This window comes from Spermophilus citellus, assembly GCF_964194105.1.
Source record: "Spermophilus citellus genome assembly, chromosome: X".
In the NCBI taxonomy this organism is placed as follows: domain Eukaryota; kingdom Metazoa; phylum Chordata; class Mammalia; order Rodentia; family Sciuridae; genus Spermophilus; species Spermophilus citellus.
Genome location: NC_138190.1, coordinates 119,922,987 through 120,448,384, shown reverse-complemented (window position 1 = coordinate 120,448,384; position 525,398 = coordinate 119,922,987). Strand labels below are relative to the sequence as shown.

The following is a 525,398-nucleotide window of genomic DNA, read 5'->3' as shown; positions in this document are numbered from 1 at the left end:
AAAATTTATGTAAGCATTTAATAATTTTATGCTATAAATTTTCCTCCAACCACAGCTCTAGCTGTATCCCCAAAATTTAATGTGTGGTATTTCTGTATCCCCAAAATTTAATGTGTGGTATTTTCATTTTCACTCAGCTCAAAATACTTCTCAACTTGTCATTTGTTTCCTTTGACCTATGTGCATTGTTTAATTTCTAAATATTCCTACATTTCTTAGATACCCTGTGTTACTGATATCTACTTCCTTTGTGGTCAAAGAACCTATTTTGAATTATTTAGAACCTGTTGAATTTGCTGAGATTTGTTTTATGGCCTAGTACCTGACCTCCCATGGTGAATAGTCTGTATGAACTTGAAAAGAATGTTTATTCTGTTCTTACTGGATGTAGTGTTCTGTAAGTGTCATTTAAGGTGGTTGATGGTGTTCCAAGTTTTTGCCGATTTACTGTCTGTCTGATCTGTCAATTACTAAAAAAGGCATATTGAAATCTGGAAACAATTGTGATTTGTTTTTTTTTTATGTTTTTACTCATAAATTTTAATATCAAATTATCTAAATTTTAAAAAGGAATATGGATTCTGAAAGTGGATTTGTACTATAGGTTATAATTCTTATATTACACATCTGAAATATAATAAGCAAATTTAACAAAACAGAATATAGATGGGCAGTAAACAAAATGCTCAAAGGTAGGACAATGAAAATCGATAATTTATGATGGATTGTTAAGTTCTTTTTTTTATTGGTTGTTCACAACATTACAAAGCTCTTGACATATCATATTTCATACATTAGATTGAAGTGGGTTATGAACCCCCAATTTTACCCCAAATGCAGATTGCAGAATCACGTCGGTTACACATCCACAATTTTACATAATGCCCTATTAGTAATTGTTGTATTCTGCTACCTTTCCTATCCCCTACTATCCCCCCTCCCCTCCCCTAACAATTGTGATTTGTATTAAATTTTGTCAGTTTTTGCTTCATGTATTTTTGAACTTCATTATTACATATACACATCTAAGATTATATACTACTTCTAAAATCTACTTGGATATTAATTACAGCCTCCCTGACTTTCTTTTATTGTATTAGTATGGTGTGTTTTTGTTTGCCCCTTAAATTGAAAATAGGTTTCTTGCTTTTTAATCCAATTTTACAATCTCTGTCTTTTTTAGTTGGGCATGTTTAGACCATACATTTAATATAATTATTGATATGGTTGTAGTTAAATATTACATCTTGCTATTTGTTTTCTATTTGTCTCATTGTCCTTTTTCTTTTTCTGCCTTGTTTTAGATGGATTGTGCCTCAGTTTTCCCATTTGTAATATGAGGCTAATAACAACAACTATTCCATGAGGTTGTCCTATGTATTAAATGAGATAATTTATACAAAGTGCTTAGAATGATGCTTGACACATTTTATAAAGTTTTGATAAATGTCATTAAAAAAAAATAGGGGATGGACTGGGGCTGTAGCTCAGTGGCAGAGTGCCTGCCTACCATTTGTGAGGCACTGGGTTTGCTCCTCAGCACCTCATAAAAAATAAATAAATAAATAAATAAATAAATAAATAAATATCGTTTACATCTACAACTAAAATGTTTTTTAAAAAATCAGAGGATGAAGAACTTGTTACGATATCAATTCTAGGGTACTTGACCTAGTTATGTATGCATGCAGATTGGGTAGGCAGTTGTATGCAGTGCAGTTTGGGCACTGAAAGGCCTTGTTTCCAAAATAGGTACTAGCTAGCTGTGGTATGTGAAATTCTCACAATTAAGTACTTTATAGGGATTTCTGGAGATGTACATATTCATTATGCTAGGGTATTAGAGGAGGGGCACTCAATTCACTATCACTAAAAAAATGCTTTCAATGATTATCCCATGTTCCCTGGGAAAGCACTGAAGAGGTTAGAGAGGTAAGAGTACCTAGGCAAAAGTCATAGAAAAGGACACAGCCTGATTCTGGAAGGTAGCCATAGTGGGCAGCCCAGATAGCTCTTTGAGGGTAAAAGAGAGGTAGGAAAGTTACCCAAAAGAACCTAGCCTCTTGATGCTCCCACCTTGGTCTGACATGTGAAGTTAAATTTCCAGGTTTTGTGTTTGTTGGTTTCCTCTAGTTTCACTATAGGAGGAATGTGTCACAACTGATACTTAATGAGTCTTGAATAGTTGACTTGGTCACACTTTACAATTTATTTACCTCCAAACTGGGTTTGAAGCAGTTGCTTTTCCCACTTTTGCTCCTTCATTCAGGATTTTTTTTTGGTCCCACTGAAATCTTCCACACTGACCTAGGATATAAATTCCATGATATCAGAGACTGTCTAATGCTAGCATTTAACAGTACACATGGCATGTTTTAGTTATTCAATGAATACTTGTTGAAACAGTGACCTAGTGTTATTTCCTTTAAATGAGTAAAACCATTTTATCAGATCAACAGATGATTATCACCTGTTTGACTCTCCAACCTGAAATCCTTCAGTTCTCACTTGGACTATTACCTTCCTCCAAATTGACCCCCAAACTTAGATGCTGTGTCCAATTCTGTCCCTGGGCTGGAGGAGTGTAAAAAGTGCTAGATAAATCATTTAGTAGGTTCAGCATTAGATTTGCTGTTGGTCCTGCTGCAACCTTGCAGGCAGGTTTTGGTAACAGAATTTTTCTCTTGTCCTTTATGACTAATCCCATCTTGTGCACCCATATCCCATAAACAGAATCCCCCCTCCTCTGGTACTGGGGATTGAACTCAGGGGTACCCAATCACTGAGCCACATCCCTAGACCTATTTTTGTATTTTATTTAGAGACAGGGTCTCAGAGTTGTTTAGCACCTTGCTAAGTTGGTGAGGTCTCCCAAGCTGCTGAGATTATAGGCATGTGCCTGGCAGAATCCTTTCTCTATATCAGTTTTTCTAGAGGTGATGTCCGTGTCTTACATACCAGATATCATAGCTGAGTCAGCTGTTGCTCAGCCTGCTTCCCTCTCCCTCAACCCAAGCCCTAAAGTAGGGGTCGTGGTAGTCACGAGGGATGTGGGAGAGAGAAACACATTTGGAGAGGAATATTAGAAGACCTGGGCTTGGCCCTTTGGGAAACTTTTTTCTGAAGTGCTCAGCAATGGAAAGGAAGAGACTTTTCTCTCCTGTACTGCAGCCTATTGCTCTTGGGACCCAGACTAGTACTGGTAGTGTCATGGTTGAGGTCAATTTATAAGTCATAGACTTGGGAGCTGATCTGAGATACTAACCATCCTTTGTTTATATGGGAAAATATGTTCTGAATTTGAAACAGTTGACATGCAGATACATTTTTTTGGAACCCAAATTATTGATACATTGAAGATGGCTAGTCAGCTAATCAGAAATGTTTTTCCATTAGGGAACCTGAGCAAATGAATTTCTAGGTTGGTCCCTACATTATAAGGTCTGCCACCCCTTTTCTATAATCTGGGTAAATAATAGAGAAGATTTCCTAAGATTTGTATAATTATTTTGATGGAAGATGAAAAAGATTCCTGTAATTTTTTCTTTTGGTGGTAATTGTCATTAGTTTGAGAAAGAGTGGGTTTAGAGCAACTTTGAAAAATACTAAGAGTTTAATTTTTTTAAATGCGTTCTCTTTATGATTAAAATAACACTATCGAGGTAATTTACATGATCCAGGCTCCCAGGATCTGTTTAATTATTCAGTTCTTCCAACGTGCTGGGAACAGGAATATGTTAATCTTTGGAGAAGAACATTTTGGGGCAGTAGAAGATAGCAACCAAGTGGACCCTACATGTAGTCATTCTTCCAATCATTTTAAAGCTAGTATGTTGAAGTTATTAGGAATATTTTAAGGGTCATATCCCTCTGCTTCCTGTGAGATATGTCCAAGGAAATTCTAACTACCTACTGGCTCAAATAAAGTCTAATTTCCTTCTCTAAGTAATAAGTAGATGTCTGAAATATTCTTTACTTTGGTGAGGCATGAAAGTCAGTGAGGTATGAAATATCTTTTTCTTTTTTGTATTAGGAACTGGACCCAGAGGTGCTTTACCACTGAGCCGTATCCTTAGCCCTATGATGATGATGATGATTTTGAGTCAGGGTCTTGCTAATTTTCTTAGGGCCTTGCTAAATTCTTGAGGCTGGCTTTGAACTTTTTATCCTCCTGCCTCAGCTTCCTGAGCCACTGGGCCTTTGCCACCATGCCCTACTGAAAGATTACACTAACTTTTCAGTGATTGTTGACTTACCTCTTTTTTAAAAAAAATCAATTTCACCTTTTAATTTTTTTTAATATTTATTTATTTATTTTTTAGTTTTTGGCGGACACAACATCTTTGTTTGTATGTGGTGCTGAGGATCAAACCCGGGCCGCACGTATGCCAGGCGAGCGCGCTACCGCTTGAGCCACATCCCCAGCCCCAATTTACCTCTTAATCTTATATTCATTGTTAATGACAAGGACTGTGTCAAGTTTATGTCTGTATCTTGCTTGTCAGAGGGCTTGGCACTTACTCTGTCATTAAACTATTCCATTCCCTTTCATTACAATTGATGAATTTCATCTTATATATGTTAAACCTTAATAAAGCTGTTTGTTTTCAGATTCCTTGTCCCTAAAACTGAGTGAGAATAACTACTGTAGGAGAAAGTTAGAAGATTCTAAAGGAGTAAAACTCTGTATATTAGGTTATTATAGTGTTTCATCTTTTTTAAAAGTAATAATTTTAAGTCTTTCACCCTAAAAAACTGATAATTTTAGTTAAGTGTTTCATACAGAAAAATTATAAGTAAATAACTATTCACTTTTGCAAAAATAAGCACAGCTATAACCATCATTCAATAAAAATACAAGGAATTGCAAACTCTAGAAGCCTCCTCTTATATCACTTTCCCACCCCCTCTGCCAAGTGTGACCACTCTCTTGATTCTATCATTTATAATGAAATTGCCTGGTTTTGAACTTTAGGTAGGTGCATTCATACAGTATGTATTCTCTGTGTCTGTCTTCTTTCATTCAATATTAAGTTTTGGGGGTTCACCTCTTATGTGAAGTTATAGATCACACATTCTCACTGCTATATGTATGTATTCTTTCTTTGCTGATGAATATGTTGCCATTTTTAGGTATTGGCTATTACAAATAGTGTTGATATAAATGGTATTGTATAAATCTTTTGGTGAGTATATGCATGGATTTCTTTTGGGTACTTACCTTGAATTGAAATCGTATAACTGTAGGGTATACATGTATGTATTATGCTCTAGTGGACAGTGTCAAACAGTTGTCTAAAGTGGTTGCACCAATTTATATCCTAATGGCAATATATTTCAATTCCAATTGCTCTATATCCTTGTTAATACACAGTATATTCTATTTTTTCTTCATTTTAGCCTTTCTGGTGGATGTGTATTTATGTGTCAATTTATATTTCTCTGATGACTAATGAGTTGTATACCTTTTTATTGATTTTTTTAAAAACAATCACAGCAGACTGCATTACAATTCTTATTACATGTATACAGCACAATTTTTCATATCTCTGGTTGTATATAAAGTGTGTTGACACCAATTTGTGTCTTCATACATGTTCTTTGGATAATGATATCACATTCCATCCTGCCCCCTCTCTTCCCCCCACCCTTTTGTCCTATCTAGAATTCATCTAATCCTCCCATGCTTCCCCTTCCTACCCCACTATGAGTCAGCTTCCTTATATCAAACAAAACATTTGCCATTTGTTTTGGGGGGGATTGGCTAACTTCACTTAGCTTTATCTTCTCCAACGCCATCCATTTACCTGCAAATGCCATGATTTTATTCTCTTTTATTGCTGAGTAAAATTCCATTGTGTATATATGCCACAATCTGTGAGGTGGACAGAGAGCCTACATCCTGGGAGCAAATTTTTACCCCTCACATGTCAGATAGAGCACTAATCTCTAGGGTATATAAAGAACTCAAAACCTAAGCACACACACAAAAAATGAATAACCTAATCAACAAATGGGCCAAGAACCTGAACAGACACTTCTCAGAAGAGGATATACAATCAATCAACAAATATATGAAAAAGTGTTCATCATCTCCAGAAATTAGAGAAATACAAATCAAAATTACTCTAAGATTTCCTCTCACTCCAGTCAGAATGGTAGCTATTATGAAGACACCAACAATAAGTGTTGGCGAGGATGTGGGGAAAAGGGCACACTCATACATTGCTGGTGGGACTGCAAATTGGTGTAGCCAATATGGAAAGCAGTATGGAGATTCCTTGGAAATCTGGGAATGGAATCACCATTTGACCCAGCTATTATTCTTCTCGGACTATACCCAAAGGACTTAAAAACAGCATCCTACAGGAACATAGCCACATCATTGTTTATAGCAGCACAATTCACAATAGCTAAACTGTGGAACCAACCTAGATGCCCTTCAGTGGATGAATGGATTAAAAAAGTTGTGTACCTTTTATATGCTTATTACTCATTTGAATACTCTCTTTTACAAAGTGCCCATTGAAATCTTTTACCCAGTTTTCTGTTAGGTTGTCTTTCCCTTGTTGAATTTTAGCAGTTTTTGATATATTCAGGATAAAAAGGTCTGTTAGTTTTTTTTTTTTTTTTACAAAGTTATTTGTTTTACAAATACCTTTTTCAAGTCTCTGGCCTACTTTTAGTTTAAGTGTGAAAATAAATTATTAATTTTTACATGGCTAAATTTATTAATTTAAAAAGTAATTTGTATATTTTGTGTCTTATTAGCTTTTTGCTTTTGACTCTTCCAGATGTTTGTGTTTATGTGGATAACCAATCTTCACCAACCTAGGATTACAAATTACATACTAGTTACATTAGTACTCTACCACATCAGCCTGACTTTCTAGTCTTCATTTTTCTTCATGGATTATTAGCAATGAGACTGTCTTCTCCCTTTAGGTAAAACATCAGTCCAACTCACAGGATGACTTTTGTATACAATGACCAAAGATCAGTCCTTCTGGAGTATTATTTTAAATCATTGAAATGAAATTTGATGAAAAAATTTTAAGCAAAGTAAAAAGAAGGAGAATACTATAGTGAACTTCTATGTACACATCACTTAACTTAAACTATTATGATCAATCTGTTGCATCTATATTCTCACTTTTCTCACTCCTAAATTATTTTGAAGCACTTCTTATATGTCACATAATTTCAGCTGTAAATAATTTAGTATTTTTCTCTAAAAATAGACTATTTAATAATACTCATGACCATTGTCAACTAAAATATCAACAGTTATATATCTTTATATAGCCAATGTTCAAATTTCTGATGGTTTCATAAATGTCATAATTGTAAAACAACTTTATTAAGATATAATGTACATTATACACAATTAACCCATTTAATGTATACAATTCAGTGGCCTTTAACATATCTTTGAAGTTGTGTAACTTTCACCATAATCAATTTAGAACTTTTTCATCACCCTAAAAAGAAATCGCCTACTTGTGGTGATCCTTTCTCTCATTTCTCTCCAATTTCCCCACTGTAGGCAACCCCTAATCTACTTTCTATTCTTATAATTTATTTATTCTAGACATTTCACATAAATGAAGCCATACAATATGTAGTATTTTATGACTGGCTTCTTTCACTTGGCATAATATTTTCAAGGTTCATTCATGCTATAGCACTGATCAGTACTTCCTTTGTATTTTCTTGTGGGGGTGCCGGGGATTGAACTTGGGGGCACTCAACCACTGAGCCACATTCCCAGCTCTATTTTTATATTTTATTTAGAGACAGGGCCTCACTGAGTTGCTTAGAACCTCGCTTTTGCTGAGGCTGATTTTTAACTCATCCTCCTGCCTCAGCCTCCCAAGCTGCTGGGATTACAGACATGTGCTACTGCGCCCAACCTCATTCATTCATTTTACTGAGTATTGAACCCAAGCCTTGCTCATGCTAAGAAAGTGCTCTACCACTGAGCTTCACCCCCACCCCTTTTTCAAATTTAATTTTGAGACAGGGTCTCACTATGTTTCCCAGACTGGCCTCAAACCTGTGATCATCCTTAACCTCCTGTGTAGCTGGGGTTACAGGCATGTGCCATCTTTCATTCCTTTTTTGTTATATAACATTCCATTATATGAATATGCTACATTTATTTATCCATTTATCAGTTAATAGACAGTTAAGTTATATTTATTTTGGGCTAAATAATGCTGCTGTGAACATTGAGGTACAAGTGGTTTTCAAATTTTTAAAAATGCTTTTATCAATGCATTGTAGTTATACACAATAGTGGGTATTATGGTTTAGATATGAGGTGTCCCCCAAAAGCTCATGTGTAAAATAATGCAAGAAATTCTAGAGGTGAAATAATTGGATTATGAGAACTTTAATCAGTGCATTAATTTACTATTATGGATAATTGGGTGGTAACTGTAGGCAGGTAGGTTGTGGCTGGAGAAGCTGGGTCACTGGGGGCATGATGTTGGGGTTAGTATTTTGCCCTTGGTGAGGAGAATTCTTATTGCTTCCTGATTGCCATGTCCTGAGCTGCTTACCTCCTCCACATACTTCCACCATGATGTTTTTCCTCATCTTGGGCCCAGAGCAATGGAGTTGGCCATCTATGGACTGAGACCTCTGAAACTATGAGCCAAATAAATTTTTCCTTCTCTAATTGTTCTTGTAAGGTCTTTTGGTCACAGTAGCCAAAAAGCTGACTGAAACAGTGGGGTGAATTTTGACATAAATGCGTGGAATTTAATATGCTCCATTTCAATTCCCAGTGCTTCCTATTTGCCCCTTTCTCTCTCCTCTTGTTCCCTTCTATTCTACGGGTATTCCTTCTATTTATTTATTGTTTTTTTAAAGTGGTGCTTTATAGTTATATATGAAGGTGCAATTCACTGATATATTTATATAAGTACATAGTGTATTTTGTCAATTGCATTCTGTGTGGCTGCTTTTTCCTGTCCTTGCACCCTCCCCCAGTATCTCTTTCCTTTACTCCACTGATCATTCCTCTATTTTTGCGATATCTAATCCTTCCCCTTCTTTTTCCTTATTATGCTCTAGCTTCTGCATATGAGAGAAAACATTTGACCCTCGACTTTCTGAGTCTTGCTTATTTCACTTAGCATAATGTTCTTCAGTTCCATCCATTTACTAGCAAATGCCATAATTTCATTCTTCTTTATGGCTCAGTAAAACTTCATTGTGAATATATACACACTACATTTTCTTTATCCATTCATCTCTTGACAGGCAGCTGGGCTGATTCCCTAACTTGGTAATTGTGAATTGCACAGATCTAATCATTGATGTGCCTGTATCACTGTAGTGTCCTGATTTTAGTTATTTTACACAGGCACTGAAGAGTGGGATAGCTGGTTCATAGGATGTCTCTATTCCTAGTCTTTTGAGGAATCTCCATACTGCTTTCCCAAGTTGTACTTATTTTCAGTCCCACCAACAATGTATGAGTTCAGGGAAGGTTTTTGTATGGACATATGTTTTTATTTCTCTTGTAGTCATGTTTTTAAAAGTTAGGATCATATGTCTATTAAGCCTCTTACCTTATGATTCTCTTCTATTTCTTTTTATTTTTCTTGAAATTATTTACTAGCTTATTAAAATTATTTATAAACTAGGTTATTTTTCCCAAAGAAAATCCACTGCTTGGATTTTGCTATTTGTGCTAATAGTAAATATATTCTTTTGTCATCACTGTTCTTCCTCTTCCCCCTCCCCTTCTTTCTCTTTCCTCTCCTCTCTATCCACCCCCCCCCTTTTAAACAAGAATATTTCATTAGAGATGTTTTACATTTTATCACAAAGAATATTAGATCTGTGGTTCCTTTTTTTGGTGTGATATTAGTAGAAGTTGATGATCAATGCCTAAATGTATTAATTTGTTAGGTGTTGCAAAATGGGTGATATGATAACTCTATCATTTCTTTTTCATTTAAAAGCTAGAGCACTTTTATAATGAGTGGAACTTCCCCATAACTATTATTTTTTTCAAGTGGTAGGTACAGTTTCTACAGGAAAGGTAGGATAAATATTTGATTTTGCCCCCCCCCGTTTATCTGTTTTCACAATAATGAATTAATTCATTGTTTTTTTTCCAAAATGACCAATATTGTATATTTGAAAATTTGTATTAACTCATGGATTTAAACATTTAATGTGTTTCAGTGCATTAGAGTTATTAACCTCATTGATTCTTTCAGATTGTCTCCTATGTCTTTTGACATGACCTCTCTAGTCATTGATGACATCCTTGTTTTCTGGTGAGAACAAGTATTTCCACACTCATTTTATATATTTCCTGCCCCATGCCTAGAATCAACCAACCATTTCTCCAAGAAGCTCTGGTTCCTTTCTTTGTTCATTTTTAAATTTACAAGTTAGTGCTTAAGGGATAGCAGGCTTTTATATATTATTTGATTAAAGTATACTAGAAAGAGCAAAGTTTACAGTCAGTGTACTTTACCAACAGATTCTTAAACTTTCTTGTACTCAATACAGGAAGAATCTGACACGCAGAGGAGGGGATTATTGGGGTTTTAATAAGCATACAGGAGTATGTCGTGTGGATAATGTGTAATGGACAGGGCAAATATCGGCAGTAGAGTTAGAGACACAGAAAGGGACAGATCAGGTTTGGTAAGGAGTTTGTGTTTTATTTTAAATTACTTAAATTATTTTCTGGTAGTGACATTGAACCCAGGGGTCTTTATCATTAAGCTATATTCCCAGGCTTTTTAAAAAATATTTTTTAGTTGTAGATGACACAGTATTTTTATTTCATTTTTTTATGTGGTACTGAGGATTGAACCCAGTGTCTCATGCATCTAGGCAAGCACTTTACCACTGAGCCACAACCCCAGCCCATCTGCAGACCTTTTTAAATTTTATTTTGAGACAGAGTCTCACTAAGTTGCCCAGGCTGGCCCTAATTTGCTGTTCTCCTGCCTCAACCCCTCAAGTTGATAGAATTATAGGTGTGTGCCACTGTGCCTGGCAAGAGCTTTTATTTTAATCTAAAAACAGTGGTTAGTCATCAGAGGCTATAAAGTAAGGGAGAGGCACAAATGGTTTATAGTTTTTAAAATCGCTTTGGCTGTTGTGTGAACCAAAGGTGAATTTACCATGAAGCAAATGAGTCTCTTCTAAGAGCCTGGAGGAGCCCTAGTAATGTGTTTCCATAGTCATATGTTTTTGTAACACTTGTAGAAGTTAAATATTTTAGCAAAAATAATTTAAGACTGCCATCTCTTTCCATTCCAACTTATCCATCATATTTTCCCTCATATTGGATAGGTCTTGGACTGGACTGTGGGAAATTTTGGGGTCTGGCTAATGGATACACTTGATGGACATGTTTTGGGGTTTAGTGCAAAATAATTTCTCTATATAGCAAGATTATTACCACAGTAAGGTTGTCTTCCTGGAATCTTCCTACTGTCCACTCTGCCCAAATATAGTCAAATTTGTGCAGCAATAACAAATGTACTTATAGTGCTGGCACAGAGAACATGTGATTAATGGAGGAGAAACAAGGTTTAAAATGTACTCAGCTAGAAGCTTACCTTTAGAAAGTCCTATCACCAGACATATAAAGTTTTATGTGTATTTGGGTTTGTTCTTATCAATGTCTAACTAAAACATAAATTCTAGTCTGTCAGAAATAAAACAAATAATGTAGCATAAATGATCATAAGTATACCATAAACATTTTCTTTTTTGATGGAAATATAATTAAAAGGAATACATCAGAATTTCTGTTTGTAAGGCCCAAATCTTCAGTACTACAAGCAATGACTATATGTATAAAGTCTTATGTTTTATGCATTCCAGTGTATCAGAGTGTGTTTTAGTAGTATGATACATGTCCAAATGAAGTATGGCAGTTCTGTGTGGAATAGTATGCAAAATGACTCAAAGAAACAAATGTTCCAGTAGAAAAACACCTATACATATTTATCTGTATGCATGGAGTAGTAAGAGTACTCTGATCTACAATCACAATTATGTACCTCAATATGATGCAAAATCATGTCAATAGTTCTTGTGAATGAATGAATTTTATATTGTATATCTTTATTCAGAAATACTGACCAATCAGAATTTGAATATGACAGAAAGTACCCTTGTGTAAGTCAAAAGCAAAAACTAAAAGAAAGAAGGATGGCAGAAGCTTTAATGTGTTAAAAACACTTTCTTTGGGTGGGGTACTTGGAATTGAAATCAGGGGCACTTGACCACTGAGCCACATCCCCAGCCCTATTTTGTATTTTATTTAGCAGCAGGGTCTCACTGAGTTGCTTAGCCCCTCACTGTTGCTGAGGTTGGCTTTGAACTCACGATCCTCCTATGTCAGCCTTTCGTGCTGCTGGGATTATAGGTGTGTGCCACATGCCTGGCAAAAATACTCTTATTATATCACAATAGAAACTAAACACTCTGAAGATTTAAAAATCATGAAATTAAGGAAGATAAACACTGTAATCAAGAAAATATAGATAATTAAGCTGACAACAGAAGGAGAGATTATAAGCATCCTACATACCATAAGAAAAATTGAAAAAAGCAGAAAATGAAAGTGATAATAAAATACAATATAATTTGTATTGTCAACAAAGCACATATGTAGGTTATAATTCATTGACTTCAATGAAAACTATGATCTTGGGGCTGGGGTTGTGGCTCAGTGGTAGAGTGCTCACCTAGCGTGGGTGAGGCACGGGGTTCAATCCTCAGCACCACATAAAAATAAATAAATAAAAATAAAGGCATTGTGTCCACCTACAACTAAAAAAATATTTTTACAAAACTGTAATCTTTCATTGTGGTCTATTATGATGTACAATAATTTTATTCAACATTGCTTACTGAAAGACACATTTCCCCCAAATCATTATTGTAGTGGTATTTATAGAAAATCAAACAGAATATAGAATCTGTATCATAAATGGTTAAATTAAACTGTGATATGATTCTCATTAGTCTATTCCAAGATAAAAGCTTATTGTTTTGCTTCTAAACTCTTTTCAACAAAATAGACTAGATGAATATATTAAGTCATTAAGACTCCAAAAGCACCAAAAAGCTATGTTTACTTGAGATACCTGAAAATCAAAACTGAACTAAATCAGTATCTGAAAGACAGATATGAAGAGCTGCAATACTATTTCAGATTCCTAAAAAAATAGCAGTTGCAATTATTAAAGTTTTAAGTGAAAGAGTATTCCCTTCAGAAGCTACAATGAAAAGTGGCATTCTTCAAAAACCAGAAATTTCATGGGAATCAAACATTGCTGAATTTAATTATTACATGAACACTTAGAAAAACATCAAAATTAACAAATGTGACATTTATTTAAACTGGCTTACAAAGAATTATTAGAATAAACAAAAAACAAAATGGGAAATTAATAAGCCAGACACCAAATACAACCCCATTATTATACATTGGCTGTGACGAACATCAACTGGTTGGTGATTATTGGGCATTACTCCTATTTCAGCATTTTTACCAAGTGAAAACCATTTATCAGTGACTTTATTCAACACACTGAAACAAGCCCTTTGATGGTTGTAGCTCCTGTTGAAGAACATTTACTGTCAGCAGGACAATTTAGCTGTTAAGAATGGTTAGGATATTCAGCAAGTTTAGTTTGACACTAATGTTTTCAATAAAATATTTATATTTGATTTTTTAAAATGGTTAGAATAAAGGGCTGTATAAATTCTTTAAAGACATTGAGAGATATGCAAGATAGGTGGCTTCTTCCCTTAATAAGTGAATAGCAGCCTCCATAATACTTGAAGTTCTAAAAGACATGTGTATTTTATTTATTTTTTGTTACTGGTGATTGAACCCAGAGGCACTTAACCACTGAGCCACATCCCCAGCCCTTTTTTGTATTTTATTTAGAGACAGGGTCTTGCTGAGTTGCTTAGAGCCTCCCTAAGTTTCTGAGGCTGGCTTTGAACTTGTGATTCTCCTGCTTCAGCCTCCTACTTTATATTTTATATTAGACATTATTGTCTAATAAGATAGTCTGCCCATTATAAGGCTTTTAAAATCTTGCAGCAAGGATATAATGATGTTTTTTAACTGTGGATAATTGAAATTCAAGTACAAATGACATAAAATATTCAAAAGTTGATAAAGCACAATGCCATTTGGAAAGATATTTTGGAATATCTCAGTAAAAGAATTGAGAAATTTCTGAATCCTGATAGAGATATATTTTTTATTCTTTTTAGGTATATGTCATATTCTTTTTTAATATGACAGAAAGCACCCTTGTGTAAGTCAAAAGCAAAAACTAAAAGAAGAATGGCAGAAGCTTTAATGTGTTAAAAAACACTTTCTTTGGGTGGTGTACTTGGAATTGAACTCAGGGGCACTTGACTACTGAGCCACATCAGTGAGAATTGAGAAATTCTCAATACAGTGTATTTTGACATATTATACATACATGGAGAATGACTTACTCTATTTAGGATCCCATTCTTGTGGTTGTAGATGATGTGGAATTTCCCTGGTCATGTATTCATATATGAACATAGGATAGTTATGTACAGTTCATTCCACTGTCTTTCCTATTCCTGCCCCATCTCCTTTCACTTTGTTCCCTCTGTCTAATCCATTGAACTTCTATTCTTCCCCTGTTCCCCCTTGTTGTGTTAGCATCCATATATCAGAACATTCAACCTTTGTTTTTAGGGGACTGGCATATTTCACTTAGCCTGATAGTTTCCAGATCCATCCATTTACTGGCAGAAGTCATAAAGCCATTCTTTTTTATAGCTGAGTTATATTCCATTGTGTATATATACTACATTTTCTTTATCCATTCATCTGTTGAAGGGCACACAACAAAGAAAACAAAGAGCATGAAGAGAGAACCTACAGAATGGGATAAAATCTTTGCCATCTGCACCTCAGAGGATAAATCTCCAGGATATACAAAGAACTTAAAAAAACTTAACACCAAAAATAAAACAAAACAACCCAATCAATAAAAGGGCAAAGAAAATGAACAAGCACTTCACAGAAGAAGAAATATGAATAGTCAACAAATAAATGAAAAATGTTCAATCTCTCTAGCAGTTAGATAAATGCAAATTAAAACTACACTGAAATTTCATCTCAATCTAGTCAGAATGACAATAATCAAGAATACAAGCAATAATAAGTGTTGGCTAAGATGCGGGGGAAAAGGTACACTTGTGGCATTGCAAATTGGTGCAACTACTCTGGAAAGCAGAATGGAGATTCCTGATAAAAGTAAGAATGGAACCACCATTTGACCTGGTTATACCATTCCTCTGTATATACCCAATAGTGATGCAGCCACATCAATGTTTATAGCAGCTCAACTCACAGTAGCTAAGCTATAAAGATATATTCTTAAGGTACTGCATTAGTTTCCTATTGCTGCTATAACAAATGCCAGAAAATCAGTGGCTTAAAACAATACAATCTTATGGGTCTGTAGGTCAGATGTCTGAAATCAGTAGCACTGGACTGAATACAAGGTATTGGCAGCCTTTTGGATGCTCTAGTACAAAAGTTATTACTTGCTTTATTCCCTGCTTCTAGGGGCCGCCTGCCCTCCATCTTCAAAACCAGCTGCATCACCTTGTCAGATCTTTCTTTCTGACATCCCACCTTCCATCATCATATCTTTTTCCTCTGATTCTGACCCTTCTGCTTCCGTCTTATATTATTTTTTGGTACTATGACTGGCACATGCTAGGCAAGCACTCTACTACTGAGCTACATCCCTATTCCCTTTTTTACCTTTGATTTTGAGATGGGTTCTCATTAAGTTGCCCAGGCTGGCCTTGAACTTTCAATCTTTACCTCAGCCTCCCCACTAGCTGGCATTACAGGTAGGTTCCATTGCACCTGGGTCTGCCTCCCTCTTATAAGGACCTTTGTCTTATATTGGGCTGTCCCAGATAATACAGGATAATCTCCCCGTTTTAAGATCCTTAACTTAATGATATCTGCAAAGTTTCCTTTTTGTTTTTTGCCTTGTACATGAATATACTCACAGGCTCTGAGATTAGAATGTGGACATCTTGAGTGGGGTATTATTTATCTACTATAATCTGACCTCTGAATCTAAAGATTTGTGCCCTTTTCACATGCAAAATATATTCATCCCATCCCAGTGTTCCCCAATATCTCACTCCATTAAAAACATCAACTTAAGTTCAAAATCTCATCTAGGTCTTATGAATGCAAAACTGCCAAGTATCATACACATCATCTAAATTAGATATGGGGGAGGCTCTGGGTATGAGCCATCTGAAGGCAAAAATTTCCATTTATGTACTTGTAAAAATAGAACACAAGTTATCTGCCTTGAAAATACTATGGTAGGATAGACACAGATATTCATGCTCAGAAAAGGAGAGAATAAGAGGGGAAAGGAAGTCACTAGTTTAAGTAATTTTGAAATCTGGCTGGGAAAGTAACATGAGTTTTTTTTTTTTTTCCAAAATTTTTAGTTGTAGATGGACACAATACCTTTATTTTATTTACTTACTTTTGTGTGGTGCTAAGGATGGAACCCAGTCCCTCACACGTGCTCTACCACTGAGTCACAACTGTAGCCCTTTACATGAGGTTTTTTTAAGGCCTGGGAATAATCCTCTAGACCCAAGACTCTGTCCTCAGAGCCATTCTTCCTTTTGCATGACAGGTAGCATGTGCTTGCAGCTGAGATGTTTTATTAGTCTGTTTCCTGCCTATAGAATTTCAGGAGTCTGTAGTGATGTCAGGTGCTTAATTTAAAAATATTACATTGTCTTATTGGATTTTGTGGTGCTAGTGGTAGTTATAAGCCTTCAAATATTTCTAATATTTTGTGATTTATTTTCACATTCTAAATGTTCACTTCTTATCTAATTTTGTATTCATAACTATGTGTTATTTTTTCATAAAGATGGCTCCCTCAATTGTTGAACTTAGGGCTCCCCAAAACTAGATTCACCACTTGTATAGACCAATAAATTTTAGTTTTGATTAGACAACCCTTGACAGTAAAAAAAAAAAATTCATATATGTGTAAATATTTTATATATTTGTGAGTTGTATGCATGCACTGTTATGCTAATATACTATGCATATTATAATAAGCATATACAAAATATAAATTAGAATGGTATAAAGATGAAATAAACAATATTTAAAAATATCTTGTCAATATCACCAATTAAGATCATGAACTATTAAGAAAATAGGTTTGGGGAGATAGTCATCAATATTATAGGAGATAGAGTCACATATATTTTTCTTGATTATTCAATTCTGAGAGCTGACATCATCTGATCTGACTAGATTGTTCATTGTGGTTGTTGAAGGACTTGTTCTGGAAATAAGAGAAATGTAGATCCTCCATGCTCTTGTTTTTGGCCTGTGCCTGGATTATTAGAATTCTTTTCAATTCGAAGTTATTTGCCATTTGCAGACTTATTTTGAATTCATTTATTTGTAAGAATCTTTTCAAGCCACTTATCCAGATTTTAAAGCATGATTTATTTAAATGTATATATAAAATTTGAAATTCTTTTCATGATTGCACAGATAAACAACAACTGATTGTAATCTTCTGAAAGAGAATGAAGAGGAGAGCATGGTAGTGAGAACCCCTCTGCCTTGTCACTCTTGCTCCTCTCTTTGGAGACTTTGTGACTGTGATATATGAACTGGGAGAGGACAGCAGTGTGAAAATGTACCTGGGAGACAAATTAAAGAGATGCAACTGGGTGTGGTGGTGCACACCTGTAATCCTAACAACTTGAGAAGTAGAGGCAGTAGGATTGTAAGTTTGAGGCCAGCCTCAGCAACTTAGAGAGACCCTTTCTCAAAGTAAAATATAAAAAGGGCTGAGGATTTGGCTCAGTGGTTAAGTGCCCCTGGGTTCAATCCCCAGAATGGCATTAACCAATCATTCGATGAAACAGACCCATGTATCTACTACTCCAGGTTCACATGTTAATAGTTTGTCATATTTGCTTTGGATTTGTTTTAAACAACTTTTTTTTAATAATACCTTTATTTTATTTATTTATTTTTATGTGGTGCTGAGGATTGAACCCAGTGCCTCATATATGCTAAGTGAGCACTCTACCACTGAACTACAGCCCCAGCCCCTGCTTTGGATTTGTATTTTGTTAAAGAAATAAAATATTATGGATACAATTGATGTCTATTTGTAGTTTTTCCTAATCATTCACTTCATTCCTGGAGGAATTACATCCTGAAGTTAGCGTGCATTCATCTCATTCATTTTAATATATATAATTTTTCTGCATATGTATGTATGTATGTGTGTGTGTATGTGTGTATATATATATATATATATATATATATATATATATATATATATATATATATCTTTCATCCTGTACATAGAATTTTATAACTTTCCTACTATGTTTTAGTGATTTATAGTATGTTAATACTTTTACCTCTTGGTTCATTTCAACAGCTACATATTATTACATTTTTGTAATAGTATTTATTTACCTCATCTTGAATATTTAAATTATCTCCAGTTTTTCACCATTTCAGACAAAGCTGCAAGAGACATGTTTTCCTGCATGTAAGTGTGATGGTTTCTTCATGAGAGCAGTTCTCAGACTTTTAGATTTTACTCTTAAAAATTATTGAGTAATGATAATTAGCTTTCATTTATGTGAGTTGAAACTATTAATATCTATATTAAAACTTAAACCTAAGAAATTTAAAAATATTTAATTACTAATCCACTTAACATTGAATATGATATGTTTTTATTTAAAATTATTTACTTTTATGAAAAATTATTTCAAGAAAATAACTATATCGGGCTGGGGTTGTAGCTCAGTGGTAGAGGCACATATGAGGCACTGGTTTGAATCTCAGCATCACATTAAAATAAATAAACAAAAGGTATTCAATCCATCTACTACTAAAAATATTTTTAAAAATAAAATAACTATCTTTCAAAACAAAAAAAAATTATTGAGAGAAGTATTTGATATGTTTTTCCAAATTTCTTTGATGCTTAGTTTAATGAAAAAAATTTGAGTTATCTTATCTCCTTCTGTATTCACTCTGTATTGATCATTGATGTTTTTCTGTTTAAAATACAGAGACAGCCACCGGCAGGTCAGGCACAGCAACCTGCGGAGTGGCAGAGCTGACCCACGCGCCTGCAGGTTAGGTGGACCTGCGACCCACCAGCAGAACAGGTCCAGTGGCCTGCTGAGGGGCAGGCCCGCCCCCTCCCCCCGCACCTGCAAGGTAGGCGGACCTGCGACCCACCGACAGGTCAGGCACAGCAACCTGCGGAGTGGCAGAGCTGACCCACGCGCCTGCAGGTTAGGTGGACCTGCGACCCACCAGCAGAACAGGTCCAGCGGCCTGCTGAGGGGCAGGCCCGCCCCCTCCCCCCATGCCTGCAAGGTAGGCGGAACTGTGACCACCGGCAGATCAAGCCCAGCGGCCTGCTGAGGGACGGAGCCGCCCCCTCCCCCCGCACCTGCAAGGTAGATGGACCTGCGACCCACCGGCAGGTCACGCACAGCAACCTGCGGAGTGGCAGAGCTGACCCACGCGCCTGCAGGGTAGGCGAACCTGAGACCCACCAGCAGAACAGGTCCAGCGGGGGAACCCGAGGAGACTGCTTCTTGGAGCCTGCTCCTAGCAGAGCGTGCACCGAGCTCGGGGCGGCCGGGTTCTGGCTCCCGGAGCTGCTTTGGCCCAGGGCTGGGGAACCCACGGAGACTGATACTTGGAGCCTGCTCCTAGCAGAGCGTGCACCGAGCTCAGAGCAGCCGGGTTCTGGCTCCCGGAGCTGCTTTGGCCCAGGGCTGGGGAACCCGCGGAGACTGATACTTGGAGCTTGCTCCTAGCAGAGCGTGCACCGAGCTCGAAGCGGCCGGGTTCTGGCTCCCGGAGCTGCTTTGGTCCAGGGCTGGGGAACCCGCGGAGACTACTTCTTGGAGCCTGCTTCTAGCAGAGCGTGCAACGAGCTCGGAGCGGCCGGGGTCAGGCTCCCGGAGCTGCTTTGGCCCAGGGCTGGGGATCCCGCGGAAACTGCTTCTCGGTCCGGGTCCTGCTGGGTGCTGTGGGGGCCAGAGGGGCTGAGTGGAGCTGCCACCTGCGCCCAGAACAGGCCAAGCGACCCGCCGGCTTGGTATCACGTCACCCCAACTGCAGCTGGGGCCGAAGAGATCAGCCGCCCACGCCTGGAACAGGACCAGCGAACCGACGGCGTGGTAGTCAAGTCACCCCATTTGGAGTAGGGGCCGAGCAGAGCCACCACCCGAGCCTGAAAGGTAGGCAGACCTGCGACCCACCAACGGGACAGGCCCGGTGGCCTGCCAGCGTGGTGGACATGTCGCACCGATTGGGGTGGGGGCTGAGCGGGGCCGCTGCCTGTGCCCGGAAAAGGCCCAGCGACCCACCGGCGTGGCAGTCAAGTCACCCCATTTGGAGTGGGGGCCGAGCAGAGCCGCCGCCCGAGCTTGCAAGGTAGGCAGACTGGCGGCCCACCGGCGGAATGGGCCCAGCGGCCGGCCGGCGAAGCAGACATGTCACACTGGTTGGAGTGGGGGCGGAGCAGAGCCGCCGCCCGTGTCCGGAAAAGGCCCAGCGACCCGCCAGAGTGGCAGTCAGGTAGCCCCATTTGGAATGGGGGCCAAGCAGAGCTGCCTCCCGAGCCCACAAGGTAGGCAGACCTGCGACCCACCAGCGGAACAGGCCCAGAGGCCTGCTGGCATGGTAGACACGTCACACCAATTGGAGTAGGGGCCGAGCAGAGCCGCTGCCCGCATCCGGATCAGGCCCAACAACCCGAGGGCATGGTAGTCACATCACCACAATTGGAGTGGGGGCAGAGCAGAGCGGCCACCCACGCCCGCAGGGTGGGCAGACCTGCGACCGACCGGCAGAGCAGACCTAGCGGCCCGCCAGCGTGGTAGACAGATCACCCCAATTGGAGGAGGATCACAGCCACTACCTGCCCTGCAAGGGAGATTTTTCAACTATACAAGAGCAATATAAATAAATAGAGGGAAAATTTCAAAAAAAACAACAGTTTCACCAAGCAGAAAGAAACGTGAGCAGTATGAAAAGAGAAGGAAAGAAAGGACCACAAGCAATGCAGGTCAACTCAACTCTAGAAGAGGTAATAGCTGCAACAGATGGAATGTCAGATAAAGAATTAAGGATATATATGCTTCAGATGATCTGGAGTCTCAAGGAAGACATGAGACAGCAAAATCAGACAATGAAAGATCACTTTGACAATGAATTACATAAACAAATCCAAGAAGCAAGAGATCAATTACACAGGGAGATAGAGGTAATAAAAAACAAACAAATAGAAATCCTAGAAATGCAGGAAGCAATAAACCAACTTAAAAACTCAATTGAGAATACTACCAGCAGAGTAGAACACTTAGAAGATAGAACATCAGACAATGAAGACAAACTATTTCAACTTGAAAAGAACATAGACAGCTCAGCAAGACTGTTAAGAAACCATGAGCAGAACATCCGAGAAATATGGGATAACATAAAGAGACCAAACTTAAGAGTCATTGGGATACAGGAAGGCATAGAGGTCCAAACCAAAGGAATAAACAATCAATTCAATGAAATAATACAAGAAGACTTCCCAGACTTGAAGAATGAGACAGAATCCCAAATCCTAGAAGCCTACAGGACCCCGAATGTGCAAAATCACATCCACACCTAGACACATTATAATGAAGATGCCCAACATACAGAATAAGGAGAGAATTTTAAAAGCTATAAGAGAAAGGAAGCAGATTACATTTAGGGGTAAACCAATCAGGATAACAGCTGATCTTTCAACACAGACGCTGAAAGCTAGAAGATCCTGGAATAACATATTTCAAACACTGAAAGAAAATGGGTTCCAACCAAGAATCGTGTATCCGGCGAAATTAAGCTTCAGGATGGAAGATGAAATTAAAACCTTCCATGATAAACAAAAGTTAAAAGAATTTGCAGCTAGAAAACCATCTCTTCAAAAAATCCTTGGCAAAACATTACAGGAAGAGGAAATGGAAAATAACAATGAAAACCAACAGTGGGAGGTAGGACAGTAAACGGGGGAAAATAATCAAAGAGGAAAACAAATCAGGTTTAGTAACATAAATAAACAAATATGACTGGAGAAACAAACCAAATCTCAATAATAACCCTAAATGTTAATGGCTTAAACTCACCAATTAAGAGACACAGGCTAGTCGAATGGATCACAAAACAAGATCCAACAATATGTTGCCTACAGGAGACGCATTTGATAGCCTTTCTATCCTCCTGAAATGTGTATCCGTCCTTTCTCCCTATCTGTTCCTCAGACGCAAATAGTTTTTCCTCAGATGTGAGTGGTTTTTCTTCCATCTCACTCATCTCCAGGGACAGGCAAGTTAAAACAAAAATGAAGCAAAACAAAAGAGGAAACTTAGAATGGCTACCCATCCTCTCACCCTGCCCTCAGGGGCGAGCAGTTTACTTACCCTCAGTCGCTCCCCGTGCGAGCCACCAAATGCCGCAGTCTGGCTGGGCACAATTCAGGAGCCACTTGTCAAAAGAAACTAACTTTATTTTTAGAACTACAAACGCCAAACAAAACAGCTCCTCAGGAAAAAACCCTCAGAGCCCAACTGCCACCACGGGCTTCCCCAAGCCTCTCACCCCCACACAAACCTCACCACCTCCCACAATCCTCCTGCTCTTGAGGCTGATTGGCTGGGTCGTGTGGGCGGAGCCAAAGAAGTCCCCTAATGAGCAGCTCCGTGGAGGAGTCAATCAGCTAGATGTTGCTGGGGCCGCTGTGAGCCAATCATCAGCTGGCAGTCTGAAGGGCAGGGAAACAGCCCAATGAACATCACCGCAGAGGAGCCAATCAGCTAGATGTTGCTGGGGCCGCTGTGAACCAATCATCAGCTGGCAGTCTGAAGGGTGGGGAAACAGCCCAATGAACATCACTGCAGAGGAGCCAATCAGCTAGATGTTGCTGGGGCCGCTGTGAGCCAATCATCAGCCGGCAGCTGGAAGTTTGCTGGGGCCCCTTTGGCTGTGGCTCTCAACACAGGAGGATATAGACAACCTAAACAGACCAATATCAATTGAGGAAATAGAAGAAACCATCAAAAGATTACCATCTAAGAAAAGCCCAGGACCGGATGGGTATACAGCAGAGTTTTACAAAACCTTTAAAGAAGAACTAATACCAATACTTTTCAAGCTATTTCAGGAAATAGAAAAAGATGGAGAACTTCCAAATTCATTCTACGAGGCCAACACCACCCTGATTCCTAAACCAGACAAAGACACTTCAAAGAAAGAAAACTACAGACCAATATCTCTAATGAACCTAGATGCAAAAATCCTCAATAAAATTCTGGCGAATCGGATACAAAAACATATCAAAAAAATTGTGCACCATGATCAAGTAGGATTCATCCCTGGGATGCAAGGCTGGTTCAACATACGGAAATCAATAAATGTTATTCACCACATCAATAGACTTAAAAATAAGAACCATATGATCATCTCGATAGATGCAGAAAAAGCATTCGACAATGTACAGCATCCCTTTTTGTTCAAAACTCTCGAAAAAATAGGGATAACAGGAACATACCTCAACATTGTAAAAGCAATCTATGCTAAGCCTCAGGCTAGCATCATTCTGAATGGATAAAAATTGAAGGCATTCCCTCTAAAATCTGGAACAAGACAGGGATGCCCTCTCTCACCACTTCTGTTCAACATAGTTCTTGAAACACTGGCCAGAGCAATTAGACAGACGAAAGAAATTAAAGGCATAAAAATAGGAAAAGAAGAACTAAAATTATCACTATTTGCAGATGACATGATTCTATACCTAGACGACCCAAAAGGGTCTACAAAGAAACTACTAGAACTAATAAATGAATTCAGCAAAGTGGCAGGATATAAAATCAACACGCATAAATCAAAGGCATTCCTGTATATCAGCGACAAATCCTCTGAAATGGAAATGAGGACAAACACTCCATTCATAATATCCTCAAAAACAATAAAATAGTTGGGAATCAACCTAAGAAAAGAGGTGAAAGACTTATACAATGAAAACTACAGAACCCTAAAGAGAGAAATTGTAGAAGTTCTTAGAAGATGGAAAAATATACCCTGTTCATGGATAGACAGAACTAACATCATCAAAATGGCGATATTACCAAAAGTTCTCTATAGGTTTAATGCAATGCCAATCAAAATCCCAACGGCATTTCTTGTAGAAATAGAGAAAGCAATCATGAAATTCATATGGAAAAATAAAAGACCCAGAATAGCAAAAACAATGCTAAGCAGGAAGTGTGAATCAGGTGGTACAGCGATACCAGACTTCAAACTATACTACAGAGCAATAGTAACAAAAACAGCATGGTACTGGTACCAAAACAGGCGGGTGGACCAATGGTACAGAATAGAGGACACAGAAACCAACCCACAAAACTACAACTTTTTTATATTTGATAAAGGGGCTAAAAGCATGCAATGGAGGAAGGATAACATCTTCAACAAATGGTGCTGGGAAAACTGGAAATCCATATGCAACAAAATGAAACTGAATCCCTTTCTCTCGCCATGCACAAAAGTTAACTCAAAATGGATCAAGGAGCTTGATATCAAATCAGAGACACGGCATCCGATAGAAGAAAAAGTTGGCTATGACCTACATACTGTGGGGTCGGGCTCCAAATTCCTCAATAGGACACCCATAGCACAAGAGTTAATATCTAGAATCAACAAATGGGACTTGCTCAAACTAAAAAGTTTTTTCTCAGCAAAAGAAACAATAAGAGAGGTAAATAGGGAGCCTACATCATGGGAAAAAATCTTTACTCCTCACACTTCAGATAGAGCCCTAATATCCAGAGTATATAAAGAACTCAAAAAATTAGACAATAAGATAACAAATAACCCAATCAACAAATGGGCCAAGGACCTGAACAGACACTTCTCAGAGGAGGACATACAATCAATCAACAAGTACATGGAAAAATGCTCACCATCTCTAGCAGTCAGAGAAATGCAAATCAAAACCACCCTAAGATACCATCTCACTCCAGTAAGATTGGCAGCCATTATGAAGTCAAACAACAACAAGTGCTGGCGAGGATGTAGGGAAAAGGGTATACTTGTACATTGTTGGTGGGACTACAAATTGGTGCAGCCAATTTGGAAAGCAGTATGGAGATTTCTTGGAAAGCTGGGAATGGAACCACCATTTGACCCAGCTATTCCCCTTCTCGGTCTATTCCCTAAAGACCTAAAAAGAGCATGCTACAGGGACACTGCTACATCGATGTTCATAGCAGCACAATTCACAACAGCAAGACTGTGGAACCAACCTTGATGCCCTTCAATAGATGAATGGATAAAAAAATGTGGCATTTATACACAATGGAGTATTACTCTGCATTAAAAAATGACAAAATCATAGAATTTGGAGGAAAATGGATGGCATTAGAGCAGATTATGCTAAGTGAAGCTAGCCAAGCCCTAAAAAACAAATGCCAAATGTCTTCTTTGATATAAGGAGAGTAACTAAGAACAGACTAGGGAAGAAGAGCACGAGAAGAAGACCAACATTAAACAAGGATGAGAGGTGGGAGGGAAAGGGAGAGAGAAGGGAAATTGCATGGAAATGCAAGGAGACCCTCAGGGTTATACAAAATTACACACAAGAGGAAGTGAGGGGAAAGGGAAAAATAATACAAGGGGGAGGGATGAATTACAGTAGAGGGGGTAGAGAGAGAAGATGGGAGGGGAGGGGAGGGGAGGGGGGATAGTAGAGGATAGGAAAGGCAGCAGAATGCAACAGACAGGAGTATGTCAATATGTAAATCAATGGAAGCGTAACTGATGTGATTCTGCAATCTGTATACGGGGTAAAAATGGGAGTTCATAACCCACTTGAATCAAAGTGTGAAATATGATATATCAAGAACTATGTAATGTTTTGAACAACCAACAATAAAAAAAATAAAAAAATACAGAGACAAAATAATTTATCATATATATATATATATATATATATATATATATATATATATATATGGATGTAGTTGGAAAAGACAGAAATGTTTTATTAGACTTTTCAGGTAATTGTGGATATTCTTTCATATTATACCAATATTGGATAAGTAGAAGTTTGTTGGAGTTTAGCGCCAATGTGGAAACTGAAACCATATCAATGAATTTTTTGTGTTCTCATACATGAAAAATCAATCAGTTTATCCTCACTGGAATGGAGTTTTTACCCACGTATGATTTTTTAAAAATTTTTTTATTATTACTTGTTCAAAACATTACAAAGCTCTTGACGTATCATATTTCATACATTTGATTCAAGCGGATTATGAACTCCCATTTTTACCCCGGCTACATATTGCAGAATCACATCGGTTACACATCCACTCCATGTATGATTTTGTGACATCATGCATTGATTATTTGAAAAATATTACTCCACTCAGTCATGCAGTTCTTCCAAATATTGACATATTTCATGATATAGTACTAAAAACTTCCTCTTGGTTACTATCACAACTGATTTTATTAGGTGAGTATTTATGTTTTGGAAACCTTTCAAGCTATAAGATATAAGTTTTATAAGAGTCTAACTTTTAGTTGAAAAGTTGAATTTTATAATTGGCAAAAAATGTTGTCAGTTGTTTTCTTGAAATGACAGGCTCATTTTATTAATTTTAGAAAAGAGCCTGCCAAAAACCCAACTCTGAATAACCAAAGTTTGTCTGTCAGTAATTCTTTTAACTAAAAATGGTGTTTCATGGAAAGGGTTGCTTTTAAATTGCAAATATTTGTCTCTGAGACAATTATTATACTTTGGGATGTAGCCTTAGTACTTTGTGCATACTTCTCATTTTGTCATACTAAAAAAAACCCCACATGTTCTCAAGGGTCAATATTTATAACGTTAATAATTTCACTGTTTTATCTAAGGCATTCTTCAGTACAACTGGCATTTTTAATAAAACTAGATATGATGGTATGGAACACAATGACTATTAGAGTCATTTGCTACCACTGCTTTAATCTCTGCTAATATTATCGTCAGGGTGTCCAGTTGGGGTCCAGGTCCTTGGTGTCCTGAACAAAGACTTGAGCAAGACACACTCAAGTAACAGGCAAAGTACAGATTTATTGAAGGTAAAGGTGAGAGTAGCAATCCATTAGGTAGAGCAGAATGGGCCAAGCAAGGGAGAAGAGCTCAAGGCCCTGATCTCTAGAAATTAGTGCCTTATATGCTGAGCTGTGAGGTATTCTCTCCCCTATACAGACCTGATTGAAGACCTTACCCCACTTGCTCCCATTAGTTACCTTATAATGCCTGATTAGAATATTGTCCAATTTCTCCCCAATGGTTACTTTAGAAAACCTAATTACAATATTGTCCACTTTACCCACCTTGGTCATATTAAAATACTGAACCTGTGTTGGGAATTGTCATGGTGATAAGTCCTCATTGGTGGGAGTTGGCAAGGTAATAAGACTTATCCTCTTGTCCTCCAGTGGCATCCTTCTTATACCCTATCCCTGCCATCTTGGTGTCCTAGAACTCCTACCCAACACTAAAGCTCCAGTGATCTTACCCACTTGTCTTAATTTCATCAGGCTGCTGTTACAAATTTGTATGAGCTTAATGATTTGGAACAACACACATTATTTTCTTATGGTTCTGTAGGACAGAAGTCTGAAATCAGTTTCAATGTACCAAAATCAGAGGTGTCAGAGAGGCCACTCTCCCTCTAGAGGTTTTAGGAGAGAATGTGTTGTGTTACTTTGCCCAGCTTCAGGAGTTGCATTCCTTATATTGAGCCAGGATAATTTTCCATTTCAATATCTATCACTTAATCACATCCACCAAGTTCTTTTTACCATATAAGGGAACATTCACAAGGTTCTAAGTAATTAAAACCTGGATATTTTGGGGGTTATTATTCAGCCTATCTCAACCCCACCCCCATGGGTCCAGGGCCTTCCTTTTGAGTACTGCAAGTGTAGGGCATATAGGTGAAAGAGGAATTATTGAATTGTAGGTGTGCACATCTTCAATTTTACTTGATATTGCCAAGTTGTTCTCCTTTATGGTTATAGAAATTTACTTTTCTACCAGCAAGGTACTCAGATTCCTCTTTTTTCATGTTCTCATTAATACCTGGTATTATCGAATTTAAAACATTTTGCCAAATAACAGATGTAACACAAATCTTCGTGTTTTACTTTGCATTTCACTGATCTCAAGTGAAGCTATACATTTTTTTGTGTATATTTATTGGTCACTGTGATTTCCTCTTTTATGAATTGCCTGACATATTCTCTATTTTTTATATTGTTTTATTATTTCCCTTGTGTTTTAATGAACTCTTTATATAGCCTAACTCTTAATATAGCAATATAATCAATACTATAATATAAATATATACATATGTAAATATATACATATATATATTATGATACAAATATTTTCTCCTATTTGTGATTCTTATTTGCAATTTTTTAGTTGTGGATTTTGTCATCTGGAAGTTTTAAATTTAAATATAATCTCCTCAGCATATATCCAAAGGATTTAAAATCAGCATATTACCATGACATGCCTGCATCAATGCTTATAGCCCCACAATTCAAAATAGGTAAACTATGAACCCTATGGAAACTATGAAACCCAATGTAGATGCCCTTCAATGGATGAATGGATAAAGAAAATGCAGCATATACAATGGAGTATTACTCAGCCATAAAGAAAAATGACTTTATGAAATTTGCCAGTAAATGGATGGATCTGGAGACTATCATGCTAAGTGAAATAAGCCAATTCCAAAAACCAAAGGTTGAATGTTTTTGCTGATAGGTGGAAGCTAAAGCACAATAAAAGGAAGAAGAGAAATTCAGTGGATTAGACAAAGGGGAGTGAAGGGAAGGGAGGTGGGATATGAATAGGAAAGACAGTAGCATAAATTAACACAATTTTCCTATGTATACATATAAAATACCTAACTGAATCCCACCATCATGCCCACCCACACGAATGAGTTGTTAATTAGAATAGGATATATTCCATGCTTGCATAATTTATCAAATTTAATTCTGTCATTATACCTAAGAAGAACCAATAGAAAATAAAGTCAAATGTTAATTTTTCCCCTCTAATACTTGTGCTTTTAGTGTTGAGATTGATAAATTCTCTCCTATGTCACTTATATTAGTTTCTTAAAAGTATTACAACTCACCAGGTACCGTGGCACATGCCTGTAATCCCAGCGGCTTGGGAGGCTGAGGCGGGAGGATCCCAAGTTCAAAGCCAGCATCAGCAACTGCAAGGCTGCTAAGCAACTCAGTGAGACCTTGTCTCTAAATAAAATACAAAATAGGGCTGAGGATGTGGCTCAGTGGTTGAGTGACCCTGAGTTCAATCCCCAGTACCAAAAAAAAAAAAAAGAAAAAAAATGAAAAGAAGAAAAAGGAGGAGGAGGAGGAGAGGAGGAGAGGGGAGGAGAGGAGGAGGGGGGGGAGGGGAGGAGGGGGGGAGGGGAGGGGAGGAGGAGGAGGAGGAGGAGGAGGAGGAGATGATAATAAAGATAAAGATAGTAGAACTGCCCACAGCCTACTTTTAGGTCTTTAAGCTATCTGAAATTTATTTTTCATGTGTGATATATGGTATAGTTTTCTAATTTTCTACCTTAAAAAATATTTGTCCTACTTTTTGAATAATCTTTTCTTCTTAAGCACTGAATTTTAATTCCATCTCTGCCATATACAAAATTTCTTTATATACATGAGACTGTTTCTTGGCTCTCTGATATGTTCTAGTTGTCTGTCTCTTGTATATTGTTTTACCAATACCACATTTAAAATATATAATTCCTTATAAATCTTAAAATATAGTAGGGCAAGATTCCTTGTTCTTGTCCAAAATATTTTTGTCTCTCCTTCTTCTTTGTTCTTAAATATAGTCAGAATTTTAATTGGAATTGCAATGAGCTAGCAAGTCAATCTGAGGAAATTAAAATTTGCTATATAATCTTTACCCATTAATATATTTATCTATGTCATATAGATTTCAATAGTGTTTTATTTTTCTTCATGAATATCTTACACACTTATTATATTTACTAACAAATGCCATAAGGTTTTTAAAGTTATGGTAGATGACTTCAAAAAAGTTTGAATTAATTTTGCATTTCTAATTGGTATCTTCTAAAGTATAAGAATACTGTATTCTATTGAATGATATTGTTAAACGCTTAGTTTTGATAGCTTTTAGCTTTTTGTGGATTTTCTAATAGGTTCTTATTTTCTCTGAAAACAGTTATGATATTGTCTTTTCCTTTTCAATTCTAACATATATTAGTTATTTTCCTTTCTTATTACTTTGTGTATGACCTTCAATATAATGATAAATGCTAGTGGTGAGAAGATATCTTTGCATAGCTATTCCTTCCTTCATCCTATTTTAATGAAAATGCCTCTACAATTTCACAATGATCTTAAGTATAGGTGTTTTGGGAATCCTTTGTCACTTTTAAGTTCCCTTCTACTCCTGCCCTAGTTATTCCCAACACTGGAAGTTTATTGAGTTCTGATGCTTTTTGTGAAAATATCTTCATTATATATATATATATATATATATATATATATATATATATAATATTTCAGGGCCATTGTATGTCATTGGTTTGCACAGTTATAAAAATAGGTAAGACTTTAAAGTGTAAATTAATGTTAGTGTAGCTAGTAATTAAAGAGGGGTTTTTGAGTTATATTGATTTGAATCTAACATTAAATATCTGGGCAAATCAACTCTTTTGAGACTATAAGAAGTATAGCAGAGTTACCTACTTTAGATTCATTCATTGAACAAATGAACAAATATTTTACTGGGTCAGTCCTGTTTGAAACACTGGGGTCATAGTGAATAAAACATTAAAAACCCATGCCCTTGTGGAGCATATATTCATAAGATTATAAGAGGAATAAATGAGATAATGATGAATTTCCAGTACTACATAATAAATCCTCAATGAATATTAGTTATTGTTGCTACCATGGCTATTTATTATTCTCACGAAGGATCCTACAGCATGAAAGATCTAATGTTCATTCATTTAGTAAATATTTATTTTGCACCTACATCATATCAGGCACTGAGAACCAGGAGTACAGAATTTGGGAGAATTGTCTCCTTTTGACCCAAATTATAGCAAATCAGAACATCAAAATGCTGTTTTAGAAGAAAATTAAGAATATTTCCATTTTAACTGAAAGTGTTTGTGGCTTCATCTGGTACTTAAAGCAAATATTTTCTTCTTAATTAAAAAGCTATTGCTGAATTTCTCAAAGTGATAAAAAATGAGGAATAATGTAATGAGCACATATTTACCTAATGCTCAGCTGCAACAATTTGAACATTTAGTCACTCTTGTTTCATTCACATCTCTCTCCACTGTTCTCCATTATTGTGAAACAACTCTAAGACATCATATAATTTCATGTGCAAATACTTCAGTGTATGAAAGCAGCTGTCTTAATCAATCCTGCACAACCTTCCTATGAAACTCATTACTCCTAGACTGTTTCTATGCAGTAGGGATAGTCTACTATTAAGCTCTTTTTCACGAAGGTGTTTCTGTAGTAGCTACAGAAACTTTTCTTCTTTTTAATTAAGAAGAAAATATTTGCTTTAAGTACCAGATGAAGCCAAAAACACTTTCAGTTACAATAGAAGAGTTAAAGTTCAGAGCTTTTTTTTTTTCAGCTTTATACTTATACATGTATTTGGGTCCATCCTGACAAACTCATACATGATCCTGTAGGATCCTTCATGAGAATAAGAACTTCAATTTCAGTTCAAGATTCCCACCCCCTTTCCCTCCTCCCATCCGGCTTCCCCTCTCCCATTCTCCTTCCTCTATTAGACTTCCTTTTACTTATCTATTCATTTATATTTGATTGGTTCTTCCTACCTATGTATAAAGGGGAAGTTCTTTATCACATATGCACGTTTTTAAAAAAATTCAAGTTCAGAGCTTTTGATGACCTCTGACAAAACAGAATTCCTACAAACATGAGCAAATATGAAGTATTATAATTTCCAAGACAAGGAGTCAAAAAGATCTTGTTGGGCTGGGGTTGTGGCTCAGTGGTAGAGGACTTGCCTACCATGCATGAGGCACTGTGTTCGATCCCCAACACCACATAAAAAATGCTAAATAAACAAAATAAAGTATTGTGTCCATCTACAACCAAAAATATGTTTTTTAAGAAAGGTCTTGTCAATGAAATGAACATAGAATTTTTTTTCAAAAATGAATTAAATTTAGAGGAAGAAATTGCATATTTTTCTTTCAGTGGATTGTGATTGTTATCTCAACTTCATTTATGTGGTTTAAAACAAAAAATAGCTGGGCTCAGTAGCGTAATTACATCTGTAATCCCAGTGGCTGTGGGGGAGGGCTGAGATAGGAGGATCATGAGTTCAAAACCAGCCTCAGCAACGGTGAGGTACTAAGCAACTTGGTGAGACCCTGTCTCTATTAAAATACAAAATAGAGCTGGGAATGTGGCTCAGTGGTCTAGTGCCCCTGAGTTCAATCTCTGGCATCCCCCCCCCACTGGAAAAAAAACAAAAAATAGAAGTTTATTGCCTCACTTTTGTCTTCTTCCCTTCCTTCATTCTCCTGCAAAACTCAAAGAGTACATGGCTAATTCAGTTAGTGAATTCATCTAGTATATCATAATTTTTAATGTAAGGGGCTAGATAGTAAATATTTTAGGCTTTGTAATCATAAGTCTCTGTCGCAACTACTGAATTTATAATATAAAAGCATTCATATGTAATCTGTAAGTAAATAGGTGTGTCTGTTTCTGTAAAATTTTTATTTATGGTGTATTAGTCTATTTTCTGTTATTATGACAAAATACCCAAGGATGGTATTATGGTTTAGATATTAGTTGTCTCCCAAAAGCTTATGTGTGAGACAATGCAAGAAAGTTTAGAGGTGAAATGTTTGGGTTTTGAGAGTTTAAGCTAATCAGTGTATTGATCCCTGGTAAGAATTAACCAGGTGGTAACTTAGGTAGGTTGTGGCTTGAGGTGGTAGGTCACTGGGGGCATGCCTTTGGGGTTTATATTTTTTCTGTGGTTAGGGGAGGTCTGTTTTTCTCTGCTTCCTGGTTCCACGTCCTGAGCAGCTTTCTTCTACCACATTCATATGCCTTACCTCAGGCCCTGAGGAATGGAGTCACTAGTGAAACCTCTGAAATTGTGAGCCCTCAAGTAAACTTTTCCTCTTCTAATTGTTCTTTTCAGGTCTTTTGGTCACAGCAGTGAAAAACTAAGACAGATGGATACTTTATAAAGAAAACTTGTTTTAACTCATATTTTTGGAGGCTGAAAGTCCAAACACCACGGTTCTGGCTCTTGCAAGGGCCACCCTGGCTGTATTACATCATAGTGGATAGTGTCATGGCGGGGAGTACATGTGAGAGGGAGAGATAGAAGAGATCACATGGTGAAGCAGGAAGCCAGAAGAAGTGGAAAGGAGTCAGTCTTGTAACATCCCACTAGGCCCCACCTCTTAATATCACCATACTAGGTGACATTAAGAATCCTTTGGCAACACACTGAAGCCACATACAAACTATGGCATATGTATACCAACATTTGCATGTCATATAGTTTTTATGAGTCAAAAATAATTTTTTGGTTTTTTGGTCAACCATTTAAAAATGTGCAGACTATTCTTAGCCCATGGGTTATAAAAAAAAAAAAAAAAACTGATGACAAGCTGAATTTTGACACTTTGACAACCTCTGGATTAATACTTCACAATAGGGGAAAAATGTCATGTTATATTTATTTAACAATGTATCTTCAGACATGTTATCTTACTTGATATATATAACAATTTTATGAAGGATATATTATCATCATCCCCATTTTAGACCTGACAAAGCTGAGGCTCATAGATCTACATAAAGCAGTGGCTCTCAACTCTGGCTGCTCATTGGAATTATGTGGGGTGGGGTATAAAGGATATTATTCTGCACTCACCAAAGTTCTGATTTCATTGTCTAGAAAAATAGCTGGGGACAATTTTGCTCACCCTCACCTAGGGTACATTTGTGAAATCTAGAGCTATTTTTGTTTGTAATAACTGAGAAGGGAAATTGTGATACTGGCATATAGTGGGTAGAGTCTTGTGATGCTTCTAAACATCCCAAACACACAGAACAGTCTCTCAAAACAGAGAGATCCAGCCCAAAATGTTAATATTGTCAAAGTGGAGAACCTCTGGTGTGTGGCCCCAGGTATTGATCTATACGAAAAAATTTCCAAGTTGGCCCTCGGTGATAGTTTACTGTTTGTTTTGGGAGAACCTGGTATATGAAAACTAGTCTTCAAAAGTAGAAAGTTGCCAAGAGACTGAAGAAAGAGAACAAATCCAAGATTGCACAGAGTACAATTTATTAGGAACTTTAAGAAAGAAGCAATAAGACAGGAGGATATCCACACATTAAGGTAAGAGGCTAAGCTAGATAAAGGTGAGCTGTGGCCAACTGACAAGCATCTGGGCTTTCTGGAAACAAACAAACAAACAAACTAATGAATAACAACAACAAAAACCTCTAGTGATATGTCAAGTGCCAGTTAAGTAACAGTCTAGGTGTTAGTGGCTGGTGGCTGATTATCTTAACCATTTTGTTTATTCTACAGGGTTTGGAGTATATGGAAGGGTAACTTGGAGGGCAAAATGGAGATTATGACCAAGATTGCTGTAGTCATATTAAACTTATCCCTACACAGTCTGTGCTATGAGGGCTCAGTGAGAACTTGGATAATTCATTTCAACAGTTATGAATTTTTAAGAAAAGATGATTCAAGCTGGTTTTTTGTTGTCCTTTTTTTCCCTTGTGGAGTAGTATTGAGGACACCAATTGTTGGGATAAGCTCTCCTTGGCAAAAGAGAAGTTTGAGTGATATCAGCAGAGCCTATGTATTTACTTGAAGAGTTCCTCTTCCCAAACACTTGGAAAATTGATTGGCTTAAGGAAGACTGGAAGCTTTCATGAAGGGTGCATGGTGCTTTCAAAGGAGAATACAGATGTAAATACCTGAGAGAGATAAATCTGGAGAAAGAAAATTATAACTTTATCTTATTCAGGATAATGAGAAGGAATAGGGTGTTGGAATAACTTTCAGTTCACAGCTAGTAGCTACAAGCAGCTCAGAGTGCTAGGAAAACCTACGCTTGTACAGGCCTGACAGGAACACCTGCAGGACGGGGTGCTCTGCCCTAGCAAGCCGTCTGTGAAACCACATCCTTAGCACTTGTGGTCAGCGTTGCCAAGATACCAGAGAGTCAAGTGCTTCAGGGCATATAACCCCCAATTCATAAAGCCCCCCTCCCTTAGGGACAAAGACCCTTCCAGACTGCCTTCCATCACGACAGCAATATTTAGTGCTTCCTCATAGTGCGGTTACATTAGGCATAGGATGATTGGCTTATAGATGTTAAGGTGCTTATGTGTGATTGGCAGGCATGACCTGAACCCTATAATAGCTGTATGCATTCCAAAAATGAATGAGCTTGAGTTTTCTGAACGTCAGCTGAGCTTGTTGAATGTCCACTCCGGTTTCTCATCAGCCAGCTCTCTCACCAGCTCCCAGTGTCCGTATGTTGATTTGACACTGCATCTCTACCCCCTTTGGCTGAGGTACCCGAGTGACCATCGACCACACCAGGAACGTAGGAACACATACAATTTGGCATCAATGTGGTCTCTTGCACCCTCACACCTCGGGACTGGCCATCCCGTTTGTTTCAGGTAGGATTTCGGGTTCTAGACTCCATTTGTGTTCCGTGTGTGAGGGTTCCTTGAAGGTGAGCAAGGAACCCCCTCCTCTACCCCCTTTCCTTGTCCCTGTCATACCATGGTACCCTGAGTTCAGGCACACACTGTCATAAGGACTGGCGATACCTTATGACCCTCCTTCCCCCTGGTTCACCTGGTGAATTCACATAAGGGACTGGTCCTTCCAGAATTCAGAACCTGGGTTTTCTCTGTTAAAGGGAACTCTGCTCTGGAGACACCATGTGGGTATAAGGCCTTGATCTAACAAGTCAAGGAAGTCCCCCACTAAGCACAAGACATTGGACCCTAAACACATCTTTTGTTTTTCTTAGTCAGGGCCCTGCATGTCAACATCTTGGGCCCCTATATTAGGTATCTTGTCAAGTCAAAGACATTGCTTTAAGAACTCTTAAAAAATATATGAGGAATTGTTCAGGAATATGATCCAAGGCCCCCATGAATGGTTTCCTGACTTCTTATCTAGAGTAATCCAGGCACTGGGGAAGCTCATTCAACCTGGCCCTACTCAAGGCTCATTAGTTAAACAATTGGCATGGGAAGGAGCTACTGCAGGAACTAGGGCTGCAATTGTCCCAGTACCCAGAGAATCCCTTTCAAAATGGATCTCTGCTACAAAGGTCCCTCTTTGGGACCCATTCAGGCTTTAACAGCTGCCATTAACAAACTAGCAGTTAACAAAATGGTGGGCCTTCCCAACCAAGATCTGATCCCATTTGCTAGTGCTGTAACTAGCCAGGCCACATTGAGCGTTACTATCCTAAGAGGGGCAGCCCCCCCTGGCCCCAAGACACCCTTCCCTAAATGCAAAAAAAGATCATCTCCCATCTACTTATATATTTTAAAATTATGTATGTTCCCATGTCTATTAATTGACAGAGGGCCAACCTATACTAATAAGACATTTCAAGCAATTTGCAATGGTTGGCATATACATCACTTAATTAGGATTCCCTATAACCCTTAGACTCAAGGCATTATAGAAAGAACACAAAAGAAACTATACTAAGTCCCCTCATGATGCCTTGAAAACAATCTTGGTTGCTTTAAATTTTCTTTCAATTTCAAAATTTTCTATGAAAATAGCAGCCCATAAGCATTGGGTCCCCCTCTCGGGGTCCTCTCATCTACCTATGGTCTCATGTAAGGATCCCATAACACATACATGGGAGGTTCTGGGGCTTCTCTTAACCATGGGTGGATGGTTTACAAACCAACAAGAAATGTCACACCAGCCACCAAATGCCAAACCCCAGAAATTGAGCCTGAAACAAAACAAAGAGACCAACAATAGAGTATATTAGTAGCCCAGGGAATTTTAATGGAAGTTTAGCAGAAAGCACTCCAGAGAGATACTGGGAAGATTTATAATACAAGTATTCAAAACAATGTAATATGAAGGGAGACAGAAATCACCTTGCAGTTCATTGTTTCTCAAGGTGTGGTCCTTGGCTCACCTACAACAGAACGTGTAGTGTACTTGTTAAAAATGCAGATTTTCAGGTCTTTCTGAGACCTTTTGAATCAAGGTCAGGGTGACAACTCTAAATCTGCATGTTTAACAGACTCTCCAAGTATTTCTGATACACACTAAAGTTTGACAAGGACTTGTGTAGGCAGAACTCTGGCTATCACTGGACAATGATCAAGATGACAGTGTAATCTGCAATAAAGGTATCCCTTGCCCTAGGAAAGAATATCTTTCCAAGAAGTTATATGTTAATAGTTATTTTAAATCTGCTTTTATTGTAATTGTACACATGGGACTCATTATTACTTAAAAGAAGCCAAAGGTTAAAATGTTCACAAAATGTTCACATTCAACTGATCTTTTAAAATGTTTGGGGGGAATCTAATATGTTATAATCAATATTAGCTGGCCCTCTAACCTAAACAAAATGCATACAGTTAAAAAAATTCACTTTCATATTTACTTCTGTGATTCTTTAGCATTTTTGCCTTTCACAAAACATTTTTTGTCAATTTTAAGTTTAGAAAATAGAGTGAATTAGGTTTAATTAATTTTGACAGCCATGATAACTTGCTTGTTATGACTATATAAATGATATTTTTGTGCCTTCCATATTCGTTGCATCCAGTGTTTAAACAAAGACCTCAATTGGAGTACAAATATGCTGATTAGATGAATGACATTAAGTAAAATTGTATTGTGCTGGGTGCATTTAAATTTTACACAAAGAATAGACCTGGAGTCTGATTATTCCATTCTCTGATTGCTTTGTCATTCACAGTTTTGATAAATGGTTTAATCATTTAATGAGTTGATAATTTGCTATTGAGTCAACAAAATACCTAATTGTAAACCTTACTTCTAAAAATCTGAAGATTATTTGGATTCTAGTCCTTTGCATTATTTAATAGTGTATGTATAATTGTTCTAATTTTTTACTGTCCTTAATCACATCCGCTTGATTTTATAAGGCCTTTGCAGATGCTGTAAGATTTTCATTTTGACAGGATGATGATGGTACATGGCACACTGAGAATTACTGCAATTCTAGTATAGGAGAATAATGGCTTTATAGTGTGGAAATGTAGAGTCTCTATTTAAAAAATCAAATTGGTGGATAAATTAAATGCATTTTTAACTTGTTTCCAAATTATCTGTTCAATGAGGCCCATGTCAATCCATAATATTTTCAATGTAAAGAATCCACAAGAGTGCAGAATCTTAAAATTAGAAGTTGTTAGAGCTGGAAGGAACTTTTAGGAGTTCTCAAATGTCTGAAAGGGCCAGGCAATAAATAAATGTGTGACAAGCAGCAAACTGTAATAAAATATGCTTCCTTCCTCCTGTTGCCTATGAAAACATGGGCTCAGTGTTTCCCAATATTCCAGTTTTCAAGTGGTGCCCAAATCTGGTCTCCCCTGTCCATCCTCCTGCTAAGTATTCAGTCATCAGGGCCTGGGACTCTTTAGTCAAGGCTGATTGGAGCAGGGATAGATAGATGTTTTTCTTTGAGGGTTGCTGCCCATGCAGAGACAGCAGCTGACTCTTGTGACCTACCTATAAGTGAACAGGAACAGTTTATTTCTTTAGAAATTTTGATTCATGATGAAAAGGAAATCTATCAGTTGGTAGTGGAACAAAAAAATAGACACAGAGACTGGAGCCAAGTTATATTAATTTCAGAGCACTTGACAGAGGTCACATACTGCCACACCTGGGGTCCTTAGAGAGGCTGAAAATTTATACCCATGTGTTGTCTGGATCTCCAGGCTAGGTAACTTGCTTTATTTTGACCATGATCTAAACCCAAGAGAAATGACATAATATGTCCAGAAGTATGTATGTGTTAATTGTGGATAATTGTACTTAGCTTCCAGAGTTGTGCTCAGAATTAAATAAGAACACATGCAAGTGTCTAGGTCAGTACCTGACACATAGTAGGCACTTAGTACTACTTCTTTTTGTCCCAGAGATTGAACCCAGGAACTCTTAACCACTAAGTCACATCCTCAGACCTTTTTCTATTTTTATTTTTATTTTTTAAATTTGAGACAGGTTTCACTGAGTTGCTTAGGGCCTTGATATATTGCTGACGCTGGCATAGAACTCATGATCCTCCTGCATCAGCCTCCCAAGTTGCTGGGATTACAGGCAAGTGCCACCACACCCAGAAGCTCTACTTTCTTGGTTCCTTTCTTCTCTACACTTTTTTATCACACATGGATATATATATAAAATAGTGTTGGTCTCAAGGGCAGGATGCCTATGACTCAGGCGAATGGTGGATAAAGTGTTTTTCTCCTGTCTTTTAGCCAGTTGTTGCCTGAAATGCCCCTGTCTGTAACCCATATCTTTTTAGAATCTTGAGGGGAATTAAGATTCTAGACCTGACTAGTTACCTGTATCTGTCTGGATTTAGTACAGAAAACAGAGACCAATCTGAGTATTTTAAGTAGAAAAGAATTTAATAAGGAAATTTGATAATAGAAATTAATAAGGAATTTTAAAAAATCCTTGGAAGGATTGGGAGAGTGAGCTCTAGGCTGTGCCTAAAGGAATATTTTCTAGAATCTTTTAAAGCTAATCTACTAGTTAACTCCTAACTCTGAGACCACCCAGAATGCTTGAGTTCTAGAATAGCATCAAGGCTGTGATCCAAGGAACAGAAGCTGGAATCAGGAAACATCACTGTAACTTGACACCCAGGAAGTTAGAGACTACACAACAGTACATGGATGCAGAACATTCTCATGTCAGCATGACCTCAATTGCCAGGGTAAAAGAGCCTAAAAGATCAGGGAAAATGCCCTTAACTTCATTTCAAAACTCACCTCAGGGCACTTAATTGGTGGGAGCTATTGTTCATACCCAGAATTCTAGCTGTGAAAGCATCTGTGATAGGTCGTTTTCAGTTTTCCTGTCTTTGTAGCATAGAAGGCACAGTAGAAAGGAATGGGAACGAAGAAAAAGTGAACCAATCTACAGTATCTACAACATGATCTGCAATAGACTGAGTATTTGTATCCCCCAGAATTCATATTTCCCAGGTGATGGTATATGGAGGTGAGGTCTTTGAAAAGTGATTAGATCATGGGGTGGAGCTTTCATAAATGGGATGAGTACCCTTATAAGAAGAAGTCTGAGAACTAGCTAACTCTCTGTTTACCATGTAAGGGTACAATGAGAAGATAGCCATCAGTAAAGCAGGAAGTGGGACCTCACTAGAGACAGGATCTGCCAGTGCCTTGATTTTGTACTACTCAGTCTCTAGACTATGGGAAATGAATGTTTATTGTTTGGGTCACTAGGTCTACAATATTTTGTTATTGAAGCCCAATCTGGTTTATGGTTTGGATATGAGGTATTCCCCCAAAGCTCCTATTAATGCAGGGATATTTGGAAGTGAAATGATTGGATTGTGAGAGCTGTAAGTTAATCAGTCCATTTTAGTTTGAATGGACTGACTGGTGATAACTGTAGGCAGGTGGGGTATGACTGGAGGAGGTGGATCACTGCAGTGTTCCCTGGAAGGGTTGTCTTTTGGGCTACCCATTCTTCTCCCTTACCCTGCTGCTTCCTGACCCATTTGTGAGCTGAGCAGTTTTCCTTCACTGGGCCCTTCCCCCATGATATGCTGCCTCACCTTGGGCCTGAAACAATGGAGTCAGCCATTTATGGACTTACCTCCAAATAAACTTTTCCTCCTCTAAGTTGTTCTTGTCAGGTGTTTTGGTCACAGTGACACAAAAGCTGACCAAAAAACTACTCAGTGAAGGCTCTCAAGATCTTCTTGTACTGGGTCTGCCACTATGTACCTCTAACATCAAAACTATAAATTTAATTGAAACTACAACCCTCACGATGATACTAATTCTTATAAAGCAAATTTGTAATTTTGCACCCATTATTTACCCACCTTAAGTTCTCAAATGGGGGAAGACTATGTTCCTTTATTTTCTTCGGGGAGGAGGTGGGTAGCAGAGGGATGGGATTAGGAATGACTATCATCTGGGAATTTGTCAGTTCAGTGTAAGATCTCCTGTGTCTTACTCAGCTTTCTGTCACGTATGTTACCTAGGAGTGGGATAACTTGGTCAAATGGTGGTTTCATTCCTAGGTTTTTGAGGAATCTCCAGACTGCTTTCTAGAGTGGTTATACCGATTTGCAGTCTGGGTATAGTAAGTTTAACAGATCTTTACTTTTGTGCTTTTTAAGATAATACAAGTCAACTGAAAATACAGCTTTTTGTTAAATTTACAATCCTCTAACCCACATTTTCTATGATTAACATTTTGGGACCCCACTTATATCTTTTGGAAAATTGTTGCATGCTTGCTTCTTGGTTTTATTTTCTTTGTAGAAGTCTTTGGTATACTCTATAGTTTGAGAGAACACTATCAGTTTACTCAAGGGGATGGGGAGCATAAATTATGTACCTGGGTTTAGAATAATTACCTCTGGCAGGGTCATGGTATATGTTTATGTCTTTAAGGGTATAGTGCCCTTCTAAAGAGGTAAGTATCAGTAATGGTCCCAGATAGAATAGTTGGCACAATCTGAGTAATTGGAGAAGAGTTTAATAAGGTCTGGGCAAGTTTAGAGGAATTAGTACAGGACTTCAGAGATAAAACCGTGCAATAGTTGTTACATCTGATGTCCAAAGGGGCAAGTATAGGAAGTTATGAATTGTTACCAGAATGTGAGCTGGGTAGCTCTTTGGATAGGGCCTCTGGATAGGAGCTTGGTCTTCATTAGGTCCCAAAGGGAGAGAGCTCTAGTAATACCCTTCCATCCTCCAAAATCCTACTGGTGCCTATTGGCCAAACTCAAGCAGAAGCCAGAAAGCAAAAAAAGTCCATTGATTAGTTCACAATGGTCAGCCTTTGTGGTCAGGTAGCACAGAGCATGGTAGAGAAGTTTAGATAAGGGATTTGGGGTGAAGGGCAAATGTAAGACATCCAGTATAGGCATGATGGTAGCTACTGTTCGACTGGGTCTCATGAAATTGACACATCCCTGGAGGTCCTCATTCTTCTCCTTGGCTCGAAAGTTGCATCTTTGTATATGTGGGAAGGCTTATCTCTCTCTGTCTCTCTCTCTCCTTGCTGCAGTCTGGCTGGGCACAAAATCATGAGCCACTCACAGCCTTGTAGATTCAAACAGCAATTCTTTATTCCCAAACTCACACCGGCACTCTACACGTTCTGGAGAAATCCACGTTCTCAATCCCAAAAACTCTCTGAATCCCAGGAGAACTCAACGGGAACTCAAGGAGCGGGTGTGCCTGAGGCAGCAGGATACGCCCTATTCCCAGCAGGGTACACCTTAAACTAAAACCGCCCTAAACCCAAGGAGCAGGATACTCCCTAAAACCTGATCCGCCCTAAACCCGGATTCGCCATGGTCCTTGAGCAAGGTCACCTTACTCAAGCATACATGCAATGTCACTGCAAATGACCTGTGTCCAAAGGCAAGCCCATTTCCACAATGGAGAGTCCTTCCTCTAAGCAACATGGGGTAGGCTGACGAAAATTTTGATGCGTCATTCCTACTTGGCAATGGCTCTCAGCATCTCCTTCCCTCCCTTCCTCCTTCCTATGCCTATATATGTGACTGTGTGTGTGTGTGTGTGTGTGTATTGTGTCAGATGGCATACATGTCTTCTCTTGTGAAATGTCGTACTGCTGCAAATGAGATAAGAGATAGGTCAGTGAATAGAAAAAGTAATCTAGAGACACCATCATAAATAAAATTGAAAGTGGCATTCAAATTCAAAAGTTACTGAGAAATTGTTTCTTCTAGTTAACAATTGCAGCACCATTATTCAATATAGTTATAGCCTTACAATCTCTCAATCTTGTCTGAACTCCTATTGGTACCAATTGGCCAACCCCCAGAAGAAGCCAGAAAACAAGAAAATAACAAAATAATTTGAGATTAATTAAATAGCTAAGTGTGAATTACAAAACAAGAAACCCAGAGGAAAAAAAATACAAATGTAATTTAGGAGAACAAAAGTCCTTTTTAAACATGGCATTAAAAACAGAAACCATGGATAGATTTGAATGTTACAATCCATATTCTGTATGTCAAAGAAATAGGAAGACAATGTAATGCTGAGAATATTTGTATCATATGATACATTAAAATGGTGAACATTCCAATAGAAAAATGAGCAAAAGTCAAGGAAAGGCAATTTACAAACCAACAGATACAAATAACCAATGAAAAAATTAAAGAAGTTCAAATCACTGATATGATAAAAATGAAAATTAATGCTGTGCCATTTAAAATTTTTCTAATTTTGCCTACCATTTATGAGGAATAAAAATAATGATAATACCCAGTGTTGACCTGGATGTGAGAAAATAAGCACTTGCAAGTACAGCTGTTGGGAGAATAAATTGGTATAATCTTTCTGGAGTCTAAGTTGGCAATATGTTTCAAGAGTCTTAAATATGCATGTTCTTTAATTGAGTTGGTTCAATTGTAGGAACTGATCCTAAAGAAATAATCAGGTGTTTTGTATATAAGCAAACTCCTACAATATTGTTTATAATGTTGAAAATTTAGAATATGCATGCCTTAACAATATGGATGTGGTTAACTCATTATGATATGTCCATAAATATATCAGGTTATAGAGGAGTGCCATGAGAATATGTCCATTGTATATAACTTAAGTGCAAAAAGCAGGCAACAAATCAATGTGTGTTGGGTAATAACAGTTTATAATTCATGCAAAGACAGGAATGAATAAATAAACATGCTAATGAGGGTTATTTCTGGGTACAGAAATTGTGTATGATTTTTTGGGGTATGATTTTAATGTTTTGTATTTTTTGGATTTTCATTTCCATTTTTTTTTCATCAAGGAACCATTATCTAGGAACAAATGAAAATCAGTATTAAAATGTAAATTATTTTGGTTTGTTCTTTTGTCTAAAAAGGAAAACAAATCAGGACAAATAATCTGTTAGGTAGTAGTCTTTAATTGGGTCCAGCCTGTAGTTTATTAGTTCTATGGTAAATTTTCCTAAGCAATAGCAGGACCTAGTTAAATTGTGGTAGTTTGAATGGGAAAATTGCTGGGAAAATCGCCTTACTCCATTCTGTAGCATAAAGACAAGTGTTTTCTCTCACACTTGTTTTCCAGTGGCCACTGAATGTCACTGTGGTTCCAAAGAAATGCTATAGAGGTAAGACTTCTTTGGTCTCAGAATGACTGTGGAGACTGGGGCAGGAAAAAATAAATAGGCAAATCAGCCCAGAATTCTCTAGAGGCCGCACAATGTGTATAGCCTCCTATTTGTATTAACAATACGTTTGGCTGATAAATGAGCATTGAGAACAACTGTTTGAGTCAACACTTCTCAGCCTCTAAGACTTTCTAATTCCTATATAGTAAGAACCAAAAGCCCCAGGTTGTGATTCTGGTTCTGCCAAACCCTAGTCAGAGTCTACCAATGAACAGATGGGGAAACTGAACTCAGAAATGGAGGACAACTTCAGAGGGCAGGAAGAGGTTACCAAATGGGCAGACTAAGCATCTGCTTAGAGCACTAATAAATCAAGAGCAAAAACTGGTGATGTCCATTTGGGAGACAGACTGATTAGGATTCATATCTGTACTACTTGTATGTAGTACAGGATCTGGCACATAGTAGGTGCTCAGAAAATGTTTGAATGACTTCCCTGATTACTGCCCCTTCAGTCTTGATTAAGTGCCCCTCCATTATGGTGACATAGTACCCGTGCTTATTTTCATGATAAAACTTATGGCACTGAGTTACAATGATCTATTTACATATTGGTTGGCTACTTGATGTTATAGACTGCATATTTTGATACAGTCGTCAGCTTTTAGTGTAAAAGAAAATACATTTTTTAAATTCTTCTTTGTTTTCCTCACATGTCACCTACCCAAGAGATCATAATAACCAGAGTTTCTTTTTTTCTCTTTTGGGTCAAAATGGGCTGAATAATATACATATTTTTTTGTTTTGTTTTTGTAGTGGGGATTGACTCAGGGGCACTTTACCACTGAGGTACATCCCCAGCCCCTTTTAGTTTTTATTTTTTGACAGGATCTTGCTAAGTTGTTTAGGGCCTCATTTAAGTGCTGAGATTGGCCACAAACTTGTGACCCTCCTGCCTCAGCCTCCTGAGTCACTGGGATTAGAGGTGTGTGCCGCCAAGCCCACCTGGGCTAAATAATATTTGGGTAAGCTAGAGTTGGGTTTGGGGCAGGAATGAGAGGAGTAAGGAAGATTAGTAAATATAGTCACCTTGAGAAGAGTGATGAAAAACAGTCCCATGGGAGGGAGGGCTGGGAAAACAGACTGAGAATGTCAAGGGGGCAGCTTGATGAAGCTGTGTGTGATGTGAATGTTTTCTCAATCTCACGTGCAATCTTCAGTATAATCTTTGATGCTTTGTCAGTAGATCTCCTTTTGAGGGTATGTGAACAAGTGTCAAGGTTAGAAAGCAAAACCAGTTGCTTACCATGGGGAATAGCTAATTTCAGGGTTGCAGTATTCCAGTGCACATGTCTCAGTTCCATACTCTTTCTAGACAAGTTGCTTCATTTTATTTCTATGGGCCTGCCATAACTGGCTATCTCTATACCTGAGAGCTCCACAGATCAAATGTGACTCTGTATAAAGTCACCCCAGGTGTACAGAGAGTGAGTGGCTACCCGCAGAGGTACTGACCACTACCTCTTTAGCTGGCTACTTGAATTTACTCATTAGCCATCCCTTTTTGGGAAAGGGGAGAAACAGACATAGAGAATGACCTTGGATTGTGAATACTATTGCCCTTCTTCTCTGAACACTCCCTTTTCTGTTCCCCAAATCATCCTGTTTCCTCTCAGAATTGTTTCCACTTTATTCTTTCTCTTATTCCCTCAAAGACCTTCTTTCTCCTGTTATGTCTCTAGAACACAACTTTTCCTGAGCTTTAGACTTACATAGTCAAGATCCTATTTGACATCTTCATTTGAATGTTTAATAAGCCTCTAAAATTTAATATGTCCCAAATCTAAACTCCAGATTCTCTCTCCAATCTTGATCTTCTTGCAATTTTCTGCATTGCAGTTAAATTTCATTTCTGATTGCCCAGGGCTAGGATCTTGTAGATACTCGTGACTCCTCTCTTTCTCTTATAGTCTTCATCAAATTCTCAGTAAATCCTTTGATTCTTCTTCAAAATACATCCAGCATATGACCTTTTCTTACCACTTCTACTGCTACCACTCTGGTCTAAGCCATCATGTTCTCTCTCACCTAGACTATATTAATAGTTTTCTAAATGTTCTCCCTGCTCTTGTCTTCCATAGTCTCTTCTCAACACAGCAGCTGGATAACTCATTTAAAACTTAAGTCAGATTGTATTACTTTTTGTATCATATATTCCAATAGATCTTCATTTGTCTGAGCAAAAGCCACCATCTTTTTGGTGATTTTTAAGTTCCTCCATGTCCTCATGTACTTTATCTCCTATTATTCTCATCCATTATGGTTCACTGCCCTCCGGCCAGCATGACTACTTTGTTGTTCCTCACCCACATTGGTTATCTGCCTATCTCAAAGACTTTGCACTGCCTACAATGATATTCAGCTAGATATCTGCAGAGATCATTCACCACTCAAAGGTCTTTGCTTAAGTGTGGATCATAACAGCTTTTGTGCCATTTGTTTCTTTGGGAATGTGATCCTGGACAGCAGGAGTGAAGGACAAAGGAAGCACAACAGGGAAGAAGGGAGAGCCAATATAAGGATGGAGCTTAGGGCAACTGTTTTCTCAATCCTGTAAGACATCTGAGAGAACTTACAATTTGTACATCAGCACACTGCTAACAGTAAATTTTAAATATTCTCATCCACTAAAAATAAATATTTGAGGTGATATGTTAATTGGCTTGGTTTAATTATCCCACATTGTATTAATAAATCATGATCTCACTTTGTGCCCCATAAATACATGCCACTATAATTTGTTAATTTATAATAAAGAATGGTAAACAGCCCAAACAGTTCTTTTCCCAGAGAAGATATACAAATGCCCAACAGGTATATGTCAAAAAATGCTCAACATCACTAGTCAACAGGGGCATGCAAATAAAAATCACAATGAAATATCACCTCATACCTGTTAGGATGACCCTGGGACACTGTTGGCAGGAGTGTTAATTGGTGTATAACCATTATGAAAATCAATATGGAGGTTCTTTAAAAAATCAAAAATAGAACTACGTTAAGAACTATCCATAAAATACTAATTAAAAAACTTGTAAATAGCAGGAAGATCCATAGAGTAGACAAAAGGGAAGTAGGGGAAGCAAAGGCAAATATTGGGGATTGAATTAGAATAAATTATATTCATATTTTTACAATTATGTCATATAGTCTATTGTCATGTGTAACTAAAAAGAACCAATAAGATATATTTACAGGGCTGGGGATGTGGCTCAAGCAGTAGCGCGCTCACCTGGCATGCGTGCGGCCTGGGTTGGATCCTCAGCACTGTTGAGAGCCACAGCTGAAGGGGCCCCAGCAAACTTCCAGCTGCCAGCAAACTTTCAGACTGCCAGCTGATGATTGGCTCACAGCAGCCCCAGCAACATCTAGCTGATTGGCTCCTCTGTGGTGATGCTCATTGGGCTGTTTCCCTGCCCTTTCAGACTGCCAGCTGATGATTGGCTCACAGCGGCCCCAGCAACATCTAGCTGATTGGCTCCTCTGCGGTGATGTTCATTGGGCTATTTCCCCGCCCTTTCAGACTGCCAGCTGATGATTGGCTCACAGTGGCCCCAGCAACATCTAGCTGATTGGCTCCTCTGCGGTGATGCTCATTGGGGGACTTCTTTGGCTCCGCCCACGCGACCCAGCTAATCGGCCTCAAGAGCAGGAGGATTGTGGGAGGTGGTGAGGCTTGTTTTTGTGTGAGAGGCTTGTGGGAAGCTGGTGGTGGCAGTTGGGCTCTGAGGGTTTTTCCTGAGGAGCTGTTTTGTTTGGCCTGTGTGGTTCTAAAAATAAAGTTCGTTTCTTTTGACAAGTGGCTCCTGAATTGTGCCCAGCCAGACTGCGGCATTTGGTGGCTCGCACGGGGAGCGAATGAGGGTGTGTGATAAGGTAAACTGCTCGCCCCTGAGGGCAGGGCGAGAGGATGGGTAGCAATTTTAAGATTCCTCTTTTGATTTGTTTCACTTTTGTTTTAAGTTGCCTGTCCCTGGAGATGAGTGAGACGGAAGAAAAACCGCTCACATCTGAGGAAAAACTATTTACGTCTGAGGAACAGATAGGGAGAAAGGACAGATGCACATGTCAGGAGGATAGAAAGGCTATAATGATTTTGTGTTGTTCCATTTTTATTTCATTCTGTCTCGGTTTTGTTTGGTGTTATCTTGTTGGGTTGTATTATAGTAGAAATATGGGATCAGAAATTAGTAAAAAACAAACTGAAAGAGTGTTAAGTAAATTATTAGAGGAAGGAGGCATCCCAGTAAAATCAAGAGCAGTCAGGGCATACGTTGATACAATCAAAAATGTAGCCCATGGCTTTTTGAGGAGGAGTTGTTGAATATATCACAATGGAACCATCATGGTGAAGATTTAAAAAGAATAGAAAAGAACAGCCCAGGGACTCTGCCAGTTGGCACATTGCCATTGTGGATGTTCGTGTCTGGTTTGCTTAGTCCAAAGCCTTCAGTTCAAAGATAGAGGAACAAAGCTTAGAGCAGAAAAAGCCATCAGGGGGAAAGTTACAAAAGGAGACTGCTACTAACAACTTTCTATCACCAGAAGGCGTAAGTGTCCAACCAACAGCGCCACCTCTACAGGAGACTGTTACTAACACCTTTCTATCACCAGAGGACGTAAATGTCCAACTAACAAGGCCACCTCCATATGCTGGGAGGCCCCCAACCCCCACAGTTGATAGTTCGGATCCTGAGACAGGATCTCGAGTATTAACATGCCCTGTATTTGAGGTAGGAGGGCAGCGAATTCACCATGCTTTAAATTTCAAAATAGTGAAGCAGCTAAAAGGCTGTAACAACCTATGGTCCTCAAGCACCCTTCACTGTAAGCTTGGTCGAATCCATTACCAACTTGCACATGATGCCAGCAGATTGGGCTAATATGTGTAAAGCTGTGCTAAATGGAGGTCAATACCTGTTATGGAAGGTTGCCAATGAGGAATTTTGCAAGGAGACGGCTAGGTGAAATGCAGCAGCTGGTTATCCTCAGAGAAATCTAGATATGTTGTTAGGAAAGGGACCTTATGAGGATCAACAGCAACAAATTGCATATGATCCTGGCGTATACGCACAAATTGCTGCAGAGGCGGTTAGGGCATGGAAGACTTTACAAGGACATGGAGGTTTACAAGGTCAATTATCTAAGATAATACAAGGAGCTAATGAAACTTATGCTGAATTTGTAGATAGGCTTATTCAAACAGCTACCAGAGTTTTTGGGAATACAGAACAAGCAATGCCATTGATAAAACAACTGGCTTATGACCAAGCGAATCGTTGGTGCAGAGATATCATTAGACCATGGAAACATGAAGATTTAAACACATATATTAAATTATGTAGAGACATTAATGAACAAGAGCAAGTCATGGCAGCTGCAGTAAAACAGGCTTTAGATGCCAGGCCAAGAATATGCTACAATTGTGAACAAACAGGACATTTTAAAAGGAATTGCCCCATAGGAGGAGGGTTTAACAAAACTAGGTATCAAAGGAGTAGAATACCGGGTATTTGCCCATGATGCTGTAGAGGGAGACATTGGGCTAATGAATGCCGTTCTCAAACCACCATAGAGGGTACTCCATTACACTGGGCTAATGAATGCCATTCTCAAACCACCATAGTGTTTATCCACAATATCGTGGAGAAAGGCATTGGGCTCCATTGCCAAAAAATGGACAGGGGGGCCCAATGCTCCGGGGCCCAAACCCACAAATATACAGAGCACTGGAGGAACCCAGCAACCCCATCAGGGTAGTGCCCAGGACACATTGTCCATCAGATCCCTCATCAGACAAACCAGAGGGAGCACAGGGTTGGACATCTGCGCCTCCGCCAGATCAGTACTAACTCCAGAGATGTGAGTTCAAATCATTCCCACAGGGGTAAAAGGACCTCTTCCCAAAGGAACAGTAGGCTTATTATTGGGACGCAGCTCTTCTACTCTAAAAGGACTTTTAATAAGTCCTGGGGTAATTGATCCCGATTATGAAGGTGAAATAAAAATTATAGCCAGTTCTCCAAAGGGTATATCAGTAATTTCACCAGGAGATAGAATAGCACAGTTACTAATAATACCAAGCCTACATGATAAAATTTCCAGTCATGCTGTAGAAAGAGTTTCCAAGGGATTAGGCTCCACAGGTGTAGATTGGGCTATGCTTTCTTTAAATGTAGATTCTCGCCCCATGCTAAAACTAAATATTCAAGGACATGAATTTAATGGGCTACTGGATACAGGTGCAGACCTTAGCATCATCTCTCGTCAAGAATGGCCAAAACATTAGCCATTACAACAAGCCACTCAAATGCTTCGAGGCCTAGGAGTGGCGACTAATCCCCATAGAAGTGCAATGGTATTATATTGGAAGAATCCTGAAGGATGTGAAGGAACTATACAGCCATATGTATTGGATCATCTTCCCGTAAATTTATGGGGACGAGATGTCCTAGATCAATTAGGTTTGACATTAACAAATAACATCAATCAAAATGCACCCACTATTATGACTAGACAAGGTTTTAGGAAAGGAAAAAGATTAGAAAAACAAGAACAAGGTATAGCAGCACCAATACAAATAGATCAAGGAACAGACAGACATGGGTTGGATTTTCAGAAAGGGCCACTGAGACAATAAAAATTACATGGAAATCAGAAAGACCAGTATGGTTTCCTCAGTGGCCCCTGACTAAAGATACAAGCAGCCCATGATCTGGTCAAACAACAATTAGCGGAAGGACATATACAACCTTCTGTATCTCCCCATAATACTCCCATTTTTGTCATCAAAAAGAAATCTGGTAAATGGAGATTATTGCAAGATTTAAGAGCCATTAATAATGAGATGGTTATTATGGGACCTGCTCAATCAGGGATTCCTCAATTGTCTGCTTTGCAAAAAACTTGGTATGTTTTAGTTATAAATATTAAAGATTGTTTTTTTTTTTTCAATTCCAATTCATCCTGAGGATAGTCCACGTTTTGCATTTACTATCCCTGCACTGAATCATGAAGGTCCTGATCAGAGATATGAATGGAAAGTACTCCCTCAAGGGATGGCTAACTGCCCAACTATGTGGCAAATTTATGTTAACAAAGTAATCCAGCCACTTAGAAATCAAAATCCTGAACTACAAATATTTCACTATATGGATGATGTATTATTAGCACACAAAACTAAAAACACATTGCTAGAATGTTATGCCACACTTACAAACTTATTAAAAAATTATAATCTAGAGATAGCAATAGATAAAGTACAATTAAATTTTCCAATTAATTATTTAGGAATTCTATTATCCTCCACCATGGTCCGTCCACCAAAAATTCAAATACGAGTAGATCAACTCAAATCACTTAACAACTTTCAAAAGTTATTAGGAGACATAAATTGGATAAGGCCTTATCTAGGTATACCAACAGGAGAGTTGGGACCTTTATTTGATATCCTAAAAGGTCCATCAGATCCAAATTCACCCCGCATGTTAACGCCTGAAGCAAGAAAGGCATTAAAAATCATTAAAACATATATGGAAAATATGCATTTGGATAGAATTGATATAAGTTTGCCTTTATTATTTATTGTACTACCAACAAAAAATATTCCTACAGGAGTATTTTGGCAAGAAGGTCCATTATTATGGATACATTTATCTTATTCTCCTAACACTATTCTTACTAGGTATCCTGAGGCTGTAGGAAAATTGATACTCAAAGGAATAAAAGCAGCAAAGGGAGTGTTTGGAATTTCTCCCAATAAAATTATTACTCCATATACTATGAATCAAATTGATGAGTTAGCTAATGAGTTAAATACTTGGGCAATAATCATGTGCAGATCTAATATTTCATTTGATAACTACTTACCATCTAATCCTTTATTGTCTTTTTGGTCATTGCATCCTGTAATTTTTCCAAAAATGACAAGAAAAACACCTATTATGAATGCTCCAAATATATTCACTGATGGGTCAAATAATGGTACAGCAGCAATAGTTACACCTGATCAAACTTTTACATTTTTAGTACTCAAACAATCAGCTCAAAAGGTAGAGTTTAATGCAGTATTACAAGCTTTTGTGATGTTTAAAGATTCTGTATTTAATTTATTTTCTGATAGTCAGTATATAGTTAATGCTATAGTATCCCTTGAAGATGCTGGTAGGATTTCCCCTTCCTCTACTGTTTTCTCTTTGCTTTCCACTATACAAAGTCTAATCTGGGACAGAAAAGATCCATTCTTTATAGGACATATCAGGGCACATACAGGATTGCCTGGAGCCCTTAGTTTGGGCAATGATTTAGCAGATAAAACTACATATGACATACATATTTTCTCTACACTAGAAGAAGCTATAAATTTTCATGAAAGGTTCCATGTCAATGCTAATACTTTACAAAAGCATTTTAAAATAACTAAGGAACAAGCTAGACAAATAATAAAACAATGTCAAAATTGTGTGACCTTTTTACCACAAGTTAATCTTGGAGTCAATCCTAGAGGATTGATACCTAACCATATTTGGCAGATGGACGTCACACACTTGCCAGAATTTGGAAAATTAAAATATTTGCATGTTACAGTTGATACTTCTTCTGGATTTTTGATGGGCTCCCTTCATGCCGGAGAAAAAACTAAAGATGTTATAGCTCATTGCTTACAAAATTTTGCCACTGTGGGCGTTCCAAAACAGTTAAAAAGAGATAATGCCCCTGGTTATACTTCTACCTCTTTTAAACAATTTTTCTCATCATTTGGCATTACTCATATAACAGGAATCCCATACAATCCACAGGGACAAGGCAAAGTTGAAAGAGCTCATCAAACTATTAAAATGTACTTATTAAAGCAAAAAGAAGGAATTGGGAAGGGGTATATATTCCCCAAAGATAAACTTAAAATAACCCTTTTTACTCTAAACTTTTTAAATTTGGATTCATCAGGACTTAGTGCTGCGGAAAGGCATATGTGTCCAAAAAATGTACATAAGCCCAAGGTCCTTTGGAAAGATATTCTGACAGGACAATGGAAAGGTCCTGACCCAGTAATTGTCTGGAGTCGGGGGCCTGTTTGTGTGTTTCCATAGGGAGAATAGCAGCCGATTTGGATTCCAGAGAGATTAACTAAAGCGATTTCTATAGACCAAAAAGAAGATGATTTGGCTCAAATCCATAACAGCTGATATCCAAAACTCCAGTTTGGCTATCCTTACATCTTCGACAGAACCAGGATGCTTTGTTCAATATCTATCTTATTATTGCCCTTTCCCACATCATAAAGTTCTATTTTGTTTTTTGAGCTCATACAGACCTAGGTTAATGTTTTGCTGATCAGTTCTATTTTTTGACTATAGAGTTTTTAAACATTGCAATGGAGATTTCACCTGTAAAAAGTTATAAGGCCTTTACTATTATGTTATGTGTTGTATGTATTATATTATGTGTGCACACTTGTATTTTGTGTTATATGTTTGAATGTACGTATGTCCATATATCATATATGATGAGCACTCATGAAAAAATGGATCCAAATATTTTTTTTTATTCATGTGATTTAAATGGTTTAATTTAAATTGGGTAAACAACTGTTGAGGATTGTTTTAATATGTGAACAAAAAAGGAGGTTAACAGATCTGTTTGTTTGCTTTCACCTTTCCTTTTCATTATATTTAATAATTCTCTTCAAGATAATGTAAATTGTTAAGAAAATTGTTTTCTTTTAGTGCCTTCTGGAATGTTACATAATTTTTTCTTTAGCCTTTATTGCCAGAATTCCTATCTTCATCCCAGTGCCGGTGAAGACAAAGATAAAAGCAATCTACAGCTTCTGCAATAGCCATCACTGAACTGCTTGCAGAACTTGCCTGGACTATGTATCACTTGTATGCATTGTGAATTCACCTGTATGCCTTGTGAACTATCTGTTGGTGCAGCAACTTGTGGTAGTATTGGGGTATTTTTGCTGATGATGTCATCGGTGTTACAATTTTTCCAAAAGGAGCCATCAATTGGCTTGGTGTATCTTCCTCCCTTCTGCTTGTCATGATCGTTAAGCTAAAATTTGGGGGCCAACAGAGGTGAGGCTAAGAACCTCACCCCCCTGCTGGTACAAAGACCTCTCCACAGGTGTGGCTGTATACCGGACCAGTGGTCAGTGACAGGTAAGATCCAATTGCAATGGTACCAACCTAAGACAGGAGGCTGACGCCTTGAGGTCAGCTCATCCGATAATGGGTAAGGACCATATGTAGTATTGGACAACCTAAGGCAGGCACGGTCCCCAAGCCACATGCTTGTTGTTTAAACAGAGAGGGGGAGATGTTGAGAGCCACAGCCAAAGGGGCTCCAGCAAACTTCCAGCTGCCAGCAAACTTTCAGACTGCCAGCTGATGATTGGCTCACAGCGGCCCCAGCAACATCTAGCTGATTGGCTCCTCTGTGGTGATGCTCATTGGGCTGTTTTCCCGCCCTTTCAGACTGCCAGCTGATGATTGGCTCACAGCGGCCCCAGCAACATCTAGCTGATTGGTTCCTCTGTGGTGATGCTCATTGGGGGACTTCTTTGGCTCCGCCCACGCGACCCAGCCAATCGGCCTCAAGAGCAGGAGGATTGTGGGAGGTGGTGAGGCTTGTTTTTGTGTGAGAGGCTTGTGGGAAGCCGGTGGTGGCAGTTGGGCTCTGAGGGTTTTTCCTGAGGAGCTGTTTTGTTTGGCCTGTGTGGTTCTAAAAATAAAGTTCATTTCTTTTGACAAGTGGCTCCTGAATTGTGCCCAGCCAGACTGCGGCACAGCACCACATAGAAACAAAGATATTGTGTCTGCTGAGAACTAAAAATAAATAAATAAATAAATAAAAGATATATTTACAAAAAAAATAGAACTACCATGTGATTTAGCAATTAAATTTCTAGACATTTATACAAATGAAATCAACATGTTTGGGGGATTCTGTATTCCTATGTTCATTGCAACATTATTCACAATTGCCAAGATATAGTACCAACCTAAATGACCACTGATGAATGAAAGGACAAAGAAAATGTGGTATATATGCATAATGGAATAATATTCAACCCTAGAAAGGAAGGAAATCCTGCCATTTGTGACAATATGAATGAACCTGGAGAACATTATACTAAGTGAAATAAGACAAACACAGAAGGACAAAAAGTGAATAATTTCACTTCTGTATGAAATATAACATAGTCAAACTCATAAAGCAGAGAGTGGAATCATAATTGCCAGGGGCTGGGAAGAAGGGAAATTTGGAAGTGATAGTTAAAGGATACACAATTTTAGTCATGCAAGATAAATGATTTTCAAGATCTCCTATACAACATAGAGCCTACTATACAGCTAGCAATATTGTATGGAATGTTCTAAGAGAGTAGATCTTGTTTTCTTAATACACACAAATAATAATGAGGGCAGGAAAAAATTCTGGAAGATGACTTTATGTATACCTATCCCCAAATTTATTGAGTTGTATACATTAAATAAGTACATTCTTTTACTTGTCAGTCATATCTCAATAAAGTGGTTTTGTTAGTCATCATGAGGAAAATAAAATCAGTGCATTTTTAGCAGTGTTTGTTATAGCAGCTCATCTTTTTGCTCTCAAATACTGTAAATGTGCTCTATATGGACTCATACCAAAGTACTGAATTCAAGTTAAGTTTTTTTCCCCCCTCCAGTTAAATAAATCTTGTGCAGATGATGGCAAATCTCATTACACCTGAAACAGAGACTAATTTTTTTCCATGGTGGGAACATTTGCATAGATGCAGCCATAATATCTCTTGACCTTCTTGAGGCCAAGTTTAGGGGTCAAATTGGCACTGGAGTCAAAGGTGCAGTCTATGCCTATGGAAAGCATACTAGCCCATTCTGGGACTGAATCCATGAAAACCTCAGGCTGGCTAAGATTGAGCACAAATGAATTGAGTAAATAATCCTTGGCCAAAAATAAAAAATAAAATGAAATGAAAAATAAATTAATAAAAGCTTGAGAGTTTGCCAATGTGTTTTGTTGAAAAATAATGGCAAAATGAAACCATTTCAATTCTAATAAAAGATCCTGGACATAGAAGAGAAAGGTCACATTTTTGTCATTCTAACTTGATTTTACGGTCTCTAAAGATTGTATTCTGTGAGAAATTTCACTTGACTGGTTTATTAGAGCTTCAGATTTTCTTAAGCAAAGAAAAGTGGAATTGTTAAAGAGTTGCCAAACCTCAAAGATGCTTGATTCAAGGAATTTTGAATCTTTGTGGCATAGAAAAGCTATCTTTTCTTTAGGTGGCTAGAAATGGAATCTTTTGTCTTCATAGAAAGCCACAGAAGGCCTTTGTTGATGTCATGAAAGCAGAATTGTGGGTTTAAGAAACATCAGCTGTGTCACCTCCTTGAAGACACTGAGAAATGTGCACTCTTTAAACATGAAAGAAATAGAGTGTGAATTATTTTAGCTTGAAGTTTAAAGGAAATCTTAGAGAGGTAATTCTTTAGCAAGTAAGATTTACTCTTGTTTATAATTGGAGGGATGGGAGGTGAAACTGCACAAAGAATTAAGCCCATGTAAAAATTAAATATTTATTTGCCTTCTAAAGGAGATTGAAGCAATATATCATAGAGTAAAAGTCTTTGAAAATAATTCTTCAACTCTTTTAAAGGGAAAATAATCTACCACCTGGTTGACACCAGGTGGTATTCGTAGTTCATTCAAGTTCTTGAATAAGCAGCATGTATTTTGAATTAGTTGGGGGCTGTTTGTGTATATTTTTTCTTAAAAGTGAATGTTGGTATCTCAGCATTTGGTAATGTTGGTAACTAGCATTTGAATGCCATGAACTTTCTGTTTTTACACATCTTTGGAGCCTGAGGGAATATTCTCAGTCATTCTTAGGTGATGTCTCAGTTAGCTTGGCTTCATAAACCAATCACACCAAAACATAGTAGTTTAAAGCCACAATGTTATTATATGCTCACTATTATGTAGCTCAGTGATTTGGGCTGAGAAGATATTTTTCTAGTCTTACCTAAGTTCAATTCTGTGGTTTCCGTCAGCTAGTGGCTTTACTGGGACTCTGTAGGCTAACACAATCTTACTCACATGTCTGATGGTTGGATTCTGGCTGTTGCCTGTCATGGTCCATGTATCTTATGCAGGCTACACTGGGCTGCTTCACATGGCAGCTAGGCTTCAATATGAATAGCTCTGATACACAAATAATTTTCTGATTTCACATTTGCTTATATCCCATTTGTCAATGCAAGTCATGGTGAAGCTCAGAGTTAACATGAGAAAGAAGATACAGATAGATATGATTCATTAGTCACACCATTACTGAAACAGTTTATGATAGGTGGTAAATCTGGTGGCAGAAGTGGCAGAAGCACTCAGGATACCAAAGGAGCCAGGCACAGTGGCACATGACTGTAATTTAGTGGCTTGGGAGGTTGAGGCAGGAGGATTGCAACTTCAAGGCCAGCCTCAACAACTTAGCAAGGCCCTAAGCAACTTAGTCACTATCTCAAAATGAAAAAAAAAATAAATAAAATAAAAGGATTGGGGATGTTGCTCAGTGGTTAAGCACCCTGGATTCAATCTCTGATACAAAATTCAAACAAAATAACAGGAAACCACTGTTCATCAATAAAATATGGAAGTATTTTGATGCACAGGTACTTCTTACATTCCAGCTTCATTTAAAGCATTACTGAGAGACTCTGTGGGCTCTTGGAATAACTAATGCTACATTGGGACCTCAATAACAAAGAATAACACAATATCAGGAAAGGGTCTTTCTCATTTGTGAAATGACTCCCTTGAAATTAACATTCTCATGAGAAGCACCATTAGCAGCAGCAAGAAGGAGGTTCTTTCAAGACATTTTTTTCTTTATTCAACAGACATTCATTGAGCATCTACTACATTACAGACAATAGACATTAGAAATCCAGATATTATGAAAAGAGAAAATAATTCAGCAAAGTTGCAGGATACAAAATCAACATGAATAATCACTTGTGTTTCTAAATATTAACAGTGAAGTATCTTCAAAGAAAATTAAGCTCTCTCTGCTTTCTGATCATGATGTGAGCCACATTCCTCTGCCACATTCTTCTACCCTGATATTCAGCTTCACCTCAAGCCCTGAAGTTTGGAGCTGGCTGTCTATGGACTGAGACCTCTGGAAACCATTGAAGGCAAACAAAAGGGAACTAGAAGCAAACAGCTGAACTGTTTCACCTTCCCAGAGGAGCTCTCCATCAGCCACTTGGTTCTCTTCTCAAGTTGACATATCTCCCAATAGCAGAAGAATCTTCCTCAGCTTACCCAGGGTGGAGACTCCAATGATGATGGAATTCTTAGGGGGTCTCCGAAGATGGTGGAGTAAAGGAGGTTGCATTCCCATCTACTCCATGGTGTGAGACCAAGAAATCAGATAAACAGCTTCTTAGTGAGGTGAGTGAAAGAAGGATTTTGGGGACTAATAAGGTTGATACACTAAAAGAAGAAAACCCAACACCAGCACTGGTGAATGCTGGAGCTGATCCACCACTGTGGACAAAACAAGGAGGGGGACTAAGAGAACCACATTTCAGGTGGCACCATGGCATGTCATGGTATGGAGAAATCAGAGATCAGGGACACTGCAGGACTGATCCAGAGGTGTGTTGCACTATCTTGTATGAGAAAGATGCCCTGTGTCTCCCGGTTGCCTACTGGCACTGTGCTACAGTGGCAGGAGGCTGTGGGAGCAAGTTCAGAAGACCAGATCTGAGAAATCTAAGCTGGGTCTTAAAAACAGTTCTGGAAAACAGTCCTAAACGGCAGGTCACATTTAGATATAAACCAATCCATATTTCAGCTGATTTCTCAACCCAGACACTAAAAGATAGGAGGCCTTGGAGTATATATACCAAACTCTGTAAGAAAATGAATGTCAAACAAAAATACTATACCCAGAAAAATTAAGCTTCAGAACTGAAGAAGAAATAAAAACCTTCCATAATAAACAAAAAGTATAAGAATTCACAACTAGAGAGCCTGCACTACAAAAAAAAAAAAAAAAAAAAAACAAAAAAAAAAAACAAAAAAAAAACTCAATAAAATTGTTCATGAAGAAGAAATGAAAAATGATAAAAATCAGCAGAGGGAGAAGCTACACTAGAATAGTCAATCAAAGGAGAAACTAATTCAAATTAATAATTATAAATAAATAAAAATAACAGGGTATAAAATCATGTCTCAATAACATTAAATGTAAATGACCAAAATTCATCAGTCATACATAACACATAGGCTGGCAAGTTGGATTAAAAAACAAGACCCAACTGTATGCTGTCTCCAAGAGACTCAATTTATAGGCAAAGACTTCCACAGACTGAAGGTAAAAGGATGTGAAAAAAGATACCATTCACATGGATTTCATAAATAAGCAGGCCTTTCTATTTTCATATCAGATAAAGTGGACTTCAAGCCAAAGTTAATCAGAAGAGACAAAGACGGTCACTTCATACTGCTTAAGGAAACTATACTACAACAAGAAATAAGAATTTTAAATATTTATGCCCCAAACAAATGGAGCATCTACATATATCAAACAAACCCTTCTCAATACCAAGAATCAAATAGACCACAACACAATAACACACCTCTCTGACTACTAGGTAGATCTTCCAAACAAAAACTAACTAAAGAAGCTATAGAATTAAAAATACAATTAACAATTTAGAGTTAACAGACATATAGAATATTTTATCTATCAATGACTGAGTACACTTTCTTCTTAGTAGCACATAGGTCCTTCTCCAAAATAGACCATATCTTAGGCCACAAAGCAACTCTTAACAAATACAAAAAAGAGCAATACCTTGCATTCTATCAGATCATAATGGAATGAAATTAGAAATCAATGATAAAATAAGAAACAGAAGCTAATATAACACCTGGAGACTAAATAGTAAGCTATTGAATGAGGAATGGATAGCAGAAGAAATCAGTGGTGAAATTAAAGTACTTAGAGGCAAATGAGAATAGTGATAAAACATCAAAATATCTGGGACACTATGAAGGTAGTTCTAAGAGGAGAGTTCATAGGATTAAGCTCATTCACTAAAATAAGAGAAATATACCAAATAAATAATCTAACATTACATCTCAAGGCCCTAAATAATGAAGAACAAATTAACACCAAAATCAGTAGAAGACAGAAAATAATTAAAATCAGAGCCAAAATCAATGAAATTAAATAGAAAAAGTAAAAAATTGATGAAACAAAAACTTGGTTCTTTGAAAAAATAGACAAATTTGATAAACTCTTAGCTAACCTAATGAAAAGAAAGAGGAAAAAATTCAAATTACTAAAATTTGTGACGAAAAAGGAAATATCACCACAGACTAGTGATATTGAAATAAATAGGCCAATCAGAAATTATTTTGAAAATTTATACCAAATAAACTAGAAAAGTCTTGAAGATATTGACAGATTTCTCGAGAAATATGACCTACCCAAATTGAACTAGGAGGATATAGAAAATGTAAACAGATCAATTTCATCAAATTTCATCAAAAGCCTACCAACAAAGAAAAGCTCAGGACTAGATAGATTTTTCAGCCAAGTTCTACCAGACCTTTAAATAAGAATGAATAACAATGCTCCTCAAATTATTCCATGAAATAGAAAAGGAGGGAATCCTTCTGAACTCAAACTATGTAGCTAATATCATCCTGATACCAAAATCAGACAAGACACATCAAGGAAAACAAACTTCAGACCAAGATCCTTGATGAGCAGAGATGTGAAAATTCTTAATAAACTACTGGCAAATTGCATACAAAAACATATTAAAAAGATAATGCACCATGATCAAGTGGATTTCATTTCAGGGATAAAAGATTGGTTCAACATACATAAATCAACAATTGTAACTTATTACATAAATAGGCTTAAAGACAAGAATTACATGATTATCTCAGTAGATGCAGAAAAAGCAATGGACAAAATATAGCATCCATTCATGTTTTAATCACTAGAAAATCTCGGGATAGTAGGACCATACCTCAACACTGTAAAGGCTATATAGGACAAACCCAAGGCCAACATCATTGTAAATGAAGAAAAACTGAAAGCATTTCCTCTAAAAACTGGAACAAGACAGGAATGCCCATTTTTACCAAATGTATTTAACATTGTTCTTAAATCTCTAACCAGAAAAATTAGGTAAAAGAAAGATATTAAAGAGATGAATAGGAGAATAACAGCTCAAACTATCTCTGTTTGCCAAAGACATCATTCTATATTTAGAAGACCCAAAAACTCCACCAGAAAACTTCTAGAACTCATAGTTGAATTCAACAGAGTAGTAAGATATAAAATTAACATCCAGAAATCAATTGAGTTCCTATACATCAATGATGAATCACCTGAAAAGAAAAATTAATAAAATGATCCCATTCATATTAGCCTCAATAAACAAACAAACAAAAAACTTGGGAATCAATCTAACAGAAGAGGTGAAACACATCTCCAATGAAAACTTTAGAACACTAAAGAAATAAAGGAAGACTTTACAAGATGTAAAGATCTCCCATGTTCTTGATAGGTGAAATTAATATTCTCAAAATGGCCATACTACCAAAGGTGTCATACGGATGTATGCAATTCCTGTTAAAATTCCAAAGACATTCTTCATATAAATAGAAAAAGCAGTCATGAAATTATTTGGAAAAAGAAGAAGCCCAGAATAGCCAAAGAAATCCTTAGTCTGAAAGTGAAGCAGGAGGCATCACAATACCAGACCTTAAGTTATACTATGGAGCTATAGTAACAAAAACAATATGGTATTGTCATCAAAACAAACATGAAAACCAATGGAATAGAACAGAAGACACAGAGATAAACCTACACAAATACAGTTATCTCATACTAGACAAAGGTTCTATAAATATATATTGGAGAAAAAATAGCTTATTCAACAAATGATGCTGGGAAAACTGGAAGTCCATATGTAACAAAATGAAATTACATCCCTATCTCTCACCTCGCACAAAATTCAACTCAAAGTGGTTCAAAGACCTAGGTTTTAGATCAGAAACCCTGCACAAATAAGAAAAAAAAATGTGGGTCCAATACTTCAAAATGTTGGCTGAGGAACTGACTTACTTAACAAGACTCCTAAAGAGCAAAAAGTAAAATAAGAAATCAATAAATGGGATGGCATCAAATTAAGAACTTCTTCACAGCAAAGGAAATGATCAAGAGCATGAAAAGAGAGTCTACAGAATTGGAGAAAATCTTTGACACATGCACCTCAAATAAGGTATTAATTTCCAGGATATGCAAAGAACTCAAAAAGCTTAATACTAAAAAAATCAAATAACTCAATCAATAAATGGGCAAAGGAACTTAATAGACTCTTCTTCAAAGAAGAAATATGAATGGTCAACAAATATATGAAAAAACCCCTCAAATATATGAAAAATGTTCAACTTCTCTAGCAATTAGAGGAATGCAAATTAAAACTACACTGAGATTTTATCTCACTCCAACCAGAATGGCAGTTATCCAGAATACAAGTAAATATAATTGTTGGTAAGGATATGGGGGAAAAGTTTACACTCATCTATTGTTTTAGGGACTGCAAGTTGGTGCAACCACTCTGGAAAGCATTATGGAGATTCCTCAGAAAACTGGGAATGGAACCACCATTTGACCCAGTTATCCCACTTCTTGGTTTATACCTGAAAGACTTAAAATCAGCATACTACAGTGACACAGCCACATCAATATTTATAGCAGCAGAATTCACAATTGCTAAGCTATGTAACCAATCTAGTTGCCCATCAACAGAAGAATGGATAAAGAAATCATGGTGTATACACATGTAATAGTTGGATTTAGACATGCCAAAGATTAAGAGGCTTCTGGGTGTGTCTAGAGAAAAAGAGAAAAAGAGAGAAAAAGCTTCACTCACCAGGGACGAAATATAAACCCCAAAGGCATGCCTCCAGTGAAATGATTGGCATGTTGGACAGGGAACTGAAATGGAGACCCTCCCTTAGCATGGAAGTACTATCCAATAGGATGATGGCTTGGATGGAATAAAAGTTGGAAAAATAAGGAAGTAGCAGCAGATGTAAGCTTGATTCATCTCTAATGGGTTCTTGATTGCTGCTTTGATTGTTGAAGACATCAGACTTTCATTCCTTCACTCTTCCAAAGCATCCTCTGCCAGTGATTCTCCAGGGAGTTTCTAGAAGCCTTGGTCTTAGACTAGGGTAGCATTGTTGATTCCTCTTCTGAGACTTCAGCATCTTGGACTGCACAGCTACTGGTTCCTCCAGCTCTCCAGCCTGCAGCTGGCCATTATGGACTATCCAGCTTCTGGTTGTATAAGCCAATCTAATAAGTTCCCTTTTTATAATTATACCTCCTGTTGGTTCTCTTCCTCTGGAGAAACTTAACTAATATAATACACAACTAGAATATTATTCAGTCATAAAGAATAGTGACTTTATTACCTTCACTGGTAAATGGATGGATCTGGAGATGATCATGCTAAGTGAAATAAATGAATCCTAAAAAAACAAAACAACAAAAAAACAAAGGTTGAATGTTCTCTCTAATAGATGGATGCTAACACACAACAAGGGGGGAAGTGAAGAATAGAAAGAAGTTGAGTGGATTAGACAAAGGGGAATGAAAGAAAAGGGAGGGGGGTAGGAAAAGGAAAAACAGTGAAATGAATCTGACATAACTTTCCTATGTACATATATAAACAGACTACAGTGAATCTCAAAAGGTTTTACATCCACAAGACTGGGATCCTAATTAGAATAAGATATATTCCATGCTTGTATAAATATATCAAAATAGATTCCGTCATGTGTATCTAAAAATAATGAGTAAAAATACTTCCATTCCAAATTTTTAAAAAAAGGAAATTAAGAAAATATTGTCATTTGTATTAACACCATCAAGAATATTTAGGGGGAGAGAAGATGGCGGCGAAGGGAGTGCAGCACCCCAGTGCGCTGCGCCACTGTGCGGGAGAAAGACGAGGTGAAACGGCTGAAGGCTACCTTGGTGGGAATCCCCAGTGAAATTGAGGTGCTCCAGAATCTAGAGGACAGAGTTCCAGCGCGCGGGATTCGGCTGCAGGGGCTTGGTCGCGGGCAATTTCTCTGCACGAAGGGAAGCAGTACCTGGTCGGCGGACCGCCCCGTGGATGGAGTCTGGGACGCGCCCGGGATTACAGCGAAGCGGATTCTGGAGGCTCCTGCCAGTGGCGCACTGGCCGCGCTGAGTGCTGAGTTCCAGCTTTGAAACAGAGGAGAGAACCGGTCCAGTTCGATTCCCGACACCGGTCGGAACACGGAGGAGGACAGCAGCCGCCATCATGGAGAGCTGATGCAATCATCCCTGTTTTCTACTGATCTCAGCTCATTCAACTATGGAACAGGTGATTTCAGGTATTTGCCTGCGTTGCGCAGACAGATCGCTCAGGCTCGGGACTGGAAAACCTGAGGAGAATACTCTTCGGGCCTCACCCCTGGCAAGGCGGGCGCCGGGCTTTGAGCGGCCAGATTCTAGTTCCCCGGGTTGCTTTGGCCCAGGGCGGGAGATCCTTCGGGGACTCCGGGCGGAGGCCAGTTACAAGTGGATTGTGCGCTGAGGGGCGGCGTGGCTCTAACTCCTGGAACAGTTTTGGCTCGGGGCCAGGGAACCCGCGGGGACTGTGTCTTTGACCCTGCCCCTGGCTGAGCGTACACTGAGCTGGGAGAGGTTGGAGCTGCCAGGCTCGGGCTCCCGGGGCTGCTTGGGCCTGAGGCTGGGGTACCTCTGTGGAGCCGGCTCCTAGCAGAGTGTGGCAGGGATCGGAGAGGCTGGGTTCTGGCTCCCGTGGCTGCTTGAGCCCAGGGCCGCGGAGCCTGCAGGGACCGCGAGCTGAGGCCAGCCACAAGTGAAACTTGCGACGAGGGGCAGCGGGACTCTGTCTCCCGGAACAGTTTTGGCCCGGAGCTGGGGAGCCCGCGGGAAGTGCGTCTTAGGCTCTGCTCCCAGCGGAGCGTGCACCGAGCAGGGAGAGTCTGGTGCGGCCAGGCTTGGGCACCGAGCAGGGAGAGTCTGGTGTGGCCAGGCTTGGGCTCCCGGGGCTGCTTTGGCCTGGGATTGGGGAACCCACGGCGGTTGCTCTGAGGAGCCTGCTCCTAGCAGAACGTGGCGGGGATCGGAGAGACCGGCTCCTGGCTCCCGAAGCAGCTCTGGCTCAGGGTTGGGGATCCTACAGGGACTGCTTCTTGGTCCGGGTCCTGCTGGGTGCTGCGGGGGCCTGGGGGGCAGAGTGGAGCTGCCTCCTGCGCCCAGAGCAGGCTAAGGGTCCCACCGGTGTGGTATCGCGACACCCCAACTGCAGCTGGGGCCAAGGAGAGTAGCCGCCCACGCCTGGAACAGGACCAGCGACCCGATGGCAGGGTAGCCAAGTCAACCCACTTGGAGTGGAGGCCGTGAAGAGCCGCCGTCTGATCCTGCAAGGTAGGCAGTCCTGCGTCCCACTGGCAGGACAGGCTCGGCAGCCTGCCAGTGTGGTGGACGAGTAGCATCGAGGCAGTCACATCACACTGGTTGGAGTGGGGGTTGAACAGAGCCGCCGCCAGCGTCCGGAAGGAGCCCAGAGACCCGTTGGAGAGGCAGTTAGGTACCCCCACTGGGAGTGGGGGTTGAGCAGAACTGCCGCCCAGGCCTGCAGGGTGGGCAGATCTGAGACCCACCAGCGGAACAGGCTTGGAGGCCGACCAGCGTGGTAGACACGTCACATCAATTGGAGTAGGGGTGGAGAAAAGCTGCCGCCCACATCCGGATCAGGACCAATGATCCGAGGACGTGGTAGGAACGTCACCGCAATTGGAGTGGGGGCAGAGTAGAGCAGCCACCCGTGCCCGCAGGGTGGGCAGACCTACGACCAACCAGCGTAGTGGATAGATCACCCTGATTAGAGGAGAAGCACAGCCACTACCCGCCCTACAAGAGAGATATCCCAACTATACAAGAGCAATATAAATAAACAGGGGGAAAAATTTCAAAAACACAACAGTTTCACCAAGCAGAAAGAAACGCAAGCAATATGAAAAGACAAGGAAAGAAAGGACCACAAGCAATGCAGGTCAACTCAACTCTAGAAGAGATAATAGCTGCAACAGATGGAATGTCAGATAAAGAGTTCAGGATATACATGCTTCAGATGATCTGGACTCTCAAGGAAGACATGAGACAGCAAAATCAGACAATGAAAGATCACATTGACAAGGAACTACAGAAACAAATCCAGGAAGTAAAAGATCAATTTCACAGGGAGTTAGAAGTAATAAAAAACAAACAAATAGAAATCCTAGAAATGCAGGAAGCAATAAACCAACTTAAAACCTCAATTGACAATACTACCAGCAGAGTAGATCACTTAGAAGATAGAACATCAGACAATGAAGACAAAGTATTTCAACTTGAGAAGAACATAGACAGTTCAGCAAGACTGCTAAGAAACCATGAGCAGAACATCCAAGAAATATGGAATAACATTAAAAGACCAAACTTAAGAGTCATTGTGATACAGGAAGGCACAGAGCTCCAAACCAGAGGAATGAACGATCTATTCAATGAAATAATACGAGAAAACTTCCCAGACTTGAAGAATGAAACAGAATCCCATATCCTAGAAGCCTACAGGACGCCGAAAGTGCAAAATCATAAGAGATCCACACCTAGACACATTATAATGAAGATGCCCAACATACAGAATAAGGAGAGAATTTTAAAAGCTACAAGAGAAAGAAAGCAGATTACATTTAGGGGCAAACCAATCAGGATAACAGCTGATCTCTCAACACAGACTCTGAAAGCTAGAAGATCCTGGAATAACATTTTTCAAACACTGAAAGAAAATGGGCTCCAACCAAGAATCGTGTATCCGGCGAAATTAAGCTTCAGGATGGAAGATTAAATTAAAACCTTTCACGATAAACAAAAGTTAAAAGAATTCGCAGCTAGAAAACCATCTCTTCAAAAAATCCTTGGCAAAACATTACAGGAAGAGGAAACTGAAAATAACATTGAAAACCATCAGTGGGAGGTAGGACAGTAAAGGGGGGAAAGTAATCAAAGAGGAAAACTAATCAGGTTTAGTAACATAAATAAACAAATATGACTGGAGAAACAAACCAAATCTCAATAATAACCCTAAATGTTAATGGCTTAAACTCACCAATTAAGAGACACAGGCTAGTCGAATGGATCACAAAACAAGATCCAACAATATGTTGCCTACAGGAGACGCATTTGATAGGAAAAGATATACATAGACTGAAGGTGAAAGGCTGGGAAAAATCATTCCACTCATATGGACTGCGGAAACAAGCAGGAGTGTCCATACTCATATCAAACAAAATAGATTTCAAGCCAAAGTTAATCAAAAAGGATAAAGAGGGACACTACATACTGCTCAAGGGAACCATACACCAACAAGACATAACAATCATAAATATATATGCCCCAAACAATGGTGCAGCTACGTTCATCAAGCAAACTCTTCTCAAGTACAAGAGTCTAATAGACCACCATACAATAATCATGGGAGACTTCAACACACCTCTCTCACCACTGGACAGATCTTCCAAACAAAAGTTAAATAAGGAAACTATAGAACTCAACAACACAATTAACAACCTAGACTTAATTGACATATATAGAATATACCACCCAACATCAAGTAGTTACACTTTTTTCTCAGCAGCACATGGATCCTTCACAAAAATAGATCATATATTATGTCACAGGGCAACTCTTAGACAATATAAAGGAGTAGAAATAATACCATGCATCTTATCTGATCATAATGGAATGAAACTGAAAATCAACGATAAAAGAAGGAAGGGAAAATCATGCATCACTTGGAGAATGAACAATAGGTTACTGAATGATCAATGGGTTATAGAAGACATTAAGGAGGAAATTAAAAACTTCTTAGAGTTAAATGAAAACACAGACACAACATATTGGAATCTATGGGACACACTGAAAGCAGTTTTAAGAGGAAAATTCATTGCTTGGAGCGCATTCCTTAAAAAAAGAAAAAACCAACAAATAAATGATCTCATATATCATCTCAAAATCCTAGAAAAAGAAGAGCAAAATAACAGCAAAAGAAGTAGAAGGCAAGAAATAATTAAAATCAGAGCTGAAATTAATGAAATCGAAACAAAAGAAACAATTGAAAAAATTGACAAAACCAAAAGTTGGTTCTTTGAAAAAATAAATGAAATCGACAGACCCTTAGCCATGCTAACGAAGAGAAGAAGAGAGAGAACCCAAATTACTAGCATACGGGATGAAAAAGGCAATATCACAACAGACACTTCAGAAATACAGAAGATAATCAGAAATTACTTTGAATCCTTATACTCCAATAAAATAGAAGATAGTGAAGGCATCGATAAATTTCTTAAGTCATATGATCTGCCCAGATTGAGTCAGGAAGATATAGACAGCCTAAACAGACCAATAACAATAGAAGAAATAGAAGAAACCATCAAAAGACTACCAACTAAGAAAAGCCCAGGACCGGACGGGTATACAGCAGAGTTTTACAAAACCTTTAAAGAGGAACTAACACCAATACTTTTCAAGCTATTTCAGGAAATAGAAAAAGAGGGAGAACTTCCAAAGACATTCTACGAGGCCAACATCACCCTGATACCTAAACCAGACAAAGACACTTCAAAGAAAGAAAACTACAGACCAATATCTCTAATGAACCTAGATGCAAAAATCCTCAATAAAATTCTGGCGAATCGGATTTAAAATTGTATCAAAAAAATTATACACCATGATCAAGTAGGATTCATCCCTGGGATGCAAGGCTGGTTCAATATACAGAAATCAATAAATGTTATTCACCACATCAATAGACTTAAAAATAAGAACCATATGATCATCTCGATAGATGCAGAAAAGGCATTCGACAAAGTACAGCATCCCTTTATGTTCAAAACTCTAGAAAAATTAGGGATAACAGGATCTACCTCAACATTGTTAAAGCAATCTATGATAAGCCACAGGCCAGCATCATTCTGAATGGAGAAAAATTGAAGGCATTCCCTCTAAGATCTGGTACAAGACAGGGATGCCCTCTCTCACCACTTCTGTTCAACATAGTCCTCGAAACACTGGCCAGAGCAATTAGACAGACAAAAGAAATTAAAGGCATAAAAATAGGAAAAGAAGAACTAAAATTATCACTATTTGCAGACGATATGATTCTATACCTAACAGACCCAAAAGGGTCTACAAAGAAACTACTAGAACTAATAAATGAATTCAGCAAAGTGGCAGGATATAAAATCAACATGCATAAATCAAATGCATTCCTGTATATCAGCGACAAATCCTCTGAAACGGAAATGAGGACAACTACTCCATTCACAATATCCCCCCAAAAAATAAAATACCTGGGAATCAACCTAACAAAAGAGGTGAAAGACCTATACAATGAAAACTACAGAACCCTAAAAAGAGACATGGAAGAAGACCTCAGAAGATGGAAAAATATACCCTGTTCATGGATAGGCAGAACTAACATCATCAAAATGGCGATATTACCAAAAGTTCTCTATAAGTTCAATGCTATCCCAATCAAAATCCCAACAGCATTTCTTGTAGAAATAGATAAAACAATCAGGAAATTCATATGGAATAATAAAAGACCCAGAATAGCAAAAACAATGCTAAGCAGGAAGTGTGAATCAGGCGGTATAGCGATACCAGACTTCAAACTATACTACAGAGCAATAGTAACAAAAACAGCATGGTACTGGTACCAAAACAGGCGAGTGGACCAATGGTACAGAATAGAAGACACAGTAACCAATCCACAAAACTACAACTATCTTATATTTGATAAAGGGGCTAAAAGCATGCAATGGAGGAAGGATAGCATCTTCAACAAATGGTGCTGGGAAAACTGGAAATCCATTTGCATCAAAATGAAACTGAATCCCTTTCTCTCGCCATGCACAAAAGTTAACTCAAAATGGATCAAGGAGCTCGATATTAAATCAGAGACACGGCGTCTGATAGAAGAAAAAGTCGGCTATGATCTACATACTGTGGGGTCAGGCTCCAAATTCCTCAATAGGACACCCATAGCGCAAGAGTTAACAACCAGAATCAACAAATGGGACTTACTCAAACTAAAAAGTTTTCTCTCAACAAAAGAAACAATAAGAGAGATAAACAGGGAGCCTACATCCTGGGAACAAATCTTTACCCCACACACTTCAAATAGAGCCCTAATATCCAGAGTATACAAAGAACTCAAAAAATTAGATAATAAGATAACAAATAACCCAATCAACAAATGGGCCAAGGACCTGAACAGACACTTCTCAGAGGAGGACATACAATCAATCAACAAGTACATGAAAAAATGCTCACCATCGCTAGCAGTCAGAGAAATGCAAATCAAAACCACCCTAAGATACCATCTCACTCCAGTAAGATTGGCAGCCACTATGAAGTCAAACAACAACAAGTGCTGGCGAGGATGCGGGGAAATGGGTACACTTGTTCATTGTTGGTGGGACTGCAAAATGGTGCAGCCAATTTGGAAAGCAGTATGGAGATTTCTTGGAAAGCTGGGAATGGAACCACCATTTGACCCAGCTATTCCCCTTCTCGGTCTATTCCCTAAAGACCTAACAAGAGCATGCTACAGGGACACTGCTACATCGATGTTCATAGCAGCACAATTCACCATAGCAAGATTGTGGAACCAACCTAGAAGCCCTTCAATAGATGAATGGATTAAAAAAATGTGGCATTTATACACAATGGAGTATTACTCTGCATTAAGAAATGACAAAATCATAGAATTTGGAGGGAAATGGATGGCATTAGAGCAGATTATGCTAAGTGAAGCTAGCCAATCCTTAAAAAACAAATGCCAAATGTCTTCTTTGATATAAGGGGAGTAACCAAGGACAGGGTAGAGACGAAGAGCTGGAGAAGAAGATTAACATTAAACAGGGATGATAGGTGGGAGGGAAAGTGAGAGTTAAGGGAAATTGCATGGAATTGGAAGGTGAGCCTCAGGGTTATACACAATTACATATAAGAGGAAAGGAGGAGTAGGAGAGAAATTATATAAGTGTAAGAAATGATTTACAGTAGAGGGGGTGGAGAGAGAGAAGGGGAGGGGAGGGTAGGGGAGGGGAGGGGGGATAGTGGAGAATGGGATAGACAGCAGAATACATCAGTCACTAGAAAGGCAATTTGTAAATCAATGGAAATGTAACTGATGTGACATAGCAATCTGTATACGGGGTAAAAATGGGAGTTCATAACCCACTTGAATCAATCTGTGAAATATGGTATATTGAGAACTATGTAATGTTTTGAACAACCAACAATAAAATAATAATAAAAAAAAGAATATTTAGGAAAAAAGTTAACCAAAGACATGAAATACATATATACTTAAGACTACAAATTGTTGCTGAAAGAAATTAAATAAGGCACAAATAAATGGAAGATAATTGTGTGTTCATAGATTCAAATATCTAATATTGGTAAGATGTCAGTACTCCCAAAGTGATCAATAGTTTCAAAGCAATTTCTATCAAAATCTCGTTTTTTTTTCTTTTTCAGAAATAGAAAAATCTATCCTAAAATTCTTATGTAATATCAAGACAAATTGGACTTTATCAAAATTAAAAACTTTTGTGCATCAAAAGACATAATCAGTGTAAAAAGGCAACCCATGAAATGGGAGAAAATATTTACAAACATATCTGAGAAGGGCTTGATATTCAAAATATAAAAATAACTTTTACAACTTAGCTACAGCAATCACAACAAACAATAACCTGATTAATGTGGGCAAAGGACATGAAAAGGTGTTTTTCCAAAGAAGCAACATAATTGGCCAATTAGCACCTATAAAAATGTTCAACATCACTAATCATTAGGGAAATATGAATCAAAACCACAACAAGATACAACTTCACATCTATTATCATGTCTATTAAAAGAAACAAACAGAAATAACAAATGTTGGTGAGAATGTGGACAAATGGAACCTTTGTGCACTGTTTGGTAGGAATATAAAATAGTCTAGCAACTGTACAAAAACTGTATAGTGGGGTTGGGGTTGTGGCTCAGTGGTAGTGTGCTTGCCTCACATGTGTGGGACACTGGGTTCAATCATCAGCAATATATATATATATATATATGGTATTGTGTCCTACAAGTAAAATAAAAAATGAAAAAAAGTATAGTAATTCCTCAAAACATTAAATAAAATTACCATGTGATCCAGCAATTATAGTTCTTGGTATATGTTATGGTTTAGACACAAGGTGTCCCCCAAAAGATCATGTATGAGACAATGCAAGAATGTTCAGAGGTGAAATTATTAAATTATGAGAATTGTAACCTAATCAGTGGGTTAATCCACTGATACGGATTAACTGTGTGGTAACTGTAGGCAGGTAAGGTGCAGCTGGAGAAAGTAGGTCACTGGAGGCATGCCTTTGGGGTTTACATTTTGTCCCTGGTGAGTGAAGCTTTTTCTCTGCTTCCTGGTTGCTATGTTCTGAGTTGCTTTCCTCCACCCCACCCTTCCACTGTGATTTTCTGTCTCACCTTGGGCCCAGAGCTGTGGAGTCAGCTGATCATGGATTGAACCTCTAAAACTATAAGCCAAGATAAACTTTTTCCTCTCCTATGCTGTTCATATCAGGTGTTTTGGTTGCAGCAATGCAAAAGCTGACTAAAACAGTATATACCTAGAAGAACTGGAAGCAGAGACTCAAAGAGATTTGTACACCAACAGTCAGAGCAGCATTATTCACAATAGATAAAATGTGGAAACAATCCAAAAGTCCATTAATAAATGGATAAACAATATGCAGTATATACATACAATGGAACATTATTTAGCCTTTATAAAGGAAATCTTGCCACATTCAACATGGATGAACCTTGAGAACATTATGCTAAGTGAAATAAACCAGTCACAAAATGATAAAATCTGTATGATTCCACTTTATGAAGTTTTCAGAGTAGTTGAATTTATAGAAACAGAAAGTAGAATGATGGTTTCCAGGGACTGGGGAAGAGGGAAATGGGGAATTATAGTTCAATGGGTACACATTTTCAGTTAGGGAAGGTGAAAAAGTTCTGGAGATGGATGGTTGTGATGATGCAATATAATACCATAGATCTGTATACTTAAAATGGTAAGTTTCGTGTATATCTTACCATGTTTAAATAAATAAATATGTAATCAGCTACCTTTAAGAATAGTAAAGAAGGCAAGAGACAAAAATCCATGCACTAATGAACCTTCCTATGTGGAAGGAAACTGATGACCTAATTAAAAAAAAAAGGCCACATGGTTATGAGATCTGCAGTTCTCATGAATGTTATAGCCTGTCTGAGGTTTAACAGAGGTTTAAAAATCCACTGGCTTTTCAGACAAGATGGGGCAAGTTCAGGATGGTATGGCCATAGATTCCACTGGCTTTTCAGGCAGTGACCATTGGGTGGTGGTGGTGTCAGAGCTTGGGTGGTGATAATAGCTGTAGTAACCTATGCTTGTTTTTTGTTTTTTAACTGCCCAACAGATTTTCTCATTCTCCCTCAGGTGTCATGCTGTGCTTTTCTTCTCTAAGAAAATGAATCAGCAAAACACAATAAAACTCAGGGATGAGTACGTGATCTAAAATGGTTAATCAGAAGTCTTTCCCTGATTTCTTCACTTCCAGATGGAGGAAATGCAGTCTAGCCTCTGTGGCCATACTGCAAGGGTGCAGTGTTGGAGCTGCAAGTCAAGAAGGGCAATATGCCAATTAGAAAAAGGCTGAAGAGAGAGAAATTCCTGATGGCATTAAGTTTCATTCCCCAAGGCTCTGGTTTTGTATCTCTTCCTTCAATTCTCTGGTCTAACCCAATATTCTTCTTAGCCATGTGGGTCAGTCAAATTACTTTTTGCTTAAGCTAATTTGAGGCAGGTCCCTGTCGCATGCAATTGAGAGTCTTGAATAATTTGAAAGAAATGTAAGACTGTCCTTTAAAAATTCCCAGAAATACTGAGGAGAGGGGAGTTTTTCAAAGTGGTAGTGGACATTCTGGAGTGTGGAGGAAGAGGGAAGAAAGGGAAGAAAAGATGAAATATGGGTGATGGATGCTAATGTGAATTCATTTGTATCTAAAACACTGGTTAGACCAAGTGATAATGGGATTATGTTTGAAATTGTGATGATAATAGTACCTACCTTAAAGGGTTGTTGAAAAAGATTAAATGTCATAACATAGTATCCAGGGAAGAAAAACCCAAAATTCCTTTAGGTGTTTCAAACAGAGGTGAATTTAATCTCAGGAAATTGATTACAAAAGTTTGGAATGGCTGGAGGTGCAAAAGGCAGACATTGGTATTACCTGGATATTGTTAACTATTACAAGGCACAGCTCTCCAAGCCTGGGGTAGCAAAGATAAAGAAAATTAGATATGCCTAAATTCTATGAGCATGCACAGATAATGTTGCTGGGACTCCTAGATCAAATAGATATTTCTGGAGACCAGAATCACCTGCAGTTACTTGGTTCTTCCACTGCAGAAGTCAAGCACACAATGGCTTCCCTGTTCTCTCCTACTTTATTATCTTGTACAAGGAACTTCCAGTGGTAAAAAGCTAACCAGAACTTAGCTGGCAAGAGAGTTTTGACCCAAACCCAGCAGTACAGGGAAGATGATAGAAAGTTAGATGTACCCCATTTGAATCAAATGTATGATAGGTCAAGATCATTGTAATGTTTTGAACAACTAATAAAAAAACTGATAAATTTAGAAAGATGATTTATTTTAATATGCTGTTTTTAGAACTCATTCTCTCTATTATCCTAATCCAATTATTGAACATTACTAACTAAAATCAAATATTTCAATAAAAACTCCAGCTCTTAAAAAAAAAAAGAAAGTTAGATGTAGACCTAAGCACCCATGAACAACTTCTCAAAGGAAATTGAAAGGATTGAGGTAATATGTGTAAGTTGCATAATATGATATCTGTTACATAGGAAGGACCCCCAAGATGGTAGTATGTTTCTGAATATACATACATATATACATAATAATCACTTTAAATGGATCTACTTTGCCTGCGTTAAATAGCTCTTTACTAACTAGAATATTTTCTTCTCTATTCTCTCTTCTATGATATTGTTACATATAGAATATTTTGATTTATTTTCAAATATTTTAGTTCAAAAGTTTAAAACTTTTGTCTTATAAAGTATTCTAAAAGTGTTAATGTAGCATGTGAACATTTTCTAACATGTTTCATTTTGCTTCAATGCCTATAAATGTGGGTTGCCACTTGTCTACAACTTGGTTGTTGAACTCTATTAAATATGAATATCCTTGTGACCCACTTTCACTTCATTTCTCTGTTCTTTTCCCTGCATTTTGTTGCTCAAATGTCTGAACTTTAAAGTGCAATGAAGCTTGCACTTTCCAAGCTTGTAAATCTTGGAAATGATAGTTGCATTTGAATTCCTTCATAAAGGCAGCTTGGATCTGAGACCTCCACTCTGCAGCGTTTCAGCCCATTCTGTTAAATCTGGGCTAACTTCTCAGACATCTTCACAACAGTCACCAAAATGATCCCCCATTTCTCTGAACTGTTTTTCTACTAAGTCCAGATTTTTTAATTCAACCCATAAAGGCAGTTTCTAGCTGGCAGCACCTTCTCTAAACTTGGTTCCTGTGGTCATGCTCAACAGTGGAATAATGTCACTGAGTGGCAGGAAATAAATTGGAAAAATGAAAATGAAATTAAAAATGGAAAAATAAAATAAAACAGGAACTGTTCTAATTTACCTTTGTCTAGCCAGTAGTCAAATGTCAGATAGACATGAATTATTACAACACAGTCTGCATTTGACAACCCATCTCTCTGCTTTTGTGTTCAGTCAAATATATTGTTTGGTCAGTGTTATGGTTTGGATAAGAGCCCCCACCTCCAAAGCTCCTGTGTTAATGCAGAATGTTCAGAGATGAAATGATTAGATCATAAGAACTATAACCTTATCAGTGGATTAATTAATTTGATGAATTAATAATTTGAAAGGACCACTGTATGAGTATTAACCGTAGGCAGGTGGGGCATGGTAGAGAAGGTGGGTCATCAGGGATGTGCCCTTTAGAGTTATATCTTGTCACCCTGGCTCCTTCACTGTGTCTGCTTCCTGCTTACCATGAAGTGAGCAGCTTTCCTCTACCATGACCTCTGCCATGATGCAAGGCCTGTCCTGGGGCCCAGAGCAGTGGAGTTGACTGACCATGGACTGAGACCTTTGAAACTGTGAGCCAAAATAAATTTTGCCTCCAGTAAATTGTTGTTTTCAGGTGTTTTGGTGACATTGAGGAAAAGTTGACTAACAAAGTCAGCTACCCTTGACTTTACTCTGCCTCATGATTTTCTCAGTTTATACCTGCCCGTGTGCTTGAAGGGACATTAGGAAGATATGGTTCCTTTTGTTTTTATGATAAAGTTGAAAACTCATGCCGCAGTGATCAAGGCCTTTTCTATTTGACTCTTCTTACCTTTCTATCAGCCTAAATTTGCCCTACTCCTGACCTTATCTGCTACACTTCAGTTGTATTTAATTTCATTACCTATACCCACCATCCACCATCCACAGCTCATCACCAATAATCAACAACAACCAACCACACTTGCTAGCCCTGATTAATCAAGTCTGTCTATTTTTCTCTATCACCAGTCCTATTCCAACAGCCCTGGCCACCACCACAATCTCTGCCCACCAGCAAGTCTAACAGCAGCCTTCACTCACACTTCCACAACTCCTTGGCTTAGTCCTGTTGATGTTGATTTTCTCATTGACTATCTCATGTATCAGTTCCCTTTTCTCTAATTCTCCTATCTTGCTCTAGAACAGCCCATTATCATCTCTTCCCTAGAATACTTCACCAGTTTCCTGACCAGGTGTCCTGCCTTCAGGTGAGTCTCCTTCCAATTCATCCAAAATTTGTTGCTAAAGTGGTCTTCCTAAAATCTATTCATGAAGATAACAACCCAATCAACAAATGGGCCAAGGACCTGAACAGACACTTCTCAGAGGAGGACATACAATCAATCAATAAGTACATGAAAAAATGCTCACCATCTCTAGCATTCAGAGAAAAGCAAATCAAAACCACCCTAAGATACCATCTCACTCCAGTAAGATTGGCAGCCATTATGAAGTCAAACAACAATAAGTGCTGGTGAGGATGTGGGGAAAAAGGTACACTTGTACATTGCTGGTGGGACTGCAAATTGGTGCGGCCAATATGGAAAGCAGTTTGGAGATTCCTGGGAAAGCTGAGAGTGGAACCACCATTTGACCCAGTTATCACCCTTCTCGGACTATTCCCTGAGGATCTTAAAAGAGCATACTATAGGGATACTGCCACATCAATGATCATGGCAGCACAATTCACAATAGCTAGACTATGGAATCAACCTAGATGCCCTTCAATAGATGAATGGATTAAAAAAATGTGGCATTTATACACAATGGAGTATTACACAGCACTAAAAAACGACAAAATCATGAAATTTGCAGGGAAATGGATGGCATTAGAGCAGATTATGCTAAGTGAAGCTAGCCAATCCTTAAAAAACAAATGCCAAATGTCTTCTTTGATATAAGGAGAGCAACTAAGAACAGAGCAGGGAGGAAGAGCATGAGGAAAAGACTAACATTAAACAGAGACGAGTGGTGGGAGGGAAAGGGAGAGAGAAGGGAAACTGTATGGAAATGGAAGGAGACCCTCATTGTTACACAAAATTACATATAAGAGATGGTGAGGGGAAAGGGGAAAAAACAAGGGAGATAATTGAATAACAGCAGATGGGGTAGAGAGGGAAGATGGGAGGGGAGGGGAGGGGAGGGGGGATAGTAGGGGATAGGAAAGGTAGCAGAATACAACAGACACTAATATGGCATTATGTAAAAATGTGGATGTGTAACCGATGTGATTCTGCAACTTGTATTTGGGGTAAAAATGGGAGTTCATAACCCACTTGAATCAAATGTATGACAGATGATATGTCATGAGCTATGTAATGTTTTGAACAACCAATAAAAAAATAAAATAAATAAATAAAATAAATAAATAAAATAAATAAAATCTATTCATTGACTTTTAAGAGTTCTGGTAGTCATTAATGCTTTCTATTAACTCTATCTGGTTGTCCACTGTTCTAGATGCATGGTAGGATAACATTTTCTCAATCCCTGAAGTTAGGTGTGGTCATGTGACTTACTATGGCAAATAAGATGTGGACAGAAGTGATGCAAAATGTTTTGGGGCAGAAGTTTTAAGGGCCAGTGTATGATTTGCTCCATTCTCTGTCTTTCTGGCTCCAGATGGTGGCTTCTTTGTAGACCTGGATCCACGGGTGAGAGCCCCTCAGACTACTCACAATGGAAATGTAGCATGACTGAGAAATCAATCTTCTTGTTTTACGTCACTTATTTTGAAGATTTTATTGTAGCAAAACATGGCACACTTTGAGTAATACAAAGATGAAGGTGAAACTTGAACTCCTTATCAAAATATTGATAACCTTTTAAAATCTGACCCATGCATTCCAACTTTATTTTAAACCATTCCTCTTCCCACATCTTACACTGTAGGCCAAATGCTATTCCTGGAATATATTCTTGTACTTTCCTGCTTGTTATGCGCCCCTCCACCTCTGCTTCCAATTCAGCCTACTCCCAAACTATCCTAGTACTCTCTTCCTCCTTAAAGTTCCATAGCATTTTTTTTTCTGGGTCACTTTCCTATTTACATAAAAGTTTCTTACATATGTATCTAATATACTCTGTTTGCCTAGAATCTCTTTTAAATCAAGGTTTGTGTCTATATTATCTTTGTGAGTAACTAAAAAATTCTAACAATGCCCTTCATGTTTGTCCCCAAATGTTTGTCAAGTGAATTTACTCTATTCCCGAAATGTACTATACTTATAACATACATCTTAATTTTTAATGTTTTCTTTTTAAATATACATGATGGTAGAGTATATTTTGACATATTATACATACATGGAGTATAACGTAATTTTTAAATTTTTGTGGTAAGGTTGATTTTGTGTCACTGAGTGGATTAGGGAGATGGTAGAGAATAGCTCCAAGAAAGTGTGGGGTAACTGATGACGGGTATGGAATGGAGAAGGAAATAAGGGAGTAAAAGGTGAAATTAATACATTGTTACCTGGCATTTGTTTGAAACCTAACACTATGCTAGGCACTGCAAAGAATTTATAGAAAGAAGACATTATTGACCTAAGTGGACTTACTTTCAGGTTCATACACAAAGTGTCATGTGTATAAAGCCATGTAAAACACATGGAGATTGTAGTACAGACTTGAGTTACTAGAATCCTGTTCCACATAGTAACTTTTCAACTATTTCTGAAATATGCTATTGTATCTCTAAGGGAAAAAAATTCAGACAATGTTAGTAGCAGTTTATCTCAAAAGTTCTCCATGCATTTCAATTTTGTAGAGCCCATTCACAAAGTGCCAATTGTTGCAGAACCAAACCCTGAGCAATGGTAGGCTGGTTGTGAACTGGAAAACACTGGCTGAATTGAAACTTGTTCCTATCAGGTTTTCTGTGGTTAATTTTGTTTTGTCTGACTGGGTAGCATTTTAAATCCCAAAGCTCTTTGAAGCAATTTGACATGAATTGAATATATTTGTGTGTGGCATAATGGTCAGTGGTGTGCCAGTAAATGTTTAGTAATCAACACATGGGCCTGTGGGACCTTGATTTGTAGCATTTGTCAATTTCCGAGTGTATAGACTTCCACCATGGCCAAGTCTAAAATGCCAATTGAATATTGCTGAATGTGGAGTTAGGAAGAGATATGTGCCATGAGCTCTTAAGAGCCCCTGCAAGCAGGCTCTAATGTGCTACTTGGTGTGAGAAGTGGAAAGGAAGGAGGCAGAATGAGGGATGAGGGAGGGCAAGAATAAAAAAGAAAAAAGAACTGCTTTGAAAGCTCTAAAGGACACAACATCTTTGTTTGTATGTGGTGCTGAGGATTGAACCCGGCCCACACGCATGCCAGGCGAGCGCGCTACCGCTTGAGCCACATCCCCAGCCCGAAAACTCTCAAGGAAGAAGCAAGATTGGAGGTTTGGAGAATTTTAAAATACCCAATTAACCTCCTGAAAAACTGAAAGTTATTATTGTTAAGCGTTACTATTAAGAGTTTTGAACCTGGCGGGGAGGTGCATGCCTGTCATCCCAGCTACTGAGGCAGGAGGCTGAGGCAGGAGGGTTGCAAGTTTGAGACCAGCCTGGTCAGCTTAGAAAAAAAGGAGAAGAAGAACATGAAAATAATCCCCGAAATAGTGCTGGACTTTTGGCTGAGTTTTTTTTTTTTTTTTTCCCATAGTGACAAATAACTTCAATTTTCACTTTAGGGGATTTCTAAACACCAGATTTGCATTTTTAAACAGTTGCTTACTTTATGGTGATACAAATCAGAACAGTGGATACCTCCTGGGGATACAAGGGAAGCTTTCTCAGGTGCTGAAAACTTTCTGTCTGTTGATCTGGATGGTGATTACTTGTATATTCATTTATATCTCTATAATAAATAAATGAAAAAATTGCTCATTTTGGACTTCTTTCCCTCTGCCTCTGAAATATTTCTTCCAGGTGTATATTAGATTAAAAATAATGGGAAGGAGGTGGGAGGCAGGGAAGAAATACAAATTATCTTATCAGGTGATGTATGTACGAAGAACTATACTATACTATATATAGAATGTGTTTTTGCATGGTTTACATTTCACACAGTGCATTATTCATTACACACACGGTGGTATTAGCTAGGAAATTGGGATCAGGTAAATAACACCAGGAAGTAATGACTGTTGGCATTACATGTAGTAATCTGTTTTCCTGGAACAAATTGCAAATGTATTCTGTTTGGAATTAATACAGTATTTTAAATTTTATCCATAAAAATGACTTATGAGATTGAATCCATTAGTTTAATGGAATATCAAAATCATTATTCCAAACTTATTTATATTGCAATCAGTAGAATGGGATGTCTCTTCTGAATAAGAAAATGAATGTGAATGCCAAAGATTTTCTCTTATTTAATTTTAATAATTATAAATCATCATATGTGATATGTATTTTTCATATTTATGCCTGTAAAGTAAATCCCTCAAGACAAAACAGAAGAGGGAAAAGCCATATTAACACTTTCAATATGTCTCTCAGATAGTTTTGGGTTTTGTATTTCCACAAATGAAGTGATCAGCATTAAGGCATAATCCCTAATGAGGGTGGGGTTGGACACAGGGGTTGAGAACAAGGGAAAGCCTGTGTTATGGCACTCATTGCTTGAGCCATTTCAGAGGGGCCTTGATTTTCACTAAAATATTGGTCAAGTTTAGAGCTTCCAATCAAGGTCTTGGAAGATCCTGGAATGTTAGTTTCTTCAGAAGGAATGTTCCAAAAGGTTAAGTGGAATAGTGTTGGCTCTGTTGCCTCTGGAAATTAGCCCATCAGCAGACTTGAAATGTTAGTGTTAGGCGTACATCACCTTGGTTTGTAGTATTGCATCTGCAGGATGGCCCAATTAAAGTATACTGCTACTTACAAGTTGTGGTCAGCAAGTGTCTTAACCTCTTCGTGCCTCAGTTTCTTTATTTGCAAGAATATCTACATCATAGGCTTGTTGTAATGATTAAGTATGTCATTTTCATCTCACATCAAGGCATGTTGATTTATCATATAATTAAAAATATTTCTTATAGGACATTAAGAGAAGCAGGACTCTGAAACCTGGAAAATTTAGATGAAGGTAAATTAAGTAATAGACATTCTTTTGTTTTTCTCAAGACTTTTTTGGGTAAATTATTTATTTATTCTAATTTGTTATACATATTAGCAGAATGCAATTCATTTCACATTACACATATAGTGCAAATTTTTTCAAGTCACTGGTTGTACATAAAATATTTTTACACCATTTGTGTCTTCATACATGTATTAGGATAATTATGTCTAATTCATTCCACCATCATTCCTACCCCCATGTCCCCTCCCTCCCCTCCCTCCCCTTTGCCATATCTAAAGTTCCTCCATTCCTCCCATGCCAGCTCCCATCAGTTTTATGATCCAGCATCCTCATATCAAAGAAAATATTTGGCCTTTGTTTTTTTTTGGGATTGGCTGACTTCACTTAGCATTGTATTCTCCAGATCCATCCATTTACCTGCAAATGCCATGATTTTATTATCTTTTAACGCTGAGTAATGTTCCATTGTGTATATATACCACAGTTTCCCTATCCATTCATCTACTGAAGGACATCTAGTTTGGCTCCACAGTTTAGCTATTGTGAATTGTGCTGCTATAAACATTGATGTGGCTGTGTCCCTATAGTATGCTGTTTTTAAGTCCTTTGGATATAAACAGAGAATCAATAAATGGGATGGATTCAAACTAAAAGGCTTCTTCTTAGCAAAAGAAACAATCAGTGAGGTGAATAGAGAGCCTACAAAATGGGAGCAAAGCACATCAGATAGAGCACTAATCTCTAGGATATAGAAAGCACTCAAAAACCTTAACACCAAAAAAAAAAATAATAAATAAATAAACAAACAAACAAAAAAAAACCAATAAATGGGCCAAGGAATTGAACAGATACTTCTCAGAAGAAGATATATAATCAATCAACAAATATATGAAAGAATGTTCAACATCTTCTCAAGATATATTAATGTGCTTTCCTCTTTTGCTTTTTCAGATACATGACTTTCTGTCTAGTTGATTCAAAGCATCTGTCTGCTCAGGGACAGTGAGAGGAGGGTAGAATAAGGACTTGTATAGTAAGAATCAAAAGAGAAAAAAAGCAGTATTCCATTTTTGGTTTTCAAAATAGAATTTTCAGATTCAAAGCAAGAAAACAGGACTAAAATCCAAACTTTCTAAATTCCTTTATCCTCTTTTTTATCTTATAAAGAAGTCCTGGGCTATGTTAATCATGAAGCTTAACTTAAGGGCCCTTTTGGTCAGGCAAGAATAAGTAAAGGGATTATAAAGTCTACTTCTGATACTTCTGGTCTGAAGGCAGAAGAGTAGAGAAGCCAAGGTAGAGACAAAATGTGGTCAGGGATTGAACAATCTCCCATTGTTGGGCCAAAGTTCCAGAGTAAAGAAACCTCTGCCCTTTTCCTAGTTTACGGCTCTGGAAGGAGGTAACTACACGTGATACAAAATAAATTTGGTGGTCAAGAAAGGTTTTGCAGAGAGAAGACCAGAATTTAGGGCTTCAGAGCTGCCCTTGGTTTATTTGCAGTATGGAGTCAAAGACTCTGCCATCCTCCCATACTTTCAAGTTAGCAGAGACTATGGCTGTTGAAGTTACAAGAGTGAGTCACTATGGCAGGGACACAGTAACCTGTACCTGGGGTAAGACCAGAAGAGGGTTACAGGCAGTCTTCCAGGAAGGGAGTTCTATACCACATTTAAGAGTCCAGTGAGACTGAGTCAGCTGGAAAATGGGTCAGGTCATGAGCACACTGAAGGCACAATGGTCCACAATTGATTCCAGTTGTAAGCTCCTGTCTCATATGCCAGCAGAATGCCCAGAAGTGGGAGGATTGTACCTTAGGGACTATGAATCTCAGAAGCAACACAGACCAGTCTCTGCACAGCAGAGAGCAGTGAGAAACCAAAGGACACATTGAGATCTTAATGGACTGTCAACCCTCTGCTATCATAAGGTCACTTACTGGCACATACTATCCCCAATGTCTGGAGCAGGGGCCATAATTCCTAAAGATGAATAATTTTACTTTAAAGGGGACTGAAAGGAAAGTGACCACAACACTCGGAGTGACCAAGAGATCTTTATTGCAGCAGTGCAAAAGAGGAGAAAAAGACAGAGAGAGTGAGCCCGGCAGGGGAAGGTTTTTATAGCCCTTCTGCTGTGCTGCCTAAATCTAATAGGGTCTCTGGGTTTGCAAACTGCCTTGTTGGCACAAAGGGGGTTAAGTGTTCAGCCTTGAGCAGGGGGGTGAGCATTTGGACTTGACACAAACAATTGATAAAGAACCAGACAGAGGGGGTTTGAGTGGCTGGGTCATCCTGCAGCTAACATTTGTTTAGCATGTCCTGCAGAAAATTTAGTTCAGCCTGTCCTGCACCTAACAGGGACTATTAAAGAAAAGATGAACTGTGTGGGAAAAAGATACTGAGATTTATAGAAGAATAACACCCATGACAGAGAAGGAAGGCAAGATTGGGTGGGAGGACGGGGTGGACCATGCGATTTGATGCAAACCTGAGAAATTTCTGCCAGTTTGATGGGGGAATTCTGGAGAAGATTTCCATTGGGTAGAAATAGCTGCACCTTTGTATGACTATTTTTTTTTTTTAGTCATTGGCCAGGGGCTGCTCATAGAAAGCATGACCTTGGTTGAAGAGCTGATGCCAAAATTGAAGGTGCTAACAACTGGTGGCTGTCAAATAATTACTCTTTGCATCTGGGAAATAAGTCCTTCTGGAATACAGGTCTGAGTTACACATCTGTAGGTCTACCATAGTCCCCTCCCCCCATGTTAATCTGTCCCTTTTCTCTATACATGTTCAGAAAGAAAGTCATATGAGGGCTCTTAGCCATTTTATTTATTTATTTATTTATTTATTACTGGAGATTGATCCCATGGGCACTCTATCACTATCATTTATTTTATATTTTGAGACAAAGTCTTGCTAAGTAGCTTAGGTTCTTGCTAGGTTGCTGAGGCTGGCCTCAAACTTGTAATCCTCCTGCTTCAGCCTCCTGAGTCACTGGGATCACAGGCATGTGCCACCATGCTGGATCTTGCCTTTTCAGAAAAGGGGAGTGGCTAGGAATGGTGGCCCATGCCTGTAATCCCTGTGGCTTGGGAGGCTGAGGCAGGAGTATTGCAAGTACAAAGCCAGCCTCAGCAATTTAACAAGACCTTAAGCAATTTACACCCTGTATCTAAATAAAAAATAAAAAGGGTTGGGGATGTGTCTCAGTGGTTAAGAGCCCCTGGGTTAAATCCTTGGTACCAAAAAGAGAAAAAAAAAAAGAAAAAGAAAAAAAGAAAGAAAGAAGGAAAAGGTAGGGGGATACTAAGATGAAGTACCAGCCCACCAAACCCACCTTGTCTGGTGGTAGGCTACAACTGGAATTGCTTCCCTCTACTCCTATCCATTCTAAATTGTCATCACCCTTATCTATAATCTTGGCAGGTTTTGGTGACTTATTTTGTTTTCACCCAGACTCATTCCTGAAAGATCAAACTCTTTTGTAGCCATACACTTTTCAGACTGGTGTTGATGCACATGTTCATTCACAGTCTCAATGGGTTAGAGAAGTACTGGGGGATGGCCCAGCTGGGTCATCTGAGTTCCATACATATTCCTATATGCTCTCATTTGAAATATTATTTCTCTTTCCTCTTGTGAAGTAGGGTCAATTATGCCTTGTAGGATGGCGAGTCCTCTTCTTAGTTATGGACACAAGGATCCCAAAGTGTCCAATGGTCAATGCACAAAAGGACCCAAAAGTGTCCAACTGGCAGTAATAGTTTGGTGTTCAAGGGGGTTCTTGTGTCCTCTGATGAGAGCATACTACTTTGGGGGATCAGAATTACTAACACTATAAAGCTTAGCATTTCAGGGGTTGGGAACACAAAAGCCTCCACTGGATCACTGAGAGTGGTGGTTAGTGAGACCATTTGTGCTTCTACTCCTTTGAACAATGTATTTTCCTTTAGAGGACACAGCACCACACAGAGATTTCTGATTTAACTAATTATTTCTGAGCATTGCCTCTGAGATGGTGCCTCTGTGAGGCCAGTTACTTCTGGATGGTATGATAGATGATGTGTGATATGAGTCATGTATGCTATGGTCATAGGCCTATTCCCACACCTCCTTTTCTGTAATATGGGTCCCCTTGCTGATACCATACTGTGTAGAATTCCAGACCTGTGGATCAAGCATTCCATAAGCCCCCAGATAATGGTTTGGATGAGGTTCTACAAGTAGGAAAGGGAAACCAAAACATAGTATAGGTGCTATCCCTATGAGGATGACCTGCTGGTTCTTTCAGGATAGATGTGGCCCATTGTAGTAAACTTGTTATCAGGTCTATTGAGTGGCTGATTGTTCTCCTTGTGGAATGGTGCTATATTAGGCCTCAGCATTGGTTTCTGTTACTGGCAATTTAGGTGTTTAGAAGCAGCAGTGGCTAGACTACTCTAAATGAAGGAGAGAGCACATACCCCGAGCCCATGCCTTGCTTCAGTCCCTGCCACCATGCTACGTATTTTGTGAATTCATTTTCTAGATGATGAAGAAAGCTAGTAGCATCAATAAGCTAACCATTAGTCTACTTAATGTTTACTATCTCTTTCATAGTAGATCCTCTTTGATGAACAATAATATTTGGTGCAAAGATCTTCACAATTCATGCCCATGCCCATATCAATCTATATGCTTATATACCAGAACCTGTTTTCTCTATTTTTCCAATCTTTCTCCTTCCAGGTCTCTGACTTGGCCATTTACCATGGTCTATAGTCTATATATTCTAATCTTGGGCTGTATCTCCACACATACAGAGTAGATGGCCTCGGCACTTCCTGTATTTCTGATCATTTTTCTCTCCTTTGTCTCAAATGTTATCCCAGAGTGACACTGTAATGCACTTTCATTTTTTAGCTTACAACCATATACCAAACTAACCCATGCACAAACCTGACTCAGGCATTTCCTTTCTCCTTCAGCTGATCACATGCGGCCCCTCCAGTACGGTGATCAATGTGAGATGAAAGAGAGGCACTGTGCAACTATAGTGGGTGACATGGAAATCACAGTTACCTTCTAATGGGATTTGCCTGTCTCTGCTGGTTCAACTTATGTGAGGTCCCAGATGTACCATTTCCATATTTATCATAATTTTTGCTAGGCTTAGTCAATGTTAAGACTTGATGGGTCTAGCAGGATCCAGTTTATGGTGGGCATTTCTAGATGTAGGGTCCTGTTCCATAGTCAATCATTCTATCTGTATCAGGGCCTAATATCTTGTCAAGGGCTTTTTTTTTTTAAAGAGAGAGTGAGAGAGGAGAGAGAGAGAGAGAGAGAGAGAGAGAGAGAGAGAGAGAGAGAGAATTTTTAATATTTATTTATTTTTTTTTAGTTTTTGGCGGACACAACATCTTTGTTGGTATGTGGTGCTGAGGATCGAACCCGGGCCGCACGCATGCCTGGCGAGCGCGCTACCGCTTGAGCCACATCCCCAGCCCCAAGGGCTTTTTTATTTTCAGAAGGCATACATATTCTTTGGTATGGTCTTTCTCTAGAACTCCAAGGACTTCATTATGATTCTACCACATCTCTCCCATAGACTCTGCATTGTTTCTCTAACGATATAAAGTCTGCCAGTTATATGGACCAAGTAACTGGGCTTTTGCACCTGGCTTAGATATGCTGCAAAGCCTTTTCCTGCTCTGGGTTCCACTCAAAACTGGTAGGTAAACTCTAGTTTCAACAACTATAAGGGCCAGAGAACTATTTCTATGTGTAGAATGTTTTGCTTCTCTAACCTAAGGAGACCCATCAGGCATTGCATTTACTGCTCTGTAGTAGATTTTACAAAATTCAGCAATTTTGTCTTTTTATTGGGTGAGGATATCCCTGTATGCCCCTGAGAATTGACTCCAATACCTATACTGAAGTATCAGGTTCCTGAATCATTAAAGGTTTGATTTCCCACCTGTTGGGGCAGGCCCCCAAATGGCTCTAGTTAGGCTCCCTTGCCAAGCCTTTTGTCAGGACATGTTATATTTTTAATATGTAGCCAGGGCTGGGAACTATGTTATGGTTAATCAATGCCAGAAACACTGATTCAATGTATAGGCTCAAGGTGGTAAACATTAATTTGTGAGCATGCCCCTCTCCCCTCATCTAACTTGTTGCAGTATGCCTTCTTTTCTGTGCTATATAAAAAAAAGGGCCTATGAAAATGGTTGGAGGTGGGGGGCTGGCTAATGGCTTTGGCCACTTCTGAATAAAGGATGACCAATATTCCCATCAGGCCTTGCAATCTTCTTCCACCTGCCAAACCCCAAATCTGTTTCCTGGGTCAGAGACCCTGCATGACACCACTCTGTGGAGCAGTGTCTTACCAAGGCCTCCAGCATGCTGGTCTTTTCTTGTTCGTTCTGCTGGATCAGCATGGTGATGTAAAAAACCAAAATGATACTCTAAAAGATGTCCAGATGGTCCATATCTCATTATAACAGAGGGTATGAGAATTAACCTAGCCCTGAGGCAAAACTGTAAATGAATATGTTGCCTCTTTCATATGAATGCTCACTGTTTTGGATCTTTCCTGATTGGGATAGGAAAGTACTTACTAAATCAATACCTGCATACCATGTACCTGAAACCAGGTACTCCTTGTTGAATTTGAAGTGGTCCATAGTCATTTTCCAGGATCCATCTAGGCAGATCCATTTTTTAATGTCACAGGATTTTAATCTTTGTAAATGGCAGTAAATTCCACCGTCATTCTTGGGATGTGATATTGTTTTTGATTTATCATCTTGTTTAGTTACTTTGGGGTGGGGTCGTTTCACAAACTTCTCCTACTTTTCCTCTATTATGACCAAGGATCTTGTATAAAGATTACTTTCACTGCTCAGCATGTCTCTCTCAACTATACACTCAGAGACGAGGAAAGTGACCATCAGGTTAGTCAGCAGACCCAATAGATCTATTACAAGCAAGGCATTAGGCAGGACTCCATATAACACTTAACATCTGTTGACTTTACTCTAACAGGTAGACATGATGATGCTTTATATCTGTAAGTAACAATGTCAACTCAGATCCTGGCCCCAATAGTCCTTGCAATAGCTGGATATGCTTCTTTTCCTAGTGTACGGTAAATGTACACTATGTGCAAATAATGTAAAGTAACTGCTATAGTTTGGATTTGAAGTGTTCCCCAAAGGCCCTTGTATTAAAGGCTTGGTTGCCACACTGTGGAGCTATTGAAAGGTGGTGGAACATTTAGGAGTTGGAGCCTACTGGGTTGAAGTTAGGTCATAGGGGTGTGCCCTTGAAGAGGATGTTGGAACCCCCATCTCTTTTCTCTCTCTGCTCCCTGACCACCATGAGGTGAGCAGCTTTGCTCTATTGTGCACTTCCTACCATAATGTTCCACCTCCACACAGGTCCCAAAGCAACAGAGCTAACTAGCCAACCATGGACTGAAACCTCTGAAATGGTGAGCCAAAATAAACCTTTCCTCCTGCAAATTGTTTACTTTGAGTATTGTGTCAGAGTAATGGAACTCTTGATTAACACAGTAACTTCACCCAAGTAGATGACTTTTGATAAGGACCAGAGGAAAGACTGGTATTACAGGATTCTTCTCCTAGGAGGCATCTCTTTCATCAATGGGTTCTAAGGCTTAAAATTAGCTCAGGACTAGGAATCATGATATATTTTTTGTAGTGCTGAGGATTGAACCCAGGGCCTCATGCAAGCTAGGCAAGCACTCTACCGCTGAGCTATACTCAAATTCCTGAAATCATGAATTTATAAATTGGAAGACTGACTTCTAGTTTCTGATGATTTATTACTCCTTTTAAAATTATACATATTAAGCAATACCCTTTTTGGCTGCCCATCTCTTTTGCCTCTGGTGATGCTTGTTCTATTAATCATCCCTTTAATTCTCTACAGATCAGGCCCACTTGGTTGCCACTCTAATCACATCTACTTTTACAATAATTACAAGCCCTTGGCTTCTAGTGGTGAAAAGCTTATCACCTGGTTTGTGTTTCTGGGGTTGCAGAGGGTTGGAGTACTATTATGTTTTATATATGAGGTGTCTCCCAGAAGCTCATGTGTGAGACAAAGGTTAGAGGTTAAATAATTGGGTTATGAGAGCTTTACCCTAATTAGTGCATTTCTAATAACAAACCAAGGGAACAGCTTTCCTATCATCTGCCTTGGCCTTCAAAGGAGAACCACTACTGTATTTCTTGATAATTCTGATGTCAACTTTACCTGTCTTCTTGATGGTCTAGGTGAAGGATGTGTCCCCTGTGTCCTCCTATGCAGCATAGTATCTTCTGGTTTCAACAATATATCCAATCCAGCATGCCTGTTTCCTTTGGCCTTATAATTCCTTCCTCTACTATATGCCAGAGCAATTCAGGAATTTCAACATCACTTAGTATGGGTCACTGATTTTTCCAGGCTTATCAAGCCACCTGAGCAGTGAGTTACACTACTTTTTGAGGTCCCTGTTATGGTTAGTTCTTTATCCCAAGAGAGTGTCCCCAAATCAACAATCCCTTTCTAGCCCAATCTTATGATGAAGCTCCCCTTGATAATTACCTTCAGAATCTCATCTCCTGAGTCCTGTCAGCACATACTAGTTAGGTCTTATTTTCTTTGGGGCACAATACTTGTTTTTAGAAGGGCTGTGCTACAGATAGGCCTGTTGTTTTACAGAAGAAAGAACTTTATATTGTCTTATATGGAGGAAGTACTGGCAGTTATTGGGGGAAGAGTGGGCTGCTTTTAGAGGCTCAGAAGTTTTGGAGAAGACTAAGGAGTCAAAATCTTTGGGAGCATTTGCTTAATTCACATACATGTCTCCATCCCATGTGTCAGGATCCCAAGTTTTTTCTACTAGAACCTCAACTTTGGTGTAACTTACTTGCCTCACTTGAATATTGAAGTTTAGTCACTGTAATGATCAAATCCTGGATTTAATCTTCAGCTTTTCATGTTCACCTATTGCTGTAAATGGGGGCTTCTTTGTAAGCTATGAAAGGGACTTCTGTGTTTTCACATTTAGTTTTTTTTTTTTTTTCTTGGTACGGGGTATTGAACTCAGGGGTGCTTAGCCACATCTCCAACCCTATTTTGTATTTTATTTAGAGACAGGATCTCACTGAGTTTTTTAGTGCCTTGTTTTTTGCTGAGGCTGGCTTTGAACTCATGATCCTCCTGCCTCAGCCTCCCAAGTCCTGGGATTCCAGGCATGTGGCACTGCACTGGGCTCACATTTACTTTTTAAGTGTTATTTGCCTTCAACTTTAAATTATCTGTTTGTAGGGCATTAATGTAACAGTAAAAAAGCATAAAATTCCGTTTTCTCCCATATACATTTAAAATGTTTGAGTCATTCCACCAGCTAATGTATCCTCCCCACTGGTACATTTTTCTGAAACATGGCAAGGGGAAGCTTTAACCATTGGGCTGCCACCTTGTTTCAGGGATTGTCTATATATAACCTTCCACCAGAACTAAGGTCCTTATTACTAGCTGGGTGCTGGTGAATCCAGTCACTGAGAGCCATATGATGGCCTACTTCCTTGGACTACTTTTGGTACCAAATGTCACAGGTTGGACTCTCAGAGAAGCAGAGGCTGAGAAGGATTTAGGAGTGCAAAAAAAGTTTATTAGGATCAGTGCACGAGGAGAGGCAGGGAAGGACAAACAGAATTGAGCAAGGGGGTCCATGAGATTGTGATGCAGACCTGACAAAGTCTCTGCCAGCCCAAGGGAGCTCTCCAGAGCAGAGATTGCTCATTAGAGAAGTCCCATATTGAGTAGAAATGGCTAGGTACTTGTACTATTGCTTTGCTTGGTCATTGGCTGGAGTTTTCCCCAGAGCATGCAACCTTGATTATAGCCATTTTATTGAATGAGCTGCCTCAAGAATGTGACCTGGGTTCAAAAACTGAGGCAGATTTTGAAGATGCTAACAGTTGGTGCCTGTAAGCTAATTACATTTCTTGTAGCTAGATGGCAAGCCCTTTCTGGAAGGTGGGTACAAAGAGTATATGACTTTGTCTTCCATATGGCCTGAGCCTAATGCAGTATATATATGAGCTAAATTTTTATAGATTAAAATTTGTATTTCCCAACTACTATATAGAGGGTGAACCTCACAAAGGAGATTAGATTTGCACATCTGAGTGTCTTGTGAATCAATTCATGACCTAGATTCAGTGAAGTAGCTTGGGGCATTGGCCAAGGAGGACACCCACAGAGTGGTGATGGTGACTAATGTAAGAGATATGCCACACCCAGGGGAAGATGAGTGCTAGGTTGCCTGGCTGGTGTGAGGTTGGGCTTCTTTTGGGATAAGAGAGATACTGAGAAATGGAAGGTTGTGGAAAATTGCCTTTGCTGATAGGTTGATTACATGGCGGGGGGGGGGGGTGTGAACCTCTTTACATAGAAAGATCATGAATTTTTTAAAATTTTTCATTTTACATAGTATAAGGTGGCTTCTCTTCTCTATCTTCAACATTATTTCCTAAGTTAAGCCTCTGTTTTTCCCCCCACTTCTATATATCATTCATTTGCTCTTGAAGCATTAACAATCCCATTCCAATTGTGGAAATAACTAGGAGACTGTCCAGGTCTCAGCCCATGATCTGGTAGGGAAGACAATATGCCTTTAGAGTACTATTATGGTTTATATATGAGGTGTCCCCCAGAAGCTCATGTGTGAGACAAAGGTTAGAGGTTAAATAATTGGGTTATGAGAGCTTTACCCTAATTAGTGCATTAATCCCTGGTAGGAATTTACTGGGTGATAACTGTAGGCAGATAGAGTGTGGCTGGAGGAGGTAGGTACCTGGAGGCATGGCTTTGAGGTATGTATTTTGTTCCTGGTGAGGTGGGGGGAGTTCTCTCTCTCTCTCTCTCTCTCTCTCTCTCTCTCTCTCTCTCTCTCTTCTCTCTCTCTCTCTCTCTCTCTCTCTCTCTCTCTCTCTCAACAAGTTCTATGAAAAATGTAAGCACTACTGAAATGGGAGCAAAACCATAGAGTCCCTAGCACCATCCTTGGCAGAAAAGGCAAGGAAGACTTCCCAGAAGAAATGATTTCAATTTTGTCTTAAAGCCAGAATATAAGTTAGTCAGGCATAAAAGTGGGGGAAGGGGATAACAGGTAAATGGAGAAACATGTGCAAAAACATGGAAACAAGAAAAGGCATGGCACAGTTTGGGCTGCCAAAACAAAATTCCAAAGATTTGGTGGTTTAAATAATAGAAATGTATTTCCTTTTCTTTTTAAAAATATCTTTATTTTATTTATTTATTGTTTTATGTGGTGCTGAGGATCGAACGCAGGGCCTTGAGTGTGCTAGGTGAACAGTCTACTGCTGAGACACTATCCCAGCCCCAAAATGTATTTTCTTACAGTACTGGGGACTGAAAGTCAGAGAGTGGGGTACCAGCATGGTCAGGTTCCAGTGAGGGCTGTCTTCCTGGCTTGCAGATAGTCACCTTGTCACTGTGTGCTCACATGGCCTTTCTTATGTACATGCATGTGCACAAAGAGAGATTTTTATCCTTCTCCTCCTCTTATAAGGTCACCAATCCTGTCAAATTAGGACCTCACCCTTATGACCTCATTTAACCTTAATTATCTCCTAAATGTCCTATTTCCAAATCAAGTTTCATTGGGGGTTAGGGATCAACATATGAATTTCAGAGGGGACACAATTCAGTCTGCAGCAAAGGGTAAGGAAAAAAAATCTCAAGAATGGACTGTGTAGGGCTGGGGCCATGGCTCAGTGGTAGAGCATTCACCTAGCACTTGCAAGGCCCTGGGTTTGATCCTTAGCACCACATAAAAATAAAAAAATAAATAAAATAAAGGCATTGTGTTCAACTACAACTGAGAAATATTTTTTTTTTTAAAAAAAGGATGGGCTGTGTAGACTATTTTGAACCCTTACACAAGTATACATGTTTGAGTACATATAAACTGAATGCACAACCCCCTCACCTATTTTTTTTCTTATTCTGTTATTCTACTCTTATATCTAATATCTCTCTTGGAGGAGCTGATCTACCTCCTTTTATTATTATGTTTTTTTAATTTTAAAATTTTTTTAAAAAATTTTTAAATTTTTATTTTTTATTATTATGTTTTGAGAAGTGATTGGGGCCCTTGGTTAGCTTTCTTGGGGCTTGATAACCCCTTGATGATAACTCTACTTGACTTTCTTTCACATGAGTGCAAACCGTATTATATTTCCAAGATCTAAAAGATGCAAGGACAATATGTTTACTTTTCACTACATTTTCTAGCTATCCAACTTGATGTTAAACTGATGCAGCTTTTTAAAAAATGTTATTGTACTGTGGGGTCTACTTTGAGTGCAAGCATGTTTTTCCTCAGATTATCACATTTGCCTTTTAAAGTGTGTTAGATTTATTATATTTTATTTTAGTCCCCATAGATGTGGTTTGAAGTCAAGATGGGCACTTGTAGCAGGAACTCTGGTTGCAATGAGGTGTGGGAAAGAACAGAAATAAATTCTGTGTTAGGAATGTAAGCAAGTTTGGTGTGCTTGTGGGTTAATTCAGGTGAGGAGGGTCTAACAGACATTTTTTTTTTCCCTTCTGGTACTAAGAATTGAACTCAGATCCTCACACATCCTAGGCAAGCACTCTGCCACTGAGCTACATCCCCAGCTCAGGTATTTGGATATGCTTGTTTGGAGCTCAGGAGGGAAATTTGTGATAGAAAAAGAGGCTGTGAGACAACATAATATAGGTGGAAATGGAAACCATTGGATACCATGGTATAGTGCCTAGGAAAAGTGTAGAGACTGGAGAGAAAGGAAGAACATGGTAGAATTTGGGAGAATTTGGGAGAACATTGATACTAAGAGATAGAAGAGGATACCAGGAAGCATATTAGCAGCACCAGGGTAGGAGGAAAACCAGAAAAGAGTGTTGTCACATACATCAAAGGAATAGAGATTTCTAAGATGGGAAAAGTTAATAGCCCCCAATTCTGGAAAGAAGTCAAATAAGATGATGACTATCAATGTAGGGCAAAGTAAGAATTGGGAAACTTTTTATGTAAAAGGCAGCTAAGTAAATATTTTAGACTTTGTGGGTAATACTGTTGTAACTAGCCAACTTTGCCATTGTATGGTGAAAGCAGGCACAGATAATACATAAATAAATAGGTGTAGGTGTGTTTCGATAAAACTCTATTCACAGAAACAGGTGGTGGGTTGGATTTAGCCCAAGGGCTGAAGTTTGCCAGCTCTTATGATAAAGTACAAATTATAGTTTGTTGATGACTTTGGCAAAGGAAGTTCCTGCAGAGTGATGGTGGCAGAAGTCATACAGCAATAATTGAGGAAATGGAGTTGAAGGGTGCATCAAGCTTTTCTGAAGCTATACTATAAATAAGGGGAAATGTGAGCCCTAGAGCATTTCATCAGGTTCAGAGAGGGTTTGTGGTCTCTCGGGGAAGCTTTTGCACTCTTGTGGTAGAACACTGCAATGTTGTTTGGGATTATTTTGAAAGTTGTTTCCCCATCTGCCTATATTTAAGCTTTTTGTGAGCTGCCGCCAGAGCTTAATTGACTTGTTCAGGCTTAATGAATATTTATTAGGAAAATTGTAAATCAACTGTTTTGCTATAGGATTGAAGCTCAATGAAGCCACTGTGGGGTAATTTTGCCAAAGCTGTTGACATGGGGAGAGGATTATTTCTTAGGCTGTCATTGCAGGTTCTTTTACAGTTTTATAGCTAGGGCGTCACGAGTCAACAAATAAGCCAATGCCTCCTGCTCCAAGGGTGGGCAGGCTGGTAGGAAAGTAGTCATTGGGAGGTTCTCAGCAGAGGCTTACAGGGGCCTGGTATGATTCCTCCCTTGCAAAGGCTCATAGCTTTCAAGGAACAAAGAGATACTTATTTACGTTCCACCCAATTGTGTTAGGAAGAACAAGTGGAAGTGAAGGGGCAAATGGAAAGTCTCCCTTTTGGGTTCTTTATGGTGTTTTCTCTGAGCAGAGAATTGGACACAAATTCTTTCTAGTTATCATGTACAGTATCACCAAGACTGCAATGAGGGCAGGTACCAAGTTTGCTACTTCCTCATCTGGTAAGCAGAGGAAGAGAGTACATGACTTCTCCCCACCATATTGTCCAGGTGATGTTTCCTTACAATGACAATGACTGTCAAAAAGCCATTTAAATGGGGCTTGTGAACCCTCACTGTTGAGGATGCTGAGGACATAGCATTAGGTTTGGGATACTGACAGATACCCCCCCCCCCAAATGCCCCCTTTTATCTTCTCATGACAACAATGCTCTCCCAAGGGCCTTTTGAGAAGTGCTAAGTGCCCTCTGTTTTCACTGAGGATAAATGATTCATCCATGACTCCCAGTCTTACATGTGTGAGATGTGTCCTCGCACTTTATTCCTTCACTTTTAATTCTGGGGGCAGCTTTCCTTAATTCTTAGTGTCATCTAAAACTCTCACCCAAGAATGTACTCTTCCTTTAGTTCAGTGACAGGGGTAAAACTGCAAGCTCTTCTAGTACCCTTTAAATCAAGAGAGATTTCCTGATGGAGTGTTAAGTTGTGTTCTCCCACAATTGCATGCAGGTATATTGTTGATGAGTTTCATGTCTGCCAAGTAAGTGATCTGATGATAAATTGGTACCCAGAAGCCTGGTCCACCAGGGTAAAGAGAAAAGGGGAGGGATATAGCCAGAGTAGTTGAAAACTGGCTCCAATTTTGAAAGTAACTCTTTCCCTAATAATAGGTTTTGGTGGTATTTGTACTTATAACTGGACTCTGATTCTTGTGAAATAAAATATTAGTGTCTTTTGCTTGATTGAATCTGAATATGGTTTTGCTTCTTGTTTCTCAGTTTGTTCTTCTTTATGTTCATCTCCTCAAGTCACTGTCAAGTCTTTCCCCCATTCAACAGCAGGGAAGCAATTTGAAGCACTATTTCTCCCATGATCCTACCAAGATTTCATTTAAATGCATTTGCCTTTTCTGTTTGAAGATTGTTCTATTGACAGAGTGTGATTAGATGTGAGTCTTAACAGGGCAGGAAAATCAAAGCAGAGATCAAGAGTCATTCTCCTTTTGTGCACAGAGGGAGAGAGTCATTTGAAGCTCAAGGGATTTTCGCAAATCTAGTTGGCAAGTCCGTTCCTATATGTGAGCAAAATACATAGCTACCTAGAATCCAATTTGAGAAACGGTATTCTCCTTTGCTTCTCTCTTCCTCCAAGGAGAAAAAACACCAAACCCCAGCTAAACCAAGACAGTGCTTTATTTTCATTTGCCACAACACCTGAGAGTAGCTTCTCCTTTGGGGTAAGGAATCAGTTTCTGTTAAAATAGAAATCTATTATTTTGGAAGATCTGGAGACATCATTTGGTACTTGAATGGGTTACCTCAGCCCCCAAGAGGACCATCAGTCTAGTCTAGTCACTGAATCTTCTCCCTAGATAATCACTTTTCTTTTGGTAGAACTATTACACGTGTCTTAATTTTTTTAAAAGGAAAGCAGTTGAAGATGAACTCTAAAGTTTAAGTAATTCAATAGCCAATCAGCATTTCAGAGGATAGTGAAAGTGGTATTAATGTTGCTGGGGCCTACAGGCCAAGTTGACCACTGTGTCAGAGCCTTCTTTTTTAATTTCTATTTTTCTTCTCCAAGGTCTTGCATTCTTTGCTTTCTAACTCTCTAGTTCCAGATATGTTTCTTCCTTGATCTTTCTAGTATCTCACTTTCCTTTTTTCTGGCTCTGTTGCCAATTATCCTTTCTTCTTTCTATCTATCATTGTGTCCTCTTTTCTATGGTGACCATCATATAAAACTGGTCTGCATTTAAGCACCTGATTAATTTATCAGAGAAAGATGTATTCCATGTTCAGAATCTGCAGATAAGACTAGATCTTTAGCTTTTCATTTTTGCCTCAGAAATATTCTAAAAACTGTAGAGTCCTCAATTCATTATTTCTTCTCCCACTCTGCATCACCCTTGGAGAAATAATGGTTTTCCAACAGAGGGGGGTCCCAAAAGGTAGAGGAGGCCAAGAATGGGGATGGAAGGCCCCAACATCAAACTAACTTCAGGTTTAGCTGAGGAGTCTGAGCCTGCCTTTCATTGCAGTCGGGGGAGGAGAGATGCAATCCTTTGTGAGAAACACAAGTAAGGTGACTGTTACATCAATTGCAAAGCTTTAGGTAGGAAATAAATTAGTGAATACTAACTTCTCAGCATCTACATCCAGGTAAATTTTAAACAGATAATTGAAGCACAGAAACCAAATTCTTTCTTTATAATTTTATTTACAAAATGTATTAAAATTTTGTACAATGCCTCATGGCAATGAGGCTCCGTAATTATGCCCACACATGCAATTTATGCTTTTACGGCCATTAGTTTGCTTGGCAATTTTTCTGTTCATTGAAGTACAGCTTTAACAACAAAAAGAAAAGAATTGGAAAAAAATCCTCAAGTGACTATTGCCAAACTCCCATAGCTTGAAGTTAGTAGCAGAAATTTGAAGCAATCAACATTTTTTTAAACATGCAAGTTTTTTTTTTAAATAACAAACCAATTTACCCGCTTCTTTATCCCAGTGAAGTTTCCTTTCTGAAAAACTGATTTGAGTCAATAAACATACATTTCTCTTTATACAGTGCCTATGAAAACATTTGTATGTAGGTTGGTTGGTTTGTTTTATACAACTTCATATTCACACAGCGTTAGCTTCCCACACTGGGACATTATAGCATTCATAAGTTGAAAATCACAGTTTCATGAAAACAAAACAAAACAAAAACACAACAGCTTTCTTTTGTGTTCAAATACCATTTAAAATCTGACAGGTAAGTTATTTGCTTATGACACCATTTTTGGAATGAAAGTTTATATTACACTTTTCTGGAAACATTTCGTTGGAACGAGACTTCTTCCTTTCTTTTCTGAAGACAAGAGCAAATATGCAGCGAGTCAACTAAGCATCTAAGGGTCACACTTGGGAAATGAAGGCGAGCTCCTAGTTTTTACAGTCTGGAAACTTCCCAATGCACGTTACTGATGAGAGCGAACTACTGAACTACGGAAAGCGTACGTCGTTATATAGGAGGTAATTAGTGAGCGGAGACTATTTCCTCTGACTGTTCTGATGATGCCAACGGCAGGTATGCAATTAGTTACTTGATAGCTCATGGAGCAGTAGAGCGATCTTCTGAGAGTCAGTAGAGAAACTGCTCCAAGCAAGGACCTGGGAGTGATGCTGAGGCCCTCAGATTAGCTGTAGGTTTGGGAATGCATTTTAGTCTTTGCAAACTAGAAAAGGACACATGCAGTCTGATGGAGAGCCACCGGCAGTAGCAGGCAACAGCTGGTAAGACAGACCGAGCAAGAGTAAAGTCAGATTGAGAATTGTGGTCTGAACCCACTGGCCCGCCTTGCAACGCGGTTCTGTCTCCGTGGTGTACACTTGAAAGGCATACTTAGCAGAGAAAGCAGAGCTAAACACAGTGTTGTTTCTGAGAAAGATATTCTAAACACATCTGGGAGTATAGGCAGCATTTCCCTCACCTCAATGCTAAATACTCAGCTATATTGACTTAAAATGCACACTGAAGCAAGAAAAACAGATCTGTGAGCTGAAATTCCAAACTTCTTGGAAAGCCCCGGGATCTGTTTTAGGAAAGCACCGATAGGTATGCCTGATAGTGCCCCGTCCCTTGCTACACACACAAGACAATTTTGAAAGCTCTATTGATCCCTTTACCAAGTGGGAAGTTATCAAAGCATTTTCACAAAACTATTTCAGGAACACAGAGAAGTCGCCACTTAGTCCCTTTTCCAAAGCATTTGAATTTTCTTAAGTGTTGCATTTACAGTCTAAAGATATACACATTTCAGCAACATTGAAAGAAAATAGGGTGCACAGAACATCACCACCAACAGGAAATACCAAAAACATCTGATCAGCAGATCCTAGAAGAAATGCCAGTCTGTCTTTCCAAATACTGGGAGACAGAGGTTTTTTTATTTTTTTATTTTTTTAATCTGGAGGAACTAATTCTTTTAGCTAAGATGGGCCTATTTGCTTAATTGGAATTTTAAATTTGTGTGTATGTGTGTGTGTATGTGTGTGTGTGTGTATTAAAGAACATGGTGTTTGTATATTGTGCAGTGGTATCAAAGAATGGCTTTTGTTGAATTGACTTTTTAAAATAAGACTTTTTTCGCATACTGGAATCTTGCACGTCCATTTTTTTTGTTGGTTTTTATTTTAATTTTTCAAGCAAAGCAAAAAGATTTCAATGATGGTTTGCATTGTCGTGAGTCTTAGAGTGTTCCATAAGGCACTGAAGGAAAAAAAAAATCAGTTTTTCCTATTGAAAGGTCATTGCACCATCAGCAATATTCGTGTCATGCCCGACACCAAGGAGAGTGAAATCTGGCTCAGGATCCTTGAAGCAGCCACATTTTCGATGATTTCCTCTCATCACATGCCTCCAGTGGGAAGGGATCTGCAAAGGAAAGGGGAAATTTAAATTTGAAGGGGTTTTCTATTTGGAATTGAGAAGTTTATTATGGCTCAATCTATCTTGAACAAAAATGATGGCTATTATCTCAAATTGGCATTACTGGGGCTGCAGCCTATTCAAATGGCTTTAGACAGCAGGCCTGGTTAAATTCTTCAACTTGATGCAAATGCTTTGCAATAGGCTAAATTAGGATAATTCTCTACTATCTGGATTGATTATACTAAGGAATATACAGGCAAAGTCTATTGCAAAGTCTAACTGAAGACTTTAATCACTCAGAATGTAGGTATACTAGGAAGTTGTAGTGGTATTTAAATAGAGATATTCAAGAGAACTACATGGAAGAGTGTATTCTGATTATAGAACCTGTGACAAAAGACTATTCATTTACAATAGAGGGTAAGAAATCTTGTGTGACTTACTGAATTGAAGTGCATTTTGACTGGAGAACAAAATTTACTACTCCTTGCAAGAAAGGTGACTGTTTATTTTTTAAAAAATACCTACAACCTTAGTTTTTAAAGCCTAAAAATAGTACAAGGACTTTAAAGAGTAGCAAAAGAGGCCAGAGCATGATATCCATGAAAGGGCCAGGAACCCATGGGTGTTTGCCCTGACATTGTGAGCCTGATTGAGATGCTGCTGGTGGCACTCTCCTTTTGAAGACATCAATTAACTATTGCAGGGGATTAATTGGCCCCAACTCAGAAAACTGAAGAAGACTTTCTTGCTCCTCTTCAAACTATACCCACCTCAACATCTTTTCCCTGTATACTAAGGAGATACTTCTCTTTCTTGTGAGTGAATACTAAATTGATCACAACAGAATGATGTAATCATTATGTACCATTGACCCTGGAATAAAAGTTATCTGCAAGAAGAATGTTGAAGATGCATGCACCTGAAGCCTAAAAGACTATCATGGAAGTGGGCCAATCTCTTCCTTGGAACCCCTAAGTCCTGGGTCATATATCTTTCAGAAGTTAAGAAAAATTTTATATCTGTGGCAGAAAGTCAGAGTCCCCATTTCTCCGTTGGTTATGAGATGTCACTACCTAGCTGCATGACTTCGGGCGAGTGACCTAACCTCTCAGTGCCTCTGATATTTCATGTTCTTTGGATTAAACCTAGGGCCTCACACATGCCAGACAAATGCTGTACCACTGAGCCATATCCCAAGCACCTTGATTCCTGCTTTTAAATGAGAATAAATTATTATTACTGAGGTAAAAGTTCTTTGGAGAAAAAGAATATCACTGCCTCATTTATCCAGGATTTGGTCCTCATTTCACATAAAATGAGCTCTCTTATTCAAGAGAACTTCTCCAGCAAGCATACCTGTCCATAAGCTGCAGAAGGAATATATCATTCTGAAAATGGTGAACAATGTGAACAAAGTTAATATTTCCTAGGAAGACTAAACAGAACAGTCTTAGGAGAAAAATAGAACCCCTCCCAACTTCAGGCATCTTGAGGTCTTGCATCTGAGAGGGATTTCAGAAATATTGTTGAAAAAGCCAAAGGAGCCTGAAGTCATTCTGATCAGCATTGCAGAAACTGGAAAGAGTTTCTTAAAACAATTAGCAGAATCAACCTCAGGGAGCACCTCAGTGAATTTGTGGCACCAGAAGGCCAGTCACTTGTGAAGGCATGCTTGTGGCAGGGGAGGGGCACACTTCTAGTGGCTGGTCAGTAATCTAGAGGAGCATCAAGTAATTAAGACACAATCTTTTCTCTAGTGGGTGCCAAACATGGTCTGAAGTTGAGGCACATGTCCCCCTGGGCCCAATAATCCTAATGCTACTATTGCCCATAGTAAATGAGAGGTGACTTCCTCATCTTTTAAGGGTACTCTTTTGTTAACCCGGATTTCAATGGATCATATTCTTGCAGGTGATTTACCCTGAGCCATCCTTCCTGAACAATTACTAGTAATATCAACCCTGAAGGCAGACTCTGATAATTAGCAATAAATGTAAAAATCTCAGGAAGCCTCTCCATCTTTGTGCCTGTGAATAGACCCTGACAGATCTAGGTCAACACAGAGAACCAGAAGCCTAATAACTAGGTAATAAATTAGAAGTCACTAGGTGATATTTTAGAACTTCTTTGGAAATAAAAGATGAAAGGATGAAGAGCTCACTCTTTACCTAACCAACACTCCCCTAATGTCACATCACCAAATTGGCTGAGGACAGCACAGAGGTTTCTATTTCATATTCAGCCTGCTTTGTGCCTCTTGACTGACACATGTGAGGTTTTCCTGGCATCTTCTGAGGCTTTTCCTTCTTGTATGGAGACTTTGCACAGGCTTGGAGGACAGATTTGTTTACAGAGGCTCTTCCAAGATTTTCTTACCATCCCAGAGATAGCTGCCAAGGTGCTAGCTAACTGGGCTGTAACTGTAATGGCATCAGTGTTTATTGAAATGTGACTTTTGTCTCAATTAACCTGAATTTTATTCCACAAAAGTGGATCAACCAAGATGAATGAAAGAAAACCAGAGAGCCAGAGTTGTGGCAAGTTAATTTATAAGGCTTTACTCCCATGTTTTATGTCCCAGGCCTCCACTTTAGGACTGCAGCATTCTGTTCAAACACCCTCTCTCCCTCCCTCCCATCCTCCCCCATGTCTCTTCTTTCTCTTTTCATTTGCTTTCTTCCTTTCTTCATTTTTTCTTTTTTTAGTCAATGTTCTCTGAGATTATTTTCTCTAATCTTACTATTCCCTGGAATAGCAGCATCTGCATGACCTAGCAACTTGTGAGAGTGTTGAATTTCAAGCCCCATTGTTGATCTGATGAATTAGGATGTACATCTTACAAGATCCCCATATGATTCACATTCACAATGATGTTTGAGGGGGCAATCTGGGGCTTTAGAAAGATTGAGGGTATAGTATTTGGGAAGTAAGGGTATTGATTCTCAAATAGAATGACTGATAATCCTACAGGCTATCCTAATTCTGAAGCCTTGCTTCAAAAATATTCTTTCTGGGGAAAGTAGGAATGGTTATATTCTGGTGTGGAGTGAATAAAATGGGAACATATGGAGGCTTCATGAAGTTCCTTAAGATTTTTTTTTGTGCATGTATAAACAAGTGGGACATAAACTTAAGATCTGTTTCTCATTTGAGAAGGTCTAAGTAGGGTTTCAAGTTTTCTGGAGGCCACAAGGCCACGGATACTCAGAGGAAATATGGTTTAGTAAAGAATACAGTTTAGAAGGAAGAATTGAGTTCTAATCTAAGAATGGCAAGTACCTAGTTGTTTTTTTCTTGAGCAAGTTCACTTGATGTAGCTGGGTTTTAATTACCCAAAACACAAAATATGACCTGATCCATGTCATCTCAAATGAGGGAATAAATGTGGGAATACTTAGAAAGCTGCTACACAGATTTAAAGTATATTATTTATTTGCATGCCAGCATTTTAGAATTTGGGATAATTAAGCTATGTGAGATTACAATCAGTCAAGTACTATCCTATGAAATAAAGCAAAAAATATGCCCCCAATTGTAGTGGGCCTATATCACCTACTCAAGTAAAGGGTTTTAAACATACTGGGACATTAAATGCTTGTATGCAAACAGTGCTAATTACAGTGCTAATCACAGTGTTGAACTGTCACCAATGTAATGAAAACACTTTGTCAGCAGGTTAGTTCAGTGTACTAAACATATTGTGGCAAAAGGTTGCAGTCTCTAGGAGGAAAGGACAGCAGCGACTTTATCAAATAAGATGATACTTTCCATGGTAAAGACAGACGACTTATTTGGATGAAATGTTTAAAAAATGCCTGGATTTAGATCCATGATGTGAAATATAAGAAGGTCAAAACAGAAATGCACAAATAAAAATTCTAGCACATCGACATGAGGTCAATCAATCACTTAAAATAAGGGAAATGAAGTTGCTAATTTTCTGTTCCACTTTAGATAAGCATGTTAGTAATGGCAGATGCACTCCAAGGCAAAAAGACTATATTCTATTATAAACACTTCCAAAATGGAGACATTATCCTAAGACAAGCTTGCCTTTGAACATGTCCAAATTATTGGTGGGGTTTGGCTGTAGCTGACAGACTCAGTGATATCAGTCAGGTTCACCTTAGTTTGAGTTTGGCCAGCAGCTTAGTGCCTAGACTGTCCTTTGAGAGACACTTACTTACCTGAGTATCCATTCCATGGAAGGGACAACAAAGCAACCCAAAGATTGAGAAAACTGTCTCAGGTATGCTGCTTACCTAAAAGGACCTTAACTCCCTAATGGAAGCACTATACTAATTTGCTAAAATTCCTAATTTTAACACAATTTCCAGAATAGCTGCTTTCCTTAGAGTTGCACTGTCCAACATGGCAGCCACCAGCCACATGTGACTATAGAACATTTGATGTATGACTAGTATGAGTTGAGATATACTCTAAGTATAAAATATGCCCAAGATCTTCCAGATTAATATGAATAAGAATGTAAAATCTCATTTATTTTTAATGTTCTTGTTTAATAAGCATATTGAAATGATAATATTTTAGATGTATTGGCCTAAATGGAATTAGCTGTACTTGTTTTACTTTTTAAAATATGATTTTTAGAAAATTAAAAAAATATACATGTGGTTCATATATGTGGCTTACATATGATTCTATTGAACAGTATGGCTCTAGAGAATGTTTTTCCTTTTTGATCACAGATTGTACTTTAATTATAACTATGCTATCAGAAAAGCATCACTGCCTGACAAGAAAGCACAGTTTTCAAAGAAATATAATGATTGCAAAGAAGAGACAGCTTGAAACAATAAACCAAAGTAAAAAACAATGAAAAAAAAATAAAGGTTTCACATACAGTAATGGAAAGCCAATTAGTTTACTAGACCTTAATCGTACCCCTATATCTTAACACTTTCTGTTCCATACACGTTGTAGCCTTCTCTGTATGTAGCGTAATTCTGAGTGTTGGTGGCAGGAGCAGGCTTAAAGTTTTGGGTGTTCTTTGTGAGTTTCATGCGTTTGGACTCTGCCCGAGATTTGTAACAGAATTCTATCAAAGCCACCATCATGGCCAGCCCCAGACCTCCGACAAGTATATAGAAAACGCCTGCCACATTGCTCAGGCTCAGAGCGCTGGTCTTGTCCTAAGAGAAATGAACAACGCGATTAGTTCTTGGGGAAAGCAAAGGCAATGGGACATTATCATACATAACAACAGCATAGGATATTTCTAAATTGTCAAATAACTAAACATTGATGTAAGTGTAATGACTCAACTCTGGCAACTGGCTAATGTTTCACAATAACCAGCAAGATGGTAGATTGTGCTTCTGTTTACCATTTTGAGTCTCACCTAAATATCTTTTTATTTTCATTCCTTAGTCCCTTAGTACCTCAAAATGGTGCTCAACAACTATAGACAACACTTGGCCATGGGAGCAAAAGAGTAAACACAAGCATAATTTATTCCTCTGCTGGCTTCAATAAACACCATTTTCCAGAGTTGAGCTGTGACATAATCTCTACATATGTAATACTCTTTTCATTTGGGAACTTGAAGCACTCTTTCCCCTCTCTGCCCCGCAACACCCCTTTCTCCCTCATTCTCCCTGTGACAAACTTTGTCAATAGCTAGTCTTTAAGATACCAGGGGAGAATATTAGTGGTACCTGATATTCTTGTCAGGGAAGTTACTTCATGAGGGTTTGTTTAAAAAGGGTTAAACATCCTCTTTCCCCCAGTGACTGAGAAATTGCTCCTCTTGGGAATTGGTTGCTGAGTTGTCATCCTAGTCAAAATTAGGGCAGCAAGTCTTTGTGTTGCGGGGACAAGGACACAGCACAAAGAATTGGCTCCATTTGATATTCCTGGAAGTTTAAGGGAAGTGTCAGGAGGACCCACTGGGTCCTGGATTGGCTCTATATGAATCAGAAAGCTTTCCAGGGGGCTGATGATTTTAGTTAAATTGAGCTCATTTTTTTTTTTAACTTTTACTCCAGGGAACATAGACAGTATTTTTTTAAAAAAATACTACACTTATCTGCTTTCTATTTAACATGGGGGAAAAATTGAGGAAGCCGGTCAGTGACTTTCAGGTCAAACTGCAAATCTGACTAAGCTGTCTAACTCTATGAAAAAGCAAAAACTGAACTACTAAATAATGGAAAGAAAAAGTTGGTGTCTTGAGCCCTACCTTGAGGTAGGACACACCAAGGGCCAGGAGTCTTTCTTTGAAAAAAAAAAATAAAATAAAATAGCATTTTGTAGTCTTTTTAGAGGGAATGTAACCATTTTGCTGCTGAATGTAATTGAATGCAATATCTAAATTATTATATCAGTGAATTTGAGCATCTTATTTAAATGATGATACCACTAGCAGATGATGGCCATTGCTGACCCTCAATAATATGGTTCAGCTATTTCTGGTATATTTAAATAAGTAAATGTAAAGACAATATGGTCTTTTCCTTCTGATACTTGAAATTGAATCACATTCAGGGAGGGGATGTGGGGGTGCCTCATGTCCACAACAACCTTGCAAATGGCTACTCTTCTAGGATGTATGGCAGCTAGGTGGGTAGTAAGAATTTCTATTACTTATAAAACAACGGGTCATCTCCTTAAGGAGGCTGGTGAGGCTATCTGCAAGGATGTTTCACAGTCCATTAGGAAATGGACTAGTTTCTGGTACCCCTCCCTCTGCTATCATATTCATATATGTATATGTCATTTAAAGTAGGGGAAAGGTCTGTTAACATAAACCATGTAAGCTGTGACAACAAGAACAGTTTTAAGTTCCATGTGTATAAGTTTCACAACAGTTGCAGAATTCCCTGATGTGGGACATAGAAAACCAGTAGCAAAATGGTTCACTGCACAGGGAAAATGAGTGGCATTTCATGAAATGAATTAACTGATACCACAATATTAGTTTGAAAAAAGGAAAAGGCAAAAACTGAAACTAAAAAGAACTTTCTTAGGGGAGCGAAGGGGGGCAGGAAGGAGGCGGGGAAGAGTGTTTCATGCTTATCAATGTGATGTTATCCTGACAATGTATACCCTTCAGGAGCATGCGACTAAATTTTAAAAGTATTACGTACAGAGATTCAAATGACACCTTTGGAAGAGAGAAGTGTGACAGACTTAATGAGACTCAAGATCCAAATAGATGCTGAATTCAATACAACAGCAGCTTGGAGAGAGCTAATCATTCTGTTTACAGAGACCAGTCTGTTATTTGTTCATATGGGACAGATGTAATATATTAATAACCAAAGGTATTTACAACTACAAAGTCTCTGGCACTGTAAGAGGTTAAGAAAAAGTACTGTCACAACTGGATCTTTTTTTTTGTTGTTGTTGTTGTTGTTCTTGTTTTCTCTTTGAACTCTCAAAATGTGAAATACAGTAAAACCCCCTTATAACACAGCTCATTATTTTATAGCTTTGGAAACACAGTGGGCCAGATCAAGTTCCCTAATCATAACAACAGCTCTATAGAGTCCAACAATTGATTTTATGTGGCAGGTCTCTGAGGCTGGTGTTTGCCTTATTCCTTTAGTGCTGGTGTTATAAAGGGGTCCCACTGTGTCAGGGAGTGTGTGTTGGGAAGGAAAGCCGTTTGGGGATAGAAAATAAACAGTGGGTCAAAATGTGATTGCTAATCAGTACAAAAAGACCTTCAGCGACTGACCTTACTCCCGGAGTCCTTGGCTCCACATTCCCCCTTATCGTACCACCATTTGTTTTTCAGCTTGTCTAAGATGCCTTGTTCACTGAGTTTCAATACTGCAAGGTTTACAGGCGTTCTTCACGTGGGAAATAACATAAATAACATTATATTATGTTATTTTATGTTATTCAAGCTTCAAACTACTTTAAAACTATAGAAAGCGATAAAGCAGGGGGCCCTGGCCACAGAGTAATTTTAGACACTGCAGGCAACCTGAGCATTACCTTATAAAAAGTTAACACTACAGCAACGCTATATTTACCAGGGCCTGCCCATATCGCTTTGAGTAATCGGCACACACTGTTAAATAATGAGGATAGAAAAAAAGGCACTCCTCAGATAGGCTGTGTGTGGTGAGGAGGGTCTCCCCTCAAGTGACAATAGTCAGCGGCAGCTTGCAGTAGCTTTGTGACGGAGGCATGTTAGGTTTGATCTAACCGGGTGTCTTGTTGTACTTCCAGACAGAAAGCAAGTTTTATGGGAGGATTGGAAGAGGAGATGGGGCCAGAAAGGGAAGCATTTCCATATTGTGAACTGAGACAAATGGATGAATCTGAACAGAAGATAGACCCTACATAAATAATATGCCTTGTTGTGTTTCTTGTTACACAAATCTGTTGCCCAGTGCAATGATCCCAGAAAGAACTGTACTACATACATGTCCTTATTTCACAAACATGTATTCTAATTTAGGCACACATTGGTTTTAGTATTAAAAGGTGTGATATGGACTTCTGAGTTTTGCATAAGAGAATTATTTCGATGTGGCTCAAGCGGTAGTGCGCTTGCCTGGCATGCGTGCGGCCCGGGTTCGATCCTCAGCACCACATACAAACAAAGATGTTGTGTCCACCAAAAACTAAAAAATAAATATTAAAAAAAAGAACTGGCTTATGGACTGTTTCTGTAGTATTTGCTGCCTGCCTATCTGTTATGATCATATGACTGTGGTCAACACAGATCACCAGACAGTGGGCCAGATTGTTTTAAGATGGAATATTAATATGGCATGATGTAAAATGGCAAACTGATTATGCCCCTATTGGTATCACTGTAGAGGAATAGTTCCTACTAAAAGAAGACTCCCTCATCTGAGAAGCAACATAGGACCAGGAGACAAGGAAACTGCTCCTCAGTCCTTCACTACTTAAAGTATAAGGACTGTATTGGGAGCCACAGGGCAAATACGTAAAACCCAATAGGTCCTAAAAGAAAGATTTTTCTCTTTCAGAGATTTTTTTTTTTTCAGCTGTAAAATAGGAATAACGACCTTTACCCTGTCTTCTTCTTAGAGCTATTGATTTTTTTTTTTTTTTGTACCAGGGATTGAACCCAGAGGTGCTTAACCACTGAGCCACATCCCCAGTCCTTTTTTATAATTTATTTTGAGACAGGACCTTGGGCTGAGTTGCTGAGGGCCTTGCTAAGTTGCTGAGGCTGATCTTGCACTCACAATCCTCTTGCCTCAGCCTCCCAAGCTGCTGGGATTATAGATGTGCACCACTGTGTCCTGTGAGCTATTGAATTTTAAATGAAAAATCTCTAATAACTTGGGCAAAAAATGTGTTACATAGGGAGTATAGCATAATTCTATGATGAGACTATAGTGGGTTCAGATTCATGTGAACAATATTGCCAATAGTAGTACATGTTGGTCTGAATGTCAATTAGCTTAAAAGAAGAAAATCAGACAAATTTATGTAACCCTGAACATGCATTAAAGTGTCTTAGCTTATTTTGGATAAGTTGGGCCCATAAACATATCCATTGACTGACAAGACTGCCTACAGGCACAAACATCTGGCCTCTATTATACCAAGTTCCAAAACCTATTTCCTTTCTTCCCCATTTGCTGTTGAGAGCAGAGGGGCCATCTCATCTTGAGATATTCTAAGACATGTATCATTATTTTAAAGTAATATGCAATTTCAGAGTACTTGAGATTTGAAAAACTATAAACCTTTGGTGGCAGGGAGGTGATACTTTCTTAGTTAATGCAGGGCCTGGCAGTAAGAGTATCTGCATTTGGTATCTCACAAGGAAATTGGGGTCCTTTTATATCTTTACACAAGTTCCTTCAATCAATGCTCAACATCCTGGGTTCCTCAAATCTAACCAGAGTTACTTGGAATAGAAAGCAATAAAAGGTATTCAAAACTCTGAGCCTCTTTCACAGATTATTGGCAGTGAAAATTAAGTCTTAAGTTTTAAAGGACAGACAAGCCATCTATGGCCCTTAGATCAGTGTTGTAGTGCCTTCTTCTCTACTCCTGACCATCTGACCCCCTTCTCTATCTTCCTTCACTAATTACTTATTATCTCATCACTACCACTTCTCCCCTAATGCTGTGCCTTAAAGCCAACCAATGACATGAGACTCAGCAATGTGAAAGCTGGCTCAGGATGCAGGGGAATGTTTTGCAGTGACAGAGGGGACCTGAGCTCTACTAGGACCACAAGAAAAAGTACAAAACATCTTCTTTTTCCTTTTTTTGTTTCTGTTTTTTAAATGGATTTTTTCTGTGTATATATTTAATTTATTTTCATATTCACTTTTTTGGCACATTAAACACAATGGTGGGAGTTGTTGTTATATATATGTACATGCTCACAATATAATAATATCATTTGGCCAATATGATTCTTTAGCACTTTCCCCCCTTCTTCCTCCTTTCTGTTTTTTTTTCTGTTTCCTCTTTTTTTTAATTACATAGGGCACAGTGTCCTCTCACTGCTCTCTGACTAAGCCCTTAACAGGCTCTGTCCTCCTTTAAACTCCTATGTTTGAATTAACTTTGGTCAATTTCTTCAGAACTGCTGCTCTATTTGGTATTAGGAACAGAGCAGTTGAAGTCTGATACAAGGTACTCACACTGTAGTCCAACGGAGAGGTTTTACTCTCTATAAAAATCCTAGTTTTTAAAGACATTTGTCAACCATTAAGTGAGCTAGATTGTTAAATGTATAGCATGTTGGTTTAGAGCAGTGGTTCCCAAAATGGGATCCATGGTCCTCTGGGGGGATCCCCAGGGTCCTTTGGGTATCCTTTCCTTAGAAAGCCTGTGAAGTCAAAACTTTTTACAATACTACTAAGACATTGTTTGCCCTTCTCACTATTATACCTTCATATCATACAGTGGAATTTCTTGGAAGCCACATGATGTTTAAAATCACAGCAGATTGAGTAAAGAAAAATAAATGAGGATCCCATTCTTTTATATTGAGCCAGATAATAAAGAAATTTGTAAAATTATAGGATAGTACCACTCTCCTTACTATTTTTGACTGGAAAAATAGAATTGTTTCATAAAAGTATATTATTTATGCTAACATATATTGGATTTATTATTTTTAAATGAATCAATGAGTACATTCTCTAAAAATTCTTCAGTGTTAATTTTTGGTGTGTAAATATTAATGACATAACACACATAAGCAAAACTCTTTTGAGGGGACTGGGAAGATAGCTTAGTGGTAGAGTACTTGCCTAGCATGTTCAAATCTTTGGGTTCTATCTCTAGCACTGAAAAAAAACTTTTTGGGTTTCTAATAATTTTTAAGAGTATAAGGGGTCCTGGGACAATAAGTTTAAGAAGCATTAGTTTTGGAGAAGCACAGGCTCTTTTCCTGTGCAGGAGTCTATTCTAGGATGCCCACTATATAGTCTTACTAAAATTCAGGCTTAGCATATTAGCAAAATACCATCCTACTTCTGACAAATGACCTATTTCTACCTTAGGTCATCCAGTGTCTTTCACAGGATGGCTAGTAGCTTCTGTCTACTCCCATGGTCTCCACAGTTACAATGGACGTTACCTTAGAGCAATGGTTTTTACCTAGGAGTTTTTCTGTCCTTCAGAGGACATTTGGCATTATCTGGAGGTTTTTTTTTTTTTGTTGTTGTTGTTATTGTCATAACTGGGTGGGGGAATGCTATAGGCATCCAGTGAGTAGAGGCCAGGGATGTGGCTAAACATCCTATAATGCATAGGATAGCACCCACAACAAAGAATTATCAGGTCCCCAAATGCCGTTAATGCTGGGGCCGAGAAACCTGGCCTTAAATCATCCAGATTTCCTCTGAGATACCCCAGGATGTGAGAGAATGCTGACAAATGATACACCCTAAGAAGTTTAGTCTTTGATTGAAAAAATCATAGGGTTTATGAAATCTGGCAGGGAGCCAATGTGCATTTAGGAACTTCTAAATAAAAATGAGGGAGAAAAACAAACATTTCAAGCAGCAGCACAGCTAAGGAGCATAAAAGCTGTAATCAGAAATCACAGATAATACCACTTAACAAGGTTAGGATAGCTGCCAAGAAAAGAAAGTACTTTAAAAGGCAAATCTCCTAGAACTCCATGTTACTGTGGGATAGACTAAATTTCCAAGAAGGTACAGAAAAACCGCTTTTATCTACATTGTTTTCTCTCTTACTGTATCTTACTGGATTGCATTACCTAGTCCAACCCAAATCAACCCAATGTACTGACATTCTTTCCCCAATTCACATGCATGAGCATGCGCGCGTGCACACACACAAAAAATGATATTTTGAAGAAGAGGGAGTTTGGTGGACATTTGGTCATTTAAAATGTCATTTTCTCCAGGAAGCCATTTTTGTCTCTCACTCCAATATTTTCTCTTCCTTCCATCATTCTCTACCTTGCCTCATTATTTATGTCCATATCTTGTGAGTCCCTCTATACCATGTACTTCTCAAGGGCAGGGATCATGGCTTATGCATCTATATCCTCATTTAGGATGCTTTTCTCAGTAAATATCTGTTAAATTGATAGCTCTCTTTTAGCTTTTTATTTTTCAATCTGGTAACTTCTCATAGTTATCATATAATTATTATAGTCAAGTTTAATAATCATGCCAAGAAGGCAGATTTTTGGTCCCCCCTTTGTATGTAAAGAAACTGAGTCACAAATAGATTAATCAATCTGCTCAAGCCTCTACAGAAAATTATGGGGCAGGTCACAAGGCAAATTAGTATACACTGAACTCGGTACTGTGCATTCACCAATGGAACACACAAAAGGGTAGTAACAGCCCTCCTTATTTTTGCTTTTCTGAATGTTCCTAATGATTTTTTTCCTTCAGGGACCACCATTCTCCAAATAACTATCAACCTCCCAAGGGCATATTTTGCAACTGGGGCCTTTTACTGTGATGCAGCAATGTGTCTCCAGGGTAATGTTTCGAGCAATTACTGCAGGCCCTTAACTGGTACCTGAGAGAATTATAATTCAGAAATATTTATTGTATTCACCTCAATAGAGAACAGAAAGAATTAAACAAAGTAGGTCAGATTCCTATCATGGAAATTAGTCAAGCATTCTCCCTCTGAAGGGCTTGCTATGAACTTTGCTGTGTACAGCCCTCCTAAGACAAAGACACAGGTCAACAACCTTAAGGGAGAAAGTAGCAGGGCTTTATAATATCATTTCAGGGGGTCTGGGAATGTCACTTTGCCCAAAAATGTTCTCCTCATCGATATATGAAATTCCACCATGAGAATCTCACATCTTTAAGTTTGAGCAACATACTCTGTTGAAATAAATTAAAACAAAAACTTCCTAAAAAGTGGGAAATGAAGCAATGAGTGACTGTTTACAAACTACAACTCTGCATTGTATTTTGTTTAAAAAAAATGTTAGATGTTGGAGAAAGAATATTAAGTTCCCCTAAGAAAAAATGTTTTATGGCATGTAAGTCATATAAATCATTACTAATCAGATGGAGCGGGCACAAGCAAATGTGAATTAGATAGTCATTTAGAAGTATATGAAAGTAATGCTAACTTGTGTCAGGATGTTGATTCCTGAGTGGAGAGGAGTCATGGGAGTGTCATCTATTTATTTATTTTTTATATGTAGGGGCAACACTGTAATTCATAATGCTTTGATAAGGAGTTCTATTTTTGAAGAAAAGATTATTGGATGATATAACTTTCTGCTTATCTCTGTCACTCACACCTGGCAATAACTCAGCTGCAGAGGATTGTGCTCACAGCCCAAGGCATCAAGCCACCCCAGATGTTGGTTGTCTAGATTCCAGGCTCAGTTGCTGGGATGCAGCAACCAGCCACTGCAAAGAATCAGTGTTATTTTAGTGACCTTACATATGGAGACAGCTTTAGGATAAGAACATCATTTTTTTCTGTGAAATATGTTATTTATTTAAAAAGTAAATAAGACTTTTGAGATATTTCAAAGGAACTGCCCAATTTATTTTGAAATTTTGATTTCAGAAAATACTTTAAGATAGTAAATAAAGTAGCTTGGATCCATGTTGGATTCCTTATTGTGGACAAAGAAACTCTGACGGGATGATGTGAGAGTGTTGAACTGGGGGTGGGAAGGATTAAAACTGGGTATTGTGAGTAATTACCAAGTTGATTTCTCCAAATAATCTGGTGATCCTGGAAGGGTTGAGAGAGGAAGTTATACAATAGATATGGCTCTGAAACTGAAAAATATAGGAACCCAGGTATAGTAGGATTTATCCACTTGAGAGACTGTGGGATATATTCTACTCTAAATGGCCTCAGTTTCCTTTCTGAGCAGGGATACTTTAGAGCAAATGCCCAATTAATGATATGGAAGATTTCAATGATACCCTCTGGAGGGATACATACATGTGTAGTATGTAGGTTATAAAGACACGATCACAGAGAAGTAGAAGAAATATATGAGCATGAATAGTACATTTGCACCCTTAATTAGAAACTTGCTCTGACAACACAGTATCTGGATGATGAAAATGGAAACTGATCACAGCCTGAGTGGGAATCCCTTCCCCCATGTACCCCTTATCTAAAGCTCTAACTTACTAATGCTTGCTTCTTGGTATGTAGGGTTTTTATGAATGACTTCAGAAATATCAGTGGTGGAAGAATGGTCATCCTCACTTTTTCTGACCTTTTTTTTTCTTCCAGAAGATATTTCAGGATTTCATGATTACAAGCTGCCTTTCTTAATCACTAGTGACAAGTCATCATTCTTAATAACTTATCTTTCATGGAGAAGTCCTAGTATTATTCAGGATATACAGGCATACGTGGGCAGGCATAGACATCCCTGCCTAGGTTGGTCTTGTTTTACGTAGCTGCAGCCACTTGATGATCAAGCAAAAGAAGAATCATTGCTGAATAATAGGATTTACTAATTCTCTTTTGTAGGTTAACTTGGGTATGGGTAGTGAAAGGATTTATTTCTCTATATAGCAGCTGTTAGAGGCTATGACAGTTCAAAAGTGTCTGGAACCCTTTTAAGAAATCTCTACCCATGTCTTTTCACAAGGATTTCCTTCACGGAGGATTTCAAGAGAATGAAGGTTTAAGTCATTTCAATCTTTCTACCCTTGGATCACCCTGAACTTTCTCCACAACCTGGGATCATGTGCACACATGACTGCTGGCATTACTGGACTCTGGCCACCCAAGTAACCCTAATTCCACAGGGGCAGTTACAATGATTTGCAGAGTTATGTAGTGCTAGGCTGCTAAAAGTCACTGCTGAGAGAGTATTTATAAACATGTAGTTCACAAATGTAGCTCAAACCTATTTAACTACTTGCTAATGGGATCATAATTTAATATAAGTGCAAAGAGCAAATTCAATAATGCATGCATATAACATTAGGAGTTGAAAGCTGTGAGTCATTTTACTAAGGGCCTAACAATGCTAGTGATGGAAACCTATTGAAGAGCATTTGGGCTAACACAGCATTCCAAGAAGCAACTTTTGAGACATGTGGGTGAAGCCAGAGGCATTTCCAAATGATAACCTCTCAAATTCAAAGAAATAGAACCTTTGATTCCACATACTATGAATTTCCCTGAAGGATTTTTTTTTTTTTTTGCCAAATTAGACCTCTGTTCAACTTCCTCTTCTAGAATAGGAATCCAAAACCATTATCAGTTGTAGACTATTTCACATCACATCATTAATTTGTCTGGGAAGACTTCTTACCAATTTGTCCCTGACAAAGACAAGGGGTCCAGTGAAGATACTAAGCTGGAGAATCTAGTTTTGGTTAAAATATGTCCACAGATATTTTTCCAAGTATATAATTAGTATGATTCACTTGAAAATTCTATTTTAACATATATTAAATATTCAAATTATCAACTTTGGTTGGGTTTTATTATGCATAAGTGTATTTTCTTAAGAATAGTTCCTTCCAATGGCACTGAGAGAAGACAGAAACTCAGATGATGAATGTTTCTGAAGACATGTAGGTCATTAGACCACAGATTTTAACTTCTGATGTTATATGCAAGCATCACTTGAGTTTACAAGGAACTCAAATTATGAGTGTTTCTGAAGACATCTAGCTTATTTCCCTGATTCTAGGCAAAATATGCATTGACAGTTCAGTCCAATGGGTGCCATCATCCTCTTTTTTTCTCTAATAGCCATTTTTTCCAGGAATCATAGAAAAATAATCAGTCTTAGCTTATACTCAAACATAGATTACAACAAATGGTGTCTATATATCAGATCTGAAAGCCAGCTACTGGTTGCCATGCCAAGGTACACACCACCCTCTTCTAGCACACATTCTAGCATCCACACATCACATCTACATTTCCAGCAGTGATGCTAGACAGGATACATTAGCAGTCTTACTATGTATATGTATATATATATATATGTATATATATGTATGTATATATATAGCATGTGTATGTATGTGTATATATATGTACATATACATATATATATATAGTGTGTGTGTATATATATATATATATATATATATATATATTTAAGAGTAAAGTATGCTATTGCCTTAGGTCTATATTTTGAGAAATATTTGCTTCAGTGCCAGATGAAATTAAGCAAAACGGTTAATCTAGCACTGGGACCACACTTTTGCCATCTCTGATCAATGGGTATTAGCCTCATGTGCCAAGGGCCAAATGCTATACCGCTCTCTAAAATGTCAAAAGAGAATGGATTTCAATTGTTCTCCATAAAAGACATTTCCCCCACCCTGTTCCACCAACCCCAACTCCCACCCTAACAAAATGTATTTCAGTTAAATCAAATCTTCATGTTTCTTTTCCGTGTCTATCCTACCTTTCAGACAATGGTTCTATAACCTCTCCAAATGAAAGGAAACCAAATACTTTGGTCTTCAGGGGCAGGAAGGGCATAGAAATATACCATTTCAATCTTTGCCACTGCAACCATGTCTTTCCTTTTGGCAATTGTGTAACAGCATTCTTACCTTCAGGCTTTTCACTCCTGCTGCTCTTTCTGTAGTTCTGATGTTGGGCATTTGCTCATTATTTGTCAATAAGAAACACATTCATGTTATCATGATATCACCAAAGGCAAACAATTATGTCCTAATCACAGAAATCATGTTAAGGCCACAAAGTCAATTTTTAAAATTCACAGAATGGAATAATTAAAAAATCTTTTCTTTCTGGATTACATTTTTTTTCCCGGTGGAAGAATTTATCCTTTAACACCATTTGGCAAAATCAATGATTTTGGCAGCCACTGGAATTGTTCAGTTCTCAAGGCAACAAGTTCCTTGCTTGGAGCAGCCATTTGAGAGAACGTGAGGATTTGTTCTTGGGAGGAAGACCTAGCAAGTTCAAGCAGCAAATTTAATCACTATCAGGAAATAAAACTGTCAGGTTCTTCATACTTCCAGGAGGTAGTACCAGCACAGAAACATGCAAACCAACGAAGAGCATAATATACTCACCCTACTCCTCGATCCCAAACCAGAGTCTTGGGGATTCACAGGAACATCTGCTAAGACCAGGAAGTGCCATCGAGCTGTAATGATTCTTGCCTATGCACATAACAGTGTCAATAAAGAGTCATTGGGATCCACCTTAATCTTGGGCGTCCAAAATGTCTATCTTTAGGAATGGCTCCTACTAGTAAAAGGTCCATTTGTTTATGTAGGTAAATGTAGATGCAGATTCATATCCATTACCTAAGGCCCAAGAGTGTCAGACTGTTCTGGGTGTGGAAGAGAAGTGATTAAGAGATGGTGGCACAGTAGAGGAGAATTGTAGACATACAAAGAAGAAGAGGAAGAGGAAGAAAAGGAAGAAGATGAAATACACACAAAACTGAAGATCTCATTTGTACATATGGGAAATATGGTCACAACATTATTCATCTATGTACCACTGACTAAGAAGCTGAGGGAATTTGAAAATAGGCTGTGTCAAAGTGTCACATTTTACTGTCTTTGCATAGATGAATTGCTAAAAGCAAATGCATGGAATTAAAAGAAGATTGCTAGGGATAGGGAGGAGGAGCATGTTTGAATTTCTTAAAAGAACAAACTTTTTTAGGTACTTTAAAAGCACCCACATGAAAAGAAACATCTAATTTTAATTGCAGGCAATTTTCAAATCTATTAAAACAAAGTCTCTAAGTTTTTTTCTCCAATGTGGGTGATGCACATTGGTTAGTTTCTTCTAGTTCCTATATATTTTAACTGCATTTCTATATCAATATTCTGTAAGTCCTAATGATGTCCTACAATTTATTTAAATAATGGAGGTTTAATGGCGTAGCCCTTCCTTGTCCCTCTTTTCCCCATATGCCTTACAAGTTAAGAAATCCATGTACTGTACAATTCTCATTGCACTCAATGGGTTCAGAATGGTCTCATTTAAACATTCTGTTTTATTGTTCCACAAAGCACACAATATGTGCTATTTTTCACCTTGGAAAATATAGCACTGGGAGTCTATTTAAATCCCTGGTAAACTAAAGCCAGGTACAAATCTAGGGTGAGGTAGGATAAGACAACAACTTGTCACCCCAGTCACAAATAGCTTGTTTCATACATCCTTCTCCCTTTAGTAGGGTTAAACTAGATGGGAAAGCCAAACTGGCACCCTTTCCTGAGAGTAAGGCAATGAATATGAGTAGATGGAGGGACCAGAAGAATGTGGGAGTTTGAAGCAACAGATAGCTATGGAAGGAGGCTGACATACCTATATGGTAATTCCCAGCTAAATCCCCATTCTTCTGTGATTTGCAGTGACAGACTTTCACTTGCTCTGTCACAAACTTCTGGTGATGTGCGTTTATCGCTGAAATGACCACTGGCTCTTAATTACTGCTTTTGCACACATGTTGGAATAAAGCACTAACACAAAAGGATGATTTGCAGGTTAAAAATTCCCAAATCACAGCTCTAATTTCCATGATCTTTGCTATACATTTATAGTCCATTAAGGAAGGATCAAGTCTGCTTTGTTTAGGCCTTATTAGCCCACGTTTGAGAAGTTGGTAAATCTAAGACGTGTTTTGGTTCTAGTCTGTGGGTCTGGTTCAAGGGCTGCCCTAGTCACTGACCTTATTCTTAACTTCTTGTATTCAGAAAAAATAAAATAAATAAATTATCTGTTGCATTATTTTAAGTACTTGCACATTTACAGCAGCTTGGAAAGTTGCTGGTTCTTTTGCTAGTAAGGTAACTTTTCTAGGATAGGCTCAGAATGTATAATAGCTCATGCCTGAGAGGAACAAAGTCAACAATTTAACATAATTGCCCATTCATCATTATTTAAAGGTTGCAGGAGCAGAGACTGAGAGATAAGTAATACAGGTATTTCTTCTCCTCCTGGTTTCAGAGATAATAGGTGTGAAAGTGTTTTTGAAAAAGTAAAAGCACTTATAAATGTCAGGCTTTGTGATTATTGTCATTTTTAGTAATCAGTACTGAGTGCTGGAATGGCTTAAATATGCCATTTGCCTAGTAACCAAGCTTGTTGAGAATGAACCTGATTCTTATGGAAACATTTCACATGCAATCAGATTCACATTGCTCATTGGGTAGGTAGATGCAATAAATTGCTGTCTGCAATAATATCACAAGAGGTGACCCTGGAATTCAGCAGACGTTTGTGACAGCATTAGCTGTGTGACCTTCTCAAAGTCACTACCATCTCTGGATCTCACTTTCTGTATGAAATGACAGTACATTCAACAGTCAATTGTCACATTAACTGGGGATAAGATACAATAAATAAGTATAATTCTCAAGCCATTTTGCTAATGCAGTAAAACCTCACTGATTTGGAATAACAGAGGGGAAGGATTTTCTGAATGAGTAAAGCAAGTCATGAGTTGCAAAATAGGTCTGAAGAACGACAGTTTTATTACTTTAGGTCTATTTTGTAATTCAAACTGACTATAAGACATTGCCTTAGTGGAGGTCCTTGTGAGAACTATTTTAGCAGATAGATTTGTAATGATTATGATTATATCTAATAAGTGCTTCTAGTGTTTGCAAAGGGTTTGTTCTCTTAAGGACAAATTCAACTAAAGAGTCTAAACTCTTCATTTATTTAATAAACCTCCCTTGTCCCCATCCCTAATAATATAAAGTTAACTTTTAGACTGGTCCCTGTATAGTTTATCCCAAAATTATTAATTAGAGAGCTCCAAATTGATGAACTTCACTGCCATTTTTCTCTCATTCTCCATTGATTCGTGTTTAGCAACACCACTAAGTAATGGTAAAGTGGACTCAGATTCATTTTTTGCTCCTTCTCTTGCTCACTCTCAGAAAACAGCAGATAGCAATAAGGAAGAAGATAAAGACAAGCTCCTCTATAATCCAGAAATGGAATAAACAATTATGGAAATGCAGCACTGTTATCCACAGTTGAGAAAGGGATTGATTTATATTGAAAGGTTGACTGAAGGAATGACCAAGAAAAGTTATTTGAAAGATGGCTGGTAGATAGGACTATGATCAAAGAAGTTGGAAACATGATCTGCTGAAATATTTTATATTTACATATTGAAATTCAGATAATCTGGAAATTGTGAACTGGCAATAAAGTTACTTGATAAACTTTGCAGCAGTACTAACTGAGGAAAAAAAAAAGAGCTTGATTGTTGGTTGTAATTAGGAAATAGTTGGTCTAAAGTTTTGAGGTCTTCACAATACCAAAACATATGGTGAAAAGTAAAAATTCAGCCAAATATGTGCAGATTTTTTGTTTCTATTATATCAAACATTTGGTTATTTGAAAGCTTCTGGGCACTTGGCATCATGTGGATTGTTTAGAGTCATCTTGATAGAGTCCATGGCTCCTTTTTTAACCATGCTGAGTATGAATGATGAATTCATGAGAGCAATGTATCCAATCCAGCTCAATTTTCTTTCTGCAGCTCACTTCAATGATACAATTAAGTTCTCCATGGCCTGCTAATAATATGAGAAAAAGACCAGGAAGAAGGTGCTAAATACTTTGGGCATCGGGTTAGCCATTGTAAAAATCAAATGAACCAAAAGCTTGGCTAAATTGTCAATGTCATCAGTTCACATTGGTGGGACAGGAAGTTACTGTATTTTTTGACACACAGTAAAACCTTGATTAATTGGAATCCATAGGGGATGCGTGGGATTTTCAATAAGAATACTCATTTTGTTTCATTCTTGGCTAATAGCATGTTTTCTTAAAATGCTTGTTTCCGCTTTCTTGCCTCAGAGAAGCAGCCTTTAATGTTTGAGGGTCAATCCAGATGGAGAGACGTTATAGGAGAAAGAGCTGAATGTGACCTAATGACAGGTTATCTCTTGGCAAGTGATTAAAAAATTAATTCCTTGAGGTCTTCTTTTTTTTTTTTTTGGTACTACTGAGGTTTTCTCATCAATGTGAAGTTCCGAGGGGGGTGCAATTCAGTTAGTTGGGACACTGGTGAGGAGAGTTCTCGTTAATCAAGGTTTTACAGTAAAAGACCTTGTCAATGCCTGGTGAGATTATTAACTGAAGTTGATTGCTTTTAAAATTTATTTCTTTGCAAGTACTCTGGATCAGTGTTTCCAAACCCATATTACACTGCAGACTGGCAAACTAACTTTTCCGCTTGGATCCTGAGGGTTGGAGAGGGAAAGAGAGGAGCAGAGGTACAGCCATTGTCTCTGAAGGAGAAAAGTTTTGGCTTGCCTGTCTGTTGCTTTGTGGTTGGGAAACACTGTTCTTCACCTTAAGATGCCCATGGTATCTTGGTTGTTATAAGAGCTGATCTCACATGCTTCAATATAATTCTCATGCCCCTTGGGCCACGGAGGATTCTGTTTTCAGGTCCTCTCCTGTACTTACCCAATGTGTCTTTCCATGACTTGGTATCTTGACTTCTGAGTGAGCCCCTATTTCATGTTGCTTGGATGATTCATTTTAGCCCCGAAGAGTGTTAGGAACCAAAGGAATGCCAAGTAAGATGGGTTTTCTCATGGTGGCAGCCTGGATAACAATTAGACCTACCTGAACCAAGAACATGGCTAAAGAGAAGCCAAATCAAGGATTCACACACAAATAGTACCACAGGCGACGCACTTGTTTAAATACACAAAATAACTTGGCAAAGTCTCTATATGTGATGACCTATTGAAGAAAGACCCCATTTAACTTGAAACCCGTCTAGTTCTTTGGTTTTCAAGTTAAGTGGGGCCTGCTTAAATAGGCCATTACATACAGAGAACAACATTTCACCACTCATACACATAATTGAATAAGTCACCCCTACTCAATCAACCAACTTGTGTGTAACCATCACATCCTAGGGGAAAAAAAATACTATAACCTGACTTTTCAGTAGATGAATCTGATTTCTCACATCACTCAAACGGAGGCAGGTGGGAACAGTATAATAGGAAAGCCTTGGACTAGGCAACTAGCCTGGTGTGTGAGGGGAGGGAGGGGGGTGGACAGGGAGCCTCTGTCTGGGAGTTTAAGAAGGGACCCAAGTTAGATCAAAAATATGGGCAGTGCCCTAAAGTCTTTCTGATTCCCAGAGCTGCCAGGCAGGGGAATAACCTGGTCATTCCACTTTATGTGTGAGTCTTGTGCTCTCTCCTCAATAATAAAATAACAGTCTTGCCGATTACTCGTCACTAAGGGTACCCGGTTGTGGTGACATTGAGGCTGACCTTGGAGTCACCGCCCCCGCTGCCGCACTCTCCTTTGTCGTACCACCATTTGTTTTTCAATTTGTCCAAGAGGCCTTGCTCATTCAGTTTTAATACTGCCAGGTTAACAGCATTTCTTGAAACGATAAAACATAACTTGTAAGAAAATGCACAAATGCTTAGGAAATCGTTAACGTATAAAAAGGAGCACAAGAGGACAAATTGGCTAAATTTCACAGAACGTGGAGCTATAAAAATGTCTGTACAGCAAATACAGGGTTAAATATTGGAAGGTGGCATGGAGGATAACATTTGCTCAAAACTGAAGTGTGCGGGATGGGGAAATTGTCTTTGAGAAAAAAAGTAACAAGAACACCACATCCATGCAATTAACATTCGTCACATATGGCACCATAACTTGGCTTTTACCATTTAAATTGAAAAAGCCGTTGAACTGTAAAATTAAAACAGCAACAAATAGTCAGAGAGGACAACACAGAGAGAGAACATTAAAAAAATGGATGCATTAAATAGATGAAACCATAATTTACCGTCTTATTTAACTCCATGGAATATTGTAGATTTTAAACTTTTAAAAGTTACCTCAAAATCCACAAGAAAGAAAATGACAACAAAATGCATCAGGGTAGGTGGAATACTATAACAACACGGATATTGTTATATTATTCCACCCACCTTAATGCTGAGCCTTTAGGGGTTGCCACACCATAGCCTTTGGAATCCAGATTTCCACCAACTTTCATCGTATCGCACGGTTTTCTCTGCTCAATGTACTCATTCATGGTTGACTCCAGCAGGAAGGCGAACTTTCCCTTGGACTTCCGCACTCGGGCCACCCCATCTGCTGTTGTTTTGGTAAACACAGATGGCTCTGCCGATTTCATGTAAGACCACATTTTCTCGTACACAGCAATTTTGGATCTCTGTAACAAAGACATAAGAGTTCTTCAAACTGTCAGATACAAAATCTGGGAGAGGCTTTACTGCAGGAGTTGTCAAACATTTTTGATTGCAGTCCACAGTAAGAAAAATGTGTTCCACTGCAACCTAGCAGACACTTTCAGACATATGTCAATGCCTTTCTAAAACAGGTTTCTCAAAATACTCCCCCCCCTTACAACGTGTGATGTCCTCTGATATTTTCTATTCTAATTCACTTTGAAAAATGCTGGTCATGATCCACTGAATTGATTTCATGACCCCACTAATTGGTTACAATCTGGTTTGAAAAACACTTCGTGATTTCAATCTTCCTCTCAATGAAGAAATCTTTCCCCATGACACCCCGCTATCTCCTATGTAATCCTTAGTTGCCTGAAAAATGTTATGGAAGAGTGTAAAATCATTTTAGCCCATCCCAGCACAGGACATCAATTTTTGCAAGAAAGCACTTCCATATTCTTAGCTGATCTTTGTTTCTCTATAACCTCCACCTTTTAGCACTGCTGCTAGAGCTATGTGAAGTAGTTCTATATATCCTTTTGCACTGTGATCCTTCAGTTGTTGCAAAGCTTTTATTATGTCTCTTCTTCATCTCTTGGTTAGAAACTCCACTGACTGATGCTGTTTGCAGAACTCTCACATCTATGGTATCCCCAGGTGTGTGACCATAATAGAATTTTTAAAAAACCCACTTCTTGTTATTGGAGCATTATTTTCTATCAATGTTGCCTGAGTTTGCACTAATGTGTTTAGTCATTCATTCATTCATACAACAAATATTTATTGAGCATCTGTTATAGACAAACACTCTACTGGAGGTGTGAAAAATATTATAGAGTGAATAGAGTTCTTCTCTCAATTCAGGTTGAGGACAAACCAAAACTATGCTTTTTGATCAAACCAAGTCTCCCTCATCTTTACCTTCTTGAATTTTGAATTTCATCCTATTAAATTTCATTGCAATTCAAATGGTCTTTAACACACATATTAAATGCTTGATGTGTCTCTAGTTCTGTTACTCATCCTGGAAAATTAAAGAAAGAACAATCACAATGACCCCCAAACTCCCAATTGAGTTGGGAGCTAGTTGTTACGGAATGCAAACCCTGCAGGAAAATTCTAAGATGGTATTTGACAAAAGGTGAGATAGCATGGCAAAACCCACAAACATATACGATATTTTCAAGTGTCCTTCTATGAGGTTTCCTATATATCACAACTGTTTGATTAGTTATTTAGTTGCTCTCCTCTGAACTTTGGCCAGATGCATTGCATTTTTCTTGAGGCTTGCTTGGACTGGTCCAAAGGATTCCAGGGGGCTGGAACACCCAGAGCTCTCCCTATGAAAATTAAGCATTATGGCAATCAGACTCTCACTGAGGCCCTCAATGAGTCACTGAATCTGTTCACTGAGAAGGGAACATGCTTGGTTTGCATAAAGTACAGCAAAAAGCTAGTAGGTCTGAAGCTGAATGAACCAAAGGGAGAGTGGTAGGAAATGAGCTTAGAAAGATAATTAGAGATAAGATCTTGTAGGGTCTATTATAGGTCATGATAAAAAGTTTGGATTTATTCTACATGTGATAAGAAACTAATGGAAGATATTTGAGGAAGTGTGTGATAGGATCTGATATAAAGTTTTAAAGGATTGCTCTGATGTATGGAGAATAGACTATAAGGTGGGCCAGAGTGGATGCGAGGAGATTAGTTTGGAGGTTGTTCTAATAGTCCAGGGGATAAAATGTCTGTGACTTGGACTGGGGTGGGAGCAATGGAAGTGGAAAAAAAGAGACTGGATTCAATATATGCTTTGGGGAAAGAGCAACCAAGTCTTGCTGACAGATATCTCCAACTAATGGACCTATAGACACTTTCAGATTAAACACTTTCAATCCAAACTTATTTTCTTCCTTACACAGTCTGGCTCTCCTTCTACATTATACCAACAAATCACTGCCCATCCAAGCTAGGTTTGGTTTTACTCTTCCCATGCTCTCTCATTATGCCATGCTTATTCTAGCACAGAAAAGCCTGCAAAATCTATCTTTTCTTTTTCTTTCTGTTCTCATGATCATTGCCCTCCCTTGGTCAGACTCTCATCACTTGTTTTGGTCTGGACTCTATTGTCTCCTGACTGGCAGTCTCCTTGCTTAATTTCTCTCTTCAATTTATCCTCCAGTTATTCTTCCAAAATGCAAATATGCTCATGTTACTTCCTTCTTACAAATCTTCTGATAGTTCCCTAATACCTGCAGGATAATATCCAAACTCCTCTGAATTATATTCAAGAGTGCTTAGGATGTTGGATGCTCTTCTGTACTCCAGTCACACTGGACTGCTCACTGTTTACTGAAATAAGCCACATACTTTCATGTCTTATGCCTTTGATTATGGTTTTGCTTCTGCCTGAATTGCTTTATTCATCCTACAAGATCCAGAGCAAATGTCACAAATTCTGTGAAATCCTTCTGGACTCTCTGCTGCTCCCACAGAAGTGCTTTCTTGGTTGTTCTGCCAAAGCACGTTGCTCATACCTTTGCTATAGAACTTCTCACATTGTGTTAATATGAATTGTGTATGTATCTGCCTTTCCTTTGTTACTTGAGCATTTCCTGAAGACAAAGTTCATGCCCTATTCATCTTGGTACCCACTTGGCAGCCAGCAAAATGCCTGATACATAGTAGCCCCTAAAGATATGTTTACTTAATAACTAAAGCTTAGGGTTGATTAGTGTGACAGCCAGATTGCTGGTCGAAGGTATCAGAAGGTTGGTTAGAAATGGCTACCAGTGCTTGCTTTCTAGTACTGTAGAATTATAGAACTGAAGTTTTCCCAAAGGTCATTGGGTCCAGTCATCCAATAAACCAACCAGGATGCATGCTTTGCAATCGTCTTTTAAAATCCTACTTTACCTGCATCTGATGCCCAAACCAATAACTATTCCCTTTATAGACCATAATAATCAAAGTGTGAATAAGCAAATAATGAAATCTCACCCATAGACATTTATGCTTATAACATAAATTTTCCTCATCTGACACATAATGAAATAAATTGTCAATGACTTTATTTCAACAAGAGTTTCCTAGTCTATTGCCCAAAGAAGTAAAAGCAAATAATTCAGACATAAAGAAAATATAAAAATAATGTAAGAATTCCTGTGTACCTGCCAGAAAGCTTAAGAAATTGAACATTATGAAGTTCATTGAAATTTATCTTCTCCTCCCTAGTTGTGTACTCCCCACTCACCAAAAGGAACTACTATTCTAATTCATCCTTTATCATTCCCTTGTACCTCTTTATTCTTTTATTAGAGAAAACATATTCCCTTTGTAATGGTTATTATAGCACTTCAATCTATGGATACACAATACTTTATTTACCCAATCCCCCTTTGAGGGACTCAGATCAGTTCCAGTATTTTTTTTTGTCATTATATATAATACAGTATTTTTGTGTACTTATAGAGAGGTACTTTATATTCTTCATCTTGGCTTAATAAGACTGGAGTACAAGGTGGGGTGGAGAGGAGGAGGTTTCTGACCAATTTGTCTCTAACACTATTTGCAAGTAGGTCATTGATTCCAAAGAGAAATTTCTAAGGCAAGGGCAAAGGGATCCATGAATTCTGATCCAAGTGTAGTATAATTTGGACTCGTTTACTTCATCATTTACTTTAGCTCTTTGATTGCTGATACAGGTTAAAAGGTTTATTCCTTTAGGTAATGATGCATTTCTGGGAGAATAAATGACAGTGCTTAAAGTGGGCACTTTAAATGTGTGTGGTGTACATGCAGCAGATATTAATGAACACAGTGAATGACAAATTACTTAGTGGCAGAAATGATTGGGCCCTGGTTGATAACTGAATTCTGAAGGAGGTTAGAAAGGGGAAAAAGAAATGACTCATAAGTGAAAAAAATTAAGCTGAAACGTTTCTCTTCCTAACTAGTATTTAAGTGACAGTATAACATTCAGAACAAAATAAAGGAAAAAAATCACTAGAATTTTCTTTCTTTTTTTATCATCTGTCTTATTTTGCCTGAAATATCAAAAGCAATAAAAGGGATTGAATCTTAGTTCAATCATCTGGGAGAAATTTAGAAAATTATGAGCAGGATGTGTAAAAACAAGTTCATTTTTCTCCAACTTGCTATGATTTTATTCTTTTATCCCACAGAGCACCACTTTGTATCAAAGAAGGAACAAACACAGTTATGCAGAGAGGTTATGAGAAATTCTCATAGAACTGACAGATAATTAGCTAATGAAATAAAAAGAGAAATGCATGATTGAAGGAGAAACAGATCATTCCCTAAAGGAAGATACAATTAAGGGAGTCAACAGTTGTAATTCCAACTATTTGTAATGAATCAAGAAAGTTAAAAATATAGAGAAATTTTTCTTTTTGTAGTGGTGAAAATTTGAATCTTAGGCCCTCTTAGTCTGGTGCAAGGAAGCAAGTGCTGAGTAAGTCACTTGGTCCAACACTCATTATCTCTTTGCAATGCAATGGTGTTGGTTGTTTCTAGTCATCGTGCAAACAGTGGCTCTCTAGTGCTAAAAGTATTCTTCTGTAGACCAATGTAAGCACAAGGTAAAGTAATAGTGCTGTGGTTAAGGGTGCAGAGTCAGATTACTTGGGGTTGAATCCCTCTTGCTAGGTCCATAAATTATCTAACCTCTATATGCCTTGATTACCTCATTTACAAAATGGAATGAATTTTTTTTATAAAACAATGTCTATTTCAAAGATTTATTGGGAGAAATTTAATTTATTGGGAGAAATACATTCTTAGAACAGTACCTGAAACACAGGAAGTGGTGAAAAACATGTATTTTGCATAATGTATTGAACATACATTTAACATACATATATATTCTGCATATGTATTTAACATAATGTATAAAACATTGTGTATTTTATTGTAAAGAAAGTATAATTCATTTTAATGGCAGAATTTATTTTAATAGCATTGTAAATTAGTTTTATGCCATATTTATGGAATGATTTCCTTTTATGAGGGCTATCATGTTAATTTTTAATGGTATGTTTGGGTCTCCAGACATATTCTTGAAGAATTCCCATGGTCTACTGTTAACAAAAATTGTTATCATTGGATTTTGCATTTTTCAAATTTTGTTGGTGGGGGGAAATGGGTAAAATGGCAAATTTTCCTTTTTAAATTTATGTTTTATAGTTTTTTTTGAGTTTCTACATTAAAATCCTCATTAACCAGATCACTGTTTCTGGGGAAATCTGATGAATAAAATTTTCTGTTTTCTTATGAGTTAAAACAGAATATCCACTTGGTCAGTAGAACATCCAGTTGGAGTCTATAGAATAATACAATATCACGGCTAGAAGTTACCTTCAAATCTATCTTGTTCAGCCTCCCACCCAGTGAAGCAATAGCTTCTTAGTTCTAATGACTCTAGTGGTGAGGTACTCTAGCTCACAGAAATTTAGGAGGTACCTAATTCCATGGGGGTAATTCAAGTTGATAGAAAGTTCTTTTTATTAGGCTGACATTCTTAATGAAAGTGTCTTCTATCCAATCCTACTTTGGTTTCTGATTGAATCAGCCAGTTGCCACTTTCTGCTTCCATTTTTCTGTTATATGTAGCACCAATTTTATTGCTTACTAATGGTGATCCCAGGCAAATCTGAGATTTTCAGAGTATGGAGCATGTCTTTTTTGTCTCTGCATGCCAAGTATCTAGCATAATGCCTGGCATGTAGTAAATTCTCAGTATGTGTCTGTGGAATGAATGAATATTAAAATTGAAGTGCCATTGCTAGTTCTAATTCTTCATTCTTTAGTGACTCAGAATAATATGCTCTTTTCCATACAATGTACAGCCTGAAATCTGTTACCACAATGACCATTACAATGTCACCTGTTAATTGCCTCTCTTACAGGCTAAACATTTTAAGGGCCTTCACTTGTTGCTTATATGACATGAATTCTAGTCAACTCCCCTTTTCTGGTCATACTCTTCTAGATGCTTTTTAATTTTTCAAAGTCCCTTCTAAAATGTCCCCTCAGCCTTAATCACAAATATGTCTGATGTACTGGCATTAACACAAAGGACAACAGAACCATCTCTTCTCATGATTTGGACATGAACATAATTTTCCCCTTCAATGCTTTTCCAAAAGTTGATAGTCCAGAATTAACTGAATAAACAAAAGAGACTGATAAACTGGAAGCATAATTATCAACAGAAGCATAGCATAAACAAATTTCTTTTATGGTATTAATTTACTGTTAGAGTGCAAAGGATTGCATTATTTGCAAAGAGAGCACTATTGGTGTTTGTGACATATCTATGACCCAAACATGTTTGATGTGTTCTGAATGAATAGTTTGAGAGAACAGAATGAAGGCAAGGTCAGGGGAAGATGGCTTTAGGCTCTTTGTATCCCAGTGTCCTAAAGAGGACAGAGCTTTATTTATTTATTTGGCCACTGTTCCAACTATGCCTGTATAGTTCATTTCCATTACTACCTTGTACATATACACCAAAGAGAGGATAGAATTGACTTTGGGGTGCTCAGCCTCCATCCCACTCTCCCTATTGCATTGTCTGCCTCCCTCGGACATACATCCTGTACCCCTTTTTTGGCATCAGCAGTCTTGGTCCTCATGGAGATGTTCACTGATATTACAAGGGCTTCTGTTGCCACAGAACAAGGGATTGTTTCATTTGAACAGGGGATTTGTGTCTCCAGAAGAAGAATGGATCTCTGATCTCTTGGCATTGTAAAAGGGGCTTTTAGGAGCTGGAGAAGTACAGTTCTGTGTATAGGACACTAGGAGAAGGAAATATGGTAAAAGGTCCAAAGAGAAATGACTTTACCTCTCTCCTTTTGCCTTGTCTAACTTTATTATGGACTACTTATTGCTTGACAATTTAGTCAACTTCTTCTCTAGACCATACCTTTTAAACTATAGTATGTTTTTAAACTATAGTATGTTTTTTCTTCTTAGTCATTTAGCTCCTCCTGCCTCTTAATAAAGGCTCAGATGTCATTGCTAGCTGGTACAAATTCCAAAGGGTGGCTTTGGGTGTCAGTGTACCTGACCTGAGCACTAACAGAACTCCTATGTGCCTTGTGTTACCTTTGGACATTTAGGAGCAAATGTTGCCTCACAGAATTTATCAAATACCAGGATATGGACAGGTGATCCTTAGAGGGCAAGCCACTAGAAGGAAAGGAAGCTGGTGATGCAGCTGTTCTAGAGAGTTCCTAACTTGCCCTCTTCTACCCCGTATTCTTTGCCTTTTTAAATATCTGTGCTTGTGTGTCCTAGTTAGGTGGGAAAGTAGGAGACTAGGAGTTTAAAGTTGTGGATGGGGTAGACCTACTCTTAAGTTCTTTAGCAAAGTCATAAATCTCAGTTCTACAGAAATTGTTTAAGTTTGTGACCCTGACAATGGAAATTTCAAATACTTGGTTTAGACCCATGAATGTTGCCTATGATACAACTTTTCAGATATTCCTCTTCTTTACTCACAGAGGTCTCACATTTGTTAAACTAAAAGCAGGAGATAGTTGAATACCATTAAACTTTCTGATTGCAAGGTGTAAAATTCTATTTGCAAATGTAAAATATCTGTTTCTGGTTAGCAAGGTAATTTTACACATGCCATCACTGAACCCCTACAGTAGCCCTGTGAGGTCGGTCCAGCAGCTACTTGTTTGTTCATTGATTAACCCTCAGCACCAAGAATAGTATAGTGTCTGAGCCCAGTAATGCTCAGTAAATATTTGTTTAATGAATAAATAGGTTGAATTCATGTTTTATGATTGAGGGAATTCAGGGTAAGAGAGAGTGTTATGGTTTAGATGTGGTGTCCCCCAAAAGCTCATGTGTGAGACAATGCAAGGTTTGGAGGATAAATTATTGGGTTATACCCTTAACATAATCAGTTAATTAATCCCTGACTAAGAAGAAAGTGGAGGCAGGTGTGGCTGGAGGAAGTGGTTCATTGGGGGCATGGCTTTGGAGTATATATTTATCTGACAAGCAGCAATGTCTCTCTGTTTTCTGATCATCATGTGACCTGGTTCCCTCTGTCACACTCTTCCTCCATGACATCCTGCCTCACTTTGAGACCTGAGGAATAGAGCCTGCTGTCTATGGATTGAGACGCTGAAACTGTGAGTCCCCAAATAAACTTTTTCTCCCCTACAATTGTTCTGCTCAGATCTTTCAGTCACAGCAGCAAAAAAGCTGACTAAAACAGAGTTAACAACCAGAGGTGTCCAAGTAGGCTTTTGCCCATTTGCTCATTTCTATCCATCTACCCCGAAATCACTACCAATAGACAAGTCTGGGAAAAACTGTGTGCTTGCTGGTGAGGAGTTGCCAGTTAAGTCTCAACCACAATGTCACCTTGAAGGATCTCCTATGTAGAAATTTGAGGATTTGCCGCTGACTCAATAACTTGCCCCAGGTCACACAGCTAATGAGGAACAATGCTGAGACACCTCTCAAGTCTGCTGAATTGAAGGATACAGACAGGTTTTTCCCAACAACCCCAGCCTCCTTTGCTGTAACACTCACAATATTGTTTTTGATAAAAAAGAACAACTCACCTTCAAAAACATTGTTTACTTTTTGTCCAAGCTTTTGTTTTAGAATTAGGATAAATTGTAAATTAATACCAGTTCCTTCCCACTAAGACACTGGAATTAGTCAATGTTCTTGTCACTGTAACAGTCCCCTAGTGTCCATAGTTCACTACATGAGGGGTCAGAGCAATTTGAGGCAGAAGAGGAAGAGCACATCTGGCTTGCTAAATGCATCTGATACATGTTTATTTTTTTCCATAAGTGCTTTGAACAAATCAGTAGCTCTGATGAAGTGCATTTGCAAACTGGAATCATAGGATTTTACATTTCCCTCCAAAGCAAAGGAAATGGTTTCCATTTTGATTTGGAACAAGGCACACAGGAAATGATTTCATTTCCAAAGTATGATTGAAACCCTGATTTCATTGTCTTTCCTTCACTGAGGTTTGCACATTTTAAAAACTTTCAGAATTCAGACAAGTGCTGCTTGTCAGTTTCCGTTGGCTTCAATCAGCGACTGTCTTGTGACTGTGTTTTGGTGAAAACAGGGAAGAAGGGAAAGAAATGCTGATTTCTATTCTTAACTTTTCTATTGGTATATTATGATCCTGCCTGACTTATTTTGGGGGCTGGGCTCTTAGATAACTTTAGTTTTGGAGCTGGAGGTCACTTTTGCCTAGACCTTGAGAGATGTCCTAAAATGTCAAGTACTCACTCCAAATGCCTTTGTCTAACATTTTCAAACTGTATTCTAAATTCCGAGGACAGGTTTCCCTCTACCTCAAGGAGTGCTATTTCAAATGTCTCCTTTCTAAAGTTATAGATGACAACTTAGCTATGTTTCCAGTGACCTTTCTAGGGTCCCTTCCTGGCATGCAAATTCAGTTGTTATTCTAATTCATCTTCTGCCTTTCTTGCCAAGTGAGACTAAGCATATTTTAATGGGTTGAAAGTAATGTTAGTGGCTGCGAGACTTTGAAATCCAGAGTCAACAAACTCTTGATGAAAATGTTTCTAAGGTTCTGTTGCCCTATTCTGTGGGGTAGGGAATAGAGGAAGGAACATAGTATCCTTTACTTCTGTGCCTCCCAATCAGAAATAATTTAGTCTCCCAGGAAATATTCAGCAACATTTAGAGACATTTTTTTTTTTTTTTTTGGTACCAGGGACTGAGCTCAGGGGCACTCTACCACTGAGCCACATTCGCAGCCCTATTTTGTATTTCTTTCTTTCTTTCTTTCTTTTTTTTTAATTTAGAGACAGGGTTTCAGTAAGTTGCTTAGCACCTCTCTTTTGCAATCTTCCTGCCTCAGCCTCCTGAGATGCTGGGATTTTTTAATTGTCATAAACTGTAAAGTGGAGCACTACTGGTATCTAATGAGTATAAGCTAGGGACACTATTAAAAATCCTACAATGCACAGCACAGTTCCTATAACCAAGAATTATCTGGTCTCAGATGTCAATAGTGCTAAGGTTGAGAAACCCTGCTAATGGAGATATTATTGAGTGGGGAAAGCATTCATGAACTAGCATTTAATTGAGCACATACTTTGTACCAGGCTCTACTTTATGTGTTTTACATGTGCCAATTCATATAATCCTCATAACAACTCTAAGAAATAGATTATTTTGTTACCCTATTTTTAAAATGCAGAAACATAGGCACGGAGAAGTTAAATAAATTGCCAAGGCCACATAGCTGGTACATGGGGAACTGGGAACCCATGTAGGCTTCAGTTTGTGTTCTTAACTACTACAATACACTACATTTTCCCCAGATAGGCTATTGAATGATTATCAGTCATATAGTAGGACTGGGCTTGGGTCCACCCAAATTCTGCTTGAAATGATGCCTAACTTCAAAGGGTATGTTCTTGTTAGTATTCCTACCCTGAAATGTGAGCTTGAGGACAAAGGTATCTTGCTCCTAATGAACATATAAATCCTACTTTTAAAACCAGAAATTGACAAGTTATATTTTCCTCCTTATTTTGAGAATGAAAATACATAATAATGGACTATGAGGATTTTTATCAAGTAAGACTGTGACTCAACTTTTTTAAAAATATTTTTTTTTAGTTGTAGATGGACACAATACCTTTATCTTATTTATTTTTATGTGGTGCTGAGGATCAAACCCAGTGCCTCACATGTGCCAGGCAAGGGCTCCACCACTGAGCCACAACCCCAGCCTGTGAGTCAACTTTTATTATTGCAGATACTCCTCAATTTTCACTCCCTCTCCTGAGTGGTGCCACCTTTATCCCTCCTTTCCCCATGTTCCTTACTAGGCACAATATGTTCTTCCCCACCCCACCCTAATATCAGGAAAAGATGATAAATGTTTATACTGAGGTGTAAATGATAGACAATAAAGTGTGATTCTCCTAAAAGGAGAACTTGCATTTTAGCAAACAAACAAACAAAACACCCAAAGGAATGATAGCTTAATGGTGGATATATCAACTGGGTAAACAAGGTGTGTGTGTGTGTGTGTGTGTGTGTATATTGAAAAACTGACTTCGCTGACTATGCGCCTTCATGTTGAGACTGTAGACTCCGTTTTCCAAATAAACAATGGGCCACAGAGAAAGTGTGCCTGCCATACCTTTTTACTACTAAATAGAGCAAAGCCTAAATTCCCTTTTCCCCAAGCCATAGATTGCCTCTAGGCCTGCTATCACTATTGAACACTCCAGGGTCATTTCTCTCAATAAAATTTTATCTTCTGCAATTCAGAACCTATCACCCCTGACCAACTGTATTTTTACTTTCTATAACTAAAATATTCAAAAGATATGTCCAATACTCGTTATTCTTGAATCAATTAATTGTAGTGCAGAGACCAAATCTGACAACGTGCATCTGAAGAAGTGAAAGGAAAAAAAATGGTATACTGTTAGAATAATCTATTCTGGAATTGCAATATTTTGTTTCCACAGTGGCCATTTCTTCCAGGTCCCCAGAGAGAGAATTATTTTCATATTGAGGGGAAAAAAGCAATAAAGAAAATAAAGGATTTACTTAGGAATATCCAGAAGAGCCCAAATTTTCTACTTAATGTTTTAAGGAGTGTTATGTACTCGAAAGGAATTAAATGGATGAAAAGTTCTGTTAAAGCCAGCTCACATGTTCTCTAACTGTTGGTGATATATCCCTGGGAAACTATTGATGACTTCTCCAGTGATTCTGATTTAATTGGCCCAAGGTGGGGCCAACATTTAAAAGCAATGCTTCTTAGGTGATTCTACTCTGTGATATGAATTTAGAATAATTAAGGATGATCCTACAATAGCAACAACTCACTTCCAGTTATTGCAATGAGTACTGACAATTAGAAGGCTACAATTTATTGAGCACTTACACACACCAGGAATGGTGCTTCACACAGTGTATAAGTATTGCTTAAGATGATCTTGTGCTAGGCATGGTGGTGCACACCTGTAATCCCAGTGGCTCAGGAGGCTGAGGCAGGGGGTTCATGAGTTCAAAACCAGCCTCTGCAACTTAGTGAGGCACTAAGCAACTTAGCAAGACCCTGTCTTAAAATATATAAAATGGTCTGGGGATATGGCTCAGGGGTTAAGCCCCCCTCCCCAGGCTTGATCTCCAGTTTAAAAAAACAGATGATCTTGTGAAACCCATATTATCCCTGTTTTCTTGAGGAGGTAATTAAGGCTTATAGAAGTTAATTTACTTGTTCAAGATGACACAGCTGGTTAAATATCCAGCCCTGACATCACTAAACTTAAGGCTCATTTATCCAACTACCCACCTGAAATCTCTACTTGAAGATCTCATAGGCATCTCCAACTTTGCATGGAAAAAATAGAACTCCTGATTCTTCCTATCCATGCTGGCTACTTTTGTCAGTGTTGTACAGAAAAAAAAAAATGGCTCCACCATCCAATTTGTCTAGTTGCTTGGGCCCAAATCTTACTCATCCTTAACTTTTTTCTTTGCCTCATATTGCACAACCTGCCAGCTCAGTCTTCAAAATATATTCAAAATGCAACCACCTTCACCCTAATCCAAATCAACCATTGGTCACCTGAAATATTTTGATCAATTCTTAAGCAGTTTCCCTGCTCTTCAAATTTTCTATTCACATGGATGTCTGAGTGATCATTTTACACGTATATTAGATTATGTCATTCCTCTGCTTAAAATCCTCTAAATGACTTCCTATCAAATTGAATGAAACCTAAATATTTATCTATTTATTTATTTATTTTCATGTGGTGCTGAGGATCGAACCCAGGGACTTGCACATGCCAGGTGAGCGCTTTACTGCTGACCCACAACCCAGCCCCTAAAATCTTTATTAAGACTTAGAAAGCCCAGCCCAATAAGTTCTGGCTTATTGTCTTTGCTGTCCTTATTTCATAACATTCTTTCCCTCTTTTACTTCTCTCAAACCGTATGAGAACTTTTCTTCAAACCAGCCAAGAACATTTCCATGTCAGGGACTTTGCTTGGGCTCTTCTGTCTGAAGTGCTTTTCTGTCTACCATGTACTACTCCATGTCTGCATGTCCTGCTCCCTCACTTCATTCAGATATCAGAAAGACTTTCTTCATTCAGCTGAGATGAAATAGCATCCCCAACATTTTGTCTCTTAACCTGATTTTTCTCCTTTGCACTTAACACTAAACAAAACATGGTATATACATATTTTTTTCTCACCATAATGAGCAAAAGGACTTTGTTTTGAGCTGTTTATACAGTGGCTGTCACATAGCATATATTCAACAAATATTAACTGAATGAATAAATGAATAGTTGCAATTTAAACCTGGATCATTTGACACCAAAATCTATCCTCACTCCCTCTCTTTCCTTCCAAAGCTTAGAGAAGAAAAGTAATAATTCCAAGGTTGCATAGATAAGGTGACATAATTAGCATTCAAATCTAGGTCATTTGGCTTCCAAACCCTGTGCTTTTCCTAATATTACATACTGCCTCCCAGTGGATGAATTGCTAGGGACTACATTGACCAAAATGTGAACTGGTTGAGGTTTATTTCTCTGACTCATCTTTGAACATGATTTTACAGAGCCTAATCTTCTTCTTTGGTTCAATTTGAAGACTATACAACATTCTCTGAGGTAAAATTCATCAGTAAAATGACCCAGTAGCCTGTTAGAGGGCCCTAAATCCTACCATTAGAGATAATGCCTTCTGTTTGGACAAGTTACTTCAATTTCTCTAGGTCTCTAATAATTGTCTGAGCAATGAAGATAGAATACTAAATGAGATAATTCATACAAAGCCCCAGCACAGTGCCTGTAGTAAGTCCTTAACGAATTAGATTATGCTCTTATGGCAAATAGGAAGCTAACACAACCCATATACATCACCTTTGTATGATGTAGTTTATTTGAGAATTTATGCCAGAAGATCTGGGGGGAATCAAAATAGGTTTTAGGGAGGGAGGACAAGATGGAGTGCTATCCTGATAAGTCAGGGGCACATGAAGACATATGCATATGTGGATGGCAGGAAGAATGGTGTCAGGGTAAGTGCTGTCAGTATTTTGGAGGCACAGACTTGAATCAAGGCTAACTCACTAGATACTTGGCAGAGAACACCTTATAAGGCTAAATGGGGCCACTAAAATGTTCAATTTCAATATATTCACACTTCACCTTCTCCTGTGGCTCTCCATTTTGAACAGTTGGGCTTAGATTTAAGTCTTTTCCTCCTTGCTGTGTTAGAAGTGGTGTGGTAAGTATTATTTCTAAAGGCGCTATGCTGATTAAAAAAAGTGGCTGGCTGGGGTTTTGTCTGGCAAACACACTGACTGTGAAAGCTGCAGGAAAATTGATTTTCTGGCATTTTCGTGTCCTGGCACAAGTTCTGCTGCATGGAGGCTTAAGTTACAGAACCTTCTGGTAAGTATAGCAAGTGAGAGTGACTTCACAAAATGATTTGGTTTCACTAATCTTCAGCATTTGGGTCAAGGCAGTGGCAAAATGGCAGATAAAACAACTCTTTTGTTGTTAGTTCATTTACAGGGGAGTAGTCAAATAGCCACTTAATCTGATAGTCACACATAAATAGAAATCAACTTTCTTCATGCTCAAACCCTGATTCCATACTGTCTTTATTTTGCTTTGGCCAATGCAAGTGCTGTGGAGAAACCACCTAGTCACCAATGCTCTGGGAGGGGCCTGCCTGTCCATGATAAAATTTGCAGTTATGTGATGTCTTCTTTTGGTGTATAGAACAGGTCCTGAGGTTATAAACACCTGATTTTTGTACTTATTAGCTCTGTGATTTTGGGCAAATCTGAGCCTCAGTTTCCTCATTTGAAAAATGTGGACAGTAATAGTTTCTGCCTTCAGATGAAATAAATTTAGTTTAGCTCATGACAGCCCTAAATTTCTCCTCTATTCAATAGTTGTATCAGGCACTATGGTAGAGTCTGTGGGGAATGAAGATGTGTCAGATGTGGTCATTATGCTCAAGAAGCTAAAAGAGATAATAGAAGGGTCATCCAATGGGACTTTATGAAATGTTCTTCAGCCGTGCTGATATGCTAATTTGTAGCCACACATGTCTGTTAAGCATTTGAAATGTGGTTAGTGCTACTGAAGAACTGGATTTCAAATGTGATTTTAATTTAAGTAGTTATATATAGCTAGTGGGTATCCTCTTGGATAGCACAGATCTCATAGTTTAAGTAAAGGAAAAACAGAGGTGTTAAAAGGCAGCAAAAGGACAACAAGAACTACTTTGTCTGGTTTACTCTGATGATGGAGGTGATGAGTGCATCAAATGGAAGTCTTGCCTGCACCAATTGGAGGGCTAGCTATAGCCTAGGCTGAGGAACAGGGGATTTGGGGAAATAACTCCTATTTTATTCAGAGGTAATCTGTAGCTCTGGGCTAGCTTTCCCAGCTTGTGTTTATGGAAGGCCTCTCCAGAGAAAGGTAAACTGTATTATTTTCCTGGGCAAAAATTCCTTAGACACATGCAGGGACTGTTTCCTTTAAATTTATCCTATTTGTGTAAATTGAAAATAAATGACCTCCTGGATCTAAGTATGCCATGAAAAAATATTCTTGTTATTCCTGTCCAAAAAACATAATTTCTTTCAAAAGAGTGGATCATTATACAAGAAAATATTTGTGAAAAAAATACAGAATGCTACTTTAAGTTGCGACCAGCTTGATTTTCTTTTCTTGGCTTCATAAATTCCTACATTAAGTTGTTTGGGTCATCTCTCTCCAACTTTTCTTCCCAAGGGAAGAATTCCAACAGGAGTGAGCAGCCAGGTGATAACTCACAATTTCCCCATTTTTTTAAAACTGGTTCTTTCCTGTATCTGCTGTGATATATGGGTTGAAAAATTTAGTATAATCAAAATTGAAAGTGGTAGAATCTCTAGAGATGCTTTCTTCTAAGAATTCTAAATAACTTTGTCAAGTACTCACAAATGCCTTTGCCTAGCACTTTTAAACTGTGTTATAGTTACGTTAAGGTCACAATTGTATATTTGCCTTATCTGAGTCACCAAAAGGAGGAGAGGACCAACATTTCCTATGGAGGTAAAACTTTGGGAATTAGGCAGGTTTAATGTTATAGTCATTTGACTTGATTGCTGTTATATAGTAACTAGAGAATTGACCCAAAGTATACCAAGAGCCCAAACTAAAACAAATGCTGCCAAATTATAGATTTGCTAGTCAAATCCTATTATAAAACAAAACAAAGTTAAAAAAAGGAATAGAATATACTTCATTGTCATGTATATCTTTAAAAAAATAAGAAAAATAAGACTCATGAGCTGAAGCAGAATTTCTTTTCCCCAAAGAAGCAACTAATAAACTATGTTGTTTTATATTCAGGCCTGTATATTCACTACCACTATTGAACAGAAATAAAACCAAAGTCTGAAAATCCTCCAAAGTAAGCCTAATTACAACATTATTTCATTTGACTTAAGTTCCAGTAGATACAGTTATCACTTCTATTTGGTAAAGATCAATAGTCAAACTGTAGTAGGAAGCCATGTTGAATCCTAAAGAACTTAGAATAAAAAAAGGAAATTGAAAGCCTGAGTTGCCTTTGCAAATTTCATGCATTTTCTAGTGCCTGTGAAATTATCCTACCTGTGGCTGGTAGGATAATTTATTAGCAATCATTGGTTTGAAATGCATTTCCCTTAAGTCCTTATTTCTGTGTCAGTAACCTATCACCAAAGAAATATAGTAATTTGAAAAACAGACCCTCTATATCTTGAGCAAGAATGTTATTTTCTCTCATTTTCCAGAAAATTCGAGTGGGCTAATAATACTTTTATGTATTTTTCTTTTAAGATTCTCCTGCTTGCCTTCTATTCTAACTCTGATCAACCAGTGGTAAACCTTTGTCAGCTGAAGTGCTAACTCTCCACTATCTCCCACACCCCAAACCCACCAAGGGTGCTACTAACAGTAGCAACAAACTAAAGAATGTTTATGCAGACCTGTCACTGCTATTAGGATAAGCTGTGGCCAACAGTTATCTTGTTTTCTTCTCCATAATTAGATGACTTGTTTCTATTAACCAAAGATTTTTAAAGCCACTTAGAAAATTTAATTTCCATTAGGATGATTTTTTTCTGCACAGTCTGACATGTAAAGACAACAGAATATTTAATTAGGAGCCTTCTATATAGTCATCTCTCTTTCAGACTTGATTTCTCTACATTCAGCCTCAAAATTGTTTGTCAGTGTTGTGGAGAAAATGGATTTCCTCCCCGCTACTGCACTTAGTGGTAATCTGCATTTCTTCTGATTTATATCTAAGTCATTCATTATCTACCTGCTGAAAAGTATGTTATTAATGAGAAGCAGGTAGGAGTCATGCTGTCCTCCCCAGGTTTAAATGAATCTTTAAGATACTACAATCAAACAGATATGCAAAATAGACTATTAATGCAACATTAAGTTTACAAATCTGAACAAAATCAAGGAATGAAAACTTTTAAGTTTCTCATTGTTTCAGTCTTAGCAACATGGCACATGCTGCATATATAGTATGGCATTAGGAAGATGTAGATCCAAAAACATGGAAAAAGTGACCAGTATGTGTAAAGTAGACTCCAAAATTAACTATCAGACTGCTGGAATGATGTAACCTTATCTATTCAGATTGGCTCAATCACAGGAAGTAAGTTTCAAACATCTTTGAACTTTCCTTTCCCTGGTTTGTGCGGTTTTGCACTGCTTTGCCTAGATGAGACTTTGCCTTAAATTATGTAACAGATGACTTCCTAGAGTAAGCCGTGTCATAAATTAGATTCATTTTTTTAAATTATTTTATTGTTGGTTGTTCAAAACATTACATAGTTCTTAATATACCATATTTCACAGATTGATTCAAGTGGGTTATGAACTCCCATTTTTACCCCATATACAGATTGCTGTGTTAGATTCATTTTTGAAAATCAAATTTTATTCCATCAATGCATGGACTAGTTTATGTTTATTTCAGAAAATCCTCCTCCTAGGTTTCTCTGACAAGTAATGATCTGTAAACACCAAAATGCACTAAGGGATTTCTGTTTTCCATGGAAGAATGTTTCTACTCTGAGTAATTACTATTAATTGCTTTTATCACTTGTGAATTTTCTGATATATGGATTACTTAAGGTAGGGTCCAGCTCTGTTGGATACCCAGAGATTTTGGAAGAAAAGAAAGGAAAGCTTGAAAGATAACAAATATTTTAAAGTAGTTTTTGTTAATCTTTGGGCTGGCAGAAGGGCAAGCTCAGAGACTGGCTGGAAAGACAAAAAATATCAGTACAAAGCAAATCAAGGTGGGAGGTCCTGATACAATGCCTGCTGTGAGGCATCCCCAAAGTGCCAAGGGCAGAAAGAGGTATCCATGGTAACAGCAAGGGTCCCAGTGGAATACAATGAAAAAAAAATTGGATCCAGCCTTACAAAAACTGATCTCATCTCCATAAAAGATAGAAAAATGACTATCAAGGGGAAAGGGAGAGGTCACTTTTTTGCAATAGTTGGGAGCCAAACTTTTGCATGGGAGATGAAGACAGTACAAAGCATGTTAGAAAGAAGGAAAGGGTCCTGTTAAGTGTTCACCATAGATATGAGCAATATATTTATCCACCTTGTTAACAGTTCCAACTTCACCCAATATGAATCATAGCAATGTCCACAGCTTACTCCTTAATCAGCGAAGGCTGCATTGATTATAAAATTGATGAACTGTTCTTGGTCACTGGTTATGTATGAAGATAGTACAATCAAAGAGATATGTAAAATATACCATTTTGCAACATGGTATATTTTGCAGACCATATTACAATCTAGGCTGGGTAATCTGGTCTCTGGGCTGGAAAACATTTCTCTCCTGCTTGAGCATTGTAATGCTCCTGCCACTACCCTGCTGCCCATATTCAAGACACCTCATGTTCATTCCTTGGATGGGTGTCTTTGATAATCACTCTTCTGTTTACCTAACAACCATACAATGTTAAAATGGCAACGGATGGCAATAAAAGTGATGGAGGAAAACCCACAGGAATCTTATTCCTTCCTTTAAGGCCTAAGAGCCAGGATTTCAGTTTCGTTGCTACCCATCATACCACTGTTTTTCAGAAAGATGCACCCTCACTGATGCTCCTTCATAGGGATACTAGAATGACAGGGTCCAGCCCATATTCTCCTCACCAATCACTTTTGCTTGCTCCCAGGAAACTTTATCCTGCAACATGGGCACTTGAGGCTGTCCACCTACAAATTTTCTATGTGGTGAAGGTTGAATCCATGTTCTCCTTAGTGCCTTTAAGAAATGAATTCAGCTGCACTGGCTGCCCAATGTCCAGACCCAACAGGTCAAATACATAAAGGAAAGGGGAGTAAGAAATAGGGAGTAGAATGTTACAGAAGTGTCTCTGGCTAAAGGGAAAGAATTTCCAGAGTTCTAATTCATCTTTTTCTTCTGTACCAGTTTTAAAATCTACCTCCCCCATATTTTTATTGGTGCATTATAATTATACATAATATTCAAATTGTTACAATTTGTACATGAACATAACAAAGTAATTCAGTCAATATCATTCTCCAGTATTTCCCCTTTCTGTTCCTCTTTCTGATAGCATTTACATCCTCTGAATTTTGAGCTCTTCCTGGCGACCAGCTTCATGTCTACCCAGATATAGCCCACTAAGTTGGGAACTTTGAGTCCTGAGGCTCTCTGAAACAGTGACACAGTAGAGCTGCCTCATCATAAAAGGTACGTAAAAAGACAAAGACAGAAGGAGGATGACATGTCAGTAGGAGAGATTTTTGGTTAATGGCTAAGAGTTTAAAGCTCTTGGTGTAATTGCTCATTCTGTCCCTTTTCATTTTCCAAGAGATTTCTTTTGCCCAAAACTTCAACTCATATTTTTAAGTTTTCGTAGCTGTAGATGGACAGCATGCCTTCATTTTATTTGTTGATTTTTGTATGTGGTGCTAAGGATCGAACCCAGTGCCTCACACATGCTAGGCAAGTGCTCTGCCTCTGAGCTATAGCCCTAGTCCTCTGACTCATACTTTAATACATGAGCTTCCCCAGGTAAAGCCCAGCTCTTTATATCCACCTATTGTCCTCTAGAGGGGGAACTTTGAAACGTGGGACTTCCTTTATCCTTTGTAAAAACACCATCTCAGAAAAACCTGACCACTTGAGACTCTGCATGTTAGATGGGGAAAGAGTTAGGGGAAGTGGTGGTAGGCCAGCTTCTTCATGTTGGCTGGTGTTTCTAAGCAACTGATCTATCTTCTCCTTTTTATAAAAATTTCATGTGCCCTGACTTCATTGCAGCCTCAATGGTTTTGTTTTCACATGTTGATTAGCATCTAGGGATATTCACTTAAGTTCTTCTAGGTAGGGATAGTTGAGGTAAGGGGTTCCCTGAAGCCTCTGAAAAAATGCTAATATAACAGTCCTGGCCACCCAAGACCCAGCAGATAAAGGAATGAAAGAGAAGGGAAAGGATGAGCTAAAGAAAAGTAGGACAGAGTTTCTTTGTCATGGTTAGGACTTTCCATGCTCCTGGTCTATATTCAATGTGTCCCATTTTTTGCCTAAGAAATTCCTCTTATCTACAGCCATTACTTAGGTTATCCCAAGTGAAAATCTTCACTGATAAATAACCTATGCTTGGACCTGACTCATCTTGGATGGGAAATTGGAACCATGGGGCTTCCTTCTGGGTTCATAAATACAACAGTCCTGTTTGACTAAGACCCATCCAGTAAACGAGCAATAGAAAAGGGAAGGTGTTATCTAGATCATAGGAGAAAAAGGTAGGTTAAAATTACAAACATTTTGAGGTCTCTGGGTATGAATCACCTGCTGTTTCATTTTTTTCTCCTTCTTATAGTTTTCACGAACTTTTCTGTCTACATATTCCAGACAGATACCATTACTTGAGCTTCTCTAGAGACCAGCACTTGGGGCTTCCTACAGCTTTCAAAAAGCATTAATGTGATAATGCCAGCCCAAACTTAGAACCTAGCCCCTCAAACAGTCATCTCCCATTGGTCCTTGTTGATAAGAAGAAAGATTTTTCCTTTCTCTCCCTCCCTGACAAAAACACTGGAGGAGGTGACTCCAACTCAGTAAGCTCATTCTCAAGATACTTCCTGCCAGATAGGCCCCACCTACTTCTCCTCAGCTTTTTTTTTTTTTTTTCTGTGCCACAAGTCAAGCACCCAGCCTCTTTCCTACATCCTTTGCATAGGGGGAAAAAAGCAAACGCAAATCATCAAAGCAGAGATTCCCTTATATATTGTAGAGTTGAAAGTTCCTCAAAGAGTGGCTCTTGGTCTTCTGTGTTGGGATCACTTGGGGTGCTGGTTTAAAAAAAGATTATTGGAACCCATGGCATCATCATCTTGAAGCCCAAACATGAGACCCATTAATCTGTATTTTAAAATAGCTCCTCACAGGGGAGCTATTTTGTGGCCCAGAGGTCATAGTCCCAGCACTCAGGAGGTTGATGTGGGAAGATCACTTGAGCCCAGGAGTTTTTGGTCAGCCTGGAAAATATAGAGAGACCCCCATCTCAATAAAATAAAACAACTCTCTAAGAGATTTTATGTGTAATCAGTGTTGGGAAACACTAGCCATCTGCAGTCATTCATCAGATTACAGAGTCCCCTATTCAACATTTGTGACAAGTTGTCATTAGCATATTCTTAATGCCTGCCAATGATGAACAGCTCACTATCTATGGAGACAGCCTATTTTATCTATCAATTGCCATATTAGAGCATTATTTTTACATTAATCTAAAATCTCTGTCACTGTAATACTAACCCTGATTTTTGTTTTGTCCATTAGGACCTCACAGAACAAGTCCAATCCATCTTTAAAATATCATCTTTCAAATATTTGAAGACAATTTTAATATATTTGCTGTCTCAATTCTTGTGATGTTGGGAAATAATCTTGTGAAAGATTGTAGAACAGTCCCATCAGGTCAGCTCTTTGGGCAGTTACAGATAGGAATGTTTTAAGACAAGACCAACAGCGAACTATGAGAAATGATGCTTGTCCTCTGTATGTCAACTCTAAAACTGGAGGTGTCCTTTGAGCCCCTCACCTTCAACAACTTTATATTGATCTATACTGCATCAATTTATCTCAGCTGCCTTGACATTATTTATATTTCTGCTTTCTCTCCCTTTCTTTTTTCTTTGGTGCTGGAGATGGAATCCAGGGCTGCATGCATGCTAAGCAAGTGCTCCAGTACTTAGTTCTACCCGTAGATATCTCCTTAGTTATGCATTAAGATATTCTCAACGTTTCTGTTTGTATTATTGGCCAAAACCTCAGAGCAAGAAAATGGAGCAAATGTATTCTTCAGAATCTGGCTGATGGGGCAGTTTTCTTCCTGCTGTTTTCACATATAATACATTTCAATAATACACCATTAGTACCCTCATTGTATGTGTGAGTGTGTTTTTCTGTCTGTTCTGAGAGAAGCAGCAGGATACCAATATTTGGAAGTCAAATTTCAAACTTGGTGCAATTGGACTTTAGTTTAATTCTCTTTATGATTACTTCATTCATACTACCACCATGTTCAGGAAAAAGGTTGTTTATTTTGTTTGAAACAATGACTAATGTAATGGGGTTGCTTTTAAGTATGAAAGGTTTGCTATGAAATCTTTCTTCATTGATATTATTTGCCAAAGCGTAAATGGATTTTGCTTTTCAATGTTGGTTCCTCAAACTAATTTAAAATAAAACAAAATATTCTTTGGAGATTACCTTTTTAATGAACCTCATCTTTACATGAAAAATGTGGTTTATGAAATTAGAAATAAGATAGTATTTAGAGCACTTTGGTCTTGAGCAATGATTTCTAATTTCCCCTTTGCAGTATATTGATTTCTACTATGATGTAATTGTTTCACGGCAATAATATTTTTAAAAACAAATGGTTTTTGTCCCATCTAAACACTCTCTCTTCCAAACATATACATACATATGCTATTTCACAGAAAAAAATGTTAGTGTGAACCCAAGCGAGAACTAACAATACCGTAGTCAATAGTAGCTACAATTTAATGTGACATAAAGTTATGGGCTTTTTGCTGTTGTGTTTTTTGGTCACAAATATATTCTTACATACCTCTTGAACTATTTTTGAATTCTCCTTTATCTCCAAATTTTTTTTTTAAAATGCCCCTTTTATCTAGAAACTGTTCCTGATGAATTCATCTGACTCTTTTATTGTCTGCATACTGGACTCAGGGGTATATATGGATGCTCCTATTTATTCCCAGACATCTAGGACAGGCTTCTTTACTCAGCGGGTTAGAAAATCAATGTTACTGACTGATACAAGAAATAGCCTGTAACCCAGACCAGAATCTCAAAGGAAATAAAATTCAGTGTCAAATAATATAGGTTATGAACACATAAGAATTTGATAAAATTGGGAAGTAAGACTCACTTCTGGAATTCAGATTTCTCTAGGTGTAGAATCTAACCAACTTCAGAAACATCTTCATTGGGGCATCAACGAATGTACAGATAGGAGATTAATTTTAAGGATACCTTACAGACAAATGCCTGTGATCAGAACTGAAAAGAAATACAATAAATCATCTCTGAGCCCTTCTCTTCCTATAGATAACATTTTAAACCATTTAGAATGTAAGGGTGATCTATTTATCCTACTTCTGGGTATATATCCAAATGAAATGAAATCAGCATACCAAAGAGACAGCTGCACTTCCATATTTATTACAATACTGTTCACAATAGCCAAGACATGGAACCAACCAAGATGTCCATTGATGGATGAATAAATTTAAAATTTGTATATATACATAATGGAATATTATTCAGCCATCAAAAGATGAAATCCTGTCCTTTTCAACAACATGGATTGAACTGAAGGACATTATGTCAAGTGAAATAAGCTAGACACAGAAAAGCAAACATTCTATAATCTCACTATCTTGTGGATGCACACAAAAGTAGAGCATGGAATAGAGGTCACTGGAAGCTAGAAGTGGGAGGGTTTGAGGGATCATGAGAAGTGGATAATAGGTATCAAATACAGTGTATGTGGGGAAGGAGCTCTAATGTTCTATAGCACAATAGGGCAACTATAGTCTACCATAATCATACATATCAAAATAACTTGAGAAGACTTTAAAGGTTCCTAATGCATAGAAATGATAATATTCAAGGAGATAGAAATGCCAACCACTCTGATTTTGATCATTACACATTTATACATGCATCTAATTATAGAACTGTACCCCCTAAATAAAGAAACTAGTATATAAAAATTAAAAATAATAAACCATTTAAAATATGAAAAAATTATAGCAGAGATAACTTTGTCTTCAGACAGGTAATGTTTTTCAACACTGTGGAAAGTTTCTCAAGCAGTCCTAGTATAGCTTTTCAGCCCATGTCAGTACAATTTAATGAGTATCCCTGGATCATTTAATGAATGTAGGATTAAAGATTTCACTAGTTATTACCAAAAAGGGATGTAGGCCGAACATATGAGAGTCATGTTTGGCTCTTCCCATTCACTCACAGATGTCTCCCAAAACCCTGAGCAAATTCTGTGAATCTACTTCTAAAATAGATCCTTGATACGATCGCTTTGCAAAATATCCATCACTATCATGTGGGCTATCATTTCTTGGCCACATTGGTTTTCCTTAACACATTCCACTAGTGTTCCTTCTCCAGGACTTTGCACTTACCTTTTCTTCTGTTTGTATTACTCTTCCCTAACATTTTCACATGGCTACCTCTTATCACTCAGGTCTCTAATAAAAAGTTATCTCCTTAAGGAGGCCTTCCCTGAATCCTCCCTCACCTCCCAGACTCTCAGTTAAAACTGCCTTCTCTAATCCTAAGTCATTATCTATCATGATGCCCTAGAGCACTTAGTACCTGAAATTATTCTATATATCTATTTGATTACATGTTTATTGTTTGTCTCCTTCTAACAGAATGCAAATTCCTCAAAGAAAGTCATTTTCTTGTGTTTCCTGCATTATATCCCTGGTGTCTAAATTACTAGGTATATGCTTAGTATTTATTTAGTCTCTACTAAAACGTAGATGATGTCAAAGACTGGAATGAGTCTAACCACAGAGCATCACTTTATATAACCTTTCTGGGGAAAAAATTATATCAAGGTTTTATTTGTGTGAGTTGCCTTTTCTTCTTACAAGTGGAGTGCAACCAAGCATTCCAGTTAATTGTTCTTGTTTGTTGGTAAGAATTTTACCTGATACTTACTGTCAAGTTAGGCTTCTGCATGGTGATGAAAAAGAATTGTAAATAATTAACTCGTGCAGATTTGCTAGGTGAACTCAAGGAAAGTCTAATTGAACAGATGGGCCTCATTCCTTTAACTGGAAGGCTATCAGGTGATTTGACTTTGTCAGAGAAGAAAAGAAAATGATATCTTCTAGAAGAGAGTTTCAGAGTTCTCTCAATGATCTGGGAGTCCTGTGTGATGTTAATTACCCTGAGGTAGTCTGAGAGAGTTGGCAGCCTCAAGAACAACTGAGACTTAACCCCCTTAGGCTTTCTGGGCTGTGAAATGCTCTCATAAGCAAGTAGGTTATCTGGGAGGACAAACAGAGATAGGCTTAATAATATCCATATGGTTGGTTACTTTGGGCAGATGGCCTGCATGCCACCTTGGAAGCACCCGAATTTCTAGGTGGTCTTCAAGGGCAGCTCTAAATTGTGCATGTTAAAATTGTTGAATCTGCAGGCCACAAAGGAATGGATAAAGATGAACTGGTTAGGAGATGAGTTTTGCAGTAATATTTATAGTTAAGTAGGAGTGAGCTCAGGAGGACAAGGGAAAGAATTTGAGTTTCTGTTCTCCTCCCAAAGCTAAAGAAAATCCATACCCTTTCTCCTGAGAAAAACAGATATTTTCTTATTTTATTTTTTGAGAAATACTCCCCAAATCTCTACAGAGCTTTGTCTGGAGAGCCTTTATGTTTTAATTGCTCTATTACTATGGCATTCGCCTAATGTATCCTAGGATTGGAGAACCCTTCATACTTTTAAAGAGCTTTTTTTTTTTGTTGTAGTATTTGATGCATTAGAGGCTTGATTCATGGAGAACACAAGGTCTATGGCTCTTGGTATGTAAAGTATTATATAACACAAAAAGGTAAGAATCTTTTTTTTTTAAATATGACAACATCAAAACAGCCACGTCAAAATTGAAAGACAGTTTTTCTTTTTAAAAATTCACTCAGTAGTACATACAATGGATTTCTCTGATCTACCATCCTTTAGTGTCAACTCATCTCTTGCTTTTACTGTTATGTGCTCCCTAGCATATGGTTTGGCTGTGTCTTCAAACATTTGGTCACCTTATTTGGATTTTCAAGCTAATAAAATTTGGTTACAGTTGTCCAGGCATATTGTCTGTCAGAATTTCAAATTAATCATAGTATTTGGTGAGAAAAAAATTAACAAAAGAATTTGTACATTTTAATGTGTTTTCCAACATTTGGGGACAGGGTAAGTAGCCTGGGAGGTCTGATGTAATACAGCTTAAAGATTAATGGTTAATTTTCCTGATCATATCAAAATGTCACCATAGTCTGAATAGGTACATTTGTGGGAAGCTTTTTTTCCTTTTCCTGTATACTTCAAAAGTCCTATCAAAGATAATCAATAATGTTGAAGAAATGTGGAGTCCAAGTGAAAAAGTGTGTGTGTGTGTGTGTGTGTGTGTGTGTGTGTGTGTGTGTTTGTGTATGTGGGAGTGGGTGGGAGAGAAATTCTCAGTATAAGTAGAATCTAAATGATTAGCAGAGACCACTTCCCAAATCAGCTTAAAAAGGCCCATATTTCAGCTGTATTAAAAAAATTAAATGAGGGAAACAGCAGTCAAAGGGTGTTGTGTTGAGACATATTCATGAGTAATTCAACAGATGCTTCATGGGGGGATTACAATATCTGCAACTCAAAAGGCAGGACAGCCCCCTCAGTGGTCTCCTCAGAACACTGGGAAAATGTCCACTTTCTTTACTCCTCTCTATTTATTTTTATTTTCTTAAAGGGATTTGAGTTAGTATTAAACATTGTATTTTTAAAATATCCCTTTTATCCCCACCCTATCTTCAGTAGGAATATGGCCAAGTATTTGGAAAAGATATCAAGTATCCTAGTTGTCATCTAATATTTTTGGAGGTTTATAGGTTGAGAGGATTTTGGAATTACTTTTTCTCCTAGTGTTACTTTTTTAACCCGAATCTGTATCAGGTTAAATTTCCAAAACCTAGTGGAGAATGATCATTTTGGTGCAGGTTTCCAAATCATAGTGGCATTTCCTTGGGCAATGACAATAAAGCTGTCGACTTGTTTTTTTTTTTTTTTTTTTTTTTTTTTTTTTAGCATGTGTGCCTCCACCTCTGGTTGGGATATTTAGTTTTGGAGCTGCTGTCTAAGTATATCAGTTTTCAAGTCAAGAGGGTTGATAATAATATTCCAGATGTCTCTCCCAGCTGCATGCATTTTGCTCAGTCCCTCCCTGTTTTCCTTTATGGAACAGGTCCCTCTGTGCCAGTGACTTTGTGTAAGATGACAGGGAAAGCTTAGAAAATAAGGAAACAAAGGAATCATTTCAAAATATCACCATTTTAATGGCAGCCTTACCCAGGATGAGTATAAATGTCTGCAGGGCAATTAGAAGAGAATTTTATTTTATTTATTTCTCTGTCTTAGTGGAAGAACTAGAGGGCTAGCCCTAGGCTGTTTTATGCTATTACTATTGGGTCCCTGTAGTTTCAGGATGGAGTGAAAAAAGGAAGAAATGAACTCATTATGTTTGTAAATGTTGCAGAGGATCTTGTTTTATCCTTTAAAATTCAGAAGGCATGCTATCAGAACTCCCCATTTTTTTAATGTGTGGGGAGTTAATATTCTTAAAATTGTCTCAATGCCTGGAGATTACTGAGATTTGAGGGTAAGGGGACATCAGTGTCACGTCAAGGCCCCAGGTGCAGGATGATGTACTCTTGTGGGCTGCCTTCTCTTCCCCATTGGATTCAAGAACGGGGTGGGATAGAGGACATAGTAAGGAAAGTGGCTTGGAACCCAATGGGATGGACCCCTTTATTATATGAATAACATGCATACTCTTTGTTAGGTTTATATAACATTTTCAGTACAAAGCAAGCTCAAATAATTGAGTTTTTCTACTGCTCAGTTTCATTCTTAAATCACTAACCTTTGTATGCTTCCCTGAAGGATCACCCCACAGAGTCCTTAATGTTGTCACTAGCAACCATTTGGGAAAAAAGAAAAAGTAGCATGTGGGGGAATTAAAAAATGATTTGCACTTCCTTATACCTAGAAATATCCGGCTTCTTCTCTAATCAGATTTTCAAAACAGCTCTATTTCCATAGGAATTACTCATTGGCTTTAAAGGTCAGTAGGAACTGGTGAACATTAGAAACCACAAACCAATTAGAATGTAGCAATAGATTTGTTCAGAATTGAATGTTGATTCCAATCCACTCCAGTAATATGCTCTTTAATGAAACCATCATGGAATGGATCAGTAGATAAAGACACAAAATGAGTGGGGGATGGAGTTTCAGTGTGGAGCAATGACTATTTCGCCACACTTTTAAGTCTTTGTGCTAACATATCTTCCCAGAGAACCTCCTTTGGCCTGGTATGAGAATGAATGGAATTTGAAAACTTAATGGGAACTGATGTCATATTGATTACCATTAAAAGCACACCTTTATAATCTCTGATCATTGTTGAAGGAAAAATGTTTTCTAGTAGAACAAATGTCTCTTATCAGAGGGCCCAAGTCTGGTGTCTTGATATCCTAACTGGTCAGTTAATTCATATAGCACTTTCATGCCTACTGGGATGGTGAACATGAGCTCTGTTGAAGGTTGATATCAAATAAGATTTCCATGCAGCTGATCATGTGCTGACTATTCAGCAGATGGAAATCCCTGGCTTTTAGCCCTAACACATGTGAGTGATTGCATGGGTAGGAGGAATTGTCCCCAAAAAGCTTCTGGGATTGTCATAATAGGGAGAGTCAAGGCCAGATTAGTATCAGAGGGTCTGGATATCATTTTGATGCTTCCAACTCTGGGCTCCTCTTCCCAGGTGGAGGTTATGATGTGTTCAGTAAGCAGGTGACAGAGGTGAGATATAGACATCCTGAGCCATGGAAAATTCTTGAAAGGGCTCCAGAATGGATCCTTTCTCCTTCAGGGAGTAAAAACTGTTTTCACTTAATTCTATAATGTCAAAAACACACTCCTCCTTGTTTTCCATGAAATAATTGAACAAATCTCATGGTAATACATGTAGAAATATATTACTCATTTATCAAAATAAGCTGGTTTAGAAACAACATTTGTTTACTCGCTCCTTTGAGAAAAAGTCAGTAATTATACCTGCTCTCCAGTATCTTGACTATTGGTTGGAGAGAGTGGCTAAACTTTTCCTCTCTACCTACTACTCAATTGCTTTTTGGATCATTGCTACAACCAGTTACAGTGGCTACAGTAGAAGCAGTGGCAGTGTCTTCAAGGGGTCCATTTTCTAATCTAAAGCAACCTGTTTTGTTTGTTGGGGAAACTGAAAAACATTTAATTTCTTAAAAACTGTAATGGAGTGGCTTTGGCTGTGACTCAGTGGTAGTGCACTTGCCTGGCATGTGTGAAGCATGGGTTCGATTCATAGCACCACATATAAATAAATGAAGGTCTATGAACAACTAAAAAAATATTTTAAAAAACTGTAATGGAGTTTACATAGATTTACTAACTTTTGCTAGTGGACAATTTGCTATTCCCCTAGAGAGATTTGGACTGATGAGAGCAGGGGGAATAAATCTACTCAAAAAAATTAAAAGAATTATAAACTTTCCTGTGAATTAAATTATCAGCCTGTATGTTTATACTTGAAACAACTATAATACATTTCAATAGAAAAATCCATGTCTAAAATAGTATATGTACTTTCTTCTAGTCCATCACTTGTCAGAGTCTTAGAGTCAATTACCTAACTTCTGTGAACTGCTGAAACATAAAATCACTGCTTTTGTAAGAGTTAGAAGAAAGAGAGATTTAGTTTAGTTCTTTCATTATTCAAATAAGGCAACCCAAACTGACACAAGTTAAATGACTTGCCCAAAGATAAACAATTCCTTTGTGGCAGGGTTGGGATTCAAACCTAGGAGTTCAAACTCAGTGCTCTCAACATGTCACCTGTTATATCTCACATGAGTATTAGTTCTAAAGGTTAGTGAATTAGATCACCAACTAAGCAGTACAGTATTTAAGATGCTCTCCTTTGATAACATTCCCTCCCTTTCCCAGTCTTCCCTTAAAAGCATTGTGAATCTGCCTTTGTGAGAAGATAATAAAATAAAAACCAGCAGGCCCAATTAGCTGCAAAGCACTTACTCTGAAAAATTCTTTTGTTGAACCGGAGTCCAGGGTCCCATATGCAATTTCAGTCTGCTTAGCTAGGTCTTCAGCACTCTCTATGGGAGAAACCATTCTCTCCACAGTCAGGAAAGCAGCGAGATTGGCAGTATAGGAAGAAATTATGATCAGGGTGAAGAACCACCAAACCCCTCCAACAATGCGCCCGGAGAGTGATCTACAAAGTAAAACAAAAACAAATCCAGACCCAAAGGGGCCAGATCTCAGTTAAGAAATCCTTATCTTTATTTCTGGAAAGAGGAGTAGTTTCAGTACAGCTTATGGAGGAGGGAAGTAGATGATGTGAGAGAATTAACATCAGACAAAAGTCACATGTTAATGACAATACTACATGTCATGATAGTATATGATAGTGCATACAGAATGATTTTCAGGACTGTACAGGTTTTGTTCTACTTTGTATCTTGAATATCCCTTAATGGTCCATATGTGGAAAGTTTGGTTAGTAGCCTGTGGTTTTACTGGGAGGTGGTAGAACCTTTAAGAGGTGGGACCTATCTAGAGGAAGTTAGGTCACTAGGATGTGCCCTTGAAGGGAATATTGGGATCCCAGTACACTTTTCTCTCTTGCTTTCCTGCCATCATGAGTTGGATGGGTTTCCTCTGCCACATGCTTCCCCCATGATATATTTCCTCACCACAGGCTCAAAGCAAAGTACCATGGACTGAAATCTCTGAAGTGATGAGCTAAAATAAACCTTTTCTCCTTTTAAGTTTTTTACCTCAGTAAATGCTATTAACATAGCTGACAGGATTTCTAAACAGGAATTTTTTAATCACAAAAACATTTTTATTATCTCCCACTTACATGTAATAATTTAACCAATTGAGTTCTCTGTGAGCTTTATTAAGCACATCTACAGAATACGGCATTATTTAAAGCAAGCATTTCTTGGTTTTGGTTGCACATTAGAATCATCTGGGATATTTAAAAAAAAATAACAGCCAAAAGAAAATAAAAGAAAGAAAAACTCATGCTCAGGTCTACTGGATATCAATTAAGTTAGAACCTGGGAAGTGGAATCCAGACACATGTATTTTTAAAATCTCCACTGGTGACTACAATGTGCAGCGAAGGTTGTGAACCATTGATGTAAGGCAACATCATAGGAGGAAGAGTCAAAAGGCTTTCCATGTGTAAAGAGAAATGGGCAGCTACTAAATTAGCACTATTCACTTTGAGTTTAATATATTTAATAAAGACATTATAATTTTGTGGAGTTGATCACCCATGAGGCAAGGAGCTAGATTGTAATGTTTATTGTTATTTCATATAAATGTCTAGTGAGACTCAGGAGATCAAAACTCTTCCCTTTTACAAACTAAACCTTAGCCAGTGAGGGCAGGCCCCAAAATGATGCAGGAAAATACCTGTACAATGGGGTGTGTGAGGCATTAAAACACTTGTTTCCTTCCCCCTCACCAAAGTGCCCCCCAAAATGATTTTTTCCTGGCCTGCTTATGATTGGAATCATCCTCTGTGGGTCTTCAGAGGCTTTGATCAAAATGTAACACTTCAACAGTACCTATCAGTAGGAAATGTGACAGAAGAGAGGTAAGTTCATAAGGGTATATTTTGTTCTTCAATATTCCTGTGCATTGGCACCAGCAGGGGCCTTTGTTAAGGTGCAGATTTATAACATCTGAGTGACCAAGAATCTGTATTTCTTAAGCATCTTGGGTTTCTGCAAAGAGATCTTCAGACTAAACAGAAACAAATGTTGTTAATCAGTGATTCTTAACTCCACCTGTATATCAGTATCATCTGGGGAGCTTGAGTCAAAACAGAACAAAAAGTAACTTGCCTAGGCTCCATCCCAGACAAATTAAATCAGAATTCTAGGAGATGGGCCTAAGCAGCAGAATTTTATAAATTTTTTAAGGTGCAGCCAGGGTTGCCAGTTATGGTCCTACAGTATGAGTGCTACTCAGGAGAGGGACTGTGGTATGTTGGGGGGGGGCAGCATGAGGGCAATGAATGCTCAGTGGTGGGTAATGGATTCTATTTAGGAAACTGCATCTCCTTTGCAGTGTTGCTGATGGTTGGTTTGGTCCACAGAAATGAGAATCTGCTCCTTGGGTTTTATAAAATATCGCCACATCACCCCCAGGATAGTTCTGCTATGAGGCAGAACTCCATTCTTGTTAGGCTATGTTCTCCCATGCCAAGAAAAACTCATGGAAAGAGAACCCACTCTGTCATAAAGTCAAGAATAGGCAGAGTAGCCTGGCACATCTCCAGACTCTGTGGGAAGAGGGCAGTTCTGGATGGAGAGCTGACAAATCAAGCTCTTTTCTGTCTGTACTTTCATTTCACTACTTGGAAACAAATTCAAATTTCTGTGTCCCAAGATAACCTTTCTTTTTCAGGCTCTGGAAAATTCAGTTGTTTTAGATGCTACACTCCAGTCAAATACTTTTGGCAGGTGTTTTGATAAATAGTATTCTTTGCTGCTAAACTATAGCAAACCTACTTTTTTTAAAGTTTCCAATTCCCATTAGTCCCTGGAAGCCTAAAACAACCATTGTTTCTTTATTTCAAAACATAATCACTTTTAGTTTTTCAGATGTGAAAATCTGCTTTGCAACAGATTTTCCTAACTAATAGTTATACTCTCTCAGGATTTTATCTTGGAAAATTTCTCTTTTAGTCAGAAGAGGTAAAAACACCTGGATGAGTCAGAAAGAATGTGTCACACTTCCCAATGCTAAAAGTATATATATAGTGTTTGAATTAGGAATTTAGACCTTTCATCTTCATTGTTGCCAGATACATTCAATTTATTCTGGACTGATGTGACTCTGGAAATAATTTTATTGTATAAAAGATTAATGCTTCAAGGTAGCATCCATAGTAATAGGGTAATAAAAGATGATAACAATAAATTAGTGGTTATCGAGTATTTCCTATATGCCAGACTCTATTCTAATTGTTTTATATATATATATATATATATATATATATATATATATATATATATATATATATATATAAAATTTTAAAATTGTCTATCCCTATGGTTAAGGGATATTTTAAATATAAGCAACAGAGGCATTTAGAGATAAACTGAGGCACACAGGGGGAGAAGTAGAAAAAAAATCTATACTTACATACTAGGGAGAAATGCCCAGAGTTTTATACTACAAAATACCTATATTTTGTATAAGAAAATTCCAGATGGTGTGTAAATCATAGAAGGTAATTTTCCTACAAACACTGAGAAATATATTTGTAGCAAAACTGAATATTGTTTGTTACCTATTGTCCATTTGGATTGGAACAGTGAATGTCAACCTTACATGGGGAGAACTGATTTTGGAGTAATTCCAGAATCACAGTTTGGTATGAAAAGAGGTATACTCTGCTGCTCAGAATACTAATGGTACTTTATGCATTGTCTACTTGAAATGTGGAGAAAATACAGTAATTTATTGAAATTACTTTGTGCCATTTTATTGAGGCTAATGGACTGTGGCTATGTCTGTCTGATCTAAAATCAAGCCTGCACATCATAATCTGGTTATTTTGGCCACCTTAATATTGACTCAGATCATCATGTGGTTGATCTGAATGACTCAGCTGAGATTGGTTGTTGACATGACTGAAAATAAACCTAAATGCAAAATGGTCATTTTCATGTCATCTTGTCTACCTGGTATTGACTTTGGTAATTATGTGGGTAATATACAGCCAGTCCCTCCATATCCTCAGGTTCCTCATTCACAGACTCAACCAGCTGAAGATCAAAAATACTAAAAAAATTGCCTCTGTACTGAACGTGTACAGAATTTTTTCTTGTCATTGTTCCCTAAGCAATAGAATATAGCAACAATTTGCATACCATTTACATTATATTAGGTACTATATGTAATCTAGAGATGATTTAAAGTATATGGGAGGATGTGCATAAGTAATATGAAAATACTATGTCACTTTGTATAGGAGACTTGAGCATCTGTGGGTATCCATAGGGGGTCCTGGAACCAATCCCTGGTACCAAGGGATGATTGTACTTATGTGCATGGAGATTTTGGGTGAGTACCCACATAGAAATGGTATAATAATTTTACAAACCTCAACAAAGAGCTTCTGTGGAATCAGAGTGGAATGTACAAGGTTGCATTCAACATTATCCTCTGAAGACAGTGGTAACTTTGACAAAAGATTTGGCAGATTTTCTACCACTTTCTTCTTTTGTTTGACATGAATGCTTAAATGTTTTCACTAACAAAATGTGCAGGGGAAGCCACAGGGAAGAAGCTCCATAAGCATTTTTACATTTCCCTTTTCTCATTAGTGAAACTATAGCCACTTAAAACCACATTTCACATGGAGGCTATATAAAAAGTGACTGATGGGTCAATCCCATCACATTTTATAAAGGACCTATTAAAACAAGACAAGACTTTATAGTTGAGTTAAAAAGACCTGTCATTTTCCAATTCCTTTCTTTCCACTAATGTAGCTGCAAATGTTTAACATTCATTTCAAATAGTTTTGTTGCACAAGATAGATTTCAAGGTTAGCATAATGAAATGACTGTAAAATGCTGTACATTTAGTATTTATAAATGCACCATAGGAGTATATAATGCCTTTTGAAAAAAATGTAAGAGGAGTTGTGAAGTTAATGAAAGTAAATTAGTAACAAAAGAAAATAGAATATAAAACATTGCAAAATATACATATCAGATAATATACAATGTTCTTGTTATCTGTAATTGTTAAGAAACTGGAGTTTGAGTTAGTAATAAAATGTGTTTTATGACATCTAACATGATAATAAAAGTGAGCTATGTGCTCTAACCTTCCTCCTGTAAGTAAATTTTGTAATCTGCACTTTACTAGTTTTACAAGATGAAGAGCTGGAACTAAAAACTGCGTCTCCTTTGTACAAACTCTTTATCATTCTTTTTTCCCCTTCTTTTTCCAAGTATGTATCATTTCTACATTCCATTCAATGCTGGGTCTGTGACACATTTGTAAAAAATGTGCAGAATTAATCTTTGGCTCATAGTCTTCTCTGATAGAAATAAGTAACCATGTCCCAAAGACAGAAAGCTACAGCTTTCAGCCAGGAAAGTTGTGAAATAGTTCTAATAAAAATCCTGCTATTACATCACTAATTTATTGCCACATCACTACTGCTTTGAAGTGAATTTGCAGTAGGATGCAGAGAGTGGTGATATATCAACGGAGGAAAGGATATTGCTTAAATGGGGCAAAAAAAAAATTCCTGTTGTCTTTGATCCCATTCATTATACACTTCATGTTATGTATTACTCTGCACATACTTTCCATTTTATTTTATTTTATTTTCTAATATCTCCAGTGACATGTTTATTTTATAAGTGGTTCTTATTATAAGAGCTGTTCTTATCTAATGGTCAAAGGTGCATTTTAAACATTGGCTCCTCTGCACCATACACATACTTGCACCCCCAGCACATTAACTATCAGCAGAACTTTGATAATGACAGGAAAAGATTTGTTTCAGACATACTTTCCATTTTAAAGGAGACTATCTGTGGAGGATCTATGTATAACCTGAACAGATTTTCTGCCTATTTCTACAAATTAATATCTTGGAAACTTGATAGGACCTGGGCATGGTGACATATGCTTGTAGTATCAGCAACTTGGGAGGCTAAGGCAGGAGGATTGCAAGTTTGAGGTCAGCCTCTGCAGTTTAGCAAGACACTTGACAACTTACGGAGATACTATTTGAAATATAAAAATGACTGAGGATGTAGCTCACTGGTAAAGCACCCCTGGGTTCAACTTCTCAGGAAAACAGCAAATAAAGAAAAAAAGAAAACTTAATGGGAAGTAATACTTCTATAAGAATCTGAATACAGTAATTAATCAGGTTCTAGTTAGTCTGTTCTTCCCATTTTTTTTCCTGTAAAAAACTACCCCAACCCTCATCTCTTCAATATAGATAGCCCTCAGATGTCCCTGCAGCTCCACAGAAAGTCAGCAGGGGGAGTGTTTGCTTGGACTTGGACTCTGGACTGCTTAAGTCGTTCTATCAAAGTTAAACAAAGGGAATCAATTTCATATTTGAAAAATGCAACCGCCTGTCAATATCTGTAAAGTATTGTGGAACAATATAATCAAATTATTTTCCAGGAGTATAATCCTTAATGAAGGATATTGGGGACCAAGAAGAAATGTTGCTGGTTATTTTTCATCAGAGACCTGCAATTTATACTGACCAGTATTTCACTTGTATTCCTGAGGAGTTTTAGGAACTCAATTAAAAGTGCAATATTATGTGTTAGTATTTGTGGAACTAGAATGATTAGATGAAGCCAATTTAATAATAATGACAGGTAACATTTATAGAGTTCTTACATGGGAGCCATTGTGCTTTCCATTTTACTGATGAGGAACTGAAGCTTAGTAAGGTTTAGTAATTTGCTCCAGGTTACACAACTGCTAAGCAGATTGTGAATCTGCTGAAACTAACTTCACACCCACATGCTTAACCACTATGCTCCTTCCATCTGGCTGCACTCACTGCCTACCTCTCTGTCTCTTGCTCAGGGAAGAGGGTTACATTGAATCTGGTCACATCTTCTCATGAGTGCCCCCAGCAAGTCAGTTTGTATGTGGATATAACCTCAGATTATTACATTGATTACTTTCTCTAAAGTTGACTCAGCCTCCAGCTTTATGTAGAACAAAATAATTTACTCTGACCAATTAGAGTAGTTCAAATATCAAACCTAATATTGATGCAGTCTCTTGAATCTCCTAAGTAACTGTCAATAACTTTATTTGATGGAAATGGAATGATGCCAGCATTTTTCCTCATGATGTCTTATTGCTGATTTTGCAGTCTTTTACTTCAAGTGAACACATGCTCAACAGCATTTTGAATGTTCTCTATTCTACTTTCATTAACACTAGGGCAAAGGCAGAGTTTCTTCAGGGGCTGGGAGACTGGAAAACGGCTTTGAGCATGAGGGAAGGAATGGAACAAGCAATGTGCTTTCAGGTGCGCAGTGGAAGGCAGTGTACTGTTGTGAAAATAATTGTACTGCCAGCTATTAGACCCTCCCTCCATGACTTTGGGTTCCATCATGGTCACGTCTTGTTTTTCTGAGGGGATAGGTCCAGGGATTGAACCTAGGGCACTCCACCCCTGAGTTACATCCTAGTCCTATTTATGTATGTATGTATGTATGTATGTATGTATTTATTTATTTATTTATAAATTTGAGACAGGATCTTGCTAATTTGCTGAGGCTGGCCTTAAATTTGCAATCCTCTTGCCTCAGCCTCCTGAGTTACTGGGATTATAGGCGTGCACCACTGTACTCAGCTCCATCACGTCTTTTCTCTGGATACTAATCCTTTGTCTGTGATATGAGAAAAGCAGTGTGAAGTAGAAAGAGCAAGGGTTTTAGAATTGGAGCTAGGCTTGAATCTGGCTCTGCCATTAGCTGTGTGATCAGGTAGATAATTTAATCTGTGTCACTTTCTTCAATTTAAAAATAAATACAATGTTCTCACCCTGTGGTAGTGCTTTGAGGATTTTGATTCAGATGATAATGTAGGTAAAGTGCCCATACACAATGGGAGCTCAGTGAAGGTTGTTGGTTTGTCCCTAGTAAATGGCAGGCGTTGGACTAATTTCTCTCTGACCTTTCCGCCTGCTCTAATACTTGTTAATTCTACTTTAAATGTGAATTGCTTCCATTTTGAGAAAAGTCAGAGTGTACAATGTATGCTCACATTCTGGGCTTTCTGGAGAGCCTGCATTCCAAATGTGACCATTAAATGGAAATAATGTATAATGCTGGTGTTTGCAGTCAAGGCAACCACAAATCTCAGAGTGCAACTATGTTATTATCAGGGATTTTAAAATCTGTTAATAGAGAAACACATTATAGTGGGCTTTGCTGTTATACAACTAAGCCCAAATATATAATAAATAAAGCTCTCAAGACAAGGAGAAACATGTTTCTTACTGGTATATAATAAATAGAATAATATTTTATTAAGAAGCTTAAAGATATAATTTTTTTTGAAGGACACAAAAGACTATCAGAGGAGGGATCACCCGTAAGGTAGAAAATATAGAGCTTGTAAAGGTAATAATTTATCACTTGAAAGTACAATTAGGATAATACTTGTTACTTTAGACAAGTGTTATTCTGTAGGCTGTGTGCCCTATTGCTGGGCTGAGTTGTGACCAGCATTTAAAAAAAAATAGAAAATATGAGTGTGTGATACTCTTTAAGGCTAATGTTTGTTGGAACTTTTGTTACATACATAAATGTGTATTGAGTCATGATGGAAAATTTCTTTTTAAAAATTTGTTTTTAGTTGTTGATGGACTTTATTGTCTTTATTTTTATGTGGTTCTGAGGATTGAACCCAGTGCCTCACGCATGCTAGGTGAGCTTGCTACCACTGAGCCACAACCCCAGCCCCGGAAAAATTTCTTATTGTGGGTTACTGGTCAAAAATTTTGAAAGCCATTGCCCTATATGACAATATGAGGAATAGCATACTAAAACTCTGTACCTTGAAAACAATATTTGATGTTTCAATTCTTCTACAAAATTAAAAAAAAAACTGCTTCAACATGTCATTTTCAGGTCATCTTGGAATCTTGGAGTTATTGCTTAAACCAATATGCATAAATACTTCCAAAAATGGCTTTTGAAGAAACTGGTTTGAGCCAGGCATGGTGGTGCACACCTGTAATCCCAGCAGCTGAGGCAGGAGGATCGAGAGTTCAAAGCCAGCCTCAGCAACCACAAGGCACTAAGCAACTCAGTGAGACCCTGTATCTAAATAAAATAAAAAATAGGTCTGGGGATGTGGCTCAGTGGTTTAGTGCCCCTGAGTTCAATCACTGGTACTAAAGAGAAAAGAAAAGAAAACAAAATCTGTTTGAGTATTATGCAGCACTCTAGTGAGGACAACACAAATTTAATTTTGAAAATTCACTTACAGAAACCAGTAAGATCTTCAACCTTGATGACTCTAGCATTGTCTCAAAACAGAGCACCAGCCATGTTAAAAGTATTTCAATTAGAGAATAATTCAGAAACTTTAGTCTCTTTCTTATTTTGTACCAGAAATTGAATCTAGGGGTGCTTAACCACTTTTTCTTGAAGTGAATGTTTCAAAAAAAATTTAAAAAGAGAATATCAAGCCAAATGAACTCCCAGATAATATTGCAAAATGATACACATTCTGTAGACAAAAGGAATAGGAGGTGAAATAATTGGAGAATTTGACCAAGCAGATTGAGGGTGGCAGAAAATGTATGATTGGGATGTACGAGTTTTGGCCCACACAGGCTATTCAAAAAAGCTGCTTGAGAGGGTTACCAGTAAGTTATACTGCCAAGCTTCATTTTTAATGTTTTGTGCTCTGAGTGGATAATCTCAAAAAGCAGTATGCTAGAAAAACTGGGTAAGGAACTTCTAAGTCTTTATAATCGAAACCAAATTCCCTATATTATAGTTGTTCCACATCCTTGTCACCACTTGATATTATTGTCTGTCTTTTTGATTGTAGCCATTCTGGAGGAGGTGTAAGGGATCTCATTGTGGTTTTAGTTTGCAGTTCCCTAATGACCAATGATATTGAGCATCTTTTCATTAACCATTTATGCATCTTCTTATGGGGATTGTCTTCTCAAATCTTTCATCCATTTTAAAAATTGGATTGTCTTTTTTATTGATTTGCAGCAGATTGCTATATGTTGTAGATATAATTCTTTTATCAGGTATATGATTTGATAATATTTTCTTTCCGTGACTTGATTTTTCCATTTATTAATGGTATCTTTTGAAATTTTTGGATTTTGATGAAATTTATTGAATTTTTAATCAACTGTGCATTTTGGTCTCTATGTGAGAACTCTGTCCATTCCAAGGTCACACTAATTTACTTCTGTTTTCTTTGAGAAGTTTTATAGTTTTAGCTAGGAAACTTGGGTGAGATATGACAGTGGATAGTTCAAGGATATCTGAGAGCAAAATAAAAAGAAGATAGTGAAAAGGAAGGTGTAAAGGATTTTAAAGAGAGCTCTATCTTGCATACTTTGTCTAGATTCAATCTCTTGACAAATGAGAAAATGTTTTAGCTGAATTAATGAGGAAACCATGTCCATTTGATCAAGATTTAGTATTCACTTTATCTGAATAATATTAATATTAGTTGGCAAGGTTACCTTTATCTGGAGTTCAGATGTTTGCTATAACATGTGTATATAAATATGCAACACCATAGAAATGCATGACAAACATTCAAAGCAACACCAATGACACACTTCATGGACGCAAGCAAACACAATGGCTTGATGATAGTTTGTCACTGGATGGAATGTTAGAGGAAAGAAATCTGGAGTTGAGATGAATGAATACCAGATGCACATGAATGGAGTCTGGTCATAAAATGCAAGGGGGCGTTGGGTATGACATGAAAACAAACCTTGGAGAAATATCACATCCTTGCTGCATAAAGGCACCCAAGGAAAACCAAAGGCTGTTAAATATTCCAAATTCATTAGGAGGGTCAGGAGGGCTTTGTGGATCACGAGGTTCTTCATTGTTGTCTTCCAAGTGCCATTCATAAGGGCTGAATCTGCTGACTAGGAAAAGAACTACACTGACTCCAATGTAAGCGAAGACAATGCACATCCAGATTTCATAAGCCAGTGGGTCTAGAAATGAGAATACGCCTGGTTTTGATTTCTGAGGCTTCTTTATCATGATGGAGATGCCTAGGCTCATAAACGGCTTTGAAAAATCGATGACTTCTTCACGGACCAATGTTATTGTAAGTGGAGCAACAGCTATATCAGCTCTCTGAAAAACAAATATGTATATAACTTTTAGAGACAGTCTTTCATTCAGTCATTTGCCACCTAATATAATTCTTTGGTGGAAACATAAAATCTTACATTGATACAACTAATTCACTTATCAATGCTTATGTTAGAAAAGTAATAGCATTCCATAAGTTTTAACTTGACGGTAAATTAAGGAATGGGAACTGGTCTGTTGTCCTGAGACACATTAGCTTAGATAACTAACTCCATTTTTCCCCTAATTTGTTTTTGCTACCTTGCAACTAAACTTGTATTCCCTTATGACCTATCCCTGTTTAACTCTTATTTTCTTATTTTAAATATTTTTACAGTCTTATCTCCCTCAGTTGACTAGAAACTTTTGTTGAGCAAGCAGAATAGAGTATATTTATATTTGCTTTCCTTATGCCATGTGGAGCAACACAGGGTTATAGCATTCAGTTTAATTCTTGAGTGTTTGCTATGTTGTATTATTCTTGAATTATTTTTTTGACAGCTTGTCTATTAAAACAGATTCTTTGAAAGCAGGGACTGAGTCTTCTATTTTTATATCTATCATTGCAACAGGTTCTAAACTGAAAAACTGTAGATGTCTTAAAAAGTTGTTGATTTTTGAATATGATGTATGAAAACATGAAAGAACTCTTCATGGGCAATGACATGAATAAAACAGTTATTATAATACATATTAATTTATATAGTGAGCTATATTTTATAATGATGAATATCAGTATTGCACTCACTTGTATCAGATCAATAAAATAAATGTCAGCAGTGCATTGCATAATTAACTCAGGCAAAAGTAAGCCACGTTTTTATATTAATCCCAGGAAAAGAGGCACTAGTAATTTCTGCACTTATTTCTTTCTTTTCCACAGCTGTTCCTTTACAACAATAGTAGGTTTTGGTAATAAACCTGGCCTTAAAATGACACATGGAAAAAAAGGCTTCCAATGAAGAAAAGGCTTGGAGATGATATATCAGATATAAAGTGAAAACACCAATTTTGATCAATTTTTTTCTATGATAAATATAGTTATGTCCCCCTATGTACCAGAGGGGAGAGATGGGGAAAGAATGAAAAGCTCTGAGATAGAGTATGTGTTCAAAGAAGTGAAGTTTTACTGATTTGAATTATATATGGTAATTCAAATCAGTTGAGCAATAGTCCTTAATTTAAGGGAAAATGCAGATGATAAATAGCTAACTCATTTTTGGGTGATTACTTGATATGACACTGTGCTAAGTACCTTATACATATCTTGTTTACTTCTCACAGAAACCTTGAGCTTAGTATAATTAGCATTCCCATGTTAGAGATGGAGAAACTGAAATGCTGAGCAGCTAGGATTAGAAACCTGCAGTTATCAACTCAGCAAAACCCCCTTAGGTTCATTCCAATGCATTTTTGAATGCCTATTCTGTGTCAAGCACTGTTCTAGGTGCTGGGAATGGACCAGTGAACAAAGCAAACAAAACAGATTTTTAAAAAAATACTTATCTGCATGGAGGACATCCTACATCCTTTATATCCTAGTAGAAGTTTCAGAAAGCATGTGCTTATCAAAGCCAACAGCCTATTGACCATCTATCTTGTGGCTTGCCACCATTTCAAACCCATCACCTATGATCTCAAAGTAGATTCTTCTCTAAGTTTGTGAATGATGCTTATTTCAGACCTTTCCCGCTTCCTAATTCTTATCAGTTTTACTGCCTCTGTGAATGATGTTGCTTCTTTCTTTATGCCACCTCAGTGTTCCTCTTCTCCTCAACATATTGCTACAGCTTAATCCATTACTTCTGTGAATTTCCATGTCATAGAAAGTAACATTCTTGCTAAGATTTAATCCACTTATTCCAGGCCTCTCATATTCTTCTGTCTTCTTTAAGCCTAGTTCCATCTATTATCTCTTTTACATCTTTAATTAATCCTTGTCCATTCATCTATCTCAGTGGTTCTCAAAATATGGTCCTTGGATTATAGCCAAAATTTTCACCTGGGAACTTGTTAGAAATACTAATGCTCAACTCATACCTAACATGTATGGAATCAGAATCTCTAGGGATGAGACTCAGTCAGCTTCCAAGTTACTATAATACTTACAGTAATTTGAAAATCATTGATTTATCTCATTCAAAGTCATATACTCAGGTATTTCTGTTTACTAACAAACAAAAACCACTCTGCCCATCTTTGGATCCTGCTACCCTCATAACCATATTATATCTCTTCCTGTCACTACCAATGTTCTTGCATAAATACACCTTTACGGCCTTTGAATTTCAATGTCATTTTCTTCTTATTACCTATGAGATCTAACTTCCCACTCCTCCAATTTACTGAAATTATATCTTGAACCATATACTTGGTAACCAAATTCAAAGACTTCCCTTGGACATCAACTGCTCCTGTGACATCATTGACCTTTTTCACTATATGTTCTTTTTTCTTTCCACCCTGATACTAAAAACTACAGATTTCCCTAACTCTATGATTATTGCTTCTCTGGCTTTTCTTCCTAGTTCTGTTTGCTCAATCAAGGTATTCTTTGTACCTCCAGAGTCTGTTTATGGTGCCTGGTTTAGGAGATTATCAATGAAGATTTTTCAAATAAGAAAGACCCTTTACAGTTCTGTCATTAACCACCTTCCTTCAACCCCTCAGTATTATCATCTATGGCTTCTATTCTCATCTCACTGCAGCTGAATCCTCAATATTCAGTTCTAAGATAGGAATTTGGGGATACAGAAAGATATACTAAGTTTCAAAAGAAATGCCCATGAACCTTTGGAATGCTGGAAATGCCCATGAACTATTGGAATGCAAAACAAGTGATTCTCATGCCACCCAGTCCAAGTCCTTGCCTGCAGAAAGTAGCATGATGTGAGGGCAATGCATAAACACTAGGAAAACTAGTATGAAATTGTGTTAATTCTGCCCTGACTCCACCTCTAGTCCAGCCCATAGCTACTCTCCCTCTATAAATATTAATACTTCACATCAAGGGGTTGCTTCTCATTGTTGAGATGACCTGCCTTCTCCCTTGAATGTATCTCTGCTTTCCTAAATAAATCTGTCGGTACCTTTAATTGATGTCCCTGTGCCCTTAATTTAATTTCTGTGACATTTGTCAAGAACCCCACTCATCCTGGATTGAGGTCCCCCTCTCTGGGAACTTCTTGGACCTCCTTTAGTGGTAGTTCCACATTGCTGAATGGATGGAAGCCAAAGACAAATTTTACCTATTTTATCCATTTTGTCTGGGGCTACACCTGGTCATAGGAACAAAGGCTGCTGAGGAGAATGGAATTGGCCAGAAAGCTAGCAGGGATTTTTGGCAGGGAGAGTCTGAATCAGCTAGAAAGAGTCTTGTCATGCCAAGAGAATTCATAGATAAAGTCACCTCTTCTCCTTGCCAACATGTCTCTGCCTCCTGCTCAGAACATGTAAATACCTTTCTAGTATCATTTCCCATTTGATCTCATTTGAATTTAATTACTTAATTTAACTAGTTTTTTAAAAAAATTTTATAAGTCTAAGAGATAGTTTGAGGAGAAATTGCTTTTTTTTTTGTTTTGGAAGGAAGAATTAAGGGGGTATTTGTGTGATAAAATCACTTTGAATTTAAAGGAATTGAGCTTTCTTTCTTTCTTTTTTAAAACAGGGATGGAAGGGAGTTTGAGAATCTTGACCCAATTTAAAAGAAAAAACTGAGTAACCAAAGCCTCTACCATGAGGCAAGCACTGCTAAATACTAACAAGAGGTGGTCAGACAAAGTATGACTTTTTGTTGTCTGGTTTCCAGAAATACTCAGCAAAAGAGCAGATTTCCAAAGGAGGCCATTCCTAATCTGAAGTACTTTTGAAATCACATAAGACAACTGGAAGAATCTGCTCCCCTCAGGCACTAGCCTTTTTTCCTCAGCCTGGCAACCTTTTCTGAATTATTTCTTTTTGAGGAACTTTTTTCAAAAAAGGTGGAGCTTCTCTATTTTTTGCTGGCTGTTGTTCCCTCAATGAAGAATGACATTAAATTTGTGCTCAATTAAACCTCATGGTTGTAGACCTGGCTCTAAAATGAGAATTTCCCATTACTGATCCTTAAAGACCCTCAAAAAAGACCTATATATGGAAAAAAAGACAAAGGGATATTGACAAGCAGGTAGAGGTCTCAACCAATAAAAGGGAAGGGAGCTACTGAAGGAATGAAGTGCCTCATTTGTGGTGTTCTGAACCATTCCAGTAGCCTTTTGTTCTCAAGCCTCTGCTTGTGCTGGTAGCAGCAGTAGGTGAGCCACTTTCAGAAACCTAGGTGGGTAAAGTAGGTGGCGTAAGGGTACTCCAGTTGACAGACAAAAACCAGCAAATGGTAAGAGCCCAGGATAAGAGTTTGCTGGTGTTTTTGCTTGCATCTTGACAACTTAAAGGATTTTAATCAAGTGGCTTAAGAGTGGCTGTGTGGGCTTGGTAAACACACTAAATTAGGTTTGATTTTTCCACTTACCAGTGGTAAACCTAAAGCAACTGCATTATTGGAGGGGATTTGGCTTGAGGGGTTTTATAATCCTTTTCATAGGTGGATTGCTAAAGTTGTAAATTTCCCAAAACTTAAAAATCTGCAAACTTATATGTATAAGGATGATGCACTTAAGAATCTAATGGATTTTAGGCAGAGATGACACTGAGTTTAAATGTAATTTAAAAAATTCTTTGAGCCGGAAGGTTGTTATGTCTTAAAGTATTTTCATCTGACTATCTGATATGAAATTTGTAACCCATCTGGAGACTTTGCATGAACAGCAGCTTGCCAGCCACCATTTTAAAGAGCTTTCTGAAAGCAAGGGAGAAGACACAGAGAGGGTATAGACAATGTATTGATATGTGATGCATAAAGTATTATATGTTATCCAAGAGAAAAAGCAGGCCTGACCTGATCCCTTCTCCCTGTATCAACCATAAGACTTGAGTGGCTTTGGCAGATATTTTCCTTTGGAAAGTTTAAATGTATTAGAAAAAGGAGTGGGGTAGAATCAAGCTAGACAATAGGAATATAATTATTGTGTGTTAGGACACAGGACTTAAACTGCTTCATTGGCTTGTACTCTATGGGATATTTACTGCTTGTGATTATTGAGATCTGGAGAAAGGGATGAGGTCTATTTAAATCTGTGCAATAACAAGCAGCATCACAACAGGATCTCCTCATTTCTTTATCCAGAACAGATGTCCCAGTCTGGATCTATTGATAAGGACTTCTTGTCCTTGGAGAGCTAAGAGAGTTAAAGACAAAGTGAAGATAAAAAAAATTTTCCTGGAGCTGGATGAAGGCTCCGTGAGACAAAATTTGGTAGGAAATATTTTCCCATCCTCTCTGCTCAGAATGGCAGGTTTCCATGTGTCATTAATACTCCTTCCTGAGTTAATATGCATCATTTGAAGGGGAGGGGGAACTTTTATCAAATCATCAGCCCTTCTGCCAAAGCCCAGTTTCATTGCCTGAAGAATAGAAGAGAATATACGGTATCTGTTACTGGACCCTTGCTTCTCTGCCTTTTAGCTGGAATGACAGATCGACTTTATGCCTTTTTTAATGGCAAATGAATCTATCTTAGGATGGTGACAACCTAAGAGATAATTTCTTGTAGGCAGAGAAATGTCAGTACAAATAGTATCTGTAGAATTGCCATTTGTTCTGGGAGTGTGAAGGAGTCTGGGGACACCCAGGGAATGTGACCTGAAATCAACCACTCTCTCAACCCTTTATCCATCCTTAAGCTCACTGCTAACTTGTAAGTCGGAGGAACCAATCAGGGCAGTCTGGTCTTTCCAAAAGCAACATCCCTCCATTTTATTCTTAATTCTAGGTGCTAGGAACACAGGTAATATGGCAGCTGTTCACTGGGAGGTGTCTTCTTAATTAGATAGGGCCACAATTTCTTTTCCTGCCTTTGTTTTTGTTAGGTCATATCTCCTCTCTAAGGGTAGAAACCCCATATATCTACTTTGGGTTTTCAACTATTTTAAATGATAAACAGAGGTTTGTATTACTTTATCATAGAGGTCCCAGATAAATAATGGGCATCATGGATAGAAAATTTCTTGATCCATCTAGATTATAAACTCCCAAGGCCAGGCAGGGATACTGTCTCTGATTGATACCTCATCAATATTCCCAAAATTTGACAAGTTTAGTGAATGCAGCCAGTGTGACCTGGTTGACAGAACACTAGACCAGGAATCATGAAACTTGAGTTTCCAGGCCACATTATTTTGTGATCTTGTCAAAATCTCCCTGTCTTCCATCAGGCTTTAGTTTCCTAGTTTGCCCAATATGCAAGTCTAACGTCCATTCTTTTTTTTTTTTTGCATTTCTTTTTTTTATTGGTTGTTCACAACATTACAAAGCTCTTGACATATCATATTTCATACATTAGATTGAAGTGGGTTATGAACTCCCAATTTTACCCCAAATGCAGATTGCAGAATCACGTCAGTTACACATCCACAATTTTACATAATGCCCTATTAGTAATTGTTGTATTCTGCTATCTTTCCTATCCCCTACTATCCCCCCTCCCCTCCCCTCCCATCTTCTCTCTCTACCCCATCTACTGTAATTCATTTCTCTCCTTGTTTAACGTCCATTCTTAACTTGTCCCCATAGTCATGTGTAAAGTGAATGAAAAGTTAGGCTAAAGAAAGTTTAAGAGCCCTGCTAGCAACAAAATGCTCTTTTAAAATGCCCTCTTAAAACACTTGCTATTTGGGAGCCATAAAACCTTGTGGTCTGTAAGCCATTTGAGCTGGGACAATTACCATGTGGCAGTGTTACAGACATGCAGCTCAAAATCAAAACTGCTAAAAGCAGGTGGACAGTTTCAAGTCCATAGTGTTCTGAAGGGCTTACATAATGGGATACATTGTGTCCTACTGACGTTTGTTTCAAAAATAGCCCCAACATTGACTTTGATTTGAATTGGTTTAGAGGGGAAAAAAAAGCCTATTTAGGAATCATCTGAGAAGAGGCTGATTGACTTCTTTATTCTTTAACAAATTTAATTCATTTTCACTCTTTCTTGACACTTTATGGCAGATACTGAAATGTCTTTTGCAAAGCTTCCTTCATTTTTCCTGCTCTGATCTGTTTTACATACTAAAAGCAAAAGAGGAAATACCCTAAGGATAAAGCAATGCCTATCTGTGTAGTTTTTATGTTCACTGAAAGACATAGTTCCCTATTCTCCATCCTTTTGCTCATTAAGCAGTCTGAGAAATCATTAGGGGCTTTCTGCCCTTCTTCTTCTTAAATAACTTGCAAGCCACAAGAGGTCAGTCCTGCCAGAAATGAAAGCCTGTGTTTTCATGTTTCTCCCTTTCTATCATTGATAGAGAAGTTGAAAATTTCCCAATGCCAAAAGATTAAAACTTCTAAATGAGGATGAAGACACATTTAGATTATGAGATCATCCTCCCTAACAGAAAGCTCACTCCAAGCATGATATGAATATCTATTTTTCAGAGCCACAGGTTTTAAAGGAAAGTAGAATTTGGCTGTTGACTCCAATGGCTTGGTTTGCTGTCACTTCTCTGAATTTGCCTTGTGTTATAATCCCAGAAAGCATCAGAGGCTTGTTCTGTATCAGGGAAGGAGGAGGACATTTCTGTCTTTATTAGAAAGAACTGGAGAGAAAAGATTGGAAGTTTCCTCCAGAATTTTTACCTTTTCAAAAGTGAAGAGGTGGCATGTGAATGACTAAACAAATAAAAGCCTCTGTAGTTCTCAAGCTCCCTCACTGACAAGTAGATGAATTGGGAAAAAGAAGAAATATGTGTAGATTAAATGAGTGTAGCACAGAGGACATGCCAGAGGAGAAATCAAAACCCACTGAGAAAGCTGGTCTTTGTCTAGACAATGTCAGAAAATCTGCTTTGCTCTACATCACTGTGTATAACGTCTTGCTCAATGCTAGAAGGGCTCTGATCTATTTACAGAGTGTGACAGGTTTCTTTTGAGATACCAGTGAGCTCTGGCCATTTAGTTTTGATGAGCTGGTAGAACTCATGAAACTCAGGTACCCTGGGGCCAGTGGAAACTGACACCCTAAATGTCTTGCCATCTGCTACGACCAAAAAAAAGTCTCTCCAGAATGGCTAAGACACCAAATGCCTTTTTAATAATTTTCAAGTGTCTTTTAGGATGAGATAGGTCTGAGACAACACTTTGGCTATTGGACATTATCATGTAATGGTTAAAGCACACGTCCTTCATAATAAAAGTTCAGGGTTCAAATCATTTTGTCATTGCTATGATCAGAATGTTTGTGTCTTCTCCATTCACATGTTGAAATTCTAACCCCGGAGGTGATGTTATTAGAAAATGGGGTCTAGGAATTTATTAGGTCATAGGGCAGAGAGCTCATGAATTAAATCAATACCCCTAGAAAAGATGCTTAAGAGACCTTTCACTCTTTTCACCATGTAAGAACACAGTAAGAACGTGCAATCTATGAGCCAGAAAGTGGACTCTCACCAGACAAAGAAATATGCCTTGATTTTGAACTTTCACATCTCCAGAATTGTAAATGTATCTGTTGTTTTTAAGGCACTACTCTAAGCTATTTTATTACAACAGCCTGACCAACTAAAATAGTCACTACAGGCTGTTTGGTTTTGTGCATGTGACTTCACTCTCAGCCTTAATTCTCTCACATGTAGAAGGAGGTTAATAAAGGCACTTTCCTCAGAAGTGCATTATGAGGATTAACTTACATGTGATGATGATAATAATACATGATTGTTTCCCAGGCATCACTTTTGTCAGCTATTCATTCATTAAAAGAAAAAAGTGACTTTTTACTATGTAGCAGGGAATGTACTAAGTGCAAAGGTGAACTGTAAGCAAGGAAAGATCTCTTGGATCTTGAGTATTGGGGAGAAGAACCAGAAAGAGAAGTCCTTATTACTAAATGGTAAAGTGAGAGGTTAGAGCTGTGTCAAGATGGCTCATAGCTCCTTAGGGTCCTCAGAAATCATGTCAGGTGATTTGCCCCTTGTTCATCTCTCTCTGGAATTAGATTTTCTCTTTTTCACTCGTTGGATCACTTGGATTTCATCTATAACTCAGTCTTGTGCCAGTTCTTAGGACCAACCTTGACTTAAGACATGATTGGTTCCAGCCCCATAGATGGAGAATGAGGATCAGTTTGCCTTGCTGCTTATATGGCTAGAGGATGGTGCCCCAGTTTTGATAACTGGGGCCCAGTCTCATTTTAAATCTTAGATCCCTTTCTGTGCCCTTATTTTTAGAAATGAGCTTTTGCCTTTGTACTTCTTCCCAAAGGGCTGTTCCAAAGACTTAGTGACCCCAGTATGCTTTTATGATTGGAGAGCTACACCTTATTCTCATTGGTTCCCATCTCAAGCCCCAAGTCCTTTTCCTAAACCTCAGTCCTATAGATAACCTATATGTTTGCTTCAAATCATCTAGGACTTAGTATTGCCTACCCGTTATATTCCTTTGTCTTTTCCTTATGTGTTGTCTATATAGGGACCAATCATTGCCTCTGCCTGCAATTGTATTAGTTCCCTAGTGACTTGTTTACCTAATGGGCAGTTCTTGTGCCTCATTGGGCTGCCTAAGATTCCAATCAGAGGCTAAAACCATTTAAAACTAAGTCACTGAGGAGCTCTGAGGATACCACTGTGCCCCTCTAAAAAGCTTTAATTATCAGTATTCTTTTGCACTTGGCCCTAGGCCAAACACTTGGTAGAGACATTCTGTTCATTCATTCAAGTATTTATTTAAATTCTATGCTCCAGGCTCTGGGATGTTGAAATGCATAAGATATGTCTTATGTCCTTAAATAGTTCATAGTCTAGTAGGACAGGTAAACTTGTAAGTTGATCATTACAGTACAAGTTTAGAAGTACTATATGAATACAAAAAGTACTAGAAGGAAACAAAAATTAGGGACACCTAACCCAAACTGCAGGTGCATAGGTCAGATTAGGGAAGGCTTCTTGAAAAAGGTATCATATCTGAGTTCTAGAGGATGAGTAGCTGGTGGTAGCTGATTGAAGAGAGGCATATGTATTTCCAGATATACCCTGAGTAGAGCTCAAGTATATGAAGAGAACAGCACATACTTTGCTGGAGCTGGAATGTGTGAAGGGGAAAGTGTAAAAGATGAAGCTAGAGAGGTAGGTGGGTGCTAGACTATGAAATGCCTTATTTTCCATGCTAAAGAATCTGAGTTTTATTCTGATTTTTAAGGTAAGAAATTATAATAATGTGGAAATCTGATTTATAAAAACAGAGGTAAGGGTAACAGTTAAGTGACTGAGAATCAGTAAAAAAATCTTAGCTAATGTGATGATAGTGGGCGATGAAGGATGTATTTAGATTTGAGAGATTTAAAATGAGAATTCAACTTGGTACAGTGATGTACACCTGTAATCCCAGCTGCTTAGGAGCTGAGGCAGGAAGATTACAAGTTCAAAGCCAGCCTCAGCAACTTACCAAGGCCGTAAGCAAATTAGCAAGATCCTGTCTCAAAATAAAAATAAAAGGGTTAGGGTTGGTGCCCCTGGGTTCAATCCCTACCACACATACACACACCAAAAATAAGTAAGTAAGTAAATAAATAAAAAGAAACAAAGAAAAAAGAAAAAAAAATTCATATATGGTTACTGACCAGATATGAAGGGAATGATGAGGAAAGCTGGTGGAGTTGCTTAGGCAAAGTTGCTTAGGCAACTACATGGTTAAGTGATTCTGCTGTCTGAGATGGGGAACACAGAAGGAATAGATTTTCAATAGAGGGCAGGTCGTGCTTAATGTTGCCAAATAAAATTCCCCAATTCTACTTTTCTTTTAGTAGAATAATCTTGTTACCTAAAAGATTACTTTTGATGAACTACCTTTACAGACTTCAACTATGTTTTTTTGTGGTCCTGAGGATTAAACCCAGTGCCTCATACATGCTGGGCAATTGCTCTTACCACTGGGCTATATCCACAGCCAGACTTCAACTTTAGAAGAAAACATTCTTCTTACAGATTTTATGAAAGCTAAACAGTTGCAAAAATGTTGCAATTGGAGATTAAATCTCCTATCTTCTTTCTTAATTGAAAAGTATAGAGTTTAATGCAAACAGAGTTGAAAAATACTTACCCCATAGACAAGCTCTCCAACCATGCCGTTCCATATTTTAGTTTCAGGATCCCTTGCGCCATATTTCCCATCACCAACAATAGACAATTTATATTTGATTCTTACATGCTTGGCTATTTCATAGGCTAAATCTACACAATAGCCTTCATATCGTTCATTTCCTTCCAGTTGCTCATGGTTTTTCTTATACATTACATATGGTGATTCCTTTGGATATAAAAAGGAGATCAAATGATTACTCCTATACATTTTTCTAAGACATGGTAAATGTAGTAATTATTTTTTTCCCTCTGTAGCTTTTGAGGTTTGGTGTGTGAAAAAGGGCTTTCTTCTTTTTTTTTTTCCATTTAATAAGCAAAAGAGCCTCAATTGACTATTCATTGGATCACATATTCCTTGGAGTCCTTAACTAATGATTTAAGGAAGTAGAGAAAGATTTAAGTTCTTTTTGAGAGTTTGAAAGAAGGACTAGTTTTCACTGGTAAAGTCTTTGATTTAGTCAAATTGGGCAGAGGTATCTCCCTTAGTTACATGAAAGTGAACTTCCTTTGATTTCTCAGGTAGGAACCACATTCATATGGGCCAAGTCATAGAAACATACTGTGATCTTTGGAAGATGAGAGTCTATGGCTTATTCATTTTTCTATCCACAGGGCCTAGTACAGTACCTAGGACAAAGTGAGTATTTGATATATATGTTTAAATGAAAGGTCAACTTCAGCCAAGTCTATGTTCAGCTAATTAGACTTTCATACCTAGTGCCATACTTGTTTCTAACCCAGGTTTCTAATGAAAACAAGCCAGCTTTTAGGAAAAACATTTAAAAATTAATCAAGAATACTATCTCGCATGTTTTATTTGCATATTATATATAATATTTGGGCTCATTTTGATGTAATCATACAATATGGAATATAATTTGCTCCATGTTAGTCCCCAGTACTTCCTTTTTCCCCTCCCATCCTCCCTTCCCATACCCTTCCTCTACTCTACTGGTCTTCCTTCTATTTATTTAGAGTTTTTAAAATTAGTGCTTTATATATACATATATATACACACATACACACACACACATACACACACACACACACATAAAGGTGAAATTCACTGTGGCATACTCACACATGTACATAGCATAGTTTGGTCAATTTCATTCCACTGTTCCTCCCTTTTGTCATCCCTTCTCCCTCCCTCTCAATCAATCAGTCCCCTTCCTCTACTCCAGTGATCTCCCTTCTAACTATCTCACATCATCTTAATAGTGTTTTGAATGTTGTGAAAAACTTTTTTAAAAAAATAATTTGTTTTTAGTTGTAGATGGACATAATACCTTTACTTATCTTTTTTTAGTTTTTTTTTAGTTGTAGATGGACACAATATCTTTATTTATTTATTTTTATGTGGTGTTGAGATCGAACCCAGTGCCTCATACATGTGAGGCAAGTGCTATATCACTGAGCCACAACCCCAGAACCATTTATTTATTTATTTATTTATTTATATGTGGTGCTGAGGATCGAACCTAGTGCCTCACGCATGCTACGCAAGTGCTCTACTGCTGAGCTACAGCCCCAGCTCATTGTGGAAAACTTTAATGTGGTGAATTGTGCTTTGAAATGGTCTTATTACATGCATAGGAGATTGCTATTATACCTATTCTTTGTATTAAAAAACAACAACAACCTGAAGCTCAGAGAAGTTGTGACTTGCACGATTACAGAGGTTAGCAAGAGTTCTAATATTAGAACCCCAATGTACTCTCTCGTCTACACAATGCTGCCTCCCCCACAATGAAGAATTAGATTTCAAGTCCAGATGAAGCATCAGTCCTATGGGAGTGTGATAGGGCAAAGGAGTTGAATGATATCTGAACTTGTTCTGAATTATTCTTATTCTTTCTTTTTAAAAATTGCATGCTAGTCATCATCATGGCAAAAATACTGTGAGGGTTTCCTGATCTGCCCTGTTGGAAGTTTTCACTACTTGAACTCTTTACATTTTTTCCATTGGCTAAATGATACTTTATAGGAAGCAGATGTCTTAATGTACAGAAAGCCTACCTATTCTTTGTTCACACTTACCAGAATGGTAGTCACAACTATGGTCCGGTTCTCTGATGATGCACTGTCATTGCTGATTTGTTGATCTGAGAAGGGTACAAATCTTTCATATTCATTCCAGTAGCCAGCCTACAACAGAGCAGACATTTGACTTGGGTGCCTGTTTTTCACTCAAAAAGTACTGCATGAAGTTCAAGTGCTATTGTAAAATGAAACTTTTTTTTTTAGTAGCTTGACTTTTACAAGGATTGATGTCCTGTTTTCCTTTGTCCTACAAGGACTCCAACACAGATGCACAGATGTACTGTCCTGGGGGTTTCCACCTCCATCTCACTCTGATATTATATGACATAATTTATCCCATTGTAGGATAATTGGCCTTACCCCCCTTTAAATTCCTGAAGCAGAAAAATCCTTTGTTTCAAATCATAGGAAAGCTGGAAGGTAGGGATGGGAAATCAGTGATTATCTTTTAGACATGATGCTAAATATTTTATATTCTGAGGTTTTATTAAATATCTACTAAATTCCTGCTTCCTTCTCAGTTCAACTATTAGTAAGATAGAAGCAAATTTGATCATGTAAAGTTCAGCTATAGAGAAAGGTACTTTTCCAGAATCCTTTTGGTAGGTGAGTTGGAAAAATAGAAGGAGACCCATTTTTCTATTATTACTATTTTTCCTGAGACGACATGTACTTTGGAAGTTTCTGTTTAAATAAAAACATGCTATGAAATTTGTGATTCTGTCCCTTTATTGTAGGAAGCAGTTAATAACTTGTGAGTCTATCACTTTTACAGGACCAGCCTCAGAGTGAAATCCTCCTTTTAAAATGAAAAAAAAGTATCATTCTGATTACAAAGCAACGTGTGCATTTTATCTATACTCCTCATGGGATGGAAGGGCAAAAATGATGTGTGGGAATTTGTTTTGTGTCTGTTTCCTAACACCTATTTCTTTGCATCTGACTAGTGTCACCTCCTAAGAGACTTTTTCTCTGGATGTCTGTTTTGGTTACTTACTTTTCGAGAGCCAGTGACTTTCATTTCATACACATCAATGGTATAATTTGTCCTACGTCCATAAGTGTCAAATTGGATATTTCCAGTCATTCCTTGTACTTGCACCTGGCAAAAAGGAAAAAAAAAAGTACGAAAATTTAAAGTACCACTGCCTTATTGCCTTATAGGTCTCTGGGATGAGGTCCACTGACAAATTTTGAAATCTTAGAGAATTTCTATTCTGAGTCATTGTGCTCTATCCACCAGATCAAGTCTATACAGATCTTCAATTCCTCTGCAGTATTTTCTCAGTATGGCTTTTAGTTATAAAGTTTGGTGTGGATGTGAGTGAGTGAGAGCTCTACCACCAGTTTTTCAAGGACTTGACATTTCCATTAGTCCCTTCCTCTTAAGAATACTCTTCAGGCTACTCCCTGAACTAGGTTAATGCATTCTTCTAAATCATGAGTTCCTTGAGTCTGATGGCTGTATCTTAGTATTTCCAATATCTGAATAAAGTTTTGTTTCAATAACATGGACTTTGAAAACCTTGAATTCATCTAGCACCACAACTTACTAATTGGATGATTCAGGGGCACATTTCTTAATGTTTTTTTTAAACCTCAGTGTCCTAATCTGTAAAATGGGAAATCTTAGTAGTTTTTGGGAGGGTTAAATGAGTTATGCATATGTAATGCTTAGATCAGTGTCTGGCACATAGTAAGCATTGCTATGCATGCTAATTATATTAATTATTATTAAAATGAATTTAGTTGTTTCTGGAGAGGGTTATATATTTACCAGTTATACACAGTGTCAGGAATAAGCTTTTCCTCTTATTTAACCTATGACCATTGTTAAGTCTAGGGGTTCAAGAATATGAGGCACTAGAAAATCATAGGTATTAGAAATATGAACTCCTGCTTGGGATGTCAAATGCACATTTAAGCTACAATATTTCCTTGGCCTGAGCACGTTATTTTAAAAAAAAAATTTTTTCAGTTGTCAATGGACCTTATTATTTATTTATTTATATGTGGTGCTGAGGATTGAACCCAGTGCTTCACACATGTTAGGTAAGCGCTCTGCCACTGAGCCATAACCCCAGCCCCATTATTTTGAACTAATAAGAGGCCACTCCTATTAAGTGAAGAGAGTTCCTTAGTTGTTTTTACAGTATGGGGACACTGGATGAAAGACCCTTTATAGATATGAGTCATTACTGTTAACCACTTGCATTACTCATCTCATGAGTAAGGGTCAAAACTTTGCTTTAAAGAAAGAGAATCTGTTTTATTTTCTCAGGATAAAAGGATAGAATAACTTCCCCCCTCATTTAGAGAAAATGAGAAACTGCTAAGAAGGTGATAATAGGTTTGTGCTGCAGAAGGGAAAATTGATCTCAAATATTAGGGAACATTTTTTTAAAGGGAAGGGAGCTTGCTTACTGGTAGTAGTCTATGGAATTCTTGTTGAAAGAGAAGTGCTACAATGTGAGTAATTGGAAACAAGATGAATGCCTATCTGATGCAACAAACCTAAGCACTGTTGTCAACCTGTGCCTGCAAAAAAGGGTGACGTTACACTTCTGGTTAAAGAAGAGGAACTTTGTCGAAGTAGAAATTACTTTTTCAGTTAGAGTAGGAGTGACAAATATTGCAATGCATGATGAACTCTTTATATTCCATTTTGAGCATCTAAATTGTAGGAGAGGAGTTAGGCAGGGCAGAGGCAATGGCAAAGAAACTTACTAAGAAAATCTTTCATTACTGAAAAATACCATGGGCTTCAAGTTTCATTGAAAATTGTATATTTCTAAAGATTCAGCTTATCTGCATGGGATTTATGAATTGTTCAGTTGAAATTTTGTCTAAAACATTCCAGACCTCATGATTCAAATGTTTGGTGGTCTGGTATTCAATGTCAGTTATACTTTCCCACCATGTGGGATCCCTTCTTTAATCCATAGCACCCTGCATAGAACTTAATTTAATCACCCATGTATTTCTGGCTCCCCTCCTATTTAGGAAGTACCCCAAGATGACAGTCATTCTTTTTTCCTGTTCTCAGCAACTAAGACAGTGCCTGAGATAGAGCAGGTGTTCCATAAATTTGTATTCAAATGACTTAGACTCTGTGATAGATATCTCAGTAGACTGTGCAAAAGCCAGTGGCTTTAAGATATTTTAAAGAATTTGTTTACATATTAACAATTTAAACGTGAGCTCCCCTCCTTTCTTCTCAAGTTTGCATACTAATATTAAGCCTGATACATAGTCATAGGTGCTTAATAAATATTTACTGAATGAGTGGCATGCTTATATATTCATTAAAATAGGCCCCTTAGGGTCCTCTATCAGACAATGATTTTGTTTGCCAGATTTCTTTCAAGGAAGAGAATGATTTATTGAGAAATAACTATGTGCTAGTCACAATGAGGGATGTTTTTGCATAATGCAATCTCACTTTTAATTAACTCAAGTAAAAAGAGATTTCTTTTAATGCAATAAAACATTTAATGCTTCAGACTAGCCTCACTTGCAGACCTCCTGAATAGTGCAATTTTACTGAAGCACTGTCTACTTTTGGGAAATGTTGATGCTTTTGAGACTCTTTGGAGCATTAGAAAGAGGCTGGCCTATAAAAGAGAGGAGAAGGATCCTTCTGGTTGAGTGCTTTGAGTCATTAAGGCCTGGGGAGGAAGGTTACTTGCCTGGCTTATAGATGGAGATTTATCAGTAAGTTAGACCTGCAGGAACATTTATGTATAATTGTATGAGCAACTCATTTTCTTCTAAACAAATTAACTTATTATCCTTCATTATGGTGGTCAGTTTTCTATTTGGGGAAGGTAGTTGTTTGTGTCATGAATGGGCAGTCAATTGGAGATGCTGGCTCTTGTCTCTTGAGCCTTTGTTGATGAAAACTCCTTTTGATTCACTCTGAGGGAGTTTTATATTTCACTCATCATTATGTTTCACCTGACAATACAAATCTTGTAACTGCTATGGAGGTTGAATTTAATTAACTGCTCTTCAAAATTGTGCAGTGCTACCTCCATAAAACTACACTTAGGGCATTTGTTAGGGAACTGACATAATGACATAAAAATCTGCATGATGGGAGAATGAGTCATATCTCTTTCTTGGAGAGAGACACAGGGGCTACTAACCCCTTTTGATTGAATGCTTCCAACTTGGCAAATTGAAGGTGGCAGCAAGAGAGCCAACTACACAAAATGATGTACGTTATGAGGCCGCTACAAATTCTTCGTTGCTGGGCTGTGCACAGAATTATCTTATCATTGCCTATCTCTTTGTTCATTTGGATGTCCCAAACATCAGGATAATTAGGTAGAAATAAGAGATTCTTGTACTCTTGAAGGCTCATTTTAATGTATGCAGGCACATGTGGCAGGCGATAAAGCAAAATATTCAGGAAAGAGCTCTTGCTTGGAAAGCTGCAATGAATGGGTGATGCTGCTCCTAGTGTAAATAATGGAATCTGTTCAAAGGACACTGCTTGAAGCCTTAAATGATCTCCTACCCAGTAAATACTAAAAACAAGTGACCTATTTGACTGTCTATCCATTGATTCCTTGTACTTTTCTTTAGGCTTTTTCTTTGCAGCATTGGTCAAAAGCCTCTTAAGTAGGTCTAGAAATGTATCATGTTCCTGCATTCCACCATGTAGAATAGTATAAGTGTTCTTTTTGACAACAGAAATACTATCACACTGGCTCAGTTTCTCAGTCTATTCAGGTTAATAATTTGTTGGATGAGCCTGAGGATGCCATTGTCCTTTGTCACGTCTATCTTGAAGTTAGGAACAATCTTATAAAATGTACAAGTCTCACTGAGGAATGTCATATTTCTGGAAGGCTTGAATTATGGAAGTTATTTGCATATTCATTCCATAACTTTTGAGGGTACCAAGTTCTGTTTGCTATTCAAAATTCATTTGACCCCAATTTACCATTTTTTCAAACTTTAAGGTAGAACCTCCTACTTTTAGGGTTCTAGATTTGGGTGAATAAATACCCATGTTCATCCTTTCTGTGTCTCTAGTCCTATTCCTTTTAGTGTGGCATTTTTAAAAACTGTGGTCTCATTTTTTTTTTTTTTGGTACTAGAAACTGAACCCAGAGATGCTTTACCACTGAGTTAACACCAACAGTCATTTTTATTTTTTGTTTGGAGACAGGTTCTCCCTAAATTGGTTAGGGCCTCACTAAGTTGCTGAGGCTGGCCTTGAACTTGCAATCCTGCCTCAGCCACCTGAGCCACTGGGATTAGAGGGGCAGCTCTCCTCTTTTTGTGTCTTTTTGTAAGGCCCCTCCAGCCCACTAGCCCATTATGGTCTTTACCATTTTCAGAGCTCTCTCAATATCAATTCCTTGACTCCAGGGCACAGCAGGATTTGCTAAGCAGTCTCCAGCACTGCCTCTCCGGGACACATCCACTCGCTGCCTCCTCAGGTAGCGGAAAGCTTCTGCTATGACCAGTATTGCATCGTGTGTCAACGCAGATGTATACTAAAATGGATGCATGGAAAATAAGACATCATGACAAATGACATCCTCAAAACTTGCCTTGTTCCTTACAATTTCCATTTGTCTCCACCTCTTGCTCTACAAGTTATCCTAATTATTTGAGTCAAGAGATCTCTGTGGGCAAGCCTGACTTTGATTCATTCTAGAATGATGCTTCTTACCACATGTGTGCTTGTGTTAAGATTATTAAGATTAAATTGCTCAAGGGAATCTCTCTCTTGCCTCAATACTGTGTTTCATATTGAGTGAGTGACTACTAAAAGGCCAGGTCCTTTATGGGGAAAGAAATGCTTGTGAAGTTAAAGGATGGCATGTATAGATTGGAGAGGAAACAGCATATCCTAAAGCAAGAATGGGTTATTGCTGTTTGTAATAGAAAATTCAGATCTGGTGTTTACTTAGGGGAAAATGGAAATAGCTATATTAGACAGCTTGAAATTAATTTGGAGGAAAACATTAATCATTTCTGTCTGGTCCATGTTTCCAGCAAGCTAGGACCTCTGGCCAGCAATAAATCAGTTTTTGTTTCCTGGGGGGTAGCAAAGACCAAAGCTGGTTTTCAATTGTAGAAAATTACAATTGTTATTGAGTTTTAAATCTGATAACGTTGACAATTTGTAGGCAATACTTTATGATATTACCTCTTTCAGGCAAGAACACTTATTTTCTTCTTCTTGGATATGTTGATATGCTCAATTTGGGATGAGGCCAGTGTCTTAATACAAGGGATTTGATTATTTGCAATTTGAAATGGTGGATGCATTTTCATTAAATGGATCAACAAAGTATGATTAAAATAAGTTGGCCCCTGTTTTGCAGGGGTGACATATACTGGTAGAATATAAAATTCTGTTGACTTTTTTTAAATGTAAGAAAATGTCCTAGAGGGAATTCTCTCTATATAGAATGTCCAAATACAATTGGGAGTGAATATATTGTGCCTTTATAACTATCAATTTACTTTTCTGACTTTTCTCATGTTACTTTTCTTTCAGAAGTAAACATCAAGTATGACTATAGCAGGGGCATTATGTTCTTTCATGAAGAAAAATCTTTGTGTCTGCCTGCCCATCCTTGCAGTACACAAAGGCAGCATAGTGGTGATTTTCTTTCCAGTCAACTGCATAAATTGTCAGCAATCTTAATTCCTTCCCAAGCCATTCCAAAAGAGCTATTTAATTTTTGACTTTATTCAGTTTCTACTTACCCATGCACTAGAATGTGCCCCTCCAAAAAAAAAAGACAGTCATAAGAAGAAACATTTATAAAATATAGGCTAAATTCAGCATTAGGACAATTGTTAACTTTAGACAATTTTATTTCCTAATCAAAAATATTGTACATCAGTTTTCATGTTTAGCTGCTTGTCCCATTTTATTATATATCACTGACTTACACAATAATAATAAAACATTTTCATTATTCCCTGTAATATGACCATTTTGAACTATGACAAATATCTTTCTGAGCTCTTCTAAATGTATAGAAATATTTACACATTTATTGATACATATTAATTATACAGATTTGTGGGTTTCACTGTGGCATATTCATTGTACACCAATTTTTAAAGTAGGATTTTTGTCTAATTCAAGTAGTACTAAGCAGAAATAATATGAAAGTTATAACACTCTATTCAACCATTCCAGAAGGGTTTTACTTATAAACCTGAACGTTTCTTCTCAGCTGGTTCTGGAAGCTTACATTGTATTTTTCAGATATTATTGATGGATAATCCAGAACTGAGATTGTCTTCTCTTTTCTACAAGTTCAGAGCTGGAATAAACTTCTCTGCAGTATCTTTTTTTCGAGTTTTTTACCTTTGTCCATTTTCTTGTACCTAACACAGTGCCTGGAACAATCTAGGCATCCCCTACAGTATTGAGTAAATGAATTTCATTGTTCTATTACCTGATATATATAAGAGTCCTAAAGCAGTACCATAGGCAGTTTAATGAAAATCTGAATTTGTATAAGTTCACCTAAATGGAGTAGGGGGATAAATACCAACTTAGTACATTATAAAATGTTTAATTACACAGGATTCCACATTGGGATTGTGGTCATATTTACTGAACCAAATTAAGACACATGATCTGGTCACAGGGCAGAATATTTTAAAAACGAGCTGTTTTGGAAAAGTCTGGCATATAATAATCACTAAAACCATGAGGTACCACTTAACTAGCAAATGACAACTGAATGGAACAATTATGTTTAACTCACATTTCCAAAATATAACCCATTTAGGGTGGATCTGCACTGGTGGTACAGAATGTTTGTCTTCTCTGGTGTATATTCCCTACTGTTCATTTTTATTCTTGCCACAGGGAAAGGATGTGAGGATGAGTATCTTGACATGAAAAAGGAGATTCCCCCCTTTCATTTTTTAGGGCAGGGTCTTGACTCTACTTGACCCCTCATCTTATTTTACAAGCATGGTACATTCTTTCATTGTAGCAAGAAGGAAGAATTTAAAGTCAGTTTCATAGTTGAACCAATACAATGAGGGAATGAGTTACTTAAAAATACATTTGAAGGATCTTTTGTGTAACATGAATAATTTCCCCTTAATTTATCTGCTTTAATTCCAGAGTTTTAAATAATAAGATTTCTAGCCATAGGGGAACACATAAAATTGTGCAGTTTAAGAATGACTTTCTGATTTTAATAGTCTTGTCTTGATTTTGTGAAAATGAGCAACTTAGATAGTCTAATTATTTTTAAAGATACTTTGAAGGCAAGAAACATTTCTGTTCAAGATACATATATACATATATACATATACATACACACACATACTCTGCATTAGAGTATAATTCACTTGGGTGTTCTGAGATTCATGGAATTTATTAATACAAAGCAATCACATAAATAATGTAAAATGTAATTTTCAGTTTCAGACTATCAATCTTCCTTACCTATTCCCACTGCCTTTGCCCTTTTCCTGGTTCAGATTCTTATAATATCGTAAATTATTATGAATATATTATAAATGAAATTCATTAAAAAATTAAGCTAAATTATTCCTGAACACTGGATTTGAAAAGATCTCATTATCTATACCTTCTTTATTTGGAGATTTAGTTTTCACCTGCAGTTTTCTGTTTTTCTTTTTCTTTTTTTTTCCATCTTTGAATTACTTCTAAGGGAAGACCACTTGATCACAGGATGACTATAAGTATGTATAGGCCAAATGGAAATGCTTTGAAAAGCTGGCCATAGGTTTCTACATGCCATGGAACATTACCTTTAGTGGTGCATTCTTGGCTTCAGGGAATTCCCTTTCATCCAGCCTCACCCAGCGCTGTATGAATTGCTGAACCATAGGGTTTTCATTGTTGACAATCTGGAAACCTGTAATGTTGGCTCCCCCATGCATGACTCTTTCCAGCAAAATGTCAGTAAAACCCTGGAAAGACATTGAAAGGAAATCATGATTGTGAGGGTTATGTATTTCTACTCACCATATCTGTTAAAGTGTTAAGGATGAAATTAAAAGTTCCTTCTCTAGGGTCGCATATTAGCAATGAAGAAAGCCTTGGATATGGAACTAATTCTTGGTTTCTGAAATAATAGACATGATGGAGAAAATATGCATTTTTCCATTTTAGCGCCTCTGACTTTATTTAGTGTAGCTGCTATATGGACAAACATAAGTGACAACTTCAAGCAAATATTGTTTCATTTACCTATATTTTCAGTTTTTCTTATTTTAATAAAAATATAATGCTTTATGAAACTGGAAAATGTTGAACAAGTTTAACCCTAACAAGGGTTATAAAAACCTTTTCTTCAGCTTAATGTGCTAAACACAGTAGATTGCTTCAGATTCTAGTGATGAGTACTTTAGACACTTGTGATTCACAAAAATACCAATGAGTGAAACGGACAGCTTGGTTGTATATGATGGTATAAACCCCAGGGTATGTCTTACATGTGTCCACAAATGAGTCTTGACATCTGTATAACATTCACTACTTTCTTCTTAATTTGCTCTGGTTACCATCTGGTGTCTCTGTCACCTAATCTTCCTGAAGTACTCTCCCCAGGGTTCACACCTAAGCCATCTCCACCTGGGCACCACCAGCTCCATTGGGTATTGCTGTCATCTGGGACACTTCACTCAGAAATTTCTGCTAATTCTGTTGGCTACGTATCTCCTGCTTTCATTTGCTGTTAATGCATTAAGTCCCTTAATGGACTGAAGCCAGGTTTCTATTCATAAAGAAATGAGAAGAACTCTGCCTCCATTCTGTAGATTCCACCAAGTATTTTAATATAAAAATTTTAATATTCAGAAATTTTGAAAGAAACATGCAGTGAACATCAGATTCTATTATTAATATTATCATCTCCATCCATAAATCTGTTTTAGTTTTGGAATTCTTTCATAATAAGTTGTAGACATTAGTATACTTCACTCTTAAAGACTTCAGCATGCAGGTCACTAACTAGAATTCAATGTTTATATACGGTTATTTTTCTTTCTTTCTTTTTGAGGCAACATTTACACCCAATATAATGCACAAATTTTAAATGTATCATTCAGTGAGTTTTGATAAATGTTTATATCAGTATTACCAAAATCCCCATGAATTCTTTAAAGTTTTCTTTTTTTGCATTGTAAAAACATTTTATTGAAGTATAATAATACAGAAGAATGTACATATCTTTAAGTGTGTATGTGATGAATATTTATAAACTGACATGTGTATGTAACCACTATTTAGAAGCTCCCCTTGTGTGTCTGTCCACCCACTCCACCTCCATTTCTTGCCTTTTATATTTCTTTACATGAGTAAGTAGTCTTCAAAAATATTTTAATTGAACAGTTTTTTTTTCAGTTATTACTTTCAGCCCCCTTCTTCTCCCTTTCATAAGTGTGATGAATCAAAAAAGACTGGACAAAGAGCCAAATAGTTTGTTTTGCATCACTGAGAATCACCCCTCTTTTCTGATAACAACAAAGTACTTTAAATATTAATATTAACTTGTTATAATGAGTTTTCTTCCAAAGACCTCCTTCATGAAGGAAACTACGACTCAGTATATTCTCTCATTTGCTATATTCTGTACTAAAATCAGTAGAGAAGCGACCTTGGAGACTACTGTTGATGCTTAAACTCATTAACCGACTCCCATTCTCCAAATATACATACAAATAAATAACAAAGGATAAAACTTCAATGCATAGCTTTAATTCATTTACTGTGCCAAATCATATTTCGCAGTTAACAAATATTACACAAGAATGTTGACCAACTGTACACCTACCTGCTGTTAGGGTGAAGGGAGTATGCTCTGGTGCTTGGCCTATTGTGTTTTGTAGGTTAGAAAAGTGGAACTCCCTTTCTTGAAAGGAGCTGAGAATGTTTCTACTACTATCCTGGTTTCCAGGGTCAATAATCACAGGATGTATTAGAAAGTGGTATATCTGACATTGATAAACAATACACTTCTATTTAGGTAAAATCCATAGCATGTTAAAATGTGAAATAAAAATAACAAAAAAGTACAGACAGAGGGAGAATTGATTCCAGAAATCTCACTTCTGCTATAAGGCCTAGAAGTGAGATTTGCCCTCAATCATCTTCAATGTGCCCGAACTTATTCCCAGATACATCTGTCACAAAACATGGGTTTGCTGAGAAACTTCCACCTCAGACTGGATGTTTTTGCCCTATGACATGTGTCCACAGCTGCACAAATCAAATGCAGTAGGGTGGTCACTTCAACCTGTTCTTCTGGCCTGCAAGTCCTCTATACTACTAATTCTTACTGCTTGTCCTGAAAGCTTATTAGGTATTATATGCAGAAATCACTAACACAGCCCCATTGACAAAGTGAAGAAAGCAGAAGTGAGGTAGAAAAAAAAGGGATAACCAATATTTAGAGAGTTTAAGGGACAGATCTTTTTGCTAAATGGCAAGGGGTAGATCCTGATACTACTTCAACCTGTGACCTATTTATGTTCATTTTGCTTGTTCATAATCTCTTGTCAGATTCTATGGCTTGAATGTCACTCTGGTGACTGGCATTTAGCTGCAGCAACCCACAGTCCTTGAGGTTGAGATAATTGAGGATGGATTTTTTCCTAAAGCCTGTGAAGTACTAGGAAGATGGAGGTTAGGACAGAATGTTGGCTAAGGTTCAAGAACTGGAATTATAGCTTTCCTACACTCTCATTATTTTAGGGCATCGCACCTATCCGTACTCTTATTATATTTCCTCCTTAGTCTGGAGAACCAGAGTACTCATGATGGTCAAATCCAGGCCCAGTCTCTTAAAACCTCTCTAAAGACACTAAAAGAGATGCTCAGTAGACTATAGATGGTCAAAAGAGAGAATAAAAAGGAAGAGGTCAGTGGTAAAAGGAAGGAAGTTAGCAGAGAGTAGACAGCTAAGGAGGAAGATTTTGGTGGCTCCTTCTCTGCCTCCTATATCTATAAATCCTATATCTATTATGCTTTCAAAAATACTACATTTTTCATTATTTCTAAAACAAGCTGCTAGAGTCCATTGTCATATACAACTATAATTGGCAAAGTTGTGAATCGATGCCTGAGATTAATCACAGCTTCAGTGAAATAACTAAAATAACAAAGCTGACCAGCAAACACACAATATAAGTAGCCAGGAAATAAAGGAAGGGGAGACAGTGAGAGGAAAGGAGAATATAAGAGTTCTGGCTCAAGGCAGGAATAGTAAGGTTCCTGTCCTTGTCTGCTACCTAAATTTTAAGGCCCTACACTTTTCCATAATGTACTGTTAGATTTCTAGTCACTGGGCTGGGCACATACAATGCTCATGGTGTTTTTATTGAGACCATGTATCTCTGAAACCAGTGTAAGGATACTAAAACAGAACAGGAGACCATAAGACACACAGAGTATATAAAAAGGAAATAAAATGGTAGTGGCAGGGAGGAAAATGGTAGGATGATGGAAGTTAGGAGAAGTGTTCTGATTCATGGGAGAGGTTGGCTGGCTACTGGTTCACTTTATCTACCTGTCTGATTAATTTAAGACATTTCACTTGTCTATGACTCTTTCCAGAATTCACTTATTGGTTGGCTACACAGAGACCTTGAGGAGGAATATTGAGGCTAAGACTGTTCAAAGACTCTGTTCAGGCATTAACATAATAGAAGTGACCTTCAAACATATGAATGATAAAAAAGAAAAATAAAGGTGACAGACAAACTGAAAAGCTTCTTCTCAGCAAAAGAAACAACCAATGAGGTGAAGAGAGAGCCTACTTTTTGGGAGCAAATTTTTGCCACATGCACATCAGATAGAGCACTAATCTTCAGGATATATAAAGCACTCAAAAAACTTAACACCAGAAACCCAAATAACCCAATCTATTAATGGGCCAAGGAGATGAACAGATGCTTCTCAGAAGATGATACACAATTAATCAACAAATATATGAAAACATATTCAACATCTTTAGCAATTACACTAGTTTTGATTTGCATTTCTGTAAGATTTCATCTCATGCAAGTCAGAATGGCAGTTATCAAGGATACAAACAACAATAAGTGTTGGAAAGGATGTGGGGAAAAGGCACACTCATACAGTGCTAGTGGGACTGCAAATTGGTACAACCGATCTGGAAAGTAGTATGGAAATCCCTTGGAAAATTTGGAATGGAACCACCATTTGACCCAGCTATCCCACTCCTCAGTTTATACCCAAAGGACTTAAAATCAGCCTACTATAGTAACACAGCCACATTAATGTTTATAGCAGATCAATTCAGAATAGCTAATCTGTGAAAGAAACCTAGATGCCCTTCAATAGATGAATGGATAAAGAAACTGTGGTATGTATGCATAATGGAATATTACTCAGCAGTTAAAAATAATAAAATAATGGCATTTGCAGGTAAATGGCTGGAGTTGGAGAATATCATGATAAGCAAAGTAAGCTAATTCCTAGAAAACAAAAGCTAAATATTCTTTCTGATAAGTGGATGCTGATCTATAATGGCAGGGGGACATGGGATAAATGGAGGAACTGTAATTGGGAAAAGGGCAGGGAGGGTGGGGAAGGGGGCATGGGGGCAAGAAAGATGGTGGAATGAGATGGACATCATTACCCTAGATACATGTACGACTGCATATATGGTGCAGTTCTACATCCTGTACAACAAGAGAAATGAAAAGGTGTGCTGCAATTGTATACAATGAATCAAAATGCATTCTGCTATCATATATACCTAATTAAAATAAATAAATAAGTAAATAAATAAAAAGAAAAAGGTGGCAGAAAGTTGTAGAAATTAAGAGGGTAAAATTCTAGCTGGGGGAATTTGGCTGACTCCTAGTTCACTTTCACCTATTATCTAATTATTTGAATGCATTTCACTAGTTCACAACTCTTACTAGATTTCTGTTTAGAGTTGGCCACAAAAGGGTCTTAAATGAGAATATTATGGCCAAGTCTCTTTAAAACCTTTGTACATATGCTAGCACCCTCTCTAGTTTCCATCTTTCTAACACTAATGGAAGCTAAAGAGAACTGCTGAATAAGGGGCAGGAGTCAGCTGGCTCCTGGACTACTTTCCACCACAATTCAATCATGCAAAGCATGTACTATTTTCATTCACAAATTGCTACCTTATATTATGAAAAACCATAGTATATGAGGTTTGGAAACAGAGCAAAGATACTGATGGGGGTGGGGTGACCATGAAATATTTACCCAGCATGAGAACATGTAAAATGGAGTAAAATAAAATAGGACGAAGGAGAATCAGTGATTTTAGGATCTCAGTCAAGGACAGAAGATGACTGACTACTGGTCCTCCTTTATTAACATCCAAAAATATTGAGAGAATACACATATTATACTATCTTGTTAAGTATTATTCATTGTGCAAGATACCCATAGCAGTGAAGGTGGTGAAGATGAGGCTGTGAATCCTTGGAAGCAATCTAAAGATGATAAAATGGTGGTGGTGGAGGAGGGATGGTGGTAGGATGATGGAAGTTAGGAGACATAAACTGATGCAAAGACAGGAGCTAACTGGCTCATGGTTCTCTTTTGTGTTATTTCATTATTTTAAGGACTCTCACTTGTTTATATGCCAGTTAAACTTCTCCACTTGACCTTGGACTTCAAGGTGAGCGTATTGAAGTGTAGCCTCTTCTAAAACCATGAAAAGATGCTAATGCTATAGGAATGATAAAATATCCTTATAGGAAAAGGAGAAAATAAAATCAGGAATGTCATTGAATGAAATAAAAAAAAAAAACTTACAAGGAAACAGACAACTAAGAGGCAGAAGTAGCTGGTTCATTGTTTACTTGTTTCCATTCTAACATGCTTTGGAAAATGTTGTATTTATACTGTATATGGCTAGATTCAACTGCTGATACTTGACAATACAAGTTCCAAGTAACGACTTTGGTCTCTGGAGTGCTTTAGCAAAGAGTTTGCCAAAAAATAAAATAAAATAAAATATCCACAAGGGAAGAGAGTAAATGAAAAGAACAGGGAAATGATAAGAATAGGAATATCAGGAGACACACTTTGTAAAAATGGCAGGAGTTGGCTGGTACTTGATGCTGCCTTTCTCCTATGACAATACTTTAAGGTATTTCACTTGTTTATAAAGGTATTTCACTTTCTAGGTTTTACTTCTTGAGCTGACTATGTACAGAAGAGCAGGTGAGAATATTTAGCCCAAACTCATTGATGTCATTATATTAATACCATAACAGAAATGATCACTGAGTACTTGGAACATAGAAGGGGAAATAAAACTAAGAATACTGGAAGATACAACAAAAGAGGGAAAGAATGACTAATGGATTGGAGATGGCTGACTCCTAGTTCACTTTCACATTTAACATGGTTCAAAGTGTGTGGTGTTGTCTATCACATTTCTAGATTCTCTTTTAGAATGTGTAAATTCAGTCTACAGATACAGAAAATAGACTACACTATTTGGACCACTTTGGCAAAAACACCAATATATAAGAGACCTTACCAACAAATACCCAAATGTAAGAAGGGGCTAAAAGGAGTGTTACAATAAAGAGGAGAATACTAAGAGAATTTATTTATTTATTTTTTAATTAAAGGCAGATATAGGAAGGTTTGTGTATTGCCTTGCCTCTTATCACAACATTTTAAAAAATACTTATTTTTTAGTTTTGGGTGGACACAAAATCTTTATTTTAGATTTATGTGGTGCTGAGGATTGAACCCAGTGCCTAGTGCATGCTAGGCAAGTGCTCTACCACTGAACCACAACATTTTAAGGCATTTCATTTGTCCATAAATGCTGCTAAGTTTTACTTGAACTGACAAATTCCCTGTAGTTGAGAATATTTTGCTAAATCTCAATGATTTATAAAAGAAATAAAACAGCCACTGATTACATGGGAAGTAAAAAGAGAAAATGAAAGTGGAAGGTCATGGGTAGAGTAAAGGAAAGTAAGAGAAGGGTGCTGAGTATCAGACAGGAGTTGGTTCACTCTTCGTTCATCTCTTCTCATGCAACATGGTTCAAAGCACATTATCTTTTCTATAACACTTAGATTCCATGAATAATATGTGTATATACAATTGGTAGGTGCAGAAAACTGACATTAGGTTTTTTATAGACAACTTCAGCCAAAAATGTTAATATAGCTGAGATTATCACCAAATATACAAGGGTAAACAAAGAAAGGGCAGGATATAGCAAGAGGGAAATACTAGGAGTCCAATTCTTTTTATAAATGGCAGGAATTGCCTGTCTCCTGGTTCACTTGCTTTAATTTAAATATATTTTAAAATACTTTTTCTGTCGCATATCTCTAGATTGAATGGTCGAGATGCACAAATAGACTATGTAAGATATAGGCGGGTGAGACTAGAATCTTTGAACAACTTCAGCAAAGACACTGATGTGGCAGAGCTGAGTAATGCATATTCACGATGTAGTATGCTAGGAATGAGCATACTATGTTGGTAGACCATATTTTCCATGCAGGGCAGGAGTTTGCTGGCTCTTGATTCTGCTTTACCTCCTATCACATTTTAGGGCATTTTACTTGTTCACAAGCTATATCTAGTTTTAATTTATTATCTTTTATGGTAATGGGGGTTTGAACCTAAGGTGCTTTGCCACTGAGTATATTCCTAACCCTTTTAATTTTGAGACAGGGTCTCATCAAATTGCCCAGGCTGGCCTTCAACTTATTTGCCTCAGCCTCCCAAGTAGGTGTGATTACAGGCATGTACTTGGCTAGTTTTAATTTCTTGAACCAACTCCTTGCAGACCCAGAGATGGGAAGGAACATCTGGCTGAATTGACTAATGTAACAGAAATGGACACAAAGCATCTGGAAGGTAAAAGGTAAAATAGATGTGCAAAGACTATACAAAGAAGCAAAAGGATAAATGCTCACTAAATTTAGTAGCTGGCTGATTCATGGTTCACCTCTTTTCCTTCTAACATGACCCAAAGCCCGCTACTTTCCCATCATACACTGATAGATTCTATGGGTGCTATGCATAAACACAGGTACAGAAAACCGAGACTAGGTTCTTCAGATAACTTCAGCAAGGAACTAATATAACAGAGTTTACCAGAAAATATCCAGAATTTAAGAGAGTTTTTAAGAAGGCCAGGGTTGTGATAAGACTTGTAATAAGAGTGGATTAGTTTTTTATAATGGGTTAGTGTTGGCTGGCTGTTGTCTTGCTTTCCTTCCTGTCACATCATCTAGAGGTATTATTTTAGTTGCTTGTAAATGCCTCCAAGGTTTTACTTCTCCCCAACATCTGCAGAGATACAGGTAGGAATATTTTCCCCAGCTCCACCAAAATATATATAAATAAAATAATGCAATGGGAATGACTACCAAAAACCTAGAAGGAAAAGAGGAGAAATGAATAAGTGAAAGTCATGGGCAGAATGAAGTAAGGTAGGAGAGTAGTGCTGACTATTGGTCACCTGTTTGCCTGCTAAGTCGATTCAAAGTATGTTCTCTTTTCCATCACATATTGCTAGATTCTGTAGCTAATATAAGTAAGTACAGTTTGCAATGTATAGAAAACTGAGGTTGGAATCTCCCAACAATTTCAGCAAGGACACTGATGTAGCAGCAGTCACCACCCCATCTCCTGGAAGTAAAAAGGGCAAAGAAAAAGGGGATAAATAAGGGACCATTAAGAGACCATTTTTGTATGAGGGCAGCAGTTTTCTACTCTGGATCCTGCCTTGTCGCCTATAACAACATTCTAAGACATTGTACTTGTTTACACTCTTGGTTTCATTACTTGAGTTGATAACTTGCAAACTATGGGTGGGAATTTGAGTCCAAGTCCCAGTTAACTTTCTAGAAAGGCAAGAGTACAGTGGACACTAAGGAAAATGAAGCAATTAGAGGCAGTGATACAAAATTGGGGATCTTGTCTAACAGCAGAAGTTGGCTGGTTTCTGGTCTCTATTCACATACTCAGTATTTTTAAGGCATTTCCTTTACTCATGACTTTTGGATAACTTTTTGTTCCTTTTGATGATATTTTCTTGAAGTTTGCTATCAAAATTCTTCACTTTTGAGAATTTTGATCCCCTGCCTTCTCTATACACTGCAAAAAGTTATTATAACAATATTTACAATCCAGCATCAATCTCTAACAGGTTATGTTTAAGGAGTTAACAATAAGCACCTTTTGCTAAATGGTTAGAGTTTCCTAGTTCCTGGCCAATTATTTTCTCTCATATTATGATCTACAAGTGGGACTTGCCATTCTATTATTTTGAGAATTTTAAGTCCCTGGCTTTCCTGAAGCTTTTATAAAATTGCCTGCATATATTTTTATCACCCAAAAGCTATTTGGTAATAGTGGAAAAGGGAAAGAGTGGGGGTAACATGCAGACAGATTTTAGGAGAGAGCTTCTGGTTAACAGGTGGAATTTCTTGCCTCCCATTTCCTTTTTTTCCCCAGGATTACAGTATTAGTGATGGCCATCCACAATCTGCTATGTAGGAAATTGAGAGACCCTGGTTTCCCCAAATGGTAAAAAAACCTATTAGAGAAATGAAAAATTGTGCTCCATTTATATAATATGAATCAAAATGCATTCTGCTGTCATAACAAATTAGAACAAATAAAGAAATAAATTAAAAATAAATAATACTCTAAAAGTATTTTTAGGAGAAAAAACCTAATGAAGCAGAGCTAGTCTTTCAACAGCCAGAGCCAAGCAGTAAAAGAGGAAAGACATGGAGTTGCAAAGGGTAGGGAACAGTAGAGGAAGAATAGAGACAGTAGTCTGTAGTCTGTGTCTGCCAGCTGTCATATTATTCTCCATAGCCAGCTACCTCAGATTCTACTCCTGAAGGTGCCTCTTACTGGTCCCCCTATCATGTGGCCTTTTCCAGAATGTTACAATATCATTCCTTCTCTCTGACAGAAACACCCATGAAGAAGATATAGTTGCCTCAGCCAATAGTCTCTAATCATTTCTATAAGGTCTTCTCATGTCAGACATATTTTAACTGCCACTCAGGTTTCCATTATCTGTTATCCTACCACAACTCCCCCATCCAGGCCCTGTCTCATCTACACTATTTCAATATATCTTATGCTCTACCACATCATGCTGTTTTAAATCTTGGTATCTTTGTATGTTTTCCTTTTCTAGAAAGTGCTCCTACTTTATCACTTATAATTCCAGGAATTTCTATTGAAACTTCCTTCTTCAAGTACCCTTCTTGCTTTCTTTTTTTTTAAGAGAGAGAGAGAGAGAGAGAGAGAGAGAGAGAGAGAGAGAGAGAGAGAGAATTTTTAATATTTATTTTATTTTTTAATTCTCGGCAGACACAACAACTTTGTTGGTATGTGGTGCTGAGGATCGAACCCGGGCCGCACGCATGCCAGGCGAGCGCGCTACCGCTTGAGCCACATCCCCAGCCCCTTTCTTGCTTTCTATTAAGGATATTTTGAGTGAAAAATCATACATTTATAAAGTACAGTGTGATGTTTTGATACATGTGTACAATGTAGAATGATTAAATCAAGCTAATTAATATTTACCACCTCATTTACCTATTAATTTTATGGAGAGACATTTGAAATTTATTCTTTGAAAGAGACAATATATGATTATTGACTATAGTCACTCCACTTGTCAATAGACCACAAAACCTATTTTTCTTGTCTGAAACATTGTACCCATTTCTTCCCTTCCCATCCATACTAGCTTCTGGTAACTATCATTCTACTCCCTACTTCTATAAGTTCAACTTTTTAGATTCCACCTATGTGAGATCACACAGTATTTGTCTTTCTGTGCCTGGATTATTTCACGTAGCATTATGTCTTCTAGATTTGTGCATGCTATCACAAATGACAGGATTCCCCTCTTTTAAAGGCTGAACATTCACACATTACATTTTCTTTTTCCATTTGCCCACCAATGGACACTTAGATTGATATCATGCTTGGTTATTGTCAATAAAGCTGCAATGAATGTGGTTATGCTGTATCCCTTTAATATATTGGTTTAATCTCCTTTGGATATACAGATGGTCCCCAACTCAATGATAGTTAGACTTAAATATTTTTTTTATCTTTACAACAATGCAAAAAGTGATATGCATTCAGTAGAAACCATATTCACAATTTTGAAGTTTGATCTTTACGTGGACTAGCAATATGCAGTATGATACTCTCTCATAGTGCTAGGCAGTGACAGTAAGCTGCATCTCCCAATCAACCACATGATCATGAGGGGAAAATACTCATATGTATAGTAAATTGTGTTGCTAAGCTATAATGTTTGGTAGGTTAGGGGTATTAAATGCATTTTCAACTTATATCATATTTTCAACTTAGGGTGGGTTTATTGGGATGTAACCCCATTGTAAGTCAAAGAGCATCTGTGTATATAGAAGTGGAAATACTGGATCATATGATAATTTTATTTTTAGATTATTTGAGGAAACTCCATATTGTTTTCCATAATGGATGTACTATTTTACATTTCTACTAACAATGTATAACAGTTCTCTTTTCTCTGCATTTTCACCAACATTTTCAATTAGTAAGATAATGGCTAAGAATTGTCCAATATCAAATTTATCTTTATATCTTCTACCAAAAGTTGTGTTCCTTTCTTTTAAGCCATGATCACATAGCCCTTCTACATTTTGATTATTGCTATGTACTGTTGTCTTGTTTATTATTGTATGCCTTCTCATGCCTTTTGTTCAATAAGTATATTTGTATACCCAATAATGTTATTGCTAAGTGACTCCAAGTTTCAAAGTTCCCTGTTGTGCTAAGTGACATTTTTGTTAAGGCCATTTTATTATTTCACAGGGATTTTCATAATTAAAGGTGATGTTTAGATATTCAATGACTTTTGTGTGCTTAGACTACACTTATCAAATTCAAATTCTGCTTGAATTTCACAAATTCTATTTGGTTGAAATCAATTGGCTAATTACCACAGTGGTATCCTTTTCTTTAGCTGTGCCAGTAAACTTTGTGTGTAGAGGGAAAGTATTAAGCAGAGATAGACTGCTGTCAATCCTACTGCTCATAGATAGGTGGATCAAAACTCTGATTTTTCTCTTTCTACATACTAAATAGTTATACTTTTTTGTGGTGCTGGAGATGAGACCCAGGGCCTTGCTCATGCTAGGAAAATGCTCTACCACTGCGTATGTCCCTCAGCCCCAACATTTATACATTTGGTTATTTGATTCTCTGTAACAATGGCAACGTTTGTTGGAAATATGGGTGTAATTTCCAGAAGGGATTACTTTGAGAGGGAAACTACTCATTTGGATTTTTCCATACTTCATCAACTGTATTACTTCTCAATCACATCATATCTGTTTGATCTAGTGCACTGTTGCTTACAATAAAACCAACCGTGACCTTCATGCCTGAATAGTTCATGCAGGGCCTTGTAAACTACCCTTGGATAATTCTCCAAGGCCATATTTCACACAGAAAATGAACAACTGACATCCAAACATAGATTGTCCCTGATTTGAGAATAGGCAGACAACTCAGACTTTGAAAGATTCAAATGACTTTGGTTTTATCCTATCTTCCTTGATTTATATACGCTGCAATTTATTTCCCTTCCGGTAATGTGGATAATCAAGAGTTGGAAATAAATATATTCAAGGCTCACTTGTAGAGCACTTATTTTCAAGATGTTATGTGGAGATTTCATTCATATAGTGCTATTCTTAGGATGCATTTTGTACATAGAGGAAAACAGACAAGATAAGTTGGGTGACTTTCATTGAGTTGATAGATGATGGGTGAGGAATAGAAAGGTGGTTTGCCTACAGGAAAGATAAAAGCAGTAGAATGAGGGCTGGAAGGCTGCCAAAGACAACTATTTCACAATTTGGATGAAGGCTGGCTCTGCCTTTAGTGCTGTTTGAATTGTTCATCTGGGTGATGCTTCAATATGGAAATGCATAGTAATTATGGTGACTCAAGTTATCAGATTTTTAAATGAAAGACACAAGTCTTTTTCTAGAAAGCATGTCCATCCTCCAGGGAGGGCATAATGTATAGAGTGAAAGATTACAACATACAAATTAGCACTTGATTACAGGTTCCTTATATTGTTCACTAACTGTTCCATCCTCTAATCCAATCAAGGACCATACTTTAAAATCTTCTAAGTGCCAGCTGTTGGTGTAATGGTGAGCCCTATCAAACTTGGTCACCGCCCTCATGGCAATTCAGTCTATTTGGAATGTTTTGTATGAATAAACAACTAATTATAACTTCATTTAAGTGCTATTAGAGGAGAAATAGCCTCTATTCATTTTTTTACTATCAGTTTTATTGAGATATCGTTTATATGCCATAAACTTCATCCATTTGACACTGATCTTTTTTTTTTTTTGGTATCAGGGATTGAACTCAGGGGCACTTGACCACTGAGCCACATCCCCAGCCCTATTGTGTATCTTATTTATAGACAAGGTCTCACTGAGTTGCTTCGTGCCTCCTGTTGGCAAGGCTGGCTTTGAACTCACGATTCTCCTGTCTCAGACTTCTAAGCCATTGGGATTATAGTTGTGCACCATTGCACCCAGCCACATCGATTTGTTTTTAAAGCATAAATTGGATCCTGTGATTTTCTTGCTTGAAATTCTTCAATGGCTTTCCAATGTTGTTGAAAAAGCTAAAACTCTTTAACTTGGCCTAATAAAGCCTTATATATCTGTCCTGTCTCTGTTATAACCAAAATTGTCTTCTGATAGAAGGTATCAAGCTCTCTTCTGCCTCAGGACCTTGGCATGTGATATTCCTCATGCACAAACTTGCCCTGATTCCCTTTCTCCATGTAGCTGCATCTTTCTTACCTTTTTGATCATTATTTTGAAATCACCTTTTCTAAAAGACCTTCTATGGCCACACGATGCAGAGCACTGAACCCCCACACTACATTCTCTTCATTCCCAGTCTATCCCCATGCCAATTACCATAAGCTGTGCAAGTCTGGCCTGACTAATATAAGTTTCTCAGGGACACTATACTTTGTCTACCTTGCAGTGGAGTGAACAAAGTTTTTGGTATATAAGCAATATATAGGGGGGAAAAAACCTCATTGTAAAGAACTTTTAAGTAGTGTGCATATGAAAATTGGTGCTGATTCACTGTTACCAGTTTGAGATGATATGAGGAAACAATTTGAGAGTAAGTCTTTATCATCCTTTATAGGAGTTTGACATGGTAATATCATAGCCATTGAATGCAATACTAAAAAGATTTTCTTCTTTATTTTGTGTATTTAGTTTTTTAAGTAATTTATTTTTGGTGAAGTTTTATTGGTCCATGAAGATTTTTTTGGGGAAAAAACCTATCCATCTTCATAAATAGTTTAAAAAGCACTGTTTCAAAGGACATGATCTACAAGCCTTGGGGAGAAGATGGAATTATTTTAATACATCTTGTTAGAACACTGGGCAGGAAGTGATCTTTCCTTGTTAATTTCAGGCAGGAGGAAGAGGTAAGGGTAGGATAGAAAGGGAGGAGATGGGGTATGGGGGGAGAGAAGAGGAAAGTATTGGTTTACTATAATGGAGGAATTTTGGGAGAGGGAGAATGAATATTTCAAAGTTGGCTACTTAAAACTGACAAGTGCTTGTGGCATTCTAAATGCATGGTTAGAAGTTGGATTCCTGCCCAATCCTCGCATTGTCATCACATTCCCTTGGTATTCTGCTTACCCTATCTTCATTTGGAGAAGAAATTGAATCCTGAGCCACCAGAGAGGTTGTGTACCCAAGGGAGATTGCTAGGTTCCCTGACACTGGAGACCAGTGGGAGTGTTTTCCCTCAAAGCCCACCACCCTTGCCTGCAAAACTCATTGCTCCACCCCAATGAACTCTGTGTCACCATGCCATCTGCTGTGATGTCAGTGATCACAACATGTGACTTTGAGCATTTTAATTTTTATTTAGAACATTGAAAATGGGAGAACAAAGGAAGGGAAGGTAGTGAACAGAACAAGAAGATCTGGAAGGGGAAGAGAACAGAAGGGAATAGTTGTTATTGGCAAGCAAAACAGCATGACTCAATCTCATTCAATTTTATTTTCTCTCTAAACACAGGCCCTTCTTTGTTCAGGTACATTCTGAGAACTTGTAAGCCTCAGAGAAAAATTCATTTCTTCAAGCTTAGGTTATTTCAAGCTTAGGCTATCTCTTTGGGTTGCATTTTATGTGGAATGCTTTTGTCTTAGTAAAATTTGATGAAAAAAAAAAAGGTTTCATGATATCATCTAGTATCCCACTATTATTTCCTGGCATACTAATAATGTGAATGAGGTGGATGGTGAGGGAAGAGAGAAGAGAGAGAAAGAAAAACGAGTGAGATAAGATAGAGATTGTTTGTTCATGTATGTATGCACACACTCATGAATATGGGGGAGAGAATGAGAAGAAGAGGGAAGGTAGCAGACAGAAGGTAGTTATGGCAATGCAATTGATGCCAGTTGACATTCATTTCGTGTTGGACAGCTTTCAAACCCAGATTCACAAAACTGTCCTTGTTTTTAAAACCCATTTATCTCTGATCACTTCACTCTCATAAATTTATAACTTATGTTTCATTAATTTACAACTTATGTTTCATTAATTTACAGTCATGTCTTTACAAATACTCTTACATGACCTTTGTAGGGCGGGCCTCTTGTCTTATTAAGATGCTTAGGTGGGTCAAACGGGAAGAGCAAGGTGCTCTACCAAGTATCTAACCAACTTGAATTGGTAAACCTAGCTTGGCAATGGATTATTTATGAGACTTGAGGCAAGTATCTTTTCTGAGTCCACTTCCTGATCTGGAAATGGCTTGGGGATATGGGTAGGCAAGAAGTCTCTCCTCACGGAAATTCTCAGATAATCAAATGAGAAATCAGAAGAAAACAGCTAGCACAGCAGGGAGTAGTCTAATATTTGTCATCTTCTCTTTTCTCTCTGAGCAGGAACACAATGACCAGCGTGATTCCCTGCTCCTGTTGCTCTCTACAGCCGACAGCTGACATTACCTAACTTCTACTTATAGGGGCAACAACTGTCCCCAAGTCTGGGACTGGACTTGGCCTAGGCAGTACTTAACTGGTACAGCACTTAGTGAGCCCTGCTATATAGCTTGTGTTCTTTCATGAGCACCTCAATTGGTTGAATATTTTGGTCTTAAATTTGGGAGTACCAAACATCTGTTGTTAGACCATCTCAACCCACACCCAATTAACCTTTTGTCAACTGCTAGAATGTTTTGATTGATTCTTCAGATCCTAATCTCTGTTTAAAACGTGTACTCACACCCTTCTTGGCTTTTGCCCATCTGGACTGATTTTCCAACTTCAGTCTGCCTTTAGACTTTATATCTCCAAGTATAACAGGGCTCTTGTTTTGCTCCCCTATTTGTATCCTTAGCATTCACCCAGCTGCTGTATCTACACTCTTTATCCTGGCCTACTTTGGTCCAAACTGATCTCCAAGAAGGAAGAAATGTAGAGCCAGAAGGGGCCTTGAAGTGTTTTCTAAACTTTAGTCATGAGTATGCCCCTTTGCACTTTTTAAAATACATTGGTGTAAGGGCTGAGGATGTGGCTCAAGTGGTAGTGCGCTTGCCTGGCATGCACGGGGCAGTGGGTTTGATCCTCAGCACCACATACAAAGATGTTGTGTCCGCCGAAAACTAAAAAATAAATATTAAAAAATTTTCTCTCTCTCTCTCAAAAAAACTTAAAAAAATAAAATACATTGGTGTATCATCTGATTTATAATCTGCTTAATATTTTTCTTTAAACTGGCCACATTTTTAAAACCTAAATATCTGCTTTAGTCTCATTCTAAGGAAAATCACATTTTCTGTGGAATATTATTTTTCTACTATACATTTAATGTAAGCTCAAAACTACTAAGTTAAAAAGAAGTTTTGCCACATGCTACCTATTATCATCTTATGTATAAATAGAACATTTTGAGAACTAGCGATCTGGTTTAACTCTACATTTTAAAAATTAAGAAATAGGTTCAGACAAGTTTGGCTTACCATAAAGTTAGTTAAATGAATTTTTGGGATTCAAACCTGTCTTCTAGCTTCTAGTAAAGTGCTTTTTTAAAAATTTTTTTTAGTTGTTGACAGACCTTTAATTAATTAATTTATTTTATGCGGTGCTGACGATCGAACCCAGTGCCTCACACATGCCAGACAAGTGCTCTACCACTAAGCCCCAGCCCCAGCCCCAGTAAAGTGCTTTTTATGAGGGGCAAGGGGGAGGGAAAAAAGGGAGAGAATTGAACAACAGCAGAGGAGGTAGAGAGGGAAGATGGGAGGGGAGGGGAGGGGAGGGGGGATAGTAGGGGATAGGAAAGGTAGCAGAATACAACAGTCACTAATATGCCATTATGTAAAAATGTGAATATGTAACAGATGTGATTCTGCAATCTGTATTTGGGGTGAAAATGGGAGTTCAAAACCCAATTTGAGTCAAATGTATGAAAGATGATATATCATGAGCTATGTAATGTTTTAAATAATCAATAAAAAAAAATGCCACACTGCCTGCCTCCTTTGCATCTATTCCTAATCTTAGTCTAGGGTTCTGTGTACAGTGATTGAGTTATAAATAATGACATAAAAAATTAAATCATGATATATAACATCCCTGGCAATGGCAGTGTAAATGATCCTAATCCAAGACCTTGACAGGAGAGAAAGAGGCTGCTTGACTGACAGCTTGTGTACATATTGGTCACGTCTGGGATTACAGCAGAGAAACCCCACTGCCTTAGAGTCCTGGAAGAGAAAACAACAATTAATTATAGAACAAACCCTAAAAAGAAAAGACATCACCAACTGATATGAAGTTTGTAAGAGACTTACTTGCTCTATTCTGGCCTGACCAGATCACATCTCTGGCCTGTGGTCCTGGTAGAATCTTTTTTCTCTTCCAGGGATTTCAGCAAGTTAGAGTTTTGAAGTTTGTTGTCTGCTCTGAAATTTACACCCAGACTTCTCGAAGGCCTTTGTTGAAGCATTCATGGAATATCCAAGTCTTCTCATTTAGGATACTACTAGGGAAGGTCCATGTAAAAGAACATAGAAGTCTTTGCCAGATAGATGGAGCTCACTATCAAAGGGGACACTGGAGCTATGGTAAGATGATTCTAGGAAGCTTATTTAGGCAGTGTGAGTGTTCTTGAATTTGTACTTGTAGAAGAAAGGAGTGGCTCTGTGCTGTTGTAACACCAAGACTCAGATTAGAATTTGCTCCCCTGTATATATATTCATCCTCAGCTTTCACCCAGCTGGCTCATCTTGAAAGGCCAGATGGCTCATCTTGAAAGGAAACATCTTCTTAGCTCTACTTCCCTTTTTGACCATCCAAATGACTTTTAAATAGTTTTTGGTTTACTCTGTATGTGTATATCTTCGCTGGAGGTGTTTGGGGTATTTTTATCTGCTTAAAAAATCTGGAAACCATGGTAGGGATGGCCTGTCCCATTATTATTATCAGAGACGAGCAGCAGTTCCTATCTCTATTGCCCAAATGCAATTTGATATAGCGTACAGGGACTTATGGAAATACATGGCTGAGTTCAAATGAAAAGAAGGTCACTAGAGGAAGAGAAGTGTGATAAATGAGTTCATGTTTTCATTACTCAGACTGACATGATACTATACATTACTTTCTTTCTGAAGGAACAGATTTTGCTTGTTCTTGTAGTAGGCATCCCCCCAAGGTCTCGTAATTCTAAATTGTGTGTTCAGGATTCACTTTGCCACTCTTTTCCTCACCCTCATCCTAGCAATTCTCTTTTATAGATCTATTACTCTGCAAGCTTTCATTTCTACTAGTTTTGAATCTCAAAGTTGAAACCAAAGCCCATCTAAAGGATTGTCAGTAGGAATAAGGAGGTCCCATTGGCACTCTAGAATGGAAAAGGTTTTTATAGGTCATCTGGTCATTTTAGGCTGATTGAGACAACCATTGATGTGCATGGCTCAGATCTTTCTTCTGATAGATCCTGCCTCAAGGAGTTAGCTGACAGTCTCCAGCTTCAGGTGCCTTCAGGACTGGCCTTAACTTTCAAGTGGAAGATGTATGTTTCCTGGGCAGCTGCCAGTCAATGACCAAGCAAAGTGGGGATGCAATGGCTTGCTCTTTGGGGCAATTTAGGCCTCTTCTATGTCCAGTCTTTGCGTCAGAGCTCTCTCTCAGTTGTGGTGGCCACAACTTTATCAGAGCTACACCATAGTCTGAAGTTCTTCCTATAAGTCTAAAACTCTTTTGTCTTTAACAAATAATATTCCTAATGATTGTCTTGCACTTCTAATTATGTTTTAGCATCTGCTTCCAATGGACCCATTCAACACATGAACAAACTCCTTCTACTCTTACCTCCACTTCCACAGTAATGGAACCTAGGTCTATAGGGGTGAAGTGGCTTACCCAGGATCCCATAGCCAGGTAGTAGCAAATTCAGTTTGACAATCCAAACATTCTGACTCCTAGTCCAATGTTTTTTTTTTTTTTTCCTAAAACTTCAGTCAACCATGTACAACCACAACCACTTTTTACAAAAGTATGCCAAAATCAGATTTGGATGTACTTCTTTATCAATCACCCATGCAATTGTTTACTTGAACAATATTATAAAACAATATTTAAAAAAAACTATTTAACTTTTATTAAATCTCTACTTTAGCCCTGTGTGAGGTAATAATCTATGATTTAAAAAAATTTGATGCACTAGTTTTATAGTTTTTTAAAAATATCTTCTCAGTTGTCAATGGACCTTTATTTTATTTATATGTGGTGCTGAGAATCGAACCCAGTGCCTTACACATGTGAAGCAAGTGCTTTACCAGCGAGCTACAGCCCTGGCCCGCATTTTATGGTTTTCTTATACCTATTAAGATACATTACTATTAAAATAAAAGTTTGTATGCATGCTACCTAAAGCCACCTTATGTATTGTCAGTGATAGGTAAACTTCACATTTTCAAACACTATACTATATATCTCTCTGCTTTCTTAGGACATATAAGACTGAGAAAAAGGAAAGGGGAGAGTGGTGAAGGAAGGGAGAGAGGAAGTAGAATAGAATATTTATTGGTCAGGAATAAAAAGTCATCAGCTGTCTCAGATGCCTTGTTGTGACATCATATTTTCTGCCAATCCCTTTTCGACTATCCATTGAATCAAAACATCTTTACTTATCAGTTGCCTAAAAACCAAATTGAATATATTTAGATACGAACAACGAATCAAGATTTATCTTAAATGAGTCAATGCATTTATTCCCAAAATGGACTGAAATGCTCACTTTGAGCAAACTATTAGAGAAAATGTACATAAGATTTGAAAGCAGTATCTCTAATCTTCATTTTATAAAGTGCTTGAATATAAGTACATTTTAAGAAAGAGGTTTAAATAACATTTCCTTTCTCATTTAAAAATATTCATTATTAAAACCAAACAAGATATTTTCTTTAAGAAATCTAAGAATATAATTACAACAATCTTTCACCTTTGTTGCTATTCTTTTGATTTAAGAGCTTTATAATGATCATGAATCTGTTGTGCTAATGAAACAAAATTGGAGTTAGAATTCATGCTATGTAATAATTTAATAAACTCTTAGTATTGTAATGATAATTTAACATTCCCCTTTCATTCCATGGAGATACTATTATTCAGAACCTCTGCCAAACAGATATTACTAATTTAGAAGCCATTTTGCTACTTCCTAAACAAGCTGGCCTTTCAAATAAAGAAGGGTATGAAATAACCTTAATGAAATACGAGCTTCTAAAATGTCACAAATTTTAAAGGCATGGGAAGTTTGAAGGTAAAAATTCAAGTTGCCTTTTGTGTCAGTGGACAGGTGCCTATAACATTTTCACAGGGTCCTTAAAGTACCATGTTGAAACATACTCTGGCATCTGGTTTGAGAGATTTGGTAGTCTGCCTCTTGAAGGATAAATGTAGAACTGATATGCACATACACTTGAATCGATGGGGAGTCTGTTTTCTATGTGATCTGTCTTTTGGTTTACATTTCAAACATGAATAAAATAGTTTACATTTCAAATCCAAATTGAATTTAAAAATAATAATGGAGAAAGCCTATCAAATTATTTTGTAAATAAGGAAACAGTATAATTTTACAGTCAAAGTCAGCATAATTAAAAACAAGGCTATTGCATTCAGGTTTTGGTATTTAGTGAACTCAATTCTCCAAGCTTCTAGAGAACACATTAGGTACTTCATATATTTCCTTTTTGGGTGATTACAGATGACACAAACTAAATAAAATATATTGCCCAGAGACACTTAAACTCTCGCTTGTTCTTACCAGGTTAGCAAGCATGTAGTGATACCCTCTTGAATGTTTCCCAAGGATCACAACCTGCAGAAAGAAGAAATGAGAAATGTTATTTATTCAAGAAGGGCATTTTCTTTTGTACAATCAGTGGGATGGCTAGAACAAATGCTTTTAAATGCTCAACCAAGTGTTATGTCTTTTTTTATACAGTAAAATCACAGTTAATTGGACCAGGTTTCTTTTTGTTGCTTTTCACTTTCAGCCAAATAAAATAGCAAGAATTGCCAACATCAAATTTAAAATGTCAAAACAAGGGGAAAAAAACCCTCTAAACTTCCAGGTCAGTAGAATCATTGTCACTTAAAATAAATGGCAAAAGCAATGAAGCTGATGCTCCCCCCACCCCACCCATGAACTAGATTTCTGTATTTAGCTGTTCAGATGGAAAATGAGCTGAACTTTGCATACAAATTAGAAAATAGAATGTACAGTACATTTTTTTTTTTTGTTATCTGGAATGCTTAGGGAATAGAACACTCAAAGAACGGGGTTAATGGGATTTTCAGGTTAACAGAGGTTGCTTTTGCTTATTGAAAACTTTTAAAAAGGTTGCCTTCCTTTATTCTGCCTTAATATGAAAGACTTGTGACCATCTGTACAGCTTTTAGTGCTGCTCAAAATGCCTTAGGGCAGTCAGGGGGGTTTTCCCTCAGGGGATATTTGGTGATGCCTGGAGACATTTTTGATTGTCACAACTGGGAAGTATGCTACCAGCATCTAGTGTGTTAGATGATGATGATGTTAGGCATCCCTCAAGGCTCAGAACAGTGCCCAAGAATTATGTGGCCAAAAAATGTCACTAGGGCTGAGGCTGAGAAAGCATTCATCAGAATCATTATTCTTATCATAAGTGTCGTGAATAATACTGTAATAATAGTAAACCTTACAGTTTGCAAAGTACATTTTATCACCTCATTTATCACCTAAATATTTTCCAGTCATATATATTGGTTGAAAGCTTTTAACTGCATACTTGATATAATTATATTTCCTTGTAACAAAATACAACTAAGTTCTGGTTAATTAAGGATTTCATAATATATTTTAGTGAGTATTGACTATGTGTAAGGTACTATACTAGATTCAGATAGTGGAAACAGGGAGGGAAATAATTTAATATAGAGTTAAAAGACACAACCAGAGGTAGGACGATATTCTGTACTGGCCTTGAAGCAAATACAATTTTAGGAGCTCTTTTTAAAAAATGAGACACAAATATGAATACAGTATTTTAAACAAGGCCTTGGAAAGAAGTTGTGCAAGTACAGGGTCGTTAAGCTTAAGTTTCATAATAAATCCCTCTCTGGATGCTGCTGTCAAAGGATTTAAAAACAACTTGGGCAGCCATCAGATCATGCGTATCAAATCAGAACTATATATGTAAGGCTGTGATAATCATAAATACAATTTCCCTTATTTGAGTGTCTAGTTCATGTCAGATACTGTACTAGGTGCTATATATGTATTTAATCTCTAGAACAATTTAACAGTCTCATTTTATAGATAAAGAATCTCAGCCCAAAGAGTCTAAGTAATTTTCCCAATGCCATATAGCTGGGAAGTGGTAAAACTGGAAATATAACCTAGGTCTCTGCCTCTAGAACTCCTATTCTGGGAAGTACAGTCAGAGGCTCCTTATCTATGTGTTCTGCATCTGAAGATTTAGCCAACCACCAATTGCAAATAAAATTTGATTTGGAAAAAAATTGCATCTGTACTGAACATGCCTTATTCTTATTTCACTAAGAAATAAAATAGAACATCTATTTCTATCACATTTACATTGTATTAGGTATTATAAGTAATCTAGAGATGATTTAAAATATACAAGAAGATGTACCTAGGTTCTATGCAAATATTGAACATTTTATAAAAGGGACTTGAGCATCTTCATATTTTGGTAGCTGCAGGGGCAGGAGATGTCCTGGAACCAATCTTGTACAGTATGACTGTACATCACATGGTTTCTAAATACAGATGGTCCCGACTTATAATAGTTTAAATTATGATTTTTTGACTTTACAATGGTGTGAAAGCAATATCCATTCAGTGGAAACTATACTTGAACTCATGTTAGCCGTGTGTTAACCAGTGAGTACCCATATATCCATTCTGTTTTCCACTTTCAGTATTCAACAAATTACATGAGATACTCAACACTTTGTTATAAAATAGGTTTTCTATTAGATGACTTTTGCTCACTTCTAGGTTAATATAAGTGTTCTGAGCATGCTTAAGTTAGGTTGGGATAAGCTATGATATTTGATAGATCAGGTGTATCAAATGCATTTCAACATTTTCAACTGATAATGGGCTTATTAGGATGTGGCCCATCATAAGTAGAGGTGTGTCTGTATGTGCTAAATGTCAAGTGCCAATAACTACTCTAAGTTCTCAGAGAAGAGGAATAAGAGCTGTGTAAGGCCTGAAATGGACAGGGAGGGCCTCATGGAAGAGACAAAGTTTAAGTTGGCCCAGAGAAGTGGAATAATACATTTGAATATCATACTTATCATGCTTGCATGATAAGCACTCAAATCATTTCAAATGGTGAGGGGGAGAGGAGTGAGAGAGAAAGAGAGTGCATGAGAGAGCTGTTTTCTATTAATTTAAAATATGAGCCACATTTCTGACTGATTATTTATGAAGGAAATGAAAGGTTAATGAATGTCTTGAGGAGGTGATTTCTCATGCTGCCATGACACAAAAAGAGCTGTTAGGTATCTTCTGGGATGTATTCTTCAGTGTCTGCTTGTGAGAAACATCCTTGCTGGTGACATTTGTTAACTTTTGGTGGCAAGTTGGGACCATACATTTGTTGAATTTTTAATTCACTGACAACTCTCAACATAATAAAACCAGAGGGTTTTGAGTTCTGCCAGAAAAAAAATGAGCAATATTCCTAAGGACATATGACAAGCTTAGGGAGAATTAAGGAAGAAAGCCCAAAAGGAAAGAGTAAGTCTTTCACCAGAGGCAGAGCTTAGTGTCCCTTTGAGCATAGGGAAGGTAAAAAAGAGCAATGCAGAATGATAGTATGTGAGAAGAGTACTGAATGAGAACCCAGAAGCCCAACCTTGTCATTCACTCACCATTTGATTGTGGATAAATCACTCAACTTTCCTGAGCCTCCAGTTCCTTGTCTGTAATCTGGCCCATCCTTTCTCAGCAGTGTTGCTAGGTTCAATCTAGATAATATCTACTAAAATGTTTGAGATGTAAATGATATAAGTATATGATGTTGTATGAATGTGGGAAGGGATCATTCACTAAGTCATTGCTTTTTCAGGTTCAGGAAAACTTGAAGCTATTAGAATGTCTGTTTAATCAATTCCTAGATGGTGTGCTCAGAACAAATGGACTTATTTGGAGGTAGCTCTTTTACAACTTAGCCTTAAAGTGGAAGAGATGGGAAAGTTATCTAAAGATAGGAACATTTAGGTGTCACAAAGCTGCTGCATTGAAGCCCATAATTAATTCCTCATCCTTGCTTTCAGTGCCTTCTTAACTCTTATTTAACATACAGTTCTTACCAATCTTGTTTTTCTAGTTCACAGTAAATTAAATGCTGCAAACTAGAAGGGGTGTGTATGGAGGCAGGGAGCGATATTAGAAAGAAGTACATTAGTAGCAGAGGAAGTGACAGACTGACTTAAAGGAGATGGAAGGGACAAAAAAAGCAGAAAACATTGTATGATTCTACAATATAATCATGGATGTTTGTTGTGAATGCCTGAATCATCAGGCTATAGTTCATGGTGTTCAGTGATTTCTGCTGAAAAATCTGGAGATACACACACACACACACACACACACACACACACACACATACACACTTTTTTTCAGGGAATGTTTCCATCAGAAATGTTCTTCTGGTACTAAAGAGAGTAAACTTCAGTTATCTTGAAATCTTCTGTATGTGGGGCAGCTATGATCTTACTGATATAAGCTAAGTGAGGCCTCACTTTGAAAAATTGTCATGTTTTGTTCTTGGCCTTCCCTTTTCAAAATTTTTGCTACAGAGTTTGTGGAAATAGAGTGGGATGGGTAGATTGTGTGTAAGATGGTGCACAAAAGAACTCTGTGGTTAATAGGAACAGTTCTTGTTCAGTTAGACCTAAATCTTTATTCTTTCCATCTGTTATTGATGAATAAGGCATAAATTGCACCCTCAGTTATTTAATGACTCTGGTAACCATGAGAATATTCAACTTTGCTTTTACAGTAATTATAATAGCTCTTTCTGAGTTGTTTCAGAACTTTAAGCATAAAATCTGCTTTTACAGTTGACTGTGAAATTTAAGGAAGAAATACCAAGTTCCCAAATCTATATTCTGCATTCACTTTACCTTTGTAAGACTTGTTGGAGATGATAGATGGCTTGCTATGATGGCAGATGTGATACATATAATAACGGGAAATGTGTGAAATGTAGATAAAATTCATTGTTTTAAGGAAATTTATTTTTATCCTCACATATAGCATCTCAAAGAAAAAAAATGCCACAATCCTCATTCACTGAAGCTTACACAGCAGTTCCTTCATGAGAAGAAAAAGCTCGGACGTGCTAACACATTGAACCATGCAGATAGCATCAAATTATTTGTTAAACAAGTCAATGAATCTTAGTCTACCCATTTGGGGGAGACATTCCCTTACTGACCCCCTCATCCACTTCTCTGTGAAATTGAAGGCTAAATAATATTAAGTAGTTAAAAATAATCTATAAAATATTCAGTTGGGTTTTCTATGTAAGAGGTCCTTCCTTTCTCAATTTAATATTTAATCTAGACATTTTCATAATTTTAGGAATTTGAAATGAAATTGCTCCACAAGACTACTTGAGAGAAGCCCACAGATCCTTTGGGAGGAAAAAGCATCTGTTTTTCTGTGCTCACATTTTAGAAAAAAATACGTGTGTGAAGAAGTGTGTATGTATTTTCCCTCCCTTAGATCCATCTGGTATGCAGATTAGGTTATTTGCAGACCTAAGTATCTCCATGTTTGGATTTTCTATATCAGTGCCAAAAAAGAATCTATGTATAAAGATTGATCTTGCTTTGAGTACAGAACATGTCTTGATGTTCACCTCAATTTGTTACTCTTTGATTTATATACCCTGAGAATATTTGGGGGACTAGGAAAGAAGTGTGGGAATGTGGGATTGCTGGTTTTAATTCACTAGGCTTTTCTCCTTTATTGCATGGATATCTTCTCTTTAAGAAAAAAGCTATTAGAGCACATTTTTTTTTTGTTGTTCAAAGAGAAGAAACTTTTCAGCTCCCCTCTCCCTTTCCTGCTCCCTTAGTTGAAAAATATGATATTTGTTTTCTGGCACCCTATCTAATTCTGGCTATATAATTTCAGCTGTGTGGGGAGTTGAATGAGTGACATGCTACAGAAATCAGCCTTACAACATGTTGCACCTCCCAGAAGAAATTTTGGATATGATAAAAGGTGTCCATCTTCTTGAATGAAGACTCCAAGGTGCTCACTTGTTTGAGTTTAATAAATGCACATCAGAAGTCAATTTCATTACAATTATTTTTGAATAATCTCAATTTGCACACACATGCTCTCCAAAGATTGAATGACAATGCTTCATGTTGCAGTCATCTGACTTGAATAAATGTTCTGGATTAGTGAGACAGAAGAACCAATCACCCATACCAAAATCAGCCTAATGGTGGTGGGGGTGGGAGTGGTGCAGACAGAAAAAGGGTGAATCTTTTTATGAAGAAGGAAAATGGAACTATAACTGAGGAACCTCCATCGATGCTCATATTGTCTACAGAGAAGATTATGCAGAAAGCAGTCAATTGAGTAAGGCATCAAATGAAGCACTAACATATGCATATTAAAGGGCAAGTGTTTTCCCAAAGAACATAGTTGGGGGACAGTTTCATTTTCCAGCCTTTAATATTGCATTACCCATTAAATGAATGAAAGATGTGGAAGATTTACTATTAAATGGCAGGAGAGGCAAAGGGCTACACAAATAAGAGGCAATAAATGGCCACAAGCAGGTTAAAGGGGCAATAGATTATTCTTGCTCCTAAGGACAAATGATCATTCAAAGGCATATTGGTCTTTGGGTACACTTCATTATCTTAATCCTAAAATAGTATTTCTCAAATCTCACTCCATAGACATAGTGATCTGTGTGCTCTAATACTATTATTAATATTTTTCTTTATTGTTACTTGCTTCTTTAAATTTAGTCATATCCATGGTGAAAATAGTCATGAAACCACAGAAAAAAGCATAAATACAACTATATGAAAGTAAAATATATTCATTCAGTTATCACTGAAAATCCTCTTGTATACCATCAGGGGTGGTGGGAATTCATAAGGTCTTATGAAAGGTCTTAAGTTTATGGTTTAAATCTTAAAAATATCCCATCCACTTCCAAAGGTTCTTGAGACTTTAAGGGAGCAAAATGATGGTCAGAGTTTGGGAGGTAGCAAATGATGCTCAAGTCTGGGTACAAATAACAAATATGGAGACTTATGAAGCCATTTCATAAGGCATTTTTCATGTACTGCCTCACTCAGGAAGCCCTGCTGCTTTGATCAGCCAGAGTTCTTGATCATGGGGTCTATTATAAATACTTAAACACCAGCCAACTTCTCACAAAATATTGCTATATCCAGCTATAATGCATTTCTGAACAACTTGCCTTTTCTTGGAGTACCTCATCTAGAAGATCTCTCATAGCATGCTATTTACATTTGGAAATATTCTAGACATTTTTTTCAGAGGATGAGTAGGGGTGATTTTAATTAGTGTCCAGTGTAGATGAGCACAGCAAAAAGAAAATAGTTTATTTTCAACATGACAGTGCATATTACTTTCTGTAGCCTCTTTCTATTTTATATTGACTATCCCCCCAAATTAGTGATCTATTTATTTTAGACAGTGCAATTTAAATGACAGTGTTCTTGATGGTTCTTTTATGAAATTTACTGTGAACTATTTTTGTATTTTGTATCTATTTTTGTATTTCATATCTATACTCACATAAACTTTTGTTTTAATATTTATAACCTTATTCTAACTATCAAATTGCATCTTTGCCTCCTTTAAAAATTTTGCCAAATTATTTAAGTCCAAATCACTGCGGTCGTGAGATTCTGACAAAGATCTACTGGATGGACTGTATGGGAGCTAAGTAGCAGGTCTGGGAGTGTCAGTGAATTCATTGCTTGGATTTTTAAAAAAAATGAAATGGCAACATTTGGCATATGGTTGCACAGTTACTCAAATATGTGTTATTTCCAGTCACAACCATTTGAGGATAGGTGGAACAAAAATCAGACTTCCTTCACTGGCCCAGGAGTCACACCTTCTCATTTTTAGGTATTTATTAGGATCAATAACTTTAGCATCAGACCTAAAATGACATATTACAGTGTTTAAAATTTTAAGGGTCCAAAATTCTTTATAGATGTGATATGAGTCATCCTTAAAGCTTCAAGCAAATAGGTATTTATTAAAGGTGATACACAAGAAGGAGCGATGAACCTTGAAGTCAGATGGTTCTAGATTTAATTCCTGCCATTTATTTATTAGTTCCATTACTGTGTGCAAAACTGAAGCAGAAATGGTAGGAGAGAGTACTAGAGACCCTTAGAGACCCAGGGCCAGCTTGGAATCACTAAACCTCCATGCAGGGAGTGAGAGAAAGAAACTTGTGGGGGAAGAAAAGATGAGATGGTCTCCTTCTGAAGTCCCTAACTGGGCGTCTGTGAATGCATTTTTTATTTGTGCAATGTTTCTAGCATCTGACACACTAATCAGTAAAATAGTTTTTGATTGCTGAACTGAGTGACCATGTTTATATTTTCAAATGAAGGTTAATCTCTTTCAGAAGTCCAATGTGTTTTTTGGGCCTTTGATTTTTCTGGAAAATTGCTTACTTGGCAGGTTTCTTGTTCTTCTGGGAGCCATTTCATTTAGTGGATCTCAATTCACAAATGGATGACAAATGACAGAGGCTTAGTTCAAGGGAAGCAAAACATAGATTTCTCCTAATTTGTAAATGTTTGGTTTGGTCTTTTACTCTTGCTATTTGGACATGGCATTATTCCTGCCACCCATGCCAGCTCATGCACCTTTGTGATCATATTGATATGCAAACAATTCAAGCACCCTAGGCAGAATTATTGACGTTCATCCAAACACAGGGGGATCCTGAAAGCTGATTGTTACTCAGGATTTTTGTGAGCCAGTTATTAAACCATTGGTAGCTTTAAATCAGCAATGTTGGGAATATTAACACCAATACTATAAATCAAGGTTTTTTTTTTTTTTGCCAAGGTACAGTTTTCCAGCATACCAGGGGAATCAGAAAGAATGTGGATTGAAGTCCCAGTGGATATAAGGGCTGCCTTTATTAACCACATTTCATTCTTCTTTTCATGAACATTTGTTGAGTGCCTGCTCTATGCCAATTTGGGGGCTAGACCCTGGGGAGACAGAGGTCACAAAAATCTGGTCTCTAGGCTGGAGGAACTCACCATTGAGTGGAAAAGATAGTCAAGTTAACAAGTCAATTATAACCTACTGGGAGAAGTGGGAGAGCTAAAATATGTACAAAGTACAACTGAGGAGACAATGATTAACTTATAACCTGCTATAGATAAAAAGTACTTTGTCTCCAACTAAAGATCTAAAGATTTTTTCCTGTGGCTTTTATAAGTGGGAACCTGACAAACAGGTAACTTAAATAGAATGCTATTTTGAAAATGAAGAGAGATGTATTTTGGAGGGCTATTTCTCTTGATTTCAGGAGAGCCTTGCTGTTTTACAGTGCTTACACGCTAGAGGAGAGATTTTTATTCAGAGCAACTATAAGCATTTGGTGTGATGTCAGCCAGGGATGAGTCCATAAGAAATTGTGACTGAAATGATCTGTGAGAGAAGTTCAGTTAGAGGGGCTATAAATGGCTAGATAGTAAAGAGAATGGGATCTGCTAAAGGCAGGACATCCTGGCTTTTCCAGTTATGAGCTTTGTAAACTTAGGCAACCTCTCAATCTCAGTTTTCCACCTGGAAAATAGGAAACAATAGTTGAGAGGCAATAGACTAGGGTGGGCAAGAGTATATACTAGACTGCCTGGGTTAGAGTTTCCCTGCTTAAATTAATTGGGTTTCAGTACCTTTATATGCAAATAGGTCTATCATTAGTATCTACTTCATAGAATTGCAATGAAGAATAATGAAACAATGTATCTATAGTTCTTAAGACAGTGCCCAATGCTTCCCATAATTATGCTTTCTTTTCTTTTTCCTTTTTGTAGTGCCACCTCCTTTCATTTCTCCCAGCAAAATCACATATATCCTTCAAGGTGTAGCTCATATGCAGCCTTCTCCATAAAGCCTTCTATGATTTCTTGTCTCCCAGGCCCCTCAAAATAGAGTTTTCCTGTTGCTATGGGATGAAGAACATGGACAGGTATTAGTGCTTGAGTGCAGAGCAGTATTGGGCTATTAGTTTGGACAGTACTGGGTTGTAGATGGAGGAAGGAAGCTGAGATTTTCATTTGGAGCTCTAGCATTTGAGTTGAGAGTGCAAAATGACAAGAAGCTGGGGAGTGGGGGGTAAACCAACAACAAAGTAACACACATTGCCTTCTTCTATTGACCCTTCCTTTCCTGTCCCCTGCATTGATTAGAATTTTGACTGCAAACCACACAGCAACTGTGGTTGGGAAGGAAGTGTGTGTGTGGGTTCCCAGCTAGAGACAAAGGAGCACAGACCATAACCTAACTGGATATGTGTAGTCATTACAGTGTTTCCATCACCTGGGAAATTAGGAGTCAGGAATGGGTAGTGAGAGAAGTGACAGCAAAAACTTGGCAGTAAGATGGATCTCTGCTCTGCATTGTAGAACGCTGACCAGGTGTCTTGAGCTGCTCCATTCTGACAGTAACAAATGGACATTGGCTTTCTGCATACTCCATCTTGGGAACAGGGAGTCATGGCTATTCCTGGCTTTGTTACTTGAATCCCCAGAGGCCTTGGGGATAGAGCGTGGAGCGGCCGCCACCAGGGTGTGCGGCTCTCAAGAGAGAACACTAAGGAACACAACCTACACCCCCTGGAGGCCTGGGCTACAAGAATGTCTTGGTGCAGTATTTCTCAAGGTGTACACTGTATAAATCTTCTGGAGGAATCTATGAGAGTGCAAGCACAGAGCTCCTTTCAAAGTCTAATTCACAAGTCTGAGTTAGGGCTACAAAGTCTGCATTTTAACATCTCATTTAAAGTGATTCTGATGCACATCAAAATTTAAGAACAATATTTCCATCTCATAATAAGCATTAAAAGAAGGACCCTCAATGATGGGATCCTCATGAAAGGCGCTAGGAAGAAAGACATTGAGCTGGGTGTGGTGGTGCACACCTGTAATCCCAGTGGCTTGGGAGACTGAGGCAGGAGGATCATGAGTTCAGAGCCAGCCTCAGCAACTTAGTGAGACTCTAAGCAACTCAGCAAGACCCCGTCTCTAAATAAAATATAAAAAAGGGCTGGGCACGTGGCTCAGTGGTTAAGCACTTCTGGGCTCAATTCCCAGTATGCCCCCAAAATAAATAAATAAAAGGAAAAGGGACATTGAGCATATATAGCATGCTCCCTAAGGGAGTTCACATGAGAATTCCTAGCCAGGCAGGGGTCACATGGAGATACTCACCCAGACTCCTGGGAAAGGAGCCAAAGGAGGAATTTCCTGAAGAGTATTGTTTTAAGCAGGGCTTATTCAGACACAGATCCTGAGACAAAATTGGAGGGCCAGTAGTTTAAGTGGAGGTGATTCCAGGAAGCACTGGTGCGAGAGTGAGCAATGAGGCAAGGGCAAGAAGCCAATTCAGGTACGTTAATGAGCAGATTAGCTCTGAAGACCTCTGAAAGTGGTGAAACACACCAACTTGAAGGGCCAGAAAACTGGGACATTTGACTCACAGCTGCCATTTCCCTTTGGCTGATAGCTGCTGTCAGGAATTCTTCCACTACACTCTGACTTGTCTTACCTTTACAATGAGATGAAGTCTTTAAGTGGAAAAAACAAGTTTATAATAGGATGCCATTGGCATGTACAGAAAAAGCTAGTGCTAAGGGGATATGGGTGGTTCATCAATGGCATTTGCTATACTTCAATAATCTTTATGTCACATATATAGCACTTTACAGTTTATATATTGCCTTGACATGTATCACTGCAATTGATAAAACAAATCAAAACCATGAATTGGGCAGTAAAGCTTAATGGTGTTGAGAGAGACTCTAGTGTCAGACTGATCAGCCCTCTCCTAGCTGAGATGAACTCAGACAAGTCATTTTACTTGTCCAAACCCCAGTTTCCATATTTTAAAGTAGACATAATCTACTATTAGGGTTAATGTAAGGCCTGCAACATAGGGAATGTAATCAATGCTTCTATCCTTTCTCTAATTCCTATTTCTTGACTCATCCTGTGTACACCACAGCATGTATAGTCCCAGTAGGTGCCACCAAGGTAGAGCTCAATAAATGCTTCTATCCTACAAGGCTTATGGGACAGTATACCCTAGAGAAAAGTCCAGATTTCATAGGAAACACTAGAAGATGGTGCCTTTTAAAATAATATAAAATAAATAAAAGTATATTAAAGGGGTGAGCGCTGAACAGGTCAGATGTAGGAGGATGAATTGGGAAATGCTTTCATCTGGAGAAGAAGGGGGAATCTTGTAGACTGGCTCTTGAATGATGAAGGTAACTGTTGCTGCCAAGGATAAAGGAAAACAGGATCCCATATGTGAAGATGCCCTTTAAAAGGTCCTGATGTTGGGGTATAGCAGAAGACCAGCATAAGCTAACATTTATTGAATTCTATTGTGTATGAGGCACTGCATTAAATAACTTTTTAAAATGAGCTTTATTTCATTGAAGCCTCCCCACCTCCTTTTTTGGGGGGGGAGCAGGTACCAGAGATTGACTTCAGGGGCACTCAATCACTGAGCCACATTCCCAGCCCTATTTTGTATTTTATTTAGAGACAGGGTCTCACTGAATTGCTTAGCACCTTGCTTTTGCTGAGGCTGGCTTTGAACTCGTGATCCTCCTACCTCAGCCTCCAGAGCCACTGGGATTACAGGTGTGTGCCACTGCACCTGGCTCACCACAACCTTGTAAGGAAGGCCCCATTATTAATTTTTACCTTACAGGTTAAGGAATTGAGGCACAGAGAAGTTTGGTAAATTTACTTAGGCTTCACAGGCAGAAAGTGATGAAGCCCTAAGTCAAAATAAGATTTGATTGACTCAAAAGCCCAGTCATTAAGTGTTAGCAGTAATAATAATAATAATAATAATAATAATATAAGTGATGATAAGAACTGTCATTATTGCGGGATTACCAGCTCCAACCATGAATTCAATTCAATGAAGATGGAGTACCTACCATTATTATGTATTATTACACAAGTGGAGAGCAGTTGTGGCCTGAATCTTTGGAAATTCTCCTTTATTGCTGGGCATCCTGGGAATCTCCCTTTGGTTTCCCCTAATTATTTCACAAAACTTTGTGCCTGGTTCATATGATCATGACTCCAATTTCCAATTCCCTATCAGCATATGACATGAGTTGTCATTGTTTAATCACAAGCTGCACTTGTGATGAATGTTGGATAATCAGAACAAAAGCACAGGAAAAATAATTAGAGGGAACCAAAGGGAAGTGGCTCACAGCCTTGAACAAGAGACTGTGTGAAGGTTTATAGGACTCAGTCCCTGAAGTTCTGACAATGTATTTTGATCCTTGTCTGAATGCAAATGAATGACTCCATCAAATCATAGGCAGCTTGTCACAGTGTGGGTTATTTAGCTAGTTAATTAAAAGTCTGAGTGAGCCAGTGCCTCTCTGCACTGTGCACTGAAGATAACCAAACCTGTGTTCTGACCAGGCAAGTTAATTTAAAATAAGTGACCTCGATTGAATAATGGCTACAAGTTCAAATTCAAGAATGGTTATAATTAGTCCCAGATGAATCTTAATTGTTCTTTCAGGAAACAGAGTTGGGAAGGGGAAAGGAGAAATGCCCAGGCCCAAAGTAGAGATTATTAGCCACACCTTTGAAAAGTGGGACAGCTGACTGGGGCAGAACATAATTAATGTTGTATAACAAGAGCTCCACTGCTGACTTGACAAATTTACATGTGGTACATAAAATGGGGTCTAGCTCTTTAGAAAATAAGGATTAGAATTCAGCACTCTTCATCATATGATCTTAGGTAAGTTAGTTAACATATCTATTTAAAATCTACGTAATGAAAAAACACTATTATTCCCACCCCCCTCCCCAGAGTGTCAGAGGAGGTACTTCGTGAAGAAATTTTATGAAAAATATGGAAAGCTCTACAAGGCAGTATTTATTCTTTCTTTACTAGAAAGCTTCCTAATGATAGGTTTTTAGACTATACATCTACTCTAGGTGTGGCCTTTTAAACTTTTTCCTTAGGCTCTGCCATAAACATGTCATCATCTGAGCTACTCAAAGATGAAAGGATCAGAGTGGGCAATATGCTCAACACCATTTCTGTGTGGTGGCATATGACATTTTAATTCCTTTGGAGGTGCATCCATAGAGTTGAAAATAATTTTGGCCCTGTGGGCTTTGAGAGGAAGCCAGAGAATATACAAATTTAGCATTTTTATTATGAAACCAGATCCTTTTCCATGCATGTTAATACAAATCTTTAACTGGAAATCACATGCTGGCACAGCACTGTGTGGTACCATGAGGTGAGAGTAAGCCACAGTGAGAGCAGGACACTGATTTTTTGTTCCCACTGATTTTTTATGTGAATGCTTGGGCTTTCCTTTAGTGTTCTGATACATTCTAATGAACTATATATTCCCAAGCCCTGGAAGCCAAAAGTAATATGAAAGAATTTATAGAATGGTAAAAATAAAATAAGCAAAAAATTCATAACCTAGTACAATACTTTGGAAGACCAAGACTGACCATTTAGAGATGCACAAAATGAGTACATTTGAAACTGCGTTTCTTTTCTGATTCACTTTTTAAACAGAATTGTTTTCTGATGCTCGTTTGAATCCCCTTTAATGGAATATAAGCATCTAAAACAGAGATTTACAACCTATGCCTACTGACAATAATCACAACTGTTTATCCTTCAACCCTAACCAAAACTCATTAAAGGAGCTTACTTTTAAATCAGAATCTGTGTTCTGCCTTGTTAGACGAGTCAAGCAAATAATGGGATTTATATTTCCCACAATGGCGTTGCAATCTAAGGGCTGTGACTTTGCTGAAAAGAGCTTGAGGTCATAATGAGCAAATAAAGAAAAAGCCCTGGATCCACATTACCCTTTATCACTGGGAAATGCCCATCTGTGACAGGGAGCAGCAGAGAACACAAAATTCTTTGCTAGGATTTTGTAAAGGTTTAAGTCATAGGCTGAGTAGCCATTTCCTTGTCTCCCTAGGGAGTGCCTATTGCTCCAATGTGCAATCCACATAGGACTGGGAATTATTCTCCATATGATAAATATTAGGAATTCCTCCTTTTAAAAGTTAAAAAGCTTAATTATTTAACAAATATTTTTGAGTACTTATAAAAGTTCCAAGACAATTTAGATGCTGTGAACATGGCAGTGAACAAAACCCAAAAAAACCTGCTCTCATGAATCCTGTCTTCCAGTTCATTTTTTTAGTGATCATTTCTTCCCATGGATCCCTATATGGCCTCTACCTTTCACCTTTCCCTCAGCCTAGTAATTACTTCCCCAACTTAGACATGTGTCCTGCCATCCCAAATACCCTATCAATCCTCAAGGACACGGCCTCAGTTTCATATATATAATTTCAAGATAATTTCCTACAGGCAGATAGTCAAGAAATGTTTATGGACAATGAGAAGGAAGAAGACTCCAGAAACAGGGAAGAAGGATGGAAAATGATACTCACTTCAAATGTTGTCCTTCTGGTGTGGTATGCTTTCATGCAAACAGACTATTTTAACCTAAATGTTAGTTCCACACTGTTGGGGGGGAAAGTGGGATGGATGGTACGGGATTGGAACCAAATATGGATTTAAGTCCTTGCTCTTTCACTCACTAGTTGGGTGGCCTTTATATATGCTAGTCCTTCTCTTAGTACCTCAGTTTCCTCATTGTAAAGCAGAATCTTCTCATTGTGGATGCCATGTTATTGTATTGGCTGGTAGATCAGGTTAGTTTTCTTGAGGACTTGAAGGTTATAATGACAGGTCAAATTGGGTTCTGGCCAGTATAGCCCATTTTCTTATTGGCATTGGGTTTCTACCATTCTGTTTCATGACATCTGAGACAGTGTCAATTTCCCATGTGATGCTGCTTATCAACATTCACACTCACAAGTAAGTGGTGATTGTCATTCATAGGCAATATCAATTCCTATCTCCTTCAACCAAACTAGATGAATTTTGGTGGGTTCTTGTGGACTCAGTACAATGAATCACAAGGAGAAAGTCCTCTTGGATCTCTGAATCAGGCTCTGAGTTATGCATTCTTTTGTGTTCAATGCACTTATTACTCTAGACCATGATCATCTGTTTATTAGGATACTTCCCTACTAAACCATGAGCTCTTTGAGGGTTGAAACCAAGTCTTATTTGCTTTTTTTTCTTCTTCTTTAAACTTATTAATACTTCCTATCCAAAGATAGGCAGCATGAATACGAATGTTGCTTGCTTTCAATAAGAGCTTGAAAACATCTCTTTACTTTTCAGCAGTTCTACTGGAAAGGATTGTGCATAATGGCCTTCTGGTTCCTTTTAATCATGAAGTTAAGAAGATAAAGCTGTTCACTGGTTTCTCCCACTTCACATATTATTCCTACTATATAGATTCTATGAAGAGGACACTTGAATAATAGGTCCTTTCATTTACCATGAAGAACTGAGTCTGAGCTGGACCTCTTTATGCCAAGAGTTTCTGTTGAATATGTTGGGCTCTGTTGTAATGGGATGGAAGACAGAACCATTCCAATGAACCAACTGTCTCTTCCTCTGGAATACAGTAAAGGGAAAACTCATTGCCATCTCACAACTTTTCAGGTAAGCTCTGAGCAACACAAATAATATGGAACTCATGTGGACAGTTTGCAGGCTGAATTGTTTTTCTCCATATTTGGAGAAACCATACCATTTCCTATTGATTCACAAATATTTCAGGACCTGTAACACTATTAATATTGCTTTTTCTTTAAAAAATATACTTGAAGGCAGAAGAATATCATGCATGAATTCTTGACATGGGTTAAGAAGTTAAGAGTATGAGTTGCAGGTCATTTAATAGTAAGGACCAATCAGTGAAAGAGGGTAGGATTTCATGTGTATTGTCTTTTGGGAGGGCTCATTGGCTTTAGCTTAGCAAATGGAGTCACTGGGGAAGCATTCCATCATGAAGTTTACTCAAGTAAAAACTGTCATATTTAATTCCAGTAATGCACGCTCGGTGTTCTGTTCAATAAATTGGGTGTGAGGAGTAGCCAACACCTAACTCTCAGTCTTTGGAAAGGAGAATTAAACAACATTCTTTCTCTGATGAATGAAAATGCCTGAGGATTCAGAGATGGGCCTGCTGTCACTTGTTATTGATGTGGCCAATGCAGAAAAGCTAATGGCTCTGTTGGGAGGTACACTTTCCTGCTACTCCCTGTAGCTGTCCCCTAGTAGCTTGGTGGTGGTTGCCATGGATACCAAATGGCAAAGGGGTTTGGGTCAGAGTTTGAATCATTGTGCTGTGCTTGAGTGGGTGAGACTGAAATTAAGTTAATGTGTGTAAAAATAATACATGTTTCTTTCCTTTGCACCTTTGGGAAAATGGCAAGAAAGCAGTCTGTCAAGCAATAATTGATTTTATATTGGTCAGGGAAGAGAGAAGGAGGAGCAATTTATTGAGTAGAAGGTGCTCAAGTTAAGCACCAGCAGTAGTCTGAAAATAGGTCAAAAAAAGTGCAAAGGACTCTCAGAGTTGTTGAAGAGATAGCAGTGATAGCAAGGTACTCAAGAGTAGCCATTAAGAAGCTTTCTATAGTACCCTCTTTGACTGCCTACTGCATTGCTTCAATGTCCCTGGATCTCTTTTCTTAATCCAAGACACAGTTATTACTGCAGTTGTATTCTCTTTTGGTTATTTTATCTTATTTGCCTCTGAAAGGGTGTGTGCTATTAATATCACCTCCAAATTCTTATTTGCAAATCAGTTCCCTACTTATCCTTTTTGTGTGTCACCATTCTTAAAATTGGCAGGCCAATTTTTTGCCAATGCTGAACTTTGAAAGAGACCCAACCATTCCTGCCCTGATCCTCAAAAATAGTCCAGGTATTTAGACCTAGGTGTTCCATTATAGACATAATTAAATGCATAAAAATAATTTAAGTTAAACCACTTAAGTTTGAATATGGTACCTTTTTTGGTGGTGCTGGGGATCGAACCCAGGGCCTTGTGCATGTGAGGCAAGCACTACAATACCCTTTTTGATGACCAGTTAACCCCACTATAGACATGTTCAGTCTACAAAACCATTATGAAATCAAATCACTTGCCACTTTCTTGGTGGCACCCACACTCCTAAACCTTTATGATGACCATGACACAGAAGCATCTTACTGTCAAAGACAAACAGGAAGGCTTCTTATGTCCTGGGAGCATTCCTATGCTCTTTCACAGGTTGGGTAAAGGTGCTTCACTGAACTCTTCTCTAACTCTGCCAGGTTAGTCTCCCTCTCTTCAGACCTGCCTCAGGTTATAGAAAGAGCTTCAATTCTTTCTGAGTTGTCAGGCTCAGTGACCACACATGTTCTTTTCCTCATTCATTTTTTTCTTCCTAAAGAAATGAGGTATTGTGATTCCAGCCTAGTATTGGTAGACTTTCCCTCTCTGAGGATCTTAGAATGCCTTTGAGAAATTGTCTGATTCATGCTAACATCCAGTAAGGTATGAAAGGATTTTTAAAATATTTTCTGGGTAAAGTTGCTAAGATGATGAAAGGTGAGGTGACTATACAAGGTCACACATTGATCTTGAAGAACTCGGCCAGATTTCTAGTCTTTGGGCTAGAATGGGATTCATAAGATACTTGCCCAGTTGCTGTATTTTCAGAGTAGAATAGTGGTAGAATGTGCATATTTGGGAGGATATTTGGTAGCTATGTTTAAAAATCAGTTGGAGCGGGTCCTGGGGCTGTAGCTCAGTGGTAGAGTACCTGCTTGGCATGTGTGAGGCACTGTATTCGATCCTCAGCACCACATAAAAATAAATAAAATAAAGATATTGTATCCATTTACAACTAAAAATATTTTTAAAAATCAGTTGGAGATAGAATGATGGTGTCTGGCTATGAATTTCTTCCACTTCAACTCTACCCTGAGTGACATGACACTAATTGTAATTACCTCCTCAAACCCTGGCCCTGACCCATTGAATGGTGCCTCTCACTTTTCAACTTATCATAAACTTTGGGCAAAGAAAGTTGAAGCCTGTCATATCTGGACTGAAGAAAAGCTGACCCAATAAGGATGGGATAAATCTGATTGGAAGGGCCAGGTGGTTGGCTGATAACAGTGCCATCAAAGTGGTCCAGGGTTATTTCCCATATTCAGTCTTATCAAAGTTTAGACCTTTGCATGGATTTATCAGTGGACTTTACCCTTCAGTTCTAGTGTGATAAAGAAATTGAGTCCACATATTTTTTTTTTAAATTTTGCTTTTATTTTGTATTCTCATAGAGTTTCTCTGTAGGGGAACCCATAGTTCGAAATCATTTTAAACATTAAGGTCCTGCGGCAATGTGAGCTTGAACAATAACAAGCTTTTAAGTTGCTGTTGTAATTGGTGGTTCTTGTAGCCCTCATGAAACTGTCTGTTATAACATCTGTTAGAACCTAGGATAGGACTCTTATAATCATACAGCTGTATGACAAAGCAATTAATTGCTATATTTTCATTGCACTTAATCTAGGAAAATTTCTTGATAAATCTGAATGGTGATTTAAAGAATTCTTAATTTTTATAAGCCACTAATTCTAACCCATAGGACTTTGTCAACTTTTCAGTGCCTGCAAAGGCTTAACTGGGGTGTTCACAGGGTAAGCCACCCAAAGAAAGGTGTATCAAGGTGATTTCCTTCTATGCAAACTAAAGTATATATGCATTGCTTGTGGAGAGATAAAATAGCAATATTTGGCAATGTTTTCTTTCTTTCCATTTTTTTTTTAAATGAATGAATCTGAGATCTTACTTGACTTACATGATGGAATTAGCTAAAGGCAGTTAATTGTTTTATTGTTCCACTTAAATTGATTCATAATTTTATAATTTTGGAATATAATGTTTATAACTTTGGAATAAGATATAAGCCTTAATATTAAAATCCTGATGTTAAGAGGTGGAGGAGAATGACTTAATTTAATAGATTTTTACTGTAATCTACTATATGTTGCTGAACGCAAAGGACATATAAGTAGGAGTGTATTAGTGGATATGGATATAATGAGGAACTTATGATAGACTTATGATGAACAAATAAATCTCATTTAATCTGAATCTAGCTATCAGAAGCCCATAATTAATGGGGATTTTCCTTAAGCATTTTTCAAAAGGGTGGATATGATATTTATACATACATTTGTGGCACAGCTTTGATCATCTAGGAACTCATTTGGTGAGGGAAGGGGGCATTTGTTTTTCTGTACTCTACGGATAGAGGTAAGTGATAAAATTTCTGGTTGTGTCCTGGCCATAGGGCATATTATTTCAATCTCCCCATCATCTCTGTCTCCCAGTCTCAGTAAAGCTCACTGATGTTGAGTCTTTTAAGAGTCTCAGTCAGCAAAATACATTTAATGATGGTCACTAGCCTGGCAATCTGAGAAAGCAGGAAAGTTAATTCGCACACTTTTTTGATACTTATCATATTCTGCCTTCCAGAATTATCATGCTGCTTTATCCCCTACTAGGTTGTAAGCTTCTTTAGTAGGGAAGACATGTTCTTTTCCCCCACCATTTTCCTGGTAAAATGGGTCAGGATTCCATCAATAGTTTTTATTTTCCCGTTTTTTTCAGTGCTGGGGATTGCACCCATGACCTTACATATGCTAAGCACATGCTCTACCACTGAGCTATATCCCTAGCCCCTCAATATTTCTTGAATTGAATTTTCTACCTCCCTTTTCACAGCTCTGGGGATAACGGCCTGTTTGAACTGAAAGGGACCATCATATTCAGCACATTCATTTTAAGGCTTATGAAATAGAGATGCAGAGATACTGACTATCTGAAATCATATAACTTGGGTCAAAAACACAGGTCTACTGGCTCAAGGCATCTATACTCTGTTTCTTAAAACTCCAGAGTATTTTTAGTCATCCCAGGGATTCTCAATCCTTAAAAGTTCTCATAGGGAACCCTGAAGTGCCCTAATGGAAATTAATTTGAATTTGTGTTGATTTTTAAAACAAATCTCCAAAGCTCACAGGAAATTTTCAGGCAAACAATGAGGCAACAAGTTTTTAAAAATGTGAAGAGGAACTGTTGGTTGAGTAGGAACATTTCCTTTTTGAGACCAAAGCTTCTATCATCTGAGATAAACAAGATTCTTGCTGTTTCAAAGTAATGATCGTGAATGAGTTTTTTGTCTTTATTTTCCCAGAGGGGATTTGCTTCTAAATATTCACAAAGCTAGTCTAGCCAGTCTAGTGTGAAGTATGACCAAAGAATCAGGCCATCTTTTTTAATAAGCCAAAGATAAAAATCCCTAAATATAGAATACAGACATCTGCTAACTCCTAGGATAAATATCTGCATTTTAGGGAACAAGTTTATTTAAGGTTGCCAGTGAGTGTCCAGGTCACCTACAGTGCAAGTACAGAGTCCAATTCACTTTGGGCCTAGAGAACATTAGGTTGGACTTGAGAGAAGCCATATTTACAGAGAGCATCTTTAGGAAATTCAAGCATAGGTTTTGCTTTGATAATACTGTTATGTAGTTTTAGGGGGCATTTATGCTTCAGAATATTTATTCAGGTAGTCCAATAATGTTAAGCAAATTGCATCAAATCACCATGTCATTAGGTTAACAAATACAGATCACTGGACACCATGATTGGCAGGTAACAAAAAAGGTCCCTGAAAAGAGTAAATGAGATAGCCAACTTATAGAGAGTAGCCTAGAATAGTCAAAGGTGGGGAAAGAAAGGGAACAACCTAGTATGACACTCAGACAAAAGAAGAGCAATAGGTGTGTTAGGCTCTGAATTGATTTGTATCTGAAAGCTTATCCATAGGAGATTGGGAAGCAAAGAAAGCAAAGAGGAATGAGATATCTTTTACATATTGGCTTAGGAGAAGATGGAGAGACATTATAGGTACAAGAAACACCTCAACCTTAAATTTTGTGATTAATTTAATCATATGCAAAAATAAGCTGTATGCTTTTCTAATTCCTCTTATTCTACTACAATTATTTTTCTAAACTTTGTTATATTATTTTTATTTAAGAAGCTTCTCTCCAACTCAATTAACATTGCCAAAGGCTATTACAAATTAAAAAATAGAAAGAACTTTGTTTTTTTCTCAATAGTGACTAATATAGCACTCTGCATTTAAGTCCTTGTGTGAGTTTTTTTTTATGTAAATTTTGATATCCACTCTAGAAGTTCAATCCCCTTTGCCTTTCTTCTTCATGAGTTACCTCCTGAATATACAATGATTTCTTATGCAGTTAGGCAGTTACTCATCCACTCCAAGAATTCTCATTCTGTACTGCCCTTGTTTCCATTACAGAAACATGACTTGAAATTTCCCTTTGAAATCCAAGTAACATCTGCCAAATCTTCTACCTGTCTTTAGAAGATTCTGAAAGACTTCCCACCCAGTCTACCAGTAACTGGCAATGCCTGACAGGTATAGCTGTCCTTTCCCCCACTGACCCCCAGAAAAAGAAGCATAAAATAGGACTGGTTGTAAAGAAGCATAAATGCTACTGGTCATCACAGGCTGGTAAAGAAATGGCATCCCATTTTGGTAAAAGATGGCTTCAGTGTAGCTGTACTGTCTCTGGTCTAGTTCCCAGCCCACTGCATAATTTGAATGTCATGAAGGACACAGAGTGAAGTGTGAAGTATAGAATGACTTATATCTGATGGTAGAAGAATATTTAACTCTCAGGTTATAGCCATTACTCTAGAAGAACCTTGGAGTTCTAAGAATAGAGAATGTTTCTTTAGATCTGTAGTGTTGAAAAGAATCTGACTAGACATAGGGCTTCAGGGTCTGTGGCGCTGTTGGCATGGAAAAGGAGAGGAGAAATTTGAGTAATTTACTTCTCTATCCCTCTCCAGACCTATAATTATCCTAACCATGCCCTGTGATTATCTTCTTTTTCATATTTTGGATAATGTGAAAGGCAATGTCCATGGAATAAAGCAAAAGATAGGTATCAGGAAGATTTCCTGGGAGTAGTCTGTAATCACTCCTGAAAGATCAGAAAAATAGGATAAATCTTCCAAAGGAAACATTACTCTCTATCCCAGTTATACCAGGTAGTTGATCAACTCTCAATAACATTTACATTAGATGGGAAAAGATTCCATTTCTGTGAGAGAGTATCTTCCTCTATCCTGCCTCAATAACAAATACCACTGTGGGTGATTAGAAAAGTTATATTTACTCTGAATAAGATTAGAAAGTTAAGTGAAACCTACTCCCCAGGAATAAACATGATATTTTGAAAGGGGTATTTATGTTTTTTAGGCCATGAGAGATATGGGTAAATAGGAGCAGGCTCACCTCTAACATTTTGGGAGTTCATAGGAGAAGTATAAGTGGAGGGCCACAAACCATATTATAAATGTTAAAAAGACCTAAAACAACATATACCTTGGCCTGACTTGTGTATCCACTGGAGTCCATGCAAGACCATATCCCAAAATAAACCTAGAACCTGATGAATTCAAGCATCCCCCACAGCATGTCCCACTCCCTGTGAAGTACATAAATCTGCTGTGACAGGGCAAGGCAGGGTAGAAGGTAGGCCCAGGGCTCAGACCTCCCGGTGACTAGACCCATCCAAAGCTGAGATGGGGCATATTTTTCAAGCTCTCCAGGAAGCTATTAAGTTCCACTTCCCTAAGGCTTATTTTCCTGACTTGGCCTTGCCAGGCAACACTTTGTGCCTTCCCAAATGTCATTCAAGTGGCATAGAGAAAGGGAACACAGTCTCTGAAGAAAATTACCTATCCAAACCTTATTCTTTGGGTGATTTTGGGAGCCTAATTTTAAACAAAATTAGCCATTTTCTCTTGTTTCCCATGACATCAATTGTCATTTTCTCATTTTATGTCCCTACCCTGTCCCCTCTGCCAGACTTCATATGCCTGTGTGATTTGATCTACGGTGCCCAGTATAGCTTTTGTGTGCCTTTCCTTTCTTCCACTATTCCCTCTGATGCTCAACCTGCTATTTATCTTTCAAAATTTCTTCATACAAACATAAAGAAAACATCTTTGTGTTCCAGTGTTTGTGATACCCAGAGTCCTCCAAAGCATGGAGTTCAAGGCAGTGGCCCCAGCTCAAGGGTGATGCTGGGTGCGAGGGAGAAGCCTGTTCCTTGGAGTACTGCCATTCAAGTGTAGTGACCCAGAAAATTTAGGTACCCACCTGAAATATATTCCCTACAGGCGTCTATGCTTCTTTACAACCAGTCCTATTTTATGCTTTGTTTTCTGGGGGTCACTGGGGGAAAGGACAGCTATAGCTGTCAGACATTGCCAGTTACTTTCAAATTACTCCTTAGCAAGGGAAGAAGGAAATAGGCAACATATAGGGAAGTTTTTGGTAAGGCAATAGAGACTGTAGTTCTTTACTTGATAAGAAATGCATGCCAATGTACCTGCTAGTTGTGGGTACAGATCACTCTGGGCAAGTCCTCATCACAATTGATGCCTACTCTTGCAATGCCTCTTCTGTAGCAGATTGTTTTGGTACTGTAAGTAAATGAACCTGTTTGTCATGAATGAGCTCTTCACCAAACAGGGCGTATTTTCAATTCCATGTGTTAATGGGATATAACTCCTCACCAAGTGGAGAAAATACGTGTGAAATGCTTGTTGTGTAAACAAAGCCACTCCAGGCCTCATCAGGATTCTTAACTCTTACAACTTCTGGCTGAATCATCTCTGATTGAAAACTCAGATGCAAAATTGATTAGTGATTAACAAACAGCACCTGGAGTCACACTCTCTGGGTTAAAAACCCCAGCTTCACCAATTATTAGCTGTCTAATCTGCAAGTCTCAATTTCCTCATCTATAAAATGGAAATAATACTTCCATCTACATTACAGGTGTAGTAGGAGGTTTAACTCATGTGAAACACACACATACACATACACAGACACAGACACACACACACACACACACACACACACACTGCTTAAAATAGTATCTGGAACAAAGTAAGCACTTAATACCTATTTGTTATTCAAAATGCACAGTTAGTATATGTGGCTCAATGTTTTAGTGCCTTTATTTTAGGTGATGCTGAAAAACCTAGATAATACTCAAATCTTGCATGAGCTAATCAATAGATGTTACCCAATGTTACTCTGGAGGAAAAAAACCCACAAGTTTTCAAGTGTGCTAAACTCATGTTAGTGAAACTTCAGCTCATGATATGACCTTATATTGAACTGATATCTTGGAAAATCTATAAGAGCACCATTCTTGAGCAATAGTCCTTAAATAACTTATTTTAATGTGCACAGAAACTCACCACTCATGAGCAAATAGCTGTGGTTACCAGATTGTCATATCTACTGGTGCCAAGCACTGTGCCAGATGTTCTCCACATATTATCTGATGTGATTCTCACAACACCCATGAAATAAAGGTAGTGAAACAGTCTTTTAATATGGGAATATTGCTGGGTGTGCTGGCACATGCCTGTAATCCCAATAGTTTGGGAGGCAGAGGCAGAAGGATTGAGAGTTCAAAGCCAGCCTCAGCAACTCAGTGAGGCCCTAAGGAACTCTCAGAGATGCTCCCTGAAAGTAAAACATAAAAAAGGGCTGAGGTTGAGTGTTCGATCCTTGATTTCAATCCTGTTACCAAAAAAAAAAAAAAAAAAAAGAAAGAAAAAAGAAAAATTGAGCCCCAAAGGAATAAAGTCACTCTTTCTAAAAATCACACAACAGACACGCAATTGAGGGAGCTAGGATTTGAAGTGATGTCTATTTGATCCCCAAGATTCTATTACTCAACTGGAGCACAAACAAAATATTCTAAGAGTGCTAACCCAAACTGTTTTATGGATTGGTAAGTCAACTTAATGCTCTGCAAGGCTCATAGAACAAGGGTTTGGACAAATGGAAATCAACAAAGGGGAGGGAAACAGTGTAGTACCACTATCAGCTGAGCAGGAGGTGAGGTAGGGAGCAGGCATATAGCTGTACCATTTTGCTGCACTATTCTAGGTCTAGCTGTAGGCAGTAGTGCTCTGGAACCACAATTGCTAGAGAGATTTTGAAGTAAGCACCATTTCCTTAGTGATATAGGTTTATATCCTAGAAGGGCCTGTAATAGTGTTCACCTTGCTTAAATTGTTATCTTTAGAAACCTGACTTTCTAACTTGAGTGTTCCATTTCTTAAAACTACTGTCTTTGAAGGGATATCTAAGGTTCCTCAATAAGAGGGACCTAAGGGACAGATCTGCTCCAGGATTCTTTCCTTAAGAAGCTCTACTTTTACATCATCTGTGATAAGGTACATTTAGCTTCAAATAGCTCCAGGAGAAACCATACATTCTATAATTTTCCTAGGTAGAACCTGACACATTGGTTTGGGCCCAACTTAGCCCATGCTGCAATTCAGGCATAGGATATTCTGAGATTTCCCACTGAATTATCTATGGAAAAAATAAAAATGTGGTAAAGACTGAATGGGGAATGTTTAAATCTCTTTAAGGGACAACCCTTTGAATATGTAATAGATAGACAAATTAGGAAGTACAATAGGCCCTCTGTATCCTCTAATTCTGCAACCATGGATTCAACAAAGATAAAAATATTTGTAAAAAATGTGTCTGTGCTAAAAAATATGCCCTTTCCTTTATCATTAATCCCCAAACAAAACACTTTAACACTATATGTAGCATTTGCATTGTATTAGATATAATAAGTAATATGGAAATAATTTATCATGTCACAAGAGGACATAATAGGTCGTATACAAGCATTATTCCATTTTATAAAAGGGACTTAAGTATCGATGGATTTTTGTATCTCTGAGGGGTCCAGAAATCACTCTCACATAGGCACCAAGGGATGTTTTTTCCTTTTCTATTAATTAAAATAAGTCTTCTATAAGGATCTTTACTTGTCAACACGCAGAATTGTTTTGGAATTTCTGTCTATTCTTGTAAACAATCTTATAGAGCTGATTTTTTACTAATTCATATGGCCTCGCCTTCATAGAACCTTAAGTGGTAAGATTTTACTTTCTTCCAGTTTCCTCTCTCCTTTATAATGAGTCCTTTCTAGTGCTGACTGTCTCTCTAGTCTAGTTAAGCTCATTTGCTCTGGCACTATCCTTAGGTGTGTAGAACAGTTCGTCAGTGCCCTCTTTATGATAACTCTTTATACTTGAAGAAGGTGATTAAACTGCCTCATGGCTCTCTTTCACCAGGATAAACAACCGTAACTCATTTAGCCTTTCCTCACAGGCCCTATTTTCTAATGCTTTAATCATTTTTTGCTGCTCATCTTTGGATCATGTCTAATTGCTTTGCAACTGTTTTAAGATATAATCTGATGAGCAGGCCAAATACAGGGTTTGGCATTGGCTGAATATTTATTTAATGAGTAACTTATAAATTGATGGAGGTGGTGCAGTATAGGGGCATGAGCACTGTACTAGGAGTCAAAAGACCTGAGTTGTGTCCTTTCTCTCCAATTTAGAGGGATTTGGCAGGCAGCCACATTTGGACAAGTCATCTAAATGTCTCTAAGCCTCAATTTGTCATCTGTGTTCTTATGATAAACACATCTTTCCTGCCTGCCTCCCATAGTGAGGTTCAAATGAGATAATCTATGTGAAAATACTTTGTTTTTGTATCAAAGCACTGTACAAACAATGTTTCAGGAAACTTTCTAAATACTTTGCATATATTGGCACATCTAGATACAATTTTCATTCCCATTTTAGTAAGAGGAAATGCAGGCATTAAGAGTCAAGTAAATTGCCCCAGGTCACACAGCTAATAAGTGACAGAATCCATGCAAATTGGCTCCAGAGTCCATGCTCTGACATGCTATGCTATGCTGCCTCTCTAAATAGACATTAAAGGTCCAATGAAGCTATATCATTTATGAGGCTTAATCTTCAAAAGCAGCCCATAGGTATATTTAACTGGGGTAGAGAATCTATTTATTCCTGACTGGTTAATTCTCTGAAAAGTGACCTTTTACAAAGCTAATGTTTAGATTGGTCTTTGAATGAAGTCAGCTGTCCACCAGTGGAGAGAGCTTCATGAGCACAATATACTATAGAAGGTACTCTATTTCTTTTCCTTCTTCTTCTTCTTATTTTTTGAACCAGGGATTGAACTCAGAGGTGCATAACCACTGAGTGACATCCTCAACCCTTTTTTATTTCGAGACAGGGTCTTGCTAAATTGCTTAGGGCCCCCCTAAGTTGCTGAGGCTGGCTTTGAACTTGCCATCCTCCTGCCTCAGCCTCCAGAGCCATTAATTTAATGGTTGGGTTATAGAAGGTACTCTTCATTTCTGGATTCAGGATCTATAGTTTCTATAAATTCTCTGATCTCCAACAACCCTTTATGGTTTCATCTGTCTCTAGATCTATCCTTTTCTATGTTAATTCTTAGAGCTGTTATAAATGTTAACTTATAGATTAACTGTTATAGATATTAAAGGCAGATTAGTACCTAATTGAATCTTTTTCTTTACTGCTATATGAATAGTTGAGAGAGTTATAAAAAGAGCTTTGAGAGAAATGTTAGAAGAATATTGATTTGCCTTATAAGTGTTTGAACATTCACAGGAAAAATAAGAACTTACATCATGAAATATAGAGATTATGCTATATAACATTATGTTGAAGACCTGCTTATATTTGAAAAATTACACCAATTTAAGTATTTTCATTAACACCCATTGGCTGTAGAGTATAATATTAACTTTATGCCAAAATCTGATCTATTGAGAATGATATTATAGTGGTATAATAGGCTATTTTACTTTGGAAGCTAGTATGAAGCATCATTTTATGTGGGACTGTAGAAGCTTCCTTCTGTGAAAATAACCTCAAGGAAAGTTGAAAACACTTGGGAGAATTTGATACTGATTGAGTTATAAATGTTATCATTCTAATTAAGGTCTGTATATGAATCATGATAAGTTTGTCAGAAAATAATTAAAAACTAACAAGAAAATTGACATATCTCTTATTAAATATTTAAAATATTCTCTTCTAAAGAAATATCAAGTTGAAGTTATGTAAATAATTTGTTTAATGAGAAATTGATTTATATAGGAAATAAATTATGGAAAATATATGATTTCATTGGAATAAGTTTAAGCAGAGAGCTGTCATTTTTAACTTTTGAAAATGTGTACTTTTACAATCACATCACATGGCTGCAGGTACTTTTTTGACTCTAGGTGGAAACACAGCAAAATTTCAGTGGGACTTACTGAAATGTGCTTGTCCAATATCCATCCATCCTTCACTATGTACCAGGTACCTTGTTGGGCATGGAATATATAACAGAGAACAAGATAAACTGGGTTCCTACCTTATATAACTTATGGCCTAGTGAGAACTTCTTAGATGGCAGAAAAAGCAATCATCAGTTGATAGTTTTATGACAATTTTTTGAAAGAAGGAAAAAGAATAAAATTGTGTAAAAAGCATTTTGAGGGATACTGTGAATGTGCAAATAGTAGAAAGGAATACAGATAAGTGTGATATGAAAAGAGAACAGAATTTTAAAATAATGCCAATTTATTTTTCCTAAAAATGTACAGTAATAATGATTATTTTTTCTATAGCATTTTATGTTCTTTAAAACAATTAAACCAATCATGTGATGTAGAGAAAGTTTATTTTTTTAAGGGTCCAAGAAACTTTAGTTATAGAGAATTAAGAGCTCTACCTATCACTTTTTCTATGGCATAGAGATGAAAAATCCCAGACTCCAGCATAAGGTTCTATAAAATCCCAAATACTAACAGAATATAAAATATTCAAGAATCCAAAGTTACTAATACAAAAGAAGGAAAACAAAATACCATGAAGATGTTCTTCTCTTTGGGTTATTAAGTAGGTCACCCACTAAAAGGCTATTTTGGTATAAAATTTTAGAGGACATGTAGTACATACACCAAAATCACTGACCTGATTCTTCATTTTCAAGATCTAAGAAAATAAAAGGAAGTGTTTTTTTTTTTTTTTTTGGTGATGGAGGAGGGTGATGGGACAGAGGAGGGCAGGTCATTTGTGAAGCTCAAGAGAATGTTGGGAAACTTGATTTAACCAGGCTAATGCTCTATATTTTCTGTGAGCTATGATTCACTGGAAGTAATGCTATTCTTAACAAGGGGGCAACTTTGTATTTCTATCATGCAGAATCAGCAATTTCTTTTCTTCCTTCTTCTTCCATCTCTCCTTCCCTCCCTCCCTTGTTTCCCTTCATTTCCTTTCCCTTCCCTTCCCTTTTCTTACTTATTATTTTTTTTTTTTGGTATTCTTTTCTTATGGGGGCTTATATGACAAATTATTAGTATTTAATTTGCTACAATGTAGTTCTCCCAGGAGATGACTGCTCATTATAATTTAGATCTCTGAAGCTGTTTTGGCACCCAGGTACACTGGGATTGAATTAGAATGTAAATATTTCTCTTATAGTTTTGTTTATGCAGGAGGCATGGGAACTTTGTTTGTAACTGACAAATTGGGACTTCTGAGGAATATAACAAAATTTTACTACTTTTCAATTTGAGTCTTTACCCTAAACATAGTATTCATCTGGCTTAGGGCAAAATATTTCTTCTATTTTTTGAATATTAAATTTAAATATTCAAGCTTGATAATGAATGCATTTTGACCCATTGAATTGCGTTTTTCCCTAGTCTAATTATCTTTTACTTTATTCACACTTTTAAAACCATGAACACTTTCATCGTATACCATATTACTTTTAAAAAATGTTTTCAGGGGCTGGTGTTATGGCTCAGTGGTAGAGCGCTCGCCTCACATGTGTGACGCCCTGGGTTCAATCCTTAGCACCACATAAAAATAAATAAATAACATAAAGATATTGTGTCCATCTACAACTAAAAAAATAAATATTTATAAGATGTTTTTCAATTATACACCCACATATTCTCTTTCTTGCAATATCCTAACAGAAGAATAATGTGCAAAAATATAGATGGTTAAAACTCGGTAAGTATTGCCCTGATAGTATATGCCTACCAATATTTGTCAAGAATGGCTGGTGATCTCTGGAAGAGTCTAGGAAGATTGTATATTCAAGCAATGAAAAACAGAACTCCTACTGTTCAGCCCTATCTAATCCCTGTCTGTACCATGTTGGGAAGAAGGTAGAGGAAATGAAGGAAATTTCTTTGAAATAGGTATATTAAACAGAGGTGTGGAAGGGTGTGTTTATATGACAGGTAGCATAAAATTGCAGAGACATTTAGATTAATCATGGTATGCAATTTTCAACAGGTTGGATTTCTTTTCTTTCCTTTTTTTTTCTACAGTCACTGGGGAGGAAAAAGGATTAGAGAGACTATCAAAAACTGTTGGCAAATTTAGTCTGTTGGCTAGTTAATATATCAGCAAATATGGGGACTGCTTCAGGATGATGATTTAACATGTTGGCTGGTAGGTGGAATAAATCTCAAATGTACCTGTTCCAAAATTGTGTTAATCCTTTCAACTTCACAGTCAATCAAATATCGCTTTTCCTGTCTTCTGTCCATTTCTTCAATGATGCGCCTGAATTCTTGGACGTCCTTTATGTTTCCCACAGACCTTGCTGTCACTTGCCAGTTGTTTTGCACTGCTGCTTCCATAATTGCTTGTAGGATAGAAAATCCTGAAAGAAGGGGAAAGAGCTACAATGATTTTTTTTTGTTTTAAAAATATTTCTGTAGGTATTGAAGGTTCTACTGAGTTTCTATTCATAGTTCATTGGGTCCCTTTGAAATTTATCCACTGGGGAGAGCAAGCTTACTCTCAAACCTCCAGACAGTTGGCACCTCCATTTTGTTTTAAAGGAAAAAAGATCCTATAATTTGTAGGCACCAATCCAGATGTTTATTAAGTCTCTGCCTAAGAAATCACAGATGAATTATAGGACCTAATTGCTTTTATTGATGTGCATTATAATATTTGTGGAATGAATGACAGAACTTCTTTATATCTGGCTATGATTTTTCCTATTGCAATTGAAGCTCATTTTTTTTCTATCTTTCACATAGCATTCTTCAGAATAGGAAATAACTTTAGTAGAGATAAAGCCTTATTATAACATGGCTCTGCCTTACATGGATGTGACTATTCAACAAGTAAATTATGTCTCTCACATAAAATCTGACAAATACAGTCTATAACAAGCACATCATACTTGATTACAGCATTACAAAAAAGTTCAATCATGACAAGTCTTCATGAGTTCTTCCTATTTCACAATGAAATTTACCAGGAATCACTGGTTCCTTTTTAGTTATTTTACACCAGATAACTATTAGCAACTAACACCTTGCATCTATGTTGAAAGGGAAAGAGAGAAAGTTTGACATGTCATAGAAGTAATTGTTGAAGGATCATGAATTTTGGGTAACCTATTTGAAGTTACACTTTGAGAAATTGGGATGAGCAGAACATCTAACTTGTGAGTCAAAGTTTTTCTATGTACTGGTCTTTTAGAGCAGTCATATCTCTAATATTGTATTATGCCTATACTTTTGCTTCTGGTATGAATCAATAAGCTGACTATAATTTCATCAAGTAAAGACATCACTTTATTGGGCTGTTATCAAAAGCACCTCCCTTCTTCCCATAAATCACAATAGTTTTGCATTATATTCAGGTAATGACTAATGGGAGTGGGTATTAGGGACAATTTACAAAGTCAAAATGACCTGTGGCATACTAAGTGGACTCCATGCAGGCTACAGTGTGGAATTGTCCTCACTGTACCATAGAAAATGGTATTGACATTTGGGTAGCATGCTTCAGGGAAATGGCAGCAGTGACTCAGCTGGTCATTATGACTCCTTTGAGTGCTGGGAGTATGCAGGAAGATCACAAATGAGACCCAAGCACTTGGTAATTTCCAAATGAGCAATTTCAGCACAGGAGCTCAAAATTACAGATCAGAGTAAATTACCGTTGCTTTAAATGTTAATTCTTACTCTTTTTAAACCAACCACGCATATTTATTTCTCAGATTTACATTTTCATGTGGGTTTTCAATGTGTTCTCTGCTTCAGTGGGAGTTGAGGGCACATGGTGGGCTAAGGCACGGGATTAAGAAATAAACATAGCAAGAAAGAGATTAAAACATTTGAAAAGCTTTCTTAAGCAGTGTACAATAAGGCCTCATTTTTTGAATCTCACCAATTAAGAATTTATAAAAATTCAGCAAGGACTGGGTTGAATTTTACTTCTGTACTATTTATGAACAAAGTATTGGCTGAATAATAATGGTAAGGAAATTACACAGAGAGTCTTCAGTATATTTAAAGTAAACTGTTAAAAAAGCCCTTTTCCAAATACAGGTACTCATGTGTTGAGTCAAAATATAAATTTTTGTAATCTACTCATTTGTCTATACCACCATTTGGAATGATATGGAACAAGTTTAATCCATTTTCTATGTAACAGTCCTTCACATTTTTGAAGACAGTTAGCATGTCTCTGCTTAACTTTCTTTCTTCAAGTTAAAAATGTCCTGATCCTTCAACAATTAATTCTATGACATGTCAAACTTCCTCTCAGTTCTGTCTCTTTCCTATGGATATTTGTCAACATTTTATCAATCCTGAGAATTCAGATATGATCTGACTAGAGCAAGTGGAATGCAATAGGATTGTTGTTTGCTTTCATGTTGGTTATTTTAGTAGCCTAGGATAGCTAAAAATTTCAAAGAACCAAATTATATTGTTAATTAGTATTGAGCTTGAATTCAAATAAAACACATCATTTCTCTTCATAAAACCTTTGCTTTGTAACAATTCACCATTCATATGTCAGGATTCATCCCATTGTAATCTGTTTTTATGTTCCTTTCTTTAATCTGTCACCCCATTCCAGTCCCCATTTATTCCCTGCTTTCATGTTCTTTCAAATCTGGAAAATGGTTTCATCCATTCATTCAATACTCTCATTATTATCACTACCCGCATATCGTTTTACCAGGTAGACTCTACTACCTGTGGACATTTCTGGATGATTTTCTTTCCCCTGATGAAAGCTTCCTTTATTGATGTCTCATCAATTTCTCAAGAAATGAGTAGATTTATTTTCAAGGTAAAAATTTATAAGCAATGGATATACTGCATCACAGAAATTTAAAAATGCAAAGTAAACCAGATAAATACATTTAGAGTACATACACATGGAATATTATGCTGCTGTTTATAAGACAGTTTAATGAATACGTTAACAAGGAAATATTTCCTCTATATATGTGTATCATGTAATGAAAAAACCTGCAAAATATCATTTATAGTATAATTCCATTTTTTTTTGTAGAAAACCCCATATGTTTGTGTATATATAGAAAAAATTATGAAGGAGTCGGCAGAAGTTATATTTGAGATATAGAATTACCAGGAACTTCTACTTTCACTGTCATTTGTTTATATATTATTTGACTATTTTATAAGAAGCAAGTATTAAGTGCAAAAACAATAAAGATGAAAAAGTACAACTCATGCTGTCCTCTCAGAGCATAAGTTCCTGAAGGACATGGATGACAAAGGAGCAACTGCTTCTCTATGTGCTGCTTACTGCCACAAATGAAAGTTTCCTTCTTTTTTGCCATGCTGGGGATGGAACTGAGCGCCTTACACAGGCTGATCAAGGACTCTACCACTGAGCCATATTCCCAGCCCAAGAGGCCTCTTAGTAAGAAGTGATTTTTTAGATCTTTTTATGCTTTTCTTTTTAAAACCATGTGAATGAATTACCTATTCAAAAAATAAGTAAAAAAAAAAAGCACACGTTTTTTGGTTTTGTTTGAAAGAGTGTGTGTCAGGGGCCTCCTGAGCTATGAGCTTTGCTTGCATTTTCAGAGTAAGTCAGAACTATGGCTTAACACTGCAGTGTCTTTTAACATGCAGAGTTTCTCTATGTCTGCTTTAGCATGTGGCTGTTGCACTCTAGAACCCTGGGGGGGGAATGGTTACCTAGGTTCAGTACATGTCATTGAGCAATCCAATCAAAGCTTTTGTTTTCATACTTAATTTATTGTAGGTTGACTGTTCTTGTTGCTGCTGACCAAAGAGTAAAGAGGAGCTCGAGGGAGGGAAAAAAGAAAAGTCTGACTTGGGGAGACAGAGCAAAAGCAGGTGCTGGTACTTGTAGGAGGTGAGGTTTGTAACAAAGCTCTGGCTTTGTAAAAATAAGCCTGCTGTTTTAGCAGCCACAGAATTGTCATCCACTCTGTGTGAGCTTTAACATGCCCAACTCTGCAACACTGAAAGCTGCTTTTGTTTGAATAGCAAATCCTGTCATCCTGATTCCAGACCATTAATGCTGTTCACCTTCTTTTTCTTCTTCATTTTAAAGAACGGGATTTATCATATAGGTAACTGGGCAAATGCTGCATTGTCATCTGCATTCAACCAAAATAATATAAAAGCATGAAATAGAGGAATAGGAAGACAATTGTGTGCGAACAACTGCTATAAGCAATCCAATTCTATTGGACTGGTTGTTGGGCTATCCAGGGAAAACAAGGATACTCTCTTGGTAAAAGGCAGTGGAGTAAATGCTGTGCTGTACACCCAGGTCCTCTTCCAGCACCAAAGGAAACTTACACCTTCAGCTCTTGGGATAGTTCTTGGTGGAATACAGCTACCTAGATTAAGGTTATGTCCTTCTTGGGGCAGTCTGTGTGCAGTGACTGGTTGCAACGGGGTTTGAAGGCACAACCTCCTTACCCTTAGTGGGATAACTCTAAAGGGTCATCCAAGCTTTGGAGCTCTCCGAAGACTAAGGCTGAGAAATTGTTATGACTGTACTATAGCCCATCTCCTGCTCAAACCTGCATCCTTCTCTCCTGTCACAAACATCAATAATAAGCATATTCCCCAGTGAACTTTTTGCATGTGTATCTCTAGTTCAGAGCCTGCTCCCAGGGGACTTGATCTGTGACCATTAAGTTGATCTCATGAAAAGGATGGCAGTAGATACAAAACGTTCTCAAATCTACAATTGTTCAGGATTTTTTTTCAACATATAAAAATGAAAAACAACTTCACACTGAACCAATTTAGTATTTGATCTGAAAAAAAACCAACACAGAACAATAAACAGAATATTGGTATGTGGGAATTGGTAATGAATATATCTAAGGAAGTACAGTTGAAGAGAATTTTCTTCTTTCTACTTTGCATCTTCTAGTAGGGGTTATCACCACCTGTTCTTTTTTTTTTTTAAGAGAGAGAGAGAAAGAGAGAGAGAGAGAGAGAGAGGGAGGAGAGAGAATTTTTAATATTTATTTATTTATTTAAAGTTTTCGGCAGACACAACATGTCTGTTGGTATGTGGTGCTGAGAATCGAACCCAGGCCGCACGCATGCCAGGCAGGCATGCTACCGCTTGAGCCACATCCCCAGCCCACCACCTGTTCTTACTCAGGAGCCTGTACCAGATTTCTCAGAGCCACAGTGTCTCTACTTCTGACATGGTCTGATATTGATGAGTTTCACAGAAATGTCAGCATTTACAGCAATTTGTGCCCAGCAGGGATTCTCAGAGGGTTTGCCACAAGGCCCCAAAAGGGTTGACTAACCCTCTATAAATGTTTTAGAGGGGCAAGTTGATGTACCTTGGAGTGTATTCTTTATTTGTCCAGTGGTCTGTTCTAGCAACTGCCTTTTCAATATTTTCAGGTTGAAAAAGAAGGGCTGAAACTAGCCCATGAAAACTCTTGTGGACTATAATTATCAGACATAGAATCACAGCCTTAGAGGCTACAGGGACTCGTACAGATGACTCAGAGAAGGATACAATTTTAAAAGCTGTGTAAATCTGTTTTTCAAATGAAATTTTTATGGAAGCTCAACATCTCAGATAAAAATAGAGCTGCTATGGTTTGGTGGGTGGTGGTTAGAGAGAGGAAATGACTTGCTCACAATCATACAACTAGTTTAGAGTCAGAAATTAGACTAGAACCTAAACAGGCAAGTCTAGAGCTAGGGTGAGGCAAGTGAAGCACATAGGGCACAAAATTTAAGAAGCCACCTTCTTAGGGTTGCATAAGTATAGCCTCAATTGTGTCCCCTAATCCTGGCCCTATAATCAAGTCTTGTCACTTCCAATTTCATGCTCTTTCAAATACATTGTGCTGTCCAGCCTAATTTATCAGTCTCATTATAAGATGACCCTTGGCAACTTGGCAAACAGACAGACCTCGTCTCTTTGTGTGCTCTTTCATCTTTCTTTGTTGCCACACAAGACCCTGATATTCCTTGTCTATTCAGTACTCCAATTAGGCCTATAACCACAATTTCCAGCCTTTTCTTTTCCCCCCACATCACAACTTCCTTGTCGTATGCCCATTCTATTAACACCCTGCCCTTTTTCAGGTGCCATGAAAATGGTGAATGCTTCACATGCTACCCTTCCAACTAGCACAGTTGCATTTTATCAGCTACCTTAACACAGTGAGTTAGGAAGGAAAGGAAATGGAGGTGTTGACCATTGCTTTGGGGTCTTCCCATCTCATGGGGTCATTCAGATGATGAATGTGAAAGTTGGTGATGTGGTTTATGACTTTATGGCATTTAACAAGTGAACAGCTGGTAGCTTGTGGGCACCTCAGGAGCCAGTAGAGTAGGATAGCAATGGTGGGAAAAATCCCCAGAGGGGTTTTAGTCCATCCTTCCTATTAGTCAACTTAACTCAGCTGAAGTAAAATATTTCTCCCTTTTTCATTTTTTGGTCCAAGTTTATTGATTATTTCCTATTTATTCCTTTGTCCACATTTCTAGTGATGTTAATGTCTTTGTTATTGGTTTGTAAGAAGCATTATATATTAAGTATCTGTAATGTATGCAATATATTTTAATCCATCTTATTTGACTTTGAATGTTGTTTGTAATACAACAACAGAAGTTGATTTTTGATGAACACATGATTAAATTTTTATGAAATTAATATTCTTGTTCATCAAAAAAGTCATGTGAGATGAAAGGAGGCAAATGAAAAGTGCTCTTTTACTGCTCACATGGGCTTTAAATGCAAACCTTATGTGAACCATCCTCTGTTTCTTGATTTCCATTGACTTTCAAATTTATCTTGCATATTGTGGCAAAATAAGGGCATGGACAAGCTCTAGCTGGAATATGAAGCTGGTTTCTGAGGCAGAAGTGAAGAGTAGATAAACAGGCAAGGAAAAGAGAGAGGTGATGGGGCTGGGGATGTGGCTCAAGCGGTAGCCCGCTCGCCTGGCGTGCGTGCGGCCCGGGTTCGATCCTCAGCACCACATACCAACAAAGATGTTGTGTCCGCCGAGAACTAAAAAATAAATATTAAAAATTCTCTCTCTTGGGGCTGGGGATGTGGCTCAAGCGGTAGCGCGCTCGCCTGGCATGCGTACGGCCCGGGTTCGATCCTCAGCACCACATACAAACAAAGATGTTGTGTCCGCCGAGAACTAAAAAAAAAATAAATATTAAAAAATTCTCTCTCTCTCTCTCTCTTACTCTCTCTTTAAAAAAAAATTCTCTCTCTCTCTCTCTCTCTCCCTTCTCTCACTCTCTCTTAAAAAAAAAGAGAGAGAGAGGTGATGAATCTCAATTAATTATTTTAGCTTATATTTTGCCATATCTAAGAAACCTGATATATTAAAAAATCTGAACTGGAAGACAATACTTCAGGGGATGATTATTCATATTCCAAAGTGTACTTTCTTTTACAAATAACTCATGGAAAGATTCCCATAGCACATTTGAATCCACATTTTGTTGTTTTGTTGTTGCTTGTTTTTGTTTTAACTTGCTTTAAACACTTTTGGTTTCTATCAAAATCAATATAGTGATTGTCTAAATTTGAGATGCTAATGCAGAAACTGTTCTGTATGTGAGGATCTTGAGATGGGAAGATCAAAAACCCCTCTGTGTTTGCATATGGATGTCAATCTGTGAATTTTATGGAGCAGGATAAAAACAAATATTCACCCACACCCAGCCCAATTTACCCTTGGCAAATTAAGATTTCCTGGAGGCCTTTATTCCTTATAATTGTGTTTGTTTAAGTTTTTCTTTAATTAAGACCTGACCGTCTGCAAATCTTCTCTTCCTCATAGCCACATTATTAGGATATGTCCTTAGTTAATTTGTGTAACCAGTGAACATAGGTGCTCCTAGTTTCCCAATTCAGTGTCCTTTTACCTCTTCCCTAATACAAGTCCTCCTTCAACCCAAATCAAACTCTTTACTTGTACTAGATTGTCTATGACTGATAACAGCTTCAATGACGACCCTGTCTATGAAGGATTTATGGTTTAATAATTAGAATCAAAGATTAAAGAAGCAAACTCTAATGGAGAAATTGTAGATAAAAGTGATAGGATATTATTTGGCAACTTGAGGTATTATTCCTGGTACCCCAATATTTCACTAGAGGAGGCAACCACTACTTGTCAAGTTTAAGGTTGGCTGTGAAGCTAGCAGTGCATGTAATCCTGCCTTTTCCATTTTTTCACTTTCATCCTGTTCTTCATTATGAACTTTGTCTCCCTGTTAGTGAATTATGTAGCTTCATTCTCCTCACCATAAGCTGAGAAAATCTGCCCAAATAGATGTGTTAGTTTTGTTGAGTGAAAGTAAACTTGCTTTGCATTGTCAGCTGAATGGAAATTTAGAAGACCATCTGGAGTGGATGTGCTTAATGTCTGGGAAAAGCAGAGTAGGCAAGCCTCTGGATCCTCAACCACACAAGGTCTGATACTTGAAAGAAACTGGAGTTTAGATTAAAGGGATTACTACAATGCTTGCAAATAATTCCTTTATATTTCTTTTTGGTATCTAAATAATTACCCCAGGATAGATAATCTGCAATGCAAACTCAGAGAGGGCTGGAGTCATGTCAAATCTGCTCTGTGGACAGTGAAACACCTAACAGATGTCATGTGATGAATGGTTTTATCCATTAACATTTCCTTACTTGGTTTCTTAATCCACTTAAACTGGTAATTTCCAACACTGATCACATGACTGAGTTCCGTATTTAAGCAAGTGGTGAGTAGCCTGAATATTAGCAGGCATTTTATGAATACCTTAGGGGAAAGATGACCATAGATATCAACCAGAAAAATGCACTTGCCAGTTTTAGTTGAGTGACATTGAGGGGAAGGCCTTACACATAAATCAAAAGGGTTCCACTTAGGAAAGATTGCTACCAATTAGCTAAGTACATCTTCTTCCCAGGTCTAATTTATTCCAAATGGAACCTAGTGACTACAAATAAGAAGATGACCATCCACTCTGTCACCTCTCTTCCAGCACAGGATGAACTTTGACAAGATTCCCAGAAGTGGATATATTTTGCATTGAACATCCACATCCTGGGCTTCCCTTTCCTCATAGTAGTTCATGTTATAGCTTATGCCTATGCAGTAGTAAAATGAAATGACCCAAGTGGAGCTTGGGTTTAGAAAAGATGTGGTTGGGTTCCACTAAGCAAAAGGCTTCTTATTAGTAAAGTGACACATCTGGAGATATTCTCCAGAATTTTCGATTTTTAGAAAGCAAGACCAACACAAAACTCTTAACATTTCTGGGCGTTTGGAGTGAGGGATGGATGATGGCTAATAGCAAGGAGAAGGATGAGAAGTGGGAGTGAATTTATGTCAAAGACTAGGGTGTCTGCATATGTTTACAATGGGCTGTGACTTACTCTGCCTGGTATGCCTGCCAGGAGTGCTGAGGCGTCTTGATCCTAATACTATTGGAGAGCTGTCAAAGGTAATATTAAGGGCAAGATCTTGCCTAGAGGGCCAAAGATACAGTCCCAAGGACAAGAGGGAACAAGCTTTTGCCTAGAGGAAGAAAAGTTCCCTTTGACTTAATAGTCTGGTATAAAACCTGCATGGGAAACACCCAAAATGAGATGTTGAAAATTGATGAGGTAAATAATTTCATGTGCCCCCCTATACTAAAAAAAACACATAAAAGTACTCCCAAGTTCACCCTACTTTGATTAGTTATTTTCTTTCAAATACATATTTGTCATGGGGATAAGAAAATGGATTCAGCTGACTAATGTTCTATCTTCTTCAGGTCTTGGGCTCCAGGAAAAAAAAAAAGGTTGATCAGGCTGTCTGAGGTGGTTAGAATTCTCAAAGAATGAGAACCAGAATTAGTGGTGACCCCAATGTCTTTGACGTGCAAATCAGAAATTGAAGCCCAGAGAAGGAAAATGGTTTACTCAATGATAGCTCCTAAATTTGGCCATAACCATAATCCTTGTTTTGTTTTAATATTAATGTAAAATGATGTTTCTGCTGTGTGTTCTGGATAAAGATTCATTTTGAAATAGAGTAAAAGTTTAAACTCAACAGAAATGTCATGATGGATATATCCCTGCAGCTTTACTGACAAGACTTCTGTGACTTCCTTAAGGGCTCCATTCCTTTTTGTCTCAATACCTTCACATGGAGGAGACAGAGAACCCACACACAAATTTGTGCATTGAAGCATGTCTTTCTCAATCTAATTACATTATTCCCTAAAAGCAAAAAATATTTTCAGCTCAGTGGATCAGAGATGTGATGTGAGAAGGATTTGACCTGCCATGCTGGCTTTGAAGATGGAGGGAGTAGGCTATGAACTAAGAAATGCCGGTGTCCTCTAAAAATTGAAGAACAAGGAAATGTAATCTCCCCCTAGAGCCTCCAGAAAGAAATGTAGCTTTGCCCACAAAATCATTTTATCCCAGTGAGCCATGTAGTGGACTTCTGATCTGCTTTAAGATAATATATTTATGTGTATGCCCTCTTGCCACTCGTGAGTATGTTGAGACTCCTGTTGAGTACTGGGGCCCAGTGTAATCTACTCAGGTCTTGGGGCCCATGGCTTGCCTCATCCTTCTTAATCACACAAATGTTTGTGCAGGGTACAGTGTACTCCATCATCAGCAATTGCCAGTGGTTTTCTCTGGCTTTCCTTCTGCACCTAGAAAAATCTCAGCTCCATCCCATAATCTGTTCATCTCCAGGTCCTTAACCTTAATCACAATCCTTTGCCACATAAGGTAACATAGTCACAGGTTGTCGGATTAGGACCCAGACGTCTTTGTGGGATGGGGCAGTATGGAAAGGACATTACTATGCCTTTCACAAACCTCAATCTAGTAAGGCTCCCAAACATCTATCAGATCTCTATGGGATACTGAAGTTTAGGTAGTTTTCAAGTCTTCTCTGGCTTTTGCTCTCAGCTAGGATATCTTGTATCTTCTCTCTGTGTGTGCTCAGTGTACTGGCCAGAATAGGTATATAGAGTGTTTGTCAAGCTGCTTTAGGACAGTCTCCTTGTTAACTTTCTGGTTAGTCCTTTAGTTTATCACTTGCCACAACCAGGACTGCAATCTGATTTTCCCAATTCACTTGTCATGGAGATTGCTAGTTTTACTGACAACGCTGGTGGGCATGGGTTACTTTTCTCTAATCCTAAACCAAGTGACTCCCCTCTAGCATTAAAGTTGCTGGTTTTCATAGGCAGTCCTACTGGGATAGAACTGGATGAGAAGAAGGGGCAGGATGAAAGGAGTCCCATCCCCAAGTACAAACACAATAAACTCTCACAGTTTATACTCAAAGTTGAATAGTTTTTCATGAATAAAAACTATTGTTGTATGGCTTTGGCTGATTTCCAAAGCTTTCCCATCAGTTAATCACCACCCTTTGAACTGAGCTTGAATTATTAGGCTGGGTGGGTTTTATCATTGCTGTGTCTTTATTTATTTCCCACACTGTCTCAGACGACCCTGTCTCCAAAGCAGCTGTTTTTTCTGACTTCCCTATTTCTGTCAAATTTCCTAGTTATAAATCTGAGCATTAGCTTGGATTCTTTTCATTGCCCTAAGCATATGTGAAGTAAAATTAATTCATCTTTCATATTCCTGCTCCTTTCAGTACTACCAGTTATTTTGAACTTATTATTGGTAGATGCTTGGGCTACTGCAACAATCCTTGCCCTTCCATCAAATCTGCTAAGAATAGTTTTGACCTCCTCAGTCTTTTGATGATACTGTTGTCATGCTTTCTCTTAAAACTTCTCAAGTTTTTCTTTAAGCATAGGATATAATTCACAGCAGGTATTATAAATGTTTCAACTTATTTGTAATCTAGGATTTACCTTCTAAGAAAGTCTTGGGGGACTCATTAAACTGAATGAGCTTGTGCTTGTTCTCACCCCATTTTGGACCTCAGTTTCTTCATATGTAAAATGATATTCTATTTCTAGAGGTCTCTTAGAAATCATATAAATAGGTAATATTGCATAGAATTTGCAGGATGGATTAAGATAAATCAGTTTTGATAAGAAATAAATGGAGGCTAGAATTCAGAGAAAACAAAAAGATGATCTGAAAGGGGAACATATTAAATATGTCTGTTCATTCACCTTCACTCTTCCCAGATAGCATTTCCCTTGGAAATTGATACTTCTTTTTTTTTATTATTTGTTCTAATTAGTTATACATGTCAGTAGAATGCATTTTGACACATCATATGTAAATAGAGTATAACTTCTTATTCTTCTGGTTGTACCTGATGTAGAGTTACACAGGTCATGTAATCATATATGCACATAGGGTAATGATGTTCAATTCATTTTACTATCCTTCAACCCCTAAACTCCCTACTTTTTCTTCACTCCCCACTGTCTAATCCAAAGTACTTCTGTTCTTCCTTAGCCCCACTTATTGTGAATTAATATCTACATATCAGAGAAAACATATGGCCTTTGTTTTTAGGAATGGCTTATTTTGCTTAGCATGACATTCTCCAGCTCTATCCACTTACTGGCAAATGCCATGATTTCATTCTTCTTTAAGGCTGAGTAATATTCCATGTGTATAAGCACATTTTCTTTATCCATTCATCTGTTGAAGGTCACAAGGTCACCTACGTCGGTTCCATAGCTTAGCTATTGTGAATTGTACTGCTATAAACATTGAGGTGACTGTACTATACTGATTTTAAGTCCTCTGGGTATAAACTGACAAGTGGGATAGTTGGGTAAAATGATGGCTCAATTCCAGGTTTTCTAAGGAATCTCCATACTGCTTTCCATAGTAGTTGCACCATTTTGAAGTCCTACCAGCAATGTATGAGTGTACTTTCCCCCCACATCTTTGCTTGTATTCTTGATAATTGCCATTCTGACTGGAGTGAGATGAAATTGTAGAGTAGTTTTGATTTGTATTTCTTTAATTGCTAGAGATATTGGACATTTTTCATGTATTTGTTGAACAATTGGGAAATTGACACTTCTACTAGAGTTATAGAACATAAAGCAATTACATTTAAACAATGCCAGTCTACATTTGGCCCAGTTTCCTTTGCCACCAGTGGCATTAGTAACTAAGAAGATTGGCTGGCCAAAATATAGGAAAAAATTCTAAACCTATGGATTAGAAAAAAATCCAGAATTACCATTAATGTCATGGTCCTGGCTTCCATTTAGTAAGAGGATCTACCCAGCTGGGCTAACTTTGCAAAGGATAAACAACCCCATGACTATGACTGAATTTAGGAATTTCAGAAAGCTAGAATCTTCAGGGTTTACAGAGGGAGAGCCCTGAGTCCCTTAGAATTAAGATGCCAACTTTTGTGATAGATTGCTGGGAAACTACAGTGACTAGAAATTTATTTGTATAAAATGAATGTAATTAGAAAACACATAGCTAGTCATCACAATGATTGGATTGATAGAAGGACTAGTCAAGCTTATATGTTCATTCAGGAAAAGTGCTCAAAAGAACTTAACAAAATGGCTAAGTGAGTTCATGGTGGCCGGAAACTTGATCCCCCTAGCCAATGAGCTAGATCTTATATATAATTTTGAGGGAGAGTTGGTGCTGCAGAGCTCTGCATAGATGAAGATATTAAGCTTTCCAGGAGAACTAATTGACCAGCTTAAGAGGGCAGGGATACTAGATAAGAGGGAAACAGTTAATTATGAATACTTCTTTAGCTTGGAGACCCCACCAAAGCCAGTAATGGGCCAGTCCAACAAGACTTATTTATATGCAGCCACAGGGAATTGTACGTATGGGGCCATTCTGGAACCTCAAGTTGGCCTACTTTTAGAACTGTTTTAAATTTGCCAGTGTGTTTCAAAACACTGTTTGACAACTCCCTTAGGCCATAAAACATGTTTATATTTTAGATTGAAACCACATAATCAAAATGTTCTGGAATCATCTTAGGGGAACCTTCCCATCTACAGTGTTTAACTCTGTAAATATCAATAATAGGCATAATTCTGTCATTTATAACAACATGGATGAACTTAGAAGACATTATGTTAAGTGAAATGAGCCAGGTACAGAAAGACAAATATCACATGGTATCACTCATATGTGGAATCTAAAAAAGTTGATCTTATGGAAATAGAGAATAGAATGATGGTTACCAGTGGCTGGGGTGTTTAGGGGAAGGGGAAGGGGTGGGGTGGACTGATATTTGTCACAGGATACATCATTGTACTTAGGAGGAATAAATTTCAAAAGATCTATTGTAAAGCAAGATGACTAGTTAATGATGATATATGATACTCCAGAAAAATGTAGAGTGGATATTATATGCTCCCACCACACAAATGATAGCTATGTGAGGCAATACATTAATTAATTAGCTAGATTTAACCATTCCACAATGTATACATACTTTATAACACTGGGTTGTGCAAGATTAAGCATAATGTTATGTGTCAATTTTAAAAAATTAAAAAATCAAATAAAATATTTTTAAGGTTTATTAGCTATTCTGAATAAAGAATACAATCATCATCGGTGCTAATGGGGAGAGGATTCAGGAATAACCTTAGGAGAGAAACAAGGCAGTCAATTTCTCCAGAAAATTTGTTTTAATAACCTCAGGAGTTTTATGTCTTACACCTCTGAGGTGAAATGGGCTTGCTCTGTCCGGCATGGCACTGATACACTAATGACATCTGGGCCCTCCTCAAGGGGTAAAATGCTCTCTACTGAGGAGCTAAATAGTGCAAAAGGCATATTTACTATGATCTTAAAGCTGTGGCAACTGCCCAGCTTAGCTGGCCCCACTTGGATAGAAGGTTGGTTTTTTCCTAGCATGAAATAAATGGATTGTGCTTTGGATGATGTAGCTGCTCCCGTTGTCTTAACCATTGATGCAGATCACAGCATGAGTGATATGGCAGCAGCAGCCATGCAGAGCCACTGTGAAAGTGGATGCTATGAATGGAGTGGCTGAATGTAAAATGAGTTTGGCCTGCATGACTGGCTTCAGAAAGTAGGGCAGGTACACAGGATGGCTTATTCGAGTAACCTAGGTCCCAAGAAGGATGGTCCATGACAAGGTCCACTTTGCCATACCTCTGCACAGGTCTGGATACACACTAAATGATTCTTTTAGCCCTAGTAAGAAGGAAGATATTGGTAGCTGCTAACAGAGGTCGAATGGGCCACAAGCTCTCATTCCAAGCATCCCAGTTAGGTTTAACTCATTCAGAAAGAGGGTATGTTCTTGCTACTTAAACTATAGCTCCTGCATCAGCATATCAATTATAGAAAAGATCCTAAAGATGCCGTACCTTTGCAACTTAAACTGTGACCTGTAAGCCAGCAACATTGGCATCATAAGGTTAATTGTTAGGGGTTGGGGTTGTGGCTCAGTGGTAGAGTGCTTGCCTCACATGCGTAAGGCACTGGGTTCGATCCTAAGCACCACATTAAAAAAAAAAAAGATATTGTGTCCATCTACAACTAAAAAACATGTTTAAAAAGTTAATTGTTAGAAATACAGACTCTTGAGTCTCACCCAGACTTAATGAACCAGAATTTTTATTTTAACCAGCTCCTGAGTAATTCATAAGCACATCAGAATTTGAGAAGCACTGATCTAGTCATTATTGTATAAGTACTGGGAATCACACCTTGGTCGATTAACACAAATGAGTGATTCAGGAGTAGGGAAGGCTTAGGATGCAGTGGGATTATAGATGGGAATAAACAGTGTAGGGGTAGGAGAGAACCAGAGCATGAATTGGCAAAGTTTGGAGAATGACTAACTTGCTGAACCTAGGCCCAAGTCAAACCTTAATAACATGCTGAGAAACTTATACTGATGACTTTGTATGTAAAGAGTAGCAAGTCAGAGTCCTCAACTACTGAGGATATTCTAAAACAGCAACCAAGGCAGATAAGGGGAAATTCTAGAATTTCTGGGCTAGAGGGAACTATTTCAGTACTCAGTTCAGATGGGCATCCCAACTTACTGGTTACCTGTTGTCATGCATTTCTCGTGAGCCATGGAAGCTCACAAAAGTCTGTAGCTAAAGAGTTATTGGAATGAAGACTTATAGAGCATCATGGCTTCCCATAGAGGTAGGAAAGGCTGCATGTGGGAAAGACTTTGCTCTAAATCTTGTAGCTGGAAGAAACAAAAGATCTAGAGAACAGTACTCAGTTCTATCTGTCTGGGCAGCATGGAGGTTGTATTCCCTTGATAGGAAATTCTCAAACTTTCTCAGAGATTGGTAGTGGAGAAGAACTGCAGTATCATGACCATTGAATTGTGTGTCTGCCCTACTTGACGTAGTGCTATTCAATTCTGGTTTTTGAAATGCTCCTGAAGTTTTGCCTTCAGTGGTTATTTCCAAAGAATAAATTCTGTAAATCTCATACAAATCCTACCAACTCAAAGCCTTCCAGTTTTTGTTCTCCTTGGACCAACTGCAAAACCCACATGGCAATACAAAGAGATAATGCTCTCTTATTAGCATCCTCCCTGTCCACCCCCACCCAACTCCTCCAGTTTAGTTAAGCAAGTGCTATAGAGCTTAGCAAAATTTTACAGCTGATGAAATATTGAAATTGGTGAAAATTCTGAAAGTGGTCTTCAAGGCACCCCAAGGTTGTTTCAAGGGTGAAGTTGCTATGACGACTTTGTTCTTGCTTTGCCTTGATGGTGGCTGTATGGAGATGAAAGCCTTGTAAACTGTTTCCTGTCCCTAGAGCATGACAGTCCCCTGTGCCATTTTAATTTGAGTTTTTTTGGATTGGAATAGAATGAATGAGCAGGGAAGGTTAATTATCCTAATTAGAAAAGAAGTGAAACCATGGCTCTTTTAGGTCAGGCATTTGGACAAACCTCCCCTGGCTCCAAGCTTTGGACATTAGATAGTTACTTGAATGCCAGGGGATACACAAAGCATCCTCCCCAGTCCTCTGCCAAAGTCTCTGGAGCAAGACAGAGGAGAATTCTTTTCAGGAAATGGTGTGTGATCAGCCTATGCCCCAGGGCCAGAGAGAGGGTTATCTGGAAGTGGCAGATATGGGTCCACACCTGGATGGGTAGAAGTGTGATGGTCCAACCTTTGGCTCCCCTACTCTGTCTGTGGTGCCAAGAAAGCTCAATGTAGCTTTGAGAAATATTGCTGTTATGTTCATTTCAGAAGATATGCATCCTTCCTTGGGCCTCTTGACATTCCTATCTTCAGCTAGCTGAAGCTGTGATGGTATGTTTTTAGAAGGTAAAGTCCTTTGGATAGAGGATGCCGGTATTTCTAGGATCATTATTTAATTGTTGGATTTATTGAATTCCAGATACAACAACTATGGCATCTTCTATTCACCCATGCACTATCTATTCTCTGTTCCCAATATAGAACATGCTTTAGATCATGTATGCGGAAGATCTTGGGAGTGTCTGAACATAGTAGGTGCTTACTAAAACTTGGCTTACTCCCTTCTTCACTACTAGGAAACAAAATGTCTAGGATACAACCATGATAATCATCTGTTCTGCTCTCTGCCTTGTATTTGCATGTATGCTATCTGGTCAATTTCCTGGTTGCATAAGAGAAGCATAAAGCCTTACATAAAGCTACAGTAGTGACATAATATTAAAGATCAAGTTGGCCATTTAGTTTGACAGACCAACAGATATGTCTAGTACTTGCTTCTGAATTATCCACACACCCAAGGGATGAATAAGAAAAGAACTTAAGCTCCATCTTTCAAAACAGGCCTCCGATTGTTGAAGGATCAATCTGTGAGTCTATTATAATTTGCCTTATTCATATAGAATAGTCCAAGAATGTTAACATCAATGACTCCTAAAGCAATGACAGAGCAAGTGGAGGTCTCAGTAGACATTTAGACTACACTACTCTGCTTCCTCATCCTCCCATTTCCAGTAATTCTGTCTGCCTGCCTGCTTTGTAAAATTTCTTCTTGATTATTTGCAACAGGGACAGGGAACCCAAGGTTTGGAAAGTACTGAATAGTGGATACACTTAAACTCACTTGTATTTAATTTCAAATATTTTTATACTTCATATTTGAATGTGTCTGTATGATATAGGAATGAATTTAACTCTAAATGCATGATGCTAAAGGAAACAGGAAATGTTTCTAGTTTCTTATACTTATCTCTTATGCATTTTCTATCCTCAAATCTAAACTTTCTCCATCTTCACCTCTTAGACTTATACAAAATACCCACCCACATAGAATCACCCTCTCTCAAATCCCCCCCCTACTGTAGAGGGTGGTTGCCAGTTTTAAAAGATGAATGGAAAGTAAACAGAGGAAGTTTAGGATGCCAAAAAAGTAATTAAGAAAAATGGATGCTAATGGTAAAACTCAAAAACAGCCCTGGCATTGCAAATAACTAATCCCTTATAATTGGACAGGACAAAAATCTTCCAAAGTCTTGGTGTTAACTTTTGGTATAAGAAGTATCTTTGGATCTATGTGGAAAATCCATACATTGGGAGATAGAACTTATACAGACAATACAATATTTATGCAGTCATTTTTCCTATTTCTTGATCTTTTTGTTTGTTGTAGTTTTGCTTTGTTTTCTTCATTCCTAAGTCTTAGCATTACAATCCTTGGTAAGCAGAACAGGTTACTCTCAGTAGTCAAAATTGTCAGCAGAGTTTTACTTTGTATTTTTGTGGGTGTGGGTTCAAAACAGGTCAGCTGACATAAACCTGGTTTGAATGTAAGTTTTCTCTCATACTCCTATAATCCAAGTCCTAATTTTAATAAACATGGCTCACACAAGCAGCTAGAGCAATCCTTTCTTGTAGGCGAAAGTATTCAAGTGCTAGTTCTATTTAGGGGGTGAGTTGTACACTCAGAAATATTTAACATTATAGAATTTTCAAGGTTTCTTTTTGTCGTTTTAGCTTTATATCCCACTGTCAGGAGAGAGGACCTAGAAATTTATTTTGAACCTGCTGAGAGTTGGTGAAGAAAATCTTAAGATAAGGCATTTTGAAGTCTGCCACCAAATCCCAAGACTGCCTGCAGTATTTCTGACAGTAAGTAAAATCATTTTATTTTTTATCTGATTTATTCTAAGACTTTTTTCTTGCCTTTCAATTAATAATACAAACTTAATTTTAAACTAGCTTCAGGCCAGCTGTAGCCTTTTGGAAGCAGTTGCCAAACTGTCTTTATTTAATTCTTCAAACTATTGCCCTATGCTTGACAGATGGGCCTTTGTTCTTGGTGTGAGTTGTCCTCATCAGCCCTCTTGGTAATAGTCACCAAAGGGGCTCTAGTAGCCTTCCATAGATGGGAACAGAAAAATCTCTGTCCTTAGTCAACTTGAGCTAATAGTTCTGACACTGCTACCTGGCCCTTCATACTATAAAGGCACAATGAGAGACGGAGCCTGGTGGAACAAATTTTCTTTGAGGTAGGCTCAGTTGGAATTATGTATAATGCCAAAAATATACAAGCCAAGCAAGAAATCATAGAGTTGATAGTAATCAGATCATAATTGAAAGGGACCTTAGATAGAAACCAATCTAATGTTTTTATTTTACAAATTCACACACTAAGGGCCAGAAGGCAATATGACATACTCAGAGAATTGTAAAAGGAAGGAGGAAGGGGAAAATGCCTTCCAGTGACATGTATGGAATTTGATAGTTACTTTATTGCTAAACAGAAAGTCCTTCTATTGTTGTTGTTACTGAAATTCTATTGTAAGCATCTCTAAAATATGTAAGTTTACTTTCTTTCATTAATAAATATAATCAAATGCCTATTGCAGAATCTTCTTTAGTGCCCAAGGACCTAGAATATCTCAGAGTCATCATTCTGAACATAGGTATTCATTGCCCAGGACTGTAGAAATCAAAAGTAGACACAATCAGCCAAATGTGCACTGACCCTGGAGCAGCCCAAGGAAATTGTCACTTTTACTAAATCCCTGAGATCACCTGATCTTTGGTAATCATTTATTTCTTTTCTAAACACTCTGGGCAGAAATTCTGACTATTTGAATATTCTGACCCATTAGACTCTGGTTGATTGAGATTTTACTATAAAAAGAAAGACGAATGTTATTTTAGAACTTAAAATTAGGGCAGACACATGGTATGCCTTCACTGGATTCTCCTTGGAGTTAGCACTAAAACTGGAGCCTTTGAGGCTGATGGGATATCCTCCCTACAGAGGAGGCATTTGAAGTGAGCCAGGAGGCTGGTGGGGTATGGAAATTAGAAGATAGGGTAGAAAGGTCAAAAGACATGGCCATATTGCAGAGTGACACTGGACTAGTACTGACCCTGCGTGAAATCAGCAACAACACAAAATATGAAGTATAGCAGGAACTTCAGGGAAAGGGACAAACCTTTAAACCACAGCACCTTTCCAGATATGTTTCCTTAAAATATTTAAATAGTAGACTATGTGATTCTCATCAATGGATTATAAACTATTCTTCGTAGTAGAGGTTCTGTGGATGAATTGTTTTAATTCACCCTAACATCTTTTCATATATATATATATATATATATATATATATATATATATATATATATATATATCACACTATCACCCAAACCAAAGTGACAAATATTCCTTGGACATGTCCTTTCATTTCTCTGAATGGTCCCTGGTTATAGAGAAATAAGCCTTCCTATTTGGACCAAAACACTACTCTGAAAACGAGTGAGTGATTTGATGGCTTGTTTGGTTGGTCAATGACAAATCCATACCTTTCTCACTGCTAAGTAATTCTGCTTTGCACATGATTGATCAGCTTGGATATACTCTTACTAGATCCTGCAGCCTACCTTTCCCTTGAAGTACCACAGGGCATTTTGGAATAAAATCTAAATGCATTAACATTAATTTGATTTGAAAAGAAATTTTGTAGTAGTCCTTGAAAGTAATAGGATACACTTCTGGGGTAAAAAATGGTGAAGGGGTTGGCAGTGGAAATTTTATGCTTCAAAATTTGGATTTGAAATAGTCCCTAGGAGCCTAGGCCTTAGAAAAGAAATCCAATTGTGGGTGTGTAATATTGAACACTTGTCCTTTAAGGCTTAGATAGAGGATGGAGCTGCCAAGGGGAAAGCCATGACCTTTGTAATAGCTGCTTTCATGGCCTTTCTCTGACTTAGCAAGAGATTAAAACTCTCAATGGAACCTTCTGGCTTATAGGGAAAGATTTCAGTATTAAGAGAGTGCATGGACCCATGTTGCCTTTGACATTTCTTAACATACAAAGTGGCACAGACCAGATAGAGTAGCAGACCTCTGAAAGGATGTTCAGAAAGTTGGGAGAGACCTGAATCTGTAAATTGAGTCCCTTCTACTACCTACAATTCATAGTAACCCCTGTGAGGTGGGAATATTATTATCTCAAGGAAGCAATTGAGGCTCAGAGAGAGACATGGTGTTGGGAGCAAGGAAACAACCCTACCTGTTTGTCTGGATCCAAAGACTATGCTGTTTCCATTTCACCAGAAAACAGAAGGGGAAAAGTGCTATGGACAAAAGACTATTATCAAGGATGGAAAGACATTTAGAGACCATCTAGTCAGTCTTATTTTACAGATATGGAGACAGGTCCAGAGAAGGATACTAATTGATTAGTGTCCACACAGAAGAGAGATTAGCCAAAATTTTAGCACAGAATTTATCTCATTGAAATAAGAACTAGCATTTAACAAGAACCCACATATCTCTAGTCTAATGACATCTGATTTCTTGTCTAAGATCTGATTACAAACTATCCTGAAATTATTCAAAATTTCTTTCAGAGATATAGTTTGTCCAGAAGCTCCACCTATTAAATAATGGGCTCATGAGGGCCAGATAACATTGTTGCAGGCTTTGGGCAGAGCCTGTATCCTTTACTCTTGTCAGCCATATAGGAAATCCTTGTCACTGGTCATAAAGTTATCCAGGCAGAAGAGTGTGGACTGTTGGGCAAAGCCAACCTACTGCTAGAAAAACAAACTTTTGATGAATTTTGTTTCAAATAGTGAATGTTCTTGAAGTCTTATATGAAGACACAAAACATATTTTTAGCTAATTTTCTATTTTTTGTGTGTAAGCCTAGTACCCACAGTAGGATGGGACTCACAGTAATTTTGAAAATTTGGATTTAGAATAGTTTTTTTTTCATTTCCCTCTTCAGGCACATTTTTTAAGTTATGTAACATTCAGTTGGGGGCATGAGTTCTGTATCACCCCAAAGCAGGGTTCAAGATCTAGCTCTACCAATTACTAGCTGTATGACTTTGAAAAAGTTGTTCAACTTCTCTGTGCATAATTTTCCACCTTTGTAAAATGAAAATAGGAACACCTGGAATTTATTGGATGGTTTCTATGTGCTGAGCATTTCTCTAAGTTTTTAATACATATCACCTCTTTTAATCCTCAGGCAGTTACCCTGAGAGGTAGCTCCATTTAAGGCACAGGGAGTTTAAACATCCTATCCAAGGTCACAGAGCTAGTCACATAGTAAAGGAAGGATTTAAACTCAGACCATCTGATTTTAGTGCTGGTACACTTAGGCACCACACTATACCTAACACATTGAGTTATGTGAAGATTAGATGAGATGATATATAAAAACATTTAACCTAGGGCCTTGACACATAGTAAATACTTGATAAACATTAGCTATTATTACCAGTTTTCCCCACCTCCCCAAATACTGATTAGTAATTTGTAAATTATTCCAGTTCCCAAGAACTTTCCCTCAGTAACCAAACTCTCTTGATTGTCCATATGATTGCATTATGACAATGCAAAACAAACAATTTGGGAGTAGATAATATATTGTCTTAGGTGGAAACTATGACTTTTATGTTCTCTATAGTGCCCAATGAGCCCATAGGTGCTTAAGACATGCTCGTGGACTAGAATGTGCAGTGTGACTGTGGGATATTAAGTGCTAAGGCTAACAACTGTTACCAGCATGGAGTTTCTAAAGCTTTAATGTGCATGTGAATTACATGACAATCTTACAAATGTACATTCTGATTCTGTAGGTCTGGGTTGGGGCCTGAAATTCTACATTTTTGACAAGCTACTAGGTGATGCTGATGCTTCTAGTCTTCGGACTACACTTTCAGTAGCAAGGCTATGATGGAGTGTCTTTAGGGTCCTCTTCATAATTGGTATGTTTAGGAAAGATGTTCTTGAATCTAATTAATACACTAAGGTATATATTATTACATAAGGCAAAACCAAGCATTTTATTCTCATGATACAATAATATGGAAATTATGGACTGGTTATGAATAATCATTAATTGACTAGGCCCTCATTAAAAACCCTATTACATGCAAGACCTTGTGCTAACACTTACTGTGAACAATGTAAATATGAACTTAATTGTATGGGCTGCATATTACTGTGTAGCCAATCAACTTTGGTGAAGCCTTCCACTTTGGCTCCAGTGAACTAAGTGGACTTTGCATGTCCAAATTGAAATTTGGAAGGAAAGCAGTATAATTATTTATTTTGTGCAAGAATTAGTAATGCCAATTAAGGCCGTTTAGATTTGCTGATTGTACTTAATACTATATTTTCCACTGTTTATTATTGGAGTAATTGTTTGTGTCAAAGTAATTTCTGAGGGAACATAGCACAATGTATCTCATGTCCCATTTAGATAAGCCTTTTGGATAGCATGAGGACATACAGACATTTAAATGGTGTATGGAGGTTGGGGTCAGGGATGGGAGGTTGCTAGTAATACGAAGGGGAACAAGAACAAGTTTGATTCAGGAACAGGGGGTAAGGAGACAGCATCCTAAATATTTTTTATATACCTCTCTCAAGGTTAATTAACAAATATCAACAGAGGCTGTAGATAACACAGTTCAGTAGTAAGAACATTGGGCCACAAGTCAGGAGACCTGTAATCCAAACCATCTTCTATATTCATCTGGTTGTAGGACCTTGGAGAAGTTGCTTACCCTCTCTAAGCATGCCAAGATGTAGTTAATCATACTAGTGTTAGTATTCAGGTCCAAAGACATTATCTGAAGATAATAGCTTGACAAGAAAAAAATGGTGTAAAAAGTCAAGGGAGCATTAGCAATTATTTGGCACACATTTGAATAAAAAATTATTCTTCCAACTACCTACATTTTGATGGAAAACCAAGGGTCATTCTCCCTTCACTCTAAGGTGATCTACTTGTAGAATATCTTTTATACCAGAGAAAGAATAACTATGATACAGGTTGCTATTTTAGTGATATATTCCAACATTAGAAAGGATAGAGATAGAAAAGAGGTATAGGAGATTGGATCTACTCCTACCCAAATTCCACCAATTATGTCCTTGATATGAGACTTATGTGACTGTACATGTTTTTTGCCTACATGTTTTTACATCTAAAAATTGAAGTGTGCCAAAAATGAAATCAAAACTGATAAAAGTTTTTGCTCAATCTGCTTGTAGCCAACCAGGGTCTTATTGGAACAATTACTTGTTTCCATTTTTATAGATCTTATTTCTGAGTCAGCCAGCTGTTCACTCTAGCAATGGGCCATGACACTTAAATCATAGTGTACTTTAGATGGTGCCCCTCTTTGCAGGGTGACCATAACTCAGAACACTTCCAGAGTATGCTATTTAAATATCCAACTCAGCATCCTGCAACATAAAGAACCCCTCTATGCCATTTGTTATAATAGGTGCTGTGAGGCACGACTCTGATTCTGGGGGCTCAAATGCACAATAAATCTAACTTCACTCTGCTGGCAATGCACATAATTATAAAATATGCAGAATGCTTGTTATTAACTAGTCTCATGGAGAAGATCTACCATGCAATGCAGGGTATATTTTGGAATAGAGCTACAAACAGTGATTGATTTTTTTAAAAAAAATTCACATCTCCCCTATCCTTTTAATCATTCAACCTCTAAGAACTAGCAAACATTTATAGACATTTAATGAATGGGAAACAAGGCCCATTCACAAATGCTGATAAAAATTATTGTTTGCCTCTTAAGTGAAGATTAAGTCCATAGCATTTTTGTGGTGTCTGTGCAGAAATCGAGACCAAGATATAAATCAGCTGGGAATTATCAGGGGCACCTCCTAATAGTTGTAAAACAATGAAGGCCATTTATAATTTTTAACTATTTGAATTACAATTGGATAGACTATCATTTTTTGGCCAATAGTTATCCCCAACAGACAAGCTTTGTGTACATTAAAAATAAAATAACAAAAACCCTAAAATCATACATTTCTGCAGTGAAGGTTCAGAAATTGTTTGTAGGATACTTGTGGAAGAAGCAATGAGCATAGGGATCCAGGATGTCAGACTCTATAGGGAGAGATTTTATGCATGTAAGAGTCAGAAGTAGGCTTGCTCAATTGATATGGGCCTCATGAATGTTAGCACAATGCTTCCCAGGTGATGCTGCTGGTTTCCTATTCTAAGAAGCAGCCTCAGGTGCTGGTGATATAGCTCAGTTGGTAGGGTGCTTGCCTAATGTGCCCAAGATCCTGGGTTCAAACCCCAGCACCACAGAGATATCTTCAACACAATTTCTTCCTTTTTGTCTTTTAAATGGAGTCTCTTTGGGCATAGGAACTCCTAGAGCTAGCTTCTATCAGTGCTACATAATTCCTCACTGAAGAGTCAAGGCTGCATGGCATCAGAAATACTGGTTTCCCAGAATAAGGAGCCTCCACACAGATGCTCACCAGCATAGCATCTGATTTCTTGGAAATATGAAAGGATGGCTATAATTGTACCATATCACTCATTAAAGAGAACACTTGGAATTAAGTGGCCTTCAGTTTCCACTATTCACTGTTGACTGGTAAGATGTTCTGTCTGTGTGTCACCCAAAGACTAGTATAATTGCTATAAGTCTGGAGTCTGGAGTCAGACTGTAGTTTACCTCCAAGTTTCACTACCTATTAGTTGCATGACTAGGTGTTATTTAACCTTTTTGTGCCTCAGTAGTTTCATTTTCAAAATAAGGATAATAATAACAGTACTAAACTCATTGAATTGTCAGGATTAAGTAAACTCCTGTGTCTAAAACACTTTCACTCAGTATGTTGTCCATGATAAACAACTGATAGTTTAAAAATATGGTAAGGGACTCTTCAGTTCTAAGGGACAGAAACCTGACTTAAACTGACTTGGAAAAAATTATTATTGGACTAAGTAACTGAAATCCTACAAACCAAATGGGTCTGTCATCCCTTGCCTCTGTTTTACAAATATAAAATTTTGACTTAAACTCTATGGTCTCAGTATCCTAGTGTATAAAATGGAATAATAAAAAGACACCTACTTCATGGGATTATGGTGAAGATTAAATGAATCAATGCCTGTGAAGTGCTTCCAATAGGGCTTGGCACATAGTCTTATAAAAGTGTTAGCTATCATTACTGTTATTGTTGTTATTATTTATTAATATTCAATGTTTTCCTTTTACCTCTTCATACCTCTCTCCCTTTTATCTCTGCCCTCAGCTACTTATTTTATTCTCCTTCCTACTCTCCCTTCCTTACCTATTCTCTTTCTTCTATTTCACATATTATTATCACCCTCCTCACCTACCAATTCCAGTGACTTATCTACAGAGATGTTAAGTTGGGTGGGAGTTCATATCAGGATTGGGCAAGCAAAATCACAGGGGATTGCCTGAATAGTGCAGAGTGTAAATGAATATTTACATTTATTCCATTGACGTTCTACCCTTTCATCAACCTTATTCTCCCTCTCAAACTTCTTTTTGAAATCATTCATGGTTAGAATGTATTACATACTTTCTGTTAAGTGTCTGTGAGACACTGTACTGAATGTTTCTGGTTTATTCAAGAAATGGTTTAAATTATCCAGGACCTTTCAAACAGGAGCTTTTCAAGGACAAACATCATGATTGTCTGACTCATTCCAGGGCCCTGCCACTCTCCTGTTCTTCTTTTAATATCCTCTCTTCCAAGGAGTCTAGTGACCAGCTGCTCTTCTTTGCTTAGAGTAGACTTTCTCCTGGGAAATCTCACCCTCCCTCCCTCCCTTCCTTTCTTCCTTTTATTGGTACTGTGCATTGAACCCAGAGGCACTTGACAACTGAGGCACATCCCCAGCTCTATTTTGTATTTTATTTAGAGATAGGGTCTCATTGAGTTGCTTAGCACCTCACTTTTGCTGAGGCTGGATTTGAACTCATGGTCCTATTGCTTCAGCCTCCTGAGTTGCTGGGATTACAAGTGTGTGCCACTGCACTCAGCTTCTTTTCTTTTTTTCCCTTTCCTTCCCTCCCCTCTACCCCCGCCTCTCTCTCCATTTTGAGACAGAGATATTCATTAAGGAAAGCAAGGAGTACACATTCAAGGGAGAGACTACAGCCTATCTCGAGAGTGAAAAGTTCATCTTACTGAGTTTTGCTTGGTTGAACCATAGCCTTTTGACCCTGATCTTTTCTAGGCAACAGCAGGCCAACCAAATAAATTAATCCCAGACAGCATATTATATACTCCATTCCTAAAAAATTGTTTCTCCTAGGACATCTCACTCCTTAGGAATCCTTAGGAATAGAGTACATCTATAACCAGAAGGCCTTTAAGAAACAACATTAATGAGAATTTCATCATGATAGACCAAGGAAAATGAAAACTTTGGGCTCCCAATTTCTTCTCAAATCACATTTTGTAGGATATTGGTGCCGACATGCAGAAAGTTTGATTTTTGAAGAGTCTGTGCAATGTGATTCTGCTGGCTACTTACTTTCTCAAAGTCCCTTTCCATTCTGACTAAAAACAAAGTGCTACTGAGCTTGGGTTTCACACTGCAGGGATTTCCTGGTTGGTCCTATCCACATCAAACCAGCAAAGGCCCTTTCTTTTCTGAGAGCCAGTTATTAATCTATATCCTTGTAGAGAGAATTCCCAGGAATAAACCTTTAACATAAATTATTATAGAGCTCTTAATCATTTCATCCTTGCTTTTTAAAAAACACACACATATATTTGTTTCTTTTTAGTTATACATTAGGATTCATCTTGACATAATGATAAAAGCATGGAATATAATTTACTCTAATTCAGTCCCCAGTATTCCCCTTTCCCTCTCCTCTGTTCTACTGATCTTTCTGCTATTTACTTTTAGGGTTTTTGTTTGTTTGTTTTAGTTACCCTTTGTTTTGGACAGAGAATGAGGGCAAAGGTATTCACAGCTTATTTTTTGGCTATAAGGAGTCTTTTGTATTGATCAGTCAACAGCTAGGATGAGACTGGAAGCTGTGTGGAAATAAAGGTGTGGAGGTGAGCTGGCATCTAAAATGCTTGTGTCATTGTATTGCTGTCAATAGCTGGAATCTATTGTGCAGTCTATCTTCAAATGCAATTTGAAGTACATCCAGGCACAAATCCAATTAAAAAGCAGAAAGTGATTTGCATGCATAAAATAACACAGATGCATGGTTTTTAAAAATGACTCTGATAGCTCAAATTTACAAAATTCTTTGTGAAGGTCCATACATGAAGCCAAGTCAGCTGATGTTTGAGTCTCTGCCCCAAAGTATCTCAAGAAATTACATTCTCAAAACTCAGTGCAGCTTGGTGGTTAGGAGCAAAATAAAACTAGACACATGTCTGGATGTTTGTTTTGGCAATTGAGCTTTCTGGGGAAGATTCATTCTTTGAATTCTGGTTAGTGTAAGGCAAAAGCCAGATCTCCAAGCACATGGCACAGTGTAGGTGCCCAATGACGATTTGTTGAACTGAATTAGAGCAGCCAAGGTTCTCCTTTGGTCTTTGGAAGACATTGTTTGTTACCTTCATTACTAACACAATCTTGGTTTTGTTTAAGGTGGCAATATGCCCAGTTAAATACCCCTTTCCCAGGCTCCCTTGCAACTGATGTTTAGTAGGTGGGACATGCAATATAGTTCTGGCAAATGACATATAAATGGAAGTCTGTTGGAAATTTCTGGCAAAGTTACTGTTTTCCTGATAAAAAGAGACAGATGTGGTTAGTACTTCTTTTTTCATTTTCTTGCCTCTTAGTAGCGTTGATGTTACAACTGCCTTGTGACCATAATGTAACAAGCATGCCAATAAAAACCAGTGTGCTAAAGATAGGGAAGCAGGAAGAAGAACATAGGCCTTTGATGGCATTCACCAGCAGCCAAACCAATACCTACTTGAAGGCTTTTATTATGGGGGGAAAACCCTATTTGTTTAAATCACTGATAGTCAGGTTTTTGTTACTTGCAGCCTAATATCTCTCTACCACCAGGCTTCTAGGACCTTTGAGTTAGTCCCTATTATTTTGTGCTCCTCACTAGAGCACTTTGTCCAGGTTAGTCTGCTATGCCAATGTTCTTAGCTTTAGGTCTTTTCTGACCTCCATTCAATACCACCAATAAAATGAAAGGTTTACCCTGTTCTTTGTCCTGTTCCCTCAGGGCCTTGCAAATGATAGAAGCTAATCACATTAATGCCTATGTGTGAAAGCTTTAATTTATAGCAGAGTTCTTTACTATGTTAGCCTCAAAGGGTGACCCCTTTGTTTGTGACTTTGTATCTTTGTTGATAGCTGTGGAAGGCAAATCAAAGGACACATTTTGGGTCAGAGAAAGATTTTGGGTGTCCAGAAACATCATTGTTAGAAATAGATGCCTCCAAAATCTATGCCTCCATTTGGAACTATATGAGATGATGACTTTTAGTATTTTCAAAGATTTTATTTAAATTTTCAGTAACATTTGCATGATCCTGAAAAGCCATGCAAGAAAAAAATTGGATATGACCTTCTACAGAATTATAAAAGTTATTGTGCTATATATATTGAGAACATGGTCATGTCTAATGCAGCCACATTTTTAGACAGACTTTCATATGTGTATGTACATTTAATTTTTTTCACATACATATTTACATGCATACTCCTTGAGGTGAGGAAGCAAGAGGGACAGAAATTAGAAGCCCATTTAAACTGAGCATTGATAAATTGCATGTGGTGGGTACACCCTCCCATTTAGAAGACTCGCTTCTGGTTTGGTTCTGTGTCCTGACAATCCATGTTCCCACAGTATTTTTTTTTTTTAATATTTATTTTTTAGTTCTCGGCGGACACAACATCTTTGTTGGTATGTGGTGCTGAGGATCGAACCCGGGCCGCACGCATGCCAGGCGAGCGCGCTACTGCTTGAGCCACATCTCCAGCCCCCACAGTATTTTCTGACCTTAATTAGTTATTCTACTTTATGTGGAGCTGTATTGAGAAGCCTATAATAAGAAAATTGAAGACATACAGTAACTATCCCAGGAGACATAAATTATATATTTGGTATAACTTGACAATGAATCAAAAAGCAAAAATTCTGCCAGACTCATAGCTGCCAAACCAAGTAAAAAGATTGCATTTTATCTCCAAACTTCCAAAGTCTTCCCCCGGTAGAAAGATAGGAAGAGGTGCATGCAAAGCAATGAATTGATAATATTTAGTTCTGTGGAAAGAGTGTTCCAATCCTTGTGTCTGACCATCTTTCTAATCGATGTTGCTCTCAGTTATTTTCCTCAGCACTTTTTTTCTCTTTTCTCTCATATCTTAATGTATCATTTCAATATAAGCTATGGCATTTTTCAGAACATCAAAAAGACCAAAGTCAGTATGGAATATAAATGGATTTGAAATATCTTCAGAATATGTCATAAAGAAGCAGCAGAGATGAAAATTTTAAAACAGAGAAAGAAAGGAAAATAAAAGAATCTTCCTCACTGGGTGGAATTTGTTAGGGACTTAGGTGTGTGTACTTTAGCAACCTGATAAATGTCTCTGGCAAATGGATTCATGGGGGTTGGTGTGGGGGCGAGGCATTAGGTGTAAAGGTTAAAGACAGGAGCCCGGCTTCTGCCCTAGTCTCACAAGGCTTTTTATGGGATGTGCAGATCCAAGAAAGGGGAAATGGTGATCATTTAAGAGAAATGAGGCCTTCCTCTTTTCTCATAGTTAAGAGAAGTCTAGACCTTCTTAGAGTCCTATCTAAACCGAACGATGGGGAAATGTTTTTACTAAGGTTTCTCTAACTTCAGTGAGCCTGAGAAATGTCTGATGACCTAAGGTACTTAAAATATCAGATTCCCAGGTCTTCTGGAAATTCTGATTTATGTGGTATGCTGTGAGTCCCCATAATTTCCATTATTAATAAACAGGCCCAATGATTCTGAAACTGCTTATCTGGGGATGAGCCTCTCAGAAGCATTGCCTTATTCAGTGGAAAGAGAGGTGTCTCCTTTGTTGCCTCCTTCTGGAATCCACAGCACAGATAGGACTTTCCAGTCCTAGAGAAACAAGGCAATGAAGGAAGCAAATCTTTCAATTTGAGATGATGCCAGCCAGTGCATTTGTGGTAAGAGAATGGGATTGTTTTTCAGAAGTCAGTAAGATTTCTTTCTGTGTCTGAGGTACATGGACACATGACCCTGTATAGGCACTCAAGGGAAAGAGGAGGGAATACAGGGGAGGCAATAGAACACCACAGATCATTGTTTCCTTTTAATTTTTTTCACACACACATATTCTGAAATCAATCTCTTTCTCCCCTCTCCCTCTCCCTCTCTCCCTCTCTCCCTCCCTCCCTCCCTCCCTCCCTCCCTCCCTCCCTCTCTCTCTCTCTCTCCCTCCCTCCCTCCCTCCCTCCCTCTCTCTATTAGGGATTGAACCCAGTGGTGCTTTATCACTGGGCTACATCCCACCCATATTCATTTTCATTTTGAGACAGGATCTTGCTAAGTTGCTGAGCCTGGTCTTGAATTTGCAATTCTGCTGCTTCAGCCTTCTGGATCACTGGAATTATCACTGTGCTTGACTGAAATGGCTCTTATAAACCCTAAAACATTCAGAGGATTTTAAATGATGACTAGGATGATGGTCCTCAAAGTATGTTCCTTGGACTAGTAGCATTGGCAGTATCTGGAAACTTGCTAAAATACAGATTTTTGGATCCTCTAGACCTATTGAAGAAGAATTTCTGGGGCTGGGGCTCAGTAATTGGAGTTTTAACAAGCCCTTCAGATTAGTCTCACATGTTAGAGTTTAAAAGCCATTGAGCTATGCAATCAGGCACCTTATAAACTCTCCAATGCAGTCTGAGTCCTTTGCATGTTTGTCTCCTCCACTCAATATTCAACTTGGAATATGGTACTGATTACAAAGTAGGTGATCATGAAATTGTTGCTCAAAGCAGCTGCCATTCTTTAGTATCTTAATCCCTTCATTTTCAGTAATAAGATTATATCAGTCTCTAGTGTAGACAAGTTTCAGTATGTCTGAGATGAAGCTGGGAAAGCTGTATTTGTAACAAGCTATCAGGGCACTGTGATGTAAGTGAGCTTTGGTAGACACCATAGGGGATAGGGATGAGCAGTCACCTTTTGGGTACCATGACAACCAGCTGCACTCCAGTACCCACTTCTGTAAATGGGGTCATGACTCTATCAAGTTTGTAAGATTAATGTAAAGATGAGATAGTTATTTTTTATTACCTAAAGGGACACACAAACAATTTCAGAACACATTCCCCCTTTTCAAATATTAGCATTCTTTAGCCACTCAAAAGTCCAGTAGTGTATTGTTGGAAACACTAAAACCTTCCTGAGGACAATTTATCCTCACAGAAAATGATCCACAGACAAGTGTCCTCAACACAAGGATGCAAATGAACATTTAGTATGCCGAGATCATATTATGCAAAATAAATGGCTCTCAACTGGGGTGCTTAAGGATATTATTATGGCAACCGTTATTATCTTATTCATGACTTTCACCTAAGCTATTCTGAGTGCTACTAAAGTTGAGTACACATTCAGATATTACTCCTACTGTGGTGGGATTAGCTGAGCCCAGGATGGCTTTCATGGGAGAAAGTCAATACAAATATAGTAAAAGTAGAATTGACAGGGATATCACAGTGTGGTGTACTGACAGGAACACTAGACTGAGCTTTCAGAAGCTTGATTAATGTCAGCATTGGGCAAGTTCCTTAGCATTCTAGGCTTCAGCTCATAAAATGAGGACTCTATCTCCCAAGACTATAATGAGGATCAAGTGAGTTTAGGTATAAAAATGTATGGAAAGTTGAAAGTTTCATTACATTAAGTTTTTGTAACCAGAACCTTCAATTAACAGGATTGTCTTTTCCCATGGCATTGACTTGAAAGAGGCAACAAACAATAAACCACTAAAATTGGAAACTTTGGAGCTCAGTTCATGTTATAGCCTTATCCATCTACATTTCTAATCCTGGACATTGAAAATAGGTGTTCAAAATGATAACTCAAGGGCCCTGCAAAGGCCTCAAATACAAAACAAAGATTCAATAGTATTTTAAAGCAGAACATGGAACTAGGTATTTCAGAAAATTTTCTACAGTAGACCAAACTGACTGAATTGTTTCAAAGTTCTTTTTCTTCCAGCTCAACCATTTATTAGATTCTGTTAATTTGAACAGTCCCTTCCCTGGGAATTTTGGTGGACTAATCCCCAACTGCTTTATTTTAATAATAAAATAGTAAACATATTTAATTTGGCATTTTCCATGAAACATTTTTGATAGCCAAACTCAAAAACACCACACAAAAAGATGAAGTATTTTCTATACAGTTTCGGGGTAACAGCTAAACAAGAAATAAAGTGAGAGTATAGTAGAAAGAAGAAATGTATGCATGATCTGGTTTGCTTTTGGCATCCCAACCCTTGGGCTGTCTGTTCAAGACAAACTCAGGAGTGTGCAGTGATTGAGAATCAAGGCAGCAACAATGGATATGCCTTGGGAACCCTTTTTGGAGCTATGCCATTCATTTGTGGAGTGAGAGCTCTTGATCTCCACTACATTCTTTTTCTCCAGTTGCAAGATGGAGTTACAAACACCTGCAATCTTGCAAATGTTCAGTTTGAATCAGAGGTCCCTTGATTCATCAAATAGTTTAGTTTAACAGAGTGCTTTTCTATTTACCCTACAGAGATTTGTGATTTTTATGAATATACATGGAAATATAAGTATTAATATTGTATCAGGTTGAGAATGGTTTTATCTTTCTTTGGTAATTGAAGGAGGTATTTCAAGGCCTTGAAGGATTCCTGGGCCATGAGGTGGAACGCCATTTGTTGTTGATGTACAAGAGAGATTGGGTAATAGAGAAGTCGATGGAGGATTAAAGGGCTGGGAAATCAGAGTTTGTAATGCTGTTCTACTGGGGCTCAACAGGATGTTATCTGAATTCATTAGAATATTCCCCTCCTATTTTTTTCTTCTTCTGCTGACTCGTCTCAGCTCACTTCACCTTGCATACCTTCAAACTTCATCTGCCTGTTGTTTTGAAATTCCTACTTCCATCATATAAAGCCATTACATATTATAGGAAAATTCTTTAAGTCAATATCCAAACTAAATCCAATGAGTCTTTTTAAAATTTTACTGGCTCTTTTTAGTTATACATGGCAGTAGAATTCATTTTGATATAATTATACAAGCATGGAATAACTCATTCCAGTTAGGACCCTATTCTTATGGATTTACATGATGGTGGCATTCACTGTGTTGTTTTCATATATGTAAATTGGAAAATTATGTTGTTTTCATTTACTGACTTTCTTATTCCCATCCACTACCCCTTCTCTTCATTACCCTTTGTCTAATCCAGTGAACTTGTATTCTTCTCTCCCTACTGCCACTTATTGTGAGTTAGCATCCACCTAGCAGAGAGAACATTTGGCCTTTGTTTTTTTAGGATTGGCATATTTCGCTTAGCATGATAGTCTCCACGTTCCATCCATTTACTGCAAATGCTGTAATTTCATTATTCTTAAAGGCTGAGTAATACTCCATTGTGTATATATACAAAATGTTCTTTATTCATTCATCTGTTGAAGGGCACCTAGGTTGGTTCCATAGCTTAGCTATTGTGAATTGTGTTGCTGTAAACATTAATGTGGCTGCATCCCTACAGTACACTGATTTTAGATCTTTTTGGATATATACCAAGGAATGGGATAATTGAGTCAAATGGTGGTTCCATTCCTAGTTTTTGAAGAATCTCCATACTGCTTTCTAGAGTGGTTGCCCAATTTGCCTATTCTAGGCTGATCTAAAGAGCTGCTAGACACAATAAATTGGTACATGAATGATGCCCTGTGATTAACAATTTTCCATGGTGAGCTGAGGCAGGAGCCATTTTGAGGCAACTGCACTGTGGATACAGGAACTGAGAACTTGGATCTAGGAAAATAGGACTGGTCCTGATGCACAGTACAGGCAGACACCAGCACCATGACCTAGTCCGAGCCTGGCAAAATCTAGAGAAAATTAGGCATGGAAAGTATTTTGCTTGGTGAACACAAGTTGGGGAGGCCTGAAAGAACCTGACTCCCTCCCCCTTTGAGACAAAGGAGTCTTTTAAATAATTCATTAAATAAAAAGGGCTGGGGATGTGGCTCAGTGGTTAGGTACCCCTGGCTCAATCCTTGGTAATAAACACAATAACAACAACACCAACAGCAACAACAACAACAACAACAAAATAGACTGGGGGTTCTGGTTATGTCTATAACTTGATGGAGAGGGACTCTGTCAAGAAGTTAACACTAACTCTGCACTCTCTCAAAGAGGCTGCTTTGAGAGATAATGACATATTTTGGAAATATGGGCTATCCATGATAACTGACGAATTACTTGCTGATGAAGCCTACAGGCTATGTGGGGACCTAGGTAAGTATTTTGTCCAACTGATTTCTGACCTTTCATATGTTGGGTCAAGATTTGAATCTAAAGCTGGAAGGGACCTCAGAGGTCATCTAGTTTGATGAGTTTCAACCCTTGCTCCCTAGAATCATATGGGATGGGGGTGTTAAAATCTAGATCATAGCCCAGATTAAAAACCTGGAGAGTAGGTATTATTGACTTTATTTTAAAGATTGGAAAATAATCTTGATGAAGATAAATGGCAGTGTTAATATTACAAAGCTAACAATCAACAGAGCTGTGTTCTGAGCACTGTTCCTTTGATACCATTTCAAATGTGAGGTATTATCTGTAAGCATTAGAATCATTCCTGTCACTGGTGGGGAATACCCAGTCAACAGGGTGACATGATCTTCAGACCTCTCTGGTTATCTATTCTGGCATATTAAGAGAGGTGTGGGTGAGTCAGGATTCAACATGTACTGGCTCTATTCTTAAGGAGCAAAACAATTCTATCCTGTGGATGAGGCCTTACTCACATAATAGCAGGCCTCCCATCCTCAGACTCATGTCTCCAGCTTAATTTCTTCTTCTTTTCTGCCTATCTTCTGAAAATCTGGTAGGAACCAGAGTGCAGAACACTTGAAATATTAGCTAGAGACATTCCAAATTAGTCTCTAAAGCAGTATGGCCCAATAGAACTTTCTACAATAATGGAAATACAGTATATTTGCACCGCACAATATTGTAGCCACTACCTCCATTTAGTTTTTGAGTACCTGCAATGTGGCTAGTGGGAATGAGGTACTGCATTTTAAATTTCATTTAGTCATAATTAAGTTATATTTAAACAGCCACATGTGTCTAGTGCCTACTGTATCAGGGAGTTCAACTCTTGAGGCAGTAGAGAAGGACACAATAATGACATATTTTGGGCAGCAATATGTAAGATGTCCCAGAGGGGATCAAGTAAAGACTGAGAACATGGACACTAAAGTGAGACTGCCTGGGTTTAAATTTTGGTTGTATCACTTACTGCTGTGTATCCTTGGAAACATCATTTAAGTTCTCTGAACCTCAGGATCCTCACCTGCAAAATGGGACCAAAAACACTGTCTACACCATAGGGTTATTGTGAGGATGAGATGAGATAAAAATCTATGTATTGTTTTAGTACTGTTCTTTGCATATAGTAGGCACAGTGTTGAGTGTGGAGGAAAAAGAGAGATGCCCTGGTTTGCTCAGCTGTTTTATAGGACCCAGCTATGTCTTTCAATTAAAAATTGCAGTCATTCACAGGAGAGTAGATGGGACTTGAAGTCATAATGTTAAACAAAATAAGCCAGGCACAGAGAAACAAGTATCACATGTTTTCTTTCATATGTGGAATCTAGAAGAAAAAATGGATGACATGAAGGTAGCAGGGAAATATTAAAGAACAAAAAAGGGATGAGGGACAGGGGAGAGGAAGGTAAAGGAGGGTAATGCTATTAATAAAATTTTTAAAACATTAAAAACTTAACATTATGAAAATCATCACTTCAATATGGGAATTTATGGAGAGGATATAAAAAGTGATCCAAGGTAGGGGAGTAGGTTGTAGGGAAAGGAATCAGAGTGTCTGTTTTCTAAATGAACTTTGAGAACATTGAACAAGTAGGTTCTGGGAATAGAAACATGCACTGTAAGAGCAAAAATATGGAAGAGAGAAACTCAACCCATTTAGAATCTCCAGAAATGCATCTTTGGATGGTAGAGTTCCTGTTTCTTAGGCTCTTTTGTCATCTTGCAAATGAGTCAACCCACTGTTGCTGCTCTAATTTGGTCATTTTCTCAATTTGAATGTCTCGGTAGGTATCTTAGCCACTGGACTGGGCTGAGTAGCACAAGTCTCATGCCATTCCCTCCTTTAGGTCCAGTTTGACTTCCACACTATCAGTCCACCAAGTTGCCTGACACTGGCAAAATGTTCAATTCCGAAGTTGTGCAAATTGCTAATTAGGCTTGTAAACATTCTCCACTTCACTTCCCTAATATTTTTTTGGTCATGGAACTCTTCCCACTGTCACTCCCGGGGTCTGCACCTGGTGCTTAATTATATTTGGGCAGCCCTGCTGTCTGTGCAGGCAGCCTGGCCACGCCCTCCAGCCCGCCTTGCTGGTTGTGGTATGCCTTCCGAGGCTCAGATCACTCTTGGAGAACACAGGGCCTGAGATTTGCCAAAATGTATTCCTTTTTCATTAATTAAAGAGCAGAATAGAAAACAGCAGAATAGCATACCACATTGCTGTGGTGGTGGTAAGGAGAGGCAAATAGGACTAGTTCTACTTTCTCAAAAGACCTAGTGGCAGTACTTTTATGTTATGTACAAGGGACTAAGACCAATCTCATGATGGGATACTTTACTCTCCTCTACATCTGCCTTCTCTCTTTCCTCCTTACCAACCCACTCCTCTAGCACAGTATTATAGGATAAATGACAAGTAAGTGTCACAAGCAAGCAGATGCCCAACAGGCACTTTTGGATGGTGATTCTCAGAGGGATGGGTTTTAGAATTAAACTTGTTCTACCAAATTTAGCAAACAAAAAGGCAGAAAGCCCAGAAAATTTCAACTTCAATTAGAAAATAAACTTTTAAGTGTAAGTTTGTCCCTTGCAATATTTAAGGCTTGTTTATTCTAAAAGAGTATTTGCCATTTATTTGAAAATAAGACTTTATTGGCTGTCTGTATTTCTTCTGGCAATCCTAAATTAGGCAGAATAGATGATTATTTAGCACAAGCTAGAGTCCTGAGAAGTTCATTTGCCCGATGGTATTGCCCTCACTGGCCTGACTCATTGCCTGCCATCCTTGATATATTCAGTGTTATTGACTTGTCATTAGAAGCTTTTGTCAAAATGTGTGTAAGCCCTTAACAATCATTTAATGCTCCAGTCCAGATTCATTCTATAGGTAAGTTCACTAATTATCTCATAAACTCTATATAAAGGAGACATAAATAAGTAAATTTAATTTGGGAGAGAGGAAACTGGGTTAGGACTAGATCCAGTTGGTACTCGAGAGTGGGTATGAGAGTTAACCTCATACACACATAATTACCTATATGATTGTATGAAAGAGGTGTCGGGTTTCCCCAGTAGTCACCATGCTGATAGGTTACATTAGTTTTCCATGTGTTACCATCACTTTCTTTCCAATACTCTCCTAGATAACAGGCAGCCTTGTGTAATGAAAAGATCCCACATCTTAGAATCAGACTTGCCTTCAAGTCCTAAGTCTGCAACTCTTTAACTGTGACTTAGGTTGGGCAAGCAGGATGTCTTTTATTTCTTCATCTGTAAGGCTGGAAAAATGATTCTTGCCTTGGAATTCTTGTAGGGTTTTGTGAGGAGCAAATGGAAACATCTATAGATAGATAAGTCCTTTGAAAACAAGTATTGACAACCTGTTTTCAAAACATCAAAATGTATGTACTCCTGGGAGGGGTAGCACAATCAACTATTCCTGGTAACTTGGTATATCACATAATTATTCTTCCTGAAAGGGCAGAAATGTTCCCATAGGAAGGCAAGGGGTATCAGGGGTGAGTGCTGCAGTTCGGACTAGTGTGATGGAGAGGAAAGACCCAGGCAAAGAAAGCTGGATGGTTACCCCTGCCCCCAAATAAAAGCCAGCTCTAGCATTTTGCCAATGACTGATCCTATGGCATGATCTCAGAACAGGAAGGCAAGATTGGAGGGAGGAGGTACTGAAGACTCTCTTGAAATACTGCAGGGGGCATTCACCAGCTCTCAAGGAAGAGCTCCAATTTTAGGGGGACAGGTGGCCAGCGGAGGTTTTGAATCTACCAGAGGAAATTATCCTCCCTCTGTGTGCCCAGGATAAGATCTCAGAGCCAGGGAATGTTTGTAAATGGACTCTCTCATTTAAATAAATCCCACTTAAATATTTATCAGATCATGAATATGCATGTTTCTCTCAGCACTGGAAAGAGAACGGGCATGTAATTTTTAGATGGCACATAAATAATGTAAGGGGGGGAAAAAGGGATCTTTGTTCTGTGTTGACTGTGTATTTACAGCATCTCAAGAGGTCTTGAAATAATGAACTGATTTTTCCCTTTCCCAGTCCAAATGTGCACTTGGAGCTTCACCTTTCCTGTCTTTAGGGTGATTTGTACATATCTGTATACTCAGGGGAGGATTTCTGGAGGCAGGAAAATGAGGATGGTCAAATTTCAGAGATAGTAAGTGAATTAGCCATGGCAACCCTCCCCTAGCTCTCTCCTGACAGGCAGTAAGCAGGGCTGGTCCCACATCCCGTTGTTAAAATGTCACAGGTGAAGGCCCAAAAGGCACTTCTTAAGAAAGCCAATGTCATTGAAATAAGCAACCATTGTGCACAGCAGCCATGAGCACTTGGACTTGGCTCTAGTTATCTAGCATAGTTCTAAGGAAAAGGAAACAGCACAATTTTAACAAGGAATGTGGGATAGATTGGAACACAGTCAGGGTCCCAGGCTCCCATGGGAGGAAGGAGCTACAGACTAACAACCATGAGTTCTCCTTTCCATTTGTTTGAGAACCAGGTGTGAGTGGAGCCCAGGGTGGGTAGGTGAGGGAAGGTATATCTTTTTTCTCTCTGGGGCTCTGTGACCTTAATTGTCCTTTCACAGCTGCACATTCATGGCTTGGGATTAGGCAGGATATGCTTGCTTTTTGTACTTCTTCCCCCTCTCACTGTGAGAAATTTAGATAGTATTGGCTTATCTTTTTGCCCTAAAGCATCTTTAAAAATAGGAGAGTGGAAGGTGGTTTTCAGTATGGAGCAATAGAAGGAACACTTTACCTGGGAGTTAGGAAACAGGCTGTTTAGTACTAGCTGCACAATTTTAACAAGGAATGTGGGATAGATTGGAACACAGTCAGGGTCCCAGGCTCCCATGGGAGGAAGGAGCTACAGACTGACAAACATGAGTTCTCCTTTCCATTTGTCTGAGAACCAGGTGTGAGTGGAGCCCAGGGTGAGTAGGTGAGGGAAGGTATACTTACTAGGAGCGTGGTATTGAGCAAATTCCTTAACCTTTCTATACCTACTTCCTCATCTGTAAAATGAGGACCACAATAGTACCTCCCTGGTAAAAGTGTTGTGAAGATTAAGAGAGATGATACATTTATTTATTTATTTTATGTGGTGCTGAGGATCAAACCCAGGGCCTCGCACACACTAGGTGAGCACTCTACCACTGAACCACTACCCCAGCCCCTGAGATGATACATTTAAGAGGCTTAGTGTAGAGCTTGGTACATAACAGGTGCATAGTCAAGGGTAGATATTAGTCCGAGGAACTGATTATTCATTAGCTCCCAAACCATCCCCCAAACTCTGCATCATTCATGGTCAGTGAGGAAATAGTCTCTTGTCCTAAAGGTATATAGCAGTCTGGTGGAGGGGAAGAATTTTGGGACATGGTGTTAAGATTCTTGGCTTTTCACTGTTAATTAACCATGTGACCTTGGAAAAATCATTCCCCTCTTTGGGCATGCAGATTAGTTTCATCTGTCAACCAACAATGATAATCTGCCTTGCCTTCCTTCTTGGGTGTGAATAATTATAAAAGACATGGGGGAAAGTGCCTAGAAGTTTAAAGTGGTGGGTTTTATTTTGAACAATATTAACTAGAATAACTGAATGCTCTTCTATTTCAATGGGTTCCAGTCTAAGCAATAATTTTGAGCTCACAGTTACATATTGGGTGAGATCATGAAAGCAAATAGTTTATGGAAATATTTGTCTAATTTCGATTTGGAACATTCAGAGAGCAAAATGGATGGGTGCTAGGAATAGACATCAGATCCACGGAGCTACAAATAGCTTATCAGTAGCTATAAGGAATTATGGGGTCAGTGAGAAGGTTGCCTTTGCCTCCTATTTTTGTATTTTTCCATCTCCTCTTCTAAGAAGCCTTATTAAACTAAAGAGGAAGCAGTACACATATACACAGTGATGAGACACGTAGGATTTTCTGGGACAGTGCAGTTTATCTTTTTTTTTTCTATAAAGGTATTTCCTGAACTCAGTAATGAAATATAGTTTCATGTTGATATTTTTGTAAAATTTTAAACATTACTATAAGTAATAATTGCTAATATTTATTGAGTGTATTTCTGTGTATCATATACTGTACTAAACCATTTAGAGTATCTCACTTGATTTTTATAACAGGTCAATGCAGTAGATGCTATAACCACCACCATTTTATAGATGCTCAGAGAGGTTGTTGCTCAAGGTCGTACAGCTGATTAATGTCAAGGCTGGAATTGAGTCCTCAGGCCTGACTTGGAAAAACCAAAAAGAAAAGAAAGTATCTTCAGAACATGTATCATTTTTCTGTGTTAAAAAAAGGCTATTGTATCAGATTTCTGAACATCTGCTTGGTTGGAAGAACCCTAAAATCAAGCGATGAGAGAAGCTGGAGTTTGCAGGATATTGACTTCATATTTTGGGGGGCTGTCAGTTAGGACAATTGATAATACATTTTTTTTTGTGTGTTCATCTTTAAGACCACAAAAAGAAACTGTCTCCACGGTCTTCCACACAATAACCATAGAGTCCTCATGCTCTCTAACACTTGTCCTTTGCATTCTTGTCATAGTGCTCCTTGCAGATGATACCACAGATGACTAGGTGCATCCAGCCATATGGCATTGGCTTCAGGGCATGGGCCTGAAGATGAAGGGAGAAACTGGAAGGGAACTTGGAACCTCGACATGGTTTTTCTTCCCAATTCCTAAGAGTAACCCCCTTAAGCCAAACAAATATAAGACCATAAACTAAGTTTTGCTTCCGAATTCTAGGATTCATTATGTACTGTGAAGCTGGCAGAGCCTAAAAATGTGTCAGAAAAGACATATACTCTGTTTTCTGTCTGCTTATTAAAAAATGAAAATATAGATATATTTTTGGTGGAGTCACTGACTTCAAGACTTTTCAAAGAGGTTGTCTGTTCAGCTTAAGTTACCTTTAGGCATTTCTATTTGCTATGAATGAAGAGAATTTCATTTTATGTTTTATTATTCTCCAAAATATATGCCCAGTAAAACCACACACACACACACACACACACACACACGCCCAACTTTTCTAATCACATCCTTCTCTTCATCAATGGACTGAGCCTTAGCATTATGTGGAATAGATGGAGGGCTGCTATGGAATCAAGATGTAAGGAAGCAAATGAGCTCCCCTTCCTGGAAGGCAGCATTGCAATTCCAACAGCCAGGCTTCCTTCCTTTGGCTGTAGGCTTTCTGCATTTGCCTGAGATGCAGAGATGTCTGGGAGTGGTTGTGCCCTAGCTGTTTCTACTTCTATGTAATATAAATGGCTTTCCTAGCTCCTTTCCTGGGAAGAGGTTCTGATTCTGGTTAAGAAGAACCAAAATGAGCACAGTGGAAGGAAGAGCAAGGTACAGGAGACACCATAGAAACTTCATTCTATGTCTCAGAAGTCCTGCTACCCTAGTCAGAGCATGATGGTAATGGATAACTCTTATAGATGCTAACTATGTGCCAGAAACTGTTCTAGAAGTTTTCATGGATGTAATACATACAACAATTCTATGAGTTAGAATTATTGCATTCCTTTTAAGGGTGAAGAAACAGACATGCAACACAGGGCTTAATGCCTGTCGCCAGTCATAATATGGCCCAAGGATATAAAAGGAGCCATTGTTCTGAATATATATATATATATATATAATTTTCATTTAATGCTGTGAGTTGTTGACTTCTTAAGTCAAGTCCCTTGAGTGGGTGAAAACATGAAGAACATGGGAAGTTACATTGACTCAGTTCAGTTGAGTAGAGCCTTACACAGAGCCTTGTGACTTCATGGACACAAAAGGATGAGCCCTTCTTCTTGCATATTAACCACTTATCTACAAAGCGGTTCTTTTAGCTTTAGCCAATTGCCCAGCCATACTCAGCATTTGATTTTAACTTACATCATTATGTCATATTTCTTTATTCCCATGAGATAAAGTGCAAAGTCTATTGCCATCATTATGCAGATAAAAGAATTGAGACAGGGTAGAAAAGGCTTGATACAATAATTCTGGGGCTAGCCTTTAGATTTTTGGAATCCCACTTTTTAAGTAGAATTACAGATTAGGAGACTCACCAACTTTATAAAATATGGAGCCAATTCATTTTTCAGAACCTGAAACCTCAGACTTAAGAACTTTACAAACTTTTCCAGCTTGACATGTCTAAGATCATTTTTAATACTACTATTCAGACTATGCTAGGTAGATAAAAGTGGTGGGATAAAAAAAATCACTTATTAAAGTCTTAGTCCTGCTTTTGAAAATTTCTACTTTATTGATGAAACATGACACACATATTATTGGAAGTAGTCAAAGGATTGAAGACAACAGGTAGCTTTGGTAATGTTAGTGTCCTGTTTACCTTAAGTTACCTGTTATAACTTAAGGTTAACTTTCACACTGTGCCAAGTGAAAACAGTAATTCTTTCCAGGACTTTCACAAGGAACATTCTTCTGCCAAAAGCTTCCCAAGAGAGAAAGTGACCTGACTAATCCTTGGAAGCCTTTCTCAGCTTCTAGAAATATAAAATGCTTCTGTGGGATAATTCTGTAGTTTGCTTGTTGGAACCTGGAAATTTTACAGTTGATGCAATTCTTTTGAGTTTCAAAAGTAATATAAAACCTCACATCAAATCACTTTAGACAAAATTACTAGGCTTGCAAATTTTGACTGTTGATTTTCTTTATTTGTATTTCTTGGCTATTATAGTTTTAGGAATAAGACTGGTCATTGTAAGATCAGCAATGTCTGTCTTTGGAGCCTTGATACTTCCATTTTTATCCCTCTTCTTTCTTTTGTGTCCATTCCCCACTCCCACCATTTACTTCTATTTCTCCATATGATTTTTTTTTTTGTAGTGTTGGGACTGAACTCAGGGGTGCTCTATCAGTGAGCTAAACCTCCAGCCCTTTTTATTTTATTTTGAGACTGGGTCTTACTAAGTTGCCAATACTGGCCCAAAATTTGAAATCCTCCCATCTTAACCTCCAGAGTTGCTGAGATTATAGGCATGTGCCAGCATGCTGGGCTCCATCCAATTATTTTAATATTAGTTTTCTGGTAGTCCTCTGAACTGGTGCTTTTTGTCTTTGGGAAATTTGAAAGGACATCCTAAAGATCCCTTTCTCTGGGACACCTTTCTTACTTCCCATGCTCAGCCAAGCCTAAGTAGGTTAAAGCCACAAAGGAAAATCTGTTATGAAAAGACACTGTTTCTTGCCCACAGGAATGCTGTTTGGATTATCTGTGTCTGCCTTGCCTCTTTTGGTATAATAACTGAGAACTGACTACATCAGCACTCACATTACTTTTCATCTTTGTCACTTTACCTATACAGACATTTTGAAATAATTTGCCTTCTTTTGTTTTTCCCTGAGAGCTGTGGACATTAATATCATGCTATGCTCATCTTTAGAGGATTCATGTGGTTTGCATGAAATAGTACAACATTTATATGCTAACTCTTGACAGGCCTCAAATATTAATGTTCTGTATTGGTTGAGATTCAGGGACCATCTAGTACACTGCAGGTTTGTCCTTTAGCCAAAAACATATAACTAAAGTTTCTAGCACTAAAATAACTGTTTTGCTTCCAAGTCAGTTGGAGTGCGAAGGTAATATCTTTGGTGTGGAGGCTGAGTCACAGAAGGACTCAAAATCAGGTTTAGCACAATGCATAGGAGGAAGGTGGTTATCTAATGTATGATCTGAGGATACCATCTACACATGGCACAGCAAGTCCATATCCACGTCCTTCTCTAGCTCTCCAGGCCCAGTAATCTACATTTTCTTTTTAGCTTAAATGTTCTCATTCACTCATTCATTTGTTCAATTTAAGTAGGTACTGCATTATATTCAGCACTCAGCACAGTCCTGGCAGAAATGAAAAAGATAACAATCTTTTCTTCAAGAAATTTATTAGGATTATGAGAGATATACATAGATAAAATAATACAATTTTTTGGCTGGTGCTGTACTAGAAGTAATACAAAGTACTATGAGGGCAGAGAGGGTGGCAGGGAGAAAGACCTGTGGAAACAAATATTTGAGCAGTTTTGAAGAATATGTTTACTTTCCAGATTGTATGAGTGTTTGTGGGGGCAGGAGAATGGAGTAAAGTGGCTGAGAACTACAACAAATCCACCCTATGTGCAAAGGAATTAAAGAAAAAAGGGGAACCATGGGCTATGAATGTAGTTCAGTGAGAGAGTGCTTACCTAGAATGTACAAGGCTTTAGTTGAGTCCTCAGCTCAGTAAGAAAAAAAAAGGGGGTAGGGGATACAATTCATGTGGAATATTGAAGCTTCCATGTGATGATAACATAGAGCTCTAGTGGTATAAGATGGGCAGACATGAGGCTAAGAATGTGGATTGAATTTTGGTGATTATAAAGGGCCACATGTGGCATGCTGAGAAGTTAAGAGTATGACTTTAAGAGTAATGATGAATGGATAAATTGCGGTATATATACACAATGGGGTATTACTCAGCCATAAAGAAAAATGACTTTATGACATTTGCATGTCAATGGATGGACCTGGAAACTGTCAGGCTAAGTGAAATAAGCCAGTCTCCGAAAAACAAAGCTCAAATGTTTTTTGCTAATATGTAGAAGATAACCCAAATAAGGGGTAATGGAAGAGTATACATGCAGTAGATTGACAAAGGGGAATGAAGGGAAGGGAGGAAGGATAAGAAAAGGAAAGACAGTGGAATGAATCCGAAATAATTTTCCTTTGTACTTATATGAATATGCCATAGTCAATCCTACCATCATGTACATCCAAAAGAATGGGGTCTTAACTACAATAAGATATATTCCATAAGATATAATTATATCAAAATAAATTCTGCTGTCCTGTATAACTAAAAAGAACTAATCAACTTTTTTAAAAATATAAAAGAGTATTGAGATGCCACTGAAAGATTTTAAACCAGGGGGATGATGTGATGGTAAGATTGCTATTTGGCAGCAGCGGAGAAGGTAAAATCAGGCAAATCAGTTAGCAGGATGGTGTAAGAGGTGATAGGAGCCTGAATTTTAATCAGAGGTAGTGGAGATATAAAAGAGGGTCATGGTGATGGAATGTGAGAGATGGTGGACAGGGAAGTTTCAAGGATGAGGTTTCTGCTTTGGGCAATGGGGCAGTGCCATTCACTCAGTCTGGAAATACAGGAGGAAGAGAAGATTTTCTGGGGAAGGTGAATAAACTCAGCGTTCAGAATGTTGAGTTTCAGGTTCAGGTAGGGCATCAAGGTAAAGGTTTAGGGGTAAATCAGATATATAGCTCAGAATTGAGGGGAGGGGCAAGGTCTCTGGAAAGCCCATGTGACACTGTGACTGCTTTACTTAGTGAAGCATTTTGAATCTTTAGAGAAATTAGATATATTCAAGAGATAAAACTGCTTTGTATTTGTTTTTGAGTTTTAGTTGTGGATGCACACAATACCTTTATTTTATTTATTTATTTTTATGTGGTGCTGAGGATTGAACCTAGGGCCTCCCACGTGCTAGGTGAGTGCTCTGCCACTGAGCCACAACCTCAGCCTAAAATTGCTTTGTCTTTTATCTTAGAAATTCATATAATGTTTGGTAGGAAGCACTCCTTTCATTCACAGGAAGCTTGCAGATTACAAATGACTGAAGGTCATATTTTAAGACTTAAATGGGTGTTGACAGTAGAGATTTTCAATGAAGGGGTGACCACTATTGAGAATCCCAGCCAATTTTCTTAGAAGAAATCTTATTAGAAGTGTGTGGTGGCAGTCTATGGTGCAGGAGTGTCCTGTAAAGATTTTAAGATTTACTAGGACATCCTAACCAGTTAACCAGCATCATTTCCGTTTTTTCCCTATCATACAGGGTCCTGGAACAATTAAGGGCTGAGTGCTAAAAGATGAGAAAGAAAGAAACTTGAATGTTCGGGGGTCTGTGGCTATTTGCCAAAGCAAATGTAGGTGGTTATTTATGTTTCCACAACCTTCCTAAGAAAAGCCATTGGAAAAGCAGTTCATGTTTCATTATAAATGGAAGTGCTATAATAGACAACAGAATTTTAGAATCTCAAAGAATCATGATATTCTATTTATTTGCATGCCTATGTTGCCCTTCTAAACTATAAAGTTATTCATGGGTGGTGCTATGTCTCATTTCCTTCCATAACCCCACTAATGCCCACAACATACAATTCCTACTCCCAGGAATTGTTAATTGCAGAATGATGGAGTCCATTCATTCATTTTACAGATGTGGAAACTAAGGACAGGAAGGGCTATGTGACTTGACTGGGATCACACAGTTAGTTAGTGACAGAGCTTAACCTGGAATAGAGGTTATAGTTTGATGATCATCTTCCTCAATACCCTTCATTGGAACATGTGCGTCTCACAACAGGGCATTCTTGATGTATGATGACAAAAAATTCTGTCCTCGACCAATTCTTGGCAGGCTCCTTTGAGCCCTCTGCTTGACTATATCTGAACCTTGGCCTATAAAGACTAGAACAAAATGCTAACATAGTTTCTAACTACTTAGGCCACCTCCCTAGGACAACCCTAGAAGGACCCCTAAAGTGCCTGTCCTAGAAAACTCAAGGCTGCCAAAAGAATTTACTGTTTGGTCCAGTTAACACTTGAATATAGGGCCACTGTGGCAGGGCAGAACCTGACTTCAAAGAATGCCTGTTCACACCATTCGTGTCTTCATTCATGTACTTGGGGTAATGATGTCCATCTCATTCCACCATCTTTTATACAACCAGAGATACAGAACATTGTGTTCTATATGTGTAATATGAACTGTAATGCATTCTGCTGTCATATATAACAAATAAAATAAAAATAAAAAATTCACCCCTCCCCCCCAAAAAAACAACAAAGAGTGCCGGTTAACACACCTAGACGAGTTTTACGTAGACCAGTCTCTTCTTCCTATTATTTCCAAGTTTCCATTTCCTTAATTTTCCCGAGCCATTAATCTTTCTCCTATTTGCTCATTCTCCCCTCAAAATGTCCAGTCATTTCTGTACAAATTGAAGGTGAGTTCAGTTTATGATGAATTCTTTCCTTATTGTAATAGTATGCTACTGATTAAAATTTATCCTTAAGTCTTTAGTATCCAGTTATGTTTTTCTTTGCCATGGTTAGAGAATCTGATAAATCTGATTATTTGAGACTAGATAGAATATTCCCTGAAAACTTTCCACCATTTGTGAGCATCCCTCCTTACCTCCTAGATGCATAGTGCATTCTTGAGATGATCTTTTAAAACAACAGAGACAATGTCAGTACTCTGAATGATTCTATGGCTATGAGAAGGTAAATATGGCCACAAATGTCTACTGTACAATTTGTGTCAACCTCAGTTTAGAGAAATCTCCAAACATCTCTGTTGCCTTTAATAACTCAGTATGGGTCTGTCATCCATGAGTTCATCTAAGCCTTTATGGGGGGGGGAGCTATTTATATTTTCAGTCTAATCCACCACTTGGTGTAATGAGTTCCATATGTTTCCTCCATTTTCTACCTGCTGTGAGAAATAGAGCTTCTTTTTCTGTCCTAAAATCACCTCTTGGGCTAGATGTCTGTAAGACACAGAAGTACACACTCTCTCAGACATACATGCATGTGATTTAGTAGGGAAAATGACCCCATTATTAATTGTTATCTTTGTTTACAAGGATATTAAAAATTCAAATGAAAGGGAGCTGAAGTAATGCAATTGAAAGCGCACACAGTGGCAGCTAATTACCCCAAGGAGAAGGATGTAAATCCTTGACAAAACGGAGGCCCATTGATGTAGGAACCTGTGGAAATGAATGAGAGGCTTGCTATGGAATCAGTGCCTAGCCAAGCACTGCCTGCCTGCAGTGAAGTTGAAGCACCCTCTAAAAGTTCAGTGTGGCCCAGGAATATAACCTGTCAGCCTCCTCACCTGACATGATCTTAATTAGCCTCTGTTCTACTGCAGAGAAAGCCCGCTGAGGCAGTTAGCACCAGAGAATTAATCAGATCGTTTGTGGAGTCAACAAAGCAGGACAGCAGCCCACACTGGCAACTTATTGATTGGAAAGGATCCAGGAAGATGGGAAGTGAAGTAGTCTCTATTTTGTGCCCCTCCTCTTTTCCCCTGAATGAAGCTGCTCTTAGACGCTTTGTGGAGGGCAAAGTGAGTTGTGCTCTACCTTAACCTCCTCCCCTCTGTTATCCCTGGTCCATATTTTTTCTTCCTGGTCCCCATACATTGTTTAGTTAAAGCATCATGTGTATCCATGCTGTTGTCAAACGATGTGTTTGACTGCAAGGGAGAGTACTGTTGATTTTGTTGCAAATTGTACTTTTGCTACGGGATTAGTTGGGAAAATGGAATTTTGCCAGTATTTCTCTCCCTCCCTTTGTTTACTGCCTATTTTCAACAGCTCTGTAATTGCTTTCCATTTAGTAAAAGGAACATTGTTCCGTTTTTGGTTTTTCTTTTAATTGTGATTTTTGCCCTGAGCTCTGACGTTTGAGAGCATTGATAGGAATGCCATGTTGTTTTGGTTCTAGGTACCCACTTGGCCTAAGCAATCAAGGCAAGGTCATTGTTAGGGGAGGCAGTTCTGTGTGTGTGGGGGATGGGGGGCTGCTCAGAAACACTTAAATCTTCCATGAAGCCTTCCCTGACTAGTCCAGCCTGTTATGAGCTCTCTCTTCTTTGGACTCTCACAGACCTTCAAATCTGTACCATACAATCTAGCTCTTGCCTTATGCTATTTCATACTAATTATGCTTCATATGCATTAACCTTAACCCATCTTTCTGGCCATGGTGTAAGTACTTCAGAGTCAAAGACTACCTCTTACTGAATGCAGCTGTTAATGCCAATGTAGGCACAGTAAATGACACTCAATGAATGCTAAATTGGTTTATTGATAGCCCCTTGAGGAGTTCAGGTAGCCATTCCCTTGTCCCGCTGCTTCCTTGGCCCTACAGATATTGTACATCAGATAATGCTTTACTAGGAGGGGGATACTGTCCTGTGCATTGTAGAATGTGTAGCAGCATTTCTGGCCTTTACCTGCTGTTAAAATGTCTAGACACTCCAAATGTCTCCTGGGGGGTACAAAATTACCCTCCCTGCCAGTGAGGGGTACTAGCCTATAATTTAATAAAATAATAAGAGCTAAAATTCATTGAGCATGTTACTATGTTCAGCTTGATGCTAAAGACTTTACATGTATTCTTTTGTTTAATTCCCACAACTTCCATGCCTTTGCTTTAAATGTTGTCTAAAGGGCTTCAAGGGACAAACCTCAAAGTCACAGGTCTACATCATAGTCTGTCCCTTCCCCAAGGAATATGTAGAAAAACCTTTTCAAGGACCTCTCAGGCCCAAACTCAGAATTTATAGACTACTCTACCTAACCTTTAATGGTCTAAGGATTACTATTCATTGAAAACTAGATATTCAGCTTACTGGGGGTTAATTTCTCAAGGAAATTGATGAAAAGCATGGAAGGTCAAAGCAAAAGCAACCCTGCCAGCTGTCACCTCCTTTTTTCAGAGATGTGAGTACTGTTCCAAAGAGCTAATGCATGGTAGGGGGGCTAGAGATCTATTTCTTTTGCTCATATGATGACATTTTAGCACAGGAAGCAGAATTTCTAGATAGCTCACTGAAGTAACAGTCCCACCCCAAATCCTGACCAGCTGTCTTGCAAACAATGCAATCAGTCACAAGAGAGACAAGGTAAAAGAAGGTGGATAAGCCAGTGCAGATTTGTCCTTCTAAGGGGGAGGGGAGCTAATCAAAGCACATCTGACAGTAGCACCATCTCTGCATATGAAAGACAACCCAAGAGAGAAAATTTGACATTTTAGCTTAATGTGTCTTTGGAGAAGAATGTAGTTCTGGCTGTGAAGTCAATTCAACCTCAAATTCACTGCCACCAAGGAGTTAACGATGTATTAAAATTAGTCATGTCATTCGTTGGAGAAATATTCTACTTATGGAAAATACCTTTATAGGAAAACTGCCTTTCTGAGTCTGAGCTGGAAATATTACAGTAAACAGGATCTAATCACAGCGAAGCCTTATTTCAGCTTTGCATGACAGCTGTAAAATATGACAGTATTTATTAATAGTCGCTGCAGTCTAATCTGCAGCAGTGGAGAGCTACAGCAAAATATGTTAAGCTAGTGAGAGAACAATTTCCACAGTAACTAATATTCAGCTTTTGAAAGGATAGTTTAATGTCTTGTGATATTTTTTTTCCCCTACTGATGGTCCAACCCTAGGAAAGAGCTAGTAAGCTAATAACCTTTGTGGAGAGGAAGTGTTTAAATGATAATTTATTTCAAGAGCTGACAACAAATTGCTCGGCACTTTCTCTTTTTATGCCCCAAAGCAGTCAAGGATGTGCAAATCGAAGTATTAAAAAATATGACAGCTTCAGTATTTTCATTTTCAATGAAACTCTCATTATAGACATATGTACAGTCTTTTATTCACAATCCAGTCCAAATAGTCATTCACTATTATTATTGTGCAGGCTCTCAAGATGCTCTCATAGTTGAAGACTCATCACAATAGATTAGGCAGGCTGCTGAAACTACCCAATGTCTCAGGTACTGTCAACCCCGATTACTGCTGCTCAAATGGGGGAATTTAGTATCTGTCTCTCATAGGATAATGTACTCTCTGGACCTTCCTAATTTATTCAGATGTAAAAGTAACTTGAATTTCAATAAAACCTCTCCTGACTTCACTTTTCCCAGAAGGCAAATGGACATGACTAGAATTGGAGCCATCTGTTACCTTTGCACATCCTTTCATCAGCTCTTAAAGTGGAGGAGGGGGAAAAAATCCTCGCTAGTCATTTTCTTAAATGGAGATACCGGCTACTCCCAGTGCTTGGCCAGAACTTAAAAGAAGTTTGTGATAGTGACCCATCATTGGTCATTCCTTGAATTCTTCTCTAACCAGAAATAGCCCATTAGAAATGAAGATTTGCAGGTCCATATATTTCTGTGCCTTGGAAACTGCTCTGTCTTAGAGAGGAATATATGGGTTCCTTTTGCCTCAGAATCAGATCCTCACCCCAGCACTTCACTGTTGTGCACCATGAGCAAACATACCTTTTGCATGCATTGAGAACTCTGCCCTTCCTCTGCCTTTCACTTTGTAGCTCATCTGACTTTTAACTTGGATTTTCTGACCTCCTGCATACCTGTGTTCATTTGTGGACACCATGCTTTAAGAAGGAAATTGACAACTGGATTTCATTCATAGGAAAACAACCAGGAGGGTCTGAGTACCAGGTCTTCTGAAGAATGGCTGAAGGGATGATGAAGAGAAGAGGTAATAGGTGTTTTCAAGTGTTAAGAGTGTGGGAGGGGGCTGGGGTTGAGGCCCAGCGGTAGAGCGCTTGCCTAGCATGTGCAAGGCTCTGGATTCGATCCTCAGCACCACATAAATAAAATAAAGGTATTGTGTCCAACTACAACTAAAAAAAAAAAAAAAAAAAGAGTGTGGGAAGCAGTATAACAGCCAGTGAAGAGCACATGGCCCTTAGGTGAAAATCTGGTTTCATTACTTTTCAGCCATCACCCTAAGAGCTATCATTTAATGTTCTTATGCCTTGGTTTCCTCAATTGTAAAGATGCAGGGTATAAATGAGGATTGAATGTGATAATGTGCTAATCCATAAATTCAGGGCCTAGTGTGTAATAAGTGCTTAAGAAATGGCAGCTGCTCTTATTAAAATAAGGTAATAAAATGATAAAATAACAGCGATTTGCTGATTTGTGCTATCCATTCGTATTAGGCTGTGTGTGTTTGTGAGGTTAAAAAAGGGAGAAAAGGAGGACACAGAGGAGGTAGAGGAGGAGGAGGATGAGAGTGCAAGAGGAAGAGAGCAATCTTGTGCTTTATTTGGGAAAGTGGAATTGAACAGAAGGGATGAGACTAGGTTATGTAAGTGGTTGTGAATGATAATTTGCAGGAAGGTGTGCAGGTTTGAAGCCCTGCTTATTTCTCAGTAGGGTTCAAATCCTGCCAGACTGAAAGCACTGAGTCCTCTGAGGAAGGGCCCTTTCTCCTTGTCTTCTGGAATCTCTTCACTTAAGTCTTTCAGTTCCTTCCAAAATTTTCCCACTTTCCTAGCTAACAACTTTACTCTTTTCCCAAGGCACCTGCTCCTAATGAATGCAAATGTCATTGGTGGGTGTGGGAACAGCTGGTTTAAAATTATTTTTTTCCAGGTCCCTAAGATAAATCATTGTTTCTGCAACAGTATTGTCAGCTCCTCAAAGGCAGGACCGAATTCTGCTGCTTTTAAATCCCACGAGTGGGCTAGTATGAAATAGAACCAGGGAAAGCTTGTTGACTGATGGGATAATTGTTACAACTGCCCATGTTCCTGCCATAACCTTTGAGAGAAAATAGAAAGGTCTGTCAGAAGGCTGTTGATTTCCAGAGAGTTACTTGGGAACTGAGTAGGGAGTTTCAGGTTGAGAATGGAAGACAGCAGGAGTTTATTGAACACTGGCAAGAAGGTAGGGACTAGTTGCCTCAAAGGGCACCCAGAGCTATTATCTCATTATCTAAGCTGAGAGTCACAGCTGGGCCGGATTCTTTCATCTCTGTGGGCCGTGCCCATTGAAGGCAAGGAGAGTTGTCAGGTACACGAGAGAGTCTGGCTGCAATTCTCAAGTATGTCGGGGTTGTGGGGGAAATGTTAGCACCATGCAGAAGTAGGTCATTTGCAGGTCATTTGCACTAAGAAGATAGGCCTAATAACCAGAAGAAGTGGTTGGTGCTAGGACTTTCTATAGGAAGGTGTTTGAACAAAGAGCCTCCCAAACTGCAGTTGTGGTTACCAGACACTGGGGCAGGAAGTTTGGATAGAGGTCAATCAATGGATACACAGTTATAGTTAGATAGGAGGAATAAGTTCTGATGTTCTATTCCATAAGAGGGTCACTATAGTTAAACAAATATTTAAAAATAGCCAGGAGAGAGGTTTCTGACTACTCTCAACACAAAGAAATGACAAATGTATAAGGTGATGAATATGCTGATTTCCCTAATTTGATCATTACACAATGTACCCATGTATCAAAACATCACATTGAATCTTGCAAATATGTATGGTTATTGTGTGATGATAAAAAATAAAAATAATAAAAAGAAAACTACATTTTGGATTAAGGTTCTATTTCTACAGCAGTCCCTTGCCTTAATATTTTTCTTCCCTGGATGCACGAGTCATTAGTAGCCATAATAAATTGGCATGAATAAATTGGTGAGCTGAGCTATTGTCACTGGCAGAGGAAGACTGTTAATCAGTGGGAACAAAATGTAGGACAGGAAAGACTTTATGTAGGTATAGAGGCAGGTAGGGATAGAGATGTTGAGGTTTTGCTCATGTCAGGGAAAGCAAGCATAGACATATGCCATAGTGAGAGACACTGGGTAAATAAGGAATGGAGGGATCAATAAAGAGGAGATTGTACAGATAACACACTTAGCCCCATAATTTTTCCAAGACCTGACTTTTCATGTATATAACCAAGAGCATAATTTTTAACTTTGCATTCATGAACCAAGATGGTGTTTTAGTAATTAAATGAAGTGATGACCTGAAAACCCCAGACCAGGCCTTTCTCTGCAGACAGAAATCAAAGCAGAGCCAATGAGTCCCTGAAATCTATTTGGTGTTTCATAATTTCAGATAAAAATACCCAGTTTGTGCTACACGTCTTGTAAATGACCTCAAATGTTTAACCCATTTCTCAGTTCCTCATTCATCTTGGCACAGCAGAGTCACATCATTTGTACTTTTAGTTTATTTGAGTGTAATTATAGGTACTCTCTTCTGTATCTTCCACTTCTCTTATGTAATTTGAAATATTCAAAAATTGTATTTCTATGCAGTAATTTTCCCCAAAGCTTTTATTACTGCAGTAATAGTGATCATTTCAAAAAATAAGAAAATGTGAAACTATTACTTTACTGAACAGTCTAAAGACCTGTATCAAATGGTTTACAAATTGGATATGCTCTTCCTTTCTTCCTTCTCCCTAACTTCATTTCTTCTCCCCTTCCCATCATCATCTTTCTTCCCTTCCTATCCTTTCTCCCTCCCATGCCCTTCTTTCCTGTTTTTTTCTCTCCTTTTTTTTCTTTCCAACATTAAAAACAGACATGGGTTTATTTATTCTTGATGAATCAGTAATGGAGGCTGAAATCAGGTCTGTGCTATGTACTAGGGGAGGCATAAAGTATAAATCTAGGGGCTAGCCAGTTTTTTAAATTATCATACCGGAGAGAAGGGCTTGGGAAGGTGAGAAGACCTGGTGAAATACTAGTAGAAAGTGGTTAAGTGCTAAGGGAATGACATGGATAAAAGGGTTGTGTGGGTGTTTAGCGGTGGGCAAGATCGCTGCTTGTTGAAACTGGTTCTACTCTTCCTCAGCCACCTCAGTGTCTTATCCAGTCTCTCAAGCCAAAAGCTCAGTAGCCATCCATGAATCCTTCCTCCCCTTCGCTTCCTGCAGTCTGACTTTGTCCTCAAGTTCTGTTGCTTTTTGTCTCAAACAATATTTCTATTCCAATCCTCCAATTCTAGCCTAGTTTAAGCTGCCATCATTCTCACCTGGATGATGACAATGGTCTTTTAATTGTATTCTCTTCTTTTTCCACACTCCATTTTCTACAGAAGCTTAAATCAAGTCATGTGACTCTCTTGCTTGGAATACTTCAATGATTTCCTATTCTACTAAGAAAAGAATCCATATTCCTATCACTGGTAAATTATCTTTCAGGGAACTTTCTTCCTATGCATTACTCTTTAGCAACATGTATCTTCTTTCAGTTCCTCAAACATGCCATAGGGCCTTTGCATTTGCTGTTTTTTTTTTTTTATAAGGAATGGAGAGATAAATAAAGAAGAGATTGTACAGAGGGGGCAGATAACATACTTAGTCAGCCCCATAATTTTTGAAAAGTTTTGGATTAAGGTTCTATTTCTGCTTGAAACTCTTTCTCTCTGCTCACCACATGGTTGCCTCTTTCTAGTCTTTTAGTTCTTAGCTTAAAAGCTCCTATCTCAATTAGGCTGTAACTAAGCCTCCTTTTAAAATTAGGGCCTATCTATTGCTATTATCTTTTCTTTGTTTCCGTCATAGCATCTTATCTAAATTAATTCATTAGTTTACTTGATTTTGTCTATTTCCCTAATTAGAACATAAGCTTTATAACAGTAGGAACCAAATATATCATACTTATCATTATAACCCTAGCATCTACTGAATGAAAAAGTGAATGAACTAGTGTGTACTTAAGTGGTCAGGAAAGGATACCTTGGAGAGGCAGAGTTTGAGGTAGGTTTTGAAAAATGAAAGGATGGGTGTGATTTTCATAATCAAAATGAAGGAAAAATTTCAGGTAGTTGTAGAAGTGAACAACTAAAGCAGGCATGGTTCTGTTACATTTGCCCAATAGTGGAAAATGGAAAGTGCCTACAGTGGAAGTTTCTCACAAGGTAGCATAGGGAGAACAGGCTTGTTAGTTGATTGAGGTATAATCATGTAGAGTCTTGAAAAAGAGACTGCTTTCTTTTTCCATTGTGGGCAGCAGAAACCCATTAAAAATTCTGGGGCAGGTTACTGGTACCATGTTTTGAGAAGATTTTCCAAGAGGAAGATTAGTATAAAAGTTTATGAAGCTGGGTACAGTGATGTATACCTGTAATTGCAGCTCAGGAGGCTGAGGCAGGAGGATCACAAGTTTGAAGCCAGCCTCAGCAATTTAGCAAGACCCTGTCTCAAAAAAACATAAATAAATAAATAAATAAATCTGAGGATGTAGTGTAGTGGTAGAGTATGCCTGGGTCAAATCCCCAGTACTACACATACACATGAAAATTGATGAGACCCTCATCGTTATACATAATACATGTATGATGATGTGAGGGGGAAGAAAAAAAAGAGAGAGAAAGGTGTCACAGTAGATTGGGTAGAGAGAAGCGATGGGAGGGGAGGGAGGGGAGGGGATGGGGGATAGGAAGGTCAGCAGAATAAAATAGACACTAGGAGCGCTGTATGTATACCCATGGATGTATAACCAATGTGATCCTGCAACCCGTACACATGGAAAAATGAGAATTCATACCCCATTTGAATCAAATGTATAATATGTCAAGATCATTGTATTGTCATGAGCAACTAATAAAAAAATAAAATAAAAAGAAAATTGATGAAAAGTACTTCTCAAAAACAGAGCACATTAGTTTCACTAGAGGCTACAGGGGAAAGAAATATGAAATAAAATGGGTCAGAAATGTTTCTTTCTAACTTCTTTTTAAATTTTATAGAAATTTTTGTGGTTCTAGGGATGGACCCAGGGCCTCATGCATGCTAGGTAAACACTCTACCACTGAGCTGCACCCTCAGCTCACAAGAAAGTTTTCTTTTGGCTCTGAGACCATAGAATTGTTCAAACTACTTAGTGAGAAAATTTTGGGAAAAGAGATGCAGGATAAGAAATAGACATAAATGACATTTGCTTCCTTTTCTCTAATAGAGAACTAATGAAAATAGATGGGTCACAGGAGATGAGGAGAGAATATATTAATTAAGTCTTCTGTGTGTGAATAAATGGGAATTACAGTATTGGTAGAAGGGATGTTTAGTTTTGAAAAGTTTCAGGAACTGATTTTCAAACCTCAGTTCTGAAAACTAGATTGCTATGCATTAGGTTGCATTATATACAGTATATGGAAATAGGCTAATTTATTCTCAGTTCTTGAACAAAATGAAATGCATTAAAATTTAGCAAATTGTGAATTAGAACATTCAAAGTATTTTGGTACCCTAGTCAAACAAAGCTCTGGTTGAACACAGAGATCCTTCCTGACTCTGTCCTTTGTTCCTGTGCTCCCCACCATCTCCATCTCCCTCCTTTCTTGCAATCTGCAACTTGCCTATCCCTCAAGGCTATCTCTAGCAAGTTTTCTCTGAAAACTCTTCTTTTGGAGTGATGGCTTTTCTTAAGGCAATCGGAACAATTTGATATTATTCTGTGTTGTTCAGGAACTTTTTCATGAATATTCTTTCCTATTCATTCCTATTGGAATCACATTATATATATACATCTGTCACAGGATTGGAGCAAACCACTGTGGGTTGGTTGATAATGGCTTGTAGAATTGATTGACTAACTGATAATATATATTTGGATTATAGCAAGATACAAAGTGCCCAGTGTCTGACATAATCTCTCAAAAATATCACAGAATCATAGAATACTACATTAAGAAGGGGACAACACCTTACTGGAGGGGGAGAGATCAAGGCCAAGAGAGCTTCAGTGAGTTGGTCAAGGTCAGAGAGTTAGCTGGTGGCAGATCTTGGATTAGAAATCTGGTCTCCTGCTCCAGGGTCTTGAAATGTGATAATATTTTGGAGGTGAGTACCATAGGAAAATACAGGCTTAATTATTTTATGATAGAATCTGATGATATGGTAAAATGAGAGTAAAGAGTACTCTAGGTTGCCAAGAGCAAAATGGCCTTTCAAGTTAAGTTAGGAAAAGGACCTCCTCTCCAGGTACCTCTCTGGAAGACAGACCTTCCATTTGTCCCTTCCTTCCTTAAGAGTGAAAACCCTGAGCCAGAGAGAATCATTCTTACTCCATAACCAGAGTTACAGGTAAATGACTAATTAAGGAATATTTTCTTCTGGAATGTCTTGGTGATGGTCCCTTTGTTTTACTCAGAAACCAACTCCTCAACATCAACTGGGTTTTGGAGACCATTTAGCTGAATTATGATGTGTGTGCTTTAGCTAATTAATACACCTTACTATATAGTGTTTAAGATTAGACTTAATTTCTGAAACTGTTTCAAAAGAATTTGTTCTCAATATATTCTATCACTATTAGAAAAACCATTTATTCTCAAAGACCAAGTTAGTCAGTGTCAACTTATTATTTCTATCAGGTAATGGTGAGGCCCTGTAAGTTGAAGACCTAATGTGATCTGGTAGAATAAACCCTGGAAGCAGAAGACATTGTCACCAGTCCCATATCTATGGTGTAACAGCTGTGGGACAAAGCACATTTCCTTCTTTGCTTCAGTTATATCATCTATGAGGCAGATAATTATTGTCTCTGACAGGATTAATTTTCCAGAACTTTTCAGCTTAGGCCTTTCCATAGGCTGATCTGCTTTTACTTTGTGCATTTTGGAACAGAAAAACATTTTTGAGTTGCCGGGCTCCTTTTCAACAACAGTGTTTCAACCAAGAGGGTATCCTGAATTGCATTAGTCATATACAGCATGAGGATATACATACAGCTTGAAAATTAGATTCTAAAACTACCATTACTTTAATTTTTGTCTTAATCATTAATTTCCTTTGAATATTAAATACAAAAAACTTAAAAAGAGTACTATGTTTTATTTTTGGGGGGAAGAAAAAGGCAATGAGTTGGAAATGGAACACCACTATTACAAGAATAACCAAAGAAGGAAGCAGATACCTCTTCTTACCTCTTTCTGTGTCGTAGAGGTACACAAACTTCTCCCACTTGTAGTGACCCAGGAGACTCAGAATAGCACCCTTCAAGGCTGGGCGCATCTGGATGACAAACTGCACATCTGCATCAGTGGGAAAGCTAGGTGTGACAAAGGACGTGTGCAGGGCCCCACAGAACGAGGTCAGGGTGTTCATTGACATCTGGTCATAGAATCCAAAGATGGCATACACCCCTCTCGAGAACTGGGAGCAGACTGGAACGAGAAAAAGAAAAAGAAATTTCAATAGGCCCACTGTCCCTTGCTGTAGGTTGTAGAGTAGGAAATTCAATATACAGTTAAGCTCTAAATTACATGCCTCAGAAGAAAAGCAAAACATCAGAAAATCTCTAGAAGCCTTTGAAAGCCCAGTTACACAGCAGGAGAAGAGTAAGAAAGGCAAGAGTTTATATGAAATAGTTACATATTGTCTATGTCTACTATGACCAGAGGAAACTAAAGAAATGTGGGAAGGAAAGAGATCAAGCTTTCTTGCCCTCTTTCAGCAACCCTCCCAGCTCAATTCTCAGGCATTTAGGGCTCTTGTATTTTCACCATAGCTACCCAATGACCTTTTAGTATAGCTAGAACCCCATCAAGGTACAACTTCAACTGGTCTTTCCATCCCTTCAGTGCTTTTTCTTTCATGTCACCATAAACTGATAATTTAGTCAGACTAATTGCTAATGACATGTAACTATGTTACACAATGCTTCAACAACAGCTTTTGTATGATTAAGACCCCTAGTGTGGGCTACTGATTTAGAGGACTTAAGATTCTGGGCATGCTTGGGAATAACTGGTCTTTCAGTGCCTATTGAGTCACACAGGGTAGGTGGCCACCTATTCTGCCCATGTACAATTGACAAAGTTCTATCTTGCATTTATTTTGTAGACTCATTATCCTACATGTGAAAATTTCATGTCCCCCTCGTGGTTGCTGTCCATTTTCCTTCATTTCAAAGTGGGCCATGTCACTGCCTCTTCCCTCTTCTGGCCCAGATGAGCTTAAAAAATGTGAACCAATTTCAATATTAGCTTCAGGAGGACATAATTAGCAAAGCAAATCAGCTACAACAACACCGTGTGGTGCATTCCCAAACCAAGTGGAAATGATCTTTAGATTATCTGCACCACTGCTCCCTTCCATTCATGCGAAGCAGACATAACAGGCTTAATGTGGTGTGATTTAAGGGGTCCTACATGGTCTCCCTTTCTGCTAGGAAACCCTAAGTGTCAGTGTTAGGCTTGCTTCAGGTTTAGGGTGTTGAAAAAGAGTTTGTGGGTTGGGAGGAGGATTAAATAAAATCTTTTAAGGCCATTATTGTGGTAAGATGAAATGCTCATTCAGATGCCAAGATGAGTGGGAAAGTGCAAAGATTAGTTTTGATGGAAATGAGTGGATTGGAGAACAGAATTGGATCCTCACTGGGAGGAGAAACAATAAAGGCACTGGGCACTAAAAAGAAGAATGGCATTAGATGTAGGATGAAGGCAAGTGGAAAACCAAATTAACTTATTTCTTGACCCTGTTGTGAGAAATATAGTTTTCAGTGTCTGTGGGATCTTATCGTTTTGCACATGCCATTTAAATCTGTTTATTAGGGCTGTTCTCTTTTATCAGCCTAACTCATTAGTCATTGGCTTGAGGGTAGCATTTCAAAGATTATCAGCCACTCAGTCATCTCCAACATGGGAAACAGTAGCCTTTGACTTGAGGAATTCTAAGTGACCTCAAAACACATGCACAGAAACGGTTTTTATGTTAAAAGGAGAAAGCCAGCTAGAGAGTGAATCTAGGGTACCTCTTGGCAGGGGACACAGGGAGTACTCAAAAACCAAAAAGGATGCCTTTGGTTATTACCAAGGGACACACTAAAGAAAAATCCCATTCTCAAATTAATCTTGTAAATGGAAAGTTTTTGCAATGCCAGGTCAAATCTTAGTACATATAGTGTTCTGTGCAAGATTGTCCAATTTTATGCTAATATTTTTCTCCAAAATTGGCAATAAGTGTGATAACAGCCACTGATAATAATTACAGCCAATAATAGTGATAAACAGTACTTAGCTAGGCACTGTGTTAAGTACTATACAAACAATGTTTTCACAAGCTACTAATACATTGCTACTATTACTATTTAATCTGAGAAAACATTCAGCATTTGTTTTTGGGATTGGCTAACTTCACTTAGCATTATATTCTTCAACTTCATCCATTTACCTGCAAATGCCATAATTTTATTTTCGTTTATTGCTGAGTAATATTCCATTGTGTATATATACAACAATTTCTTTATCCATTCATCTACTGATGGGCATCTAGTTGTTTCAACGGTTTAGCTGTTGTGAATTGTGTTTTAAAAAAAGTTGTTAAAATAACTTTTGTACACAAAGTTTAACACAAAATTTCATAGATTAAAGTGCAATAAAATCCTGTAATAATTTCTTATAAAAATAATTCTGAGACTGAAAAATGTTCTAGGTATTAAGTGAAGGAGCCAGGATTTGAACCCGAGTCTGTCTATCTTCAAAACGTACACTCCTTGGGACCCAAATCCAACAATGTCATTGAAGTGTAACTGTTGGCCCATATCATATAGGGTTTCCAGATTTAGCAAATGAAAATATGACATGTTCAATTAATTCAAATTTCAGATATATAAGTTATTTGAGTATAAATATGTCTCAAATTCATACATTACAAATATTTGTTAATTATCTGAAATTCAAATTCAACTGACAATTCTGATTTTATTTGGTAGCCCTAGAGAAACAACCTGTCTTTACTAATGGTCATGGGACTAGATGGCTGAAACACAGAATCACCTTCCTTCAATCAAAATGATTTAGTGAATAGCTGGTAATTCTCAGGTGCATATTGACTAGTAAGTAGGAGATGAAGATCCATAAACCCTATACAAATGTAGACTTCTGGGAAGATGAAACATATTTTCAAAAGCCAGAATAGATTATGGATAATAATGGAGGAGAAATTGGTTAATGGAAAATATGGTATTATTCTTTTACTGTTTTTGAGTATTGGGGTATATAATTAATCATTACTTGTTTAAATGTGAAATGTTCATATTTTATTTATTAAATTTATTTATCTATTTATTTAGATAACAATGCTGTAAACCTATCATCTAACCCAAGAACTGTAGCATTACTAACAACTTGTTTTTACTTCTATGTTTCTCCCTATTTTACCTCTTTCTTGACAACCCTCCTTCCATAACTGTTATCTTGGATTTCAGATTTATCATTAACTTTGGTCATTTAAAAATATATAAAACACATATACCTAGACACTATACTTTTATTTTTGTTTGTCTTAGGACTTCATAACAAGGGAATCAGATTTTATATGTAAAACTCAGACTTTTGTAAAATTTGTGAATCATTTCCAGGAAGGTGTACCCTTTGAAAATTTTAAGCCTACGTATGATGGTGAGCAGAATGAGACAAAGGAAGACCTTATAGGAAGGAGTGGGAAGGAGGTGTGAGGGAACCAACTGAAAATCAAAAATTCCAAACTAAACACATACCTTTGGTTGTGACTCAGGAAAGGACTAAGGAGTATTATAGATTAGTAGCAATCCTCAGGGAATAGTATGCTACCATAGTCCAAAAAGCAGACACATTGTGGTGGAAATAAAAAAAAGATTATTAAAAATAGAAGAAAAACTAGCAGAGTAGAGGAAGGGAAATAGGGAGAGGGAAAAGGGAGGGAAAGAGAATGCATCAGGGGCTGAAATGGAGCAAATTATATTCCAAGCATGTATTATCATGTCAAAATGAATCCTACTGTTAGATATAACTGTAATGCACTAATAAAATTGTTTAAAAAGCATTGAGAGAAAATCAGTAAACATTCTATTCTTTTCATATCAAAGAGATAAAGCTGTCCTGCAAATACTAACCCTTGTGTAGAGTTATCCTTGCTCCATCCACTCCAACAATTATAGATAACACTAGAAGGGCCAGTGAGGAGTAGCTCAATGGAAAATAATAGCTACCATATGAGGACAAGATTAATAGTCTCTGAAAGAAGCTGGGGCATAGGGAACCCCAGAACAGCCTTTCAAAGAAGATTCTTGGGTCTATTCATAGCTGCAGAAAGTAGGGCTGAATAAAACACTCATCTGACCCACAGGATAGGTTGTATGTTTTGAGGTCCTTAGAATGAGCTAGAAAGAAACTAAACACTTTTTCAATTCATTGATTTTTTTTCAAGCATAAAATTTAGTGATGGAATCCTTTCTACAAATGAAATTTTAGGTGGAAATGTCCAATATATAAAAAAGGCAAGTGGAGCTCCACTGATTGAAGAGAGTTCCACTGGTCTGTTGTTTCCCTATCATAAAGAAACTGACACAAAGAGGGCTGGGGTTGTGGCTCAGTGGTAGAGCGCTGTTCTAGCATGTGTGAGGCCCTGGGTTTAATACTCAGCACCACATGAAAAAATAAATAAATAGAATAAAGGTATTGTACAACTAAAAAATAATTTTAAAATAGAAACTGGCACAAAGAAAGGAAGTATCTTATACAAGGTCACACAATGAATTATGAACCAGTCTCTTAGAAATGCTTTATTGACATCTTATCACCATTACTCCTCCAGAGCTATCTAGGGCAGCATAGGCTGGGATTCTCCTGGCATAAAACTGACTTGTCCTCCATACTTAGCTCTCAGCCAAGGATTGATCCACCAGGGTTGTCCGATGACTTATCTGCTGACTGCTTCTCTCAGTTCCCTCCTGCCTCCAAAATCAACAATGAGAGCCAGTGGCAGATTGGTGATTTGGTGGAATTATGATTCTTTGGGAGGATACCTATTTTCTTTCTCTGAATTCTTATTGAACCAAAGCTTCCTTGGTGAAATGCTGATGGGAGAACTATTTATCTTGGTAATTTTATGAAGTCATGAAGCTACAGAGAGAAGGGCAGTAGCTTCTGAGACAGGCAGACCTTGGTTCTAATCATTAGCTGTGTGCTATTTTGCAAATTTCTTAGCCCCCCTGTGCCTCAGTATAGGATTGTTATTGTACAGGCAGGTCCTGGAGTTAGACTATGTAAGCTGAAACCCTGTATCCATCTTTGTTAGACAAGTTACTTAATATCTCTGTGCCTTTGACCTAGTTTCCTCATCTGTAAAATTGGGATAATAATAGTGCCTGTCTTAGTATTGCTGTGAAAGTTAAAATGAGTTCATTCGTGGGAAGCACCTATAACAGTGCCTGGCACATGACAGATACCAAATTATTGCTAGCTATTTATCTGTTCAATAAATATTTATTGACTATTAACTATGTGCTAGACACTCTTATAGGTGTTGGGAGATGCTGGAGTGAAAAAATATCCAGTCCTCTTGGAACGTACATACTCATGGGGAAAATACAATAAATGAAATAATTAAGTAAAATATAAAAGTATGTTACTTTCCTATGGCCAGCTCTTTTTAAAGCATCCTTTGCTCTCTGTTAGCTCTATCACATTATCCTCCTCACAGTAACCACTGCCCTCAATCTCATACTGAGTTCATAGGTAATATATTTTTTCATCTCTTTTACCTTCTTTCCCCATTTTTTCAGTGCTCTTTTCTATTCTAATTTCTGGGTAATAATGGGTTAAGAAAGAAGCCCTGCTAATTTGGCTCAAGAATGTGCTGCTGTCCTCTGTCTCTTCCTCTTCCTATATAATGTCTCTGTGCTGTAAAATGCTTCCCACCTGGGGCCTCTATGCCCTCTCACTATGAAACAGCTCGGTTGTCTACTCCCTAAGAGTGCCTGTCTTCATCTCAACCCACTAGCAAAATACCAAATTCTTCTCATTGAGAATGTCATTTGTGACTACATCCTGGATTCCTGGGGACTCTAGTGTAGCTCCCCAACCGTGTTTCCTTCAATGGCGAGTGACAAGCAAGGCTGGAGCCAGCTGTCACGCTTTTATTTATAGTCCCTAAATCTGTAGGGTGAGGACAGGTATTGTTAATGTACAGCGTGGCAGCTAATTACACCACCCATGTTCCAAAAGGCATCATTACAAAAATGTCAAACAACTTGATTATCCCAAAGATCAGAATAACAATATTGCATATCATTTACAGAACACTTTTGAATTCATACCCTTTTGAATCAAGAAGGAAAAAGGAAACTGAAATCTCTTGCTGACTTAATGATCACATTTGGAACAAGCAGGAAGCAGAAAAGTATAGCTATAAGGGAGTTGGTGGAGATATATCAAAAGGTTTTCTATATAATACCAGAGTATAGTGGATTTCAGTGGGCCAAAGAAACTAGCACTGCAAAGGACCTTAAGAGATTTCTAAACTTGTAGTGTTGATCATTGGTGCATTTCCAGTCTGGTAAAATAAATATGTGTGTATTTGTGTAGGTGTGTTTATGTTGGGGTAAGAACAATGACTATTATTTCTTAGGAGGCGTGGTCCTTTTATGCTTTCTACTTTCTAGTGTTGAACATAGATTCCTTTTTATTCTGAAATGGTGATGTTAATGATAATTATGTGGTCTACCATAGAGGAGATTATATCTGTGTCTATATCCTGTATCTTCTATTGGTATACAAAATTATTATCCCTCAAAAGATACCTATGTCCAATCCTCTAAATCTATGAATTAGTTACATTGTAAAGAAGAATTAAGATTCCAGATGGAATTAAGTTTACTAATGGGCTAACCCCCAAACAAATTATGGTCTGGGGATGTAGCTCAGTGGTACAGGCCTGCCTAGCATGAACAAGGCCCTGAGTTCAGCAAATGGGTTTTCCTTTAGGACCGCCAGATGGGATGCAGTCCTGATGACACCTTGGTTTTAGTGTGGTAAGACCCATACCAGACTTCTGACTTGCAAAAATTGTAGATAGTAAAATTATGGTCCTTCCTTCTTTCCTCCCTCCCTCCCTTTCTTCCTTCTTCCCTTCCTTCTTCCCTCCTTCCCTACTCTCTCTCTCTCTTTCTTTTACTGGAGATCAAACCCAGGGCCTTGCACATCCTAGGCAAGTGTTCCACCCCTGAGAGCCATCTCTGGCCCCAAATTGTGCTGTTTTAATTCACTAAATTTATGTTGAATTTTCACAACAGCAGCAAATAGAATGCTAATATTAAACAGCAAAATTAAAAGGTTAGTAACTCTCTGGATTAGTCTATACTTCCTTCACTTTTCTTTGCTTCAACATATTCCTGATTGCAGAAGTCCCCAGAAGGTACAAACTAATAATCCAGTTCAGCTTCCCATTCAGTACAGGAGCCACTTCCCCTAATGTTGGATTGTCTTACCTTCAATCCTCCCAGTACCAAGGGAACTCACTACTTCTCTTGGGCAGCAGCTCTGGCCTCAACTTATTTTTACAGGAAGCTCAATAATGCAAGAGATGTGCTAAGGAGATGTATAATAGACATTAGCTATTCAAGTTTGTGCCTGTATTCTGTCTATGCTGCCTTCTTCCTGTCAGACTGACCATCTGCTAAAAGATTTCATTTCCCTCTCTATTCTTGCCACCTCCAGAAACTATCATTTGAACTCCTTTGCCACTCTCACTAATGATGGGATGATGAAGACTTTGAAGTCCTCAGCTTCTGCAGGCTAGTTTCTGTTCCCATCACTACTGAAGCTACTCTCTCAGTTTTGATGATGAACTAACTCCTCACTGACAAATCCGACTCTATTCACAGATGTCATTGGACTTGACTGCTGAGCAGCATTTGATAGTGTTGTTCAAATCCTCCCCCTTGGAATACTTTCCTGTTTCCAGAGCACTAAATTCTACTGGCTTGATCTTCATAACTCCTTTTTGATTTCCACTTGGTCTAACCCCTCAGTGATGATGCCTTCAAAAATTTTGTCCCTTGCCCTTTTCTTTCCTTAAATGTTTTTATTTTAATTCAGCAAATAGTTATGAAGGTCCTGCTATGTGCCAGGCAGGGGAATATCATCTCCCTACTTCCATGGATGATTTCCAAGTAGATACCTGTGCCTTCAGCTATACTCTTGAGTTCCAGATTCACATTTCTAACTGCTCATAAAACAGCTTCACTCAGAGGCCTTCAAGACATCACAAACTCAGCACATTATTTCTCCACTCACATCTTCCACCTGTGGGGCTGCTCTTCTTGTTTCTTCTAACCCTAAAGGTAATCCATGCCTTCACTCTCTCCTCACTCCCATATCCCATTCTTTTGTGATGGTTGTTCTATTCTACCTCTAAAGTTGGATATCTATATCTGGTTTGTCTTCAGTTTCAGTTCTCATTCCTTCTCTCAGACTATGAGAGTAGTCTTTTAACTGGTCATCTGCTTCCAGTATTTTCCTAGTCTTACTTCTTTTGGTTTCAACTGACCAATCAAAATTTACCCATCCTAGCTCCTATTTCAGCAAAGATCTACCCTGTGTATAAGTAGTTAATGAACTAATAAATGAAACTTTGCAAATGAGCCTGCTCAAATTTTCTCAGCCTCAGCACTATCAACATTTTAGGCTGCATAATTGATGTGAGAGCTGTCCTGTGCAGTGTTGGATATTTAGTAGCATCTCTGGTCTCTATCCATTAGAGTCCAACAGCATACTTTATACCCTCAACTGTGACAACCCCAAATGCCTCAAAACCTCATCAACCATCACCCAGAAGGCAACAATCACTCTTGCCCACACAGAGAACCACAGGTTTAGCCTATGATTTCTTGAATAGAACAAAGCCTTAGTCCAATGAAAATGTATTCATATCTAGAAGATCCTAAAGGAGTTGTTTTCATGGTAAAAACTTAGGAAGGGTGGATATTTTGGATTATATCTACCAAATACGTAGCTAACTTCCTGTCCTGCCCCTTAATTGGCTATTTATATTTTAACCTGGAGATGTGGGAGAAGGAGAGTTAAATGAAGGATGGAAATGGTAGAGTAGGTGTGGGGTGCTAGTCAGTTCATACCTTCTTTGGGTTCATGTAGATCAGCCCACACCCACCCCAAATGCCCCTTGATCTTGGATCCTAGTAACCAGAGCAGGTGCTTTTAGGTTCTAGAGTCAGAATAAGATGTCAGCCCCATTCTCCAGCTGATGATTCCATGGTTTAATTATCATCTTGGGGTTAATTCCCTTGAACATTTTGTTCTGCTCTCAGAAGTACACTGCCTTCTGACAGTCTAAGTAGTTATTTTTTGCAATTACATGGCATGTATCTAAACGCTAGCAAAGAAAACACTCATTATCAACATTTGATCGTACTTGAATATAACGGCTTGCAAATGCAGACATTAACATACAAACACATGTATTTGGAAAATTCATTTTATATCCATAGCATAAGCTACCCTTCCATAGCAGTGTCAGAAATGGCAGAAGAGGTGCTGGAATGGGTTAGGATAAGGGGGTGCTTTTGAGGTCCTTTTATATGTTTACAGTTAAACCCACCTCTCAGTAGCCAGAGGTGGGTCTTAAATTTTTTGTTTATTCATCCATCAAATAAATTCTGAGTTCTTATTTTGTGACAAACACTATCACTGTGTGACCTTGGGCCAGTCACCTCACTGGGCTTCAGGTCTGTCATTTGTAAGGCAGCAACACATCTGCCCTACCCACCTCACAGGGATGTACAGCAAATTAACAGGAGTAATAGCTGAAACTCATATTTGAAAAATGCCAAAAACTCTGTCAGTGAGTAAGTAGTGTTGGTACTTGGCTCCTAGTAATCATCATACTCATAACAAATAACAGAATCATCACAGAATCATCATTCTTCTCAGCCTCAGTTTCTGCCATTCACTCACTTATCTCCATCAATCATGTGTAATCAGGGCCCTGTTTTGACTTATGACTCATTTTACATGGGATTTAGCTGGACTCTTTTTTTTTAATTGTTGGTTGTTCAAAACATTACATAGTTCTTGACATATCATATTTCACACTTTGATTCAAGTGGGTTATGAACTCCCATTTTTACCCCGTATACAGACTGCAGAATCACATCAGTTACACTTCCATTGATTTACATATTGCCATACTAGTGTCTGTTGTATTCTGCTGCCTTTCCTATCCTCTACTATCCCCCATCCCCTCCCCTCCCATCTTCTCTCTCTACCCCATCTCCTGTAATTCATTTCTCCCCCTTGTATTATTTTTCACTTTCCCCTCACTTCCTCTTGTATGTAATTTTGTATAACAATGAGGGTCTCCTTCCATTTCCATGCAATTTCCCTTCTCTCTCGCTTTCCCTCCCACCTCATGTCTCTGTTTAATGTTCATCTTCTTCTCATGCTCTTCCTCCCTACTCTGTTCTTAGTTGCTCTCATTATATCAAAGAAGACATTTGGTATTTGTTTTTTAGGGATTGACTAGCTTCACTAAGCATAATCTGCTCTAGTGCCATCCATTTCCCTGCAAATTCCATGATTTTGTCATTCTTTAGTGCTGCGTAATACTCCATTGTGTATAAATGCCACATTTTTTTTATCCATTCATCTATTGAAGGGCATCTGGGTTGGTTCCACAGTCTTGCTATTGTGAATTGTGCTGCTATGAACATCGATGTAGCAGTGTCCCTGTTAGCTGGACTCTTAATTGAAAAACTAATTGATCCAGTGATCCAATCACAGTTAATGAAACAATTTCTAAAGCTGGACAGAAAAGCGATGCTTTTATAATACCTTTGAATCAACACGGAGGTTTGTCAAGGTCAGTTAAGAGCTTCAAGTTTGATACCACGCCATAAAGTATTTGGAAATCTTTTACTTTTGTTACCCATCCTGTGAAGGGAGGGTGAGCTGGGTCCACAAATAAAAATTATTCTTTAGCTGGGTGTGGTGACCCATACCTGTAATCCCAGTGGCTCTGGAAGCTGAGGCAGGAGGACTGGGAGTTCAAAGCCAGCCTCAGCAATGGCAAGGTGCTAAGCAACTCAGTGAGACCCTGTCTCAAAATAAAATACAAAATAGGGCTGGGGATGTGGCTCAGTGATTGAGTGTACCTGGGTTTAATCCCTTGTACCAAAAAGTAATATATATATTCTTAAAAGCTAATTAATGGTTGCTAGAATTTGGACCTGGAATATTCCCTAAAAGGCTCATGTGTTAAAAGCTTGGTGTTTGGAGGTGGGGCTTTCAGGAAGTGATTGGATTATGAGGGCTCTGATCTCACCAATAGATTAATCCATCAATGGGTTCACTATTGAATGTCCTATTAGAAAATGGTGGACACTGTAGGAAGTGGGACCTAGTTGAAGGGAAAGGGTCTTTGGGGGTATGCCCCTGGGGACTATGTATTGTTCAGAACCTGCCCCCTGCCCCAGAGGAACAGAGTAAGTACTGAATAAATGCAGGTTGAATTAGAATCTAAAACATTTAGGTGAGTAGAGACAGGAGACAACTTTAATATGACCTACTAGTCTAGCACTGTCATGATGCAAATGTTTTAAGTTGCTGTCAAATAGAGTAGCCACTAGCCACATGTGACTATGGAACACTTGAAATGTAGCTAGTGTGACTAAGAAAAAGAACCTTTAAGACTCCTCCCTTGAAATTCTTTCCTGTTTCCAGAGCACTAAATTCTATTGGCTTGACCTCCATAATTCTCCATAACTCCTGTTTGGTTTCTACTCCTTTTTGGTTTCCACAGCTGAGTCCTCTTCCCTGGATCCTGCAGATGCTCCTTCAGTGGCTTGAAAGTAAGACTGTATTTCACTCCCCTATCTTTCCCTCTCTCTCTCTGCTTCTCAGCTGCTATAAAGTGAGTGGCTTTCTTCTGTCATGCCCTTCTGACATGATGTTCCACTTCATCTCAGGTCAGAAGCAATGGAGCCAACTGATCATAGACTTAAATCTCTGAAACTATGAGACAAAATAAATCTTTCCTAAAGTTTTTTTTTCCTCAGGTATCTTGTCACAGCATGAAAAGGTGATGAATACAATGGTTGCCTTTTGTATTATTTTCTGTGGGCTTTGAAATATGTCATCACTTAAACACATAAAAATGAAAATATTGAAATGTTTAGGTCCATCATTAGTCAGGAACACATGCTTTTATTTCCTGTTCTGTTTAAATTGCTTCTTTCATTGTTCTTGTAAGATGGAATCTCATAATTTTGCTTTGGCTGGCCTTGAAGTCGTGGACTCAAACTATCCTCCCATCCAGCCTCCCAGTTAGCTGGGACTATTTGTGTGTGCCACCATACTAGGTAGAAGTGTTTTTCTGTCACCATAGGGCTTCCATTTAGGCAAACCTCAGTGGCCCACACAAGATGTTGCAGGGTCCTTTTGCTCTGTATTTGAAAGCTGCTTTGATTGGTAACAGGTACTCTAGCTTGGATCTGATAACAAAGCCCTTTGAAACTGGCTTCCACAAATCCCCCCAAACTTCTTTTCACTATAGAAGGTCATTCCTTGGCATTTCAGGTCTTGGAAGTAACTTAGAAAAAGACTCAGCATTTTAAAAGGGCATCAACTAGAGAAAGGAACTTGTTCAAAATGTGTTTTTCTATGTCTAGTGACTGTCTAAATGTTGTGTCCAATGTGGTAGCCACAAGCCACATGTGTCCATTTAAAGTTAAATGAGTCTTAAAGGTTCCTTTTCTTAGTCGCACTAGCTACATTTCAAGCGTTCCATAGCCATATGTGGCTAGTGGCTTCTATATTGGATAGTACAACCTAAAACATTTGCATCATGACAGACAGTGCTAGACTAGTAGTTCATATTAAAGTTGTGTCCTGCCAATACTCACCTAAATGTTTTAGATTCTAATTCAACCTGCATTTATTCAGTACTCACTCTGTTCTAGGCACTGTATCAGTGACTTTCATATTTTTTGGTATGGGGGGGCATTTTTATATGATTAATGGCAACTGTCAATGTGTAGGCAGTTAGTAACCTTGTGTAATATGAGGGCCCCTAGAAAGACTTCCTGCCCTTTGAAAGAGAGCCACTGATTACTATACGGTTTGAAACATCTGCCTTTATTGGCTAGGATGGTTAATTTCCCTGTTAAGCTGCAAATGTGGCCCAAAAGGAGAATGTATAATTGGTAACAGGCATCACTTATGACTACTTCAGTATGGATTAGTTTGTCAGATTAATTCTGACTGAGAACCAGGTACTGAAGGAATAAGACCTTGATCAGGTAAATTTTTCAGGTTCTTATTGAGGGTCAGGAAAGACTCTCAATTTCAGTTTTCTATGTGACTTTCTGTTGTTCACTAGGAGAATGCTTCTCCAGTTGTGGGAGTTGGGGACACCTCAATTTAGTGGGCTTTTGTTATCTGAAAGCAAAGGGAAGGAGTAAAATTGGAAACAATAGACCCTGTTAACATGCTATTTGCCAAGGGTAAGACCTAATCTTGTGTTTTGATCAGATATGTATGTTCAGGAAGTCTATAACTTATGTGTGTCAATTCAGCAGACTTTTAAAATTAAATGTTTATTGAAGAGTACCAAGTACTGTATCAGATACTGAATATATACAGTTCTATGCTTAAGTTCCCTTTCATATGAACTCATTTTGGGGACCTCATAGTGACAGTATGACCTCACCTTTCCTTTGCACTTCTTTTTCTCTATAGTGCTAGGAACCCACCTTCTAATCTCAGTCTCTTTTTATCAAACTCTCTTCTGATTTGTTCCAGACCAGAGTCTATGATCAATAAGGGAGAAAGGAAAGGATGAAAGAAAAGTAAACTTCTATCCCCTTCTGTACAGTAATGTTTTGCAAGTTGCTGGGTACAACCAATTTGTGGCTTACGAAATCATTGTACTGAGTCATGACCTAGAATTAAAAAAATAAATAAAAAATAAATGAAATAGAACAAAAAATGTCAAAGTGCATCCATGTGGCAGGGCAAGTATTATTTCGCAAACTGATGTTTTGGTTATCAAATGCATGCATGTGTTTTGTGGGTTATGAAATAAAATGTATTTCTTTACCACCTTACACCACTATAACTCCCTGTCCTGTCCCAAACTGAGCAATGGTTTAGTCTACAAAATTTGCATCCTCACTGTTTATTTCCTCTTGCAGAAATCCTATCTTATTCTTTTTTCTGTTCTCCTAATCCATCTCTCCTCCCTAGATCCTCTGAGCTCCATCTGAACACATCCCCCCACCCAGCTGGTGTCACACTGAATTGCCACCTGGGGATGGGAGCTGGAGGAGTTTTTGTTCCCACTGACTCAGACAGGAGTGATTAGGGAACATGTATTACTGAATTTTTGAGTTGAGAAAGTGAGTGCTTCTTCCCACAGAGATATTAGCATGCAATGGGGTTAGGTTCAGTGTTGTACAATCCTTCACTTCCAGCCTGGGTCCTGTGTGCTTTAACAAGCAGTTCTGGTTCTCAGGCCACCTGTATGTCAGCCAGATTGCACATCTTCTTTTGGAACTTAATCCATTTGTGAGGTAACAAGAGAAACCACTGGTACAGATCATCATTCAAATAGATTCCTACTCTAACCTCTTGCAACAACACAGAACAGCCGAGTCCTCTTCCATGAATCCTGCAGATGCTCCTTCAGTGGCTTGAAAGTAAGACTGTATCTCCTAAAGTGCCTAACTTGCTCCATGGGGAAGAATCTGACTAAAAATAGCTAGAAATAGCTAGCATTAAGTAAATGCATGTAACTTGTAGAATGTAGTTTCATCTGCAGACAGAATGAGGTACTCCCTCTAGCACTTCACTGTTCAGTCATGTATGAACTTGTAACTTTAATGTGCTACCAATGAATACATCTGACCACATTGGAGTTGTCCATTTGCTCCAAGAAGAAGAGGAATTAGGCCTTGGTGATTTTCTTATGCATTGCCACACAAAATTAAAGGCTTTATGTTTTCAGATAACAATGGGATCGCCTGAGAGAAGCTGTATGCTCAGTCATAAAAACACTCAAGACTCCAGAGGTTAGCTAAGGATGCGTGAATAAGGCAAGTGAGCACAGTGTACCTCATTTTAGGTACTAGGAGCCAGTGACTAGGCCCTATGCACCATATTGCCTCTCAGACACAGTCTAAAACTTTCAGCTTAGAATTCACATTAAGAAAACACAAAGTAGGGGCTGGGGTTGTGGCTCAGTGGTGGAGTGCTCACCTAGCATGCATGAGGCTCTGGGGGGTTTGATCTTCAGCACCACATAAAAGTAAAAATAAAGATATTGTGTCTACCTAAAAGTAAAAAATAAATATCAATAAAAAGAAAAGAAAACAAAATGTACAGAGATATACATAGTGGGTACTCAATAAAATCATTTTGTTTTCTATCCTGTGGTTCTCTATCATTAGGACTTATGATTTATCTAAAAGTTAACTCCCACAATTCTCAATAAGAACTTTTTTTCTCAGCTTAGCTTGTCTTTCTATGCCATTTTACTCCTTCTTGCTCATGCTGTGTGCCCATCATGAAATTCCATTCCCCAAATATCTACCATTCCAATTTGTGTCCATCTTTCAAAACCTAGCTGAAGTTCCTTCCTCCATGGAGCTCTTCATGTGCTTCATCCTCTAAGAGACCTTTTTGTGAGTGCCAACAGTACTTGGCCTGAAGTCTCCATTTTGGCAGTTGAGAATAGCATGGTTGGACCCAGCTGCAGACTGCTTGCCTCAATGTGTGTGAATGTGAATTATCAACAGCTGAGAAGCTTTTGCAGAGCCAGGAAATATGTGTTCTTGTTAGTTTTGTGTCTTGCTTAGTGTTATTTGGTTCATACTGTAAAGTACTTAAAGAACTGATGACATAAATTCGTATTGAGAAGAAAAAATTTCCAGTTCTATTCCCTAAGTCACTGCTGACTCAACCTGTGACCTTTGTTTTACCTTTTTTCTGAGCTCTAGCTCCTCTCTAGCACAATGGCAAGAACAATATTTATATACCCTAAAGGGATGTTTGTGGATTAGCCATAATGATTACAAAACATATAAAACTATGAAGAACTCTATTATTATAGGAATAATAATAATTATAGCTGTACTTGGTTAATACTCCAGAAATCATATAGAAGACACCCTCTCTGGGAGGAAAAGCCACCAACTATACTAGCAATTAGTCAATGATGAGTATTTAATTTCATTTTATTGCTTGTGATTTTTGTTTCCGTGCACAACTGGTGTCTAGTTGCCTCTTTGCCTTTTAAATGCAATCCCTGATGAATTTGGTTAAAGATTCATCCTTATTGGTTTTAGACTCCCCAAATCTGAATTGTAGACAGTGACTCTATGACTATGTTTTGCTAGCTTTCATCCTTGAGGCTTCCACTTAGGCCAGTGTTCCTCCCATGTTGGTTTTCATCTATCTCTGAGTAGTCTCAGACCCAGAGAGGTGTGGGTGGTACTGAGCATAAGTGGAAGCCAGGCAGCAATGGCATTTGAAGGTACACCAAGTGCAGAGTCCTTTGGTGAGTGCCTGGGACACAGACAGAGAGGAAACAAAACATGTACTTCCTTAGCTATGAAAGAATATTTGGTCCTTTTAGCCTGGGAGAACTAGGAGAGGTCCCTAGAAACTTCCTGTCAAGATGCACGTGCACATAATTTATTCAGGCTGACCATGCATTCCTGGTTGGAGGCAGAGATATGACCTCTAGATCGTTCCACCTTCACTAAGAACCTCTAAGTTATTTTAAAGGAAGTATTCTTTGAGACTTATGTGTCCCTCTCTTTCCTTATTTATCTGACCAACAGAATATATACACAATGAATTTCTATAAAGCCTCTGAGATTAAGTCAAAATTCTTATGTGCATGATTAATAATTTTTCTGAGTACATGAATGCATTTGATGCAAAAAGTAATTGAATGATAACACAATTTCCCTTTTCTTTCATCTATCCAGTTAATACAGGAACATATTATCAATGTGCTGTCACTCATTAAACAAATATTTATGTATCTGGACATCAAAATTAGAAAACAGGAGGAAATGGCTTTTTTTTAAAAGAGAGAGTGAGAGAGAGAGAGAGAGAGAGAGAGAGAGAGAGAGAGAGAGAGAGAAATTTTTTAATCTTTATTTTTTTTTAGTTTTCGGCGGGCACAACATCTTTGTATGTGGTGCTGAGGATCGAACCCAGGCCGCACGCATGCCAGGCGAGTGCGCTACCACTTGAGCCACATCCCCAGCCCCAGGAAATGGCTTTTTGATTATTATTATTTACTGTGTTTCATGTTCATCAGTTAGCAAGCACTGACTTTCTCCCTTTCCTGGAAGTTGGATTGCTGTACACTTATGTATTATGAGGTTTTTGTTGTGCCTTTTCTCTGAAGATCTCAACGTGAGCAGCTTTGGAAGGATTACAGGAAAATACTTTAAAAGACATTTTGAGTACCACAAAGCATTCCTTTTTATGAGTACTGCATTTACTTTCAAATTTTTTTTTGAATTTCTTCTTGGTGGAGAGTCACTTCCTTTCTGGCCCTGCCCTGCCCTTCTTCTATCCTCTAGCAGTGCTCCAAAGCTAAGCAGCCTCTGCTTTTGAGGTACTGTGGATCCAGTTGGTAATCTCTGGCTTTCAGAAATGGCTGTCTTGGGATCTGCTACACAAGTAGGAAGTATTATTGGGAACTGCATTATATTTCTACATTGTTATTCTACTCTGTTCTGAGTTTTAGATTTTTCTACTTTTGCTCTTTCTTTTTTATTGCTTCCTATTTCTGATTCTGTATTCAGCACACACCATAGGGTGCCAATTTAATTTTATTGGACCATTTAAAGGGCAAATAAACCTTTGTTTTTATAAGGAGAAGATAAAGGACCAATTATCCTGGCCCTCAATGTGTATTTGCTATTTGAGCATACAATCCAGTTATGTGTCTTTAGAAGAGATTTTGCCATTTGTACCTGCTTGCCTTATTCCCTAGCATATTGTTACTATGAAATAATACATTTGCTAGTAGATAACTTAGCTTTTAATGAACAGAGTCATTATTTTATTATATGTCATTGCCTTATTTATGTGCTAAACTCCCATTAGGTACAGGCCAAGAGCTGAGGGGAATATTCCACTCCTCTGAAATGAAGGGTCTTCTGATCTCAATATGTTTTCACAATGTATGAAATGATCAGGTACAGGTTGTAATTGGATTGTCATCCAATCAATTTCAGAGAGCCAAGGTGGTGCTTGCTGTCTGCCTGGAATATAATTTCCCCTAAGAAGCTCACCCTGAACTGGTCCATTCGGTGGATAGTTATTGCTGCTATGTATCACTTTGCCATTCTACTTATAATAATACCATCAGTATTCCAGAGTCAGAAACATTTGTGAATTGAATTCCAGGAGAGGAAGCATGAATCCTTTCAAGGTAGAAGCCTTGGGGAGTGGCATAAGTATCGAGAGGGTATTTATCATGGGGACAACTCTGTTGCTTTGTGATGCAGTGATAGATACAGAGATAATGAGGGAAGTGGCTGGAAATTCCCTACCCTGCTCAGGCCAAAATCACAGGCCAGTTTGTAAGGGGATCAGTTAGACTTCTACTACTGGGCAGATTCTTGGCATCTAGGTAGTAAGTGGCATCTGGGAGTGTGAAGGCTTATAAGGAGGAGGAGCCACAGAAGGGAATAGTCCCAGGCAAACCTGAGACAACAATATCATTTCCATATATAAGGATAACATTACTTTTCTAGGACCCTAGAGTGTTACTTATGAAAATAGAAGGAAGCAAGAAGAAAATGAGTGGAATATTTTTGACTATAAAACAAGGACTTTTATTTTCCTCATTTTAGTGTGGTATTTCCTTTCAGAAAAGGAAAACATGGAAAAAAGGTAAGTATGTAGGAATTATTCATAGGAGTCCTTCTAGGTTCTATCAACAAGCTAACAGCTTTATATAGCTAATACTTCTCAAATACTTAATATTCATGACTTCAACCTCTGATCATCAAATTCCCTGGCAGAAGACATCCTGCTCCTTCTTTCATTTCTAGATCTTAAGCATAAAAGGGCTTAGGTAGGGATAAAGGCAGAAATAGTAGCAATGGCTCTTCAAAAGAGGTAAGGAGTCATTGAATTCTACATATTCAGTAAATGCAGACAGATTCCTTAGGAACTGAGAGTCTAGCAGATTCTCAAGATGCCAGACTGATCTGTAGGACTTCTGCAAGGGGCAGTAAACCAGTAAGAATGGGACAGCTGGTGTTTTAGTCAGCTTTTTTGTTGCTGTGACCAAAAGACCTGACAAGTACAATTAGATGAGGAAAAGTTTATTTGGGGACTCATGGTTTCAGAAGTCTCAGTCCATGGCCAACTCCATTACTCTGTGCCCAAAGTGAGGCAGAGTATCATGGCAGAAGAGTGTGGTGAAGGAAAGCAGCTCAAGGCAGGACAGTCAGGAAGCAGAAAGAAACCTCTGCTCTGCAGGAGCAAAATATATACCCTGAAGGCATTGCCACCAGAGACTCACCTCCTCCAACCACACCCTACCTGCCCACAGTTACCATCCAGTTAATCCATTCAAGTGGATCAATGTACTGATTTGATCAAGGATCTCATAACCTAATCATTCAACTCTTAATGTTCTTGCATTGTTTCACATATGAAATTTTGAGGAAAACCACATATCCAAACCATAACAGCTAGAGATCTGGGTTACTAATGGGTTAGTATAAAGACATGAGACCTGGAAGAAATCTGGGAGATAATAAGAAATTGAGGCTCAGAGAAGGCAAGTGATTTTCCAAGTAACATAACTTGACCAATATTATATAGATAGCAAATGTTAGTTAGGAAATGAACCTGGAACTACCTGAAATGCCTTCATGGTGACTAAGCAGGGCCTATAACATTTGGAAGGCTATTCAGAAAGAGGTATCCTTAGGCTTAAGTGTTATGTCAGGAAGAGTATCAAACTTGGGAAGCCTGGAAATGGCAGTGAAGATGAATAGTTAAAGCATACTATGGTTTCCAGATGAGGGGTAATAAGGACCTAAATGAATGGGACTTAAAGGACAGATACCTTGAAGGCATTTTGTCCAATGGCTAAGTAGACTCTAGATGAAGATTGCTTTGGCTGGACTTCAACTTTGCCAAATATTTATTTAGCATTCACTTTGTACCAATCACTGTTCTCTGAGCAAGATGGCCACAAATCTTTGTCATCACAGTGATTTTATTCTTGTGAGGATAGATCCTGTTGTGAGAATTAAATGATATAATCCATATAATAATATGGATTATAGTGCCTGTAACAGAGTTGCTTTTATTATTATCACATTGCTTGCAAATGATCATGCTTAATATCAACAATTCATTTAAAAATTTTATCATGGTAAAATAAATATAATATGAAATTTACCATGTTAACCAGTTTTTAAGTGTACAGTTTTGTGGTATTAAATGCATTTATAATGTTGTACAACCATCACCACCATCCATCTCTGTATCTCTTTTCATATTGTAAAAATGAAACTTGGTATCCACTAAACAATCATTCCCCATTCTTCCCTACCTCTGGCTTCTGGCAACTACCTTTCTACTTTCTTATTAATAACCTGAGGTGAAAGCAGGGGGCTGGATTATAGGTACATCCAAGGCAATGAAGCAAAAATTAGGACTTCTGAGAGCTTCAGAATTATCCTTCTAATTGTCCTGTCCTTGTGAGGTTGGCACCTGCTGCATAGTATTAGTTGTTTGTGTTGTGGTTAGAGCATTTCTAATAAGGGCTGGAAGGGGTTATGATCTGGCTGTTACCTGCTAACATGTTATTTTCTGCATATATATGTGAAAATTTCATTATTCTATATTTCTCCTTTGAATTGTGGACTTATTTTCAGTGAGCATCACTTAAATTTGACTGCTTTTAATATGGATTTATTTTATTTTCAGGTACCATGCAAAAGCATGAGGATGTGACCTTTATAGTTGCTTGAAATGCTGATTATCTGCCTTAGTATATGACATTGGTAAATAAAAATAACTGTTTAAATAGAGAAGTGATTTAATAAGTATTTTAAAAGTCCAGATGACTACAATGACTTTCTCCACACTACACTCCAATGCTTCTGAAAAAATAAACTATACTTGAGATCTTGCTGCCTTATAGAAAGGGCAGGAAGTTTTGATTCTGACAGGAGAAACATTTGGGAGGTAGATCTGCTTTGGACTGACAGTGCATTTCCATATGCTATCTAGAATATTTTCTCTTTTCAAACGTCTATCACTAGCCATATGGGACAATTTTTACCCAAGTAGAGAATTTACCCTAATCTTTTATTTCTTAAACCATGGCTTGTCTTATTCCTTCAACAAGGCTACATTGCTTTTGTAACTTTCTATACTTATCCTTTATAGTGAGGATCAGATTTATAAATATAAATATTAATTTATTATTTGTTTAATGTTTGTCTTCCCCAGGTTTATAAGGACAGATATAAGAACTACTTGTGTATTCCATACTACCTGAACTTAGCACAATGCCTGGCAGATAGTAAGTGCTCAAGAAATTTAGTTGACTGACTGACTAGATTAATTAACAAGTAGCATTTAAGAACACTGGAATCTGATCCTACCTCTGTTATTTTCTGGAGATTTGGCCAAAGATATATCACTTGGCCTCTCTAAGCCTGTCTCCTCCCTGAAATAATGAGGATCCAATGATTACTAAGGTTCTCTCTGGCTTGAAGATTTTACATTTCCTTTAAAATCAGGTTTATGGTTCTTTATCACGGGAGAAAATATTTCGATTAAGCTAAATGGAATTTGCTGCCACTTTTTTCCTGAGATCTCCAGTGTGCTAATATTTTGAATCATCATGATTTTTAAAAAGGCAGGTTTAATTAGTGAATTCCTCTTCAAAGGCTATTACCTGGTGGACAATGTTGATTTGTTTTGGAAAAGACTAGCAATTTGCCCTTTGCAGAATTCACTTCTCTGATCACTTGTTCTTTGTTTAGCTTTTTCCCCCTTTTTAATGATTTTTTTATTCTAATTTGATATATATATGTCAGCAGAGTGCATTGCAATTCATATTATACATATACAGCACAATTTTTATTTACCTCTAAGATTTGGTGCTTTTAAATGAAGATCTTCATCCTTTTTGTGTTTGAAACAAAAAGAAGGGAGGGCAGTTTATGATGGTAAGCGGTTATAAGTAAACAGCTGCCAGCATTTTTTCCTGCTGTTTTACTTCTTTTTCCAATTAAATAAGCAGCTCTAAGTTTTGTTTGGGCACCAGCTGGACCATAGAACTAGGATCTTGAGGATGTGTCATAACCATCTTTGTATCCACAGCAGCCAGCACAGTGCCAGGTTCAGAGTAGGTGTTCAAAATGTCTACACAATTAAATAAAGTGACAGCTGGGAGGCCCTACACATAGGTTGAGTAGGCAATTTTCTCATATTTTTGTTATTTTTATAATTTATACTCAGTTAACTTGCTAGAATGATTTGAAGCAGAGCTGCCCACATGGTACAGTTTGAGGAATACCAAAATGCTCCTATATGGCCATGAATAGATCCCATGACAACCTACTCAAGTTCCAGAAATTTCTACCAAACTGCTTTAGGTTGGCACAGAGTGTTCATTAAAATGAAAATATTATATCCAGATTCCCTGGAATTAATGAGATATTAGTGATTATTACTACCTCAGAATAAATTAGTTTTGTATTAAAGGACAGGGTCCTGGAATCATAGGACACAAGATGGCATAGTTTTGATTAGGACCTTAGGGTTGAATTAGGAAAACTGCAGGTGCTCTTCAGGAGATTAGGGAGCATCACAATAAGCTTCCCTAAGTAGCTAGTATTCATGAGGACCTTGGCCTTGCCCATTTTCAGGTGTCATCAAAAGTCCAGTGGAATACTGAAAAACATCTGGGACTACTCTACCATGGCAAGAGAGGGTGTGCTCCTCCAGTAAAAATTCTGCAAAATGGTCCTTAAGTATAGGAACTAGAAATTCTTTTGTCTCCCTTCCAATTCATACATTTAGCAAACACCCCTGTGTTTTAGCATTCCTACTCCCCTCTCAGTACCTGATTAGTGATCCAGCTCCCTTGGGCAACTTTAGTCCCTGTGGAACATATTTGCTTCATAATAATCATAAGTATGAATGTCACTGAGACAATAGGAGAAATATGAGAAATAATGAAATCATTTCATGAGTACTCATTATTTGCCAAACACCATGCTAGGCCCCTATGTATGTCATCTCAACTCAGGTCCACTTAAGTACAAAATATATGATCTTTCTGCTAAGCTACTATGACTCATCTTACTCAGCCAATGGCCCTCTTTTCCATCTGTGATAACACATCACAGACTGAAAACCTCTGTGATCAACCACTGAACACTTAAGGAGATGACTGTGTGTCCCATGTTGTATAGATGCTTTGGAGGAAACAGAAAGAGAAATATAATCCCAGATAAGTACCTCATTTTGAAAGTTGGCCTCTGTCCTTTACTCTTCCTCAGTTTCCTTTCTCTAGTTCTTGGGCAGACATGAATCCTCTAAGTAAGCCAGGAGATGGATGCTGAAGGAATGAGTACATTGCATTTCCTAACACAATATGCTATGTGGCTAGGTTAGGGGATAGGCTATTAAGATTGATTTAAAGTTTTATTTAATGGACATTCCTTATAGATATAAAAGTTCAAAGAAGTAAATACAATGAAATTCATGGCATACTGGCAATGGAAGGAACAAACTATAGTATTCTCTAATAATTAGATATCTCAGAGTATTTTACAGCTTCAGGGTCATCATGATGAGTGTAGTATAAATAGTATACATGATATAGGGGAAATGAAATCCACATGGAGAGTCAGAGGACCTGGATTGTCATCTTAGCAGTGTAACCTCAGGTCTACCTTAGGCCTCCATTTCTCCATCTGCCAAGAAAATGGGTCAGTCTCTAATCTCTAAGGAATTTTCCAGCTCTCAGATTTCCCCACTGCAAATTTTAACTACCTAGCATGGAGACAGGCAGGGTCCTGGTGGGTTGAACATAGTTTCTAGCGTTTCACACCAGTGAGATATTTCTCTTTTTGAATTAAGTATGTAGGTTGCCTGTGGCCATCAGGCTCAATAAAGCATGTGCCCCATTTTGTAAACATGTGTTATATAATTAAACCAACTGCTTTACTGACCTCTGTGTTGAACTATCCTCCTAATCTGGCAACCCTAACTTTTCTCCATCAACAATATTCTAATTTTCCTAGGTCTCTAGCAATCCCAAAGAGCCACTCACTTTACCCAGCCTTGTTAGGACAATTGCTTGAGTTGGACCTTTGTACTAGATATATTTTATATTTGCTTTCCTAAGTGCTGAGGGGTGAGGTATAGGAGTGAATGATATTGGACATGGTGAGGCATTGGCATTAAACCTCATATTCAGACATCTGCTTTTGAATGGATCCTTGGTATTAGAAGGCATCACTGAGGCCAGGCAGTGAACTCAATGGTGTTATTAAATCTTTCCATATAAACATTCATTTTTGTCTCCCCTGCCAAGTGCTTCTACTCTTTAACAAAGTCCATTCTAACCCGTAACCAAATTCCCAACAACCAAAGTCATGGTTTCATGCCACTGGACCCATTAGCTGGCCTTGGGCTTACCCCCAACATGGCAGTGTTTCAAATTGCTACTTGGAAATGCTCTCTTGGACCTTTAAGGCCCTACTAGATACCCTGGAACTCAGTAAATGTACAATAATACAATTTACCATAATGTCTTTTCCCTTTTCAAGCAGCCCAGCTGTCTGTGATCTCCAAGTCCCAGCTCACTATATTTGATGGAGAGTGTATTTAAAATGAGCAGCTGAAATAGCCCCATAAAATGTCTCTTCCATATCCTTTTTATCCCCTCATTGACAAGCATAGGGCAGCTCCACAGGGTTGGTTGCTGAGAGGCTGACGACATTGGGGCAACAAGCCCACGCTATTATGATAATTTCCATTATTCCTTTTTTGCTGTTCTGTTATTGTTATTGAAGCATTTTTTTCCTAAGAGGTGCCAGAGGGACAGCAGGAGAATCTGGAAGGCTCTAGTCTCTATTCTAAAATGGAAACAAAGGCTTAAGAGGGAAAGTACAAAGAGCCTTGAATGCAACTCCTTCCTCATACCCAAGACCTTTACTTATCAATCTTTAGCCAGTTATCTTCACTGTCTTCACCAAAACTCAGAATATCTACTCTTGTTCCTATTGACCGAAAGTGATGGTGATAAAGCAAAGAAGACACCACAGAAGTGACTACACTTCCCAATACTTAAACCATTTGACTCCACCTATGATAAGAGAATCATACAAAATATGGCAATATTATGCCTCCCAAACTGGTTTACTCCAGGCAATAGAGAAAAGTATCTACGCCAACAGTGACTAAAAATCAAGTAATTGGGCAATTGTGTTTCACTCTGTGACTTGTATACAGTTGATTTTAAATTCTAGGCCTACATCACCTTGTCTTCCCTCATCTCCAGAATATCTGGGACTGGCAGATAGTAGGTTCTCAGTAAGTGTTGACTGACTTATTCACACTTCTTGGCTACCTTTCTTGGTGATGAGTCCTTTGAAATCCACTAATAAGCTAGAAAATGTTTCTTGGATACTGTCTTTTTATTCATCTGTCCATTCATCCATTCAATGTTTACTTTATTGAATATCTCCATTGACAGGTATTGCAATAAGTTCTGAAGAGATAAAGGTGAAGAAAGTATAGTCCTTGCCTGAGTATCTCAGTTTACATGACAAGAACCACAACAAATAGAAAAGAAGTAATATGTATTACCTGCCAGATAACTCATGTTCTAGTTGAGGGGACAAGCCTTAAACAAAAATGATTCAATAACATAACATATTATGAAATCTATGACATTAAATCATTTAGCCTAGACAAATAAGTGAAAAAAGGGACCTAAGGAGGAGGAATTTGTAGGTTTCAGGACATGCAAAAGATAATAAAGACAGACTAATTTGAGAAACAAAGGTAAGAAGGCCCTAAATCTAAGCAAAAATTAATGCCAACAGCAGGTTTTTGCAATCATATAAAATGTAATTGAAAATAAATATTATCCTAAGTGTGTCAGGGTGGGGGTGGGGGAAGGACAGGGAGTTAGAGTTAAAAAGTGTATTCATATGATTTAACACATCCTAAAGCTTCAACTCCTTTCTGTTCTCATAGTAAATGGCATACAAGAATGACTATTTGCATATTGTATTGTTCTTTTGGGATCTCAGTGGAATTTTTTCAATGTTCTCTGCTTTTTTAATTCTTATTTTTAATATCATGAAGATTAAAGTTATTATCAGTGGAGAATCCCCATCTCTCTTCATCCCATTTGTCTTTCAGAATCTAAATTGAAGTAAAAGGTGCTGGTCCCAGCCTTTGTTCAAGTTAGTAATGGGTATGATTGGTTATCAAATAGACAACAAAGATCAGCTCATTAGCAGATCCCCAACACCTTGTTTTGAAATGGGTAGTGTGTGTGCACAGAGATAAAATTCACCAGAGATTTGGGACATAGCATCTACATTCTCAGAGTATCTTTCTCCGAAAAACTGAAACCATTCTAGGCAGTCATACAATTAGAACTCTAGCTTTTCTATAGTTCTTAAAATCTTCCTGTGTTCCAGAGAATTATTGGAAGGGAAACTTTTTAAAAATGTAGACAAATGAAACAAGAATGGGAAAACATGCAAAACTGATTTTAATTTTATTTGGATGAACACCCATATTTATTTTCTAAACTTTTGTAACTGGTGTTGTCTTAATTTTTATGAAGGTGATAATAACTTCAAATGTCTAGTTTCCATACTCACTCACTATTGACATGTGTCTTCTTCTGGGTCTTTTCTAGGAATAAGTAAAGGGAAAAATGAGTGTTTACCTTTTCTCAAAGAACAGGGATTCTATTTAAGTATGCCAGAATTTGGCTTTTTCAAAAGGATATTCCTTATCAAGGGATATTAAACAGATTACTATAGGTTGAGTATGAAACATAATCTTTCAGGAATTCATGACTAAAATGGAAGTCAAGAGATTAAGGTGGATTATAGGTAAAAGGGGAAAATATTAGAAATGCCATTAATTTAAATATTTAATGGTAATGGAGTTTGGAATGAATCAAATCTCTAGGGTCCCAATTTCAAGGCATGTTGTTGAACCTGACTCTGAGAATGGTATTTTTAAGCATGCTGGGTTCAATTACCATTACATTTTTAAAGTTACTGCTTGCTGTATTAAATTACTATCACATTAATCGAATCAACCTATTTGCCAAATGTTAAAGTAGAAAAGGAATCTTTGGGTTTATCTGGCAAAAAAAAATGAGTTGTGCTTTTCAAAACATGAATTTGTTGGGAATAAAGACATGATAAGTTCAGGTTTGAGTGAAAAAGTCTATTCATAAAACTTTTGGTTACCCCAATTGCTACTACAATGATTTGACTTCAAAGAGTGAAATTCATTACATAACCCATTTTTTGTGCCTCTGAAAGGAATCTCAAGATCCAATAAAGGAAGAAATTGTCCATTTAGCAAGTGTTCTTAGAGCTTCCATGTTATGGTTAATTTATTCAGTAACCATTTATTGAGTGAGTACAAATCTGTGCAAGACCATATGCCACACACAGAAAAAAACAAACATAGCTAACTTTTGTTGAGTGTTTATTATGCATCAGACACTATAAGTGTTTCATACGCATTATCTCATTTATCCTTTCTGCAACACTGTTGTTACCTCAGTTTTACATATGAGAATGCTGAGACTTGGAGACATTAGTTAACTTGCCCAAGATTGCATATCTAGTAAGTAATGAAAGCTGGTAATCAATCCCAGGTCCATGTGAGGCCAGGTTCTGAGATATTAAATATGAAGCCTGAAGCAGAATTCCAGCCCTTAAATAAAGAGCTCTTACCCAGCAAATTATAAAACAATGTATTTGGGTGCTAAAATAATGGTCTGTAGAAAGCTCAAGAGTTCAGAGAAGACCACAATTAATTCTTTCTGGAGATTTTATATAGGAAGTGACACTTTAATTGGACAAGATGATATTTTTAAAAATAGGATATAGATAGGGGAAGGAGGGAAGATTCTTCCAGCCATATGAAGTAGCATGAAACAAAGCACTGATACATGAGCTAGCACAGCAAACATGAGGAGTGGTACAGCTCCAGATAGGTAGAAATGAGGTGTTGAGGAGTGGTAAGAATAACAGAGGAGATACCAGAAATTAAACTAGAAAGATAAAATAGGGCCAGCTTGTTAGAGATCTTCAATGACATGGGATAAAGAGTAGATTTATTCTATAGATAGAAGGAAGATTCACTAAAAGAAGGAAGACTCTCTAAAAGATTTAAAACCGAGTGGCAATATCAGATATATGCTTTCAAGAGAAACTCTGAAAAAATTGAGGAAGGTAGACTAGAAAAGATAAGGAGACTATAGGTTGGGAGACCAGTTAGAAAGTTATTGTAGCAATTGAAATAATATAAGAGAGAGGAAGCTGACTGGCAATGGGGATAGGAGTCTGTTGGACTTCCTGGTGCAGATGTTCAAAAGGTAGTTGATAACATGGGCTTAAGGTTTTGAAGAATGATTAAGAGAGAGATTATTTGAGAGTTCCATAAGTTATAGCAAAGGTACATTTGTAAAAGTGAGAAAAGATCCAAGAAAAATGTCCATCATTTAAGAGATAGATAAAGGAATACTAGTTTAGATAACCTACTGAAAATTAAAAAGAGAAAAATAGAATCTGGAGAGAGATCACATCACCAAAAGCAAAGGAGGAAAGGATGGTCAACAGTGTCCAATACTTACAGAGGTGTCAATAAGAATCAGAATGGAGAGTGGCCACAGGACTTAGCTATCAGGAGATCATTGGTATATTAACATGAGCAATTTCAGCAGAGTGGTAAGCAGGTTTAAAGAATGAATGGACAAAATGAATTGATGACTACTCTTCCAAGGTATTTGGCAATGAAGGGAAGAACGATCTCTCATACTGTTGACAATTTGACCAAGGGTCTACAATAAAATACCTCTATACTTTCCTCTCATTGAAGGGTAATGAAACTATATATATAACTAAAAGGCCATACCAGATTTTAAGTTTACAAATCTGTACTTTAGGATCTTGGTACTGTGGGAATTTTTCATTCAGATTCCTGTTCTGGGCTCTCTGCCACTCTTGTCTCTGCCACTTCTCATCTGCACATAGAGCAGGCAAATGTTTGTGGTGAGTGCTTCTAGAATAAAGCCATCTTATGACCTTGAGAGACATTTTGTTCCCTGCAAGGCATTCACAATATTCTTTTGAAAGAGAGCCTTCCTTTAGCAGCCCTATGTTCTGAAAAAGCATTGTTGATAGAATGCTAGTGGTTAAAAAGGACCATGTCTTTTTGAAAATAGCCCAGAATATTTTAATCTGACATTTCTAAATCTTTGACATGTCTGTTCTTCAGCAAACCTAGAGCTCGGGGATATTTTGACAGGTTAAGAAAATGCTAAGATGTCACTATATTGGTCTTCCCAGCTGATGAGGCATTGGTTCTTGCTGTAGCATTCAAGGGACATAATGCAGTTTGTATGTTAAATCAATAGCTTATAAAATTCCTGTGTAACTGTTGGCTTATTATTTAAAGCAAAGGAAGAACAAATCAATTCCTTAAGTGTCAAGGACATTCTTGACAAAGGGCTGAATGGAATGGGCAGGCTCAGTGCCATGAGAGTCCAATGAAACGGAAAGTTGTGCATTTTGCTTACAGATTTCTTACAGATCAGCAAGAGCCCTCCAGTCTGTTCATATTAGCTTGTTGAGCTTTCCCAGCCTAGAAGCAGGGCAGGCCAGCTAGTGCTTTGGGGATACATCTTGGTATCAGGGGAGCGTCTCTGGTGACAAAATGACTCACAAAGCATTAAAAAGTAGATCTAAATAGTACTGCTTAGGAGCCCCAAGAGTAAATGAAGTTTTAAGTCAATAGGTAAATGGGGTGAAACAAGATGTAAGGCTATGGAGCAACTCAATGAAGAACTTGTAGCATGTGGTATTAGAGAGGAAAGTGGAGAACAAGCAGAGCAGCCCCAGTATTGTGAGAGATCAAGCTATAGTCAGCATATTGATTTTCAGAGTAAGAAGTGACCTCATCTAGCCCAGTAGTTCTCAACCCTGGCAACATATCAAACTCACTGGGGAGTTAAAGAGAACACTGATGCTCAGACCTTACCATACACCAGTTAAATTAGAAACCCTGGGGAGAGGATCTAACATCAACATTTTTAAAAGCTCCCCAGATGATTCTCATGTTAAGTCAGTGATAAGAACCACTGATATAGCTCTACACTGTTAGGTTTAAAAGGAGGAAAACTAAGGCTTCAAAAGGGAAGATGTCTTCTTCTAGTTCCTCTGGTTGGTGGTATTAGATTTGAGACTAGTACAAGTGTTATTACTGTGGAAACTGAGAAAGTGAAGAGTCTCTCAGGAGCTATCATTAGATACATCTCAATTTTTTATCTTTTTGGAAATATAATCTCTGATAAAATATTCTAATGATTCTAAAAACATTAGGACATTGAAGACATACATTTATCATTGAACATGGTTTAGAGAATGGTCTTCATTCATTCATCATATATTTTGTATGTCTGCTATATGTTAAGTAATATAAGTATTAGATGATATGGGACATTTTAGAAGGGTCTTGGTCTTCAATGATCTCTGTGCCACGGAGCTGAGGAGGAGGAGACAAGATAAGGCCATGGATGAGTCTGATTCCATGGGAAGTTCAGTTGCTTTATTAATAGACAACAGCTCTGTTTCTTGATCACATAGTCTTCCCTTATTGAACAATAAAACAGAAGTTAGTCAAGTATAACAAGTTGGGTGGTCATAGTGAGGGTCACTTAGGGAAGAAAGGGCAAAGAGCAGTCTCACTGTCACCCAAGGGTTGGGCACCATTTCTGAGAGAGGGAATGTGGTGCATTTTCTTGCAAAAGCCATGGGTATGATAAGGTCACATACTTTGATTTGAATCCCAATTGCCCCCATTATCAGCTGAATGCCTGGGGAAACAAATTTCTGGGCCCTATTATCTTTGTATGAGATGTCTGAAAAAATAAAATGTTGAAATTACCCTTTCTTTGACTCCTCTTCTCAGGGGTCTCACCCCTCCTTTGGTGAAGGCTGAAAGGAATAGGATTTAGCTACAGCAGTAGTCTGTCACTGGCCCGGAAAGAAACTACATGTCTGCAGTACTCTGGATTTTCTCATACATATTTCCCGTATTTTTGCATTTATATGAATCAGGCCTCCTGTGTTTGTTCCCCCTTATATCTCCGCTTGGATTTCTACCCAGTACCCTCTCTCCAGGCAGTATTTATGTCCCCTGGGAAGCCCCACAGTGCTGCTACTTTAAACCCAATGTAAATGTGTATGTCTGCCTTTCTGTACTGTGTCATTTAGCATAGGAAATTGTTTGGATTTATTTGGTTACATTTTAAGCACCTACGTATTCCTTCTGGGGTGATAATCCTTACCCTAAATGTTTTCCATTATGCTTGTATGATATAAATTATGGAAAGAATCACATGTTTGCTTTCCATTTTATCTAATAGGTACAAGTTGATGTTTAACTGTTGTGCATTGTCATTTGTACTTTGAATTCTATTTTGTGTCTGCAAGCTTGTTTCCTTTTGGAACAAATCTACTTATTCCTAAAACAAAATTAGAATTTGAGCATAGTGTTATATTTTGTCATTTTTGTCCCTCATCATTTTACATGTGACAACTAATATCTCCTTCATAGGATTCCTGTAGGATTAATGAAACTAATGGGTATGAAAGTGCTGGACACATAAGAGGTGCTAGATAAATTCTGTCAAGTACTCCTTGAACATTTATGAAGACAGACATACTTTCTTACACATTTGGAAGGTACTGGAGTGTTCAAATAGTTTTCATATCTATAACAGTATTTTCTCCCTATGCCAACCCATGAGGTAGGTAACAGTGTCATCCCTATTTTGTAAATGAGGAAAATAAAATAAAAGAATTTGCCTCCCTTAATGTTACCAAAACAGTTATTAGAATTAACAGCAGAACTCAGACCTTCCAGATTCAGATATAGGGCTCTTTCTTCTTCCCTTTGTAACAAAGACAATCCATTTACATTAGTGCAAGGTTGACAGTAGCCAACGTACATTGGGAAAAAAAAAATGAGCTTATATCTGAGGCAGAATGAGCGATTTCTTTCTTGAGATACAAATAAGGACAGCAAGCAGAATCTCAGTGCATATTCACCTGTACCACAAGATTACCACCAGTTTGGGTCTGCTGATTAAATAGAGATCTTCCACAATCAGTATTCTTCCCTATCTACATTCATTAACACACTTCCAAAGCAATTATTCAAGCTATTTCTATAAGTTATGGTTTGGATTCCAGGTGTCCTCCAAAAGCTCATTTGTGAGACAATGCAAGAAGATTTAGAGGTAAAATGATTTGGTTATGAGAGCCTTAACTCAATCAATGAATCAATTCCCTGTTGGGATTCACTGGATGGTAACTGTAGACAGGTAGGGTATGGCTGAGGAGGTGAGTCTCTTGGGGCTTGCCTTTGGGGTATGTATTTTGTCCTTGTTGAGTGGAGCTCTCTCTGCCCTAGTACCATGTTCTGAGTCACCTTCCACCACCACACTCTTCCACCTTGATGTTTTGCCTCACCTTGGGCCCCAAAGCATGGCATTTACTGTCTATGCATTAACACGTCTGAAAACATGGACCTCAAAATAAACATTTCCTCCTTTCATTGTTCTTGTCAGGTCTTTTTGTCACAGCAGCAAAAAAGCTGACTAAAACAATATATGAAGAATATGAATGGTTTGGCCAGGATTTTCTTAAAGGTTGAGGCAGCTCAAGCTAACCTTGCTGTGGGTTGTTTGTTCCCCCCTTTTTTTCACTCCTAACTCAGTAGCTGATTCATCATATGACCTTGAACAGAGGTTTTTGTTCTAAACTCAGCACTTGAAGCAAGAGGCTAAGAATACAGACCTGCTCCCTGGGCGCTCAGGTGGACTAGATAATTTCTGCTTTTCAAATGTAAAGGATTTTCTAGTGAATCCCATAGGGCTGAGGATCCCCTGAGGTGATATGACAGGGGGCTGGCCCATCATGCCCACAGCCTGTGTCTGCTGTCCCCATCTGAGTCTAGGCTGATTGCCAAGTGCTATTTTGGAAACGGCTCAAGTCGTCCACCTTTTGAAGGTCATAGATGTTCTGCTTCATGAGAATGCATGGGGCCAAGTGAATTGAGACAAACCTCAGTGTCACTACTGTAACTTTAAGCAAAGCGATTATGGTTCATATTTGTGGACACAACCTGTACCTGGTACTTGCTTGGCTTGATATTGTGGATGATATTCACATGAGAAGGCACAGGAATCTAATCAGAATAAGTTCCAGGGGTAGCCTTGGAACAAGAACCTGTAGGCCTTTTCCTGTGCCAGGCATTACCCTATTAGTCATTGGATCTTATGGAGGTCTGTGGAATCTTTGAGTAGCATCTGAAGCAGCCAGAGCAAGGGTTAGTGGCTATTTATCAACTGGTAGAGGAGTATTTAATATTTTGACAACAGGTGTGCCTTACTAGTCAATTTAGTCAAAATCAACCTTGTGCTTTTTAATTGAATGAATGGATCAGATTGCTTGGGAGTCATTACATTACAGATTAATCAATGAGGTATGTCTATGGTATTGCTATTCCTATAAACACATTTTTTTTCAGTAGTGCATTTCCTGGGTAAAGTGAATTCTACTTTTTGAGCCCTGAAAAGGGGTGAAGGATGGAGGCTATGGGTAGGTTCATTTTAAGGAAAGCAAAATTTTAGATGGCCCAGGAAAAATACAGTATCAATTTAGCAACTTTATTTTGCCTTGCACAGACTCAGTAAAGGCACAAGTGTAAAAGACAAAGCAAAAATCACAGGCAAAATACCTGGTTTTTTTTTTTTTTTTTTTTTTAGAAATAGACACATCTCTATGAATGGATTGTAAGCCATGATAGTAACATCTCTTGTAATCTGATTGCTTCCATCCCCTAAACCAGTCATAGTACCTTCTATCCTATGTTTAGGGATAAGTAGGCAGCGATTTCCACCGTGTGATGAACACTGTATCAATGGTCCCCCTGTCCCCAAGTACCATTTTCCCGAGCTAATACAAGCATAAAGTGCTATTGTTAGAAATTCATTCTTTGTCAACCAGGTTGCTCTAATTTGAAGAGGTGAGGATTTAGCCATGACAAACTTACCCATAGTAGCTAATAAGTCCGCAGCTCTTTCTTTTGGGAAGTAGGCAAGAGAGCATTCAGGAAGGATTCAGGACAGAAACTTATGAAGGGAAGAAGCAAGGAGACAAAGGACTAGAGATTTTGGAGGTATCATGAGACACTTTGACAGAATAGAGCCACAGGCAGTCTTAAGCTGCCAGAGAAATGTGTCCTAATGTTAGGAGTGTGGGGAGACTGAGCTATAGAATTGGAAGGAGGAAGAAACCAAAGACAAGCTTAGTCATTTGCCAGGCCTGCACTTGCACAAGAAAGCTGAGGTCACAGCGTTCTTTGTTCAGAGAAGTCTCCTTAAAATGATGGTAAGGTCCATTTGGAGTTAGCATCACTAGATGCTTTCTTAGACATTCTGGAACTCAGCACTGCAGACTATATAGTTTTCTTCTGAAAACTCAGTTGTGACTCAGCACATTATGTTAGGAAATCAGACCCATCACAAGTCAAACGGATTCCTCAATAGTCTACAGCCTCTAACAAGCTGCATAACCTAAATGCCAGCTGTTTCTCTCATCTTCAGTCATCTTAGAAAAAGCTTCTACTGCTGATCATTATCTTCTTCCTTCCAGCAAATCCCTGTCTCCCAAGTCATGCCCAGGTGCTACGTATACAGCTGATGCCATGGGCAAGCCTTCCTGGTTATATACTCTTTTATTTAGCACCTTTGGAGCAGTGTAAGGTTTTGAAAACTTTTTAGCAGGCTATTTTTGTGGTTTTTTTGGGGAGGGTTGCTTTTAAAAACTTCTTCCTCACATTTTGATAATATGGTCAGTCTCTTTAATTCCTGTATTTACTTCCTCAATCCCAGGTGGTGATATCACAAATTAGCAGTTTGCAATCTGTTGGAAATAGTTCAGATGAAGTTCTTGTATCTTGGGACCCACATAAGAAGGCATCTTGGTGCACTGGACCTTAATTTGGTTTTAGGCTTTTGGCCAGATAGATATCTGTAGGGCTGGCTTATGCTTACACAAAAAGGGAGGTATTGCTATACAAAGAATTGAATGTGGGGTCCTCAAGGAGCTCTCTGCCTGAGATCCCTCCCTTCATTGGAAATCCTCTCACAACATAGACTCTTTGGAGTAAAAAGTACTCTGTTGCTAAGAGACAGCTGTTTAATTGCCAATATGTGACCCTGATGGGGACCACACTGACTCATGAATTGGTGCATCGGCACAGATCAGTTATCATTAAATGGCAAGGCAGAGCAATGCTGAGGAAGCAAGACACTGCTTTGAAAGACAGTAGGTTATTAGGGAAAGTCTGAGAAAAGCAAACCTGTTGGGGCTTGGCGGGTAACCTGGAGGTGGCAGGAAATGCTTGCCCAGCTGGCTTCAGTGTGGGCATTGCTGATGCTTTCAGGAGAGAGGGGTTTTGAAAGTGGAATAGGGACATGTCAAGGATAAAATGTGTCTGCTTCCTCCTTTGCCAATGCTGAGGACAGGCAGTTTGTCTTTCTGTTGCTTCTGTCCTCCATCCTCTCCTCCATTATCAGGGTGTTCCAGGTTCTTACAGAGCTTTTTTCTTGGCTGCCTTATGAGAGGTCTGGCTCTGGGGACTGGCTGGGCTTTCTCAATTCTCCTGACTCATCCTGCAGACTCACTGTCCTCTTCAGCGACCTTCTGAGGGCCCTGAGCTCATGGCCTTGACTTTGCTGGCTCAGGGAGGTCTCTGATGAGGGGGAGTTTGCAGCTGACCTATGCTGCAGTTTTGTTGGCTTCGCAAGATCTAAACACTATTTGTTCTGCTGGGGGAAAAAGGCAATTCAGAAATGTCCATGGTCCTGTCAGCACCTTTTGCCCTTTAGCAGCATCAGATAGTTAGTACTGAAAGGCAATTTGAGGAGTTAGACATTAGGAATGAAGCACAGTTGTACAGTGGATTCTAGGCTAAACAACTGAAACCAGACCACAGTTTTAAACCTCACTTATGCTTTCAGATGGATTGCATAGTTTACTCTGAGTATTCAGTTATGGCTGTTCATTGTAGCCTGTCCCTACACACATTTCTAGAACAAAATCAGGAAAAAAACAACCTTTGCTTAATATAATCCTTTCCCCTGCCATTCTTTTTTTTCTGTTTAGAAACAACACCTGTGCTATTCATAGAGTAATTATGGTATGCTTTCTCCTTAGTGGTGGTGGTAGAAGCTTGGCATAGGGTTAAATGGAAGATTCAAGAGATGGCTGGCAAGTCTGCACTCCATCCTCTAGTCCTCTTTCCCCCCCCTCCCCTCCATCTCTGAGAAATGCCAACCTTGCCCACCCCCAAAGCCCTGCTACATATGGGAAGAGATGAAAGTAGAGAGGGAACTGCCCCACTTCCTGGAGTTCATCCCATTACCTGAAGAAGCTTAAGCCAGAGGGAAGCATTGATAAACAAGGAAATGTTCCATGCAAAAGCATCACAGAACCTCCATAGCTCCCCTTATCTCCTCCCCTATCCATGCACCCAGCACAAAGAATTGCTAAAAGGAGGAAGAAATGTTAGGAAAGATATATTCCAATTAGTTTGAATACCAATTGTCATGTGATTCTGATTAAATCAATGTTTTAAAAATTAACAATGGCAATGATCTCCAACTCTTTTCACAAGTTGCTGAGATAGGGACAGCTGTGGACTTGAGTTTCACTTATTTTGCTTGCATCTAAGCTTTTCCATCAAACAGAAAAATGAACAGGAACCTGAGAAAAGAATGATGGGAGTGAACGTGGTATTTATCTGTTTGTTCAGTACTGACTTTTTGATTATTTTCGTGTGCTCTAGAGGTTTACCTTCATCAGTGTTTTTCCTCCTAGAGGTCAGGGATCACCTCTGCTTTACTGGCTTTGTCCTCTATGTGGTACAGCACCAGGCACAAAGCACAATGCAGCCTATGACTGGCTTTGTGCTGGCTGCTGGAACTGAGCCCTGGAACTGTAGCCCTGGGTTAGGTCAGCACTTGGCTTTTCTGGGTAGATAAAGATGACATTGGGTGTCCTTGGACTCTCTAGTTTAACCTAGCTGTAATGCAGTTTGCATTAGTTTGGCTTGCCTCTGTGACCAGCTGCATCCCTCTCTCTGGCCCCCAGAAAAAAGAGTTCTCATTTTCTGCCACACTAGACACACTTGGTTTTGTCACTACTCTGCCATGAGGGCAGGACTTGTCTTTTCATCTCTGTGGAGCCCAGTGCATGTCAGCTCCTAGTTAGCAGAATTGAATAGCTACTTCAATACCTTGTACTTGCCCTCCTATTGCCGACATGGGGGCTCATTAAATAAACTACCCTTGGAAGAGAGTAGCTGCTCTAAACTCAACAGTAAAATTTCCTGCCTACCCCTTGCACTAAAGCTGACATCACAGTGCTATACCAGAGGAAGAGGGAAAGGAGAGAAGGGGAAAAAGGAAGAAACATTTTTTGAACTTTCTATTTGTAGTAGAAGATTTCTATGTACTGCCCCAGTTAGTTCTCACAATGGCTCTCTGAGGTCAGGATATTCATTTTCATCTTTTAGATGAGGAAACAGAGTTGGTAAGGTGGCTTTACTATAGTCCTACAGCTTAGCAAGTGGGAGAGAAGATCTGCCCACCTATGGCCTCCTTTTATACCCTGAGGGCAGCAGAATTTGGGGGAAGCATTTCCGTTTATCAGAATATTACTTAAGGGAAAACATTGTCCCCATTATAAGCAGCCCTTTTTTGGACTGGTCAGATGGTGAAATATCAAGCATCCAAATGTAGTCACTGAGTAATTTCCATATTTGGAATTTATTGCTTAATTTTCAGTCAGTCTTAGGAATATAGTTGTAATGATTTCCCTTAACTGTCAGCTTAAGAGCAACCACTGATTCTTCTGGTATACCCTAGAGCAGTGTTCCTTAAGAATGCAGATTCCTGAAGTTCCTACAGAGATGGATGCTATAGGTCTGAGGCAAGGATCTTTACTGCATTATGATGCACTGACAATATTTGTTTTTTGCAGTGCTGGGGGATTAAACTCAGTACCTCACTCATGCTAGGCAAGCACTCTGCCACTGGATTATACCTCAGCCCACTACTGACAACACTTTGAGAAATGCTGGTGTACAGCAGCATATTCTCAAAGCATACATCTGGATTTCCTTATAAAATCTGGGGGATGTGATCAAATAGGTTTTGGCAGCTGTGAGTTAAGAAATAGATTTCTTTCCTTCAAGGTTTTCTCAGAGCCATTAATATGTTCGTGTGTATCCAAGAGGAGGATGCAGTCTAAACACTCATCTCTTGGGAACTTTTAATGCAGTAATTGCACCTAGTATACAGTATGCACTCAATTAATTGCTATTTATTATGGAGGCTACTATTCTTTGCTTTAGATTTGATATCAATTGTGAGAAGGGAAATATGGTTCAACTTCATTATTTAGGGCTAAATTGATATAATATCAGTCTTATTTTGGGTAAAGTCTGAGTTACAGAATTTTCTTAGGTGAACATCAAACTTTCTATAGGGATCTTTAAAGGTTAAGAAAGGACTGCTAAGATAATGTTCATGGATGTGTTACAGATTCTATACCCTGCTATAATGAATAGATGCAAAGGATGTGAATGACCTTAACTCTCTGTTTGCCAGTAAGTGCTTCTAAAATATCTTAGAAGCTTATGTTAAGCAGCTTGTTAATATTAACTCAAAGGAGCCTTTCCTTCCTTGTATAGAGTGAAAATAAATTCAACTTATCTGTGTTTCAGCATCCCAAATTCAGAATGCTAGATTTGAGTTTTATTGCTGTATGCAATGGTTCTCAAATTTTATTGTGTGTAAAAGTGATATTCAGCATTTCTTAGAATGCAGATTCACTGTCCTGCTCTCTGGATTTGGGCTTGTGAATCTGCAATTTTTAACAGTTACCCCAAGGGATTCCAGTGAAAAAATGCTTGTAGAATGTTTCTGTTTGAGGAGGTCATTAATGCTTTCAGGCCACTGAGGATAGGAAGGACTGGCTTCTTGCACTAAGGGGAGATCTAATGAAGAGGAAGAGTTAATTCATCATCTCAAAGGAAGCTGAAAGTGGATAAGCTTGGATCATTTTGCTTTTAGTGCTTTTTTTTCAATTTGGCTTGAAAATAATTCTGGAGAATTGTTTCAACCTGTTCTTACTCTGTGCTCTGAAAGCTAAAAGTGATCAGAATGCTGTAATCCTGTGTTCCATAGGATAAAAAGCTCTGTGTACAGGAGTTTACCATTGGCATTGACTTTTCATGATTCTTCCAAGGAAATGATATGACACTATTATTATTAAACTAAATTCATTTCCTCCCTTTTTATACTTATATACTTTTTGGTACTGGAGATTGAACCCATTAACCATTGAGCCACATCCCCAGCCCTTTTTTATATTTTATTTAGAGACAGGGTCTTGATAAGTTGCTTAGGGCCTCACTAAGTTGCTGAGGCTGGCTTTGAACTCATGATCATCCTGGCTCAGCCTTCCAGGCTGTTGGAATTATTGGCATGTGCCACCATGCCCATCAAAAAGCTTAAATTTTAAGGAACAAATCTATCTTGATTGACATCCCAGAGCTACCCTCACTAGTGTCACGACCTTGAGAGAATTTCCTTACTTCTTTGTATCCCTCTTCCCTTCATCTACACAATATATTTAAAAATAATAACCTCATAAAGCTGATAGGAATATGAGGCAACTTACATAAAACACTTGGCCCAGTTCCTGGCACATGGTAGATGTTTAGTAAATATTAATGCTCTTTCTAAGGAAACAACCAATGCAATTTCACACACAAGTGAGTGTTTTGAGGAAAACATTCTCTGGACACCCCTACTTCTGTAGTTTCATTATCCTTGTTTGAAAAATGGGGCTAACAATAGTACTTATGTCATAGGTTTGTTGTGTGGATTTAAATGACAGAGTAAATATAATAACATTTAGCAAATGCATGGCACAGGATAAGAGGTCAGTGTTTAGTAGCAATTATTACTGATATTATTATTACACACCATTTTTTCCTTGATAATGCAAAAAGTCCCCAAACTAATAGAACAAATGGTATTGCTTTAGATGAAAGACTGTCAAGATGATTTCTTGCTTTACAAAATGTTTTAAGTAATTATTAATTTGTGCCAGAGACCTAAATATAATTCTTGGCACACAAAAACAAACACTTTTGTCACTGGCACCATCCCACCTGGAGCTCTTGATGGATAAATTGGCATTTTTTGAACCCATTTAAGCTTGAAGTTGTGACAATGCAATATAGTAATATTCACCTCTAGGGGTACCTCTTTTTACTTAGAATAATATTTATTGTTCTATTTATTAGTTGTTTTTAGCTATACATGACAATAGGATACATTTTGACATAATTATAAAAGCATAGAATATAATTTGTTCTAATTCAGTCCCCAGTACTTCCCCTTTCCCACTTCTCCCTTCTTCCCGTCCCTCTACTCTACTGATCTTTCTGCTATTTATTAATAGTGTTTTTAAAATTAGTGATTTGCAGATATACATGATGGTGAGATTCATTGTGGTATATTCATATATGTACTTAGGAAACTTATCTCAGATTAATTCTACTGTTCTTCCCTTTCTTAACAGCCCCAAACATGAAGATGTTTATAGAGAGGTAAAACATAGTAAGCTTCAGAATGAGATGCCACATTATTATTTTTAAGAGCTGTAAGTAAGGATTTCTGATTTCAAAATAAAACACAAAGTGTTAAGAATATGTGAATTTACAATTGCAAAGTAGGATTTTTTAGCATCTTATATAACAATTCTGACAATGTTTTCTTGCTTTAAAAATCATCTTCATTGTTCTCATCAGAGACCTTAGGATCAGCTGTGTTACCAAAACAGACATGTCCTGTCATTTTAAAGATGGTGCCTTTTATGTAAGTATGTGATATCCTTCCAAGATATTACTGAACAATCAATGAATTATAACTTTATGCACAATGCATTTTTAGTCATCAGTAAATTATATTTTATTTTAACTCTTAAAAATTGGTAAACCTGATATGGCATATTTAGTGGTTCTGTAGTATGTTAAATATCCAAGTCTATTAATATGAATGCTCCAGTCCCTGAAAATACTCAATAACAGTACAATGTGATACAATAAAAATAAGCCAGGGCTGAGGTTGTAGCTCAGTGGTAGAGTACCTGTTTAGCATGTGTGAGGCACTGGGTTCAATCTTCAGCACCACATATAAATAAATAAAGGTATTGTGTCCATCTACAACTAAAAGAAATATTTTTTAAAAGTCAGCCCATTAAGCAGATTTTGAGAATAACTTAAGTGGTATGTGGAATATGTATGTGTGAGAGTAAAGAGCAGAAGGAGAAGGAAGAGAGGGCAAGAAAGTAAGAGTGAGAGTTGCAGCCACTGGTTATCATATTTTGTATAAATTAATAGATTTTAAAATTTTTAAAACCTTCTCAGTAGGTATTTTTTATTTTAATATTTTTTTAGTTGTAGGTGGACATAATACCTCTATTTTGTTTGTTTATTTTTATGTGGTGCTGAGGATCAAACCCAGTGCCTCACACATACTATGTGAGTACTCTACCATTGAGCTACAACCCCAGCTTTTAAGTTTTGAATTTTTGACAGATTCAGGAGCATTTTAACTTAGCCACTGGCTCTCGCAACTTTGGACAAATCACTGAATTTCTTATGTTAGAGCAGGGATGATAGTATATCATGTCTTGTTGAGACACTGACACATTTATGTTCCACGGATCAAGAGAGCTCCTTTGTGTGCAAGGTCTTTCAAATTCATATATTCTTTGGTGATAAACAACAACAAAAACCTAAGAAAACCTCAGCTGCTTTTTAAAAAGATGTGGTTTGCTTTGCAGCAGCTTAGGACCCTTATCACCACTCTTGACTAACTTCCTCAGCATGGATAAGCATTTTCTACTTTGTGATCTCAAAGTTTGCTTTTTCAGATTTTCTCATTAGGAATATATATTTATGGTGAACCTTCTAGATCCAGGAATTGCATTGTTGCTTTTTAATTGAGTCAAGGAAAATTTCTTATTCAGAGAATTTCTGGGAATAGTTTTTAAGTCATGGATAGCCAATCTTTTACTTTGGAATCTCAAGCATCTCTTGAGAGTCTCAAGTACAGCATCTAAAATGTGGATAAAATAATAAAAATATCAGTAGAAATTGTATTGTAATATAAATTTTTGAATTTTTTCAAGTGATATTACATGGACACATAGCAGGGTTCACTAAACCACTATAGTCTATTTCTATTAACATATGCATTCAGTATAAACTGTCAAATATATTATTTGTGGTTCTTTGTGGGTGACCTTGGTACATTCTGGCTTTTATTGTTGGTCATAATGCCCTTACTTGGCTAAAAAGAGTATTGTTCCATTTTCTAAATATCCAAATTAAATGGAACAAGGAGAAGGATTTCTGGCTCATACAAATTTCTGAAAAACTAATATTAAACATAGGGAACAGGATATCATTCTAGAGTACACTGTACATCTATTTTCAAGTAAGGCACCATGTAGTATACAGATATTTCAAATATGCATACTCAGATAAAGAAGGAAAGCAAACATGAATTACATAGGTATAAATCAGCAAAAGCCCAGCCTTATAAAGTTTGTACACGTATATAAACTACTATAACATGAAAGTAGCCAGGAGTAGCTACAAAACATTCAAAACTTTATAACATGTTGGAGTCATATAAAGGATCTAAAGTATGTCTCATTGATGCTCAGAGGCACTGAATGGTTTGTGTGGAAGGAACCTCCAGTATTATCATATTTTAAACCTCTTATTTTACTGGAGAGGCTCAAACCTAAAAAGGAGAAGTGAATTAACTGATATTACAGGCAAAATGGGAGTGGGCAGAGAATCAGAGAATAAAAAAATGCAGTGTCAGCAGAAGGTAAGGAAACAGAGAACATCAAGAACAGATAAAACTAGTGTGTCAAATACCCCAAAGAGATCAGGGAAAATAAACAATGGAAAAAAAAAACAGTACTTGGATTTGGCAAGAGGGAGATCACTGGTGACCCCAAAAGAGAAATGTTGGTACATTAGCAGGAATAGAAACAGATTGTTAAGAGTTAGGAACAGAATGTGGAATGGGAAAAGAAAGCAACTCACACAAATTCCAGATTAGAAGAGTTGGGAAAACAAAAGGAGGAGGATGGAGGAAAAATATATAGCAGGTGGAAACAGTATTTTTTTAAAGGGAGCTTTGAGCATGTTTTGAAAGGGAAGGCACCCTGGGCCCCGAATGTTGTGGTTTCTATCATTGAAATAATAAACTGTGGAGTTGATAAGACATTCCAAGCCAACACCATCACTTGAAGGGGGTAAAAGGAAATAGCAAGAAGCATCCCCAAACCTGACAACATTCAAGCTAATCATAATATAGAAGGAAGGGCACAGGCTATCCAGCATTATGGTCAAAGGCCAACTTTTGACCTTGGTATCATTATCTTTGACAAGCATATGGACTCATTACCTTACCCCAAACCTAAAATTCATACTGAAACCTTAACATTTCATCTTCTAACTTCATTCTCCCACATTAAGGTTGAACTATACCTTGGGGAAAATCTTCAAGAAAGCCACCATGCATGTTTACTCCCAGTGGGAGCTAAGTACTCAGGAAAACCACCTTCAACCCTTGTTAACTGGGCTACTTCAGGACAAACTTGAAAACATGGATTTTCTTCAAATCATGAGCATGTTAACTGATCTCTTTGTGATTACACATCTTAATCAAATTTTAGATAGGCATTTTAGTTTCTTGATAATTGATATTCTGGCTGGTGCTTGAATCAGTTTTTCAGTGACTCCCATGTATGGTTAAGATGATTTAAATTATTACTGGTGGCTACAGACCAGAAGAGACATCAGCATCATTTGTACCTACAAGCACTGCAGAGACACAATTGAGGACACACATATTGAAAGCCATCAAACTATGATAACATTGTAGGTCTGGGGCCCAAAATGTACTTAACTACACTCTAAGTATGTATATGAATGCTTATATTATTTAGTTCTCAACAGCTTTATGTAATAGATATTATTATCCCCTTATTGAAGTTTAGGAAACTGAGACTCAAGGAGGTTAATACACAGGGTAATGCAGTTAATTAAATGACAGGTTTGTGGGATAAAATCAAGTGTGACTCCAAATTGTTAGATATATATTAGTTTGCCAATTTATTGTCTCTACCCTTCCCTTTCTTCCTGTTCTGTAGAATTTCCACCTCTCACTGAAGTCCATTTCATTCTTTCAAGAATTCCGTATCTTTGGCTTTCTTTCCTATTGAAATCTGCTCTCATATTAGGATCTACTATGGAGTGACATAGTGCCATCTCTTCCCAGGGAATTTGTATCTTATATATTTTTAGTGTAGAATGAAAATATGGGCATTCTGTTAAAGGGGTTCTGGCATTAGGAAGTACTATGAGAGAAAAGGAGAGCTCTAAATGAGGGCTATTTGGGGGAAATTATCAGATGACACAGCCCAGCATCTGTGACATTCAGCTAGGTGAACAGTACCTCTTCAGATTGTGTGTAGAGTTGGCACTTGTCCCATTTCTTAGATTGGCTGTGTTTAGATAAAGGGGAACCCAGCCTTGAGGAGAAGTGGGAAAAAGGTGACCTTTAAGGTTCTTTTATCCCATAGATTCAAAGAGACTATGATACCTGACTTAGAGGAGTGAGCAATTATCTAGCAATATCAACTGGGAGAAATAGGCCAAAAGGAAATCTACATTCTGACCCCAGGGGTCTGAGTTGGTTGTTCAGAAACACCTTAAACCAGATCTAATCTTTGGTCCATTTAGTTAGATCATCTTCTGAGTTTCCTTTTTTCAATAGGGAAAATCACCTTTTACTAAGAAATAGTGGGGGAGGCTAAAATCATGTAGTATTTAATGTTGGAAAGCCTTCATAGAGCCTTTTCATCTTATAAAGGATCTAAGTGAGGCTCAGAGGTATGTTAGAAACAAAGCTGGGGCTGGAACCTGTTTTAACCCAGGGTTCTGTTCAACATATCCTGCTATCTGATATTATCCTTTTTCAAATTCTTATTTTCATTTAGTCCCTTGTAAGGCCAGAAAAATACAAATACCAAAGTGAGGATTGGCAAGGGAAATGACTCTCTAGTCAACCCCTTTCTACTGGGAGGAAGGGTTTTTTTTCCATTTAAACAACTTGATACCCCAGCAAATCCCTAGGCCTGGGATATATATACAGAGAATTCATCCATTATTTGCTTTTCCAGTTGACCTAGCTTCTGAGCAGCAGGATTTCAATGGTTGTGGGCTTATATGGTCACCCTGTTTGCCAGTAGGGAGAAGTGTTGCACCTGGAACTGTCCCAGAAGGGTCTTTACTTGGTCCACTGGTTCAGATATAGGCTATGCAGGCCTTACCAATTTTTGACCTTCTCATCAGGACTGTTGGGTGGACCAGAGTGCATAGCATGGAGATGACTGACTTAATGACCAGTGCCCTACGTCTAGCTCTCAAACTCAGGCTTTTCTCCTTCCTACCTGCTGCCTCCACTTGATTTGTCTGACTCACTTTAGTCTTAATTGTAGTGACACGTGCAAATAGCACATGCATTTATCAAGGAGCAAGCTCCAGGGATGTAGAGCTTGCTTCTCACTTAGTTTGAAGCAAACACAAACAAACAAAAGAACATACTTCCTACAGATGTGAAAAAAAAAAAAAACCAATAGCTTTCTTTCCAAAATGTTGGAATTTGTGTCCTTTGTGGCACAGAATGGAAGGGGATAGTGCTTAAAAGAGAAAGCTCTGGAGATAAGTATGTTCATCTCTAGCTCTGTCACTTACTAGTTGTGTGAACTTGGGCAAGTAATTTAACCTCTCTATGCCCCAGATTCCTCATCTGTGACATCAACCTAAGTTATAGGGTTAATTTGATTGTTGAAAGACTAAATAAATGTAAATCATTTAGATGGATGCCTGGTTATAAGAAGTACTTGTCAGCTTTTATTATTACTACATTATACTAAATTATACCTAAATCATTGTATTATAATAATTCCTTTTCTTAAGCTATTCCTAGAAGTATTTTCAAAGAACTCAGAAGAAAAATATATGAAATATGTGATCTTCTGCAGTTGGTTGAAACTGCCTTTCTCTTGGTTTCTACAATTGTTTGCAAGTTAAAACATTGAGGTGATTTTCCCCTATCAGGTACATTAATATCATTGTGGCCACTGCCTGTCTAAAATGAAGTTGAAAATTTGTCTTGCATAGATGATCTTGCAGACATATTCATTTTTCCCCAAAGAAGGGAACAGTCCTATTGCTGCAGCAGAAACGAATACTGTGCTGAGTACGTAGAAAGTGAAGGGTCCTTGTAAATAAAGTAGCAAATTAGCAATGATTTTGCCAGCAGTTTTAAAACAAACGGATTGAAAGAGATTTCAATAACCACATGCCTAACTTAGAGCTGCACTTGAGGCATTTAGTAAACGTGTCATTTCAGTATTGAAAACAGCATCTAATCAAAGCATGTTTATAATTAGACATCACATATAATATCTCTCAAAATTATGTTCCACCAGGTGAGATGCCATTCCCTGGAACACTGAAATCGACTGTTTGTTAGGCCTTTGTTATTATTAAAAAGAACAGGTTGGGGGTACCAAGAGAGAATCAGATAAATGAAAGTGTTTAATTTTAATTAGAGGAGAAAAAAAACTACACACAATATGGGTAGCCTGTATAGCAAACCTTGTGCCAGTAAAACCTGCCTCAAAAGGTATGACTGACTCTATATTAATTTAAATCAGACAGACATTGGCACTGTGTTCTTTTATTTTTCATTAACATTTTGATTTAGAACAACAGATTGCTGCAGTGAGGGGACAAGAACGGCAGCCAGTGAGCCATCTGCCGAGCATCTCGCTGACGACTCCACTAGTGAAAGAAGCTGGTGACTACGGAATGTATGCAAGAGGGACACACACCATTAGCTAAGTGACAGGATGAAAGATGGGAAACTTTGCTGGGTCAGAGGAGACAGAGATGGAAAAGGCAAAGCAGAGCCCATTCTGATTGGAATTTGAAAAGATCCAAGTTGCTTGCAGCAGGCTAATAGGCCGGCAATCTATAGAGGGTTTGTTTGTAGGGTTTTTTTCTTTTTCTTTGAAATTACAGGTGGGATGAGGAAAAGGGAAATGACAAGCTAAACACACAGTAATTTCCCATGCATCTCACATGGGATACATTTTCCAGATCAGTGAATATTTACCCCTTTAGACATACCACTTGAGAGAGAGTCTGTTTCAAATGGAAGCCCCCCTCTTCCACCTTTTTAAATGCAGCAAAGCACTGGTATGCCAAGGTGGGGGTGGTAAGAGTGGTCTGCCTGGGTGCAAACAAAAGAGGGTGTGTTGTGTGTGGAGAATTTAAAGGCGGTAATACACTGTCTAAAGGTCTGCTTTTTTATTATCACCATGAACAGGCATTTCTAAACAATATCAGTGGAATAAATTCTCCCGGCTGGGATGGACCTCTCCTATTACCCCTTCTCCATGGCCTACCAGTGTAGTAGAATAAGTACAATTCAATTTTTTCTGTTTATGTTTCTGGGTCTTTACTGGGAATTCCAATTCCAATATGGAGTTTGTTGTCTGGGAGGCTATTTGGCCTCTTATATCTATTTGTCCCATGCTAAATAGTCCCAAACTGCTGGACTTTTGTAGTTGGTGATTCTGCATGTATTTACCTTACTGTTAGCTGTCACATTTTAGTATATCTGCTTTTATGAGTACCCCATTTCAAACATGCTATCTTCAGTATTGAACGTTGTTAGCCACATTGAGAAAATATGAAAATAGAAGATTAAAAGCACAGTAATCTGTATCTTCTGCATAATAAGGCATGGAGGTGTGCAATGCATTGTAGAAAGTTTTTTCTTCAAAAATGGTTAAAATAAAAATAGCACTTGCATTGTTGTAATACATGTGCTTCAATTATCTGGAAAATTAATTTTGATGGAGCCATACGTTCCCTTATAAAACTAGTTAAATGGAGATGGCATGGTGAATGAGAAGAGTACAAGATTAAACTTAGATTTGGGTACCATATCCTTCCACTTACTGAGAATAGAATTTTAACTTCTCTGAGCCTCTTTCTTTAACTGTAGAATGGGCATAATAATAGCATTTGCCTTTCCTATCTTGTTGTAGAAGAGGTTTTCTACCATCCTTCATTCATGGATTGTTATAGTTTAGATACTAAATGTCTCCCAAAGGCTCATAAGCTAAAGACTTCATCCCCAGACCATGGTGCTATTGGGAGACGATGGAAGGAAGTTATGTCATTTAGGGCATGTCCTTGAAGGGGGTATTGGAACTCTGGTCCTTTTCTCTCTCTGCTTCCTGACCACCATGATGTTGGGAACTTTCCTCCACCATGCACTCCCTGCTGTGATGTTCTGCTTTGGCATAGGCCCTAAGACAATGGGACCAGCCAACCAAGGACTGAATCTCTGAAACCATGAGCCAAAATAAACCTTTCCTTCTTATGAATCAATTATCTCAGGTAGTTTATTACAATAACACAAAGCTGTTTAACCCATGAATGTTCCCTTGAAGTGCCAGCAGTCAGTGCAGATCATCATCTCTCTTATCCTCCCTCATGCTGGACCTGGTACACACCTCTAGGAACCATCTCTCTTTACTTCTTTACCTGATTCATTAAACTCTTAAGACATATTTGTGTTCTTACATGTATCCCAATTAATTACTAGGATCTTTCTACTAAGGGCTGAGAATTTTTCAGAAAGAAAAGCTAAAGAAAAAAACTTTTGAAATCCTGATTAAGATGAGCTACGGGGTTTCCAGAAGTTGATTTTTTGTAATATCTGTTCCTACCTCCCCAACACATACCCACAAGGCAGAACACAGGATTTGAATGATACATTAATGATCCTTTGTTACCTTTTCCTGGCTTTGTTCTCAACTCATAGTTTAATTTCATAACTTGAATAGGCCTGATGAAACATTGTTGAGTACTGAATAGATAAGCCACATCAAGGAGTCACTTTAGGGAACTTCTCTTTCTATCATTTGACCCAGAGGGTCTCCATAGACTAGACTGGTTCCACAGGAGGTAAATGTAGCATTCATCTATGCAGTAAGAATTGGAAGGTTACGCAGATTCCACCCTTACCAGAAATAGTTCTCTCTCTGGCTGTGTAGTTTCCAGAATATTCCTGATAAATCCTAAACATATAATTATAAGGACCAGAACATGGAAGCCCTGAGAAGTCAGACAATTTGCCTCTACTTAAAAGTTATGGTCTCCTTTATCAGCTCAATGTGTATTGATTTGTTGTTTTTGATTTTCAGCTCAACATCTCTTTCATGGAGAATGAAGAAGATGCCCATTAGTGGAAAGTCTACTGTATGTCAAGCAATTTGCTAAGCATCTGATATAAATTTCCTCATTTAATCCTGTCAATCACCCTAGAAAGAACATAGTAATATGACTCTTATTCCACTGATGAGGAGAGTGAAGCACAGAGTATTTAGGTAACTTTATGAAGGTCACATAGCTAGAAGGGGCAGAACCAGAATTCTAACGCAAGTAAGCTCTGGCATTAAAGTGCACACATTGCTGCCTCTGATACTTGAAGCCCGAACTTGACTACTGCACTGAACAAAACAAAACCTCTGTTATCTAACCAGTGTTACCTCCTTACAAGGCCACTAGGGGGTTGGGGAATGGAGTAAGAGGCCATGAGATATAAATTCCAGAGCTTGTATCTCTATTGTAGAAGCCAGGCTTGAGTGAAACATCTTAGTGGAATTTGGGGAATCTTCTGGGCATCTTGAAGACCCTGAGCTCATGAGTAATGGAGGGAAAAGAAAGGGGAAGGGCCCACCAAAACTGTCTGAGGAAATTCCATGATATCATATGAATTAAATATAGTTGAAGCTAGAATGTACCTGTGAAGTCACGTACTCTAATGTCCTTATTTTACAAATGGAAAAAGGCATAGCCTAATCAGGGAACAGTCACAGAGTTGGTTTGTAGTAGCAGAGCAAGGCAGGAGGAATAGAAAGCTTTTTGTTCTACAACATATTGCTCCCCTTAATATGTCTGCAAGAATCTCACCCTGGGGCTGGGGATGTGGCTCAAGCGGTAGCGCGCTCGCCTGGCATGCGTGCGGGCCCGGGTTCGATCCTCAGCACCACATACCAACAAAGATGTTGTGTCCGCCGAGAACTAAAAAATAAATATTAAAAAAATTCTCTCTCTCTCACTCTCTCTCTCTCTCTCTTTAAAAAAAAAAAAAAAGAATCTCACCCTGAGCAAACCAGAGATTTTAGCATCTCCATTTGAAGCAACTGACCCTAAATACCACATCTCCTCACCCTCTCTCAGCTTAATTAGAAAACAAAATCACAATTATGAGCCCAGGCATGTCTTCAGTACTCATTTCACTGAGGCTGTCAGAGGATCTGCTTGTCCTCACTGGTTTTGAACTTGGAGATGAAACATGACCCCAAATAGCCTTGTTCCCCTTAAAAACCTATCATTGCCTTAGCAGTCATGACTCTATTGAGCCTTGCCTGACAGTATTTATATTTTCAGCTGGCACCAACTCTAGGCTAAGGTGTTCCATATGTTTACTTCCCACAGTGTAAAGTAGGCCTGAATTTGACTTGCTTGGAATTTGTTCCTTTCAGGCTTCCAGGGACAGCTTGTTGTGGCATAACAGGGCTTGGTGGACAAGGTCATTTTTCCTTTCCCTCTACCTTGGTAGTTTCAGAATTTGGCCACTCACTCCAGATGCAGGAGACCTCATCTTGGCTGGCCCCCACCTGGTGAACATTTTAGCCTGTGATCTCTGCAGCATGACAGAGAGCTCTCTGATTTCTGCAATGCTTTCTGGCCAAGGCAGGTAGTCCCTCTGAACAGAAGCTGGGAGGATGACCAGGCAAAAGTGAGCTGCCTTTGGCAATAGGGTCCCCTTCACCTGAAGGGCAGAAAGGAGCACTTCAGGATTGGAGGAGGGGTGAACCTCAATGAACACTGTCCAGACGGCAGTGGCAGCTAAAGGCAGCCAAAATTCTGGAGCTAAGAATAATGAGACCTCATTTGGGTTTATCATCTTAACACATTTCATACTAAATTTCTTAATGGGCTGCTTTGTTGGATGGCATTTTTAGTCACCTTTGGAGCCTGCTATTGAAAATCTCCTTTCTTGTTTCTTTTCAAAATAACCTTCTCTGCTGTTGAACTTGAAAAGGTTGTCAGGCGGAAGTGCTTATGTGCTCTCATCTCAGCTAAAATAATGTAAAGATGAAAGTATCCAACACATATATTTGCTGAGTACCTGGAGGGATATAATTCAGGGGATGCAGTGATCTTTGAGCTGCCATCAGTGTTGCAGCCCTTGCCTGACATGGTCTGCTCTGCATGCCAAGGGAAAATGAATAGTCCTCTGGCTGTAATCAATTTACTCCATTCCAACAATTGGCAATTGTATTTTCAAGCAACCAGCAATTTCAACCACTTTAATAAGTTTTAAAAAAACACATAACTGAGGATTGACTGTAAAGACAAATATTACTAATCAAAGGAAGGCCATCTGCTGCAGTGGTCATTGCTAGGGACAATAGAAATCTCTTCAGAATCTGGTCAACTCTGAGGGCATTCTCCACATCTGCCAAACCTCACCCCACCCCCCACCTTCCTGCACCTTTACTCTCTCTCATCTGGAATAAGATAGAGCTATGCTACATTTTGCTTATCCTAACAATAAAAACCCAGTTATTCAGTTCCTGCCTACATGGATTCCACACACACACACACACACAAAAAAAAAAAAAAAAACTGGAGTTTTTCTCTACTCCATTTTCAGTAAAGGTCAGCACATAAAATGCTGTAATGATTACTTTAGGATTGTGTTTGGGAAATACCTGGATTCTAGTCCTATTTTGTGACTAGCTCTGTGACTTTGAGCTCTCATCCTCTGAATGTCTTTTCTTATATGCAACATTAAGATGTTGGATTAGATGATTTCCAAGGTCACTTCTGTCTATACCAGTCGATATTTCGGACACCAGGAGTTTTCTTTTAAAAACATCTTCCAAAGCTCGATATATTTAGCATGGTCTTCTGGACCATTAGCATCTTCAGTCCTACCCTATGACAATCATATGTTATATCTAACTTTACATACTTAGCAATCACATGTTATTGTCTTCAAAGTACCTTAACATTCATTCTCTCATCTGACCTTGTAACATCCCTGCAAGGTATATAGCTCAGGCATTATTATGCCCATTTGGTAGATAAAGAAACTGTTTTAGTCAGCTTTTTTCACTGCTGCAACCAAAAGACCTAACAATAACAGTTATAGAGAAAGAAGAGTTAGCTGTTCATAGTTTCAAATGGTCAACTCCATACCTTTGGGCCTGATGTGAGGCAGAACATAGAAGAGTGTGGAGGAGGGAAAGCTGTTCCAGACATGGTACCAGGAAGCAGAGTGAGAGACCTCCTCACCATAGACAAAATATAAATCCCAAGGGAAAACCCCATCAACCCACTCCTCCAACCATATCCTACAGGCCTACAGTTACTACCCAGTTAATTCCTACCAGCAGATTATTGTACCCATTAGGTTAAGACTCTCATAATCCAGTCATCTCACCTGTAAACTTTCTTGCATTGTGTCACACATGAGCTTTTCAGGGATACCTGATATATAAATCATAATACACACTGAGTCCTATACCAGTAAAATAATTTGTGAAAGGTCATAGGGCCAGATAATAGCAGATATGGAATAAGAACACAGGTTTTCTAGGTTCAAGTCTGATGCCTTTTTCCTTTGACAAATATAATAATGGCAACTAACTATTCTTGAATGTTCACTAAATTCCAGGTACTTTCTATATATTTTATGATTTTTTTGCCATAACCATATAAGGCAGATATTATAATTTCCTTGATTTGTAAGACAGAAAAAGTAAGCTTGAAGGGGTTAAGTTCCTTACTCATGGCTATCCAACTGGAAAGAAATAGATCCAGGATTTGAACTCAGAGAATCTGCTTCTAAGCATAATTATTATTGCTCTACTGGATGTTGTGGATTATATAACATGTACCTTAAAGAGGATAGAATATCAAATCCTCATTTTTGTTGCCCTATCTGGTGAAGGAATAATGATCATTCTGAAAAGGCCAAAGTAACTAATAGTCATAAAGTATTTATCATGTATTTACTATGTCTTTAGACCTGTGCTGGAATATAAATGCTACAGGAATTTGAGGCAAATTTGTAAACCTCAGTGAATTGAGAATCTATTAGGATGCGCAGAATTAGGTAATAGATTTATATATATGCATAAATACATAAAATATATAAATACATGTACATATGGTAATGCTCTTATAATATACACATGCTATAAAGTAACTATGCAATAGAATAATTTATAAATAGTAAAAACATCAAAAATTTTAAAGAAGATTTAAAGGGTCTAGAAAAATACTCTCAATATAATATAAACTAAAAATGTGGGAAAAATTGGAGTATATGGTAAAACCCAATTTTGTATGATTTTTACTTTACCTAGGTGATATTTTTTACATATTTTTGAAGCTTATTTTATAATGAGCATGAATTAAATTTATATTTTAACTTCTATAATCATTAAAATGTTTTTCTACATTTAAAATATTAGGTTGAGATAATATGACTTATATACAGGAAACAATTATAGAAAAAGATTCTCTAGAAATATATGAAAGTAACAAAACCTATGGTGTTGCCTTAGTACATTTTTCTATATGAACAGTTGCAAAACATTTTGGAAAAGACCCCAATATGGGAATCTGTTGCTGCTGCCACTAGGGAGCTGTATCATCTTTGGAAAATCTTTCCTTCCTTGTCCTTACTTTCCTCAGTCATAAAATGAGGTAGTTGGACTAGAACTACTTGCTATAGCTCCAAAAGTCTGTGATCTATAACTAGACTTCAAGACTTTGTTTTGCTAATTCCTGAGTATAAATCAAAGGGCGGTAAAATGATTGCAGTTTAACACTGGGGCACTAGATGGAAGATACCATTAACCATGGCCCCTGAAACTCATACTTTAATACATTTCCAATTCACTTGCTGTGAATTTATTCTTCCTCTCTGCCACCTATTTAAAACTGACAGGGTTGTCATTTTCATATAGAACATCACTGTGCAGCAGTGAAAGCTAAAGGAAAAGGATTATGGTGGGAAGACATTTTAGAGAAGTGCTATAAGTTAGAAGAGCTGCATTGTAATCCCAGTTCAGCTATCAAATAGCTGTGCAACCTTGGGATAATCACTTAGCCTCTCTGTTCCTCAGTCTCCTCATTGGTAAAAGGAAGAACAATGATCTATAATAAAATATAGCAGTGGAATTGGAAATGAGAAGAGGAGATCATGCTGGTAGGGCATGGATTATGAAGGAAAAAAGTTGCCTTTGGTTATCACCCCAGAATACAGAGGAAGAGAAAGGAGGAAAGATGTCTGTGTTGCCTAGTAGTACTCAGCAGGATCCTTTCTGGTGGATCTCTGCTTGTGGAATTAGCTAGTTAACCTTTGCTCTGGAGAGAATGGAGACTGAAATGCTGGAAAATCACATTAGCAAAATTTCTCTTTTAACCTTTTCCATATCTCCTTCCTTTGCTATTTTCTGCCTGACTTAGGCAAGTACCATCAAAAGAAGAAAATCCATCCACTCAAACAGAGATGCTTTAAACTTAAATCCACACATCACCCTCAATTAAAGAACTCAGAAAATCACTCTTTGTCTGAGTGAAGACTACAGGATCCATTTTTCAAACTCCTACTTTAAACACATTAACACGTTTTCTTGACAGTTTAGAAAAGATTGTTCTTTCCTTTAAGCCAGCAAGTGCTAAGGTTATCATGTTACTATCTATGTTGTTTTATCCTAAGCATAGATAGTAATAAATTCCTATCTAGTTCAGAAAAAAGAATCATGTCCTTCTAGACAATTCCATTTAATGGTGGCATGATTAAGCCTAATGGTGCATTCATTCTGCATTTTGGAGATAGCCACATCAGTTCTTTCTTTCTCCACATTTTTTCACCTCAAAGCAAATCTCTTATGCTTAAAGTAGTGTTGTTAGTAAAGATTACCCCGTCCAGCTTCTTTTTAGTTATAGATTTACAGAGGGTACATGTTAACTTGGAATGGCCAGAGATGGGAAGAGTCTCTTCCTGAGCTTGGTTTTGACTAATTCAATTCCTCTCCTTCATTTACCAGCCACCTCATTACTTGGTGTTTATAACAGCTACCATTTTTTGTACACTTACTATATGCCATATATCATGATAAATATTTTATATGGATAATCTCATTTAATTTTCATAGCACCTTTATAAGGTACTACTATTATATTTACCCCCATTTCACAGATGAGAAAGTGAGGCACAGAGAGGTTAAGTAATTTGCACAAGGCCATATGACTAGTGAGAGAGCCAAGATTCAAATTAAGGCAACCCAAGTTAGAGACATTCTTTGCCCTTTAGTAACACCCAAACTAAATATGAGAAAAAGCTTTCCACTATGCAAGGTCAAACAACAACCCTTTCATTCAGTGAGTAAGGTACAACTCTCTGGAGCCAGGAGTGTAGAAAGAGCTGAATGGTTCTAGGTCTCTTTATCTGGGAAAAGTACAACTTTCCTCATGGTTTCCCTCTCTGCATGTTCAATAGGTTTATAGACTCTAAAACAAAGAATTGGGGGTAGTAAGAGTTGATCCTGGCAGAATCAAAGAGGCCAAAAGCTACCTACTATTCATAGCTCTTATACAAAGTGGATTAAACTCTTATAAAAGGCTTTGCCTAGACTCAGAGATGTGCTAAAAATGGATCTCAGTTGAGCTTTCATCATCTGGATGGCAAAAGACTAAAAGAATTATCAATTGCTGAGTGTCATCAAGAAGTAGAAAAGATGAGGTGACAATGAATGCAATATGTTGTGCCAGGATAATGTCTGCTCCAGAGGAGAATGGGCAGTATGGAGTATCTCTCCCTTCAGTTCCTTGGACTTTTAACTCCAGGGACCAGGAAGAAAATTCACTCACTAATGGACCTGTAGTACCCAAGGAAGTGAAAGGATCTACCAGGGAGGTTCTGAACAATTTCTTGCAGCTTTTCTTGGTGCTCCTCAGTGGACAGCCCATTTCCAAGAGAAGTACCAGTGCCTGACAGCAGAGTCAGTTTCCTGATGCTTGGTCCAAGTATTTTCTTCTGACTCATCCTTCAGAGGACAAGCAGATGCCTCGAGGCCTTTAAAGTCACAGGGGCTACATGTGCACTATTTAGATAATGAATTCACAAGGGAACAGAAAAATGACTCATTTTGTGATTGGAAGAACAGATTGAATTAGAGATAAAGATAGATTTTTGGGCCTTCAGGGGAAGAGGACCCTAGGTCTTCCCTTGAATACTTTAGCCCTTAGATTATGCAGAAATGTGCATCTCAGGCTTTCTTCACTGAAGGTATCTGTGTATCTGTCACTGCCAAAAGATAAATTGGGTGGGCAAGCTTGGACACACTGAGAGATATTTGAGGTTACGCTGATGGGCTGGTACTCTGAAGGGGTGTTGTGATTTTTTTTTCAGTTTGTGGAAGAACTGAAAACTATAGAAATTCTCAGAGGACAGCTGTTCACAGGAAGGAAATCCCTAACATGATAAGAACTTTTATTTTTCAAATAATGCTTTCTCTTTTTAGGACAAAAACTTCAAAAGATCTTAAATTAGTGATGGTACTGATAATAATATTTGGCATTGATGATAATATCCAATATATATCAGACATGATTAAAAGTGTTTTACATGGAGTCAAGACTTATTTCATTGAAAATTCTTAACAACCCTACAAGGTAAGAATTATTATTGTCCCTGCTTTAAAACTGGGGAACTCGAGGCACAGTGAAGCTAAGTAACTTGCCCAAAGTCTCACATTTGGTAAGTGGAAGAGTTGGGATGAACAAGGATAATCCATAACTAGCTGGAAACATTATCCATTGGTTCCACGAATTTGATATTTTCATCATGGAGTCTTTAAAAAGCAGAGAATAGATGAATATGAGGAGAAATTTCTAGATTAGAATTTGAAGGGCTCCTTTTTGGATGGATTGTCCTCATTAAGAAATGAAGTGAGATGGTAAAATGGAACAAGAATTAATCAATGAATGTTAATGATAGACATCTCAAAGATCATTCAGAAGATCCTCCCTACTTTAAAAATGGGGGAAAAAACACCGAGAACCAGACATGGAAAAACTTGACCAAGTTCATCTAGGAAGTTGAGGTCAGAGCTGAACCCAGACCTCCTAACTCCTGGGTGACGGCTCATTCCCATACACCCCTGTTCCCTCCACAGCTTTTACTGCTACTTAAGGCCATAGAAACATAATTTCTCAATCATTATATTTTCTGTTCATTTACTTCATAAGATTTCAATTGACTTATGTGGTATATACATGGGTGGGTTGATCTTAGTTTGTATCCTAGGCATAGTCAGTTATTCCCATTGGGAAATACAATGTCCACAAGTAGTTATCTAGCATATAAAAATTCTAATCAATAAGTCATTCTAAAAACACCCCAAGAGTTTATATCCTGTGAACATCAGAAGCTTTGCTAAATAACATGAAATTTCTCATTGGTGAAATTAGTAGCATTCAACACTTATGGGTTGGTTAGAAGAGGGGTAATGGTGTTCTCAAACTAGCAGAAAGAAGATATAAGGATGTAATTAGCTCTATAGTATTATCCCTTATTAATGGTACCCTAGGTTATATTCATCAGTTGTGTTGTGGGCAGCCACTTGATGGGGATTCTTGGTTAAATAAATCCTGATATCGGGATGTTGTCTTGTCTGCCTCAAGTGAACCTTTGTGCAAGCCACTGTTGGAACTCCTAAAAAGAAAGAGCTGAATTTGACTGAGGCTAAGAACAAGCTATCCAATTGTTTTATGCTTGTTTGCTATTATTTTAACAAGAAACAGAATTTTGTCTGAGGTTTGTTTTTACATCTGATAATGAGGTTATGGTGAAAAGACCTTTAGGCCTCACTACAATCACAGCAGGCTGTTCATAACCAATAGTTAACTAATGGTTGTGATTGACCAAGTTGGCTTAGGTCAGGTTAGAACTCTAGGCAGCATTTCTATTTTGGACCTTGGTTTAAAGTTAGTGAGCCTCATTCTGGCAGTCTTGGGGAAGCTTCTACCCTGGGTATTAATTGACAGATTCTTATTTGATTCAGTGGCCTTCCAGTTATGGCCTTACATGTACCGGAACTTAAGTAGTTTTCCCAAAGTAGGCCCTCTGAGAAGCACATTTTCTGATCTGCTGAGCACTTGCTAATGACCCTGTGCCAGCATTCTGACCTTGCTATAGGTTTCAGCACTGTCTGGGGAAGGTTAGTTAGAGTTGAACTGGCACTCAGCCATGGAAGGCTACTGGAAAAACTGCATATGTATGTAGGATCACAAGCATGTGTGCAAAGGAAAGATTTCTATCATATTGAGATACCTTGATGGTACATTTAGAGGAGAAAGTAAAAAATATAGTTTTTACTGAAAAGAGCTTTTCTTTGTACTTATAATGACCACTTAACAGAGCTTCCCTCAACTGGGAAAGGCAGTATAATGTACTGTAGCCAAAACATTTGCACCTTGCATCCAAGTCACCTCATGTACTGTTGCAAATGTTCTGTTTGTCCGATAGTAGTTTTTAAAAAATTGGATTTGAATGCTTTCAGATAGAGACATAGACTCTCTAGATTGCCACAGACCTCACTACTCCCTATTATGACACATGTGTCCATTTTCCACATTTGTGTGATCTGTCTGGCTCCTAGGGTCATTTGAGATGTCAACTCCAATTGAAACTGAGCCAGGAAATTATCAGGTTCTATTACTTAGCTGGCTAACTGGGTGACCTTGAGCTAGTCTTTTATACAGTTTTGAACCATATCTGATTCCTCTTTTATAAAAAGAGGATGTGAGTTCCTTCCTTCTGGAAATGTTGTGAAAATTCCATGAAAGAAGATATCTAAAATGCTTAGCACAGTATCTTCCACATGGCATAGCTTCAGTGAATGATAGTTGTTATTTTTCAGTTCTGATTTTAAATTTGTTGACAGCAAAAATGGGGAGGAAGGCACAATGAATGCAATGTGAACCAATTGCTATATATCTATTTTTAACAAATGGTTTGGCATTTACCATGACATCTAGTTTATAGCATAGCTAAGGACCAATCATTAGCTAACAAGCAAAGAAGGAAAGAAGCATTGTTAAAATGAAAAACATTCCCTTGTCTCTACTTAGCATCTCAAAGAGCATTTTTGCTTTGTTTCTCTCAGGGACCATGAGTTGAGGTAAGTATCAGATCTTTCAAGGCTTGAATTTCCAGCCTGAGAGCCAAACTCACTAATATTTTCATAGGCCAATAGCACCTCACTTACATACAGAAGCAATATATGTGAAAGTACCTGGAACAATACCTAGCATTTACTGGGTGCTCAATAAACATTCAATCTGAATTTGCAAATCTCTGTAGTATCAGAGTTTATTAAATTTGTGATTCCCAAATTGTGTATTAGTATAGCCCATAGAGCTTGTTAAAAAGGCTTATCCTTCTCTTTTCTGATTCAATATATCTGGGGTATGACCTAAGAATTCATATAATAAGCAATAAGCATCTCTGGTGATTCTGATGCAATTGGTCCAATTAAACACTGTTCTAATCTAATCAACAAGTAGCTTTGGAAATTACAATGAAATATAAGGATTTTTGAGAATCTATAGGAATTTCTGGCTGACTGAATATTATTAGCCTTTATACTTTAAATTTTTAAGGCTGTTAACCCATACAGAGACCTATATCAACACTCCTACCCACATACTTATCCCTCTGTGGGCAAGGTCCTAATCTCATGCATTGCTGGTAGCCTGACCCCTTTCTGGGAAGCTGCAAATATGAGGGCACTGGTTGCAAAGAGTAATTGGTGAGGTAGACTAGCCAACTGTGGACAGTTGAGATAGTACTTTTTTTTGACAGTTCTGGGGATCAAATTCAGGATCTCATGTGTAGCAGGCAAATGCTGTACCACGAGCTACATCCTCACCCCCAGAGGGGACTATTTTGATCACAACAATTTTTATTTTTTTTTATTTATTTTTTTTATTGGATGTTCACAACATTACAAAGCTCATGACAAATCATATTTCATAGATTAGAATCAATTGGGTTATGAACTCCCATTTTTACCCCAAATACAGATTGCAGAATCACATCGGCTACACATCACATTTTTACATACTGCCATATTAGTGACTGTTGTATTCTGCTACCTTTCCTATCCTCTAATATCCCCCCTCCCCTTCCCTCCCATCTTCTCTCTCTACCCCATCTATTGAAATTCATTTCCCTCCATGTTTGTTATCCCATTCCCCTCGTAAACTCTTATATATAATTTTGTATAACAATGAGGGTCTCCCTCCATTTCCATGTGATTTCCCTCTAAAAAAATTCTCACCACAAACTGATTTTACTTCTGAAAATTTCCCACAGTAACTGGAGACTGCTGAGTCTCAGATTATCTATTGCAGCAAAAAATCATGTGTAAAACAGGTAGCAGGCCTACTACCACTCTAAAGGTATGACTTGATGGGTCAAAAGCAACTCTATGGTGAATGGCAGCTAAGATCTTAGAGAATAAAGTACCTGAATTTATCTATGGATGAGATAAAATGTTGAAAAATAGATAAAGTGCATTAAAGTGTTTTTCAAGGACCCTTTCTCAACCTCAGGGGTCTTCCAGTAACCTTTGTAATGTTCACCATCCATTTGATGTTCCACTTTCCTGAGCAGATGTATTATTTTGGGTCACTTACCTGTCTTGGATAGTCCCCTCTGAGGATTCTGCAGGGTAATCTGAACAGAGAATTCTGGCTGAACAGAGAATTCTGGCTGAAATATTAATGGCTGATAAGGATTTAACTCATTACCTTCCAGATAGTACACTTGCATTTTAGCACAGGTTTTCAGTACAGTAACACAAATAAATTGATTTGTGGAATTTCAGACTAATAGTAAACTGTCAGGGAATAATATTTCAGGGAAATTGAGTGCCATTTTGCAGGCTTCAAATGACACTGGGTAATGTTTTAATGACATCCCTGGAGTAGTCCTTAGCTTAAATATTTTAGAAGTGTCATTACTTCTCTTCCTTTTTATCAATGAGTACCTGGCACAGGCCTTGAAAATGGAGTCACTTCTTTAGAATCCTATAGGACCAGATGGGGTATGAGTTGTGTTGTACTTCTTTTTTTCTAGCCCTGTTTAAGAGAAGTCAGACAGCTGAAGAGCAGATGTTACATATCTCCTTCTGGCATTCCTTGACCCAGAGAAGCAAAGTGGAAAGGGAGTAGAAACCACAGGCCAACCTCAGATCTCTTGAGCAGGTTGTTTCTAAAAGGGGTACTCTGGGGTGTGGCAAGAAGCCAAGATATTGTCATCCTGACTCATGAGCTACTTCCTCTCTCAGCTTGCCTTCTAGTCTCCCCTCTACATTCCTTATAAAATCTAACTCCAAGTGAATGCTCTCATTAGACATCTAATCATGCCACCTACCTGCCTGACATGGATACAAGGCTGTTGGGAATATGATAGAGATATCTCTAAGTCAGAATGGGCCAAATGTGTCTCTTATAGAACCTTCTTTGGAAGGCAAAAAGGTATGAACATGGGTAAAAGCTTGTCTGAAAGAACCTTTCCTTTGGTGATCATAGTTTTCCTGCTCTGGACTGTTTCATCAGCATCACTGGGGAGCTTGCTAGAAATGCAAAGTCTTGAGCTCCACAGAAGATCCAATGAATCAGAATCTTCATTTTAACAAGATGCCCATATGATCCGTGTGCATGTGAAAGGTTGAGGAGTGCTATTCTACACTGAATTGTGCCACAGAGTGTTGAGGGATCATTACTAGCTGTGTTTCCTCTTCTCATTCTTATCATTGCTCCCCTGCCTCCTCCACATAAGGACAAATGATGATTGGGTTGTGGATAATTGCTTAAGAAGCCTGTGACAATTGGAAACTGAGGAGCCGGAAGGTCTGGACTGAAGGATGCAATCACATATTTCTCTCATCAGTGTTCAAATGAAAATCCAGAAGAGAGTATGCTGGTTATTTCCATAAGGAGGGAAGCCAGAATGTATGCTTAAGCCAAGGCATGGGAGGGATGGAGAGAATGAAGAGGAGACACTTCTTGGCTAGGTTTGCAAATGTGTCTAGAGCTACTATTTAGTGTCTGTGTGAGAGAGATTGCTTCATAAAACATGGCATTCCATATGCAATCCCAGGGAATGAAAACTTTCAGCTTGAGGGCTAACTTCCTTACTATCCTTCTCCCCTCCTATGACCATCCTTTTGTACCCTACACTTCTTGCCAGTGCTTACAAAGTAGCTTCAGATACTATAATAGACTCCAATAAAATGAGTCTCTGTGAAATTTAGCTGTTTCCCAAATTACCCTCAAAACTTTTAGGTTTACCATGGGGAAGTTGCACCTGCATGTGCTTTTGGTGTACTCACATACTATGGGTAGCTAGTATTTTACCTTGGCCTGTAAAGGTCCTCCATGACTAAAGCCAGCTAACTTTTGTTTTGGGTAAGTGTGAACAGCCACTCTGAGCATCATATCCAGGGATGTCCCCAGTTAAGAATCTTGCCTTGAAATTGAGATATTATGGTTCACATGGTCGCTGATTTCAAAGCAAATGCTTCCTTGTTAGGTATATTGATCCTTCATTTGTCACTTTCATCTGTGTTTCTGTATTAGTTAAAAAGCTGTCACCCCCAAATGTGAATGCAGTCTCTGAGGAGGATGGACTAAGAACAGAGATATTCTGACACAAAATAGATTTAGGTCTAGTGTGCTGGGAACAACTGAATCAGGGGCTAGTTAGTGAGTAGGTAGTTAGAGACCCAGAAAAGGGCATGAACTGGACAGACAGAGCAGGAGAAAATAATGGCAATGGAAGAGATAGAACAAGGGGGAAACAAATTCTGTCCATGTTAACCTTTTGCTAAGGACTGACCCCTTTTGTGGGTGGCTGTGGTAGTTCAGGGCTGAACCCACACAGAGGCTGATGCTATTTGCAGCTCTGTGTCTATAGCCCAGACATTTCCTGAGCAGCCCTGAGGAGGGAGGGAGTTCTTTTGTGTCTGCACAACTCCTACACTCCTGCTGAAAACTAACCATTGTCCCCACCTGCGGCAGTAATTACACCCTCCTGTGGACGTTTCATCTCATTAGACCAAAGTATCAAAGCCAAAAGAATAAAGTCAAAACTTGATTTTTTAATGGAGTGGGTAAAGTACACAGATGATTATCTTGACCTTCATAGGAGATAGCAAGTCTCATGAGATTTTACATATTTTTGCAGCCCCCATTTAAGAAGTTTAAAAGTAAATCACCTTGGTGAGAATGTTTATTCCTCTCCCCCAAAGCTATGAATTCTACCTTCTAAATTTCTGGCCCTCTCTTAAAATTCATGTTGTCATTTAATCCTTAAACTGATTGTATTAAAATGAAAAATTTCTTGTCCACAAAGGAAGACAAATAATACCACCTCAGCAGCTTCATTTACTTTTCAATCTGTTATAACCAGCCAATCACCTCTGACTACCCAGAACAATGAAATTTTAAAATATATCAGAAGTCAAAAACATAAAATGAAAATCTGAACCAGCTCCTATTATTTTCAGTCTTAGAAACTAGGGAGGGAAATGCAGAATTAAGAAAACAACTTCTACACAGGCAAAAGTAGGGGGTTTTGAAAAACTAGTTTCATTTTAGGGAAAAAAGTTAAAATTCCAGAGAGGAATAAAAATCATGGACCATTTTGCAGTAAGCACAGATACAGAACAAAATAATAATCTTTGCTCTTTCCCCTCAAACAGTTCTATTTTCCCCCATCCCCATTTTGTAGATCGGTGGGAAGCTGCCTTGTATAGGAGGTAACACACTTTGCAGGAAGCTCACCTTTACAGCCTGCTGATTGCCATCTACTTTTATGACCCAAATGAACAGCATCACCTTGCTTCCTCCTCCCCCTATAAAAAATAGATTTTTAAAAACCCATAATAAACCTTGTGAGAAGGTGACTTAAATCTTTGACTGGCACCACTGAGGCAACCTGTTCATGCTTCAGTGAGCTAAGCCAGCTGGCCAGAGGGGCTGAGAAGTGGGCTAAGCTAGTGAGCTTACTGAAGAATGGCCAGCTGACAGGAGAGAGGGAGAGCAGCAAAGGCACAAAGATGGGGAACCTGTGGGAGTGGTGGAGCCAGAGGAGACTTTGGCTAGGATGTGAAGATCTATTTGAGAGCAGGAGCTGTGATCCTGGGATCTTCACCCTGGCTCCAAAGCTTAAGTGGAAAGGACAAACACCCAAACAGAACCCAAATAAACAAAACAAAATTCACCAAATTGCAGAGCATGGGATCAAGGGAGACATTTCCTTCCCAAACGGACCTAAATGGTTAAATGGATCCTGGCAATTAGAATAATTAGATAATTAGATTGTGACTCTGTAGGCAAGAGACGGAAACCTGTCTCCGGTAAGTACACTTGGAAGCAAAATGCACTCAGTTATAAAAAGATCGTGTTCTCGGTTAGCAGGTATATTTCAAATGGCTTGAAAAAATTAATGGAATAAAAATTTCCTGCTGATGGGTTAAGTTTAGCCAGCAAAAGAGATTTTGCCTGGGGCTCCATTAGAGCTTGCACTCCTAAGTCCGACTCTCAGTCCCACCATCACCATTGCACCTCCATCAACAGATTTTTATTTAAGTCAACGCGTTTACAGCACAATTCCATGGTGAATAACCTTTAAGGTTACATTTGCCTTTTTCCTGCTTCTTGCAAACAGTGCGTAATCCACGAGCACATTTGTTGGCTGTAAAGGTGTACAACAGCAATTTTTGCAATGACAGTGCGGAGAGGGAATATGAGATCTGTGTGCTAATGAGCTGACACTGCAGAGGCTGGGGCGGTGTAGTGTGGAGTGCACTACAAGTGCACAGCAGTAAGACACAGGAGGGGACTTCAAGGGAATCGACGACATTTCCTGAGGAACCAGGGCAGCAAAGCCATGCAATGGGACCCTGCAGTCCCTTGTTATTTCCATAGCCCCCAAAGCCCAAGGATAATCAAATCCAATTTTTTTTAAAGAATAGATACTAACTTACTTGTGTCTGCATCTCTTACCATACATACTGATCACATGGGTATGGGTATCTATATATGTTTATGTATGCATGTATCCTGAAACCTGAATATTCTCACCATTTTTCTTTCTGGGTTTATCAAGCTAAATTGAAAATTAAGGCATCAAACTATTAATTCCTATGAAATGGGAACATGTGCTTGAAATCAGATGAGTCTCGCTGATAAACTTCAATTCACCCCTGAGCTGAAATCCCAAATGAACCACCTTTCAAAGCCAGGGAGGCTTTTATTGGCCTCTTAAGGCACAGAATGAAGTTAGAGTCTGTCTTAAGCAAACCTCTTGGGGCTTGTGCAAAAAAAAAATGGTTACTGGTGAATAAGAGTCTTTAAATAACTAATGCCTGGGATTTATTGCAAGAGCCTTCTGAATACATTATGGGAGTGGGGGGCAATACAAAGGGAGAGTTGAGGATGGGGCACTCACAGAAGTTATTACCATTTTATTTTATTTTTATTTAGTTTATTCTTTGTGTATCTGTTTACCTGTGAACCTATGCCCTAAAAAGTATGTCCCTGCCTCAGAATTGAAGGTGTAGAAAAGATCATGAGAAGAGATCAATTATAGTGCTAGGGGAAACTGAAACTAGTAATTCTGCATGGCTGTAGGGGGAAGTTTCTTTAAATTTCAACAGCCCCTTCTATATCACATCAGATAGAAGAGGCAGATGACCAGATTTGGACTCATCTGGGGTTTTCTTAAATTTTTCTAGGCTTCCAGAGAAGAGCAGACCAGAAGATACAGAGGCTTTTCTCTGCACAATCAGGTAGTTATTTGGAGGAATAGAATCTGGGGTCATCACCAGGTTCTAGTACCGAACTAGAATTGTATGCCAAACCTGAAATATTTAACCTCTACCTATACAAGAAAAAAAAATCATCAAGGCCAGGTGGAGGGGAGGATTAGATACTTCCAAGTCTTCCTTGGCCCCTTGAAATCATTGGTTTCGGCACTCAGACTATATGGTTGGACTAGCCATTTTTCTCATACTAAGCTACCAGGCAGCAGCTGCTGAGAGACAGATTTGAGATCTGGCACCCTTTCAAAGATTGTGACATTCAGACATGACTGTTTCGGGGACCAGAGAAGATGACAGCTTTCCTCCTCTGTCTTCTGAGCTGTAAAGTCTGAGAGTGCAACAGGCAGCTGGATACACATCACTGGTTTCTAGAAATTTCTTCCATCTGTGGTGAGTGTCTGTACATGCATACATGTGTGTTTGGCATGACTAAGGTCAAGGTCATCTTTTTGCTTTGTGTTTTTTGTTGCACAGTGAGCCACACCCCTTCTTCCTTACTCTCAAGCCCCTAGCCATAACCTAGCCTCATAAGTAGAAGTGCTATGGATTTAGGGTAAGGAATTTTGAACTTTTGTTTTCCTTCTCCATGGTTGCTCCTTTAATGCCCTGAGAGGTAAGATGTGAAGGCAACTCAACACGAATGTGGGTGACTGATTACTTATTCCCAAACTTGAGATTTTTCACATGGCAAGTATTATTTCCTGATTGCTCCTTGGATAGCGTTCCAATGATCCTAGGCTGGCAGATTTCAGTCTGGTTCAATCATAAGAACAGGACCAAAAACTTCAGAAATCAATTCATTTCTGAGAAGTTAAATGACTCCCTTATCCTAATCCTTGTCAGTGGAAAGACACTGAATGGAGATGAAATAAATATTATTTGTTAACAACATGATAATAAATGCTGGTAGCTTCATGTACTTGGTTTTAAATCTGTTCTAATTGATATTTAGGAAGCTGCACTTGAGATTCAACCTCTTGACAAGACCACAGTGCTGCAGGATTAAGAGTCAGATGTGTGTTGTAAATGCTATGGAGACAGGCCTGGATTACTGAAATAATATGCAAAGTATAGACAGACATTTTGTAACTTTCACACTTAGCTGGAATTAATAAATTCCTATTTTTATCAATGTCAGAAAGCCAAAGAACGTCAAATACAGTGTATCTGGGAACACATATATAAAAGAATCTGTACCTTCAGCTAAAATTTTCTCAGCACTAATAACTGTTACATTACTTGAAGAATACTTCAACTCCATTCCCTTAGTCCAAATCTTCAAATCCAGGGAACCTGTGCCTTTGGAGACTCTTCCAACAGGTTTTGGAAATTACATATCTTTTGAGACAGAAGAATTTGAAGGAAGTCATATACAAAGTTTCACCTGACCAAACATAAGTATCATTTTCCCTTAAAAGAAATATGAAAAAAGTACACCAGTCATAAAAATAAAACATGCTTTGTGTCATCACTGGCCTCATTGTTGTGAAACTTTTAGTGAAATAAGCTTAGATGAAGAATTCTCCGTCTTTCTAACAAAACATTCCATTCAAGTAAAATCTTTAGTCCGGCAGGCTATTAGCCCTTTGGATTCCCATGGTTTTACTTTTTAAAATACCTCCTTTACACAAGAATAATCATGGTACACAACTATGGAATTCAGAAAGGGTTTTAGGGCTGATGAAATTCCTCCCTTTGATATTCAGTTTTCCTCCTTTCAGTCTCCCCCTCAACCTCTTGCTCTAAATTAGAAACTGTGTTGTCCTTAACAATCAGGGGATCTGGGGGATGGGGTGGGGGGGAACCAGAGGAAAAAGAACTAGCTTTTCAAATATTCACCTGAGAACTGTCTTCTCCCTGCCTTTCAGTTTTCCAGGCACTCATCACTTGCAATCAGTTTGTAGTCTTATCAGTTCCTATCAGAGCTCTCTCAGTAAGAAAGGTGATAGTCTAGGACAGAAAGAGGCCAGGGAAACCAGCCTGATATGTCCCTCAAGGTCACTTGTTGGTGGAATTCCTCATATTTTGGTTCTTACATATTAGGCAATTGTCAGTTTTAGCTCCTTTTTACTTGCCAGTCACTAGCTTTATCACTCAAATAATGTACATCCTGAATTGACTCAATCAAGAAACTGCTGCTGCTTCTTTTTTAAATCCCATCTGAAGCAATTTCCCTGAACAACTGTGCTATTTTTTTCTTTCTTTTCCCCCAGCCAAAAAAAAAAAAAAAAAAAAAAAGTGGGGTGCGGGGGAAGGAACGCTAGTTTAGCAGGCAGGAAAATGAAACTTTTGCATCAAACGTTATTCACAACAGAGTTTTGTCCACTGCCTTGAGTTTTGCCCACTGCTTTCAGCCCTGCAGCAGAATCCTCCGGGGTTGATTTATGCAACATGAAACCAGAATTGACTAGAGCCCCTAAAATGTCTACTGAGGAAATCACCAGCCAGCACACAGCAGACCCCCAGCACCACAAGCAAAATGCAAATGAGGTTCCCAAGGTCCCAAAGGGAGCAAAAGCAGATCTACTTACAAGCATTAGTCACAGAAAAACTATTAGAGGAATCCAAGTGATCTACGTGGTAATTCAAATGGAAGGGCTTCTCAGTGGTGTTCTGGTTGGTGTTGTATAACTGCACAGCAAAGCGAAAAGCGCTGTGCTCCTGCACAGTGTTCCTCATGAAAAGTCCACCTATAAGCAAAAAGAACCGAGATTTGGCTTGTGTCCCCTGACCCTAGAACGAGTTAGAAAGTGGGGAACAGTAGGTACCAGATACCTCTAAGTATTATTGGGATGCGCAACTGAGGATTGGTTTTCAACCTGTGTGTTTCTCCAGACTTGTGAACTCAGATTTCAGCCAAGAGAAACCTGGTTTCTCTAGACTGAAGAGAAGAGGCTGGAGAGAAGGAAGAAAGGGAAGAGGGGGCTGCCTTGGCATAGGACGAGGCATCCAAGAGTGGAAATTGGTTCTTAGGCGGTAGCCTTCCCCCACGTACACTCTACTCCCACCCCCATCCCCACAGCTGGTTCATCTTTACCGGGGTAAAGGGAGAGGTTAGAAAGAAAAACAATTTTATTCCTCTTGCTGCTCCATCCCGTTCTCTATTAGCCAACCTCCCTCATGACAATACAGGGGATTAGTTCAGTAATGGCAACAATTCTAACTTCTGGACTTATAAATACAGACAGAATCATAGAGAACTCCCTTCCGGCTCCCAGAGCTGGGTTCCAGACAGACACAGCGGCAATTCATGAATTCGTGGTCTGCGTGACTTCGCTGCTCGCTCAGCTCCTTGTCTCACCCCCACTTCCTACCCCATTCGCCACCAACCTGGCTACTGCCCGGGTCTGGTGAACCCAAAGTGGGTTCCACACATTCCCTAGCACTAGCCTTTTTTCCCTGGAGCCTAAGACGCGGGACAGGGATCCTCAGCCCGGTTATGCGCCCTGACGCGACCAGACAGGCAGCTTCACCCTGGGACAACTTCCAGTGGCTGCACTCACGCCATGGCAAAGTCCAGAGCAGCAAGCTAAAAAGCCGCGACTCTTTGCCCCTTTGCAGCATCCCAACCTTCTGCTTATCTCCCCTGCTCCTCCCAGCTGGAAAACCGGGCAGCTGTCCCCATCAGCCCCAGGAGACCCCTCTCTCATCCTTAGCACTCCCCAGACTAGCCAGCTGGTTGGGACTCAGATCCCCCGATCTTTGCCAGTCCCCATCCCCAGTCACCATCCCCAGACCATGCAGGATGGGGACCCGCGCGGCCGCGGTAGCCCCGCCGGGGCAGTTGTCTCTGATGCAGAAGAGCCTGGCCCCACTGGCTGGCTCGCTGTCGCTTACCTATGCTGATGGTGTTGGGGAATCCTCCGTGAGAATGACCCAAAAGCCCCAGGACTAAAAAGAAGACCGCCCGGAGCACGCTTTGCCCCATTTTCTTCTGCCTGGCCATGCTACGCCTAAAACGAAGCTGACAAGAGCATGGGCGCAACTCGGGAGTCGTCAAAATAATAATAGAAAAAGAAAAAGAATTCACCGGCTCTTACACCCCCTCCCCTCAACTTGCTCTCGCTCACTCTTCCTTTCCACCCCACACTAGTCCTCCTCCGCCGCCGCCGCCTCCTCCTCTTCTTTCCTCTCTCCTTGCTCTCTTTCTCCCTCCCTCTCTCCTCCCTCTCTCTCTCTCTCTCTCTCTCTCTCTCTCTCTCTCTCTCTCTCTCTCTCTCTCTCCCCCTCCCTCCCTCCCTCCTTCCCTCCTCTCCCTCCCTATCTCTTTCCCAGGATCTCTCACACCCCCTCCCCGCCCCCCACCTCACTTCTGTCTTCACACCAATCTAGAAGGCGGGTTCATTGGCTGCAAGCTGGGTTCGCCAAAGCGGTCTCCCTCCCTATGAGAGAGAGAGAGAGAGAGAGAGAGAGAGAGAGAGAGAGAGAGAGAGAGAGAGAGAATATAAAAACCTAAGATACAAAACAAAATAAACAAAACACTGAAAAACAAAAACCAAAAAACAAAGGAGAGAGATAAAGAAATAAGAAAGAAATTATAAAGAAAACCTGAGACACCCCCCTCCGAAGATGGTGGGTCTAAAGAGGGGGGAACAGAAGGAGAAAGCGAAAGGCTCAGCTCCGGTGAATTGGGCTCTCCCAATTGGGCCGGTAGGGGGATATTGATCAAAGTTGATCTGACGTGGAATTAAAGCCGCACACCGCTTAGCTCTACTGCAAACTGCAGCCGCGGACTGCAAAGCCTAGGCGCTGGCGTTTGTCAACACCGGAGATGGGATCAATAGAAATTCACCAGTCCTCATGTGGACCAGGCTTTCGAGATGCAGCCAGCCCTCGTTTTAAAAAGAGCTGCATTGCTTTTGCGTTTGTGTGTCTGTCTTAAAGAAGGGGGGTCTTGGGGGGCGGTTAGTGGTTACTCCGGAATCTTTGTAGAGACTCAGAGAAGCAGTTCCCATCACAATGCGCCCGAAGATGCTGCGCATGCCTGGTCTCTGCCGCTCAGTTTTTACAGCAGAGATCCAAGGGCCAGTTAACAACCTCCACCCCCATCCCCGCAGCTTTGGGAGGTGTGCACCCCACATCGGAGTGTTAAGGCAGGTTTGTGAGAGGTGGGAGTAGTTGATGGACAGTGCAGGACTGACTGCTTTGGAGGGCATAGGAAAAGAAAGTACGTGCATAGAGATGGTAACTAAAAGGTTAATGAAAAGGACGCTCAGTCCCACCGACTAAGGAGAGAAGTGTGGGAATGAGCTGGGTGGGGGTGGGGACTGAAAGTTAAGGTTGGAGGAAACTGTCCTTAGCTGCCCTGCTTCCTTGGTGTTGCCTCTGGATGTTGCAACCTAGGCCCCTGAGTGATGACTCCAGAGGTTATTCATCCTCCTGTACTCTTCCTCTCTCTGCTCTCAAGGGAGGAAAGAGCCTATAAAGTTTTACACTCTAGTCTGGATCTCAGTGAGGAAGGGTCCCCTCCCAAACATCTTGTGTTCCAACCTCCTGGGCTATTCCTTTCCCTAGCTATGTTCTCCAGTGGTGAGAAAAAATAATCCTCTTTATCTTCCAAGTCTTTTATTCCTACCCCACAGCTACTCTATAAAATACAGATTTTATTCTCCTCACACTTGCTATTGTCCTTTTCATATTCTCTCCTCCTAGCCTAATTAGATAATGAGTCCTTCATGCCAGTGTACACCAAACTGATACACATGGGGCAGGAGATAGGGGACAGGGGCCCAGGGACCAAGCCAAATCATTGAGTACTTCAGAACTTTGAATCTGGCAAGTCATAGGCTGGAGCCTGGGACAAAGGAATTCAAAATGCTTTGGCAACCAGAAAAATATTCTAGGCTCTTCCCAAATTTCTATCAGTTTTGATAATGCAAGTCTCTTTCTACTGCATCATTCATAGAAATGTTTTATCTCCTTTTGACAGTCCATGGCTAGGACTGAGGAAGAAACTTGGGAGCCAGAGAAAACTCATTCTTCCAACGTAAGGGAATGAGGGCAAAAGGGTAGCAGAGATGAGGTTGACTACCTCTTGACATGTGCAGAGTGAGATAGCATCAGTCAGGAACATAGACTTAGGAGCAGATCCAGGTTCAAATCTAAATTCCATCACTTACAGGCAGTATTTGACCTTGAGCAATATTGTTAATCTGTTTCCAAGTTTCTCATCTTTGAAATGGGAATATTATTAGTTCTTTCTTTACAAGGTGATTATGAGGATTAAATAAAATAACAGATATGAAAGCATCTAATTCAGTGTCTGACTCACAGAAGAATCAATAAGTTTTAATTTCCAAACTCCATTTCCTCTTTCTTTCCTTTTAAAAGTGTTCCCTTTCTTCCCAAAATCTCCTTATGTGGTCATCCTCCCGTCTCCCCACCATGCTCACAACCTCAGACTCAGCTACCAAATCTTTGCTAGTGTTCTACATAAATATCTTCCTATCATAGCTCCTCAAGAGCCCCAGGAGACTGGAGAGGATTGGGTAGATGAATCTTTACTAAAGTTCTAATGACAGGAAATGACAATTTAATATTAAAAATGCCACATTTAGAGAGTCTCTTCTCTGTGCCAGGTACTATATGTTCCTCCTTTTAGATAACATAGTTGCATTTTAATAGGAACCTTCAATGCCTTGACCCAAAGCAATAATTCCAATAAGGAGATTTTAGTTTTGATTTGTAGTAGGTGAATAATATATTTTACAGTGGGAGGGTACCTTTTAACACACCTCAATTCACTCCTGAAAGCAGTCAGGTCTCCATATATGCTTGGCCAGCCATGAGAAGAGGTGGAAGCAGAGATTCGTGGCCATCTTCCCTGTCATTTGGCTTGAAGTATAATGAGAGTGGGTCAGTAACAAATGATGAGAGGAAATAGGACATTTCAGTGCCTCTGCACTTGGAAATCCTCCATTGAAGCCATCACTGTAAATGCCACCCATCCCTTCTGTTTTCATCCTCCCCTGCCCACTACCTTTTTTCCTCCTCTTTCATCTGCTGCCACTCTTTCAACTTTTAGCTGTCAGTGGCAGCTGTTGGCAGAGTTGGACTAGTTTCATCTGAGCCAGCAGGGGCACAGTGGTAGACTAAGCATATTGCTGTTGGTTGAAAAGCTTGTATAATACATGCAAATTCTTTAGGAATCTATCCCTCACCCAAGAGAGCCATGGGACACTTTTTGAACATCATCTCTGATTTTCCAACAAGGGGCTAGAGATTATACTAGTAGCATTATAGCCACAAGAATTTGCCAACAAAGCCCCAAATCTAGCTCTCCCTCTGTGGTTAACAGACATCCCCCACTGGATTCACAGTTACCTTCTAATTTTAGGATCTATTATTTGTACTTTTATTTTAGACCTTTATTTTATTTATTTATTTTTATGTGGTTCTGAGGATCAAACCCAGTGTCTCACTTGTGCTTCGCAAGCCCTTTACCACTGAGCTCCAGCCCCAGCCCCTGATTCATACTTTTAAATGAGCTGTATAATATAATATAAATAGCAAGATAATAAGTGATTGTAGTTTTATTGAAATGAGAAAATAGCATTTCTCTTCCTGAGATTTATGCTTGTTTCAGGTTTAGGACAGGTGCACTTGGATAAGCAGAAAGGAACATTGGCCAGTGAAATTTGGAGAGAGATCTATATTATACATTGAATCACATTCTTGCTAACTTGATACCTTTCAAATAAGGAAAATAGCAATAGAAATAATCTTGATTTATTGGAAGATAACTTCTGTATCCTTTAAAGATGATGAAACCAAGATATTTTATCATTTGCCTGATGGGAAGATAATTTCCTCATCGTTTGACTTGAAACTTTGAAGTCTTCAACAAACATTTATTGACCACCTGCTATATGACAGGCTGTGCTAAGCACTAGAGATATAAGGAAGCAAGTCACATTTCTGCTTTCAATGAATTTCATGTTCAGAGAAGGAGCAGATGTATTCACTGGCAATGACAATGCAATATGGTAAGTGATCTGAAAACAGTAAGCACCAGGTTCTGTGACAGCACAGAGGAGGGTGTTTAAATATTTAAAAAAAGGTACTTCTCATATCCCAGATTCAGTCCCAAATGATTAAAGAGAGAAGATAGGATATCTTGGGGTCAGAAAAACTGGCCAAACTTCCTAGACTCCAATCAAAGGAATAAAACTACTTTATGGCTGCATCTTGCATTTCTACTCCCAGTTTCTTTGACAATGTTACAGTTCAGCCATTTCTGATGATTAATTAAGGTTCAATGTGATCTCTAAGAAAGCTTGGGTCCACCATCCTACTTCTCTATCATCCCATTTTCTCTATTATATATCACCTCTCCAGAAACCTCTTCAAAAATCCTTAATGTATGTGTCAGCCTTGGTGTTGCTGAATAAATCCACAGCCTTGAGGAACTGAAATTCGAAGTACAGGCCTAGTTGTAGCTGCTTCTGGTGGGAGTATATGTGTGAGTCAGAAGGAAAGTCTTATGAATTTGGGTTTAATATGCCCAGAAATGAATCTATAGAAACTTCCTGAAGTAGATAGTCATACCAAGTTCAGTGGCCAATGGAGCAATTATTTATCAAATTAGCTTCAGTTAAAATCCCTTTTTTACATAATAAGGGTGTTTAGAACTTAATTTTTGCCCTGAAGACATATCCAGGAGCTATATGGAGGCACAGTTATTATTATTATTTTTACTTTTAATGCCCCTCTTGTACCACCTTCCTCCCTGGACTAAACACTTTCACACTGCCTCCTTTAAACACCCTCAGAACTACTGACCATGCTTTGACCCCTTCAGCTCCTATATCAATTAGGATGCTTCATGCTGCAGGCAAAAACAAACCCACTAAAAGTAGTATAAACAATAATGGAGATGCATTGGCTTATATACCTGGAAGGGCCAAAGGTAGGGCTGGCTTGAGAATAGATGAGATTCAGTAATTCAATAATTTCACTTAGGACCCAATTTCCTTTCCTCCCTCCTTTCTGTTTCCCTCATGATAGCAAAATAGTTGCAGTATTTCTTGGTTTCATATATTCATCACACCATCTTGTTTTGGTTCAAAGTAAATCATATGACTATTCATGATGCAATCTTGAGACCAGGAAATGCCATTCTTAGTTCTGATTCTCTGAGAATCTTGGGCAGCAATAATTTGTTCTTGATGGGTCCATAGGACTTTGATGACTTGCTGAAATGGTCTTATCCTTGGTCTGGGTCAGATTGCTCAGTAGTTAGATCCTTCTGTTACCTTAGTAATGCAGCCCCTTAAATTCAGTTCAAGATGAATCTGCCTGATATTTAGTTTTGTTTTTGAGAGAATCATATTATATTGAGAGTTCAGGATGAGAAATTAATATAGGAATAATTCTTTTTCCTATAGGGTAGAAAAGCTTCCAGAACCTTTCAGATAAGGCTTTGTGAATCCTCCTTACATCCTTCTCAGGATAAGCAGGGTCTAAAGTGTCACTTCTTATACTATGAAGCTGAGTAGTTAGAAAGGGTAAGTGAGCAGCCCAAAGTCATACAGTCAAGTGGTGGGGAATGAAATTTCTTATCCCTCTAGGGCTTTATCCACTAGACCAAAGTCTCCTTCACAATATGAGACTGAGGATGTGAGAGAACAAAAATATTCTGCTGGGATGGGTACATCTTAGCTAGTAATTATCTCTTGGTAGCTCTGAATGGGCTTGAAAACTGCAGATGGAAATCATATGGCTTCGGGACTCCCACTTCTCACAAAGTGACACTCTTATAAGCTGCAATGTCTCTCTGATGGGAAGTGTTAATTTATTGTGAGTTATTCCAGGTTATATCCCAGAGATGATATTGTTGACATTTTTATTAATATATACCTTTTTATCCCTCTGGGAAGGTTAAAAACTGTCACCGTGAAACACCATAGGCAATTCGGGGCAGGGGGAATTAACCCCTCAACCTAAAACTAGCCCTATCTCCAGCTATACTTGGAGAGGGGGTTGCAGTTTGAATAGATCTTAGAGTTTTAGAGATGTTGAGGAATTTTGGGTGCCAGTTGTTTGAGGGGCTATGTTTTTTGCTCAAGTGGACAAATTTCCATTTATTGAGTACATATGAAAATTGGAAATTGACTCTGAATTCTGAAACTTACATATTTGGATGTTAAGGACTGAATTAGCTTCATGTCAGATGATATCACATGAGGCAAATTCATTTTTCTTCCCATGTTTGACATTGTATATTTGTGAAGGTTGTGATAATGGGGTTGATATGGGTAAAGCACATGTGTTAGATTGAATGAGTTTTCTAATTATTCACTCCTTCCCAAATCCACAAATTTATCATAGTCCCATTGTTGGTGGTTTATTTCCTTGCCCTTTAATTTGGCTATGTGACTTCCTTTGGCCTATGGCTTGTGCACAGAAATGATAATACACCAAATCCAGCTTGTGTCTTAAGAAACCTCATCATTTATGCTTGTCATTTTCACCTCAGTCAATGTCATGAGAGAAACACATATCAGCTAGTTTGCTGGTCTAAGAAACATGAAAGATATGGAGTAGAGCCACTCCAGTTGATTCATAAACCTGAAGTAAGAGGCAAAATTGGCCCAGGTACTATATCCTTGTTAGAGGTGTGCATCTGAGTCCAGTCTAAATCAGCTATACCCAAGTCAACCTGAAGATGGGTGCAAAATGACAAATGATGGTGGTTTCAAGCCACCAAGGTTTGGGCCATCTTGTTACAGAGCAATAGCTAACTAGTACAGCAGGATTCTGGCAGTAGTGTGTTTTTATGAGTGATCTATGACAATACATCCTTGATGACCCACAACCATTCAGCTTACGCTCAGTGTCCTGGTATAGTATAGTAATTAGCGGTGTCCCTTTCACTCTTAAAAGTACCTCAGCTTGGATGTTAATGCGTATGATTTATCTAGCGGTGGTCACATGGGGCTTATATGGTTGCTCTCTGCTGGTTTGTCACTCCCATCACTTAATTTCTGCTTCTTAATTTTTCAGCTGGGGTTTTTTGACTTTAGCCATCTTGAGGAAGAAGGTATTTTAACACTCCTTTAGATGTAGGAAGTTCTAGTTTTATTGTTTTGAAATAAAATTTAGAGTATTTAGGGAAATAAAAAGATAACTGGGAACAGTTGAATTTTAGGATACTTGCCTGTGGCTAATTCGTAAAGAAGAGTTTCAATTGATGATTTTCTTAAAGTTTAATCTGTCATGATCTGTGTGTTTGGGCATATTCTGTTAAATCTCTGTGATGTCAATTTCACAAACATAATATTATTTTGAGGGAAAAGAAAAGCATATTAACTATATTACACATTTCTGGGATATTACCCACAAAATTAAAATCAGTGTTTTTTTTTTCTGTCTCGAAATACAGATATGCCCTACTTTAAGAAAATCCAGGCATTTCAGTTTTATATATAAGGATAATATGCTGATTGTGCCTCTGGGTTCAATTCCCAGTATCAAATAAATAAATAAATAAATAAATAAATAAATAAATGGAAGACCAATAGAATAGAGGAAAGGGGTCAAAGGGGAGGGTGGGAAAGGGGTAGTACTGAGGATTGAAATGGTGCAAACTCTGTTACATGCATTTATGGATATGTCAAAATGAACTAAAATAGTATGTGTAACTATAATGCACTAATAAAAACATTAAAAATAGGAAATTGAATGTGAGCAAATATTTGGGGGGAATTGTGTGGTTTACCAAAATATTCACCAGAGTTTTCCTTTAGGATGCAAACTATTGTTGTGCAGTGTTTATCAGATGTGATGTTGATCCCCTGAAGACAATTAGGAATGTTCAGAAACAGTTTTGATCATTAAACTTGGGGGAGTGGAGGCTACAAGCACCTAGTGAGTAGAAGCCTGGCATACAACTAAACCTCTGACAAAACCCAAGGCAGCCCCACTCCAGTAAAGGACCATCCAACCCCACATGTCAATGGTGTCACTGCTGAGGAACCAGACTCTTATGCATTCAGAACAAAATGTATAAGAACCAAATGCAAAAGAACCACATGATTTATGCATACCTATTCAAAACCATGGGTATTATACCAGGAATCTGAAACCTCCATTGTAATCACAGAAAGTATTAGAGACAGAAGAAGAAGGGACAGAGAAGGGGGAAAGATCACAAATACAACCCACTCAATACTGTGGCATTCAGGTTGAGAAAGTTGATAAGCTGCAGTCATATTGAACTTTCTAAATATTTCTACTGATTTTGCTTTCTAGACATTCTATACCAATAGTTCACTGATGAAGAAGAGAGTCAGGGCAGGTTACCTGTCATTTCCTCAAATCCAGTTCAGAAGCCCAGACTTTCTAATTTCTATGCTGTCTCTTTTGCTTTAATTTACTGCAAATTACCTACAATGCCTGTTACTAGTTATTGGTGCTTTAAGAAATATTATTGTTGTTATTGTTATTGCTTTGTTTTAGTTTAGAGAAAATACAAATGAAGAGGAAGAAGCAGTTGTGAAAATATTTCTTCAGGTATCCTCAGTGCTCAGGGTGGAGCAGAAAGCTGGTTCCTACTGAGCCAGGATCACTTATTTGGACTCAAGTGTAGAAAGTCAGATGGGCTCTGCTAAGTAGTATCAGGAAGTCTGGAGACTAAGAATAAGGCTCACCCATTGTTTAGAAACTCTTCAGGGCAGACAGGACTAGCTATGCAATTCGAGGGGTTCAGTGCAAAATGAAAATGTTAGGTTCTTTGTTCAAATATGGTTAGGAATTCCATGACAGAGATACTAAACCATTAAATCATGGGCTCTTCTAGAATAGGACCCTATGTAATTACACAGGGCATGCTCATGAGGGCAGTACCTCACCTAGAGGAGAATGGGCTAGCAAGGAGTACTTCCCTCTTACATTCCCTGGGCTCTTGACTGTAGGCCCCAGGGAGAAAGCTCATTCACTAAGGGCCCTCAGGTTCCAAAGGACATAAAAGGGCTTCCTCTAGGGAGGTTGCAAACAGTTCTTCACTGCTTCCCCAGGCCTCCCTTAGTGGGTAGTTCCAATCCCAGAAGTTTCTTATTACAAGAGAGAGAAAATCACTTGAAATCACTATATCTGTCTAGAGGCCAAAGGTGGTCCTACTGACCTTACCTGCCCTGCTATCAAACCTCAAATTGAATTCCCTAGGGAGAAGACTATTCTATATCCAGAGGCACTGCACTAGGAAAGTCTTTTTGAAGCAGTGCGTTTAAAAATAAAGCCAAAATAGGCCTCTTCTCCCTCTTAAGGTTGTGATCAAGAGTTAAAACATTTGTCACATTTTGCCATTAAAGGGACAGTAATGACTCCCTCCCAATTAAGAATTTTCTTTACTCAGTTTTCTAGTATATACAGATTAATTTACTTTTTCCTGATCACAATGGTGAATATAACAATTATATAGAAGACAATGGTCATGATAACAATAACAGCCAACATTTATTTTCTACCTCATTCCAGGTATTCTGCTAAATGGTATAGATGTATTGTCTCATTTAATGCTTATGACCCTTTGAGGTAAGTACTACTAGTATCCCCATAGTCAACAAGATTCAATGCTTTGCATAAAGCTTATACCAGAGACTTCTCTATAAAAAGTATGCTGAACCAATTAATAAATGAGGGCTTACATGGGAACACTTAAGATCTAATTTTTCTTAAAGAAACTCATAAAATTAAGAGCTGTAATCATGAATTCTGCTGCAACGATTTTGATGAACAAAATTTTGTGACTGGAGAAGTACACTTTGTTTTCACTTCAGGCAACTCACATCCATTGCAGCCTATCCTGATGTGGTTATAAGTGAAGGCATTATTACCACCACTCTGTGGAAGTTTCCAATAATTTCAGACAAATTACCAAAGTAGAAAGCCACAGTGACCTTGAATATTGAACTTAACACTTTTCCTTTGATGTATTATTTGACTTTTGCTTTTGATATATGCATAACAAATTAAAGCAATAAACTTCTGTGCTTTTTATTTTAGGTTACCTCAAAATATTTTTGGAATTAATGGCATGTGATTGATAAATACTAAAATAATGGTCTGTTTACATTTCCAAACTAATTTTTATTTGAAAAAAAACACTATAAAGTCCTTCTAACCAGGATAAAACTTGAGGGTACCAATTTCTTTGATACTAGAATATACTGTAACTCTATGTATTTTCACTCTAAATAGACATTTAATTTTAAAAATATATTTAAGATGTGAGCTCTAAGAGGGCAGGGATTCTTTTATTTTATATAATACAACACTTATAGACTATTGTAATATGTGTTATGGAAAGAAACATTGGTGGAGTAGTTCTAGTGTAGTTGTTGATTATGGTAATAATAGTATTTCAAGCAGTTCTTTCCATATATTACTCAGACCAAAGAACAAAACTTATGGAATTATTCTGAATGATATCTATTTTTATATCTAAAGTTTTTATTCAGTTATCCTAACATCTAGAATGATGCCTGAAACATGATACATGCTAAGTGCTTCTTCTTCAAATCAATGATTGAATTCTTAGCCAAAAGCAAGTTCCAATGGTGTTCTGTCTGAGATTATGGTAAATATACCAGGAGGAATAAAAAGAAGAAACAGTTTCTGATTACATGGATGGACTAAAAATGAAGAGACTCAATGCCCATCTGTCTGGGTGATTAATTCTGGCATATTATTAGAGAGCAGTGTTCCTATCTTATGCTTAGGACAATGCCTCTTGAAGTGCAGAGCATGGTGGAGAAGGCTGGAAGGTATAACTGGAAGGAGAAAGGAAGTTAACCTTTCTTGCCTCCTCACTGTCAAAATTTAACCTATAGTTTCCTTCTTCTTAACAGTATTCTGTTGACAAAAGAGGTTGGTATAGTCTACAATGTACTTGGTGGGAATCAGTCTTTATTTTACCATTAAGGGACAGATGGCAATGGAGAAGATTGAAGGTCTGAGAATAATGTTTCCTGTTTCTCAAGAACATGGAAATTGGCTGACTAGGTCTGTAGCTGGCCACAGCATGATAAGAAGCTGGGTTGCAAATGCCGACAAAGTGGAAATGGACGTCAGCAGTTTTGCTTCTGTACCCTACAATGTGGGCAAATCTTGCTTTTTGCAATGGGCATGCATTTAAAGTTTTGAGTGAAAATTAATTTAGGTAAATTGGGTCCTATTTTAGATCCAGGAAAGATGCATGCCACTTAAAGGAAATCTGAAGTGATTCATTTTGCCAAGTAAAAAATTGGCTATTTTGTCATTTTTATGCTCTTCTACATGTTGTGCTAAAAATAAAACATAGTCTCCTGTAATTTAGAGGGCATATCCCTTTGAATAAAAAGATGTTGTTTGGTGATATTTACTTCTCAAAACTTCTCTCTTACCAAAGTTTAAATAAGAAGTACTTAGCTTTCTCAAGTTCCCAATATTCTAATCTTTTCAGAGGAGCGTATAGTGTTTATGTGCCTTAGAAAAGAGTTATTTACTGAATGGTAATCTCTAAGAGGGGATAAGGCAAAACAAGTGATACACTGGTTTTCTTCCATCAAAACAATGGGGGGTATAGTTTAGAGCAAGAGCTACTCTGTCAGAATTCAGTATACCCCATCCATGACTAGGGTTGGACTTATTTGATCTCCTTGGGTCTCACCATCCTCATCTGTACAATGGGGATCATAATAGTAATCCATATTTTCTAAGACTACTGTGATTATTGAACGAGATAAAGCACATAGAATCATGCCTATCATGTAATAAATGCTCAGTAATATTAGTTATTGTTAGTATTATTAACTCCAGCCCCAGCAGCACATTTTATGTTCTAATTTAATTTTATTATTTTTTACAGTGCTGGAGATTGAACCCAGTGCCTTGCACATGCTAGGCAAGTGCTCTATCACCACTTCAGCTCTTTATCAGCATATTTTAGCACAGATCTCTCTGAGCTTTGGGTTCTGAGGATTCTGAGAGAGTCAGTTTTGCTAAGTTGGGGAAAGCAGGAAAGGCTTTTGCATTTTCAGAATCTGTCAGCATTTAAGTTTGTTTAGCCCTGGCAAGAAATGGCTTCCTGTTTTGAAAACAAAGAAAAAAATGTACTTTTCAAGTGAAGAAACACCTTTAAAGGATTATAAAAATACTCAGAAGACTTATTAGACAGAAAACAGCTTTTACAGAGCAACATTATGGTGATTGAGGGGAAACATTGTCAAGTGTAAGAATTAGATTGCCTTTAATGGAGAAGCAGAGTTGAGCATGGCAGAGACTGCTGGGATGGTGGGAGAGGGAGGAGGGCAGGGGGATGCAAAATATTTGCCAAAGAGCTACGGAGGAGACTGGATTGTGCCAGTCCAGAAACCATTTGCCAAGTGAAAGCTGCAGTTGCTCTCACCCACTGCTGCTCTGCGGTAATGAATGCATTTTTGATTAGCTTTGCTGATTACCTGCTCTCTGTGCACAGAGCAGAAGATAAAATAACACAGTCTGGGGCTCTTGGTTAGGATTTTACAGGCAAGAGGGTGGTAGGAGGGCTTTGATTATCTTTTTAATTTTTTTTCCTCACCTGCTTCTTAGTGTTCATTGAGAATGCTGACTTGTTCTGAGAGCCACAAAGGGCCAGAACCTTGTCCCCCAACCCCCACACAGACATTAGTACTGTTGCAGGGAAATAAAAAGGGTGCCAAAAGGACAAGGAGGTACACCAAAGTCCCTACCTGCTCTCTGATTTTTTGTAGCATTTAACTTACCCCCTCAACTATAGGAGATTAATGCCTTTGCATATATTGAAAAAGAAATTATGTCTTTGATTTCCCAGATACATTACAAGTATTTACCAAGAGATGAGAATTAGGTGGGGAAATAGGTTTTAGGCTCAGAAGACAATGCCTCTAAAGATTTACTGCAATTTGAATGGGAACACGAACTTTGGGAAGGAAAAACACAAGTTATCAATTTTAGAACAATTTCCTCTCTGGTGCTGTAAGATGAGAACTGGAATCCAATGTTTATAATCAAATGAATCTTTCTCTTTACACATCAGTATAGCAGTTTTTATATTGCATTTTCTTTGTGCTTAGGCTATTAATTTTTTTCTTCTTTCTTTTTCTGTTTTTTCTTTTTTTTTTTTTTTTTTTTTGGATTTTCATAGTTGCTGTTCTGGGTTTGGTATTGTACAAGGGCTGATCTGTTTCTAACAAGTTGAAAGCTAAATAAATGCCTAGACTCATTCATGAATGTCAGCTCAGCCTGTGGCTGAGTGACCCTTTCTAGAGCAAACACTATTTTCTTTTTGGATGGCAATAGAAGGCATGACACAACTGCTTGAATACACAGATCAAGTGAACCCCTATGTCTGGGCAGAGTGAGTAAGTGCTTCTTTTGAGTGTGATTTGAGGGGATTCTTAATGCTTCCACTTCACCTTTGCATTTTTATTCCTAGCTCTGTGCCATGATGTGGAAGTAGTGGGAAGCGTGCACATAGGCTACTCCTCAGAACAGGAATCATGTTTTGAGACACTGACCACTCAAGCCTTAAGGCTTGAAGGAAATCACTAACTCAGCATATCTCTAATCTATTCATTTGACAACATCACCAGTCTTTCATAAGGATGATTGTCTCATTTATCATTTAACCTGGGATACTTTTAAGAGTGGAAGGGGCACTATTAATAATTAAGCCAGGACCTCAGGTAAACTATACAACCTAGGAAATTTAGTAACCCTAGTCAATCATGCTTTATCCTGTGCTAATTTTCCAAACTAGTAGGGACTGAGACTAGACCTTTGAACTGTGTACTTTTTAATCTGTTTACTCCATCTACCTTTATATTTATACAGGTACTATCACCTACTACTACTCTGTTTTGCTCTGTCATCCATTTCACAGATGAAGAGGCAGATAAGAGACTAAATGATGCCCCTCTTCCAGGTTTCCATCAGAAATGAGCAATCGGGTAGCACCAGGGCCATTTGAGACCCAGGGGGAAAATTGGTGATTTTTAAGTCTTTACTAGCTTGCCTTTTTGGTACCTTCCTCAACTCCTTTATTCTTACTCTTTTTCTAGCTTTTCAGTGCTCATGTTCCCTATCATGTCCAGAATTTTCTTTCTTTTCTCACATCCATTAAAGTTTAAGTGTTTTCTACAGTATTTCATTCCCTCAGGACTTTGCCTTCTGTTCAGAAATGAATGCTGAAAAATTAACATATTAGCTTCTCTAGGCTGATGTTCACATATAAAAAGGGACTTCCAGAAACATAACTGTTAGTCCACTGAAGTAGATATAAATGGCAGGAACTCAGTCACCTTGGCAAACTGTGCTTTTTTTGTTTGTTTGTTTTTGGTTAGAAGATACAGCCTTTCGGTGTAACCTGACTCATATGACTCATACCACATTGGTCCTGTCTTGGTCAGGCTCTCAAAGTTGGATAAGCTATAATGTCTTTCGACAAGACTAATGCTGCCATCTAAATGACATGCTCTATGGGATTGTGCTATCATCTTAGATTTACTTGAATTTGTGAAAAGGCAATACAAATTCTCTTTTAACAGTTAAAGTTGATAAAAGAGCAAAAAAGTAAGATAATCCAGATTTGTGCCTGATCTGCTCCAGGCAGAAACATGAACTCACTTTAAAGTAGTAGAGGTCTGGAAATGATTACCTACCCTTGGGAGTAGTTTTGTCTCCTAGGAATGATGAAACTTTGATTGCCTGGAGGATGGACAAGAGCTCTTAGATCTAAAATTCCTAGCACTCTATTTTAGTATCTCTACCACTTATGTCCCTTCAAAATTAACTTTAAGACATCAAGCATTAGAATTCTTTGAAAAATCAATTTCAAAGGACAATTATAATTTACTTCATAATATGTTTTCTATATCCTACCAATCCCATCTAAGCCAACTAGTCACAACTATTGTTACAACTTAACCATGAATAAAAAGCTGATCAAAATGAAACATCAAAAACTCTTTTTAAATACATTGTAGATGTGAGGTCTTGGCAAATTACTGCCTGAATAATTGGAAAAACAGACAAATGGATACAGGGAACTATAACCTATAGTAGCAGAAACCCAGGAACTGAAATTTTTATGGGAAACAGCACCTGGGGTAGGAAAATATGAACTATAATTAGCAAATTACTAGAGACAGTGTAGACAAGTATGAGAGTATAAAACTCTAGGAAGACTTAGTCATAGGGTACCTGTACAATTTTTTTTTTTTATCAGCACCTAGCCTGTTTTGGGGAAAAATACCCAATTCCAGGCCCCTTGGGCTGTCCTGCCCTACCTAAAGGGAAAAACTGAGAATTATTAGTGAAATTCACAGTTAAAGGAATAGCCTGACCAAAAGACAGAGACCTAATCATAGGATTATAGAATTCTTCCCCTCATACCTTACCACATTACTAAAGGCCTATTGCCCCAATGTTTTAACTGAGTTTATCATATTCACCTTTCAACAAAAAATCATAAAGCATACAATGTATTTGAAGAGACCAAATAAACACCAAATTCAGATATATCAGGAATATTGGAGTATCATAGCAGGAATTTTTGGGGAGCATACCAGGAATGGAACTCAGGGGCACATGACCACTGAGCCATATTCCCAGCCCTATTTTATATTTTATTTAGAGACAGGATCTGACTGAGTTGTTTAGCACTTTGCTTTTGTTGATACTGGCTTTGAACTGGCAATCCTCCTGCCTCAGTCTCCTGAGTCACTGGGATTACTGCACCTAGCAGCACAAATTTTTAAAAATTGTGATAATATACAAATAACTTTAGTGGATAGAGTAAGACAATATGCAGGCACATGTGGATAATATAAGCAGAAATTTCTAAGAATAAAAAAGTGCCAGAGGTAAAACAACAACAACAACAAAAAAAAAAACCCCCACTCCACTAGAATAGAAATGAAGTATGCCTCTGATGGGCTCATTAGTAGACTAGACACAGGTAAGGAGAGAACCTTTGAAATTGAGGATATGAGATTAGAAACTTCCAACATTGGAAAGCAAAGAAAAAAAAAAAAGACTGACTGAAAAGCCATAACAGTGTATCCAAGAACTGTGAGACAGCTTTTATATATATATATTGTATACATAATAGGAATCCCGGAAGAAAGAAATGAAAGGAGCAGTATTTGAAGAAATAATGACTGCAAATTTTTCTAAATTAAAGTCAGACACCAAACCACAGATCCAGAAAGTTCCAGCGTACACCAAGCAGAATAAATACCAAAACAACATGTTGGCATATCTTTGCAAATTTCATAAAATCAAAGATAAAAAAAATCCTTAAAAGAAACCTGAGTTTAACAAAATTACCTATAGAAGAGCAAGGATAATAATTACATCCAATTTCTACTCAGGAACCATGCAAGAAGAAGAAGGTGTGAAACAATTATATTGTTAAGAAGAAAAAGAACAACAACAACAACCTATAATGCTGAATCCTATGAAATTATCTCTCAAAAGTGATATGGAAAGTGGAGACCATTTCAGTAAGTGAAATAAGCCAGGCACAGAAAGAAAGTACTTCATGATGCATTCATTTGTAGAATCTAATAGTTGATTTCATAGAAACAGAGAGTAGAATGATGATTACCAAAGGCTGAGGAATGTGGAGGGGGGATGGAGGGATGAGGAGAGGTCGATCAATGGGTACTAAGTTACAATTACATAGGAACAGAAGCTCTGGTGTGCTATTGCACAGTAGGATGACTATAGATAACAATAATGCACTGTACATTTCAAGAAGCTAGAAAAATGATTTTGAAAGTTATTATCAAAAAGAAATTGTGCCAGGCACAGTGGCGCAACCCTATAATCCCTGCAGCTCAGGAGGATGAGGGAAGAAGATTGCAAATTTGAAGCCAGCCTCAGCAATTTAGTGAGGCCCCAAGCAATTTAGGAAGACCCTGTCTGTAAATAAAAAATAAAAAAGGGCTGGGAATTAGTTCAGTGGTGTTGTGCTCTGGGTTCAATATCTTCTATGCCCCCCAAAGGTAACTGTTGGAGGAGATAAATATTTAACCTAATTTAAACATTACTATATATAAACATAATATATATTTCTTTATATATATAAGAAGAAAAAAACAACCTATAATGCTGGATGCTATGAAATTATCTCTCAAAAGTATATTTAAATATATATATTTATATATATATTTAAATATAACATGATACCTTATTAATGTGTACAAATTTCATGTTTTTATGCATCAGTTAAAATAAAATTTTTAAAAAGTAAAGGAGATGGTCTAGAGTTGTGGCTCATAGTAGCATGCTTGCCTAGCATGTGTGAGGCACTGGGTGTGATCCTCAGCACCACCAATAAATAAATAAATAAATAAATAAATAAATAAATAAATAAATAAATGTAATAGCCATCTACAACTTAAAAAAAAGTAAAGGAGAAATAAAGACTGTCAGACAAACAAAAATTGAAGGAATGAGTTGTTGATAGAGATGCCTTTCCAGACATGTTAAAAGAAGTTTTTCAGAGAGAAGGAAAATGTCGTAAGTCAGAGACAGATCTACATAAAGAAAGAAAAGGCATCATAGAATGAATAAGCAAAGGTAAAGGAATATGTCTTTTTTGGTGCCACTGTGGAATTAAACTAGAAGTCAATAACAAAAAGCTGGAAAATTCCCTAAAACTTAGAGAATAAATAAAACACTTTTATATAGTTCCTAGGAGAAATATCAAGAGAAACTTTAAGATATTTTAAACTACATGAAAAGAGTAATATAATTTATCAAAATCTGTGTGGTGTAGTGAAAACAGTGCTGAGAGGGAAATTCATAGCATTAAATGTATTTTTTTTTTAGAAAAAAGATCTCAAACTAATAATCTAAACTTACACCTTAGGAAACTAGAAAAAGAAAAGCACAAGTTCAATTCAAAGTAAGTAGAAGAAAAGAAATTCTAAAAATTAGTGAAGAAATCACTGAAATTGAAGTCAATAGGGAAAATCAATGATACCAAAAGCTGTTTTTTATAAATCAATGAAATTAGTATGTCTAGCTGAGAGAGAGAGAGAGAGAGAGAGAGAGAGAGAGAGAGAGAGAGAGAGAGAAGGGACATTAATTACTAATTACTAGTACCAGAAATGAAAGAGGAGGCATTACTACAGAACCTGTGGACATAAAAATGATAATAAAGAAATATTATGAATAACTTTATGTTCACAAATCTGAAAATCTAGATGAAATGAAACAATTGCTTAAAAGACTTAATTTGTCAAACTCACACCAGAAGAAAAGACAATCTGAATAGACTTATGTCTATGAAAGAAATTGAATTAATATGAATTACCTGCTCAAGCAAAAGCATCTGGCACTTATGGATTCCCTGGGGAATTCTACTAAACATTTAAGGAAGAAAGTATACCAATTCTCTACATATCTTCCAGGGGGAAAAAGTAAAAGGAATACATCTGTATTCATTCTGTCATTATTCCCCTAATGCGAAAACCTGAAAAAAAGTGTATAAGAAAACAAAATTTCAAACCAAAGTAGGAAGACTGACACCATTTGACCTTAAGACTTACTATACAGCTACAGTAAACAAGACAGTACAATATTAGTGAAAGAACAGAAAAAAATAGATCAGTAGAACAGAATAGAGAGCCCAGAAATGTTTCCATCTAAATATAGGCAACTGATGTTTGACAAAGACCTAAGACAATATCATGGGGCAGAGATCATGTTTTCAACAAACATTATTGGAACAATTAGATATACACATGCAGAATAATGAGTTTAGAAACAGACTTTGCATTTTTTACAAAAATTAGCTCACAATGGATCATAGAACTTAATGTAAATATAAAAGTATAAAACTCCTAAAAGATAACAGTAGGACACCTAGATGACCTTGGATATTGCAATATCTTTTTAGATTCAGCACCAAAGCCATGATCCATGAAAGAAATAATTGATAAACTGGAGTTCATTATAATTTAAAACTTTTGCTCTGCAGAAGATAATTTCAAAAGATTTAGAATATATGCAACAGGCTGGGCAAAAGTATTTTCAAGAGGCACATCTGATAAAGGACACAAAGAACACTTGAAATGGTAATAAAAAGCCAAGAAATGCAATTAACACTATGTGCAAAAGACCTAAACAAACAACTCACCAAAGAAGATATACAGATGACAAGTTAGCATATGAAGATTTCAACATGGTATGTCTTTAGGGAAATTCAAATTAAAACAGGAATGAAACAATACTGTATACTTATTAAAATAGTCCAAATGCTGGTGAGGAAGTGGAGCAACAGGAATTCTCATTCATTGCTGTGGGCAAGATGACACAGCCACTTTGGAAGACAATTTGGCAGTTTATTACAAAGCTAGCTATACTCTTAATATATGATCCAGCAATTACACTCTTTAGTTAGGTGAAATGAAAGTTACACAAAACAGAAGACATTCACACTAATGTTTATATCAGCTTTGTTTATAATTGCCCACATTTGGAAGCATCCGTATTGTCCTTCAGTAAATGTCTAGATAAGCAAAGTATATCCAGACAAAGGGATATTATTCATTGCTAAAGGGAAATGAGATTTTAAGCTATGGAAAAGGAAACTTACATCCATACTACTAAGTGAAAGATTACAATCTGAAAAGTTTACATATGATTCTAGCCATGTGATATTCTGGAAAACTAAAACTATGGAGATAGTAAAAAGATCAGTGGTTTTCAGAAGCTGCTGGTAGTAGGGTTAATGAACAGAATGAACAGGCAAGTACAGAGGGTTTTTAGGGCAGTCAAACTATTCTGTATGATACTACAATGGTATATACATTTGTCCAAACCCATAAAATGTTCAACACTGAGAGTGTAAATAATGGACTTTAGTTCATAATGATGTGTCACTGTTGATATTCCGCATCACTCATATACAAGATATTGATAATGGAGGAGGTTGTATATGTGAAGGGGAGGTGGTATATGGGAATTCTCTGTACATTATGCTCAATTTTTCTCCAAAACTAAAACTGCTCTATAAAGTCTATTAATTTAATTGTACATATTTCTTCTTTAAAATATGAAGACATGTCTAAAAATGAGAAAATGAAAATTACCCATCAGGCCATTTGTTATTATTTTTTATGAATAACTAACCAATCTGTACCTTTTTATTGTTCCTCTTCCTCTTAACTCCCCCCCCCACACAAACACACAATCTAAGCATCTTAGTGGCTTCATACAATAAAAGCTTTTCCCCCCACTTTGCCCATGCTATATATCCAACATCCAACACATGCATCCAGTGAGTCTCTATTCATTATAATCACTTAGGAGCCCAGGTTGACACATGCTTCCATGATGGTCAAGGCAGGAAAAATGCGTGTGTCAGATTGAGCACTGTCCTTTAAACATTCCACTCACACTTCACTTGCCCATTTATGCCATATGGCCATGCCCAACTTTAAAGGGAATGGGGACCTACCATGCCCCTTGGGAAAGCATAATAATATTTATGAATAGTTCTAATGATTACCAGAAACATGCATATTAAAATAATGTAATATTCTAAAAACTGTTATTCAGCTTGCTTTTGAACTCAGTGTATTTTAAAAATAATATGTTTTAAAAACTTTTACATGCCATTAAATCTTCTCCTGCAAGGTGACACACACACACACACACACACACACACATGCATATATATTTACATGTATATAAATATATATGCATGCTTTATATATATAGATACATGTATATATTAATATATATGTGTATGTTTGTGCACATGTGTATATGCATGTGGGTATATATACATACAAAATTATACATATATATGTACATATATATGTATATATACACACAGACATACATATACACATAAAACTTTTTCTGTGGTGCTGGAAAGTGAACCCAAGTCCTCACATATGCTAGGTAAGTGTTCTACCACTGAACCACATCCCCATCTCTACAACAATTTATTTAATAAATCCTTTACTATTGGCTATTTAAGCTGGTTTCAACATTTCACTATTGCAGGCTGTACTGCAATGAGGAATCATTGACATATAACTTTATTCTAATTTGTGATTCTTCCTACAGGATTGATTCCTAGATATGGTGTTGCAGAGTCAAAAGATATGCAAAATATTAATTATCAGCTGCTTATTGTTAAAATTTCCTGAAAAATTTTTTTTAAAATATTTTTTTACTCTTATAAGCAAAGTGTGATAGTTTGCATTTCCTTGAATCTCACCAACTCTGGCTGCTATTCAAATTTTTAAACTAATTTTCTCAATAACAATCACATAGGTTTTACTTGTATTTTTTATTGTTTTGTGGTAAGACTGAGCATTTTTATATGCTTTTTGGCCATTCTTATTTTGTGAATTGCCTATTTGTGCCATTTGTAACTTGTTTTTGTAATGACAAACCATTATCAATACTTCATTGCTGTGCAACCCCCACTCACTCTTTTCTCTTTCCCTTTTGAGCTTAAAAACCTTAATAGTAACTAAGGCAGGAAAACATGTTAGGTAGTTGGACTCTAAAATAATAGTAGTGATCATCCTGAAAACCTCAACAATAGCTTTTATTAACTGTATTGTAAATTCTGAGTGCATATCAGGATATAGAGAATTTTTAAATGAATGCTTTTCTTTTTTCTTTTTTTCTATTTTTTTTCAGTTGTAGATGAACACAATACCTTCATTTTATTTATTTATTTTTATGTGGTACTTAGGATTAAACCCAGTGCTTCATACATTCCAGGCAAGTGCTCTACCACTGAGCTACAACCCCAGCCCCTCATGAATGCTTTTCTAGGTATATGAAGTCCTTTATCCTGAGGGAAAGACTTGCATTCTCTGTGAATGGTGCTATCTGGAGTTGTGCAGTGTGCTTGACTTGCCAAAGGATTAAAGATCCAGGTACCTGAGTAGTTCATGACCACTAGCTCTGATTCTGATACTCTCATTTCTGCTCCCCCTACTAATCATCAACTAAATTATATATATATATATATATTTTTTTTTTTTAACCACAAAGGCATAAGTTAGCATGGGTGAGTGACTGCTTGTTCTTAAAAAGTTAGTAATAAAATCACTGATTCAAGTAAAGTCTGATATAAAATCTTAATGTGTGTGTGTGTGTGTGTGTGTGTGTGTGTGTGTATGTGTATAATATGAATGTAAAGATGCTCCAATTAAAGCAGTTATGTACTTTTGGTCTCCCCTCATGCTCCCTGCACAACTCTATGGAGCTTCAAGATACTATGGAACACTGAATACCATTGATCTAATGAAATGGGCACTGGGCTTGAAATGAGAAGCAGAACTAACTGGTTGTGGGACCTTATATGTATTGCCTAATATTTCTAAATCTTACTTTCTGAATGTGTAACGTGGGGTAAATATAAAATTGATAGTTATATATTGAGCTCTTACTTTGTATAAAATCACCCTACCATATGGTAGGAAGGATTCAAATCATGGAAGATCCAGTCCTTGCCCTTAAGAGATTTTAAGTTCACTTGATAGCCATTCTATTTGTCTTCTAAAATACCCATGAGATTTGATAAAATAGAAGGTGCAAATAGAATTCTATGACAATGTGAAAATACTTGGGAGAAGTATAAATATCACACAAATGCAAAATAATATGTTACATATTGAACTATTCTTAAGATTTTATTGGATGTGTCAAAAAGTCAGAGATTCCTAAAAGGTTGAATAAAGCTGCTTTCTAGAAATTGATCTAATCAATTGAGAAATGGTGTTGACATTCCATGTTCTTCCTGCTTTCTCAATGCACACTGGAATTTTAGAATCATGAGAGTGTTTTATATCTGGAAACCACTGTCAAGTCATGAGACCTTGCATAAAACTTAAGTCTTAGGCAAGGGAAGTCACTGAGGAAATTTTCCAGGATTCTGAGACTGGGTTTGGCATGAAGGAACAGCTATCTCAGTAGGATTGAAGCCACAGTCAAAACTGAATTGGTATGTTGTTAATGTGTATTTGAAGTTTAGAAAGCAATGCATGACAGTAGGTCCTCAAGGGTTAGAAAGCAGGTAGATACATTTGGGAGACTTGCCTATTAGTAGGAGTATAAACAATGACTGGAGATAAAGAGAAGAGATCTGAATCTAGGAATATTGGGGCCCTCATCTGAAGAATCAGGATGAATTTGGAAGTAGGAAACAAAGTAGAAGCCCAGGCTAACTGGAAGAGACCTTTGGGTTCTCATAGTCTTTCTGGATATAAAGTTAAACACATAGGGAGAGTACAAGCATATTAAGCTGTGTGTGGTGGTACATACCTGTAATCCCAGCAATTTGGGGGACTGAGGGAGGAGGATTCCAAGTTTGAGGCTAGCCTGTGCAACTTAGTGAGATCCTTGGCAAGTGGAAACTTGCCTCAAAATTAAAAAAAAAAATTAAAAAGGCTGGCTGGGATTGTAGTTCAACGGTAGAGCACCCCCTGGGTTCAATCCCAGTTTAAATAAAAAACAAGCAGCCATGGATGTTGTATTATTTCTCTATTGTAATACACATGAGGTAGTAACCAAATCAGGAAGATGAATAAACAGAGCAGGTTGCTGGAGGAACTCCCTAGAAATAAACTTTCATGTACCTTGTCCCTGCCAGGATAAATTTTAAGGAAGATTTTAATTTGCAGTTTATTGTTGCTGTTTTAGTCAGCTGTTTGTCACTGTGACCAAAAAGAACTGACAAAAAAATTTTAGAGGAAAAAAAATGTTTATTTGGCACTCATAGTTTCAGAGGTCTCAGACCATAACCATAGATAGCTGAGTCCATTGCTCTGGGTTTGAGGTGAGGTCAAATATCTTGGAGGAAGAGTGTGGTGAGGAAAGCAGCTCGTGGTGTGGCCACTAAGAAGCAGAGAGAAAGAGAGAGTTTTGCTCAACAGGGACAAAATATAAACCCCAAAGGCATGCCCTCAGGGAACCAGCTCCTCCAGCCACACCCTACCTGCCTACAATTACCACCCAGTTAATCCCTACGAGAGGATTAATGCATTGATTAGGTTAAGACTCTCATAGCCCAATCATTTCACCTCTGAATTTTCTTGCAGTGTCTCAGGTAGCTTTGGGGGAACACCTCACTGCTAAACCATAACAGTTGCTTTTCCTGTACTCTGTAGCACAAGATACAATGTATTAGGAGGAAGGAGATTTATGACTTAAAATGTTCCCCACATAGGAATCTGTTGTTGCTTTTAAAAACAAAAGGCAATTCAATTCTTTAGGGTATGATTATGATAATGCTGCATTGTTTTCTCTGTGATCAAGAGCTATTAGGGTGAAAGCTTTCTAAATTGAGAGTTCTCTTTACTTTCACAATTCAGGATGGAGGATGAATTAAACTGTGTTAGAGTTGATAGGAAGAAAACAGCTGGGTTAGAGATTTTTTCAAGACAAGTGGGAAGTATTGGTAATTTGGTCTAGGATTATGGTGATGGAAATAATGTGAAGTAGGATCTATTGGAGACATAGCTAGTAATAAAATGAGCAGAATTTAGTGAAGGTTTGGATACACGTGCAGTGTGAGGAAGGTATGTTGGGTAGCTGTTGAGAGCCACAGCCCAAGGGGCCCCAGCAAACTTCCAGCTGCCAGCAAACTTCCAGCTGCCAGCTGATGATTGGCTCACAGTGGCCCCAGCAAACTTCTAGCTGCCAACTGATTGGCTCCTCTGCGGTGATGCTCATTGGGCTGTTTCCCCGCCCTTTCAGACCACGGAGCTGCTCATTGGGGACTTTTTTTGGCTCCGCCCATGCGACCCAGCCAATCAGCCTCAAGAGCAGGAGGAGTGGGGGAGGAGGAGAGGCTTGTGGGAAGCCGGTGGTGGCAGTTGGGCTCTGAAGGTTTTTCCTGAGGAGCTGGTGTGGTGTGGTGTGTGTTCTAATAATAAAGTTCGTTTCTGCTTGACAAGTGGCTTGTGAATTGTGCCCAGCCAGACTGCGGCAGATAGCAATATCAAGTGAGGGAGAGGGACATATTAAAGAGAAGTCCTGGGCTTATGCCTTGAATGTATTGATGTCCAATGATGCCATTAACAAGGAAATGGGACACTGGAAGCAATTATTTTGGTGATAGAAAATTCCAAGTTTAGTTTTGAACATATTGAATTTGCAGTGCTTTTGAGACTTCAAGAGGAAATGTTGAGTAGGAAATCTGAAGTTCAGGGGAGAGGTCTGTGCTAGAAACATAGAAATTAGGTGAGTCATTTATGAATCACAGTGTACATAGTATTCTGTAATTTGCTTTTCATTCTTAATATGTCACATACATCCTCAATTCAATGTATATAGATTACTCTCATTTAGTAACCAAGTACCATTCAACAGTAGGCAAAATGCATGGTAATTTATTTAATCATACCCTCATCAATGAACATTCAGGTTGTCTTGAGGAGGATTTTTTTTAACTATTATAAATGCTACAATGAATAATTCACACACATATCTTGATATACTGGTGCTTTTACACCTGTTAGATAAGCTCTCAGAAGTGAGATTACTGTGTCAAAATTTATACACATTTTAATTTTATTAAGTATTTCCAGATTATCATTACAATACAATGGTTGAGAGCATGGGCTTCAGAATAATAGTTTCAGGGTTCAAAGATTAACTTCACCTGTGTAACCTTGGACAAATTATTTAACCACCTCTGTTTTACTCAGTCTCCTTATCTATAATTACTAAACACTTATATGTTTGTTGTGAAAATTAAATAAGATGGTAAATTATTTTTTAAAATATTTTTTAGTTGTTGACGGACCTTTATTTTATTTATTTGTATGTGGTGCTGATAATTGAACCCAGTGCCTCATGCATGCTAGGCAAGCATGCTACCCCTGAGCCACAACCTCAGCCCCTGAGATGGTAATTTATATCAGGTGCTTAGAAATCCTGACATACAATAAACTCAGTAAATGACATTTGTTATTATTTTTAAAACACAGGATTTATTTATAGTTCTACCCACAATGTCAGAGAATACCTATTTACCCACAGACTCAACAACATTGTTATCAATTAAAAAAAAATCTTGCCATGACTTCCAGTTCTGACCATAAAAGTAGGAATTATAAAGCTTATTCTCCTACCATGGTTACAGGAGCCCCCAGCTGGGGGTTTGGCTGTGGGGTGTCCCAACAGGTTGAATTCGGTCACCTGTCCACATCAGTAGTAGGAGAAAAACAATATAAAAAGAAAAATGAGTTTATTCACAGTTAGGCTAACCAGAAAGGCAGCTTGTGGTCCCAGTAACAACTATAAAAACTTGACAAAATATATAAAACTATTTGAGGCACTTGATAGCAATAAAAGCTGAACTGTAATCTTTGAGAAAGAGGAAGTGTACAATTGAAGTCTAACATTCACCCAAATATTCTTGTTGGCTATAGTTCCCAGGGTTGCAGAGCCTAAACAAAATGGTGGCCTCATTGGGCAGAAGAGACAGAGATCACTGGTTGGGGACTACTAAGGTGGCTGGAACTTGTAAGCATGTTGCCATAGAGATTGGAACCATGGAGAGCGAACCTCAGGAGCCTGTGAGTTGTCATAATAACTCTTACCATATACCAAGTTATGGCCAAAGTACTTTTGGCTTCAATTTAATTCTCACAGTAATCATAAGAAGTAGGTTTATTAGAAGTAGGCTTATTATATTCTAAATTTTACTGATGTAGGTTTATTGTTATTCCTTTTAGTAGAGGGAGGAAAAAATGGAGGAACTTGGAGACTAAGTCACTTTCCTAAAGTCACCCAGCTTACTGTGGTGAACTTGGATTTGAACCCAGGCAGAAACTTACTATAGTGTACTTTCCAGGAAAGCAGGTACTGGTTTATCTTACATCTTTTAACTCATAGAACTCTAATTCTCGGTTTTTAATTTTTTTTTAGTTGTTGAAAGACATTTATTTTATTTATTTATTTTATGTGCTGCTGAGGATCAAACCCAGTGCCTCACACATGCTAGGCAAGCACTCTACCACTGAGCCCCAGCCCCAGCCCTCTAATTCTCATTTTAAACTTGAAGAACTTGAGGTAAAAGAGATTAATTAACATCATAGCTAGAAAATACTGGATCACAAATTCAAACCCAGGAAGTTAGGTTCTTTCTAAAGCTTTTTGCCTTTAAACATCATATCATCTCTATTTTATTCTTTGAGGTTTTTATCTGGAGTGGCTACAGTATTTAGTTTCTTGTGATTATTATTTTATGGCCTTGTTATATGGATTTTCTCCTTACATTTTGTTTGTGTATCTATTAGCTGATGGACATTTTGGTTGTTTCACCTTTTGGCTAGTGTGAATAATGGCTATATAAACATGAATGTACAAATAGCTGTTTGAGACCCTGATTTCAATTCTTTTGGTTATATGCATACAGGTGGAATTGATGGATTGTATGGTAATTGCATTTTTAAAATTTTTTTGAGGACTATCATACATTCTCCATTGGGGCTGTTATTTTCTGTTTTTTAAAAATAGTAGCCATACTAATGGGTATGATGTGCTATATGCTTGGGTTGTGTGTTCTCCTGAAGATTAATGATGCTGAATATCTTTTCATATGCATATTGGTCATCCGTATATTTTCTTTAGAGAAATGAATTTTCAAATCCTTTTCTCATTTTTAAAATTTGGTTGTTTTTACTGTCATTGTTATTTAGTCTTAACAGTTCTGTATATATTTTGGATATTAATTTCTTGGGGGATATGATTTGTAAGTATATTTTCAAATTTAATAGCTTTCCTTTTTTTTAAGCTTTCCTTTTTGATCTGTTGATAGTGTCTTTGGATACACAATAACTCTTAATATTTATATAAACAAATTTGTCCATTTTTGCTTTTTTAGTTTGGGTATTTGGTGTCATATCTAAGAAATTATTGTCAAATCCAGTGTCATGAAGATTTTGATCTTTCATTTCTTTTTCTTGAAGGGTTTATTATTGCTATATGATTTTAAGCAGATGATGTTTAATTATCAGCATATTACAAACATAACAGAGTTAACTAAATATTATCAATATATCATTAACATATACTATGGAAGGCTAACATTATAAGACATTCTATTATTATAAATTTTTCTTCTTAGTATTAAAAAATACATGTTTATTATTTTCTTCTTTATTGGTTCATTTTTCTTTTTTCTTATAATCATTAGGACATATGAATTATACAAAATCGGTTTATTGTGACATTTTTATACATACACGTAATACGCTTTGAACATATCTACCTTCCATATTGCCCTCTTTTACACCTCCCTTTCTCCTTAGTCTTCTTCCCCTTCCCTGATATTAACCTGATTTTTTCTCAGTGTTTAAACTCTTATATTTACGTCTTTGGTCAATTTTGGATTGATTTTTGTATATAGTAGTCTGACTTCATCTCTATATTATTTTTCATGTGACTATCCAGTTTTCCCAACATCTTCTGTTAAATAGACTCTCTTTTCCACATTGAATGGTCTTAGAATTATTGTTCACAATCATTTGATCATATATGTGAGGATTTATTCTGCATTCTCTATTTTATTCCATTGATTTATGTCTGTCTTTATACCAGAATTTCACTGGTTTAATTATGGCTACTTTATAGTAAATTTTAAAATTATGAAATACAAGTCCTCCAACTTTATTCTTTTTTTCAAGCCTGTTTTGGTTATTCCAGGTACCTTGAAATCTTTTTTTTTTTTTTTTTTTTTTGCTATAATTGGTCTCCATCCTTGGCTCCTGACATAAGAGCTTATAAAACCTTTGGAAATCTCCAGAATGATGAAATTGTGTCTTTGTATACTAATGAGATGATTGGTAGTTTGGCCTTTGGTTTGCTTTGAGAAGGGAGTTGTTTGACATAGGATCTGACCATGTGAAAGTTGTAACTTTTAGCCCCACTTCCTGACCTGGGGGCAGGAGGTTAGAGGGACTGGAGATCAGCTCAATCACCAGTGGCCAGTGATTTAATCAATCACACTTACATAATGGAATCTTCTTTTAAAATGTGAAAAAAACAGGATCTGGAGATTTTCAAGATTAGTAAATGCTGGAGAGGATGGTAGACTCCAAACTTCACAGGGCCATAGGCTTGTGTGCTGGAGACCCTTCTGGAGCTCATCCTATGTACCCTTTCATTTGACTGTTCATTTGTATCCTTTCTAATATATTTTTTCATAAACTGGAAATAGTCAAGTGTTTCCCTGAGTTTTATGAGCTGTTATAGAAAATCATTGAACCTGAGAAAAAGGGTAATTGAAACCCCTGATTTGTAGCCATGCCAAATAGAAGATGAGGAACTTGGGGACACACTACTTGAAATTGGTGTTTATAGAGGGTGGGGTAGCCTAGTAGGCTGAGACTTATGTAGGGTCTGATATTAACTCTGGGTAGCTAGTGCCAGAATTTAATTGAATCATTAGACATGTAGTTGATGTCTGCAGAGAATTGGAGATTTGTTGGGTGTGTGTACAACACACATTTAGTATTGGAAGTGTTGTAAGTAGAAAAGCAGTTTTTTTCTTGACTGTTTATTTTTGTCTCCTTTAATCTCTCTCAGCAATGCTTTGTAGTTTTTATTTGTACAAGCCTTTCCCCTTTTTGGTTAAGCATCTTAAAGGGAAAACTTTCAACTTTACCAGTGAGTATGATAGCTGAGGGCTTGTCATATATGGCCTTTATTATATTGAGGTGTATACTTTCTATACCTAATTTGTTGAGAGTTTTAATCATGAAAAATGTTATGATTTGTAAAATGTTTTTCTACTTTCACTGAGGTGATAATGTGATTTTTTGTTCTTCATTTTGTTAATAAGGTACATCATATTTTTGAATCTGTATATTATTGATCGTCCTTGTATCCCAGAGATAAACTCCACTTGATCATGATGAATGATCCTTTTAATGTGTCATGGAATTTTGTTTGGTATTATTTGTTGAGGATTTTTGCATTTGTCTTCATCAGAGTATTACATTGTAATTTTATTTTCTTATAATATCCTTGTATAGCTTTGATATTAGGGGAATACTGGCCCTGTGAAATGAGTTTGAAAATATTTCCTCCCCTTCAATTTTTAGAGGAGTTTGAGAAGGGTCAGTAATATTATTTTAATTTTTTGTAGAATTTAGCTCTGAAGACATAAGGCCCTGGGCTTTTCTTTGAACCATAAAAGACACTGCATAGCCAAAGCAATCATGAACAAAAAGGAAAAAAAGCTGGATGCATCACACTGCCTGATTTCAAAATATGTTACAAAATTAAAGTAATCAAAACAACATTGTACTGGAATAAACACAGGAGTAAACACACTCAATTATGATCAATTGATTATCAACAAAGGTGCCCCAAACATACATTGGAGTAAGAACAGCCTCTTCAATGAATGGTGCTGAGAAAACAGGATATCTACACACTGAAGGCTAAAATCAGACTTGATATACACAAAGCCAACTCAAAGCAGATCAAAGACATAAACTATAGAAACAAAAACAGAATATAGTGAAAATCTCCATGACTTTGGTCTCCAAATTATTGGGCAATTATTTCTTGGATACTAATCCCAAAGCACAAGAAATAAAAGCAAAAAATATACAAATGAGATTGTGTCAGATTAACCCACTTTGGTGCAGCAAAGGAAACAGTCAATCAACAGAGTGAAAAGAAACACAACAGACTGAAAGAAAATATTTGTAAACCATATATTTGGTAAGGGGCTAATATCCCTAAAATATAAGGAACTCAAAGTACTCAAGAAAACACTTAAAAATGGACAAAGAACTGAACAGAGATTTATCAAAAGAGGACATATAAATGGCCAACATATGTACGAAAAATGCTTCAACATTACTAATAATCAGGGAAATGCAAATCAAAACTACAATGAGATACCATCTCACACCCATCAGAATGGTTATTTTAAAAAGATGAAAGGTAATAACTGTTAACAATAATGTGGACAAAGAGAACCCTGGTATGCTGTTGGTGGGAATGTAAATTAGTACAGCCATTGAGGAAAACAGTGTGGAAGTTGTTTAAAAAGTTAAAAATGGAACTACCATGCAATCCAGCCACACCATATCCAAAGGAAAGGAAATCAGTATGTTTAAAAAATATCTCATTTCCATGTTTTCTGCAGCACTATTTGAAATATCCAAAATATGGAGTTAATGTAAGTGTCCAATGATGAATGAATACATAAAGTGTGGAATATATATACAATGAAATATTATTTTGCAATTAAAAGAATATAATCCTGTCATTTGTTGCAACACAGATGAGCCTGGAGGACATTATATTTAGTGAAATAAGCCAGGCATAGAAAGAAAGCATGATCTCACTCATATGTGGAAACTAAAAGTCACACTCATAGAAGTAGAAAATAGAATGGTGGTTCCTAGAAGCTGGAAAAAGGAATAGGGGATAGAAAAATGTTGGTCAAAATGTACATAGTTTCAGTTAAATAAAAGGAATGAATTCTGACCATCTACTGCATAGAATGTTGACTATGGTAAATGAAAATATACTGTATATTTCAAGATAACTAAAACAGAATTTTAAACATTCTCACCACACACATACATAAAAGACTGATAAGTGGTAGACATGGTAGTGGTAGTAATCCATCATTAACTTTTAAAAATTATTCCACAATGTGTGTGTGTGTGTGTGTGTGTGTGTGTGTGTGTGTTTGTGTGTGTGTCTATCACATTGTACTCCAGAAATATATACAAATTTATTTCTAGCATGTGATAATATTTTCCTTTACAAAATGTAAATCATAGCTCAATACACTTTTCTTAGTATTTATATTACATTTTATTTTGATATTATTATTCATTTATATTTCAACTACAAATTTTTAATAATGATAGCTTATACACTCTTTTGTGTACATTTTATCTTTCTTTATCTTGAGTTCTTTGATGTACTATAATTTTTTGAAAAAATCTTTCAGTAGTTTACTTAAAATGAACATCTAAGTGGTATACATTCTGAACTCATTTTTATAAATATATTTTACTCTCAGATATGTATATTTAAGCTATTTTTTACCCAAAAATATATATGTATGGATTTGTGTGTGTGTTTGATCTATGTATGTATGTATGTATCTATCTATCTATCTATCGTATCATCTATCTATCAATGTCCTCCAGTTTCCAATGTTGAAGAAGAGAAGTTAAATGCTAGTCTAATTCTTTTTTCTTTACAAATAACCTGTTTTGTCTGTCTGGATGTCACTAAGATTTTCCTTTTTTGTAGCTCAGACATTTCAACAGGCTTTCTGGGTGTACAACATTCACTCCTTCCTTGACCCCCTCCATCTGTCTTGCAGAAAAAAGACACCAGGCACCTGATGTGTCCTCTGGAGAAGTGTCAGCCTCAGATGCAATTAAGATTCTCAATGGCTTTTTCACCAGCATACCATACTTATTTAAATTAAGCAGTCCTCAAACAGTGGCTAGTCATTACAATCACCTTGGGGCTTTATAAAAAATACTGATTATTTTCCTCCCTCTTTCTTCCAGACTAATTGGGTCAAATTTCTGGTGGTAGAAGCTGGGCACTCAGGCCACATTTTCTGAATTGTTTGCTTGATGGTTTCCTCTGCTAGATATCCATTGTATTGCTGCTCTCCCAGGTAAGAGGCCAATAAAGCTCTGCTGAGTGAACCAATTAAGACAATTTAATTTTAAATTACAATAATTAGTTATTTGAATATGTGATATTTGTGCATTATGTAAAATCCTAAAGTCTCAATGTACAGTATTTACAGCAAGTTCACCTCTCAACCCTTTTTCTGAGCCAACCACTTATTACCAGTTTCTTTGTATATTCTTCCAGAAATGTTCTATTCACATTCAAGCATATGGTATAAACCAGTCTCTTGATGATAATTATTAAATTATTCTGACAAAGAATATGAAATGTCCATGTATTCCTGGACTTAGTTCTATTGAATCATGATAGTTTATTCTTTTAAGGTGCTATAGGATTCTATCTGTTATCTAATATGACATTTTTGCATAATATTTCCATAGCTATCTGTGAATGAGACCCATGTTTATTTGCTTCAATTTTCAGTTTTTTAAAATTAAAATTTGGTAAGGATTGATAAAAGACTAAGGTATTACCCCCTCATGGTCATGTATGTATTCAAATTATAGCTTTTTGGAAAATGATATTCTAATTTACAGTTTAAGTGTTTTTGCTGTGAATTTCAATTGCTTTTAGAACTTTAAAAAATTTTGCAGGTCTCCAGGCCTGGATTGAGAGCAGGGTTCCACAAAATGTGGCCTGTGGGCAAGTATAAACTTTGACTTGTTTCTGTAAATAAAGTTTTATAGGAAAACAGACATCATTTCATTTATGTACTGTCTATGATTAATTTCACAGTACAACACAGAATCAAGAAGTTGTAACAGAGTCCACATGGTGGGAAAATCTAAAATACTTACTACTTTGACATTTAGAAAATATGTACCTATGGAATGCTATGTACCTATGGAATCAAAATCTCTGGTAGTAGGATGTGAGCATATGCATTGTCACAACAACAACATATAAGCTGGTCCTTACTTCCACTAAAGTTTAAGAATCAATGTTCTAACATAAAGTCCAATACCTAGATGATTGTCAGTTTCTTCCCATGTTAGAATTCCTTTCTCTTTCTTTGCCTACTATCTTGACATATATTTTATTTTTTTATTTATTTTTTTTATTGTTGGTCGTTCAAAACATTACATAGTTCTTAATATATCATATTTCACAGTTTGATTCAAGTGGGTTATGAACTCCCATTTTTACCCTGTATACAGATTGCTGTATCACATCAGTTACACTTCCATTGATTTACATATTGCCATTCTAGTGTCTGATGTATTCTGCTGTCTATCCTATTCTCTACTATCCCCCCTCCCCTCCCCTCCCCTCCCCTTTTCTCTCTCTACCCCCTCTACTGTAAATCATTTCTTCCACTTGTATTATTCTTCTCTTACCCCTCCTTTCCTCTTATATGTAATTTTGTATAACCCTGAGGATCACCTTCCATTTCCATGCGATTTCCCTTCTCACTCCCTTTCCCTCCCACTTTTCATCCCTGTTTAATGTTAATCTTCTTCTCAAGCTCTTCGTCCCTACCCTGTCCTTGGTTACTCCCCTTATATCAAAGAAGTCATTTGGCATTTGTTTTTTAAGGATTGGCTAGCTTCACTTAGCATAATCTGCTCTAATGCCATCCATTTCCCTCCAAATTCTATGATTTTGTCATTTTTTAATGCAGAGTAATACTCCATTGTGTATAAATGCCACATTTTTTTTATCCATTCATCTATTGAAGGGCATCTAGGTTGGTTCCACAATCTTGCTATCGTGAATTGTGCTGCTATGAACATCGATGTAGCAGTGTCCCTGTAGCATGCTCTTATTAGGTCTTTAGGGAATAGACTGAGAAGGGGAATAGCTGGGTCAAATGGTGGTTCCATTCCCAGCTTTCCAAGAAATCTCCATACTGCTTTCCAAATTGGCTGCACCAATTTGCAGTCCCACCAACAATGTACAAGTGTACCCTTTTCCCCGCATCCTCTCCAGCACTTGTTGTTTTTGGACTTCATAATGGCTGCCAATCTTACTGGAGTGAGATGGTATCTTAGGGTGGTTTTGATTTGCATTTCTCTGACTGCTAGCGATGGTGAGCATTTTTTCATGTACTTATTGATTGATTGTATGTCCTCCTCTGAGAAGTGTCTGTTCAGGTCCTTGGCCCATTTGTTGATTGGGATATTTGTTATCTTATTGTCTAATTTTTTGAGTTCTTTGTATACTCTGGATATTAGGGCTCTATCTGAAGTGTGTGGAGTAAAGATTTGTTCCCAGGATGTAGGCTCCCTGTTTATCTCTCTTATTGTTTCTTTTGCTGAGAAAAAACTTTTTAGTTTGAGTAAGTCCCATTTATTGATTCTAGTTGTTAACTCTTGCGCTATGGGTGTCCTATTGAGGAATTTGGAGCCCGACCCCACAGTATGTAGATCATAGCCAAGTTTTTCTTCTATCAGACGCCGTGTCTCTGATTTAATATCAAGCTCCTTGATCCATTTTGAGTTAACTTTTGTGCATGGCGAGAGAAAGGGATTCAGTTTCATTTTGATGCAAATGGATTTCCAGTTTTCCCAGCACCATTTATTGAAGATACTATCCTTCCTCCATTGCATGCTTTTAGCCCGTTTATCAAATATAAGATAGTTGTAGTTTTGTGGATTGGTTACTGTGTCCTCTATTCTGTACCATTGGTCCACCTGCCTGTTTTGGTACCAGTACCATGCTGTTTTTGTTACTATTGCTCTGTAGTATAGTTTGAAGTCTGGTATCGCTATACCGCCTGATTCACACTTCCTGCTTAGCATTGTTTTTGCTATTCTGGGTCTTTTATTATTCCATATGAATTTCATGATTGTTTTATCTATTTCTACAAGAAATGCTGTTGGGATTTTGATTGGCATTGCATTGAACTTATAGAGAACTTTTGGTAATATCGCCATTTTGATGATGTTAGTTCTGCCTATCCATGAACACGGTATATTTTTCCATCTTCTGAGGTCTTCTTCTATATCTCTCTTTAGGGTTCTGTAGTTTTCATTGTATAAGTCTTTCACCTCTTTTGTTAGGTTGATTCCCAAGTATTTTATTTTTGGGGGGGATATTGTGAATGGAGTAGTTGTCCTCATTTCCGTTTCAGAGGATTTGTCACTGATATACAGGAATGCATTTGATTTATGCGTGTTGATTTTATATCCTGCCACTTTGCTGAATTCATTTATTAGCTCTAATAGTTTCTTTGTAGACCCTTTTGGGTCTGCTAGGTATAGAATCACGTCATGTGCAAATAGTGATAATTTAAGTTCTTCTTTTCCTATTTTTATGCCTTTAATTTCTTTCGTCTGTCTAATTGCTCTGGCCAGTGTTTCGAGGACTATGTTGAACAGAAGTGGTGAGAGAGGGCATCCCTGTCTTGTTCCAGATCTTAGAGGGAATGCCTTCAATTTTTCTCCATTCAGAATGATGCTGGCCTGTGGCTTATCATAGATTGCTTTTACAATGTTGAGGTATGATCCTGTTATCCCTAATTTTTCTAGAGTTTTGAACATAAAGGGATGCTGTACTTTGTCAAATGCTTTTTCTGCATCTATCGAGATGATCATATGGTTCTTATTTTTAAGTCTATTGATGTGGTGAATAACATTTATTGATTTCCGTATATTGAACCAGCCTTGCATCTCAGGGATGAATTCTACTTGATCATGGTGTATAATTTTTTTGATATGTTTTTGAATCCAATTCACCAGAATTTTATTGAGGATTTTTGCATCTAGGTTCATTAGAGATATTGGTCTGTAGTTTTCTTTCTTTGAAGTGTCTCTGTCTGGTTTAGGCATCAGGGTGATGTTGGCCTCATAGAATGTATTTGGAAGTTCTCCCTCTTTTTCTATTTCCTGAAATAGCTTGAAAAGTATTGGTGTTAGTTCCTCTTTAAAGGTTTTGTAAAACTCTGCTGTATACCCATCCGGTCCTGGGCTTTTCTTAGTTGGTAGTCTTTTGATTGTTTCTTCTATTTCCTCTATTGTTATTGGTCTGTTTAGGTTGTCTATATCCTCCTGACTCAATCTGGGAAGATCATATGACTTAAGAAATTTATCTATGCCTTCACTATCTTCTATTTTATTGGAGTATAAGGATTCAAATTAATTTCTGATTATCTTCTGTATTTCTGAAGTGTCTGTTGTGATATTGCCTTTTTCATCCCGTATGCTAGTAATTTGGGTTCTCTCTCTTCTTCTCTTCATTAGCATGGCTAAGGGTCTGTCGATTTTATTTATTTTTTCAAAGAACCAACTTTTAGTTTTGTCAATTTTTTCAATTGTTTCTTTTGTTTCGATTTCATTAATTTCAGCTCTGATTTTAATTATTTCTTGCCTTCTACTTCTTTTGCTGTTGTTTTGCTCTTCTTTTTCTAGGATTTTGAGATGAAGTATGAGATCATTTATTTGTTGTTTTTTTCTTTTTTTAAGGAATGAGCTCCAAGCAATGAATTTTCCTCTTAGAACTGCTTTCAATGTGTCCCATAGATTCCGATATGTTGTGTCTCTGTTTTCATTTAACTCTAACAAGTTTTTAATTTCCTCCTTGATGTCTTCTAAAACCCATTGATCATTCAGTAACCTATTGTTCATTCTCCAAGTGATGCATGATTTTTCCTTCCTTCTTTTATCGTTGATTTTCTGTTTCATTCCATTATGATCAGATAAGATGCATGGTATTATCTCTACTCCTTTATATTGTCTAAGAGTTGCCCTGTGACATAATATATGATCTATTTTTGAGAAGGATCCATGTGCTGCTGCTGAGAAAAAAGTGTAACTACTTGATGTTGGGTGGTACATTCTATATATGTCAATTAAGTCTAGGTTGTTAATTGTATTATTGAGTTTTATAGTTTCCTTATTTAACTTTTGTTTGGAAGATCTGTCCAGTGGTGAGAGAGGTGTGTTGAAGTTTCCCATGATTATTGTATGGTGGTCTATTAGACTCTTGAACTTGAGAAGAGTTTGCTTGATGAACATAGCTGCACCATTGTTTGGGGCATATATATTTATGATTGTTATGTCTTGTTGGTGTATGGTTCCCTTGAGCAGTATGTAGTGTCCCTCTTTGTCCCTTTTGATTAACTTTGGCTTGAAATCTATTTTATTAGATATGAGTATGGACACTCCTGCTTGTTTCCGCAGTCCATATGAGTGGTATGATTTTTCCCAACCTTTCACCTTCAGTCTATGTATATCTTTTCCTATCAAATGCATCTCCTTTAGGCAGCATATTGTTGGGTCTTGTTTTGTGATCCATTCAACTAGCCTGTGTCTCTTAATTGGTGAGTTTAAGCCATTAACATTTAGGGTTATTATTGAGATATTGTTTGTTCTTCCAGCCATATTTGTTTATTAATGTTACTAAACCTGATTTGTTTTCCTCTTTGATTACTTTCCCCCCTGTACTGTCCTACCTCACACTGTTGGTTTTCAATGTTATTTTCCCTTTCCTCTTCCTGTAATGTTTTGCCAAGGATTTTTTGAAGAGATGGTTTTCTAGCTGCGAATTCTTTTAACTTTTGTTTATCGTGGAAGGTTTTAATTTCATCTTCCATCCTGAAGCTAAATTTCGCCGGATACACGATTCTTGGTTGGAACCCATTTTCTTTCAGTGTTTGAAAAATGTTATTCCAGGATCTTCTAGCTTTCAGAGTCTGTGTTGAGAGATCAGCTGTTATCCTGATTGGTTTACCCCTAAATGTAATCTGCTTCCTTTCTCTTGTAGCTTTTAAAATTCTCTCCTTATTCTGTATGTTGGACATCTTCATTATAATGTGTCTAGGTGTGGATCTCTTATGATTTTGCACATTCGACGTCCTGTAGGCTTCTAGGATTTGGGATTCTGTCTCATTCTTCAAGTCTGGGAAGTTTTCTCGTATTATTTCATTGAATAGATTGTTTATTCCTTTGGTTTGGAGCTCTGTGCCTTCCTGTATCCCAATGACTCTTAAGTTTGGTCTTTTAATGTTATCCCATATTTCTTGGATGTTCTGCTCATGGTTTCTTAGCAGACTTGCTGAGCTGTCTATGTTCTTTTCAAGTTGAAATACTTTGTCTTCATTGTCTGATGTTCTGTCTTCTAAGTGATCTACTCTGCTGGTAGTATTCTCAATTGAGTTTTTAAGTTGGTTTATTGCTTCCTGCATTTCTAGGATTTCTATTTGTTTGTTTTTTATTACCTCTATCTCCCTGTGAAATTGATCTTTTACTTCCTGGATTTGTTTATGTAGTTCCTTGTCAAAGTGATCTTTCATTGTCTGATTTTGCTGTCTCATATCTTCCTTGAGACTCCAGATCATCTGAAGCATGTATATCCTGAACTCTTTATCTGACATTCCATCTGTTGCAGCTATTACCTCTTCTAAAGTTGAGTTGACCTGCATTGCTTGTGGTCCTTTCTTTCCTTGTCTTTTCATACTGCTCGCGTTTCTTTCTGCTTGGTGAAACTGTTGTGTTTTTGAAATTTCCCCCCTATTTATTTATATTGCTCTTGTATAGTTGGGAAATCTCCCTTGCAGGGCAGGTAGTGGCTGTGCTCCTCCTCTAATTAGGGTGATCTGTCTACCACGCCTTGCCAGGAGCAAGCCCCAAGGAGTATTCTCCACAGGTTCTTCCGCCCCGAGCCTGAGCGATCTGTCTGCGAGACACAGGCAAGTACCAGCCTGAAATCACCTGTTCCGTAGCTGAATGAGCTGAGATCAGTAGAAAACAGGGATGATTACTTCAGCTCTCCAAGATGGCGGCTCCATGTGAGCCTATATCAAGAGTCCGGAGACACCATCAGGGGAAATACTCATTATTATCTTCATGGCTCCTTTAGCTTGCTTTTCTTCTTGCTATTTTCATGACTCTCTTGGGTATCACTCAGCTGTTTCTGCACTGTGATGAGGTATAGTAAATTTCTGTGATGCTGTCTATGCCCTCTTCTGCCCAAATCTATGTAAGGATCGTTTTGTCTCTGGTGTACCTTATTATCTCCTGAGGTCTGTACCTGAAAATGGAGCCCAAATTCTCTAATTCTTGGAAATAAAAAACCTATTTGGTTTTTATTTCTGATCCTCTCTGTGGGATCATTTCACATTTATATTCTCATTGCTTCTTCCTAACTCTCCTTGGTTTTCTCATTCTGGGGATATCTTTTTGCTTCTTGTGGGAGATCATTGGGGTAATCTTTTTCTTCTCACAAATATCATTTATGTTGTGAGCCCTTTGCTAGGCATTTGAGGCCTAAATGCCAATATGAGAAGCCTTTTGCTCCCTACTGCTTTATGCTGTTTCTGCTGTCTGCTGTCTGCCAAAGCAAAATGAGCACAGAATTGTTTAGCTGTTCAATGAAGGGAAGGACAAGGATAAAAAGGAACTCTCAGGAAGAAATGGTTGTATTTAAAAAATATTATCCTGCAAAAAGGTACATCATTATCACTTAATAATCACAAATTAGCATATATATGCTTTGTCATTGTTTTATCCCTTCTAGTATGTTCTTTTGTCTTTCCCAGTTAGGTCCCTAAAGAACTTAAAACACTCTCTTTCAACTTATCAACAATTATTTATTAAGCACCTATTCTAGGCTTAGCTATGCTCCCTTGAAGTGACTCAGGCAGTGAATAAATGTGAAACCCCATTTATTTGCTTCTGTGGCTTCCTCAGATACTTATTTTTCTTAGAATGGTCAATGATCATAAAAGGTTGAGTCCCTAGTGAGTAGAAATGTAAATCTGGACAAGCAACAGAAGACAAATCAACTACCTAAAAATAAATGGAAATGCTAAGAAAATTCACAGCTATTCCTTTAGGTTCCCAGGTTAAGTGTCCCATAGAGACAGTAAGTGAAGTTTATATCTCAATTTCAGAATTTAATATGCTGGATTTCATATTGTATTAGTCCATTATGTTTATATCCAATGTATTGAGTTAAGGACTGGATAGATAAGTCTTGCCTCTAGAATTCATGTTTGTTTTTTCTTCTTCCTGAGCCAGAGCTTTTGCATTGGTTTGATGTACTGTAGTTACTTGGGGTTTAATCTTGTATAATAATTAACTTCAATTGATCCACTGCAGTGTGTTAGCAAAGTGCCCGAGCCTATTAAATCCGACTAAGAATCCTCCATTGCTTTCCTAATTTCCACCATCATTATGCTGCCGGGAAAGCTGATTAATGTAAAGACATTCCAAACTGGGGTTTTGCCTGGTAAAATTTTGGAGAGGGTGCACACACATTTCATTTAAAAATATTGCATCTAATAAATACCAACATAAAGGTTCTCGCTTCTCAAGTGAGACCTGGATCTGAGTGAGATTTCTATTATTTATAATAGAACTCTTTTCATTAAAGGGGGGAAGCCAGAATCATCAGAGCTTCACTTCTTAATAGGGGACACATATGGTTGATTGAAAAGCAAGAAGAAAAATGGAACATTACTGAGAGTGTGCCATGCTCAATAGGCCTCTGAAAAAAACAAAGACTGATAATGAGAAAAGAGGACAAGAGGGCAGGGAGGAATGTACCAAAAAAAAAAAAAAAGTTAAGACATAAATTGAAGACACACAGCCAACATTTTCAGCCATTTTCTGGGTGGGGATTTTCTTTACTGAGACTCCCCTGTATCTCAGAGAAGACAAAATTAAAACTTCGTTCCTGTCTTTGAGGAGCTTACATTTTCCTTTAAATAATTCTTAGTGAATTGAAATCCTATTTTTTTCTCATATTCTTGAAAGGTTTTTAAAGTTCCCATCTACTTTCCTGCCTTAGAGAGTAGAATAAGCTAAACATCTTTATTTTTGCAGACTCATAGACTTATTATCTTAAGAATCAGTGTTCAGGGGCTGGGGTTGTAGCTCCATGGTAGAGTGCTTGCCCAGCATGTGTGACGCACTGGGTTCGATCTTTAGCACTACATAATAAATAAGTAAATAAATAAGTAAATAAAATAAAGGTATTGAAGAAAAACATTTAAAAAATTAGTGTTCATTCCCTGAGAATGGAGAATACATCTAGATATTGAGAATACATCTAGATATTCCAAAACCAAGACAGCCTCTGGAAGGTGATTAAAAGCAAATTAAGGGGAATGGGGACACAGCTGAGTTGTGCATGCCTAACACGTGTGAGACCCTAAGTTTCATCCCTAGAGCTGTCGAAGGGGGGAAAAGGTAAATTAGCTTATTTTTTTTGTGTGTTTTACATCATTATCGCAAAAGTTGCATGCAGGAAGAATTCTATTTAATTAAGGACTTTGATTGAATACATTTTTTTTACTGAAAATGATTATATCACTCAATTTTATCATAATAAGGAAGCAGAGGTATTATCTTGATGATTTAACATTACCAAGAATATTAGAAATAGTAAAAGTACTAAACTTGGACTTCTGATAATGTATCATTTTCTTACCATGGATTGCAATTTCATGTTTTTTTTTTATTTCCTATAATGATGCAATTGGAATCCAAAGAAGAAAGCATCCACTGAGAAGTACCATTGTGGGAAGAGAGCTTTGTGGCCCATGGGGGATTTGAATTAGGCCTTAAGGAAATGTAGATATTGTATTGGTGAGGGAAAAGAGGGTATTACCAGTGGAGGGAATAACATGAACAAAGCTGTTGAGGTGGTAGTGAGCATGATGTATAAAGGGGACATTAATGAGATTCATTTGACTTGAGGGAGATTTCATGTGGGGTTGTTTTGAGTGAAGAGTAGAGTGAAGGTGAAAGTATAATGAAAATTTTGAATACTAAAACTTCTGGATTCAAACCAATAGAGGTGTAACCACATGTATGACATAGATTGAACAAAATGAAAAAGAACAGGTATTATGGAAGAATACATAGCAATTATTAGCTAGACATTATAAACATTGACAACATTTTATGCTTTTTCCCATTGTTCTCTGCCACATATAGTTCAAACTGATTCTTGCAGAACAGTTAGTTGAATGAATTTGATGATAGGCAAGAAAGCCAGACTGCTTCATCATAGAAAAACTAGAACAATTCTTTTTCAAAGATTTTGGAGAACTTTGAATCTTCCAAAAATAATTTGGGAAGATGTCTTCACAATTTGATTTATGCAAATGATTTTATGGTGGAGTGGCAGAATTAGGTAATCAGTAGACTGGAATAACATGCAAAGGAATCAAAGCTTGGAACTTGTTTTTACCATTAATTGGCTCCCTGTAACACTGGACAAGTCCCTTAACTTCTCTTGAGGTTTAATTTCCTTACCTCTAAAATGGAAGCAGTTGTTCTTAGTGTATAACCGTGTTGTAAGAAATAAATAAAATACTGTTTCTCATGAACTTTGAAGAGCTACTCAAGAATAAATCATGCTGCTGATGACATTCCATCAAGTAATTGAATGCTTTCATAATATGAATAATGAAACAATTCAAAACATCAAAATTATGTAGGCTTGAACATGAAACATATGGAAGATTTTCAGAAGAAGGTTGTTGGGGGTGGGTGACAGCAGTAAGCTGGTATTTGGTAGTAGTACTGTGTCTCATGGGTGTTGGACACAAGAAAAGGGTGGCCAGTAGTTTAAGAAATCCAGGAAGGCTGATGAAATCCTGTTTGGTCTCAATAGCCATCTGTACCAAAGGAGCCAATATGAAAAAGTGGAATCTTCATTCATTTTCTTGTGGAAAAGTAAGATGGTGCAGCTTCTTTGGAAAATAGTTTGGCAGTTCTTCAAAGGGTTAAACAAAAAGATAACACATAACTTAGTAATTCTACTTCTAGCTACAGTGTATACCTAATAGAAATGAATGCATACATTCACTCAAAAACTTATAATAGCAGCATTATCCACAATATCACCAACGTGGAAGCAATCCAAATGTCCATCAAGTTATAAATGAATGAACAACATATGGTGTGTCTAGGCAATGGAATATTATTTAGCAATAAAAATTAAAGTTCTGATATATGCTATAAACATGTATGAACCCTGAATACATTATGCTAAGTGAAAGAAGCTAAGCACAAAAGGCCACATTTTGAATGATTTCATTTATATAAAACATCCAGAGTAGGCAAATTCATATAACAGAAAGTAGATTAGTGATTTCCAGAGACAAATGGTAGGAAGATCAAAAGAGTAAATGCTAAAGGGAATGAGGTTTCTTTTTAGGATCATGAAAATATTTTGGAATTAGGTGGTGGTGATGGTTGCACAACTTCATGAATATACTATAAATCACTGTCTTCTTTATTCTGTCTGGATCAAAGATGATTTATAATGCAGGTTTTTGTATGTGATTTTGGAAGTCTTTCCCTCATGAAAAAAAAATTATCAGTGTGTTTTAATTACACAGAATAATGGGTTTATTTTGGCATTTTTTGTACAGGCATATAACATACTTTAATTTCCCCCATTGCCTCCTCCTCCAATCCCCTTCCTTGTCTCTAATTGTCTTCTTCTACTTTCCTCATGAAATTGAGATGACAAAATTGATATTCGGATTTTAATTCTTTCTCAAAAGATGTATATAATGCACAAATTATGACTTCTGTTTGAATAAATGGAATTCAAATAAATGTAAATCAAACAGTACTTAACTAGTTTACCAATTAATTTTCTAAAGATTAAAATTATAATATTCATCTATTTATTCTGTTTTTGTAATTATTACATTAGATTAAAATTATATAATTATCAGCCTTATTTTTGACTTAAAATATTTAATAGTCTTCCTAAAATTATCTGGTTAATGCACTCTCTTAATATTTATATTGTCAATTTGCTTGCCTATTTATATAACCATTTGGAAGTCTTTAATAATTGTTTTTGTATGTAAGATAGTTTCCATAATTATCATTATTTTAATATTTTATTATTGTAATAACACATACATATTTACATTTTAACTGGTTAATAAAAATTTCAATACAAAATTTCAATGAAAACATATCTTTTGTAGATTATGTATTGAAATACAGGTTTCAACATGAAGAATGTTTTCCTATTTGGCAAGTGAATATTCAGATACTAGTAAATCTAAATGGTGTTTTATTTCTATTACTGACACTGGCGTGCTGATTAGATGTGATGGTAACTTTATAGACTCATGGTTAATGACCATACAGAAGTTCAAGGATGCTAAATATAATGATTAAGTCTATAGCTGGTCATTAGGCCTTGTAAAGGCAGGGGCTGATATTCATGCCAAATATAAATTGCCTAAATATTGAGGCTGAAACTTTGTAAGGTAGGAACTCATCAGTTTTATAGGACAGGTTCTCAGTAGAGATGTGCAATTTTCTTATTTGCTTCCATTTCTCTTTCTTTTTCTTTTATTCTCCACTGTCCTTTACACCTTGTGGTGTCCTAATCTACCACCTGCTACCCCTCCTCCTGTCCTTTAAGCTAATCAGTTCCTGCCATTCATTTGTTCCTCTCCTTCCTTAATGCTGGTAATGTTTTGAGGGACTTCAACTTTCACATGGATGATTTATACAATACTCTGGCTCTTCAGTTCCTCAGGCTTCTCATATCTAATCTCTAATGGTCTTTTGCATTCTTCTGCCTGATCTGCCCATTCCTTCATATCCTTGAAATTTCAATATCAAAAATGAACCAATCGTAATCAAAATTTTGATTTAGTTATCGTTTTATACACACCTTTCAATACCTCTTCAATTTTTGCTTGCTTCTCTCTCTAAGCTGTAGTGTTTACAAAACCCAAACCCTGTTAATATCCTGCTTTCTGCCTATTCCAGGCCTGCATATGAGCAGCCGAACACTACTGAGAAAACTACAAAATCATGCTGTGCTAGGCAGAAAATTACCCCCTCCCCCTCCATGCACATGCCCTAATCCCAGGAATCTGTAAACATACAACCTTAATGCAAAAGGTACTTTTATGGGTGTGATAAAGGTTACAGATCTTAAGATGGGGAGAATATCCTGGAGTATCCACATGGGTCCAATTGAATTCTATGATTGCTTAGTGGCAAGTCTTCCTCAGCTGTGCTTGGAGAGGAAGAGCATAGCGAGTTGTAACACTAGAAGGACTCCCACCATTGCTGGATTTGAAGATGGAGGAAGGGAGTCAAGAACAAAGGCATGTAGGTGGCCCAAGGAATGCTGGAAAAGGTAAGGAAAGTGAATCTTTCCTACAGCCTCTGGAAAGGAAGGCAGCCCTGCCAATATCTCAGCTTTAGCCTATTAAGACCCATGTTGGTTTTTTGACTGAGCTCTGAGACAAATGTTTGTTATCTGTAACCTCATCAAAAAAGTGGCTTCATTTTAAATTCATGTTCTCAAATTTCAAACTTAAAACTCCCTGGGAGAGCTGGGCATAGTGAAGTATGCTTGTGGTCTCAGGTGCTTGGGGGCTGAGGTAGGAATATCTTTTTACTTCATAAGTTCAAGATCAGCCTGGACATCATAGCAAGATCATGGCCAAAAAAGCATGCCTAGGAATTATATTATTTTTGCATATTTGCTTTTCTACTCTTTGAAATAACTGTTTTAATCCTTTGTCTCTCTACTAAAACCTCCCAAATCCCCTAACTCCACCCAAAACACAAAAATAAAAGCAAAAACAACAACAACAACAACAACAACAACAACAAAAACAGAGCCGAATACATTTCACATGGAAACTCCCATACCTTTCTACTATTAAATCTTTCTAACCTTCTGTATATTCTTTGCTCAAAAGCCAGTCCTTTCACTTGTTCTTTTCTCTTCTTAAATACTTTTCACCTGTCACGATTGTCTTTTCCTGTTCTGTATCATCAATTTCCCTATTTTTCTTGGAATAATTCACTATGTAGATAAACATGTTCCTGTATTTCCCTTGATCTCACATTTCCCTCTAGATGTCATCGGATTTCTCTGTTATCTTCCATTATAAAACTTCTTTAAAATATTTTTATGGTGGTTGTCTTCATTTCCTCATGATCCACTTCTTTTTCTTTTTCTTTTTTCCCTCAACAGTGCTGGGGATCAAACCCACACATGCCAGGCAAGCACTTTACCACTGAGCCACATCCCCAGTCCCCACTCTCTCTCTTTCTTTTTTTCTTTCCTTTTTTGGTACTAGAGATTAAACCCAGGTGCGTTTTGCCACTGTGCTACATCCCCAGCCCTTTTTATTTATTTATTTTTAATTCTGAGGCAGGGTCTCACTAAATTGCTTAGGGTTTTTCTAAATTGCCAAGGCTGGCCTCAGACTTGCCATCCTTCTGTCTCAACTTCCTGAGTGGCTGGGATTACAGGCCCAGCCTCCTCTATCTTTTTTAAAAAAATATTTATTTATTTAAAAAATTAATTCATTTATTTTACAGTAGAATACATTTTGACATATAGTACACAAATGGAGCACAACTTCTCATTCCTCTGGCTATACCAGCCTCCTTTATCTTAAACTTACTATAGTCAGGTTTCTCTCTTTACCACTCAAATGACCTTTGTATTTCCAAATCCAGTGGCTAATTTTTAATCCTTAATATGCCTCTCATAAACATCTAATACAATTGAAACCACTTTTTTGTTGATTTCTAGGGCACCATATTTCCCTCATAACAAGTGACTGTTCATTCTGCTTTGTTGGCTCCTTTCCTCGACCCTATTTCTAAATGTAGAATTGCCTCAGGACTCAATTCTGGTCCATCTTTTCCTCTCTATTATATTCTCTCCATTTAAGTGATTTTATCTAGTCTCTTGATTTGGGGTACAATGACACCAAAATTTGTATCCCTAACCCTGACTTCTTTAAATTCAAGAGTTTTAGCTATTAACTTGAAAGATGCATTTGAATATCTAATAGATTTCTCAAACATAACATGCAATATTCAAAATAGTATTTTCAAAAAAGAGTAGAGATGTTATGAACCATTTATAGTTTCCCACCCAGTGACACATATTTGCAAGACTCTTGGTCTAAGTAAGGACTGCATTCTATAACCAAACAGCTGATTTCATAGAATGCTTTATTTTTCTTAGTCTTATTAACATTGTGAGTTAAAACTTTTTGGTTACAAGGAAGAAAGTCCTATTCAAGCTAATTCAAGGAAGGGGAAGGAATAGGTAGGTCTCACTGAAACTGGGAATTAAACTAAAATACTATCTGAATCAAGATTCTTTCTTAGATGTAAACTTTCATTATTTCTGTACCCCTTTCTCTTCTATGGCATCTTCTGTGTACTTATCTTATGCGTGGCTTCTAATGAGCATCTCACTAACCAAATACAATCATGGGTGGATTTATTATAAGGAATCTAATGCAGTGATGTACTGGTACATGTTTAATAACTAGCTCTTGGGAGAGGGAAAATGTCCTAATTTTAACCACACTTGCTGATCTGGGCTTGAATATTCACAGCATGGCTGATTTCAAGCTACAAACATAACTTCAACAAGCTGGCAAAATTCCTGAAAGTTTAACATCTGTTTTCATAAGTGGGTGTGGGTTAGTTCTAGAACACCACTACTTAATGAGCATAAACTTCATAGCTGCCTATTTGCATGAGTCTCTTCTAAACCATTGTAATTATTTTTGTTCTTTTTTTCAAAGCTCTTCCACCCTACCACAATGGTATAAACTTTATGCTATACTGTACCTAGATCTGCCTTGGTAATGACTTCTAGATCAGTTTCTAGAGCTAACTTGCAATTTCTTTCTGTGACATTTTATTTAAACTATAAAAAATAAAAAACGGAAATATAATTGGTCTGGTTCATTTCTTTTAGTGCTGGTTCCTTTTTTCTAGGGCATGCCATAGGTCAGTTGTAAGTCTAAGGCTAACCTATCCTCATTTGGGTGTCCATCTCTAGTCTAACAGCTGTAACTAGGAAGATGGGTTTATGTGCTTTACTGTCAAGTAAACAGCAGTGACATTGAAGCCTGTTTCTCTTAGGAGAGTTTGTTAGTGGAACATATTTTACCTAGGGATATCAAACTTCTGAGTGGCCTAGCCATTAACATAAAAGACACTTCTAGCCTAACAAAGTATAATGTATCTTTTATTTAACAGTCAAAAGTGAAAATGATCAACCTGCTTGGCAAGTAGTGGCTAATGAGGAACATCTTCTAATCTGGAGACTAGTCACTTATTTACTCTTCTAATCTGGAGATATCTTCTAATCTGGAGACTATTCACTTATTTACTTCCTTATCTAATCCAGATTCCCTTAAGATTTATTGAAGTAAATAAGTAGATAATAATACAAGAATTATGATGCTGAAAATATTAATAAGTGTCCACATGGGAGTTCCAAATGGAGACAGTAGACATGTTAGCATCTGTATAAACCAAGTCCCACTATCATTTGTATGACTCAACTCATGGGATGAGTCAGCAGAAATGAAGACAGATGGTAAGTGATTAGCCTTGAAGATTCTTTCTTATGATGAGCACCTTTATTAAGTGAGCCCTTTTCAAAATAACATTCCCACTGGCACTATCTATGATTCATGACCTGCCTCAAACCTCTGAATTGGATTCTCTAAGAGAGGGGTTCAGGAATCTATGTACCTTTCTTCTTTATTTTTAATACTTTTTTTAGATGTTGATGGACCTTTATTTTATTCATTTATTTATATATGGTGCTGAGAATTGAACCCAGTGCCTCAGGACTATGTTCAACATAGTCCTAAGCATTTTGTTGACGGAAATAAGATAATTATTTATTGTAGCTCAGCAGATATATAAACAGCTCTCTTTTTCCTTTCTATTTTCAGGATGACTTCCTTATCACATATTAGCACCTTCCCCCAAAAGCTTATATCTATTGAATATAGAATCTTAGCATTATTAGAAACTTTAGAAACCATTGGCTAACAATATAATTTATGTATAGATTGAAAACAAAAATCAAGAGGAATGATGTAATTGACTACAATCATTTGACTGGTTATTTAGTTAATGATAAAATCAAAAGTCCCCTGATCCATAATTCCATGCTCGTACTGGGGAGGACTTTTCTTTTTTTTTTTAAATCCAAGTATCATAATAGCAACCTTATTTCTCCCATTATTATTATTATTATTATTTATAAAATATCAAGCTTTTGAAAAAATGGATTTAATCATTGGTGATCTTTGTTTCCTAGTGCAACTTTCCTAATACTGGGAATTCATGTCTCAGCTAGAGAGAGTAGATGTAGGGAGAAGCACAGAAAGGAAGAACAAATAGTTTTAATAGGTTCTCTGTTGCTGCAGAACACATTTCCCACACAAACCATTTCTTAAGTCACCATTCCTCTATTTCTAATGTAAATGTCAATGGCAGTTCAAACTCTCATAATTTTTGAGTCCCTTAGGACTAAATTTCCTAAATGGCAGCATAGGTGATTGAAACACAAATTCCTTTTTTATGATCAACTTCTCAAATTACAAATAATTCATGAGACTTAAATATTCCTTCTGTCTCAATCTTTGCATTTTATTTTCTGTAAAGGCTAGCAAAGGTTTTCTGAAATTTCTTTGCTGAAATATTCATGCTTGGTCTGTGAGGCTGAAGGACACATTTATAAGACAGAGGTCTCTCTAACATAAACAGAAAGCTTTGGGCCCAGCTGGTGTTTGACAGTGGGGATATTTATCTTCAGTTAGCCTTTTGTTGAGGGACTTTCTTCCTTCACAAAGCCCCCTTTTAGTATTCACTGGTAGAACTCATTAACCCATTTGGATCCGGACTATTGCTTATCACAAACTTTTATCTTAAGAGACATCAATTTGTAGGAACATATCAAACATCAAAATCAAGTAAGAATACAGCATATTTGGCAAAATGTGAACAAGTCTGGTCTGAAAGTGAAAAGTCTGAAATGACCGTTTGGAAAGAAGTAATTTTTATTACTTTAAAGGGAAATGTTAAAAATTAACACAGATGGAAATATAAAGCAGTTGTGTTTTAGAAACAAAGGACTCTTAATAAACATATAATACTTTAGTTCTAGGTAAACCCAGGCATTTTTAAAAAATATTTTGTTTTAGTTGTAGTTGGACACAATACCTTTATTTTATTTTTATGTGGTACTGAGGATGGAACCCAGGGCCTTGAACATGCTAGGTGAGCGCTCTACCACTGAGTCACAACTCCATCCCCTAAAAGCAGGCAGGCATTAAAAAAAAAAAAAAAACAACATGAATTTCTTGAGCATTTGGAACTAAAAAAGGAAATGGATATGTATTGAAAGCTGCTTTAAACCAGGCACTGTATTAGGTACTTCAAATATATTCTTTAATTAAATTATCTTGACAATTTAGGGAGTTATGTATTATTGTTTGAATTTATAGAAAAGGAAAATGAATGTGCCAATTCTGAGCCTGTTTGCCCTGAGATTCATTCTTTGTTTTATCCTAACCTTGTTTTGTAGTACAAGGGTGGTAACCCTTGTAGGGTACATTTTTCAGGTTCTCCAGTGATAATTAGCTTCTGGCTTTGTTCACCCAGAAGCAGATATAAGTAGGAGAATGAAGGGCAGGAGGAAGAGGAGGATGAAAGAGTCCTGGTGATTCTTACTGGTACAAAAGCCTAGGGGAAACATCTTTAACAGTGGCTTCTTTTACTCTGTGACTCTAGCTCCCACCATCTAGGCCTGCTGTGATTGTAGCTTTTTCTGGGTGACTCTAGCTCAAGGGTTCTTATACCACCTCCTCTCTGCCTCTGTAGTCCTAGGAATGGTAGCAGCCTCCTGTTATGGCTAATGTCTAGGTTACCTGTCTTTTCTTTATTTGGCTTCTCAGCTCCTTTATCAGCTGTGTAATTCATTTCTTGTCTTAAACATCCTCTATTTCAAGAATATTATCTAAGATGGCTTTTGATTTCCTGGTTGGGTCCTGATTGATACAGTGAAGCTTCGCTCAAAATCAATTGGCTAGAAGGTGATTAAAACTCAAAAGTTCATACTCTTCTCTTAGTTTGAGATATCAAAAATTTATGATCTCTCTCTCTCTCTCTCTCTCTCTCTCTCTCTCTCTCTCTCTCTAACTTTGAAAATCATTGGAGGAAAAAAGAGTCTTTAAATATTTACTCAATAAAATCATATTTCATTTCTTAATAGTGTCCATGCCTACCTTACTAGCATCCAAATGGATAAGAGTTTGTTTTATTCTAGCTAGCCATTGATAGTGTAAATTGAGGTCTTCTAAAGACTTTTAATTATAAAGCCAGTCCTTTGCTAGCCCAGTGGAGACGTGTAGATCATTTAGGTTTCTTAATTCTAAGTGTCATCCCATTCCACCCTTAGAATAGTCTTTCAATTTTTCAAAATATACTTCTAGTTGTGTCAAAGCCAGTGCAGTAGACAATTCTGAGGTCTAGACCTCTGAAAAAGAGAAAAAGTGCCCAAGGTCACACTGTCAGTCTATGTCTGAATTTCTTTCAAGTCAGTGACAAAGATAGGAGAAAAACAAAAGAGGAAAAAGGCAGGAGCAAAAAGGGAGGGGAAACATAATGAAGGTGGAGAGAAAAATGGTTTAAATAGATTAGATGAATGCATTGTTGAGTTTTTAAAGACATTTCAGAATATGGGGATATACAATGTGAAAACATGAAGGTAATGTCACTTTTCTATAGTTACTGAATGTTCTCATGTTTCCTCATGGAACTCGGACAATTTTGTAAACAGAAACACTGCATTTCATAAATGATAGGTTTTGCTTTAAAAGAATTTATCATGATTAAAGAGCAAATCAATAGAAAGCCAACTAGTACTTCATCTTGGGAATGTAGTTCAGATCAACTAGATTTGTTCAGCTTTTTGGTCTGAGTTTATGGAAATTAAGTACCACCTCCCTCACTTCCTATCCATAATTAGAAAATGCTTTATTTGGGGCCTGATAGTTGGGGTGGGTACAGCAATTTGCTGAAGTTTTTATAAAATACCTGGATCAGCTGGATTCTGCTAGTCTTTTGCTGTCATTCCTTCCATCTGACATATGACGTGGCAGAAGCATGGTTTAAAATATAGCATAATTCCTTGTTCAGTTGGTTTGGAGATTTATTATTGTCTTCTCCTATAAACAGGCAGCAGATGACTTGACAGAAAGCATTTTTAGTGATAGCCTAGTAGAGGGAGCCCTCAAGCCTAAAGAGGGCTTCAAGAAGTTTGTACATTCCCCTTCCTCCACTGGAATACCTGGACTAGACTCAACAAGATGGGGATGTTAGTGACCTTTCTCTTAAATGCCCCTTCTCCTTCCATTTCTCTTTCTTCTTTCCTCTTTACCTTCTTTATCCACCTGTCCCATCCCCCAAAACTCACTCACTCACTCACTCACTCACTCATTCACTCACACACTGCTTGTCCAGAACTCCAGGGACACAGGGCTCTCTACCCCAGAAGTAAGTAAGACTTCTTGCCCAAGATGATGTTCAGACCCTGGGCCTTTTCCCTCAGTGATGTCTCCCCAGCACAATCTAACTTGAGATTCAAAATCATTTTTAAAATGTCCATATATGTGATAATGCCATAGCTTTTTCAAGGATTTTGCATTTGACAGAGGTCTTCAGTTCATACAGGCAAAGGAATTGGAATACTGGTACCTTGGAGGACTGCTAGGAATTTGATTTGTTTATGTATTTGTTTGTGTACTTTCCTCTTTTCATTTTTTTTTTTTGTAAATCTAATCTGCCTTAAGGCTTTGGGGATGGGGCAAAAGTTCTTTCCCACTAGTTCAATGTCTGAGGACCTTGAACTTGGATCCAAACAGAAACCAGTGTTGAAAAAGTCTTATCACTTTTTTTTTTTCATCAAAAGTGCTTTCTTTGCCCTTTCCTTTGATGAAACTTTGGAACCCTCTTTAGTCAGTAATCTGACATTAAAATGTGGAAGGGATTCTTGATTTGCTAGTTATTGGCTTTCACTATTTAAACTGCATTTTAGAGACCCATTGCTGAGACAGTCAATGACATTGTCTGACATTTCTTCATTAGTAACACTCTATTGGGCTAAAGCAAAATAATTTACTAGGTAATATATTAACTGGGTAGTGATTCCCAAGTCATTGCCATTGGAAAGTGTGTTGGGGCAAGGGGATTGGTCAATTAATTTAACCCCAATGAGTGCTGCTGCCCTGCACATAGTGAGGCTGCCAGACACTGGGAACCTATGTAGGCAAGTAGCAGAAGGAGAAGACTAGTTAAAGTTGAAAGGGTCTGTCTATGGTTGACCTTGTCCAGGAGAGAAGCCCCAGAGGGAACCTGCACTATGTTTTATTCTTTGCTGATAACTGGGGTCATTGTATATTCCACCATAGAAGTCCTTTTGATTTTTTTAACCATGGCTTAACTTGTTATCACTTATTCCAACTAATATTTTTCTATGTGGGGGTGAAGAGTTCAGTGAGACAAGTACTTTGGCTGTTTCTATTCCTTGATTTTGACCTTTTATCTCTTTTGAATCTTTGGAATTACCTGTTTCCCCATACTAAGTGTCTCATTCCAAATTCCTTTCTCTTTTCTAGGAAGGAGAAACTGCTTTAGGGGTTATTTCCTGAAAGCTAATGTAGCCTAATTCATTTCTATAGAGGGAATTAGAACAGGTGGAAAGGAATAGCCTTGATATATTAGCTTTACTATTCACCCTGCATCACATCCTAAAAGTTGCTCCAATTGAACCACTGATCCATAGGGATTCCTTGTCTCTCTTTTTTTTAATCCTCATTACTATAACTACCTCTGGAATGAGGACAATTATTTTTTCTCATTTGGGGGTAAGGGAATGAAGGAGCTATTCAGAAAACAGGTATCAGACAGCTATAAATGTTGACACTATAGCTTAATTTCTCAGAGTAATTTGGTCTTGAGTTTCAGTCTGTACACTAGTAAATATGTTTATAAGCATTAATTGCATGTAGATGTAAGACTCTGAGCAGCAGTTTTCCAGAAGTATTATTTCCTAGTCCATTCTGTCTTCCCATATGCTCATTAATGCAGTTGTCTACCTATCAGAGCTGTTTCTCGGTGGGACGGTGTATGATGAGATTTAGTTCCTATGCATAAATAGCCTAATAAATGTTGTGCTTATTTTAATTCATATTTACCCAGATCCCATCTTTCTCTGTAACATTGGTGGAAACCAAGGCAGCATAATAGTTGCAAAGGAAGACACTGTGACTAAATAACTGTTGTGTCCTAGCAAGTACATAGGACTTTTGGGCAGAGATCTGGCTTTAACTCCTAGCTCTATTGCTTATGTTTTTAAAATATTTTTATTAGTTGTTGATGATTTTTAAAAATTTTATTTATTTGTATGTGGTGCTGAGAATCGAACCCAGTGCCTCACACATGCTAGGCAAGCACTCTACCACTGAGCCACAATTCCAGCCTGCTCTATTGCTTATTAACTGTGTGGTATTTGGGTGAGTTTTCAAAATTTCTCCAACCATTTTATCATCTTCCAAATAAGAATAATAACACTTACCTTGCATAACAGCTGGGAAAATAAATGAATATGTAAGAGCCTAGTCCAGTGCCTGGAACACAGTAGGACATTAACAGATATGTGTCAGGCTAATGAAAACCAACCAATCTATTGATGTTACCAGATCCCATGCCCCTGTGGAACACATTTACAACTTATGAAGATTCACTCTCAACACAACTGGGCTCTCATTCACTTCTCATAACTGTACTGTATTTCCATTGAACCATTTATACTCTCCTCTTTCTATAGACTATCTGTCTTTGTTGAATAGCTTTGCACATACGATGTTTACTGGCCCCTCAAAAGGCAGGGGGAATGGATTTGATAGCCCAATCTTGGTGACCACAGTGAATTTTTCTAAGTTGGTTTTCTAAAGCATAGTCTAAATAATATGGTACTAGCTTCCCAACTGGGAGGAATACATAAATTAATTCTTATAGTACAAATTCTCTTTTATTGGGTCCATTATAAAAGAGGAAAGTGTCCCTGCCCTCTTTTCTCTTGCTCTCTTTGCTGTGTGTCCTCTGTGCTTGTGGCAAGATCGTAAGGCCTCCAGTATTCCCTTCAGCTTCTCAATTGCCTCTCTTCTGTGTTTTCCTTTTTCTCTGTTACCTAAGAGTTGTAAATTTGGGGGAATTATCAACAGGAATGGACAGAGGTGAAGCAGAGATGAACAATTCTAATTTAACTCTTATTATTCTTCCAAGTGCCTAGCAGTCTTGCTTCTCCTAATGACAAAACTGGCCCTCTCACGTATATCTACATCCTAATTCCAAGAACCTGTGAATGCTACCTTATATGACAAAAAGGGCTTTGCAAATGTGATCAAGTTAAGGATCTTGACAGGAGGATATTATCCTAGATTATTGGGCAGAGTCCAATATAACTATAATAACTGTATAAGAGTGGGACAAAAGGAGTCAGAGAAGGAGAAGGCAATGTAAACATGGAGCTAGAGATAATAAAGTGCTATACTACTGGCTTTGAAACTGGAAGAAGTGACTATAAGTCAAGAAATGCAACAAATATAGCTCCAGAAGCTGGAAAAAGGCAAGCAAACAGTTTCTCCCCTAGAACATCTAGAGGGACTTGTAGCCCTATTTACACTCTGATTTCAGCATATGTATACCTGTTTCTGACTTCTGACCTCCAGAATTATAAACTAATAAATTTGTGTAGTTTTAAGCCACTAAATTCATGTTATTTTGTTACAGCAAAAATAAGAAACTAATATAAAGTAATATGCTAGAAGTAGCAATTAAATAGTATTTGTAGATTCTAGGAGAGACTACTCTAAATGATTTCAGTTTTCTTTTTGTCTTTACTAGTTTGCAACTGGGGATCAAACCCAGGGCTTCATGCATATGGGGCAAGCACTTTACTACTGAGCTACTTCCCAGCCTAATGCTTTCCATTTTTAACTCTACCTGGCTTGCCTGCTGCCCAGGACCAGGTACATAAGTACATACTAGGTGACCCACCATCCTAGTTTACCCTGTTTTGGCAATGAAAGTCCTGCATTCCATGAATCCCCTCAGTTTCATCAAATAGGAACTTTGATCATCTAGGTGTATTAAAATGTTCAGATTCTTCTCTAAGATCTCTTCCACTATTTTTTATTTTTATTTTTTATTTTTAGTTGTAGATGGACACAGTACCTTTATTTATTTATTTTTATGTGGTGTTGAAGATCAAACCCAGTGCCTCACACATGCTAGGCAAGTGCTGTACCACTCCAGCCCCTCCACTATTTTAAAACCAATGCAATCTTACTTTAACAAAATATTCTGCTTTTGATATTCTTAATTCATTACCCATTTTTCAGTTTCAATTCAGGCATCAGCTCTGCTTGGCATTAGTGACTTCTGTTCATCCTTCAAACACCGGCCCTGCCCTCTCTTGTCACTTTTCTTTGCCTTATGTTCTGAATGGATATTGTTGCTGCTTCTTTGATGAGATTTTTTCCAATCCTCACACTCTCTAATCTCAGTTTGGCTATTGTCCAGTGTGGTTCTGCATTTGAAAGACCTTGTTTTGCCTTGTAACATGAGTAAATTTGTGTATGAAGTTGTGTCACTCTTGTTTGGACTGTGAGGCAATGGAAGCAACCTTGAATCACTGCCCTTTAAATGTCACATCCTGAGTCTGGCAGTATGGGGCATGTTGAACTCTCATGAGTGGTGCCTCAGACTGACATTACCCCTTATCCTGAAACGTTCTAACTTTGAGGGGATCTAATATATAAATATACAAATATAATCAAGAGGGAAATTATTCACATAACACAAGAGATTCTTTTTTTTTAAATTTTTTTTTAAAGATAGAGTGAGAGAGGGGAGAGAGAGAGAGAGAAAAGAGATTCTTAACTTTACAAAAGGTTTAGCTTCATGGTTTACTTAAATAGCATGTCGCTGTAGTGGATTTAAAATGATTTGATTTTTAAAAGAGAAATTTACAGTTTTCAAGGACATTTATGGTGCTAAATACTGTAAGCTTGTGTTAACTCTGTAAATGCTATGAGTAATTTAATATATGATATTTGAATTCTCTAATGAGTTGATGATGTGCCTCCAATCTTGCAAAGTCTTGTGTTCCAAGAGAAAAAGGCATTTTGTAGCTATCTCATTTATTCCTACATCTGTGTGAGTGGCAGTTTACCAGCCAGGCAGGCATCCACAATGACCCAATGATAATTGATAAGTCTTCACATTTGTCTTTTCTTTTTTGTGGGGATCCCCTCCTCCCACCTTCTATCAGCAGCAGTATCAGTTAATTTTGACTCTAAGATGTATCCCTGCCAGAGGCTTTCAGCAATTCCAGACCAATATTATCCTACTCATCCTCAATTCCCCTTATTGCCAGGCTAACCCTGACCTTTCCCTCCCATTCTGATAATTGGCCAACTGTCTTATTCTGAGAGCCATTCCTTACTTTGTATCTTGGCTCTGATTAATAGCTTATTCCCTGTGCTTGAGACCTTATCTTGGTAGCCTGCCCAACATTTTCATTCCCCTAGGACTGGCCCCTATATCTTGATTTTTGTCAGCACCATGCTCCCTTCTACCACGCTGAATGCTCCCTGAATTCCAGTCCAGTGTCTGAATTCTTATAGCTGCTGTCAGGCTGATAGACAGTCAATTTTAGAGACGTATCTAAATACCACCCTTTCTTAGGTTTCCTGTTTCCATTTTCCATCTAAATAAGTTGATGGTAGGAACTATGTCTCATTTATCCCAATTTCCCAAGTATTCACTGCAAGGCTTTTCATATACTTGGTAAAGTTTATTCAATAGGTGATAACTCGAACAAATGAATGAACGAATAAGTGAATTAATAAATGAAGTACCAAATAGGAGACAGAAACTACTTTTGTATTGTGTCCCTGATACCAACTGATCATCTGAACTACTATTAATTACCTATTGTTTGTCCTTTAGATGTCATCTGCCTGCCAGATGGGATTTTTCCCCATTACCAGCAGTGGGGTATAACCCCTGAAGTCTCTGTCCAACCTTAATATATAGGTTTATTACCAGATCTAGGCCTTACCATATCCTTTCCTTGTCCTGAAGGGGTATATATTCTATTGAGGTGTTCAAGAAAATTTAAATCAGCAGTGAAATGTGATTGAATGATAAGGGATATTTGGATTCATTTGAGGAGACTACAGCCAAAAAGATCATTCATTCATATAAACATTTTGGGAGCATCTATGTGTTTGTCACACAGAAAAAAGAGGGCATATTTATATTAAGATAATTCTAGGAGGGTTTATTTATAAATTAACTAATTTTTAAAATGTGAGTGGAGTATAGGAAAGTATAAGGGAGAATCAGCTCTGAGGGATGAGTAGATGTAGAGTTGTTACTACTCAAAGATGAGAGCCCCAAAGATCAGGGGGAGGCGTATATACTAGAATCTGAAGGACAGTGTGGAGTAGAAGAGACTGTGTTGAGAGCAACAGTGACCTTCTGTTGAAGGACACAACTAATCCTAGTGAACTCTGCAAGGAGGGATCCAGGGGAATAAATACTGTGACTTTACTCCTTCTTCTCCCTCCCATTTCCTACTGGAGGTCCTCTTCAGCTGAGCCCAACTGGAAGCCAGAGGTCAGAAAGCCCCTCCTGCAGCAGAGAGCATTTTGGAGACCCCTAAAGAGGGATATGGAGATCATCTAACATGGCTTCCTCTGTTGATGACTTTGAACTGAATGTTGAAAGGCTTGTAGGAGGCATTGAGTTTTCATTGGAATGCTGAATAAAAGAAAAAATATCAATTATGTGACAGAAATGAATCATTAACATTGTTTTGTAGAGTTTTAATTAACTCAAAATAACACATATGGGTGAATAATGTAATTCAAGGCCATTACCTAGTTCACACAATGTCAGGCCCACTATCCCTTTTTATTAGTTTAATATTCTTCTGTGCTCAGATTCTTTCTCTGAATCTCCCCTGAGGATCAAATAGGAATGAAGCTTTTGATGTGGCCTCCTTGCCTGACTTTCTATAGTTGCTACAGATGTGTTGTAACAATGGTTCTTGATTTCTGAAAGCTTATCTTGATCTTGATCTTGCTTTCTGAAAGCTGGCCATGGTGGACACCAGGTTTTTTAGTGTTGCATGACCTTTTGGGATGTGATTCTGGCCTGTGTTGATTCCTAGTAATAAATAATATTGTTCTCAGTTTCCTTAGGAGATTTGCTTTGTTCGTTCCTTTTATTTTTCCTGCAGGCTATGTGTTTAGCCATAGGGAGGCAGTTGGCAATGAAGATCACTAGCAATGGGAACATTTATCCCATTGGAATAAAATCAGTGGGGTACATTAGAAGGTTGTATGATTTCTCTGATATTTCGGGAAGGATGGAGGTTGCGTCAACGACTGTAATTGGAGTAAACCAACAACACAGACAGCATTAGGCCCTGAGAAAATAAGGCACCTATTGGATGAATAGGTAGCACAATGTTAGAAATTATCTGGCTCTACAATAGGAAGTTGTGGAAACTGCAAACTAGGGAGGAACCATCCAATATAAGAGCATTCACATACACAATTTAGAACAATGTTGTGCAAGCCAAACAAAACATGTCTGAGGGAAGCATCTGGCCTTCAAGTCCACATTTTGTAATTTCTGAATTCTGTCTGACTAATGTCTATACGGGGGGGATTAGTGGCCAAGGTCAGAAATAAGAAAAATGTGGCAAGATGACTACACTATGGATAATTGGCAGGCAGGTAAGAGTTCTTAATTCTTAACTGTGGAAAGACTCAGGGAAAAATTCCCACAGATGATGACTGGAATGTTGTCAGAAAGTTCTGATGCCACCTTAGTGCCAACTGTAGCACTTTGCTTTCTGATAGGTTTTTGAGAAGAGTTTACTAATGAAAAATATATCCTTTTCTCATTAACTATCACACAAAAGGAGTTTTGGAAGGGTTGGGAGTCAGACCTAACAAGCAGAGAATAGTTGAAACCATTTTTATGACTATTTAAAAAAATCATATAAACTCTAAGAGAATAAAATCCATGAGTTAGGTATTGTGTTCCTTTAAAACTTGTGCAATATTTATTCTTGTGTCCTGCTTGGATATTAGTAAATCATAAGATTAGCATTAACCTGGCAGTAATACATTGATTCATCCAATTATCTTGTTAGTTCCAGTAGGCTGAGTTTTCCACCTCCTTCTTTAGTAAGCTTTCTTTGATGACCAAATGTATGTCTATCAATCCACTCCCACCCATTCAATGCATTTGTTAAAACATTTCTATTTTGAAAACCCTTGGAAGTGTTTTGGAATTATAGTTGTCTAACAAATATGAACATAGAAGAAACCAAGATAAGATTGGCAGAATTTGGAACTGGGTATGACCAGGATACATTGGATGCTAAGTATAGACAAATGCAGGAGTCTGGCTGATACCATAATTCTATGCTGAAATGGGATCAAATCCAGCAAAGTTAAACCATGGGGTAACAGACTGTGCATATACCAGTGGTTGTATTTGGCTAGCAGGGTTGATGGTGACTAATCCTGAGACAAAGACTGATTTGTATACACAGAGAGGTATTCTGGTGGTCAAAGACAGAGATGCTAGAATCATTAGGTAGTTGCCTGGGTTTCTATTATATATTTCTTAGATAATACCTTGAATAACCCAGTGTAGAAACCTTATCTCTATACTATAGGACAGTTATTTCAAAATGGGTCTGGGATAGCTTTATATGCAGAAGTAAATTGGCTAATGCTGATCTCTTCCCAGAAACAAAGAAAGTGTAGCAGGTTTAGGCAATGACGTTGAGTGAGCATCTTAGAGGCATTCCAGAATGTAACTCTTCAGAATTATTGACATGTCGTGGCTTCCTACCATTGTGTTCTGAAGGAATGTCAAGCATAGAAAACTCTTGTATTTTTAAATTATTTTCCATAGAAATAGAAAGAGACTCGCATATTAAGGACTCCAAATGACATATGCAGATTTTATTTTTACATGGAATTTAAATATTTTAATTCTTTTTACTTAGTTTAATCATACAGATTTGATTTGTTTACTTATTTGATGAAGGTATGGAAAAAAGAAACCTAACATTTACAAAGTGCAAAGCATTGTACTATTTACCTACATCACTGGCTCAGCAAAATAATTGGGTAGGAATTTTTATCTTCATTTTTAGAAATAAGGTAACTGAAGCTCAGAGAGGTTGTGTGGTTTGCCTAAAGTCACACAGCTAGAGAACAATAGAGTCAAGATTGGAACTTTGGTGTGTCTTTATCCAGAGTCTATGTTCTTTTTATCATAAGCTGTGTTCTTGAGCAAATTTTATTATATTCAGACATCAAATCCTATGTGATGACAATAGTAGTATAACTAATTTTGGAAGAGAGCACTACTTATACAGTAGACATCTGATAAATGTTTGTTAAGTAAAAAGCTGAATACTTTAAAATACAGTGGTTTAACAATGACTTGCACATTTGACTTCTTTTGTATACAACTAAGAGTAAAATTAAACCTTTCTGAATTTTAGTGTGAGACCTCACCTCTTAGATTTTAATTACTGTATTTTTCATTACCCAATGGTGTTTCTGTATTTTAATAATCATCAGCTTTCAGTAACTAATACCAGTGTGTAGCAGGAATAAGCTTTGCTTTATGAATGAATTAATGAATGTATCAGCCATCTTTTCCCCAAAGGAGATGTTAATGACATTTCCTGAAACCCAGTGAGGCTAGTGAGTCTTTAAAATGTAAAATTTGAAAATCTGTGATTTTAATCTGTAGTTTGTGCATTTTATTTTACTCTGGGGAAAACCCCAATATTGCTTTGTTATTATTTTCTTGGTTATTTCTTTTGAATCCCAAGATTCATGTAATGCTTCAGAAAATATGAGAAGCTAAATGCCACATTTACAATTGTTTTTGAAAGGCCTAACCTTTATTAAAGTAACTGGGTAAATACAATTCAAAAGGGTTTACTTCTCTTGTAAATTAAATGGTATGTTTGTAGACTGAAAGGTCAATTTTACAGCAGAGTCTGGTTTTCAAAAACTATCACTTTTTTTTCCACGATAAGTCAAGAAAGCTAATTTGTTTTACATGTATGATATGTAAGCCAAAATGCTGCTTGTCTGATTTCAAGCTTGGTTACTTGTGGCACGAGAGCACTTTTTATGATGAAGTGTAACTGTTGGCTTCTGAAGACAGATATGAAAGAACTTTGTCCTGAAATATTTGGTTTCATACACTCAAGGAACTGAATTCATAGTCTGAGATGCATAACCCAATCATGCTCTACATGTCACTTTAGGTCTATTGAATCATTTCATATCTTGCTACAGAAAATATTATTTTCCTCTATTCATTAAAGAGAAAAAAATCACCTTTTCCTTTTCATTATATAAAAAATTTATTAAAAATCAACCCACTTTAAGATCTCTCTCTCTCTCTCTCTCTCTCTCTCTCTCACACACACACACACACACACACACACACACACTCATACAGAGTGAGATTCTGATTCCTCCTGCTAGCTTTGGTGGCAGGTATTTGTCTTGGCTCTGTACTCAGCTTTGAAATCCTGTTATTTAACAAAGAAATGCATGAGGGAAATGATAGTTTGAGACTGCTGGCTTTCAGAAGAGCTTTTCCAGAGCAAATATAATTGAAAGGTGCAGTGTTTGGCCTGATTCATTCCCAAGTTTTAAGGGTTTCCATTAGTTTCACATAGATAAACAGGTAGCTCTATAAAATCATGGAACTACATTATGGAATAATAACGGCAGATACTAAATGTTAAGTAAATGCTAAATACTAAGAATGGTAAATACCTGTTCCAACATGGGTATCTGAGCAATTATTTCTCTTAATATGCTTTATTTTTCATCAGTGTAGGAGTTCAGTTTAGTTCAACACGTTAATTAAGCACTTTAGGCTTCATGCTCAGCACTGGGGATTTAGAGAAAATAAGAATAAGAGAGCAGCTGTCCCTTCTTTTTCCTTTCTTCTTAATTCAGTTTCGTTGGTCACAGAAAGTCTTTCTTTTCCCTTTCTCCCTCTCCTTCCTTCCTTCTTTCCTTCCTTCTGCAGTCAGCAAAATGTGTGAAAATGATCATTTTAGAATGTGAGAAGGAGGTATTATTGTTATTTTTTCAATTGTTGATGCTCATAGGCTTCCCTTGAGAACAGACAAGTATGTGGTAGGTTCTTATCCTAACACATTAAAAGTCAGAAGTACGGGAACTGTAGTTATGACTCAGGGGTAGAGTGCTTGCCTAGCATGTGTGAGGCACTGGATTTGATACCTGGTACCACATATAAATAAAAACAAATAAAAAAAGGTATTGTGTCCATCTACAACTAAAAAAAATAAAAAATAAAAAAGTCAGCTGGGGATGTGGCTCAGGTGGTAGCGCGCTCACCTGGCGTGCGTGCGGCCCGGGTTCGATCCTCAGCACCACATACAAAGATGTTGTGTCCGCCGAGAACTAAAAAAAAGAAAACAATAAATATTAAAAATTCTCTCTCACACTCTCTCTCCTCTCTCACACTCTCTCTCCTCTCTCACTCTCTCTAAAAAAAAAATTAAAAAAAAAGAGTTAAACAGGTATGTTATTAAAAAAAATAAATAAATAAAAAAGTCAGAGGTGTGACAAATCATTTTACCTCTCTGAGATTATATTAGATGAAATTCTCTCTCTCTCTCTCTCTCTCTCTCTCTCTCTCTCTCTCTCTCTCTGTGTGTGTGTGTGTGTGTGTGTAGGTCTTACCTTGCTTTATTGACTTAAAAGGTTTGGCTCAAGTTCTTCATAATTTAACCCCACAGCATGTTTGTGGCAGTAGCATTGGAGTTAACATAATTAAACCGATATTGCTGTTTTACAAAAACCCTCTGCTAGGCTCTGTGGATAGTACAACAGTGAGTTGAGCTCAGTCCTGTCCTCCAGGCTTTACCAGTATTGTCCAGGAAAAGAGAATTATGCAAGTAATTACAATAAGACAGGATGTAAGAATTGCCATAACAGGAATGAACAAAATGCAATGGCAGTTTGAAAGGGGGAGAGATCATGTGCAACTGGATACACCTGAAAAGATTTCCTTGAGGTGTGGCATTTGGAAGGGACTTTGGAGAATGGGTATGATTTAATAAACAGAGATGCACAGAAGGACTGTGTAAGCATAAGGAGTAGGAGCAAAAACCTGAGATGGAAACTCACAGGGAATGTTTGTCTGCAATGCAGGGTTCCTGTAGGGAGTGTTGGGAGATAAGGCTGGAAAGAGAATTTGGAATCATATTGAGGAGTGCTTTGTGTGCCAAGCTGAAAAATTTGTAATTAATTCTGTAGGCAGTGTAGGGATGGCATTAAAGATTTTGAAACATTTATTTATTTAACAGAATGGCGTGATCAAATAATGTTTTTACAGGGAAAATAATCTAACAATTCCTGTAGGCTGGACTGAAAGGGGAAAGCCAATTTTAAATACCTAATAAAACCTTTTCCTCCAGATTACAGTAATCATGCAACTTCATTGTACAAAATACAGTAAATAAAGAGAAGCACAAAGAAGAGATTCACCTGCAGTTTCATCATCTAGCCTTACACATTATTTACATTTAAATGTATCAATTGCTCTCATTTTTTGCCATGTGTGCATGATATCATATATCATCTGCTGCTCTGCTTCTTGATATATCAGAAACAATTATCTAGGTCATTCAAATGAATGGAAAACTCTGCTTCACAAAGGTAAATTGTATTACATTTAAGAACAAACAGTGAATTTACAATGTTGTCAAATAAAGATCCTGCTAAGCTTGTTTCAATAAACATAAGAATTACTTGTAATTACAATACCAATTATTTGATTACAATTAGTACTGCTATAGTACATTTTATAATATATATATTTTATAAGCAGGTTAAACATGTTATTATGTCATGTTTCTTCCATTGTTCACCAATATTTCAAAAATACTAATAAAATATTAATCTGTAACTTTATTTCTGCTCAGATTTTTAAGAATCCAAGTTAGTATGTGCCAAATCAATGATGATCTTTTAGCATTAGCAAGTATATTTACAAGGAGAATTTCCACCACTCCTTGGATATTTTTCTTTTTACTGATCACTAAATTAACCTTTTTCCTTCTATTGTTACTGCTTCAGTTATTTGGAGGGACTATTCTGATATTTCAATGTGGTTTTAAAAAACCTGACACATTGGCACAAATTTTAAAAATAATTGTACTTATTTATCAGAAAAATGTAGCTGTTAAAGGGGCCCCAGAGGCTTTAATGTTATGAATATCCTGTTTGTTATAATAAGATTTGTTTTCCAGTGCTTTTATTATTTAACTGAAGGATTACAAAAACAAAAATCATGTTACCATCCATCTTTTTGTTATTAATCTCTTAAATTCAGTTCAGTTTCCTCCTGCTTCCAGGCCATGGTAATACCTCAGTTGTATAAATTAGTATCCTATCTGTCATAGACTTTCAACTAAAGTGATGTTTCAGTGCTGCACTCTTGGTTTAGTTTGTCGGCAGCCTTCCCTGGACCCCCATCTGCTTTATAGCCCTCTATTTCATAACGAGAATGTGGCTCCACCAGCCTCTTGTGGATGATACTATAAACTGTGTTGTAATGGCTCATAGGATTAGATAGAGGCTATTATACATCTAGTCTGGAGTGCTAATGTCTAAAATTAGGCATGGAATTTGTAAACTGTAATGAAATGGAAAGAAATGACTTTCAGATATATTTTGGCCCTGTGCTATGCAATCAAAACCATAATGTATCAGGGAACCTTGTCCTTCTCCCTCTTATGATTAAATGCTGTACTCTTCCTTAACTAGACTATTGAATTGTATGTGTAAATCTCAGTGTCCCTTAAGTATTATTAATACCATAAAGCTGGGATGCTCTAATTACCAATATTTCTCCCTTCTTGAATTATTTCCTCTTTCTGGGCTGTCTCTGTGACTTCAGTACATTAGTGGCTGACCCAATCTCAGACCTACAGCCTTTCACTCATCATAGAGTGTGTTTTTATTTAAAGAGGTAGTAAGAATGCATTTAGAACATTTCCCTTAAATGACAGGGTTGAGAAAATTAAGCCATTTCTGTTCAAAAGGTCTCTGAAAGAGAAGAGTCTATAAATCATTATGCAGGAGAACCCTTTACCCAGGATTCAAAGGAAGCATAACATGTCTGAATATAAGTATATATGAAACTAGAAAGCATAAAAATAAGTGGTTGATTTGCTATGTCACAAGGAATTTCTACAAAGCAATAGTAACAAAAACAGCATGGTACTGGTACCAAAACAGGTGGGTAGACCAATGGTACAGAATAGAAGACACAGAGACTAATCCACAAAGTTACAACTATCTTATATTTGATAAAGGGGCTAAAAGCATGCAATGGAGGAAGGATATCACAAAGGGATTTACTGAAAAAATTATTAAAATGGGAAACACTTCTTAAGTCATATTGTTTTTATTGACATATTATTGCTTATTTGGCCACAGCTGGGTATGTGCCAATAGAAAGTTAAAGTATAGGAATTGCTTCCTGTGCAAGATCAATCAAGGGTTGAATATTCTCTCTGATATTCAGAAGCTAGAGGAAAAAAAAAAGGGAATAAAAAAGGAGATGCTATGTTTTGGATATGAGGTGTTTCCCCCCCAAAGTCCTGTTAATGCAGAGATATTCTGAAGATAAATAATTAGGTTGTGAGAGCTGTAACCCAATCAGTACATTTTAGTTTTTATAGACTGACTAGGTAGTAACTGTGGGCAGGTGTGGCATGGCTGGGTGGTGGATAATTGGGGCATACCCTGCAAGGATGCATCTTCCCTATAGCCGCTTCTCTCCTTCCCTCTGTCTCTTCTTCCTTACTGCTATGAGGGGCGTAGCTTTCCTCTGCCATGCCCTTCCTGCATGATGTGCTGCCTTAAATTGTGCCCCAGAACAATGGAGTCAGCTATCTACAGCTGAGACCTGTGAAACCATGAGCCCCAAATAAATTTTTACTCCTCTGAGTTGTTCTTAGCAGTTGTTTTTGTCACAGCAGCACACACACAAACAAAAGCTATCAGAAATGAGTACCAAGAAATGGGGTTATTGCTGTGAGTAATTTGAGTATGTGGTTTAGAAGACTTTGGAGCTTGGTTGCAGGAGGAAATTTGAATTTGGTGATACAAACTGCAAAAGCTTTATAATATTGTAAGCAGAGCTTAAAAGGTGATTATGGGTGGAGCTCAGAAGACAAGAAGGCTAACAGGAATGTGAACTGTGCTCATAAGTTTTCAGAGGGAAATAAGGACTCTTTTGGGAACTGGACTAGAGGTTACACATATTATATTCTTCTAATAAACTTAGCTACACTTTGCCTATGTCCTGAGATTTTGAGTGAGGCTGAATTTAAAAGTGATGGACTAATTAACATGAATAATAATTCAAGGTAGCATAGCATTCAGTCAGTGGAATGAATATTACTGGCACAATTTAGTCAGGTTTACTATGACAATGGGGAGCAGAAAGCAGAGTTAAAGTATTTAAAAGACTTGGTTTGGCCAGAAAAATGCATATAAAGCTGAGGCCGAGGAAGATGTGGTTGTTGAAGAGCTTATGGTCCCTGAAGAGAAGCTAAGCACTTTCCACAGAGACAATAGGAAAGATGTTTCAAGGGCATCTCAGGTTTTTTAAGACCACACAAACTACAGGCTCCAGCATAGAAAGTTTCTTTGAGAAAAGATCATGAAGATGCCCTCCTTGCACAGGGGGTCTGTGAAGTGATTTCACCATGCTAAGCCACACAGGTGCTCAGAGGCCACTGCTGCTGTGATTCCACCTACTGTACAAGCTGGTGGCAGACCTTGGTGTTATCCATATGATGCTGGTTCTGAAGGAATATAGATGCTAAGCTAAATGGTCATGGAGGCTTTAACTGAAATTTCAAAGGAGGCCTAGGAGGCCAAAAAAAAATGTAAGAAGGTCAAAGTCCCCGTGGGCTGCCCCTGAGAGAGTGATGTATGAAGCTGTGAAGGTGAAGCTAAAGCTGGAGGTTCCAAGGAATTAAGAGATACCACTAATATGGACTGTCTGACAAGAAAAGCTTCTGGATACACAGAGAGCCAGGCTAAAAGAAAGGCCACATGTGCTGCAACCAGCAAGACCAAAGGTATGGAGCTGCCCAAGCCCTTTGAAGAGCACATCCTGCCACCATGTGTCCTTGATGATGTATGGTGACTTGTGGAATCAATTTACCTGGCTAGGTTTCATTCTTTTTCATTCTTTCTTTGTCCCTATCACTTCTTTCTATGCTCCCATTCTTTCCTTTAGGAATGAAAACATGTACTTGGTGCCAGTGCATATTGGAGATAGAGATTCACTGCAAAGAGTTTGCCTTGAGTCTCTTGGACTTTTGGGTAATTCTGAGATTGTAAAGACTATGGGATTCTTGGAGGTGAACTAAATGAATTTTTCATTATGAGATGGGCATGAGCTTTTGGGGGCCAGGTGCAGAATATTATGGTTTGGATATAAGCTGTCTTCCAAGAGCTCCTGTTAATGTAGATATTCAGAGATGGGACTTTTGGGAAGTATATCATGAGGGCTCTATCCTTATCAGTGGGTTGACCCATGGATAAATTCATAACTGATATAGTTTGGATGTAAGATGTTCCTCCAAAGCTCCTATTAATACAGGAATATTCTGAGGTAAAATTCTTAGATAATGAGAGTTGTAGCCTAATCAGACAATCTTAGTTCAAAGGAACTGATTGGGTAGTAATTCTAGGGAGGTGGGTGTGACTGGAGTAGAAGGGTTACTGGGGACATGCCCTAAAAGGGAGTATCCTTCCTGTGACCCTTTCTCCTCCCTCTGCTTCCTGACTCCATTTTTGGCTGAGCATTTTTCCTCTGCCAGGCCCTTCCCCCATGATATGCTACCTTGAATTAGGTCCAGACCAATGTCAATAGAATTAACTATCTATGGACTGAGTCCTCTGAAACTATGAGCCCCAGATAAATGTTTCCTCGTCTACCTTGTTCTTGTCAAGTCTTTTAGTTACAGCAATGAAAAAGCTAACTAAAACAAGAGATCTCATGAAAACAGTAGGCAGAACAGTATGTAGAAGCAAGGGATTAAGGGAAAGAGAGGAGGGAAGGAAAGGGGAAGAATTAGGGAATAAAGTAAACCAAATTATGCTATATACATGCATAAATATCACAATGCATTCCAAATTTGTATATAACACACTGATTAAAAATAAATAAATAAATAAGCAAATAAATAAATAAATGGGAGACAAATAAAGTAGAGGAAGGAGATTGGGAGAGGGAGGAGGAGTGAGAAGGAGGTAGTACTGGGGAGTTAAATGGAGAAAACTATGTTATATGTATGTATAAATATGTCAAAATGAACCCCATTCTTTACTATAACTATAATGCACTAAAAATCCTACTGAAAATCAGCCTGTCTCTGAAATTAGAGCAATAAGCCAAAGGGGAAAACACAAGTTCATTAAATTTCTATTTCTTGAGCATTTACTATGTTCCAGGCCCTTAATACACATTATCTCATCTAATTATTACATCAACTCTGAGTTGTAAACTGGCTTCACACATGAACAGACTAAAGCTTGCTCAGATTTCTGCAGCAAGTAAGTGGTGATACCTCTTCAAGTTAACTCCTGTCTCTAAGGAGTGTACTCTTTGTACATTATCAATCAATGGCATTGATTAGAAAATCTTCATATAGGGCCAATTTTTCAGACTCAGAACTAATATATACAATAAGGAGCTGTTATGTTTTTTGATCTAGACTTCCCCTTGAGTCTTATGTGTTGAAGGCTTAATCCCCAATGCATTAATGTTCAAACATAGAACTTTTGGGAAATTCTTGGATCATGAAAATTCTAACCTCATCAGGGGATTATCTATTGATAGCTGAAAGGAGTACTAAGAGGAGGAAGTAGGTGTCTAGAGGCATGCCCCAGAGGGTATTTCTTGCCCTTGACCCCTTTCTCTCACTCTCTGACTCTCTCTCTCTCTCTCTCTCTCTCTCTCTCTCTCTCTCTCTCTCTCTCTCTCTCTCTCTCTCTCTCCTTCCCAGCTGCCATGAGCTGAGCAGCTTTCCTCTGCCAAACCCTTCTGTGATACTATTCTTACCTCAGGCCCAGAACAATGTAGCCAGCCAACCATGGACCAAAATCTCTTAAATCATGAGCCCAAACAAACCTTTCTTGCCTTAATTTTTTTGTGTGTCAGGTATTTTGGTCACAATGATGAAAAACTAACACAAAGACTCATAGGTGGATACATTTGGTTTCAAATCCTTATATTTTATTCAGTAAATATCTCAAGATTCTTTCCTTTGCTTTTCATTTGGTATGGTCTTTAAGAACTTTCTGTAATAGGAAGATACATCTTCTGGTGTAATAGTCTCCAAAAACAATTTCCAAGGCCAAAGAAGATTCCTGAATTCATATTTGCTTTTGGTTGATCTTTTGGAGTTCCTGTCTATTAGGGTGACATCATGTATAAGTTCAAGTTTTGTAGTTTTTTGACAAGTGCAGTTAAGTTGCAGTCATTAAGGCAGTATGGTTTGGCAAATGGAACATTAACAGTAGAGTTAAATGATATTAGTTTCTAATTCTTATTTTCCAAGCCTGTAAAACCCTAATGTAATCACTTCATATCCCCAGCCTTTAGTTTCCTTATCTGTTCATCATTTTCTATTTCAAAAAGAAAATAATGTATAGTTTTCTTAGGTATAATTACTTCTTGTTATGGTTTAGATGTGAGGTTTACACTAAAGGCTCACATGTAAGACAGTGTGAGAGAGTTCAGAGGGGAAAGGATTGGGCTATGAGAGCCTTAACCCAATCAGTGAATTAATCCCCTGATAGGATTAATTAAGTGGTAAGTGTAGGCAGGTAGGGTGTGAATGGAGGAGGTGGGCATTGGTAATGCGCCTTTAGGCTGGCAAGTGGAGTCTTTCTCTCTGCTTTCTGATCATCATATGAGACACTTTCCTCCACCACTCTCTTCCACCATGATGTTCAGCCTCACTTCAAGCCCTGAGGAATAAAGCCAGTCTTTTATGGACTAAGCCCTCTGAAACCATGAGCCCTCCAATAAACTTTTCCTTCTCTACAATTGTTCTGGTCAGGTCACTTAATCACAGAGGGGGGAAAAAAGGTGACTAAAACACTTCTCTTCCACTTTCACTCCCAGTCACAGAAGAGTTCCAGCCAATCATATCCTTAATCACACAGATGGGTTCTACAATGGGAATATCAGGTTAATGGGAATATTCTTCATGAATTTGGAAGAAGAAAAACTCTTTTCCCCTCAATTTGAAGCTGAGGGAATATGAGTCTGAAGCTGATTGTGGCCATTTTAAGACCACAATGAGTGATAATGTCTCAGAATAAAACAAATTCTCACCAAGAGAATTAGATAATTATCCTTGGTGATGCCTTCTAAGTTCCATTCAAAATCTACTAGAAGTTAGCAAGATCTACCCATTTATATGAATCAATAAGTCCTTATAAATTCTTTAAAAAAGATCAGCTTCAGATGAGTTTTATATCCATTAAAATCTAGATATTTCTAATTGGTATAAGTCCTTATAATGTTGTGTTTGTAAGAGTTAAATGAAATATCGTTTGGAAAATGCTTGGTGTTGAACCTGACATATCAGAACCTATTAAGTTTATCCTTTCCCTTCCTTCGACATTGTATCTAGGGTCTGGGCCCAGGAAAAAATATAACAGTTTAGTTCAGTGTCTTTGTGTGATGTAGCAGACTTTGAAGGCAGTAATCAGCAGGTGAGCTCCACCACTTTCTTTTACGGACCTTGGCACACAGGTAGTATCCATTTCAACAAATTCTCATCAATGCCCAAGTTCTAAACAGTTTTCATACAGAAACTGTTCAAGTAAATGTCCACTTCAAGTCCTGGGCATCAATGAGAGGATCAATAGCTTATGTATACCAGAATCAGGGACAGGTGTAGACCAAAGCCTGATCAATACTGGTGAGTTTCTGTAATTGGACTTGGGGGAATCTATTGCTTATTCATTTTTAATTTCCCATGATTTTACAAAAAACTTCATTAATTGTGGACACTTGCCTATAAGTTGATTTGACTGGTGTGACTTGTGGAAGTAAAGCATGCCATTTCCCTAATTAAAAACTTTAGGTTCCATTACCTATAGAACCCAAACATCTGGCATATCTCTACTTCTCAAGCTTCAAAGATTGCCATTTTCCAATACAAACTCAATGACTTAGCCAGTTCAAACCACTGACAATTTTCTGAGCATCTTTGGCTTTTACAAGTATTTCTGCTGCTTGAAATGATCTTCCCTCACCTTTTAAACCCTGCTTAACTCCCACTGACCATTTAAAACTTGGTATAAGCCACACATTCTCTATAGAAGTCTTAAAGATGCTTTCTCCCCCCATCTGATTTAGATGTACCTTGTACTTTCTACTATCAGCCTATAGCACCATTATGCCTGACTTATTTTTCTGTTCCCTTCTCTACTACATAAACTTCTTTTAGGGCAATGGCCACATACTATTCATTTGTGTTTGTAACACCTAGCACAGTAGCTGGAACAGAATACATATTCAACATGTTTTATTTAATTTGCAGTAAGTAACAGACTCAGTGTGCTAAAAGCCCTCATGAATAGAAGTGCTATTTTGTGTTAATATAAAAGTGAATTACTGTTTGATCTCCAGCATCCCCAAAGAGGGAATTACTATTTTATAATAAGAAAAAAATACAATATTTCATATGATGTTGAAAAATCTGAGTTGAAATCTTGCCTTGTTTAAAGAAGATAGTCATTTCAAGACAGGAGTACTCAGATTGATCATACAGAATAATAGAAAGCCAAAAAGTAGTCCATGATGAAGAGAATTTAGTATTTTTTTTAAAGAGAGAGTGAGAGAGGAGAGAGAGAGAGAGAGAGAGAGAGAGAGAGAGAGAGAGAGAGAATTTTTAATATTTATTTTTTAGTTCTTGGCGGACACAACATCTTTGTTTGTATGTGGTGCTGAGGATCGAACCCGGGCCGCACGCATGCCAGGGGAGCACGCTACCGCTTGAGCCACATCCCCAGCCCGAATTTAGTATTTTTTAAAGTATGTTTTAAGATTGCTTATTCAGCAAATGGTATTGGGACAATTGATTAACTACCTAGGAAGAAAATAAAACAAAAACAAAATTTCATAATATCACCAAAGAGTTGCAGATGGATTAAAGATGAATGTAAAATTTAAAGGCAACATTTGGAAGACAGTATAATTGAGATTAAGAATGAATAAAGTCACTGTCAAATATTGGCTATGTGATCTGACCAAGTCAACCAATCTTTTCATGCCTTAGATTTTTCATTTATAAAATAAGGATAATAGAAATACCTTGTATGGTTATTATGAGGACTAACCAAATTAATGTTTGTAAAGCACTAGAAGAGTGTCTGGCACATGGTAAGCACCATTTAAAGGTTATACTATATTATTCTTGCTAGAAGAAAATATGGCCAAATCTTCATAGTGTTTTGAGGTGAAGAAAGGCTCTCAAGGGATAATAAATAGCAAAGGCAGGCTTGAAAAAACAGATTAATATATTTGATTACATAGAAAATGCCATTCCTTCATGCAATATCTACCCTAGTTAGTTCAGAATTTTAATGAAAAATGACACAAACTGGATGGCTTATAAAAAACCCAGAAATTTATTTCTCATAATTCTGAAGGCTGAGGAGTCTAAGATCAAGCCACAGATTGATTATTTGGTGAGGGCTGCTTTCTTGTTCACCAGTTGTGCATGTATTAGCTGGGGTCCTCTAAAAGAACAGAACCAACAGGATGGTGTATGTGAGAGAGAGAGAGAGAGAGAGAGAGAGAGAGAGAGAGAGAGAGAGAGAGAGAGAGAGAGAAAGTAAAAAGGAGATTTTATTTACATTGGCTTATATGATTAAATGCTGAATAGCCCCATAATGACCCTCTGCAGGCTGGAGAGCTAGAGGATCCAGTCCAAGAAGCTGCAGTCTCAGAGTAAGAGGTATTAATGATGTAGCTCCAAATTCCAAGGCTTAAAAACTTCCTGAAGAGTCACTGGTCAGAGTCTGCTTTGGAAGAGTGAAGGAGCTAGAATCTGATGTGTTCAGGTGATTGCAGCAGCATTCAAAGAACCTGTTCAAGAAGAATTAAGCATGCATTTTTGGCTGCTTTCTTGTTCTTTTAACTCTTGTTCCATTCAGGCTCCTCAAGCTATTGGACTATTCTGTCCACAGTAAGGATGGGTGTCTCCCTTCGTTTGCTGTTCCACATGCCAATCATTCCTAGAAACACCCTCATTGCAACACCCAGAGTTCTCTTAATGGTAGGCATATCTTAATCCATTCAAGTTGACAATTCTGACTAACCATCACAGTGTCTTCTTGCTGGGTCCTCACATAGTGGAAAGTGGCAAGGGTTTCTCTGGGTTTTGTTTATAAAGGCTGTACTCTCAGGCCTTAATCACATTCTAAATGACCCACCTCCTGATATTATGTCCTTGGGGGTTAGGATTTCAACATATGAATTTTGGGAGAACAGAAACATTCAGACTATATAATTCCTGCCTTGACTCCACTCATTCTTAGGGCTTAGCTTAATCTATCCTTACCACAGACAGTGGCCTTCCATGAAGTTTCAATTTAAATGATCTATTCTTCATTTTTACTTTCTCATAACATCCCGTTTTTCTAGTTCAAGATATTCATAACAATAAATATACGTGTTTAAATGTTCAGTGCCTCCCTCCTATAGCAAACTACAAATTCTATGAGATTATAAAAAAACACAGTTATTTACTCTTTATTTTTTTGCAATGTCAGGCATAGTGTTTGGTAATTTTTTGCATAATTTGCTGATTATTGAATTTGAAATGGTAAAATCCTGATTAATGAATATATATTTAAGGTTATTTTCTAAAAGAGTCTGTCCAATCATGTTTTTTTCTAAAAAAGCATTTCTAGAGGCAGTAATTTATAGTGGTAGAAAATGTAGATGCTAAGGTCAAGTATCCCAAGTTTGAAGCTGGATTTCCCCATTTTTGTAGTTATCTATCACTTAGGCAAATTATTTCACCCCATTCTCCTTTAGTTTTCTCATTTATAAACTGGGGTTAAAGTTAGTGATTTACATGGAGATGTGGGGATGGTCACAGAGGAAGAGAAGGAAAATGTTTTAAGAGGTAGGGCTAATAACTCTTCAACTCAGAAAACATGCTGGAGATTATTTTCTTTTTAATCTAAACCCTGGATTTCTGTTTATTTTATCGTGAGTGGCACTGTATTGATTAAATGACAGAGTGAATGACTAAATGGATGAATAAATTAAAATAATCTTTTTATGATATCTAGTAGAACATCTTATTGATTTTCTTTTATAAAGAAGTTGGCTACTTTTACATATTTATTCTTTCAGATAAACATCACAAACGTTTTGTAACAAGTCCCCAAAATAATTTTACTGAAGAATTTTGAAAGGGATTTTCTTCAGTTTGTTGACTTAATTTGGGGATAAATTGACATGGATCTACTTTTGAGTCTTTCCAGTCTTAATATTCAGAAACATGATATGTATTTTCACTCAATAATATCTTTTAAGTGCCTAATTACTTTAAAGTCTTTACAAATTTCATCTGGCATATTTTACAAAGTTTATTCCTATTGCCAATTATATCTTTTAAATAGTTTCTAACTAATCAATGTTGTATATAAGAAATATACAGAATTTTTACTTTTATAACTATTCATCTAACCTTATTAATGCTCATAAATATTAAAGTGATTTTCTAGGTAGGCATAAATACCTATAATAAATAGAACTGTTTCTTCTTTTTTAATTATTTCTTATTGCAAAATCTAGAATTTCTGGAAATATATTGATGATAGCACTGATATTAACGACCTGGCCTTAGTTTTTACTATTGTTGTAATATTAGAGTTTTACAGTCACAAGTATGATATTTTTATCATGTTATGATAATATATGCATAAACCTTTTAAAATAAGAGTTGCTTTTATTTAGGAATAGATGTTGAATTTTATCATAATTCCCCCTTTGATTATTGATAGGATAAAAACATCACACACAAATAAATTGGCACATTATTGATATAAAGATTTTTAAACCATTTATGAATTCTTGAAAGAAGACAAACTTGGTTATAACTAACATTCTTTTGTACCATACTTTCAAATTCAATTAATATTTTGCTTAGTAGTTTTGTATTTATGATTATAAATGAGTTTGGTTTGTCAGTTTTCTTGTGCTTTCATTTGATAGTTATTTACTGAATGTCTATTTTATATCATGCAGTATACTAGTCATGGAGTACTTTTTTTTTTTTTTTTTACTTTTGAAGCCAGAAGAAAAAAAACAAAAAACAAAAAAAAAAAACATCTTATATATGTTAGGTGAATGTGAAAACACTACACAGTATTGGGATTATGGGCACTTAAAAAAGTGAGTCAGAACATTTTACATCCTTTTCAATTACTTTTAACAATTTAAGTAGTATACGAATATTCTCTTGGTCTGTGAAATGACATATCTGTAAAATCACCCATTCTTACAGCAAATGTCTATTTCAAACATTTCCCTATTTTGATGTAATAAATTTGGTGGGTTATCCTTATATAAGTTTTGTAGGTCACATTATACTTGAAAATCACCTATATTTGGGGGATTATTATAATAATCAAGGTCTCTCCACATAGAAGGGAATATTAAGGGTGGGGGAGAACTCTTCCCTTTCCAATAATAGGGTTCACATATTTCTTCTTTATTTTTGTTTATATTTTCTTTATTTCCTACAAAACCTTTTGAAATAAGGAAAGTTTTTAAAAACTTTAAAATTTAAATTGGGACTCAAAATAATGTTGAAGACATCAAATATTTTATTCATTCAAATAGATGATGAACTTTGAGAATAATGGCTAGCAAGATCACTTTAAATATAGCAACAATTAGATTTCTTATAGAAAAAAATGAACATAGAAGTGTTTGTGAAGATTATGTCATGCATTCTGATTTGATAAATAGAAACCCTGAATACTTGACATTTATTGTTTTTTTCAAGAAAAACCAAGCCAAATAAAATGCCTTTGAACATAGTTAACTCAGGATAAAAGATGTCATTTTCATTCTTACCTAGATAGACTATCATGACAAACCAGTGTCTTTAAGTCCACAAAGGCTAACAAGGCTAAACAATATGTAGAGGACGGGGCAAGCATGCTTTTGTTACCTAAAGTTGACCTGTTGAGTCAAATATTCAGTTTGGATAGATATATATTGGATCACAGAACAAGGGGAAGGAATTAAATGACTTGGGGAATTGTACTATGCATGTATTTTTTCACTTAAATCATGTATCTGTAAAAACCTCATGAAAAAAGTGCTTCTTAAATTGCTGCCTTAAAAATGCAAAAACAGGATCTCAAACAGGTTAAGTAACTTGCTCAAGGTCATACAGCTAGTAATTGGTAGAATCAAGTCTTGGAAAACCTAGGTTATCTGATCCCAGCATCTGAGCATATTACTTTCTAGGCTTTGTGTGGATAGTGCTCAGGACAATAAAGGTGGAAATCGCTACTGTGACAGACCTATGTAGCTTATTTTCCCTCCATATTCTGGCAGTCCCAAATGAGTGAGTGTGTGTGTGTGTGTGTGTGTGTGTGTGTGTGTGTGTGACCACTTCTTTCCTTATTTAACAGGATTGATATTCCCAGTAACTTCTTTCCTCTTCCCCCTTGACATTAGGCACACTGGCAAAGCATAGTCAGCGATAAAAACCCTACCAAGAGAGGCCAAAGGAAGATATAATAGGAAGAGTACTTGTTAGGGAGCATCAGGGGAGACAAATCATTTTCAAAACTGCCACCTAGATTCTGAGCAGCTGTTTAGATCATTTATTGCCAGTCATAGCCCTCTGGAGCCCTCTGCAAAGATGGGGGAGGCTTATTAAGGATAGTTAGTGATCCATATGATCATTGCAGAAGCCACATCAACCTATTGATGCTGATCAATTTGTGACTTGCTTTATAATATGAACAGAAAGTGAAAAGCTCACCAGACATATGGATAGAATCCACATTTTGATAGAGGGTGATTAAACTGAACAGCAGCATATTTGGCACCACTAAAACAGTTAATGTGGGAAACAGGAAATAACTTTGAGAAAATTATAATCCAGTTTCTTTGTGACATTTGAGAGGTTATTACATCAATAAAATTAGAGTCAGCTGCCCTGATAAAGAGAAATTAAGGAATAAAAATTACCTTGTCTAGCCCTCTACCTACCTTCTGCTGAACTTTATCTTAGTACCTTACTCGAATTCTTCCTAGTACTTAATTTTGCAAGCATCTTAATTATTTTTTGTTGTTTACCATTTCTTCATTCCCTCCATATATTCGATTAAAATATGCTTCCGTGAAATTAGTGATAAAATTGGTTTTATTCATTTTTTTTATTCCCACCTCAACTTTATACTGCACAGTGATTGATACAGAGTAAGCAATGAACAAATATTTTCTGGATGAATTAGAATTAAAAAAATCGAATTACTTACATAACTCCCTTACCACCAATCACTCCACAGAGGTGGCAAACAGAAGAAAGGAACACTGCTGAAACCCAAAGTGCAGAACTATAGTATCTACTTGATAGCTTTCCCCATTGGTTAGGATGGGAATAAAGTAGAACAGAAAGGAAAATATTGGAAATTGTGGATCACAAGTAACTTAACAGTTTGTATGAAGAGAGTGGATAATATTTAAATTCTTCCATTTTGAAAGAGATGTAGGTTAAAATGAGTTTCTTGAAATGTAAAGGGAAAAATCAAAAGCCATGAAACCAAAGGTTGATATTTTTGACTACATAAAAAGAAAAATTTAAACATGACTTAAATAATGAAACAAAGAAAAGTAAAAAATAGGGCAAATTGAAAATTGGGAAAACATATTTGCAACCTATAAGACAGACAAATGGCTTATTTCATTAATTAATATAAATCCTCATGAATCAATAAGAAAGGGATGAGTAGATGGTTAAATTCAAATAGGCAGTTCAGTAAAAGAGAAATAAAAATTACCAAGAAATCTAATATGTAGTAATTCTTTTTAAAAATATATTTTTTAGTTATCAATGGTTATTTGTTTATATGTGGTGCTGAGAATCAAACCTAGTGCCTCATACATGCTAGGCAAGTACTCTACCACTGAGCTACAACCACCCCCCCCAGTATGTAGTAATTTTTTATTTTATTCATAATCAAAGAAATAAGGATCAAAATGAGATTTCACTATTTATCATATCAGCATAAATACAAATTTTGAATGAAACTGGTGTTGATGAAGATTATGGGAATTCATCAATTCTTCCCATGCTCCCCCTCCCTACCCTACTATGAATTAGCCTCCTTGTATCAGAGAAAACATTCAGTATTTGTTTTTTTTGTACTCTCTCTATTGTCTTCCCACTTACTTGTCTCCCCAAAATTACTTTCTCTTTTTTTCTCCTGCTACTCTCCAACTACTTTAGATTCCTCTTTCAGGTTTCCTAAGATCTAATAACTCTATATCCTCACTTTCTACCTCTTTAACATCTCATTCTACACCCTCCACCCCAGTTCTCTCATTGCCCACCATCAGAAACTGTAGACCCTTTTGCATACCTACTGTTTATATTGTAGATAAAAATTGAACTCAACATTTCTGTATATTGTGACAAAACTTAAAAGTCTTAACCAGCAGCTATTTGGTTTAAGGCTGTATATTGTTTGTATTGGGATTTGTTAATATTGTTCTCCCCCTTAAAGGAGAGGTATTGGAACCCTGAAGGGACACTATAAGCCTGTAGGGTAAACACTGTAACACTTCAAATCCAGTGCTAGAAGGAAAGATACACAAACAACTTAAAAAAAAAGAAAAGAAATTGCCCCAAACAAACCAAGATACTACATTATTATAATTCATGGCCAGCAAGCAGAAGAAATAACAGAGAAGGAGTTCAGGATGTATATAATGAAAATGTTCTGTGAATTAAGGGATGATACAAGAGAGCAAATACAGGCAGCAAAAGATCATTTTGATAAAGAGCTACATAAACAAATACAGGAAGCAAAAGATTACTTCAATAAGGAGATAGAGGTTCTTGGAAAAACAAACAAACAGAAATCCTTGAAATGAAGGAAACAATAAACCAAATTAAAAACTCAATAGAAAGCGTCATCAATAGATTAGATCACTTGGAAGACAGAACCTCACATAATGAAGATAAAATATATAATCTTGAAAATAAAGATGACCACATAGTGAAGATGGTAAGAAACCATGAGCAGAACATTCAAGAATTATGGGATAATATAAAAAAGACCAAGTTAAAAAATTATTGGTATAGAGGAAGGCATAGATTTACAAAGTAAAGAATAAAAAATCTATTAAATGAAATAATATCCGAAAATTTTCCAAACATGAGGAATGAATTGGAAAATCAAATACAAGAGGCTTATAGGACACCAAATCTACAAAATCACAACAGATCTACACTAAGGCACATTATAATGAAAATACCTAGCATAAATAAGAACAGAATTTTAAAAGCCAGAAGACAAGGGAATCAGATTATATATAGGGGGAAACCAATTAGGATATCTGCAGATTTTTCAACCCAGATCATGAAAGCTAGAGGATCCTGGAACAACATATACTAAGCTCAGAAAGAAAATGGATGCCAACCAAGAATCTCATAGCCAGCAAAATTAAGCTTTAGGTTTGATGGTGAATTAAAAACCTTCCATGGTAAGCAAAAGTTAAAAGAATTTGCAACTAGAAAGCCTGCACTACAGAACATCTGTGGCAAAATATTTCATGAGGAGGAAATTCAAAACAGCAATGAAAATAAGCAAAGGGAGGTATTACACTAAAGGAAAAACCAATCAAAGGAGAAACTAAGTCAAGTTAAATTACCAAAAATAAACAAAAATAACTGGAAATACAAATCATGTCTCAATAATAACCCTGAATGTTAATGGTTTAAACTCACCAATCAAAAGACACAGACTGGCAGATTGGATTTAAAAAAAACAAACACCCAATAATATGCTGCCTCCAAGGGACTTATAGGAAAAGACAACCACAGACTGAAGGTAAAAGGTTGGGAAAAATCATACCACTCACATGGGCTGTGTAAGCAAGCAGGGGTTTCCATCCTCATATCAAATAAAGTAGGCTTTATTTTAATCAAAAGGGATAAAGAATGATATTATGTACTGCTTAAAGGAACCATACATCAACAAGATATAACAAATATAAATATATATGCCCCAAACAATGGAATATCTACATTCATCAAACAAACTTTTCTCAAGCTCAAGAGTCAAATAGACTACAACACAATAATTCTGGGTGACTTTAACACACATCTTTCACCACTGGATAGATTTTCCAAACAGAAGATAAACAAAGAAACTATAGAACTCAATAATACAATCAATAACTTAGACTTAACAGACATATATAGAATATTTCATCCATCATGAGTGAATACACTTTCTTCTCAGCAGCACATGGATCCTTCATATATTATGAAACAAAGAAACTCCTAGCAAATAAAAAATGTAGAGATACTACCCTGCATTCTATCAGATCATAATGGAATGAAATTAGAAATCAATGATAAAATAAAAAATAGATGCTACTTCAACATCTGGAGACTAAATAATAAATATGCTATTGAATGAACAATGTGTCACAGAAGATATTAAAGAAGAGATTAAAAATTCTTAGAGGTAAATGAGAATACTGATACAATATATCAAAATCTCTGGGACACTATGAAGGCAGTACTAAGAGGAAAGTTCATTGCATGGAGTTAATTCTTTAAGAGAAGAAAAAGTCAACAAATAAATGACCTAACATTACATCTCAAAGCCCTAGAAAAAGAAGAACAAAACAACACCAAAAGCAGTAGAAGGAAGGAAATAATTAAAAACAGAACTGAAATCAATGAAATTGAAACAATTAAAACAATTGAAAAAAATGACAAAACAAATAGTTGGTTCTTTGAAAAAATAAATAAAATTGATAAACCCCAGGGATACAATGTTGGTTCAACATATGGGAATCAATAAATGTAATTAATCACATTAATAGACTTAAAGATAAGAATCATAGGATCATCTCAATAGATGCAGAAAAAGCATTTGACAAAATACAGCACCCCTTCATGTTCAAAACACTGGAAAAACTAGGGATAACAGGAAAATATTTCCACATTGTAAAAGCTATCTATGCTAAGCCCAAGGCCACCATCATTCTAAATGGAGAAAAATTGAAAGTGTTTCCTCTAAAAACTGGAACAAGACAGGGATGCCCCCTGTCACCACTTCTATTTAACATAGTTCTTGAAACTCTAGCCAGAGCAATTATACAGACAAGAGAAATTAAATGGATATACAGATAGGAAAAGAAGAACTCAAACTATCACTATTTGCCAACGACATGATTCTATACCTAGAGGACCCAATAAATTCCACCAGAAATCTTCTAGAACTAATAAAGGAATTCAGCAAAGTAGCTGGATGTAAAATCAACACCCATAAGTCAAAGGCATTTCTGTATATCAGTGACAAATCCTGTGAAAGAGAAACTGGGAAAACTATCCCATTTACAATAGCCTCAAAAATAAAAAAAAAAAAACACTTGGAAACCAATCTAATAAAAGAGGTGAAAGACCTCTACAATGAAACCTACAGAACACTAAAGAAAGAAATTAAGGAATACCTTAGGAGATCACCCTTGTTCTTGGATAGGCAGAATTAATATTGTCAAAATGCAATCTTGATCAAAATCCCAATGACATTCCTCATAGAAATAGAAAAAGCAGTCATGAAATCCATCTGGAAAAATAAGAGACTATAATAGCTAAAACAGTCCTTAGCAAGAAGAATGAAGCAGGTAGCATCATTATAATATTCTTAAACTATACTACAGATCAATAGTAACAAAAAAGGCATGGTATTGGCACCAAAATATACTTGTAGACCAATGGAACAGAATGGAGGACACACATAAATAGTTATCTCATACTAGACAAAGGTGCCAAAAACATATATTGAAGAAAAGATAGCCTCTTCAACAAATGGTGCTGGGAAAACTGGAAATCTATATGCAACAAAATTAAACAAAACCCCTATCACCATGCACAAAACTCAACTCAATATGGATCAAGGACTTAGGAATTAGACCAGAGACCCCGTGCCTAATAGAAAAAAAATGTAGGTCCAAATCTTCATCATGTGGGATTAGGCCCCGACTTCCTTAACAAGACTCTTATAGAGCAAGAAATAAAATCAAGAATCAATAAATGGGATATATCCAAACTGAAAAGCTTCTTCTCAGTAAAAGAAACAATCAGTGAGGTGAAGAGAGAGTCTACAGAATGGGAGCAGAGTTTTTTACCACACACACACACATCAGATAGAGCACTAATCTCTAGGATATATAAAGAACTCAAAAAACTTAACACCACAAAAATAAATAACCAAATCAATAAATGAGCCAAGGAAATGAACAGACATTTCTCAGAAGAAGATATACAATCAATCAACAAATATATGAAAAAATGTTCAATCTCTAGCAATTAGAGAACTGCAAATCAAAATTACCCTAAAATTTCATCTCACTCCAGTCAGAATGGCAGTTATCAAAAATATAAGCAACAATAAATTTGATGAGGCTGTGGGGGAAAAGGCACACTCATCCATTTCTGGTGGGACTGCAAATTGGTACAACCAATATGGAAAGCAGTATGGAGAGTCCTTGGAAAACTGTGAATGAAACCACCATTTGACCCAGCTATCCCACTCCTTGGTTTATACCCAAAGAACTTAAAAACAGCATACTATAGGGACACAGCCACATCAATGTTTATAGTAGCACAATGCACAATAGCTAAACTGTGGAACCAACCTAGATGCCTTTCAATAGATGACTGCATAAAGAAACTGTGGTCTACATACACAATGGAATATTACTCAGCATTAAAAGAGAATAAAATCATGGCATTTGCAGGTAAATGGATGGAGTTAGAGAATATCATGCTAAGCGAAGTACGCCAATCCCAAAAAACCAAAGGCTAAATGTTTTCTCAAATAAGTGGATGCTGATCCATAATGGGAATGGGGGGTCATGGGAGGAATGGAGGAACTTTGGATAGGGCAAAGGGGAGGGAGAGGAAGGGAGGGGGCATTGGGGTAGGATGGTTAATGAGATGGACATCATTACCCTAAATACATGTATGAAGACACAAATGGTGTGATTCTACTTTGTATACAACCAGAGACATGAAAAATTGTGCTCTATATGTATACTATAAATTGTAATATATTCTGCCATCATGTTTAACAAATTGGAATAAATAAATAAATTTAGGGCACAGTGGCACACGCTTGCAATCCCAGAGACTCAGGAGTCTGAGATGGGAGGATCACAAGTTCAAAGTCAGCCTCAGCAGCAGCAAGGTGCTAAGCAACTCAATAAAACCCTGTCTCTAAATAAAATACAAAATAGGGCTGGGGATGTGGTTCAGTGGTTGGGTGCCTCTGAGTTCAATCCCCAGTACAAAACAAAACAAAACAAAACAAAACAAAAAAAGAACAAACAAAAGTAAATTTTAAAAAAGAAGTATACCTATTTAATCCAGTATAGTCAGGAATGCATAAAATATATGATTATAGCAAGAAATTTTAGTATATTTCACTTGAAATAGGAAGCCAAGTAGAAAGAAAATTAAGAATAATGAAAAGATTTAAATAGCATTGCTAAAAAGCTCAGTTTTACATAAACATTGAGATAAATTTGTGGGATATGCAGATTTTAGAATAGTCATGGATAATTTACAACAATTTATCATATACTAGGTTACAACGAATAGGTGGAGGGACACCCTCAATATTTTAAAAATGTGAGTTGTCCTCATATAATTCCAATAAATAAATAAATAAATAAATAAAGCATTTCAAAGATTTTTTGGGTGAATTTGACAAATAGATAATGTAGTTAAGGCAATTGAAAAACATAAAATAACCAATTATGAAAGAGGGCAATTTTCCTACCAGATGTCAAAAAATTCTTTAACAATAATGTATGTGACAGGCACAGGAATAACCACATAGATAGACACAGCTGAATAGAAGATCCAGAAGCTAAAATATCTGTCAAGCCATGTAACAGTATAACAATCTGTATATTAAAATATTTGAAAGATTAGATTATTCTTAAAAGAATTTGGAGACAATTGAATGGCAATGTGTGAAAAAATTATGTCAACCTACATCGCAAAAATAATATTCCAGAAGGATTAATCACTTAAATAAAGATATTAGAAGAAAATGTAAGTGAATGTTTACATGTTGTTGAGGGCAGATAAGAACTTTCTATGTATGATAAAAAGGCCAGGAACAACATGAAATGATTTGAATCATTATTCACACACACACACACACACACACACACACACACACCTGTGTGCAACATTTTGGTATCAAAGTACAACATAAAAATGTTGGAAGACAAACAAATTGAGAAAACTATTCACAACATTTATGCCAGACAAAAAGTAATTCTCTTCATATGTTAAAGAACTGTTGCAAATTGTGTTAGCACAACTCTTAGTTACAAGGTGATAGAAATCAGCTAGAACAGAAAAAATTGAGGAAGATTATAATAGAACAGTGAGCAACAGAAAGAAAAATTAAGGCTAATTATAATAGGAAAATACATTTAATATCATCAATAGAAATAATATAGTGACTAAAAAGGATTAGGGATATTTATAGATGTTAATGTGGATGTACATCTATCCTATATTGTTAAAAGGATAGTGGCTATGAAAGTATGAATAGCATATTTATATTTTGTGAAGCAGTATATTTATAAATATTTATATCTGCATACAAATGTCTGGAATAATGTATGTACAATTTAGTAGCCCTGTCAAATATGGTAGCCACTAGTTACATGTAGATATTGAGCAGCCTGAGGGCTAGTCAGAATTGAGATGTGCTGTAACTGTAAACTATACACTGGACTTTCAAGATACAATACCAAAATGTGTAAATTATTTCACTAATAATTTTCATGTTGATTACTAGTTGATACTGTTTTGGAACTGAATTAAAGAAAATATTAATTTACTCCCATCCTTTTCAGTGTAGTTCCTAGAAAATTTAAAATCACATAGGTTTTCGCATATTTCTTTTGGAAAGTATTGCTGTAAATGTTTAAAAATAGCTATCTCTGAAGTGGTGGGATTAGGAATAGGAACTTTGACTTTCTATTGTATGTATTCATGTATTGAGTACATATTATTTACATGCAGCTAAACTTTTAGACATTACTTTATATCAAAAAATGTATACTTTTATTTTTGAACAAATATTAACCCATATGACTAGCTTTTTTACTTAGCAGTGATCTAGATCGTAGTGTCCTTTCTTGTTAGGAGGGATTGATCAGGAAATTATTTTTCAAGCTTATTCATGAGTTCTCTCTCTTTAAATTTCTTGCTGCTTTCTCAATAAAATCTATACTCAAAGCAAAGAAATTTTGATGAGGTTTTTCAGATGAATTTGTTACGCCTGCACAGGTAATTTTCAAAAGCAAACTCCAAATGTATTTTGAGCTATGGCATAAAGTCTTGTCCAGGTGGAACAGATATGAGTAGGACAGCATAGTGTGTAGATGAGTGTAAACAGATGGATGACTGAGGATACTAGCCAAATGGAAGTTAGGAGTGGTTCTAAAAAAAGAGCCACTTAAAGTCTGAGTCAGACTTTGCTTTCTAGTTTTTATTAGAGCATGACATCTGACAGAGAAGGGAAATAAATATATGTGTTAAACATCAGGTGTGATGCTTATGTTCAGCTTGGCAACAGAGGGGGCCATTAGGTATCCAAACCAACCATGTTTGGAAAAACCATAAAAGGCAAGGGGGAACAGGTAGGTGCAAGCAGTTGAGGAAGATCAACCAAAGAAGGTATCAAAAGCAGCATCCAGAATGCAGGGAATTTAGGCAGATCATAAACACAGTGTTGAATACCTGAGATAATGGAATCATACATAGAAAGAGATTAAAAATAATAGAATCATGGCATAGAGGTTGAAGAGAGTATCTGGACAACAGTAAATCAGGTATCTGGGACTGAGACTGACAAATTTGACCAGGCGAAGATGAGCTAGGTCTGGGTAAAAGACATTGACAGAGTACTAAATTTAAATCAATTGTACATCTCCTGCCCAGGGGAAGTCTTGAGACTCAGAACCTAAGTCTATATTAGCCTTTAAGTGGGGGTATTTGGCAGGATATAAGGAACAAATGGAGAAGGAATCTGATTTGGGTAAAAGGTTGAAGTTGAGACTTTTCTTCGCTTACTCTGGGCAGAGATTCTGGGGAGTGAAATGTGGGTTCAGGATATGGCTCAGTGTATCGCTCACCCTCAGTTCCCTTTCACTTAGCAAGAATCTGAAGGCAAATAATCAAGAGAAAAATGAGAGTAGTGGTGAATGATGACAGTTACCAATGGTAGATTTTTGTCTAAAATTTGACCAGTGCCAGAAATTGTAGACTGGTATTTAAATAGCTGGGGTCTTTCCAAAAAGGCAGAGTGAGTTTATTGGGGAGGAGTGCTTGAATATTGTGCTTTAAGATAGTCAGCAGTTAAAATTAACAAGCTTCTCTTCCCAGTTATGCCAATATAATGTCATTGGGAGATACTTGTACTTATTAATGGGTAAATTTTATGGTTTCTTGAGGTTAGCTAACTTAAAAGTATATATTCTAATAGGTTTTATATTTAATTGCATGACTCTTTAAGGCAGATGTTACACCTGTTTCCAAACTATGCCCAAAAGTATAAACTGAATTATTTATAGCACATTAAATTAGAATACTATTTAGTCCTTAAAATGATGTTGCAAAAGACTAATGATGTTGAAAGGTGAATGAGAATTGTGAAATAAGAGTAAAAGCCACACTGATTCTAACTTTATAAAAATTTATGTTTCATACATATAAAAAGGCTGATAAAAAGACTCTCATTGTTTTCTGTGGGTGGTAGAATTATGAGATATTTTGATTCTTTAATTGACTTTCCAAATTTTCTATGATGAGCAGTTGTTATTTTTTGTCATTTGAGAAAGTTCAATAAATGCTATTAAAATGTTTTGTGGCATTTGGAAAATACATTGTCTTGGCCACCAGGTGACCTGTGTTCTCCTAGTTCCACCACTGAATTGCTGTATGACCTAGAACAAATCATGCTCCCTGCTGTTGGCCTCAATTTCTTATCAGAGGATTGGAATGGATCAGTGGTTTTCCAGCAATATTGTGGGAAGCCCTAGGATTCTGTGACAATGCCTCAAGGAGGGAAAGGGGGAGGCTGAATGATTGGAGTCTAGGTCTTTCAGATTACTCAAGTTAGAGCAGCCAGCTTGCTTTAAAAAATCAATTTTAGATACCAGGATTTTAGAAGAGATTTCCTTTCAGTAAAGGGTTTTGATCCCTTTCCATCTCTTCATACGTGCGCGCGCGTACACACACACACACACACACACACAAACACACACACACATACACACACACACACAGAGTTTGAAGTTTAAGAACCACTGGGGTAGATGATCTCCAAAGCTCCTTCTAGCATTGACAGATTCTATTATTCAGGCTTTTCACAAATTCCCTGAAGCCTTTTCCTGAATTGGTCCAAATCTGTGGAGTTTTATACTGACTTTTAGATAATACGCTTGGTGCCAAGAAACAGTTCCTTCTTACCCTGCCTGCCTACCAAGCTGTGTGCAGTGCTGCAGAAGCAGGCAGTAGAATGGATTAGCTGGATTCTGTATGGAGGTGGAAAGCTAATCAGCGGTGGAGAGAGTTCCCTGGTGGTCAAGGGCTCTTTGAAGCCTGGCATAATATTTTGAGGCAGTTGGAAAATGATGTCTCTAATGACCTGTGGCAAGAAATCTACATATTTTCTTGAGAAGGAAAGGCAAAGCCATTGTTTCCCAGTTTTAATATTAAGCCCTGGAATGGGGAGAGCTAGAGAGAAAGGGAAAATGAATGAGGATATCCCCCCCACCCCGTGTAACTCACCTCTTAGTTTTAAGTACCTTATGTGGCCATATGTCTTGCTGGTGGGAAAGGGTTGGGGGTCCTGAGTAATGAGATCCTGAGCTGGAGAAGAACAACTGCAGCATTTAGCTCATATCCCTTCTCAACATCCTTACTCATAGAAAAGGGTTCTCAAGACAATGTGTGGGACTCCTATTCTCCAAAAGATAGGTAAATATGACAGTACAGCTACTGATTAGAGGGTTGGTTGGTAGCACTGGCATCTGAAGGCAGAACAAGTTTTTATTGTTAATCTAAGAGGTTTTATTCAGTCCAGCCTACTCAAAATGAGGAAGGTGGTAAAATTTTCTCTTGAGCATATACTTTTCTATTTATGCTCCTTTTCTCCAAAGCGGTACCCTATTTTCCCTCCCCCCAGATCCCAGGGACCCATACATTCTCCAGCTCTCATTTTATTCCCTTGATATAAAACAAAATTACTGAGATATTTATTCTCACTAAATTACAAATGAATGATTACATAATTACTATGCCAAGTAATAAAAAAGATTGAAAATATCCTTAAGCCAAAGGAGTACATCAAGAATGATAGGATTTTAGGTAGCATTGAGTATATAAAGAGAGTTTTTTGGAGGAAAAGACAGCCTGGCATTCCACTGTACTTTGTCAAGAAGGTTCTAATCACAGGCCTGAGTCTCTTCTTTTTTTCCTAAATATGTGTTTGTTGTGATGATTAGGAAAAGTGTAAAAGTGCAAAAATTGGGTACTCATTAGCCTTGGTGTTACAGCCTTCCGGGGGAGTTGGTGGGGTGGCTAACTAAAGGAATCTCTCTGGGAAAACAGCCTCTTTCCTTGGGGGAAGAGAGGGATTAAGAGATAAACCTGTGAAAGAATGCAAAGGACCCAAAGAGATCTGTTAGGGAGCTAAAGGAAAATTGCATGCAGTCTATTGCCACTGTTTTGAATGGTAGTCAAGATTTATCAGAGGTGTTTAATTTTAGCACAGAAGAAAAGAAAAAGTAGTTTAAAAATAAACCAGAGATTTAGGGGGAAAAAAGGCTGGTGAGCTCAGTTTAATCTCAGGTACACAGGCATACATTTTCCTTCCATGCAACTTGGGGCACAGGCATGACCACTTCCATCTGTGAATTGTTAGGTCTGATTACTTGTCCATAACATTTCAAAGGTCTTATATTGGGCTAGATGACGTTATGTTGTGGTAGTTTTATAAAATAGGAATGGAAAACCTGTTTCATACCCACTATTATGATGCAAGTTCTATCGGAAAGTTCTTCTCTCCCTTTCCTCTCCCTCGACATAAGTTCAAACACCTAAAGAAAAATAGTTACAAGATGAATTGAAGCAGAGTAGGAATAAGGATCACTATAAAGGAGATAATCCTTTATAAGTGATGTTAGCATAGAGCATGGCAGTGATTTCAAAGGAAGCAGCAGGTCAGAATACAAGATTCCGGATTCTACTCCAGAGGACATGCTTCAGTGGTCTAGAGTGGAGTTTGGGGATGTGGATTTTTTTAAAAACAAGCTCCCTAGGTAATTTGGAAGCACAGCCAGGTGTGAGGAACACTGACTTGGGGAAGGGGAGAAAGTGCCTGACAGAGAAGAAGAACCATCAAAAGAAATTAGAAAGTCATGGACAGAGAAGCTTGGAGAGATGGACCATTCTTTAACCAGTAACCCAGCAGTACTTACAGGATACAAGGCATAAATAGGACAGACTTGACCCTGTCTTCATAAGGAGATCCCAGGCCACACCAGTGGTTCTAGGCCCTCAGTATGTGTCAGAACCACTGAGGGGCATTTCAGACATAAAATGTTAGGGCTTTCCCCAGAATTCCAATTGGTGAGGGTGGGGATTAGGTGTCAATGGTCTTCAAAGTTCCCCAGGTGGCTCTAAAGTACATTTAGGGTTGAGAACTTCTGCTCCAAGGCAGTAGGACAAGTAGATATTCTGTATAATTCTGAAAGGTAAGGGCTACCAGGGATCCTAAAAGACTGAGACCTAAGTGTTTTCCAAGTTTTGAGTCACGTATTTAAAAAATAAAGAAATACCAAAACAGGAATAACAAGCTGTGATTTATATTTAACAAATGAGTTCTTTTAACCTACACAAAGAACACAATGTCATATAATTGTGTTATTCATAAGATAATTACATAGAATTTATAAATTTGTTATTTCATAGTACACTACAAGCAGTGCAGTCTGATAATAGAATGCTATTTAAAGTTGTATGATGAATTCTGCTCTATATCTCTGTGACTATGTATCATCTCATCTGTGAGCACCCAAAAAAATAAGACATTTGACTGAGTTTATGAGGGTCATGAAAAATTTCTCAGGATTAGTGGTAATTCTCTCTGCTTTTTTGATTACATGGCTATTAAATTGTTCTATTGTTAAACTGTTATGGGCAAACTTTTATAAGACTATTTTCCATGGAGGAAGAGAGGGAGGAAGAAACTGCATGGGTCATCCCAGGATGCCTGTAAGGTAAATGGTGATGTTGTAGGGAATCAGGAAAGCCTGGAATCTTTGGCTTAAGAATACCAATCTATGAAACCATTCCCTATTAGTGTGAAATTAGATTATAGCCTTTAGGCTGGAACTGTAGGATTGTATATAGATGCTGCAGGTTTGGAAAAAGTTTCATTTTGAGAGTTTTTCTTTTTCTTTCTATTTTTGGTTTTGGTTTTAAATGAGGTGATCCACACCTCCTGGGGACCAGGAGTGGTTCTAAACACAAAGGAAAGGAGAAACAACTTAAGGGAGAAGCAATGACTCAGTAGAAATGGCTGGTGTCAACAGGAACCATTATCCATTATTATCCTGGATATTTTCTTCCAGAACTGCCTCCTCTGCTTCCTAGAGAATGCATAACTTATTCCTAGGTACCAAGCCTTAAAGAAGGCAAAGGAGTTTTTTTTTGTGGATAGAAGAGTCTGTTTGGGGGAATATGATGATGAGGCTGAAGGAAGCTGAGGTACTTGTGGGAACACCCAGAGTTTATTGCCAATGAGTTTGCCTTTGAGATGACTGATGATCTATGTGAGTTCAACAGAGTAGTATGAATGTCTGAAGATTAGCAGAAAGGTAGCCACAAGAAGAGGCTTGCTTCAGCTAACTGGATTTGCCCCTCTGCCGAACTTTCAACCTCCCCAAAAAAGCAAAGCCTGGAATAATTTATTTTGCCTTACATGCGTGGATCCAACATACTTGGTATGAGTCCTGGATACACACAAGTCCACTGAACTGCAGCCCTTTCTTCCTCCTGCACTTCTGATCAGCAATTGGGTTTCCCCTCACTTTTCTGTTTATTACTACAGTTCTATTCTGTGACTAGAGCCTTGCCCTGATTGTCAACCTACATTACTGAACTTCTGACTCTTCGGTTCTTGGGATTCCTTCCCTGGGGCTTATATCCTCATATGTAGAACAGGATTATGTAAAATAGGGATAATGACAACATACTTTTTAAAAGTTTCCAGTGGTAGTTGAAATGTAAAGTGCCTGGCATGGAGTAGCTATATAAAAATTATGGGTGCTTTCACTATTTTCATAATAATTATTAATAGTATGTAAATTTGTGTTTTTATCCTTTTGTCACTTAATGGGGGTTTGTTTTCTAATAGATTGATCATATGCTTTCAACATGTTACTTTCAGTGTTTATTCTTGCCACCCCCAAATCATGGGTCTATGGGAAATACATAATAGATAAAGTGAACCCTGAATTTTTCATGCCCCTTTGAATATTATGTATTAGACTGCTTATATTAGTGTCTTATTGCCGCTGTAATAAATACCACATACTTGATGACTTAAAACAAACACAGATTTATCATCTTATAGTTCTGGAGATCACACAGAAGTTCAATGTGTCTTGCTAGACTGAAACCAAAGTGTTTCACTGTATTCCTCCTTCAGGCAATTTCCTTGCCTTTTCCAGTTTCTAGAAACTGCCTGCATTTCTTGACTTGTGACCATCTTCCACCTTCAATGGTAGCAATCACAGTTGTGATCACTGTTTTTCTTTTATTTTTTTAATTAGTAATTGATGGGTTTTATTTATATGTGGTGCTGAGAATCAAACCCAGTGCCTCACACATGCTAGGCAAGCACTCTACCACTGAGCCACAACCCCAGCCCCAGTGACCACTGTTTTTCTAAACACACCTCCTCTAACTCTGACTCTACTGCTACCTTGTTTACTTATAAAACCCCTCTAATTACATTGTTTCTGACCAGATAGTTCAGGAAAATCTCCCCATCTCAAGTCCCTTTTACCATATTTACATATTTAAAGTCCTTGGGTATTAGGACTTGAGCATCTTTGGGGGCAATTATTCTGCCTACTATTCTGCTTCAATCAAAACCCACATCCCATTGGCTGAATCAGATGGACGTGGCATTCTAGATTCATGTCTGAAGGTGTTTTGAAATTGCAACATTTTCTTGCCAAAATCTTTACTACCACCATTTGTAGCTCTGAAGCAGTAAGGATCATCTGCTTTGCCTGGCTTGGTTGTGTACTCATGTGATACTTATTCTCACCTCCAGGCCTTTGCTTACACCTGGAATTCACTATGTGTTCCTTTCTGAGAATTCACATTCTACTCATTCTTTGTTTTAGTTTCAGGTCCAGATACTATGGGGAGTTCTTCCCTTAATATTGTTCTTTCAAGTAGTTTCCAATGACCCTTCATCTTTTCTTACCTGACATTTTACCATCTTCTCTCTCTCTGCTGCCTATGTGTGTGTGTGTTTGTGTGTGTGTGTGTGTGTGTGTGTGTGTAGGGGCTTCTCATGAAAGTCAGACTGGCATCCCAAGAAAGTGGGCATTTCAAAGTAAGAATGAGAAAAGGTAAAAGACTATTTTGCTTCTAAGTCCCTAAGCACCTTGGACAGCAGAAAAACTGCCAAATCTAGTCCATTGCTTCAAATCTGATAATCCTTTGAGGCTGAGCACTTGCTCTTGGTTACTATAACTACGGTTTGTAGGCGAACATTAGAACATAAAAAGATGTGAGTCTTTCAGCTACTTTAATAAAATCTGGAGATGAAATTTCCCTGAAAGCCAGAACCTTAGGAGTAATCATGTCAACTAGTTATATTAATTGTGCCAGCCTATGCCTAGGGGGTCTTCTTTCGAATGGGCATCAAAACAACTGGGAGATTTGTTAGAAAGTCTGCGTCAAAACAGCTGCTTGATTAAACTAACAAGTAAGTTCAGAGTTCAGCCAAAGAAGTCTAAATTAAATGATAAATGTCTGATAAAAATCTGTTAAAGAATCATCGATGTGTATAACAGCATATACTTTCGGAAATTATTGAATTTGCTGTTGATTCATCTGCCAGAAATCTCCTGGAGACCTGTCAGGTGTCTATACTTGTTTCTGAACAGGCCATAGGCAATTTGAAGCAAGCCAGGCTCAAAGAGCCAACTTCTAAGAATAGTGGTGGAAACTGTAAACAGCTGGATTAAAATTGAAAAAGAAAATTCATGAAGCATCCAAATCTTCTAAATACCACCATGTTCAAAAATCTAAATAATAGCATAGCTTTTGGACTGTTTTTCTGGACATACCTTGGCTTAGAGACAAACTTTAGGTATCAAAATAACTGGTGAACTGCCTGGGTGAGACCATAAGTATGTTATTTGGATTGCTTCTAAATTTGTGGCTTTGGGGGCTCAAACATGGTAAAGAAAGACCCATTCCAGTGAGGATGAAAATATAACAATAGGAATTAAACTAATATATGCAAGAGATTGATTAAAAGGATATGCTGAGGCATATGCTTCATTGATTCTGTTTCTAATTTTTTGTGCACAAGTTTTAGCAGTAAACAATTTTTTTTTTTTTTACAGAGAGCTTAATATATTGGTGTTACAAAATTCTCTTCTTGGCCAGTTGCCATTTGAAGAGCACTCAGTGTGCATCATAGGTAATCTTTCCATTTGAGGATATTAATATTTTATAAAAGGAGGTTTTGGACAGAGGCACACTATAGCCTTTCTGCTCCTTTAGATTGAATTATCACTTAAATTTATGCTCCCTTCTTTGTCACTCTTCTTGGAATTGTTAAGTTTTAGACTATATCCACATATCACCAAAAGTATTTAAAAGTGAGAAATTCAGTCTCCAAAGTAGAATTATTTTTTGGTTGGCATGTTGAAACAAATATACCAGTTTGACAAAGAAAGCAGCGAAATCAGATGACACAATTAGGCATTCATTGTGAACATAAAATACCAGAGAAAAACAAGTCAATTTATTGTTGTATCTTCTTCATAATATAGTTCAATCCACTTACTTCTATCCCATTCTGTTGCTACCACCCCATTTTAAACCTCTTACACCTGAAGTATTATAATAGTTTCCTATGTAGTCTTTCAGTTTCCTTTCTTGTTTCCCAGTCCATTCTACACACCTTGTTACAGTGGATTGAGTACTCAGTGTAAGGCAAAAACAGGCTGGTGTTGGATACTGTGAAAGCAGGAATCAGTACAAGGTCCCAGAAATATAAATAAAGGCCAAGTGACTAACTGAGGGTTCAGGAACTTCATGGGGCAGTTGTAGGAGCCAGGCTCAAAAGGGTTGCTGCAGCAACATTCTCTGGAACTGTCTTCATTGTGGCAGGAAAGGTCTAAGGTCATTGTTTCTCTGATAGCTGTCTGAAGTTTAGCTAGCCACAGTTTCCTTACAGCAGAATATAGCAAAAATATAATAGAAATTTGAAATTTGCTTTTATATACTTATGGTTAGCCTGCATTTTACTAGGTATCATCAAAAGCAAATTTAAAATATCTGACCCCATTTTGTCTTCTGCCTAGGGTTCATTTCACATGTAATGTCAAAATTTCAATAAATCTTTTACTCCCCTAAACCGTCCCTGTGAAGTATATCTCCTGTTCTCTCCTGCCTGATTATCAGAGGATTTGAATTCTGTGGTATTTGACTGTGTTTCCAAAGGTAGTTGTTCTCACCTGCTGTATCAGTATAGGCCCCTTAAAACAATTTCTTACTAAATTAAACTCCAATCCTAGAGTAAAGGGTATTTCTTGAAGGTTCTGATTTGATTTTGTTCTTCTCTGCATTTGCCAAGCAAATTAGTAATCACTTCACTGTGATTTTATAATGAATTACACAGACCCTGGACAAGGGGGAGAAAATTTTCCCATAGCTTTATTTGGAGTTGATTTTTCTAAGAGCAATAGCTATCAGAATTTCAGTTTTTCTGCCCTCATAGTTATACTATAGTGATTATAATTAAAATAAAACCACAGTATGTTAGAGCCAACTCCCCTATTTTATAGATGGAGAGATTCAGTCCCAGAAAAGTACAGTCCTATTTTATAGATGGAGAGTTCCAGTCCCAGAAAAGTACAGCTGCTGGGTCGCAGTAATACAGCAAGTGAGAGTCTAGAGATTTAGAGTTTCAGAGTTTGAAGGAAATTTAAAGTTTATCTATGCCAACTTCCAATCCAGAGCAGACATTTCTTCTATATCATCCATGTGTGTTTCTCATACATATTGCTGATTTCTCTGTTTATTAGATTATGCAATCTTAAAAATAAATGTTGATTCTTATTCCAAGGTAAGTTGAATAACATCAAATAATTGGTTCAAGTCGATGAGAGGCAAAATTAGGCTGAGTACACACTGTGATTACACAACCACCTCAACAAGAATAATTTCTTGAACAACAATTTTGGTCTACATGATCAAATATCTTTGGATTTAGTGGATAATTTTATTTTGTCTTCATGATGATTTTACCAAATCAACTTTTAAAAACTTATAGCTAGAATCAACCATTGAAATTGTCCTAAGTATTTTTTTTTGTTATTTATTTGGCCTAGCTGAGGTTTCCTTTAGTAATTCAACACAAGTATACCTCATTATGGAGTAAATGATGACAGTAATTACAAGGATAATAATAGCTACCATTTATTGAGGATTTTCAATGTGCCAGGTACTGTGATAAATAAGCATTTAAAATGTTATCTTCATTGTTTCCAACAACGTCCAGGATGTAGGTTTACTAAATGCATTTTGTAGATAAGGAAGTGAAAACTCAGTAATACTGAATAACTTGGTTAACCTACTAAGTCCCAAGTGTTCAATTCTATATAGTATGATGGGACATAATGGGTTAAACCAAGGTAGGAGTAGTGGAACTAGGATTTGCGTTCAGTGCTGTTTGATACCAAAACCCATGTACTTTCCAACACTGTGCTGTTGAAAACATAAATAAGAAAGGACAATCATGGGGCTGGATTGTGTAATTTTTGTTTTACTCTTTTTTTGTGGTGCTGGGGATGCAACCCAGGACTTCACACATACTATGTAAGTGCTCTACTCCTGAACTACACCCCCAGCCCCATGATTGTCCTTTCTTATTTATGTTTTCAACAGCACAGTGTTGGAAAGTACATGGGTTTTGGTATCAAACAGCACTGAACGCAAATCCTAGTTCCACTACTCCTACCTTGGTTTAACCCATTATGTCCCATCATACTATATAGAATTGAACACTTGGGACTTAGTAGGTTAACCAAGTTATTTAGTATTACTGAGTTTTCACTTCCTTATCTACAAAATGCATTTAGTAAACCTACATCCTGGACGTTGTTGGAAACAATGAAGATAACATTTTAAATGCTTATTTATCACAGTACCTGGCACATGATGTGACACAGCAATCTGTATACGGGGTAAAAATGGGAGTTCATAACCCACTTGAATCAATCTGTGAAATATGGTATATTAAGAACTATGTAATGTTTTGAACAACCAACAATAAAATTAAAATAAAAAAAAATTACATTATGTACCAGTCACAAAATATAGAACTCATGGAGAGCCTCACACTTACCAAATGCTTCACCTTTATTACTGAATGTAATCATCACTGCAGCCTTGTAAAGTAGGCATTTTATTCTCATTTTACATATGAGGAAACTGGGCAAGTTATTTAAACTTTTTGAACTTTAGACTTGTAGCATATAGCTAGTAAGTGCAATATTGGGAAGTGGAAGAGTGGAGATTTAAATTCCTCATCTTTAAAACTTATGTTTTTTATATTATCCTAAATAATATTGCCAAGAGCATATATTTAAATAGGATAGTTGTAAATAAAATGTTTCCAACTCACTAGGAATACTCACTATCTCAACATCCTATTGTGAATCTTTTTGAAAAATAAATAAAATATATTTTGTTTTATTTGTACTGTTTTTGAGAAGCAAATAACTGCTCACTTTCAAATTGGTCTTTGGGATGAATTAGAATGTTTTGTATATTGCCTTAGTTTAATCAGGACACATCTGTGATATCAAATGGATTCTCATTTGATATTGGAGGCCACTAAATTTTAATAGGAGACTAAAACTGCTAAACAGCATTACTTTCAGTTTGTCTCACTTGCATTGTATATCAAATGGGAGACAACTGAGCTTGATTCAACAAGAGACTGAAACCCTATTACTAGAGCCAGATGAATGTTTAACATCTGAGTATAAAATTATTAAGTCTTTCAAGAATTTCAGCTTCTCTTATGCTAAATAGACAGGTGCCATAGCCTTCTGTTTAGAAGGTATGACAATAGCAGCAGACTGATCAATAATAGTTGAGGGAGCATTTTTGTGTACTGGAGAGCAGGTAATCATGCAGTGGGCTTCATTATTGCCTGCACGTTCATGCAAGAATTTTTCTATTTTGATATATATCTTCATTAACCACTGATAGTGCAAAGTGAAAAATGAAAGTTCTGAATCACTCTTGGGGTATTAGGGAAAAGAGAAATTTTGCAAAATTTTTTGCTTGGGTTTCTTTTGTTACTAGTGGAATGATTGGAAGGTTGATTTTATCAATATGACCCAGCCTGAAAGCCATGTATGGGGGCATTTGGTTTGTTCCAATGGTACTTGTACTAATTTCTTTGTTCATTCATTTATTCATTGAATTAATTATAGAAATCCAATTCTTTCAGGAGATGTTTATTGAGCATGTAATATGTGCTAGGTGTTGTTTTAGGCACTGCAGCTATAATAATAAATAGGATGCATTGTGACCTAATTGATGTCAGGATCAGGACCCCAATTAACCAAAGAGACATAAAATAGATGGTACTTATAGAATGTTTTGTATATTGCCTTAGTTTAATCAGGGTACAAATGGGGTCAAGTACAAAGTGCTCTGTCTAGGGCATAAGAGTGTCACAGACTACAGACTTGAAGCATCAGGGAAGGATTACTGGAGGAGATCAATTTAAGAGGAAATTTGAAGGTAAGTAAAAATTAGCTAAGCAAGTTGGTAGAGTAGTCTAGGCAGAGAAAAGGCAGGGAAAGAATTAAACTGACTGTTAGTGTTCAGAGAATAGTTCAGTAAGATTGGGGCATGGAGTGCAATGACATGAGTAGCAAGAGGTATGATAAAGGACAAGAGCAGGGAAAGATTATAAAGCACCTTGCAAGTAATGCTTAATAGTTTGGCCTTTTATCCTAGGGGAAATAGGAAACCACTGAGTTTTAAGCATTTGCTCTGGAACTATCATCTGATGGTTTTGGAGAGTTATTGTAGAGGCTGGCAGTAATTTGTGTTCCACAAAGAAGGTACTGCATTTTCCATTTTGTCCAATTTTTTCATATCTTGTTCTCTTTTCTGCAATCAAAGGAATATCTGTTTGCAAAGACTATCAGAATTATGGTTCCTGGAAGAAACATTTTTGTTCTAGTCAGCTTTTTTTTTTTTTTTTTTTTTTGCCTGTGTGACTAAAAGACCCAACCAGCACAATTGTAGAGGAGGAACAGTTTATTTAAGGGCTTATGGTTTCAGAGATCTCAGTCCATAGATAGCTGGCTCCATTCCTTGGGGCTCACAGTAAGGTAGAATACCATGGAGGAAGAGTGTGGCAGAAGAAAGTAACTCACATGAAGATCAGGCGGGCGTGGGGGGGGGGAGAGAGAGAGAGAGAGAGAGAGAGAGAGAGAGAGAGAGAGATTGATTTCACTCGATAGGTGCAAAATATATACCCCAAAGGCATATCCCCAATGACCCAACTCTTGCAGCTACACCCTATCCACCATCAGTCACCACCAGCTAATCCCATCAGGGGATCAATTCACTGATTAGGTTAAGGTTCTCATAACTCGATAATTTCTCCTCTAAACATTCTTGCATTGTCTCACACATGAGCTTTCGGGAACACCTAATATCTAAACCATAACAAAGCATTGCTCCTTTTTGGTGGTACTGGGAGTTGAACCCAGTGATGCTTTACCACTTAACTACATTCTCAGCCTCTTTTTTTTTTCTTAAGACAAATTCTCACTAAGTTACTGAGGCTTGTTTCCAACTTGTGATCCTCCTGTATGAGCTTCCCAAGTCACTGAGATTGCACGCATATAGCACTGTGCCCTGGTTTAGGTATTTTAGGAACCTAATTCCCCCTTATAGGTATGATCTCTCACTGTTTCTCAATAGAGGTCCCTCTACAAATGCTGGTTTGTTGGTGTGCTCTCCAGTTGTTCATTTTCACATCCATCCTTTGGATCATTTCATATTATCCCTCTTGAAATATCATACCTTTTTCTTCCTGTCAGTCAAAAACTTACTTGTCCTTCAAGGTGAATTCTTAGTCTTACCTTCCCTAGGAAATCTTTCCTGATCAGTCCTGCCTCATTGATCCTATTATTCTTTAATTACCTCACGCATTTTGATTCCTCTCAACCCCAAATTATCTAATACCTCCTTATATACTCTTGTGTTATCTCTCCTTTTGTGGTTTCCAAACTGAACTGATCATCATAATTAGTGGAAGAGCTTCTTTATAAAATATTTATTTATTTTTTAGCTGTAGTTGAAAACAACATCTTTATTTTATTTATTTATGTTTATGTGGTGCTGAGGATAAAACCCAGAGCCTCCCATGTTCAAGGCGAGTACTCAACCGCTGAGCCACAACCCCAGCCCCGAGGAAGAGCTTCTTAAAATATAGATTTTTGATCTCTACCATCAGAAATTTGTATTCATTAAGTTGGTTAGGGAGGGGAAAAGTTTGGGAACATGACTTTTTATGAGAGTCAAAATTAGTTCTGGATATTAACTGTTCTACATGTTTCACAAAGTTTGATCTTTCCTCTGGACCTAGATTGAAAGTTCCTTGAGAACAGGAAATCTTAAAAACATTTTCTTTTTTACTTTTCCCTCGACTGCCAATCCTTCTAAGAGCCTACAGTAAATACTTGTTGTCTCAATTCCCTCATATCATTATTTTTTTTCAGTTATTCCTGTGTGTTCAATGATAATATACTTTCCCTTATAATCACTAGATGAAATAATATAGTGGCCAACATATTTACATGGATATCTGTGTATGAATGTGGTCTTTGTTGTGTTAAGGATCAGGGGGTCACCAAAACTCAACACAGAAGAGTTCTCAAGCCTTTTTGGTGAAATGTATGTGACCATACTTGCTTCCCTAGATCTTGTTTCATTTTGCATAATTCTCAGTAATATCACAATATCATTACCTATCTATTCAAAGAGCACAGTGAAATGTCCTTTGTAGTGAGAGTTTCTTTTAAAATGTAGTTTAAGAAAAGAAACAGTCTTTGAAAGGAATTATGTTGTTACAACACAGAAGGGTTTTCCCAGTGTGAGTTGTTGCAAATAAGAATAAGCAAAATTGAAATATGAATCCTGCTGCTCCGTTGCTGAAGATAGTAGGCATGTGTAACATCAAATGCATCTATTTAATACTTCTAGAATATAAAAATAAGCTTTAGAATATGTATCCTTTTTGTGACCAGTCTTTGTACATGAAAATTGTGCTTTTTAGTTTTTATAAACTCTAGAATGTCAGAGTCAAAGGATTTTTTAATGCTATCTATCTCTCTGCCTGCCCACCTACCTATAACTACCTATTGATGTATTAAAGAAAAAGCAGTTAAACCCTTGTTTGAAAAATGACTTCAAACACACATGTACAAACATACAATGCAAAACACAGTGAAGCATGGATTTTTGAAACACAGACTCAATCATTCCAACTAGTTAACTCACTGGCTAACTCAATCTATATTTGATTATGGTGATGACCTTGGTTTTTCATAAGATTTCCTTACTCTTTCCTCCAACAACTTTTTTTCCCACAATACCTTTATTTATTTTTTATTTATTTATATGTGGTACTGAGTATCAAACCCAGGGCCTTACACATGCTAGGCAAGCACTTTACCACTGAACCAGAACCCCAGCTCTTCCTCCAACAACTTTTGATAAGCAGCTTGAAGGCAATGGTGAAAAGGCAAGTATGTGGAGGTATGTGCCTATGTTAGACTGCATTTTGGAAGGTTACTACAATATGTTCATACTAGTAAATGTCTAAGGGACAGATAAATAGAATATCATATCAAAATTTAAGCAACGAGGGGAAACTTTTGTTTAATTAATATCTGATATATGTGTCATGAACACCAGGAGTTCAGGCCACACTATTTTTCTCTCTTGTTCATTCTTTGAATAATACATGAACACATACTTATTGTAAAAAATAAAGAGTAAACTACATATACAATAAAAAGTTAAGGTCTACCCTTAACCCCTTTCAAATCTCACTATGTTTTATTGAGATAAACACTTTTAACTGGCATTTATATTTCTCATGATGTTTTAAGTGGATTTTCAAATATGGATGAGGAGGTCAATGCTTTTCATTCTATTACATGATAATGTTTTGCTTTGGGTTTCCATACTTAGGCTTCAAATTTTATTTTATTTTTTCTCTTGTCAGTCTTGTGGATGTATGTTATGTATGCAAACTTGTACATTTAAAAATTTTTTTTCGTTGTAGGTGGACACAATATCTTTATTAACTTATTTTTACATGGTGCTGAGGGTCGAACCCAGTGCCTCACGTATGCGAGGCTGCTGCTCCACCACTGAGCTATAGCCCCAGCCCTGAACTTGTAGATTTTGAATGATTGTATGTATAATCATTTTTAAAAAAATCTGGCTTTATATACATTTTCCAAACACATGTCCATCAATGAATCCCCTTCAGGGAATGGGGGTAGGAATAAGAAGTTATTTCTGTTTCAGTTGCAGTCAGTATAAATAATCATCTTATAGGCCTTGGGGTTTTATGGTTAGTTCCTGTTGTCTTTGGCCTTCCCTGGGGTTCTCTGAACTTCAACAAGGTCTCAGGAAGCCCAGGGCTCTTCTTTTCTTTCTGGGTTCTGCTCAGTCATTCTAGGGGTAGGTTTATTATAATTTTTTTATCATCCTTGAGCTGAATACTGACTTAAGAGTTTTGTCCTTGAACAGTAGTAGAGCTTCCAAAGCCACTGAGAATTCTTCCAAATACAAGTACCATGAGGTGGAAACTAAAGTCTCTTCAGTTTGACATGTGAATTGCTGATTCAATTTATCATGAAATTCATTCTACCTGCAAGAATGGATTTGCCTAAATAGGGAAGTTTCTAAGTAGTTAGTGGTTAAAAATGGTTGTGTCACTGCTGCCTCTCTTGAAATTAAAATAATTTAAAATGCCAATTGAGTCATGACAAAGAGCTTTGTATCTTCCAAATTGTCATATATAACTCTGTAAATGGGGGATGAATTAAGGTACCCAGAAAAAGACCAAAAAATGAGCTAATCAAAATCATGACCTGTGTCCCAAGGACAAGGGAGCCTGGGGATGAGGAAATAGTGGCAGTTTGCTTGCATTTGAATAGTTTGTTAATTTGGTTTTTAGTGTTTCCTAGAAATAGTTACAGTATCAGAATATATTGGATTCTCTATACAGATTGGTACAAGACCAAAGGAATGATTATTCTTGGACTGAGATGGTTGCCCAAGGCTAAGTCTTTAAATGATAAGTAGAGAGGAAGGGAAAAATGGGGGAAACAACAGGTGTGAAGGTAAAGAGAACTGACCATATCTGGAATATTTGTGGTATGGAAAGTATTTCATGGTGTCAAGAGTTAAAGAATTTTCAGAGAGCCCTGTGGGAATAGCAGCAGAAGAGGTTTTAAAGGTAGGAAGTAGCAAGATTTTGAGACTTATAGGTTGTAGGACAGACTATATCCTTAAGAAGTATTGGTGGCCATTTTTTTTGCACTGAGCATAGAAACCAGGGTCTTGCACATGATGAGCATATAGTCTACCACTGAGCCAAATCCCTAGCCTAGAAGAGGATTTTTACTTAAGAGGGGTTTCTATGGATCAGAAGTGCCATTTATTGTTATAATAGACATGTACATGTTTAAATAAAGCTTTTGCTTCAACCAATAAAAACTTTACGAGGCACTATCCTTGCCCACAATTTGTGTTCAATCAATTGCTTACTAAACAGAAGGATTTGTTTTAGTTTCAGTTGTTGCATCTGACAGAGATGTTTGCTGTGAGCCAATTAGAAAATCCATTCATTTAGGCTTCACTTCCACTATTGCTGTAGTAGGAAAAGACCTCTCAGAAGTATTTTCATAGAACTCTTGGACCTTTGGGATTCTAGGCTTCTTCAAATTGGCCACTTTGAATCCTTTCATCTTCTCCCTTAATGAGAAAAAATACCCTAAATAATTCCACTGAAAAATTCTATTGTTTCCTCTATCTTTGCACTTCCTCTATTTTGAATTCTTTAATCTTAACAAGAGAAGACTTTATATATAATAAAAGTACATGATTAATACTATTAAAGCTTCTTTCAAGGCCTTGTGACTCTAACTGGAGAGATTTCATTTATTGTCTTCCTGATCAAAGTAACTGAAATAGATGAACTATGAATTAAAGGGTAGGACTATGTTTGTATATAGACATTAAATAAATGTCAATAGATCATTTGTAAAACTCTACACTCTGCTCTGAAATGTGCAGTTTGAGCTTCCTCTTCTCCATAAGAAATGTGTTATTGAGGCTTTGGGTAACTAGTCTTAAATTAATAAAATATCTATGAAACTGAAAATGCAGCCATCTCTAGCATTCTATGTTGGTGTACTTTCAGATATAAGAGCTAAAACCATCAGCAAATCTGGAATTCTTTTGTAAGGACCCAGGCTAGGTGGAAAATATTATGTTATAACCAGGCTAATTTCACATTGGCTTATGATACCCACTGGAACTTGGTTCTGGGAAGGGGTACAACCCAAATCAGATACTTGAGATTATATCATTAAAGATAATGAGTGTAAAAATTCCCAGGATTTCGATCCCTTAGAAGGTTCACTTTATCATGCTTAGGTAACTCACAGCAGTGCAGGGTGTTTAGTAGCTCTATATCAGTCTCTGTTAAATGTTATATTAGTAAGAGTTGATGGTTGAGAGAACCCACGTGAAGAGCTTTTAGTGAGTCTATGTGAGTGTTCAAATCCTTGGACGTGTCTCAGCAGCTGATTCAAGATTAGCTCAGGTGGGTGTGGAGCTACAGATGCTCAGGGCTCTGAGAGCCAAGAATTTTCTGAATCAAAGCTGGAAATCAGCACAACGTCTCTCCGCTCTTTACATGTTCTGCAAAGGAAAGAAATGTGCAGATCTATTCTGGTCACTCAGTCTCATTGAATATTTATGGAAGTTCTGAAGTGAGTGAAATATTTCCAGATATCTCTTGAAGCTGAAACAGGCAGCTTGGAAATAGATAACCCAAAGTACTGGATTTGTCTGTGTAGGGCAGCATATTTTTTTTAATCACACAGGAATTGTCAAATGGGCCATGTCTTAGTGATTTACCATAAAATTAGTGAATTCTTCCAAATTCCAGCAGATTAAAATGAAAGAAAAGCACAACAAAATTAAAAAGAAAAAGAAGCATCCTTAAACAACTCTTCATCAGTACTCAGGTTAAAGGAATCTGACTTAGTTGGCCAACAAAATACAAGTATTAGGGCTCAATGGTAGAGTTCTTCCCAAGTATGCACAAAGCTATGGATTTCATCACCAAGAATCACACACACACACACACACACACACATACACACACACACACAAATATCTCTGTTTTAGTTTTACTTATTGCCATTGTTTACTACTCTGTATATTTGTCATAAATTATTTCCACTAAATTTAGGACTCTTTTAATAAAGGATTTCTTGATTGCAGAGAATAGAAATCAACCCAAGAAAGCTCAGATAAGCAGTAACTTGTTATAAGAAAACTATTGCCAAACCATTGTATAGTCATAACTTTTGGAAAGTGGATCGGGAAGCTAAAGTAATTTTCTCTCTCAAGTGCTGTGGAAGACTGATTACATTATGGTTCTAATGAATGGTCATCCTAAATCCTCATCCTGAGCCCTGTAATTGTGATGTCCTTTCTCATTCTTACTCTGGGATGGACCATTTGACTTACTTTGGCTAATGGAATATTAGCATACATGATGTAAGAAGAGACTTGGAAATTGTGTGCACAATTCCTATCTTACTCCTCTGCCTTTTCCATGAGAACATGCTGAGCATAGCCTGTAGCTCAATGAGAGACATGGAATGGAGTCAAGTCAGCTCAGTTGTTTTAGCTAAAGCTCTAAATATGTGAGAATGTCCAGCTAATATCCACAAAGCTGCTCTAGCCATTGCAGTTGGCCACAGATGCACGAGGGAGCCCAGGGATCCCACCTCAGATAAACAAAATTGCCAAGGCAACACATAGACTCAAGAGAAAAAATAGATGTTTATTATTGTATGGTATGATTTTTTTCTGTTTTTTTGTTATCCGGCAATAAATAAATATTTTATCTAATTTTTACTACAGTGTTTTGAAGGTGGGACTTTTATTATCATTCCTACTTTACAGGTAGAAACTGAGGCTTAGAGAGGTCATTACAATTAGAAAAAGACAAAGACAGCAATAGAATCTGGGTCAAACTGAGTAAAGAGCCTATGAATTTCTTCATGGCTTCTTCATTCTTCTTTGATGATAGCCTCTACCATTTACAGAATGCTGAGAAAGTAAGAATATATGTTGATATCTCATGGTAAGGTTTACTAGCTGCCTAGTTAGACAAGCAGTAGTCAACTAATCTATAATTCCAAAGGTATTAGGAGAGATTGCTGGCTGGGAATCATTAGGTTCCTTTTTTTTCTGGCTTCTTTCCTTAGAGATCTAGTCAACTACTTTTGGGTGTTGAATATCAGCCTCTATTTTCTGTAGTCAGATTTCACTACACAATAAGCACTTAAACTTCCTCTTTTCAGCCTTACATATGATCATCATCCTCTATTATGTCTAGTGTTACCATGTTCAAAGCCTTTAGGATCAATATATTTAAAGTGTAAATCTCTTATCTCCTTTAGGAGAGAAAGTAGATACTTGGCTGTTCAGGGCAATCATTGGGACCGGGAGGTCCAATTGCTCAGTAGAAAGACTTGGAAATCATCTCATTGTTTTCTATGCTGTGCAACATCCCTGTCTTGTGTGATACCTGGTGCCTCTAAGACCTGACATTTCCTTGTTCTGCAGGGAAAGCTGATTTTTCTCTAGAGAATATCATCTCCCTCTGCAAAATATTAGATTGTAACATCCTTCACTCTGCTAAATTCATTACCTCAACTCTACTTTCAATCTTCTGAAATTTCATTGAGTTTTCTAGTGGACCGTCTTTTGTTCTCAGTCCTTGTAAGTATATATTTTTTTGAAAAATCGTTTACTGCAATTAAAGTTGGGTTTTAGGAGGACAGGAGATCAATATATGATCTATTACCTATGTTTAGGAAATTATCTTTCCTCTGTGAGGTTTTAAATAAAACTTCTTCATTTAGGTTGTTCCAAGTCTTATCTGAAAACGTTATCAGTAATATTAAATTAAAGTGACATTTACTTATGAAGCTTCCATACAAATAAGCCAAATAATTAATAAATTCTGCTCCTAAGTGCAGTGGTTTGTTTCCAATGCTCAAGTTTTAATTTGACAGTACTCTCATTTTAATAATATACTCATTTATAAGCTTTTCTTATTTAGAGCTAGTATTGGTTGTGAAATAGTCATTCACTTGTTTTTTGCCTGAGTGGAGGAGTACCCTTTGACCTTCACTTGGGAAAAATGGTATAGGATATAATAGGCGAAAGTAGTAGGTGAAGATGTTATTTGAAACATCAGACATTCTGCCAATTCCTACCACCAATATAATCTCTAGTTTGTGATATGAGATTTGTGGAGGTTGACTGGCCTTAAATGTTTTGGTGGTTTGTTTGTTGCTATGAGGTTATAAAATTTTCAAAGATTAATTTGCATTGATTTTCCAGAAATCCATGGGAATTTTACTCTAAAAATAACCCACTCATATAACTAGCTTTGGAAATATTCAGTTATGCCTAGGAAGAAAGATCATAAGAAGGACTGCCAGGGTTGATGAGGATTGGTATATCCACACAAGTCTATAGAAGTATTTTGAGGCAAGAATCAGCTTTATTCTTACCTTTGCCTAAGAACAAGACAGACCTGAGAGAGTCCTCATGTTTGTAGTCATCATATTACTTATAAGAAAACTATTCAAACATCCACAGAAGTTGTAGGAAGTAAGAATTATTATTGTAACTATTTCTAGGAAACACTTAAAATCAGACTAAAATTATATATGTAAATGAGGCTTCATTCAAATCTCTGTAAATTATTAGATGGCATTATTGCCAATTGCCTGAAAATTTTAAGAGGCCAAAAATCATATGACATTAAACTAATAATTTGATAAGGTTACTGGCTTGAATGGCCAGAGAAATATCTCCATGAAAGTTATATTTTATTTTCAAAACCACATAATTGGCTTTTACTAAATTATTCCATTTATTTGAAAACTATGTGTTACAATCCAATCCTGTCTCAGGTATTTTCTAATTCATTATAAGGTCAAAGAACTTATATTTTAATGTTTATGCTTATATAACTATAAAACAATGCAGTTTAAGAAACATGTCAAATGAATAGTACAAATGATGTCAGGGAAGGGAGACTGAGTACTTTGGGAAGGAGGGATCAAGTAGATCTGCTAGTTGAGCAGAAAATCATAGCTTAATTCACAAAGGGAAAAACAGAAAGAATATTGTAATCAAAGCCATAGAGGCAGGAAGGCACAAGGCAGTTTTGGTTGGGGCTTATGATTCATATGGGTGATGAATGGAAAAGAAATCTGGAAAGGTAGGTCAAGACTACCCTATGGGAATTTAAATGCCAAGTAAAGTAGGTTTTAATTTGTAGTTTGTAGGGAGGTATAGAGCTTTTAAAATTCAGCTATTAATAAGATTAAACAAGTGCATGCTGCATGGTTTAAGGAGGAGAGTCTAGAGGCAGGAGGATTAACTAAGGGCCTGAAGCAGACATCTGGCCATCAAAGGATAGGGGTCTGAGCTGCACAGATGACATTGACAATACCAAGGAGGAAAATTCAACAAGAGAGATTATAAATAGCCATCTTACATGTTGAGGCAACTGATTGGATACTGGAAGAGAGAAATAATGAAAAATTAATAATCATTGAGGTTTTAAGTCTAGGTGACATATGGTGCTCTCAACAGAAATAAGAAAGCATTAGGTTTGTGGAGGAAGTAGTGAATTTAGTTAATTTAGTTTAAAATTTCTGTAGAATCCAGGTGTGGATGTTTATCAGTTAGGCACATGTACAAGACTAGAGCTTGGTGGAGAAGGTTGCCATTAGAAATAAAGATGTTTCTTTGCATAAAAGGGATAATTAAGCCAAGCAAGTAGGCAAAATCATCAAGGGAAAGAGTATACAAAGACACCTTGGGGAAACAGCCAAGGAGAGAGAGATACAGCCTTAACAGACATAAGAACAGAACCTAGGAAATGAAGTATCATAGAAAAAAAGGAAGGAGAGAGTGTTTGGTTCAGAGTGCCAAATGAAGAAGAGAAATATGGGAGAAGAGAATGGGAAAAGGACATTGGATTTAGTGATTAGGAAGTCATTGGGTACTTTAGACAGGAAATTTGTTAGTATATTAGCAATATTTCAGACTTAAAGATGCAGTAACTATTCATTCCATTGAGAGTTTTAGATTTGAATAAAATATAGAAGAGTATTTAGAGAGGACAGAAAGTTAAAATGACTATGCTTTCAAGATCAGAAACACTGGTACCTGTTTATATTTGTAGGTAGAAGGGCAGCAGAAAAGCAGCCAATGGAAAAGGGAGGAAGGGAAGGGGTGGGAGGGAGTTATGGAAAGAGAGCAGTGAAGACAAAGATGAAGGGGAGGAACAGAGGAGAGAACAAGAAAGAAGAGGAAAGGGAGTTGAAGTTATAGGTAATGAGGAAATAATAATAATAATTGAAGAAAAAAGTTCATGAAGGTTTGATTCGTTATTAGAGCTAAGAGGCTATAGATTCACAGATATAAGGCTCCTAAAGTGTTTTCCATTGAAACCAAACTAGGGAAAATTCCTCTGGGTAGGATACTCAAATTCTTCTATACTTCAAAAGTATAAGAAGTATAGAAAAATTTAGAGAAAGAAGGGGTGGAACTACTAGTCCTTCCTCAGGGCTCTATGAAATAAGAAATTAAGTATTTAGAGCTATAAAAAGAGAGAAGCTCTAGCTACAGTCTTCCCAGAGCCATGGAGCTTAACAGGTCAAAGACTTGGAATCCAAAGTTAGAGAGCCCAATACCTCAACATTGCCTGAAGAATCATGGGGTTAGGCAATAACATAGATGATATGGTTTGCTCTTTGATGGAGATTCTGAAAAGAGGTACCCAGACACTAAGCTGTGATCAATAAATTAGTCCTTGCTTTTATTTGTATTGTCTTCATATGACTTTGTATGTAACTTCCAAAAGACTAGTTATCCTGGGGTAACTGAGCATTATTTCACAACAGTAGAAAGAAACTAGATCAGTGGAATAGATAAGGACAGACTTTATCCCTGTAGATAAGGACAGGCTTGTCTTTCTCTGAGACAAGAGGCAAGGAAGAAAGGATAAGTGACAACCTAGATAGGCTGATGCACAGGAGAAAAGGAAGGAGTTCGTACCTGATAACTTCAATTTTCTCAGGTCAGTTTAATTTCTGAACCATACTGGGATAAGTTCAGAAGTGAACAACTAAGAAGGATAGAAAATGTTTGGGACATGGTTGTGGGTAGTCTGCTAGGGAGTTCACAGACAACTGAAGTCTTTGTCAAGCAGTACATTTAGCACACAGAAGAGGGGAGGTAGCTCATATTAGCACACATAAATGAATCTCTCCAATGATCTGTGTCTCTGGAAGCAGGAATTTTTAAATGTACTTTTTATTTTTAATTGGCATGTAGTAATTGTACATATTTATGGGTTACAGTGTGATGTTTTGATACATCTATATAAGATGTAATGATCAAATCAGAGTAATTAGCATATCCATCACCTCAAATATTTATAATTTCTTTGTGTTGGGTACATTCAAAATCCTGTTTTCTAGCTGTTTTAATCTATAATAAATTATTATTAACTATACCAACCTACTAGGCTACAGAATACTAGAATGTTATCTTCCTATCTATTTTTTTTGTACTGGTTAACCAATCCCTCTCTACCTCCTCTCCCTACATTTTCCAAAACTCTATTAACTACTATTTTACTCTATGAGATAATTTTTTTAGTGTTAATATATGAGTAAGAACATATGATATTTAATTTTCTATGCCTGGCATATTTCACTTAACATAATGTCCTTCAGTTTCATCCATGCTGTCTCAAATGACAGAATTTCTTTTAGTAAGGCTGAATAATATGCCATTTTATATGAATTCTGAATTTTCTTTTTCCATCCATTGATAGACTCCTAGGTTGATTCCATATCTTGACTATTTTGAACAGTGCTGCAATAAACATGGGCATTCAGGTATCTCTTTAATATGCTGATTTCATTTCCTTTGGGGAGAGACCCAGATGAGGGATGGTTGGATAATATGATAATTATATTTTTAGTTTTTGAGGAACCTCTACATTGTTTTCCACAATGGGTCTATTAATTTAAATTCCTATTGATAGTATATAAAAGTTTCCCTTTCTCTATATCCTTATTAGCATATATTATTTTCTGTCTTTTTGATATGGAATATCAATGATATGGAAGTAGGAATGTTTATAGGATAGATTAATGATTATCAGCCAATTCTAGTCAGATTCACACAGAAGGTAGAACCTGCCTAAATTGGCTAACAATGAAAACCATTTGGTTCCCAAGATATCTATCATATTTAGAGAAGTCAAAAGGTACAGAAAGGAACTCATTTGAAAACCCAGGCATAACTTAAGATGGTGCGATGTTTGTGGGGAAGTGTTTTCTCTCAGGATGTACATTTCCCAAGGCAGAGAACATGTCTCTAATTAAAAAAAAAAAACACATCATTTTAAATTGACCCATAACAGTTGTATAAAAGGCTGGGGAGAGTAGGGGGAAGGAGAAATAGGGAAAAGTTAATTTCACTGTACTCTACCTTTTTCCCCCTCACTTCTCCAAGGAACCATGCACAGAACTTAACAGACAGTTGCAATTTTTCACTCCGTGTAAGTAGCCAACAGACAATACCCCAGACGTTTTGCTAGTAACAGATCATTCCAGTTTGGATTTTTAAAGCAAGCTTTTTAACTGAAGCATAACATACAAACATAAAAGTACTCAGATAATAAATGAAGTTTTGCAAAATGTGCACATTTATGTAACTACCACCCAAATAAGGAAACAGAATATCACCAGCTCTCCAGAAGCCCCATATAGGTCCCTCACAGTTATTTCCCTACACCTCATCCAAGTGAACTACTATCCTGACAATTTAGATATATTTCATATATTATAAATTAAATATATATTTTATGTGTATACATTTTTATAATTTTTGGTCTTGTTTCATTCAACAGTATATTTGTGAAGTTAATGCACACTTGTTGCCTTTAATCAGTAGTCTATTCATTTTATTGCTGCATTGATTCCAATGTGTGAATACATCAGTGATTATTCATTCTACTGTTAGAGTTTTGTGTTGTTTCCAGATTTTGTCTATTGTTAACAGTGCTGCTCTAAACATTCTTGCATATTTTTTACATGTGTACAATTTGTGAACATTTTGATTAAATTCACACACACATATATGTAGACAGTACACTGTTACTATTGACTATTTTTCTTGGTCTTTGGTATGCATGATAATTTCACACACAATGAACTTTTTTTTTATTTTTTAATTTTTTTAAATTTTTTTTTATTGGTTGTTCACAACATTACAAAGCTCTTAACATATCATATTTCATACATTAGATTGAAGTGGGTTATGAACCCCCAATTTTACCCCAAATGCAGATTGCAGAATCACGTCGGTTACACATCCACAATTTTACATAATGCCCTATTAGTAATTGTTGCATTCTGCTACCTTTCCTATCCCCTACTATCCCCCCTCCCCTCCCCTCCCATCTTCTCTCTCTACCCCATCTACTGTAATTCATTTCTCTCCTTGTTTATTTTCCCATTCCCCTCACAACCTCTTATATGTAATTTTGTATAGCAATGAGGGTCTCCCTTCATTTCCATGCAATTTCCCTTTTCTCTCCCTTTCCCTCCCATCTCATGTCTCTGTTTAATGTTAATCTTTTCTTCCTGCTCTTCCTCCCTACTCTGTTCATAGTTGCTCTCATTATAACAAAGAAGACATTTGGTATTTGTTTTTTAGGGATTGGCTAGCTTTACTAAGCATAATCTGCTCTAGTGCCATCCATTTCCCTGCAAATTCTATGATTTTGTCATTTTTTATTGCTGCATAGTACTCCATTGTGTATAGATGCCACATTTTTTTTATCCATTCATCTATTGAAGGGCATCTGGGTTGGTTCCACAGTCTAGCTATTGTGAATTGTGCTGCTATGAACATCGATGTGGCAGTATCCCTGTAGCATGCTCTTTTAAGGTCTTCAGGGAATAGTCTGAGAAGGGCAATAGCAGGGTCAAATGGTGGTTCCATTCCCAGCTTTCCCAGGAATCTCCAAACTGCTTTCCAAATTGGCCACACCAATTTGCAGTCCCACCAGCAATGTACAAGTGTACCCTTTTCTCCACATCCTCGCCAGCACTTGTTGTTGTTTGACTTCATAGTGGCTGCCAATCTTACTGGAGTGAGATGGTATCTTAGGGTGGTTTTGATTTGCATTTCTCTGACTGCTAGAGATGGAGAGCATTTTTTCATGTACTTGTTGATTGATTGTATATCCTCCTCTGAGAAGTGTCTGTTCAGGTCCTTGGCCCATTTGTTGATTGGGTTATTTGTTATCTTATTGTCTAATTTTTTGAGTTCTTTGTATACTCTGGATATTAGGGCTCTATCTGAAGTGTGAGGAGTAAAAATTTGTTTCCAGGATGTAGGCTCCCTATTTACCTCTCTTATTGTTTCTCTTGCTGAGAAAAAACTTTTTAGTTTAAGTAAGTCCCATTTGTTGATTCTTGTTATTAACTCTTGTGCTATGGGTGTCCTATTAAGGAATTTGGAGCCAGACCCCACAATATGTAGATCGTAGCCAACTTTTTCTTCTATCAGACGCAGAGTCTCTGATTTGATATCAAGCTCCTTGATCCATTTTGAGTTAACTTTTGTGCATGGCGAGAGAAAGGGATTCAGTTTCATTTTGTTGCATATGGATTTCCAGTTTTCCCAACACCATTTGTTGAAGATGCTATCCTTCCTCCATTGCATGCTTTTAGCCCCTTTATCAAATATAAGATAGTTGTAACTTTGTGGATTAGTCTCTGTGTCCTCTATTCTATACCATTGGTCCACCCGCCTGTTTTGGTACCAGTACCATGCTGTTTTTGTCACTATTGCTCTGTAATATAGTTTGAAATCTGGTATCGCTATACCACCTGATTCACACTTCCTGTTTAGAATTGCTTTTGCTATTCTGGGTCTTTTATTTTTCCATATGAATTTCATGTTTGCTTTATCTATTTCTACAAGAAATGCCATTGGGATTTTGATTGGCATTGCATTAAACCTATAGAGAACTTTTGGTAATATCGCCATTTTGATGATGTTAGTTCTGCCTATCCATGAACAGGGTATATTTTTCCATCTTCTAAGATCTTCTTCTACTTCTCTCTTTAGGGTTCTGTAGTTTTCATTGTATAAATCTTTCACCTCTTTTGTTAGGTTGATTCCGAAGTATTTTATTTTTTTTTGAGGATATTGTGAATGGAGTGTTTTTCCTCATTTCCGTTTCAGAAGTTTTGTTGCTGATATACAGAAATGCCTTTGATTTATGCGTGTTGATTTTATATCCTGCCACTTTGCTGAATTCATTTATTAGTTCTAGTAGTTTCTTTGTAGACCCTCTTGGGTCTTCTAGGTATAGAATCATGTCATCTGCAAATAGTGATAATTTAAGTTCTTCTTTTCCTATTTTTTATGCCTTTAATTTCTTTCGTCTGTCTAATTGCTCTGGCCAGTGTTTCAAGAACTATATTGAATAGAAGTGGTGATAGAGGGCATCCCTGTCTTGTTCCAGATTTTAGAGGGAATGCCTTTAACTTTTGTCCATTCAGAATGATGCTAGCCTGAGGCTTAGCATAGATAGCTTTTACAATGTCAAGGTAAGTTCCTGTTATCCCTAGTTTTTCTAATGTCTTGAACATAAAGGGATGCTGTACTTTGTCGAATGCTTTCTCTGCATCTATCGAGATGATCATATGGTTCTTATCTTTAAGTCTATTGATGTGGTGAATAACATTTATTGATTTCCGTATATTGAACCATCCTTGCATCCCAGGGATGAATCCTACTTGATCATGGTGCACAATTTTTTTGATGTGTTTTTGTATTCAATTCACCAGAATTTTATTGAGAATTTTTGTATCTAGGTTCATTAGAGATATTGGTCTGTAGTTTTCTTTCTTTGAGGTGTCTTTGTCTGGTTTCAGAATCAGGGAGATGTTGGCCTCATGGAATGAATTTGGAAGAGCTCCCTCTTTTTCTATTTCCTGAAATAACTTGAAAAGTAGGTGCTGTGACATTCATAAACCAAATTCTCCTCAAGTTCAAGAATCAGATAGTCCACAACACAATAATTATGGGTGACTTCAACACACCTCTCTCACCATTGGACAGATCCTCCAAACAAAAGTTGAATAAAGAAACTATAGAACTCAATACCACAATCAATAACCTAGACTTAACTGACATATATAGAATATATCAACCATCATCAAATGGATATACTTTTTTCTCAGCAGCACATGGATCCTTCATAAAAATAGACCATATATTATGCCATAGGGCAACCCTCAGTAAATATAAAGGGGTGGAGATAATACCTTGCATTTTATCTGATCATAATGGAATGAAACTGGAAATCAATGATAAAAGAAGGAAGGAAAAATCCTACATCACATGGAAAATGAACAGTATGTTACTGAATGATCAATGGGTTACAGAAGACATAAAGGAGGAAATCAAAAAATTCTTAGAGATAAATGAAAATACAGACAAAACATATCGGAATCTATGGAACACAATGAAAGCAGTTTTAAGAGGAAAATTCATCGCCTGGTGGTCATTCCTCCAAAAAAGAAAAAAACAACAAATAAATGAGCTCACACTTCATCTCAAAGCCCTAGAAAAGGAAGAGCAAAACAACAGCAAATGTAGCAGAAGGCAAGAAATAATTAAAATCAGAGCGGAAATCAATGAAATTGAAACAAAAGAAACTATTGAAAAAATTAACAAAACTAAAAGTTGGTTCTTCGAAAAAATAAATACGATCGACAGACCTTTAGCCATGCTAACGAAGAGAAGAAGAGAGAGAACTCAAATTACTAACATACGGGATGAAAAAGGCAATATCACAACAGATGCTACAGAAATAGAGAAGACAATTAGAAATTATTTTGAAAACCTATATTCCAATAAAATAGAAGATAGTGAAGACATTGATAAATTTCTTAAGTCATATGATTTGCCCAGACTGAGTCAGGAGGATACACACAATTTGAACAAACCAATATCAATGGATGAAATTGAAGAAGCCATCAAAAGACTACCAACCAAGAAAAGCCCAGGACCGGATGGGTATACAGCAGAGTTTTACAAAACAATGAATTTTTTTTTAATTGTAGAAGCTTAGAGAGAATTTTCTTTAAATTTTATCAAGAAGTTGGAGTAGTAGTAGGTAACTTAAATCAGGATCAAACTCATTTAAGGTTAGGTTCATTAAGTCTTTGTAAAATATGGCTTATTTATTATTTTATTTTACTATAATGATATAACCTTTCAGGGATCCCAAGTAAAGTACTAGGATATTTATTTAGCATAGTCTTTCCTTCTTGACAGGATCTGAATTACAGTTGAAAAATATTTTTCCAAATATGCCCAGCACCATAAGACTGCTGAAAGCTATACTTAGCTTCTTTCCTTAGAAACTTCTTTCCATTTATTTCTCAGCACCTGGGTCAAGGCATTTGATGAATTAACAGATGTTTCAAGGGGTAATAATACATAGAATGGCAAGATCACACTAAGACATTTTTCTTTGCTCTGGGATCTTATTCCCTCAATTCCTGGTTATCTGATAACTTTCTGAGGCCTTTAAACAGATTCTTTTAAAAACTGTCATATAACACAAAATTAATCATTTTAAAGTGAACAGTTCAATGGGATTTAATGTATTCATTGTCTCTATCTAGTTCCAAAATATTTCCATCACCTGAAAAGAAAATTCTGTACCAATTAAGCATATTATCATTATTATTTAAATCCAACTTTTCTAATTGCTCAGGGATGGAAGATTGGTCTGCTGCAAAATAGTCCATAATAGCTATAAGTGGACTTCTATTGTGTTTTATATGGTTATTGCAAAATATTTCCTTTTTGGAGTATCCAATTTGTACATAAAAATAACTGTATGATTATAAAACAATACATGCCTTTGGTATACATTTGAAAAATTTAAAAACTAAAGATAATTAAAATAAAAATTACTCATAATACTAGAATTTAAAATTGCCTTTATAGTATGTATTTTCCCCTCATAATTTTCATGCATTTATCATAAAATTGGGATCCAATTATATCTAGTTTCCAATATCTTTCATGAATCAGCCATTAGAAAAAATTTCTCTCGAGTACCTGCTTTTTTCATTAAAATAATTTGGTGAAATCTCCGCATTTATTTTTGTTGATATTATTTTAATAATAATATTTTAGACATATATGAAATATATTAATTACTCCATTCACAGACATTTGTTTTTAAATATTGATCTTATAAAATAATAGCTCCTATCATTTTCTTTTGCATTTTGACTTACATCCTTAGAAGTGAGTTTATTAGGTTAAAAGATATATATATACATGCATACACACACACACACACACACACACACACACACACACACACACACCTATATGCAATTTCAATGTGTTTTTATATGTTTGCCAAATGACTTTCCTCAAAAGTTGTTGCAGTTTGCTTTTATTTTATAGGTGGAGTTTTCCACAGTTTTTGAGAAAGTGACTCCTACATTGACTGAAGGTTGTCTTTAGTTCTCCATCTCCCTGGGCTATCATTTTCTTACAAAAAATTTAATGAACATAATTAAAAAATATTTCCAATCAGCACACATGCCAGTAGTGTGTAATTTAATGTGGAATGATTTAGGTGATCATGTACCACTCTTGTCTCTTTTTTAATCATAAATTTTTGACAGCTAATCTAATAAAAATTCCATATATATATTTCTATCAAATGCTAAGGCCATTAACTAGTTTGTACCTGAAAGGTCTGCAAGGCCTTTTAATGTGGATGATAAAAGATATTTAAATTCACTTAACAAGAGTCAATGAAATAGGCCCAGTCATATTCATCTTTTTTTCATTTTTCTTACTCATCTCTAAATTTTCTATTCTCTAGAATAAGGTCCTCATAATTGACTCATATAACACTTTAATAACACATTATTTAATCTAAAAATTGATTTTAACATCAAAAGCATGTGATCTTTTGTATAAAAATGGATGTAATAATGTGTTCTTTTGTAAATGCATACAAATACAATGGAAGGATACATAAATAATTACTAAGAGCAATTATCTGGAGAGATGGAGGAGTAGTTTCTAGGTGGATGATGGATAGATTGGGAGGGAGTTTTGAACCATGCCAATGCCCTACTTATTAAAAAGCTAAGTTAAAAATCAAGATCAAACTTTTGTGACTTTAAAAATACACATAAAAGAATGTCTATTGCAGTAATATTTGTAAGAATAAAAAATCAGGAAAATCTTAGTATTCATTAAATGAAAAGAGACAATTCAATTATAGTGGGGTCAAAGAATTAATAGTATTAATAGTATTTGGTTACCATTTGAATGGAAGAGATGACTACTAGTTTTCTAGCTAGTACCATTAGTTAGGAAAGGGAATAGAGAAGGTGTGGTTGTGAACGGACCACATTATGAGTTCAGTTTTGGATATGTGTAGGTGTTTGTGGAACATGTAGGTAGGTATACCCAGTAGGCATTTGAATATTTGAGACTTGGACTCAGAAGAAAATTCAAGACTGAATTTATAGATGTGTGAGCTTGGAGCATAAAAGTGGCAAAACCAGGGCTGGGGTTGTAGCTCAGTGGTAGAGTGCTTGCCTAGCATGTGTGAGGCACTGGGTTCAATTCTCAGCACCATGTATAAATAAATAAAGTGCATTGACAACTAAAAAATATTTTTTAAAAAGTGGTAAAACCACACATGTAGATGATATTCAGGGAGAGAGCAGCATTTGAAGAAATATGTTAATGCCAGTAACTTATTCCTTCTATGGGGCAAAATAATAAATCAATATTATTTTATAAAATTATGCATGATTTATATGATTACTAACATTTTAATGTCCTTACTTTTTCTATCACATTAGGTGTTTTGTGTATTTTTATTATTATGGGTTTATATAATGACAGTGACTTGTGACTAGTTGGTGCTGGATGAGAGTTATACTATGCTTTGTTGAGATCAGGAACCAGAATTCTGAAATATCTAGCACTTAGAGTATGTAAACCCATATTACCATACTGGCTAAAAGGGTCAATTACTCTAAAACTAGGTTTTAGGACAAGTAAAGAGGAAATAAAAGGGAAAAAAGATATTTTATTGAGTACCTTCTGTCTCAGAAATCATGCTAGGTGATATATAGATAGCTATTTTATATATATATATATATATATATATATATATATATATATATATATATATATATATTTATGTATATATATATATATTTATGTATATATATATATATTTATGTATATATATGTGTGTGTGTATATATATATGTGTATATATGTATATATATGTATGTACACACATATATCCCCAATTAATTGTAGCGGCAGTTCTATGATGCTAATAATTTCTTAGTTTGTAGTTAATATAACTAAGACTCTAAGAAGTTAAGTGACTTATGGAAATTCACTTTTGAGGAAATTATTTTAAAAGTCATTGGTTCTCGACCCTAATACACACATCAAAGTAATCTGTGGAACTTAAAATATACATTTCTGGGCCCTCCAGGAGTGCTTTTTCAGGAGCTTTTTATATGGCTCTGGGTGATTCAATTTTAAAATGTTCCATGAGAGATGCTGTTGTGCAATTTAGGTAGTGCATGACAACTCTGGATTCAGGTAGATTGATATGAGTCTATCTGTGACGAGCATTGTGAACTTTGGCAAATTATTCTCTCTAAACTTCAATTTATTCATCTATATTCTGGGATTATAGTATAATCCTCATCCAGCTCCAACTAGTCACAAATCACTGTCTTTATATAAACTCAGACCTACCTTGTGCTGATGTTGTGAAGATTCAAAAATACATGTATGCTGAATAGTCTCCTTTCCCTTCCCTAGACCCCAGCTCTACTTTGTTCTATGTCATAAGAAAGATGGGCCTCCCTTGCTTTCCTGGTTCTGGTTGGGTTCAACCACGAGGAGGTTAGAAATCAGGAGTACAATATGGGTATTTATTATCCCAGGTCCCTCTCTGAAAATCTGTCATGAGTTATAATTGGCTATGTTCCTTTAACTAAAGTCACAACTCTTGACAGGTGTCTCTGTCTCTTACAACTATAGGTTCAGCTATAATATTTTCTGAAGCCCTGTAAATGTTCCTACTTCCTTTATCCTTCAGCAAAGTAGGTAAAAGGCTTCTGGCTATTGCTAACTCTGGCAAACTGTGCCATCCTTTAATCTCACTAACCTTTTGTGAATAGTTTCTCCATTAAACTCTCAATTATCCCATTTTAGTGTGCCATCTGTTTCCTGCATGGATTCTGACAGGTACTACGGATAGAATGCTTAACACAGTACCCATCACATAGTAGATTCTACCTTGTGCTGATGTTATGAAGATTTAAAAATACATGAATGCTGTATTTTTTTCATTAAAGACCAAGTCTTGTGTAATGCATTCTTCAAATGTATGCAATTTGTTATCTCATTTGGAGTTTATTCATAAAATTAAATTTCAGTAGGATGTGGTTTAGATGGAATTTAGGTGTCAAAGAATCTCTAGGAAAAAAAACCCAACATATATTTCTTTATTTCTATGACATTCTGCTTTTAAGAAAGGGAGATAAGTGTTTGGAAGATAAATTTGCATTTAGGATTTTGTAAAAGAGAAACAATGTATTGGATAAAGTTTTGCAATGAGTATACATTTAACCAGTATGATACAGACCTGGAATAGCATCCTGGATCTGTCTGTTCTAACCTGTCACTTAATTTCTACTAATCCATAGGGCTCTTCTGAGAATCAGATGAGATAAAGTATCTAAAGTGTCTCCCACAACTGAAACTTGAGTGACCCCTTTCTCTCACCATCTCAATCTTCATCCTAGTTTTGGCAGATTTGATGGTCCCAGTCCTTACAGGATTATCAGTCATCACACGTCGGTTCCCAACAGCTTTTATACTGCATTTCTTCAGGCATGGAAATGGGTAGTGTTTTTTTTTAAAGAGTACAACAATGATACAGATCCCAAATAGGTTCCTGATGATTATTTTCCTGAAAACCTAAAAGTACCAACAATAAGAACCTCCAAAGGGCGCAGTGGTGCACGCCTGTAATCCCAGCAGCTTGGGAGGCTGAGGTAGGAGAAGCACAGGTTCAAAGCCAGGCTCATCAACTCAAGGTTGTAAGTAACCTAGTGAGACCCTGTCTCAAAATAAATAAAAATTTTAAAAGGACTGGGATGTGGCTCAGTGGTTAAGTGCTCCTGGGTTCAATTCCTGGTACAAAAAAAAAAAAGGAAAATAAAGAATTCTCATGTTTTCTCAGAATTTTGTCTAAAACAGTTTCATTTTGTTATTTCTACTTAAGCTAATGTTAACCTCTAAGGTCATATTTCATTTTCTTTTGTTTGGGGCAGCAACAATTTCAGAGGTGTCAACTCTATGTTCTCTATAATACTAAACTTGTACAGCAACTAACTATAAGGCTGCCAAAGTCTGATGGATTTGAGATAGGGAAATAACCAGTAACTAGGATCCTGTATTTTAAATTTTTTGTCCTTTTCTTACCAGTTATAGAACATTAATTAACGGTAACTTTAAAGTGACTAAACTCCATCACTCTTTAGGGAATACATGTTAAAATATGCAACCTATAATTCATTCCATTATTTTATGGAAAGGATATAAGTAAAATGGTATTTTAAAGTAACATGTAATTTATTTTCCAAACTTGATTCTTTATTTGAACTGTATACAATGAAGCTTGAAGATACTGACCAACTGAAAATTATAGTGGGTTTAAGTATTTTTATTAGAATGGCTTCACTACATTATGTTAGATGATTATGAAACATCTATCTTTCTTGATGACTTCAATTTAAGAAATAGATCAAATTGGTAGGATGTGTAAATGAGCAAAGTTGACAATGATGTGTAGTTAATACTTTTTCTTCACCATAATTTTGAATTAGAGTTGTTATTCTTGTAAGTTCTGATATAGGGTTTTGCATACGCACCACATGAATTAAGGAGAGTTATTAATAAGTTTAAAATATTTACTTTAGAAAGTGATTCATCAAAAAATAAAAGGAAAAACTGCTGTGTCCCAATCATTCCAGATGCCTTTAAGTTCAGTGATTCACTGTGTAAGGTAAACTAAAAGCTGAAGTATCAAGAGCCACTATGTTTTGAAAATCCTTCAGTAAAGAAAAAGTAACTCTAAATGGTTATACAGACCAAAGGGGCAAAGGATTGTATAGATTAGCATTCTATTACTATTACAAAATGATAGATATAATGAACTTGTAAAGTGAAAATGTTTTCTTTGGTCCACAGTATTGAAGGTTCCAGTCCATGATCTATTTCCCACATTGCTTTCTGTCTGTGGTGAGGCAGCTCATGAATAGTGGGGTGTATAATAGAGCAAAACTGCTCACTTTGTGACCAGGAGGCAAAAGAGAGCAAAGAGGGCATCAAGTCCCACAGTAGTCTTCAAGGTCATGCTCCCAGTGATTTAAAGACCTCGTACTAATCCCCACTTCTTAAAAGATTCCATCACCTCTCATTAACAGTATTCTGGGGACAAAGCCTTTAACATATGAACCCTTGAGAGATGTTCAAGATCCAAACTATAGCAAGAAAAAAAGATTGAATTCATAAAATCATATTTATGCATTTTGGTAGCACATTGCCAGTGTATATATGCATATCTGTCTCCTCTTTTCAGCACAGGTTCAGGGTCTAAAGCTCTTCCTTTCTCATCTCTAAACCTGGGTTTGCTTGGTGATGCTGTAGGAGTAACTCTATCATGTATCACATCCCCAATTACCCACATAAACCTCTTTTAGATATATCATATTTCCATATAAAAGATTCTGTGATGTTCTGCAGAGAAGAAACCTCTATGTTTCTTTAACCTTGCATTTCCCAACTTAATTGACCACATGATCTCTCCCCCACCCCAGTATAACTAGCAACACCTAAAAAATCCTTTTCAACATTGCCTACTATATTCTGAAATTGGTAAAATTTATTTTAAAAGGCCATGGAAATCTTCTAGATTTAAACTAGACTTTAAGACTTTCAGAGCTCCATGTCCACTTTGTGAGGCCATTCCCTCCTTCTAGACACAGAATTGGATTTAAAAGAGGCTCCAGTTCTATGTGCTTCAGTGAAGCCCACCCATCCCAAGGTATCGCACTACCAACTGCAGGGTTGAGCATGTTATTTTTTCCTGAATTTAATGTGATAACTTTCCTTAACACTGTCAGCATCACCATTACAAACTGCTTCAAAGACCATCTCTTAATAAAAAAGCCTATAATTAGATCTAATTACCTACCTTACCTTAAGAAACCCAATTCTAGGCTCAACACTTCATGCCTTATATATCTATTTACCTCAGTCATGCCCAGATATATAATCCCCAGGCTATCCCTCATTCTCTATATTCTCTTAATCTGACCCAATATCATGTTCTCCCCCTTATCTACATTTCATTCTTGTTCCAAGTGAGTCCTAGCCTTCTTTGAGGTTGCAACTTCCCCTGCAACCTTTACAAGTAATAATTGTTTTTATTTCATACACTGTACATTTCTCAGGTTTCTCTTTCCTACTCTTTTAAAAAAATCTAATCTCTACTGATCTCTCTTCTATTTTAATGACATTTCCCCTTCTTTTTCCTTATTTTGCTCTAGCTTCTGCACATGAGAGAAAACACTTTGCTTTGGACTTTCTGAAACTGGCTTATTTCACTTAGCATGGTATTCTCCATTTCCATCCATTTACTAGCAGATGCCATAATTTAATTCTTCTTTATGGCTGAGTAAAACTCCATTGTGTATATATACCACATTTTCTTTCTTCATTCATCTGTTGACAGACACATGGAAGCAAAGGAAGGATGGGGAGTGGTGAGGGGGAGGATGGACATGAAAGGTAGGAACAGTGGAATAAATCTGACCTAAGTATCCTATGTATATGTATGAGTATAACACAGTGAGTCTCACCTTTATGTATATCTATAATGCACTGATTTTAAAAACTGTAAACAAATAGAAGAAAGACCAGTACAGTAGTAAAAAGGAAACAGGGCAAGTGGAGGGAAGGGAAAATACAAAAGTCTGAATTGGAAAGAATTATATTTCATTCTTGGATCATTATGTCAAAATGAACCCCAATATTATGTATAAACATAATACACTAATAAAAAAACTAATCTTTGCTGAAATTTTAGGCATCATACCAGCCACCTTCCTTGTTAGAGTAATATGCTGAATTACTACTCACTCCCCACATTTATTGGTAATTTTGGTTTTTGACTCACTGACTTCTCTTTTCTCCTTTATCATTCTTGGTGCAATGAGTATCTATATAGATATCTTTTAATTCTCTGACTTCTTTTTAAAATTATTTTTAATATGTATATGGACACAATACCTTTATTTTATTTGTTTATTTTTTTTGTGGTGCTGAGAATTGAACCCAGTACCTTACATGTGCTGGGTAGGCGCTTTACCACTGAGCTATTAACCCCAGATCTAATTCTCTGGATTATTCAGTTATTTTGACTTTCCTACCATCTCAGCCAATTCTTTCTATGGTTACAGTCTAGACTGTGTCATTACTAATAAGCTGAACTTCTCTCAAAAACTTGATTTAAAGCATCTTACTTTTTATACACTCCTAACTTTTGATCTTGTAGCTCTCTCAATACTGCTTTAAATACTTATTGGATTTCCAATTTCTTGACTCCTCAACTTGTTTAACTGTTTGTAACTTACTTATAGTCTCATTTCTTCTTTATCATCACCACAGTTTTGTAAAATACTGAAGCACTTTCTCTATTATCTTCACCTAGAAATTCTTAACCCTGGCTTAATCTAGCACTCCACCAACTCAGATTCTACACAGAAGTGGCCAAACCTACCTGCCTGGAAAAAAATACAGCTATATTGACTGGATTAACTTTAAATTTAAACCTATAAATATCAAAGGAGCCATTAGTACTGTCCTAACTTACTTTTCAATTCAATTTGAACTCCCATTTTCCCAGACAATTATTTTCATCTACTTCCCTTACAAATCTCCAACAGTCCCTTTTCTTCTCAGCCTGAGTTGATTGCCTTATTTCACTGAGATAATAGAAGCAATCAGAATTAAACTATTTCATCTTCCCACAACCAAATATACCAACCCACCTCTGTTGTCTTCTTACAATAGATGAGCTGTCCCTGGTTTTGTCTAAGGTCAATCCTTTGCATAGGTGCTGGATCTCTCATCTCTCACCCTCTCTCCTTTTCAACCATTTTGCTCCAGAAGTTATCTTCTCTTTCTCTTGCAGAATCAAATTTATCCACCTCATGGATCATTAGAATCACTATATGAACATCTTGTAATTTGTTCCATTTAAAAAAAAAAATCCAACATTGACCCTACATTCTCCTCCAGCTTCTCTCCCCTTTCTCTGCTTCCTTTTATAGCAAAACTCCTAAAAATAGTCATCTGTACCCAATGTCTCTATTTCCTATTATTTTTTGAATAAACTCCAATCAGACTTTCATCCTCACCCTTTACTTTTCATTTTATTATTTTTAAAAACAAATGCTATCATGTATATGCAAAGTAAACAAAATTATTTTATAGGATGCATATGCAGTCAAATGATTACTATAATGGAACAAATTAACATATTCATCACTTCATATGATTATAAATTTTTCCCTTCTGTGGCAATAGCAGCTACAATAATTTAACAAAAACTTTATATAACACTATTATTAATTATAGTGATCATGTTGCATATTAGGTCTTTCAACTTGTTAAGTCTATTTATTTACTATTTTGTATCCTTTGACTTATATGTCACCATTTTCTGCCCCCAAGCAAATTCTCTTCTGGATATATATCCAAAGGAAATTAAATCACTGCTTCATATGGCTATCATTCCTACCCTTTGAAACAGCTTCTTATTAACATCATGAATGGCCATCATCTTGTTCAATCCAATAGTCATATATCTTTCTTTCCTCTTCCCAATTTACCTTTTAATGTCATTGATACAATTAATCCCTTGGTTTTGATTTGTGGCCTCCATGGAGCAGATGGTATTATTTATTTTTTTGTAGGTTCTGGAATTTTATTTTTGGTCATTTTATTATAATTATTAGCACATGTTGATTGTACAAAATAATGGGTTTCATATCAAAATAAAACATACCAAGATGGAATTAAAGTCATAAGAAAATTATTGAGTACAATGTCTATGAATGATAAAAGGGAGGGAAGAAGAGGAGACAGGGAGAATCTTGGTCTGCAATGCAGGTAAGAAACTGGTGAAAGTGAAAAGGAAGTAAGGAGTAAGATGAGTTATTGGAATCACAGTTGAGGAGTCCCTGCACTGTGCTCAGTCATTGGTTGGCAAGAGTTCAAGGAAAACATGGCCTCAACACAAATAGCACAGTGGATAAAGGACAGTGAAAAACCTGAGGTTGCTGGTCAAGTATGCCCCTACAAGGGAAATCTGAATGGAGCATTTCCATGACCACATGCATTTCCTTGTTTTGAAACACATTCTTTAATTTGTTTCTAGAATGTAACATTCTTGATTTTCCACCTTCTTAGTATCTCTTGTTGAATCCTCTTCTTCTCTCTTAACTCTAATAACTGACAACTTTCTAGGGATAAAGCTTTTGCCATTTTCTTTATGTGTACATATTGCTTAAGGGAATTCATCTATTCCTATGGATGATACTCATATTTATACTATAGCTTTACAACTCTGGTATTTGGAAATCTGAAAAATGCCTCAAATGTAATATATTCAAACCCAAATATTTGATTTTCTACTGCCCCACCTTCCAAAAAACATCTCTTCTCTCAATGTTACCTATAATTTAAATGTTGATTAAGCCTAAGGACTAGAATTTACCTATAAGTTTTCTCTTTGTGTGACACTGTGACATTCAATTCATATTTTAATTATGTCAAGTTTTAGTACAAAATATGTCCTAGTATGACCATTTCAAACAACTTCCACCTCTACTTCTTAGTTCCAGATACTATCCAAGGCATTACTTTTACGATCTTATTACAATTCTACTTATTTTCCTGTTATTTCTGGACTCCTGCATTATTTGTATTCCTCTTCCCATGCTTTAGAGACTGAAGTCTTGGTAGACATATCTTCTTAGCCCTTCATTCAATTCTCACTCTTGAACTCTATGTTTTAAAATTTCTATGACTCTGTACTGTGAACTGGAAAACTGATTCATTCATGCAGTGTTCCTCATATGCCATAAATAGGTAAGTCTAGGTAATAGGAGTATAGCCTGAACAAAATTAATACTATCACAAGCCCCCTATAGAATTTTCATTTTGATGGAGCAAAAAAATAATGACTTAATAAATATATGATTTGTCCTATGGAAGTAAATGAGATAGAGAAAAATAAAATATGGTGTTATTAGAAGTACTGAGGAGTGATTGCTATTTTTATAAAAGGTGGTGAGGGAAGGTTACTCAGAAAAGATGTCACTTGAGAAAAACTGGAAGGAAACAGAGAATGCTATGTAGAGATATATATGCCTCAGACAGAGAAAATAGTATAAAAGCTTTAAAGTCTGCATGTTCTGGTTTGTTGAAGGAAGCTGTGTTAGTTCTTTTGTTAGTTAGCTTTCCATCACTATAGCAAATATTGATACCAATAAACTTAAAAAGAGAAAAGGCTGGGCCGCGGTTGTGGCTCAGTGGTAGAGTGCTCGCCTAGAATGTATGAGGCATTGGGTTTGATCCCTGACACAACATAAAAATAAAACAAATAAAATAAAGGTATTTAAAAATAGTATATTTGAAAAAAGAGAGAAAAGGCTCACTTGGAGGGTCCAGTCCAAAACTGGGTAGATCTAATGATTTTAGGCCTATAGCAGAGATGGGTATCACATGATGACATGAGTGTCTGGCAGTGCAAACTGTTTACCTCATGGCTGGGTCAGGAAAGACAGAAAAGAACTAGAGTCCCTCTATTCCCTTTGAAGGCACACTTTCAAGTTTTTAAGACCTCCCATTAGGCCCTATTTCTTAAATGTTGTAACACCTTCTAATAGTGCCAAACTGTTAACCAAGCCTTATAACACATAGGCCTTTGGGGGATATTGCAGACTCAAACTATAGCAGTTATCTATTGCTATATAATGTTACCCCAAAACTTTGTGGTTTCAGACAAAAATTACTTATTTTCTCACAGTACTTATAGGTCAATAATCTAGGTGTGACTCATCTGGCTACTTATATCTCCCAAGGCTACAACCCCGGTATTAGCCATTCTGCAGATATCTCAGTGTTTAACTTGGGGAGGAAATACTTCTTATTCACATGGCTTCTGGCAGAATTTGTTTCTCACAGGATGTTGGGCTGAAGGCCTCAGTCCCTTCTTGGTGGTTGCTTAGAAAAATCCCTCAGTTTCGTTGCATGTGGCCCTCTCCATAAAGAAGCTGATAATGTGGCAGCTGGCTTCACTCAAAGCAATCAAGCACAGCAGCATGAAATGATTGAACAGGAAGGAATCCAGATTTGGTCTGTAAATCTCTAAAGTGATACACCATCACTTTTGCCGTATTCTTTTTGTTAAAGGCAAGTCATTATGTTTATTCTCTACTCACATGAAGAGAATTACACAAGGATTTGAATACTATGAGGTAGGCATCATTGGGGACCATTGAATAAAGACTGCTTATCACTGAGGCCCTTGTGGCTTAAGCAAAATGGAATAGAGGAGACAGCATTTAATGTTCTGAGAACAGATTATATTATCTATAGAGAGTTTGTAGAAAAAGAAAAAGGGCTTTAAACTGAGATGTAGAATAACTCATTTGGAGATTTCAAAGTGGAGGGAGGTCCTGCAAAAGAGACTGAGAAGAAGTGATGAATGCAATATGAGGAAAGCTAAGAATTTAGACTCAGGTATAAATCCTCTGTTCAATATTCATAAGGAGGCATTAAACATATGTAGGGATCCAAATTCAGTTATCTCAGACTCATATAGTTAAAGGCCATAACTATTTTCTGAAGCCACACCTCCCTTCACCCCACTTTGCTTTATTCTGAAAGTAATTATGTAGCCACAGTGATTTGATTGGGATCCATTCACCATCTTCCTTTTCCCCATGTTTCAAGGAGTTCTTGAGAAGAGATTTAAATTATGGTGTAGCTAGGATGCTATTGTCACTCACAGTTCCCTTCTGTAATATTTCAGACTTTGATATCTTAGCTGATTAGAGAAATACATCTTTTTTTTCATTCTTAACTTTTTATTAAAACAATGATACATTTGCAAAAAAAATAAAAAAACTTTAGAATTTGTATTTGAAAGCTATGCATTTTCTTTAAGGGTACTAGAGCATGAACAGAAGTATCCATGCCTGGGAGTCAGAATTCATAACTTGTTATCTGTAAAAATGTAACTCAGCTTTGCATGTTGGTTTACCAGCTGTAAAGTCAGATTAATAATGGATTTAATCTGCAGAGTTGTTTTTTTTTTGATTATTTATCGCATTACATAGTTCATGATATATCATCTTTCATACATTAGACTCAAATTGTGCTTTGAACTCCCATTTTCACCCCAAATACAGATTGCAGAATCACATCTGTTACATATTCGCATTTTTACATAATGCCATATTAGTGACTGTTGTATTCTGCTACCTTTCCTATCCCCTACTATCCCCCCTCCCCTCCCTTCCCCTCCCATCTTCCCTCTCTACCTCCCCTGCTGTTGTTCAATTCTCTCCCTTTTTTTCCCTCCCCCTTGCCCCTCATAACCTCTTATAATTTTATGTATCCTTGAAGGTCTCCTACCATTTCCATATGCTTTCCCTTCTCTCTCCGTTTCTCTCCCCCCATTCGTCTTTGTTTACTGTAGTCTTTTCCTCATGCTCTTTCTTCCTGTTCTGTTCTTAGTTGTTCTCTTTATATCAAAGCAGACATTTGGCATTTGTTTTTTAGGGCTTGGCTAGCTTCGCTTAGCATAGTCTGCTCTAATGCCATCCATTTCCCTGTAAATTCTATGATTTTGTCATTTCTTAGTGCTGCATAATACTCCATTGTGTATAGATGCCACATTTTTTTTATCCATTCATCAATTGAAGGGCATCTAGGTTGGTTCCACAGTCTAGCTATTGTGAATTGTGCCGCTATAATCATTGATGCAGCCGTATCCCTATAGTGCGCTCTTTTAAGGTCCTCAGGGAATAGTCCGAGAAGTGCGATAGCTGGGTCAAATGGTGGTTCCATTCCCAGCTTTCCCAGGAATCTCCATACTGCTTTCCAAATTGGCCTCACCATTTTGCAGTCCCACCAGCAGTGTACAAGTGTACCCTTTTCCCCACATCCCCGCCAACACTTGTTGTTGTTTGACTTCATAATGGCTGCCAATCTTACTGGAGTGAGATGGTATCTTAGGGTGGTTTTGATTTGCATTTCTCTGATTGCTAGAGATGGTGAGCATTTTTTCATGTACTTGTTGATTGATTGTATGTCCTCCTCTGAGAAGTGTCTGTTGAGGTCCTTGGCCCATTTTTTAATTGGGTTATTTGTTATCTTATTGTTTAATTTTTTGAGTTCTTTGTACATTCTGGATATTAGGGCTCTATCGGAGGTGTGGGGGGTAAAGATTTGTTCCCAGGATGTAGGCTCTCTATTTACCTCTTTTATTGTTTCTCTTGCTGAGAAAAAACTTTTTAGTTTAAGTAAGTCCCATTTGTTTATTCTTGTTGTTAACTCTTGGGCTATGGGTGTCCTATTAAGGAATTTGGAGCCTGACCCCACAATTTGTAGATCGTAGCCAACTTTTTCTTCTATCAGACGCAGTGTCTCTGATTTGATACCTAGCTCCCTGATCCATTTTGAGTTAATTTTTGTGGATGGCGAGAGAAAGGGATTCAATTTCATTTTGTTGCATATGGATTTCCAATTTTCCCAGCACCATTTGTTGAAAATGCTATCCTTCCTCCATTGCATGCTTTTAGCCCCTTTATCAAATATAAGATAGTTGTAACTTTGTGGATTAGTCTCTGTGTCTTCTATTCTGTACCATTGGTCTACCCACCTGTTTTGGTACCAGTACCATGCTGTTTTTGTTACTATTGCTTTGTAGTACAGTTTGACCTCTGGTATCGCTATGCCTCCAGATTCACACTTCCTGCTTAGAATTGCTTTTGCTATTCTGGGTCTTTTGTTTTTCCATATGAATTTCATGATTGCTTTGTCTATTTCTACAAGAAATGCCATTGGGATTTTGATTGGCATCGCATTAAACCTGTAGAGAAGTTTGGGTAATATCGCCATTTTGACGATGTTAGTTCTGCCTATCCATGAACAGGGTACATTTTTCCATCTTCTGAGATCTTCTTCTATCTCTCTCTTTATGGTTCTGTAGTTTTCATTGTATAAATCTTTCACCTCTTTTGTTAGGTTGATTCCCAAGTATCTTATTTTCTTTGAGGATATTGTGAATGGAGTGGTTTTCCTTATTTCCATTTCAGAGGTTTTGTTGCTGATATACAGGAATGCCTTTGATTTATGCGTGTTGATTTTATACCCTGCCACTTTGCTGAATTCATTTATTAACTCTAGCAGCTTCTTTGTAGACTCTTTTGGGTCTGTTAAGTATATTATCATGTCATCCGCAAATAGCGATAGTTTAATTTCTTCTTTTCCTATTTTTATGCCTTTAATTTCTTTTGTCTGTCTAATTGCTCTGGCTAGTACTTCGAGAACTAAATTGAATAGAAGTGGTGATAGAGGGCATCCCTGTCTTGTTCCAGATTTTAGAGGAAATGCCTTTAGTTTTTCTCTGTTTAGGATGATGCTAGCCTGAGGTTTAGCATATACAGCTTTTACAATGTTGAGGTAAGTTCCTGTTATCCCTAGTTTTTCTAGTGTTTTGAACATAAAGGGATGCTGTACTTTGTCAAATGCTTTTTCTGCATCCATCGAGATGATCATGTGGTTCTTGTCTTTAAGTCTATTGATGTGGTGAATAGCATTTATTGATTTCCGTATATTGAACCATCCTTGCATCCCAGGAATGAATCCTACTTGATCATGGTGCACAAGTTTTCTGATATGTTTTTGTATTCGATTCGCCAGAATTTTATTGAGAATTTTTGCATCCAAGTTCATTAGAGATATTGGTCTGTAGTTTTCTTTCTTTGAAGTATCTTTGTCTGGTTTTGGGATCAAAGTGATGTTGGCCTCATAGAATGAATTTGGAAGAGCTCCTTCTTTTTCTATTTCTTGAAATAGCTTGAAAAGTATTGGTATTAATTCTTCTTTGAAGGTTTTGTAGAACTCCGCTGTATAGCCATCTGGTCCAGGGCTTTTCTTAGTTGGTAGTCTTTTGATGGCTTCTTCTATTTCTTCTTTTGTTATTGGTCTGTTTAAATTGTGTGTGTCTTCCTGTCTCAATCTGGGCAAATCATATGCCTTAAGAAATTTATCGATATCTTCATTATCTTCTATTTTATTGGAATATAGGGTTTCAAAATACTTTCTAATTATCTTCTGTATTTCTGTAGTGTCTGTTGTGATATTGCCTTTTTCATCCCGTATGTTAGTAATTTGAGTTCTCTCTCTTCTTCTTTTCGTTAGCATGGCTAAGGGCTTGTCTATCTTATTTATTTTTTCAAAGAACCAACTTTTAGTTTTATCTATCTTTTCAATGGTTTCTTTTGTTTCAATTTCGTTGATTTCTGCTCTAATTTTAATTATTTCTTGTCTTCTACTACATTTGCTGTTGTTTTGCTCTTCCTTTTCTAGGTTTTTGAGGTGTTGTGTGAGTTCACTTATTTGTTGGTTTTTTCTTTTTTTGAGGTAAGAACTCCAAGAAATGAATTTCCCTCTTAAAACTGCTTTCATTGTGTCCCATAGATTCTGGTATGTTGTGTCTGTGTTGTCATTTGACTCTAAGAATTTTTTCATCTCCTCCTTTATGTCTTCTACAACCCATTGATCATTCAATAACATATTGTTCATTTTCCATGTGATGTAGGATTTTTCCTTCCTTCTTTTATCATTGATTTCCAATTTCATTCCATTATGGTCAGATATGGTGCATGGTATTATCTCCACGCCCTTATAATTACTAAGAGTTGCCTTATGGCATAATATATGGTCTATCTTTGAGTAGGATCCATGTGCTGCTGAGAAGAACGTGTATCCACTTGATGATGGTTGATATATTCTATATATGTCGGTTAAGTCTAGGTTATTGATTGTGCTGTTGAGTTCTATAGTTTCTTTATTCAGCTTTTGTCTAGAGGATCTGTCTAATGGCGAGAGTGGTGTGTTGAAGTCACCCATAATTATTGTGTTGTGGTCTATTTGACTCTTGAACTTGAGGAGAGTTTGTTTTATGAACGTTGCAGCTCCATTGTTTGGTGCATACAAATTGATGATTGTTATGTCTTGTTGGTGGATGGTTCCTTTTAACAGTATATAGTGACCTTCTTTATCCTTCTTGATTAACTTAGGTTTGAAGTTGATTTTATTCGATATGAGTATGGCCACTCCTGCTTGCTTCCGAGGGCCATATGAGTGGTATGATTTTTCCCAACCTTTTACCTTCAGCCTGTGTATGTCTTTTCCTATCATATGAGTCTCCTGAAGGCAGCATATTGTTGGATTTGTTTTTTTGATCCAGGTTACTAGCCTATGTCTCTTGATTGGTGAATTTAGGCCATTAACATTTAAGGTTACAATTGAGATATGATTTGTATTTCCAGTCATGCTTCTTTATTTATTTATTTTAGTTTGGCTAGTTTTGCTTTTTGGTTGTTTTCCTCCCCCTTTACTGAGATACCTCCTGCTGTTAGTTTTGGGCACTATTTATCAAATCCTCTTCTTGTAGTGTTTTGTTCAAAATGCTTTGCAGAGCTGGTTTTCTTGCTGCAAATTCTTTTAGCTTTTGTTTATCATGAAAGATTTTAATTTTATTGTCAAATTTGAAGCTCAATTTTGCTGGATATAGTATTCTTGGTTGGAATCCATTATTTTTCAGCGTTTGAAATACATTATTCCAGGATCTTCTCGCTTTCAAAGTTTGTGATGAGAAATCGGTCGTTAACCTAATTGGTTTACCCCTGAAAGTAATCTGCCTATTTTCTCTCGTAGCTTTTAATATTCTCTCCTTGTTCTGTACGTTGGCTATCTTCATAATTATATGTCTTGGGGTTGGTCTATTATGGTTTTGAATGTTTGGGGTCCTGTAGGCTTCCAGGATTTGGCAATCCATTCCATCTTTCATCTCTGGGAAGTTTTCTAGAATTATTTCATTTAATATGCTGTCCATTCCTTTGGTTTGAAACTCTGTGCCTTCTTCTATCCCTATGACTCTCAGATTTGGTTTTTTTATGACATCCCATAACTCTTGAATAGATTGTTCGTGGGATTTAAGCATCTTTTCTGTGTTGACTATATTCTTTTCAAGTTGATAAACCTTGTCTTCATTATCTGATGTTCTGACTTCTACTTGATCAAGTCTATTTGTAATATTCTCGTTTGAGTTTTTAATTTGGTTTATAGTTTCCTGCAATTCTAGGATTATTGTTTGATTTTTTTTTAAGATCTCTATCTCCTGGTAGATCTCGTTCTTTGCCATTTGAATTTGTTTGTTTAATTCATTTTCAAAATATACTTTTATTTCTTGGACTTGCTGTCTCATGTCTTCTCTAATATTCCTTTCCATTCGAGTTAGGTATCCCTTGAGTTCTTTCCATATCCCTGTTTCTGAAGTTTCTATGTCCTCCTGTAGAATTGAGTTGTCTTGCATTGTTTGAAATCCTTTTTTCCCTTGTTTTCTCATGTTGTCCACGTTACTTTCCAGCTCTTTTTGATTGTCGTGTTTCTGCTCTCTTCTATAGATTTGTTTTGTTTCTGTATTACTCTGATGTCTCTCCTTTGTGTTGTTGAACTATGCCTGCTAACGTGGATTCTGCTGGGAAGGAATTCCGACGTCCGAGCTCCAGTGACGACACTACTCTGCTATGCCGTGCCCCAGTCTCCTTGCCGGGGTGCCCTAATGGGGGGGTGTGACTGGACTGTCTCTGTTTGGTTTCAGCACCCGGTCGTGGCAGGCGGGCAGACTCCCGCCGCCCAGTATCTCAGGCCGTGGGCAGGGCCTGTTTTGTTGCAATCTGTGGGAGAGTGGCAGTGGATACTTCAGCTCTCTAAGATGGTGGCCGCTGTTTGCCTTAGCGGAGTGTCCCTTGTGGGGGGCGGGGCCTTACCGGCTTCCTTCCCCGACTGCAATCCCGAACTCAGCCCGGGGGTCAGTGCGGGCTTGGGCTTGGCTGGTGGGATACCACCGTGTCGCAGCCACTTAATTCCCTGCTGACTGGTTAACCCCTTCTCTGCGGCGCCACGCCTTCTGTAGCCTCGGGGCAGGCCGCGCGTATCAGACAGCCTGGATCTCCGGGGTCACACCGTTGGCTTTTGGGATCCCCGGCACTCTATGGTTTTGATTTTTTCTGCTTGCCCCTCCCCCAGCGCTGGCTAGGCAGGTTTTGTTTTGTCCGCTGATGGGAGGGGGGGTTGAGCGTCAGGTGCCTCTAGCTCCCCTTTAGTCTTTATGCAGGCTCACTCTGATACTGCCTCCCCCTGAAAGTCTAGGAGAGATTTTATGCGAAATCCCCCTAAGTTTGGGGGCTGGGCTGGGTCACACACACCTGTTTTGTTGCTGCAATCTGTTGGAGAGTGGCGGTGGATACTTCAGCCCTCTAAGATGGTGGCCGCTGTTTGGAGAAATACATCTTTAATATCATTATTAGAATCAAATTATTTCATGTAGAACTACTCTAAGCTTACCCTTTGTCCAATGATATGGCACTTCTTGAGATTCTCAAATTTATCCTCATGTTTTTTTTTCCTTGAAATGAAACAAAATTCAGCAATATCAAATGTTGACAGCATAGAGCTCAAATCTGTTCTCTGGTTTTGGCTGAAGTTCTGTCTTTTTACACAGAGAAATTTGTAGCTTGTTACCTGTCAGCAGCAGGATTGGGGATTAATTGAGTCATAAATTAAAGATAGAATTATTAAGTTTAGGTTAATGTTAAAGGATAGATGTATAGATCTTAAATATTTTGGGCAGACTGTTTCAAATGAAATTTTTGTGAAATTCAATATGAAAACCAGATAGAAATGGGACTGTTCAGAATGAAGCTTTCCTTAGTGAGGATCCATGAGCTACAACCCCTGAATCTTCCTTTTACTCCATTGTGGCTTTGGAGTAATCCAGTAGAAACCCCAAGTTCTCTAATAGTTTGAAAACCATAATATAAAATTAGTGCAAGGTCACACAGCCCTCAAAGTAGGTCATAAAAACTTAGAGTCAAGGATGGAGCTGTGGGAAGGAATACTGGGAGCACTCTGTTAGAAACTCTTTAAGTATTGATGGAAAATGTGGGCATAGATAGGAATCAGACCCATGTATGCAGTTAAATCATATCTTCCCAGAAAGATGGGGATTAAGGTAGGTGGTACCTTAAAGACCAGCAAAACAGGATAGACATCCTGAAAAGGAGTGTAAGAAAGATCATTAAGAAGTTAGAAATAGAAGATTCCTTAAGAACTAAGGATCACATAGAAACAAGGACAGTGTGTGTATTAGAGCTTGGGGAGACAGAGAGAACAGCAGAAAGGAGAGGGGAGGCACTGACTTCAGATTGAGGATTTATATAAATAGAGGGATAGACTGCAGAAACAAATACCCTTCTAGGCAAGCAGTTAAATGACAAATGATATTTAAAAACTGACCTATTGTTTTTGATCAGAAGAAACAATGGTGCCTATTAAAATGCTAAGTCCCACAAATTTTAAGGAAAATTGTCTTTGATATAAAACGATTTCTTGTGAGATACCAGATATGATAGGGTTAAATAAATGAAATATTCTGCAAAGAGTCTAATGTGGAAAGGAATCATCTGACAAAATCTCCACTATGCCAACACTGCCTTCTCTCAATACCCTTCCCAGGGGACTTGAAACAGCTGTGTTGAGATACTAGACCAAGAGTTTTCACATTCTTTTCAAAAGTGAAACCCAAAATGTCTGCACTGCTGCTGATTAGAGAGCATTTGCGTGGTTCAATATTGAAAAAATTTGTGGCACACTGGACTCTTTTGCTTTGAAACACCCAACTTGTCATTTCTTTCCCCCACTGATTCTTGGCTCAGCTTTTATTTTCAAATTCCTTTGCTTTACTGCTGTATTGTCTCTACTGGAGATAAGCACAGAGTTTCAAGGAAATGTTTTTAGATATTCTGTTGAGACAATACTTCAGTGCTGCATTATATGGTATAAAGAAGAAAGGCATTAGGGTTAGTGAAATGTCTGCAAATTTGTCACTTAGATGGGCAAACTAACCCATGTACCCTCTCTGACCTCAATTTTATCATATGTAAAATGGGAGTAATCACAGTTTTCTTGTATGGTTGCTGTGGACAATAAATGATGCAAGGAAAGAAGGTAAAGCAACTATTATGGTGCCTAACGCATTGTCTTCATTCAATAAACAGTAGTTTCTATTGTTGTTATTATTCACTTCTCCAGGTGGAAAAATATAGTTTATAATGTGCTGCTGCACAAATTTGTATGTGTGTGTCTAAGTCTTTAATTAGTGATAGTCATCTAATTATTGTAACAGAATTTAATTTAGCCCCAAGTGATCTAAAATGCGAATACTGTTTATGTATCACCCATAATTGTTTGTAGAACATGTTTTCATACAGTTCAGACTCTTCAAACTTCTAGGGGCCTCGGGGATTATACTGAATTATTATAAGGCTAATATGAGTATGGGAAGGTAAGTGGGAAACTCAGGGGGCCTGATTCATGGACCTCCATTCCTTCTTCTTCCTCAAATAGAGAAGTTTAATTTTACCAGAAAATCATGTAAATTTTATTCTAGAAGTAAAAAGAGGAAACTGTTAAAAGGAGGAAGTCATGACAATAACTTAAAATGTTGGGAGAATTTATTTTCAAAGTAAAATATGGAGCTTCAAAGGTTCATTGGCAGGGCTGTGGCTGTGGCTCAGTGGTAGAGTGCTTGCCTAGCATGCATGAGGCACTGGGTTTGATCCTCAGCACCACATAAAAATAAAATAAAGATACTGTGTCCACCTAAGACAAAAAATTATATTTAAAAAGTTCATTGGCCTTTAAAGAGGAGGCAGAAATCCAAGGGAGTGGTGATTTTTTAAAACCATGATCCAGAGTGTTAGGGGCAGTGGCCCAGGTGTCTGGCCATCGGATGCCATGAGAGCATCTATGAGGAGCCATAGATAGGATCAAGAAATTGTGGATTAAAAAGGTAGCCTTCCTTGCTTTCTGACACCCTATTCTCTATAGGGATTGAGCACCTTTGCTTTTTCTCATTTATTAGAAGAGGAAAATTAAACATTATAAAGTTTCTAAAAGGTATTAATTAAAGGGAAAATCATAGTAGAATGTCATACTGAGCAAGTACAGGACTAGGCAAAGTGTGGTGGAAGACCAGTAGATGGTAAATCAGATGAGGAATCAAACAAGTTCTTGAACATTATAGCTAAATCATGGTACTGCAAACCACAGTGGAAAGTGGCTGAGACCAGGGAAGTTATCAAGGCAGTATCAAGAAATGAGACTATGAAAATGAGACCAAAGAGAACAGGTTCATGGACAAAAGGTAAGGTCACCCAGGAAGAGTGGGGATAGAAATAAAACAATTAGGTTAGACTCAATGATCCCTGTGTACTTCTGACATGCTATCATTCTCTGTCTAGTGAACACACGGTAAAGCACTGCCTTTGAAAGATTTTTCTTAGATTGATCATGCCTTCAGCAAGCATGTAGTTCATTGGAAAGAATAGGACAGGGCCTTGAGTTGTAGCTCAGTGTTAGAGTGCTTGCCTAGCATGTGGGAGGCCCTGGGTTCAATCCTCAGCATCTACAACTAGAAAAAGAATAAAAAAAGAATAGGACAGGATCTAAACAATGTATTAGGAAAGTTAAAGTTTGCCTTCTAGTCACACAGAATCTACTTTCCTACTTCTGTTAGTCAATTTTTAATTGCTGTGACTAAAATACCTGACAAGAACAACTCAAGAGAAGTAAAAGTTAATTTTGGCTCATGGTTTTAGAGGTTTAATGCATGGTCAGCCAGGCTCTAGGCCTGAGGTGAGGCAGAACATCATGGTGTGGCACAGGCAAACTGCTAAGCTCATGACAGGGTCAGGAAGCAGAGGGGTTAGGGTGGGGTTTCATAGAAGATATACCCTTCCAGGACATGCCCCCAGTGACCTACCTTCTCTGGCCACTCACTACCTGCCTACAGTTATCATCCAGTCAGTAAATTCAAAATAGGATGGGCCAATTAGGTTACATCTCTCAATCCAATCATGTCACCTCCTGCATTGACACAGGAGCTTTTAGAGGACACCCCATATCCAAATCATAACACCCCTCAAATCTGTTGTCAGATGAAGTGAGTCTTATATTTTGGCATAATGACTACTGTAGTACTCTAAAGGGATACTATATTTTAACATTAAAATGACAACATTTTTACCTTCAGTGACAGATCAATGACCTTTGTGAAATAATCACACACCTACTATGTTTGCTGTTGTTTTTCAAAGGGTGGCTTATTGACCAGTTGTATTTACTCACGTGAAGGGCTATATTAAAAATGTATTTTTACAGGCTATCTCTGAGATTAGCTGATATCTGAGTATATCTGAGAGTAATACCTGGGAATCAGAATTTTAAACATATCTACTAAGTGGTATTTAACCACAGGTTTGAAAATGTGAAGGCATCAACTCAGCTTCTTTATTTAGGCTTGTCTTGAGAGGTGATAAATGTAAGTAGATTAAATGGAGTCCTTCCATGTAGTGGATTGTATAAATGTATGACTGCAAAATACAGATTTACTTATTTAACCCAAATTGAGTGAGTATAGGCTGGTTGCTATTAGATGACACCCTAGCTTCTAGATGTTTCCAAACAGTAGTAACACACTTATGAGTCCCATTTTGATCTTTGTTTAGAAGTCATGTTTGTGGTTTTATTTTTAATTTTCTGTCTTTAGTGGATCTACAGTTCATTCATCATAGCTCCTGTGAGAATAGTATAACAGCTATACCTCATTTTCCTGTGAGATGCATGAAAGAGAAACTGAGGAAATGTGTTCCAAATATCTTTTCTTCCATAATCCTATTATCTGAAGTTTTGGGAAACATCTGGGAGAAGCCAATAGATAGCACTAGGGAAAAGGGCATCTAAATCATACCCAAGTATTAATAATGAAAATACTGACCTCTGGATGGCTAGGATTGATCTCACAATGGTGGAGAAGAACAAAAACTGCCATTATCGTAAAGGTGATTTAGGGATAGAAGTCTGACCTTTCTTCATTCTGCAAAAGTTACATTATTAAAGACACAGTAAATTATGGCTCTACCAAAGTGAAATATTGACATTATGTTCTGTGGTGTTTTTTTTTTCTCCAAAGAAAATTCTTAATCCTTTTATTTGCTTGTCTGTGAAGTCTAGCAGGCTAACAAAAATGTACAGACATATGAAATACTAAGTGGCAGAACTCAGAGATAATGAAGTGTTTCTAGGAAACCAAGACAAAACTTCAAAAGTCCATTTTATTTTGGCTCTATCCCTAGACTTATGACTAAGCCTTCCCCCAAAGCTGCTAGGATGGAAGCTGCAGGTAATGTAAAAGGTTAGGCTACTATTTTCAAGAGATATTCTGGCCAATTAATCAGTCAATAATTATTTATGAATGTCTCTAGTATGCCCAGAATTGTGGTAGGTGCTGTATCAGGATCACCTGAATTTATTCCTTCTTTCTTTTTTTTTTCTCTTGAAAAGGAGGACACAATGACATATTAGCTTTGCCCACATGCTACTGTGTTTAGTGGTACCAACAATTCAGTCAAATTGAATTTTTTACATATATTGAAACTGTCTTTCCCTTCCCCTCCATGCCTTAAGTTAGTTGAATTTAACCTGTTAGTGTTCTTATTTTGGTCATCCTGATTTTTGCATGTAAACATAGCCTTTGGTATTTGAAAAGAAATGTATCCTTTAACAAAATATCTCAAGTTACCCAACTTCGATTGAATTGCTTAAGCCTCTCTCACCAAGCCAAATTGGAAACAGGAAAAACCTCGCCTTGGCTCGTTCAACTCAAGGATTGAACTCCCAGACAATATCAACCCTAATAAAATATGAGGCTAGATAAAACACAGTGTGAGAGGATCATTTCGAGGACTGATCAAGTGTCGGAAGGTGCTCTTTATTGCTATTGAGATTTCAAGGCAGAACAGAAGCTAATAGTCTGGTAGTTATATTGAGGTAGGTGTGACTTCAGGGTCATAGATAAATAAAGATGATTACCATCTGTATATCCAGACACAATATAGTCCCTCAACTCAGAAAATTCCCATTATGCCCATCCAACAAGATTTTATTACAGGCCAATAAATAAGAGGGAAAGAGAGCTATTGTAGCTAGTGCTCTCAGGCGAAAGGAAAGGAACATGGCTGCGTTTAATTGTGCTGTTCCTGTTGTGTTTGACTTTTAGTTTGCATTCAGTTAATCATAATTTGTTTCTCAAGCAAGCTTTAGGTCTCCCTTCTCAACTGACTCTTCAATCTACCTACTCAAATGGCATTTTACTGCTTAACGAGCTTACTACAGTGGTCTCCTGTGAGGTAAAAGCAATAAAGTTAAAAGGAGGAAATCATGAATCACAAGCTTTGTTCACAGGCTATGGTTTTTCTCTGGTGTTAGTCTTAAGATGCTAATTAATGGGCACTTCATCAATCAGCTATGTAGGGAGACACTTGCCTGCTTGCACAGCCCAGAGAAGGACCTAGCCTAGTGCTTGTGCAGCCTGATGGTGCTTTGGGTTTATACACTCTGACTACCATGCATGCCTGCTTCTTTATTTGTTCCAGTGGAATAAAGAAGGGCATGACAAAGTATGAATATAGGATGGAGAGAAAGGAGATACATAAAAGAATAATGAGGCTGCTTATTTTCAAGGTCAATATTATAGTTAGTAGGCAATATAGATACACTCAAGAGAGTTGGCAACCTGTGTGAACGTGGCAAAGAACCTGTGAAAACACGTACATGGCCTAATATCTTGGAACACTAGGTCCCTAAAAATATAATCTTAAAAGAAAAATAATAAAGGAGTGTGGCATAATGACTTCAGCACTGTATTCTCAACTTAGATCTTGCCCACTACTACTGGAAATCCCAGAGGGTGGTGGCCCAGTTAGCAGTGTCCTTCTTCTAGTGGGAATATTAAAGTGAGGAAGCAATTATTGTGCTCTCATTGTAGATCTAGAATAGTGTTATACAAGGTAGGAATCTGGAGGATAAAGTAATAAGAAAGGTAGATTCTTGCAGCAGTTAGCTATTAGTACAGTGGGGATGACTTATATACATACATAAATAGAGAAAAATGCATAAAAATCATTCATTTTTTTTAGAACCTTAAAGACTCTGGCAAACATCTAATTCGACCTGTCTTCTGATCCTTAAATATTCCTGGGTCATATTGTTAAGGGACAATTCTAAAATTCCAAATAAAACTCTGGGTCTTTCTGAAGAAAAGACACAGGATTTATTCTGACCAGAGTCAAGGGAGCAGAAAGCAGACCTTTGTGCAGCCCAGACACTGATTGTGGGTGGAGGGGCCAATTAAACAGATAAGCCACCAATAAGGGGGTGGGGATAATCATAAATCATAAAATGGAAGTACCAACTAATAACATTCTTAGAATTCATACTTCTTGTATCTACTCAGAACGCTCCATAGTTTAAAGACATTATAATCAGGGTGCAAGTGGGTGGGAGTGTCAGCTTCTGTGTGAGTGGGCTCTTACAGGAAGGGGCGCCAACTCTCTGCACTAGGTGAGATGTCTGAGAAGAATGGGGTCAGCCTGACTTAACTTTCAAATCAGTCCATAACAATACCAGTAGAGAGGTTGCCTGGTATTTCTCTGAATACTCTTATCAATAGGGATCTCTTTTCCTGAAGTTATCCACTAGTTATTTAGATGTTTGAGTTAAGAAGGTAGTTGCTTATGTAGGGTCCAAATCTGCTTTCCTGGAGTAAACACTAAGTTCTCCTTGAGATCACTCATCACAAGCTTACTCCCTGCTTCCACATATACTAAAAATATCAGCTGTGTATCATGGAATATTCCATTCTTTTTATTTTCCAAAAAACTAAAATTTTGTGCCTTTAACAATTATCTTCTAAAACAATGCATAAATAAGCATACAATATTGTAACACAAATAATCATTAATTCAGAAGTTCAGAGGAAGGAAAGATGAATTGAGAATAGTTGTCAAAAAACCAAGAAATTGGTACTTACATTCATGATTTTTTTTCTTTGCTTTTAGGTGAAAATTATGAATTAGCATTATTTGTCTCACTTTATTGTTGTTTCAGAGGGACCTTGTCTAATTTTGCTATTCTGTGAGATTGCTCATGTTCTACAGGAAAACAACATGGCTTAGTTCTGAATACCAGGCAAATTTTTAGTACTGAAGCCAATGTCAGATCTCATACCCAATGTCAGGATTTTTTTTCCCATTCTCAGCAACAAAAACATAGAAGCAGGAAGTGGCTCCTATAATGGAGATATTTTCTCTTCTACAAATTAATCACATCTAAAGCACTGACCCTCTACTCAATCAAGAAAGAGTCTTGCCTAGCAGACTTTTGCCAATGTATAACCTTGATCTTGTTGATTAATTTTTGTTCTTTATAGGGACAGTAGATACCTGCAGGTGCTAGTGTAATAATTTTTCTTGGTATAACATAATCTCGATGATTTTGAAGTCATAAACCAAATTATGTGTATTTAATCACTATTCCCACTTTCAAGATTTTGCTATTAATTTTTTAAAAGTTTTTATTAGTGGATTATAGTTATACAACCAATGTTCCCAATCTTTGCTATTCTTCTCAATTGTTTTTAATGTTTTTATTAGTGCATTATAGTTATACATAATAGTGGGGTTCATTTTGACAAATTCATATATGCATAGAAAAAAATTTACTCTATTTCAATTCCTAGTACTTGTACTTTTCCTCCACATCTCCCTCCTCCTGACCTTCCTCCTCTACTCTACTGGTATTCCTTCTATTTATTTATTTAATTTATGCTTTATAGATATACACAGAGGTGAAATTCACCGTGGTATATTCATATATCTACATAGCATAATTTGGTCAATTTTGTTCTATTGTTCTTCCCTTTTCCTGTCCCTCCTAACTTTCCCTCAGTCCCCTTCCTCTATTCTACTAATCTCCTTTCTTTTTATGGGGTTTCCCCTTTTTATTTCCTTATTTCTTTCTAGCTTCTGAATATGTCTTCTCAATTGTTTTTCAATGAAAAAGATACAAATACTTTCCATTCTGCATACTGGGCTCCCTCCCCCTGAGCTCAAAATAATTGCTGAATTTACCTAGACAGCCTTTGCTGCTACAGTTATAAAGACTATTAGTGCTCACTGGGAATTCATTCTGAGTAATATATTAGGCCAAATTCTACCTCTTGGTTCATTTAGGAGCATCCTCCCCTTTGTTGTAGATAATTAATATCATTTGACCACCTGCAAAACATTCTACACTGGCCAGTAAAGAGGCAAAAGAACAATTAATTTATACTTACTTATGTTAGGTCTTCTGGGTAAGATCTTCTGGGTCTTGTACAACTTTGGGGTTTGGACAGTGATTAATTAAGAGAACTGAAAATATATCCAGTGGAACAACCTCCTTCTGCTTCTTTAATGTCCCATAGTTTTATTTATTTATTTATTTATTTATTTATTTTAAGTTCATGATGAGGTTTATTTTTTATTTTTATTTTTTCTTTTTTTATTGGTTGTTCAAAACATTACAAAGCTCTTGACATATCATATTTCATACATTAGATTCAAGTGGGTTATGAACTCCCATTTTTACCCCAAATACAGATTGCAGAATCACATCGGTTACACATCCACATTTTTACATAATGCCCTATTAGTAACTGTTGTATTCTGCTACCTTTCCTATCCTCTACTATCCTCCCTCCCCTCCCCTCCCATCTTCTCTCTCTACCCCATCTACTGTAATTCATTTCTCTCCTTGATTATTTTCCCATTCCCCTCAAAACCTCTTATATGTAATTTTGTATAACAATGAGGGTCTCCCTCCATTTCCATGCAATTTCCCTTTTCTCTCCCTTTCCCTCCCACCTCATGTCTCTGTTTAATGTTAATCTTTTCTTCGTGCTCTTCCTCCCTGCTCTGTTCTTAGTTGCTCTCATTATATCAAAGAAGACATTTGGTATTTGTTTTTTAGGGATTGGATAGCTTCACTAAGCATAATCTGCTCTAGTGCCATCCATTTCCCTGCAAATTCCATGATTTTGTCATTTTTTAGTGCTGTGTAATACTCCATGGTGTATAAATGCCACATTTTTTTAATCCATTCATCTATTGAAGGGCATCTGGGTTGGTTCCACAGTCTAGCAATTGTGAATTGTGCTGCTATGAACATCGATGTGGCAGTATCCCTGTAGTATGCTCTTTTAAGGTCTTCAAGGAATAGTCCGAGAAGGGCAATAGCTGGGTCAAATGGTGGTTCCATTCCCAGCTTTCCCAGGAATCTCCATATTGCTTTCCTCAAAGGCATTTCTGTATATCAGCGACAAAACTTCTGAAACGGAAATGAGGATAAACACTCCATTCACAATATCCTCAAAAAAAAAATAAATAAAATACTTGGGAATCAACCTAACAAAAGAGGTGAAAGATTTATACAATGAAAACTACAGAACCCTAAAAAGAGAAGTAGAAGAAGATCTTAGAAGATGGAAAAATATACCCTGTTCATGGATAGGCCGAACTAACATCATCAAAATGGCGATATTACCAAAAGCTCTCTATAGGTTTAATGCAATGCCAATCAAAATCCCAACAGCATTTCTTGTAGAAATAGATAAAGCAATCGTGAAATTCATATGGAAAAATAAAAGACCCAGAATAGCAAAAGCAATTCTAAGCAGGAAGTGTGAATCAGGTGGTATAGCGATACCAGATTTCAAACTATATTACAGAGCAATAGTAACAAAAACAGCATGGTACTGGTACCAGAACAGGCGGGTGGACCAATGGTACAGAATAGAGGACACAGAGACTCGTCCACAAAGCTACAACTATCTTATATTTGATAAAGGGGCTAAAAGCATGCAATGGAGGAAGGATAGCATCTTCAACAAATGGTGTTGGGAAAACTGGAAATCCATATGCAACAAAATGAAAGTGAATCCCCTCCTCTCGTCATGCACAAAAGTCAACTCAAAGTGGATCAAGGAGCTAGATATCAAATCAGAGACTCTGCGTCTGATAGAAGAAAAAGTTGGCTCCGATCTACATATTGTGGGGTCTGGCTCCAAATTCCTTAATAGGACACCCATAGCACAAGAGTTAATAACAAGAATCAACAGATGGGACTTACTTAAACTGAAAAGTTTTTTCTCAGCAAGAGAAACAATAAGAGAAGTAAATAGGGAGCCTACATCATGGGAACAAATTTTTACTCCTCACACTTCAGAGAGAGCCCTAATATCCAGAGTACACAAAGAACTCAAAAAAGTAGACAATATGATAACAAATAACCCAATCAACAAATGGGCCAAGGACCTAAACAGACACTTCTCAGAGGAGGACATACAATCAATCAACAAGTACATGAAAAAATGCTCACCATCTCTAGCAGTCAGAGAAATGCAAATCAAAACCACCCTAAATACCATCTCACTCCAGTAAGATTGGCAGCCATTATGAAGTCAAACAACAACAAGAGCTGGAGAGGATGTGGGGAAAAGGGTACTCTTGTACATTGCTGGTGGGTCCCACAGTTTTAGAAGCATTGGACGATTTCATTGTGTGCCCCTCCCAAATGTGAATGAGCTTTGTGAAGTTAGGACTCAGTCTGTGTTAATCATAGGGAGTCTTCTGATTTTCATTCACAAGACTGAAATGTTTAAATAAATAAAGTCCTTAAATATAATTGAGGCTGAGGAAGATCTTTTGCAGTAGAGAAAAGATGGATGGGGCGGAGTTGCTGGAAGATATAGACTGGATCCAAGAAAAAAGTTGACTTGCATGTAACTGACCAGATTGATTCCACTATATCTCCAGAATAGCAAACTAGTATTCATTTTTTTATCTACATCAGACAATCAAAATTGGTTCAGAAAAAGTGATACAATAGTAAATGTCCTTAATTCCTTCTTACTTGACCTTTGGGTGCCATTTCTTTATTTCACATGTCTCTTCCTTGTTGCCATCAGTTGTCCCTTGTGTGCGTGTGTGCACGTGTGCGCGCACACACACACATTCTTACTCACTTTGTGGCTATACTCTCAGCCTAGATCTTTCCATTTCCAAGTTTCCCTTCCCCAATTCTCATTTACAAAGGGACTTCTTTAAGCTACCTGACAACTAACTTAAACCAATTTGTCAATGTAGTAAGTAGTATGTTTCCCTTCCATAGATATGTACATTTTAGTATATGTCACCTACATTGCTTTATCTCAAAAGAATAAGTCTCATGGTGGAACTATGATAAGTTAGAGATGAAGAATTTGTTTAGTTTCTTTAGTTTAAGAAGACATCTGAATCCCATTCCTCTATAGCATTTAGACTGCTACAGATCCCAGCTCTAAATGAAATCGACTCATATCATGTACAGATATCCTTAAGGAGATAACATCATGAGGCTACCTTAAAAGTTAGCAGAAAAACAACCAGGAATGGTTAATTTTAGGTGTCAACTTGACTGGACCATGGAATGCCCACACATTTTGTAAAACACTATTCTAAGTCTATCTGCAAGGATGTTTCTGAATGAGATTACTGTTTCAATGGTTAGACTGGAGGGAAAAAAAAAGCAGATTGCCTTCTTTAATGTGGGTTACCACAATTAATCAATTCATTGAAGAACTGAATAAGACAAATAGGTTGAGTTAGAGGGAACACCTCTTGTCTGACTTGGTGAGCTAAGATGTTTGTCCTTTCTGGCTTTTGGACTCATATAATTCCAGAAGTTTGGGGGGCTGAGTCAAGACGATTGTGAGTTCAAAGCCAGCCTCAGCAACTTAGCAAGGCCCTAAGCAACATACTGAGACCCTGTCTCTAAATATAAAGTGGGCTGGGGATGTAGCTCAGTAGTTAAGCACCCCTGAGTTAAAAAACCAGTACAAAAAATTGATAATTTATGTTTATTTAGATCTAAGAACTTAGTCAATCTTTCTATCAGTGATTTAGTATATTTTCTATTGGTTGTTTGGAGAAAAGAGTTCATTCTTTTTTTTTTCAATGAATGGTGAGGTTATATAACTGGAAAAAAAATCAATAAATTTTTTTTCAGGTTTTCCCATCTGCCATATTTATTTCAATTTAGATCAGATTGAATGATCAATTTATTCCAATGTTAATTGATTGGTCAAATAACTGAACTGGCATAGTACAACCATAGAACAGTTTAAGCAAGCTAGTTAATTTTAATCAAACCAGTATTCATCAGAGTACTATAACGTAAAACTTTTCTCAGCTGATCAAGTCAGACAAAATGAGGAAAAGAAATAGTTTGAATGGTCTATGCTAAGAAGGAGCTGTATAAACTAGCTAAATGAGAATGCATAATGAAACATCATCATAAGGGGAACAAAGGGCAAACTTTGGTTGACATTACTTAGCAAATTGATGAAAGTGGTTTATTAATCTATGCTCAAGTTTCATCAAACCCTGGAGAAACTTAGTTTACTTTTAAATTTTATTCATCTTGAGTTATTTGAATTATTGTATTATACAGGCTGAAATAACCAGCCAGTATCATAAAGACACACTTAAAACAGACTGTACTTTTTGGCTTCCATTTAGGAAGAGACCATAGAAATAGGTAACATGTACATTAAGGACTCTCCGAACCTATAATATGGTCAAAGGAAATAATAACATGATTGAACTAAATGGTATCACAGGTGTGATCTGGTTCCTTCAGATATCCATACAGGAAAAAGATTCTGCTAAATAAAATCTACCCAGGAAGATGGTTTACAGAATCAGGCTGCTTTGTTGGTCATCACTCACTGCCAATATAAACCCAAATATTCAAAGCAACATATCAGAAAAAGTAATAAAAGAGAAAAATGGTTACAACTTCCTACCTGATCTCAAAAGATTTTATTCATAAGAAGAGAATCCCATATCCCGAAGAAACATTAATTCAATTCATGTTCTACTCCTTTGAGGATTATAGTATGAATTCTTTCCCCATTGCCTAGCTCCTGCTCTGAATAAATTTCAAAGACTTTTTCCCTCAAAGACAAGTGAATTAAGATTTTTTTCTTCTTCCTTAAAAACTATGTCACTGCAGTCTAGAATGGTGTCAGACTACAAGTTGAATACTGTAGATAGGCTGCAAAAATAAAACAAAGCAAAATAAAACAAAACAAAAACACCAACATTTTTTCAAGGGTTTTAGGTAGCAAAAAAAGCGATTTGAAGCATATTTTAGAGAAAAACAATTCAGTTGCAGGATATACAAATGCAGTCCTTCAGTTTTATACTTTGAGAATTTCCATGGCTAATACTTCAACCCAAGCCAACATTTCTCCATCATTTGACATTCTGTCCAACTATATCTGGAAGTGAGTATGGTGTATTATACTATAGTGAAGTATTTTTCAAACTGTGGGTCACAGCCCATTACTTAGTTATGAAATAAATTTAGTAGGAAAGAATTAACCTCTATTTTTCCTTTTAAAATTAATTAAAATAGAGTAATTAATTTAATTAATTAAAATAGAGTAGAAAATATTAGCATGCATTGCCCACAGTAGTGGTAGTAGTACCTCATGAAACTTTTATGTCAGTTATGTGGCAGTATTTTATATATGTGTACATATAGGTCTGTTTTTTTATGTCCATCTATCTAGTGTATACCTGTCACATATGTATGTTTATATTGGGTCACAATGTCAAATATATTTCTTACCAAATATGTTAATTAAAAATGATTGAAAGACAATTCTCTAATGAACAGAGCATGAACTTCACAGTCAAAAATGTATGGATTCCTGAAGTGTACTCAGAGTTGGAGGTGGGAAAGAGATTGATGGAATGATCCTCCCAGGCAGGGAGAGGAATTATTTTTCTAACATCTTTAGCTCATGTTAATAATAAAAGAAGAATGATTAAAGTCAGTGTTATTATTGTCTTAAAATCATTTACTAACGGTGAATTTCCTTAACACCTGTACCTAGGATATGGTACCTGATGCATGGTAGGTGTGCAACAATTGCTTTTGAGTAAATAAATCTCAGATTTCTTCATACATTTTGCAAGTTATAATTTTGGCTCATATTGATACCATAATCAACACAGACTTCCAATTTATTATTATTATTTATTTATTTTATTTGTTCTAATTAGTTATACTTGACAGAAGAATGCATTTCATTTCATTGTACACAAATGGAGAACAACTTTTCATTTCTCTGGTTGTACACGATGTAGAGTCACACCTTTGTGCAATCGTAAACATACCTATGGTAATGATGTCTTTCTCATTCCACCATCTTTCCTACCTCCATGCCCCCTCCTCTACCTCCCCTTTGTCTAATCCAAAGTTCCTCCATTCTTCCCTTGCCCCCTCCCCATTATGTATCAGCATCCACTTATCAGAGAGAACATTTGGCCTTTGGTTTTTTGGATTGGCTTATTTTGCGTAAGCATGATATTCTCCAACTCTATCCATTTACCTTCAAATGCCATGATTTTATTCTCTTTTAATGCTGAGTAATATTCCATTGTGTGTGTGTGTATGTATGTATGTATGTGTGTGTGTTTGTGTATATATATATATATATATATATATATATATATATATATATATGTATATATATGTATATCTCACAGTTTCTTTATCCTTTCATCTACTGAAGGGCATCTAGGTTGGTTCTACAGTTTAGGTATTGTGAATTGAGCTGCTATAAACATAGATGTGGCTGTGTCACTGTAGTGTGCCATTTTTAAGACCTTTGGGTATAAACTGAGGAGTGGGATAGCTGGGTCAAATGGTGGTTCCATTACAAGTTTTCCAAGGAATCTCCATTCTGCTTTCCAGATTGTCTGCACCAATTTGCAGTCCCACCAGCAATGTATGAGTGTACCTCCCCCGCCCCTGCATCCTCACCAACACTTATTGTTGCTTGTATTCTTGATAATTGTCATTCAGACTAGAGTGAAATGAAATCTTAGAGTAGTTTTGATTTGCATTTCTCTAATTACTACAGATGTTGAACATTTTTTTCATATATTTGTTGATTGATTGTATATTTTCTTCTGAGAAGTGTCTGTTCAGTTCCTTAGCCCATTTATTGATTTGGTTACTTGTTTTTTTGGTGTTAAATTTTTTGTGTTCTTTATATATTCTGGAAATTAGTGCTCTATCTGATGTGTGTGTAGTAAAGATGTTCTCCCACTCTGTGGACACTTTCTTCACATTATTGATCATTTATTTTGCTGAGAAGAAGCTTTTTAGTTTGAATCCTTCCAATTTTTATTAATTCTGGATTTTATTTCTTGCACTTTGGGAGTCTGGTTAAGGAAGTCAGGACCTAATCTTACATTATAAAGATTTGGGACTACTTTTTCTTCTGTTAGGTGTAGGGTCTCTAATTCCTAGGTCCTTGATCCATTTGGAGTTGAATTTTATGCATGATGAGAGATAGTGATTTGCCGCAGTCTGGCTGGGCACAATTCAGGAGCCACTTGTCAAAAGAAACTAACTTTATTTTTAGAACTACAAATGCCAAACAAAACAGCTCCTCAGGAAAAAACCCTCAGAGCCCAACTGCCACCACCGGCTTCCCACAAGCCTCTCACCCCCACACAAACCTCACCACCT

At 37.4% G+C, this 525,398-nt stretch overlaps 1 protein-coding gene across 1 annotated transcript; it reads right to left on the bottom strand.

Moving 5' to 3' along the window:
* Window positions 1-99,154: 99,154 nt before the first annotated feature.
* GRIA3 (glutamate ionotropic receptor AMPA type subunit 3) lies at window positions 99,155-371,706 on the bottom strand. The gene is made up of 16 exons (XM_081278184.1): window positions 371,451-371,706; window positions 370,145-370,303; window positions 301,171-301,410; window positions 240,998-241,185; window positions 209,979-210,032; window positions 188,360-188,521; window positions 184,924-185,091; window positions 180,579-180,683; window positions 179,579-179,686; window positions 177,498-177,704; window positions 165,945-166,321; window positions 155,442-155,640; window positions 124,623-124,870; window positions 108,965-109,079; window positions 106,168-106,415; window positions 99,155-101,262 (listed from the first exon to the last, which is right to left on the bottom strand). The coding sequence occupies exons 1-15, from the start codon at window positions 371,557-371,559 to the stop codon at window positions 106,170-106,172; spliced, it is 2,685 nt and encodes an 894-aa protein (XP_081134310.1). The 5' UTR covers window positions 371,560-371,706; the 3' UTR covers window positions 99,155-101,262; window positions 106,168-106,169.
* Between the last annotated feature and the right edge of the window lie 153,692 nt (window positions 371,707-525,398).

Excerpts from the sequence above, each read along its gene's own strand:
- GRIA3 (XM_081278184.1), bottom strand. The coding sequence starts at position 371,559 with ATGGCCAGGCAGAAGAAAATGGGGCAAAGCGTGCTCCGGGCGGTCTTC. Across the intron at positions 370,304-371,450 it reads CCCCAACACCATCAGCATAG|GTGGACTTTTCATGAGGAAC; the intron begins GTAAGCGACAGC and ends TTTTGCTTATAG. Across the intron at positions 155,641-165,944 it reads GGATGTGATATTTCTCCAAG|ATCACTCTCCGGGCGCATTG; the intron begins GTTTGTTTTCAT and ends TTTACTTTGTAG.